This window comes from Lampetra planeri, chromosome 42 (assembly GCF_965212315.1).
Source record: "Lampetra planeri chromosome 42, kcLamPlan1.2.h2, whole genome shotgun sequence".
In the NCBI taxonomy this organism is placed as follows: domain Eukaryota; kingdom Metazoa; phylum Chordata; class Hyperoartia; order Petromyzontiformes; family Petromyzontidae; genus Lampetra; species Lampetra planeri.
In genome coordinates, this window is record NC_136148.1 from 1665154 (window position 1) to 2152740 (window position 487587).

The window sequence follows — 487587 nt, forward strand, 5'->3', positions numbered from 1 at the left end:
CTGGGACGGAGAATTGGAACCACCATAAAAAAAAAATATTCAGGCCCCAATGATGTATGGGCCTGGTCACGCCAGAAAGGGGCTCTTAAATACAATGGGCCGGCACAGAAATACACAGGGGCATTATCCAAACCCCGGTGAGCAGCCCAGCTGCCAAGCCACTGGCGGATTGGCTGTTAATTAGAATCTGGATGCAAAGCCCCCTCCTTGCTCCTCTGCCCGACTCTTGCTCTCTCCTTCCTGCTTCTCCTCCTCCTCCCCACCACTCTCCGGCGTGCAGCTCTGCGTGCCCTCCCATTCCCCCCCCCCCTCGCAGTCCGCAGAGAGAATACTGCCGAGCGCTGATTCATTAAACCCTGCCTCTAATGCGGCTCGAAAGCAGCGAGGCTCGTAACACTGCGCCCGATCGTGGGCACGGATTGTGTTCGCCTCTGGCTCGTGGGCACTCCTGTGATGGATTTGAAGCTTTCGTGACTGCAAGGAATCATCTTCTTAGGTTTTTTCCGGTAAAGTCACGTGACTTTACCGAAAAAACCTAAGAAGATGATTCCTGTGATGGACTTTCAAATTACACTTCATGGTAAAAGCTTGAGGGGTTTGAGCTCGTTTCGCACCCACTTTCGGGGTCACGCTGAGCTGGTTGACCGCTCATATCCTGCTCATAAATTTGTTGTTTTTAAATCCTTTATATTAAGTTCACTTGCTTGCTTGCTTGCGCGCTTACGACCGTGCAAATCTTTCGGGCGTTTTTTAACCCACTTCCCGTGATCTAATCGAGCTGACATTTTGCACACAGACTCGTTGTGCGTGACAATTTCTTTTCGTGAAAATTTTTTCTCAAAAATTTTCCACTTTTTAGGTAATGTTTTTTTATTATATTTAATTAGCAATTGCTTAATGGTGGCAGGCAATCATCTGACCCATAGGTGGCAGCCATCTCAAGCCAGAGGACGAGAGGACTCCAGCCGCCCGTTTCAAAGACCAATGTGGGCTGGGTTTTGGCCCATTGAACACGCATATAAAGGATTTATAGTGAAAAACTTTGTTTTTACGGGTTAATGTTTTAGTCACGAGCGAATAAAGATCAGTCGCTCTCGTCAGTCACGTGCCGTCGTTCGTAATTTGGCACGAGCGAGTGGTGTCACAAGTAGCTGATTTGTTGCATGGCAAAGTACGAGTTAATATTCAATTACACGGTTATAGTACGTGACACGTGCAGCCGACGTGACGGCCACCGGGGAGATGGAGCGACGAGATGGGCTCGCGTGTAGGTGCTGGGTGGATTGTTGCGCTGTGGGGGATGGTGAATGCCTGGGGATGCCTCCATCATGGCCAACGACGACGATCACGATGATGATTCCTTTAAGGATACACACAAATTAATTTCAGGGCGAAACAATAGTTTCAATATGACACGTGCAAAATAGTTGAACGTACGATGTCGGAGAAAGACTGGCGTGGGTTAAAACGATCGCTTGAATCGAACCGTCATTAGCAGAGCGATGCGTCTTTGTTGTTGGTGTTGTTGCGCAGATGCTTGGAGCATCAACCATCACGCCTTCATCGTCGACTCAAGAACAGCAGCCTCCTTGACCCTGGATGCGCTGACTGGGCACGATGCAAAATAGCATCACTCAAAAGTTGAAGTAACCCTTTCTCGCGGCGCCTCGTGGCATCTTTGTCGGCCGCCCCATTAGACGTTTTTTTATTTTGCTGACATTTAAACTTTAACGATGTATGTTGGTTGTGCGTCACGCTGGGTGCAAAGGGTAACGCCACGTACAAATGGCAGCACCTGCGGTGGCAAGCCCCCCAGGTGCTCATTATGCGTCGCTACAAACTATCGCGGGAGACGAGCCGAGTGTAAATTGTAAATTGGCGGGGCGCCGCGTGCACCTGGGCCAAATTCAGCGCCGGCCAAACGAGGACGATCATCTTTCACTTGGAGAGCCACGTGTCCTGTTCTCGTCGAGCACCTTGGGGGGAAAGTGGCAGCTTGCGGGGTTGAGTTGGGGGGGGGTGGGAATACAACTTTGCCGGAACTCTGTTTACAATGTGTGCTGTTCCGGCAATGGTCTATAAACATGGCACGGCACGCTTATTGGCGTGTGGTTTTCCTATTTTTTTACGTGCGGCATTTACAAGTGAAAGTCCTCCTCTAAACCGTATGCTGTTAATAAAAACCGCGTGGGGTTTTCGCGGTTGTGCGGTTGTTGCGCTCACGTGCTCTGTGTGTTTGGGTTGTACCACGTGTCGTTCGGCACGGCGTCTGGCATTTAACGAACGGAATTCAGTTGGAATTTGGCTCGCTCTGCGTCCGGCTGAAGATTCCATCCACGTGCAGCGAGATGTTGGACATCGTGACGAGCTATACGCGGCGTTATTCAAAAAGCAAATCGGCACAGATACATTCTGTTAAGTCTTCTACAAGGGCTAATTGAGTTGTATGAGTGTATTTTATATGATTATTTAAGGCTAGGTTTGAACATATGTTCAACATATAATTATATTAATATATGTTATGCATAGTGCGTTCATGTTTACACTTGTTTTGTGTTTCTTTTGGCCTTTGCTTAATTTTTGTATTATGCTGGTTACTTTTAATTGTGTTTGTAGATGCTTTAATAATGTCATGCTCTATAATTGCAATTAATGTTCATTGATGTAAACAATTCGTATACGAGGAAAGAATAGCCCAATGCCAAAACTCAACGGTGAATTGAAATAATTTCAGGAATACATTTCCTAAATTAATTCAGAAACAATTTATTTACTGCAGCATTTACAATACCCTTCGATGCTGCATTCTGTAATGATAGTGACGATTCTGTAAAATGCTTGATTAAAATTATGCTGGTGGAATCATGCCGTGAGACGAAGCATCTCGCGTTGATCTCTTGCAGAGCAGTTGTCCATTTTGTGTTCGAGAATGGAAGCAGATTTCACAGAGCTACTCCTGAGATCCATTAAAGTGACCTCTGGTTCACACATTAGTAGGGGGCAGCACTTACCACTGATGCTGGATATGAAGGTAATGTTTGTCACATGACAGCCAGACTCATATTTTAATTCTCAAAGCTGGAATTTAGCCAAATTGTACAAAACCACATTTACCATGATGGTATTTTTGTGCCGTCATTTGAGACCGAGCTGAGACCATAAATAACTACACTTGAGATCCCGTTTAATCGGCATATCTGGCTTCGAATCCGGTCAAGATTTGGCATCGTGGCAAGCCATCGTTGGGACCAAGTAAACTGTGTCGTCAGTACGGTGAATTTACGCGTAGCAACAGTCTTCGAAAGCATTGCCCGGAGGTTCGTTAACATCGTGAGCTTTATTTGTGGCGATGGTCCGCCTTGCTGTGCTCACCTCAACTCCAGCTGTCTCAGGCCAGGGCCTCCAGCTGATCAAAACCTGTGGTTGGTATTCTGGAGGGCTTGATATCTGCGCTAGCATACGGTTTCCCTTCAGCCTTCGAGGCGAAGTGTTGTTAGCAAGCACTTGTTTCAGTTTCTCTACACACTAAGGAGTGGCGGGGGGGGGGCGACCTTTACCGACCCCCAGCAAATATCAAGTCAGGTGCTTATTTCAGGCTGAGCCCACCTCAGGGAGGCTCTCTCTGGGCATTGATGCCAATTAGACGGCATCTGAAGTGGCACAACGCTGGTTAAGGATATTGGATCTGAAACCAAATCACTATCGGCGTGTTTTCTTTTTGTTTAATCGTCCTTGCTGAGTTAAAGCCCAAAGTTCCAAAACGCCAAGCAGCCAGCAACAAACAACCCTATTGCAGGTGGGTGCTGTGATGACGAGATGTTAACTGCCTCGCCTGGTATACAGGAGGTTGCGGGTTCGATCCCGACCCTGGTGCCTGTATATTTGGAGTTTGCATGTCCTTGCCGTGGTCGCGTGGATTTTTCTCCAAGTCCTCCAGTTTTCACCTCCACAGTTAGAAACACGAGTTTAGAGTATTTGGCTGCTATACATTTCCACATGACAAATCACCTCATTGAGCTATCATTTGTGGCCAGGTCGCTTCAGAAAAAGAGCAATGTAGCACAATGGGCCTTGCAATCGCAAAATTACAAGTTCAAATCTTGATTTGGGGGTGACGCAGTCCATCATCCTTATAGGGTCGATAAAATCGGTACCACTTTGATAATTGTTTTTTTACCCTTCTATCTGGCAACAAAACTTACACCTTTTTTTACAAGGAGTCATGTTTGCATAGACCACAATACCTGCAGCCATAATGCAAACAAAAAACATAACTCTGATAATATATGCACAGTGCATATATTATCAGTTATGTGCACAGTGAATATGTTTTTTGTTTGCATTATGGCTGCAGATATTGTGGTCTATGCAAACATGACTCCTTGTTAAAAAAGGTGTCAGTTTTGTTGCCAGGTAGAAGGGTACAAAAACAATTATCATATTTTTTTACTGGCAAATGAGGTTCCAAAGGTACCACTTTGTTTGAAAGCCAACAGTGGATGTCCTTTTGATGCTTCTCCCTGTCAAAAGTATGAGGAATGCTCACTACTGGCTTCGCCTTGCAAAAACCAGATGAGCAATTTGAGAAGGAAATCCCATTAATTGTTTTAATAGAGGTTACCGTTAGCACGTGTCTTGAATTGCGTTGTAAGGCTCGGCAAGAGATGGGAGAGAGAATGATAAAGTCGAGTTGGATGAGGAAATAAGAACACGTGTGTTTTTTGACCTGCAGTATCGTGGAGAAATTTGTTTTTTTCTGGAACCACTTTTGTTTATTAGGATATGAATTAATTGTATATTTGATGCACTATTGTTGTTGTTTGTTCGTGAATCCGAGACTCCTTGAAATATTTGGGGCCCTAACCTTGTGCTAGTTTGCTTGTGCCAATGCCATCTCTGTGCGTGGTCCCTACATTTAAATAAGGCAATGTTTTCAATACAATAATGTAGATGTTTTACAAGTATTTATATAGACATATTTTAATATGTAATGGCCCTAACACGAACAACAACAAAAAAACACATTTTAATATAATAATAAAAACAATTGAGGTGTATTAATTACATCTGACAAAACTGCACAGGGGAATTCGTGACTTAATTCTGAATGTGTTCACCTTTCAAACATTGTTGGCAAATTCATACATTTTGTGACATTTGCAATGTAGGCTCACGTCTCTCTGTGGCCTGTTCTATAGTTTGCCGCCGAGGGCTTGCTGAACATACGGCTTACCAGGGAAATGTGTTGCTGGCAAACGTCGTAACGTGAATTCCCCACCTGGATACTCGCATCACACCGTGAACATACCTGGGAGATGCGTTGCTGGCAGGTGTGTACATGGCAGGTGGTAATCAGGAGTTTGCATTCACACGAGTCTTCTGGCTGGCTCATCATCATCATCAGCATTGCAAAATCCACTGCTGGATGAAGGTTTCCCAAGCCATCAACTTTATTTGTTCCAATCAATGAATGAATTATCCGCCTTAATTCATTCTGTTAAGCCCCCCCCCCTCCCCCTTAACTTGTATTTAAGAACTTGCATCTTGGAATCCTTGTGTTGCCTCCGAAACGTCGTGAATTTTTTTTTTTTACCTACGTGACTTTACCGAAAAAACTAAGAGTATATTATCCGCCTGCTTTTCCGAACTGAATCGGGTCGCAGGGACAGCGACTCCACCAAGTCCTTCCATCTTGCGCTGTCCTCCGCCAGCAGCATCGACTGTGTCTCCCGAATCGCCGGTCTCTCCTCGGCCATGCGCACCACCTGAACTTACCAGCGCGATCGTTTGGGATTTTTTTTTTTTATGCCTGGAGGACGTCCTTCGAACTTCTACCGGTGGAGTCTTTCCTTCGGCATCCTCAGCAGATGACCCATTCGCCGTAGCTGGCTTCGCTCCATGCTCAAAAGTGCCAACTGGACATTGAGTCTCTGGCCGATAGGAGATGGGGGGGGGTTACCAGGTAATAACTCGATGGACCAAATCAGCAAGAGTGTGACCTCGTTCCTCCATCTCCCACGATGCAATTAATCTACCTAGCACCTGCTGCACGCGCCGATTTGATCGTTCCATCTCCTCCTACGGACGTGCCCTCTGATGCATCGCGCCTGGTTAGGATTGCAATTATAGCGCTTCACTTTGGTTGCCTTTCAATGTTTCACCCTGTCCGACGAGATCACTGAATTGCAAGTGGCTTGTTTTTCTACGACGGTACATGTCATGTCGTGGAAACTCGCCCGCGTGTGGACGTTGCGTGCACTGCCGTGATTGCTCCAAGATGTAAAGGGACCCGTGAGATCGTAATGTACAGCCCCCATTTCCTTCCTTGCCCTAATAATGTTCTGACGGTTGAATTCAGCATCAAGCAGTTGGTAAAAATGTAGTCGGCGTTTTTAAAACCAACAGTTTACATTGACATAATATGGCATCGGAATAAGGGCATGTTCAGTGACACTGTAGAAAATTAACATTCAGAGCACACTGCCAGAGGCTGAAATCATCATCCTCCTCGTCGTCATCTTTGACCATGGTCAATCCACCGCTGGATGAAGGCCTCCCAAGCCCGCTGCCATCTCTCGAGATTCTGAATGTAATAATCCACCTAGGATCTGCTACACAATAGCAAAACTAGATACAAGCAAGCACCAGACAGATGGGGAATACGGAGTCAACACGAGCACGCTGGCACTAATGCACATGTACAACACCTCGTTTGTCACGCCACTGCCGAACGAGGACCTCCCCACGCCACGTGGGTTCTGAGGGTTATTGCGCCAAACTGACTCACGCTGGTCAGCACGTGTTGGTGACGGTTGGCGGCATAGATGACGGCGTAGTACGGTACAACAATGTATTTTGCTACGCTACCCTCAATCCGGCACCAAGGGCCATCTGGGGTCTGATGGGATCGGGACAATTTTCAGTGATATGACTACAGGCCACTGGGACTTAATTACTCCAAAAATAACACACCAGGCACATCTAGGAAATATCCTAACGTCGACAATATATATCGATGGCTTTAGTTCGTAAAAAAATGCAAATTAACTCATCCATTTTGCTTAAAATAACTTTAAAAGCATGTCCTGAGAACAATCACACAGCATAACCCAGACCTGTATGCGAGCCTTGAGTAAATGCAGGCTCACCACCATGCTTGTATGATATTACGACTGTGTAGGTCTTCTCAGTTGTGCCGAAGAGCTTTCCGAACTGGATTTGGTCCCTGAAGAAGCTCCCAGCATGTGGAGCGAAACGTCGGACAATGTGCGGCACAACACATCGAGCGGCAGCTGCGCCTACAACATTACACAGCAAGGGGCTCAGATCTATTTGAGCGTGGTAAATTAAATCAAACAAAGTGGCCGTGACTCGGGCTCCGATAAACATCACGGCTCTCCTCTAAGGAAAAGTAGCCTACTTCCCCAAGCCCACTAATATGGAGAGAGGGCATTAGACGTAGCGCCGTGGCTGGGAAATGCGAATGCATTGCAAGCTGGGGTGGCTTGGGCCTAATGTCGTGAATATCACTGGTCAACAAAAAAAAAATTCTGGCCTGGACTTTTGCCGCTGTTCTAGACTAATTTCAGGGTGCTGATTCCAAATCTGATCTCAGATTTACTCTATCACATCTCATTTTTATGCTATCGACATACCCCATTTTCATTGATTTTACCCGAAATTAACTCTGTCACTTATGATTGCAAGTTGTTGCGAGTCAGTGACTGCTTTAGTGTTAAAATATGGTTCTTTATTTTTAGGATAGTGTGTTTATAATATAATTTTATGTAGATATCCACATTTATTTAATATTTTTCTTCTGCAGTTTTTATTGAAAATGCAATATTTGATATCTCAAAAACCTGATGTGATAGACAAAAACTGATACCAGATTTGGAATCAGCACCCCAAAATTACATTTAAACCATTGGTACCTCATTTGCCAGTAAAAAATATGATAATTGGTTTTTTACCCTTTTATCTGGCGACAAAACTGACACCTTTTTTTACAAGGAGTCATGTTTTCATAGACCACAATACCTGCAGTCATAAAGCAAACAAAAAACACAACTCTGAAAATGTATGCACTGTCCTTGAAGTTGATTGGTCCACACCCGAAAAAGGTGTCAGTTTTGTTGCCAGATAAAAGGGTAAAAAAACAATTATCATATTTTTTACTGGCAAATGAGGTACCAATGGTGTAAACGCTTTCCCCGAGCTCTCATACTCTGATGGTGCATTGTCTTTGAGTTGTGCGGCTTTTGGCGTCATCTGGTCCAACCCATGTGAGATAAGGAAAGTTTTCTCACGTGTGGACCAATCAACTTCAAGGACAGTGCAAACATTATCAGAGTTATGTTTTTTGTTTGCATTATGACTGCAGGTATTGTGGTTATAGCAAACATGACTCCTCGTAAAAAAGGTGTCAGTTTTGTTGCCAGATACAAGGGTAAAAAACCAATTACCATACCTTAAAACCGTTGGAATACCTTATGCCAGAAAAAGTGTGTTGACCAGTGTAATGGCAACTCCTGCCCCCCCAATCCAGAAATTCCTCCACTCAGCCCTGCCCCACCAATCCCCTACAGGCTGCAAGGTGGATGAGAAAGGTGGTGGTGGAGGGGTGGGATCTCTGGCGTCTGTACGTTCAGAGATGCAGCACTTAATCTTCCCGTGCGACTGAACAGCGCTGCGACAAGGCTTTAACACGCTCCTCCTTATTCCACCTTCTTCCCACGGACCGTGAAGGTGTATTGTATTACCCCCACTGTCCATTTGTTTTGTGCGCAGCTGATTTGTAATCGACTTGCTGAGTGAGGGCTCTGTCAATACTCTAGTCTGGGAAGAAATGTTTCAAGTTGCAATCTATATTTACGGTACGACGAGCCACCGGTGAATTTACGGGTCATATTATTTAAGCGGTGAAATTGCTGAAGTTCCAAATGGTTCAAAAAGTCAGGGAACATTTTGTAGCTATGTTTTCTTATCAAGGGATGAGTTGACATTTAGCGCCATGTCACGGAGAGCTATTTTTTGTCAGTAAAATAAAATGAACTTCAGCTGGAAAGAAAATCACGTTTAAATATATGTCCAAAATGCAATCGTATATATATAAAAGGTACAGCTCTGTAATTTTTCGATTTAAAGCTTTCGTGACTGCAGGGATTCATATTATTGGTTCTTTTGGTAAAGTCACGTAGAAGGGAAATAATAAAATAATAAAAATAAAACAATACAATTCTCACGACGTTTCGATTGCAACACAAGCAATCATCATCAGGTTTTCTTGCTGTGGTTTTCACACCTGACGATGATTGCTTGTGTTGCAATCGAAACGTCGTGAGAAATTAATTGTTTAATTTTTATTATTTTATTATTTCCCTTCTCCGTGACTTTACCGAAAGAACCAAGAATATTAAGCTCTGCAATTGCTTGCGAATGCCAATGCTGCTGGGGACAAAAAAAGCCTTCGCTAGCAGGTGCTATAGAGAGAGTCCCTCCAGGAGATCTTTTCACCAGCTCTTCCCAAACACTGTCCAGAAGTCTTGGAAAAGATGAGCGTACCCACACGTGACACCACCACGTGTGGCCTGCCAATGAACCAACTGCGTTGTACCGCTGGATGGACAGAGGTGCGTGGGGGATGTCATAAACGTGCCCATTGTTCAACATGCAGCGACAGGAGATTGATTTGAACTTGTCACCTCTGGATTTGAAGTCCAACGTCCTGCCAATGCACCGCAGTGAAATCCATGATATTTTATATTCGAGAATCTTGAAAGTCGTGCTCATGAAGTAAACCTTATTCAATATCAATCATCCCTTCCCTGACCGTAATTAGTTTTAAACTTGGTGATTGTACATATAACATATTTAGACACTAATACTGTACAACGAACAACAATCTTGTGTGTTCATATTTTAATTGGGCGCAAATAAAAAAAAAATTGCAACTGGCGCTTACAATAATTGGGGAACAAATGTGTTGATGACATTCAATGCAGAGAGCCTCCATGAAATGAACAATCGTTGTCAAATGTAGTTTCGCCATAAATCTGGAGAGCATAAACGATCATGGTCAGCAAAGCAGGCACTTTCATTAGTTCACAAGACGTGCTAGGGGCCACCTGCAGAACAAGATTGATCAGGAAATGTCTTTTGGTTTATAAAAAAAAAAATAGAGGATGAGGCCTGAGAACAATACGGCCTGACTGTTGGGAGAAGTCTGGGCGGGCAATGTAGATGGGACACAGACACGAAGTGCACATTGTTTCTGAGTAAACACGACAGAGGAAACCTCTTTCTTTGAACATATGCCAGAAACTGTTTTGAGAAGAGTCCTCGAGTATTTAATACACTAGCACATCGGGGTTTGTTTGCATGTTCACCACAATAACGTGTGGTTAAGGCAGACTTTGATTCCTTGCAAAAGGTAACTATTTGGTGATTGAACATCGTAATATCTGTTTTATTTCCAGAAAGGGCACAACCAATTATTATTTTTCATACTTGGGCATTCGCGCCATTCTCGTAGGACAACGCTGTCACTGAATCGCTGTGTTTCATGGACGGATATCGTCTCTCAGTCGGGGCCGATGTTACGATGCGGTTCTGCTCAATTAAGTAAATTTTGTGAAAATAAAAATAAATGTAAACGCGGACAGTGACACTGGAAAACACAGCCTCCTCCTTTTCAAATGATGTCACGGGATCGTTAACGGTCACTGTGAAGAAAAGCGCCACACCGCTTTGGCTAATTCTCCCGCAGTATTGACCAGGTTGGTCGCTGGGCTCGAACCGCGGACCTTTGCACCATGCGACAAATCGCACATCGCCGACCTAAGCGTAGTTCCACTCCACGAGCATTGTTAAGCTTTCCGTCCACCCATTTGTACAAGTGTCCTTCACAACAAAATCTACTTGAGAAGCATTTCACCTGTGTGAGATGACAACTTCGAGGACTCCCTAAATATGTAACAATATAAATTACACATTTTATCTCTGGCCAGTGTGCAAGAGTAAGGGCCAAAGCATCCTCCAGAGGGGTTCTCTAGAGCTTATCTAGTGGAGGCCTCCTGTCACAAATGGCGTGAGCAAGCAATTGTAGGATTACATCCCTTACGGCCCTGTATCAATCCGCTGCTGGAACACATTCCTGCGGAGGGAACTGGTAGGAACATTGGGTTGCTCGGTCAATGGCCAGGGTCAACGGCGGCGTGGTGTATTCCGCAAATATGCCCAACTGTCAGGGCGGGCACAAGCTGGCGTGAGTAGGTTAAACGTTGAGTTTTATAAGGGCACCAGGGGGTGACCAGCCTCTCCCCACCCAGCCCCACCCCTCCCACCCCCCCACCCAGCCCCACCCTCCCCACCCAGCCCCTCTCCACCCTCCCCACCCAGCCCCTCCTCACCCTCCCCACCCAGCCCCTCCCCACCCTCCCCACCCAGCCCCACCCTCCCCACCCAGCCCTTCCCCACCCTCCCCTCCCCACCCAGCCCCTCCCTGCACGACGGACGGACACAATAATCCCCTGTGGGCTGGTGCAACCAGAGGTTCCTACCAGTATAAAGGGCTGCATACTTCACCATGCTTGTACGTACAGATTGCACAAGGGGGAGGGCCGGACTGGTGAAGATATTACCAGCCACCGATGTCATCCATGAGAGAGAATTCAACTCAGGGGCGGAATGTTAATATGTTTGATAGAAGTCAAATGAAAACAAATAAATTGAATTTTAGAAATGCATAAAAACGCTTAAATGTGCTTCTTCCGAAATGCAGGTATTTGTATTATGTTGCAAACTCGAGTGTTCACCGTCTCTGTCTATAGGTAGTTCCGGTGTTGTATTTTGGCAACATTGTTCATTGCAATGAATATTTTCAAGCCAAAACGGCACACTACATACATTGCTTCAAAGCAAAGTGGCTACAAAACGAGTATTAAAATTAAATTACGCTACGTGTTACTCTATATCCATTTCTTAAACTAAGTTGGAATTAATGACGACAATTTTCATTTGAATATTTTTTCCAACCTTTCGGACCCCCCGTCAATTGCCTCTCAAGTATTGCAAAAACCTTTTTCATGAAAGTACATTTTGCACGATCTAACATAAAAGATTTTCCAGTAAAAAAAAAAATGTATCCCTCAAAAAAATTACTTAACTTGCTTTCTCTCGTGATTATTTAATCGAGTGGCACATCGGAATGTTCTATCCAATGCCGCAGGTTCACGGGGGTGATTGCACATGAATGTGCGTGCACAGAATCTATGGCTAAATTATCAAGGTGTATTTTGGGATCACAGCTGCAGATTGACACATTTTGTTATTCATTCTAATTTGAATGGTTTTCACCATTTCCTGGAAGGCATATATATGTATTAGCAGCAATAATATTAATCTCTATCTGCAGCAGCCATGATCTATCTAATGCTACACGAAGGCCTTCCCATGTTTGCACCCAGGCCTCTTGGTCTCATGGTGCACCAATCCATCGAGCTCCTGTGCAAAAGCACAACAACAGCGACTTCCAGTTTTTCTACGTAGGCTTTCACGATCAATGTTACGATTGACAATTAGTTTATTTTGGGTTAGATCGTGCATTTGATAGTTTAAACACTGACATTATACCTCCATGATCTAACCCAAGAAACCAAGTATGGGTAAGCCACCTGATGGTAGTTTCTGTGATCCTTACAAAAAATCTTTACCGGTTGCTTTCGAAAGTCTACGTCCCATACCAAATGTTGTTCCCAATGATGTCCAACGTTTCATCGCACATACTGGGAGCTTCTTCAGGAACGTAATTGAGCAGCCTACATTGGCCCTCGATTACAAAGCCAAAAGTGTTATCCACGTGATGTCACTGTTGGATTTATAATTTAAATATTTTGTAAAAAATGTTCTCTTAAAAGTCATTGTTGTCAGGATCGAACTTAATTAAAAAAATGATTGATTAATATTTGAAAATTTTCCAATGATAAGATGTAGTATATAAACAATGACAGTTATGAGAACGCAATAAGTTTAAATAAGAAAAATGTACGAAAAAAATATGAAATTGGGCCTTAAAATTAGAAAATCTGACGTCTGCAAAAATTAAATCCGAAACTCATCTCTCATATCATTGTCAGCCATGGTCAATCCACTGCTGGATGAAGGCCTCCCCAAGGCCGCCACCACCTCTTGCAATGTAATACTCCGCCTAGCATCTACTGCATGCGAACTGATTTCACAGCTCCATCTCCACTCGGACGCGTTCTCCAATCCCGTGTACGCATCTCTTGCCCTCTCAGCCGAGAGCATGAATAAGCACACGCTACCGGCGGGTAACAAACTCTTCGTGCTGTCCAGCTTTGATGTGAAACCCACGGGCTCAAGAGCCATGTAGGCTCGGCACCCTCATGCGTGGGGAATGGTACCGTGAGTTATGCAATTCCCCTGGTTTTCAGCGACAAGCAAGCAGAGTGCAACATAATTCATGGCGCAATTTGGCAGAGACGTAGGTCACATTTATTTGGCAGTCAGTGTACGTTGAAGAGGGGGGGGGGTTGCGGGGGCACAAATGACTCACTATCGAATGCACAAAATTATTCAGACAAAATGTGGCACGCGTTGATGGAATTTTTGGGGGGTAATTAAGGGCATTTAACCGTGAAGTTTACACTATTAATAATAATAAATTGCATTTATAAAGCACCTTTCCACAAGCTACTCAAGGCACTGTACATCACACAAATCTATCAAATAAATAAATCATTCGTTGGACAATGTGAGGAAAAACGAATTATAGATGGTCAATGCAAAGAAACGAAAGCAGGAGACAGTAAACGAGTATTTCTTTAGGCGGCTTCTAGTCACCGACATTGTCTCTGAATCACAAGCAACACTGGGCAAAGCCTTTCACAGGTAGGAAGCAGCAACAGAAGGCACACTCACCCACCAAGCACAGTCCCCCCTCCACGACATTTGACCTCACGCGGCTGAGATGCGTGCCACTGAAAGTAATTTTTAAAAAGTCAGCAAAATAACCGTGGAGAGTACAGAAAGAACTCAGCGGTGTAGCTGTCGAGTATGCAGGCGGTGCAACTGCACAGAGGGCCCCAGCGGTCAAAGGGGTCAAGGCACCGTAATACGACGAGGGTAAGGGGAAATTGGACAGGGGAGCCCATTTCATTCCTGTGCACGAGGGCCCATGCCAACCACACCACACACCACTGGTGGTCTATTAAGTTAGAACTCGATTTTTGTGTAAAGTCCTCGACACTTGCTTCGTTTCTAATTGTCCGTGGCAGGTGTGACCAATACACTCAAACTTTGACAAGTTTTCCTGCCAACGTTTAGCATTCAGCATCTTGGGATACAAACCCACACTGGAACAAAAATGGGAAACCATATTAACATATCATTGCCTCGCCCACACAGCAGAGCACCATCGACCTGTCTTATCAACAAGCCAGGCAAGACAATGTTGAGGTCTCGAAAAGGTCTCATTTGCAGGAGATGCGTGCATTAGATGTCAGGTGACTTGCGTTTATAATGTCAGACGTCTGCACCGCAGCTCATAATACAGGCAGATGCACTCCGCCAGCAAGCACAGTTTGGATGCAAATGCACCATAAGTGTGCACGGGCATTTCTATTTTCCCCAAAGAAGTGTCTTAAGTGCTCGTGCCTCGTGCCCAACACGACTCCGCCACAGCAGGGGGAAGGAATTACCCGCCTTTGCCGAAGTGGCCCCGTGCGCGTGTTACCAATATCGACAGGAGGTACAACACGTGGCCCTGATATTCACGGCGGCTGCCACCCACAACGGTGGCGCCTGCTCGGCCCACTAGCCCCCGTTCCCGCCCGCTCTTCGTGTGTCGCGATTGCGCACTCCGAGACGCTTGTGACGCTCTGGATGCATTGCAGAATGTAGGTTGTTGTTGCTGTTGTTTGTTGTTGTTGTTGCGTATACCAGGCGGAGTGGGGGAGGTGGCTCGGAAAGTGAGGAGAGGGGGGAACCGATGGGGTTCGTTGATTCCCTTCTGTTGAGCCCAGACGCACGACGGAGCCCTGGGTTGACAGCTCTGCGAGCCGCCATTTCTGTGTCACGTGTCGCCAATGCGATTAAATAAAAGTGACGGATTTGTTATTTTTATTCTTCTTCCACGTGTGTACGCTATAGCACATGTGACAATGTATGAAATAATATATTCATCTCAATTTTGACGCTTACGACAGATACATTTGAATTGGGTGCGTAATAAGGATTCGTGGATTTTTGTTTTCTTTCTCCGATGTTGGATGTTGGCTGTTGGTCAAGAGTAATGAAGGAGTAGCAGTCAAGGAATGGAACGCGTCCGATGGGACGTCCGCCGTGGAGGTGGAGCGATGAAATCAGCGTGTGTGCAGGTGCTAGGTGAGAGACAGCGACAACATGAGAATGTTTAACTTGTTTATTTTTCTATCCAGCAGTGGATTAGTCCTGGCCGACAATGATGTTTTGTATGCCACGGGTTCACGTCATATCTACAGCCCAGAGTGGAGGCGCTACCATTCACAATATACTATCAGCACGCATTTGAATTGAATCGTGACAAATAATTGAATTGAAGGCTGCCTGACTAATTACACAGCTACTATATGGCACATTGAGGCATATCTATTTGGATGCCTGATTTTACACAGCGGGTCTGTCCCTGCAATTTCGGCTGTGCTATTCTATGTCCCCACATCCATGCTCCCCACCTTAACCAGCCCTGCACTGATCAGCGTGGTGAAGTACGGTCAAACAACCCCGTGAACTGCAAGGCTTGGAAAGGGCCCTCATCCAGCAGTGAATTGTCCAGACAAATGGGCGTTGTTCGTCTTGTACGTGTCCACAGCTGTCAGTTGCATTCGAGACGGTCTCGCAAACGCTCATTGCCTGGCGATACGCGCAGGCAGGAGCTCAAAGCAAGCCAGGCAGAAGCCAAGCAGAACACACAGGATTTAAATGTAACCTATTTTCCATAACCAAATGGCTCATTTAGCGGTCCGCACTCTGGAAGTTGCCGCTAACTCCGTTGGCATAAAAATGCAGCAGCGAAGCTTCTTTGCAAAAGGTTTTCATCGCTGTTTGCGCAAACAACACGAAAAGATCATAACCAAATTTTTACGCGACAATTTCAGTTCCATGTCCCAGTCTTACATGGCATTTTTGCTACACTTGTGTGCATGAAGAATTATGTTATTGTAGTAGTAGTAAGTGTGATATGCAGGGCTTAGCTTCAACTAGCGATCCAAAAGAATCATGTCTGCGTTTGGTATACCACGTTCAGTAAATAGTGTCGCTTGAATTCCGATGTAAAGCTTTCGTGACTGCAGGGATTCATCTTCTTGGTTCTTTCGGTAAAGTCACGAAAGAACCAAGAAGATAGTGTCGCTTGGTTGTGGCGACCACCAGTCACTTGAATACTCCGGTCTATTACCAGCAACCCTGGAACAAAACATTCGTTGAGCAATCAAGCCGCGGGTGGCAGCGCGATTATATTCTGCCAGTTCAAATTAACGAAGAATTTATACTCGAAAGCGCTTTAGACGTTGCTTAATATCGCATTGGCAGCAGCCCCCCCCACCCACCACCCCCCAACCCACATGTATAATGTTCGCTTGGTTAATTGTGTGCAGTGGCGCAGGCACAAGCAGTCTGAAGTCTGAAGCGAGGTCCGTCTCACGTCCTCTAAACACCCCCCCCACCACCCCCAAGAGCGGTCGGGCAGATCTCCAAGATGCAATTCACGCGGGCGTGGTGGCGTTGAGCCGCCCAGATTCCAGAGGCCACCTTCCTCCAACCGTTTGGCCCCAGAAAATGAATTAATAGCCGCACCATCTGCTGTGGACTGCACATTCTGTCGACCTGGCGCGGGAGCCAGCTTGCCTTTCGAGACGTGTGTTAGCTGCGGCAAGGCAGTGGCTGCGCACACGTGGACGGTAACCGAAGGGGCAAGTCGGTTGCATTGCCGATTTGCCCCACTGATAGATGCCACCTGCTCGGAGTGATGCGGGCTATACCCGCTGCACTGCCGCATGCATTGAGGCTATATTGCGTTGGCACGGAGGTCACTGTGGTCACGGAAGTTGTGAATGTGCATAAAGTTCACGGAATGTTGGAAATGGCTGTAGAAACACGTTAGAAGATGTTAGGAGTGAAGCTTCTTTTATATCTGCACTGAAAACACACGATCCCGTGCACTGACAATGCAGCTTAGACTTTTTGTTAGCATAAGATATGGAACGGTGCCATCTCATTTAGATTTTTTTAATCAATTCTCTCTAAATTGATTACCAGTCCCAATGTATTTTTTTCAAGAAAAGTACTTACCTTAGTCACTTGGTTTGATTTGTAAAATTATTTTATTTTAGTTTGTAATTTTAAGAGTTTGTGTAATTAAAAAGCATATATACTTATTTTTATTACATTTTAAAAAGCACTTTTATTAGTTCGGGTACCACCCCATCCTATTGTAGTCATGTTTTTTTAAAATTAATTATTGGGGGTTTTTCCCCCCTACACCTTGGCAGTGAATTCTACTGAAGAGTCGCCGTACCATGCTTGTAACTTTCTGCACAATCTCTTTTCATATTGTTACATAATGCTCATCACAGCAAGACACTGAGATCAAAACAATTGCAGTTTAGCGAAGATTATCCCTGCAGACTTCACAATTGTGTGTTACAATAATTACATGGAACAAAAGAAAATCTACTTATAATAATAAACAGCGGAACGTGATTTATTTAAACAAAATATGACTAACCCGAGCCTGGGCTCGCACGTGTCAAGGAATGTATGTGGTACTGCACACCTTTTTGCAGCTGTGTGAAATAAATGTTACTTTTAATAAACAAATCACTTCCATTTTTTTTATTTAAAGCTTTCGTGACTGCAGGGATTCATATTCTTGGTTCTTTCTGTAAAGTCACGTAGAAGGGAAATAATAAAATTATATTAATATAAAACATATTATAAATATAAAACATTGTATATTAATATATTATAAATATAAAAATATAATATTATTTTATTATTTCCCTTCTACGTGACTTTACCGAAAGAACCAATAATATAAATAACTTCCATTTGATCAATTTTGAGCTTTCATGCTGATGCCGAGAAAACTAAAGCATGTTTCGATTTTAGTCTCATGTTAGCGCTTACTTTTTTTGATCATGTAATTCCCCCCCCTCCCCCAATTTATTGTGTATTAAATTAAATATAAATAGCCGCTCGGGTAGCGTATAACTTGCTAATATTGAGGTTGAATATGCAGCACCATAACCAAGGGAATTCATCCCCTGTTGGTAAATTATTTTACTTGCAAACAAAAATTGCCAAGAACCTATCGACCACCAGAGGGAGCCGATTTGTACAGTACACAAAATGTGGCCCTGAGGTATGACAAAAAGGAGCATCCCTTTTATATCGCAGCATTCGAAGGCTATATGCAGCATCACGCTAAGTGTCTTAACACTGAGAAATGTTCGCATGGCAACAGCATTTCATTTTACTTTAAAAAAAAGTCCCTCTTGCGAACAAAGAAAAGAAATCGCAAATGCTGCATCCACCCGAGCGTGGGAGGTGTCTGCAGTTGTGCCGTGTAGCTCTGCCGCTCGTTTTTTTGGGTTGTACCGCGTGTCGTTTGGCAACTGAAAAAGGTTTAGTCGACGAACCCAGGCCGTGGAGAGAGAAACATCGTAGATCGTGCCAAAGAGCGCGCGCCATAACCTTAACACACTTTAGAGATGCTTACATACTAGGACAGACCTCTGTCTCGTGTTGAAGTAACGAAGCAACACGGCAAATGCATACGAAGGAAAACAATCGTCTTCACGTTGTGTTAGCACTTCACTTGTGGTTTTGTTCTCTGCATCACGTGGCTACGTCATTATCGAATGTCGCTCATGGATATTGAGTCGTGAATTCGCCATCGGACCTATGTCAATCCACTGCTGGATGAATGCCTCACCACACATTTAGGTCATGGCAGGGCTTTACCACCTTGGTCAGTGTGGGTTGCTGGAGTGGGGCCCAGGATTGGTTCAAGATATCACTCGCCACTCATGAAAACTACAGTGGTACCTCGGAGATCGAACTTAATTCGTTCCAAAACCGTGTTCGAACACCGATTTGTTCGAACACCGAATCAATTTTCCCCATAAGAATGAATGGAAATAGTATGAATTGGTTCCCCAACCAAGGATGCTCCTATTATGGGCCATTTTACACAAAGTTTACAATATTAAAATACAGTACAGTACATAAAAGCATACAAAAAACAAGAAACACAGTTATAATTAAAAGAATAAATGAACATTGAACTTCACTTTACCTGTAGTAAGGAGAGTGGATGGCTTGGCTTATCACTGCTAGTAACCTTTTTAGGAGCAATTGTGTATGGTTAACACAAAAAAACACTAAAGTAAATTAAATTAACGAAAAAGGTAACGGAACGATGTTTTGCGGGTCTGCACTGGGCGAGAGCTACGCGTAAACTGGGTCATTCGCCTTTGTCTCGGTTGCCCTGGCTACGTGTCTCGGCCCAAACAGGTTCTTTCCAGTTGTTCGACCTCCGAATTTTCGTTCGATGTCCGGGGCAAAAAATGGTCGAAAATTTTGTTCGATCACCGAATTGTTCGAGTTCTGGAGCGTTCGATCTCCGAGGATCAACTGTACAAAGATTTTACAAAATGTTTGGTTGCAGCATCAACCTAATTACTATTTTAATTGCATTGTTTTAAATTTGAATTGGATGATCATTTTACGTAAAGGGGCCTTGGTTTTAAGAAAGGCACCTTTAAGGTAATACAGTTTGGTTCACATTCTCCTTTACAGAATTGAACTCAAGTTGCCGGATTTGCAGTGCACCAATGCTCCCCTGCTCATGCATATCAATGCACTGAGCAAATGACAAAACAATCTCAACGCATTCGTCAATATCACTGCCTTGAATGTAAAAAATATATATATATAATAGGCATATATATTGTGTTCCTTTAAAGGCCGTGTTATTGACAATTGTGTTGAGTTTTTTTGTTGTTGCAATTTGTGCTTCTGCACCACTACTGACGCAGTGTCACCAAATAATTTGTTTAAAATTGAGAAAAATGGGCCAGGATTGAATTTCAAAAAGCAAAAACCATTCACTCCGAGGCGAGTGATCGTCTGTACCAACAGATACTTGTCGCTTATAGTACGAGACTGCAATTGCTCGGTTATTTCATGAGAACTGTTAATATGCCGGTCATTAAGGGACCAAAAAAATTGAGAAATCCGTATGATATAGACCTGCAGTGTAAATCAGACCTGGGCTACAAGAAAATATTGAGTAGGCTGTCCGGAATTGACAGGAGTGTCTCTCCAATTTCTCATATTCAGGCCCTGATTTATACGGCTGCCTTATTAGTCAACTGGGTGAGGGGGAAACGAAGGGCCTGCTAAAGCCCCGTGCTTTGTATCAACCCCCACCGTGGCAGGTGCCGCAGGGCAGATTCAAGCCAACGTAGCCCTAATGACACCTCGGTGTTAATGGCATCGTACATCTGACCTGCAAGGAGATCGCTCATGCGGAAGCAGATGGCAAGCTCTGAAGAGGTTGTAACACACCAATTGCATACGGCAGGCTCGTGACCATGATTTAAAGTAGCAATTAATACAACTGCAATAATATATGGGGCAGCAGTGACATAGTGGTTAGTGCACTGGGCACCAGACCGAGAGTTTGAATCCCAGCCACATCAGTATCGATTGGTATCCGGACCGAACCTGGGCACCTACCCTCTCAACTTCGCCAACCCGTATTTACCATCGTGGTGAAGTATGGTCGAACAATCTCCATGACTCACACGGTTTTGGGACGACTTCATCTACCAGTGGATTGATAAAGGACTGTCTATATGTAGTCGTAGTATTATTATTATCATGAAGTAATACAATTTACAGTCAATCAGCAGCTTGCGCGTGGTGGGGTAAAGTGTGGGGGGGGGGGGGTACTCCAGCCTCTTCAGAGACGTCTGGATCAGCGTGGAAGAGTAGGCCAAGATGCCCTCTGGGGCGGACTCTCTTGAGAATCCTCTAATGGAGGCCCTCCGGCCAGCAATGGCACGAGCAGGCAATTACAGGGCCGCAAATTGACCTCGTATCATTCACAGTCCTTTGTACACCCACTGCTATACTGCGACCTCCATCCCACCCAGTGACAATCACGAGGGTGGGATTCGAAGCTCAGTGCACGAACCACCGTGCCACCGGCTCCCCGCCCGACGGTGATCATTCAACTTTCTTTTTGAACGTGGACAACTCGCAGGATGCAAGCTCAACGATTTAATCTCGCCGTGTGTCTGATGGCACGCTCGTGGACAGAGGGCTCATTAGCAACGTAGCCCCGCACGCTTGCCGGAGTGGGCTAATAGGCTTCACGTCCGTCGAAGGGCTAAGGGCGACGCCCGAGTGGTACGAATCCAGTTACAGCAGCGAATATTGTGGGCTCCGCCTAACGCGCCTGGCACATTCGGACAACAACAACAACAACAAACCCCACCACGCACGTGGTTGTCATGCGTAAGATTGGCTCCGTCGTGATACTCGTGCCGACGCTCGTAAGACTCCAGTCAATGTTCACGATGATAGAGGCGCAGCCCTGCAATTGCTTGGTCACGCCACTCACTTGGATGAAGAAGGACCCTTCCAGAGAAAGACTCCTGGAGACCCCTCCCCCCTCCTCCCCCCGCCCCATAAGGTATTTTGCCTACTCTTCCACGTTGGTCAGACATCTTGGAAGAAGTGGGAATACCAGCACTCAACCCCACCACATGTTGCCTTGTACCCATTTACACCTCTGGGTGCACAGAGGCAGCGAGATGTGGGAGACCTGCACCTTTGTGTTAACTGCCACACCGGTTGGTCGAATAGGCGACCTCTGCAAGGTCCAGTGGCAATCACTCGTGGCAGCATCTACGTGATTTTTACAATGATTTTACAATAAACCTCGTCTCATTTTAGTTCAATGCTTATCCTCGTAAATGCGGCTCCTCTACTGAAAACCAATGGTGAATTCCAATACGATTTAACTCAGCTCAAGCTAGCTGGCATAGCTATTAATGTGTCAGCATTATGTCACACACAACATCAAGGTTAAAATATGAAAATGACGGTAACTTACGATCCCTTGGCCCTCGATGCTATTCCGTGCGCAACTTGCGCTGCGCTCCTATTTGAAGCAACACTTCACGTGAGCAATTCATACCAAAAAAACCCCTCATTTTTGCGGTTCACCGGGCCAAACCAAATGAGGTCTACAGTCTGTCTCAACGAAACGGCATAGAGCAACGTCACTCACCGTGCCGACACCCACCGTGTTCGCATTTCTCCAGACTCCTGTCTCGATCACATTGTGTATGCCATTGGGCACAGAGTGCTCGGTAAAATCTCCTCCGTTAAATCATCTTCTCCTAAACGAATAGTCCCATTATTGCATGGGGTTCGCCCCTAAGGTTGTATTTATCCACGTGCTTAAAGGCTGCCCATATTTTTCTCGTCACATCCACTCTCCTCGTCGCTCTGGCACAAAGCTCACCCTCGGGGTCCCCCTCCTCAGTTTGCCTTGCACTGGTAGCAACTCCATAGCCCTTCTCATCTATGGGTCTCTGTGTGAGTCTACGGGTCTCTGTGTGAGTCTACGGGTCTCTGTGTGAGTCTACGGGTCTCTGTGTGAGTCTACGGGTCTCTGTGTGAGTATATGGGTCTCTGTGTGAGTCTGTGGGTCTCTGTGTAAGTCTACGGGTCTCTGTGTGAGTTTACGGGTCTCTGTGTGAGTATATGGGTCTCTGTGTGAGTATATGGGTCTCTGTGTGAGTCTACGCGTCTCTGTGTAAGTCTATGGGTCTCTGTGTGAGTCTGTGGGTCTCTGTGTGAGTCTATGTGAGTCAATAGCCCTTCTCATCTATGGGTCTCTGTGTGAGTCTACGGGTCTCTGTGTAAGTCTATGGGTCTTTGTGTAAGTCTATGGGTCTCTGTGTGAGTCTGTGGGTCTCTGTGTGAGTCTGTGTGAGACTATAGCCCTTCTTGTCTATGGGTCTCTGTGTGAGTTTATGGGTATCTGTGTGAGTCTACGGGTCTCTGTGTGAGCCTATGGGTCTCTGTGTAAGTCTATGGGTCTTTGTGTGAGTCTGTATGAGTCTATGGGTCTCTGTATGAGTCTACGGGTCTCTGTGTGAGTCTATATGGGTCTCTGTGTTTAGTCTATATGGGTCTCTGCGTGAGTAAATGGGTCTCAGATTGTAACTCTTGTGGCTTGGCTCTCCAACACACCGGTGTGCTGCACTAGTACACTACACTATACACTACACTACACATTAGTGCTGTACTGGTGACGAATTGGTACGTTCTGTTTACGTGTCAACCCCGACTAGTTGGCTGTGTCGGGTGGTGGCGGGTTTAACCACACATATATATTTACGCGATCTAACCCAAAAAACCTCTATTGTGGCTATCAATGTGTCTGAGTCTATGGGTCCCCAATCTCCGTACCCTTCTCATAGCATATTGTCTCTTCTCAACATATGTCCCCACCATCTAAGTCTCGCCACCATTAACTCGTTGGGAATATTAGTAACCCTTGCCGTGGCCCTAATTCCTCCTTGCAGACCGGGAATTAGTTTCAACACGAAATCACGCTGAAACAAATTCTAGGTCAAGGCATATGCGGTACAGTAAGTGAAATGCACTAAAGCACATTCATTTGTTTATACGTACAATAGCATTACGTTGGCAGCCACGGAGATTGCGTTGCGTTGCATCAATTCATTCGAGAGGATTTCTCATTTGTTATGTTTTGACGTTGACTTAATCGCAGGGGACATGGTTGGGTATGAAGAGGAATTCATTTTGAGTGTGCGCTCAGGCTCCACTGAGGCTTTGTTGTGTTTATTTAGTTTCCGGCAAAAAACCAATCCCCGTGCCATCTCCCAACGCTCACTATAGCCTCACGCTGCCCTCCAGAAACTGCGGACAGTTCACTGGAAACAGACTGCAAGTGATGGCTCTCCCTGAGCTCATTACTTTGAGCAGGGTGGCGACACCGGTGGTGGGTCTTCGTCTGTCATGTGCAAAATAGCAACATTTACAGGGGCAGGTCGAGTCCAGAAAGCCGGTCGAGAAGAATGAAAGTTCGTCATTCTGCAGGGAAGCGGGATATAAAGGTGCACGACGAGTTCACGACGAGTTCCATTGTTTCGAGTTCACCACAGCGAGTTCACCACAGCGAGTTCACCACAGCGAGTTCACCACAGCGAGTTCACCACAGCGAGTTCACCACAGCGAGTTCACCACAGCGAGTTCACCACAGATTTCCTTTTCCGCAACCCCTCGTGCATCAGGCGTGATCCACGTCGCCCCTGAGAAGTCAGGTTTTACGATGGCCCACTGCCACCATGATTAGTGCCAAGCCAGGAGGTTCGGCCGTGCGATCTTCAATCCGGTTCCTGTCGCTGACGTCTGCGCTGCCCCCACTTTGGTGCCTCCGCGTTTCCCTCCGCAGTTATGCTCGATTCCAGAAGGAGTCTCTGCTGTTGTCCAGGCGGATTGTAAACCTGGGTGGTGGCGAGCGTTCACGATCTTCATAGATGTTTGCGAGAAGGGTGCCTTTTTTATATTCTCACAATGCGGCATTCGTTCTCGCGTCGGAATGGTAGCAGGAGTAATGTGTGTGCGAGTGCAGGACGCCCACGGGAATGGCATTGACCTCAATGTTCTGGTAACGATGAATCGCCCAGCAGCGTTAGGCTGGGAATCGACGAAGTTCATGTGCGAGCTGCTTTTCCAAACTGGTTGCACGAAGAGTGCACAAGCGCCAGGGATGCCCTTCTCAGGGATTATGCATCACAACTCCATCTGGTAACCCTGTCAGCTTGTGGATGATGTTGACCCGGGACTTGGTTTTATCCGTCACCGCTTTGAGATCTGGGTGGTAGGGGAGGCTTCTGTCCAACGTTACACCAAGGTGCACCAAGGCTGTGGTGCCGCACGCCTTTAATCCAGCGCCAATCGAGACGAGGCTCGGCGGATCACACAAATGTTGTGAAACCCCCTTCCTGTGCGCGTCAGAAGAAGGTGGTACAAGAGAAGGTGGTACAGGAGAAGGTGGTACAGGAGAAGGTGGTACAGCTAGAATCCAAACACATGTTTCCAAATGTGGAGGGAAAAACCGGAGGATCTGGAGAAAAATCCCTGAAAAAACCTCGGGCAGAACATGCAAACTCCAAACATACAGCAGGCGTCAGGGTCAGGATCAAACCCACGACCTCCTGCATACCAGGTGAGACAGTTAACATTTCGCCACTGTGGCGAGTTATTAAAATAGCAATAAAAAGGCCATGGATTTGTTTAATCATATCTGCAATATTCCTAGAGTACATTATGCATGTTAAGTCTGCACTCAATCACGCTGGAGTTGCCTCGCTGCCACACGTGATGCACGGCTCGACTGATACGAGAGAGAGAGAGAGGCACATGGGAATGCCACGGTGGCTAGGAGATATTAACTACCACGCCTGGTATACAGGAGGTCGTGGGTTCGATCCCGACCCTGACGCCGGTACATTTGGAGTTTGTGTGTTTTATCTCCCCATGGTTGCGTGGATTTTCTCCAGATCCTACGCTGTCTTTCCTGCCATGTTTAGAAACATGTAGACTCTTTGGTTGGCTGCTATACATTTGAAAATGATAAGCCACATGGTTGAGCTACTAATTGTGGCCAGGGCGCGCTTCTGAAAAATAACTTATGTATCTCAGTGGGCCTTACCTGGTAAGATTAAAATCGTAAAATAGTCAGTTTATAGTTTGACACACAGCATGCGACACGGGCGCTCTCGGCATGTGCTCGCGTCAACCACCGTGGATCGAGTTCAGGGTCTCAAAGAAACAGGGACACAATGATGAGGCCCCCCGTGCCTTAGTTCAATGCTATGGATGTGTAAGCAACAAACAAGTGGCAGTTGAATGGTCACATGTTTAAAGCACGCCCCTTTGATTTGAATAGGTTGTGGAATTGAAAAGCATATCCGTTATTTTTTAAACCCATAGATAATCGCATGAACCTTCACCCTTTGCCGTTAAAACGTTTCGTTAATGGTGTTTATTATTTTTTTAATGTGACTGCCTACTTAGCAAAGCGAGATATGCGTGCATCACTATGTAGATTTCTTTCCACTCTTCAGTCAAGGTGAAAAGCGTTCGTGCATTAGCTTTGTCCATCCCGTCTGTCTGTCCAAATGTATAACTGGGGGCACAATACCCCTTGTGTAGATGACTCGATGTGAAATAAATGTTTGGTGTAAAGTTGTGCTGCTGTTCGCGACTATCCCTGTTGTGATGCTGCGTTTGCAACAGTGCACAAGTACAGTCAATTCGGGACGTTGCCCAAAATGTCACCTATTATATATTGTCTTTAATGCAGTGTTATTGACGAATGTGTTGAGTTGTTATTTTTATTTTCCATTTAAAAACTGTCAAAATTTGATCAAAGGGTTTGGCCAAAAAAAAAAACACGAAGACACCAACCAGCGTTAAAGGGACAAAGGAGCCGTCTTGGTTTACTGGCCCTGCCGGGTCAGGTGCCCCCTTCGTGACCCAGGCGCCATATGAGCTGCGCCGTCTCACCGTAGTCGAGGTGCATAAACCATCATCGCTCTCGGCCATCCTCCCCCAGCAGAGGCTTTTGGCTCGGCCATCGAGCTAAGACGGTCAACCGCATCGCGCGCTTTCGGATGCGCTTCTGCGGCCGTCTGGAACGCTCTTCATTACGATGTTAGGAATCCACTGGAGCTGTGCACTTTTACATCTACACTGCAAACTCGTTTCTTTAGAGCTGTTTAGTTTGTTGTCCTTCCCCCACACTGTTGGCTACTTACGGTGTGAAAGAAGTTCCGCATACGTGGTGTACTTATGTACCAACTCCTATGTGCCTGCCGCATGCGCTGCTGTTAATAACGCTAATTAAATACTACCGGGGGCATATACATGCTGTAAAGTGCTGCAGAATCTACGTGCAGGAAAGATGTTTCTTGCTTGCTTAAAAAGCTTTCATCTTCCCCGGCTCTTTTGCCACTTTGACCTTCGCAGGAGCTTTTTAATTCAACACGGTGACCTTAACAGGCTTATTTAAATCTAAAAATGGGCTTTGTAAATTAGGCTAATTTAATGGGGGGTAGTGGTGGGGGGGGGGGCGGTTGTCCCACATTAGTCTTTATTCCAAACTTTAAAAAAAAAATTGTTTTAGCAATATTGATTTTTTTTTGTGTTCGTGTGTAAACCCAAACTTAGTTTTATATGCTTTTAGGGTCAACAAATAAAAATGTAATTTCAGCCACGTAAAATTCTACGAGAGAGAGAGGGCAGGGTTGTGTTTCAAGAGATGAAGGGTGAGATTGGAGGCACTGAATCATACACTTCCCCTTTGTGTTTGTGTGCGTCTGAACTTTTTGAAACGTAATCCCACCTCCCACTTCCATGCAAGACGCGCAGAAAAGCGCTGTGCAACGAGAGGCACTGTCCACCCCAAAGAGCGCTAATCCACACCTCCCATCTCCTCTCGCATGCCATTAAGGACCCCAAGTGCCCCCCACATTCTCCGCTGAAGAAACCACGACGGGCACCGTGTGCAAAGACGGTCTCTACATCAACAACAACAAAGGTGAATCACACGGCAATAAATCAAGCATCTCCCGCAAGGGCGACCTTAATGCGTCCAACATTCATAAACTCCGAGCAAAGCCTCTACTTTCAATGCAGATGAAACTAACAAAGAGGAAGTGGACTGCGACCCGTGCTTGCCACCCATCCTATGCTCTGCCTCGAGCGCAGGGCGGCAGTGACCATTTGGTCGGCAAACTGCTGCTTCTTCCCTTCACCTCGTAGCAGCAAGCAGGCTGTTTTCCGCCAGATTGTTTTTTTTGTGTTCCTCTTGGTTGCAACTCCCCCTGTTGTTCGTACCTCAGGGATTCCGCCCTTCTGTCCATTCTGATCCGAGAGCACGGCCACTTTTGACATCGTGGTTACCTCCCTCCCGCTGCTGCCAAAGAAATATCATCTCGGTTCTCGCTCCAGACCGCATTCCCCACCTCCCACGGCTTCCCACCCCATCCCCCAGACATTATTTTCTATTCACATTAAGCTCAGAAACATATAAGCCACTTTTTAATCAAAACACAAATCAGCACTAATGTAAATGGCTCTCACTGCCTCTGGCTAAAGGGAAATGGTAATTGCAAAAGACCTTAAACAAACAACTTGCACGAAGGTTTGTTACCGTGAGGTTATCTATGGTCCGTTCGTGAAAGCTGCGTGCAATGTAATAGAATATTTGCAAGACATCGTGAAAAATAAATGTCTTCAAGCTGCCTGTTGTATCGATACCCATGAAATAAAATTATGTAACCGACAGAAACTGAATGAATATTGTTATTTTTACGTTATCAAATATAGTATTCTAATCCCCGTTGTTTATTCAGGAAAGGCTCACTGAGTCTCGAGATTATTTATGAAGAGGGACCTGCCTTGGGATATTTGGCCAATCCCATTTATGCAATGAGTGTTTGGCTTCACGTGGTGAGAATTAAAGCGGAGTGGCCGAAGAAATCCCACACGTACTAAGGGATGACAAAAATGCACACTTTCCAAATCTGTCGCTCTGTGGTTACTTCTGCCTGACTTTTAACGAGCACACAGAGGGAGCATTTCATAATTTAAAGTGACCAGGGGTATGCATTATTTGTTTAGCTGGGCTCTGAATATTACTCAGAGTGGCATGACGTAGCTTAACCCAGTGGTAAGAAGTCACTGAAATAACTGCACTGGTTACAAGAAAGATTTCACAGGGATTGAAAGAAAAAACTGTCTTGAAGCTTCTTGTTGATTTTATACGAAAGGGCATATTTGGATACATCCTTGCTGTATGTAAATGCCTGAATGAAAATTCGATGCGGTAACCTGTTACACCAAATAAATGCCGCAAGTAACATTTCTGTGAAGCTACGAGGGATTATAAACCACTTTATAATATGCACAGAGCACGGCCGATGCTTCTTCATCACCAGCCCATTGACTCCAACATACGTTATCCTCTCTCTCTCAGCACTTAGCCACGACTTTGTAATTCACTGGCCCCTTCTTTGCCGATCAAACTGCTCGCTCGCCAATTCGTGTCCAGGCTCATCCGACGAGCGCTGTTGTCGGCCTGCAGAGCGCGACGCGGCATCCCCATGGCCGTGTGCCGTTCATCTCCCCGAGGTGCCCCCCGTGCATTGATGTTGCACCCCCATCGTGCTTCTTCTCAGACTGCTGTGTATCTCGCTTGGTGAAGGAATTAAAAAAGAGGGGCAGAGGGGGGTAGGTATAGCATCTTGGAGCACGTCGCAAATTCACCTATGCATGATTTGATAAAGAAAACGAGTATTTTTTTCTGCTTTGTCGGTGCATGGCGACGTATCGATTCCCTCGATTAAAATTGATTCTCTCGCTCACGAAACATGCAGAGGATGTGCATGTGTAAGAATATGGCGATTTAAATGTATACAGATGTTTATTATTATTTTCATCGGCCGTGATCAATCCACAGCTGGATGAAGGCCTCCTCCAGCCAGCCACCACCACCACCTCTCAAGATCGAATAATCCACCCAGGCCATGTGCATGATGGGCAGGCCACGCGTGTGGTGGGGTAAAGGGTGAGCACTCCCACCTCTTCAAATACATCTGGACAGTGTGGAAGAGTAGGCCAAATTTGCCCTCTAGAGCTCCCTTCAGTGGAGGAGGCATTTCGGCCAGCAGTGTTGTGAGCAAGAAATTGCAGGGCTGCACCTTTACCTTTACTCCTTCTGCCGTATATCAGTTTGAGTAGAGTAATACGATTTTTATATAAAGCAACAGGTTGCAGTTTGTGTGTGAATACATTGTCTTAATTCAATCACACCTCTGTCCAAGTTCAGGCACACAGAAATCTGCACTAGAACAAATAACTACATTTTTTTTGCATTCAAAGTAAGACATCTCCCTTTTAAAAGTAACCCCTTTATAAAAAACACACATTTCTTTGCAAGTCGCTACTTTGCACGCACAGATCACAAACCAACAACACGCTGCTTTTGCTCTGGGAGTGTCTCTCCGCAGTGCAGTACCGGCTCTTGTCCTTTTTTCAACTTTAGATGTCACTGCGCGCACACACAAAACGCACACAACACAACTTTGACAGCGGAATGCGGGGAAGCGGCGAGCCACCGCCATCAGATAGGGCGACGGGGGGAGGTATGGCAGGAATGGTAAATAGTAAGAAAGGGAAGCTGGCTAACAACACAAAGGTGTCAGATTTGCCACCAGGCCATCTGCCTCTTCCACATACGGCCCCTTCCCCTCACTTTCCCTGCTGCTAGACATTGTTATATTACCCCCCCACCCCCAACTCCCCCGGCATTGAATTCTGAGGGCCCCCCATTGCTTCCGCAATGTGAATGCATTCTGTGTTGTTCTTGCTGTAGGGGGGATGGCGGGGTGCATTAAATGCCAGGGAGGGAGTAGCATTGATGGTGCTGGACATGCACCACCCTGAATAGGCCACATGTGTGTCTACAAAGGTTAAAGGTGCAGCACTGCGTTGCTTTGCTGATGCCACTGTTGTTAGAAGGGCATCTCCCACTAGACAGAGCTCAGAGAGCCCCTCCAGAGGGTATTTCGGCCTACTCTTTCACGCTGGCCAGACCACGTGTGACGTTCCCATTTGTACGGCCACTCAGTGGGGAAGCTCAACCATGGTTGCCTTATGGATAGACTCGCACCTGCCATAGGAATGCAGAATTTCCACCGCTGCCTCAGGGTATACACGCGAGCATCAATGCCTTATTGCTCAATTGAGCAGGAAATCACTTTGACTATTTATACTCCTCTGCTGGGTGCACAGATGCAGTGGGGGGGGGGGGGGTTAAAAAAAGACGTGGCCATTGTATCAGCTGCCGCGCCTGGAGATCAAAACCACCGATCACGTGATTACAAGTCCAATGCCTTACCCATCCCACCACGGCCAGCTTCCCATGCCCGCTTTGTATTCGCAGACATTTAAATACGTGTCGTTGGCCTCATGTGTGGGCTGGGTGGGGGGGGGTCACCTCTTGCAACAGCTGCAGCTGTCCAGCACAAACACATAGGCAATAACAAGCAAATTACGCTCACACTTTCCCGGCAGACGGCAGGGCTTTATAGAGATTTGCAGCCCTTATTGAACGGAAAAAAAAATCTGTTTTTTTAAAAAGACCGCGACTCTCCCGCTTGCCGTGGATGGAAGCGTTCGCATTCGGTGCGAAGATCGCTTTGCCGTGAGAATGTTACGCAAGGCACTACTGTGGTGACGACAGAAGACGCGATGGGGTAGAACAGTGGCACAGTAGGGTAGCACACTGCACCATGAACCCAGCGAACCGAGTGTGATTCCTGGCCTTGGGTAACAGCAGTGTCGAGCCTGCGTCAGCCCCGACACCCCTTAACAGCACTTCTCCTTTTTCTTTCATACGGCATGGACACAGCAGTTTGTATATAAATATAAGAATCGATTCTAGATTTGAAGCTTTCGTGGCTGCAATGATTCAAACTCTTAGTTTTTTTCGGTAAAGTCACGTAGGTAAAAAATAATAGAAATAAAATAGTCATGAATGAAAATAAATCAATTAAATCACGACGTTTCGGAGGCAACACAAGTCTCCGTCTTCAGGTGGGACCGTCACAGCTAAATTTACTGTATCAAGTGAGGCAAAATCCAAGAGACAAGATCTTTCTCCTCACTAGATACAGTAAATTTAGCTGTGACGGTCCCACCTGAAGACGGAGACTTGTGTGGCCTCCGAAACGTCGTGATTTAATTGATTTATTTCCATTTACTATTATTTTATTTATTTTATTTTTTACCTAAGTGACTTTACCGAAAAAACCTAAGAGTAATATAAGAATCGGGTTTACCCTTTCTGGGAATAAAACAGGTGTTGAGATTTCGATTTAAAGCTTTCGTGACTGCAGGGATTCATCTTCTTGGTTCTTTCGGTAAAGTCACGTAGAAGGGAAGTAATAAAATAATAAAAATAAAACATAATAAAATGAAATAATTTCATTTTATTATGTTTCATTTATTTCATTTTATTATGTTTTATTTTTATTATTTTATTACTTCCCTTCTACGTGACTTTACCGAAAGAACCAAGAAGGTGTTGAGATGTTAAAACACCAAACTGAAACCTCTTGCAAGGAATCATGTCTGCATTTTCTGTACTTGTGAGGCATAAGCAATTAGGAAATAACACTTACTACCCAGGAACAAACACACAATTTTTGTTACACAGTGTTATCTAATTTGGGATTGTAGGATGCAGTCATCGCCCCCTACTGGCATATTAATATCATCGGGTTACTCGCGCAAAAGAGACTAAATCTGGTGGCTTGAGTTCTCACCCGGATCAACAAAATGAACTTGAAGCCAAACGTGAAAGAGGATGTGAATTGATAATTGTTGTTTTACCCTTTTATCTGGAAACAAAACTGACACCTTTTTTTACAAGGAGTCATGTTTACATAGACTACAATACCTGCGGTCATAATGCAAACAAAAAACATAACTCTGATAATGTGCACTGTCCTTGAAGTTGATTGGTCCACACCCGAGACAGCTTTCCTTAGAGCCTAGTCTCACATGGGTTGGACCAGATGACGCCAAAAGGCGCACAACTCACAGACAATGCACCATCAGAGTATGAAAGCTCGGGGTAGGCATTTACACCATTGGAACCTCATTTGCCAGATAGAAGGGTAAAAAACAATTATCATATTTTTTACTGGAAAATGAGGTTCCAATGGTGAGATGTGACTTATTATCATTTGTTCCTGCTCCATTCAAGACCAACAATTACCCGAGAGAACAGGAAGATGAAGACGGAATGTCTGATGTAGACTAGAAGAACATTCTCGTTGGGATTGTTACGTAGCTGAACGATGACACGAGAAACAAACTCTGTGTATGCACCAACAACAATAACCGCCATTCGACACAAAGTGGTGGTGACGTTACCACGGCGCTTGTGCCAGGCTATGTGCACGTTAAGGCCACGTGAAGTGTTGAACGCCCGCCGGCAGGTCACGAGGCAGACCCAGCTTCCACGGGTCGACTGACTGAGATGACTGGCCGATGCACCACCTGTGGCCCCTACTGTGCCAACTTGATGTGATTTAGCCGCCCGGCGCTCCGCTCGTTGTTGTGAGCGCCGCTCCTCTGCCCTCCGTTGTTGCTGGAGGGCGACTGCCTCCAACTTCCCAGGAGCGTCCTTCACGAGCCTCCTCCACAGAGGCCGATCTTGACACCGCTGGTACCAGCCATTGGCAAGTCCACTCACACACAAACACACTTGTTGACATGTAAAGATGATAGACTATTTCTCCTAGGAGTAGGATATTGTATCTCAACGTCTCGACGATGCAAACCCCCTTTGAAAACAACAAAATAACCTCCTGCATGGAAAATAGGAGGCTGTGCATAAAACTGAAATGCCGTGCAATAGCCCTCATTCTCTTTTATACTCCATTTTGATTATGTTAATTTTACAATATTGAACTGTTATAACGTGGCATTTTTGTTTCAATCTAAATTAAAGACCCCCCTTTTAATGACACTATTAGTTATTGCATTATCGACCTTCAAGCTATAAGTTACAACCATTCAAGTGAAAATTCAAATGACTGAACGGTAATAGTTTTTAATAAAGTGCTAAATGGCTCTTCAATTATAATAGCTCATATCCCAGCATAGCCCCGAGTGAGTGGGAGCAACGGGGAACCCTGAACGTAATAGGGCCCAGTCATCTCACCCCTGTGACCCAGCAAGACTGTTTTCACACGGCCAAATTTAACCCTGGTTTCAGCCCTGCTCCTGATCAATTGCACATTGACACCAGTTATTTTCTTCGCTGAATGGCGTCCGCCCACCCCCAGGCTTCATGCATGTCCTTAAGTGGACCTGCACCCTCTTTACCCAGGCCAGGCTGTGAAGTTTATGTTGAGCATCAAGAGTTAAAGTACGCACAACCACACGGCTGTGCGTACAAAAAAAACCGTATTTATAAGTTATAAAGTCAAAGTGAGTTCTTTGCTCAAACGAGCTTTGAGGCAGTGGTCATCGCCTTTTATACAGCCATGAGCAAATGGGGGAAATTCTACGTTACTATGGCAGGGTGAGTTTATCCATAGGCCAACCACGGTTGAATTCCCCACAAAATGGCAGCTATTTTGTCGACCCTGGAGGGATGATGGGCTAAATCAACTCCCAAACATAATTTTAAGTTTTGAACTCACAATCTTCCGATTGCAAGCCAATCGCGATGGCACCAAAGCACCAAGCGGCCAGCAACAAAAAGCACTATTGAAGATGCAACAGATAAAAGTTGATACATTTCTTGTATCGAACACGGTTATAAGAACTTGATGAAAAGAGACGCGGGTATTGAGTTGCAAAGTTGAGCGGCGCAAGGAGAGCCGCAGAAAGAGATGCGTTTTTGTGGTGGCTGAGCACAGTAATGTAGCGTCGAGTGATGGTGAAATGGTTATCACGGTCCACTATGAACTCACTGACCTTAGTTTGACTCCCGGCCATGGCTAGCATCACTGGTGAGTGATATTTGAACCGGTTCCAGGTCCCACTTCACTTAACCGCATGGCCAGTTTTGGTGAAGTGTGGTCAAGCAACTCACATGACCTACACAACGTGGCGAGTCCTTCATCCAACAATGCATTTCTAGAGAGTTGTAAATTCCAATTTTACATAATGTGTATACTGCACACCCATTGATTTAATGCGATGGTTTTATAGAAATTTATTCTGCGCGAAATGTGTTCTCGATACAATTGTAAATTCCGTGATCACTCTTTTTAGCACGGCATATGCAAACACCGTGAGGCTACGCACGAGTGTGAATTTACCATTGACGAGTGAGAAGGAAAAAAAACATTTATAAATCAGGTCGGCCGTAAACCAGTCAAGTCTGTGTATATGAACACTGCATTTGAGCACTCTACAGAACGAATCATTGATTAGCCTCAGCAAACGCACAAAAGAAAACCGAGGGGAAATTCATGAACCAGGAGGGGGGAGGCGAGAACGTCCCCTTCCTAACATAGCAACGGACGTTATTTAACACAAACACTACCATGCCTGAATTATTATTGATTATTGGGTCAGATCGCGTGAGTTAATGCGCCGCTGTTGTGTTGTACACCCTCCTCCACTTGACACAGCCAAATAAACAATGTTGTGACGTGAACAAAGCGCGCCAGTTTTATTTTTATTGCCCCACAATTTTGGTTTTCAATTCGTACAAAATTTTTAAATGTTGTGGATCACTCTCCAACATTCACTGGTTTGTTTAAGTGTAGTGTCAGTGATTCGGAGACGAGGTTTGTAGAGGCACCTTCTTTATTGAACACTCACGGTCTCGCCTAAAAACCCTCTACACTCGCTAGACTTAACACAACACTAGCCGTCTAACACCGACTGCGCTGACGGAGACAGCCAACAACTATCTAGCAGCGCAATGTCGCGCGATGATGGCAGTGATGACGGCGATGAAAGCGATGACAGAGACGTCCGGCAGCCTCGAGCTCCCCGCACTCGGCCCCTTTTATGCTCCCAGCGCGGCCTGGCTCCGCCCTGGCCACGCCTCCCTTCTCGAACCCACTAGCGGGTTCCATGGCCCCCATGACCTTTGCCCCAGTTCCACCGCTCTGCCGATACAGCCGTGTCTATGCTCACCGGCGTGTGTACGGTTTGTCCACCCCAGCCGGCGCTATTACACTACGTAAGTAATGATACATTGATTATTTTGTTCGCGTGACAACTGTAATGACTGTCGGGTGGAGGAGGGTGTACGACACAACATTGCCGTTTTACTCACGCAATCTGACAAGTGCGAATTATATTGGAAGTGAAATCGTTTGTGTTGAAATTACTTTAACTTGGTACGGAGTCATGTGTAAACTAAATGCGCTAATCATGGTTACATTTGATTCACAAGCATTTTCTAAAATGCACTGTACACGGGCAAAATATAAAGGCAAATATCCCCCATATAGCCTTCAACAGACTCTTGGGGCAAGTGCTGTTAGCGAGCGCCTATGAAGACCAGCATGGCACACGATGTGGTGGGTGGCCAGCACCACACCCAATCGCGTGCGTCTTCCCGAAGCACAAAGTCAAAGTTCCCCCGTATAGCCTTAACAGACTGTAGGGGCAAGTGTTGTTCCCAAAGCACAGACGCACATACACACACACATACAAAAACACAGGGCTACATTCACATTCATGCAGCGTATTGTCAAAAAGGTCCAAAGCGCATCTAATTGGTGATTTGACGCATTGCTTGCGATGGAAGCATTGCTACGTTTTCACCAAAATATCGGACTCAAAGGAACATTTGGCAACAAGTGGATTGGACTAACAGTCACAGGAAAAGAAACCAACACCAATAATGCGCATTGATTTATTTATTTCTCTAGTTATGACCATGTATAAGTTGTTATTAAAAATTACAATGACCCTGTAAGTTTGTGCTAGCTCAATAGAATCTACGACTCAGAAGGTTATGAAGGCAAATGCATACACGTTTCAATTTTTTTTTGCTATAAAAAGCCGTAAGAGAAGAAGTTAACGCACAGACACTGGGTTTCATTTGCAGAACTGTTACAGATAGCCAGCACTGTCACATAGCGGTCAGCCAGATACAGTCTCTCCCATTAACGTGGATAAATTGAGACTTACTTTACACGGACTAAGTGGTCATTTTAGTTATTAAGAATATATTTAATTAGCTCTGACATTGTTAGACTCAATTTATGAACATTTTCTAAAGCCTACCAGACATCTTCACGATACATGACAAAATGTTGCATATTCTAAAAAGTGACTCCTGGTGAATCACTAATTTGTGTTTTAATTAATTAACTGATTTTCTAAATACTATTATACTATACTGGCATTGATGAACAAGCTACAATTTTATTAAAGCGTATTTCTAAATGACAGGATATGTACAATGGAATTGGAAAATATTGTAATCTATGAAGCAATTTCAATAGAGTGTTAGTGTCATGTATTTCAGGTTGTAGCTCAATAGAGGTTATATGTTTTTTTATTCATTTAAATACTTTAGAAAATATTGGATGCTGCACTGTATTGTTATTATTCAAGTTTAACAAATCCTTTCATTCTAAATGTAAAAAAAAAACACGTAAAATATACAATCACAATACGAATTAATTGAGGATGTATCTCTGCATTGCGCCAAATCACCAAATGCGTAATGCAACTTTTCACTTCGTCTGGAACGAATCGTCAGAAGTCACGCCGGATAGCATGCGGCACGTCGTGAGAATGCCTCGCAGCGCAAATCCCCAATTGATGTGTTTGTCTTCGTACATTTTAGGGTGTTGATTTTTACACCTTTTTTCACCTTTCAAATGTGAATACCTGCACTCACAAAGCCCATACTCAAACATGTCAAAACACACTCCAAACCTGTATGCCGTATTCACACGCTGCACCGGGCCCTGTCACACAATGAGTAATTATTATAATAAGTGTTTGGCCTCAGACGCTAACACTGTTAGAAAATATCGGAAGTGAAAATTAATTTTCGTAATTCATGCAAATAACAAAAACAAATTACGTTCGTACGAAACTTGATGAAAGCCAAATCATCCATCTGCCTGTGGGCCAGAGTGTGAAGAGCAATGCGTTTCTTATTCTACGCAGTTTAAGTGGAGGTCAAGTGATCCGAGTGCAGGTTACGAGCTGGAAAAAGAGGAGGGGGGGGGGCGTTCAACATTGCGACCCCCAACTGAGTTTGGCACACAGAGCAAAGGGAGGGTAAAACAAAAAAACACACAAGCGGCAAGTGGATTCAACAGCAATGTAAAACAAACAGCCGAGTAGCTCTGTTGGACTCAATGAGCCTTAGAAGAAGAAGCGGTCGGTACGGTTGGCCACTGTCTGGCGGTTTCGCGTCGGTCCTCGCTGTGTGTGCGCGCGTGCAGTGGCTGTGCCAGACGTTCCGTATGACATTGGTTGCAATGGTGGCGCGGCATATCCGAACCGGTCTTGAGGCCCCCTGCCCTTTCATTAACCCAAACTAACCAGCGTGGTGAAGTATGGACAAACGACACCCCCCCTCCCCACCCATGACTAAAATGGCGTGGGGAGGCCTTCATCCAGCAGTGGATTGACACATTTCCAAATTTTTATAAGAATAAAAATAAATGGAACTGGAAAAGCCTCACTGAGTCTCAATACTTTTTTACTGGTAGGAACCTCCTGGTTACACCAGCCCACCGGGGATCATTGCGTCCGTCCGTCCGTCGTGAATCCAAAAATTGGAGGGGTGGGGCTGGGTGGAGAGGGGAGGGTGGGGAGGGGCTGGGTGGGGAGGGTGGGGAGGGGCTGGGTAGGGAGGGTGGGGCTGGGTGGGGGGTGGGAGGGTGGGGCTGGGTGGGGAGGGGCTGGTCACCCCGTGGTGCTCTTATAAAACTCAACGTTTAACCTACTCACGACGGCTTGTGCCCGCCCTCACAGTCGGCCATATTCGCGGAATACACCACGCCACCGTTGACCCTGGCCATTGACCTAGCAACCCAACGTTCGCAACCAGCTCCCTCCGCAGGAATGTGTTTTAAGGAGGCTCTTGCATTTGTAGGTTTGGACAATTTGTGTACGCCGTAGGTAATGAGAGAATGGGGCCTTCGGCAAGTTGGAAGCTGGCCAATATGCAAGGGGAGTTAAACAAAAAAGAACTTTACAAGGTTTATCAGTGGGCTTCATCTATCTGCAGCTCAGTCAGGTTCATATCCATTATTTCCACTAACATGCCGCTCTCATTTTACACTCGGTGCACAAAAGCGCAGATTTATTTGCAACGCCAACAAGATCAATGTGCTTGGGAGAAATCATTAAAGCATAGCAAGTGCGCATTGCTCACCAGGGTAAGGACTCGGGTTTGATGCCCAAGTTCATACATTTAAAAGTTATTACACTGAATGCATGGTTCCTAATTGATATGTTCCACTTCATAAGCATTAGCTCACTCTTGCAACGCTCGACTCTAACCCCCGTGTTCTTGGATATTCCTCTGGTTACGGCCACGGTCTCCGCGTTGCTTAATAATTCACGTTTGCCCTTTGCCTTGACGGAAAGACTTAATGCCTGAGTTAGACGTGGCGCAGTCTAAACCAGTCTCGAGGAGACAACTCGTGGCGCTGTTGAACATATTCACTTCATCGAACGGCGATCGCACGAGAGAGAGAGAGAAAGAGAGTCCATCCCCGAGATACACAACACGCCCAGGCGTCTGTTGAACGTTCTCCCGTGTTCGTCGAGGCCATGCCGAGCCCGCAGAGCGCTTCGGTTGGTGGCCGCAGAGCACAGACGCATTGCGGGGCTTCGTGGTGGGCAGCAGAGGACAATGGAACAAAACCCCCGTGTTGTGTTGTACTTCTATGCTCCTGCAACTATGCTCCCCGGCTTTCACCGGTGTACAATGATTAGCTTGGTGAAGTATGGTCCAATAATCCATGACGATCTCACGGTGCGGGGAGGCCCTCATCTCGCTCGGCATTGACAACGGGCTATACGTGTACAACCTGCATTGTGAAGAGACAACATATGCAAGCGTATGTTGGGAAATAAATGTACCTCTTCTTCTTGGTTCTTTCGGTAAAGTCACGTAGAATGGAAATAATAAAATGATAAAAATAAAACATAATAAAATAATTCTCACGACGTTTCGGCCACAACGCAAGCAGCCGTCCTCAGGTGAAGAACAGGTCTTAGAGTCGCGTTTCGGCTGCTTGCGTTGTGGCCGAAACGTCGTGAGAATTATTTTATTATGTTTCATTTTTATTATTTTATTATTTCCATTCTACGAGACATTACCGAAAGAACCTAGAAGATGAACCCATGCAGTCACGAAAGCTTTAAATCGAAAAATAAATGGACCTATGTTGTAAAATATAATCCCAGCATCTAAACCAGAAACATGGGTTTTACATGTCCACCTGCAGAGAAGATGACCCCGCATACAGGAACAAACTAAATCCTAGGGGTACAGCCCTGCAGGGTTTTTTGCGTTTTGCTCCACGGCTCTCCGATGTGTTTTCTGGTTGTGCCGCTTTCTTGTGTGACACTATGTCCGACGTTTCACCTCTATGTGCTGGGAGCGTCCGAGGGCTTCTGGTGACATGGAAAAGCAAACACGCTGGTGGCAGTACAAAAAAGCTGCGAGCGTTGTGATTCTGAGCTGCGCATTTGCCTTTAATCACTCTCGTGGTGTCGTCTCGCCGACTGTACTTTTGCGTCTGACCCTGTGTGTTCTTGACACTAGAGTTGGGACGATACGTCGATTAAGGTCGATTAATTGCCCCATATCTGGCCTCCCGAAGACGGGAACCCCCATTCAAGCCATGCCCAGTGGGACGCGGCTGGTGATGCCGATGATTGTCACCCAAGTCCCACCCATCACATCCCGTCCAGCGGCACACATGGGGACAGAGGGGAGACCTTATGTTTTGTCCTGCTCTTTTCATGTTTTCCGATTAGTTGAGCATTCAACCCGATAATAGGCAGAGGAATTGAGTCCATAAGAGGTTTTTTGGGGTTAGATCACGTAAATATAAACTTGTCGTTAAACCCGCCACCACGCGACACAGCCAACTAGTAAGGTTTGTCACGTAAACAGAACGTGGCCAGTTCGTTACTTGTACAGCATTAGTGTGTAGTGTAGTGTATAGTGTAGTATACTGGTACAGCACACCGGTGTGTTGGAGAGCAAATCCACAACATTTGCAATCCGAGTGCGACGTTTCGCCAGTAATTGCAACTAGCATCATCAGGCGGACAGACAGATTTGTGGAGAAAGAAATTGAGAACATTTAAAGAATCGGATAGGCCCACTTTACTCGAAGCAATCAGTGCTGACATCTAGCCAACAGCGACCAGTGCGATCGTGCCATTTTATTTTTGCGCATTGCTCATCACGAATTGAGTATTCTCTTTTGCGAAGCAATCGCGCGTTAATGTAGCCACATCGCAATCTTTGCCTGAGAAGCATGCCGAATCATTTTCGGCTGCGAGCGGTATTGTTGACGTTCATGATAATTACATCGTCGACGTTAACCATGATAATGGAAAAGCACTATTATTAGGAGTGCTGTGTCTTTTTCTTCTTCATCATCTTCCAGCTACCATTAACGTACGTGATGTGATTCATTGCGCCATATGGACGTGGCATGCGACAGAATGACAGGGGGTTGGTTGCTCCTGCAAATATGCTTTTTGTGAACGTTTCAATGCGCATTCACGAGGATGGGGGGGGGGGTCGGGGGGGTAAGCCAACTTTCCATCGGCGAGAACATCGGCCTGTAAAATAAAGTTCCCGTCCCCTAAAGGTCAGACACCAGGGTTTGGAGGTGTGTTTAAGAGCACACGGTCAGGGCCGTATAAACCAATAGGCACAATCGGCACTGTCAATGTCAAATAAACACCGGAGAAGACCTTTTCGAGATTTTTTTTCGTTGCAAAATTAACGGTAACATCTTCAAATTGCGTTTTTCGCACAATCCCATGCTCCATAGAGAGCAGTGCAAGGCAAAGACAACGCGTTATCACTAAAGTTGTCACTGAAGGCCTACGAAACAAAAGTGCCTACGGCCAACAAGAACCTTAATCCAGCACTGCACAAGGCTGTACCCGGGCTCACTCATTCAGCTCAGTTCAAGCTTCGCGACAAGGCACCGGGTAGCGTGTTGATTATGTCACAGCCGCTACTGCAATCACATCTCGATGTAAGTGACGCACCGACAGCTCATTGGAAACGTCGGCCTACGACTCGCAAAACGTCATTGGAAACGTGTAATTGTTTTAATCATAATGTCACGCGTTAAAATAATGTCGGCTGTGAACCGTGGTGGTCTTCTTCCACCGTGTCTGCTCAACGTGGGAAGAGTAGGCAAAATACCGTCGTTACAGAGTTCGCTGTAGCGGAGACCGTTTATGGCAGCGGCGGCATGAGCCGGCAATTTCGCGGCTGCAGCGTCGTGCGATATGGATCGAAACCACGAACGTTGACAACAAGAGAATGGCAAAGCTGAAAAGTGCGCACCAAAGCACAGAGATGCATTCTTGGAATTGCACTGAGAGAGAGAGATAAAGGATTTGTTGTTGCTAGACAGCTGTGAATATTCACGTGAAATGCAATGTTCACTGAATGCTCATGTTAATGTGTGCTTTTAAATTGGTTAACAAATTAAACATGTATTGCGATATATTTTAAACGGGTACAATTTCACAAGACTGGAATTGTATTTATTTTACAAAAAAAGTCTTTATTATTTTGAAGATGATTTTCATAAAAAGATCTGGTGTGGGATGTTTTACCAATTCCTATTGAGTCCCAAATCATGGATAGTGTTAGTCAGCTATGTTCAATCGACTTCTGGATGAAGGTCTCTTAAAGCCATCGCCATCTCTCACAGTTCTGCGATGCAACAATCACATCAAGCACCTGTATACGAGACAAACAATATCACAAACCTATAACAACATCACAGATATCAAATATTAACGACAACGATATCATAAAAAAATAATATATGTTTAGAGCCCATTTTGATTTCACCCTATGAACAATGTATTATTTGGGGGGGGGGGGTAGTAAATAAAAGCAGAACATTTAGGATGCAGAATTAAATTAATAGTTCAAAAGATATACATATATACTGAGAGCAAGGGTGTCGCCGATTTGTAAAGTTGAAAAAATACGTACACCTTTCAAAGGATCTATATACATGATATTCATGCTGCCAAACGCACGTGTATATATATATCCAACTATGTGCTCTATAATGGTTCTGAGCAGACACCACTTAGTGTAATAATTCAGAGAACGACTTTTCTGGGTCATTAATGCCTATAGAATGTCATCTCGGAGGATCACCGAGGTCAGGTTAGTTAGCAAACCACAAAAAGCTCTGCACCAGACCACATTGCAGATTGTGGAGAGATCTCGTTAAGATTGCTTTTAGAGAAAAATAAGTTTGCCTTTAACTGACCTCGGGATTTTTTTTTTAAATGATAATCAAAAAAACAACTTGAATGCATTGTTTGGGGCCTTTTCACAGAGATCTCCCTGTCAAAATGAAGTCAGAGTGATAATGAGTATTGATAAGGTAATGTCCGTTGCGAAATACAGTCTGGGATGGTTCTCATGTTAATGAGGCTTATAATTTTTTACATTTAATGACACGTGGTGCGTGACTTTTAAATCAACACATTGGTGGATTAAAAAGAAAAATCTTAAAAAGTGGTGATGTAGGATGAGGATCGACTTGCAATTATCGAGAAGCACATTAGCAGATTCTCAGAGCCCGGCTGCATCTTAACAATTCATTCCCTCCAGCTGTGAATTATAAATTCCTTTACATAATAAAGCACGCTTGAAGACAGAGTCAGGTGCCCATCGTCCCCGCACAGCCACGATGCAATTACAGGCATTATTGGGAATTCTGGCTGATGGGAATTGAAGAGAGAATTGTGTTACTGCTTAATCCCAACATGCGTTGCATCAATGGCTTGCATCCCCAAAGTGGGTCAGGTGATAGGGATCCAGAACATTTCACCTCCGCTAAAGTTATGTGCCAGTAAAGGCACATCAGCAATTCACATGAGGAATTGCAATCCCATTAAAACTTGGTGGATGGTCACTGGAGTGGCATAAATCATTACATTTTCTGGCATTCATCAATTCCGCCGGGAATTTTGTTTCTCGGTGCCTTTGTAGCTTTGAGAAATTACACTTTCCGAAATCCTGCAGTTAAAGATTTTGGAAGCTTCTGCTCTGTGCACTGACATTCCTGGATTCTATGAGTGCGCATGCACAGGTCACCTCGGGTTGGGAGCATAATTTATGTGTTTTGCCCACGGAAGTGGAAATGCTTGTTTGAAACAATCACTTTAGAGGTGACTCCCACATATGCAAGATGTGAACGAATGCAATAATGCATTTTGACCCTGTTAGCTATCATCTGATCATTCCATCTTGTAAGATGTGAATTAATTTGTTCAGAAGCATGTGGAGCGAAACGTCAGACTTTGTCCTGATGAACACGTTGTGCAACACGAAAACACATTGGACAGCCATACAGCACAACCGCGAAAAATCCTTGCATCGGCAATGCCATTGATTATATTGCCCTATGTTGCCAAAAGCTGGAAAAAGCCACCGCTGCTTGCTAACCTGTAACTGCTGAATATGTCTTTCAGACACCTGTTGGGTAAACATTGCACTGATATTTGTGGCCTTCGAGAGCCAAGCCTGGGACTGGTGCTATGGTGACATCACCACCACATCGTGGTAAATGGCAGTCGGTGTTGTTGTGTATGTGTGTGTATCTCATACATGACCCTGGTCCCTTTTTTTATAAATAAGATTGGCATATCATTTGGCAGCGCTGCTTTAGGCTCTGTTGAATGCCACAATGCTCAATAATTTATTGGAGGTTAAAGTGTAAGTCAGAAATGCTCTGGCGTGCCTTTTGTGTTTGACAGATAGGCGCTGGTCGCTCCGCGTCTGATTTGAAATGAAATCCACCAGGCTCGCGGACGAGTATGACAACATCACGGACCGATGCGCATTGATGTGTCCTCGCACTTGGATGTGCGTACAAAGCGCGCGGAGACGGCATCACACAGTCGCCGGCATTGTCCGCCGGGATTACACGTGGCAGGACGCAGGGCCAAATTCTTGACTTTACATAAAAAAAAGGATCAGAAGCATCGCAAGGAACATTCGCGCTTTTAGTGCCTGTTTGTGAATATTTCACACGCCAGGGCGCGATGTGGCGAGATCTCTGCATTTCCGTAGTGCGCTCCCTTCAGCTATTCGCTGTACAAAGGATACCGTGGTAATGGTGAACGCGTAGATAAGCGTACAGAGCTTTCTTGTGATAACTTTAATACATTAATTGGGTCAGCTCCTGACCTGGTATGCATAAATGAGGGATATATTGTACATTTATTTCCCTGTGGCCGAATCACCTGGAATGCACCCTATCTCAGAGGCTAATCAGGTGAGAGCCTAGAGAGTATTTGGATGGGTGACCGCGATCCATAACAGGTGTTATAGGCTGCGAAACTACATTGCTGGGAGCATCGAGCAGTTCGGCAAAATCTTGTTCTATGCTCCCACGGATATGCTTCGTGCCTCCACCAACCAGCACTGACCAGCGTGATGGAGTATGATTTCATAACCTCCCACAAACGGCAGAGTCCCTCATCCAGCAGCGGGTTGACAAAGTGCTGCCAACCGAATGCGAAGCTCAACACCAAATCTACACACTCAACGTCACTGCTGGCAGAATGGCCTCCGCTAGAGGGAGCTCCAGACAGTCCCTCTACGGAGTCATTGGCCTACCCTGGCCAGACATCTCGGAAGATATGGAATTGCCTTCGTTTTACCCCACTACCTGTGACCTGTCGATCGATTGACTGCGGTCTATCAACTTGCATTGCTGGGTGTAGGTAGAGACGATTTTTGAAACTTGCACGATTTTATTTCGATGTAAAGCTTTCGTGACTGCAGGGATTCATCTTCTTGGTTCTGTCGGTAAAGTCACGTAGAAGGGAAATAATAAAATAATAAAAATAAAACATAATACAATTATTTTAAAGCTTTCGTGACTGCAGGGATTCATCTTCTTGGTTCTGTCGGTAAAGTCACGTAGAAGGGAAATAATAAAATAATACAAATAAAACAAAATACAATTATTTTAAAGCTTTAGTGACTGCAGGGATTCATCTTCTTGGTTCTGTCGGTGAAGTCACGTAGAAGGGAAATAATAAAATAATAAAAATAAAACATAATACAATTATTTTAAAGCTTTCGTGACTGCAGGGATTCATCTTCTTGGTTCTGTCGGTAAAGTCACGTAGAAGGGAAATAATAAAATAATAAAAATAAAACATAATACAATTATTTTAAAGCTTTCGTGACTGCAGGGATTCATCTTCTTGGTTCTTTCGGTAAAGTCACGTAGAAGGGAAATAACAAAATAATAAAAATAAAACATAATAAAATAATTCTCACGACGTTTCGGCCACAACGCAAGCAGCCGTCCTCAGACCTGTTCTTCACCTGAGGACGGCTGCTTGCGTTGTGGCCGAAACATCGTGAGAATTATTTTATTATGTTTCATTTTTATTATTTTATTATTTCCATTCTACGTGACTTTACTGAAAGAACCAAGAAGTTGCACGATTGTTTCAACTGCCACGCCTGGCGATTGAATCGAACCGCAGTGTGCTGGCCGTCACTAAAAGGCAGCAGCAGCAGCATTCCCAAGTAGGATGCTACCAGAGGCCAATTAAAGTGATTTTCGACTGAGTGCTTGGTGGAGAGAAATATGATTGCTTGGCGAGTTCAGAGAAAGGCAATTCAGAATAGCATTATTTTTTGTTACAAAATTTTTAAAATGCATACCTGCTACAAAATTGCATTTTTTGGAGAATAACTATCTGTGGTCTTACTGCATTCACGCGGGATTTTTTTGAACGGTATTTTTTTGATATGCTATCATGATAGGCAGGTTTTGTGTAAACCCTTAATACAACTAACAGCTGAAAAAGAGCTGTATTAAATCTATTTTTATTATTAAACTTGTAAGTTTGTATCCTCTCGAATACCGCGGGTATACATATTTTATTTATTTTAAATCACGGTTGCTAAGGAAAGGTTTGATGACTTAAAATGCCAATTGGTCAGCAACCAAAGAGCATTGTCGAAGGAATCATACTGAGGAGTTCGTGCTCTCCTTGCATTGTGCAACGTTGCAAATAACTTGGAGAAAGAAAACACTGGAGGGAGTTTTGACTAGGGCAGTTTGGATGAGGCGAAGTAAATTAGTCTGGTCTGCTGAGGTCCTCAGACATAGTGGGAAGGAATCAATGCGTGGAGTTCATGGGAATGTCCTAGATTTGAAGCTTTCTTGACTGCAAGGATTTATATTCTTAGTTTTTTTCGGTAAAGTCACGTAGGTAAAAATTTAAAATTAATTTAAAAAAAAAATGTATTTTACTTTTATTAATTTAAATGTTTTACCTACGTGACTTTACCGAAAAAACCTAAGAATATTCATGGGAATGGTGACCGTGGTAGTAGTGGTGATATAAGAGTGGAACCACGTTGCAAACACACGAAAAACGTTCTGCTATGAACACATGTGGGACTTTATAATGGTGTGATCATAGACTGGAAGATAGTTTTAATTAACTTACAATACATTGTTTATTGTGTGCATTGTATTATCCTGTTTTGCTGCGTGACTTTGTGTGGGGTTTTTTTATTGACGGAACCCAGACCAGACAAACGCAGAATAAAGTAATGCACACTGAATTCCCATACAGTAAAACCACCACCAGATGTATAATTAGTCATCAATGTGTCGTTGCAGCACAACAAATATCAAACTCGTGCAGCACACGCGACATGTTACAGATGGCACTGAAAACCAAGCTTAAACATTACATAGCCATTACATTAAATCACTTTAACGACGGACTTTTGCCCTAATTGTGTGTTATATGATCCCTAGACAATTTAAATCAGCAGCGCCGTCATTTGCCACGTATATTTAATTGATTAAATCACCCAGCGACAACTTCACATCTTTGGCTTTTCATTTAGGTAACATTTGCTTTACATTTTTTTCGACGTATTCACTTTCGGCTATTCGATGGCGATTGAAATGTATTCATCTTGCAGACAACTTCAGCGGCCTTTCACTCTGCTTTCAGGTTTGGAAAAAGCTTTGACAGCGTTAACGAGCGGCATGTCAGTTTCAATTATAATCTGCTCCACCTAAGAATAAACCATTAGGTGGAATGGGAGAGGACCACGTGCAATCACTAGATATTATTCTTGACCACATGGGACATTTAAACAAACCACTGCTCTATGTTGTAATAGATGACTAATAATACGTAATTATTACCACTTCACATTTGTAGCCAGTGATTCTTTTTAGGAAACCAACTCAAGCAGTCCATTTGTACGGACAGTAATTGACAATGAACAGCAGAATTGCATATTGCTGTGGATCAGTTGTCTCTTCTTCAGTTGTATGCGTCCGTTGTATCGAGGGTGCTACATTCGTATCGGACCGTCTTGCATCAACGCAGGTGCTTTCGCGATGTAACATTTTCATGACACGATACGATGTTAAATGATCACAATGAAGGCTATCGAGATATCAGATGTCGCGTCAATTTTGAATGGAACTTCACGTGTTGTCTCATCTTGTTTCTGTTGCTTTGTTACTCTGACAATGCTATTAAAGATGCACTGAAAAGTTCTCCGACCGCAGTTCACGCAACATGAGCCTCCCATAAGCATTCTAAGGCACTGCAATTTTACAATCTGTAAAGCTCGTCGAGCAGATGCTGTCAGTCACACAAGAACTAATTAAATGAAGTACGAAAATAATTGCCATGCGGCCAATTACGTAGAAAGTAACACGTTGTGAAGCATTCATGGGTAATGTTAAAATTGCCTAATTATATAAATATATATTATTGACTTCATTATTTCAGAAATTATTTTCAGGAAATGAAATATTTAAGAAAGCTAACACGAGCTAGGATAATTGCAATATGGCGATATTTAGCAAAACGGACTGTACGATGATCGTGCACGATTATCGTGTACGATTATCGTGTACGATTATCGTGTACGATGATCGTGCACGATTATCGTGTACGATTATCGTGCACGATGATCGTGTACGATTATGGTGTACGATTATCGTGCACCTGACACCGTGAGACATTTGAAGGCGAGCCAAATAAACACCAAAGCACGTGGTGCATCTATCTGACACTGGAAAACCCCGCGCCCGACCGACAATGGCACGTGGACATGCTGCAGCCCTGATTCAGAACCAGAATATCAGGATCAGAAGATTTATTTAGACTCGGGGGAGTGGGGGGGGGATCAGATGACCGCCAAATCTCTTTTTCACAGATGTCCAGTAGTCACAGATTTCGTCCAGCAGACTGGGAAATCTGGCCACACCAAACGGAGCGCTTGGATTTTTGTTTTTACTGTAAGTAATATGATAGTGCAGATACATGACAAGAAATAATGGTGACAACACTTACAGTCATTTGTCAGTCCACTGCTGGATGAAGGTCTCACCATGCAATGCCGTTCATGGGGGTTTTTGATTGACCATACTTCACCATGTAAATGCAGGTAGGTGAAGGGAGGGAACAAGATCATGTTAGATATCACGTTGCCACTGATGCTAGCCTTGGTCGGGAATCAATCTTAAGTCAGTAGGTTCATTGCACAGTGCACTAAACCACTGCACCACCACTCCACCAAAATAAAACTAATTCCTAAATCCGGCTGATGTTTATCGTGCGGCAAGGCAGTTATTCTGCACTGTGGAACTTGTAAATGTACAATTAGCAGTGCACATTACATTTAACATAGCGTATAACATTTTTAATGTTTAATTTCCGGAACAATTGTGAGACAAAATGCAAAATATTTACTCTAGCCCGTGCTCATGCCTTGGCCAAGTTTATTAGTGGCGGGTTAAATTGTTTAGCCGGCTTTCTAGTTCAGCTATCACGAATCAGACCACATGCGCAGAGAAACAAACTAGTAATGACTTCTATTGATGGCCCTGTTCTATTCTTGCGTATGATGGCAATACATTCGGGAGCTGAATGCCAATGTCGAGCTCTGATAACCACGAGACGGTTTCAGAAGAGAGAGTTTATTGCAATTTTGCTTTTCCTCCTCGTTTAAAGGAGCACAACAGACAGTGGTTTCACCACGAGGTCCACGGGTTTGGCTTGCATGGCCATGAGCGCACTGCGGTGTGTAAGTTAATTCCCCGTGCATTGCTGGCGCTGTGTTACGACCTCATGAGTCGTCTTCTTCCTTATAGCAGCCGTGCAATTAGCTCGCTCACACCACTGTTGGTGGCAAGGGACCTGAAGGCAGACGAAGCTATACGAGATCCTCTGCATTTGACGTTTTGACTTATACTGATTCTCGTGTTACAAGAGGTGGCATGGCGCACACTTGACCCCACTACGCCCGAGGAGGCGGGGAGGCTGGGGGGGGGGAGGGGCGGGGAATTTAAGAAACACATTACAGCTGGCGCACCGGGAGGTTGGACAAACCTGGCAAGCTACAGATTGCAAGTCCAATTTGCTAACCAGTTCACCACAAGTGTTGACATTTGACGTTGCCAGCAACTACATCCCTGTTGCCGGAAACTACCTCCCTGTTGCCGGCAACTACATCCCTGTTGCCGGCAACTACATCCCTGTTGCCGGCAACTACATCCCTGTTGCCGGCAACTACATCCCTGTTGCCGGCAACTACATCCCTGTTGCCGGCAACTACATCCCTGTTGCCGGCAACTACATCCCTGTTGCCGGCAACTACATCCCTGTTGCCGGCAACTACATCCCTGTTGCCGGCAACTACATCCCTGTTGCCGGCAACTACATCCCTGTTGCCGGCAACTACATCCCTGTTGCCGGCAACTACATCCCTGTTGCCGGCAACTACATCCCTGTTGCCGGCAACTACATCCCTGTTGCCAGCAACTAGCTCCCTGTTGCCGGCAACTACCTTGCTGTTTGACCGAATGACGTGAAGGAGGCACTGTGCTAATTTTGTGCTAATTTTGAACGACACATTCCTGCACGTAAATTATCGTGGGTCACACTTGTTTTACTGTATGAGTGTATGACACCAACATTATCGTTTGCGCTCATTGTTATTGCGTTGTGTTATTTGTCTTCGCTTAGCCTTTTCCAATAGGTGGAAACTATTAATGTCAGGTCTATTGATATGCGTGTATACATTCTGTGCATCTCATCTAGCAATGACAAACCCAACCCCCTCATAATGTCGGTATCAAATGAAAGCTAAGGTTGTTCCATAAATGGGCGTGATATTTTAAACTTTAAAATATGTTCGCTCCCCCCCCCCCGACAGATATTTCTTTATAAAGTCGACAGTTAAAAAGATACGGCCATGCCTGTTAATGAATAATAACCCCCCCCTCCTCATCTCCATAGCTGCACAGGGTAGGGGGAGGGGTAACACTCAGTGATTTTTAATGTATACCTTCAGGCCCAGGTGTACTTGAGTTCTAACACGGGCCAGTGCATTTCCTTTCATCATCATCATCATCAGCAATGGTCAAGCCACAGCTGGATGAAGGCATACCCCATATTATATTGATGATGGGGTTGTGAGAATATCTTTCGGTTGCCTAAGTCACATTAGCTGGGCTTTTGCTGTTTCTGCTAAACAATGTTGGTAGCCGTGACTGAGACTCAACCTTGCCTGGGCTGTTGCTGCTCCTGCTAAACAATGTTGGTAGCCGTGACTGAGACTCAAACTTGGGTGGGCTGTTGCTGCTCCTGCTAAACAATGTTGGTAGCCGTGACTGAGACTCAAACTTGGGTGGGCTGTTGCTGCTCCTGCTAAACAATGTTGGTAGCCGTGACTGAGACTCAAACTTGGGTGGGCTGTTGCTGCTCCTGCTAAACAATGTTGGTAGCCGTGACTGAGACTCAAACTTGGGTGGGCTGTTGCTGCTCCTGCTAAACAATGTTGGTAGCCGTGACTGAGACTCAAACTTGGGTGGGCTGTTGCTGCTCCTGCTAAACAATGTTGGTAGCCGTGACTGAGACTCAAACTTGGGTGGGCTGTTGCTGCTCCTGCTAAACAATGTTGGTAGCCGTGACTGAGACTCAAACTTGCCTGGGCTGTTGCTGCTTCTGGTGGTCGGTTGCCTAAGTCACATCAGACCGTGTGTAAAGGCATTTCGCACACACACTGAATCAGCCACACTAAAGCAACGCTTCGGGAAAACACCCCCCCAAGCCAGACTTGCATGGCTGCCTTGTTATTGTCATCATCATATACCGCTTCACAGCATCTGGAGAATGACAAACGAAATGCGAATAATAATAATAATAAACGTACTCACTGTACGAAAACCAACTTGTAAACCCGTGAAACCAGGTTCCCTTCGAGCTTCTATTCTGTCCGCGTGGCAGTTTCCCCCTGACGAGGAGTGAGCCGCATCGCGCGAACAATTCCCAATGAACGTGCCCTTGAATGGTCCCCGTTTGGACTTTGAGTCATGATTAATATATATCTCTCCTTCAAATCTAAACACACACGAAATGAACAGGAAAAGTGCCATTCAGCTAATGGTTTACATTGGCACTCAGTGGTGATCTCTAGACTCCAGCTGCAAGCAATTAAAGGAAATCAAAAATATATTTGGGGAGAGGGGGGAGGGGGTTAGAGGAGAAAAAGGTGAACCGGGGGCAGTGCCTCGGTGGGTGGAGGGGGGTCTCACAGTTTGGCCCCCTAAAATCAACATTGTGTCTGCTCATTAGAACGTTGCTTTCATTTTCTTTATGAAATCGTTTCACACAACGCTGAGCACCGATGCCAAAGACAATCCGCTGCCGAAGAATGTAATATCATTTAACGTTTTTTTTTATTAACAAAACATCAGAAGGTTACGACGAATTCTTGAATGATTTTTTTCTTCCCTTTGTTGTTTTCAAATTACACTCCAATTATCCGTCATTTCCCCCCCCCCCCCCCTCTTTAACTAATTTTGTGGATAAGTACTGGCCCGTGTTTGACTGCTGCTAGTTGAAGCAGCGGTCCACTGCATTCTTAAGTTTGCTTTTTGCCAAACTCTGCCAATGACTGCTGGGAGGTTCCAGGTTCTGTGAAAAGCTTCTTAGCACACTTCTGGGAATCCACTTTTGATTGACTCCTTACTAGGCATATAGGCCACTGTTTACAAAGCACTACTGTAAAGTGACCGCACCGGATTGCATAGCGCGCCCAGATGTCAAAAGCAATGCACGCACAAGGGTCATGGAAGGCTCGCATGCTTGTCTTGACAACGGTTTCAGAGGCCAAACCTTAGCCATAGACACCTCGTAGTGCTCTTAAACGCGTTCACTCCTGCTATGTCCCATAAGACTCTAAAACAGTGGTTTCTTAACTTGGGGGGTGCGAGACATGCCAGTGTTGTTTAGAAGGTAAATCATCGAAACACAAATTAAGCGCGGGCACGAAAGTACAACTACTTTATATTCTTGGTTCTTTCGGTAAAGTTACGTAGAAGGGAAATAATAAAAGAAAAAATAAATATTGTAAAAAAAATTATATTATTTTATTATTTCCCTTCTATGTGACTTTACCGAAAGAACCAAGAATATGAATCCCTGCAGTCACGAACGCTTTAAATAAAAATACAACTACTTTGTTTCATAAAACCAATATATTGATTGACATTATAAATGTTTTAACGACGGAGATCCAAAGGGGTGCAAGGCTGCAGTAAAGGTTAAGAACCTTCAAAACATTTTACTTATCCTACTAAACGTGACTTGTTATTGTAAAGTGGAGTGGCGGCACACAGTGATTTGCGCACTGCGCTGTGAACCCGGCATCCCGTGATTCCGAGTTCGATTCCTTGCAACGTCGTTCGCTCGTGATATCTAAACCGGTGCTGGCCTGCCCTTCACCAGCCCGCACTGCATGACGGTCTTTGTGACGCATGTTCAGAGCAACCCGCAGCGACCAATAAGGAACGGGGAGGCCTACACGCGCCTCCTCGCGGCCACGTGTTGAGCCTTTGTTCAAATGCCAATTTATTCTCGTGCCCAACAAAAAAAAATACCGATGATTTTATTTTCCGCGTTTGGCATATCTCCTCCAATGCGAGGGTCTATTTTAATGAAACTGTCTCGTGTGGCGTGATTGACGTAAGATCAAAGGCATTCTGCGATTGCATAAAGGGCCGTATATTATTCGCGTAGCAATTCGTTTCTATGAATGAACATTTAATTAAAAAAACACACTGAGTAAATGAATAAAGTTGGGAGAAAAACGTAGAAAACGATTACTTGAGTCGTACAACATAATTGATCTGTCACTTATTGTTATGAGTTTAACAAATAATTTGGTAACGCTGCGTTGGCGGTGGTGCTCAAAGATCAATAAAAAAAACTCGGCGCATTCATCAACAACACTGCCTTCAGATCATACAAACAATAGGCGTGCGGTTAGAAGATGATTGCCCAAAACGTCGCCTTATGTACATGTTCTCTCTTTAAGGCAGTCATATTGACAAGTGTAATTCAGTTTGTTAACTCGCATTATTGTTACGGAGTGGAAGATGGTAGCAGCCTTCACGCGGCCCACCCCGTTCAGCACGAAATCACGACGAATGCAATCAACGCGGCGACCTGAACATCGATCATCGATCTCCGGAACAGCAACAACACAAGCCACGCCAACGGCCCTCTTCAGTGTGAAGCGACGTGCCAGATAGGCCCTGAAACAAGGATCCTCCAGCCGAACATTGGATTTTCAGAATGAAAACCCAGCACGTTCCCCACACAGGAAGGAGACGTCACAGCGATACACCCCGCCGCTCCAGACGCGGTCATTTGGCTTGACCACCTGCATGTGAAATTGTAGTTGTTGCTCTGGTTCTACATCAGCCGTACGAAAGAAGAAGAATATGGTTATTAGAACATAGACGGTGACCCGTCTTCCTTCAATCCCCATGCAAGCGGAGATCGTTGCTGTCCTTTTGGTACCCCCGTGGTCTGGAACTGCCTCCCTCAAGCCGCCTGTGCTATCGAGATGTTCTTCCTGTTATTTTATTGTTGTTGTTGTTTTTCCGCTTCTTTACCGAGGAAAGCCTCACTTGGTCTCAGGCGTTTTTCAGGAGGGTCCAGACAAGTCTTTGTTTGCGGTACGCGTCGATGGTTGCACCGTTCCTCTTAAGTAATTATGCGCGGATTATTTTTAAAATCTATGACGGTCTCGTTTCTTTTATAAATATACACATACGCCTGCTTTCGCCCTATCATGCATGTGCACTATTCTGTATGGCGTATTGAACCGCTGTTGCATTTCGGATATAAATATATATTTCCAAACTGGGATTGCATATGATGCACGTGCACTATTATGTACGACGTCTTGAAACGCTGTTGCATTTCCACTCTATTCTTTTCTGAAATCGGATTGTATAAATTATAGCGTACATGCGTAGTTCATTGTGAAAACATGATTTGAAGGCATGACAGTTTTTCTCTATCCCAAAAAATCACGACTCGATGTTTGTGTGTGTACGTGCTACCTTTTCAAAAACAGACATGCCTGTTACTTTAGAGGGCATGTTCATGCAACTCGGTTGATTTGATACTGTGTTGAATGGCTTGCAGAGTACGTTGACCCTCGCTTTGTGAACGAATGGTAAGGAATAAATGAAGGCGCAGCCCTGCAATGTGTTTCTCATGCCACTGCAGGCAAGACGCAGGCACGAGAGAGCCCCGGATCGAGCAGTGGTTCTTAACCTGGGCTGCGGCCAGATGTTTTCGAAAGTAAATCATCGAAACACAAATTAACCACGGACAACCAAGTACAAGTACGTTGTTTCATCAAACCCATGAATTCATTAACATTATATATTTTTTTCGCGATTGAGAACCAAATGGGTGCAAGGCTGCAGTAAAGGTTAAGAACCACTGCTGTAGAGGGTTCTTTTTTCATCGTCTTCTACGCTGGCCAGACGTCTTGGAAGAGGTGGTTGGGACAAAAAAGTGATGGAGGGAACATCGGCGGGAGGCTAATGAGTGGAAGTGATGATGGGCGGTGGAATCAAAAGGGAGACCGCCCCAAGGCTCGAGTTGGAAATCATTTGGAGTGAGGCTCGTTGTAACACATTCCTGCGGAGGGAGCTGGTAGGAACGTTGGGTTGCTCGGTCAATGGCCAGGGTCAACGGCGGCGTGGTGTATTCCGCAAATATGCCCGACTGTGAGGGCGGGCACAAGCCGGCGTGAGTAGGTTAAACGTTGAGTTTTATAAGGGCACCACAGGGTGGCCAGCCCCTCCCCACCCAGCCCCACCCCCCCACCCAGCCCCACCCTCCCAAACCAGCCCCTCCCCACCCTCCCCACCCAGCCTCTCCCCACCCTCCCCTCCCCACCCAGCCCCACCCCTCCCACCCAGCCCCACCTTCCCAAACCAGCCCCTCCCCACCCTCCCCACCCAGCCTCTCCCCACCCTCCCCTCCCCACCCAGCCCCACCCTCCCCACCCAGCCCCTCCCCACCATCCCCTCCCAGCCCTTCCCTCCCCACTCAGCCCCTCCCTGCACGACGGACACAATAATCCCCTGTGGGCTTGTGTAACCAGGAGGTTCCTACCAGTATATATTGTACATAAATATAGTTCTATCGTTACAGCTTGTATTCCCGTATTATGTTGAGCTTCTTTGGCACCGTACATAGCCATCCGTGCTAATCGGAGGTGCGGGCGAAGGACAACAAACTAAACACACGAAAACAAGTTCTAAAGAAATGAGTTTTAAATCTAAATGTAAAAGTGCATATCTCCGGTGGCTTCCTAATATCGGAAGGAAAGAGCGTTCCAGACGGCTCGCAGAAACGCGCCTGAAAGCGCCGCGCGATGCGGTGACCGCCGTCTTTGTTCGATGGCCGAGCCAAAAGCCGCTGCGGCGGGGATGACGGTTTAAGTTCCTTGACGAGATGAGCGACAAGGCAAGTCCTGGTTCCTATACAAATGTGTCCCACTCACCGCGCGGTCGGCAGCCAATTAATTTGGGAGAGGTGCGGGGGGGAGGGGAATCCCCTTTAATTGGGTGCGTTCCCATGGCCACATGATGAGCTTTTGTTCAATTCGAATTCTTCTCGCCTACATGAAAAAAATCCAGGTTTTTTTTTATATATATAAAAAAACAAGAATGGCGTCTCCACGTGAGATTGTATTTCAATGGGACTGTCTTCGTATGGCGTGAGTGACGTAAAATCAAAGGCATTCACTTCACATTCAAATTAATACACTTAGGGGCTGGAGAGAGATACGAATGCTAATTTAGCTGCGCTATCTGTGGACAGGTGCACGTGTGTCGGTCTGCGCATTGAACTGGAGACAATAATGTAAATGGCCTTGCAAGTTATTTTGGAGACGTTTCTGTTTTATTTAATACTATGCGGGGCAACACAATTATTTAATTATGTTTTTTTGTGCTTCCTCATCATTAGACCTCCTTTGACGGTACCAAAATATAATAAGAGGGTGTTTCCCCTTTTTTATGGCAACAGAAAAAAGCGAAAAAAGCCTATTATTACGTATTTTTTTGCTTGTTCCAAAAAGGTACAACGTCACATACCCGACCATCACACATTGGCCACGTCCGAATTCACCGCCCACACCGCGGTGAAGTATTTGTGCGAGGTGCAACTGGAATTCTCCATCGACGTTCACTCATCCGACATTCACACGGCACCTACGTACGGTGCGAAAGAAGTTCAGCATACACAGTACCGCGATGTGTGTGATTCATCTCTCGAACGTTCGCTCACTTCAAAGGAGGAGTTGTCCAGCATCGTCCCGATGTTCAGGGCAGCTTTGAACTGTGTTTTCTGTAACCTAATTGTGCACGGTGTAATTCTCATTTTCTTCATATGTTCACAGATCCGACCTCGGCCCCACGGCGAGTCGGATAAGCGGCGTCGTGATTTTCCTGACACGTGATCATCCATAATACAGTTTTTTTTGGGTTAGATCGCGTAAAAATATATAAATGTGTCTTTAAACCCGCCACCACCCGACACAGCCAACTAGTAAGGTTTGTCACGTAAACAGAACGTGCCAATTTGGTCCAACCCATGTGAGACTAGGCTCTAAGGAAAGCTGTCTCGGGTGTGGACCAATCAACTTCAAGGACAGTGCACATTATCAGAGTTATGTTCTTTTGTTTGTAATATGACTGCAGGTATTGCGGTCTATGCAAACATGACGCCTTGTAAAAAGGTGTCAGTTTTGTTGCCAGATAGAAGGGTAAAAAAACCAATTATCATATTTTTACTGGCAAATGAGGTTCCCATAGAATTTGTCACTAGTACAGCACACCGGTGTGTTGGAGAGCAAATCCGTACCCAGATTGTAAATGTGGTGAATTTGCACTCAAACACACACACCGGTGTGCTGTACTAGTAACGAATTGGCATGTTCTGTTTACGTGACTACCCTTACTAATTGGCTGTGTCGGGTGGTGGCGGTTTTAACGACCCCAAAAAACACTGCATTATGGATGCTATTGGTCGCGAAAGCCTACTGCGTATTAAATTGGCATGTTCTATTTACGTGACAACCCTTACTAATTGGCTGTGTCGGGTGGTGGCGGTTTTAACGACCCAAAAAACCACTGCATTATGGATGCTATTGGTCGCGAAAGCCTACTGCGTGTTAAACTCACGTTCTCGTCGACTTGACTTGTGCAATAACATTGGTGACCTTGACCACGCGTGTTGGTTCCGAGCGATGTGTGAGCAACACCTCTCGGGGGACAAAGGTGGCTGGGCGTGGTGTTGGCCACCCACCTCTCTCGTGTGAGCGGTGCCGGCCTTAATAAGGGTGCTGGCTAAAAGGATTTGCCCCAACAAGTCCGTTAGAGGCTATGTGGGGGATCTTTGTCTTTGTTACGAGCGCTTCACATTCACGCTGACCACCACCACCACCACCACGTAGGTGGACACTACAATCCCGAGGATTTTAAAACAATGTTTATGGAAAAGAAAGGAAATGGTACCACATAAAAATATGAAACAACACAGATGCAGACAACCATGCAATGTACGCATGTAGACCTTCTTTCGCACACCACGAAGCCAACCGTGCTGATTGGAGGGGCGGGGGAAGGACAACAAACGAAACGCAAAAAGCAGTTCTAAAGAAATGAGTTTTCAATCAAAATGCAATGCTTTAAATGTCCCTATTCTCCTAGTTATAAGATGACACCTCGAGCAAGACGTATCCAAAACGTGGGCCTGTTGTCAAAATAGTTATCCAAAATCTGGTCAAACAGGATTAAAAGACGCACGCTCAACCGCTTGACTTACAACACAGGGCTCTGTGTGTGTGTGTGTGTTGTCATACTGCCGTGCAACCCACTTGTAGATCCACTGCTGGATGTGATACACGTGGGGTGGGCGGAGGAGACGGCTGTTTGACTATACCTCACCACGCCGGCTGATGGTTCTTCAAGACCGCCTCTGATATCGCTCGCCTACTCGTGATGTCCGATGGCTTTTGTCGCTGACGTTATCACGCCGACGCTCTGTTCCGAACAACGCTTCTGCCGTATTTACGGAATTTCACTTTCAATTACCGATCTAAAAAGCAAAGTAGATTCCGCACAAACTAAATGAAGGGCACGTTGTGAGAGAGAAAAAAAAGCGATGTTCTGCTTTATCTGTATATTTTGTTGTGGTTGCAAAACTCAGGATGTTCGTTGGCTGCGCTAGGCAGGCTTGCGATGTGCGCTCGGGATGCAGCGCGGCGCCGATGAGTCACCGCGTCTGCTTTAAGAAGCAGCTGAAATAACTCAACTTATTCCGATATAACACCAAAAAAAATCACACTTGTTTTTTTGTGCAAACTGCACTGCACAGGGTAACTTCATTCTCCGTTTAACACACACACACACACGCACGGCAAAAAAACCGAAATTGTTTCTCCTTTGACACCCACTGGCGTCTCTGCACCGTGATTGTCCGCGCGTCGCGTTCACTCAACAACACAATGGTAGATTCGTATCGTCATCTCTCACAATCATTCCACTTTTCTCACGCCGTGCCCGTCTATGGTGGGAGGGGTGGGGGTCATACTTCACCAACGCTGTGGTCACTGCGGGTTGACGTGGAGGATATCACTTGCCGCTGATGTTAGCCATGGCCGGGATTCCAACTCGGGTGATCCGGGTTTAGAGCACCGCCCTTCGCTAACCACTGCTCCAGCACTCCACCCAATTGTAAAACTGCATTACATTTTAAGCCTTCAATTAATCAGCAAATTAGCTTTTTGGCTCATTGTCATTGTCGCGTCACGACAATTCCACGTAACCACTAACGCCTTTTCCCAATCGCAACGGCGTGGCACAACAGCACAGCAACTTGCGTGCGTGGATTAATAGCGATCGATAAAGACGGAGGGCAACTGAAGCCCGTTGGAGGTGGTCGGTCGCGCGAACGCGGGCGGTCTCTGAAAATGTCGCTCAACTTTGCGCGGCTGTCGCGCCACGTATTGGTGACGCTGGCAAGTGTGGTTGCAGAGAGGGCCCGTGGTTTTCGCGATGCAGGGCACCATCTGCTGTAGAATTTGGCCGAGTGCTTGGAGTTGGTGGCGAGTGCTGGTGTTGTTATGTGTCCCCCACCCCACCCCTCCTCTCCCTCTCGCGCACACTTCACAATGACCGTGAGCAGTCGCCTCCATCCAGCAGTGATATAGCAACATCGGCAGCATCTCACACACAAAAACAAACTGTGTGGGACCAAGTGTTGTTAGCAAGCACCTATTAAGGCCTGGAACGGCACACGAGGAGGTGGGTGTCCAACACCACGCCAATGCCGATGTTGACACATTGCACCAGATACTCCTTTAAGGCTGAGTCGACTTAGAGAAGGCCCAGCACGGGTTCAAATATTCGTCACCGATTTTGGTCGCGAGCGAAAATCGGACTCGGGTCGCCGGGTTTGTAGCCTAGTGCGCTAGCCACTGTGTCACCGCTCCCCTTCATGCACACATGAACACACGCTCACGTGTATCTGAGACCAAGCGAAGAGTGTATGTCTGGGGATGACATTAGGCTATCTGTCAAATTAATTTAACGGTCTCTGTAATTTGCAATTTAGGGATGTGTCATTGCAATTTAGGCGAGCAGTTGCACTTCGAAAGCATGCTGATCCACCACGCAAGAAAACGGCTTCCAGAACACGAGCCACAATGCGCTATGTTTTATGATAATTCACGCCGGGTGAGTATTAATTTTATAGGCAGTGTGTGCGCAACGTGAATGTGACACCAGTAAATTCCACATGCTACAGTCCATTGCTTGCTTAACACGCTCCATTCATAACGCAGGGGGTCACATACTTCCAGACGCTGCACGTTTGAGTCCCGACTGCATTTGTTTACATCCTTAAACATTATAGAACGCAAATAGTCCAAATGCAATTAAACGTATATCCGCATTCGTAAATTAAATCAGGAGCACAAAGAAGCATGGCGAGGGAGATGCACGCGCGGAGTCACGGGCAACATGCGCCGGCCAGCAACAAAAACCCAAGCGGGAAGGACTGCACGTCGCTTGAGTTGATGACCGACGGTCAATAATTACGACGGGAGTGGCAGGCAAGAGACGCAACGCGTCAACGTGGAGACGGAGCGATGAGAGCGGCCCCTTGCGCAGATGCTGGGTGGATCGTTGCAAGCATTGCAGGATCGTGGGGAACGACGGTTGCTTGGGGAAGCCTTCATCCAGCGGTGGATTGACCATGGCTGATAACGATGATGATATGGATCAAATTTATTGTTTTTTTCACCGAGAATTACAAATGTTGAGAACCTCATAACAATTATGCATTTATGTAACGGACACGTGTGTAGGTGTTGTTCTTATTGCGCGCGTTACAGCTCTTCGTTTCCAACGATTAAGGCTGACGGAGACCCATCAAAACATCGATTTTTTCTGTTTTCGCTTTTGAGTGTGTCACGGGTTTTTTGCCACAGAAATATTGGAAATCCGCCGCTCTTTCCTTTTAATCAGCTCAAGTAGCCCTCGGTGCGAATATGTCGTTCCGCAACGATGCGGGGCTGCTGGCTGACGGCAGGATTATGGATATTTCCATTTGCTGTGCGCCACCAATAAACCCGTGCGCACGCAAGGAAGAAGCGCAGCCTGTGCCATCACCTTTTTTTCTGTTCCACGGGATCGATACCGCGACGCATCGCACGCGAAATACACTCACACGGGCGGCGGCCTATAGAGATATTGCACGGAGAGGAAGGGGGGTGGACTCTGGGCCCGTGCGTGGAATGTTTTCTGGGAGATCAGTTCTAACTTCGCTCTTGTCGCCGCAATAAGCAGACATATAGCGAGAGCGGCCGGTCCTTTAAGGGGGACGGGGCCGTCGCTCCCTGGTTAATGTTGAGGTCCTTTCGGCGCGACGGGACGCCGATCTCTGACATCAATTTGCTGCCCCCATGCGCATTAGTCATACCCGCGCTCCGTCCCCTTCCTCCCAGTCGCACACTCCTCCTCCTCCCTCGTGTCTCCTCTCTCCCTCTCTACCCCCCCCCTGCTCCCTCGTCTCCCCTCCTCCTCCCCCTCCTCCTCCACCCACCACCAGCGGCAGCAGAATCAGCCTCCCCCCACCCCCCCGGTCGCTTGATACATACATGCTCATGCGCGCTCACATAGGGCGCTGTACCTCGCCCGACGCAGCCACACAGCGGCTCCTGTCCGCAAGCGCTCACAAAGCACCCGAGCGCGCGCGCCTTTCAAACTTTGCGCCGCGCTTTGCGGCAGAGGCAGGGAAGAGAAGGGGGTCAGTCCGTCTCTGCGCTACCGGCTCCGTCTCCGCTCCGGTAAGTGAATCGGCCACGCCGCTTCCACCACCACCTCCTCCTCTTCTTCTTCTTCGCTTCATCGTTGTTGTTGAAGCAGAGGCTCAACTGGTAGCAGCAGCGCTCGCCGCGGTGACTGCCACCACCACCACCATCGTCTCGTCGTCGTCGTTATCAGCAGCAGAGGCGTCCCCGCCTCGCGCCGCCGTGCACCGCCGGTTCCGTTTTGCTTCTCGAGCTGATTTGTAATTGCGCCGAGCCGCCGCCTCCTCCTCCTGCACTCGTGCCCCTTTCGGGTGATCCTCCGAAGCCGGGGGTTGGGGTGGGGAGGAGGGGTGGTCGAGTTGAGGTGGGGGGCCGTGGATGCCGAGACTGCAGCCAGGGGGAGGCTTCTGGCCACTGCTGCTTACGCGACTCGCTGGGGTGTGCGCGCTTTTGTGCCGGCCGTGAATGCAGGACGCGTCCTCCGCCACCCCCCCCCCCGCATTCTTCACGTCCCCAGTCTGGGCCTTTTTTGTCGAGACATTGCCCTCCCTCCCTCGGCTCCCAGCTCCCAACAACACCACCCCTCTCCTGCCACTCTGCCAGCCCAATGGCGATGATGATTATTATTGGCCGGTTTCTTTTGAGACGAGCAGACGGGAGGCGCTGGGACGGGCGGAGTGAAAGAGCGAGCGAGCGAGAAAGAGAGGGCGAGCGAGTGCGTGCGTGCGGGGAGCGGACGCAGCCGTAGCGAAAATCCACGATGCGCTCATTGTGGCTGTTTACCGAGGTGTGTGCCGCGGGCTTGCCCAGGGGTATCTGCGGTTTGAGTCCAGCTGCAGGGATTAGTCTCCACCTCCCCCCCTCCCATCGCCCTTGTTTGGGCTCTAAACCGCCGTCTCTGCCTGCCCACCCTCCATGATGCTCGTAGCCGCGTAACTGAAATGGGAAGGCTGCCCCTGCAATCTGTTGATGCGTTCAGTCGCACGCACGCACGCTCGCTCGCTCGCGCTTCCGAGTAAATGCGCAGCGTCGAGCGAACGGCGACTCTCGTTTGCAGAAAATGTACGAGATAATGATACCCGAGGTAATAATTAACCATTAAACGCCGGCTGTAATTACGATCTCGCCGTCCAGACGCTTTTGCACATTCTGTTCCGCGCTCTCGCCGCCCTCAATAACACGTACTCGGCCAGACAGACATTATTTCGTTAAAGCGAAAACCACGCGTTCTGTGCCCCTTCCGAGAAAACCCACGTGCTTCCGAAAAGAGGAAACAGAAAAACCCCAAATCTTATAAAGTTATCACCGATAACCGTCATCGACCATGGACAAATTCACTGCTGGATGACTGCCTGCCCCTCCGCAAGACGCTTCCTTGTTCTCACGACCCCGTGATGCCCAGTGGATCTCTTGACATTGCCCCTCGCCGTCGTCGTTGTTATTTGACAACCCTCTAAGCAGTGTGGCATTTCGCGAACGGCTTGCACCCTACATGCCCGATCTCCGGCGGACTGAACGGCATTGGTCGCGCCACTCCCTAGGATTTCTCATGGCTCACAAACTTAAACCTGAAAGTAATGCGAACGTATCATACCGCGATAGATGGAAGAAGAATGAGAACGTTGTGTTATACCGCCCCCTCCGCCGCACTTCGACCGTTACGTCTGCCCACAACCCCCCGAATTATGAACATAAGATGTGTATATGATCATCAAAACCTGTGGTGCTACGCGGGGGAGTGGGGGGCTAACCCTACCCCCCGCGAAGGCGTTTGCGGACGCTGCATAGTAATGATAATACACCTTCAGCTTAATTGAGTCCTCGGAATGAATCGCTGCGTTCGGAAACGTTGCCACAAATTGCCAGCGCCCCAGCGGTGATGGATTTGTAGGAGCCTCGTGTGCACGCGCACCAGACGTGCAGCTGGGCAACGTGCCGCGCACAAGAGAGAGAGAGAGTAGAGTGAGAATACAACGAAACGTCAATTAATCCCGACGTTTAAAAATGTAAGCACTGCCCACTGCGTCCGATCAATCATCGATACATATGCAACTTCTGTGTTGCTGTTGCAGTCGGTAAAGCGGTTTACGTTTCTTCGGCGATGTGGTAATGCCTTTGCGTTAGTTGGAGATTGCTGGAATTGTGGTTATGTTTGATGCCAAACCGACTGTGGAATATTTAAAATAACACGTGTTAAGCCTTGTGCGCCGCCTAGAACATACAGTTTTGCTTGTATATATCATACCAATATATATCTCATACCAATGTTTATATTATACAAATTTATATATTATATCAATGCTGCTGAAAAGATCCAATCCAAGAAGCTCGTGCCGAGTGGTGGATAGAATGGCAAAACAAATGTAGAGAGACAAACATGGGAAAGGAGGCTTTGTCTGCTTATTTATTCTGGCATATTAGGCTACTTAATGTAATTAGTTCGCAAATTGGTCAACATCAATCTTTATTTGCTCATTGAGATTAGGAATATTTTTTTTCAAAGCCAAAAGTGGGTTACGTAATTAATTACAGCGGAGAGACTCAACTTGCCTTTCGCGCTACCTGCTTCGCTTGGCATTGTTCACCGCGTTTAACCGCGCAACGTGAGAACTTCGCCTGCGTTGAAGACGTGAACGTGTCTGCGTTTGGAAGGGCTGGGGAAAGTTTAGCCGCGGGGAGGAGAGGCGGACGGTGCCCGAGTTTTGAGACTGCGCGCCTCCAGTGGTTGGCGAGGCCCTTGTCAGTGACGCTTGCCATGCTGATGATGTTAAATTGCTACAGCATGCAAAGCGAGCGGTGCATTACACGGCACCGTGATTGATGCAAACGCGCAGCTTACCCCCCCCTCCCCCCCTGCGACCGTGGCTCACGATGCCCACGTGACACCGCACGCTGATCCGGTCTAAAAATTGAAGCGTTAAGTCAAAAAAGGATTTGTTTTGACAGCTGCGACGCATTTATTAATCTAAAATGTAAACTCCGCCTGTGGAAAACGGTCACTTGAGTTTCACGAAAATGTTCAGACGCACATTCTCAATTGGCAACACTTGTTTTCGGTGATGATTGTACATGGCAGGAGGTAACTTTTATCGAGCCGTTTTGTCCCGTTTTGAGATAAATCATCAGCTTTGCGGATAGATAAAAAAAACTCTTTAACGACAAGAACTTTCTAGATTTGAAGTTTTCGTGACTGCAGGGATCCATACTCTTTGGTTCTTTCGGTAAAGTCACGTAGATATTAAAAAATAAAATAAATAAATCACGACGTTTCGATTTCAACACAAACAATCATCATCAGGTGGGAAAACCACAGCATGAACGTTGCATTGCCCTTCTGCCAACACTTTTTTTTTGCGATGTAGTGTTGCTGTGTTCACATGGAGGTTGTCGAGAGAGCCAGGAGTTGCCCGACCAATATCCGAAGCGCTGCCAACGAGTGATGTTAGCGGGCACTGACGGTGGCTAGGCAGGTAAGGTCTTCGTGGCTTGTGGTTTGAGATTATTGGTGTGCCGACAAACGAGCAAAGGCAAAACCGCCTCTTGCCCACGATCACCGCATGTTGCAGGTTGAGGAGCAGGACGTAGTCTAGAAAGTTTTTTTGTATTGCGCGTGCCACGTCCGCTGTGGTGTCTGCCCAGTGCCCCGTGGAGGAGGCTCGCCTGCTCGGTTGGCCCGTGCTCTTTAAGTGCCAGGGTGGAGCGCTGGACCTTGGGACCTGAACCCTCGACCCTTCTGCTCCGCAGACAGACACTCCAAACTGCCGGGCCACTCGGGGTGGTGTCCCGGAAGAAATGCGAGACTCCAAAAAAACAATGAGCATTGGGGCGAACAATTAGGGACTAAGCAGAGCTTTTCTGCAAGCAAGTCGGGAGTGTTTGCCTTGGGGTCAGAGCGCATACCATCTGGGCCTCTGCATGTCACAAGACATTGTTCCCGACAAATGCTGACTCTGCCACTATTTACCTCCAATTTCATGCTTGCTTTAGTGGGATGTATGCGAGAGGTTATACGTGGGTGTTCTTGTGCTTGCCCTCGCCTGCTCTCCATTGAAAAGGGTTAGGCGGACAACACTTACGTTCATTATGCCGCTATAATGGAATGTGCAAGAGGCTCCTAACTGCATCTAATTTGGCAAGATAAACACTGAGCACGGCGCCCCAGATGCCCCGAATCGCACACATTCACACAAATTAGAATTGAAACCGTTGCTGGTTATTTGCATGTCTTACCGGGGCTTAGCAAAAAATAAAAAATAAAGTTTTTAATTATATGACGGGGTTCGGGATCTAAAAGCTGTCGTCACGGCAACGACAAAAAAGAAGCGAATCCCAGAGTCCTCTCTGCCGCCACTCGTTGGGAACAGCTCCCGTCGACCGGCGGGGATGTATACACGGGACGGGATTAGCTATTCACCGCTTAGGTTCTCACAGATAGGTCGGAGCGCCGTCGAGTGAGTAAAAGAGCTGGCTGTCGATACCGAGAGGAATTAAGCAGTTTTTTTTGTTGTTGCTGCAATTGGCTCGGCTGCATCCATTCGGTATTCACACGCCGGCCCGCTACAGCCGCGCGTTTGGGCTGTCTCGAGCCGCGGTTTGCCGCCTTAGAGATAACGCGCAAGGCTGTTTTGTGTCCGTGTCGCCATTGAAGAACTAAAGAGGGGCTGCCAACAAAGGAAGTGTTTCTGCATTGACCAATCTGAAAGGAGTGCTTCCAGCACAAGCCGCTCAGTGTATAAGCAAACAATTTCAATTAACTATTTCGCTGTGTAGCTTGGACCACCCTGCACGGACAAAGGTGCCCCGCTAATGCACGCTTACCGAAGCGCGCGGCTGAAACTCGCCCAGTAGCCGTCTGGTCGCACTGTCTGCCTCGGGTTTAGGAGGTCAGAGGTTCAATCCCACGGTTCACCCTTCACCTAAGGCACTTATTTGACATAAATGAGTACCAACTGTGCCTCTTCCTGTTCGTAGGCTGAGACAAAAGAAAAACAAAAACGCTGGAATGTTAAAGTGATCGTCGCCTGTTGCGTGCTTGGACGAGAACTTCGTGTCCGTGCCAAATGTCAGCAGTGGCTTGAGATTTCTTGGGACAGTTTTGTGCTTGGCTGTTTTCTAACGGTGCTTCGTTTGACGCATTTTAAACAATGTTACTTCTTGGCTCATTTACTGGCTTGAGTGATAGCGCGGCTTGCATTTCGCAGCCTAATCCTTGATACGATTGCAACTCCCCAGGCGTATAGATCGCGTTGCCTTTGCTTATACGACAGAGTCATTAGACATATTTAAGTCTGTGTTGAAAACTCGCCTCCTTTCATTGGCATTTACCCCCCTAGTTCTGTCCGTTTACCTTGGTTATGTTCGTTTTCTTCTTTCAATACCCGGGGCGCAATGGGATCTACGGATGAAATGCGCCTTACAGATGTAAGTTTGGATTACTATTAATGTGGTGCTGCTGTGCTGTGATGGGAGTCACTTGGAGGTGGCGTTGGTCGCCACGTGTCATTGGCACTCAATCTTGAGTGATCATCACAGACTTCTGACGTTAATTCAAAACCCCCCCTCTCTGGTGGTTGACTTTCTTAGAATGCCCCGGTTTTCTCACCCCCACCAGCGTAGCGTGTGATCTACCAAGTCGGTCAATCTCGCTGCGGCCCATTCTCCCGCTCTGCTCTGAAGGAGGGCCAGTTGCCTGAAACGTTGGCCAAGCTACTTGGCGGTATAGGAAATCGGAGGTTAATGATGGGGACGGGATGTGGTAAGTGATTTTTTTTTTAGTTCAGTGAGGAGGTCATGTTGATGTCTTTACTGGTATGTATATACCTATGAGGAATGTATCCGTGTAAACTGTACATATGGCTTTTATATACAAAAAAGCGTTTAGACTTTTGCGTAAAATATTAACGAGCTGAGTTCATCGTCTTATTGGAAACAGAGTTATATAAATAACCTGCAAATAAAGCTGGTACGTAACATTGCGTGCAGTTGTAATATCGTGATACTAAATTACCTTTCCAGATTTCCACTGCTAGATACAGTGTCGCAGTCTGCGCATCTTCACTTAACGGGGTCTCAAAATGAGTGTAAAATGTAATGGAAAAACTACAACATTTATGAAATCATACTTTACATTACCTGCACTTATTTGCCATTAAGGTTTATCTTTTCCGTGTGTTTCGCCGCATTATTTTCAATTAATGCATTTATTTGAAATCGGCAGCAAGAATTGACAAAATAGCGATGATGTTCAATGCATCCATTCATTTCCGTCCAATAAATTAATACGTAACATGAGCACATGAATATTGTATTTCTTCACAAGTTTCAACTTATTTGAAGCGATCAGTATGAAAATGTAACTAAAAGTGACATATCGAAATATGAAAAGGCAGCCGAAGCAAGGAAATGAAAGCAACACATGATGAAGTGAGGTGTGTGTCGAGATTGCTCTCACAGATGATAGCATTGGAATTATAATTCTGCTTGTCCATATATATATTACCTCATATGCATGAATAATACATGACATTAATGCTACGTAAGATCCTGTTTAGGTGATGTGGTAAAGATAGAAATGAATACTCTGGGCGTAATGATTCGCTCCTCTGATGATTTGATGAAATGTCGCAAATTCAGGCTTGCAGTTCGATTCGGTAATTGATTATTTTTGGCTTATTCCCCCCCCCCCCACTCTGTGGTCAATGGTAGCACCTCTAGTGGCTGCAGGGTCACGTGGCACCACCCCATTACGTTGAACGTCGGAACCTGGGGGGTGGAAATAAAAATGATTCTCACAAGTGATTTGACCGTGAACTTCAGAAGTCAATATTAATCAATGGAATCTGCAATTTTGCACCCCCCCCCCCCTAATAATTAAAAAAACACATTGTTATAAGATTATCAGGAATGAAACGCGTCTGAAAGGATGGGTATTGAGGAGATGGAGCAATACAATCGGCTCGTGTACAGGTGCTACGGGCGCCGCGGTGGCGAAATGTCAACTCCCTTGCTTGGTATGCAGAAATTCGTGGGTTCGATCCTGACCCTGACACCTGCTGTATATTTGGAGTTTGCGTGTTCTCCCCGTGGTCACGTAGATTTTTCTCCGGGTTCTCCGATTTTCTCTCCGCAATTTAGAAACGTGCATTTAGAGCAATTTGTCTTCGTTGAGCTATCATTTGTGGCTTCTGAAAAGAGCAATATAGCTCAGTGGGCATTAGCTGGTAAAATAAATATAGTTTATAGTAGTTTAGTTTAGGAAGATTATTGGATTGACCATGTCTGATAATGATATTGATGCATGATTTAAGATAGCAGCAAACATTATCTTCCCCTTAACTACTATGAACGTTTTATCAAGCAGAGGAACGCGTGCGCACGCACACACAAACACGTTGTTTCGTAATAATTTGTTTTTATTAGCGTATGTATATCTGCAGCAGAAGCGGCGGTATTGGCACGGTTGGTTGGCCCGCAGTGTTAAGCAAATAATTTACATTCCGACAAAGCGAGTGCACAAATACGAACGCTTGCCGCGCTTGGCGAGCCGGGATGGGGAGAGATCAGTGGCCATGCATGACACGAACAACCCCGCAGAGCCGCAACGAGGAAGGTGGAAAACGGCCCTTGCCCTCCCAGGGCGAGAGATGAGAATCGCTATCCGTGGCCTCTTCTGTTGCACGCAGAGACATTCGGAGGAAGGGGTGATTGGTAATCTTGGCTCGTAAACACGTTCTGAAGATTCGTTGGTTTTCGATGTTTGCCATCCGTTTTGGGTAACAGCACCCATGAACTTGTTATTTAAAGGGCACACATTTACGTGAACTAATTGTTAGTTTTTATAATGGTAATCAATTAAGGCTCTGACTAAACCCACTATTGGATGCTGGGTTGACTGTGCAGGTGTTCTGCCCATAGGCTCACCACGCTGATCAGTGCACGTTGATGAAGTGGAGGCTGACCCAGGACTGGTTCGGATATCACTCACGACTGATGTTAGCCGTGGCCGGGAATTTAACACAATTCATGAACCATTGCTCCACCCCCTTAACTAAATTGGAGTTTGTTAAATGATTATAATGTGTGCTCCATTTCATAAGTAAATCCTTCATATTGCGATTGGTCTAAGACATTTAAGGTTCAAATATTTGTTTTTAAAAACGATTCCCGTTGCAGTTCTATAGATTGCTGAGTAAATATGTGTTTGGGATCTCGCACCCACCACACACACACGATGTACGATCGGACATCTAAAGCCATTCCGTAATCTCATGGAATGTACACAATATTTATTGTGTAAATAATTTAAGCTGCTTAAAAATATATACTCACAAATGTATTGAATTATTGAAGTCTGAAATTGCCAAAATATTGGTCTGATACTGCAATGTGTAGAGATATTAACAAATCATTGTCTACATATGTGAATATTTTGGGTGTAACACTTAACTTTCAATCCAGATGTTTTCGCTGGTTTGTTTCCCAGATGTGCCGAGCGTTTCTTAATTGCTGCTGTCTTTGTCCACTCAGCAGTATAAGTGGGTACAACCACAGTTAACCGATCAGTCGGCCACGTGTGGGGTAAAGTGTGGGCAACTCCCACCTCTTCCAAGACATCTGGCCAATGTGGAAGACCATCGCTAGAGGGGCTCTAGAGCTCTGTAGTTGAGATGCTTTCCCTGGAGTGGTGTAAACAAGGCATTGTAGGGCAGAGCATTTCTATTTTGTCACCTATCTACGTGTATTGCTATTTTATTGGTACATTAAGTTCACATTTTAGCTCCAATTCGGTCTCATTCAACAGGGTGTGAAAAAAATTCTAAAGAGTTCCACCTACTTGGACTGCACAGTACCCATGCTGGAGCCTCGAAGTGACGCACGGTGTTACGGACGCGGTGCCTTTTCTGTAAAATGAAATCTAAACGGCTCCGCTAGTTGCAAGGCTACTCATTGCTCTGGGAAAAAAACCCAAGGGCTGAACAACAGCTGCTGCTTGGAAGTCGGCGTAACACGCTTTTTTACAGGAAAGGTAGCGTTAGGGCTGCTGCAGGCAGCTAATTTGAGCTGTGTGTCCAGATCGTTCATTGTGTGGGGGTTAGTAAACGTTTGGCCCCATCACTGCTGGTTTCTCACTCTTTTCATCATCATCAGCCATGGTCAATGAACTGCTGAGAGAAGCCCCCCCCCCCCCCGCACCATCCAAGCCGCCACCATCTCTCGCGATTCTCCAATTGAATAATCCGTTTAGCACCTTACACGTCGTCTGATTTCAACGCTCCGTCTCCGCGGTGGGCGGGCCATACGGAGGCATTTCACTCATCATCTCGGACACGTTGCATCGCTCGCAATGTATAGCCCCCCTATCAATACACTGCTGGATGAAGGGCATCCGCATGCCGCGTCAGCCATGGTGGTTTGCCTGGCGACATTTCGCCTTTTCTGGTCGGTGCGAGCCGGTTAAAGGTGTTGGGGTGGTGGGCGGCTGGAATCGAGCTCGGGTTGCCGGGTTCGTGGTGCAGTGCCACTCGCCACTGAGCCAGCCCGCTCCACCCAGCCTGGATGGTAGAAATAGTCTGGTTACATTTTTCCTCCATTGGAATTCGGCGCATCGCCGGCACGGAGGATTTGGGAAGCGATAACAATGCAGTTTCTTGCGACCGGAACATGAGCGAAAGTGTGATACCGCTGCTTTAAGTCACACTTGCTGACCCAGGTCATGGGCTTTTATTATCTCTATAATCCGGGAACGCTCTGTATTGGATGATGCCGTCATATCTGCAAAAAATAATATACACCCGTTTTGAAATTCATTCGAAAAAAAAAACCCGCGTTAAATCATGAAAGACATGACAAGATTACGCATGAAGCAGCGTCAACTCTGGGCATTTTAAGTAACTCTCTCATCATTTAAAATGCATACGCGTCGTGTAATGATTCTGTAGCGTGGTGGCCCATGAGTTGCAACATTTCGCATGAAGATGACTTGTGAACAATGCATTTATTGTAAAGTTTAATCCGGTCAGGTTTTTTTTCTGCTTTGGTAATCGTGACACATACCTGGTCCGTGAACGTGTTAAGCCCGGCTGTAAAATTAATTCACACGATCGTTTGCAAATGTTTTGAGATAACGTTTTTTCGGTGTGATTCAGTGTTTTTTTAATAATTTGGCATTTGAATGTGCTTTTGTTTTTTGTTCAACAAATATACAAGCACAGTTTTAACATTTACGTCTTTCTGTCTAACCATACATTAACAGAGGTAGCGGAGAAAAACCTTAGAAAATATCACAGCTGGTTTGTGAAATCCGCGTGTTCAATGCTCGCAGTGACATTTATGATTACAAATCTGCACGCGGCTCATAAATCCCCCAGATAAAGACGGCGGGGAGTATGCTTCTAATTTCCATCAAAATAAAAGGGTGGGTTTTAGAGCGCAGATACCTTGGTGTGCCGCTGACATTTACGAAATAGCTTGGTATGGTCATCTCCCCTTACAATGCAAGTCGTGGTCAAATGCAATTGTGAATATTTGTTAATGCGGGGAGAGCTTTAATCTCCATGCGGGCACCCTCATGCGATCCCCAGCGTGCTTTAGGCAGAAAAATGCAACCCGTGGTTAAGGGATGGGAGCAACGATCGCTACCGCAAAGCTTGGCTGACCCGCAACTAATTTTATAATTTAGAAATTAGTTGGTTTTGCTTTTGCCAGTATTAGTATTTGAAGGCTGCACTTCTGATGTTTAATAATAAAAAAAAACATATCATTGGTGCTTGCTCATGAATTAGTTAAAGCAGTGATTTTTTTTGGTGTTTACAGAGATGGTGGTAACAAAAATTAAGTAAATGTTGTGGCGTTTAATATTTATGATGCTTTTATTTTATCCTTTTAGATGCATATGAGGAGGTGTGTATAGGAGGCCTGAAAACGTTAGATTATAAAATGAATGATTTTAATTAATATAGTTATTGCTGGCCTCTAAATAAGCTTGTGGATTTGCAAATGCACACGCTGGTTCTTAATGGAGGTGTGTATTTTAGTCTCGCCAAATGTTGTGCCACCACACTCACACGATAAGTCTGAAATAAAGTAATCAAGCAGCCAGTGATCCATTGTATTCGCAAATTGCACCGGCAAAGGCTTCCTTGTCTCCGCTAAATCTAGTACCATCGCCATCTTTTGTTGTTCAGGTATTGTACATTACCGCCACTTGCACCATTGCTTCCACGTTGTGAGGAATATGTAACAGGGGTCGCTCATTGTAACGGGTATGCAAGGGCTGTGCACCGATTCTTTGGGCGGTTTGAATGCATTACGGCGGCCTACGGGTCTCACTGTGGAGCAACGTGTTCACGTCTGTTCACCGTGGACCGTTGGGAAGTGGGAGACGCATTCAATCTGCTGACTTTTTTTTTGCGGCAAGGCCCTCATTTCCATTCCGTCAGAAAGTGGTCCCATCTGTGTGGCATTGAAAGCCCCCCCCCCCCCCTGCTCTCTGATGTGTGAAGGAAGCTGCAGTCACAGTCAGGGCCCAGACATTCATTTGATCAGAGCTCCCCTCCCCGTACCCCCCGTGCACCCCAACCCCGCGAGCCCTCCAAATCCTCTTGCTTCAACTCCTATTCTCCACCAGTGCCGCACATTGATGCAGATGTAATAAATGCAGCGCTGGGAGCCCCCCCCCCCCCCCCCCCGTGCAAGCTGTGAGAATGATATTGAGGCTGCCGAGCCCGCTAATGGGGGGACACTCCGCTTTCCCAGGACTTGTCCCAGCTGGCTTGGGCTGCCCCGCTGAGAAAGCAACCACCTCCCCCCCACCCTCCAAATAGACCTGAAGTCTCGCATGTGGCCCACTGGTGACAGTAACTGTGGCCAGTCGAAATCCACGGAAGGAGAGCACAACCGCGCATCGTGCGAGGCGCGGGTCCCTGCTGTGTGCGGTAGCCAGCGGAGATGTCGGCAACGGATTTTGGTTATACTGGTACACCTGGGCAGTGGACGGAAATACGAGTATTTCGCATTCAGTAATTGAATGATGCCGGTCATTCTCTTCAAAGTGTTTTCGGGGTCGTGGTCCCGCTTGTTGTTGCTCGGCACAAGGTCCAACGTTTTGATCCACGTGCTAGCCAGCATCTTCAGAGTTGCTGAATTGAGCGAGACGCGTGAAATGGTGGACATCGTGCCCCGAACAACACGCGGCAAGTCACAACTTCGAGAAACCGCACCGCGCAGCTCACACGGCACAACCGCAAACACCGACGCGGCCGTTCGTCGTTGCACTTGTCCACTCAACGATCAAAAGAAGCAGCAGGATGAGAAATACACGAATAAATTAGCAAACACACGCCCTCTTCCAAAAATGCAAATTGTATTTAGAGGAGGCTTAAACCTGACCTGTAAGAGCACAAAACATGACGAGTGGAGTTATTGCTCGGTTGTAATTGCTTGTGAGTAGCACCTCTTGATGGACATCTAAATTGCATTCCGAAAATATATGCTACAGCATATACAACATTTTTTAAGTCGCCAAAAGATAAAGACCATTTTCTTTTACGATACTCAGTTGGTGCAGGGTATGGTTCGAGCAAGGTTGGGTCTGATTCGATTCGTCCCTGGCTGGGAGTTGAACTCCTGCGCTTTTGCCGGGTTCGTAGCGCTGCACTCTATAGCAAAATGCTCATCGTTATGATTTATCGAAAGCCATTAGTTGGTAGAGTCTTGTAATTCCACTTGCCAGCCAAGTGTGACAGTGAGTGTCGTAGCAGCCAGGGCGAGCCCCATTCGGCCACTCGCGGCCAGCTGCCTTCCCTTACACGCGGCCGGCGCGGCACCGCTGATGCTACCGATGGCATCATCGACGCACGTTTAGAATTGCAGTAAATCATCACGATTACCAATGCGGGGGACTTTCACATTTTGAATTGTGAAGTCATTTTTTTATTTCTTACATTTTTTATTTCTTTAAAATAAAAAAATATATATTAAAAATTCGTTAATATGATTGTATTGTTTAATTGCGTTATGGGATGCTTTTAGCATAAATAACGCTATATAAAATGAAAGTATTATGATGCGATTTTTATACGCTAGTATGGTATACACAGCGCTAGCGCAGTGGTGAATGCGCTGCGCTATGAACCCGGCGAGCTAAATTCAATTCCCAGCCACGGCTAACGCAAGTGGTGAGCGACATCTGAGAACCAATCCACCAACGGTCATCGGGGCTTTTATTTTGTATTCTTGACCATATTTTTTTGGTTATTTCGGTAAAGTCACGTAGAAGGGAAATAATAAAATAATAAAACTAAAACATAATAAAATAATTCTCACGACGTTTCGGCCACAACGCAAGCAGCCGTCCTCAGGTGAAGAACAGGTCTGTTGGAAAGACAGGGTCTGAATGAAATAAATAAATAAATCTAAATTCTTAACCATACTTCACCACGTTGGTCGGCGTGTGTTGGCGATGGGCAGGCGAGGGAGCAGGAGCGGTATTCCCAGTTATTAGAGGACCAGAATGTGCTGCGGTGCCTTGGCTGCAGACACTGACGGCTTCTTTTGTTGTGTTTTGGGGAAATGCATTGCTCCAGGCTCCTTTCTTAGCGTCAGGAATTCAGAATTCTTACTGCCAGCGGGCTCATGGCAACCTGCTCATAATGAGCCATTGTCTGTAAAATGGTACAAAAATATGCACCGATGCGATTCGAGTTTGAAAAGTCACGTGCGTGCTTGCACACGGATTCTTTAAATAACTTAGAAGTCAATGCTTCATTATAAAGTAGCAACAGCCCACCACCATTACTCGCTTGTATGTAAGAGCTTTAATATATGGGAGTAGTAAATAACTACATATGGTATAGTTACATAAGCTGGTTTATGGGAACTCATTTCGGAGACATTACAATTCAACTTGTTGTTTTTTTACCTACGTGAATTTACCGAATAAACCTAAGAGTACATTTCAACTTGTTTCACAGTTCATGGGTTTTTTATTAATATGAAAATGAAAACTAAGTGTGAAAGGTATTTCTATCGTGGCCAAGGGGCGTAAACAATTAAACAAATGTTCATGAAATAATGTGTTGTTACAACTTCTAACGATATATTAATGTAGTTGTGATAAGAATTGTATTTTTTTTAAGGAACGCGTTTATTGATGTTTTCTAAGGCAGAAAGACATTGACGATGGAAGTACGGTCCGAATAACAGCAACGGTGTACAATGAACGAAAGCTGCATTGCCCATTGATTATTTTCACTTTCGGTTCCCGCATGCAATGCTGCAGCATCCACCTCACTCGCCATAGCACCCACGTTCTTGCGTGCAGATGACAATGACCACGGGTTTATCTTCTTGGTTCTTTCGGTAAAGTCACGTAGAAGGGAAGTAATAAAATAATAAAAATAAAACATAATAAAATAATTCTCACGACGTTTCGGCTACAACGCAAGCAGCCGTCTTCATTCTTCACCTGAAGACGGCTGCTTGCGTTGTAGCCGAAACGTCGTGAGAATTATTTTATTTTATTATGTTTTATTTTTATTATTTTATTACTTCCCTTCTACGTGACTTTACCGAAAGAACCAAGAAGATGAATCCCTGCAGTCACGAAAGCTTTAAATCGAGACCACGGGTTTGTTTGTTTATTCAGCTCGTCGTATGAACGCTGCAGTGGTAAGACCGTCATCTAGCAGTGGTGGCTCCGCATGTGCACATTTGCAGTCCCTTACTAAACAATGTCATTGCCGCGAATGCTGTCATGCTTTTGTTACAATGGAACAACACTTCAGTTGCCTGCATCTATACCAACTCCACAGGGTAGAGCCAGAGCTCTATTGTCAGGCCAAACACCGTTTCAATCAACCGAGCCGGGCTTTGCGCGTAACCTTTGTTTACCCGATAGACATATTGAATAAGAAACGGCACTGACTGGACTTTGGGGGGGGGGGGGGGGGTGAGCGGGTGGGGGGGATGCTGATAGATTTTGAGATGGAATGCTTGACGCTCGTTTATCAAGGGCACTCCTCTGGCCACCTTCCCACCACCACCACCACCCCCCTAGGGCGCCGGTGGAAATGGTTCACGCCGGGGGAAGAGCGCGCGGGGGCTCCCTCGCTCGCCTCCGTTGGCTTCGCCGCTGCCGCGAGAGAGGAGGCAGCGTGCGCGCTGTGCGAGCGAGCGAGTGAGCGTCAACGGCTCTGGCCGAGATCCGCCGCGCAGCGAGAGAGAGAGTAGCGAGAGAACGGCGAGAAAGAGAGAGAGCGGCGAGCCCCGCTTTGTGTGAAGGTTCACGCGCGCGTGTCTGCGTGCCTGTGCGTGCGCGCGCGCGCGCGCGTGCAATCGCGGAGACGGTGGCATAACAAATGCTGCCCGTGTGCAACTTGGGTCACTTTTTGTACGTGGGCCGGTGGATGGGAGTTCTCGCGCAAGCTTGCTGCTGCTGCTGCTGCTTCTGCGGCTAATGCTGTCGTTCGGTACTTTGCGGGTAAGTGCTGCAACGATGCGTCTTTGCCCTCGTTTGTTGTTGTCGTCCTATTGGCTTCAGTTCCTTGTTGGCACGTGGTTATGAAAAAAAACAACGCATAATGTCAGTTGAGAAATGCACACGTGGAAATTGCATGGAAAATGTAACAAACTTCGTGTGAACTATTTTTAAAGCTGTAGCATACCTTGGGTTTCAGATGAGCCGCAGTATCTTGCAAATGATAGACATAGACACTAATTACTATGCTTTCACCACTAATTAGTCGGCCAAATTGACATTTTAATTACCCTAATGTGGCATTGTGTGTTGCAATCAAGTGGTGCAGTGGTTCGTGGTGTGGCGCTGTAAACCCAATGACCTGAGTGTGATTCCTGACCACGGCTCACACCGGTGGCGAATGTTGTCTGAAACGGTCTTGGGGACCCCTCCCTGCACCAACCCGCACTGATCAGCGTGGTGAAGTATAGTCAAACAGCATCCGATGACCGACACGCTCTGGGGAGCGAGGCCTTCATCCAGCAGTGCATTGACAAAGTGCTGTGAATTGTTACGTTTCAGAAATGAAGGTATAACGTGAATAGCAGACGATTAAAGATAATCTGATACTTTGCAGATTTGTTAACCACACAGGACATAACCACACTGTGCAATTCATATTCTCACATTGACTCGGAGGAAAGGCCATTCGCATAACTGCAAAGACAGGTTCACGATTGGTATGATTAATTTTCTACAACATGAGCAAACGTTAATGACTTGTACTATTGTACGTAACGGACTATTTTATAGGAACCTAATAAAACGAGAATAACATGAGGCTTGATTTTTGTGTACAGCATATATGTGTAATATATACACACACAACTTATTAAAACTGTACATTTCATTTATTGTTTGGGTTAAAGCAAACAACCCTTGTATCAACGGGCATGTCTTTTTGTGCGGCATCTGACACCAGCCGATTTTAATTCGTGCTAGTTTTGTTCAATGCCAAGTGTAGTTTTGCAGTTATCCATGAACTTGGACATGTGCCCGGCAAATGGCTCCCACTAGTGGTAGACAATTAGTTGGAAGACCTCGCCTGCTAAAATGCTAACCTCTTTTAACTCTCGGTGCACATGCTTACGCATATGCACACAGCGCACATGTGACCAGGGTGTTCGGGGTTCATTATTTAATTCACAGTCTTGTAGTGTAAAAAAATAAGAGTGAACGCATTGAAATGTGTAACGCTAATGAGAAAAGCGTGCCCGTGTTCAGCTTGCTATTCGAATGACTTTTAATTTTTTTTATAAAAATTCTCCAAAATGACGACACATTATTATTTTTTGTGTACTATATTATATAGTTTTGCATGATACTAGGACCATTTTTTTACAGAGAGAGGTGTCCTTGCCTATAAACAGCTGGCAGTTCACCAGCATTTGGTTCAAGCAAGCCTTACTACCGATTACACACTTGATGTCGAAACCGATCCAGAGATTTGCTCGTGTTGAACCAATGCCGTTGACATTATGCACTCCCAGAAGGCCGTGTGCCCAGTGGGTTGTGTAAAATATACTGTTGCATTTTGTGTGGAGAAAAGAATGTCGGAAGAAAGGAGGCATTATTTATTTTAAAGGGCCCTCTGAAATAGCAGACACTTTTTTTGCGAACGCCTAAATGGAAACACAATTCTTCTGTTAATTCCTCATGCATTCGTAATGCGGCTCCTTTGCATATAAATGCACTGCTATATTGAGTGGTACAAACTGTTATGTGAACTGTGGTTTCTGCACTAATCAGAAAGGAATTATCGCAGGGAAAGTTTGCGATTGAATTGAACACCTATTAATGGGATTGTTATAATGGACTTTATATAAATACAGCACCGTATATCTAAAATTACTTTTTTAAAATAATTCAATAAAGTCGTGTATTTTGCTCGTATGAAATAATTTAAGGTCGTGGATACCAAACTTCTTATGGATTCGCAGACCACCATGCCCAATTAAAATAGACATTTTTTAAATAAAACATTTCTCTCTAAACATTGCCACCAGTCGGCCGATTCATTCAATAGCCAGCTGTGTTGGTGGGTTTTGAATAACAAAAAAACAGTTGTGCAATGGGCAGTTATGGAGGCAACTATCTACGGCCTTGCGGACCACGTAATGGAGACCGCTGTCTTGGGGGGATATTTTCCCTCTGTTTGCTGAAATGTAAATCCACGTGAAGGAGCGAAAACCATCACACGCACTCAATTCTTCCTCGCAGCGGCTTCTGGCTCGCCATCAAATGAAGACGGTCACTGCATCACGCGAGTTCAGATGCGCATCTGCGGCCGTCTGGAACACTCTTCCTTCTGATATTAGGAAGCCACTGGAGCTATGCACTTTTAAATCTAGGATGAAAACTAATTTTTTTAGAACAGTTTTTTGTGTTTAGTTTGTTGTCCTTCCCCCACACCTCCAATAAGCACTGTTGCATATGTACGATGTGAAAGACGTTCAACATACGTACGAGGGGAATTTTATGTGGCTGGCCACTACACGTTCAGATTGTTCCGATTCATAGCTAGGAGTCAAAATGGATGCCAACAGCGAGGACTGCAAATCAAATATATTTACAGCTGCGTTGAATCAATGTGTTTAAATAAACGCCTTCAGTATTGTCAAACAAACTTGATACATTACCTTCTGGTAATGGTGACTAATCTTTCTCACTTCTAAGAACTAAGAGACAAGCGTCATTTATTTTTAGATAACTCCTTAACCCTTAGCTCAAACTCGCCCCGATTGTGTGAAGTGGGAGTTGCAGTGGTGGCCGCCTCCAACACCCGAGGAAATTGATAAATGGACGTTGGTCACCCAGCAACTAAAAAACAAAGTGCATTGGATGATGCACATGCATTATAAAGTTTCGGCTACTGAAAACCAAGCAACGAATCTTGGAGGCCACATATTGGCCAGAAAATAAGATTCCCACCCTCGCAAAAGACTTGAAATCCTTTTTACAAATAGTACAGTTCTGCAATAAATTAAGGACTAAGGACAATTTAATCTAATCAATGAAAAAGTTTAGGTTTTAATGAACGGTTATTAAAAAAAGCCCATGTCAGTTATTTTTATGGTCAACTTCATTTTGTAAGCACACATTATCGCGCAAAAGTATACCCAGTGATGCAATCTGTGAATGGTACTGGTGTTAAAAAATATTTATACATTTAAGCAATTCTCGATCCACTGCTGGATGATAGTTTTCCCCATATCACGCCGGTCATGGGTGGGTTGGGGGCTGTTGTCTGACCATGGTTCACGACACTTGCCACTGATGTTAACCTTGGCCAGTAATTTAACTTGGAGCACAAGTCAAAATAGTTGATGTCGGGTCTGAAGGTCATAAATGGAACATGCGCTAAACAAGCAAGATGCGTTACAGTGAGATGTTCATGCTGCAGGGAGCTTGGGTGATATTGGTTGCAAATGGTATTATAACCAACCCACACTGACTGGCGTGGTGAAATATGGTCACATATCTTTCATCCAATGGGTGTGCGGCTAGATGTTGATGGCTTGTGTCGTCCTTCGACCAACATCGAATCGATCACGGCTGATGATGATGTTGAAATTCAAAAATTGTCATTGTTGAGGATTTACTCTTCAATACACCGGTGGGCTAAAGTAGTGAACTATTTGCCTTTTGTCAACGTGACACATTTTTTTGCTGATTGGCCGTGTCGGGTGGTGGAGGGTTGCGATACATTTATAAATAACGCCATCTTAACCAAAAACCTTTATTATGAATAATATTGGTCGCGAAAGCCTACGTGTTAAACTAACTTAATAATATTGAATTTCTATTTGGTAAAGGTGCAGACCAGGTATTGCCTTGCTCACAAACATAGCTGGCAGAAGAGCCTCCACTAGAATAAGCTCTAAAGACCTCTTCCAGAGGAAGATGGGGGGGGGGGTGTACCCACACTTTACCCCACCACACACAACCTGCCAATCGACTGGGGTATAGCCATGCGTACTGCTGGATGACCAGAGGTGGGGGACTTCGAGCCGGCGAACTCAGGATAGCAGGTCCATTGTGGTGCTAACCATCATAATCCGTCAGCTTCCCCAATTCCGTTAGAATTTAGGTGTTTTTGAGTGCTGTGATTTCTAGCTCTTTGGCAGATAATGTTGTGCAGGAGTAGTGCAATTCTGTCTCACCGAACTGACAAAACCACAAAACGTCCTCGCAAAAACCAATCCAAACCCACGAATAAGCTTTTACGTACCGTATGCTTCATATTACACGCTGCCTTTCAAATATAATTGTCTAAAATATGCTTCATTATTAGAACAAATTCCCTCTTGGAAATACTTCAAGTGTACTTTAAAAAACCAAATAGCAGTATAATTAAATGAATTGTAACCTTTAATCATCACTGCCTATGAACTATTGTGCAGGCAAGGTTTAAATATAATTGTAGGCTTTCTACCCCGCTTGCATTCGCGTGAGTCTAAACTCTCCACGCTGCATTGCTCTCGTCCAAGTTCACCGATAGTCATTTATAAACGGCAAACAGAAGATAAAACACACTAGCCCAATTCTCTCCCCCCTCCCCTCCCCCCGGTAAATTAAATTAAAAAAGTAATTGAACTGCTAAGTCGTCGGTGCCAAACAAGTTTGTAACTAAACCAGATAAGCGGTCTGTCAGCGCTAAGCCGATCGGGTCGCTATCTGTGTTCCGCTTACGATCGCTGCTCAGATTACGCCTCCTGCACTGAGAGGGTTTCTTTGTCCACGGCGAATGCTGTGTCAGACTGCAGCGCGCAATCTGGGGGCTCGGGGTGACAACCTAAGATGTCTGCTCGTGGTGGCTCGAGCAAGCGAAAGAAACCTCGCGGATCATTGTCTGAACTCCCCAACTGCCAGCCTCGTCGTGATCGCTGTGCACATCAACATGAAAGTTTCGAGAGGGCTTTGGAATGAACAGGGATGATGCTGCTGCTGTTGCTGCTGCTGTGGTTTGCATGCGGAACTCGCAATCCGGAGGTCGTAGGTATGGACCCCGATCTCCTGGCGCGGCATTTGAAACAGCGGCGGGGGTGGTGGCGAGCTTCTTAAATTCCCGTGCCCTCTGTCGACCCAGCAGTTTGCTGTACACATGCACACCGCAGTCACCGGGCAGATCGTGTGTGGTAGGGTAAAGTGTGAGTACTCCCAACTTTTTTTTCCCGAGATGTTTGACCGGTGTCAAAGAGGGTAATTTAACATCTTATCTCCCACCACTGGCCTGACGTCATGCAAAAGCGTGGGAGTGCGCACACTTCATTCATTTATTTATTTGGTGGTTTATAAACTGTGGTGGACCCATTAATTATACTGGTGGGCGGACGGAACCATAGGTAGGATTTTAAAAGAAAACATTCGCCGTTGTGTCAACTGTTACTCCGTGAAGTTGAATCAAACCGAGGGACCTCTGGATTGTAATCCCCGTGCGTTGACCATGAACAACCACGGCAGCATCCCCGGGATAAGCCACGCGGGAAAGTACAGCAAACGCTGACGTTATAGGAAAGTAAAAAAAGGAAAAGCCAAGAGGGATGTAACAACGACGATGGGCATGATTAACAAGACAGACGAGCGGTGTTTTTGGAACGAGACGGCTGTGCGGCTTCTCGTCGCCCCGTGCCCTCCCCCCACTTGCGCTCGCGTTGGGCACACGCGTTGCACATGAGTAGGGCAAAGACAAAGATCCCCCGTATAGCCTAACAGACTGTAGGGGCAAGTGCTGTTAGCGAGCACCTATGAAGGCCGGAACGGTACACGAGGGGGTGGGTGGACCAGCACCACGCCCGACCGCCTTTGTCTCCCTAGCGGCGATGTTTACACACCGCACCAGGTACTCATTTGAGGCTGAGTCGACCTAGGGGAGGCCCAGAACCGGTTCAGATAATCGTCACTGGTGTTTGCCATGAGCGGGAATCGAACCCGGGTCGCCAAGTTCGTAGTGCAGCGCGCTAACCGCTACACTACCGCTCCCCACAATGAGTAGGGCACACGCGTGGGTACACGCTTTGCACACGAGTTGGGCACACGCTTTGGCACACGCGTTGGCACACGCGCGTGCGACTGCCGCTGCGTTTGCCGTTAACTACAGCAACACGACAGTCAGAGGAAATGAACAACAGCATTTCTCTGCGTTTTGCCGCCAGCGGAGAATGTGTGCGCGCGTGTTTTTTTCTTTCCCCGTTCGCGAAATGGAAATGTATGGGCTTCGTGCTCTGCTGGGAAACGTTGGGGCTGCCGGGTGACACGTGGAATTGTTATTAGTCGGTAGAGTAATGACGGAAATGCTACCGCTGGGCAGTGCAGGTAAAAGCCATAATGTTCTGCGTGTGCATTGAATTGCATTACCCCTTTGAAAGCTTTTGCACAAAATTTCGGCCAAAATGTTATTTTGAGTAAAATATATTATTAAGTGACGTCAAAGTGATATCCTGTTCAAACAAGCATTGAGGCATCGGTGCTCCATCTCTCGCTTACAGCCCTGAGCCAGTGCTGGAGACGCTTACACTCCTATGGTTTAAGATACAAATGCAGTACATCTATAATACCCCCCCCGCCCCCGTGAAGTAGTACAATAATGTATCGACTTCAGAGGGATGATGGGCCAAGTTCCAGCCACCTACCAGAATTTGAGCTTGGAACATTTTGATTGCGAGTAGCTCACTGCGGCTGAGCCAACGAGGCCGGGTTTTACGTTTAAATGTTTTATAATCCAATGCGAAGCTTACTTTTTAAGCCCAATGTTTTAATAAAAACAAATGCATATGCTGGTAAATATTTTACATCGCTGCAAGTGCTTTTCCGTGCATGTCCTCTTATGGGGCCGGTAGTTTAACTCGAAATGTTTTGGTCTTCGAGCCCGCGTGCTGAAAACCCACTTCGTAATATCTGTTTCGGAATACGATGATACACGAGATAACATTTTTACGTGGTGCGTTGGCACGTGAGTAGCCTTTGGTAAAATAACAAAGCGTCTGCACTCGCCTGGTGTAAAGTCTGGTACTTTAGCCGTGTGATGCGTCCCGGAGCTATGAAGTGGGGAGTGGTGGTGTAGCGGTGAGCGTGCTGCACTACAAACCCGGCGACCAGAGTTTGATTCCTACTCACGGCAAACACCGGTGACGATTATCTGCACCGGCTGCTTGGCCTCTCCTAGGTCGACTCGGCCTCAAATGAGCACCTGGTACGGTGTGTAGTAAACCTCGTCACCGGGGAGACAAAGGCGATCCGGCGTGCGTGTTGCCCGCCACCCACTCCCTCGTGTGCCGTGCAGGTCTTCAAAGGTGCAAGGCACGAACAGCACTTGCCCCAAACAGCCTGTTAATACGATCAGGGGGGATCTTTGTCTTTGTACATTCATATAGACATCAAGCCGTTGGCTGTCTTTCCAACTGTGTGTCTGCTGTGTTAAAAAATATATGAATAACATAGGTGTATCTGGGAAGAACTGAAAGTGTGCAATTGATTACAGTTTTATCTGACTGAACCTAAGAAGAGGTTATTGATTGGTTCCAGCCGAGATGAATGAAGCTCAAACTGTGTAGCTTTGAGATTGGACTTTACAAAAAAAAAATCTCGCAAAAGGCTTGTGGCATTTGGGTGTAGCTGCTTGAGTTCTGACATTTGTTTGAAGTTTTGTTTACTAATGATTTCTTTTCATTGTTCTATGTTCATAGTGGAGTCTGAATTGTCGTTTGGGTGATTTCATTCATCAATTTAAAGTCTCCAAAATGCAAGCATGAGGATGGTATCAAAGGGAACGCGTTAAGAGCCCAATGGGATTTTAAATACTGTACTCTATATTTAGCGGTGGCACAGCAGTTTGCGCACTGCGCTTTGAACCCGGTGGCCTGAGTTCAATTCCTAGCAACGTCTAATATCCGGGGCGAGGTGATACCTGAACCGGTCCCGGGTAAACTCCGCTTCACCGACCTGTACTGACCAGCATGGTGAAGTATGGTTTAACAACTTTCAGCACTGACATGACCTGGGGAGGCCTTCATCCAGCAGTGGATTAACGTCTGATTTTACGCTATGTTATTGTGCAGTGTAAATATTAAATTGGTGTGTGTTGAATTGTTTATGGAGCAATATGTTCAGTTGCCATGCCGGAACGAGATGGATTGTGGCATCGTAGGACCGCGAGGGATAGCAACAGTGCGGGGAGAGGCCTTCATCCAGCTGTGGATAGGCATTGTCTGCTTCGCAGCATTTTCATGATTTTATTACAAAAACGTATTTCCACCTCGTCAAAATGAAATGCGTCATAATGGACTGGTGCAGTGCTTGACCGGACGTCGGGAATGTCTCGCGACATTCTAAGTGACTCGCGGTATAAAGGAAACGCTGCGCTCGGGGTGAAACATCCACGAGAATGTTACTTATCGTAATTTATCTGGGCCAGCGCGATGCCTCGTACCATTACCCGGCTTTGTTTATATTGGCAAGCGAAGCTCCCAGGAGTGAGCATGGCATGCGTATTGTTCAACGTGTGGACCAATGTAATTAATTTTGAGCAAGTCCTGTGCCTTGCATTATTAAGAACTGACAACACTTGTTATGTTAATGTATTGGATTGAAAAAATAAAACTATTTTTTTAGGCTTCTTTATTTTGCTCCCGCCTCACAATCTATTCTTTGCACGCACTCATACAGACATTACATTTATAAAACGTCCGATATATCGGGCTGATTAATTGTACGCAATTGTAGCGGTCAATTTTACGTGTAATTTACCCTGTGAAATGTAATGCCTTTGCTTCATAATCTGGTTGCAAATGTGTACTTTAAATGCTCTTACAAGTAAGTAGTCGTACAAGTTCTTGTAGCACTTAGTATAAATGTACAATACATATGAAAGTAACATTAATATCGTACACATTACATTTCCCGCTGTTCTGAAACCTCAACGTCCGTTGAATATGTTAAATTCGTTCAAACAATTTTCTTTCAAACAACGGGGAATACCTAAAAGCCTAATTTTAAACAAATTTAGAAAAAACATAAATCTTAAAAAAAAAGTGTAATTGCTTTCTTCACACCATATTGGCAGAGTTCAGAGTAGTCAAGACGCGTGGTTGCTTCTGAATGTCTCTAATAAAACGTGCATTGCTTTCATAAAATAACTCTTAAAATGTTCCCTGAATGCTCGCCTAATATAATGTGCATGGTCTCTCAATACCAACAGCGGGTACAACCTATAACATTGCACAACCCATAAAGTTGTAAATCCACCAATGGATGAGGGCCTTCCCACAGCACGTCAATCTTGGGGGTTTGTTTGAGATCTGCCACACTGGTCAATGCGGGTTAGTGAAAAGGTCTAGTTCTGATATCACCTGCCCACTGATGTTCGCAGTGGCCAGGAATTGAACTCGGGATATCCAGGCCCATAGCACAGTCTGCGTATCTACTGCATCAACGCTCCAAACTTGAGCAAATACTGTCTAATATATGGGATTTCATTCCAGTCTCTTAATTAAAAACGATGCTTTCTTAGATTTAAACTGAGCAAAACAATTGGTACCTGTTTCTCGTGGCCTGGCCCTCCACTTGAAAACTTAAAACCATTTTCTCCCAGGTTGATTAAATTATTTAGAATCTATCCTTGCCCTTTCCTTGACCAACGAAACACCACAGCCGCCGCCGCCCTCTCTCGTGTTCTTCCCTCCTCCCTTGCTCGCTCAGGCATCGGACCCCGCCTGGCGGGCAAACAATCCTGCAAAATACCGCTGTAAGCCATGTTCCCATCATTACAGGTGATGCACTGGCATGTTAGCCCCGAGTCCCTGTGCGCAATGCGTCCTGGGTCCTCCGCACGCCTGCTTAGGGATCAGACACGTGCTCTTCATCAGTAAATAATGGCTTGGACCTGACAGCACCCATCTCACCTCGTGGCCCAGTGGATTTGCTCTGTGTTTTTCCACGCCTTAAGGATGCCTTGCTCTTTCTCGCCGAGGGTAAAGTCATGTGGTTGGGTCCTGCTGTGGTGTTTTAACAGCTTTCGCAGCGAGACAATGGTAATATCGGCGCGAAAGATTCCCTCTCGCCAGTTATTGATGGCATACGTTTGCGTTGGTTCGTCGTCTAATACCGGTGCTGTAGTTAATAAACACACATTTTGCGTTTTGAATTAATGAACAGTTAAAACTAGGCAGTCTCGGGTGTGGACCAATCAATGACTGCTTGTGTTGTGGTTATTGCAAACATGATGCCTTGCATAAAGGTGTCAGTTTTTTGTACCAGTTGAAAGGGTAAAAACCTATTACTAGTTAAAACTAATTCTAATCCACAGTTTTTTTAGTTAATCCACTTCTGGATAGAGGCCTCCCGACAGGGCTTGACCATACCTCACCATGCTGGCGAAGGACACGTTGGTGAACGTGGGGGGAGGCTAGGAACGCTTCGGATGTAATTTGCTCGTGATTTTAACCGTGGCAGAAAAATCAAACTTGCGGTTCCCACGTTCGCGGCACAGTGCGTGATCCATTACGCCCACCACTCCACCCAATCGCTGTTACCACTTCCAAAACCGCTTCTACGGTCATTATAAAAAATGATAATAATCTCTAAAATCATAAAAAATAACCACTTTTTTAAATTATTGCTTTAAGACCACGAAGTGTTGCAATGTTGCAGCTCGACTTCCATCCGCGCCCCCCTCCTCCAGTGTTGCCACTTAAATCTCACGGCCGTCGTGACGCATACAATAAGCTTCAAGTGCAGCAAGCGCAACAACAACAACAACAACAAACCTAAAGCCTTGTTATTATTAGTGCGTGTGATTGCGTGCAGCCTTGCAAGTTAACAACGAGCAGCTGTTTGATTTGAGCTGGTGCTGAGGACGCTTGCCGCAATAGGCAGTGTCGACGTTTTTCGGGAGGTGGGGAGGTGGGTGGGGATACAGCTGCTCGTTAAGAAGGGCTCACGACCCCGGTGAATTGTTCTAATGATGACAACACGGGCGCATTGTTAAGTGCCGCCGAGACGGGCTCCGACGGATGGGTTTTGTTGGCGTGCGGCTCTCTGGTAGGAAGATGGAGGGGGGAGGCAGGAGACGGGAGGTGGGAGATGTGGGAGGGGGGAGATGGGGGAGGGGGGAGATGGGGGAGGGGGGAGATGGGGGAGATGTGGGAGGGAAGAGGAGAGATGTGCCCTGGGTGAAGAGTGATGCATCCAAAACTCATGAGCAAAGCTTGAAACGCTAATGAAAAAAAGAATTGGGGGGGGGGCCCAAGGCCTCCGAGGCAAGCCAAGACCCTGTTTAATCAACTGCCTCTAATGGCAGAATCACTTACACTTGAACAGCCCAAAGACAAGTGTAAACTTTAAACTTGTAAGAAGACTTTTCAGTTGGCACAATGTCCTGTATGAATTATTTAAACATATATATTTAAAAAAAAAAGCCCAAGAGCTGAACATTAAACATTCCCGCCCACACCCCCTGCTTTTAAGGAACAGGTCTAGGGTTCCCTGTGTGTTTTCACATCACAAGTACGGTAATCAATAGTTGAATTGCTTAAAAGGAAATGCGGCGGGGCCACCGCTGTGCTTTAAATTTCGTGGTTTAAGGAGAAATGAAATGAACAGACAAGAGCAACCTATGGCCCGCGTTCTTGTTTTGTTGTGCGCAAAACCGCACGGTGCCCCCCCCCCCCTCCGCATATTACTGCGATGTGTTGACTCTCTCGCAGGGTTGCATTGCGGCGGAGAGGAATTGACGTTGCGCTAAATCGAAGGGGGTTGTGCCGCGCGTGCGGCTCTCACGTGCTGGCACTTCGGCCATCGTCAATCGGCTTTGCCGTTCTCGTGCCGAGCGGCGCGTCGATGCGATCTGCGCGAAATCTGCGCAATTCTTTCGGCCGCAGTGTAAATTGTCAGCACACCCGGGACTCGCACAGCGGAGAGGTCCCTCCCCGTCCGATCTCCCGGCACGGCGGCAGTCGATACGATGGATTCACTGATTTGAATCCCAACCGCCGCATCTGTCCACCCGACAGGACACTTGGGTATGCCCACAGTAAGTCGATGCACAGGTTGAATGTGGTGGTGGTGTGGGGGGGGTAAAGTGTGCGTACTCTTACCGCCTGTCAAGGCATCTGACCAGCATTAAAAAATAGCCCCAAATACCCTCCTAGAAGTGTTCTCTGGCGCGTCCTCTAATACAGCGGCCCTTAACCTGCGGTGCACTCACCTCCTGGGGGTGCGAGATGCCCTCTCGGGGGGTGTGAGACATGTCCGTTTCTTTTAGACGGTAAATTATCTAAACACAAACTAGGCACGGACACGTAAACACAACTACTTTGTTTCATGTATGTCTGTTTTAACATGAAACATTTTAATGATTGAGAACGAAAGGGGCGCAAGGCTGCAGTAAATGTTAAGAACCACTGCTCCTAGTAGATGCCTCCTTTTTTTACCGGCAGTGGTATGAGCAAGACATTGCAGGGCTGCACCTTTACCTTTAAACAAAAATTCACAAACTACCATTTGTCTTTCACTCACAGACACAAACTAATGTTTTGTATTTTAACCCAATAACGATATGCCAAGGCGCAAAAACGCATACTCAACCACCTGATGAAAAAGAAAAAAAGCGCCTACATTAATGGATTCACACTCTGCAGAACAGTCATTTTAACACGCGGTTCTATGGATCGTCTGCTGACCGACGCGGGGTTTTTAAAAGGTCAGAGATATAGTCTTTCAAGGGAAATGGCAATTCCTTGGAGGGCTTGTGTGTCTAATAAACGGGTCGTAAAAAATATAGTTTCATGTCGCCTACGAAATGTGGCCCAAGGGGACTAATATCCTGATGCTTCCTGAACGTGGACTGTACCTTCAGTAAAGGCTTTCGTCTTTTTTCCCCTTAGATATGGAAAAACGTGTCGAGATTAATGATTACACGAAAAAGCATGTACGCACATTGAACTTCTTTCGCACCATATGTAGCCAACCGTGCTAATCGGAGGTGCGAAAGTGTGGAGTTAAATATTTTTTCTCAATGCAGTAGCAATTTTAACGAGGTTGTTTTTTTTTTATTCCAACCAATTAAAGGTGCGTGGAATATTTAACATAAAAAGTAGCTTACATGTGTGTAAGCTACCTTCAAATGCTGGTCAGGGGTTGACTCAGAGGTTGACTCAGCCCATCATTCCTCCATGGTCAATGAAATTATTACCACTTTCTGATCGACTTCGTCCTACCGTACGATTGTGGAACTTTCACCACTGGCTCTCAGGGCTTTCAACAGCCGCTGAGCACTGCCTCAATGCTTACTTGAGCAGGAAATCACATTCGCTCAACACGTGTGAATAGAAATACCCATTAAGGGGTGATCTATAGAATGCATAACACCATTTTTTTGTCTTGCGTAGCATCGATATAGAATGGGAACTCTAGAGCATTGGCACGTGACAACGAACCGGTCTTGACAATGAATCTGCCTTTGCAGCAGGAGTGTGAGTATTGACCATGCTAAATGTAGGCTGCAGCGTGACCCTTAAAGGGATATTCAAATTATCTGGTGATAATGAAAGTGCAAATTATTAGCATATTGTTAATGCACAAGGGGAAATATACCCCGTTAAAAGGAGACTTGCCACAGTGTTGATGTGGTCCAGTTTAAAGCTCAAAATGGAATGTTGGTGCAAGTGACACATTGGTAATGTTTCTTGGTTCTAGAACATATTTGACAATGTGAAGCTACACGTGACGTGTTTTTTTTTCTGGAGGGAGCATTTGTATTTCTTAGTTTTGAGTCGAAATAATAGGGGAGAAAATATATCTCACTTTCAATAATATTTTGAGGTTATACATCTGTTTTCTGTTGTTCAGCATTAAGTCTGACATTTTGCTCCACATTCTGGGAGCTGCTTCACGAATGATCCAATTCAACTGAACAAAACTATTTGTTTTATTTTACCAGTTTTAGGACAACGGAGCCATGTGGCTCTTTGCTTAGAAGCAACCTGGCCACAGATGATAGCCCAACGAAGTGGCTCATCACGTGGAAGTTTATAACAGCCGAATCATCTAAATGCGTGTTTCTAGATGTGGAGGGGATAATCTACGTGACCACAGTGAGAACATTCAAATTCCAAATATACAGGCGTCAGGGTCGGGATCGAACCTGTCATCCTGTATCCTAGGTGAGGTAGTCAACATCTCACCACCGTGGCACCCTCAAATAATTATTTTCTAAAAAAAGCTTCCTGAAATGTAGAGCGAAACGTCGGACAGCATGCCGAACAACACCCGGCACAGCCCATTAGCACATCGGAGAGCTATGCAGCACAAGCATGACAACCTAGGCAGGAGAGATAACATGATCGTTTGGGTGTGGCTCAGGCGGGCGTGCGATTTTCCTTCCATTACACCCGTTACAGGATCGGAGAGATGTGAATTATTGTAAATGGCATTACATAAACATAACATTTCCTGGCAAAAGTAAATGACAAGCTAAATTTCTCTCCGCATCTGTGTTACCTTTAAGGTGGTTCTGGGAAAATATTGCCTTGACGAATGTGATTTCTATTTTTCTAAATACGTGCATCACAGGAGTGTGACCTTGTTTGCAGATGTGAAATGCATGCAGCGTTTACTTTCCTTGTGATGTATGTAAACACGCGCAAGCTGTCATTAATTGTTTTCAGGATTTGTGGAGAAAGTTTAAGAAAAAGTCGAATGGAATTGGGGGTAGTGCACACATCGCAAAAGGGGATTATCGCTGAAGCTGGCAATGGATGAGACTGACGACAGAACGGCAGCACAAGGAGGGGACGCATCATATGAGAATGACCACCATAGACACGGAGCGATGAGATCGGTTCATTTGCAGGCGTGAGATGGATGGTGGTTGCCCTGGATCGTGGGGGAAGGCGACAGCATTGGGAGTCCATCATCCAGCAGTGGATATGCAATGGCTGGTGACGACGAGTGACAACTATAGCTCGCAGTTCTTGTGACTCCGAGCCTGGAATCACAATTCGATTTTTAGACATTACTTCTTAGAATCGAATACAATTGCATTGGTGGATTGTGGAGGTAGTGAGGATTTACCATTTGAAATGTATGCCCGCTGCCTGGGTCATAAATTTATTTGACAATTTCTATTTGTTAAAGCCAGTTGGAATCCACTCCTCTACCACCTGGGTGGTATTGACTATATTTGCCATTGAAATGCATGGGAATTCTACTGGATAACACAGAATCCACATTCTTTTGCGTGAAAATGGCTTGAAATCACCATTCGAAAGTAATGCGTATTCGTTTGGACAATGCTTGTGAATAGTTTTTTTTTTTGAAATTGTGAATCTTGCAGGATTCTTCCATGGTGGAATTTGCAGACATTGAATAAGATTCCTGTAGGAATAACCTATCAATTGTCACATCAAAGGCATTTTTGCTGCTCTTCTAAAGCACAAATAAAAAACATTCTCCTGCATTTCTATGTTTTCATTTCGTGCCACAGACGTGCAGGCACTTAACTAATTAGTAAACTTTCGAGGTGTGTGTATACATAGACAGGCCTTAATTACAAAACAGACTATCAATTTCGATGCCAGAGATAAGAAGGGCTTTTCTGTTTTGCTTTCTTAGGACCATTTAAACCGCGTCGTCAGACTGTCAGGCAACTGGAGAGACATGCTAATTGGGTTTAGAGATTAACCTATTGAGACTGGAAAGGCGTGTTGGATGAAATTGCAGATATAGGCTCGCTGTGGGAAAGGGTGTTCCTTTGGGGAGCTTGAGTGTTGTGGGGAAGGGATGAGAGCGAGCTTTTATAATGTAAACGGGAGAAAAAAAAACGGTGAGCCTGCTGCATAAGAGAACAGGTGTTTGTGTGTGTGTGTGCTAGGCACTGGCTCTTGATTCAAACCTTGGCTCACTACGTTTGCATCTTTCAAGCAGAAAAAATGTAAGCCTAGCTGTTTGCTGGGCTTTTTGCATCAGCAGCAGCTATGATCAGTTCACTGCTGAATGAAGGACTCCCCATGTTGTTGCCATCTCTCACTATCCCTGAGCAATCCATCTGGCTCTTGCACACTAGCTGATTTCATCGCTCCATCTCTGTGGTGAAAGTCCACCTGGGCGCAATGATCCGTTTTCTCCTTCGGTTGCCACTGTCATGAACTCTCAGCCACCGGGCAGCATCCCTGCGAGTAACGCATCCTGCCCAATCCTCTTTTGTTGTTGTTGCTGCTGCTGCTTGGCAGATGCTCAATGCCAGGTGACGGGCAATAGTGGCACCAGCCAGACCTGATTCCGATCTCAGTCTTCATAGCGCTCTCTGACCCACAGGCTGCACAGATTTCCCCTTACATGACATCCGACTAACATGGAACTAGGGCTGAAAATACATTAGCAATGCACGTTACATAGCCGTAAGTTAAATCACTCCGACCATCTATTGTTATTATCAGCCATGCAGGGTTTGACTTTAAAGTTTATGTCTTTACGTGTGCACGCGTGCGAATGTGTGTTTTCTGCCCCATTGACGTCTATTCCCTTTGTATACCCAAATGTGTTACAGCTGGAGCCCCTTAAGATTTATAATCACAGTGTGACAATTTAACATTTAGCTTATTCCAGTGTGAAGCAGAAATACGATGTATTTGTGATGGCAGTTGTTACGTGTAATTCTATGCTAACATTTATCCTGAGTATTTGATGGAGCGTTTCGTGATGGTCATCATGTTATATAATTAATTCTACTGATGGTTTATCTATTGCCTGATCTGCCATTGCGATATGCCATGCTGTTTCCTTGAATTGTTAGCTTGAATGGGAAAATAAAAAAACGCTTATATTATCTGATGACATTACGGTTGAAGTTACAGATTTCTCCAAAGCTAATAAGTGCCACATGTCTGTAAAGAGTCAGTGATGAGCTCATGGTATTTTTTTCCTACAAATTATTTAGTGATGCAGCTGCATTGCTAGTGGTGGGCAAGCACAAATAACAAAACAAATAACTCAACACATTTGTAAACGCTGTGGCCTAAAAACTAAACGTATAATAGGCAATGTTTCAAACAATCATCCTTCGTGTCACATACGTGGCGAGATCAGAGAGTTGGTGGAGGTACTTCTTTGATTGGTTTTATCATATCACAAGATCGAATAAAATCGTAAAACGCCCCGTGTGGCTAATGTCATTTCATTGGACATCTGGTACAAAATTTCCCTGGAGGAGAAGTTGGGTGCACCGCCGTTGCTTCATCGCAAGTTGCGTGTGGTCGAGTAAAGTGTGGATAATCGCGCAACTTCCGAAACATCTGACCAGCATGGACAAGTAGGCCAAAATACTCTAGGGTTCCCTGCAGTGGAGGTCTTCATACTGGCAGTGACGTGACCAAGACACAGCAGGGCTACACTATGAGCTGAAGACAAAATGTGTACATTGGCTTATATTCAGAACGTTTTCTCTATCGTATTCATAATAATCCCATAACGCTGTACATTAATTACATATAAGAGCCAAATGCCATATACAGTTACTACCAAGCAAATGAGCAAACCCTACTCCAAAGCAAAAGAACAACAAACGAGTAAACAAATTAAGAAATGGCACCAAAACAAAAAGCAACTGCCGCTCGAACGAAGAGCGGACACGGCAGAGTTGCCAGAGACTCAGCGAAGTGGCTCCAATCGGAGACGCGAGCGAGGGTGGACGGGCGGACGGGCCCGTGACATCGGCCCATCCCGCGGTGCCAAGAAGCCCAAGCAGAGGTGTGGGACACGTTGTGTCTGGCGGGGTGGCGCATGAGCCTGAACAAGACGGGTTTTTAGCGGCCCCCACCACCACCACCACTCGAGTCTCGTATGACATGGAGAAATGTACTTATTATCCTATGAATCGTAATGGTTCCTTAATCTGTCTCTATGCGACATGGCCCAGAAATGAAGGTCAAATATAATTGGCATTTTGCTGCTGTTGTTGTCGCTGCTGCTGTTACAGTTATTCTTGGTTATTGGTGTCTCCTCCTCTATCCTTGTTTGCTTTTCTCTGACTGTTACCTCTGTTTCTCCCTGCTCTCGATACCCAGCCCTCTTCTGAACCTACGGTTCCGTGCTCTGAAGAAGAGCCGTCTCTTGAAACGTTAGACTTATTTTGTTTCATGTACGGCAGTATTAATGATGAATGAGGCGTGCGCTCTCTTTATCTCTCTGCTCTATTTTCCCGCTTTGTTTTATCCTGTCTGCTGTTTTCTCTCTCTTTCTCACTGCAGCCAAACTCCACCTCTCCGTTATTTGAATAGCAACTGTACATTATGGGAACCTCATTTGCCAGTAAAAATATGATAATTGGTTTTTTACCCTTCTATCTGGCAACAAAACTGACACCTTTTTACAAGGAGTCATGTTTGCATAGACCGCAATACCTGCAGTCATAATACAAACAAAAGACATAACTCTGATAATGTGCACTGTCCTTGAAGTTGATTGATCCACACCCGAGACAGCTTTCCTTAGAGCCTAGTCTCACATGGGTTGGACCAGATGACGCCAAAAGGCGCACAACTCAAAGACAATGCACCATCAGAGTATGAGAGCTCGGGGCAAGCATCTACACTATGGGATCCTCATTTGCCAGTAAAAATATGATAATTGGTTTTTTACCCTTCTATCTTCGGTGAGCGTACTGGCAGTCTATAATGTAGACTGTAGCAATGATTATTATACTGAGTGAGCGTACTGGAAGTCTATAATGTAGACTTATTCTTTGGTTCTTTCAGTAAAATAATACAAAATGGAAAGGAAAAAAATGCAAAACCAATGACGTTTTGATCACAACACAAGCGATCGTCTTCAGGAGGAAAGAGGGGGAGGTCACCGAAGGCAACCGTTTTTAAAGGTTTCAAAAAAGTGGGCGTGGCACAAGAGCTCCGGTTGTGGAAGCATGGAACATGCAGTGTGAGCCAGCCGCATTAAAATAATGATCAGCCACGGCAGCAGTATTGGTCCTACCGTGTTTAAAATCTGCCATATGCTCATGAACACGGTCCGAGAAATGTCGCCAATGTAACTGCTGCCGCAGATACAGCTTAGGTTTTAGACGTCGGGATATTGCATGTCAGGGATCTTGTCCTTCACAGATGGGATCAGATCACAAATTTCATGTACTGTGTTTAATCGGACCTGGATCTTGTGTTTGTTCATGATTTTGGAAATCGTTTTGGTTACCCCTGCTATGTATTGCAAGGTAATGGTTTTATTGGATCCTCAGATGGCTCCTTCCTCACGGTTGGTGTGATGACCTTGCGGATTGTGTAGTCAGAGTTTCCATTTGCCTTGAGAGCTTGGTGTCCGTGTTTGAGTTCACTGGTTAGGTGTTCATGGTCGGAGATACATTGAGCTCTGTGGTGTAGAGTTTTGATGAGGGAATTTTTCTGGGATGGATGGTGGTGAGAGTCAGATTTTAGGTAGGCATCAGTATGCGTTATTTTCCTGTAGACAGAATGGCTCATTGAGCCATCTGGTCTTTTTTTGATTAGGACATCCAAGAAAGGTAGCTTGCCATCCTTTTCTACCATGGTCAATTTGGCCATGGAGCTCTTGTGCCACGCCAACTTTTTTAAACCTTTAAAAACGATTGCCTTCGGTGACCTCCTCTTTCCTCCTGAAGACGATCGCTTGTGTTGTGATCGAAACATCGTGGTTGTTGTTTTTTATTTCAATTTTTCAATTTTATTTTTATTATTTTACCGAAAGAACCAAACAATGTCTACATTATAGACTGCCAGTACGCTCACTCAGGTTAAGAACCAGGCTACAGTCTACATTATAGACTGCCAATATGCTCACTAAGCTTTAAAACTAGGCTACAGTCTACATTACAGACTGCCAGTACACCTACCGAGGTTAAGAACCAGGATACAGTATACATTATAGACTGCCAATATGCTCACCGAGGTTAAGAACCAGGCTACAGTCTATATTATAGACTGCCAGTACACTCACCCAGCTTAATAACCATTGCTACAGTATACATTATAGACTGCCAGTACACTCACCAAACTTAATAATCAGGCAACAGTCTACATTATAGACTGCCAGTACACTCACTCAGATTAAGAACCAGGCTACAGTCTAGATTAGTGGTTAATGTTTTTTTTCACTCACTTTTTATTATTATTTTTCTATCTACGTGACTTTACCGATAGAACCAAAGAATAGGGAATAAATGGTTAGTTTAACTACTTTAAAGTTGACGCGAAATACGAATAGTGCTTTTTCGTCCCGGGGCATACGGTGTGGCATCCGTGTACTTTTTTGATATGTAAACCCCAGAGTTTGTCAGTTAAAAACACGTCAAGGTAACCACGCAGACAGACAGACACACGGACAACGAATGACTTTCATAGGTAAGATGATGGTATTGGCAATGGAAAATGTGAGCGGTTTTAAATGTACATTTTGTGTGTCCTGTGTTTGTGCTTTGGGCTTGTAAATGCCATATTCTGGGGCTGCATAAGAAGATGGGGCCCATTTAGCCCCGGCCAAATGTGCTGATCGGCTGATCTCTCCTCTCCGCCCATCTTCCTGTGGCCAAGAGGGATGCATAAACCCGTAATGGACAATCAAGCCAGCCGGTTGGTCTTTTCCGATTGCTTTATGGCAGAATATACGACCGTAGGACAGCTCCATTATAAGCTCGGCTATAAGCTAGCCCTGGTGGCTGCCTCCTTTCAGCTTTCCCGTGGCTTTTGACCAGAAGCCTTCACAGTTGCAAAGTGCCGTAAGTGATATCCGCGCACGAGTAAATCGTACAATTTTTCGCTCGTCGCTAATTTCATATTTGCCGCAATGTGCGATTGCTGCTGTTGTAGTATTCTTCGGCAATTTAAAATACGCATTCTAGTATCGTTGTATGTCTATACTTCTGTGGCATGGTGCGAACGGTGGAATGTGGTTAATACGGTTATTGTACGGAAGACTAATGTGTCTGTAATTAATAAAACGTACGAATAATTTTGCTGTTATGCACACGGTGTGCTTATAAATACGTACAATGTTGCTGCTTTTAATATATTTAAATGTGATAATAATAGCAACTCCCATTAAATGGCTTCTGCATTCGACTTTCAAATAATAACTAATGCAATGATAATACAGCAGACAATGCATGCACGGTCAAAAATGTACCTGTTAAATTGTGTAAAGTTATTATGGTTGTGTGTTCCTGAAGAGAATAGCCTGCACTAGCATTGTTAGGTGACGGCAAATATAAAGGTGTTTGCCAATTGGCCAGTCTTGAGCATTCACTTAAATTGTGTTAAATAATAGCTTTGCGCCAGATTGAGTACACAATAGTGGTCTTTGAGTTGCTACGGTTCCGTCTTTTATCACGACTGTGAACGGCCCAGTGGTGAGGTGGCAACATTTTTCTTCGCAAACAATTAAAAAAAAATATCTATTCACCCCTGGTTTGTTGAGTGAAAGTGAACATGGAGGAAGCATGCTTCCAATTAATGTTTACTCTCCAGAAGCTAAATTTCCATTTAAAGCTTTCGTGACTGCAGGGATTCATCTTCTTGGTTCTTTCGGTAAAATCACGTAGAATGGAAATAATAAAATAATGAAAATAAAACATAATAAAATAATTCTCACGACGTTTCGGCCACAACGCAAGCAGCCGTCCTCAGGTGGAGAACAGGTCTGTCGAGAAGACAGAGTCTGAAAATTATTTTATTATGTTTTCTTTTTTATTATTTTATTATTTCCATTCTACGTGACTTCTCTAGAAGCTGTAAATCACTTGGACGGTAACTTATACTGCCGCTGAGCAAAAGTACCAACTCCAGTTGCTTCCCCCGGGACTCAAGGTGTCCGTGGTTCTGTACTCCTCGCAGTGGCTGACATTATGGCCGTTTGGGCTGGAACCTGAATTCCCCATGGCCGATTTTTTCCATTCGCGTGCTTGCCTGAATTACCTCCGTCAGAAATCTGGGCCGAACAAATCCGACGCAAATGCGTCATTAAAAAAAAAAACGTGAAAGTGGCGGGGATATTTTTAATATAACGTTTGTTTTTGATCCACACCATTGTCTAGATCTTTGATATACGCGTCTTTCTGGGAAATTCTTACTCGCAATTACGTTTGTGGAAGAGCCACACCCTACGTGTATGGACTCGAGTTATTAAAAATTCTGATTCTGACATATTTGTATTGAAACCTGGAAGAATGTTACTTCTTTTGTGCACCTTTTGTGAGTGAATATATATGCACACTATTTTTGTTTCAGTAGAAATGTGCATGTGACGCATACGTTGTGCTCATGTAATAATAAAAACCACCCAGCAAGCCTCACTTGTATATAGTACAAAAAAATAGACGTATTGATAGACACTATGATCTGTGCGAAGTGGAAATAGCAATGCTTGTTGACTGGATTTACGCGTGGCCTATACTAATGTTAATGCAAAAATATGTCACTTCGAAGCAACGGGTGGTGACGTGTTTTGTGTTTCGGGGAGGAGGAAAGTCACACGGGCCGTTTACCGCCTCCGATTACCGCCTCCGATTCACACCTCCGTCTTGAGCCATGTTTACACGCCACGTCACACTGAACGTTTACTCTGAACGCACAATATTTTTAAAACGGCGTTTGACGATTCGGAGGGCTTTGCTTTACTGTTGGGGAAAAGCGGGTTGGAGCGAGTGGGTTGCCAGGATCAAGCGACCGAAATAAACCTCAGAGAACCAAAGTCCCCTCTCCCAGCTGCCTTGTTAGCAGCTATTAGCGGGAATTTCATCCTTTGCCTTTTGCCCGAATCCCTATTGTGTTGTCACTTCATTCCATTTGGGAATTCATACGTCTGCTCAATCCAAAACGAGTGTATTGTTTATTTGTTTGGCTTTTTTTCCTGCAACGTATTGTTTCCCCACCTCACTTTGAAGCTGCTCGAAGCCAACTTATTTTGATTGCCCTTGTAAGTTGATTTTGGCGGTGCTCTGCCACTGCTGGTTCTTGAGTCCTCCTTAAGTTCAAATATTACCTTGCAGTCACGTAAGAATACCTTGCATGTTGATGTAATAAAAGCGGCGCTATTAAAACCCTTGGATGCGGGCTGGCTGTCGTCAATGGAAAAGTTATTTTGTTTTCCTTCGGTTGCCTATGTATGGTGTAGGTAATTTGTTGTGTAGCTGTGTGATTTCGGTCTAGAGCTGGGACTATCAGTCCTATACGTGCGGGTTGCCCCTCATCCAGCAGTGGAGTGACTGCTGGATGAGAGCCCTCCCCATGGCTATGCGGGTGGTGGCGGTATGTTGACCAAATTACACAAATGCTGGTCCCAGAACTGTTTTATGGAGCCCGCAAGCACAAACAGCAGAGCATCGAAGTATCGTACGACCGAGGGTTATTTTGTTGCACTGCCCTCCGCTGCCCGCCACATTATGCAACCTGCGTTGATGACAACCTGTCTCCCATCCGAGCACTGACCCAGGCTCGCCCCGATTTCGCGTCTGAGACTAACCCACCAGGAATACGCCGCTGTTGACTCCAATCGTCACAGGAGAACATCCACATCTGTGTGAGGCCATCGGTAAAAGAGTTGCAACGTGGAAGTCGCTACAATGCGTTCAGCTGCGTGGCACGACTCTAGCCTGGCTGGCGCGATGCAAGCCTCGGTGATTTGACGCTGAACTTCAATAATGTATCCGTATACTTTTATTTTATGCCTCTATATGTATATAAAAGAGATATTTGTTTTAGCCCATTAGCCTATTGGTTTTCCAGACCAATATTATGCTGCAGCAGCATTTATTTAAGCGCTCTGGACCGGTTTCAACTTTCTGGATCTCATCAGCAGTCAGGCTTGCATTGCTGACATCACTTCCGGATTCTGAATCATTCCGATACAAAAATAAACATTTGTGATCAATCGAACTTTTGAAGAAAGAAAAAACTGAAATCCCATACATAACGTCGAAGGTAAAAGCAGCAACACTGCGGCACAGCACCTGCTCCGTACGCCACTGCCTCCTGACGCGTGGCTGAGGGTTCATCGCCTTGACCCTGTGTTGCCACCCACAGCAGTTTCTTCGCAGGCCCCCCCGTGTCCTGCTTTGCGTTATTGGCTCAGAAGCGTTCTTCGTCGTGTGCTACTTTCCACCCGCGAAGCTCCACCGCCGAGCTCGCTGCTTTGTTAAATCCCCCGTTGTAACGCTCGCTTGGATACTCACATTCTATTTTTTGCTCCCAATTTTCATCTGCACTTCACCGCAACCATCCCCGTGTACACTACGCGAGAGTGGGTTTGCGGCGAAATGCGTGTGTCTGTGTATTTTTTTATGGTTCGGCATGTATTTTTAAAGACTTATTTCACTCCACTGGACATTTCTTCTGAATGGGTGCGGATCGGTTTGGTGGGGTTTGTTTTTAATGAATTGTACTCTTTAACGACATAAGTGTAATCGCGAAAAAATTCACGATTGAAAAAATGAACACCGAGTGTTTTGATTTGTAAGTAACATAATTTATCTAATTAATGATACATATAGCAAATTCGAGGGTGGTGACAACGATCATTGTGCTACAAGCCTGGTGTCCTTCATCCTTCGGTGGTATTGCCAAATGCCGGTAAACTATTGCAAATATTCCATACCACGTAATGCATTTATATTCTCATATAAATAATGCATTTCATATTTTCATCGTACATGGTAGAATGTGCATACGAAACAGGAGGGCTTCTCCATGGGGATCGAACACATTGCTCACTTTATTCTGAGAGGGAGCACCGGCTTAGAAGTCGTTCGTTTCATATTTGTAGCCCTGTGCCCTTAACACGGATGGCGTGGGTGGGGGTTGGCACTCTGATTCCGGAAAAAAATATTTATTTATATTGAATATTTTTGTTATCTGGGGCAGCTCCCATTATGCCGTGGTAGCGCTTGTTTGCAGAGAAGCCTCCGTTTCTGGGAATGTTACTTAATGCTGCCGGTTAATTTGTCAATGAGCGGCACACGAGAGCGTATTCTTGGTAAGAGCAACCGAGCATCAGTCGAAATGCTATCAGAGGCGGCTTTACGTTTTTTTGTGCCGCCTGTCTTGAAAATTACAACGCACGCACATTTTTTTTTCATGTCGAGAATGCCAGCTTTTAAACCGTTGGTTTTATTTGAACATCTGGCCAAAACAGGAACAGCTTAAAATGGACATTTGGATTGTTTAGCCAAGTGGGTAAACTTTCTGGCTGCTCGAAGGTCATTTAGTGCTCACTCCAGAGCAAAATGCTTCTTCAAGACATGGCCAAGGGCAGCTTTAGTGGTTTGTTCAACGGTTCCACTGGGGAATGGCAGCGGTGTTGACCTTTCTCAAAGACGTTGAGACGTTCTCAACAAAACCGGTCGCGGATTGATCAGGTGCTGAATAAGTATTCAGGAAGCCTTTCGAATACATCATCATCAGCAGCAGCAGCAGCAGTAGGGCCCTTGATGTCGAAGGAGTGGTGCCCGGAGTTTTAAGGATAAGAGCGCAGCCACTCCACTCCACACGGCGCATTCCCCTTCGTGGCTGGAATTATTGAATCCGCGGTTCGCTGTGTCAACAAAATCGTTAACGCCCAGCGCACTAATTCACGGATTCTGTGTAGACAGGAAATTATCCCTAGGTATGTGCATTTGTAGCCTCGAGCTAGGATTGGATGAGGCTGCGGAATGGGTATATCACAAAAAATAAAAATAAAATAAACAACAATCCGTCTTGACCTTGGCCAAGGGGATATCATCACGAATAAACCTTTCACGTGCAAAAATAAAATACAAACAAAAAGTGGAATGATTCCTGACCGCAACTTAAAAGTCAACAAGAGGGAGCATACACGGAGACTTTCTGCATTCGTAAAGGCGAGCGGGGGGGGTAATTGTTGCGGACGTTCTTGCTGTGCCCCCAAATTCACCGACCTTTTAGATTTCATGGCATGACATCCACTTTCGCAGTCATAGAAAATGTGACCTTCAAGTCAAATGGGACCCCTGTTGCAACTAAGTCATACACTTTAATAAACAGCATTATCCAGAGGAGGCAGGCTTATGGGATGCCACCACGCTGTGAAAAGCATCAGGTTATAGATATATTGTGCCTGTTGCATATGAGCTGTTCGAGCAGCATTTTATGAAACAAAATCATACTTCAGAAGTAAAATACGTGTAATAAACAAAAGGATAATGCTAGTTGTGCGCCTGTCGTAAAACATGACGATGTTTGTTTTGAATCAGCTTTGCCTCTCTTGTTTTAGATTATGCCATTTAAAAACGGACATCATTAACTTCCAGAATGAATGCTGAATGTGTAAACCAGGCCATTTGAAACCTTGCAAGTAACTTGATGAGAGCTTTGTCAGTTTTAAAGAGAAAAAATACATCCGCTGTGTTCATATTTCTTTGCTAAAATTCTCTCCTGCTATCCTTTATTTTGAATTCAAAATTTCTACATCATTTAGACACATTACAATCTCTTTTTCTGACACCCAAAAGCTCACTTTTTTTGAAAATGTGAGGTCCCGTGCTTCATTATGAACGTGAAATGGAAAACTAAGATCTAAAATGTATACTGTATAGTGAATTGAACTTTAAAATGAAATGCACACACACTGGGGTATCTAAAGAGATGTGCATTTTGTTTAAGGTAGAGTATTTTTGTCAGAGTAATAAATGGTACAATTTGTGTTCTCATGGAGCAAAATTGGCAAAAAACAACAGTACGAACCAAACAACATTATGATTTACCGCTACTCCAATGTACAATGGCCGTAGCCTATTAGAGCAACTTCACCGAGAGCCCACATGATGATGTAAGACTTTATTTATATTTCTCCGCGTTTGTTACAGAAAAGGCAAAGTGTTGTTCCCAGAAATCAGAAGGGGGAGGGATGAAATTTGCCAAAAGTGCCATTTGCGTTTCAAAAGCAATAAATGCCCGGCGAATAAGTGGCGCCATTCACCGGCAGACGTGGAGGGCGTCTGGCCCGGCGAGCCGTGACCAGGTCGGCAGGCCGCAGTTGGCTCAGTTGGCCCGGTGAGCCGCGGTTGGCACAGCTGGCCCGGCTGGCACAGCTGGCCCGGTGAGCCGCGGCTATCGTGGCTGGCCTGGCTGGCACTCATTCATACGTCTTGACCAGATGCCATCCGCCCTTCTGGTGATGTGTCCCAACCAATCCCAATTCTCTTAAGCAAATCTGTATGACGTCGCTAACTTGTGTTTGTTCTATGATTCAGGTGCTCCTCGTTCTGTTTGTAATTCCAGGCATGCACCTCTCCACCCTTCTTCACGCACTTGTGAGCGTTCAATCGCCTTTTGCCGCATTAGAGGTGCTCGTATTACCTAGGATCTCAAATAGTATGCGAGAAAATATGGTAACGTATTTATTTACTGAATTTGTAAATATTTACGAGTAAATAAATGTCAATTTGTGTTTTAAAAGTTCCTTTACGTGACCGTTATGCAGATCGTTCATTCACACGGGAGGGTGTTCCACCCACCAGCGAGAAGTTTGGGTCGCCGCGGATGAAATGTAACGATGAGCTGTAGCTGCTGCTGCTTTGGGGCGTGCCCTGGGATCTCTCTGTCTACGGGGAAGTGAACTGCGGATCTGTGATCAAGTACCCCGCAGTTCATTACTGAGTGACACGTAGAGAGAGAGGAGTGGTGCAAGCAAGAGTCGGGGGGGGGGGCTCCGTTGAGGGTAAGGGGGACTTTCTGTAGTGGCATAAAAAATGAGAAATGCTCCCAATTCAATTAACGATCTATGGCTGTGATAAATGAAACCAAAATGTTTGTGTGGGAGTGCACTGCAGTTGTAATAAAAAAAATATTTGCAGCCCTTTGTCAACATACCGCTGGATAAATGCCTCCCTATCCTATGTTGGCCATGCATTGCGGCGGTGAACCGGTTCGGATATGTCTTGTCACTGATGTCAGCCATGGCTGGGAATATAATTTGGCTTGCATGGTTCAGAGCGCAGTGTGCTAACCGCTGCCCCCCCCCCCCCACCAGAATGCAATGCAATTTTTTTAAATACTGCATTCAAAAACAAGACAAAGTACATGTTAAAATCATGTTGCCTTGGGTGTACTTTGTCACGTACCAATGCAGGTTGGTATGGTCATTGCATATGCGTGTCAAACCTCAATCTTAGATGTTACACGGCACTGAAGTCCACTGTACAGAGCGGAAAACCTCACTCGTTCTCTGTGAATCCCGTAAACACCTTGGAATTCCTTGACTTCAAAAATGGCCATGATTACTCTCCCATCCAGATCACAATTTGATGACCCAGCTGTCAATATTTAATGATCACTTCACTTGCAATTGCAGTGGACTCCACGTATCCTTGTCTGTTTACATTGTCACCCTATTATATTTGTTAAATGTTTAGCATTTCAGCAACTTGCGCTTGTAATTGTACTACGATCAGTCCAAACATAATCCATCCGAGACAACTTGCACTGCTGGGAATTGTAATATTTAGCTTTGATTTAACTTTGATTTCATGTTTTGTGCAAATATTTTAGATTTTGCTTGTTTTTATTTTTTGTTTGCTTCATCGTTGTAATTCCTCATAATTTCGGTGACCCAGGTCACTCTTGCAAATGGGAGTCTATCCTCGTCTCACCTGGTTGCACAAAATAAATATGAAATCTGTTGCAGGGACTGCAATAGTGATGTGACGCATTCCTCGCTCGCGACATTTAAAAAAAAAACACGTCTCGGTGAAATTTGAAGGCGTAATTAAGTGACCACGATGATACAATTATGGAAATGTGACACGCATGTACTCCCACGTGGTTAACCTCCGACTGACAGTAGTTTCCCTGTCTTTTCTATGAACGCAAGTCACGGAACACTAGAACATTGAGGAGAGGGATGCGGCTTGGGCAACAATAACTTAGTGAGGGATAAAGCAGCTTTTGTGTGTCCATCAGCCTTACTGTTGTCACTGTGCTGGACACTTTTACGAGATCCCCGGTTTATCGGTGCTGCCTTGCCATGGCTACTTTGTTGTTCCAGAGGTCAGTAGAAAAGTTTGTTGGGCAGTGTCAGGAGAAAATGTCATTTTGATGCCCTCGATTCTGCGTCTCGTGGTTTTTGCCTTTCCCATTGTGTTTTTGAAGCGTCCGCTGCTCTCTGCGCTGTCTCCGTTTGTACGGAAGTCACATTATTTTGCGGGGGGAAATGCCCCTTTTATATTCTACCTTTGGGAGGGAAATAAGGGTGAAAGAAGGGAGAAATGTGCTCAATATTAATTATAATAAATATATCTTGACAAAGCTTTCGTGACTGCAGGGATTCTTATTCTATGGGTCTTTCCGTGAAGCCACGTAGATAGAAAAAAAAAATATATTAGTTAATTTTACTATTACAATACATTTTTGATTACTTTTCTATCTACGTGGCTTTACCGAAAGACCCAAAGAATATGATGAATATATATGAAGCAGCCAAGAGTGGGGACAATTATGGGCCTGCTTAAGGAGGGATTTCATAATTCACTCCCGGTTGCCATTGTGTAAATTACAAGTGTTTACAAACTCATTTAGACACACAGCTTTTTATTATTAGTAGAATGCAGAATGTAAAGATAATTATAGGAGTGTGGATGGATTATAGTCGGGTGGAGTGACAGCAAAGTGGTTTGCAGGCTGCGCCACGAACACGGAGACCTGGGTTTGTGATCCAGTCATGGCTATCATCGGTGGCGAGCAATATCGAAAACCGGCTTTGCACGCTACCCCCTTCATCAACTGGCACTGACCATCACGGTGAAATATGGTCAAACGACACCCCTCCCCCCACAATGCCATGGCATTTGGAGGCCTTCACCGGACAGCAGATTAATGCTAAGTGCTGTCAATTGTGCACATGTCAATAGACAGACAAATATTTGCACATGGCTCGCATGGATAATTTTTCCCTTGAAAAAAGGACACTTTAAGTATCAGTGGGCTCTCCTTACCTTTATGACAAATAAAACCAGAAATGTGCCTGTAGGTCTCCCTTGTGTCATTTTACTGATTTAGTTTGAAATGAGCTCCATGTCCATCGTGTGATGCATGATGTCAAATTATATTAGTTATACTCGATAAGAGTGTTTGCACAAAGGATTCTCCCTGGAAATGTGCTTTCTTTTTTTTTACTGGAAATGGGAGGACAATCTTCCAAAAACACTCATTTTTTGTTTGTCATATATATATTAAACCCTTTTGCAAATGGCTCTTCGCAGATTTTTTCCTCTCTCTGCCGTTTCAACATTCAGCATCTGTCGTGAGGTCATTGGATGGGGCAACCGCCGCCTGACAGTCGGGTGCATCTTCAGATGACACGAGAAAATTGTAGTGAACTTGCTTTGATTTTTAACTGAAATTCCCACCGTCTTTAGGTGATGACGTCCTCTGTCACCGCTCTGATTCGCTTCGGTAGAGTTATTACTGCCATTGCTCTGCTTCGCGTGACCCCCTTGGCCGTGTGGTATGATTGCAAATAGTACGATGAAAGACATTTGATCAAGGATCTATATGTTAAATACAAATTAAATGTACAGCATATCACGGACCACATATTTATTCATTTTATGTCATTAATTGACTGCTTTTGATATGTAAATGTTAGCAGGAAGGTATCAACAGGTAAATTCATGCAAAAACAAGCTTCTGATTTTAGTATATTAGTTTGTCTTTATTGATGTTAATTTAATATTTGATGGCTAGGCATGTGTTGGGAGTGCTGAGTGTAGTTTTCCTTTTGAGGTGTTCTGTTTTATGGCCTCACCTTTACATTGCGTTATTATTCAAGGGTGAAATCAGGCCTCTATTTTCAGGTACATTCGCTGGTTTCGAAAACAACAATCAAAACCAAAGCCTACCCTTCGAATAGCAAGTTAATCTGCGATCATTACGTTAGTTGTTCCTTGCTCACCGAAGATCTCACTTGCAAAAGACACTTGACGTCTCAGTGGGCTCTCTCAAATGGAAGCAAATAAGAAACAAGGCCTAGAAACTAACAATTGAAAACATTTCGTGTAAAACTAGAATGTGTTTAGAATGTGTTAGTCAAGCTTATAATTTCATAACGAGGAGCGGTGGGACAGTGGTTTTAGTCCACTGCACTGTGTACCCAGACAGTTTGATTCCTGGGCATGACCAACATCAGTAGTGAAGTGGTATGTAAACTGATCTTAAATATCCACATTCACCCACTTACGCTGGCCAGTGTGGTTGAAGTCTGGTCAAACAACACCCCAATGTCTCACAGGGCAGCAGATTAACAAAAAAGCTGTAAATTACAAAAATAGAAATCGTTCATGAATACAATATTTTTTTATTAAGTATGATTTTCGAGACAAATGGCATATGTAACGTAAACGGTCTAATTTCTAAAAACATGGTATTATTAGTGTATGTACCTGTTGGATTAGTGTGGGGTCTGTTTGGCATTGAATCACGTGGGGGATAAGTTGGGCTGAAACCAGAACGGACTGAATTGATCTAATCTTCCCCCAAGCCGGGCTTTAAAAACTGTAACGGTGCAGGCGGCATTTACAGTGATGGATGCCGAAGTTACCCTAATCAGTTATAGGCATGCATTAAATTGGAGTTCTGTCTTGGCTTGTTCAAAGTTGGAACTTCAACCTGTGTATTAATGCAGGGCCAGTGCTCAGAAGGAAGGGGGGGCGGGGTTGGGCATACGACAGCATGCCAACCGTGCAGGTAGCAAAGCCAAGCCTTTAAGTAAGTCATATGCAGAATGGTTTTTATAGCCTGGGCATTGACTGGTCTGGCTGGCATTCAGCCATCTTTACTGCACCGTAAACATTGCATCGAAGAAGCAGCGGTGGCTGAGTGTGTTGCTAATGGGTGATACTTTGGAATTCCATGTTAAATTAATATTTTGCCCATGCGCTAGTTTTTTTTCCAAACATTCGTGCAATTATAATCATTGTCGTGACAGCTATATGCGTGCCGTTTTGTAAACCGTGTGTAACGTAAAGCCACGATTCCTCTGGACACTGGCAGTGGTGTTGTTTAACACTATGCTGTGTTGTGTTGTGTGCTTCTGTCCGCCTTGAATGGACAAGGCTGCTGAGAGGAGGCTTGCAGACCATCATTAAAACGCATTGTTTCACGTTTTATGGTTTGCAAATGAACAGCTGGTTCAAGTGCCTCTCAACAAGATAATTTGCTGAGCTGTAAATGTTTAGTTTTTGTTTCCATATGCTGTATCGGAGCAACAAAAACAATCAACTTAAAAACGTAATAAGGAATTGCTGTTGACGTATGCCAGCGTGTAAACTTGTTCATCGCATTGACTCCTATACTTTATGAAACTCGTAAATACAATGAGATTTTATTTACCACCACCACCACCACAAAAAAGGTAAAAAAATCCATGAAGCTTATTCAACAACTATGCACAATTATTTACACACATAACGTGACGCCGCTGTTACCCAGTGAACACAACTTGCCCTCTACACAATTGACAAAGACATGCACACATCCATCATAGAGGGTTTTTTTGGGTTATACCACATGGATATAAATGTGTTGTTAAACCCGCCACCACCCGACACCAGCGAATTGGTAAGGTTTGTCACGTAAACAGAACATGGCATTTTGTTACTAGTACAGCACACTGGTGTGTTGGAGAGTAAATCCACAACATTCCCAATTTTGAGTGTTATGGGTAATATTGGTCGTGAAAGCCTACCTGTTAAACCTACATACACACATATGGGTCAATTGACGAAGAATTCTGTTTTGCACCTTGTAAAAACATTGAAAATCAGTCACCACATATTACTGTCTGTTGCTCTAAATATGTAACTACGGGGTTGACTTACAAGACAAAGTTTGGCCCTAATTTCCCACGTGGCAAAGAGTACGGTAAGCACACGGTTTGGTTCTTGTGAAAGATTTAACGGAGTTTATAATATTAACTACATGTTGGAGTGTTTTTAAACTTTACTCCGTGCAACCGAGTTGTTATTTATGAAGTACTCAATGTACCCCGAGACAAGACAGCTGTAACGGTGATTCAAACTGCTTAGATACGTACCTGCTGATAAAGTCGCATGCTGGACATTATGCGACCTGTGGATTAATCCATTCTTCCGCAGAGGGAGGGGGGAGGGTGGTTTCTCTGGGTAACAAGGTTGACACTAGATTTAGGGACAGTATTTAAATATGTCCATTTATATTATTATGAATATACATTCATTGTATGGAATTATAGTTGAAAAGCAATGGACCAAGTTGTGTTTTATGATAATTGTGTTTTTTTTATGGACTAAGTTGTACTGCGTTTATATTCTTAAATAACTTGGTAAGAAGACAAATAGGGACATTGCAAAATGCTGATTATTCCTCAGAAAAAACGAAAATGTTCACTTAAAATGCCATCTCGTGTATTTTTACTTGTGATTGTGTTTAGGAATTTCTTCGTACTTTATGGTGTAATGAATTACTTTTGAGTAGAATTCGTTATTTTGTCCAAAATATGGCATGGGGATGAATGACCGATATAATGTCCGTGCAAGCACAGTAGAAGCCGTATACAAGTAAAGCCCTTGGGGGCAAGGCCCGTTTTACGCTCATTTCTGATGCTTGCTTGTATCAGAAATCGTCTCGTCTTCCCCCCACCAGTGCAATGTAAGCTTATAGTGCTCATGTTGGGGGCGTGCTCATTAGGTGTGCTTATATTCAGATTCTACTCAAATGTATTTGTTATCCCAACTTCTTAGTCAAGAAAGTTTAACTGTCAGGTTGATGCACAGGTGAGTGAATTGATTAAAAAAAATACGTTCTTGAATGTAAAAATCGTACATGGTTGACATCTGCACGACCCTAAAATACAACATTGGAGAACAATGTGTGTGCATCAGAATTTCGTGGGTTACTCTTAAAATTGTGTGCATACTGTGAATTAATGAGCATCTGCTGAACATTGTACTTATAACACTGGGTTACAATTTCAGCAAGAGCGATCCTGACTTTAGTTAGATAACACTGGTCAACAAAAAAATAATTTATTTCTGGCCTGGACTTTTGCAGCTGTTTTAGACTAATTTCAGGGTGCTGATTTCAAATGTGATCTCAGATTTGCTCTATCACATCTCATTTTTATGCTATCGGTATACCCCATTTTCATTTATTTTACCCGAAATTAACTCTGTCACTTATAATCGTAAGTTGTTGCGAGTCAGTGACTGCTTTAGTGTTAAAATATGGTGCTGTATTTTTAGGATAGTGTGTTTATAATATAATTTTATGTACATATCCACATTTATTTAATATTTTTCTTCTGCAGTTTTTATTGAAAATGCAATATTTGATATCTTAAAAATCTGATGTGATGGACAAAAACTGATGCCAGATTTGAAATCAGCACCCCAAAATTACCTTAAAACCGTTGGAATACCTTATGCCAGAAAAAGTGTGTTGACCAGTGTAATCAGCCAGTGACGCTATCCAGGTTGGCATTGGTGATGCTGGCTCATTAGATGCCCTGTGCAGAGATAACTCTTGCAATGTCCCCTTTCAATTCATAGAACCCCAGTGAAATTACAGAGTAGATGTGGACAAGAGATACAGATGCCGGGAGAAGAGAGACATGCATACAGAGGCATTGTAGTGAGATGAGAGGAGAGAGATTTAGACAAGACAGATTTAAATATATTAATTATATGTTTATGTTAATTAGCTTGTTATGGCGAGGTGATGTAAATTTGAGTTGATTCTCTTATGTACACCTAATATTTTATTAATTCAGGGCCCCTTAAGCTGATTGGGGTCCTGAACGTTTTCTTGCTTCGAGGATCCCCTTACATTGTCCACTGCAGGTCTAAGGGAAGGTGTTTGTGCCACTACTGGTTAATCAAAGCCTCTAATTATTTTAAGCACCTGAGTAAAGATGCTATTGTTGTGGGATTTGGACATGTAGCGCTGCCTCTAAATTGGACACTTTGGCTGTCAGGATGTTGAACACGTGGTCCATTGCAAGGTCCTTTGAGATTAATTCAGTAACTGGTCTTAATGTAAATCTCACCCATAAACCTGCCATGCAGTGTGTCGCCCTTTATAAATGCACCTGCCGAATCAATTTTGCAAACAAATGAGCTCGTATCCCGCACTTATTTTGCTCACAACCAAATGGAGTCATCGATATGCGAGGTTTGTTCAATTTTTACGGAGACCAATGCTCATTAGTAATACTCGCCAAATTACTGCTCAGCGAGCTCAATGCATCTTCATACCACTGTGGCTAAGTGAAAATGTGTTTTGATTATTTCACAAACTCATTCAGCAAGCGCGCACCAACTTAATTTTCGTTTGGTAATTATGTTCGGCAATTGTTGCTTGGTATCACGTTGCATCGCATTGCGGCAACATTTCTTTGGAACTGTGGAGTAAACCGAGGATGTCCTCATTTTGACAGTTGCCAGGGAAATTCCCGGGGATATTTTTTTTTTTACAGCTGGGAAAATGCTCCTGCTAAAGGCTGCCTCCCGAATTGGACCCTGTGGATATGCAGAGGAATTCATTTAATGGGGGAATCCGCAGATTGCTCGAACAGATAAGTGCGTCCAGAAAGGAAAATATTACTCTGATGAATGACACACAATGGTTCTCCTCCCGGGAAATGGACTTGTGTTATTGACATGATGCCTATGAATGTATTTAAAGTGCCTCCAGTTACAAGGCTGACAAGAACATGTACAAATCCAAGTTTGGACCCCATCACGTTGATGACTATTAGACCTTAAGTCATAAACCAGTTGTGGTTGGTTAGTGCTGGCTTCTCTCTTAGCCAAAATCAACTCTGAATGTTTAAATACAGTGCGTGAATGCCTAGAGGATTAATTGCATTCCAAACTCTTCCTACCTCAGAGTTAAACACTGAATGTGGCGTGTGTGTGTCTGTCTGTCTGTGCGTCAGTACTCATGCACTGCTGTGCTCGAGCGGTCGTGTAGCAATTAGCGTGCTCGGCTCAGCGAAGGTTCGGCCACCCGAGTTCGATTCCTGCTCAGGACCACCACCAGTGGCGATATTCTAAACCATCACCGCTGGGGAAACAAAGGCGTGGTGTTGGCCACCCATCCCCCTCGTGTGCCGTGCCGACCTTCATAGGTGCTCGCTAACAGCACTTGCCTCAACAGTCAGTTCAGGCTACACGGGGGATCTTTGTGTGTGTGTGTGTGCAACGCGCGGCTGTGCTCCAGTGAATGGGTGCGGCCCGCTCCGTGTGTTGCTCCCACGGGAGAGTTCCCACGCCATCCTCGCTATCTCCCGTGCGCACCATCGGCGCTTTAGAATCTTCGCAGATAAAACCCCGGCCTCCCTCCGCTATTATCTTTCCCTCCCTACGCTCGGCAATGCGATTGCATTCGTTGTCTAAGAGTTTCAAACAGTTTGCCTGAAACTTGTGTTATCCAACATTCGGCCGATGCTTTGCTACCCTCGGTGAAGTTTATTTTACTTTGAATCACGCTGCATCTAAAGACAAACATGTAGAGCTCGAGCACATTGAGTTCTAGATGCCACTGCTAGATGAAGCCTCCTGTAGGAGTTTTACAGAACTGTTTGCAGGCCTGTCGGGAGAAATATGGACCGGCACGTCATGCTTGCTGAGGAGCCCTCATTATCTTCCCATTCCCCATCGCCAGTGTCACAGGGAGCAACTTTGCCTCGGCCTACATTGCACTCAGTGTTGTAAATATTAACTTTGCTGCGCTCGTCATGATCGTCATCAATCAGCCCATGGTCAGTCGGCTTCTGCGTGAAAGCCTCTCCAAGGTTCCACCGCCTCTCGCGATCCCGCATTGCGACAAATCTACCCAGCCACCTGCACTACGAAAAGATGTCAGTGTTCTCTCTGCCGCTTGGACGTAATCTTGTGGAAGTTTGTGCTTTTGTAATTTTTTTTTGAGATGGCAGACTAGATCCCAATTTTTGTTTTTCGAATAAGTGAGGTAGGTGATGGAGAGATTTTGTTACGTGTTATTGTGGGGCCCCTGAACTTTGGACCCCTCCCTCCATCCTCCTGGGCTCTCATGAGGCCTGGGTGTTTGACAGCACTTGCCTCCTGCTCGCTGCAGTGCGACTTATGAATGGGAAGCAATGCAGCCTTTTGGCTGACTCAGAGGACAACAGGTCCTGCCATGCGTAGCTTCATCAGTGGTGCCTTCCATGGGTAAAGTACTCTTAATTTCTACATCGACTATCTATTTAAATGTGGATCAGCAATACGCACACAGACGAAGAAGACCTAACAAAATCTGAGAGGTGTGCAGAGGGATGCATATCTTGGAATTATACTGAGATCTGGATGGGAAAAAAACACATGCACTTTCACAGAAATTATATTTACGATTGAAGTAAAGCAAATGGGCTTTGGGCAGAACACATAGCTTAGAAGGGGGTAATGATGACGCTGACTTTATGGATGAGACTGCTGATGGAATGGCAACCGAATGAGAGTAAAACAAACCCAAGAGCAAGTCCCCTGTAGAGGAGTGACATGGAGTCTGGTATTGCAGGAGCTCAAGAAATTGTGGCGACAACATGCTGGGGAAGGCTTCATCCAGCAGTTGATAGACAATGGTCAACGACGATCATGATGATGTCTCCGAGCGTTTAAAGAATCATGTTTCACCCGTGTGTTTGTGTTTTCCCCCCTCAGACTGACGAGAGCGCATGACCGTTCTGTCCCGTGGGACTGCAAAGCCGTCCTGCAAAAATTATAGGTGAGGACGGACAGCATGAAACCTTGTGTGTGTGTGCTCACAGACCCAAACACACATACATTAAGCAGCTTTCGCAAATATTTAACATGGCATTTGGCAAAGAATCCGTAACCTATTCATGCTTCGACAAAAAAAACCCAGTCGTTTAAGTAAATACTTTCTTTCATAATCTGATCTGTAAATGGCAAATTTACAATTTTGACGGATGCGATTTGAATTTCATGAAACTTTCCCTGCACCTCTTTGTTGCATAACAAGTGTCATTGTATAGAAATGTAATTTAAGCCTGACCTTTCTATATTGCAAGAAGTTATGGGAAGGGGTGATTTATTCAAACTTTCTCAGATTTCTGTTGGCAAAAGAATTGCCAACGGAATTTCTGCACAAATAAGAATAATGATAAAAAAAATGTCTGCACAATACGACGCGTCAACATTATCCATCTGTTTTGTTGTGGCTAAACCGACTTGTCAATCAAATTATTTCCTTTCTCATGGTCGGCTTTTCAGACAAACTAAATAATCATAGTTATGTTTTAAAATAAATTTTAACAAAGCTCAGCACTCTAAATCGTGTTATTAGTATCCATAGCTCGTTCATATTGCATTAGGATTTGTTTATATCTCAGAGTCTATTTTGACATTTAGTTGTGAAGTGAGCGCAATCATCAGTTGGTTCATGTGTTGCAATTATAATTCCATTTTCATTTGATTGCTTCCCATGTCCTTGAACCTGCATTGGATGAAATGATAATAACAATAATGATACCAATGTACATCCCTTGCTCAATCTACTTTTGGATAATAATAATAATAATGAAATTCGTATCGCTCACAATATATCACGGACATAAATTACCTTGACTCTGAGGTGTGGGGCCTAGCTGGAAACGCGTGTCGACTCTAAATAGTAAGGAAAAAATCAAAGCACCCAGAGAAATATACAGGCGTCTGGGTTAGGATCGAACCTTCGGCCTCCTGTATACCAGGCCAAGTAGCTAACATCTCGCCAGCGTGTGCGGGGCGACAAGAACTAGAGCGACAAACGATATTGGTGGCAGGCCTGCACATGCGTTGTCGGTCGTGGTCGGTGATTTGGCCCCGCTTTACAACGCTCGTCAGTGACGAGGGTGGCGGCCTAGGCTCCGCTTCAGACATCGATCGTGACCGATGTTAACCCTGGCAGGGGAATTGAAGGTAACGATTATCTGAACCGGTTCTGGGCCTCCCCTGTGTCGACTCAGCCTCAAATGAGAACTTGGTGCAGTGTGTAAACATCACCATTCAGGAGACAAAGCTGGCCAGGCGTGGTGTTGGCCACCCACCCCCTCGTGTGCCGTGCCGTGACGGCCTTCAGAGGTCCTCGCTATCAGCATTTGCCCCAACACTTTGTTCGGGCTATACTTGGGGTCTCTGTCTGTTTGTATTTATATTTTACTAGCTTGTTTGCCCGTCCTAGCACGGAAGCTGTAATATTTACGATTGTGTGTTGTGTAAACTTAATGGCAGTGAATCTTGCACAACAGTATGCAATTAAACACTTCACTGCATTTCACCGTAGCACTGTATTAATGGAAGTTAATCTAGCACAAAACGAAGTCATAAAACACTTCGCTGCAGTTCACTGTAGCACTGTATTAATGGCAGTGATTCTTGCACAAAAATACGTTATAAAAAACCTCACTTCATGTCACTGCAGCATTGTATATAACTGACCTTCAATTTGTTCAAATTCACTGCTCTGACATTTTATTCTCTTCTGCTTTCGGTCGCTGGGGTTGAAATAAATTGGAATTCGATACAATATCTGGAAAATCACCAATAAAAGTATATTTTACCATAATGTAGAAGCATAAATTAGACTTACCTTTTGTCTCAAGTGCTGAAGAAATAAAGACACCAAATCCACTTTTTTGCTGCGTATAATTATTTCTGAAATTCACTTTCAATAAAGAAACGTCAAACTTAAACCGAATGTGCGAAGAAAAAATATTTCCGCTCGACCTTCTGCGCGAGTGTAAAAATCCACCCGCTCATGAATATTAATGATGGGGGGGGGGGGGGTGCGGCATGTGGAGTGACGTCACGCGCGTTACACACAGACATTTTTGGCTCATTATAGTAGTAATACAGAGAGGCACTGAGTCGTAGGAAGAGGAAAATAGGAATGTCTTGAGCCTGGACTTGAATATTGATATTGAGTTGACATGAATGCACCAATGTACACAGTTATTATTAGTATTGTCTAGGGTATCATGGTTTCCTCCCTTTCAGTCGAATTAATTGTCATGACTCAGATTGTGGTGAATGTAGCAGCCTCTAGTGGCTGGAGAGATGAGTTGAAACCAATACTTACAACATATACAAATCTAAATACATGAGGTCTTACACGCGCGATTTAATGCACATATCATGAGCCGAAGAATCAAGAGCAATGGGATCAACCTTGTTCATCGTTACACTACTACTAATAACTATAACCAAGTGAAGGCGCCGATGAAAATGTAAATATAACGTGTGGTCTGCCATTAAAAGTCACGCTTTGCACTTATTTAAACCTTGATCAGACCCTTGTTCTGAGAGAAGAGGAATCATCTTTGTTTGTGAATGTACAAACAAGCGTCCAAACATTTATGAACAAAAACAAAATGGTGCGGCTTTTAGCTCATGTGTGCTCGTATAGAAATCTGGTCTCATTCAGGGGGCCCCCCACCCCCTCACAATCTATGGAGGGGGCCGCAGACATTGTTCAGCCATCACTCACGTGCCCGGGCACTCGTGTAACCAAGCAGCAGCCCGTGAACAAGCTGACGTTGACTGCCCTCGGCTACAGAATTGGCTTTGAGGGGGGGGGGGGGCAGGGAATGTGAACGAACAAAATGGACAAAAAATAGACCACCACAAACTCGACGATCCACAGCCTGCGATGTTACACATTCGTCGCGTTTTATTTTTGCTTTCAAACTCCCAAGCTGGCTAAATGGGCCAAGTGAAATGGGGTGTGGGCTGTGTTCCCGCGCTAGTTTTTTTGTTCCTTTCACGCGAGATTCTCTTTTTTTGTGTGTCTTGGCTGGCTCGGCGACTCCCCGGGAGGGCGGTTCCCGTGGGCGTTGGGCTGTGAACTGGGCCTTCCCACTGATCGACGCCCGTCGCGCCTGCGTGAGCAGGCTTTGGGGAGAATTGGTGCGCAAGGGGAGCACAGACACACTTTGGAAAGTTGGGAGGTGTCCTGCGAGCGGCTACTATTTAAATATGGGCTTTATTGTCTCTGCAGCTGTATGGCACGTTTAATAGGCGGTCAGTGCATCGTGCACTTTCAGATGCGCTTCTGCGGCCGTCTGGAACGCTCTTCCTTCCAATATTAGGAAGCCACTGGAGCTATGGATTTTAAAATCTACATTGAAAACTCATTTCCTTAGAAATACTTTTGTGTTTCGTTTGCTGTCCTTCCCCCCGCACCTCTGATGAGCATGGTTGGCTACGTACAGTGCGAAAAAAGTTCAACATGCATATGTAGTGTAATAGCGCTGGCTGTTGGACAGCAGCGGCAACTGTGGTGGACAGACAGCACACACGCCGGTGAGGGTGTGTTGGCAGAGCGGAGGAACTAGGGCAAGGGTCATGGAGGACCCCATCTGGAGGCCCCTGGAACCTGCTGGCGGGTTCGAGAAGGGAGGCGCGGTCAGGGCGGAGCCAGGCCGCGCTGGGAGGATAAAAGGAGCCGAGAGCGGGGGGTTCGAGGCTGCCGGTTCTGCGAGTGGACTCGTCTCGTTGTCACTGTCGTCTCGTCGCCGTCGTCGCTAAACGTCTCCGCTAGACACTGCACTACAAAGGAGAGTAGTTGGCTATCTCAGTCAGCGCCATCAGTGTTAGACGGCCGGTGTTGTGTACAGGCTAGGCTGAGCTGCTGTGGGGAGTGTGTGGACGAGACCGTGAAAGTTGTTAATAAAGAAGGTGCTTGAATCATTGACACTACACATACATGAACACTAACATCGGTAACAAGTCACCCACTTCACAAGTTTGGTCAAACAGCCCCCATGCCCGACATGGCATCAGGGGAGGCCTTCATCCAGCAATGGATTGAATGTGCACAAGGTTGTGCATAATTATTTAATTTAACTATCATTATCGTGGTGATGATGATAATCATGGTGATAATTAAATATAAATCTTATTGCAGCATTTTAGGTTCCATATATTTCATTTAAAGTGTTCATATTGTACACAGGATAATAAAGTAATTTCATCCAGCAGTGGACTGACAAGGGGCTGTAACTTTATTTCGTTATCATCATCGTCCTTTGCTGTATGACAATAAAATTCCACCGGATAAATTCAATTCAGGTCATATTCCCAATTGTAAATATATATATATAAATCATTATTCCATCTCTGTTCTTGTCCGTGGGCACGGCGAGAGGGTTAGAGAGTGGCTCTTCGCTGTAATTCTGTTTGGAGAGGATTGAGACCCTATTTACTGGAGGTGTTCAGACAGGGTGGGGGAGGGGGGGCCGCCTTGGCCTCTGAGGTGTGACTCATTACCAGGTGTTTGATCTGCAGACACTGGCACTGCGCAGTGAACGGTGGCGACATCGCGATCTCCGACCATCCACGCTCCTTCACCCACCTGGAGGAGAGAGAGAAACAAAAACAAAAAACACTCAGAACATTGCTCGCTAAACGTCGCCCGCGCGAATATTAAAATGAAATAAAGTACGTCGATTCCTGCTGTTTTCTCCGTTGCATAATAATTGGCGCATCTGCCTCATCGGACTGAATAGCAATGAGTTTTCCATGCAGTGGGGGTTATAATGTGTGAAAACAAATAAGCACTCGATGCCTCCGAGTCTGTTCAATTAAATGTATCTCAAATGCAAGATAAGTAAAACATACATTTTATACTTTTAATTCGTAATAAAGCATTACAGTTATAACAAAAATAATTACAAGTGCGATTATTAGTTTGTTTAAAGAATAAAGTGTGTCATTGTCCAGTTTGTATAGGTTTTATATACGTATTAAAGTAAAATTATTGTCATTGCATTGGTTTAACGAATTTCTTTTAATAAAATGAAATGCACTGCTTTGCCCCACCTACATTGGGATTCAGCCAACATACTGGGAGGTTACAACACTTATCTTTCCGCTTGGAAATCCCTCTTGTCGATTGTCCCTTCCAGTAATGCTGATTGTTGCTGGCCGCCTGGTACGTTAGGCCTCTGAACCTGTACTCAGTACCCGTGAAAAACCGTTAAAGCAACAAAAAATTAAAGAAAACAGAGTTTAACATGGGGTCAAAAGGTCTCCAACGCTGAGCGCGAACCGAAGAGGAATTTTGCCATGCGCAATAATGTTAAGCGCTAATGTAAATTTTACTCGAGCCTTAAAAAAAACAGCATGCCTTATTTATAACGAACCGTCAGCTAATGTTGAGTGCTGACAGCGTTGATATGCAGAACGCTCTTAAGAGAGCGGCCACGCTTTATTGCCCTGGGAAGTTTATGTGCACCGTGAACGTGCGTTAGTGGCGGCTTAATATTTAATTCGATATATCTGCTGCGAACTAGAAACGAGACCCGCTCAAGTACATTCCTCGCAATCTGCTGCCCTGTGCTTCGCTGTCAGAAGGCGTATGGACGTTTGTTTACATGGTGGTCACCGACACCCTCTGGGTGAGCTACAGATGAACTCCATCTCTACCTAATCCAGAGCGTGTCGGTGACCTCCTGTGGACACTAAAAAAATAAAGACATCGTCGGGGTCGGGATCGAACCCACGATCTCATGCGTACCAGGTGAGGGAGATAACGTCTCATCTTTTTTAATGAAATGTATTACTTCGAATCTAAAACACCTAACTAACTGTAAACTTCTCTTGTATAGTAGGAACTAATTTGTAGGTAAAATTGAATCAATCAAAAAAGAAGGAAATATGAAGGATTGAAGAATTACAAACGTCGCCAGTTCTACTTTTAACAATCAAATGTTATTGTTAGGAACGACCAAAACCTCATCAGATTTTATTATGGAATATAGTTTCACCTTATAAGGTTACCATTATTTTGCTATACGATACCAACAGCATTTGATTACTCAATAATTTTGACTGCTATAGTTTGTCATCATCACCAGTACATGGATAGTTAATTCTCCCATCAATGTTTTTTGACTCTTGCTTTGTAGAGCTTTGCCAGAAGGTGTCCTTGAATTCAATTGCCTTAAGTTCCGTGAGCATTCTGTATTAAATTAGTGTGTATTAATGTTATTAATTAAAGAGTCATTAAGCCCCTCTCAAGGGGTCGAGGCTGTAAGCAATCACTGTGACCAAGAGGGCAATGGAAGGAAACAAAATTTAATGTCGCCTCAGGATACTTAAGTAGACAAATGAGACATCTCTGGTGACAACATGTCTGTGACGACCATAGTCTTAGGCGCCACGGTGGCTAGGAGATCTTAACTACCTCGACTGGTATACAGGAGGTCGTGGGTTCGATCCCGACCCTGGCGCCTGTTGTATATGTGGAGTTTGCGTGTTCTCCCCGTGATCGTGTGGATTTTTCTCCAGGTCTTCTGGTGTTTCTCTCCACATTTTAGAAACATGCGTTGAGAGTATTTGGCTGATATCAATTTCCACGGGATAAGCCACTTCGTTTGGCTATCGTTTGTGGCCATGTCACTTCTGAAAAGTGCTATACAGCTCAGCGGGCTTTACCTGGTGAAATAAAAAATAGTTTAGTTTGAGTCACGTTCATTTCCAAAGTGCAGGGAGACAAAGTTGAAGTGGCATGTGCAGTTCTGGTCAAATCGGCACAATTTGGTGTTAGAGAATCTCTTGGGGGGCTGGTAGTGGTCGTGTTGGTGGTGGGGTGATTAGACCAGAGGGCCTTGTGCACAGAGCAGTTTAACGCGATGCTTTTGAATTGCACACGCTTTGAAGGAAATAACACCCTGTCCAGCCGTGTCCAAGCGTTTGGTGAGACGACTGAAAAAAGCCTAGACAGTTAATTAGTGTTATCTGTTGTCTATTTCTGTGGCTTATTATCCGTACGACTGTGTTTGGTGAAAATGGGCCATTCACGCCGGCTATCGCCAACCGTTAGCGAAGTGCTTTGCCTCATCTCGGCGGTAACTGTCGCCGCTCACGCTGATATTTGTTCGTACTTGCATCGCCAATGATCTATGTCCACAGAACAACGCAAAGCAGGTGCTTTATTTTCCCCAAGAATGGACAATTAGACTGAGCGTCTCATCGTGTTATTTTTTTTATCATCATTATTATTAGTGAATATTTACGATATATTTTTTTGTATGTTGTTCATTCAAATAAAAACTTGAATGTGTCAATCGTTAAAAACTACACTTATAAGTCTCCTATACAAGTGCATTATCATTTCTTTGGAAAGTAATTAAAAACCACTGCCGACATGCGCACTGCACACGCGTTTTTCTTGAATCGGTGAATCCCGTGGTTTTGTATCACCCCCGCTTTATGACCAAGGCCCAATGCATTCACGCGGTGAATAGACTCTCACATCTCCTGTTTAAGCCCTTAATCCCATTCTACACGCAAGATGCATGGTTGTAGAGTCCAGTGAAATCTGGATTGTAAAGAGCGTATCTTTTGTTGGATCGTGATATGGGTGACTATTTAAATCCACTCTGAAAGTCTGTTCCTACGGTTGGACCAGGATGTTAATTTGAATGTTATGTGCGCTATTGTTTGGCACGGACACAGATGAGTGATCCGGTTTAAAAGTGTGCGTGTACACACAAAACCACAAAGAATCCGGCTACAGGAATTCACATTAACCCGATGACTGCGTGGTAGCATCACACACAAAAAAACCACACGCACATATCTCACCATGCACAGCTCAACATATTCATCATGCATATCTTTTAACATTAGTTTGATAAATCATATGTAACATCCACAGTTGACAAATGCCAGCAGTAATAATGGGTGCACAGGTCTCATGATGACCTGTATTGGGTTAGATCGCAAACATGTGTCGTAAACCCGCCTCCACCCGACAGAGCCGATTTGGTAAGGTTTGCCACATGAATTCAACGTGTCAATGATGTCCACGACTTCAGCACACCGCTGCGTTCGAGAGCAAACGCACAACGTATAAAATGTGAGTACCACATTTCGCTGGTGATTACAAGCAGCTAATACAGCATAATAGAAGAGAAAGCGTTTCTAAAATTATCCACCCCCTCCAAATAAAAATGTCATCATGAATAATAATGGTCGCAAAAGCCCACGTGTTAAATACATCACGGTCTACCAGCACGTCTCACGTGGTGGGGTAAAGTGTCCGTTCTCCGAACTCCTCCAGGCGTCTGGCCAGTATGGAGGGGTAGGCCAACAACTCTCTTTAGGGGGTTCTCTAGAGGGGCGTGCCAGTTGAGTGTGGGGTGCTTCTGCCAGCAGTGGCACGAGGAAGCAATTGCAGGGCTTTGCCTAGTCACTTGACGCCCAGAACAAAGCAACATTCACACCACCGTGTTGGCACACGTGTCCGAGTTTTGGTGTAGCGGGTTGTTTTTGTAATTAAGAGTGTTCTGACTTGTTTTTTGTCTGGGGGGGGGGGGAGTTGGAGACTGTCGATGCAAACTAGTTCGCAGCTAGCCAAAGCAAGTGTGCAAGCGTAGAAACGCCGGGCATTTGTCTGCCTTGAGGTTCTGTTTTTCTGGCGTTTTTTTCTCCTCCGAATTAGCCCGCTGGCACAACTCGCCACCGTTGAGCTACAGCGGCGAGATGGTAACGACACGGGGCTTGTGATTTAATGAAGGCCCCGTCGGGGGTTCTGCTGTCATTTCTACGACCGCTTGATATGCAAATCTGGATTACCCCTTCGGCGTGCTAATTCGAGGCATGAGACGGGGGTCGCCCCATTAGATTTTTTTTTTACTTTTGCTCGCAATGGGCAGTTTCACGCCGATAAGGATCGTTGGTCATGCCAAAGCATTCGGGCCACTCTTACTTAAGCGAAGCTTGTCTTGGCTATCGCCGCTGCAAAGCACACTGTGCGTGTTTTCGCCCCCTCGCGATTGAATATCAAAAATATAAATATATTATTACAACGCAAGAGGGTGCGCATGAACTCATATGTCTGGTTCGCACGTTTGTCATGGATCACTTCAAGCTGCTCGCGGATGATTAATCATGCAGACTAAGCTTCCGTGCGTAGTTTGTCTGCTTTGAAATAGGTTCACAAGCGATTTAATGAAATAATTGTGGTTGTCATTCAGTCACGATGCCTCGCTCGCTCAATTGATGGCTTGTTTGTGATATGTTCTTTTCACGCTAAGGCCTCATTTTACGTATTTGATCTTTTTTTCAAACTTCTGTTTGGTTTATCAGCAGCTCCACGGGATGCGCCCTCATCTGGAGCCGTCTGCCTTTTAATGTCGTCACTGCATAAGGGGGGGGTGTGCCTTCTTGGAAACTGTCGGCGAGGATGAATGCTTGTACCGTCGGGGTTGAGTTGGCGGTACCTGGGGGAGGGCATCCTTGGTAAGCTCTGAGAACGGGGACTAATTGCAGATTGCAAGCCCACGAGAGACCTATTCCTTTCTTTCAATTGACTTTAATCTCTAGGTCTCCCTGATTAAAATTCTAACCAATTCATGATGGAGTGTGGCACTAATTTGGTTGTAAACCTCTTCGTTGGTTTACAATTCGATACTAAAATTAACATATATAAAGGGTAGTAACACACTGCCATTGTTTAAATATACTCGGTGATTTAATTGTGATATTGTTGCACTGAAGTCTTTATGGATTTCGCTGCATTTCATTTCCAAAGTGGCAATTTCCTCTTATTATTATTATGGCCCCTTGTTCCCACATTGCTATGGGATCAGCTGTTTGGGTCTGTTCTCCGCTTCTGTCTGTCCTAACGTCGGCATTCATTGCGAAAATGTAGCCGTTGAGTGGATCGCCAAACTCGACATCCCATTATAATCTTTCACGTCACGCAAAATAAGATTGAGAAAATTATTCTAACAAACGTATCGGTTTTTCTCTCCGGGTATTACAACGACTGGCTACATACGGTGCGAAAGAAGGTCCACGTACGTACATGTTGTCATCAAACTGGCAAGGTTGACGCCTTGACTCCGCAGACTTGAGATGAGCCGCAAAGGTCAAGAGTTGAAAGTGGGCGAGCCAAACCATTTTGGAATCCTGACGACAGCTGCCGAGAGCAGCGGATTAACACTCCGTGAAGAACCTCGCATTAATTGGATGAGCACTGTAATGGCAGCGGCACCTGCTTCGGTCCCGGTTTCGTTGTCACCGTCTCTCTCATCTCTGCTCGTCTCCCGCTCGAGGTAGCGGCAGCTGGTCCACCAAAATCAGAAAAGCGAGACGGCGGGGAGGGCGCGAGCCGGGCGAGCTCCCGTCCTGCAGACAGCCCCGCGACAATTTGCGATCGACGCCTTGCTCGGCCAGCTTTGCATCGCATCGCTCAATAGCAACGGCGACATTGATGTATCTACAAGACAAACCCGAGGTAGCCTTTACCACCATCGCTCCACCCTTCCGTACACCCCCCCCCACTCCTACAAAGCCTCTCTCTCTGTTGCCCACTCCACCCCACGCACATATCCACCTCCATCCTGCCAGCTTCAACAGTGGATTTCATCAGAAAACAGAATGTGGACAGAGGACCGCGTCTACCCTTCTTCTAGACTTTTATCACCGGTGGGTTGTCAGCTGTCGGCGTATCTTCGCTGGCCTTGTTCAGACAAGTGGTATGCGGCTTATCTGAGCGTAAACACATTTGAAAGTTGCCTTCTACATCATTTAACCTCCATCCTGTTTAATTGGTCAGTGCTAATATTTCCCCCTCTCTGATATGTCTTATCTGATCAAGCTTCTAATTTAATTGGTTTATTCATGCCTTTTCGAATGCGTGTGCGCGCGTGTGTGTTTCGTTATCATACATTGTGAAGAGCTGCGGTGCATTGCACTGCTTTGGGGTTGTCTTGCATAGCACCGCAGCTATCAACTCGGCAACCCGAGTTCAATATTCGCTCGCGGTCGCCACCAATTATAATTATCTGAACCAGTTCTCGGTCTCCCCTAGGTCAACCTATCCTCAAATTAATACCTGGTGAGATGTATAAACATTGCCACTGCAGACAAATGCAGCCGGGCATGGTGCTGGCCACCCGCCCCATGGTGTACCATGGGTGGAAAAACCCGATTTATCCAGCGGCAGACATCGGGTTTTTTCTTTAATACAAGTAAACCCAATTTCGGGGAATTAAAACCTGGTTTAATTAATACGAGACTCTGATCCAAGGCTTAGGCTGCTTCCTCGTCGGTGCTGCTATCGTACTCGGGGCCGTCGGGCACGGGGTAGTCGTAGAATGCGGCGGGCAGGTTGGTCTTGATGAACACGGGCTTCTCCTCCACAATCGTGGGCGCCAATTGCGCAAATGGGCGGAAGCAGGCGGGCCGCTGGCGAAGTGCGGCTCTTCAATTAGAACCAATTAAACCGGATTTATCCCAATCTCAGGTGATCGGGTTTAATATAAAAAGACAATTAAAACCGATTGTAACAAACCCGACTGTGCCACCCTTGTTGTGTACCATGCCAGCCTTCTTAGGCGCTCGCTCATGGCACTTGCCCCAACGGTCTGTGGATGCTATACAGGGATATTTGTTGTCCGTGTTTTGTATGTATTTTGAACTTCTTTCGCACCATACGTAACCAACCGTGCGAATCGGAGGTGCTCTTTTATACCACTGTTTTTTTTTACTCCCTTGAAAAATAATTATTTGTGTGGTCTCCACTGGGCTCTCTCGCGCTCTCTCTCTCTCTCCTGGTTATGAATGGATATTTCTGCCTGTCTATTTAATCTGCCGTGCACACAGATGTTCAACAACGGGTAGCGTCATGCATATGCCGGGCGCGCAGTCCGGAGCAGTGATCCCGTGCAGATGAAGGTTACCGAAAGCTTAATATTCCTGTGAAGTGCGTTCGGTCGCGTTGAGAGGAGCCATTACTCACTGCGGAGTTCCCCTAAACCTCCCCTCCCTGGTCGCCCTGCGTCCTCCGTCCACTGCTCCGTGAGGTTCCCCCCCCACCCCCAACCCCACCCGCCAACCCCACCCCCCACCCCCCAACCCCCCACCCCCCAACCCCCACCCCCACCCCCCAACCCCACCCCCCCCTTTCTGGTTTGCGTCGTGTAATGCAATGAAGCCGTTCCTGCTGTGCACTCTCTACACCAACAATACTCAGGTATGCGGAGCCCAAAGCCTCGATGTGTTTTCTTACCCCCCCGCCCCTTCGCTCGTTCTCTTCACGTAGTCGCTCAAATTCGCCGTGCCCCTTCAGCAATTCCTACGTATAAACTGCGACGTTAGTTGTAACACACCCGGTCATTTGTGAAAAAGAGCTTAATAGCTCTTTGGATTTAAACTTAATTTGGAGCTTTCGTGACTGCAGGAATTACTCTTTGGTTCTTTCGGTAAAGTCACGTATAAAGATAAAATAATAAATTAAATACTAGCTTACGATTACATTTCTAAGTATACTGGATTTGTGTTTCTATTTCATTTATACCTGATAATGATTGCTTGTGTTGCAATCGAAACGTCGTATGCTAGTATTCAATTTATTATTTTATCTTTATACGTGACTTTACCGAAAGAACCAAAGAGTGACTCATTGGATTTCTCGAGGAAAAAAAAATTGATTCAGATTCTGAAAATAGACTCGGTATATATATTATTAATGCATCCACATTCTGTAATTATAAGAATATAACTCATTTTAACATGGATTACCTTTTTTGTTGTTGTTAAGACAGCAACAATAAATACAGGGAAAGTGAAACATATGTGGCCCCAGTTGTAATCGAGCAAACAATAGAAGATTGAGATAAAATGTTGGGAGAGAAATAGAATAACAGACACAGATAGAAATGACAAAGGATAGGGAACTTGACCTCAATTTTTTAATGAAATTTTGTTACTGTTTTGGTACAGTTAAGGCTCGTTCAAAACAAAGGCCCTACTCCTTTCATTGAGATATCTTGTTGCATGGTATCGTCTTGTGTGTTAGATGTGAAGAAAATGACACCTCACTGTTTTAACAGTTCACACTATTGTAGTTTCGGTGCTGCGTAACATGAGGAAGGAGTATAAACTGCAAGAGGGATGCAGCGTTACTGACAAATGTGTTTGCGTTTTGTTTTAATCATCTCGCCGCTTGTGCACCGACTGCCAGTCTGGTATCACAATTTGTTTTGTTTAATTTCGGTGGGCGTGCCTGCTTGTGTATCAAGGTTTTGACAGGAGGAGAGAAGGCTTTGTTTTGCCAAATTGCCTGCATTTTCGTAGGAGAAGAATTTGATCCATCGCCATCATCATCATCCACGGTCAAAACAGAGCCGGATGAAGGGGCCTCACTTACCCAAAGCCGCTGCCGCCACTGCCACCTCTCACGATGCTGCGATGCAGTAAAGCACGTGTCCCTTTTTTATGTAAATACCAAGTTAAAAGCTTTCACAATGTCATATAAATGTCACAATAAAAAAAAACCCAGTCGAAACGACAACAACAAAAAACAACCCAGCAGAAATCATTAATCTCGTGGCAGTGTGTGTGTGTGGTTAGCTAAAGTGTGCTCTATGCCTAAATATGATGAGCTAGGAATGCATTTCTAAGTTTGTTCATGTATGACTTGCCCTTTTAACCAGTCAGCCAGGTGGATCAGTCGCAGAACCAGCAGCTCGCAATCGGAAGGTTGTGTGTTCAACACCGGCGTGGGTTTTCGACGCGGCCCATCATCCCATCAGGGTCAATACAATGAGTATACTTGGTGAGGAAGTCAACCGTGATTGTGTTATGGAAAAAATTGTCCCCACCATCAGAATGTGGAATTGCCACCATCGACTTGAGTACTGTAAAGAAGAGATGAGCACCGACGCCTAAATGTTCATTTCAGCAAGAAATCACTTCGATTCATTTTTTTCATTTTAGAAACAGAAACTTGTACAAGTGGAAAACATTACGCGGAACATGCAATGTCAATCAACTAAAAGACTCCTTTGCCCGGTCCACATGTGAATTTAAACTGTTTAATAGTGCATTGATAGATGTACACGGTAATTGTGTCGTATCCGCCTTTGTCTTTAACATATGCATCATTATCCAGAGACGTCTCGCAGCACGAAAATTCCAACCCCTGCAACTCAATTCGTGTGACGCGCTCAGCGTCTGCCACATCCATCACCGCCGTGCGTCGGACGACCCCAGTTTAATCGGCAGACATCTCTCGTTCAGACTCTGCACAGATGCACAGTTCACTCATCAAAATTCACCACACTGGGGGGAAGCGTGTTACATTTGAAGGGCAGCACTGCCGCATGCACCAAGTGGGCCCTCCTGGGGAGAGGCAGCGAAAGTATTGAATTTTATTTCAAGTCTGGCGCCAAGCTTGGCAACTGTGTGCAACTTCTTTAGCTTTTGTGTGTCACGATCGTCTTTGGTGGTGGTGTTGTGGAGGCTGGTTGGTCAAATGTTTTACTGACACTGTCCCTGTGCAAATTAACTTGGAACTGCAGCTTCTTATTATTGTCCAGGGTGGGGTGGGGAGGGTGTTCAGGGTGTATGTTGAACTTTTTTCTCACCATACGCAGCCAATTGCACTCATCGGAGGTGCGGGGAAAGGACGACAAACTAAAGACCGTCCCTCGCAACCCACCTTGCTGCTACTCTGGCCTGCTGTTCCCATTCTTTCTGTAAAGTGCAGTCTCCATCTGTCTACTCTAGCTCTCTGGCCTCTCTTCGCGTATGCGTTGAAGAAGGGCCATTGCTAAAAATGTCACGTACTATGATGGGATTTTCTCTCTTTCAAGGCCACTTATTGATTAATGCGAGTTGTTGTTTTTTTGTTAATTGTACTTGTGTGCAAAACTGCCAATGCAGCAGCAGCAACACTAAATAATGTGTGTGCCATATTAACATTTCTGTTATAAATCCATTCTTCCATTCTTTCTGAATGGATTAATTATATCTGAATGGATTAGAAATGGGGAAAAAAGTAAGACATTTACTGGGTTTTTCCTAAAGTGTTTCTTTAAACTGCTTTTATTGATATGCCTGATCAAAATGGTGAATTTCAATTTTAACATTCTATCCCATTTTAACCCAATTTTAAGTTCGTGGTGTTATTTCTCGGGATATGTGCTCGGTCACGGTCGCAAATTGCGAAGTTATTTGATGTTTCATCTGCATTATAGCACTTAAATAGTTGTTCCTAATACAGCTTCTATAGATGTTTTATTGATCCAAATTATTATCGTATTTAAATAAATGTTTTACATTATTTGGAAACACATTTTTCAGTGGAGTGCAGCTCCAATGCCAAAACAACCACGAACTGCTCTATCTAGAGTGCTCCTCTGTCTTCAGCGGCGAGCCGGGAGTGGAAATTACTCATTCCTATGGCGGGGGCGAGTCTCTCAATAACACACATCACTGTCAACTTCACCCCACATAGAGGTGCTCATTTTGACCGACGATGAAGAGCGATAATGCTTCGAGTCGAGTCCCAACCAGGATTTTAAACTCCGGCCACGTTGATCGGTGGAGAGGTAAAAAAATATAAAAAAACGCCGCCCTCCACAGTGACAGTCGCCCTCCACAGTGACAGTCTCCCTCCGCTCGCTCCCGTCGCAAGCACTGTGGGGTGGTGGGGGGAGTTGCGGGGTGGCGTGGAGCGGTGTGGGGGGAGAGGCGGCTCACCGTGTGGCTCGCTCGCGTTCCGGCTCGAGGAGCCGGGCGGCCGGTCCTCCCGGATGACTGCGCCCGCTCTGTGGGGAGGTGGGGAGGGGAGAGCGGGCGCTTAATTTTATCCGTCAGATTGGGTTTCAAGAACAGTTAAGGAATTTCGATTTCCAGACTGCCTTTCTTGTTCACCCCCCCCCCCCACTGGCCGCCCTACCCTGCCCTCTCCTCGCTCCGTGTCTGATGTTTCAAAAGAGGCACCGTCTTTTTTTTTGTCGCTTCTGTCCTCGGTTGTTTTGCTTGGTCAGCCCTCAGACTTTCATTCCCACCCGCGATGTTGGCGAGGTGCTCGTTCTGGGCCCGGGCCACGCCGCTGTTCGATACGCGGCGTGGTCATTTGCGGCGTGCGTGACACCCTGTGGGGAAAAAAACAACAACCAGCTTGCTTGCCTGCCTTCCTGGTCAGTGGGGTTGGCTTGGGACCGCTCCGATAAACCGGGCCCAGGTGAGCGCGGAGAATAATGGGCGCTTTGGTTCAAGTTAAGAAAATAAATAAAATAAACTTGATCGCTCTTGTTGGCAACTTAAGAGAGACACGTCCCAAGGTAATGTGTTTTTAATGCGGTTAAACTTGATTCCACGTTTCTCCTAACTCCCGGAATGTATAGCTTTGATGGCGTTTACGTTCACGTTCGCTCGTTTCACAGCAAGTTTATATTAAATTATCAATTTAAAGTATCGTATAATTTAGCCACTAATATTTGTGTTAACCGTTACAGTGAAAGTTATTGCACAGATTCCATTATTTCTATTAAATAATGTAATTGTGCATTTCTGTTTTTTCCCAATATTTAGTGACTTACGTGCACATATAGTGTGGAAGAGTAGACCAAATACCCTCTAGATCGAAGGGATCTCTAGAGCACTCTAGAGGGCCTCTGTCAAGCAGTGATATAAGCAAGAAATAGCAGCGCTGCACCTTTTTCCCGTACTTGTAAATATGGAGTTCAATACATGCTGAAAATTGCATAAGTCATGTTTATGAAATGTTGTATTCATTTAACGCTTTGGTATTATATTGCTGCAGTGGTGAAGCAGCTGCAGGTGTCTCTGGAGGAAATGCAGGGCACGACCGTGACCTTCACATTGGGCGAATGCCAGGCTTCACTCGAATGAAAAATAGTCCTTGGTATTTAAGTTTGTGTAACGACTGCACTGCCTTTAATAAAGACCATGAAATTATGAAAAGTGAAGTCAGGTGACCCAGTACAATTTAACACCTTACTCGAAAGAGCTCGCCATTCTCCCTTCCCACACCTCCTTTCCTCTCTCACCTCGTCATGGCACCTTACAAAGGCGTTCAGTCTCCACCCGCCCCATCCCCCACCCTGCAACGTGTTTTTCTCTCTGAAGGCTCATCTAGCCCCATCATTTTGGTTTTTGTGAGAGAAAAAAAAAATCTGTATGACCTCCCCAACCCGTGAAGCATTTGGGGCAAAAGGCTTAAGGAAGGATTTTCGAGGATTGCGATGTTGCTGTGCCTGTGATGCGAGCCTGGTGTCCGCCGTGGGGCTCGCACGTGGCACTGCTCCGCATACATTAGCCACCCCGCCCCCCCCTCCCCTCAGGTCTTCGCACCTGATCCGCTCACAAGTGACGACATCACATTGATCCCCCCGTCGATTTGAGACCGAAACATTGCGGATTTCTCCACAACTCTGGCTGTGTTTGCCTGACGATGCTGGTTGTAATTACCGGCGAAACATTACGGTACTCGAATTGTAAATGTTGTGGGTTTGCTCTCCAACACACCGCTGTGCTGAACTCGGAACGAATTTGCACGTTCTGTTTACATGACAAACCTCGCTAATTTGCTGTGTCAGGTGGTGGCGGGTTTAACGACACATTTATAATTACACGATTTAACCCAAAAAAAACTTGATTATGGCGTTGTATTTTCCATTACAATGCTTGTGGTGTCACGTTTACGGAGAGTGCTTTTCAAGCGCAATCAACGCCGCATGCACGTTGAGCGGCGGGTGTGCACCGATTCGAGCTCTCCAGACTCGCCGGGCAGACCTGAGTCAGAATCTTCATTAATCATAGAGCAATCCGATGAGCTATAAAGCTCTTTTTAAATCCTTTATATTAAGTTCACTTGCTTGCTTGCGCGCTTACGACCGTGCAAATCTTTCGGTCGTTTTTTAACCCACTTCCCGTGATCCAATCGAGCTGACATTTTGCACACAGACTTGTTGTGCGTGACAATTTATTTTCGTGAAAGTTTTTTTCCATAAATTTACACTTTTTAGGAAAAAAAATTATATTTAATTACCAATTGCTTAATGGTGGCAGGCAATCATCTGACCCATAGGTGGCAGCCATCTCAAGCCAGAGGACGAGATGACTCTAGCCGCCACGCATATAAAGGATTTATAGTGAAAAACTTTTTTTTACGGGTTAATTTTTTATTAAGCTCGCAGGATGTCCAGGGGGGGCGGGTCAGAGTTACAACAACAAACAATACAAAAACCCGATAGGAATGCAAAGTATAGGAAAGTTAAGCGAATCACATTATTTTTAAATAAAGAAAAAATATTTGTACTTTACCAGGTAAAGCCCACTGAGCTATTAGCTTCTCTTTCAGAAGTGACCTGGCCACCAAGTGGCTTATCTGGAAATTTATAGCGGCAGCCAATTACTCTAAACGCACGTTTCTTGATTGAATTCACAGTCAAAGCAGTTGGAAGTTGAAACCTTTGCCAATATATTTTGTCGGTTTTTATCCACCATTTTACTGCACTAAAATTCCCTGCGAGACAGCTTGTGGTGGGCTAAAATACGAATACATTTCAACTCGTATTACTTATGTGTGGCCGCAGTCAATTGGCCCACAAAATGCCCATCGAAATGCAGATGCCCTCTGCAGTGCCAACAGTGCCATGTTTTATAATATTTTTCTTTGTTGTTGTTTTTATCATGGACTAAACTTCAACGAATGCTCTAAATTTCACAGCCCTCTCCTCCCCATCGGCACTGCTGCCATTTCTCACCCCCTTGACACTACGTGTACATCATCGGAACGGAACTGGTAAAATAACTTTATCGGCACAGTTTGGCGCTACAGTTCTCTGCGGTGAGTGCAGTGTCTTTAAAAACAATGGCGCTACGCCTCTCTAAATAAAATTAACGCTAAACCGCTTGCATATTCTGACATTGGGCAGTTAACGGGAACACACCTTGGAACTTTCAGACATCTCTGAATGGGAAAACGTTCAAATGGCGCCGTGTCTGAAGGTGCATTGGAAATGTGGCTGGAGAGATGTGGAAAAGCTGTGCTCGCTGCGGTGCAGGCAAAATATGGCGTGTTTCCTTATGCATGTGCAGGCCTGATTGCCTTGGCATCCACACGTGTGGGTGTTCATAAACATCGAGGCTGAAAATCGTCTGCCACAATAATTTGGGGTGGTGTTCACAACATTCGTATCGCCCAATGTTATCATTCACGAGGGTGCCCTGTTTCACAGACCCGTTTCACAGACCAGATTAGCCTGCCAATCGAGGGCAATGTTGCTTTCTACTTTTCTCCCAATTAAGAAATTTGTCAATGATAAATCGCAGGTAGCTGAAGGGCGTTTTTTATCTAATAAAATTAGACCAATTTGAACCTTGTTTCCAGCACCCAGCCTACGTACGTACGCTCTTTAAAATAATATCAAGGGACCTTAAACCTGCACTCTGAAGTGGACGACGCACGTTTTTATGGTTAATACACCCAATGTATTAACCCAGGGTGGCAGCTGGGCTTGAACCACGTACCTCTCTGCAACAAGCGGCACACAGCGTTATACCGCTCGACTGTGTGACCGCCCTAAGCAATGCAGACAGCCACCCTACGTGGGCTGCTGTTCACGGGTCTGCAAACGTAGAAGGAAGTTGCAAAACAAACGAGGAGACAATGTCTCTCCTCCTCCTCGTATATGTCTCAACCACTGAAAAAAAGTCAAATGTTTTGTCTTTGCACATCCTATCAGCTGCACGGCCTTCTACGAGTGCATGACGTCATCAAACGTCAGTTCCACACAAGCAAATGGTGGGCCGGTGTCGGAAAATCTAAGTCTAGTTGACTCATGACCTGCGGTTATTATGTGCAACTCGGATCTGGTAATGTTTTATCTCTTTCTAATCTATTACAGCATTAGCAGGATGAGCATCAATGGGCACTCACCCCCTTGCTTTTAACGTCGGGCTCTTTCCCCACCACCCCCACCAACACCCCCTTCAATGTTTTTAATTTACAGAACATGCGTTTATTTTGTGATCGTTCATGCGTGCGGTTGTGAAGACATGTTCACACCCGTGGTGATTAACATTGCTGTGTTACTCCCAAGTCCTGCATAGGGAAACACATGGTGTGCAGCAGGAATTGAGATATTTATTACTCCCTATGTGGGGGGGGGGGTTCCCCCTACGTATATGATCGTGCGAGAATATAAATTTTTTTACATATATATTTTATATTCATGATTTTAATAACAATACCGAAAACAGACAGAACCACGCCACACATTTATCCGATATACCGTAGCACACATATATAATTGCAGCGTTCTCCGTTTGTGACCTTAGAATTCGTGATCTTAGAATAGAGGGGAGTATGAGTAGGAGGAGGGAGGAGAATACGACAGGAGAAAGGTGAATCCTTAATTTTACCAGGAGATGAAATACACCCAATCGTGATGTGTGTACGCTGAACTTTTTCCACAACGTACGTAGTCAACCATGCTAATCGGAATTGCCGGGTAAGAACAATGAGCTAAATGCCTGAGACATTGCCTCTACTTCACCTTCCTATATTTCAGTTTTTTTTTGACAAATCCCATCAGCCACACCGCCTTTTGAGGATGGTATTTTTTTTTAAACAGCATTGTTTGAATATAAAAAAAAACTCGGGACCAATTTTGACATTCAGGATGTCATCTGTAGTCTGGCTTGCTTCAACCATTTCTGGTGAACTGCAAGATGTTTAAAATAATCAATCATTCACGTTGTTGCGGAGAATATGAGTGACAAATTACGTAAAGGGATGGAGGTGTGTCCTCTATTTATGTTGTTGCCTTTGTTCTCCACAACAATGCTAATGCTCATTCTGGGAAGCTTCGAGTCACTTATAAATATACATTGACAGGGAAAAGCACAGATCAGAAGCGACTCAAATGAGGGCGGACTGACAAGACGTTGCCTTGCAATGCTGCAAAACGCACCGCTCGCTTTCATTCGCAAGTACGAGGCATCACCGATTAAAAGCAAACCACATAAAAAAAAAATCTCAATGATGACTCCACAATGGCATATCCCACATGCCTTGCTTAGCTCGGGGCGAATGCGTTGTGTAAACTCGCCTTCCGCTTCTACTACGTCACCACGAAATGTGACTGATGTGTTCTAAATTAATAATTTAAGCAAGGGCTCCGTAAAAATCCATCCCCTGATGCAATTCGTTGGTTTGACACATTCCTCGCTGACAGCTGCTTGCACCAATAGCTTTGGTCACACGCACCATCTGGGAGGAACTGAGGGAAAGGCGAGGAGACAGACACACAATGGGAGTCAACTGTTGTCATTTTTGATGAGGGTCTTTGTATTCTCACTTCCCGTTAAGAGTCTGATTACTTTGATATTTTTTCCCCGTGAATGATTTGTTTTTTGAGTAAAAGTTCAACACATTTAGCGGCTGTAATGTAGCTTAAAGTAATTTAATGGGTTTTGAGAATAACATTGCATTGTGGATATATGCGATGTATTGAATTAAATTCGTGTTTACGCAAGAAAAAAACTGTAATGTTACTTGAGGTGTTTTGATTTCTATGCCAGGAGAAATTAAAATCTGAATTTATTGATTTGAAGGGTGGAAAGTATTTGACGACAGAATTGAAAAAAACAGACAAACATGAAATAGAACAGAAACCTATTCGTTGTATCGTTGAGTAATGCAGTGTTCATATTGTTGCATTTTTCTTGCAGTCACGAAAGTTTTAAATCGAAATTGAATGCAGTGTTGTGTACTACTATTGCATTTATGTAACCACCGATGCAACTTTGATTCCCACGCCACAGTTAACATCAGCGGCAGGTGATACCAGAACCAATCCTGTCACCCCCCACCCCCGACCTTTGCCAACAGGCACTGACCAGAGTGGTGAAGTATGGTCAGAAAAAACAGATGACCGACACGGTGTGGGGAGGCCGTCATCTGTTCGGTGCCTTGGGAATGGCAAGGGACGCTTTATTTATTTATCTTGCAACATATTTACGGGTCAGAGTAGTTGAGGTGCATTGGCAGGCAGCATTCATGCCACGTTGTTTGGCTTCGTGCACGCCTACAAATGTAATATGCCTCTTCCTAAGATGCCTCTTCCTAAGATGCCTGGCCAGTGTGGGAGTTTAGGCCGAAATGCCCTCGAGAGGAGCTCCCCTTAGAGTGGGGGGCCCTTCTGCCAGCAGTGGCGTGAGCAAGAAATTACAGGGATGCACCTTTATCTTAAACTTTATATATATATACATACCTCCATGTCAATTGCACTGCATTGCATGTAACTCCCATATAGTGAGCACAGTTCAATATTTTATGAGTAACGGTAAATCATATGTTCTGCATGTGCTGAATAGAAGTACTTTACACACAACGTGCGAACATAATAAATGTAACCTACTTAAAATAAGACATGTTACTGATCACTATCAATAAATGAACACTTGGAGATGTGTAGTCATTAATTCGTCAACACAAACACTCCTACACTGCTTTTGTTTTTTTTACTTTAACAATAAAAAAGTCTAATAATCTTTGAGGTAGTGCTCAATTCCACTTGTACAGCCCTGCAGAGACGGTGGTGGAAAATCATGGTTCCTATGGCAGGGACGGGTCATACGACAAACTACTGTTAACTTTCGATTTAAAGCTTTCGTGACTGCAGGGATTCATCTTCTTGGTTCTTTCGGTAAAGTCACGTAGAATGGAAATAATAAAAGAATAATAATAACACATAATAAAATAATATAATAAAATAAAGTAATATATTAATATAGTATAATAGTAAAATAATATAATTATTATTTCCATTCTACGTGACTTTTTACCGAAATAACCAAGAAAACACTGTTAACTTCCCCATGCAGTGGTACCCGTTTTATCAACCCTGGTGGGATGATGGGCTCAGTCACCCCCTCCCCCCCCCCAACCAACCGTGATTTGAACTCTCAACCTTCCGATTGTGTGATGCTCACTCTACCGCTCACCCATCTGGCCGGATTTTTTACAATGAAGCCAATTGTTTTGTACAAAGCAACCAAACCAGATTTGTAAAATATATTCCACTGGTTATGTTAGCATATTATTTTACAGCTTAATCAGGAGCAGTGCTGTTATTTATAATTAGCTGCGAAAATAAAAAAACGGGTTTGGTAAATCGTCCGTGTTCCTTTGCATAATCACACAATCACCGCTATTGTTCGGCTCTATTTGCAGATTGAGTGTCTTAATAATGAGTGCATAATACACGGGGTGAACTGAACGCACATTTGCACATCACAATCACAGGGCCTGCATCGGGAGGTGGGGGGGAGTATTCTCTCACACGCTCAAGGCAAAGGGTGCTCTTCTTACCAAACCTTTGAATGAGAGACGAACCCCCACTGCCTCACAGAGGAGTGCATGCGCTGGCTCTTTCCGCCGCTCGTTTATGCAAGATGTGAGACTCTCGGAGTTTCTGCCAATATTTTTTTTTGTTTAATTCGACGGCCAACTCTGAAGACAAGACCCGCGGAGCCCTCGCAGTGCGTGACGCCTGCCTTCTATCGGGGTAGCGTGAGGTTTTGGGGCTCCCGCACAGGCCCTTGTTTGAACTCGGGACCCCAGAGGTGCCAAACAAAGTGCTCCGACTCCCGGGGTCTGTCTCACTGAGTCACTCGGGTGCCCACTCATTAGTTTAAGCCCGAGTGTGAAGTTGCCATTCATTACTTTGACCTTGACGTGGGCCAACGACATTCAAAACGAAGCTGCTCTCATTACCTTCCGAATATATATATCTCTCTCCAAACATTCATCTCGCTCTGATGTGAAATGTCAAAAAGGCTTTGAAAATAATACCTGAATAAATATGGGCAATCGACATAACCAATCGGAATGTGCCTCGGCACTGAATCCACTTAGCGGAGTTGCTTAACTTCACGACCAACCATGAATAATTTTGGAGGACAAAAACAAACATCCTCCGTGGTTATACCCAGAGTGGCTGACTTGAAGGGCTCTTTCTCCTAAAAAAAAAAGCCGTGTGCTCACCCAAAATTGAAAAAATGCAATCTAATTTTATCTCTCGGAGAGTTCGTTGGGCTCTCCGCGGCTCTCGTAAGAAGCGCACTGGATGCCAGCGATCACGCTCTTCCCTGCCGCCGCCTCGCGTTGGCTCGCAATGTCGGGCAGACGGCGGCTGGCCGAGCGACCTGTGTGCTCTCGACACAGTGACCGCAGGCAACCGCCCCCTGGGCATGGCCGAGCAGATCACTCGCGACACAAAGCGCCCGCCGTGTCTCTCCATCCCTCTCTCCCCCGCCCGCCCGCCCGTCACATGGTTAGAGATCGACATGCAAGGCTCAAGCGTGCGTCCACTGTGAGAATAGCGATTGATTTAATCAGGGCTGACGTAATCGATTATGCCTATTAATGGGATTTAGAGCGCTAATAATGCCAAACCAGTGGCTGCCCATCCCCCCCCCCCCAGCTGATGACTTGTTTACCTACGAGCGGACTGAACGTACGCGGTACGTGCGTAGGTCGAGTTTTATTAAGCGAGTCGGAGGCTCATTGACGCGCAAGTAGTCGTCGGCAAGGGAGACCGGATTTCAGCCCGAGCTGTCTAGGGCAGAACTCCAGAAAATTATCCCGCCCCCCACCCACTAAGCCTCCTATTATGTGACGTTTTGTAACGTAAAAAAAATGTAACCGCAGCCATGTGAACAATTACGCGATCATACTCATGGCCTTCAGTGGATGATCTCAATCGGATACGCTGTGTTTCCAACCGTGTGCGTGCTGTAGGGTTCAAGGCGCAATGTTGCTTATTGAAGCGACCGTGGCCATGATGTACGCTGCAGACACGAGTGGCTTAACCAGTTATTAATGTTTCCTAGTTTTGATTTGTTTAAAGGGAATTGTTTTAAGCAGTGTTTTGAGGCACCTATTCAGGCAGTCTTTGGCAATCGACTTTACCATGTGTGTGGGCGGCCACTGAGCCGTTTCTGTGCATGTGTCAAAGACAAAACGGTTTTACTTTTTTGGAAAATACCAGCAGCCTTCCTTTTGTATAGCCGCTTGAAAAAGCCAACTGGCTACAATTGTAATTTTAGTCTTGTTATTTTTGTAAGCTGTTCGACGGCATCCAGGGTAGCTTTGTGGAGTCCGCTTGCTCTATCAGAGGACGCGTGTTGTATTGGGGTAGCTTTGTGGAGTCTATGCGTGCATGTATGGTGGACATCTTTTGCACCGTACGTAGCCAATGGTGCTACTCGGAGGTGCGAATCTGCTTGGCTCCACCAGAATAAGCATTTGCAGTTTTCGCGAAATCCCTTGTCTTCCATTCTTGGAGGAAATCTCTGCACCCTCCCGCGTGGGTTGTTATTGTTGGGACACAGTTCAGAGCAGTTCCCATTGTTGTCGGGGCAGAGAGAAACCAGAGCTGTTCCTTGGTTGGTTCTTCATTCCGGTTCTTGTTCGGGGCACTACTGTGTCCCCCATGTCTCTGGCCACGAGGTGTTATCTCAGCAGTGTGCAGGAATGCACACTACCTCCTCTCGTTTGCACCCGATGTATTTAGAATGCATCTTGCATCACTTCAACGTTTGTTCTCGTAATAAAAACCTCCCATTATGCCCATTCAAAGGTTGTCCGGAGAGTTGCTCTTCTTGAGTCGATACAATAGCACCGATTCCGCTCCTGTGCCCAGATTTAGACTGCGGAGTTATATTCCGGTGAGTTTTCCAACAGCATCGGCTTCGTTAGTGGCAATCTTGTCGAGTATCAGCCACCACATATCACAAACAGCTCCATTGTGTCTCCCATCTATCTATACTTCTACTTCCCTCTCGGTAAAAAAAATTGTATTCACAAAAAATCCCATCGCATCAATTCAGTGCATTCGAATATTCCACGCAGGGCTTTTATATGCATCACATTGCAATCAGCAAGATATTTTTTTCATTCTCTGATTCCACTGTTAGCTTTGCTCTAATTATGCTTCTACTTGCTCACTGAATCGAATACTGCAGGCAAAGGTCACCCAAAAGCTCTGTGGTCGATCCCCGCTCCCCCGTTCGTTCCAGTTGCTAAATAGAGCCCGCAAAAACGTGCACTGTGCCGTGGATAATGGCGTGACTGCGCGGCTTTGTGGCGACCTACTGTGGCGCATTGCATTCGTTGTCAGCTGTGAGGCGCACGATATTTTCCGAGGATTATTTTGGCGATTGAAGCCCTAAAAACGCGCATTTAAAGCCGCCCCCAAAGCTGATAACTGCCCCATGCACTGGATTTCAATGGGCCACAACGGTGTCATGAATTGGAATTTCTAAATCTGTCGAGCCTGCGGAGGCGTAATTCTTACTTTATTTTCATGGAACCCCTCCGTGAGTTCCCATTGCTCAATGCGAGTAATGCAGGTGGACGCCCTGTTCAAGCAGCTTATATAACAACATAAACAACAACGGGTTGTTTGTGAATATGTTTTTGATGGCGTCATCGATTTCCCAATGTGAATTCTGACTATTAACGTACACTGACAACATTGAACTGATATCACACCATCCAGATACTCACCATCATCATCATCATCATTGTAAGTCATGATCAATCCACTACGGTCAAACAGTCTATCTGGTGCCTGCACGGGAGCCTATTTGTATTGCTCCATCTCTGCAGTGGATGTCCCGTTTGTGCGTGCTCGCTGTTTTGGCTCCACTGTATCAACCATCAGCCATCATCCCTTCTAAAAATACTTTTTTCACGGTGTAAATTTTGACTTTCACCTACATATGATTCTCCAATCCATATATTTGTCTATCGGTCTCACGGTGTAATTCCAAGTTTGAACGTCTTCCAGCGTCTTTGCACACTTTTCAAGTGTTATTTAAATGTTTTGTCAAAGTCGGCGTGTCTGATGCATGTGTCAAGAGCTGGTAATATGCGTAAATTTAAAACTTTCTTTTACCCGGCAAGAAAATAGCTGGTGGCAAAAAATTTCATTCAGATGGCATCATTGTTTCCCCCCGCCTCCCTGTGGAATTCACAGTAATACCGATATTCCCCGTGTGAATTCTGGACTCTATTAATGTGGACCTACAGCACTCGTATCGATGTTAACACGTCAACCTCATCGATACATCGTTACTGTCACCGCGCCTGAGAGAGAATCCTGTCCATTTCTTCCTCGTGGGAAAATGTCAGTTTTAAGGAGCGAGAGGCATTTCGACGGTGGTGTGAACTCGGGATGCCGCGACAGTGCGGCGATGCTACGAACAATCGCACGTGCGGGTCTAGGGCATCGTTCGTCGTGTGAATGATTATCGTTGCTAGTTTTTACACGTAATTTCCCCGATGAAATAAAATGTCATTTTCTAATGAAATGCTTATATCATATTAATGATAATGAAAAGTTCACAATAATAATTTTGTGGGTTTTTTTGCAGAAGAGCTATTAACCAGCTTTATTAGGTACCTTGCACAATTCTGACCGGATAACCTGACGTCACGGTGGGTTTTACTTTTCATAATTTCATCGCAATCTAACGGCGCGTGCATTTTAAGCGTAACATAGCAAGGCTAACAACGATTTACGGAGGCTTTCCTTGGGTGAATACAACAACTGTTGATAGCGTCACATCGTGTCGCGTGCAATTACATCGCGGCGGCGGCGGCGGTGGCGGCTGTGACCCTCGTATGTGAACGTTCCCGCTGGCGATGTTGCGACAGCGACAGACAACGAAGGGGGATGGGGCTGTGATCACGAGGTCTTCGGGCTCTCTAGCCAGACGCGGAGGATGGGGGGGGGGGAATTCACGAGAATGGGCCTCATCTCCGTGAAATCCATTTTCATATTCTGTTGGCAGCATTCACAAAGCCTACCGGGAGTTCCACTGACCGTGCAGTCCAGGGCAAAAAAAGAAAAATGCTTTCCAGCTAAGCAGGAGCATCGTGGAGTGACAGAGCGGTGTTTATTGCCGTCACGGAAGTCTCGAATTTTCTAAAAAGGTGTCGCTTTGGATATTTGAGTTCAATCACCGCGTGGCTTCATCCCAGCAAAGTGCTACTTTGTCGCATACTGCTATATGCTTGCCATGCCTGAGGTATGGCGTAGTCGGAATTAGGCTTATGCGTTGCTGTACAGAGTGTTAATGCGGTGCCTCTAAGTTACGATGTCTACGCATACATTGTGTAAAAAAAATACGGCATCTCGCTGAAATAAAGTAAATAAAATAACGACCGTACTTGAACGAAATATTGTGTTATAACAAGTTATCATCATAAGTCGTAATACATGGAGAAAAAAAAACAATTGTTTTCATACACAGTTCACCATCTGTCGCCTAAATATCCGCATACACTTGCGTATTTCAAGAAATGTGTGAACTCCTTGATCACAAACGTAACTGTGCTGTTTGTTGCTGCCCGCTTGGTGCATTTGGCCATTTGGTCCCCGTGCTCAGCAACCGCGATTTAGCAAAATAACAAAAAAAAACAATGCCCTCGTACCTTGTGGTGTTGAGAGCTTAGGTTTTAAGTCTGTTACGTCAATTATTATAATGCACTCAATTGAAATGTTTTGTCTTTGGAAATGATTAACTTTCCGTTGTTTTGGATGTGTTAATATCTCAGTGTGCGCGTTGCCCTTAATGAAGTGCACATTTAGCGGATGCTCGCTGCGCGCCGTTGCGCGATGCTGTTCAATTGTGCAATTTCGTTTTCGCGTGCTGCTGTATGAGCGGAGCGTAATCCCACGATTGAAAGAGTGTACGGGATGGCACCAAGTTGCCTTCATTGCTCACAGTGCCTCTCGACAGCGCTTTCCTCGTCCTCCGGGACCTGGTCAGATGAAAAACACTGCCCCAAACTGTGTTGCAAGGCCCCATAATGTTGTGCTAGGCACGGAATACAGACTCACAACGCATTGCAGAGCAGCATGATCGGTGAGAGCATGTGATGCTTTGTTTTTTTCGGTAAAGTCACGTAGAAAGAAAATACATTTAAACAATAGAATACGACGTTTCGATTGCAACACAAGCAGTCGTCATCAGGTAGAACTAAATTTGAGATAGAGACAAAACACAGACATGGAGACAGACAGACAGACACATAAGCAGCGAGAGACAACACAGATACACAGAGAGAGAGAGACACACACACACAACATAGACACACAGAGACACACAACATAGACACACAGAGACACAACATAGACACCGTCTGTGAGTCTATGTTTTGTCTCCCTCTGTGTGTCCCTCTGTTGTCCCTCTCTGCTTGTGTGTCTGTCTGTGTGTCTCCGTATCTGTTGTCTCTCCCTCAAATTTAGTTCTACCTGATGACTGCTTGTGTTGCAATCGAAACGTCGTATTCTATTGTTTTATTTATTTTATTTTCTACGTGACTTTACCGAAAGAAGAAAAGAGTAATTCCTGCAGTCACGAAAGCTTCAAATCAATTTTAAAGCATATGATGCTTTTCATTTGCTCCCTAACCATAATGCTGCACTGCTACACATAATACACTATTTCATACACTTGCTTTTTGTGTTAATTAGGGACCCATAGATTGAATCGAGTACTTTTGCCATCATGTGCATCTGGTAACACACCAGCATTCGTTCAAAAAGCCTGACCACTGATGACACCCAAAAGGTCAAACCTCCTATTAGAGTTGCCTTGCTTAAATTAATACTGCTGGTTCATATGGTCTGGAAAGTCAATAGGCTGATGGACTGAACACACACATTTTACATACAAGTGAATTTCTGCTGGAAATTTTTTTTTTAACTGGTCAAGTTTACTAAAACTATGGAACAATTGTCCCCACTTCGTGTAGAGCAGAGTACTTCTTCAAGCGTGGAAACTTCCACACCTGAGATTACCGCGAGGTCTATTACTCCGATTGCAGGATCACGTGACAAGGGTGACAGCTTAGGGCAGGCTTGCATCTAGCAGTGGAGTGACCATGGCTGCTGATGATCATGTGACCCGGTACACCATCAACTGCCCCCTGCTTCATACAAATTTGGATGCAACTCACTGGGGCAGCCACATTCATGGGCTTCTCTTTGTTTATTTATTAATACTCAAGATGCACGCTGACGATGTGAGCTGCTTTGTCTTGCTGCACATATTTGCGTGCATATTTGAGAAAAATGTAACTCATTATCGCTCCTATTTAAAAATTTAGGAGCTGTTGATCATTCTAAGGGTTAATGGTCATTGTAGCAGGGCATTAAATAATATTTATTTACACCCAGCCCATTAGCTCCTTAGTGCTAGCTCAATACCTTTCATGGCCCTAATACTGCTACACTTAGCTGCAGAGCATATTAATAATGCATAGTGACATGCTGCCTAATATATAGCATTTATATGGTGCACGTTATAAACTTAAGACACGTCCAGAGGTTCACAGTATTTTCAAAAATAAACTTTCTACGTTTTTTTAAACTTGAAATAACATCGTTGTGCGAGAGTGCTGATATAATCGCATGACACACACACACTGTACGAATATTATAAAGAGACACATGCAATATCCTGCAGGGCTCTGCTACGTTTTTTTTGCGTTCACGCATTTGCGGTGTCAGTTCCACGACAGCTCACCACTTACGACTTTTTTGGGCTCATTCATCAGTCGCGCCCTCAACTTTCCAAGCGAGCAGCAGATGAGACGAGAGTGAAACCTCGTCTTGCGTTGCGCTCAAACGTGATTTGGTTTGTGGCCATGATCAGCGCCTTGGGAACCGTGCCAAAATCGCTCCGAAGAAGAAAACGAATGAAAAGCAGCTGGCGTTACACTTTGTTGCAAATGTGCATGTCGTAAATGCTACGGCCCGGCTCGGTTATTCAAGGAACACAGCTTTGGCGAGGCCATTTACCAACATCTGATCTCAGCAGTTCTGCTGGCAGCATTTTGAATGTATTTCGAGCCATTAAACTGACAGGAGATCGATAATCTTAAAGACCAATAAATCATACACAAACACATCATCGTGCGTGGCCGTGAGATAGCCTCCTTTAATATGCATCTCGCATGCAAAGAGCGATTCTGAAATCGAACAGAAAAGGGTGGCATATGGACGTGCAAAAGGAAGATCATGATGAGCTAAGGACGATTAATTCCGTCCAGTGCTGTGGAGCAGCGTTAAACATGTGATAGGCAATTTAAGTAAACGACAGCATGTCTAACCATTGTCCACCGCTGCTGCTGTGTGCAGTGTGGAGTTGCCGCTCGATAGATCGGAGGCGGTGACTGATCGTGGTGTGAAGACTTCCATGCCCCTCGTTCGCGCGCACGGTGAGTGGAGTTCACTCTTCCTCCCCCGAGCGCGTTTCACTCATGCAGCCTCGCGGCCCCCGGTGCTCCTCCTCATCCGCTGCTGCTGCTGCTTCTTCTTCTTGCATTTGCCATCAAAGGTCTACGTCCAAGGACACGTAACGGCTTGTGTCGCCGCTTCATCACGTTCAATTCAGACTTCTCTCCCCACCGTCCATCCGTCATGTGGGAACAGTCCTCGGCAATGTGGACGTCTGCTCGATTGGCAGCTCTGCAGTCGCGTGCGGTAGGGGTGGCACGCAAACCGAAGACGGTGCCAAGTCCGCGTGCCAAGGTGCCCGTAGCCACACGCCAGCCTGTGTTAAGCGTGGCCCAGAGCAATCTGGCTAGCCACTGCGCGGTGCAGTGGAGGGTTTGAGGCAGAGTCCGATCCGATCGCCGGGCTTTCTGCCACCATTGGTGAGCGGGTCGGTTTGATGAGCTGAGGAGAAGTTGATGGGACGGTTACCACCGCGAGACCCTTGAACTGCTACGCAAGCTGCCCAAGTCGCGCATCTACTTCCATTTTTCTTCTTGGTTCTTTCGGTAAAGTCACGTAGAATGGAAATAATACAATAATAATAATAAAATTATAAATAAAACATAATAAAATCATTCTCACGACGTTTCGGCCACAACGCAAGCAGCCGTCCTCAGGTGGAGAACAGGTCTGTCGAGAAGGCTGAGTCTGAAGCAAAAAATACTTCCATTTTGAAAAAAATACTTCCATTTTGTTTATTGTTAGTATTATGCTTCCTGAATGTGCTGTTTACGTTTATACGCTTGCTGCAGTACAGCTTGGTTATTCAGATGCCATAAAAATTAAATAGCAAGTTGGGCAATGGCGTTTTTGCTCAGCGCACTGTGTCACGGTAAGCGTTGGGTGGAGTGCGAGTGCTTTGAACCTGGCTATCTGAGTTCGATTCCCGGACAGGGCGAGCATCAGTGGTGAGTGATATCAGAACTGGTCCTGATTCCTTCACCAATCCTCACTGGTCCAGTATGGTGAAGTATGGTCATACAACCCTCAAAAACAGCTTGTTGAGGACGTCATCCAGTATTGGTTGAAAAAGGGTAGAATATTATTGTTATGAATGCATTCAAATTATTAGTAGAATTTTGATCAGTGTTCTGTGGAAGGACCTTATTTTGAACAGGCTGCTCAATCACCAGCGTTTTTCTAAAATGCTCCTAAAATAGCTTATGGAATTCAATATATTACGGCAAATGTGAGGTTTATGCAATGCTTAGATTCCTGAACAGACAGGATATTGTCATGAAGTGAATGACATCATGCTTATTTCTGATCTGCAATGAGTCTCACGGTGAATGCGGATTTCAAACATCGTGGTCTTTGTGAAAACTCGTGTGGGTTTTCACACTTTTTTTTTAGATTGGCTTAGAACACCACAGAGCTTCTGAACAAGAGCAAGTCATTCGTTTCGTCCCTTTAAGTCCCACCTCATGTTAACGTTACCTTACCCTGACGCTTTTCTGATTCGTTTTTATTTCACCACGAATTGAATTGTCAGCAATCATGGCTGCCCCGCCCCCCCCCCCCCCCCCAGAACGTTGTTTTGGTGAGAATTTCATTTTGTCATTTTTAGAAAATGAATTCTTGCCACACTACATGGCAGGAGTTATGAACGCATGCAAATGCACTTAATTTAGCTGACTTCAACTCGCACCAGTGTCACTTTCCCAACAGCCTGTCTCTGACACCTCTAATCCCTTCAAGCAAGAACAAACAGAAACAAAGATTAATGTCTCTTTTCTTTAAAGCAAGGATTGACGTGCTCTCGTGTTGATTGGGCCCGAGTTGCTGTCCGAAGGGTGGCGGTTCCATTTTAAAGTGAATTTCAAGTGAATCCGCACCTCCGACTTAGCACAGTTGGTTATGTACGTTGCGAAAGAAGCTCAACATACATGCATACATTTGCTTACCACAGATGAACCACATTACCTTGCTGATCTCGTCAAACAGCATAAACCATCACGCGAACTCTGGTCATCCTCGCAGCGATATTTGGCTGGCCATTGAACAAAGACGGCCACTGCATCGAGCGCTTTCAGATGCACTTCTGCGGCCATCTGAAACACTCTTCCTTCTGATATGAGGAAGCCACTGGAGCTGTATACTTTAAAATTATCCAGATTGAAAACTCATATCTTTAATACTGCTTTTTGTGATTAGTTTGTTATCTTTCCCCCGCACCTCCGATTATCACGGTTGACTACGTATGGCGTGAAAGAAGTTCAACATACATGCATAGAATTGGCCCTCGGCTCTCCGGCGGGTTCTTGGGATGTTCTCTCGTCGTGTGCCCTCTTTAAACTCCCTCCATCCGGTCCCGTTTTGGTATCTCTACTTCATTTCTTCTACGGTACACAACCCTGGCCCACGACCATTTCCTCACCCCTCCTTCCTTCAAGTCGTGCAGCAGCATGTTCCTTTCTCTGCCTCCTTGGCCATTTTCCCAACATCCTTCGTTGAACTCCCTTTGTCGAGCTCTCTCCCCCTGTGAGAAATTGTCCAATTAATAAAGTTGCCTTTTGTTGAATCGTCGTTGCACGTGCAGTGACGCATCACACGCAGCGTCATTACACCCACAGCATTGTCGCGAACGGCATCGCACACTTGGGCTTTGCACATGACATCGTCACACGCAACATCATTGCCAGCATCCCTCTCTCCTGCAGTTCCTTCATAAAACCTTCACCAATGAGAAATTGTACAATCCACATGTTTTGTTGTTTTCATGTATGGATTGTTCTAATCACATTTTGTTTCGCCTATACACCTCCTTCAGAACTTCCACGTGACTCTTTCCCTCCATTCCACACAGATGGTCCCTCGTTCAATGCCGCAACCCACACATCTCCAGGCATTCCAGTCTCCCTGTGTCGTCCTTTCTCAGTGGCCCCAGGTTTCTGCCGCATACACAAAGCGACACGGCGCACACAGCCCGAGCGGTCTCACAGGTCACGGGATGGGCACTGGGGGAGAACAAAACCCAAGTTCTGGAACAGCTTCCTTGTAATTGCTTTCAATCACCGTGTTCGGGGAATTGTGCGAGAAAGGGTAAATAATAAGACTATCTTAGCCGATGGTAAAGTAAAAAAAAATCATTCCAGTTGGCGCATGTGCCCTGGCCTATTAGTGCATGTAGCTGTCAGCGCAGTGTGTACAAGACCTTTAAAAGAAATGAGGGATGGATTTATACAAAGCGCTCTTGTATGATTAATTTAACACACCGGTCACATTCATTTGTGACAGATCGACAAAAAAATAAAGCAGCGAGGTGGTTATAGCTTTATTAATAATTTGCCATCCTAAATAATTCTGCAGATAAATTATGGATTTTGTTGACTTGAGGTCAGGTGTTTTTATTAGTGTTTTGCAGAACAACAAATCTGTGCTGCCTGGTGTTATTGTATCTTTTGTGCCAAATGTTAACGCCACGTCCCCGGTAAGTATTTTAATGAACTGATCCGTAATGTATCAATACGTTGCTGGATGAAAGCGTCCTAAGGGCCGAACAGTTTGTGGGATTTATTTGAATGGGCATCCATGGCCACGCCAGGCAGTGCGGGTTGATAAAGGTGGAGAGGCATAAGTAACATCGAGGTACTGTAGAACATTAGATTTTACTATACCGCCATCTGCGGCACAACATGTAGGCCCTGTAGCAGCCTGTGACAACCTGTTTGTGTATGGTGGTCACCCACCCAAGCAAGGCCCCAAACGATCTGCTAGTTTTTGAGATCTGATGAGATCGGGTGCGTTTTTAGTTGATTTGGGCACAGTAGTAGTAGTAGTAGTAATAATGATCTTTATATTATAAGTGCCTTCCATATAAAAAAAATCTCAAAGCGTTGTACACAAAAAAACAATGTTAAATAAAAACTGCACACACAAGTCTAGTGAGTTTTACGGAGGCACACACTTGAACTTGGAGGCAACACGTTTATTAACACACCTCAACAGGGTAACTACATAAACGTAACAACGGGTTAACTAGACCACAACGGGGTAACTAGATAAGCGCGTCAGTCAGCAACACACTGCCTGACCCACTATGCCGAGCGTAAAGACCAAAGACCGAGGATCGAAGAGACGCAGCACTGACGGGTTCCATTTCAACAGACAGCCGCAATTGCTCTCGGGACCTCCCTTTTATGCTCCAGGCGTGGCCTCGCTCCGCCTTCGGCCACGCCTTCTTCTGGATCTCACCAGAAGGTTCTCGACCAAGCATCACGTGTCCCTCAAGCCCCCTTTTGACCCCCTTTGTTACCCTGTCCTGGTCACGTGCCCTCTCGTGTTCACCCAGAGTGTCACGTCCTCACCTGCCCTTTCTCTGACCGCCACCAGAGCTATGCCCCCTAGGGCCCGCTTCCATGCCATGCCGACTCCGGTGCCAGAGAGTTTCTCAAGACGCGCAGTTCCACTCTTGTGACAGTAGCTGGCGCTAAACGCGATAGTGACTCCATTTACGTCACTCACAAGTATAGATAGTATACAATCAAAATACGCCCAAAGCTGATGATAATAATAATAACAATAATGACAACTACGTATGTATGTTGAACTTATTTAGCATCGTACATAGCCAACCATGCTTATCTATGTTACAACTACAATTTGCAACATACTTCAAATGAAGAACAAGCTACGACAAAAGCCAATAATAATTATACGAATTACAGTGCAGGTAAAAATCCATTGGCATTGCATGTGTAGCTTGTGGGATGTGGAGATGAAAGCTTTGTGCTGGGATGTCTGGCTGGGCATCATTTTTCCCAGCTTCCCCTGGTTGAAGAGATGGCATCTCGTTTGCCGGTGGCACTATCCCCACCGCCCCCAAGGAAAGTTCTGCTGACACTTAAAAAAAAAAGCAGACAGCTGACCCGTTGTTTGTCTCATCGTGCCTGCAAGCGTTCGGCTTCTTCACGAGTATGCTGGAACAGGTCCACATTGTTATCAAGACTTATGCAGCTGTGTGATAAAATGTCCTATCTATATATATTAAAAAAAGAAATAACTGCATGGCTATCGGTACAGCGTGACCAGTCTATGCACATAGCCACCATGCATTGTCGTTGTACTACAAAGGATACAACATTCGCCATTGAAAAACTATGCTAAGTCAAGCCAATACTGCCACTGTCTGTGTATGTGTCAAGAGGTCAATGATGGTGGCACTGGGTTATGGTCCCATTTTAGACATCCAGAGGGTCACTGCGATGAGCCTCTGCCGAACACACAAATGGCTTCTTTATCCTCCTATCTTGAGCCACGCGGTGAAACATAACTCTCTACAGGCGAGTGCTGATGTGCCCTGCTCCATGAAGGAAGTTGGCTTCGAGGATTAAAAGGCACATTCCCTGGGTAGGTGGCCGGGTGGCTCAGAGGAACGTGTGCCTCGGTGCCACTTCTCTGAGAACCCGAGAACAAATCCAGACTACCGCTCTGCAAATTACCCAATTCTCAAGTGTGTCGCGAGTTGATGGTCTCAGCCCAGTCAACAATGACCATATACAAAAAAAATCCTAAAATGGATAAATTCCACATCTGATAATTAAATGTATCAGTTGTGTTGTCTTGCAAGACTATTGACCTCACACGGCAGAGTGGATGGGGACGCCGCGTCCCCCTAAAGGAGAAGAGGGCCACTTTGAAGGATTTTTTTTCTTTCCAGAGAGGCCGGGAGTGAATCATCGCTTCCGCGGGACACTCTCTCTGGACACGCGCAGGGTGCATCCATCGCTCTCCGTGTGGAATTTTCCTGAACGGAGTTTTTCATCTCGTGACGTGAAAGTGATTTGCCACAATTGAAATACCGTTGTGGAAAAGTGGCCGATTTTGTTTTTTTTTTAAGCAAAGAGCGCAAACCTGGAAACGAGAAGTGGCTGTGCTGGGAGTTGAAGGGCAGGATTTGTGGTTTCATATCACGTTTAATTTTTGGGATTTTATTTTTCATTTGAAGAAAGCACTTTGATACGACGATTTAGTTGCTATAAAGTTCCCTTCTAAGACCTACATTCGTTGAGTGATATTCTAACCGGACCCGGTGGGGGTCCCTACTTGAACATCCAGCACTGACCAGAGTGGTGAAGTATGGTTTAACATGATATGGCATCTGGTAAGCCTTCATTCAGCAGTCGATGGACGAAGGCCTGTAAATTATTGTGTGCGTATTATTACTACTATTTAAAGTTACTTTACAATTCCAAACTTGAAAGCCAATACTTTGTTCATACATGTAACTCCAAGTGTCCTAAACCTGTGTGGCATGTCAACAGCATCAACGCGTGCCCCTCTGTGGCCTGTACCGGGGGGAACAATAGTCAGGCTTCAAAGGACAGGTTAAGTTTGACGGTAGAAATATGGAGAGATAACCAAGTGTGATTCACGTTAAAAATCGTCATCGTCCTTTCCGTATTCTTTAATGCCGGTACTGATTGCTGCACACGTGTTTGTCTATATTCATATACGTACTCTATGTATATAACGTGTGTTTGTGTATATTTCGGAGAGTCGTATTGTAATGGTTAGTGCCCTGCGCTGAAAACCCAATGACCCGAGTTCGATTTTCCACTCACGGCCAACATCAGCGATGAATATCTGAACTGGTTCTGGGCTTCTCTTAGGTCGACTCAGCTTTAAAAAATATTATCTGTTGCATTGTGTAAACATCAGCACTGGGGAGACAAAGGTGGTCAGGCCTGGTTCTGGCTACCTAATACCCGTGGTGTGCTGCATTCCCATTAATCGGTGCTCACTTAACAACACTTTCCCTAACATTCTGTTAAGGCTATATGGGGATGTTTGTCTTTGTGTATATGTATATAAAGCTCTTTATCTCAAGGCACTGTGATGTGTTTTCCATCTTTGCGGGCTTACTGGATACTTGATGAGCACACGCAAGGGCTTGGGAGGGCATGGAAGCACAACCTTCTATGTTCAATGAAATCGATCAGAATATAACATGCGGATTTAGAGGTATCTATTCATACACAGTATATTCACACGGGGCGTGGGAATGGGGGTCGGTGAATAGCAGCGCGTTATTTTCACGTGGAATGGAAAGGGGAATACATCGCTCTTTCGGCCAATTCTCCATCGGTAATGCCTCGTGAGTGCTGCGGTGATATTTCGTTAGTCTGGCCGTATGCCGCGCTCCGTGAGGGGGTTAGGACATTGCCCGCTTGTCAACTCAATGTTCTGGTGGATAGCGGGCTTGGTGATTCGTTACGGGTATATATCTCGCCGTGCTTCGTGCTCCGGCTGGTTTTTCTGGCTTCGTCTGGGGGGGGGGGGGGAATGGAAGGTCAAGATATATTCTCATTTAGTTCCGCACGCAAGTTATGTGTATGCCACGAGTGTTGTTTTACGGATATGTTGGCGCCTATGTGATGACAGTGATGCAATACGCAAGTGGGCTAGCAATGTGTGTGTGTGTGCTCAAATCGGGTCACCGGGTTCGTAGCGCATTGTACTACTGCCAAAGTTCGATTCCCGCTCACGATCATCATCGAAAACAACTATGGGAACAGACTCTGGGCCTCTCATTCATTTACAGCTTTCAATTTATCCCTGGTGCTGGTGTGTCAACATCAGCACTAGGGAAGCAAAGGTGGTCAGGTGTGGTGCTAACCGCCCGCTCCCTCCTGGGCCATGTCAGCTTTCATATAAGGTGCGCTTGCTAATGGCACATGCCCCAACAGTCTGTTTTTGTCTTCGATATATTTGTAGAGAAGTAGAAGTGCAGTGGATAGCGCACTGCGCTCCAAACCCGGCAACCTCAGTCTTTATTCCTTGCCTCGGCGAACATAACCGGTTGTGGGCCGTCCCCTAGGTCGACTCAGCCTTAAATTAGGAAGTCGTCATGGTGCAGAGACAAAGGCGGCCGGGCGTGTTTTTTTCTGGCCACACCCGCCCCCTCGTGTGCTGTTCCGGCCTTCATAGGTGCTCGCTAACAACACATGCCCCAACAGTCTGCTCAGGCTATACGGGGAATCTTTGTTGGTGTAGTGGTTAGCGCTCTGGCCTACGATCCTGGCCACCCGGGTTCGATTCCCGCTCACGGCCACCAACACCGGTGACGATCATCAGCTTCAAATGAGTGAGCTGGTGCGGTGCGTAAAAACATCGTCACTGGGGAAGACAAAGGCGGCCAGGCGTGGTGCTGGCCCACTCACCCCCTCGTGTGCCGTGCCGGCCTTCATAGGTGCTACTCGCAAACAGCACTCACCCCAACAGTCTGGTAAAAAGGCCACCCCTGGAATCGTAGTGTTGTTCTCATGCGTTTGGCATGCATGCTTTGCCAAGGTATATGCACGTTTTTTTATGTATTTTATTTTTAATCCACAATACTGGATTGTATTTTCAGTCCCTCTTTGTTTAAACTACTGTACGTAAAAAACACGTTCTCGTTAATAATGCAAGCCTTCACTAACGTAATCACATTCATTTGTTTGTCTTTGACCTGAAAAAAGGGTATGTGTGTGTTTTTTTATCATTTATGTAAATTATGTTTACTTTTGATATTTCTCCTCTCCTATTTGATTTGCAGGGCAGAAACTATGAATAATTAATGAGAAGTCGCACAACGGTAATTTAATCTATAGGCATAAACAGATTGGCATACGGTTACATTGTTGCTCAGGGAATGGCCTTCCAGAAACTTGAATCAATTGAACCAGCATGGTAAGATGCACCTTAGCTCGGATTCAAATTCAATCATGTAGGTAGATTACATACTAATTGTTTTGTTTATAAGCCACGATTTCACTTCAATTATTGAACTACAGTTAAAGTGGTGCGACAAACGTTGTGGCATTGGACTTGCTTAGTAAACTTGTTAAATCCTTTTTAACCGAAGCCTGCGACCTCGTGGTTGTGGCCGTACAAGGAACCTTTTAAGTTGAGTCATTAGTAGTGATGGTGGTCATGGTAATGTCGCTTAAAGTGGTGGTGATGATAATGATGATGGTCCTGGTGGCGGCGGTACTATTTGCTTTAAGTGGTGATGGCGATGATGCTGATGATGGTGCTCCAAATAGATTTTGAAGAGGTTGAGTGAGCTCTGCTGATTGTTTTGGCTCGAGTGATAAGAGCACAGGAGAGGTCGGTTATACAGAATGCACCTTTATGCAAGCCACCGAGTCACAGATACAGCGAGTGTTTTTTGTTGAACAACAATCGAAGGGAGGGGAGGGAGTGGGGTGGGGAGAGATATCACGGTGGAACTTTAAAGGACGGCGGCTATCAATAGTGTAAACAATGAGAGGGCAGTTATTGATAGTGTGAACAATAAGGGGGTCGACCACCATCAATACGGTGATGTACAAGCGGGCGCCAATACACTGAGACGAAATCCTGCGTGCACACATCACGCCCTGCGCACATGTGATGTGTGCCCTAAGCACATGCAGAGACGGTAACTGGCTCCATTCTATCCGAGCTGTTGTTTTCGCTCCGCTAAGTGTGAAAGAAAAAGAGTTGAGTTGCGGCCACTGCTGGTGAAAGGACATCCTCTGGGTTGAGCTCCAGAGGCCTCTCCAGATTGTATTTTGGACTGACTATTCCACACTGTGGTCATTTATTGTGGAAGAGGTGCGAATATCTTGCATTTTATCTCACCGCACGCGACTGGCCGAACAGCTCCACGGCAGTTCAAGTTCATTTATTTGGTGTAGCCCTGTGAGCCATTCGGCTCTTGAATCGGGTGCAACTGCAACAAACAAAAAACATGAATAAGAAAACATCTTAAAGTGACTATGTGAATAAGTGCAAGCAGAAAATCCAGGGGAAAAAAACTGCAAAAATTCCAGAAAAAGCACCGTACACCAACGCTGTGTGCAAAAATCCCAGTGGGATGCAAGTCAAACAACAAGCACAAGACAACTTAGATTAAGGCCATCGGTCTAACTCCGTACTACAACTAAAAAACATGGCCAAACCAAACAACTTTTCGAAATCACCAAAATAAAGCCATAAAAGCAATGTAACAGTGATCATAGGAACTGTGACCGAATTTTCACAATAAACGACATAAACAACATGTACCACCAAACTCTGCAGCCATAGCTGGCTGCATGAGTCACTCCACAACATCAGGAGCATCAGTGTACCCTTTTATACTGCTGTGTTGCCAGAGGTGGGAGCGTAGAATTTCAGAAACCTGCACCGTTGTTTTGGTTTCCGTGCCAGGAGATTGATTAGAAACGGTGACCACTGCGATGCGGAATCAGAATCGGCACATGCATTTATACTGGAGGAATCTGATGAGCTATTAAGCTCTTTTTCACAGATGTCCAGTCTAATGTGCCGACCAATACACCATGGCAGCTATTCGCCAAGTGTACCAAAGAAGTAATGGCACAAACTGAGGCACGTGTTGTACACAATGCAAAATATTTGCACTTTGACTAATTATTGAGGTTGGGTGATGTAAAGTAGATTATTATTTCATGATTAATTAGGGGCACCATTTGATATTTCACAAAGAATTTTCTGAAGCCTGAATGCCTTTGGTGACCTGCCAGCTTTCCCAGTAAGCCTCGTTAATAATGCAATTGCACCGCTGGGTAATCGGCATCACATGCTATATTGGAGTCATCTAAGAAATAAAGTCCATTTAATGAGTTGGTTATGACAGTGCAAAACCAACATCAGTTTATGTCATCCTGACGTTTGTTCACGATTGTGTGTGTGTATGGGGGGGGGGAGGTTTCTTCAGATTTAAAGAATTTAGATTTGGGATTTTTCATTTGTTTTACACAATATCTTGTCTTTTTTGTTTAGATCATTTCATGTTTGTCATATTTTTGTGTCTTGGGGAGGCCCATAAACAGTGATGTCACTCGACACAACGTGATACTCATTTTTGTCGGAAAACCAGCGGAAGTGACTTCATTACCAACATCATTATATGTGAAGTCGCTTACATTTTCAGAAAAATGAACAAAAATTCTAGGTCGTCTAAAATATGAGGCCTGATATTCCAATTGTTCTTTAAAATCAAAAGTATATCCATAACAATGGTTCACGGAGAATATGTTTTTATATAGTCTGCAACAATACGATATGCATGTATTGTATTCATTATTTCCTTACAAACTGTTGCATATTTTGAAAGCATTTTGAGAGTGTTTTAAAATGTAGCAGTTAATTTCTTCGGGACTGTTTCGTAATATCTGACGGAGACGGAATAATACGTATCCAAACAGGAATTTCCAATGGCATTGTGTTGAAATGTTTTTCAATATGGCTGGCATTTTGAGCCAATGTCTGCTGCATGATAATGTGCTCAAGCATTTACATTAATGGCGCACTCCCTGTCGTTAGCAAAGCACACGTTTTAATTGCCATGGGAAAATCGAGAGTCAGAGGATGAATTCTCATAATTTAATTTCATAAGTCTGTAGCCTGTTGGTCTAAACTTTTGACTGCTCCTGCGTTTCATTATAGAGCGTTGAGCTGTTACATCGTGTGATAAAGTTGACAGAGTAGTTTACGAATTATATGTAGCCCCGTATTATTGATGCTTTTTGACAAGAAGTGCAATTTATTTCAAGTATGTACTTGCGAAAATATTAATATCTAGACTTTCTTTGTTAATCTTTTTTTTTATATACAGAAGTAAGAATTTAAGTTTAACACGTAGGCTTATGCAACCAATATCATCCATCATAAGTTGTTTTTGGGTTAGATCGCGTGAATATAAATGTATCGTTAAACCCGCCACCACCCGACACAGCCAATTAGTAAGGTTTGTCACATAAACGGAACATGCCAATTTGTTACAGTACAGCACACCGATCTATTGGAGAGATTTAAATGTTGTGGATTTGCTCTACAAAACACCAGTGTGCTGTACTTGGCATGCTCTGTTTACGTGACAAAGCTTATTAATTTGCTGTGTGGGGTGGTGGTGAGTTTAATTACACATTTATATTTATGCGATCTAACCCAAAAAAAATTCTATTATGTCAGAATTTCACCGCATCAAAGAAACTTTGGCCATTTTTAAATTGAAGTTACTCTTGCGTGCCAATATGGGCAAGATATTTGTTACGTGACCGATGTATTTACGCAGATTCCTCGTGCTCTCATTTGACCACTTGAACAAATCTGTCAGTGTAACTTACAAGGCATTCGACAAAGTAATGGTTTGGTTTTGATGCCAAGATTTAGTCCTGCAGGCTTTTAAAACAATGTTGGCTAATTGGACGCATGCATTGCCTTAAGACTGAAGAAGTCATATTCTTGGTTCTTTCGGTAAAGTCACGTAAAAAGGAAATAATAAAATAATAAAAATACAAAACAATAAAATTCTTAAGTTGATAAAAAATAAACAATACTTTTATGAAAGACCATCCTGAGTACAATCAACCTTATTTTGGTATAATTAGTAAGGCGTCGATGAAGAAAGAAAAATGTACGACACTGCGTGTCCATATTTCAGCTCCAGAGGTGCGTATCAATGTGGGTAAGCCATACCTGTCAACCCCTTATCAGTGCCTACCTTGTTACAGACCAATTCACCTTGTTGGTCACCCCGTGCCCTTATAAATCTCAACGTTCATCCTACAAAGCCCGCATTGAAACGGCTGTACGCCGTACGGACCTGAAAACTCAATTTCCCTGTACAAGAATACGGGTAAACCGTGTGGGTGTGACAGGTGTGGTAAGCGCAAGGCACGTCAAGCGAAGGAGTCTGTTGTGTATCTACAATGGAGGGGCGTGCCGCATAGAACCAATCCACCAGCCAGGTGACATTACTCTGAATTCATTTTTTTACCCTGTAGTAGGTTTTAGCATTCTTGGCAATGAAACACGTGTTAAGATATTCAACCACCAAATAGAAACCTTTCGTAAGGAACCAAGTCTGCATTAACCACAAGTACTTGTGGTGAACTTGCAAACAAGTCATGCTGTGATAACGAATGGCATTGTCTTCGAAACTGATTGGCCTACACCAGAGACAGCCTTCTTTGTGGCCTAGTCTCGTAAGTGCATTGGCTTTGTACTGTTCGCCTTCTAGTATGTTCTGGTCTGACGGGTTTGCATGTTCACCACATGTACTTGTGGTTCATGCAGACTTGGTTCCTTGCAAAAGGTTTCTATTTGGTGGTTGAACATCTTCACACCATCTGTTTCATTACCAGGAACAGTGAAACCTATTCGTATTTTTCATTCTTTGAGACTGGCAAATCAAATTGGTTGATGTGTCGGTTGCAAAATTTTGTCCACAGCCAAACTTACAAATCTGGATTATGACCAAAATGCATATCTTTTTTTAAGTATTTTATTTTATTTGGTTGAATGCGAGTGAAATGGATACAATAATTGCTTTTTCAAACCGAGCTGAGACATTGTTGAGTGCGGGCAGTGTGGGTGTTTAACATAATTGTACGTTCTCAGAAATCTCTTTCCTTCAGAGCTACAGACCTTCAACATAGCCTCCTCGCCACACGGTAATGTAACAACAGTGGTTGCCTTTGTAATTAGGCAATTAGGTAATTGCTTGCATTAGGACTTTTAATGTAAATGCTAATGCAAGAGCATTTAGAAAACATTAAAAACATTAAAAACAGGAGTAGTTTCATGTTTATTATGCTGTGGTTAGAGAGTGCAGGGCCTCTAAGCTGATGGGTTGAATGGGTTGTTTTGTTCAAGTGATCTCTTTAATTCATCGGAGACGTTTGTGTAATCAATTGCTGTTGGATCATCGCCGTCGCCGTCATAATCAATGTCGGGCACGAGTCCGCGGTAATCGGCCTTCAGCATTTAGCGATCGGCAATCAATCAATCGCTCAGTCGGCGGACCTCATCGTTCCTGTCCGCAGACAGCACGGGCCACCGAGCCGCCTGGCCAGCCCAAGTCCCCGCTAGTGAGCGTAATGTGGGAACAACTCAAACGCATTCGTCCATAGGTCGCTGCCCTAAAAGGTAATGATAATGCATGACGTGTGCTGCCCCCCACCCACCCCGCTCCACCCACCACCTTTCTGCTACGAATAAGGGCAGGGCTATTGGCCCATAGACTCACAGACCCATAGAAGATACGCATAGAGACTCCATAGGCTGGCATACATATGTAGCGACTGACTCAGAGACACTAAGAGTAGGAGGCACTCTGCTTATTAACACGGCCTAACAGTTAACACTTTTTTATAATTCGTCTCTAAATGAACTACGGTTCCCAGTCAGGACAGCTGGTAGACCGCTTGACTGGTGACGCCGAGATGGTGAAGGCGGAGGCGATGGTGAAGACTCCAGCAGCAGCACGACGGGATCTCACTCCACACGACAGCCCCGAGCTTCCCTCCCGGGGTCCCTCTTACACTGCCAGCGTGGCCTCGCTCCGCCCCCAGCAACGCCCCCTTTCTGGAACCTACTCGCGGGTTCACGATGTGCCCCTTCCGTGACCTTTCCCCGAGAACCCTCTCTGGTGTATCACGTGGCCTGCTGTCGGTCAGGGCTGCTGTAAGCTGCAGTTCCCCTTCCCCGCCAGCAGCCAGCGCTATACTGCCACATGACCGATTCTATGTCACTACACATATATCCACCACGGAAAGAGCAGCTATTCGGCGTGTATACACGGCTGTCCCGAATGCCCCAGGAATGGTCGGTATTGGCACAGAAGAGCATGTCATACCTGAACCTGTTAAGCTCACTGCAACTCGGTAATTGCCTCCCCGATGTCAGAAATGGCATGAGCTATCGGCAGCCACCGGGATAGGTGAAATGTTAGACACAGGCATTTTTGTTGTGAAGCCTGTGCGTTAAAATGCGTTACGGTGAATCACTTGGTGCATCCGGCTGCATGTCCTGCTTTTATTCGGAGCTGGAGTCTTGATGAAGCAGGTTAGATCTGTTCTTCTGCAGCAGGAACATTCGGGAGGGAGGTATGGGTACCCCTTTTCCTGGCCGTCTGTAATCATTGAGTTTAGGTTCACAATTTAAGTTTCAAGTTTATTTTGGCGAACCTGGTGAGAACTCAAGCGACCAAGATAGTCTCATTTCCAAGAGTGGCTAAACAAATGAAATAAAGTGAAGGAATGAAGCATATAGGCATCGGAAAAAAAAAGCAATTGGTTGACGTGATGAATCTAAACTATTGCACAAGCATAAATCGTCATTAAATAAAACTTTCCCTGTTGCATAAGTCTGCTTGGTCAATAATGTTCAGACTGTTTCATAGCACGATTACAAAAATGAAGTCACAGCAACATTAAATAGATATAAGGTGACTATTTCACTTATATGTAAACGGATAAAGGCTATACGTGAAATGAAATTGCACGTGAAGTTATCATGTAGAATTGACAGCTTACCATCAAGTTATGATTTATATAACCGAGTACGTTGCACTGCCATCACTGTTCACGCTCTCTCCGGCCTCACCACCCTATTTAAAGTAAACGGAATGAAGCGAAAGCGAAAAAAGTTTGGTTTTCTTAAATTAAATCGAGAGAATATTGTAGGACTTTATTTCGGTGGGAGATGGGAACAAAATAATTGGAGCCTCTTTTTTTTTTTTAAATGTGCGAGGCCCTCAGTCGCGCGCTCTGAGATCCGCACAGTGGGCGCATCACCGAGGCATCGAGTCCCCAGCTGCTCACCGCCAAACAACACAAGGGGATTGCTGCGTCAAGTGATTGCCTTCATTACTATCAAAGGGCAGCAGGAGAACAATCTGGCAACGGTTCACTTCTCAATCCCGCAGCTGTGTTACGCAATTCAACCTTCATCATCATCAGCTCAGCAGTCGGTCGACATCGTGGTCATCATCATCACCATCATCATCATCGTCACCATCAGCCACGGTCAATCCGCTGCTGGATGAAGGCTTCCACCAGGCCCCGCTGTGGTCTATCACTGTGCAGCGATGGAACAAATCGTTCGAGCTGATTTGACGGCTCTGCATTCAGTCATAATTATCGTCATCATCAGCCATGGTCAATCAGCTGCTAAATGGTGCCCTCTCCAAGCACCCTGCTCCATTTATGTCTGATTTCATAACTCTATCTCCTGGGTGGATGGTTCTGGCCTCTCGTACACGTTCCAGCCCTTGGCCTCTTTACAGGGTGAAATGTCTTAGAGATGGTGAGGGAGACAACATTGGCGTGATGCTGCAAAAAGCTCAAATCGATTAAGATCCCATTGGGATTTTTTAAATCTGTATTGACAGGCTGCGAAGATATGCTCAGAAGGACTATGCGTGTAAAATTATGAACGCAGGATTTGAAACCAATTAAAATTGAAGCTCTCAAAGAGAAGGAAATTTTAAGTGGCACAGCGGGGGGAAGACTTGTGAGATTTTCTTGTGCACAGCTAAAGCTCTGAGCGATTTCAACCACAGTCCACAACACAAACCATGCTTCTATATTTAAGTATCATGAGCGTGCACCATACATTTGCTTTAGGGTAATTTCCTAACCTCTGAACACTCTAAAGATGTTTTCCATTGTGCGTTATTGTTTAATAATACTCACGCCTAGGACTTAATGTGTATTCATTCGGCGAATCTAAGTATGCATTGCTCACTTTAATGAGCTGCAACAGGGCTTGTGCCGCAGCCTCTTGTCCAGCGGTGATGATTTTTCCACCTTCGGCCGTTTGCGCAGTTCAACGCCGTTGAGATGGAGCGGGGGAATCGGTTCGGGCGCGTAGAATCTAGGGGGGGTGGGGAGTGCAACAGATTGGCAAGGCCTTCATCCAGCAGTGGATTGATTACGACCGATGACGGATGACGAATGCCATTTTTGCTCACGGCTTTTTTTGTTTTCCTCTGGTCCGAGCTCTGTGGACTCCTCCCGTGTCGTTGAGGCGAGTGGAAGCAGTCGAAAAGGGCACGAATACCACCGTGCCACTTTCCTGCTTGTACCGCGCGCATTTCGGCACGCTGCCCAACGCTTCTCTGTCACCAGAGGTCGCAACCGGGTACCCAATACCCGTACCCTACCCGATACCCGGCTACCCGTACCCGGCCGAGTACGAGTACGGGTACCCGTTTGCGACCCTGGTGCGGCCGGGTACGGGTACGGGTAGACCGTGAGTCACTGGTGAGTAACTGTTTGTCACTCATTTCCCAACGTCTTGTCTCTTCTCACAATTCAAGTTCCTAGAATCAACCCACCCACGCCTGCAACATGGCTTCATCCCAGAGGTCGCAATCAGGTACCCGATACCCGTACCCTACCCGATACCCGGCCGGGTACGGGTAGGGTACGGGTACGGCCAGGTACGGGTACGGGTACCCGTTTGCGACCCTGGTGCGGCCAGATACGGCCAGATACGGGTACGGGTACCCGTTTGCGACCCTGGTGCGGCCAGATACGGGTACGGGTAAGGAATCAAAACCCGTTTGCGACCCTGGTGCGGCCAGATACGGGTACGGGTAAGGAATCAAAACCCGTTTGCGACCCTGGTGCGGCCAGATACGGGTACGGGTAAGGAATCAAAACCCGTTTGCGACCTCCGTCTGTCACCCTGCCGACGTCCACTGAGGCTCCACTGAAAACGGAGAGACTCGTCGAGTAGTGAGCAGGGGGCAAGTAAGCGACAGGGGTGCCCTGAACACAAAATACAAAACTCTCTGCATCGCGTTCCGTGACTCGAACGGTGATCGGGTGGCGTGGACCAGAGAAATACGTTTGCTTTTACTTCGGTACAAAACCTTACTTTCACTCCACGTGTGTGGAAGCTTCTTCCAGAACTGAGTTGAGCAGCTCAATGTTGACCCTCAATTATAAAGTGTTGCCGGCTGCTGCTGGCGTGACCATTCCTTGATGTATTATTTGGTTCTTTCGGTTAAGTCACGTCTAAAGATAAAATAATAAATTAAATTAAATAATAGAATACGACGTTTCGATTGCAACACAAGCAATCATCATCAGGTATAATGAAATAGCGACATAAAATCTAACCAGAAAACTATAGATAGACATATTAGCAGACAGATATCACCAAGATACATAGCGGGAGCAACACAGGAAACAGAGAGGGGTGATCGTCTCTGTGGGGTGGCCTTAAATAGACAGAGGGGGGGGGCGGAGGCAGAGAGAAGGAAGGTGGGTTAGAGAAAAAATTTGCATATCAATGAGTGGTCAACAGACGTGGTGCTGCACTGCAAGTAAGCCTGAAAATCAGGAGGACACACTAAAATTAAATAACCTAGTAAAATATCGAAATGTAATGTAATACAACACAGAGGGTCGGTCAACACACAATTAACGCGTAGCCTGGTTGATTACGTATTTCAAAGATTGCTAAGTTAGAATTTAAGTGTGAACATTCTAAAGAGAGGACACAGGCAGAGAAAACAAGTCGCCAGAGAGAGAGAAAAAAGATAAGCTTAAAACTTCCCCGTAGAAAGTTCTAAAATTAAGATTCATTCCTTGATGCCGATTGGCTTTGGTCTTTGGCGCGGGCAGGCAAATTGTGGCTTTGCTTCATACGGGAGGAACCCAGAGTGGCCTGGAATCATGCCGCTCAATTCAGTTCCCGAGGAAGCTCCCAAAACCGTGGGGTGAAACCAAGGCCGTAATTATAATATATATTGGGGGGGGACATCGTAGGATCGAGGGGGGGGAGTGCAACAGATTGGCGAGGCCTTCATCCAGCAGTGGATTGATTACGACCGATGACACATCCCCCCCATAATTCAAATATGCTAAAAATGTCCCCCCCCCAATATATTGCTATAAAATCGATTTCTATTTATATGATTGTGGTTATGGTTGTACTTTATTAATCCCTCATCTCTGCCATTACATACAATGAAACAAGAAAAGGTACAAAATAAAAAACAGAGCAATGAAATAAATACAATACACTATTAGACATTATTGTAAAAAATAAATAAAAAGTCCATCCCATGTGCTAGTGAATGTTTTAAAATTTTAGGCAGGAAATGAGTTTTCAAATTTTGATATTTTTTTCGTGGGGGGGGGGGGGGGCCCTCAGACCCCCTGGAAGATTTGCTCCCCCCCCAATGTTGACTCCATGGCTACGGCCTTGGGTGCAACGTTGGACACGGTGCCGAACAGCGCTCGGTGCAACTCCAATGTGCTCCGGAGAGGCGTGTTGTCGGTAGCGTTTACAGGTGCGATGAGCCTCCGATTGGCAGCAGGTGTTCTTTGCGCTAAAGTTTTGCCACAGCCTCAGAGGTTGCCGGCTCTCCCTGCCTGTCGTTGATTGTTTGAAACGGCCCGCAAAACATGGAACAGCCGCGTAATTTTCAATTTAAATTCCAAATTATAAGACTGGCTGTGATGTCGGGAACTGCGTTAGGATCATTGGACCAGACTGATGTCATTTGCATTGTGGGGATTGCGGCAGGGGTAACCCAATTATTGTTGTTTTCATGCACGTAACTAAGTTATGGGCGTCTGAATCATACGCACGCAACGCAAGTTCCACGAAGCTGCCAATAGAGTAGAAAAAATGTAATGCTCATAAACTACCGGATACATTTGACACCTCGGCAGGTGTTTATTATTGCGTGACAAAATACATCTTGTTTACGAGGAATATGAAGTCGCTGTTGACTTAATAATCATCATTTCGTATTTGCCGGGGGAAAGCTTGAGTATTGTTATATTTCTTTCGTGGTAGGTGCTACTGTGCTTGGAATGTTTAGTCGATTTTGTGTCTTTTCTGATGATTTGTTAATATATGCGTCTGTTTCAAAGCCAGATTACGGTGGAGTGGGGGCACTGTGTTTTAGTGTGCGGCGCTATGAACCTTACGAGCAGAGTTTTAATCGCAGCCACGACTGACATCAGTGGTGACTGTAATCAGAACCGCTGCTGCTTCTCCTCGTCAGCCTTGTGCGTTAAGTACGGTAAAAAAAACATTACACCGGCATCCACTCGCTGGAATTGTTTGCGTTGTCTATTTTTGTATTTTATGAAACCATACAATTCTCTTAAGTGAGAGAACATCGCACAAGGTGGGACTACTCTATTCTTCCCGAGAGGACGATCTTGGTCACGATGTCAGCTGCCTTAAAGCCGACACCGCGGACCGCACTCAAATGAAGCTGCCGTTGTCATTTTCTCGAGGCGGCTGAGGTGAGCGGGAGACCCTTGCAGTGTTTTTTTTTTGGCCGCCCCCATCCACCGCCGCCGTTCCACGCGGCCTCCTCTCACGGTCCGTTGACCGCGTCGAGCCGTTTCTCCACGACGCAGGGTGGCGGTGGCGGTGGTGGTGGCCGCTGTTGGTAACGGACGATGGTCGTGAGTCTTCCTCATCATCAACATCCATGGCGTTGATAATTGGTTTTTTACCCTTCTATCTGGCAACAAAACTGACACCTTTTTTTACAAGGAGTCATGTTTGCATAGACCACAATACCTGCAGTCATAATGCAAACAAAAAACATAACTCGGATAATGTATGCACTGTCCTTGAAGTTGATTGGTCCACACCCGAGACAGCTTTCCTTAGAGCCTAGTCTCACATGGGTTGGACCAGATGACGCCAAAAAGGTGTCAGTTTTGTTGCCAGATAGAAGGGTAAAAAAACAATTATCATATTTTTTACTGGCAAATGAGGTTCCAATGGTGTAAACAATGGCGTTGTTGGTGCCCCCGTAAGCTGTGCGTCGAAAATTGCATTGGGAGGCAGTCTTATGCTTTACCTTTTATCCTGTAACCTATTTGCGCGCGGTGTAACTGTAATTTTCCATTTATGTTCACGTATCAGAAATAGATTTTTAGAATAATAATTGAACAATTTATAACGCACACATTTTCACGAAAAGTCACATTTTCCAGTCGCGTAGGGGGTTGGCATGGAGCCAGGCTCAGGATTCCACCTCGTACGCCTGACAAATCAGATGAGCGACCTTCAACGGCCTCTTAAAAGCGGTGGTGGATTTGATGCTGCTGTGTTTTTGAGTGGTGGGGATGTGATTACAAATGAGCATCCATAGACAAACGGCACTCTGCTGAACTTACCACGAACAGTTCCTACTTATACCTCAGTCCCCTTGTAAGTTGGATGTGCTATGTTAAGGTTAATAAAACAAGGGAGTTTACTCGGCATGTTAATTTTAAAGTATTGTAGGGAAGTAGTTCAATCATTCTTAAGCCATTAAAATAATCTTTTCTTCAGCTTCAAAAAAAACTAAGTGGTCGACATTGCCACTCAATTATGGGAAAAAGAAATACTCTTAAGTAATTGTGAGAATAAAAACTGCACGTTTAAAAAGACAAGGTGTTTAATGTGGCAGTTTTGTCATGTAAATTTGAATGGCAGAAAGATTACAGTTAAAAATCACACTTTAGCAACGACAAAACCCCCGTAACTGTTAAGTCGTTTTAAATAAATGAGTGGTTCGTTTACATTACTACTTTTTTTGCTCCCCCCTTTGATCGTGCACTTATAACAGGTTCTCGCGCTGGCCATGTCGGGCCCTCTGTAGTGCAAAACCATCTTTAGCCAGGCATGACTTTCATTGTTTGATCAGACCTCCTTTTGAGATCCTTTGAGATGCTGCCTGGGCTTGAGAGCCCGACAGCACGCCGGCGTGTGGGAGCTGTACATTAAACTTGTATTATAAAAGGCTTCGGTTTGAAAGGGAAGGCGTACGGTATGTATTTTTATAAATCTATATGTGTGTGTGGTGTCAGCGGATCTATTGAAGTTAGGAATGACCGCGTGATACATTGTTAAAATGTCAGTGTTATTGTGCCATTTAATTTTAACATTTTTTGTGTTCTCCAAGAAGGGGGTTGCGGCTGTCACGTAATGGTTTGGGTGCCGGCTTCACAATCTGGAGGTCCCGAGGCCCGTGTACCAAGCTGTGGCGAGATGTTAAATACCTCACCTGGTATACAGGAGGTCGTGGATTCGATCCCGACCCTGATGCCTGCTGTATATTTGGAGTTGGCATGTTATTCCCGTGGTCATGTGGATTTTTCTCCGGGTCCTCCCGTTTTCCCCTGCCACATTGAGAACACTATGTAACACAATTTTTGGTCCTGGGTAGTAAGTGTTATTTCGTAATTGCTTATGCCTATAAAGTATAGAAAATGGCTATAATTCTCCAAAAACTTTGCTTTTGTGATCAGGACAGGGATATTTAGAAATGTATCTATTTTCAATGAGAAAACTGGCAAATTTGTGTCTTTTCGTTCACATGAAGTCAGAAAAAAACAACATGAATCAAAACTAACATATATGTATACTAAAGTAATGCAAAAATTACTACAAAATATTTAGAAGTGAGTAGTTTTTCGAGATTTACGATTTTACTGTAACTCACTTTCACGAATCAGCCCCCAAATGTAGTCTCGTATCATGTTCTCGTTATACTGTCCTTGGTAGCGGCGTTCAAAGTCCAGTCTATCCTGGTGAAACCGCTCGCCTTGCTCCTCCGAGTACACTCCCATGTTCTCCTTGAATTTATGAAGATGAGTATCAAGGATATGGACTTTGAGGGACATCCTACAGCCCATTGTGTCGTAGTTCTTCTTCAGTCTCAACCAGCTCCACATAGTTGTGATTGCCCAGGAAGCCACGAACCACTGCGACAAAGCTGTCCCAAGCCGCGTTCTCCTTACTAGTGAGCTTCTTGGGGAATTCATCGCACTCCAGGATCTTTTTTATCTGTGGTCCGACGAAGACACCGGCTTTGACCTTTGCCTCAGACAGCTTAGAGAAGAAGTCTTGAAGGTACTGGAAGGCTGCCGACTCCTTATCTACAGCTCTGACAAATTGTTTCATGAGGTCCAATTTGATGTGCAGTGGTGGCATCAGCACCTTCCACCAGTGGCTCCCACTTAACGTTGTTCTTCCCCACAGAAAACTCGGTCCGCTGTGGCCAGTCCCGCCTGTGGTAGTGCGCCTTGGTGTCCCTGCTGCCCCAAAGGCAAAGATAGCAGCAACACTTAGTAAAACCGCCTTGGAGACCCATCAATAATTACACCATTTTGAAGTCTCCGATGACCTCCCAGTCGTACTCATCATACTTCAAGGCGTCCAGCAAGGTCTTGATGTTGTTGTAAACCTCTTTGAGGTGCACCGAGTGAGCCAGGGGAAGAGACGGGAACTCGTTACCATTAGGGAGCAGCACGGCTTTGAGGCTCCTGGATGAGCTGTCAATGAAGAGGCACCACTCATTCTGGTTACAGGCGATTCCGATTGCCTCGAACAGACTAGTCACATTGTCGCAGAAGCAGAGGCCATCTTGACGGGTGAAGAAGCTGCAAAAAGGTTGGTAACGCTTCCTCTGATCTGCGACTTGCATACTTTCGTCCAACAAGTTCCACTGCTTGAGCCTAGACGTCAAAAACTCGGCATTGGACTTGGTGAGACCAAGATCTCTAATCAAGTCGTTGAGGTGTTTTTGGTTGGGGTAGTATGGGTTTCTCTCCTCAGCTCCACCTCTGAAATTGTCATCTGGATCTACAACGTCTTCCTTGCTCTCTGACTTGCTGCTCTCTTCTAAAGATGGCTGCTCTCTCTCCGGAGGAGTGGGTATAGGGAGCTCATGGCAGTGTGGCACCAGGGCGATGGATGAAGGAAGGTCCAGATACGTGATAGCAGGTGCATTCATGCCAGTTGATCGGCAGGTCGTGTGCGATGTGGGGTACAGTGTGGGTGCTCTCACTTCTTCCGTGATGTGTGGTCAGTGTGGATCAGTTGGCCAAATGCTGTCTAGAGAGAGGCGGGCTCTCTGGTGCATCATCTAGTGGGAGGCCCTTCTGCCAGCAGTGCCATGTGCAAAACATTGCGGGGCTGAACCTTGAACAAGAAGGGCAAAAGCGAATGCATGTGTACGTCTTTGTTGATTGTTTTATATACAGGGACAATGAGTGCATTTTGTTTTGGGGAAGGTGTTTCCATCTTCAATGTGCGAACAAATTGATCTTGAACATAGCCACAAACTTGGGGAATTTAAATCGCAAATGAATGTGTTAACAACGACATGTGACGTTGCCTAATGTGTTCTCGCCGTTCGATTTAAATCTACGAAGACGTAAAAAAAACAGAAGTTCAGTGTGTAATTTGAAACTCCAACCACATCATTGCTTCGTGAACATAACCTTGTAGATAGGGGCTGTTGTATAAAACACAATTTCACATGCGCATTGCCTTTGCACAATGCGGTACAGATGCGGATAAGTAATTGGGAGCATATTGTTTCGTGTTGTGTAGGTTTTGCCATGACACTGGCTTTGAGACATCATGTTCTGCTCCACAATCATGAAATGTTCCTGCAGAGCAAGTATATAAAAATGAAGTGTATAGACGTAGAGCTTTGACGTTTATTAAAATCATACTGGTTTCATTTTGCTCCGCTGTGTCGCGCAGAAACAACATTGCATGTTTTCTTTTGCGCAAGGCTTGTGAGTACATTTGCCGATGTTCTCCGTTCCATACTGTCCAAGGCAACGTGACACATTAATCCACAATAATGCCTTGTCACCGCCGTTTCAACATGCGTGTTGTGCCAATGCATTTGCTCGAGAAGAGAGATGTGGCTTATTTCTTTTCAAGGTGGCTGATGTCATCGTTTTTGTCTCCATCTCTAGAATGTCAACGCTGCCTGTTTCTCACGGGGGAGGGAGGGAGGGGGGTGTGCATTATTCGTGGTTTTTCGTAAATCATGCCGTGTAAAACATAACCTACGGAAATGATCAACAACATCATCTAAAGGATGCACCTCCTGAGACGATGGTGTTTCCGTGGTTTATGAAATGGTCATTAAGCCTCTCCCGCTGACTTTTTTTTAAATCGTAAACTGTTATTTATTTTCAGTTAGTTTCATGCTTTTATTTGTTTGACCCGTGATTCAGTAATTTGAGGTTCGGTTAACCTAAGCGCCACTGTCTGGCAAGTGGCCTTTGTGACTGGCCCTTGTCGCATCGAATTTAAGAGCATCGCCACGGCCTACCAAATGCGAGTCAACAACTGTGGCATCTGCCGGAGTTTGCAAACACGGCTCCGGAATTCCAATGTGTGCCACAGAGATTGCACAGAAAAGGTAAACAAAGAGTTTCACCCCCCACGCCCCCCCTAAGATTTAGTGTTTGGAGAAGTTTTTGTGTAACTTATAGTTGTGGGTACCATGTTCCGCCAATTTGATTCTTGTTATGAGTTATAAAACAATTGAGTGGAGTCTGGACTGTCAGTCAGTGATTCTCCCACGGACAACTGCGTATAAATATATTTAAACATGGAGCGCTTCCTTCGCTTATAAATTATTCAGACGCGTGGCAGATGTGTTATTCTTGGTCCCCTGTTGTGCCGTGGCTTAAAAAGTCATCACTATCACCCAAGTATAGATTTCCCTGATTACAAAGCTTCCTAATCCACCACCCTGCAGAGCTCAACTCTCACGTGTGCTTCACGCGCTTGCCTTCTTACTGTTGTCTGTCTGGCAAACTGATTTGCATATCTATAAAGTTATGATATTTCTTGTTTTCGAACGGCTTGTTTGGTTTAAAATTGACAATTATAGTTATTTGCAGCCAAAACAAATGGTTGCTAAATGACTGAAGTCACCAGACACGAGGCACGGGAACCATGAAATTATGTTGAGATTGGCAACAAACGCTGTTGGGTGTCGGCTAAATGTATAGGGTATTTTAGAAATTTCGATTTAAAGCTTTCGTGACTGCAGGGATTCATCTTCTTGGTTCTTTCGGTAAAGTCACGTAGAAGGGAAGTAATAAAATAATAAAAATAAAACATAATAAATTGTTTTATTATGTTTTATTTGTATTATTTTATTACTTCCCTTCTACGTGACTTTACCGAAAGAACCAAGAAGTATTTTAGAAATTTGTTTTTTATATAAAGGGGATGCCTTCCATGGCGTAATGGTTAGCGCACAATAGTCCTGCAATCCAGTTGTCACCAATTTGTTCCCTTAGACTTGACAGTCGAAGCAATGGAGTGGTTGCTTAAAACCCCCACCCGCCTCTGTCCACCCCATGGAATGAATGAGTAGACCACATTCATTCGATGTGGAGATCGCGTGTGGTGAAGTATGGGTACTCCAACCTCCTCGAAGTCATCTGGCCAGTGTGGAAGTGTAGGCCAAAACACTACTTAGTGGAGCCCGTTTTGCCGGCAGCGGAGTGAGCAAGACATTGCAGGGCTGCACCTTTACCCTTTTCATAAACTTTACAAAACTACACATCGGATCTCTTTGTAGACTTGGACTCTCTTTGAAATCCCCTCTACTTCCACTTGACGCACAGCCACTCGTCGTCACCCCGACACGTACTCACGACCCCTCGACACGTACTCACGAAACGGTCACTGCATTGCGTGCTTTTCATATGCGCTTCTGTGGCCGTCTGGAACACTCTTCCTTCTGATATTATTAAGCCACTGGAGCTATGCACTTTTAAATCTAGATTGAAAACTCATTTCATTAGAACTGCTTTTTGTCTTTAGTTTGTTGTCCTTCCCCTGAACCGATTGGCTACGTACGGTGCAAAAGTACATACTTTATATAATGTCGTCTATATTTGTGTTGTTTTATATTTTTCTGAGTTATATTTGCTTTCTATCCTATGAACATTGTTTAAAATCCCCGGGATTGTTGTGGCCATCTTGGTGGTGGTGGTGTTCAACGTGAATGTCAATCGCTCATAACAAAGATAAAGATCCCCCAAATAGCCTCTCACAGACTATTGGGGCAAGTCTTAACGGCGAGCGGCCTATTGATGCTGGCACGGCACACGAGGCAGTGGGTGGCCAACACCACGCCCGGCCACCTTTGTCTCCCGAGCGATGTTGCATACACCTCGCTCGTAGCAACACGCGTGTTCACGGTCAGCATTGTTGCGTCGCAACTCAAGTCGCATGCCCTGCACACAACATGCGTGCAACATACGCATGTGCGTAGACGTAACGCGCGGCCGCGGCGCAGCGCGGCGCCCCCCGCGATGCCGTGTCCCGCGTTGCCCGCGACGCCGTCGACTCCGGGACACTTGGCCCGCACTTTCAGACGGGGGCCGCGTGGCCCCACGTCGCGGAGACCATTAAATGCTCGGAATGAAAATCGATGGGACTCGCGGCTCTCCGCGAGGCGCTCGCATTTGTGACCCCGCGGGAGCCCCAAAGTATAATTTCATATCCAGAGTGACCGTGGTTGCAATTCGGCGTGGCTGCGGTGTGCGCAGGTTGGTCCGTAATAGCTTATTGCTGTCCAACTACGCTCAGTAATGGCTGTATTTGGAGAGGTATTGCCATGAAGCCGCGTTGAAGTCCAAGTGTAAGAATGTATTTTCGGCTGCAACCCTGCAACTCGCTTGCTTGTGCCAATGCCAATAGAAGGGCCTCCACGAGATGGAGCTCTGGAGAGTCTCTCAAGATGGTGTTTTGGCCTACTCTACCACTCTGGCCAGATGTCTTGGAAGAGAGGTGGGGGTACCCACACTTTACCCCAACGCACGTGCCCCAAAGATCAACTAACTGTGTTAAACACATTTATTCTGCCGGGTGGGCAGAGGTGGAGAGATTTATGACGCTTTCCCTTTTTTTTACTGCAATGCCGGGATATGAAATCTAATTGAGAACCTCTGGTGTTGCTAGTCCAGTTTGCTAAGCATTACATCATGGCAGCTGACCCCCCTCCCCCTGGTATAATGTTAGATGTGAATGTATTTAATTAATGCGCATAAGCGAGCGTGCGTTGGGAAAGATTGGAGGTGAGCACACCGGCTTCTGCCACACTCTGTTGGCATCAAAACCAGCTCCTTAAAAGCAACCTGCCATTTACAATACAACACAAGTGCACTTTAGATGTATACAGCATCTACATGCTGACTACATCCTGAAATGATGTAGAGGAGCAGTGGGAACAATTACACTGGTCAACACACTTTTTCTGGCATAAGGTATTCCAACGGTTTGAAGGTAATTTTGGGGTGCTGATTCCAAATCTGGCATCAGTTTTTGTCACATCAGGTTTTTGAGATATCAAATATTGCATTTTCAATAAAAACTGCAAAAGAAATGTATTAAATAAATGTGGATATCTACATAAAATCATATTATAAACACACTATCATAAAAATACAGCACCATATTTTAACACTAAAGCAGTCACTGACTCGCAACAACTTGCAATCATAAGTGACAGAGTTAATTTCGGGTAAAATAAATGAAAATGGGTATGCCGGGTATGCCGATAGCATGAAAGATCAGATTTGGAATCAGCACCCTGAAATTAGTCTAAAACAGTTGCAAAAGTCCAGGCCAGAAAAAAATGGGTTTTTTTTTGTTGACCAGTGTTATTTTATAGAGAGAGGCAGTCATAGGCAGAGGAAGAAAGAAACACCTGAATCCAGGACTTAGGCAGGGATAGCATTGTGTCTGGGGGAAGGGGGTTGTAGGTGTATATATGTTGAACTTCTTTCGTATCGTACGTAGCCAACCATGCTAATCGGAGGTGCGGGAGCAGCAAAGAAGAATGAGCAACCCCTCCCACTCATCCCCAGCTTTGGATTGTGGTGTAATCCAATAGGTGTACCACTTGGGGTTTGAAAATCTTTGATGTGGACCACAGACCTGATGTGACCTTAGAAACAGTGTGGTGGTGGTGGTAGACTCAATAGATTTACGATGAACATATTGTTTCAGTTGCCAGAGTGAAACCTTATGCACCTCATGATTTAATGAGAGGTAGAATGGTCGGTGTAGGGTGGAGCAGGTCATGCTTTGAACCTGGCAAACCTGAGTTTGATTCCTAGCCACGGCTAACATAAGTGGCGAGTGATAGCTGAACCGACAGATTGACAGGGTCTGTAAGTGCTTTGTGTATGTTTTTTGAATAGTTTTTAAAGTTTTTGCATGAAACAAGCCAGAAAGAATATCGTATCTAGTGAGTAAAACATTCTACGTTGGCTTTCACAACCGATATATTGATTGGTGATTAGTTTCTTTTCGGTAAGATTTTGCAGTGATAATGTCATCTTTTTAACACTTAAAACCCTCCACCGCCTGACAGAGGCAGTCAAATAAAGTTGTCACGTGTGCAAACATGCAAATTTATTTACGTTTTTTAACAAACAGGACGAATATTCAAAAGCGAGCAAAATGTTTACAAATGTTTACAACATGTCCACATTTTGCCAACAACTTGATTGAGTTGTCTCTGTTTGGTTGTAGAGGGTTATAGCAGACAAAAACGTACTCTTATACCTCCACGATCAGACTCTATAGAATGTAGGGTGTGCAGCAGATACTACTGACTCTATAGTAGATATTACTGACTTTAGATACGACTGACTATTGCGTGTAGGGTGTGTAGGCATATAAAACTGATTTGTATATAGGGTTGGTAGGTGTAGGGCATATATGCCTACAAAACACATTTCTTTTCTTTTTGGGGGGGGGGGGGTCGACAATTGTTGTAAACCTGGTGGATCAACTTATTACTCCTTAATCTGGGGGGGGGTGGTGGTCCACTTTCTATAACTTTCATTCAAACCTTCTGAAAGGCTTTTGTAATTTAGTTGATGGACAAATGGAATGCCAGGCTTTTATAATACATATTAGAATATGCATTCAACGTATATAAATATTCATGCTCTCAACCTTTTTCCATGCCAGAAATTTGATTCAAAATAAAAAGTCCATCTCTCTTGCATAATAATAAAAAACAATATTCTTACAGTCGGTCAGTCTGCGGCTCTTTTCCGGAGTAATATTTCACAACAACATTTGTTGAGGCAAGCAGTCTCTGGAAAGCCCATAGGCGGATACAAAATAAATAAATACATAATTTGTGTATGCAGAAATCTTGACTTAAAGCTTTTGTGACTGCAGGAATTCATATTCTTTGGGTCTTTCGGTAAAGTCACGTAGATAGATTTCGATTTAAAGCTTTCGTGACTGCAGGGATTCATCTTCTTGGTTCTTTCGGTAAAGTCACGTGGAAGGGAAATAATAAAATAATAAAAATAAAACATAATATAATAATATAATATTTTATTATGTTTTATTTTTATTATTTATTATATAATATTATATTTTATTATGTTTTATTTTTATTATTTTATTATTTCACGTAGATAGGTTCAAAGAAAATAACAAAAAACTACGACGTTTCGATCGCAACACAAGTGGTTGTCATCAGGAAAAGGGGGTTAGCTTCTCAAGGCAAACTGTTTATAAAGGTTTGAAATGGGCGTAGCCCAAGTGTGTCAGCAGCATGGGCGGGGCAGCTAATGCTAATGTGAGTGACAGTACACGTAGAGGGCGATGACGGTGCTGGTGGTGGGTTTACACCAATTAAACTGCTGCAAGTAATCACTGCACCTCGCTTTAGACACTCACAATGTTGACGGTGGAGGTTGCTGCTAGAGGTGATGGTACTCGAAGAGGCCCATGACGGCACTGGTGGTGTGCTTCCACGAATAAAGGGATGGTAGTAGTGGGCAGTGATGGTCCCGGTGGTGAGCAATTTAACACAGCACATAAAATTCATTTTTCGATTTAAAGCTTTCGTGACTGCAGGGATTCATCTTCTTGGTTCTTTCGGTAAAGTCACGTAGAAGGGAAGTAATAAAATAATAAAAATAAAACATAATAAAATGAAATAAATTATATATAAAAAATAAAAAAGTAAAATTATTTCATTTTATTATGTTTTATTTTTATTATTGTATTACTTCCCTTCTACGTGACTTTACCGAAAGAACCAAGAAGACACATAAAATTCGTGATCTGATCCCATCTGTGAAGGATGTGATCCCTGACATGCAATACCCCGGTGTCTACAAACTAAGCTGTGTCTGCGGCATCAATTACATTGGGGAAACTAAGCGGCATGTCTCGGACCCTGTTCGTGAACATAAGGCAGATCTGAAACACGGTAGGACCAATACCTCGGCCGTGGCTGATCATTGTTTTAATGTGGTGGGCTCACATGAAATGGATTTCTCTAAGACGAAGGTACTTTGCAAACCCACTGGCTATCAACAAAGATTTGTTCATGAAGCCATCCATATATACAGACATAGACACAATTTCAACCGAGAAGATGGGTACAAACTCAGCAATCACTGGAAGGATGTTATCAACCAGTTTAAGTCATGACTGGCTCTAATGTTTCCATTTTAGACCTGGCATCCCTTTAATTTAATCGGTGGAAGCTCACCAACGGGACCATCACTGCCCACTGCTACCATCACCACTAGCCGTAGCACTTTATTGGTGGAAGCCCACTACCAGAGCTGTAGTCACCCTCTACGAGTACCATCACTGACATTAACACTCACTACTCCGCCCATGCTGCTGACACTTGGGCTACGCCCATTTCAAACCTTTATAAACAGTTTGCCTTTAGAGGCTAACCCCCTTTTCCTGATGACGGCCGCTTGTGTTGCGATCGAAACGTCGTAGTTTTTTGCTATTTTCTTCGAACCTATCTCCATGACTTTACCGAAAGACCCAAAAAATACAGAGATATGGACTTTTGTTTGTTTTTATGTGATCCAATGTGCTCTGTAATATAACTTTATACACTTTATGATACGTTTTATTTTTACATTGTCTTATTTGACCCACCGCTTTGATCCACTGGGCTAGATGTAGCCTTTCAGCACAATATCTATGCAAACCACAAATGATAAATTCTTACACTCATTATTCGATGCGCGCCATGAGGAGAAAATATTTATTTTGAACCAGTCACTGAATCGTGACATGAGTTATTTTAAAACATGTTACTTTGTGTGCACAAAAATAAATTGGAGGTAAAGGCCAGAAACGACATTACTGTAACAAGCATAAAAAAAACCTTGATGATTAGCTTGCCGTTGTGACCGTATGCTTGGAATTACATTGAGAAACAGAAATGAAAAAAACGTCAGTTTTAATGATTTCAATAATACTGGATGTAAAAGTCGGTGGGCATGGGCAGGATCTGGTCACGGAAAAGGAATGCTGTCCGATGATTAAGAATAGTGACAGAGTGACAGCCAGGGAAACAAAGTGCCTCCTGAGGGGAACGCGCTCCACGGAGGAGATGGAGCTATGAGGTTGGTTCGTGGTGCGGCCGTCGGTGGATTGTTGCATCAAAATGGGTTTGTGAGAAGGCAGAGGCTTGGGGACGCTTTCAAGCCGGTAGTGAAATGAGCAAGGCTGTTGCTGATGATGATGACAACGAGGTTGTGTCGGCTAACCCGTGACCGAATGCAAGCTTAACGTGCCAACACCCTGGTAAACATTGTGTTTGCTCTCGTGTGTATCCAGAAAACACGCCGTATGAATCTCCATTAATTTACAGGAATTCTCATTTTTTTTAATCTTCGAGCAAAAGGAAATCAAATTGCAGCGGGTGTCTTGGGGGAGACATTGAGCATCTGGCGTTATCGTAATAAAGTACAGGCATCTTCTTGGTTCTTTCGGTAAAGTCACGTAGAAGGGAAATAATAAAATGATAAAAATAAAACATCATAGAATAATTCTCACGACTTTTCGACCACAACGCAAGCAGCCGTCCTCAGGTGAAAAACAGGTCTGTCGGGAAGACATCGTCTGACAGACTCAGGTGAAGAACATGTCTGTCAGACGCTGTCTTCGCGACAGACCTGTTCTTCACCTGAGGACGGCTGCTTGCGTTGTGGCCAAAACGTCGTGAGAATTATTTTATCATGTTTTATTTTTATTATTTTATTATTTCCCTTCTACGTGACTTTACCGAAAGAACCAAGCAAATGAATCCCCGCAGTCACGAAAGCTTTAAATCGCAAAAGTACAGGCATTCGAGCAAAACACGCTGGTAGCTGCAAAGGCTCCCGTCACGTGTAGTGAAACGTCGGATATTAGTTTAGTTGATTAGTTTATTCATCAACTATACACATCGGAGAGCCGTACAGCGCAGCTGTAGAAACCTCCGCCGTGAAAGTGAAGAAGGCAGTATGGGAAAACTAAGTTTAGATGCTTGATGAAACCTTCAAAGTAAAGTTTGTGGCGCGTGTGCATTGGGCCTTAATCAATCACTTAGTTACCATTCAATACAATAAATTATCTTGCAACAGGGATACGCTCCCTGTTAATGAGAGAATACCTCTGTAAATTTAAATATTTAGACTCCACCGCCTCAAAGCAAACTTCTGTCGGGATGCTAACGATTGCCAAACAATCACAAGACGTGTCGTTGACGTGAGCAGGGGGTTCTTTTGCTCAGTCCGTTGTTAATGTTTCACCTCATTCAAACCGGGCCCTATCGAGCACGAGTCACGCAGCACATTTGTGCAGTCGGCGCAAAACCCACTGCGTCTGGGAAGAGCCATCGGAGATTCCCAGCAGCACCCGTTCTCGCTAGGCTCCTCAACTCGGCAGCGACACTGAAGCGGCGATTATTCGACGTTGCTAAGTACACGGATGATTGTCATTTTAAAACCGCTTGTGAAAGGTACGTGTGTGTGTGTGTTCCTGTGAGCGTCTCATCTTCGAGTTTAAATATAAACTGAATTGATCTGATTATAGTTGTCATTGTGTTGCTTTATCTCTGCTCCAGTTAAATAAAGGACATCAATCAATCAATTTGCGGTAGGAAGGATGTGGGATATGGTGCTGTGTGTGGCATTTCTCTCTCTGTGCCACCGCAACTCCTCCAAAATAATAATAACGGAAATACTATCATCGTCGTAATCATTGTCCACGGTAAATCTACTGCTGGATGAATGCCTCTCTTGTCTCTGCCATCTTTCTTACGATCTTGCGACGTAGCGCTCCACCCGGCGCCTGCACACGAGCTAATTCCGTCGCTCCATCTCCGCGGGCGTCCTCTGGGGTGCTGTTCCGTTCCTTGGCCGCCACACCCATTTGTTATTCTTGACCATCGTCCAACCTGCCTTGTTCTAGTTTCCTGCTCAAGCGCACTGAGTTTTTTCCTCACTGGGGTTTAACGATGCCGCTGGGCAGGCGCGCGTCCTCCCCTGCACGTGTTCCCTTCTATGTCTGGCTCGTGTCATTCCAAAACGTGGATCGTTCCACGCGTTTTCTTTCTTTTCCGTGACGCGTGCCCTCTGCTTATTTGCACAACTCTTCAGTCAGTCGGGACACACACACACAACAACACAACAACAACCAGATTGCTCAAATATTCATCGGTCCAAGCCTTATTTCTTTAAAAAAAAAAAGCGCACTGTACAATGCCGTGGAAAAACGTGCGTAATTTATATAAATTATGATTACTATTCACCCTCTGTTGTAAAAAAAAACACGCAGGTTCCCTTGGCGCTCGAGCAAAGTGTGCGATGTTGCCTCCCCAGGTGCGTGCGGTGCGACCGCGTGAGCCCTCCCGGGGTCCCACGGTGACGTCCCTGCGCTGCCATGGAGGTGAAGGAGTTGCGTCAGTACCACTCGCTCTCGCAGAACCGTCCGGCCAAGGAGTGCCAGTACTCGATCGGCGCGCCGAGCCGCGACGACCACCACCTCCACCACCAGCAGCAGCTGCAACAGCAGCAGCAGCTGCAACAGCAACAGCAGCTGCAACAGCAGCAGCAGCGCGCCGTGCAGCAGCAGCAGCAACAGCAGAGCTCGTGCGGCGAAGAGTGTCTGGGTCACCCGGGCGCCCGCGCTCGTCACCCCTACCCCCCCGCGGGGGACTCGCTCTACGAAGCCGATGCGGGGTATGGGCTCTCCTCCAGGGACCCCAACAAGTACGCCCGGCAAGGTGAGAGCCGCTCTCGTGTTACCGCGCTGACGCCGACGCAGATGCGCGTTCAGCTGCCGCCGCGACCCCGGCCGCGCTCTGACAGATGAGCTTCTCTCAAGCCTTGCCGTTAACCCTCGAGTCCTCCCACCGCCCCCGTTCCCCCGTCCCCCCTCGAATAATGAATTTGACGTATTTTAACGTTGCGCCGCGGGCAATGATGTTTGGGGGGTGAATTTTAAAGGGTTGGCCTCTGCGGGGGGTTTGTTCAGGTGCCCCCACGTGGTGGAAGGTGTGTTTGCTGTGCTGCTTTAGCGGCGGTGTAGCGGTCAGCGTGCTGCGCCACGAACCCGGCGACCCGAGTTCGACTCCCGCTCACGGCCGACACCAGAATGACGATTGTCGCAACCGGTCCGGGGCCTCCCCTGGGTTGACTCAGCCTCAAATAAGTACCTGGTGCGGTCTGTAAACATCGACGTTGGGGAGACAAAGGCCGCCGGTCGTGGTGTTGGTCACTCAACCCCACGTGTGCCGTTTCCGGCCTGCATAGGTGCTCGCTAACAGCACTTGCCCCAACAGTCCGTTGAAGGCTATAAGGGGGGGTTCTTTTTTTTGTTTTGCTTTCGCGGTGGATCTCTGGGAAGGTGCGTGCAATTAATCCTGTTACCCGTTAACATTATCTCCTTTTTTGAATTCAAGGAATTGTTGATGAGAGCGTTAACCCTTGTGTTGAGGTCAGGCCCCAATGTCCCCCACTCGCCCTTTCCCCTCCCTTTGCCCTCCTCTTTGTGGTGGCGTTTCCCAGCTTAGCTTCAGTCTCTGCATCCATTCAGAGCCTGTAGAATGATTCATTGTCGATTGGGATCATTTAAATAACAAAATGTCCTTTTTGTTGCAACAGTGCACACATTGTTACTTTATTTTTGGGGATTTTTTTGTAATGCTTAGAATTAAAGCCACATACGTGCATTTAGACATTTTGGGGATAATTTGTTTTCTTTATATTTGATTCAACGATTAGGGATAATGCTATTGTTCACTTGATGAAAGACCGTTTAAAACTTTCTACAGAAAAGCATCTCAATTATTTTTCAACTAAATTACGAATGTGCTGTTATTTCTTTTTTCATTTCATCAACACAAAAAAAATTACACTGCTGTTTCAGTGGAGAGCCACTCTGCAATTTGCTCCTGCAGTGAAGCTCTGTTAGGTTACAAATCAACTCTGAATTATAATTATTTCCCCATTTAGTCGACCACCAGATGTATCCACCCACTCAGTTTTAAATCGTGGAGAGGACCACATGTGCGCGCATGATTGTTGTTAAAGAATCCGGTTCTAATGTGTTCATTGCGGGACCGGAAGCCATCAGTCAGGTGTGCGTGTGTATGCATCTCAACGCCGTGGGGAGCCTTTGCGCAGTGGTTCGCACGCCGAGCTACGAACCAAGTGACACGAGTTAGATTCCCGCTCACGACCAACACCGGTGATGGTTATCTGCTGAACCGGTCCTGGGGGATCTCCCCTAGGTCGACTCAGCCTCAAATGAATACCCGATGCGGTGGGTAAAACATCGCCACTGGTGAGAGGCGATTTGGTGCTGATCACGCACTCTATCGTGTGCCGTGCCGGCCTTCATAGGTGCTCGCTAACAGAAACTTCCCCTTACAGTCTGTTAGGGCTATACCTGGGGTGGGGGGGGGGATCTTTGTCTTTGCTCTTAATGCCACACCGCCCACGTGTAAGCTCTCAGAGCGTCTTTAAAGCTGCTCGACTACAGCACGGACCGAGCAGAGTGTTTGACTCACTTGTGCAAGGCGATCCCCAGGAATGGTTTTACTGCTTCTCAGCTCGTGATGGAGTTGCGATGGGGCTTTGCAGAAGATTTTATGGACGAGCAATCTGGGCGTCCTCTGCATTTCCTTGCCAGTGCTGACTTCCGCTATCAATGGAAAGCTCCAGCTTACCACCTGCCCGTCCACTTTGCTTTTACTGGGTAAAAAAAAAACACGTGCAACATTAAAGACATCGCGTCAACAACTCGGGCGAAAGGTGCCAGGGCAGATCCTCATGTCGCAATTTTTGAGAGATGGATTGTGTTGTGGCCGAAACGTCGTGAGAATTTTTATTTTTATATGTTTTATTTTATTATTTTATTATTTCCCTTCTACGTGACTTTACCGAAAGAACCAAGAAGATGTAGATGGCTTCGGGGTGGGAATCATTCAGCAGTGGATTGATCATGGCTGCTGCTACCGATGATGATAATGACTGGCTTGCAGTGCAAAGACAAAGATTCCGCATGGAGCCATACACACTGTCTAAGCAGTGGTTCTTAACCTGGGCTGCACGCACGCCCTGTGGATGCGAGATGCCCTTTCTGGAGGTGCGAGACCATATCAGCTTCTCACTTTCAAGACTGAGTTGACCTAGGGGAGACCCAGAACAAGTTTCTGATGCCACTTGCTACTCGTGGTGACCAGGAGTTGAACTTGGATTCCACTGCTCCGCATAACAGACAAAAGATCCCCTCTCATTGTTCAGTCGTATGAATTCACGCAAGACACACTGCCCCTTGGCCCATTGCCAAACAAATCGAACGAGAGAAACACCTTCGTTCACGTCACAGCAACTTGTCACCAAGGCGCGTCTCTTTGTTATGAGAATAGATTGGAGCATAATCCGGTGATTAATTCAAGCCGCAGATAAGATGACACGGTGATCTACTCGTTTGATGAGAATAGCGGTCCTCAGAACCCACAAGGGGACCGGGACAGACAGCTCAACATCGCCACCGAATGTTCGTGCTCTCAGATGTGGCGCGTTCCCATGCGACCTCCCCAGAGTGGGGTTGAGAGTTGTAACGCTCCCGCACTGCCGTCATTGCAAACAGACACTCCTTGCACCAGCTGAGTATTTTCGCAGTTGAAGGGTTAACACAATTTAGATCTGCTCTCTTGATGCCGCAGCTCGCATAATGAAGACTGCTGCTCACCAGTCGGGACCACGTATTTTTTCGCTTTCTCTTGGCCAATTACACTGTTGTGACTAATTATTACCCATTGCAAAATAATAGCTCCCTGTTTATAAATGTAGTGTTTATCTGCATAGCGTTATACCCACAATATCCATTTTGTACTATTTTATCACTGTGTGTGATTTCATCGGGCTCCACTATGTCAATATGCAGGGGGTCTCCACACAGGTTTCAGCCTTTATTAAAGAATTATAATTAGCCGTTTTGAGCCTGGTTCATAAAACTGTACAAGACAAAGATCCCCCGTATGGCCTTCAACAGACGGTTGGGGCAAGTGCTGTTAACGAGCACCTATGGAGGCCGGAACGGTACACGAGGGGGTGGGTGGCCAGCACCACGCCCGACCGCCTTTGTCTCCCCAGCGGCGATGATAACACACCGCACCAGGTACTCATTTGAGACTGAGTCGACCTAGAGGAGGCCCGGGACCGCTGGAGATAATCATCACTGGTGTTGGCCGTGAGTGGGAATCGAGCTCGCTAACTGCTACACTACCGCTCCCCCACTACACGCACACTGACTCGTGAGAATATCGTATGTTATGGCTTCTCATCCATTCGAATCCTCCGTGTGGCGGCCAGGGCGTTGGCGTTGCCACGTGATAGTCGCAGACTGTGGCCTCCCTGAGGTGCTTCTGTTACTTTGCCGGCGAAGGTCAAGCGAGATGTTTTTTTCGGTTTTAAAAACAAAAATTTGAGCGTATTCTTAAAAAAAAAATGCGGTGCCCCACAATATTTTGACGGCGCAGTTCAAACTGACGCCGATTTATTTCGCGGAGGACACCTGCATATACGGCCAATGTCATTGGTTATTTTTTACCATTTGCTTAGAAACTGCGCACAGTTATCGTGTGTATATTGCGGAGCTGCGTGCGCGGCGGCCTGAGCTCGATTCCCGCTCGCGGCCAACAACCGGCGACGATTATCTGAACTGGTCCTGGGCCTCCCCTGAGTCGACTCAGCCTCAAATGAGTACCTGGTACGGTGTGTAAACATCGCCACTAAGGAAACAAACGCGACCGGGCGTGGTGATGGCAACCCACCCTCTCGTGTGCCGTGCCAGCCTTCATAGGTGCTCGCGAACAGCACTTGCCCCTACAGTCTGCTAAGGCTACGCGGGAGAGCTTTATTTGCATTCTCAATAATTTACTTCTGAATAATCACCTCTACTGCCTCCTTAGCTGTAGTTTGTTTAATGTGATAATGTTCATTGCAGACAACTACACACCAATGCATTCATTTGGCGAATCGATATATCTGTCCTAAGCCAGGTTCTTAAAGGGGTATTTATATATATATATGATATCAAGATCCATTCAAATGTTTCATTTAGAAAGGAATCCATCCGGATTACTAGATTTACGTTTATGGCTGTGTTCATCTCGAGATCACAATGTGCTTAAACATACAGATTGAATTAAGTTCCAGGGCATCCTTCATCTGAATCTGTCGGAAGAGAGCGCCTCTTGCCCGGAGCTCTGCGCAGAGGATTGAGACCGCCGAGTTGCGTAGCCAGTCTCACATACGAGCCACAGAGCAGTGGCATGGCATCATGCGTTTCCCCTAATCGTTTGTCAGTATCATACATTGTGATGCTATATCATTCGACATAGCGGAGCTACAGAGTCCACAGTGCCGCACAATCTGTTGTACTGTTATACAACCACGGCTATGCCCCCCATCTCTCGCTCACCTTCTCTAATATGTGTGGACCAACACGGTGAAGAAAAGTTAAATAACCGCCACAAGCTACCACGGCGTGGCTCTCATCCAGCAGTGGATTGGTACACGCAGTATAGCATTCACATATCTCAGCACACAGAACCTGTATCGCCGTGTATATTTTCGCCGTTGTGCTACTCAGTTCTACCGATGTGCTTGCAAAGTGTTGGGAGCGAAACATCGGACATTGTGTCGAAAAGACGCCATCACAAACGCGCAAGCTCAACCGAGAGACAAATGTGTGTACCGTGTTAAAATGCTGTCGCTTTCACCAAAAACATGTTTAGGTTACACATGTGCTCCTTTTGCTTTTGCTACCTCCAGAACTGTTTAAATAAAAATAGATATTAATGATTTACAATTTTTAAAACCCCCATTAATTTAACCATCAATTGTGGCGATCGATATCTCGTCGTGTTGAGGTTTGCCACCAAAAAATTGATGCACTGCATTGAATTGATATTCCATTAGTCCCAAAAAGTTTTCCAAGTAGTTTAAAATGCATTGAGTAAAATGTGTTGGAGATGACTAGATTCAAGTTCCAGCAACCTTTAGAAATTGGTTAAGCTCCAAAGAAGACGGTCTATAGATTGGTATGGTGCTAAATTGCTAATCTACACTTCTTGAAATTCTTTTTGGATTCAACCCAGAATTTTAGGAATTTCGAAATGGAATGTTGAACCTAATTCCCAAATTCCCCAAAGTAATTTTTCTAAAAGAAATTCAGAACCGTTTTAAAAGCTTTTTTGTAAGCGAGTGCACAAGTCATATATATATCTCAAATTTTAAAAGGCTTAGAAATTATGATGAAGGTTTTACATGACAAGCTGACACAAGATTTGTGCATGCTGGCAGGGTCGTGATCCTTTTTTCAATCCGAGTAGCGATATTATTTTAAATTGCATTAATCTTTGTATGCCTTAATGTCATCATTAATGAGCAAACATTCAACGAATTCTCTCCAGTGTTTTGACTGTTTGTGTAGAATATTGCAAAGGGTCAGAGGTCAGAAGACTGTTCTTTTTTCTGCTTTAATTATGCAAAAAATAGGCGGTTTGCTCTTCGCTTAATATTTTTCCTAAGCGCGTGAGATTAATCATTAAAGTGGTAAAAAAAATGTGCGCATGTGCATGGTTTTTTTGTGTTTGCTGTTTTAGCAACGCCCCTTTTACTTTGCAAGTATTTCATTGGCCGTGGTGGCGATGGTTGCGCTCGTGCCAGTTGCACACGTGCGCTAGCAGCACGGTCGAGAGACCTTGACGGAATGATGATGGGTCTCGGATAGCGGCTTTGCCAGGCTGAGCATCGGCGGCACATTGGCCAATGTGGCCGGTTGTCTCGAGGGGTGGGTTCCTAAAAGTGGCGCCAGCGTTGTACCGCATATCGGTTCACATTTTGATCATCTCTTACATGCGCTATCATGGCTTCCTGTGACAGCCAGACAGATGGCCAAAACTCTCTTCTCTTCTCCTTTCAAGTTTCAGGTGTATTTTGTTGAACCACGTGAGAACTCAAGAGACCAGATGCAGTCTCGATTGCAAGAATGACCTGGGGCATTAGTCTGCTAGTAGGAGGCAATTATCGCTATGTATTATCGTATATTCGTATTTTGGAAAGCGTAATCCTATTTGGAAAGCGTTTAAGAAGTTAACTTTGCATTTTATGAATTGTTAATTAATGTTGTGCTGCGTATGAATTGTGGCGACAAGTGGTTTAGGAGATGGGGATGTCTGGAAAGGATAGGTTCTGTCTCTATGCTGGTTTGAATGTAAATTAATTCCTTGTTAATTGTATTATTAAGGATAGAAGGTCGACTTGCAGGTGGTGTAGACTTCCATTGGGTTCTAATATATTTGCTTGTCCCTAACCAATGTTCAACCACTCGAGTGTCTTCAGCCATGTATTGATAACGGCTCAGTGATGTATGTTTGGTGTGCGGCGTGGGTGGGTGGGTAGAGGGGAGCGGAATAAAATGAGAATAAATGACCTTAACCTCATGCAAGTAGAAAAAACGAGTAAGCTTCCAGTGATATTCAAGTAGAGTTTTTAAAGTGTCCTGTTACGGCACGGAACCTGCACCGGTGAGACCACGGGTTTACAATTTTTTCCCCTAATTTTATTTTTATTTTGCCAGGTACTGCCCACTCAGCTATATAGCTCTTTTTTTAAGTGACCTGGCCACAAATGATAGCCCAATGCAGCCGGCTTATCCATGTGTAAATTTATAGCAGCCAAATACTCTAAAGATTCTTTGGGTCTTTCGGTAAAGCCACGTAGATAGAAACATAATAAAAATATATAAAAAAAATACTCTAAATGCACGTTGATGTTAAATGTGGAGGGAAAACCGGAGGAGCTGTAGAAAGATCTATGCAAACACAGGGAGAGTGAGAGACATGGAAACTCCAAATATACTGCAGGTTTCATGGGTTGGAATCGAACCCACGACCTCCTGTATACCAGGTGAGGTAGTTAACATATTGCAACCGCGGTGTTTGAATCTGGGCAGCCATCCATCGTCAAATTTTATTCTCAAGTGTAGCAAGTTGCTGGTCACAGTCCAGTCTTTACCAAAAAGAAAATCACGTAAAATAAGATTGTGCATTTTTTGGTTATTAAAAAATATATATATTTCGATTTAAAGCTTTCGTAACTGCAGGGATTCTACTTCTTGGTTCTTTCGGTAAAGTCTTCTACGTGACTTTACCGAAAGAACCAAGAAGATATATATATTGGTGTGTCATTTGACAATCTCATAGCAGAAAGTGTGGGAAAGTGCGACCCCTATTGTTGAAATGCGAAAAATGCCACTTGATGCATTTTCCAGGAGAAAGTCCGGTGAAAAACTATGCTGCACAACATGCGGTGCACTGCTCACCGAGATTTCCAAATTGATGTACCCTCCATGCTCCAAAGCAACCTCGTTTTACAAAACCAAACTTTGCTGGACGCCTAACCTTCCGTGAATGCAATGCCCTGCTCCGCGGGAGCTATATCGCAACCAGCAAACTCCGTTTGAAGTTCATTCCCCGTTCACTGGTAGCGCACAATCCACTTTGAATAAAACAATGCTTGTGGATCCGGTCGCGCCGTACATTTTTCACAATGTACATTGTTTACGTTGTGCCATAAGAACACACAAATAATAATCCCGTGCGTAGAAACGATGTGGCGCCGTTAAACGTGCGGGGCGTGATGCATTGCACCGGAAAGCACACTAGCCGCTAATTATATAAACATGTCTCGTGAATTAATGGATATTGCACGCTACTGGAGGCTGTGGGCACTGGGGTTTGCGAACCTGCAAATTGAAGAGTAGGAAGAAGCAAAGCATTCGAAACGATTCCTCGGTGCACGTTAATGGAACGTGTTGCACGCAGATTGCAGCAAGTCCACCAGCCTACACACAGCCAACGTCTCCTGCACACGGCTTCAGCGAATTGTCCTTTATTTGTACTGTTGCTGTTGTTTACTTTGATCGCTACGGTGGCGAGATGTTAACTACCTCGCCTGGTATGCAGAAGGGCGTTGGTTCGATCCCGACCCTGACGCCTGCTGTATATTTGGAGATTGAATGTTCTCCGGGTCCTCTGGTTATTTCCTCCTCATTTAGAAACATGTGTTTAGAGTATTTGGCTGCGAAACATTCCCACGCGATAAGCCACTTCGTTGAGCCGTAATATGTGGCCCGTCGTTTCTGAAAAAGAGCTAAATATCTCAGTGGGCCTAATCTGACAAACAAAAAATTGCTTACAGTTTATTTACTTGTGTTAATTATGCATGCATGTTATATGGGCTTGGGCTGGACGTTCGAAGCGATGACCACCTGTGGTCAAGAATAATGATATAGCGAGAGCCAAGGAATGGAATGCGTTTGAGAGTAGGTAAGCTGAGGAGATGGTGCTGGATGGAATGCTGCATCGCAGGATTGTGAGAGATGGTGACCACTTGTGAAGGCTTTCATCCAGCAGTGGATTGAACATGGCTGACAATGATGATGATGATGATGAATTCGACAGATTGGGCCAAATTATACGGACTGATGAGAGTGCTATTACGCATTAGAGATACGTTAATTGAAGGCCAACACATGTGGGTTTATGCTGAGCAGACATTAAATCCTATCCGTTATGAAGTTGTCGTCAATAAATATTGTCACGTACGTTAATTGGGCGTAAAAATGACTGTCACACGGCACAGTTATTTTAATATTTATATTATCGGTTTGTCAAAAAAAAAGCAGACACACATATACACAATCTGTTCTTGTAACATTTGCTGAAACATTCTGCTCACGGGGATAATGTGTTTGGTCTAGCAACCCATCCACGTGTCAAATCCTGTTGGTGTCAGCACAATTAAGAGCTTGGGTTACACACGTAAGTGTGCAATACATTAGAAACAGCTTAGCAGTGGTCACTTCTGGTCGGAACATTTCTGACAAACTACTCTCTGCGTTGTTCACATAACCATTAAGGGACATTGATTTGGACATACAAAACTCTTTTATCCGTGTTAGCTTACATCAAAAGTGGCCACGTTTCTCATTATCCATTCGACGCATGGCGGCCATTTCTGTTCGTTCGAATTCGGGCCTCGATCTCACAGCTGACAAGTACTCTTTTAGCGCCTCGTCTTCCAGTTGTGAAGAAAGGAAGAAAACGGGGCCGTTTTTTAAAATGGCTTCTTGTCATATGTTCGTTAGCGCTCATGATCATTCAATACTAGTTTACAATCCCGCCGAGTGCTGCCCCCCCCCCATCTGCGGCTATCGTCTCGGATCGCCAGGGGCAGGCGTTGGGGGGCTGCTGCTGCTGCAGCCGGCGCTGTCGTGTGGCACATGGCCCTCGTGGCAATTGAGACTGGGCCCTCGACCACCCATCCACATGCTGTCACTTCAGATGCACGCTAACAAGTTTGAATGTTCTATGTTGGCACCGATCGCCCCACCGATCTCCCCCCCCCCCAACACTTTTCTCCTCCGAGTTCCGTTTCAGCTGTGCAAACAGCGACGGTTTCTGTAAGAAATGTTACACGTGCGGTAAACTGCTCGCTCCACTTACTGTCAAAGCACAATCATTTTTTTTTCCACGTGAAACCTGTTCCGAGTAATCGCTCAAACTTTTAGGAATACATTATTTCTGGCACAAACGAAATGCATCCCTCTCCACCGTGACGCCGAGGAGGATTTCACTGTCCGCACATCTGCCGCCCAATTTTAGCCGTGTTTTGATTTGGCGTTATATATATATTTTTTTGGCGCTTGGCCTTGCTTGGCACAGTGTATACAGTTTGTACGATTAACCATTATAATTGAATGCAAAGTGGCGACCGTTGTTTGACAACTTGTCTGCCAAATGAGCGGAGTCATTTGGCCATTCCGAACAGCGGTTCCGCTGCTGATCGACACGCCGTGCTTTGCCAGGCCAATTAGAGAAATTACATCTGTTGTGTGCTGACCAAGATTGTGAGTAGATTGACATGATAATGATACCAAAATCTGGTATCGCCAGAAACAACTTGCCCAAGCCAGTGTTTTAATATGAAATTAAAAATCATACTAATTTGAAACCTGACTTATTCGAGACCTGTGCGTCTTTAACACGCACCAACCAATAGACTTACAGAGAGCCACTTTCTCAACGTGATTTAATATATGTAAAACAAAACTTCTACAGCATTCCAGTCCAAGAAAAGCTTCTTTCAAAGAAGAATGTTTCTTTTTTCAATTAAACATTGTGCTTTTTAAAGACTTGGCATGTTTTATACAAAGCGTCTAAGAATTCTCAGCAAATGTCCTATAAGGCGTTACCCAATATTGACATGCAAGCATGTTTTTTTTGTCAAAAATACAATTTCCAAAAATTATTTTAAAAAATAACAACCAACCACCACCAGTGGACTTGCTTTGCAGAGTGTTTCAATTTCACTGGGTCCCAGTGTGAGAGCTTGAAGGGCAAGCAGCAAGTGGACCATCAGTGAGCACCTGAAATGGAAAGTGAATATAGAAATGAAAGCGGATTCTCTTTTGTTTTGCTCTGAGGGAAGCGTGCCGACTTCATGCCAACCAAAATACGGCACTGAAATTGATCTCCTTTGGCACGGGACTGTGCAAACTTGCAAGAAAGAAGGGATGCATGTGTCGACAAATCTCTTCCCCCCCTCCCCGCCTTTCCCAAGGTATGCACAGATAGTTTACGCTGTGGTAGCAGTTAGAAGCCACACAAGACCATGGTGGCATGTGCCGACTTCACAAGCTGTGACGGAGAACACATAAGTTACCATCGTGGGATAAGTGATGAAGATTCATATTCTTGGTTCTTCCGGTAAAGTCACGTAGAAGGGAAATAACAAAATAATAAACATAAAACAATAAAAAAGAACCGAAATAACCGAAAGAACCGAAATAACCAATACTAGATATCTTCATCACTTATCCCACGATGGTAACTTATACAATTTATTATTATTTTATTATTTCCCTTCTACGTGACTTTACCGAAAGAACCAAGAACATGAATCCCTGCAGTCACGAAAGCTTTAAATTGATGAAGATATGTTAAACTATTGGGAAATGTCTTATTGTTTTTTTGCTTTAGACTTTTATCAAGCGGGACACAGTGTGTGCTTCATGGTCACCAATCTCAGCGCTATACGGGCTCAAAAATGTGCTTAGCTTCCAAGATCCGATGAAATGTTGATGCTTGCTGAGTGACTCGTGCATCTATCTAGCACAGTTGATATGAAGGTTATCTGGCCAGGCGGCTCCGAGTTGGAGTGAGTGGCTCGCATTCTGAAGGTCAAGAGTTCAACTCCCGGTTCGCGAGGTCGGGGGGGAGGTGACTCAGCCCATCGTTCATCCGGGGTTTAATGAAATAAGTATCCATCTGTGTGGGAAGTCAACATTAGTTCTCCTGTGGACAAACTCGACCCCCACCGCAGGAATGTGGAAATTCCAGCACCTGGCTCAGGCCTATAAATAGCAGATGAGGGACCACCTTAGAGCTTAATTGAGCCGGAAATCACTCCGCTGGGTTTCTTTGCTATATAAAGTTTAGAATTGGTTATATACAGAGGAGAACAACCCTAAATCCACTCGCTACGTGTGACAGCGCGAGGCAAATGTTGCTGGTAGCAATGCCTCAATTGCTGCGTCCTTGAAAGTGTTTTGATATCGGCGAAGAATCAAGATTCTCGAAAGGCAAAACCCCCAGTTGCTCTGGTCCCCAAGGTGAACCTCACTTTCGCCGTGTGTTTGTCTACCCTCGGAGAGAAAACGAACCCTTTGAAATGGAACAAAAAGAAAGCCAGATGACTGCGCGTTTGATTTTGGCTTTGCCATTGTTTGCAGTGTGCCGCAGTCTGTGCTTTAAAAAAAAACGCAGTAAAACGATTTAACGCCAAAAGCAAATATCAAAACAGAACAACAAATCATTTCCCCTGCTCGTGTTATTCTTGTAAAAAAAAAATAGCAACAAAAAAAATTATACAAAATAAATGAATAAATACTATCCTTATAAAGGAGCCTCCACTATGCATCGGTCAAATAGAGGGTATTTGGCCTACTCCTCCACCCTATCACACACGACCTGCTGTTTGGCAAACTCTGGTGTACCCATTGAAACTTGTGGCTGAACAGAGGTTGGTGGAATAAAAGACAAAACAATGATTTTGAACCACCGTGCCGGATGATTGAACCGGCGATCTGTTTTCTTTTCAAGTCCAGAGTCTTCACCATTGGCACCATTGCAGCGTCGTCACTATCCCTGCACTGCACAAGCAAACCTCGTGCTGTTCGCGTTCCATTTACGTTTGTAAGTTGGACTTCCTTCAGACCGTACGTAGCCAACGCTGCCGAACGGAGGTGCGGGGGAAGGACAACAAACTAAACAGAAGCAGTGGTTTGAAATAAATGAGTTTTAAACCTAAGTTTAAAAGTACATAGCTCCTGGTGGCTTCCTAATAGGATGGAGAGAGAGAGTTTCGGACGGCCGCAGAAGTGCATCTGAAAGCGCGTGATGCAGTCACCATCTTTGTTCGATGCTTGGATAGATTACTAATGTTTAATTGTCCATAACATCGTTCGTGAAAATTGACATACAATTATTACCACATTTACGACAGCTTCCCGCAGGTTTTGGGCAATCTGTGCTTTTTTAAGCCAGGAGCTTGGGTATTTTAAATCCGGGAGAAGCCCGCGATCAGCGAGAAATGGACTGTGAGAGTGTGTCGGAAGCCAGTGCAGTTCAATATCTGAGCCCTCACCTGGGAATTTGTACATGTTTTTACCCCAATACTCAACGTAGCACTCCGCATGGCTGCAACGCCATAGCTGGGGAGTGGTGTCAGCGAAGGTATTATCAGAAGGACGATGCCAAGCCCTGCTGTGTAGTCTGCTCGAGGACACGAGATAAATGTCTTTTCGCGTCAGCCGGACTTTATATCTGCATGTATGTGCTGAGCGGAATTGACAATACGGTAAGAGATAAAACTGTAACGCCATCGCTTGGCAGTGCCGTCTTGAGCTGCCGGACACTCCACGTCGAAGCAGTGTGCCGTATCTGTCGACGGAAGCTGATGCAGTGTGCGGGTACCAACACTTCTGCGCCACGCATTGTTCAGTTCGGCGTGCCGTACTCGCTGCATTACAATGCAGTTTTCTCCCGTTTTTTTTATTTTTTTAAACAACGTGTTGTGTTGTGTTCTAGCGTGTGTGACCTTATTTTTTATTGACACTGTGGCTATTTCAACCATCGCATGTGTCGCCAGATTTGAATAACTTTGTAGGCACTGGGCGATGTGAACCACTTTATTGCAACCACACAGACATTTCCACCGTTAATATTAAAACTATAATAATGTTTAATTGTATATAGCATCATTCGTGAAAATTGCCATGCAATTATTACCACATTTTCCAGAATGATGCACTAATTTTTCCCCAGCGTCCACTCTGGTTCATAATTCTCTTTCACCCTCCTGTTTTTTTCCTGGGATGTCGCATTTGTAGGGCATCTACTTATTTATTTATGTTTCACAAAATTACTCCAAAGGTTGTGGGGGGGGGGGGGGGGGCGCGTTTTACTTTCTGTGGAGCACCTTACAACCCATAGCACAAGCTGGGTGCTGTGGCTGTTCAGCAGTAGTCAACTGTCAGAAACCCTCTCCTCAGCGGAAGTGTCAACAGACAAAGAATGACAACGGGTTTCTGTAAGATTCACAAATGTTCAGCCTTACCAGTTTCCTTTAAGTGATTCACACTTTCCCCTTTAGCCTTTTAATTGCGCACTTTATCTGGCTTTCAATGCCTATGCACGGCACCTAATTGCTTAGATTTAAATAACTCCGCGGCATCTCCACCTTGTGCCGGTGACATGAGCAAATTAACCTCCCGCTGTGGAAGCAATATTCCCTCTTCCATCCTGTTGTACCACCCTATTGCCCCTCCACCCCCCTCCCCCCGAAAAAAACACACACAAAGGTCACCTCAACTCAACAACGCTTGTGTGGGTCTAATGAAGCAAGCCTTTTCAAAGATGGTCCATAAATTAAGGTGTTTAACGTTTCGACGGGCATATCACAGAACGCACGTGGCACTTAGATTTCCGTGTCGGGAGTGGGCAGTTAAGTTGTAAAATTGCATTGAAAGGAAACTTGTCCACTCACTCGGAGCGATCCATTCACAGATTCTTCACTGATTTCTTACAACCCTATTACATTCTCTCAACAGCTGATTGACGATTGTGAAGGCAGTGGCTCGGTTTGTCGCAGAGGATGGATGCTGAACGATGTAATAAGCGCGTTGCGATTTGTGGGTAACGTGTGGAGGCTTTGATATGAAAATGTTTTTTTTTTTTGCGCAGTGATTTCTCCCCCATTATTTCAGTGGAGTATCTAAATGGATCGGCGTATATCTCCAACATGAACGCTGGCATTCGGTAGACGAATGCACGCGCGTGCGCGCACCACACGCACACACAGAGTTGGTTTTCGCACAGACCTAAAGCGCTTTTAGTTTTAAAGAATGCGCGTTACTCTATTGTGTGAAATGATGCAGTAGGTTTTGCCCTTCTCACCCCAGTGGCACGCCATCTCTCTTGCTTTGTGTCACGTATTTAACATCGGAGCTCGCAAGTGGCATCCTTTATGTCGGAAGATAAATAATTACCCACGTCTTGTCTACGTGCGTCCTTTACTGCTCAATTGTGCTACCAATTGGAGCTGAAAATAGCCATTTTTATCTTACCGCTGCGAATTCGTTTGTTCGCAAACACGATAACTTAGATGAGATTACACGTGATGAGATATAATAATGGCAGTAAAAGCAGGACATGCCTCATGGGGTAGAATAATCTTTTGGTGATAATTACGTCCAGTCTCGTATTTTTTTTTTAATGATTTATACATTTACTTGTTTCATATATTAAATTAAATAACGTGCGCTTCGGCATCCGTCGCATAGCGTATCAAATTGGCGCTATTTTTTATATTTCTCGTACAGGTAGGCTTCCACGATTATCTTGCACATTTGTGTTATGTTTTAATTGCAAAGTGCGGGGTAATCGTGAGTTTAAATAAAGGAAGCATCATCCAAAACGTTTGCCGACAAATTGTCCCCGGAACGCCCATCGTTTTAAAATCGCACGTTTCTTCATCCTCCACGTTATCACGTAAACATTAAGCATCGTGGCATTTTGAAATGCAGGGAAAAGAAAAGGAAAAGCAAGGCTTGGCAAGTATGACCATTAAAAAAAAAATGACTTCGTATGTAATTTAATTTAAATGTACCCAACCGCGGCGCATGACAAATTACTGGCAACCCGTGATCACCAGTAAATGGCATAAAGTGCATCTTGTAGTATACAATGTGTCATATTTTTATGTTCATGACTTCTTGATTGTAAAACTGAAGCACGGAAATATTATCTATCCCGTGCATATTGTATGCTTTGTAAATGCACGCTCTCGTGCCTTTCAAGAGTAAAGCTAGGCTGTAATTTTATCCACTGTACGCTCGTAGCGTTGGGTTTTTGATGTATTGGCCAGAGTTATTCTGCCATGCACACACACACACACTCTCAATGACATAATTGCATCGGTTCATGTTGCATATAAAGGCCTACTCAAAAGCACAGACTCTTAACATTTGCAGGAAATAAGCAATCAGACCCAAAAAATGCAAAAAAAAAATTATTCTGTGACATGCTGACATTACCAAAAACCCATGGCTCAGGCTGCAGAGGAGGAAGCAAGTTAATTTTTCAACATAGGAAAATAATAAAAACATGAATTAATTAAGGCACAACCCAAGGGAAAACATCACATAAAGTCCCTTGTCAAAGTTGTATTATTATTATTTAATATTAAAATTATCATGTGGAGTAGCGTACAGAAAACAGCAGCCCATGTGTAAATTAAAGAAATAATTAATGGAATTAATAAACTACCTTCTTGGCAATTTGTTAGCTGAAGGTAAAAAAAAAGGATCCTACATTAAGAACAAGCCCTTTGGGGTATTGCAGCTGAGTTTGTGCTCTCCCGAGCTCGGCGAATCTCTTAGCAATGTTTTTCTTTTTGCAAAGGAATATTTTCTTTTTTTGATGAATGGGCATCCAATTAGCTCCAGGTAATGGGGGAAATAAATGGAGGGAAACTAAAAGTCGGTAATCAAACAACAATTTTTGTTAAATTATGAAGGGGGGGGGGGAGTGTTTTTGTTTGTATTTAACGTATTCAACACTGCACTGCGGTTTATATTAAGTGTGAGAAATATACTTTTGCAGAAATCGTGTATACAATTAAAAGAGTTGACCTCCAATTAATGCGTGATTTTTTTCCTACGTAAACTTTATAGTTTGGCAGACCATTTTGAAGCGGAAAACAAAACTACGTGCTTAAGTTAATTGGAATAATTTGTTATTTAAAAATGGAAATATACATATCTTTACAAACGTCGTGGTATTTCACTGCTCGCCGTGCTGTAATAATGCGGGAGCTTTATCAACGCATGCCTTAAAAAATTTACCCTTAAAAACTAAGTTTTTCACTATAAATCCTTTATATGCGTGGCGGCTAGAGTCCTCTCGTCCTCTGGCTTGAGATGGCTGCCACCTATGGGTCAGATGATTGCCTGCCACCATTAAGCAATTGGTAATTAAATATAATTTATTTTTTCCTAAAAAGTGTAAACTTTAGGGAAAATTTTTTCACGAAAATAAATTTTCACGCACAACGAGTCTGTGTGCAAAATGTCAGCTCGATTGGATCACGGGAAGTGGGTTAAAAAACGACCAAAAGATTTGCATGGTCGTAAGCACGTAAGCAAGCAAGCAAGTGAACTTAATATAAAAGATTTTTAAAAAAACACAATCTCGTGCGTGACGGTGGAGACCACACCCTACCTGGCCATCAGACTGAACTGTACACATTCATATAAGTATGGTTTAACCATTCAATTATTTCTTGATAAATATCGACATTCTGTGTGCTTTTAATGTAAACCTGCTGATGTTACGATTAGACGAAACGGAGCAAGTAAAAACATACAAAAGCAACACATTTTTTTTTTAAAATAAGGCCAAAAAATACATATTTTTTTAAGTGAGTTCGTGGCTCTGCTTCTTATCGATATTTCGAATCCCCAAAGCAAAGTGCACCACTATACCCGGAACTGAAATGAACTTCACGACCAGGTATAAGCCTTTGGAGACTAAACCATCATTTAAAAGGTACACCTGCGGTGTCCAGTGAGTTTGTATATGGGACGGAGGGCTGTTAGATAAGACAGAGATCAAAGTAAAAAAAATCCCAGCATCGCAGCTTAGCTGACATATTGTAGTTTGGCTATGACAGGAATATACTGCGCAGTTTGCCATAAATCTGCTGTCTAAAAATAGTCGCCGCGTGGTGGTGTAGTGCTTAGCGCACTGCGCTGTGAACTCGGTGATCTGATTTCGATTCGAAGCCACGGCTAAAATCGGTGGCCAGCAATATCCGAAGCGATCTTCGTGCCCTTCCCCTCCACCAGCTCGCACTGATCAGCATGGTGATGTCATAATCATATAAGGCATTGATGTCGGAAGGCCTTCATGCAACACTGAATTCACAAAGGACTACATTTTATTATTGTTGTTGTTCTGGTTTGGGCTGTAGATATAAGCCACGGCTTTGCTGGGAAGTTGGAATTTCATTGCAACTGCAGTCCATTCGTTTAGACCACACTCACATTCACGGCTTATGATAATCCACAATGCATCGATATTGTGGCAGTTTTTAATTTTTACAATTATTGTTCAGTTATAAAAAAAAAACCTGAAACGTTTCCGCACAACTGCTCAGCAATCAAGTCTGCCATTGCGATATACATCCTTCATTTGTGAACTCTTAGCCTAAATCAATGGAAACGACACGATGTCTGATGGGGTTACAGAGATATGTCACCGACTCATAGAACACTCTGGAATACGATGCTGCTGCTGCTGCCAAAGTGTTTGTGAGCAGATTTGGCAAATGCCCCTCAGTGGGTTTGAGTCCGGCACTCAATCCAGGTGGCATCAATTATTTCCGGTGAAATCTATTATTCAGTTACTGAATGCATTTGGTCGTCTCGTTTGTTTGTTTGTTTTCTCACTTATTTATGCGCTTGCAGTAGTACCGGCAATTGGAAACCTTGCCACGATGCAAGAGGTAGGAATATCAGTGACCACTTCTGCAAAATTAGTGGAGATGAGAGAAATTTTGATTTAAAGCTTTCGTGACTGCAGGGATTCATATTCTTGGTTCTTTCGGTAAAGTGACGTAGAAGGGAAATAATAAAATAATATAAATATAAAAAATAAAAATTCTCACGACGTTTCGACTTTTTTCAAAAAAATTTGCTGTGGATTTCACACCTGATGATGATTGCTTGTGTTGCAGTCGAAACGTCGTGAGCATTTTTATTGTTTTATATTAATATTATTTTATTATTTCCCTTCTACGTGACTTTACCGAAAGAACCAAGAATATGAGATAAATTGTCGACAAATGGCTACACGTATTGTTTAAACAGTCTCACGGTATCTTGCGCAGCCAACAGAGACCTTTGAACTCTACCGCTGTGTAGGTTTTCATGTTTGTTGCATACAGCACTCTAGCATGTTTCGGGCTATACCGTGTGTTGTGAGGAATGATGTCTGACGTTTCACTCTCACGAGCTGGATGAAAACTGAAGTTGCTGAAGAAGTTACCCAGCAAGCGGAGGGAAGCGTCAAGGACATTGTGACGAAGTACACAAGGCGCAGCGTGCAGAAACACACCGGGAGGCCTATTTGTGACCCCTTTCTGATTTGCTCATCTGCAATGTGCCTGTGAGACTGGGCCTGGACATGGTGAACCTTGGACTCGGAGGGCACCCATCTGGAAACGTACCACCAGGTCACACAGCTGCCCAATTCATGGTAGCTTCATTGAAGTTACATTCAAGCAGTTCACAAACGGGCCTTGTGTGTGTGTGTGAGGAACTATGGGTTTTTTGTGGGAGGTGAATTTGTCTGTGTCACCGATACTTAATGGCCTCCTCATGCACTGGTGTCGTGAGATCTTTTACGTGACCCTAGCACACGGGGGTACGTGCTTAACACCGTGCCTAGAGTCACGCCGACATAATTCCACTACCAGCATAATGTTTTAAAACATGATTGCGGCAAGGTTCAAATTCCACCTGCATTCTTTTATACAAATAGCAGGGTTTATATATATATATATTTTGCATTTAGCATTGGAAGACCTCGCAGCAACTGGCGAGGAGACGGTTGTTGGTGCATAAATATGCAATTTTTTTTGGGTCCGGCAGAATGTTCTGCTAGGTACCATTAATATCAGTGCTCCATTGTGCCGTTTGACATGCCTGCACAGCGCTTCTGTGCAAAGTTAATAAATAGGGTTCCGGCACAGCACACGGACAAAGGGTGGGGGGGGGTTGGTACGGCCCCCCTCCTTTCACCAGGGCATCACCGCTGCCACCACAACCACCACCACCACCAAACGATCCCCGTCCACCTTCCCGTGCCCTGTGCAGCGGTCCCTGCATCGTAGCCTGGACTACTGTTGCTCCTTTGTTGGCCAAAAAGCCGGGCCTACAATCGTCTAACAAAAATAAAAGGGACGGTGAGGGGGGGAAGCGCCCTCCAGAACCGATACGCGTTCGTGGAATCTGGGTTACGCGGCCAACAGCTGGCACCGTTACCCAAGCCCTCGAGTCTCTATCGCTAATTGCTTATTGGCTATTTGTGTTCGTGCATTATTGCCACTTGCGCATGTATGATTTTGGGAGCCGAGGCAGTTTGGTCACGTAGTAATATGTACATATATTTTGTAGACTCTACATGTTTAGTTTATGCATATACAGTAGAAGAGCAATTACTTAAACTTGCTGTTTAATGATCGGCAAACACCCATCTTTCCGTTTGTTTCGTTCTGCCTATTTACTGGTTGTATTCCGCCGTTCAACATTAAGCTGTTTCTGAGTATTACGTTGATCTCCTTGTTATGAATAAGGGTCACTACCTGAAACGTTGTCTGTCACATATTTGTATTCCTTTTGGGCGGTGTTAATGACACATGCCTTGAGCTTGCGTTGCTTGGCCCGTGAGCACTGGGCAATTGGTTACATTGAATATGCCTTGCATAACATTGTAATTTCTCCGCATAAATAACTCGTAAAAGATGCAGGGCATTTGACGATTGTTATAGCGAGTGGCGCTATATACGGACGGGAGCACTATGTACGCAGTTATTTGTTTAGTTATTGGTGTATTTAAGTGGTTGAACATAACCGTTGCATTAAACGCGGTCTCCAATTTCTGTGCAGTGCCAGCAAAGGTTTCGTTTTTTTTGTCGCTCAAAATAATATCAATAGTTTCCCACCCAATGTCATTATGCGCTAAACCGAACGCAGTGCACCGGGGGAAGATAAGGACGACAATTGTACAATTACATACAAGTGTCGCATTGTTTTCGTATCAGATCTCAGACAGTGTTGGACTCATTGCGGTCAGAGCGTGAAAATGTATTGCGCTGAAATAATAACAATTACTCCGGTTATTTTCACGAAGCAAATACAGTGTGTTGTTTAAGTGCAATAAGTCCATGCAAATATTTCACTGCGGTGTTAATGCAATAAAGCTAAGCAGTAAAACAATCAGATGAGAGTGTACAAAAATCAGTTTGAATACAATTATTACGATCGATAATTATTGATTTGTAATCATGCGCCTATCACGGGGCATGGCCATAATGACAAATGGAGTTTAAACATATATCCCGGGTTTCAAGTTACGTAACTTTGTTTAAATTTTAATGATATTGTTGACCTTCAAACTTCTTGTAAAAATATTTTGTCTGCCCCCCCCCCACCTATTCAGCAAATCAAGTGACAGGTTATCGTTGAAAATCTTTTCGCTATTGATCACGAAATTTTTTTTAAAGGTGTTTATCAGGCCTGTGCAGGCTTGCGCTTTGCACATCACTGCCGAGGCTGCGTTATGACCGGCCTTCAGATGCCTATCCGCGTACAAGGGCTGCTTGTGTTCATTGCTTTAGGCAGGGGTGGGTGTATGGGTGTGCGGAGTGTGGCACGTGCAGGTTGACGTGGTAGTTGCCGGATGTTTTCATGCGCAATGTCTCCAGTTTACGTGTTTTGTTCTACCTCGAACTGACGTTAGCAACAACCGCCCCCAAAAAGGGGAAGTACGGTCCGTTGCCTTTTCACGCGGTCGTTCCGTTCCTGAAGAACACCGCGTTTTGGAATAAAAAAATAATCTCGTTCGAATAACATACAATGCAGGGTAAAGCACAGTCCGCGATTTACACGTGAGATGGGTACGCAGGCTGAACAAAGACGGATGTGTGTGGGTGGCATCTAGAAGCATCCAGCAGCATCCCGCCTCGTTGCGATGACGCTACGCCGAGGCAGCCGTACAACCGCTCATTCCTCCTCACGCGACGTAGTTCCATTCACTCAGTCGCGCTATATACAATTCGCATCCACGTCGTAAAAAAGGTGTTCTCTAATGCATTCATCGCGTTATGTCTGAACTCGCGTCATGAAAACACAACGCGTTACAGCAGAACGGACTGCACTGCGAGCCAAAGTGACTTCCTACTCAGATGGTGCTCAACCCCAGTTTACAGCTTTGAGCTCAGTGATGGAAATTCAATATTCCTATGGTATTGGTGGTGGTGGTGGGGTTAATATCTCCAAAGGAGAACGACTTTTGCCTTGCCCACAAAGTAGTATCAATTGTATTGACCTTGATGGGGATGATGGGCTGCGTCAATCCCCCCGCCCGCCTAAAACCAGGAACTTCTGTGGCAGCCTCTCGAGCCGCAACACGCGGCCTGCCACTGAGTCACGTGACCGATTAAACTTATGCTTTTATCTTCAAACAAAGGATTATTCATATTCTGAGTAATTACTGAAATGCAGAAGGAGATGTTGTAAATGTTTCCCGAAAGTGAAACGTGCCATAGACACAGCCGGTCGTGGCCACAATTATTATTTTGTTATTCCTTTATATGTTCCGTAGGTCAGCGGGGGTGAAATGTGCTCACGAAGGACTTTGAGATGACGGTGAGGTCACGGCGATTGCGAACGAGGGGAATTAACGTTGAAATGAAAGCCCGGTGAGAAGTGCAGAATGTGATTTTTCAACACAAAAGTACGCGAAGGCTAGTGAAGGACCGCGAGCGACCTGTTCGAAGCGAGATGGCTCTCCGAGTTGTTGAAACGCCGAGGTGAGGCGAGATTGGTAACAGATCCGAGGGGCTGCTGAAGGTGTTCAAGAGAAGCGTCATCGCTTGTACACTCGCGCGTCTCCCATTGCCCGCTGACGTGTGGCGCCTTCTCCGCCGCCTGTTTGCAGGCGTTCACTGTTCGAAATCGGCGGCCGCCCTGGTGAACGCTGCGGGGTGTGTATGAACCGTAAGGAAATGCCGCGCAGCGGACGTCAAAGATCCCGTGACGTCGTTCACAAGGATAGGCCTTTGCGTGGCGACGTCACGGTCAAAATTTGACAAATTTTAAAGAACAAAAATTACCGACGAAATACTCAGTTGGGATCACACGCAGCAATCATCACCCCTGCTGTTAAATTGAGTTGGACTCTCCTAAATAAATAAATACAAGTCACGAGATTCGGTGTGGCTTTGGCTTGTTGAAAAAGCTAAATAATATGATCATGATAATAATAATGTTGGATCATTATCATCATCAGCCATGGTCATTTCACTGCTGCGTAAAGACCTCGTGAGCCATCTCGTTAAGCCACCACCACCTCTCATGGTATTACGAAGTAATAGTCCACCTCGCACATGCACACAAACTGATTTCATTTCATTTTGTTGCAACACAATAAATATATATTTAAATGTTTTGTATTTTTTTCCACATACAGTAAAATAGTGCATCCTTACCATTGGCTAACCATTATATAATAAAAAGAACCAACGGCACTGTAAAATATCTTTAGCAACCCTCTCTCTCTCTCACCCCCTTGCTCTGCTCTCTGTCGCTCTCTCAAGGGAGAAAAGATTAACTATTAATCCGTTTCTTGTGCCGTCTGTGTTTGCTTGGGAAAAGAAGAGAGCTGTGCAACTTGCACACAAAGACTAAGATCCCCATGTAGGCTGCTGGGGCAAGGGCTGTTTAGCGAACACCTATTGGAGCTGGCAAAGGGCCCACGTGGGGTGGGGTGGGGTGGTGTGGCCAGCGCACATATCCGGCAGCATTTTGTCAGCAGGTACTCATTTAAGCATCACAGAGATAATTACAACCAGCCTCATCAGGCGAGAGCCAGAGTTGTGTAATTACCGGTGAAACGTCGGACTAGAATTGTAAATGCTGGGGGTTTACTCTCCAACATGCCGGTGTTCTGAACCAGTTACGAATTGACACGTTTCGTTTACGTGACAAACCCTACTAATTGGCTGTGTCGGGTGGTGGCGGGTTTATCGACGCATTTATATTTACGCGATCGAACCCAAAAACAACTATTGTGGATTATACTGGCGGCAAAAGCCTCCTACTACGTATTGAACTACTCACTTAAGGTCGCCGGGAGTGGGAATGGAACATGGGGGTCACCTGGTTCTTCATGCAGTGTACTAACAACTACACCACCACTCTCGACCATTTATTTAAGAATATATAAAACAAAGTTCCCCCCCGTGTAGCCTTTAACAGACTTAAAGCCAGCGCCTATGAACGCTGGCATGGCAAATGAGGGGATAGGTGGTCTCCAGTGCTGATGTGTACACGCTGCACCAGGTACTCGTATAAGACTGAGTCAACCTAGGACTGGTTTGAATATTTTCCACTTGTATTGGCTGTGGGAATCAAACTCAGGCTGCGCAGTGCGCTAACCACTGCGCCACCACTCCCCACAAGCAAAGACACACACACACTAGGGGTTTAACGATGCAATGATTCATGGATCAATATCGATTCTTAAGGCTTACGATGTATGCACCGCATCGTGTGTGAAAGAATCAATAGTTTTCAATGGAATTTCTACGCAAATCTGCCGGAATTACGTTTGGGCTAGCGGAGTGAGCAACGATGGACCGATTCAGATATTCGTTACCGATGTGAGCCGTGGCCAGAAATCGAACCGCAGGTTGTCGGCTCGTGTACCAAATGCACTCGGCACATCTGCCACCGGTCCATGACACAAAGACAAATATCCCCCGTATAGCCTTGACAGTCTGTTGGGGCAAGTGCTGTTCACGAGCACCTATGCAGGCCAGCACGGCACACGAGGGGTAGAATGGCCAGCACCCCACCTGGTCGCCTTCGTCTCACCCAGTGGCGACGTTTACACACGGCACCAGGTACTCATTCGAGGCTGAGTCGACCTCTGGGAGGCCCAGGTCCGATTCAGATCATCGTCACCGATGTTCACCGTGAGCGGGAGTCGAACTCGGGTTGCCGGGTTCGTAGAGCAGGACGCTACTGCTCCACGACACACCCACACGTACGCATCCCCCCACCTTTATGTTGTTGCCTTATGGGTAGGCAACGTCCCCTACATCTCTCTGCCTGGGATGTGAAGCTGGCTCGGAGATGGCATGATTACATACTGCACGTCATTGTTCATGCAGCTGGCTGGAAGATGGGTGTATTTATATGTTCTGCCTTTCCATTATGCGTGACTGGCTGGCAGATGAGGATTTCTGCACCGTGGAACTTTTATTTTTGTGGTCAAATAATTGCATGTGGGCGGAAGGGAAGTGCTAAGTTTAATGTGCCCAACTGCAGTATTGATCTGGTTGAATTGGCGATGATTTTCTGATAAGGGCAGGTGTGTTGCTTATAAATACGCAAGGTAAATCCGTGACATTGTTTATGCTGTACACAGCACCACTGCGCAAATTTTTGCCCATTTATGTTCGTTCTAGTTCGCTCAGGGTAATATTACGCATTTTTGAATTGAGAGCTTGCCAGCTTGCATATGTAGCGAGTTCATATTTACAACACTGGTTTCCCATGAATAATTTCTGCAATTCTGCCGCGGGTTTGTTCGGGGGGGGGCGGGGGGGGTTGCTGAATTCAGGAGGCAGGAGAAGCCGAAGCACCACATAGAAGCTCCGCTGACGCTTATTGAGTTGGAGATTGTGCCGCCAGATATGAGTGTTTCCTGAAAGGTGCCTCCCGGGGGCTCTGTGGGCATTTGCTATTCCCTTTATATTCCAATGCTTTTTAAAGATGGGGGGGGGGGGCATTTTATAACAAAAAAAGATACCGTTAGGCTGGATGTTTAGAAGCAGGCATCGAAGCAAAACGAATGTTGTGGTGGTTACCTTTTTTTTGTGTGTCCCAGATTGCGCAGGTAATTTTAAAATGATTAATTTGGTGACTTACGATGTATTTGAGGGTATTTGCTTTTACGAATATGAAGTTAAATATTTATTTGTCTACCTTTACATTGTTAAAACTCATTTCCTCGATGCGTTTGTTCGTAAGATATGATCTAAACACTTAAAATCATGGCTTGGTATTGTTTGTGTTGCAATATGATCATGTATGAGCGCTGCAATTAATGCTTACACGTCCCGTTTAACCACTTAAAGCCAAACCAATCAACACTTTTTTCTAATCGCTGTGGCATCACACTGGGTATTAAGGCTTCCAACTTACTTATAATGTTGTTGTGCTATGAAATTGAATTTGATTCCCAGCCACTGTTCACACTGGTGGCAAGTGATATTAAAAGCAGTTCTTATCATCACCTCCTACGGCCCTACCTGCACCAACCCTCGTGACGAAGTATGGTCAAACAACCACCACGACTGACGTGCCATAGGGAGGCCTTCATCCAGCAGTGGATTGACGAAGGTCTGTGGATTGTTATTGTTGTTATCAATAATATTTAGGCTTTTTGTGGTCACTTTTGTGGCATAAGTAACATTTTATAGTATTGAAGCAAGAACGGCTGGCTCCCTACATTTTGCAGATTAAACCCTTGAATTGATTTCTCTTGGAGGGTCATTTCCGGAGGCATTTTTGTTGTTGCTGTTAACTTAATCACATTGCCTGGCTGAGCCAGTCGACCAAATTTCTATGTCTGCAGAATAGACACCAAATGTTAAAAAGCACAGACATAGTGTGGAATGTAGTTTGCATATGGGAGCCTTTAAAGGTTAGATAAAAAAAGGCTATTTTTTTCATCAAATAGTTGATGTTGGTTGATAAGCGCCACCTGCGAAATTGCATTCGTTGTTTAAAGACGTGGCCACGTTTTGGATTGATGCCTTTTCAAAGGGACACAATTGGCAAACCCGTGTCTTGCTTTCATGAAATCTCTACAACAACACGCCTTTGCACTAGCGGTGGCTTTAATTGCACAGGTCTGATTGCACCTCTCGTCCAATTAAGCACGTGGAGTGAGCCATCGCCGTTGTACGTCCAGGGCGTTCTTTCAGATCTTGCCGTAGACAATGAGCAAAGTTCTGAGCCTTGTGGTTTGCAAAATAGACCAAATTGATCTTTTGCCACTGCTTAAGATCTATATACAGTATACATTAAAGGTCACCCATCCGTCACGTGGACATGTTAATCCTGTGTTCCTGAATTCTACTAAGCACTATATTTTTGGACGGAACAGATTCAAGTTCCTTAGGGAGGGCTATTCATTGACCTGCACACTATGTGGTTGTCAAATTCTCCACTAATGCGTATTCTCTGTGCCTGGAAGCTTATTTGTTGAACCTTACTTGGGGGTGGAGGGGGACACATTTCATGGGGTATTGCAGGAGGTCACTCCGGCCTATTCGTTTATAGAAAGAGTAGGTGCCTCTGTGAAACACTTGCCAAACGAATTAAGGAACAACAAGGGTTGTTGGTCTGGCACAACATCATAGCTGTCAGACTGTCAGGATGATAAATTGGCAGGGCATCATCAGGCAAAGGGAACTAAAGTCAGTGGCAGCAACCATCCTTCATTGGGCAGAAGGTCATCTGATCGACCTCAGAGCTGTTCGTATTCCCGACGGAACCGATCGCACCATACACCTGTTTAGGAGAAGTGCCATTGATGAGAGGGGAAAAAAAAGTTACATCTCTCATCGTAAAGCATACGACCTTCCATCGGAATAGTGTACTTAAGTGCATATTTGTACTGACTGTAAACAAATACATACATCAATCTTCTGTCAATCTGTTGGATGAAGGCCTCCTCACACTCTCGCGTGACCATACTTCACCACGCTGGTCAGGGCATTTTGGTGAAGGTTCGGTGGCTGGGACAGTCGGTACCGGTTCAGATATCATTCCCCGCTGGTGTGTGCCGTGCCTGGATATAGGACTCGGGTCACCCGGTTCAGCGTGCTAACCACTGTGCCACCACTCCCACTCCCACGGATGTCCCAGTGGATGTTTACATTTCGTTATTTCTCGTCGTGGGATGTCGCCACTTGCGTAGCTGATGTCATATTGTGTCCTGTTGCGGTGTGTGCCTTGCTTCAATGAGGATTTTAAGCCTGGCATGTTATCACGGTTGGAGATCTTAAAGACCCTAAAGTATTTACTTCAGTAAACAACAAAGTATGTATGTGTCTAGTGTTCTTCAACCCTCATGCACCAGCATGCAGCCCTTGCACCCATCCTGCCCCCCTCAACAAAAACCCCAATGTTGTTATTCACGTCAAATAGATTTCCTAATTTTGACCTTGTTGCGGATAGATTTTGCTGCCGATGGATAAGCACACCTCCAAAACGTTGTATCGAGTAGGGCGTGGACTCTCAAATCCTGGACATCCTTTCCACGTGAGATGGTCCAGGTCAGAGGCACAGCCGCTCTGGGTAGCCTGTGTGTCTGGACATCCCCCAACATTTTTTTATGTAAATCTTGGTATTTTGTTCAGTCCGGCAACATTTTTCTCCCTTCAGCAAGGTGACATAATTGTACGCCGATTGCGGAACATTTAAAGCGCATGGATTTAATATAAATGTAGTGCAGCAGAACTCCTCTTATCCATCGCGAAGTTGGTGGGCAAACTTTGGAGATCTTATCTTAAATATAATCAATAACCACCACCAGGAATCATTCTCTGGTAGGACACTCCCGACTTGCAAAATGTGGCTGTGCTCCTGCATAGAGATCTGTTCGATGAAGCGACCTTATTCACTCTCATCGAAATCTGTTAGCTTAAGTCTTCTATTTCTTCTGTCGTGTGGCTGATGATGTAGATGCTGAGCAACATCTACAATTCAAGTCAGATAACCGCGTCAGGATGCAGCGAAGTGTATCGCTGCCATGTCTCCTTCGCGTTTGTGAATCGTGCATTGCGTCGTGATGTGTTGTGAAGTGACCTTCATTCAGTCTCATACAGATCTGTTAGCTTAAGCGACCTCATTCAATCTCATAGAGATCTGTTTGCTAAATTGACCTCATTAATTTTCGATTTAAAGCTTCCGTGACTGCAGGGATTCATCTTCTTGGTTCTTTCGGTAAAGTCACATAGAAGGGAAATAATGAAATAATAACAATTTAACATAATTAAATAATTCTCACGACATTTCGGCCACAACGCAAGCAGCCGTCCTCAGGTGAAGAAATGTCTTTCCGACACACCTATTCTTCACCTGAGGACGGCTGCTTGCGTTGTGGCCGAAACGTCATGAGAATTGTATTTTATAATGTTTTAGTTTTATTATTTTTACTATTTCCCTTCTACGTGACTTTACCGAAAGAACCAAGAAGATGACCCCATCAACTCTCGTAAAGATCTGCTAGTATTACCGAATAACGGCTCACCGTGTGTATCTGTTATCCAATCAAATAACCAACGGGAATCCCATTCACGAGTGGGACAGACACCACCCCCCCCCCCCCCAAAAACTTGCAACGTGTGGCTGTGGCCCTGGTGCATGGGGCACACTTGACTCGCCTTGTCCTCCATTGTCTGTGGAGCTGCGGAGGTCAGAAACGGCAGGGCCTGGGCAGACCTCGCAGCTGGAGAAGAAGAACCCGATTGTTTGTGTCGCTCACAAGCTACACGGTCGCAGCACTTCCCGTGCATTTGAATGTCTCGCAGGAAGAGATGAAATGGATTTTCTTTTTACGCTCCCCTTCCACCTCTCCTCCCCCACCGACCCCGAAACATTTCCCGCAGATTCGATTAGCACAGTTGACTACGTACGGTGGCGAATGAAGTTCAACATACGTACATACACAGAGGGTTTTTTTTATTACCCTTATTTACTACCCCTTTGGGCACTGCTACCCAAACTCTCTGGACCCACGGACAACTGGTCTACTCTCAACATGTTATTTTTTTCTTAATCCAGCAGTGGATTTGGACCTTGGCTGATCATGACGATCACTATTGTGTTCATTATTATTATAGTTATTATAAGTATGACTGCGCCTAGGTGTTTATTCATCGGTTCAACGCATGTGCTCTTCGTTCTTACACGTTCACCAGCGCTAACATGGAATATATCTTGAAGAGCCATTGCCTTTAATAAAATATAAATAAGCGGACACGTACACTAATTGGATTTGCAATCGTACGCCTCTTCATCTTATTAACAAGCACGCCTGTATATTATTAATCAGATAATACTAATACTGATTTTGCAAAATACTTCAAGCATGGATCTTGCTGGAACGGATAGGAGTGTTCTATTGCTTTTTAGCCAGCTCCTTGCTTGCCACATTGACACTGTCTCTCTCCTTGAGCTGAACTTCCTTGGCTCTTCTTCCAGAGATGCATTACACTATGACGCTGACATGACGGCCGCAACCCACGCGGTGACAAGCCGCCGCCACCCTTCTGCGAGGCCAGACTGCCCAGGTTAGAGACGAGTCATGAACGTCAATCAATACATGTCCTGCTTCAGGTGCGTTCAATCCAACGGAGGGCGTTAAGAAAGTGCCATCTGTATTTAAATGCAAAGGCAAATACAAAGGTTCCCCTGCCCCTCCCCTATAACCTTAAACAGACTGCTGGGGCAAGTGCTGTTAGTGAGCACCTATGAAGGCCGGCGTGGCACGCGAAGGCCGGCGTGACACATGAAGGCCGGCGTGGCACGCGAAGGCCGGCATGACACATGAAGGCCGGCATGACACATGAAGGCCGGCGTGGCACGCGAAGGCCGGCGTGGCACGCGAAGGCCGGCGTGGCATGTGAAGGCCGGCGTGACACGTGAAGGCCGGCGTGGCATGTGAAGGCCGGCGTGGCACGCGAATGCCGGCGTGACACATGAAGGCCGGCGTGACACATGAAGGCCGGCGTGACACATGAAGGCCGGCATGGCACGCGAAGGCCGGCGTGACACATGAAGGCCGGCGTGGCATGTGAAGGCCGGTGTGGCACGCGAAGGCCGGCGTGGCACGCGAAGGCCGGCGTGACACGCGAATGCCGGCGTGACACATGAAGGCCGGCATGGCACATGAAGGCCGGCGTGACACATGAAGGCCGGCGTGGCACGCGAAGGCCGGCGTGACACATGAAGGCAGGCGTGGCATGTGAAGGCCGGTGTGGCACGCGAAGGCCGGCGTGGCACGCGAAGGCCGGCGTGACACGCGAAGGCCGGCGTGGCACGCGAAGACCGGCGTGACACATGAAAGGGGTGGTGTGTCTTGCACCACACTGGGCCACCTTCGTATCCCCAGGGTTGATTTGTACACACCACACCAAGTTGCTCATTTACGGCAGAGTCGACCTTGGGGAGGCCCCGGACCGGATCAGAAATGCGTCACCGATGTTGGCCGTGAGCAGGAATTGAACTCGGGCCAGTGGGTTTGTAACCCAGTGCACAAACCACTACGCTCCCGCTCCCTGCTATTTATATGCAATTCTCGCATCACATGCAGCTGCTCTGTAATGGTTACGTGCATTTTTACGTGTTCATTTGTGTCTGACATAAGGCCAGGATCCAGAAATGTTTTATACGCACATAGCCCTGTTGGGTATATTCCATTCAGCCCATATAGCCGTAAGTACGTGCATTTATCGGATACAGTTTTTGTGTGTGCGTCCAAGGAAGGGAACCAGAGCTTTGGTACAGTGATGCGTGTCTTTGTTTGGGCGCCTGTGTGGAGCTATTCAAAATCAACGCAGTTAGCGGCACGGTGTGCTGTCATTGACGTCTTCCTTTTAATTTCCTTGCAAAAAAAACCTGCTTGACTTCCAACATTTAACTAGTGGAATGTGACTCAAAGGTCTATCCTCTTCCTCGGCGTGTGGAGTGTCTATTTTGCCCAAGGTAGTTTATTTGAAGTGTAAGAAACGGACATGAAATTGGTTTTCAATATAAAACGCATGAACAAAGGAGTGCTGTATGGCGTTTTCATTGTTCAAGTGCTCTTTTCATTGACTGTAAAATAGATATATTTTTTTGTTATGTACCCTCAACGGGCACACCCCCCCCCCCCGCCCCACAGGCAAAAAAAACCACGGCACCTGAGACGCTCCGTGGATCAGTGCGGCTCTTGGGCGTTTGCAAACACGGACCAACCGAGAGGCAGTTCAAGAACCCGTCCTTAATCTACGAGAATCACGGTGTCAGCAGCAACATTGTGCCATCTCTTTGGAGGGTGGGTGACGCCATCCGTGGCTCCCCCTAAAAAAATCCCCCCAAAACCTTAAAACCGGCCTCTTTTTTTGCACCGTGAGCCCCCCTCGGCACTTTGCTGAGGGGCATGTCTCTGCAGAGCGTCGGGGCGATTGGGTGCAAAGTGCTGCTCGTGACCATTGATGCGCTCCCCATTCAGCGCTGGTCTGAATCCGCCCCTTGTTAAAGTCATGCCCTTGAGTGTGCATGGCAGGGGAAACTGGGGGGGGGAGGGCTCAAGCAGAACATAATGCAACACATTCAAACCCGCTCCTCACAGAGGACTCCTAATTAGAACCAGAATACGAGCCACTGGTACTCAGCGATACAAGCATGTAGGGCATGAGGGGGTAGGGGAGCGGTGGTGGGTGTGTTTGTGGGTCTTACCCCCTTCCCTCCACGTTGTTATGGAAGAGGAATACCCAGGGGGCATGTTATGACCCCCTTTTTCTGTGAAAGACTACAGTTTATTGAAGAATAATTATAAAAACTGATTTATGTGGGGGGGGGATCAAAAATCCCCAAAATAAATGCGGCCACAATTGTTTCCTTTTATAACAGGACTATTGATCCCCACCGCTCTAATTTACACACGACTCTCCACATGCGTGCACGACGGCTGCCGGCACTGGAAACTTTGCGCGAAAAAAAAAGTTATGATTTATGTGAAGTCACTTTCGATTCGTGTCCTCTGCTTTAAAACACCTGGTTAGCATTACGGTTTGGAAAAAGTGCATTCATTAGGGTTATAACAATGCAAAAAATAAAAGGGACTGCTCTTTTTCTTTTTTTACTGCGCCAAGGTGTGGAGCCGGTGGCGCAGCGTTTAACGCGCTGCGCCACCGGCTATGAAACTATGAAACACCGCCATGAAACGATGAAACATCACAATGAAACTATGAAACACCACCATGAAACTATGAAACACCGCCATGAAACTATGAAACACCGCCATGAAACTATGAAACACCGCCATGAAACTATGAAACACCACCATGAAACTATGAAACACCACAATGAAACTATGAAACACCGCGATGAAACTATGAAACACCGCCATGAAACTATGAAACACCACCATGAAACTATGAAACACCACCATGAAACTATGAAACACCACAATGAAACTATGAAACACCGCGATGAAACTATGAAACACCGCCATGAAACTATGAAACACCACCATGAAACTATGAAACACCACAATGAAACTATGAAACACCACAATGAAACTATGAAACACCACAATTAAACTATGAAACACCACCATGAAACTATGAAACACCACCATGAAACTATGAAACACCACCATGAAACTATGAAACACCGCCATGAAACTATGAAACACCACCATGAAACTCAGCGCACCGTGTTCTCTTGCTGGTTACATCACTGGCGAGCCATATCAAACCCGGTCTTGGTCTTCCCCTCCACTTCTTTACCAACCGCCGCTAACCATCATGGTGAAGCATGGTAGAAAAAAAAAATCTACGTGATCGACATTACGTGGGGAGACTTAAATACATCATTGGTGGCTCAAAGAACGGACGGAATTAATTTATTTTTGCTCAGTCCTATAGCCCATGACCAGGTCACCTGGAATGCATTGCAATCCTTCCCCCCGCACCTCCGATTCCTTGTCCCACACCTCCGATTAGCGCGGTTGGCTACATGCAACGTGAAAGAAGTTCAAGATACACACATACAATATCACCAGATCTCAGAAGCTAAGCAGGGTTGAGTCCGGTAAGTATTTAGCTGATCAACCGCCATGGACAAGTTATAGGCTGAAGTGCTATGCTGTGGGCAAAATCCATTGTTGTACTGTACTCATATGCTCCCACATCTATGCCCCTCATCTCCATTAGTGTAGAGAAGTATGGTCAAATAATGCCCCACGACCGACAATGGCGTGGAGAAGCCCTCGCCAAGCAGTGCGTTCACAAAACAGCTTCACACGCAAATAAATACCCGTACGTCCGTCCAGCCTACACGACTTTTAAATGTATTTCATGAATATGCTCGCACAGAAACGCACTGACAATACGAAAAAAAATATGTCTTCTGCCTTAGTTTTTCTTGTGCATTGGTGAGAATTACATTCAAGTCCTAATGTAATTTCCCTGTGGGTCTACAGACTTGGGAGCCAGTTGTGTTTAGTCTTGAGCAGTGGCGCAGCCGCTGTGGTTGGCATGGGTTGTCCGGACAACCCCCAACATCTTTAGATATGGACAAGAGACACCCACAACATTTTGGACAGAAATCATATAATTTTTTAGTCGTTTTCTCGACAAGGCGACATAAATGTTGATTATGCTTCCGACGCAACATGTAATTACTCAAGCAGTAGGACCAGGACTCAGTGCAGTAGTGGGGAGGCCTTCGCAGAACCTTCTCGTAATCGACAAACTAACCACTGGGAACCATTCACGAGTGGGACACCACTCCCCTAACTTCTGCAGTGTGGCCGTGTCCCGGCTATACTATTTAAGAAATACATTTCTAACACCCAACGCTCCCCAGCCGTGGTGAAGAGCTGCCGCCTATGTTTGTTTGTGAGCCAGGTGTGAAAGACTGATAAATACTATATGGGGAGGCATTTCCCCAAATGGGGTTTGTGTGCGCTGTGTGCTGCATTGGCAGGGTCAGATCTCTTTAGAATACTGTACTTGAAAATCCATTTCTCTCTCCGCTTGTGGCATGTTACATTTTTTATTTAGAGAGTTTTTTTTTGCATTTACTTATATACTCTGTTTAAAGAGTGCACATTACTTTTTCAGTGCACATACAGTAACCTAAATGCACATTTCCTCCATATGACAGCAACGTCGAATGGTAGCTTGTAGGTTTCTTTGATAATAAAGAACAGGTCTTTCATACACCTAAAGTATTTTTTATTTTTATACGGCGTTCGAGTTAATCGGCAACGTTCATGCGATCATTTTGGGATTTGGTGACCGAGGCGATCAATGGTTTCAGAAGTTGCCTCATTGTAAATATCTGATATTGCTGTGAACGATCGAAGTGGACAGTGTGGCTACTATTTAGCGCATGGTTTGAGATATAGACTCACACAGTTGTTCGTAGGACTCACATCGACACCATAGACTCACACAAAAGACCCATAGGCGAATGATCGGGGCGGGCAATGGTGTTGCTATGTGGTCCATGGTTTGAAATTGTGACCTTAGTGCTACTGGGGGCTCTTATTAATTATCTATCAGTGTAGGAGATAAAATAATTCACAGCCTTTTGTCAGTCCACTTGTGGATGAAGGCCTCTCTATCCCGTGTCACCCTTGGGGTTTGTTTCACCACACTCGCCCAACTTTGGTCAGTGCAGGTTGCTGAATGTGGCGCCTACGGCCAAATCAGATATTGCTCGCCACTAATGTCAGACGTTACCAACGTGGCCACAGTAGAATTACGTGTTGTGCTTCCCGTACCAATGTTTAACATATTATACCCACTAATGTGAATGTATGTATGTTGAACTTCTTTCGCATCGTACGTAGCCACTCGTGCTGCATGGAGGTACGCGGGAAGGACAACAAACGAAACACAAAAAGCAGTTCTCAAGAAATGCCTTTTCAATCTAGACCGCATACTCATTCAGAGTGTTGGCCACCCCGAATCCAGGATCGCATTCTCATAATCCAAGGAAATGGAGTTGGGATGTGGTGCCCGTGCAATATTTAGAGTTCCACGATGCTCTCTCTCCTGTGGAAGTCCAGGGGCATTGTTTACGCATTAAATGCGAACGTCGCACGTGATGGTGAACCTGCATGCACGCACGCACGCACGCAGTTTGACATTTGACAAAAACAAAAAGCTCAACTTTGACTTTTGACCCTGCATCTGGCGGTGCAGTTTTCCCGCTTCTGCAAAATGGGAAATATCTGGTCACAGCATAGGGTCTTTTTATTTGCGAGACACCGCATCAACAATCTAAGTGTGTGACTCGTCCGAGGTCCACGGTCTCTCTCGGCGACAGTCGCTGCGTAAAGGCCGCACGGAGGCGGCGCTCCCACGCTTTGTGTTTGGCGGCGCTAATGAGGAAACGTAACGTAATAGGGTCTTGCTTTAAAGCTTTCGTGACTGCAGGGATTCATCTTCTTGGTTCTTTCGGTAAAGTCACATAGAAGGGAAATAATAAAATAATAAAAATAAAACATAATAAAATACAATTCTCACGACGTTTCGGCCACAACGCAAGCAGCCGCCCTCAGGTGAAGAACAGGTCTGTCGGAATGACGCTGTCTTCCCGACAGACCTGTTCTTCACCTGACGCTGTCTTCCCGACAGACCTGTTCTTTACCCGAGGACGGCTGCTTGCGTTGTGGCCGAAACGTCGTGATAATTATTTTATTATGTTTTATTTGTATTATTTTATTATTTCCCTTCAACGTGACTTTACCGAAAGAACCAAGAAGAGGGGTTTGCTGTCTTGGCGGCGGATCAGATGCAGAACGAATGCTGTTGTTAGACCTCCCCGTCCTTTGCAATGGCAGATGGAAAAAAATCACCTGGCCTCCACAGTGAGCGCCCGTAATGCAGAACGCACGGAGTGAGCTCTCCCTTGCCTGGGGAATGATTCCAGCACACGCAGGGCAGACATTCTACACACACACACAAAAACCGAAGATCAACTGGATTCCATCAGAGGTTAATTATTTGGCGGCGCTCTGTTATTATAAATCATTCTGAGGAAGATATTTTAAAACGCACATTAAATCAAGCTTCTGCATTAGTGTCATGTTCAGATTCATGTACCTCAGCGCAGTATACGAACGTAATGTCTGCAGAGGTATGCCCATGCCTCGCTCTCGGTCTCCGATAGATGTCTGCTCATGGACTGTTTTTCATTGATCCTGCGCTGCTTGCTAATCCATAGAATTGCCTTTTGTGCAGTCATTTCTTCTGGCTTATTGTGGCCTACATTTAATTTGTTTCCCTCTGGTCCAAACTGCCCATTTGGGCATCAAGCATAGTTCAAGACAAATATCCCCCGTGTAGCCTTGACAGACTGTAGGAGCAAGTGCTGTTAGCGAGCACCTATGAAGGCCGGCAAGGCACACAGGGGATGGGTGGCCAGCACCACGCCCGGCCGCCTTTGTCTCCCTAGTGGCGATGTTTACACACCACACCGGGTATTCATTTGAGGCCCAGGACCGCTTCAGATAATCGTAAATGGTGCTGGCTGTGAGCAGGAATCGAACCCAGGTCGCCAGATTTGCAGTGCGGTGAGCTAACTGCTACACTACCGCTCCCCACACACATGCCTCCTCATCGGCGGTGGAACCCTTTTTACAAGTTGGGGGCGTTAATTGACATCGCAACGCTGTTGAGGGGAGGGTGAGCGCTACTCTAAGTTGCAAACAACCGGGACATACCACAGCAAGAAGAAAAAGAACTCGCGATGCCAGCCGAGGAGGTGAACCACATGTAAATCCTTCGTCTCGAGCAGTGTATTGTTATTATTGTTGTTGTGCAGCTGACAGAAACTGCTACTTTTAATGTCCTGGTACGACTCGCAGAGTTCCCAGGGCAGCACCTAACTAAACAAACAAAGAGAAAACAATCCCCGGAATACCAGGACAGATGACACCACTAATGAGTGGTGGGCGGCAGTAGTGGCCAAGAGACGGGGAGCTAAGGTAACGCCAAAGATCGTGAGTAGGGAAAATACATCGGTGGTCTTGGATGTGGGGCGCTGTGGGTGATTAGATAGGACACGGGGCGGCTGAATTGAATTTGGCAAACATCACGGCTCTGAAATCTTGCTTGAGCAATGCTGTTTGCAACTTCGGGGTTCTACAATACGCATCATCTACTTGCCATCATCATCACCATCGGTCATGATCCACTCAAGCTCGTACATCTTATGGAGCAGCCTTTCTCAATGCACCTTCCTGTAAACCGCAGAGATACCTGGCCAGCTGCGTCGTCACTATACCTAACCCTGGCCTTGAGCATGCATCCATCACTGGGTCAGACAGTAAGCTCTTTTTTTCTTTTGCTACTCTTGTGCAATAGGGCCTCTCAAAATTGTGCCGATGCCAAATGAGGTGTCGGTTCAGCAATTCCCTGCACTCCTGCGCTGTGTTCTAATGGCTACAGACAACAGCGTCAAGGTTGTCATCCTCCACTGCACAGCAGATCCTTCAGCAGCTTCCACCGTGAATTGAACTTCCTTCATTTCGATGGCGCGATGCGGCATTCTTCAAGAAACCCCAGAGGTGCCAGGCGAATTGCGGCGGTATGGCATCCGGGCGCACTTGAGCCACAAAGCCACTCTGATCGTGGGGATGCAGCATTCAAATCGTATCCTCTTTTGTGTGCGTGTGTGTGTGTGTGTGCGTGGGGAGGTGGTGGTGTGGAGGGTGGGGGTTCTTTTGTGAATTACAGTCGATGACACCTTCATATGGAATTTTGTCCCCGGTGTGTGCGCGCGGGGAAGTGGGCACGCACCGCATGATTGACACCGTCTGTGTGCCCGTATGCCCCTTGGGGGGTGGGCTGTGAAAATGTTGCTGTCAATTTTAGACCTCTCGCTTCATCTCGGCCGCAATTTCTAAAGCAGTGCCACTTGGTTTAAAAAAAAAATGAGTCCCTACACTTTGCGTACGTACGTGTGTCTGCGTGTGTGCGCTCTTGTACATTTTCAGCAGTGCCCATATGTACACCATGTGTGTGACGTGTACATTGGATTACATGTAGACCTCTTTATCAATCCACTGCTGGATGACGGCCTCTTCATGCCACTATTCCACTCCTGATCCCCCCCCCCCCCCGCGTCTGGGTGGTCTAGGGGGGTAGGGCCAGGAGAGGGCGGTGGACTGGTCCAGATTTCTTTGCTTCCATGACCCATTGTTGGTCGCTAGGTTAATCTTAACAATTAGCAATTCCCCTGAGGGTCACAGAACGTGATGCAGAGAGAGATCTTGGGGCGGGCGCCACCACCTGCCTTCTCCTGCCCACTAGCCATGAGCCTCATCGTCGTCTCTGCATCTCAGAGCGAGCGTGCACGGGGAGAGGGGTGTTGGGAAGGGAGGGTTGACCGGCGCAGATATCTCCTTGGTTCTTTCGGTAAAGTCACGTAGAATGGAAATAATAAAATAATAAAAATAAAACATAATAAAATAATTCTCACGACGTTTCGGCCACAACGCAAGCAGCCGTCCTCAGGTGGAGAACAGGTCTGTCGAGAAGACAGAGTCTGAATGACACACTCCAGGCTTGGAGCGTATATTTAAGCTGTGATGGAGGGGGGAAGAGCGCCTTGACAAAATAATTTGCATATCAAGAGGAATTTAGCATATTTATGGGAAATGCAGATATGCGATTAGTACTACTTGTGAAATGCGTAGGAGGTTTGGCGGGGGGTTTAAAGTCATATTGTGCAGATATCGTTTGCCGGTAACCGGTGATGAAACTCAACAAAAAGATATTAACTACACATATTTGTACCATCTTATTTGACAGGTACTATTCTACTTCACCGAGTGTTGACATCCCCAGCGTTTAACAGTGCTGCTTTCTTCTTTTATTTAGATTTTCAGCGATGTGCACCATTGTTCTCTTTTAGCCCCCCCCCACCGTTCCATTTCCTGGCTACCACATTCAGATAACCCCCCCCCCTCCCCCTTAACTTGTATTTAAGAGCTTGTCTCTTGGATTTTTCCTCACTTGATACAGTAAATTTAGCTGTGACAGTCCCACCTGATGACGGAGACTTGTGTTGCCTCCGAAACGTCGTGATTTATTCTTTTATTTCTATTATTTTTATAATTTATTTTTATTTTTTTACCTACGTGACTTTACCGAAAAAACCTAAGAGTATGAATCCTTGCAGTCACAAAAGCTTCAAATCTAGGATCAAACTCAAGTTGCCTTGTTCGTAGCGCCGTGCACAAACTGCTGCACCACCACTCTACTGCACGTCGAGTGTCTATACTGTGAAGAAAACAAATTCTTCCCCACACCCGTCTCTCCCTCTAAGTTTCTGCTTTCGCGTAAATGAAATCCCCCGTCTTCCCCGCTGTGATCGAATAACGAGGTCGCCTTGTGTTGTGTGCACAGAATTGAGATGCGTTCATTTTGGGACAAAGTTGCCTCTCGGGGTCCCCGAGGCTAAATAACCTTCACTCTGAGATGTTTGTTATATTTTGGCTATAATATCAATGCAATTGTTATTTTCATCTCGGTGGGGGTAACTTAAAACGTGGCTATTGACAGCCACGTAGGGTTTCTGTTATTGTTGTAAATGTTGGCATACAATTACTAGAGGGCCCAACAACAAATAAGGTATCAACGTCAAAGGTGCAGCCCTGCAATTGCTTGCTCATGCCACTGCTGGCAGAACAGCCTCTTTCTACCGCCAGTGGCGAGAGGGCCCCATTAGAGGCTCGCCCGGTCTAATCCAACACTGTGGAGGCAGTGAGGGTTGGTGAATCGCACCGATGTTGTGATACTCCATTCTCGTGGGCGTCGAGGTGCCATACCCTGGCTTGGCAGGAGAATGCGGTACAGCAAGCATGTGGTCTCCACCTGTTCCGACTGTGAGGGATAGAGGTTTCCCCCCTCGCATGGGCAGATTTTCCCTGGGAGCTCCAGTTTCCTCCGACATATAAACGTTCATTGGTCGATGACACCTTTACATAAAGAGGATGGCAGATCTTGGACAATTGTTGACACCAGCGCATCGCTTCGCTGCTTTTTGCTGCTTGTGGTTCCTCGTACGGTCTCTCTCTCTCTTCGAGAGCGCCCCCAACTTGCTATTGTGTCGCGTGCCTGTGTCCGTGCGCGTGCAGGCGTGGAGTACTGCCTGCGTGAGATCGGCGTGTGCGAGCCCATCCCCCAGAGGACCACGGGTGGAGTGTGCGACCCCATGATGGCGGGCGTCGTCTGCGACCCAGGGCAGCAGGTAATGGGCTGGCTCCTTCGTCAGCCGCCACGGACGCCGTGGTCTCTCGCCCCGTAGCCCCCACGTGCCTAACGGGGGTGGCGGGCTCTGGTGCTCGCCTACCCAAGTGCTAGCCAAGTTCACCCCCTGCTTAGCTTCTGGCATCGGACTAGATCGGATGCGTTCATGGTGATTTGGTCGCAGGGAATTTATCAGAAAAAAAGGCAGGTGGTTACACCGCTTTTGCCTGTTTAACTCCGCCATGTAAGCGAAAGGAGGTAAAAAATCACATTCTATACATTTTCATCCTTGACATTTCACTCCACAAGCTGGGAGCGTCTTCGGCAACCTTCGTGCCGAAAAACACGCGGTTCGCAACCACCCTAAAACACGCCGGAGCATTACGCAGCACCACCGGGGAAACCTACGCAGGTGGCGTTGAGTTCACGCCGTTGTTGTTTCCCTTCCTGGCCGGCCCGCAGCTGCAGCACAGCGGGTACACGCCGGACGTGAGGCTGGCCCGGATGAGCTACGGAGCCGACGTCGCGGCCTCGGACTCCGACACGGAGACGGAAGAGACGCTGCCCTACGAGCATGAGCCCCGGGGCGGGCGCGCCCGCGACGGGAAGCCGGACGGCAACCCCTACCCACCAAGCCGCGCCAACTCCGTCCTGACGCTTACCGACACGGAACACGAGAACAACAAGTCCGACACCGAGACAGGTACCCCGCACCGCCGTGGCAACACACGGTCGGGCAGTGCCCCCCCCCGCCCCCCCCCCCCCGGTGGTTGAATGGATTGCGACGATTTGGTTTGGAGGATCGCAAATCAATGATCAGAGTATTGTTTTTTGTTTGCATTTGACTGCAAGTATTGTGGTTAATGTAAGCATGATTCCTTGCAAAAGGTGTCAGTTTTGTTGCCAGAAAAAAGGGGAAAAACCCTATTAGTATATTTTGGTACTGGTTTTCCCCCTATTAGTATATTTTGGTACTGGCAAAGGAGGTCCCATGATGTAGCTGCTCACCCCGAGCTCTCATTACTCTGGTAGTGCGTTGTCTTTGAACTGTGCGCCTTTTGGCGTCATCTGGTCGAACACCATGAGACTAGGCTCTAAAGAAAGCTGTCTCTGGTGTGGACCAATCAGTTTCAAGGACAATGCATAAATTATCAGAGTATTGTTTTTGTTGCATTTGACTGCAAGTATTGTGGTTAATGTAAGCATGATTCCTTGCAAAAGGTGTCAGTTTTGTTGCCAGAAAAAAGGGGAAAACCCCTATCAGTCAATTCCAGGATTGGTTACTTTTTTGTTCAATATTGCCGTGAATGTAGTGCCGCCTCCCGTGGATGCAATGGGACACGCGAACAATCACCAACAACATGCACAGGTCTAAAGAGAACCGACGCTTACTCACGCAATTCAATCCAAGCATCGTGAGCGTCACAATCTGTGTATTCATAACGGTCACCCACGTGCTCCGAATGTAGGTAATTTCAACACCATTCTGGTGACCAGCACTCACAATTTTGGGGCACTGTTTCACCCGGCACTTTTAACTTTCACCCACGTGTGACCAGATGCTCGAGGGGTAGAAACTATCCGAGGCACAATCAGTGGCCCCAACTAAATCGTACATCACATTTAAGGGGGAGTGCAAACCGTTTGGATGACACGCCAAAAATCTTAATTAAACTATTTAAGGCCCACCGAGCTATATAGCTCTTCTTCAGAAGCGATCTGGACTCAAATTATAGCTCAACGAAGTGGATTATCATCAGGCGCAAATTTATAGCGGCCAAATACTGTGAACGCACGTTCATTCTAATTGTAGATGGAAAAGCCAGTAGATCCGGAGAAAAATCCACACAACCACAGGAAGAACATGCAAACTCCAAATATTCTGCAGGTGTCAGGGTTGGGATCGAACCCACGACCTCCTGTATACCAGGCTAGGAAGTTAACATCTCACCACCGCGGCGCCCTCATACTTTGAGAGAGGTGCTTGTCACTGGCACAGAATTAACCTCTGCACAGAAACCTTGCGAATGTGTCATTGATTGAAATGCGGAGAGGCATCTCAGAAGGACGGGTACGGCCTTGCGTATTGCGTGGAGTTTTAGACAGCGCGGGGGAGCAGGAATCCTGCCTGAATTACTCTCATGTAGGCTCAATGGCCACCTGTCTCGTTACGAAAATGATATTCACCTGCGATGGGTTTTTTTTTTTTACAAAGAGGTGTAAAGTCTGTTGCCGATTAATGTTTGTACAGGTTTTTTTCTTTTTAAACAGAGTGCGCATAAATATCTCTCATTCTCAAACCGCGAAGTAACCACGTTTCAGTAATAGCTCTTGAGGCAAACAGTCACCATGTTTCAGTAATAGCTCTTGAGGCAAACAGTCACCATGTTTTAGTCTGCGAAGAGACTTTCTCCAGTTTTTAAATGGAACTGATTCTGACGGTGAAATCTTGGGTCTGAAAAAAATATTTTAATGCATCGATTGACCTTGTTTTAGTCTCCGAAAAGACTTTCTCCAGTTTTTAAATGGAACTGATTCTGACGGTGGAATCTTGGGTCTGAAATTTGAACATAAGCTGTCATGAAAAAAGGAAAACCTTTCTTGTCCTCATACACTTTTATAACACCTTGCATACCGTTCCAACCCATCAAGATGAATTGAACAATTATGTAAGTGTAATAGGATTGCTTGCACCCTGAGTGCAACCTCAAGGTATGCAGACACTTACTGCGGAGCTGGCTTTGTGAGGTGTATGCAATTTGGCAGTCTTCTTCAAAGCTGTCAGTGGCATTATAAAATATTATAGGCAATCTGACCCATACGCATAAATGCCTTGAGCCCTAAAATATTAGAGGTGGTGTGCACAGGGCTTTTCCTGCCATTGCCTCGCTCGCGTAGCCAACCTTTAGCGATGCCACGCTCACACGCGTGTGCCACCCCGGCTGCCTTTATATTTCTCGAGATGGTATTTGTATTCCACACCAGACACTCAATTCATGATGAGTTCACCTAGGGGAGGTCCGGGGAGAGGCTCGCATACCATGGACGCAACCCTTGGGTGGGGATCGAACTCCAAGCAGCAGGTCCTGAGAAGGGCGATGTGTGGCACCACTGCATGTCGGAGTACATGTACACAACAACGACAACAGGAGTTGCCATTCACCCCACTCAGTGGTGGCGATGGTGCCGCAGTGCTAGTGCCAGGCTGGGTGCGCTCTGAGGCCAAGTGAATGGGGTGGAAGGCTATAAATGCACACGCACGTGCAAACACTAGAATATGCAAAGACAAGTGCTGTTGGCGAACACCTATGAAGGCTGGCACGGCACACTAGGGGATAAGTTGTCAGCACCACGTCTGGCCGCCTTTGTCTCCCCAGTGGCGATGTTTTCACACCTCACCAGGTTACTGATTTCAGGGGGAGCCCAGGACTGGTTCAGATAATTCTCACCAGTGTTCGCAGTGAGCGGGAATTGAACTCGGGTCACCGAGTTCATAGAGCAACGCGCTAACCACTACACTTGCACTCCACATGCACACACGCGCTCACACGCACACCTGCATAAACTCACTGGGACAGTCAATATTAGTAAGCATTAAGTTAATATTAGCCTTTCGTATGGATGTAGAGTGGATGCAGCAATGCAGCGGCACACCCCATCCTTGTTTTGCCATTGACCTACAGCCTATAGAGTGCTCTTACATTGCCGTGGCGTGCGAATATTAACGACGGCAAACAAAGAGTTCACGGTGAAGTTACTGTGGTGCATCGTCCACCTTTGTTTCCCGTGACGGAAACAAATGGGCGCAAGACGCAGTGCTCCAAGGGTGGTTGCCTTCCAATTACGTAAGATGCAGCAGCTCGCACGAGGTCCCGAGCATCACCGTTGCCAGTGCCAACAGCGCGCGCGTGTGCCACCCCGAACAACGGTGCGGTAGGGCGCGTAGCGCTCGGAGTTACGTGCGTTTGGGAACGGCAGAGAGTAGTGGAGTGCACCAAGATGCATTGTTGCCCTGTACTGCTGCTATGCTCCCTCCTTCCCCGACCAGCATCGTTACGAACTCGACACGGACCAGCACGATGATGTACGGTCAAGTCACCTTATTGACAAACTTTGCACGGTGGGGGCGGGAAGGGGGGGTGGACAACTGATCTAGCAGTGGGTTTTGCGTGCAGATTGTACAGCTGAATAAAGCATGTTATTCAATTCTAGATTTGAAGCTTTCGTGACTGCAAGGATTCATATTCTTAGGTTTTTTCGGTAAAGTCACGTAGGTAAAAATTTAAAATTTTAATTAAGGAAACGTCGTGATTTTTATTTTATTTTTACTTTATTTTACTTTCATTAATTGTAATTTTTTACCTACGTGACTTTACCGAAAAAACCTAAGAACATGCTATCCAAATGAAGGCAAGCTGACCGGCACATTGTGAGAGACACAGAATCGCGGACCTAGGCTGCGTCTCTTGAATCACTCCGCAGGCACACGCCGCACACACACACGTGAGTGAGAGCGGGGATGCCGCGCCTGACGTATAATTGCCGGACCCCCTTGAGGTGCGGCGGAGGCTCTGTTGGTTAGCAGAAACCTCTTTGTAAACATGAGGATGTTGCGCGGCTAAGTGACCCTAACAGCCTCTGGTATTGCTGCGCAATATCTGGGCGAAAATTAAAGCAAAATGAGCAAATAAATAAATAAGCTGCTGGTTATTAATGTGACATCGTAGCCTATGGCAGCCTGCACCAAGCTTAGGTGTAAACTCGCTGTCCGTAGACTTCATAAAGTAAGCGTTTGATTATTAAAGCGTTGCATTGGGTATTCGTGTGGGCAATAAAGGTAACGGTGTAATCCCTGCAATTGCTCGCTCACATCACTGCTGGGAGAAGGGCCTCCACGAGACAGAGCTGTAGTGTAGGGCATGAGGTCTTCTCTTCCATTCTGGCCAGACGTCATTGGATCACGTGGAAGAAAAATCCACACTTCACCTCACGGTACACAACTTTCCCTTCTGACCGACTGTGATGTACCAATTTACACTGATTATATTGGAGAGAGGCCTGGGGGAGTTTCGAAATTTGTCCCGTGTCAACTGGCACGCCGGGAGACGGAATCGAACTGGCGACCTTCACATTCAAAGTCGAAGTGTGCTCACCATTACAATGCGGCAGCGTTCCATCGGTTTTGGGAGTCTGGGGTAGCACACTGAGATCCATTAAATAGCACCAGTGCCACTTAGCGGTTGTCTCCTAGAAATATTAATGTGATGCACATGCTTTGTTACGTAGATGTTGAATGCCACCATCTCTGTGGTCGGTATTGCCCCATGTAGGTTTGCCGCTGGAAGGTCGCGTGTGTTTCTATTGCGGAATAAATAGCGCGGCAACTTACATTTCACTTCCTACGTGAGGGAGACGCGTTCATTCGTTTGAAAACCCCGCAACATTTTCGACACAATATTTTAAGCATAATCGAGAAGTTAACACCATAATATTGCCATGGTGGATTTGTACAAAGCCGGTATTCCAGTGTCTATTTAGAAAATTTCAACACAGCCAAGCTGTACCTGCAAAAGGAATTGTTCACAATTTCAAATTGAAATGCGCAGATGATCAGGGAGGCAGGCAGAGATCAATTCTGAATCTTAATTGTGCCAACAATGAAAACCTTGCATTTGTCAAAAATGTTAATGCTGACACCACTCAGCTCTACGAACACCGGCATCATTCATCTGTGGCATGTACAAGTCTAAAGGGTGGCACAGTGGTAACGCTCGTGCCTCAGCAAGCAGGCCAGGGTTCGAATCCTGACTGGGGCAACTTCCTGTGTGCAGTGTGTATGTTGTGTTCCCCTGCTCTGCATGGGCACAGATAAAACAAGGCACGTACAATGAAACTAATATTGGCCAAACACCCTAATACTAAACATTACCGTACCGACAATTTACTCGATTGTGGTTGCACATAGCGACATCATCATCATCATCATCCCCTACTGAGAGAACTTGGCAAGGCCCTCATGACAAGTCTCTATTCTCAGCGAGGCTTTCCTGGGTAGACAGGCGAAATAAAAAAAAAATGTACGCAATAAAATCAAGCTGCCTCCGAACATTTTTTTAACTATTCGGCGCTACGCCCTGCAGGCCCGACCAATAAACATCGTGATGTTTAATTCCACCGGAGCCTCGTGACTATCCCGTACACTTCCAAGGGGCCTGGTCTCGGCATCCAGATGAGATGATGCCCTCTGCTGTTGAATTTGACTCTGTGTGGTGTAACTGGGGGAAGGGCGGCGCAAGGGGGGGTTCATTTGCTGCTGAATAATCCCAAGCCAAGTGTAAGGTTACCAACCAACATGACTCCGGCGAGTGGTTCCACTTGATTGATGATCTTGAGTGCCAAGTGCTCGTAGAAGCAGTCGATCTTTCATCAGCGGCCAGGCATAACTTCAGATTTGTACGATTTGGTATTTTTTCCATAAGGAATGATGAAGGGAAAAAATGTTGTCTTGGAATTGCACCATTTCTTTGAAAGATGTATTCCGTGTATTTTGAGCGAGCTTCAAGTGTGTTGCATGTATACAAGATGACTACATCTGGAATTACGTCTGAACTTAACGGAATGCATTTAAAAAATGATAACAGCCTGCGTAGCAAAACGTATAAACAGTTATTGTTTAGGGGTCTTATTTGGCATTTTCTCTTCCTGAAGCGTTTCCTTGATTAACTTGAACACAATTACAATACCAACCCAACATTTTTTTGGAAATGTAATGTCCTCATAGCTTTTATGACAGCACTAAACTGTCGACTTTTTTCAAAACCTGGTGAACGTGTCGGCGACATCTTAACGTTTCCAATTGGATTAAATAATCGAGGCACTTGTGTTTTATTATTTAACTTAACAATGTGTGCGAGAAACCCTTACACTGAGCCAGACAGATGGACCATGACAATAAAATTAATAAATGATGACAATCTGGTTTATTGAGCAGCATGCTCATTAAACTCCCAGTTTGTTCAGTTTGGGGGATTGGAAGCCCTCTCTTTAGATGGCAATGAATTAACTCTAATAGCACGTAACACAAAATGACAGCAACGAATTCATAGATGTCATATCCTGCTGTGTTTTCACGTGCCTCTTTGGAGCATTGTGTGAATCCAAATGTGCTGTGTTGTAGATCAGAGGTGGTCAATCCAACGTGCTTTATTACTTGCACAGTTGGACCGATATCTCATCCTCTTGTGCCATGTAAGCCGTGCGTACAAGTCCTGTTTGTGCTCTATCGAAGGTTGTGTGTTCGGAGTTCGTTGCGTGGCTTCACGCGTGCTTACTGAGCAAACACCTACTCGTATGTCTGCCGTGAAGGGTACTCGACACTCCGTGGGAGGTTTCTCGTTGCATTCTCCTGTACCAATCGTCTGGCATTCCCTTACTCCTACCATCCGTGCTATCTACTCTCTGCCCCTGTTCAAGTCCAGGCTCAATAACTTTATTTATTCCTCCGCCTATGACTAACTGCCTCTCCACATGTAAATAAATAATATATGCCCAATGTTCCTGTATAGCACCTCGAGATGTGGTTGCATTTATACGCTGTGTCAATCCACATTCGTGTCACCCACTGCATTGTGCTCGCGAAGGTTCCCTGTAAAGCGGTGGGAATGCTTGCCACCACGAGCAGGCGAGGCGCTCTAATTTATCTGGGATTTAAAGTAAAACCTGCCTTCTGCAAGTACCGGACATTCAGACGTGTCCGGCTGGTGCACACACGAGTAAATGTACGTGTAAATGCCGCTCCGTGTGGATAACTTTCGTGTGTTTGGTTTGCCGGACAAATTATAGCACGTACTTCTGAAGAGTGGCTTTTTGGAATTTTGAACATGTGCCTGTAACCGATCCGGTGAGAGAGTATAATATTACTGTGACCCGGGTCTGCCAGTTGTCAGGTAGACAGGTGCTTGGGGTATTAGGTGTTTGGCTGTAAAACCACAATGTTTCTCTATAAAACATGTTAGCGGCTAACCTTGCTTGTCGCATTGAAGGGAATGGCTGTACATAACACCCATCCATTGAAGCAACAACCACGTGTCGTCGTTTACTGAAGGATTTAGTGAATTTGCATTGCCCCTCGTGATTGAATTTGTCTGGTCTTTCACTGCGCATGCCTTCTACGCACAGAATATACGACTATTATTTTTGCAGTGTTGTTTTTTTAATGCATGTCCAGAAAAAAGTATCTCCTGTATAGCCTTCAGCAGCGCTGTCGCGCTGGCTGTGAGAGCGAGTACAGTGCCTACGAAGACAGGAACGACCCAAGAGGGGGTGTTGTGGTCAGCACCAAGCCTGCCACCTTTTTCTCCCCCCGTGCCGATGTTCGCACACCGTACACACGGGCACCAAAGTTGGGTCGACCTCAAGCGGAGGCGCAGGTCCAGTTAAGATTTTGCACCACTGTTATTGGTCGTGAGCGGGAATCGAGCGCTGATCGGCGGGTTCTTAGCGCAGTGCGCCATCGCTCCCCACGTGCCCTACGTGACCACATACCACGGGGCTCGCTGTTTATCTAAGCCAGTACTCCAGTTACATAGTAATGCCCTGTTGAGTAATGGATTGTTCAGGCTTATCAGGTATTGGTACAGATGCATTGCTTCAATATTCAACACAACCTGCACAAGGGCAGTGACGTGCCCTAGCCTTAGCACATTCACTGCTTGTTCCACAGGCTCATGGTTCGAATCCAAGCGGCTGCCCTGGTTATCACTGCAGGTGTATTCATACCACATACCACATACAATGCACTGTCTGCTCCACAGTGGATGCTGAAGATCCCCTGATATAATTCACAAGAGTAGGCCATATGGTGTTCCGGTGTTAGGGTCCCAATTTGCTCAATTCGAAATTACCCATAAAATATTGAATTGCCCCCTGCCCATTGTCAGCCTAATACCCTGGGCTTCTCCTACAGAGTTCTCATCTTGTAAGACAAAATTGACTTGAAAAGTCCACGTACAGTTCTTCACATGTACATCCCTGTCAACCCCTTATCAGTGCCTATCTTATTACAGACCAATTCAGACATTATTGGTCACCCCGTGCCCTTATAAATCTCAACATTCATCCTACAAAGTCCCATCACAATGGAGAAACACAAACAAAGAGACAAAAAAATATTTTACTCAATTTCCCTTTACAAGAATACGGGTAAACCGTATGGGGTGGCAGGTATGCATGTATCGTGATGGTCATATGTATAGCGCATCGCGTGCATATGAGTGCGTCTCTAAACATAAGAGTTGCATAGTTATCCATTATTGTGCTGTACTATGTTCCAATGTCTATGTGCCCCGCCTTCGCCAACCCGCATGACCCAGCGTGGTGAAGTATGGCCCTATGACCCACACGGTGCTGCAAGGCCCGAATCCGGCTCATTGACAAACGGGCACGGTGCACTTATATTCATACACGTTTATTTGTATTTATATGTACTTAGATAAATTCCGTACACGCAATACGCTTCTTAAAATGTATTGCGTGATTTTTTTTTGTTCTTCTTCCACCTACTGGGGCCTAATCGCTATGAAAGCCTGTTCATGTAAATGGCAAACTTTATCCAATGCACACAGGCACGGAACATTTATAATAATTTACCAACAAACCGTGTACATTCCGAGAGGGGGGAAACACGATAAGTTCTGCCCCGCAGTTTACTAATTAGATTCAGTGCACAGTCCATCGTGGCATAGTTGTGGGCAAGCAGAGGAGGATATATCTTTACTCATTTGGCATGCTAAGAAGCTTTGTAACCGTGGATTGTCAAAGTAATGAATCATCACTGGGTTGTTCAAAGCTGCACAGTAGTGTTCTGCTTTTGTATATGTATATAATTGGCATATTACTTTCATATTAATGAGTTTCACTTTTCAAATTTCGATATTTCAATCGTGAACACAAATCTGACTCGCACATATATTTACTCCGCATTGGCAGCTCCCTTGAGAATAATCTACTAAGATCGAGTACGCTACGCAATACGTTTATTAACTTCAACCTTCAGAGATTAAAAAAAAAGGTCATTGTAACTAGGCAGAACAAAATCGTTATTTTAACTCCTCGCATGTATTCGTAACAATTATTAAAAGTGGAGTCGTTTCCCCTGCTGCAACCACGAGTGGCCTCCGTGGCGGTGATACAGAGATGCGCGCTACTGCACCCTCGGAGAGAGCGAAAGGAAGCAGCTCTGACTCTCCGTGCATTTGTGTGTGTGCGGCGGCAGGTGACGTTGCCCGCGTAAGGAACGCGTTCGCACGTACGTTGCAACGAGCATGGTTTGCAGGGAGGAAGGGATGCTTGCAGCTCATGTCCTGCCTTGCCTGGTGGGGTTAAGGTCCGCTCATAATCCCCATTTGTTACGAGAAAACCGACTCACCGCTGGCTTAGATGTGACTGCAGCATTCATGTATGGGTTAAGGTGCAGCCCTGCAATTGCTTGCTCATGCCACTGCTGGCAGAAGGACCTCCACCCGAGCGAGCTCTAGAGGGCCCCTCTATGGAAGGCATTTGGCTTACTCTGCTATGCTGGCCAGACTTCCTGTAAGAAGTGAATCAAGTGGAAGTTACCTGCACCTTATCCCCAGCACGTGCCACTCGACGAAGTGGGGCGTACACAACTCGTACTGCTGCTGGGTGGACAGAGGCAGGTGGGGCGGGTTTAGGAAAAGTGCGTTGTGGTTTCAACTGTCGCATCGGCAGATCCCACGGAACCGGCGACCTGAATTCAGCGTTCAGCGTGACAACCGTTACACGACGCCCCATGATTCCTCTCTCCAAAGAAGAAACAAAAAGCGCGTTCCTTGCGTGGCCTCAGCTTGGCCTTATTTGGCTAAGTCCCATGCGGCGTGCTGACCGGTAAATCACATGGGTAAATCACTGGAGACCCTGCGCACTTTTAAGAGAGGAAGTTAATGCGTGTGGGTCATGTCTGTGAAGCTATAGGTTACACATTGTTCGTTAACTTTGATGCACATTTAATTATTAGAGGGTGTTATTACGATGTATGAATGCTATTTCAACGTGAACACTTGGGGAGAGAAAAACATTATAAACTGATGAGTTATATTATTAATATTTGCACGTTTTTAACAATATTGTTGGCAAAGGAGGCAACAGTAGGCATAGTGTTTCACACCCTGCACTGTGAAACCTGCCACCTGAGTTTGATGCCCCATCACGGCTCTAATCAGTGGCGAGTGACGTCCGAATCGGTCATTGACCCCCTCCATCACAAAACCACAAACTGATCAGTGTGGTAAAGTTCGCTAGAATTGTTTCCATGACTGACGCGGGCATAGGGACCTTCATCCAGCAGAGCATTTACAAAGGGCTGCAAATCCAATGCAAATCGTATTGTCGACGAGGTTGTTTGTAAATCACAGGCATATGCGGTATTGATGGAAAATGTACACGTTTATGATATGAAACCCTTTCAGATTTCCGAGAGTAGCTGGACAAATTTCATACAAAGTTATTTTATAAAACATTAGGATGTTTTTTTTTCATTTTGCTTGCTGTAGTGTGGCTAGAAGTAAACTTTTAAATAGTAAAGGTGCAGCCCTACAAATGCTTGCTTACACCGCTCCTGGCAGAAGGACCACCACTGGAGGGAGTTTTTCAGACCCCTGCAGAGAGGGTTTATTTGGCCTACTCTTCCACGCTTGCCAGGTGTCTAGGAAGAGTCCACACAATTTGGGCCACCACACGCAATCCGCCAATGAATTAACTGTGGTGCACCCATTCATGCTGCTGGCTCTACAGAGGCAGTATTATTTAAAAAGCCTGCGCATCGTTTCAACCCATTGCTGGCTGGGAGATTGAACCGGTGACCTCTGGATTGCAAGTCCAGCGTGCTAGCAGCATCCGGCATCAATGGATACATGCCACGTTCCCTCGGATTGGGGCCATGATGGCGATAAAAGTGCAGCCGTTCACAAACGACGGCAGGAAAAAGTAGAAGTGCAAAAGCATTAGAAAAGCAGCTATACCATGGAGATTGACCTCCGGATTGCAAGTCCAGGGTGCTAATGTTTACATTAGGAATACATGCCTATGTAAAGTTTATTTTTTAAAATATCTTTTTGCCATGGTGCCAGTATAATGCAACATGTTGCATGCAGCTAATTTGCTTGCGATGCCAGCGTACAGTGGAGCAGCACAGAGGGAGATGTAAGGGCCGCAACGGATTGGACGGCTTGTTTATCGTCCCTTGCGTGAGATGGGAAGAGTCCCGTGCTAATCTCGCATCTGCCACAGTGCCAGAGGCCAGCATTTGGGTGTTCAAGGCTGTGATGCTCAGGATCAGAGGCAAGTTTGGCGTTATGTGTGTGTGTGTGAGTGTGCCCTGCTGCTTCGAGAGCTCCTCGCGGAGTTTAACCCGTTTTGACTTGGTCCGTCGAGGTGTTTAGTGAACGGCGTGACAGATAGGCCGTGCCGTTTGTAATAAATGCGCGAATGTCCGTGAGCATATGCCTTCATATTTTTTCTGCTAACAAAAGACATATTTTCCATGTTTGGAGTGATTTATCTTTTTTTAAACTAATTTAATAGCAATTTCAATGTTAAATTGATAATGATCATTTATCCATGCAATTCTGTGCACTGACATCTGCAGCTTTAATAAGGCGAGTGTAGTAAAACTAAGGGCTTGCCATATGGTGGGCCCTTTTGATGCACTGCATGTGTTTGAACCTTCAGGCTAAGCAGTAACACATTTGTAATTTTGATAAATTGTTGTAGCTGTAATGTAGTCTCCATAATAATGATAACATATTTTAAAGTTAATGTGTGCCAGCGGGAATGTATTTGTACCCATGTGATAACAAACGCTTCTGGTTGATAGGTGACTTCCACCTGTTTTTTCCATGGATATTAACCTTTTGACTACAGTCAAAAGGTACATCCGATGAAACGTCCTGTCCAATACCACCATAAACTTATAATGAGCAATAGCAGAGTTTTAGCAAAAGGCATGCTTTAAAAGGAAGTGTAAATTAATCTGAGAAATGCTATGCTGCATCGCATTCCGTTTCAGAATGTCGTCTTTAGCGTTCCTCCAAACGTCCGCTTGTCATCTGCCTTCACATCTCTTAGCCACGGTTTGAAGTGCCTGTAAACCTTCATCACGTCTCCTTGTTACAAAGCTGACATGGATGAAACAAACATCGGTGGTATTTAACAATCACCGTTTTTGTCATATATCAGACTTCAGTATTTTGGGGGGGGGGGGGGGGTTGTGGCGGGGTGGAATTAAATTATATATTTAAAAAGCACACAAAAATGTAATTGTAATTTTCTGATGCGTTACGAGAGGCATTGAATTTTAAGATGAGATTTGACATCTGTGACTAGCGAGATATATAACATTTTCTTGGTTAGTTTGACCTTTTTTTAATATCTTTAGAGCTTTTTTGGTTTCAAAATGGATTCTTGTTATATTTTAACGATGCCATCGCAGAGATTTGTCAAGGGAGAGTGTCGCCGAGGTAAATGATTCCGACTCGCGTCAATAAAAGGTGTTTCTGTGGACGTTTATTACGTTTTTCTATTGGCACAAACCTGACACAAGCTGACGCGATTTTGAAAAAGTAGCACAGAAGTCTGCCCGTTTAATTCAAAGTCTCGCGTACTTTGCAGCTAATGGATTTTATGTGTTTCATACTTACTTGCATCGCACATACTTGTCCAAAAGCTGATGTCTGTAAGTAATGGCGTTGCAGCTTTTTCTGTGACTCTTAAAACACGATGTGGAAGGCAGCGCTGAAAGGAACAATGGGGGGACAACTTTACACTCGAAGGAGAGAGTGGGCCATGCAAAAGCATTGAGACGGCAGAGAATACTGAAAGCCAGCGCTGTGGAGATTCTCGCCACCAAGACGCGGTAGGTTTAGGAATAAGTTGTACGTACGCTGTACATATTTGTTCTCGAAGCTGCCTTGGCGTGGCATCGACACAAAGCACTTGCAATTTAGAGGTTGTCAGTTTGATTTCCTGGCGTGGCAAGTTGAACCAATGGACGCGTATTTTTTTCGTCGTCTATGCGAACATCGACTGATCTCTCCGCCCATCAATCCCCGTGATAGGCTACTTCTCGTAATCGTTACAAGTGGTTTAATCAAAGGTTAATTGCAAGGTGGTCGCGTAAGTTACAGATGCACGTAGGCAGTCACGTGACTTCCAGGTCAGAGCAAGTGAGAGAAGCACGTGTTCATACTTCCAAACTCTAAAAGTTTGATTTGACTTGAACCGCACCCTGTGAACTCAGTGAGGATCACGGCCGGAGGAACGAGACGCAGTGGGGCACGGGTTACACTCGCGACACAGACTAGAAAAAAAACAAGATTTTAGCAAGGTACAAAACCTTGCTTTCTTTTACTCAAACACTACCCACGTCTTCCCACCCTAGCAGTTATAATTGGGTGCAGCACAGTTAGTCGGTCGGCAGGGTCACGTGTGGTGGGGTAAAGTGTGGACACTCCCGCCCCTTCCAAGTTGTCTGGCCCGCGTGCAAGAGGAGGCCATGTCTAATATAGAGGGGCCCTCTTGAGCTCCCCCCTAGCGGACGGATTACCTGCCAGCAGTGACGCGAGCAAGCCGATTGCAGGGCCACACCTTTACCTCCATCTTGTATACGTGTGTCATAGCCACTTTGTGATTTAATGATCTGAAATTAAGATACAGCTCTGACATTGCTTACGAGTGTCATACGTGGCGGTGTTGCTGTTGGTGCCTATTGCTCTGTGCGCTGCGCTTGAACGCTAAAGGAAGGCGATCGTAGCGTGGCCAGTATAATTCACTCATTAGGTCGGTGATGCGGAGTTTTATAAGGAAATGTAAGTGCTTTGCTTGCAGATATGACAATATTTCATGTTGATGTGTTTGACATTTGCACTTATCACCACTTCACTTGCCTGCATTAGTAACATTACAGGATTAAGGTGGGCCTGTGACACAGTATAATTAATACAACAAAGGACTTTGTAGAAAAAAATCCAATATTGTAATTTTTTTACTGGGAATTACACAGTCATAATCACTAAAGTGCATCGCATAAAGTTTCAGGCACTGTTCCCGAAAAGCTTTCATGGCTTTGGTAGTAAAAATGCTGAATGTAATGAGCTGCTGGCTATGTTTATATACGAGTGGGAGAGAAAAGACCTCACATCTGCGTGCACGCACACGTTTTCATTCGCCGATAATGTTTAGCAGCTTTAAATAGGTGTTGACGCCTTTGACTGTAAGATAAGTTTGCATGTATCAATTTTCTGCGCACACTTCTGCATGCATGTTGAACTTCTTTCGCGCCGTACGAAGCCAACAGCGCTAATCAAAGGTGTGGGGGAAGAACAACAGACTAAACGCAAGAAGCAGTTCTAAAGAAATTGGCTTGCAATCCGGATTTAAACGTGGCATAGCTCCAGTGCCTTTCCAATATCGGCAGGAAGAGCGTTCCAGACGGCTGCAGAAGTGCACCTGAAAAGCATGCAATGCAGTGGCCGGCTTTGTTCGAGGGCTAGTCAAAAGCCGCTGTGAGGATGATCGGCGTTTGCATGATGGTTTATGCTCCTTGATGAGAGTGTCGTGTGACAGAGGCTTTCGCTACTTACATTTGCAATTGTCTAGGCGTGTCTTCTTGGTTTTTTCGGTAAAGTCACGTAGAAGGGAAATACTAAAATAATAAAAAATAAAACATAATAAAATAATTGTCACGACGTTTCGGCCACAACGCAAGCAGCCGTCCTCAGGTGAAGAACAGGTCTGTCGGAAAGACAGCGTCTGAATTTGTCTAGGTATGGCAAAGCTTCTGGCTGGACATGATAAATGTACGAAGACCTTTAGTAAATGCAGGGTGAGTCTTTAATGAAATAATACCCAAGTGTATTAAAAAAAACATTACTCAGGTATACTTTTAAAAGACACCCTGTGAATTCTGAATTTGAAAACAACAACAAAAAATACGCTGCATTCATCTCGCACACACATCCTTGTTACCACTGAATTTATGTTACTTGAAACTTGGGAGTTATTAGAATTTGCTAATGTATCAATCGATTGGAGTTCGGGTGTGGCGAGGTGAATTGTGGGTACTCCTACATATTCCAAAATGTCTGTAACATGTCAAGCATGTACTGATACTTCCTATTTGTATCGCAACCTATGTGACCATGAGTGTAGCTACCATCTGCTCAAATAAACAATACATCATGGAAGAGTAGGCCAAAAACCCTCTCAGAGCACTCTCTAGAGCTCCTTCTAGTGGAGCCACTTCTACCAACAATGGCATGAGCAAGCCATTGCAGGGCTCCATCTTTACCTTTTGTTACAAAAAATTATTATATCGGCTCTCTCACTTGTGTTTAAATAAATTACCTGTCTCTCTATATAAATATTCCTCCGGTAGTATTTTGTTATTTAGTTTATTTACCAAAATGTGTGGGAAAATAACTTTGCAATTAACAATCTCCCCAGGAGTGAAGTGAGACTCGTTTTAAGCACGTCACGAACATTGTACTGGCGGCCACCTGTAAGATATTACATTTAAAATGCACCACCGGCTGTCGCTTTTTTTTCCGCAGTCATTTTCAAAATACAAAATGCGCACGAGCGGATGACCAAACGGGAGGTGAAGTGATAAAATGAACAACAACAACAACAGAATCCGAGCGGAATGTATACACACACACATTTTTTTTTTGCTAGCTTGTGCGCCCTTTTCCCCAGATACATTAACTTGCGTGCGCACACAGAGGGGGGCTCTGGATCAAAGGTTAGCGTGGGGTTCGAGAGAGGTGGCAGCCTTTGCCTTGCACACGGGGACCCAATTGGCAAAGGCAATAAAATCACTAATAACGCCAGTGGTGGGCCATTTGGCAGAAATAGCATGAGCAGCCCCCGTGTGTGAGGTCTCCGCCGACTTTGATTGCCTCCTGTGGGTGGCTCGGCCTTGAAGGGCTGCGGAGGAGTTTGGCTTGGAGGTACGCTGGCACGCGAGAACTCTCGAAGAGCCAAATGTGCTTTCCCAGGCCACGCGCCACACCAAGCGGGCACGTGGCATGGGCATCTGATTTCATGACAAATGAGCTCATTGTAATCGGCACATCTGACATCAGAAAAGTCGATCCTTCACGGCCTCCCTGCTATTCTGGGATGAAATACCGCAATGGTGTTAATGCCAAGATTCAACATTTTTCTCGCCGGACAAGCGCGGAATGATAGCATACGCGCGGCACAGCGTGCGCTATTGAATGCAGTGCCCGCGATTAACAATTAGCGCCGAGATTTGTATGGAGGCCACTGGAATTGTGCGGCGGCCGCGTTGTTCGGAGAAGGACACAAAGTATCAACATCTAGATTTTGGCCTAGAAATGTTTCGCGTTGAATTTCGGAATGCGGCGGTCTCCTGGGCCGAGAGAGAGATAACGAGTTGCATGTCCATGGTCGCCTGGCTATTTCAGTGGCACTTTTTACAAGCAGAGTGTGAAAACTGAAAGATTTAAAAACGCTGCTCAAACCACGACTGCAAACACAACGACTAAATCGATTGTCACCCATAAGCGGTATTGTTTAACCACTGTTAGTATGCGTCATCGTCAGTGGAATGCACACATCGCTCATTATTGCTTCTCATTGTACAAATTCAAACGTAGATATGAAGAATGTGGCTTTGTGGTTAAGTCTGTTATGCTTTACAATCCACCATCTGACTCGCCAATTCAAGAAACCACTATATAATTTATAGCTTTAATTTTTACTTTGAACATATTTGTCTCTATTTGTTGTCAATATATACCATATGTACGTATCATGAATGTTTTATGTTTGTTTAATTTCACATATGGTAATGCGGCTTTAATAAGCGATCTGTTGATGAACCTTTTTGTCAAGCAAAGTGGCGGCCGTTGTGTTCGACTGCTGTGTGCGATGCGGTGACGGGGCGATGGTCCTTCACGTGCTCACCAGCCTGTTCTTATATGAAGAATCATCTGCCACCATTCCATCAAGTGTTTCTACCGGGATTTCCGTGGCTTTGTTCTCATGCGGTCGTAACAATTAATTGAACTTGCGAGCGAACACACCGCCGCTGCACTGTGTCCGCTCGCCTTCTTGAAGAGAGATACCGACGCAGAGATGCGCGGAGGGCCCGCAGTCGAGCGGAAAACGCAGCCACGCGGTGAGCCGTTTGATAAATGTCTCCTCAAGCTCTGCGGTCCTCTCTCTATATTAAAATGTTGCAGTGTCATCGGCAAATTCATGAGTGTTTACACGTGGTGTTTTTATGTATTTATCAAATAATAATTGTTTACAACCCTTTGTCAATTCACTGCCTAAACTGCTACGGTCGTAGGCATTGTTTAACCATACTTCACCATTCTGGTCAGTGTAGATTGGTAATGGGGCCAAGTTGGGCAGGACGAATGCAGATAGACTTGTGACTGATGGTATCTATGGCCAGGAATTGAATTCAGGGCACTGGGATTGTAGGACAGTGTGCTAACCACGGTGACACTCTACACCCCAGTATATATATGCACACACAGATTATTTAAAAATGTATTTTTGCTTTAGAGAATATCAATATTTCATTAATATTATTTACAACACCTCGAAAATAGGATACTTTTGAGAACACTTGCATTGATAGTGATATCTTTTTAGCAAAATATTTGTGTACAAATCTTCGCACGGGCTCTTACCTCTCTGCAGTGCAATTGATCGGTGGTGTAAATAATTCAACATGACTGTAATTTATATATTTTTGTTACAAGTTCAAACGGAGCATTTAATTCTAGATATTTGGTATAAAGCCTGTCACTATTCGTAGACAACTTTCTGTTGCTGTCAGCTCTGCTGTCAGGTCTCTGAATAAACACCGTGCCTGGCGAAGACTTACTATCCATTCAGTTGAAGTGTTTTAAGCAATTAGCGGAGGGGGGAGGGATACTTAATCCATTAATAGCAATTGATCCGACTTGATTGAATTTACAGTTGTCATATTGCACCAGTGTAAACAAATCTTTTCGGCTTTAACTCGTGCTCCTTGGTCACCACTTTGGCTGCTTGATTAAGCTGCTCCAAATTGATCCCTCGAGGCTCGCGAGAGAGAATCGTTGCCAATCAGAGGGTGGGCTGGGCCACCCCCACCCCTCTTGGAGCGGGCGAGGAGGACAGGGGCTGGAGGTCCAAGCCGTGTGACATGAAGGAAGACCTTGGGGTTTTGTGGAGGGCCCGGCGTAAAGTGATACTCGTGATCAAGGGCAGAGAGTCCTTGCCAGCAGTGGGTGGTCCCACGGATCTCGAGGTGACGTGCGGCCTCAAGAAAGCGATGATGAAAAAGTGGGGGGAAATGACATCGGAATGTAACATTCAGCAATATTTTTACAACAATCTTCACGAGGGTCAAGGGGGCATTGATTGTTGTGGAAATGGCATGCCGGACCCATTTCATCTTCCGTGGGCTTTGGGATTTGTCTGGCTTCTGCTACCAACCAGGAACTGTCCGTAAAGGGTGTTTTGTACGGTCAGGCCTGTTCCTCCCAGCGTAACCTCCATCATGTGTTGACGTTTGCCGAAAATTGCCCAAGCAGGCGGCATTAAAACCACGGAACAAAGTTGTGTGTGGGACAGAAGAAGGGAATTGTAAACAAAGTAACCCCGTGTGAAAAAAACATAGCATGTATCGTATCTAATCATCTACTTGAGAAAGCGTGCCAAATGCTTGCAAAGGTGTGTGCAGTATGTACATAATAATTATTGCTGATCGTTATAATTTAGTTTGAAGAGGCATTTAGAGACTTGTCCCTTGATAAAGGCTGGTAATTAATTCGTATGAGATCGCAATTCTAAGCACCTCCTTGACAGTCGATGATCTTTGCGGTTTTTGAAATGAAACCACAGGTAGCTTCCACTCTATCTTTGGGGAAAGAACTTAGACCACGCGAAACCGTGTTTGATCATTGGGCGTACCATACATACTTTACAATATCGCATTATGCCAATTAATAAACATCCGGCTAGTGTCCCGACTATTAGTGTTTGCTGACTAAACAAATGTTGGTTTATATTGGTCTAGACGCCAATATGCGGGTGGACAAAAATAACATTGTTTTATTTAAATGTAGAAACCAACAACATTATTCTTATTATGTTTTTATTTTTTACCTTGATAATAATTGATGCTTGCATACATCGCAAACCATTTTAAGTTGAAGCAACGCAATAACGATCCCCTGAATTGATAACAAGAGTCACTTTATAACTTGAATGAACGTAAACCAACCATAGCGTCTGGTGTCCCGTCGTTTGTCTACAGTCATGTGGCCACCTGCATGTTTTGTTCAAGTCCCAAGACTGATCGGTTTAATCCGAGGGAGGGCGGGGGAGTCTGTAGTATCGTCTTAGCTCGAGTACTTCGCACTGAGCCTTTGTAAAAAAAAAAATAAAGGTCATCTTAGCTAATTGCCTTCAACCTGCGCACACAAACAGGTGGCAAGCCCGTGCGGAGAAAAAGGACAGAGAAAAAAAGGACAGATGTCCTTTTTCTGGTTTCAGAGGTGGAGGAGGCCACACACCCATCTCGAGTTGCGAGGCAGAGCGCTCGGGCTGACATTAATAAAGAGACGGGCTGCCTTTAATCTGTTCCCCGAAATGGCAGCCTTTTAAAGTTTTAATTAATGTCAGAACTATTTCTAATGACAGATGAAATGCTCTCGTGCTGCGAAGATGGCTGTCTCCCCGCCCAGGAGCAGAAATCGGGGTCAGATTTATTAACGAGTCAAGGGAACAAAAATTAAAAAACGCAAAGTTCCACCTTATTATTCGGTGTCAGGAGTGTGGATTTTTCATTTTGAAAACACAAAATAATGTACATTTTGTGTAACTTCGGGGTTATTTTTTTCTTATGGATTTCAATAACGTGCACCAAGTTTGGAAAAGGCAAAGACGACGGGCAGATCGGCAGCCCAGCTGAGATTAGTGGCTGGAAAAGGGGGTCGAAAAGAAACACATTATTACTGAGCCAAGTCCCATGTACCACGAAATTAATCTCATAAAGTAATAAGATCAAGGTAATTTTAAACTGCTAAAAGACCTTGTTATATACTATTCAATTACTTATTAAATGTCAGAAGGATACTACTTAAGCGCATGTCATCCTATAAAAAAAAACACCATCGATCACTTTATCCCATCAACAGCAACATAAGCTTTACAAACAAAACAGTTAGTGCAGTATTTGCTCGATATCCCCCAGCGAATCGGACTGCCGATTGCCGCTCCTAACAAACTGACAGCTGTCACAGAGACGGCCGAGTAAGCACACAATGCCACGTCTCCCGTGGGAGGTTGGGGGAGGGAGGGAGGGAGCGAGTTGGTGGTGGAGTAAGTAGGGGGGTCGCGAGAGCCAAAACTGCGCGAACCCCCCCCCCCGGCAAAAATGATGGATACACGAGGACGGGATTGGTCTGCAGGGAGCGCGGTGAGGTGGGACCATCGATTAGCGAAGCAACGGCGGCGGCACGGCACCAAGATCAGTGCTTGATCCCCCTCCCCCCGCCTCTCAGCAAGGACAGGCATTTGCTACCCAACCAAACCCCACGCCCCTTGGCTTCTTCCACCCTCCCCCCAAATCCGTGGTGTGCGAGTCTCGTGTCCTGCCTCGCACTGCCTTGTACAGTGCATGTCTAGGGGCTGACCTTCCCACCTTGTGCCAAACACAAAATTGTGATAGTGGGCTGGCTGGGCCCGGGTTGCGGGGCGCGTGAGTGCAAACAACGCGCACCCAAAAAAAAACACACTCGCGAAAGCCGAACGTATTCGTCAGGAGCGGAGGGATCGTCTCGTGTTACGAAGAGAGGGCCCATTGCCCAAAGCGGGGGTCGGGGGGGTCCCCGTTTGTGTTTGCTTTCATATTTCGGGGCAGTGTTGTTTGTGAATATAATATATTTGGGGGGGGGGATTGATCGCGTAAATATATAATTGTGTCGTTAAACCCGCCACCACCCGAAACAGCCAATTAGTAAGGTTTGTCACGTAAACAGAATGTGCTAATTCGTCACTAGTACAGCACACCGGTGTGTTGGAGAGCAAATCCACAACTTTTTTACAATCTGAATACGACGTTTATATTTACACGATCTAACCCAAAAAAAACTATATTATGGACGATATTGGTCGCGAAAGACTACGTGTTGAATTGTTTATGAATGTTGGGTTGTTGGCTATGTGTGCCTAACCTCATAACCAAGGTGTATTTACATTGCTGCTGGTTTTGTGGGGCAGCAGAAGACATCGCTGATAAAGTTCGTTGTTGGAGTGTACTTACATACCCCCTGATCCTCATCTGTGCTCAGGGCCTTCACCCGCACGCACTCGCCAACGTGCTTGAAGCACGGTCAAATAACCCCCTGCGGCCCCGCACGTTATAGCAGTGGATTGACAACCAGGCTGTGCACAATGTGTGCACCATGTCTTGCTTTGTCAGTCTGCTGTTGAATGGAAGGTTCTGCATGCTTCGCCATACTTCACCGCGCTGTTCAGGGTGGGTTGATGAAGGGATGAGGCTTGGAAGCAATTCATATGTCACTCAGTTCTGATATTATCCATGAGTGTGAATTGAAGTCAGCAGACGTGAGGTTTATATGGCAGTGCGTTAACCACTGCCCTACCACTCCATCCCCATGTGTAATGATTACTATTATTGAAAATAGGATAACAACCACTTTTCATCTCTGAGGTCAATGGTTGTTTAGGGGACTTGATTCAATAGCCAAACGTTACCGGGGGTGGATCTCGTGCTGCTTTCATTGACCACGAGGCCCAGCCGTTATAATATCGTAGGATACAAGTCAATGCTTTGCATAAAAAAAAATTAAAGGTGGGTCAGTGTTTCAATAATTTTTTTTTAAAGGGGGGGGTCAGTGTATCAATATTTGCACTTTAATGTACAACCTTTTGTCAATCCACGACTGGATGAAGGCTTCCCCACACTCTGTCGGTCATCACGGTTGTTTTTGGCCATACTTCACCACGCGAGTCGGCGTGGGCTGGTGAAGGTGAGGGGGCAGCACCCAAGGCGAGGTTGGACATCCCTCGCCACTGGTGTGAGCCGTGGTCACGAAATCGAACTCGGCTTTGCCAGTTTCATCGCACAGTACTCTATCCACTTGGCAGTGCTGTCCACCCCGTGATCAATACTCGAATACAAATCATTGGAAAAATAAATATATGGTGATCATTTTTGTTTTTCAATGACGAATTCATGCTATTTGACCAATTTGTCTAATTTTGTTTTTTGGCACAGCACTTGAAGTTTTAGGCAGTATATATTTTTGTTAAAGTTTGTCTTAGTCACCCACATTTGAGTAACACAAGGACAACAACTCTAGCCATTTAGATTTTGAAGATTGTCATTTCGGGGAGAGATAAAATGTGAATGACTTTTAAAGTAACGAGGTATATTTTTCTTCAAGTGAGAAATTAGTGTGATTGCCTTAATATTCAAAGAGGTCCTATTCTCGTTGAAAGCAGGGTCATAAACATCTGTGTAGCAACCATTACCTGTCCCACAAAGGTCACCGTTGCTTTAATTCTGCTCCTACCACACGACACTGGCAAGTTCTGTTGGCATTGTTTAACCACGGCTCACGTTTTCCTAATTGACAATCAAATAAACGGCCTCAAATTTTGTATTGTCTTAGATAACTTTGTTCGGCGACCTTGTTCGAGGACACTGCAATAGCCTCAAGTGTGTGGAATAAATTATTTCAATTGGCCACGCTGCTGACCTCTTCCCGATGACTGTTTTTCTCATTTACACATGGAGGGGGGTCCTCTAGGACTGGAAACTCGGCGAAATGTATGCCATGGTCAGAGCAAGAGACAGCTGCCTGAGGTTGAGGGGCAACGAGAGGTCACGAGTGAGCTGATAGGGGGGGGGGGGTTAGCTGCAGAGGTTGGGGAGAGGGCAACAGGCTGAGGGCCCTTCGAGGCATCGCATCTCCGCTCGTTTCGGCTTCCTCCGAGGTGTATGACGTCGACAGAGACCTACAGACTCGAGAGAGAGAGAGATGAGCGGTTGTTTTGGTGCTAACTCTCCTGGGATCGGCGTAACTTTGATGGGGAAAAAAGCATACCGGCTGCTTTTGTTTTGAACGCTCACAAACTGGGAAAACACACGCTTGTTTAGTCTTTTTTTTGCTCGAAAAAACAAAGTGCAATAAAAGTCTAAACTGGACGGTTACCGGGGAGTAGCCAGGCTGCTTTTGGGTGATTTCCAACACCTCAAAATAGAACTTACAGTCTTTTTTTCATAAGATTATGGCCACGCAGTTAGCAAAGCAAAATGTGTTTTTCTTGATATGTAAGTTATGTCCAATACGGGAAGGTATAGTAACAAACTATTGCAATTTAAATTGTGATTAATAAATTTCCAACTTGAACATCCAAGCAACTATTTTCACACACACACGGGCTCATTATGTGTCGATGTGGAGGAGCATTATGGGTAAAAGCATACACATAAAAGCAGAATTATCGATGCGTAGTTTGTGTGCCTAAACAAAAACGCCGCTGGATACTATTGGTCTGGGAAGCCAATAATCTGAATGACTAAACCCCTTTTTTATCTAAATGTGGAGACAGAGACTGGGGCTTTGCTTATAGATACTGATAGTTGGAGCATTTTTTTTTGTGTTGCTTCGGAATTTTCACTCGATGCTCCGGCGTCGTCAACAACAAGTCTACCTTTGCTCACCCAACTAAATTTGAATAACGGCCCGTGCAAGAGAATAAGCAGAAGAAGAAGAAGCAGCAGCAGCAACAGAAGAAAGCGACTCTAGTCCTTGAGAAAAAAATTTGCATCACAATGCCCGCGGTTGCCTTTGTGGGCTCACCGAGCGCCGTTCGGCCGCTCTGCTGTTGGCCATGGGGGGGTGGGATGGGGGGGCCGGCCCCACCCCCCCGCCTTTTGTCCGCCTCGGTTAAATTCATTTCTGCGGCCGCTATGGCTGCAGCTGCTCGGCCAGTCGGGGTGAAACGCGCATGACAGCCTCTCAGCGGGGTGGGCAAGGCCGGCGAGACACGGGGGCACACAGCGGCGGCTGCAGGCGGCAGGAGTTCGGCATCTGAAACCGAGTGCCCCAACCCCCCTCAATGCTGACCCGAAATTATCCTCGCTTCTCAATATTGGATTTAACGCGCGCGCGCGCGCACTGAAACACACGCGCGCACGCACAGGAGAGAGAGAGAGAACAAAAACTACTTTCGAGCATTCCTTGTCATGCCAAGCATAAAATATTCACGGCATACAGCACATTGTGTTGGTGCGAGCGTTGGGTTTTTCTTTCTTCCCTTTGGGGTCTTTATTTGCTCAATCGCTTAGTGGAAGGAGAGCAAAAAAAACGGCAGAGAAAGTTTCTTACACAAAATGTGCCCCTGTGCACTGTGACCCCCCCCCCGCTGAGAATGTGTGTGCACACAATCTCGCGCGAAATAGCGTTGTAATTGTTAAACGGACTGCGACTATTTCTAATACATTATTGTGTTTGCTGATGGACTTCAACTTCTAACGATATAGAAAAAAGAAAATCCGAAAAACTTAAATTGGCAAGTTCTTTTCACGTTTGGTGGCAGTTCTTTAGCGAAAAAAAGCATTGCTCTGTCCTCGTGTATAGCAGCGCCTGGCTGCTCGACACAATGCTCTACTGCACTTCGCTTTTCCAAGTGACAGTGCCGTAGTGTGTGCTGTTATTTTTTGCAATGTGTTTCATTTTTTTAGTTCGCAGACAGGATTTTTTTTTGCTTGGTGAGTGTTTGCTCCTTAATGGTACGTTTGTGTGACTGTAAAAGAGTTTCGGATGAAAGGGTCAAGAGCGTTCAATTGTTAATAACAGAGTAAAATATTCAGTTAGGACAACCATGATAGCTTATCGACCATTAGCTGAAAGGTTAACAACTTTTTGTTATCACATCTACTACATTGATTATTATGAAATTTAACTTTGATCTTTGTACATATTTCTTCATCATCATCATCATCTACAGCCATGATCAACCCACTGCTGGGTGAAGGCCGTCGCCATCTTCGCTCTAGCAATCCACGTAGCACCGGCACTCGAGCCGATTTCATTGCTCCATCTCTACGCTGGCCGCGTGCTCTCCCTTTGGCTGCCACTCGGCCATCATCATTCTAAACCTTCGGCCATCATCATTCTGAACCATCGACCATCATCATTTTTTGCTATCGGCCATATTACTGACATGTCCTCCTGCCCAAGCCCACTTACTTGATTTAAAACTCAGAATTATGTACTTACTACATGTAGAAAAAGAGGAACTTGGCAAAAACATTGCTCGACGACTTGACAGGATGTTGATTTAGGCCCTTGAAAGAGTTGATACTAAATAGAGGGGCACGGATCCGCTCTGTTTGCGACTATTTCTGACCATGGCGCCACCTGCCAAGGGATTGACAGGATCGTAAAGGGAAATGCTTTGCTTTTGTCACGCTGTCCTCGTCTCGACGAGGAGAAATGGCCCTACCGCGGCTTTGCCTATGCATCACACTTTCCTTCCGCAGCTCCGCTGAGCAAGTGCTCAAATAGGCCGCTGTCTTTATCATTCGTTTCCCCCTGTTTTTGCTCCTGATTTGTTGGCGTGGAACTGGAGTAAGAATCGGAAAACGCAATTTGGGCCGTGTAGCTCCGGTGGGGGGGGGGGGGGGTCGGAGAGCACCAACCCCTCACCACCGCTATGTTCCGACGGTTTAGTTCTAGTTTTCGGCCCCCCGTGGTTCTCGAGTGTAATCGAGTCGATTGTCTCAGCGACGTTGCACCGTTGCCCGTACTGAAACACAATTAGAGAGGGGGGTGTGGCGGGGGTGTTGCTTAATTGGAAAATAAAAATACAGCTCCGAGAATTAAAATAATAAAAAAATGAACAATTTAGCATGAGTGTCATGCGACGCGGCACTCCTCGTTGTGAATGTGGAGGCCACTCGGCTAAATCTCAGAATAGTTTCTTGTAGATGCGCACTCATACCCAAGTCACCTACCCACGCCGACCAGTGTGGTGAAGTATGGTCAAATAATCCCACCCACCCCCCACGACCCACGTGGCATAGGGAGACTTAGCGGTGGAGGGGAGGGGGTACAACTGGATAGTTGTGGATTGACAAACTGGCTGCAAATGTGCGATGAGGGCCCTGGAGAGCTTGGACTCGCGAAAGGGGTCCTGCTTTGTAAATATGTGTAATATTCTTGACTTATTTATTTGCATTCATTTTAAAATGTATTTGCTCCAAAGCGAAATCCAACACGTGAAGTACAACTCTTTAGCTTGTTCACAGATAAGTCAGAACGCCTACTTGCTAGACCGGCTCCCACTATTTTCTCAGTTTGGTGAATTTAGCCAGACTGGAGAGGAGGACTCTTTATTAACCTTTGGTGGGGAGTTTTAGCATCAGCAATGGAGTTAACGGCCCTGAATTTAGCTTCGTGGAGTTTACGGCATCTTTAATTCCCTCGCTCTTAAAGGAATGGAGTCACGACTGGTAGTCGCTCAAACAAAACCTCGTGCACTTGTGTGTGGGGGGAGGGGCGGTGGAGTGGAGGGGGTACTTTCATTTGGCATTCCACGGGGAGATGGGTGGCTGTTGGGCCATGCCTGGCTCTCTTTTGTGTAGTTGTGGGGTGGTCTGTGCCAATCATTCAGCAGGTACTGGGAGCGCACTCGACCAATGGTCAAGCGCTGTGTCATCCCCCTTTTTTTGTTTACCTCGCAACCCACCTCCTTTACCGTCGGCTGGGACAGCCAACGGAATTCTTTGCATAAATGAGCATTAAGTAGGTGCTCATCTCCCGTTCACAGCCCTGAGTCGGTGGTGGGAATTCCACATTCCCCAAGGCGGGGGTGAGTATATCCAGAGGACGGCAATTGTTGACTTCCTCACAAAGTGGTAATCAATTTATAGACCCCCACCCCGACCCCGGAGGGCTGATGACACGAGTCAAGCGGGATATGAACCGGCAACCATCCGATTGACTGCGAGCCGCTCCCCCTGCCACCGTGGCCACCTGTGTGTGCGCGCGCGTGCACCCGCACGTGCGTGCGCGCGCGTGCGGCGTTTGCTTCGCCTGCACCGAAAATTCTGGGAGCGACGTGGCCACGACGCGCGATGCCGTCGTCACCGCGCCACGCTAAGTGCACCGTTTCCCAGGGAGCAGCTGCCTTAAGGGATTTTCTCGCATGAGCAGCTTTAGCTGTGTGGCCGATCTCAAATCCGTCGCTAATCTTCCGTGAGTCCGTGCCATCTAACTGGCAAGAAAGCTGGTGATTGTGCTGGTTTTTAAGTGCATACGGAATGGCCTGCTTCACCGCCAGTCGCCCTTTGTTAAAACGGACGTCGTGCAATTTATTTTATTTGTCAAAGATATCCACTTGCTGCGCGTTTTTTTGTTTAGTCTGCTCAGAGGTAGCTTCTTGGGTTTTGTTTTTTGTTTTATTGATCGTTTTTGTTGTACTCTGTTTTATTGTCTTCGAGTAATTCAAAATTCATCTGTAGCAACAAAGAGACTCGTTCAATGTGATCTCATCATGATAACTCGGGCATAATGCAGAGTGTATCGAGTGCTTCTGTTGAAATTAAAATGTGCAAGGTATATGCAATTGAGTAACGTTCGACACAATTAAATATACCGTTTGTTTTGTTTTAATATACAGGACTGCTTTTTGCATAATGATCTAATGTGACCAATACATTTTTTTTAAAAGTTCAATTTAAAACGCCGAAGAGCCGCTCTAAAGTGCATTGTTTCTCAATTTCAAAATGCTTCGGACACACATGCCAAGTTTGCTCCTAATCCGATTTCAGATGACAAAGTAACGTCGCGTATGGACTTGAGCGTGCTGGCCCACGTATGCTCGTACACGCGCTCGCACACGCCTGTGTGCACGCGTGTGTGCACGTTATCATTCATGCCGGTGGCAGAGGGTGATCAGCATGAGCCCTGCCGCTCGGAATGCAACATGCCCGTGCCCCCCCCCCCCGTCCGCACCACCCACCCACCGCTCCCACTCCTGTCCCACTTTCCGCTTCGCTCTTCGTAGTCCCGCATTCTGGGGGCTCCTCCGGCCGGTGGGCAACAGAAGCGGTTGCACCGCCTGCACCACCGGATAGCTGAGCCACGCCGGCCGATCCGCACGCGTACACGCAAATGCCCTCGCACGGAACGTCTCTCGCGGACTCTTGTCCCGCAGCGACGGGACGTTTGTCGGTTCGCACGTCGGAAAACTCGCGATGTTCTTTCACAGCACATTTGAAATCGCGGTTTTAGGCGATGAGCTGGCATTTAAATTTTAAAATGAATTACGCCCCCCCCATTAGTGTTGCGCGAAAACATAAGCCCCCACTAAAAGCTCGGCTAAGGGCGTTGATTGAACGCGCCACGGTTGGCTCTGGCAGCCGTGCTCCATTGTCTGTGCCCACGGTTCTTCGAGCCAGCGCAGACAGATGGCTGCAGGTGGCCTGCGAGGTAAGGACAGAGTCGCAATATGAGGTCCACTGACAGCTGCTTTCTGTAGAAGGGCCCTGCTGGGAAGCGGGTCTTCGAGTGCACTGAACCACTGAAATTACCGTATGCTTGCAGAGGCGTGCATCCAGCGGCATTTGTGTCATAATTCAGAGCCTCCTGACAGAATCGAATGGCGAGCCTGGGCTAATGACAAACATTTCTGCATTAACGCTTGCACCTGCACACGGCGCAATTATCCTCTGCTGGTACGTGGCCGGCCATGGAGCCGGACGTTTTCGCTGGACTTCGAGGAGGAAGTTAAAGTTCCCGGCGTTCGCATGATTATTTCCATAGGATTCCGAGGTACTTTTCCCACCCGCGATGCTGCGTGCAGTGGGGTCTCGTGAACAATGCTGCGGGGAAAGCTGCCCTGGACACTCCTGACCTTTCCACAACTCTCCACTTCCTGCTGGCCATGCCCGAGGCCGAAAGGGTTAAACTGAGAACAATTACCAGTGCCTCCTTGCTTGCTGCTGCATTGATCAGCGCATTGATCAGCACATTGATAATGCACTATATAGAGCCGCAGTTGTTCTGACCAATTGTTATCAGCATAACAAGTGGAAACAAATTGCCGGCCATTGTCTTTGTGTAACTTGTTTTTTTGAGAATCCCAAAGTCAATGCTGCGCAGAGTCTGACAAAATAAAATCACCCCCGCCTCGTAAGAGCTGTGATTTATTCTCGCTCTCTGGTGTTGCCTTCCAAATTCCCCTCGTGGGTTCATAGCCAAAATGTGTACTGTAATTATCAATAGCACACAGAGCTGCGGAGCATAAGACCAATAATGTGATATCAAGGGCTGTGTTTCAAGCATAAAATGAAATACAGTATATATAATTACATCTCCACACATACAAATCCTGGCAGTGGCCTCAAGGGGTGAATTTGAATGCGAGAAACAATTTGGGGATATCTTGGTTTATCACCCATACACGTCACGAACAGTGTGTTCAGAGACTAAAATACTGCATCTTTGATTTCGATTTTTTTTCTCGTATACAAATCAAGCTGTCCATGCATGCTCGCAAGCTGATAGAGTCGCAAATAGCGCAGGCAGGGAGTGGATTGTCAGAAGCTGGAGGAGGACCGCCCTCCACGGTGATAAATGATTCATTTCTCCTTTTGAAAGTTTAAAAAATGATCGCGTCCAATCGCACAATTGCACGGATCGGCCGGGCGGCCTCGGTTCGGCTAACGAAACCGTGATTGTCGTTACCACGACGATAGCGGTTTGCCAACGGTTGTTGTCATGGCAACTCGCATGATGTCAACCCCGACTGGTGGCACTAGAGAATATAAATATCATCGTTTGCGTGACGTCGTGCTGGGCGAGTGTTGCCTCACCGGTTGCTGCCGTTTTCAGTTCGCTGCTGAAAAATAAAGGAACTCTTTGCGCTCGAGTAGCTTTTGCCCGAACTTTGCCTATTATCTGAATTCTGCCGTGACCTTGCAAATGTGCCCTCGTGTCACCGCTCCACCTGCTTCCTCGGTTCTTCTCCACGGCACCTGCTGGTGTTATGGAAGGCTGTCATTGTCACTCGCGCATTCCATTCGCTTGTCGGCTAGTCCGGCGTGACCCTATCTCATTACAGAGCTCACATCTTCTCCTCGAACATGTCATCATCCGGAGATTCATACATCGTGCGATAACTTTAAGGGACGTTGCGAGGCTGATTTGGAGTAGTCATCGGCATAAGGCACTTCCACTAGAGCACAAGCGATGCCTATCCATAATAATCCTATGTTATTGTACCCGATATTCCTATGATCTCAAGACCAGATTTATGAAAAAGAGACACACAATCACACACGCCACTGCAGTATATTACGAGGATAAAATAAGGCGAGATGGATGCGATGTGCCAAGAAATTGCCGGGGCACCGTTCCGGACTATTCCGGCTTAAATTAAGCGCCGGTCATCAGCCATCACGAATCCTCTGCTGAAGGAATACCTCCCAAAGCCCGTCGCCAATTCTCACGGTTCTGCGATGGAACGATTACACCTCCTAGCCACCTTAGCACGAGGAGCTGATATTCAACGCTCCATCTCATCGGTGGATCGCCGCTTGAATGTGTCCACCCGATTGTGTAACGTTCCGAAATTGTGTTTCTCCTTCCCTTCCATGTCCGTTATCCTCCGTTTGTCCTTTTTTTGTATTCCAAGCAAGTGCCTCCACGCTCATTTTCACGGTTTTTATCTTCTGTACCGGCACGCGCTTGTCGGTGACCGTGTATCTGATGCATTCCTCACAGCCGGCGGTTGACATTACGGTTGTTGAAGACTTTAAGGAACAAAGCCATTTGGTGTTTTTTTCTTTCGACCTTTTACTTTTCTTTTTTATATGTTGCCCGTGCAGTTAATAGGTATAAACAAGAAGTGCTTTGTAGATTTCTCATTTAAAGTATAAACCGTGGCGTGGCGACTTCAAACGCTGCGCGTTGGTGTCTTGCACCAATGACATTCCCACAGTTCGCAGTTTGAAACGTTGAAATTTATTTATTTAAGTACTAATAGCAGGCTACGAATATTATTTATAGAAATGCAGTCAACTGCATTACCCGAAGTACGGACACTGATCTGGATTTGTGGCAACACTGGAGTGGAACATATTACATGATGGTTAATGAGAAAATGTTTTCTTAATGCGACGAAATCGCACTGCTATTTTGATACAAATAAATATGCAAATAGTGTTTATATGGATTGAAAAATGTACATTGTACGTAATTTGAAAGACAATAAAATTTAAGTTATGATTGCATGCTGATACACAATTTCCCTTCGTAATGTCTTGCATCGAAGCGCACGTATAAACACGCGCAATCAGGCCCCGATGAAAACATTCCACATCATATTCACCGCTCTGGTGATGTGGGTGGGTGGACCTGAAGATTTTCTTTGAGGTCGGTGAGATCATTGAAACACGCCAGTAATAAGTGGACGCTCGTCCGCTCCCCGTGTCCAGATAATTGCCTTTCGCCATGGTCCACGTGATGATTAATATTAGTGCGGCGCTGGTCGGCCCCAGCCCCTGCATCGTCCTGTGGTTGGCTGGCGTACAGATTAAGCGTATTTCATGTTTCCCAATTTGTGTGCCGATGCATAATGTGCCGCCTAAAACGTACCCCCCTGGCCAGGTGGCTTGGAGCCAGATCGAGCGACTTGCAATCAGAAGGTTCCGAGTTCAAATTCTGGTTAAGGGCGGGGGGGGGAGAGGATTGATGCAGCTCATCATCTCTCCCCCCGGGGTCGATAAAATATCTGGCACTTTTTGGGAAGTTAGCAGTTGGTTGTTTTCTGGATAGACTCGTCCTCCCCATGCGAATGTGGGGCATTCGAATTCTGGTCACAGGGCTGTACAATAGAACCCCTCTTAACTACGGTAATTGGTTCCATGAAACCGGTCGTGAAGCGATTTGGTCATTAATCGAGGATAGGAAATACATGGTAAAGGCTTAATTTGTTCCGATAGCATCTAAAGTTAGCCTTTTTCACCAAAAAAACGTACTTTATAATATTTAAACAATGGATATTATTACATAAAAATACTAACAACAGTATAAACACATGATATTTAAATAAACATGGTTAATCAATGCATTAATTTATACTTACTGTACCTACAACAGCCCATCGTTAACAGGGGAATGGTTGGAAAGCGAATACATTGGGCTCTGTGGAAGCCTGTCGTTAAGCGATTAGTCATTAACAGGGGTGGTCGTTAAGAGGGGTTCTACTATACACTACTATCCACTAAACTATATACTACACTACTCTCCACTACACTATCCACTACACATTGAGCTCTATGGAGGCCTGTCGTTAAGTGATTAATCGTTAACAGGGGTGGTCGTTAAGAGGGGTTCTACTTTAATTAGAATGAACACCATCTAAAAACGCACTAATTTATACGGGAAATCACCCCGATTTGTGTTGCTTTGGGGAACGTCCCTTTTTATCAGCATGGGTCTGGGGATTTTCTCAATACAATTCCATGTTCGTGAACCAGCTACGACGGGTTTGTGTTGGTTGATGGGGTAAAGTGGCGGCGGAGTGATTGATTGTTACGCGATTGGTTATTACCCCGCGGCCTCGGTTCAATTCCCAGCCACGACGAGCTAACATCGGTGACAAGTGATATTTGAAATTGTTCGAGCACCGCCCCATCACCAACCCCTGCTGATCAGCGTGGTGATGTATGGTCAAACAACTCATTTCACCTGATACCTGAGTTTCAGGTCTTATACATTAATTTTACTGTGGCACAGGCACTGTGGGAAGTATATAGTTCGTCTGCATGACATTAGTTAGCATTCTTGGCATAAATCGGTGACTATTGCACAGAGGAAACCTCAAACCGGCTATGTTCATCCTTGCAACCCAACTGCACCAGGCCGAGCACAGACATTTGTGATGGGGATTGTAACGTGAGCTAATTACTTGGTGTTGTATTGCTGGACAGCCATGCTGGCAGAATAAGGACTCCTCAAATGCCTCCCACCTGGCCACAGCGTGTTTACTTTCCATGGCCAGAATTTAACCAAGTATTAACGCCCTTCCCCCCCCCCCTTCCAACCCAGCTTAAATATATGCTCCAAGCATGGTGCTGTTTCATTCAGACGCTGTCGCCTCGACAGACCTGGTTTTCACCTGAGGACGGCTGCTTGCGTTGTGGCCGAAACGTCGTGAGAATTATTTTATTATGTTTTATTTTTATTATTTTATTACTTCCCTTCTACGTGACTTTACCGAAATAACCAAGAAGTATTAATGCCATAATGACCGCAAAGACAGCCTGGTGTTACATTTGCAATTACAAGGAAGCAAGTGGGATCATCCTCAAGGTTCAGTGAAGGGGTTTTTTTGTCCCCATGTCAATTGAGTATTATTTTCCCCCCACACACAATATAATGTGGCTACCTCAAAGCGGTGCAGAGAAGCACAATAAGAAGTCATCAGTCAAATTACATGCAGGATGAGTTTAAAATTTGCCTCTGCTATACCCTGCTCGCTATCATTCACACTGCTGGGAATTTGAACATTTGGCCATCCAGCTTTAGGTATGGTGTAGACCAGGGGTCGGCAACCAAAATAACAAGAAGAGCCATTTCTTTCCAATTCGGTACAAAATTCAGTATTTCAAGAGCCGCAATGCATCTCAGTACATACTGTACATACGTACATATCGTCAAGAAGCAGCCTGTAAAGAGCCGCATGCGGCTCCGGAGCCGTAGGTTGCCGACCCCTGGTGTAGACCTACCTTACACATAATGTACTAAAGAATGTGCAGCCCTTTTCTAAGTCTCTCCTGAATGACGACCTATTTTGTACCTCATACAAAAGTGTATTTCTATTGCTGCTGCGGCCACATCATTCATACTCATTGTAGGCTCTTTACAACAGTAATGAATGATTCGCAGATGTCGTCATTCCATCGCTGTATGTATGGCCTTCCTATGCCATGTCAGTCACGGGGATTGATTGACCATACTTCACCATAATGGTACGTGTGTGGGTCTGGCGACGTGAAGGAGGGAGCTCAGGACCTGCTCGGACAACAACATCACTCTCTACTGATGTGTTAGCCATGATAGGGAATTGCACTCAGGTAGGCAGTGTCATGTCACGCAGCCCGTGACTTGCTATGCCACCGCTTATGAGCATGCAGCATCATTCCGGAGGCATTCGAAGCGCCCGTGCGCATCCGTACGTATCCATGGGCATCCTTACGTGTCCGTGGGCGACCGTACGTGTCCGTCCCTATGTGTCCGTACGCGTCCATGCGTGTCCGTACACGTCCGTCCGAGACAGATCGACAAGCACCAGGCTTCCACCGTGCGGCGTTTGCACCGGCCGATGCGACAGGTCAGCAGGCACACCGATTGAAAGCAATCTATGCGGCGGTAACAACTGCACCTTAAACAAATGATGTAGGCAAGAGAAAAGGGCCTTTTCTGTGTCGCACAGTGTCAATTGACCTCCAGTGCAATGAGTCAAATTTCCCCTGCGCGGAAACCTTTTCCTCTTATTCCAGTAGTCGGGGTCCTGTCTGAACGTTCTGAAGTGAATTATGTTGTTGTTGATTGTGATGGCACACTCTTCATGGGCTTGAATATATCTGAATTTTTGTTCAGCTGAATGCAACTTTTATTTTGTGACACCTCATCGGCAGTGCTCAACGAGCGCAACTAATGCAAAAAAAAACTCGACAGGCTTGTCAATGACACTTCCCTGAAAGGAAAATGTATTTTCTAAAAGAGGTGATGTGCCAGGTAATGGCCCCTCTATATATCACACAGGTGCTATGAACAAGCTCAATTCCCGAAGTGTCGCCTATTATATATAAATATGTATTCCCCTTTTAGGGTGACATTATTGACGAATGTGTTGCATGTTTTCTAGACCACTGTGGATCATAGTCTGTTTTAAATCTTTTGACCCTGTACAAATTATATATTTTTTCTGATATCTGTATAATAACTCTAAGAAAACTCAAATGTTGCTGATGATTAACCATGCTAAATAAAGGCACAGCGCTTCGAGTGTAACTGTGCGGTGGTTACATTTCTTACCAGAAAAATTTCCAATTTTGCAAATTGGTTAATCCAGCTTCAAATTAATGGATGGATCATTAATATTAAAGAGGCCATGGTTTGTTTTGAACTTTATAATCCATTTCAGAAGCTTAAACATGTAAACATCGATGAGCCAGTGCATAGTAATGAACAGCGTGTATTCCGACTGCATATACTTTATCATAATCTCTCCTCCAAAGCCTCGCGGGACGTTGGGCTGTAACCTGCAGCCATTTGGGCCAAGGGGCTCTCAAGCCTCAGCCATCGCTTCACCTCGGTTATTCCGTACGCTTCCAAAATCCCTCACCAAAAGGTTATGCTATTGGCATTTCCCTTTGCCCCCCCCCCCAGGCCTGTGACAGCCTTTGTGCTAAGCCTCAAATATCTTTTGGATGAGACTCAAAGAATCAATTTGGTACAGAGGACCAAACCAATGGAGTTGACTTACGCGTGTGCCGTTGGCACAGTGGGCTGTAGGCACCAATATAAGGAACAGGGTCTCTCTGTGATGACTCTGGAATGCCGTGATGCTGCAAAGACTCCCACTTAATCAATACTGCCTCTCGCGTTATTCCATGAAATTTGTCATTTTTCCAGGAATCTTGTCCAAATTGCAATGGAAAGCAGCAATTTCTGCCTCACGTTTTTGTGAGAACTTTTATATAAAATAAATATACATGCAGGACCCTGTCAATCTACACCTGGGTCTGTTTCGTGACTTCCTGCAAGCGAGCCTTTGACACTTCGCGTGGCCTCACGGTGCACCTAGCCTGGCACAAGCACCGGAGTGACATCAACGCCACTCAGTGACGAACAGCGGTTGTTATTGTTATCCCGTACTCTACTCTGCTCCATATTGGTTGGTGAAGCGGGAATTCCCATAACCAGGTCAGGTATCGCTCGCTACCGATGTTAACATGTGGCCGGCAGTCGAACTCAGGTCATTTGCTTTCATAGCAACAATAAAAAGCACAAACATAATTGTCACTTGGCCCTGCGTTGTACCATCTCACAAGTGCCGCACCTATCGTGTGCATTCGAAACATCTGAATTTCAGCCACACTTCCCGAAAGTATTTCACCCAGATGAGGGTGTATTTCACCCACTGTTCGAAACCACAACTACGGGGCTGAAACGTGTCGCACCTCTTTTTTTGTTTAGTGATCAGCTCCTGGCAATTACCGAGGCGGGGATTATACGCTCCCTTCTGTGCGTCTGCATTTTGGCTCAAACCTGCCTTTTTACAACAAAAACTTCATTATACTTGGAATCTCATAATCCTTGTAAGGATAACACCTGCCATGCCCTGGGAGGGGGGGTGTAAGAGGGTAATGCTAAGAAGTTTTACCACCAGCTATAATCCTGGCCGCCTTTGAGATAGAATTATGAATCCGCAAGATATTTGTCAAAGTCATCCCATAATCAATCGGTGAATTCGCGGACTTAGGATTTGACTCACAGTTTGGAAGGGCTTATATAAACACACCATTATTAATACATAAATAGTTCACTCCCGCAATTAAGGCCCTCAGTTTTGGAGAGACTGCTCTGTTGAAGCAGAATTTTGAAGTGAAGTACACGTGTGGGAGATTAACTGTGGAGTGACCCAGTTGTTGTCTTGTTACGAGGTTGTTTTCTTTAACCATTCTCACCCAGGAGATCTGGATTTACAGCAATTTTTAATTTCCCTCTACACCTGGTTAGGTCATGTGTCCAGGTTGACTCAGTCTAAAGTGAGTTCTAATTAGTGTGTTTTTTCTTCTTCTTTCTATTGAACTGCTAAAGAACGCAAATAAATATACGAATAATTGGAAATGAAATCCCCCTGTGTCTTCGCTGTCCACTCGCCCCTTTGTGTGTCTGGCCACAAAGCAAGTGCTCACTTAATGGTGCTTTGCACCCTGTCCCCAAGGCAAGTGGATATGAGGCCGTTTATCCAACATCGTTCCCTTTCCTCTATGCCATTGGTGTCCCGAAGAACTGGTAGAGAAGCACACGCTTTAGAACAGGCTAACAGTTCGCTTGCCAGTATGTTGGATTGTTCTAAGATTGCGCTAGTCGCTAGCTAATGCAGCCCACCTGTTTATATCCTATGGGTCTTCTTTGGGCGTTACATTTTTCTGAAGCTCTATATGCAATCGATCCAGGATAAACGTACGTGTTCGTGCACATGCTATTGTGGGGTTAATAATCCTGACTTTATGTTCAAATGTGTTTCCAGGTCATATGCCGTGTGTTGTTAGGCACGCTCAAATTAAATCGTAGGTACTTTTGGTATTCACGCCGTTCTTATACCGCAATGCCATCATGGAGGCACTATGTATCATAACCATAGCCAGCAGTAATTTCACGGTCAGGAAATAATGCGTTTCTCTATTGAGTGATTTGCGGATAAATTTGTTCAAATTGGTACCATGCCACTGGCACGCATGGCCTCGTCTCGGTGACGTCCGACGGTTCGTTACGCATCCTAAAGAGCTTCTTCAGGAACCGAAGAAGCCTTCCAGCATCACGCCAACAAGCAACGCACGGTCAAACCCGAAAATTCATCGGAGGCTATACACCACAACCGTGAAAACCTACACAGGAGTATTAGTCACCCCGCTGCCGTAGCCCGTTATTAATGCCCCGTTTTCAATTGCTTACCGTTTGCGTGTAATTCACGGAGGCTGTGAATAGGCGGTCACGTGAAGGAGCAACGTTGCAGAAATCTGTAACGGTCATCTCGTTCGGTCGGTGTTTAGTTGCAGTGAGCCGCCATTTTTTTTATTCTCGTTTTAATGAATATCTCCCTCCCTAGACCCAGCCAGCTATTTTCCTGGCAATTCTGACAGTCGGTCCAATCTCCCTTTTCTTGAAAATTGTAACAATAATGGCCCCCTATCTAGTCAGCAGGGATATTTTATTCTTTACTTTACAATCCTGGACAGATGGATCCGTTTCAGCCTGAAGTCATCGGTTTCGGCGCACAAGAGCTGAGCAGCGATTTCCCTCACTTCTTTGGTTTACTGTGACCGCACTCGCTTGCATTTTAATGAATTTAACGTCTTGTTTATAGAAACGTTTACATTAAATTGCATCGACGTCAGCTTAATCATTTGTTACTTTAAAATGCAGTCCGATGTATATGTATATCTGTGCAGCGCTCTGCGGAATGGGTTAAACTTTTCAGAGATATTGTATTGATTCCTGCAGAAAAATACTGGAGCTTTTTAACCCCAATTCATCTGATCCTGTCCCCATTCCTAATTGACAAAACGCCTGCTCCCTGCTGCTACAGTCTATGAGATGAACGCCCACGGTTAGTCACGTTAAATTGGACCATCTGTGTGCCTCCCGTGATCTTTTCACCACTTTGCTCTGGGCAGTAAGTGAATGGCGGCGTTGCATTCATTGGGAAAGTCCAACTTGGCTTACGGGAGAATAATGCTGCCTTGGAGTAAAATTAAGAAGTGTACGAGGACCTCGTTTATCCCTTGCATTCTCCAACTGACACAGACGCTCAGGGATGGGCATAGCCAATGAAGAACTGCAAACGTCGCACGCCACTCTGCTTGCTTTTTATCGCTTGTACAAAACCTAGCAAAACAAATTAAACTTGTGGCTGAAAGCTAAAAAGCAGACCTTGTTTTTTGTGCACCCAATTGCATCCTTTACGTGCTGGGGGGAGGGGATGGAAACAAAAATAATGAAGTATTTAAATTTCCTTCGGCCTTACGGTTAAAGAGTCAATACTCGTTGCCTGCCACCCCCAAGTCAGCTGTCAGCCCATTCAGCTGTCATCCCCGCAGCCTACATTAGCCACAGTTTGGGCTGGTGAAGGCCCCAGCGTTCTATAGCGACGACGTTCAGCTCCCAGAGCTCGCGTTCACGACACATTGTCCATATGTCGAACGCGCAGAATACGTTAGCCCTTTTATGGTTGTCTGCGTGTCTGTGTGAGCGCGTGCCTGTCTGTGTGCTGTGAGGGTTTGTACACTTCGTTTTACTTATTCGTGGGAAATATTAAAAGCCACTCGTTTTGAAACCGTTTAAATTAAAAGTTTTTGAAGAAAAGTAATTTAGTGTCCAAAGGCCCCCCTGAGATTAGACGATTTAGGCAGAGATAATGGTAATCTAATGTTGTCTCTGCGATGCTGAGATTGTTCTGTATCTCCAGATGATGGTTTCTAATTGTGGACCAGTGGTTCAGCAGCTTGGCGTTGTGACATGTTTTTCTTTAAACTTACTACAATTGGGTAAAAGCAAATATGAGCACAATTTCGTTCTGCGTCTCCACATTTGAATACAAATATGTTTTAGTCCATCAGACGTGCAGCTTTCCAGACCAATATCAGGCAGAATGTGTTTAAGCAAGTAGACTCTTGACCGGTTTTGACTTTCTGGGTCTCATCAGCAGAGTTATGCTTCTTCAAAGAATGTCGCTAGATTATCGGATGCTGTTGGCAAGAGCACTGTAAAGAATGTGGGACGCAATGCAACTCAAAAAGCAACACCATACACATAACCAGTATGCATTGCTGCCGTCGGCATTATGCGTAAAAGCAAATATCAGCGAATCTGTTCTGTCTCCACAGATAAATCAAAACATTGTTTAGACCATCAGCCTCTTGATATTCCAGATTACGATTGTGTCAGGCTATCAGTGGCTCAGTAAAAAATAATGCATTTATATTATCATTATGATTACATCGACCGGTTTCTCGTTTTGCAATAGCAGAATGTTACTCCGTATTATTGTGAGGGTTTGTCTCCGACGCAACCCCGGGGGGGTTTGCTTAAGGTCCGCCGACTCTGGGTTGGAGTAGAAGACCAAAGGCACCAGGTAAAAAAAGGTACCACCACAACTGATTTTGGAACAGTTATGAGTTTAAGCCTTTAATTAACTGAAACATAGCAAGGCGTATAACCATAGAAGTATATGTTGACAACCAACAGTGGTAAAACCAGGGGAAACAACCCCAGGTTCAACAGAGGTCAACTACAACCAAGCTTTACACTACCAGGTGGACACTAAACACATCAAGCGTAACTCAATTTCACAACTGTACCCACAAAGTACATATCCGACGCAATTAAGCTTCACGAACCTTGAAATAACCCATACTGTCACAATTATCAAGTTTCATTTTACAAAAGCAATTTACCCTGCTCTCTCTTGCCTCTGGTTTTGCATCTTAAGCCCGGTCAGCTTGCAATAATTTCCCAATATATTCCTACCCTCTTGTGTTTACAAGTTGATATACACCACGGTTAGCCAGAAGTTAACTACCTCGCCTTGTATACAGGATGTTGTGGGTTCGATCCCAACCCTGACGCCTGCTGCTATATATTTGTTTACATGTTCACCCCGTGGTCGCGTGGTTTTTTTCTGGGTCCTCTGGTTTTCCCCTCCACATTTATAAACATGCGTTTAGAGTATTCGGCTGCTATACATTTCCACGTGACAAGCCACTTAGTTGAGCTATCCTTTGTGACCAGGTCGCCTCTGAAAAAGAGCTGAATAGCGCAGTGGGCCTTACCTAGTGAAATAAATATATATGTTCAGCAAACTTATTATCGCACTCAATCTTTGATTATATTTATCTTCAGCCTAACGTTTTGCATCATTTGTAATGTGATTTGATCATTTCCCGTAGTTTAGTGACGTTGAATTATATATCGATTCTTTTATCAGTAAATTTGAGACCGTTAATTCTTTCGTCATGTATACGTGTACATTTACGTAAAAGTTTAAGAGCATATTACCTGCTGTGCTATATTATTTGGAAATACAAACTCTGATTAAATTTAAAAAATAACCTGGGGCAAAAGCTGAAAGGTACAAGATTAAACGTCAAGGGATGCTCGACACAAATTATTACACCGAGAAGGAAAGAGGAAAACATGGATCCGAAAATAAGTGAAAATTAGATATATCATACTGACTGTTGTGAAGTAAAGTGGGCTTTGGCGGGACGTATCGCTTAGAATGGATAACAGTGACCTGGCCACAAATGATACCTCAACGAAGTGGCTCATCATGTGGACATTTATAGCAGCCAAATACTCTAAATGCACGTTTCTAAAATGTGGAACGAAAAACCGGAGGGACCCGGAGAAAAATCCACATGATCACGGTGAGAGAGACATGCAAACCCCAAAAATACAGCAGGCGTCAGCGTTGGGATCGAACCCGCGACCTCCTGTATAAGAGGCGAGGTAGTTAACATCTCGCCACCGTGGCACCCAGATGAGGTGAACACACTCAAGTGGTCCACCACCATTGAGATGTGTGCAGCGGGCGAGATGGATTGTGGCACCACAGGACCGATAATACAAGTTAGTGTACGTAAAAAAGTCCGTTGCCCACAGTGTAGACGTTTTAATGGAGGCTTTCCTTTTTAAATTCTGACAACGTCAGCTTTAGAAATAGTATTTGTTTGTGCCGAGTGTCCCCCAGTAATCTAAACAGCTCGGGGTCAAAACCCGGTTTAGTGCTGCCTCTTTACATAATGGAAGTAATAGATGTGTCGGCAAAGTCTCTCAAATTATTTTGTGCTAACGCCATCTATGGGCTTACTTTAAGATGTTACAAGTACCTCATGTGCACATAGTACGCTCCGCAGTCTACATCGTAAACAGCCTATAACATGTATTGGCATTTCAGCATCACAAACGCTGTAATATATTTTATGCAATGTTAGCCTTTTCCATAGGTGCATATTTTCTATAACCGTTTCACTCCCGAAACAGCCGTTAAACTTTAATAGACTTTACAGGTTTTCTTGTTGTTGTATTTTCACACCACAAGGACAACTACAAATAAAAACATAGATTCTGTGAAGTTTTCACACAGCATGCATAATTCAGCAGACACAATGTAAGTGTTTAATATTAAATGCATTCCGATGCTTTGCCATAGCTGGGTAAGCTTCCGTATCCTTTACCCCTGCGCTCTGAAGCCTTCAATCCCTCCCCCCGTGCCTCAGCTTATTGTCCTTTAACTCTTTCGAATTTCTCCTTTCGTGCCGTCGCCTCCATTATTGCTCCCCTCCCGGTGAACGTCGCGGGTTTCCCTGTTGCCGGATGTCAACGCGGTGCAACGGTCAGCGCGCTGGACTTGCGATCCGGAGGGTTCGCCCGCTTTGATTCCATCTCCCAGCGCGGTAGTTGACACGATGGGACGCAATCCTTAACCCCCCCCTACCGAAGGTTCTCTCCACCCAAGCAGTGTAAATCCGAATCCGAATTTTTATTTATACTGGAGGAATCTGATTAGCTATAAAGTTCTTTTTTTACAGATGTCTAGTCACGGCGGGTAAGAACGTTACAACAACAAACAATACAAAAAACACGATAGGAGTGCAAACTAAGGGGAAGGCAATCAAATCGCCCAAACACAAACAAATAAAACTAAACCATCCCCATCATACCAGACAAAGCCCACCGAGGTATTCACTTCTTGTTCAAAAGTGACCTGGCCACAAATTACAGCTCAGCAAAGTGGATTGCACCACAGTTGGTCGACCAGCGGGTCGCGTGCATTGGGGTAAAGTGTCGGTGCAGCCACATCGTTCAAGTCGTCGGACCAGCATGTGGAAGAGTAGGCCAAAAATACCCCCTCGAGGGGTTCTCGAGAGCTCCATCCCTTCCGCCAACGGTGACTTGAGCGAATCATTGCAGGGCCGCACCGTCGCCTTCCGCTGACCGTTGTGCCGATTTTAATCTTTACTTGCCGCGTATGAACGATGTGAATGGATAATCCTCGTCATCGGCGCGCCTCGAGCGTGGCGGCTCCTGCTGCTCTCAGCGTCTGCCACGCTGGCAAGGTTCTCTCTTGCACTTCGTGAGTCTCGTGCCGGCCACCGTTGGACAGGCAGCGTAAAGTCCACCCTAGCCCGGCAGCTAGGCATGAATCGGCTACGCGGCGATTCCCACGTCCCGCAGAGACGGAGGCGAAGTCACCGTGAGGAGTGTCGTCGTGGGTGTCCAGAGGCTCCCCGAAGTGTTTTAGAAATTACGAAGAGACCCCCAACAACATTTCGTGCAAATATTTGTTTTGTTCCCTCTCCCTTCGATAAAGGTGACAAATGCTAATTATGCTTGTGTTGGAACCTTCAAATTCATAGTTGCGCTCATAACGGATGGCTCGGTAGCAAGTGGCGCTGTTAAATGACAACTGGTAAACGTGTAACCGTTTACAGAATCGATTATCAGCTCCAACATAATCAGATAGAGGCAATGGTTTCCCGTGGAATCTGAGTACCGAATGCACGGAACGGCACTCGCAAACGCACAGACGGAACAGCGGCCGAGGTCACCGTGTGGGTACATTTGCCCTCGTTTCTCAGATTTGAAAAAAATATATATAGGGTGCAACCCTGCAATTGCTCGATCATGCCAGTGATGGGGACAGGGCCTTCCACCAGAGGGAGCTTTCGAGGGAAATTGGTCTGCTCTTGTACGTATGTATGTTGAACTTCGTTAGCACCGTACGTTGCCAACCGCGGCTTAATAGGAGACGCGGGGCGGAAAGATAACAAACTAAAGACAAGAAGCAGTTATAAATAAATGAGTTGTCAAACTGGCGAAATGAGTTTTCAATCTCACCACATGATCTTGTGACCACACACTTTTGCCTCCCCATTCTTACTGCCGGGAGGGCAGATGCCGAGGGCGGTTTTTATTTAGGAAAACTTGCCCCGTTTTTTTTTTACTTCCGAGCCGAGATGTGGCATTGTGACCGGATTGCGAGTCCCATCGTGCTCACCTTGACACCCTGACAGTTGTATAAATGAAATGCATAGTACAGTAGAAGTCTGTACTCAAACTATGCACTTTATTGAAAGTATTACGTTAACGGTGAATACGTTTTTTTTATTTAGCCAGGTTACAAGAACTTGGGAAATCGGACGATGGGAGGGAATTCCATTCAAAGTGGCAGCAGTGCAAGGCCATTAGCATGAAGAGAAGCGTCGTGAGGTGCAGGGTCCCTGGTGGAATAGAGTCCGGATGAGACGAACCGCACTGCCTGCTAGACTGAACTCCTCAACGTGAGTGGGCATTTAATGTCCATATGTGGGGTGGTGGGGGGGAGGGCGGATAACTTTGCAGATGCTCCTCTTCTTGGTTCTTTCGGTAAAGTCACGTAGAAAGAAATTAATAAAATAATAAAAATAAAACATAATAAAATAATGTTTTATTTTTATAAAAAATAATAAAATAATGTTTTATTTTTTTTATTTTATTAAATTCTTTCTACGTGACTTTACCGAAAGAACCAAGAAGATGAATCCCTGCAATCACGAAAGCTTTAAATCGAAATTTGCAGATGCTGTCTATCATGTGAACGCTAACCATTGGCAACCGTTCGCCTGCAGGACAACACCCCCACCCCTCCCCCCCCAACTTGCAATGCGCGGTGGTATTGCTCCCCCCCCCCCCCCCCCATTGTCGCAGGCAAACGGACGTGCCGACGGGAATGCGTTTGCCCGCTGCCACCCTTCTCGTGTGTCCCGACGTTTCTCACCACCCCCCGTGCGCGGTTACACCTCTCCCGTGCTAACGCGGCGACGTAGGCGAGCTGTGCGGAGCGCCCGAACGTGCGCGTCTCTCAGGAGTTGAAACTTCATCGCGAGTTGGCCTCGTCGAGACGCTTTGATCTGCCCCAGCAGTGCGGTTGGCGGCTTGCTGCGGGTCAGGGTTTGTGGATATGCAGCTCGTGACGAGCGATGTTGCATTGGCTGTAATTGCTCAACTCTTAATGCAAGGAGATGGTGGGGGGGGGGGGAATTGCTCTCATTTCAAACAGGTAATGCCCGTGTCCTTTGAAAATAGGTAATGGGAAGGATGCATTGATGTGGCTTCTCTTGTGTCTAAGTTGCTTTCTGTAAAGTAATGCTTTGGGATTAAATTAGCGCTTCTTACATTGGCATAGATAAATTTAGGATTTTTTTTTCTTTCAATTGATATTACTTATAGTGATATTTCGACATCATGTTTACCTTTGACCGGGCCTGAAAACAATCACTGGAGCTTTAATGTTGTTCAACAAAGCTCGCTTCATGTTTCCGAGTAATTTCAGAATCGAAGAAAACAGAATGCAATGCACCTTCGCTGTCACAGATGCACCATAACATCGATTAATCTCCCAGGTAAAGTTGCTGATGCTTTTCAGGGAAGTTGATGTCCCCTGGCCTTCTCCCTATGTGTGGCTACAAAACAACTGGAGGTTTAAAAAAATAATAAAAATCGCTGTTGTGGTTGTACCTGACATTTGTAAACTTATTTTAATTATTTCGTCTTCGATTGATTTTCTTTGTTGCTGTTGTTGTTGTTGAGCGCCAGGGGCCTTGGGAGAGCGCCGGTGTTGTTCTAGTTGGCCAGTTGAACGCGAGCACGCGAGCACGTGCCGACGGGGCAGCAGGACAGAAACGCTCTTTGAGACGGCACCTCCGCTCCTGTTCTCTCTCGCTTACACTGCCGGCTGTGTGTTTGTTGACTTTGTCGTTGTTTGTTTGTTTTTGCTCTTTGAGCCGCGGGTAGGGGGGGGCAGTGCCATTCACCGTAGTGGCAACGTTCGTCATCGTCATCATCATCGTCATCATCATCGTCATCATCGTCGTCATCATCGTCATCATCATCGTCATCATCATCGTCATCATCATCGTCATCATCATCGTCATAATAAAGGCCTCGACGCGTCATCAAAGTTGGGTGGAGCGACGCCGGACGTGAAGTTGCTCATTTGGAAGCCGAACGGGTTTGACTTGGCAAATTCTCACCGCGACTCGGGGCGGGGGGTGCGGGGTGGGGGGCCAGATGGGTCGAGTGCGATGTTGGCCGGGTGCTGAGAAGGCAGCTGGAGCTCTCGCCCGTAGTCCTGGAGGTGTTTAATGGAAAGTGTTGCAATGGCGGGGGGTGGGGGGTTGCTCTTTGATTCGGATTATGCGATCCAGTGGGCATCAGGGGGTAAAAATTGGTTACGCTTTTTTCTTCTTCTTCAGAATCACAAGTGAATGTTTTTGTTGTTGGTTTTTTTATTTACACGCTTTGCTTCTAATAATGATCATGTTCAGCCCGTCGTCAATCCACTGCTGGATGAAGGCCTCCCTCAACATGACCAGGCTTCACCACACTTGTCAGATATGACTCTCCACTCATGTTGGCCATAGCTGGGAATTTACACTGCAGTCCGCATGATTCATAGGGGGGGGGGGGGGCAGACATTTGTGACAATGTGTGACGAGGGGGAGGGGGTTTGAGAAATGTGATGTCACTTCGAAATGCGCAACTTTAAATAAATATAGACAACACGTTCTACTTAATTAAATAGACTTTTTAATAAAAAAAAATATCCTACAACATCAGAGTGCAGCGCCACATTAAATACGCACTACAATGACAATAGTTTAAAGCGATTTAAAGCATGTTTTATTTTTTTTTGGGGGGGGGGGCGGGGGCAGAGCTTTGTGACGTCATATTTGAGGGGGGGGTCTGGCTTTTTGTGACGCTGTGTGACGAGGGGGGGGGGTGTAAAAAATAGTCCAAAATCGCGTGACGTCATTTATGGACGGCCCCATAGCTCCAGTGTGTTAACCACTGAGCCACCAACTAGCCCCCAAATGAAACCAATATTAAAGCTCGCCAAGAAAAGGTGAATCCTCATCTCGTAACCTCATTCTTCAACCGTACAATAACGTGACTGACACGTGCCGAAACGCGTGTGCGCCCCACAAATTGCAGTGCTGCCGAAGAGACGTTTATCTTATACTGTGTAACAAAAACAACATTTTTGTTCCTGGGTAGTAAGTGTTATTTTAGATCGTGTTACAGAGCGTTACCAGTCGTCTTGTAGCAGATGCGAGAACCTGGTAGAGTGCATCTCCCCATCTATACAAGTTGTGCGCACGCTCGCCACTCCTACCCCAGGCCCGTCGCAAGCGATCGCGTAGGAGCGGTAGGCCAAGTGTAAACGCGCTTCGCGAAGAACATGTGCCCTAAAGTAATGCAGAGATCGGAGAGAGAGAGAAAACGAATGTCTGTTAAGTAAACGGTCAGACGTGAGATATCTCTTAGGTTTTAACAATTTGATTGTTGATATTTAATCGTCAAGGATTTACTGCCTATTATTGGTTCTTTCGGTAAAGTCACGTAGAAGGGAAATAATGTGACTTTACCGAAAGAACCAAGAATATGAATCCCTGCAGTCACGAAAGCTTTAAATCGAGATTTACTGCCTGTTTATCTTCATTAGATGACTAAAATCCGTGTATTCTTTAAATAATAACGATGACCAATAAAAAGAATGCATAGCTTTTTGTTTGTCTACGACTGGATTAAGGCCTCTCCATGCCATGTCGGTCATGGGCATTGTTTGACCAAACTTCCCCACACTGGTCAGCGTGGGGGGGGGGTTGGTGAAAGGAGTATGGGGAGCAGGGCTGGTTATATTACTTGTCGCTGATGTTAGCCGTGGCCAGGGAATCGAACTCGGGTACCCATGTTCATAGCAAAGCCCGCTCACCTGCCCATGTTATGTATACTTAAAATAAATAACGCAATTGATTGTGTAACTGGTTTCAAAACAAAAGATGCGAACGAGAACTAAAATAGGTCATAAGATGTACCCGAAACCCATACGAATCAATATTATTTCCGCAGCTTTGTCCCAAGATCCGATAGGGCATCTTGAGCTGCGAGCACGATGGAATGGCTTGCGCTGGGCATGCTTTCCGGCGTAACCGTAAAATCCCTCAAACGTCGTTTTGATGCTGCAAATTGCGTCCCGAGCTCTTGCTAGGGAGATGAACATTTTGTGTTTTTTTTCTGCGGATGTGACAACTTTCCATTCTTATTTTTTTTTTGTCAATTGCGTACTCTATATATATGACCAGATCAATCCCTGTATCGATCTACGTAAGCGTCCATCAGTCATCCACGCACCCATCCGTGCGTCTGTCACCCATCCATCCATCTTGCCCGTATCCATCCCATCAATTAATCCGCTCGTATTTCAATGAATATATTTGTGTGTATACATTTATACCGTGATATGCTGCCAAGCGCTTTTTTTTTACCAAGATCAAGTGCCTTGCTTTGTAGCGTGCTGCCAGTGACACGCTAAGGCCACGGACCGTCATTACAGGTTGCCTCGTCGGCGTACATTAAAAGACATGTGACAAACGCGTGACATAGCGTAATAACACGTGGAGGAGAAGCTGGCTTAATACAGATGCAGGATGCGGTGGGTTGGAGTGTTTGGAGAGAGAAAAAAAATGTATGCTCCGTGAAAAACGTGTTTTGTAATAAAGAAGAGTTGCAACGGTCAAGGGGGTCTTTAAGCTTAAAATAGTTTGACTCGATGTCATTGGAATTTTTTGGGGGGATCTGGAAAATTGCTTTAAGAAAATAGTCGAAATAAATATTCATTACATTCCGAAGGTTGATGAGAAATTGCGAGTGGTCAAATAGGAAATTATTTCACTCATATTGCTCAAGACAATTCAAAACCAGGTTAATTTGTACAATGATCAGTAATAATATCCATTTTACATTGCATAACGTCACGTAATAACAATCATTTACAGCTCTTTGTTCAGTCTACTGCTGGATTAAGGCCTCCGCATGGCTGTGTCAAGTCGGTTAGGATTGTTTGACCAGACTTCACGCTCATGAGTGCAGTTTGTGAAGAGGAGGGGAGGGGTGGGAGGTCAGGACCGGTTCAGAAATCATCCTCCGCTAATCTTAGCCATGACCAGGCATCGCAGTCAGATGGCCAGGTTCGTAGTTCAGAACGCCAACCGCTGCACCCGCCACTGCACCACTGAGATGATAATAACATCTTAAAACGATTATACAGAGCGATGATTCTCAATGTCACGTTGTCTAAATCCCTGCAGACCATAAAACAAAACCTTAAGTAACCCAGACAATACAGCGAAGCACAGCAAGTCCAGCGGCTTTGTGTGGAGGTGAGATGAGGTTGCACCTCCGTCCCCTTTAACAGGGCAGCGATCGGGCAGGCGTGGCCGAGCCGGCGGCATTGTGCCCCTTGGGGCCAGGATCGGGGATCGGTGCAGAGCCGATTGTCCGTTTGCATCGTCCAGGGCCGTATAAATCCCACAGTCACTGTGCCTAGGGTCTAAGAAATACTTAAAGGGCGTCCTAAAAAAAATTTTGAACCATGTTTTTTGGTTGTGTGTATGATACAAAAAAATGTAACCGAGATATCTTCTTGATAACATATTTTTATATAGCACGGGTAGGCCACAGTGTATATAGAAGGAAGCAGAGTCATGTGAATGTCAACCTTTTTTTTCATAAAGTGAGAGAAAATAACACCGGAGGTGAACTTTTAGAGATGTGCTTCATTGCATAATTAACAATAACATCTTAAAATGGTGTTTTTTTCCACACACAATCAAATTCTCAATAGAGTTTAGTGCAAGGCAAGACGAGCGTTATCTCTGAAGTTATCACTGAAGACCTATGAAACAGAAGTGCCTAGGGCCTACAAGAACCTTAATCCGGCCCTGACATCTGCGAATAAGGAGCTCTGTACGTCCCCACCATTTTTTATTTTTGTCTTTCAAAGTTTATATTCCATTATCGGTTTGGGTTTGTTTTTTGTTGTTGCTTTGTGGATGTTTTTTTTTATGCGTGTGTCTGTGTTGAACTTCATTCGCAAAGTGCGTAGCCAATCGTGCTAATCGGAGGTGCCGGGACAAATAACGGTTTGCCGACCACGGGCACAAAACATGCCAAAGAGCCAGCGACAAACAGCACTATCGATGTTGCAACGGTGAACCTTAATACGTTTGCTGAATTGATCAAGGTTATAAGAACGAGAGGTTGTAAGGAAAAGAGGCGATGGGGAGGGGAATTCAAAGTGGAACGGTTGCAAAAAGGAGCATCACAAAGAGAAGTTTTTTTGTTTACCTGAAGAGTGGTGGTCGAATGCAGTCTGGAAGAGACGAGGCAGACATTCTGTCATACCGAGACCTCAATATGGGTGGACAATTGTCATTGTTATGTCCACCCATGTACAGTAATTCTGCGTCTGAATGTATTTCAGGGCAAGACTTAAAAACTAATTTAAAACATATTCCTTCCTCTTTTAACCAAATCCTTTGCATAAATTTAATACCACAGTGACATAAACTGATGTGCAGTTTTAATCTAAAATATAACTTTATAATTCATAATAACTAACTCTCTTGATTATAAGTGTAGGCTGAAGATGAAAAAGGCATTTGAGTGAGAAAATGTCATTTAACATTCTCCCGCCAGTCCTTGTTATTGATTAATATGCAGTGCACATGGCACTATATATAATTTAATATCATAAAAATCATAAATGACAGACCCCTTTGTCAATCTACTGTTAGATCAAGGCTTTCCTATGCCGTGTCGGTCATGAGATTGTTTGACTATACTTCACCACGCCGGTCAATGTAGGTGTGTGAAGGGCGCACCCAATACTGTGTATAATTGAATGCAGAAAAGAATGTGCGTTTTGTGGAAATATATTAAAAGGCCTGACTATATTCTGGCGGTAGTGTGCAGAGAAACAACCACTGAGAGAACAAGCATGTTGCAATTAAAACAAAAATGCAAATGCCATGACCAACAGCATTACATTGTTTATGCGCGTGGCCAGTTTCAATCCTCAGCACATGGTTTATTTGTGGCATCAAGTGCATGCCTACCGGTAATCATCCACAGCTGCAGTCACATTGACTGCAGCATTGTGATGTAATTTGGAGGGCCGCAACGGTAATGTTAATAGATGTGATCTCATGCTATCAATAACAGAAGGTTACTGAATTATAGAAAAGGCGCAACCTTGTTAAGGAATTTCTGGGAAGCCCGGAGCGATAGATAATACCGCATCTGTGCGCACAGGCAGTCTGAGTGGAGTTGCTGGATACATCAACAACTCCACCCCACCTCCCCTCCTCCCCTGTAAACGCCTTCCCACACACCCACTGTCTCCTCCTGCTGCTGCTGCCTCTCCTCGCTCCCACCGTGCGCGGACACCGCCGCCACCACCACCCCCACCCACCGCACCTTCCTGCCCCCTCCACCAGCTCTCACCGCCCGCCCCGCATCCATCGCCCACCCACCCCCCCTCCTCTTTCTCTCCGCCAGCCCTCCCATCGCCCCCTGCTCGCTCCTCTCGGCACACAACGCCTCTCGGCGGCACACGCGATGCAAAACGCTTTCTCTCTCTCTCGCGCGCGCGCACGCACGCACCACCACCGACCAACACGCACGCGTGCGCGCGCCCTCTTCGTGGAGCGCTCGAGCAAGGCGGCTCCGAGAGACTCCGTCGGGGGGACTCGGTCACACAAGACCCCCTCCGTCTCCCGCGCAGCCACTGAAACCTGGACAAAGGGGCAGGAGGCGTGACGGGAGTTGGAGGAGTTGGAGGGGGGGGCGAGCGATCTTTTGAAACCCTCCGGCCAAGTGTGAAGACGTCCCCTTTTATTTAGCCCGGCGGACGAGAAGGCAAAGAATAGATGTCTCTGGTGTGATGGGTTAAAGGGGGCCCTGCCTGAGATGTTGCGTGGGCGGTGTTGAGGCTCGAGCCCCTGCCCCCTCTGTGCTCTCGGAGCTGAGCTCCACAGATGTTATCTGGCCATACATCATCCAGGCCCCGCCAGCGGAGGAGACCGGACCACATGCGCAGAGCCACCTTTTGAGCGTTAGCGCCGCTGCTGCTGCTCTCACCTCTTGCTTCATGAATACCGGACAGGAGTCAACCGGTGCACCATGTAAGTTTTTTTTTTACGAGCGCAAAACCGCGTCGGGCCGGCTTTTTTTTCTTCTTCTTTAAAAAAACCGTCGTACCGGGAGGAACTCTCTCTCGCTCGTCTCTGTTGCGTCGGAGCGGCGTCAGCGCGCTGCCGTTGCTGTGTTGCGCACGTGTGAGCGGGCCGTGACTGCGCGCGCTCGAAATTGTTGATAACTTTGCCGCATTAAATCGCGCAAAAAAGAAACTGTGTGGGCATGTTCGTGCGGCAGCGGCCGTCGTAGCCGGATTCTAGCGATGTACGTGTCGGCTTTTTTTTTCGAAACGAGCCGCAATTGTGATTTCACACTCGTAGGCGAGACACCGCTTGCTGTTTAATGGATTATTACATGTGCTGAGTGACATTAATGTAGAATTTTGTCGAGACGCAATTGCAGGCAAGCAGCGCGTTACCACTATTGCTCGATGCACGTGAAATTTGTGCCAATTATTTGCATTCCTCTCGTGATTTCAACCGAATCATTGAGTGGCAGTCTGACCTGAAGATTTACTGCCTTATAAGGCACTCTATAACATGCTGGGGATGAATGATCCATTTACTTCATGTTGTGTTATGATGAATTGGGGAGGTAAATATCCGAGTAAGCAAACAGGATCAGATTGCATGTTTGGGACGGTGCTGACTGGTGTGAGCTCGTTGAATAAATTATACCCAGAAAGATAAAACACAGCGAAGAAGGAGGCATTTTTTGTTTGTTCCCCACTGAAGATGATGAAAAAGCCATCAGGAGCACGGTCTTCGACAAAGCAACGTTAACCACTGTGCACCTTGCGACACGTTGTGACGCGTCAGACGTTATAGATACATATGCCTGTAAGCAAAAGGGCTATTTGCTTAGATTTTTTTAGGAATGTTTAATTGAAGGTGTCTCACTCTATTGGCAATTACATTTAATGGGGACTAAAAGGGCGAAAGCCAAAAAATCACTATCAATGGCATGGATGTATTTGTTTCTTGAGATGTTTTTTCAGTCTATCGAACAGCAGTGTCGTGTAAAAAGACTTAGTCTACCTTTGTGCGGAAGATTGGCTAAAGTGCAATTGATTTTATGTAGATTATTTCGCTTTCCGTTTTTGCAAAGAAAGAATAAAAACCCGTGACAATGGGTACAGCAACGAATTTGCTTAATTATAATTAGCCGTGCGTTGAACCATAATACAGCCCGCTTTACTTCTATGTATTACTTCAGTAAGGTACACGTGCAAATAGAGTAAAACAACCTTCTTGTTCGCATTCCGTTTGATAATACATCCGGAAGTCCACTTTAAAAATAATGAACACCATCTATTGCCGAACGCACCGCAATAAAATAGCAATGCTACGCATTTCACGACTTGCATGCATTGCGAGCGCCCTGCGTTTCCTCTCCACGAGACAAAAAAGGACCCACGTCTTTGTTATTCCGGATGTCCACGGGCTGTATGTGGTTCTTTTTTAGCGCGCCAGCAGGGGAAAGACTTTGTTGCGAAGTAACAAAAAGCTTCCAATCCAGTCGGATAAGCATCATCGCAGTAAGTGTTTGTTTTTTTAGAGCGGGAATGAGATGGTGTAGGAGTGACAGCGCTGATAGGATTGTGAATGAGGGGGGACGGGGAGAGCACAATCTCCAGCAAGATGAGGGGTGAGAGACAGAGAGAGAGACAAAGGGAGGGCATGCCAGCATGCAAGATGACTCGAAAATTGAATCTGTCGTGTTCTGATGTGGTGGAAAAAAACACACCAAGGGATGGTTTGTTAAGGACGGGGGGGGGGGGCAGAAAGGAGAGAGAAGCGAGCGGGGGGGGGGAGCCTACGGGTTTAGCCCTGATAGCGCATTCGTCTCGCTGAGCCGTTGTGTGTGTGTGTGTTTGCGGAACGCGGGGCATTCGATTGGCGACCGCGACCTGACTGACGGACTGACGATGCCTGCCCCGACGAGCTTTGCACATCGCGAGACAAGCGCGACGCGACTGATAATGACGCGAAAGGGCAGATCATTCCTCGCGAGCGTCATCATCACGTACGTTAGGTGGCCGGCTTGCTTGCGAAAGCAGCTGCAGCAGCTGCTGCTGCTGCTACTCCTGCTGCATGTGCGACTAATTAGATGTTTGTTTTTGTGTTTATTTTAAGGAGTGGCGTGTTTGCAGCGCGAGTGTGGAGAATGTGGTGCAGACAGTGGTTTAAAAAAAAAATGCGGGTTTGGCATGGAATGAAATGTTGTTGTTGCAAGTGTTTCCCTGAGTTGCGTTGGAACAAATTATATTTTGCCACAAACAAAAATGCGACAACGTGTTGTGTGTGGCGTGTGTTTACGGGCTAGGCTCGAGGTGGATAAAGCAAATGTAACAATATAATTAAAAGTGTGAAATATAAACATCTGAATTTTAAATTCGTATTTTTTTCTTCATATAAACAAACAAGGCTTCAAAAAAGTCTAAGGTTTTTTTTTATTTTGTTTTTTTTTAGTCTGTGATCAATATCCAACTTATTTGTGTGGAATGTATGTCCTATATATCCCGTTTGTTTTATGTTAGATAAACATATATATGTATTTGATATTTTATCCTATACTTCTACAATGATATAACGTTCATGCATTTGGCTTCATCTCTTATGGCAAAATAACGTTTCCGAATCGAATCTTTTACACAAAACGACATGTGACGCCACATAACTTCTGAAAGCACTTCACTCGGCCTCCTTACCAACGCCGGGGGGTGGGGCAACACCTGTCCTATGCCCTGTAAAGTGTGTGTGTGCATTCTGCGTCAACAAATTCAGTTATGCCATGATCAGAGCGTCCGACAGGACATCAGGTCGAGGAGACGGAGCGATGAAATTTGTGCGCCATGTGCATGACGGGATCGTAAGTTTGCGGTGGCGTCTTGGCGAGGCCACCATCCAGCAGTGGATAGACCCTGGAATGAGGATGATTCATTATCGGAGCTGGATTCGGACACATTAGGTGAACGACCAGATTCAATGAGCCAGGGCTTTTTTTGTCTTCATTCATTGGTGACGAGGCTGAGATCATTGACTCACCCCACTTGACAACCTGGTTTTGTCGTGGCGAAAACCCGGATTTGAACCCAGCATCTCAGCACTGCCGGCTCTGCGCTCTTTAACCCCTGGGCCGCATGACTCAAGATAAAGGACACGTTCACACATGCGGGATCTATAATGTGTAATGTTTTGCATGCTCTTAGGAAGGCTTCCCTCCAACACAGGGAATGATGCTCTTGGCCCTGGGTAGGCTGCGTTGTCATGGATACGCGCATGGCTGCTCACGTTCAGTGACGGGGGGGCCAGCGCAAATGTGGCCAGCGGGAGCGGAGGACTTGGCACAAGCGTTGCCTCCCGACCACGAGTTGTCGCACGTCAGCGCCGATGGCGTTGTGAGCACTCATGATAGGCAGCGTGGGGGGAGGGGAATGCTGCATGGCCTCCCATCGCAGGATATGCAATCGGCTCATTCCTCGGTCACGCATCTGGGTGGCCGGTGAAACGCCGGCAAGAGCACTGGGTGGCGATGCCGTGCAGAGGCGAACTCTGTCTACCCGGCACTGCAGGCAGGTAATGCGGAGCATTGCATTGCTCGAACCTTCCTTGCCGAGGCATCCGGATTATACATTGAGAACATCGTATGCGCTTTTGCAAAATTGTAGGTATTTCATATGTTGCACTTTTGTGAGCATCATAAACCGAAACAAATATATTTTTATTACATTTCTATTCCAACACTCAAGGATGAAACTGGCCCAACACCCCAATGCAAGATACTTAAAGAGAGAGTCTTGGGACTCAGAACGATTTACCCAGTTAAATAAAATTGAGACTCGTGAAGAACCCGGTGGTATATATTATGTCTCCTTGAAGAAAAGGTGACCGAGCTGAGAAAAATGCAAGATTAATCACGGAATGTTCGCAATGTCATATTTGCGCAAACAAGACCACAAATAGTGAGCGGACCTTATGAATGTATACGGCGCCGCAATGCAACATTTGCATATTTGCACAGCAACAGCTGTAATCTTTCACACGTAATGCTGCGTGTTTGATAAATTTCTTCGTGCCGGAGCACGGGGTGCATGGCTGCGTCGTGAGATTCCTCTGCGCGAGATGATGCCGTGTTTCCGGAGCAATGTAGCGGTCTGCCGCGGTGGCTTCCAGCGTCCTGGCACCATGAATCTTGTGCACCCACTGACGGATCGCCTCTTTATTTGTTCCCCGTTATAAACGAGGGACGATTTTTTTTGGCTTGGCAGTTTCAAAAAAATAAATAAAATTAAACGGCTGGGTTCCGCGACCCCTCCCCCCTGGCCCTCCCCCCCCCCACTATTGTGTGTTGCCCTTTTCGTACGGCTCTTTGGCCGCTGTGACACTTTCCAGTTTCGACCGTCGCATTCGCCGCTTTCCGAAATCTCTGCCGCGTTTTCGTTATCCGCTCTCCGGATACACTCGCAGGCGTTCGCATTAGCGCCGTTTACCGTTGGTGTTGGAAATAAGCCGAGGCGTTAACCAACCCCTGGTGTCGATACGTCCAATAAAACAAGGAGGAACGGGGCAGAGTTAAAGGAAAATCGTATCGACGCTTGGACAGCTCGTGTGAAAACACCTCGTGACATCCGTGATTATTTGGCACCGTCGGGGGTCTGAGAGTTGGGGAGCCCATTGGCAGCACCGTAACCTCCCAGCGGCAAAAGGTTTATTGGTTGAGAGATCTGTGTCGTTGCAGTATTGCGGACATAAGGCGCAAAGAGTTTTTTTTATTTAAATCACGGTTTCGGAGCACAGGCCCCAAGGTTCAAAATGCCAAGTGACCAACAACGGATAGCTCTGTTGAAGGCATACGAATTAATTTAATATTCGTTTCTTGAACTAAGCAAGCTCATAAGAACCTGGGGGAAGAGAGACGATGGGAGGGGAATTGCAAAGTGGAGCAGTGCTGAGAAATAAGCAGGAAGAGAAGTGTGTTGCGACCTGGAAGTGTGCTGGTTGATTATAGTTTGGGTGAGACGAAAAACAAGTCAGTCTGATACGCTGGGTATTCCACTGCTTAGGGAGAACTAAAAACAGCTGCTTTCATTTTGCCGATTTAGAGCCAATGGCCGTATCACCGTGAATGCGTGTAATAGAGATGCGTTCATGAAGGTGGTGTAGAGCTGGGATGTCAGGTGGCAGTGCAGCAATAGATTCTTGAATCTATCTGTGTGGAGTTTTGAGTGTTACCTGCATGTGTGGGCTTGCCTTGGGCACTCCCAGTTTCTTCTCGCATGGTGACAAATACTCTGCAATGGAATTGGCCACACATCTCAATGCAGGACCCTCTTGAAAAAGAGTATTGAGACTCAGCCAGGCGTTCCCGGATAAATGTATTACCCTATTAAAGTGGCTGAAGAAGTAACATTTTTGGGCAACTCATAATGTGACCACCCACAGTAATGTTCCCTTTAACAAAAGCTTTACACTGTTACAAAAAAATCCACAGCAAGGTGAATGGAGCTACCTTATACGCACACCTGCAAGGGTATTGAGTATATATAATTTTGTTTGGAAATATTGCACGTTAGTAATTATCTGAAATACAGTGTTGACATGCAGAAAACAATCTTTCCTGGTGATCTGGAGGGCTGAATCGGCCAGTGATGCAGTGCCAGTTTGCTGGAATGTTGGTTTTCATTTTTGAGGTTATGTTTACAGTGACAGGGGCCCAATTCTGCTCACTCTGTCGCTTTCAATGGGCCCTTGTGATGCGGAAAGCCTTTTGCTTGCTTGCTTGCCTGAATGAGGCAATGACACCGCATGTCAAAATAGGACCGGCCTAAAATCCCATTCTCCCCAAGCACTTTTTTTCCTTCATCTCTCCTCTGTCCGTCAATTGCACACTTGAATGGGCAGATTTGAATGGCGAGAGTTCCAGTACTTTGGCTGCTGTGTGTGTGTGTGCATATATATAAAACTAATGTAAATGTGGCCGCAGACTTTCGTTGCCACTCTCCGTCGCCCACTGACGTGAATTGGAAACACATTTCCACGGGTCATTCTGGCCAACAACCGGAGTCCCTCGCAGACCCCCGAGTCGCACATTTAGATATTGTCGCAGTTTGCTATGCCTGGGGATTCAGGTAATGGAACATATTGACGCGGTCTCCTCAATATTCGGAGCCCGCTGTATGCCGCGCTGCTCATTACCGATTAACCCACGCACCGCTGCTTACCAATTACGTGTAACTTCGGTTGCGCCCTCGTTTTAATTAATAGTTTACTTCCCCACGGTGGTGCTTCCTTGGTGTGTCTCGCTAATGCAAACCCCTGATTTAGAACAGTTCCGATCCGCACGTCTTCTCGGGGGTTCGGGTGATAACAACAAAAAAAAGAGGAGGCTGTGGAGAGTGGTCGCGCACACTCACACCCTGGAATATTCAGCGGTGAAATATCGCACAGCCATTGCATGTGCGCTCGGCTGAGCTCGGGGAGCTAATCTTAAGGCTCTTAAAGTTTAATATCAATATGTTGTATACAGACGCGGTTAAAATTATATACGGTGAATTGCATGCAGTGTGTGTAAGCATGTGTGTGCTGAAATATTTACCGGCAATCGCTGTTTTTGATTTTGAATGCAAAGGATGAGAGCCCGCATGGAGCCTCCAAGAGTCTGTTGGAGCGAGTGCTGTTAGCGAGCACCCTGTGATGGGGTGTTGTGGTTGGGGGGGGAAACACACCCGGCTGCATTTGTTTCCAGCAGTGCTGATGTTGACACACTACATTTAGGTGCTGATTTAAAGCCGAGTTAATGTGGAGGAGGGCGGGGGGTGAAGCTTAGGACCAGTTCAGATTTCACCGTCGACGATGTAGCCATGTCCGGGAATTGAACTCGGGTGGCCGGGTTCATAGCAGCAGTGCCCTAAGCACAACAATGCACACACAATACGTGCACAGTGCACATGCATTCATGTGGACTTGCACAGTCAAAGGACTCGGTTGCCCTTTGCCTCTCTCTCTAACCTTGTTTAACCGATTAATTTAATTAGGAAGACATCTGTTTAAAATCAGTGTGTAGGAGGAGTCCAGATAAACATCATTGTTTTGATTGAATGAAAGTGTTGTGTGCGGTCAGATTTTACACGCAGATGTTCGTATTCTGCATCAGCGCATTGGTATCTCTGCTGAACATAATGGGGTTATTGCTGTTCTCATTGTCGTTGTGGCAAATTATTTAAACTTTAATTTCCCCCAGGAACACAACGCCATCTTTCACACGCAAATACACACTTCGCGTGGTCATGTATTGATAAGCTACGGGCCGTAAATATTCATATGCCAATTCAAATACTATTCATAAGGAAAACATTTCTTTTCATGGATTTGTCATCGTGCCCCATGGTGTTGTATAGTGCAGTCTCCAACTATTATTATTAGCTACTCGATCTCTTTGGGCTCGTGTTATGAGGAAGGGCTGTTGCCTGAAACAACGGACGTCGTTGAGGGTTTTGTTTTGTTTTCGTGCTTGCGTGCTGCCGCCGACGCGGAACCTTCACCAAATAATGTAAGCACCGCGGACGATTGGCTTACGAGAGGTTTGTTTCCGAGGGGCACCGGTGCAACGACGCGAGCATTAACAAAACAACGATCGCATAGAGCGAACGCGGTTTAGCATGCGCTTATAGGACCAAGCGGCATGTGAACTCAGGCACGTTGCCCATTAATCACGTCCAGTTTGCAGCCAGGACCAAGCATTATCTTGTGGGTATTTCATACGAAGGTGTTGTTGTTGTTGTTGATTTCATATTTCCGTTCCACGTAGGTTTCTTAAAGTCGTCGCCTGATCACAACTGGTGGTGTTTGAATGGTCCTCAAGATGTAATGTGCGCTATGAAAATGGAGCTTGAGTCTGTGGGATGGAGAAGGGAGTAGGGGTTACAGCTCATCCATAGCCTCCCCCCCCCGTGATTGCCTAAAAGTCAGCACATGAACAAAGGGCCCTGTCCGTGTGTTCATTCGGCCCCCCGATTGCAGGCACTCGGGTGTCCCCTTGCACAGTCTGGTGAGGGGTCAGGAAGGTGGCTCTCTCTCTTTCAATGCTCATTTCTGGCCTCAGTGTGAACCCTGACAGACATTGATGGTGTAGTACGGTTTTTATAGAAAAAAAAGTGTTCGAGGGAAAACCAATGTTTCGTGAGGTTTTGTCATCATAGTTTTTATTCGCCATGTAACAAGGAGGATCGTGCATATACGCTGGGATTCTGTAACACGTCCCAGCCCGCGGCTGACATCAAGTGCAGTATTTCGTTAGCGAGAATAATGAACGACATTGTCCAAGTCACAAGAACGAGACGGCGTCACGCGGCTCATGAAGTGCGCGAAATGACATCACAAGGAGTGACATCACAGGAAATGACATCACAAGGAGTGACATCACAGGGAGGTGAACGCGTATATGGCGTCGTTGTCTTGGCCTACAAGGCGTGCCCATTATTGCCGATTTAATTTCCAGGTTTTGGGTAATCCTTGGATAAATTTTCTCGATTTTCTATCGGAAAAGTTTCTAAAAGTAGAACACCTTCAAAATAAAAAGCGATCCATGTTGGTTCATATTCATGAGCGTTAAAGTGACGTCATAGATGGAAGGACAGAGAGACTGAGAGAGCCAATACACATGAATGCTTTCGACCTGAATCAGAAACTATAGTGGTCAGCACCTTGTCCGATATAAATGGGAAAACTACTAGCTCGTGCGTGCATTGCCAGCGGCTCGGGTGTTTTAAAATAACATGCTTTGCCCTTGAGCCTTTAATACAAACTTTATAATGCCACTGAACATAAACTGTCTTTTAACATATTGTGCTTACATGTGGTTGTGTGTATGTGTATACCCACCCTGTCGTGTGCCGTGCCGGCCTTCATAGGTGCTACTCGCTATAATAGCACTGTAAAGGCTATAACGGGGGATCTTTGTCTCTATGTAAAGCGCAGTAAACATTAAAAATACTCTCACGGACATATTGTTTTAATGATGCGCAGCAATCACTGCTGGTGCAGCGCACCTGGTGCTTGTGAGCAGCAACAACAACATATTCGGGGGGGGTGTGGGGGTGGCGGTGAAAGATTTTCACTCTCCGTGGGGAAAAAAAACGTGTTGGGCATTTACCGACGCCTTCTACCCCGGCCCGCGTCGTGATCTCGAATCGTTGTCCCCCCCCCCCACGCACGCTCCTGTCAAGGCATACACACCGTCGCGCACGCTTCGACGTCCGCACGATCCGTCGCCCGAACCGCAACGCTGCGTGACCGCCGTAAGCACATGGTCTGGTTTCACGCTCGGCCATCTGTGGGCAAGCCCCAGAAAATATAGATGAGTTTTGGGGATCACGAAAAAAAAAATTCCATGAGTGATGTATTAAGTCTCACCTCGTACGTAGTAATGCTGTGGTTTTCGACCAATGGGTCAAACGCCTTTCAGCTGGCGTGGAGGATGAGATGGGGCATAGGCTGCGGCATGGATGCTGTGCAGGAGAAGCGTCTAATGCGCGCGGAGAACATCGGCTTCACGTTGCTGCGACGAAACACAATCGTCCGCAAGGTGAAACATGCCTTCCCAACACCGTGTTGACTGGAGACATGGTCTTGTGAATCATCTTTGTATTTTTTTCTTAGCAAGCTTTGTTGCATTTTCAGGGGGCTTTTTGGGGCTTGAGGGGGGAGGTAAGCAATAGTCTCCATTTGGGGGGGGGGGGGGGGGGTTGCGCCATACAGAAAGGTTGAAAACCACTGATGATATATAATGTCATGTCAATGGGAGCACAGAGTGCATATCGCGGTGCGGTGTGTGCGCGCAGCCTACTGCCACTAGAGGGAGAGAGTGAGAGATAATTTTGTAGAGTTCACTTTAGAAAAGGTGTAAATACGTGTGGTGTGTGCTTGGGGATGAGCAAAGTTTATCCGACTTAATAAGCGTTCTATTTTTAATGTGCACTATTAACCGTCGTCAGATTGCAACGACGTACAATTAAAAAAAACCGCTACAAAGTATGTGTCTTAATTGGCTCTCGTGGGAACGATGTTTCAGTTTACCATTATTGACACGTCTCCAGTATAAACTTGCCGCAGCATCGGTGATTGTTGATGGATGTTTTGACAGCCCTGCCTTAGGGGCTTTTACCATTATTGCAGCTACTTATTATTATTTTCGTTGGGTTTAACATGTGCTTGCGCAAGAGTAAAGAGCCAAAAAGTTTTGAGAGCTGCCTATTAAAAGCATGTCCCCTGTAGTGACATTGTGCGGTTTTTCGTACAAAGCCCTTTGTCAATCCGCCGCTGGACAAAAGCCTCCCAATGGCGGCGCGGGTCGTGGCAGTTATTTGGGGGATGCTTGGCCACGCTGGACCACGTGACGCTGTGTTGGTATAGGCCAGGGGTAGGCAACCAAAATAACAAGAAGAGCCATTTCTTTCCAATTCGGTACAAAATTCAGTATTTCAAGAGCCGCAATGCATCTATGTACATACGTACATATCGTCAAGAAGCAGCCCGTAAAGAGCCGCATGCGGCTCCGGAGCCGTAGGTTGCCGACCCCTGGTATAGGCGGAGAGAGCGTAGGCGGGAGCATAGAAGTACAGAACAATAATGGATTCTGCCGCACGGACCTTCTGATCGCAGCATATACCCCCGAGGCTTGATAACATCGGTTACCCATGGTGGTTACTCGTCCAGATATTGTCCAGACTCAAGCCTGCTTAACTTCCGAGGTCTCATGAGATAGGTGGCATTCGGTGATTTGATCGTAGGCTTTACAGCGAATTGAGTTTAATTTGGGTTTAGCTATCACTGCAACGGTCGCTTGATTAGTGCATACAATAAAACACAGTTTTGATTTGTGTCCCATTTGAATGCAACATCTCCAGATGCTGTAGAAAAATGGACACGTGACCATATACGTGAGCTTAAGGAAGGAGGTGGATGAGTTTAATTGGAGGGCAGCTCGCGATGGGTAGAATTATTGGGACCAGGGAGGAGTTCGAGACGATCGTACGGTCAGAGTGAGAATTATGAAGCTGCCTTGGTATCATGGTTAGCACACTAATCTTGGAACGCCGAGGTCACTGCTACGAGTCCCATCTTGCGGCACTGCAGGTGAAATGTACGGACAAGTTTTTTTTAACACCTTACAACTGTCAGAATACACCACAGTTGGTCGATTATTTAATCGGCAGGTTGTGTGTGGTGTAGTAGGTGTAGGAAAGCCCATTTATTCAGCACTGGGGAGACAAAGACGGCTGGGGGGTGTTGGCCACATACCCACTCATGTGCCGGCCTTCATAAGCATTCGCTAAGGGCACTTGCCCTTTGTCGTAATTTAAAGGCTATATACAAGGAATCTTTGTCTGTGTAGGTGTGTTTTCACGTGTAATGTATGTCTTATTACATGCTGCACATATATTAAACAAAATCATTATGCCGAGGCTGTAAAATTACCTTGCTGCAACATTGATGGTCTCTAATTATGCAGTATTACTTATTGAGGTTCTCGTTTTATGTTACAATAAATTAGCAAGGGTCTTTTATTAAAGAAAATATATCGGCAATGTATGTCAGCCTCCTTTATAATTGCCAGGACCTGCATGTAAGGGAAATATAATCGAAAATGAAAAACAATACCATTTGTGAAAACGAATGTTTTTTTCTTTGTCAGCGTTTCCCAAATAATGTATTTGCAAAAAAAAAATCCCAGTCTGATGTTTCTGCCCAGACCATTGACAATAATCCATTTAGAGTTCCAAGATCCAGAGCGTGGTGGACAATTCGCTGGGCAGTATGTATGTATTTTTTGGGAATGTATGCTAACATTTATATTAAATAAACATTGCAACAAATGTTAAATAATGCACGGTGGGGGAACAGCATCTGCTGAATAATGTAGCAGTCCAGCAGGCACTACCATCTTCGGCTCTTTCACGGTTCGGAGAGTGCACAAACATATCCAGTGGGGAAAACTAGCCGGGTCAAAACGCTAGCGATCGCGCTCGGCAGCGAGTACGGGCTGGGGGGCTGCTGGGGGGCTGCTGGGGGGCTGTTGGGGTGGGGGGGCGGGGTGGGGGGCAGGGGGGGGCGGTGTGGGGGTGGTGGCGACACACACAGGACGTGCGGAAGGGCGACGCACCTTCAGGGTTGTCCCAAGGGAGGCCCACGTTCCCTCCGAATAATCCCCGACCGTGCCCCAACGCACGTCCGCTCGCTGTCGAGATTTATTTTAAGCGATATCACATTTAATTATGTTATCCTCCTGCCGCCGCCGCCGCCTCCTCCTCCTCCTCTATCGCAGGGTTTGCAGAGCGACGACGTGGCGAGCTAATTTAGCGCGTCGGGGAAAGTTTTGCCCGTAAAGCGTACACGCTCGCAGACATCGGAGAGAGGAATGCTCCGTTTTGAAGTGCGTCTTCCATGGACGGGCGTGTGCTTCGCTAACTCGTATATCTGCCTTAATTCGTGTTGACTTGCAGGCAAATATGCCATACTTTGACGCCGGAGTAAAAAAATGAGATTCCTGTGTTGGTAGTTTTTTTTTATATATTTGCACAACCGACACAAATGATGTGAATTGCAGCTGTCTGTTTAATAACACGTTTATACTCTGGTGGAATTGGGCTTGCTTAGTGTCTGTAGGGATGGAGAGCTGATTCCTAGGCAATGGTCTTATTTAGCGCGAGCTAAAATAGACCACGTTTTACAAGCCAATTTTACCAGACAGCCTGTCCAAAATTTGTTGGATTTGCAGAAACATTTTGTTTGACCGATTTTTTTTCCTCTTTGCATGTGATTTTTTGGGGGATTTTTTTTTTTTGCGTTCGACTGAAGGGCAGTCGTCTCACTTGTAATGCTGCCGTCTGCTTGTGAAAGTTGGAGCTGGAGTTTTTTTTAATCCCTCGCACCACTGCTGGGACACGGGGCGGAAGCTGATTTGTGTGGGGGTTGATGGAGTGTGGCAGTGGAAGGCATTTGTTACAGAGGCCAAGGTGATTCAACCCGGCATTTGTGCTGCAAAGGAAACTCACTATGAAAATAACGCTGCGGTCGTAGCAGGGCAGGGTGAGGTGTTGCGGCTCCCCATAGGTATTTAAAAAAATTAAACAAACATTAGATGCTAAATGCATGCTTGCAGATTTATTTTTTTATTATTTTACTAGGTAAGGCCCACTGAGCTACATAGCTCTTTTTCAGAAGCGACCTGGCCACAAATGATAGTGGCTTGTGTGGAAATTGATAGCAGCCAAATACTCTAAACGCACAATTCTGAATATGGAGGGAAAAACGGGAGGACCCGGAGAAAAATCCACACGAACCACGGGGAGAGAGACATGGAAACTTCAAATATACAGCAGCAGGTGTCAGGGTCGGGATCGAGCCCACGACCTCCGGTATACCTGTTGAGGGAGACAACATCTTGCCACCACGACGCCCAAATAAAACAACTGTGGAAATGAATGACAATACGCTGAAGCCAATGCATAGTATGGAGGCGTATATACTTTTTAATTCGAAAGAAAGTCAGTGGTTTCCTGCTCAAAGAGCATTGAGGCTCCACTCATCTACTGTTTACAGCCCTGAGCCAGTGGAGTCAATTCCACATGCCTATGGCAGGTTTACTCATAGGAAACCGCAGTTTTCTGCCACACAAAGTGGGACTCACTTTATTAGTGGGTTGAGTCAAGCCTGAATCTAGATTTGTACTCGCAGCCTTCAAATTGCGAAGCCACTCACCTCCACCAGTGAGCCACCTGGCCAGTTTTTTTTTTATATGAACTATTCTGTCTACAGATTCCCCGCATGTGCACATGCATGTTATCACCATATGTATTTGCAAACATGATTTTGTGGTACCGCTCTCCACGCTGCTGCGGCTGTCATTGATAAACAAAAAAACGACACCGCTCTGCATGTTAATAACAAGTTTGTCGATATGTTGCCTGAAGGTAGTTTCTCCCCCAAATGCCTTTATTGGTACTGTCAGCTGGGATATTGCATTGTGTCCAGTGCGGCGGTGGCAGACCAGATGGTGCTGAACAATATCGTCTTGATAAAGTAACACTTGGTGCATTGGCTTTATCGTCTTGCTGGTACAGTTATTTTACAATTTTTATTGCACGTGCTTAAATGAACGGGAGACAATGCGGCAGCGATCTCATATTTTGCATCGAGCAAAACTTAAATCAGTGCTTACAGAACGCATGTTGTGTGCATGTAATGCCATGTACAGCCCTTCATTAATTCACCGCTGGATGAAAGCCTTCGCTATGCCTTTCAGAAAATAGGGGTTGTTTGACCTTACTTTACTCGGCTGATCAGTGCAGGTCATTGTAGAAGGGGGGGGGGGGTTTCTCACGAGGATTGGTTCAGATATTACTACTTACTGTTGATGTTAGCCGTAATGGGGAATCAAACTCGGGTAACCAGGGGTTCATAGCGCAGTGTACGAACCATTTGGCCGCCACTCCACGCTCGGTATATGCACGCTGTACAGCCTCGTGTGTGTTTTGTGCATATATGTTGTGCACGAGTGATGTGCATGATCGAGTCGGTGTGTGGTGTGCATCGTGTGCATTGGTCAGTGGTGAAAATACTGCGTCGTACATCACCACCCCCTCTTGTAATAAATGGCCACAAAACTCCAAAAGGAATTATGCGTGCGGTATTTGCAAGGAATATGGCACGCGTGTGAAATGAGGTCACTGCCACATAAATGTAGTTTGTGGCACTGATTTAGAGATCACCATATTTTGTAGTAATGGGTTTTTGTTCAAGTTACAGTGGGTGGTTAATTTGCCCGTGACACCGGCTCTCAACAGCCGACTCGTGAAGAGTGCCATGGGACCGTTATCAAGTGAAACCACTAATTACGAGTTTCACGACAGAGAGCGTCTGTTTCTGGCGTCGGTCCACTCGGAGCCGGAGAGGTGTGGCGATGCCGTTCACGCGCACGCCCTTTGCTCTGGAGAGAGAGCGAGAGATGTTGGCGGTAAACACGCTGGAGCGGAAGAACGTGCATCGGGATCGTGCGTGATAAAGTCGATGTGAGTGGGGGCGCAACTGTGTTCTGATGTCGATCGCCCTTGGTGGTTGCGCGGCAGTATGTCTAGGTGCTGTATAGTCTTCCCAGTTCTATCACCCCGCCCCCCACCGCAGAGTTTTATTTTTGTCCTAAAGCTCTAAAATATTGCCACATCTGTTTTCTTTTTTTTTGTATGATAACTGTGCACCCCCTTCGGGACCAGAAACGATATTGAATTCGTTTTAACAACGGTCCACGCATTTTTTCTGGGCGCTTCACATTCCATTTTTAACGTAATTACCTGTCGGTCCATCTACTTCAAAATAATGGCACGCTCTACCATTCGTACTTATGGCATATTAATTATACGCCATGGTCAAATGTTTAAAATAAATTGGCGTCAGGTGTGTTAGTGGTACCGTTGAAGGTCTATCGTTGTTTTATATCATAAGTGCTGTTCTGGTCTCGATTCATGGATCGGATGATAGCTCTTGTGTTGGGCCATTTCACTGGATTAAAGACAAGGGGACATCAATCTGTCTTTTCTAATGACGGTACGCTTCTACTGGTGCCTAAACCGCAACTCCGATTAGCACGGTTGGCTACTTACGGTGCGAAAGAAATTCAACATACATTCGTACGTACATAAACAAAAGAGCGCGCCCACTGCAGGGCCAAGTCACCGTGCAGCGAGCATCGCCTCGTCCTGCCATGCCGCTGCGATGGCACGAAGCACCCCACAATCCTCCGGCTTTATCTGAGAAGGGCTACCCAGCATGCTCGGCGGTGATTCGAACACGAGGCACACCGAGCTTGCAGGTGGCCGTTTGATGTTTTTTTTCCGAAAACGAAATCATGTCAGATCCCTTAATCATCCACGGGAAAGTTCCTCCCTGCTAATGGGTTATAGCCGACCTGACAGTGGCCAACTCACCTCAAATGTTGCCCGATGCCATCAGATCTCAAAAGCTAAGCACAGTTGAGCCTGGCTCGTACTTGGATGGGTGACCCACGGGATCTTGCAGGTGTTGTAGACATGGGGCTTTGAGGGCACCAGGAGAGGACATTGTTTGAGTGTTACTTCTTCAGATGCTCCATCAATGGCATTTGACAAACATCACAATGCAGGTCCCTCTTGAAAAAACATCTCTTGAGACTCTAGTTCTCCTGGCTATACACTTGGCATTTGTTAATACATAATTGGCATTGGTATTATTATTCGCTGGTCGTGTTGTTCCTCCAGCATTGTTGCATCTATCCTGCATATGAGGTTCGTTTCCCTTTGGGGTAGTCCATTCCAAGGCTTTCATAAAACATTCTGGGAAGTGAACAAATCTGTCAAAACTACATTATTGAATGGTGAACTATTTTGTTTTAAAAAAAGTAGATGAACCCAGATGCTCTGCTTGAACCTGCGCCTACGTACATGTGTCTTTGTATATATGTGGTAAGTTTAATCACTTCAATTTAAAATGTCAGCTTATATAAAGTGGAGAACACATTGTTTTGAAACGTGAATTGATTAAACCTCCAGGTCTTGAAATTGTTAAATAATAAAGTATTTTGCCGGGTACACAAAAATAAAAATGGTCTCGATCTAAGCAAAAAGAAATATAATTTTTGGCTATTACCCAGATTTCACTGTGAGCTCTGGCAGATGGTGACATGGAGACAGCAACAAAATATGCAAAGGGTTTTTTTTGTGCTGATATCACAAGATTTGTTTTCATCTTTCATTTACAAAGGTAGGCACAATTAGTCGCTGTTACTCTTTCTTAGAGTACAAACATCTTTAATTGCTGACTAACTTGGCGTGATACGTCGTTTTGCATGACTGTCACACAGGTCAGCTCTTGTAAACTCTTACAGTATTCATTGAGGCTGGTTACTCTTTTAAATTCTGTCCTATGCTTAAGTGAGTGCTGGCTTTATTCAGAATATATTTTCGATGAATTACGTTTCCTTTGTAATGATCACAAAACGCATAGCGGCCGGTAACAAACAGTGAGCACACACCATTGGAACCTCATTTGCCAGTAAAAAATATGAAAATTGGTTTTTTACCCTTCTCTCTGGCAACAAAACTGACACCTTTTTTTACAAGGAGTCATGTTTGCATAGACCACAATACCTGCAGCCATAATGCAAACAAAAAACATAACTCTGATAATATATGCACAGTCCTTGAAGTTGATTGGTCCACACCCGAGACAGCTTTCCTTAGAGCCTAGTCTCACATGGGTTGGACCAGATGACTCCAAAAGGCCTTTTGGCGTCATCTGGCTGCAGGTATTGTGGTCTATGCAAACATGACTCCTTGTAAAAAAAAGTGTCAGTTTTGTTGCCAGATAGAAGGGTAAAAAAACAATTATCAAGTGAGCACACGGCTGCAATAACTTGGGAATAGAGGTAATGACAAGGGGATTTCAAAGCGGTACAGAGTGAGGAGAGAAACAAAAGGAGAAGAGTTGTGGCCTGCAGTGTGGAGGTTGTGCACTAATGGATGAGACGCAACACTCCGGCTGGTAGGCCCCGAGGTCTATAGATAGATCGAGGTGTTTCCGTTTACCTTTAATGGCAAAGAAAACTCGAATGTCTATTTTTTGCAATTTTAGTTTTACCAGGTAAGGCCCACCGAGCCATTTGTCAAAAGCGACCTGGCCACAAATTATAACTCAACAAAGTGGCTTGTCACATGGAAATTGATTGCAACCAAATACTCTCAATGAACATTTCTAAATGTGGAGGGAAAAAACCGCAGGACACAGAGAAAACTCCACGCAACCACGGGGAGAGAGACATGCAAACTCCAGATATACAGTCGTCAGGCTCGGAATCGAACCCACGACCTGTATAAATTTAATGATGTCACAACTTTCACTTCATAGCACACTTTTCTCTAAAACATGGAACAATTATAATTATCAATTCTGGAGGAAATAAGCACACGAGTTTCTTGCTGTCCCCTCAACTTCGAATGCTAACTTTCAACAATGTGTATTTCTAACATTCATAATCCAGCAGATTATTACACATTTCACAAACAGTATTTGGACTTAAACAATATATATAACATCATGTATCTAACCTTTAGCATTTAAAAATCCATGAATGTTCTTGGTTGGTTTATCTTCACTAGCGCTGTCTCATTACGGTGATTATATTGTGCCAGTGTAGACTGCAAAACATATTCACAAACACAGTAGAAACAATTCCATGACCCGCAGAAAATCCATCAAAAAATTGTTAAGTCCCAGTTTACCCCAGGGCAACGGCGAAAGGTTCGGCTGCAATAAGAGGCTGTGGAAATTAACAGTTTGTTCGCCCAGCGGAGTTAAATCAGACGAGCAATCACATTACTGTCAGCAGCCTGCAAAATCTGTCCTTTATTTAATTAGTGAGCCGTAAATGAGAGGATAAACAACACCAGTTTAGTGCTGCCAAGATTAAGGCAGGGGCTCAGATTGCCTATTATGCAGTACTGCAACTTCAGCCTGAAAATTGGATGTTGTGTTCCAAACACTAACAACGGGGTTTGCAATGCCTTAAAGACTCCACGCCTGGTTTTGGCAAGTGTCATTTCTTCTCGGATGAAAACCAAGTTTGAAAAATAATTATTGCCAATTAATACCTTTGTCATCTCAAATGTTTGCTCGCACTCAATACCGCAGAGAGAATGCTACCACCCTCTTCGTATCTTCACAAGAATCGGCAGAACCTGTTACAATCATCAGTGCTGTCGTCATTACAGCCTTTATAATTGCGACTCCCAGACGCCCAGATATAATTACATTTTTTCAGGCTTTGTTTTTATTTGGATGCGGTCGGGTAGATTGTGGGTTTTCTGACCTATTCAAACATGTCTTGACCAACACGTACGCATATTTAAAAAAAACTATCTCGGGAGAAGGTTTCCAAACGTTATTCTCGTGGGGAAGACCCTTCTGCCAACAGTCAAGTGACACAAACTATTGCAGGGCTGTACCTTTATCTTTAATTCTTGGGAAGTTTCTCTTCTCCTGCTGCTGCTGCCCCCTTTGTCTGGAATTGAAACTCCCTCCGGCAGTCCACTCTGCTCAGAGCCTCCTCCCCTTTCAGAGGCCAGGGCTCTGAAAGACATTTTTTGCTGATAACATTTGACGGACCCCGTATATCTCTGGTCTCCTACCATAACATCGTCGCCGGCCTGCAGCATTCTACTACGCGAAACTTGCTCCAAGAGTATTCGGAAATAAACCTTCTTCTTCACGTCCTTTTAGATGGGCACGTGCCCCCCCTCCCCGCCCACTGCTACCTTGTGCAGAGATACGGTTGCATGCGGACACTTAAGACATCCAAATTGTGTTATATTACACTCAGCCACTTAGCTGTTCTCTCAGCCACACTTGAAAAAAATAATAGGCAATCTAAGTATTAGTGATCCATCCTAGAGACAGGGTAATAAGTAATACTTGAAATCACAGCGAGCTACTCCTGTAATGCAGGCGCTATGTATACTGAAGTCTGCCGTGACTCGGGCAATCACAGCACACCAGCACAAAACATTAAGCCACCCTAATTAAGACCCTTTTCTCTTTCAACATAATGAAAGTGCTGGTAATTACATCAACATTCTTCATGGGTGAAAGCCTAAGATAATTGCCAGCCTATTATAAACCGTATTGTCTAAATCCGAGCGCTGAATCCCAATTTCGAAGCCCTCCATTGGAAAACCGAGAGTGTGCCCAATTTCACTTCAAAGGGTTTCGTAGCAGTGGGCTGGACCCAAGTCCTCCCTGAAACGTGTAACCGCTTCTCGATCTGCACGCAGATCGGCGGGCCTTTTAGGAGCGAGGAGACATTATTGTGATGTCGCCCCCCCCCTTCTTCACCTGGAGCAAAAAACGAGAAACGGTGGCCAAAGTTACAGAGGGATAAAACAAAGTGGGAGCGGGGAGAGTCTCATTGTCAAGAGCAGGCACGTGCGTGCGTGCAGTGCAAGCGAGCATAAACACTGCCCCTCCACGCATTATGCATTCACACAGCTTCCACCGCTTTAGAAGTGTGCCGATTACTAAAAACGGTCTCCTCTGGGGGGGGTCACGCTCATCTATTTAAGCTAAGGAGGAAAGAGCAGCAACAAAAAAAATGCCATGCCTGAGATGTTTCTTAAAGCTTACAAGGAAACGCTTTTGGTGGAGATAATAAAGGATGATACAATTTAATAATGGTTCCATGTGCTCTTTATGGTTTTGCAGAAGCCAAGTTTCAAGGTGTAATTCCTCTTATTTCATGCCAAAATTATACAAATGCAAGAGTAATATACAGTATTAAATTTTCATTTTAAACATATATGTGGTCGTTAATATTTAAAAACGTTGCTTAGTTTTACATTTTTGGCAATTTTAACTCAATTATATTCCGATTGAGGCGTTCATTCACATTGCTAATAATCACATCATTATCGCCGCACACGATGTGTAACCCTTTGGCGGTCGCGGTCGTTAAGGTGGTCATATCCGCAGTGGTGTCAGGCTGCTCGGTCACGCCATAAATCACCGGGCGAGTCTCGGCACCATCACCATTGTGTTGGTTTGTTGTTGTTGTTTTTAAGACGATATGCGGCGATGGTGGCAAATATACGCTCCGGCAACATTGACCTGCGCTTTTGGCTATCGCTCCCTTAATCTCTCGGCTTTCCCACCGCAAGGTCATGCCATTGCCGCTCGGTTGCTGGTTATGGGCCAGTGGCCCTGAGGGCTTGAGGCTCACATATCATTTGCACGAGTCTCCTGGGCTCCATTCAGAAGATGGCCCAAACCGGTGGCCGTCACCATTATGCGATTCCCCTGTCCGCCGCCATCGGTTTATAACGCCGCGCACAGCGGTGCCGATTTATTGGCGCAAGCCGGTGTGCCAGGCTCCTGTGGCACTCCCGTCCCTCAGAAAAGCATCGTGAGTTCTCACCCCAAAGTGAGAACTCACAATTTTGGAAGCCTCGGTTGGAACCACATGGGAATCCGTTTTGATAGCGTAGATATACATTGAGTTTTTATTCAGTGTAAGCGATGATGAAAAATTAGTCACCGGTGCTTTTAGATGTAACTGGGCACGTAAAAATGTATATATATATACACGTAAAATAGATGTTGGCATGGGATATTTCTGCAAATTGAACTTGCAAGCCAGAAGTCGTCACTGAGTCATCCTCCCGGCATAGCAGTGAAAACAACAGGAAAGTTATGATAAAAAAAAATACAAATCCCTTTGCCTCTGTCCACTCTGCAGTAAAAATAGATACACCGGTGAGTTGATCAGCAGGGCACGTGGGGCAATGTTTGGATACTTCCACCTTTTCCGAGATGTCTACTCTTCCACTCTTCCACCGTGGAAGAGTAGGCCAAACAGCCTCAAGAGGGGCTATCCAGAGCTTCCTCTCCTGAAGGCTCTCCTGCCTGCAGCGGTTGTGACCAAGCAATTGCAGAGCCGAGTCTATGTGCACGGACATAGTAGATTTTATTGTATTCGGTGCATCCAACACAGCTGCAGTGTCTACTCTTGCTGGTCTGGCTATTTGTATCCACGTGGAAATAAATACCTTTACAGCCGGTGTGCAGTATTTAAGAACTGTGAGTTGCTGTCGGTTGCGTGAATTGCACCAGATCATATTTAGGAGTCTTATAATTCAGTGTAAATTCCAAATACGTCCAACAGCCAAAGAAAAGCAACTTATCGAAGCTCCTAGGAATAGCGAGAGAAGCGTCCCAAAGCCGTCCGGAGCAGTTTCCTTCTTCCTTGACTGAACACACAGTTCTTGGAATTCCACAAACGGCCAGGTTCATACTCATGCACAGCCTTGCACGCCGTGCTCAAGCAATTCCTTTTTTTTACTTGTTGCCACGCTCTGTTTTGTGAAAAATAAAAACACCCTCCACGGTGGTTCTGAGAAAGTCCTGCTTTTCATTAGTTTGTGTTTTTTGGCTCGTAACCTTGTCGAACAGTTTGGCTCTCATTTCCGCGGGGGTCTCGAGTTGTACAAAAGGGGCGATAAATTATGGGAGCGGCACTCGCGCCAGATGCTACACTGTTGGAATGGACGCAGAGGCATTAAACACTCCTATAAACCTTCGTACGCAGAGGTTTCACGGCGCGAACACACGTGGCTTATTAAAATTTTCAATGCGTTATTCCAGTTGACTTAATACGTGCTAGAACCGTTACGATCCATTGTGCATGTCATTTTTTTTGTTACTTGAGGTGTAAGTTGCCAATTGTTTTTTTATTGTTAACTTAGCCACGTGGCTCGGCGGTCGAGCGAGCGGCTCGCAATCGGAAGGTTGCAAGTTCAACTCCTAGTTGGGAGGTCTGCTCGGCCAATTACACCGTCGGAATTAGATAAAATGACCACCACTTTGTGGCAAAGTCAACAGTGGTTGCCCCGCCATAGAAATTGTTGATTTGAGCAGAAAAACATTCTGAGTGTTCGTCGTCCCACGAGTTTCCGTCACGCCGCCCGAGTCCCCTCGCCCTCCAGAGCTGTCGGTCCATCGGCCATCTCCACAGTAGCGCCGCACGTTCTCACGCCCTCGTTGATAACTTCTCATCGCGTCTGCTACGGTTGACCCCCCCACCTCCCACTCTTTCGGTGAAAAAAGAGCTTCATTGCTCATCGGATTTCTCCAGGATGAACGAAAGATTCAGAGTCATATGCAGATGCCCGTGATCGGCAGTCGGATGGGTGACATAGCCGTGGCCCAGCGTTCGACACTTGTTGCAAAGGTGCACGGTTCGAGTTCCAGCAGCCGCCCTGGTTAATACTGCCGGTGTGTTAAACCGTAGTAATTACCACGCGCCGTCCGCTTCACAGTGGACATTAATCATCTCCTGACGTCCTTTGCAAGAATAGTCTGATGTGTGCAAGCTTCAGGGTCCAAGTTTTCCAAATTCTGCAAGTTACACATTTGGTATAAATACATAGCATCTGTTTAAACAAAAAATAAATGTGAAACTGGACTCCATTTACACAGTATATATGAGCTGGATATCACTTTGACTTTTTGGCATTGTATAAATAAAAGGCATTTGATATTCACATGCGTTGTGATACCTTTGATAATCAAGTATGTGATAATTGTATTGTTAAAATAAACAAAATAAATGCTGGTGTTCGTATAGGATATGAACTGATGACACCCTTTGCAGCTCACTACAAAGAGGGTCATAATGAAATGCAATAAACTCCTCAGAGATAAGTAATGAATAGCTCATGACTTGTACACAATGAGCCTACATCATTATGAGGTCTTTGTAGTCTAAATGAAAACGCCTTTACTATTTTATTCCTGAATTATTTAAAATAACCCCGCTCCGTTTTCAATATGTTGACTTATTTGGTCTGGCTTGTTATCTCCGTGCTGTAGCAGACTCGAAGCACAAATTTAAGAGCCGTGCCCTTTCAGCGAGGAACAATCCCACAGGAACGAGCACCGTGCAGAACAACCCTTTGATCACGAAACTGGGAAGGCAAATGACAGTGCGCGTACAATGGGAACGTTGTGTATTTTTGTATCATTTAATAGGTTCAGCTTTAAGTCCTCTGTTCTTGTCTGTAATTTACCTTTTGCAGCAACGTAAGCCTACCCGCCACCGATAATAATGCATGTCCATGTGATCAGTGCAGCTTACTTGTCCTTTCTCCTTGCCTGTGAACTTTACAAATCTTAAGCTGTTTCCGACAGCATCGAGTCACCTGTGCGGCCATCTTGAACATTTCCAACCAAAAGCAAAATTTCCCCCCCCTCCCACCGACACCCCGCTTATAATTACGATGTGATGGGGCCCTTCTTATGGAACACACAATATATACAGTTGGGCCCCTTGTTAACGACGGGCCTCCATAGAGCCCAATGTGTAGTGGGTAATGTGTATAGTGGTGCAGTGTATAGTAGTGTAGTGTATAATGTATTGTATGGTAGTGTATTGTATAGTGCTGTAGTGCATAGTAGTGTAGAGTTGAACCCCCCTCTTAACAAGCAATCGCTTAACGACGGGCTTCCATAGAGCCCAATGTGTTCGCTTACCAACCAGTCCCCTATTTTTGGGTCTTTCGCTAAAGTCACGTAGATAGGTTCAAAGAAAATAATAAAAAATAACAGAAAACTACGACGTTTCGATCGCAACACAAGCGGTCGTCTTCAGGAAAAAAATGATCGCTTTGCTCATGACACTGCTGGGAGAAGAGCCTCAACTCGGGAAAGCACTAAAGAGGGTGGTTTGGCCTACTCTTCCATGCTGGCCAACATTTTTTAAAGGGGTGGAAAGTAGCCACGTTTTACCCCACCACATACGTGGCATTCCGATCGACTTTAACAGTGGTGCTATCCATCTGTACTGTTGACTTTAATGATGATGATGACGACTTTAACTGTGTTGTATCCAATCATATCGCTGGTGAGACAGAGGCCTGGGGACGTTCAAATAACTTCGTTAAGTTTCACCGGGGGATCGAACCGGTAACCTCTGGATTGCAGGTCCAGTGTGCGAACCGTTACACTATGGCAGCAGTCCCTCCCACCTTGTAGAAATGTGCATATCCATCAATGCCACACTGCATACTTGGTGTGGACTGTTTCACGTAGAATAATTAATATTTTAAAGATCTTTGTCAATGCACTCTCGGATGAAGGCCACCCCATGCCGTGTGAGTGTGGATTGGTAAAGTTAGTGATGTTGATGCAATATATTAATAATTGACAGTGTAGTGAGCGCGCTGTTGAGAAATCCCACCCTTCGAGAGTGAACATAAATTTACCCACAGCACTCTGCAAGCATAGCTGGGCTGCTTTCACATTTTCAATTTCGCCAATACATAAACATGGTGGAATATTCTGAATGGAAAAAAAAACCCCACATAGGTAGGATTCCCTGGAAGATACTCTCAGCACGATAGACTACTGGTTATACATATGACTAGAATTGGTGACGTTTACTGGCAATTCACTTTCTTTGTGGAAACATAACCTCTGTAACATTTCTGGCAGGGATAATCCAATGGCTCTTCTTCATAGGAAACCTCGCCAAATTTATATTTCCTTTTTCTTTTGATGCAGTGTCGTTGATGAGTGTGCTGAGTTTTCTGTTAAACGTGCTTGTGAACCACTTGCAACGTAGCAGCAATCGTCAAATAATTTGTTTAATATGGGAAACTGTGATGATCATATATCCGCGGTCCTGCCGGACGGCTCTCCGATGTGTTTTTCGGGGTTTGCACGGCGCGTTGTTCCAGGACGTGAACGGTTGCTCAAAAAAAGACATCGGACGTAATAATTGACGAACAACACGTGACCGAACAAGCATTGACAAGAGACCTTCTTTGTAGACACCCAAAACCAACAAAGAACAAACTATATCAATTTTTTTCGAAGCTTCAGTTGAGCGATATCATTTTCATGTAAAGCGTTGTGTACATTAATCATTGCTTGCAGGGGGGTGGGGGCACTTGCGACAATATTCGATGATGGAATTGGATTCAAGCCATTTGCATTTCCCGGTTGAAATGCTTTGCATCTCATTCCAATTGACTTGTTTAAGTATTATTAACTATTATTTATCGGGCTGGAAATCAATACAAGTTTTTGAATATCGATTTGTTTCCCCCACCCCCCCCTCCTCCTCTGTTTTGTTTGCGCACAGCCCTTGCACAGCGCAGCGGAATAACCTCGCCCCTCTTAAGTATTCATCCGTATTTCGTGCATTTGCGTGCAACCGTGCGGAAAATGCACCATCCATCTTATGGAAGTGGGGTGGGGGGGCAGTGGGCACGGTGAGGAGGAGGAGGGGGGGTCCTGGTGTAGGGGCCGTCGCGCCCACCCTCGGTCAATGTTCCTCGCTCTGCGCGGAGCGATGCAGCGCTGCCCATTCTTATTTTGCGAGGTGTTTGAAGAATCGTTGTTGTGCGACGCGGCGCCCGGCAGTGGTGCGTTGGAACAAACAAAAATCGTAAAAAGCTCGACGCAAATGGTAACACTGCACTCAAAGGAGACAAAGACGATGTATTACGGGCAATGGGTGGGGGGGGGGCTGATCTGTGTGCTATGAAGAAGGATCATTGCCCAAACCGTCAAAACATCGTGCGAAATATTTTTTTCTTTACCTTCTCAGTTGTGTGTAAAAACGTGTTCACGTCACCCCCCGGCACCTCCTAGAGGCACTACCATTCACCACAATTTCAAAAGGAAAGAATAATTTATTGGTTCAAATTACGACCCTGAAACATAACAATTGATCGACACTTGGTGGTGGTGGGTGCAGTGGGTCAATTATTCCACCCTTGCACTTTTCCCCCACGCTAAATTTTACCCTGTGCAAATTACTATTTTGTGGTCATGGTTTATGGAACAAATGCCCATTGAAATGTGATGGGTTATTTTATTCCCCTTGCCATCCTAAAAAAGTGGGCATTGGCAATCTTAGTAGTCTGACCTTTCATGGCACCGCTGTAGTATCAGCTTTGCTGAAGGTTTGGGTGCGTGCGTGTGTGTGGCGAGAGGTGGTGTTGCGGTTAGCGCACTGCGCTACGAACCCGGCGACCCGGGTTTGATTCCCGCTCACGGTCAACACCAGTGACGAATATTTGAACCGGTCCTGGGCCTGCCTTTGGTCGACTCAGCCTCAAATGAGTACCTGGTGCAGTGTTTAAACATCGCCACTCGGGAGACAAAGTCGGGCGGGCGTGGTGCCGGCCACCAACCCCCTCGTGTGCCGTGCCGACCTTCATAGGTGCTGGCTAATAGCACTTGCCCCAACAGTCTGTTAAGGCTATACGGGGGATCTTTGTCTTTTTTGAGCCTACCGCTGATGTATGCTCCATCATCTGCACGTAAGCATCACGCGGTAATGTCTTGCTCTACACTTATGCAGGGAACTGTTTAGCGTCTTCATTTCGGAAGCCAGTTACATCTGGAATGCGCTTACTTAATAAAAAAGCAACAACAACGCCTTACATCCCGAGTCCTTGAGATTAATGTGTGCATTCAACACAACGCTCTGAAAAATCCGACAGACTTCTACTTGGTTATTATGAGTGTTATTTCTCGCGAAATGCACTCTATCCCGCAGCTAAAATGTAGCCGTATCTTACTGATGTGTTTTTTATTTAAATGTACACTGCATTATACGTTTTATATTTCATGAAATCATTGTTAAATTGTTGTTTAAATCTCTGATGCTTAATAGTCACGTTTATATTAGGTTTGTGTTGAATGTTTTAACCATTTATTTGAACCTTTACTGCATTGCTTTCTGGCCCAGGTCTTTCTTGTTCCTTATCATCATCATTGCTTCCTGTCAATTTAAGTCCGTTGTAAAGTTTTCACGTTGATTTCGGGTTTACGATGCCAGATGTATTAACTCATCGCCATGTGACCTGGGCCCTCCTGTGAAAGGAGGCTCTCGGCTGCACCGGATAAAGGACAAATATCTTGTTGCATCTGTCGACGATTTATTTGAACTCTTTCGGTAAAAAAAAATGTGGCCCTTTTTTAGCGCACGAATTTCCACTATGCCACCGCTGCGCCCTGCAGGTGCACTAAAATAAGAGTGCAGTCAAAGCCTTCTTAGCGGTGGTTATTGTTTCCCACGAAAGCGATTTGGTCGTTAGGCGAGTATTAGGAAATACATGTTGAAGGCTTAATTCGTTCCGATAGCATCGAAAGTTACCCTTGTTCACCCAACAAATGTACGTTATAATATTTAAACAATGGATATGAATACATAAAGATACTGACAACATTCTAAACACAAAATATTAAAAGAAGCATGGTCAATCAATGCATGAATTAATGTTTACTGTACCTACTACAGCCCGTCGTTCACATGGGAATGGTCGGTAAATGGACACATTGGGCTCTATGGAGGCACTACACTACTATACACTACACTACTATACACTGCACTATACACTACACTACTATACATTATACACTACTATACACTACACTATACACTACACTACTATACACTACAGTACTATACACTACACTATACACTACACTACTATACATTACACACTACTATACACTACACTATTATACACTACACTATTATACAGTACAATATACACTACACTACTATACACTACACTACCATACACTACACTACTATACACTCCACTATACACTACACTATACATTACACTACTATACACTACACTATACACTACTATACACTACACTACTATACACCACACTATACACTACACTATTATACACTACACCATACACTACACTACTATGCACTACACTACTATACACTACACTATACACTACACTATTATACACTACACTATACACTACACATTGGGCTGTATCGAGGCCTGTCGTTAAGCGATTAGTCATTAACAGGGGTGGTCGTTAACAGGGGTTCTATTATTAATATATAAACGAGCTAAACAAATAAACAGAGGTGACGGCTGAGACAAAGGAAACGGGGGGGTGGGGGGGGCAGGCGGCTCTGTGACTCGGGAGGTTTTTAATGCACCGTGTCTGAGTACCGAGCGTGCACCTCCGTGACCCTGAGTTCGAGCCCTGGGAGCAGACAAGCGAGACATTGTCGGTGTCTCCTGCTCGCTTGGGGAGGGGTTTCACGTGCTTAGGTTTTTTCGGTAAAGTCACGTAGGTAAAACATTAAAATTAATGAAAGTAAAATAAAATAAAAATCACGACGTTTTATTTTACTTTCATTCATTTTAATGTTTTACCTACGTGACTTTACCGAAAAAACCTAAGAATGTGAATCCTTGCAGTCACGAAAGCTTCAAATCTAGAGGGGTTTCACGTGCGCTCTGGTTGACAGTCTCGAGCCAAGTCACTGGAGATTTCACCAAAATAGCCCTCCTGGAATCCACGGCCGCGAATGATCCAATCACACGCGGCGATTCTGGCTTTTAACGCTAACACCGGAGCGGCTAGCTTTCTTCGTACGGCAGTGGTCACCCATACGCTCCGAACATTAGAGCGCCATTCCGATGTCCGGCACTCGGGGAGCTGGGCTAAAGCTCTTAAAGCTCACACCGGAGCAGCTGGCCTTTTTTAGCCGACCTCAAATGAGTCGGACGATTTATGATGTAGCCTGCGGATTTTTGGTTGTTTAGTTCGCGAGCGTTTAAGGTTTAGCGGCGCAACGAATCGCCCGCCAATGTTACGAGTTGGGGAATTGTCGCGATTCAGCGTCGCTGTTTGATTCAAGAAGAGGTTGCGTTGTTTTAACATCGCGATTGGCTGTAGCGGCATCTCGTGGATGGAGAGGTCATGTGACTCGAGTCCAAGTCACATGACTCGAGTCCACATGGCCATAACATACAAAATGTACGAATTGAAAAACGTCAATTTGTGCACACTTGATTGGATGCATGCATAGTTAACTTACAATATATATTTGATTATAATTGATGCATTGTGTTACTTGTCTCAGTAGGTGAAAATAGCATTACACTATTTTAATTGCCACTCTGCCTGGTGAAAATTATGAAGCTAAAATTGTCTTCATATCGGTGTTGATTATTGCAGCACATGCAAACTGATTGTAATTCTGGCCGGTGGTGGATAAGCACGCCGGACATGCAGCATTGTAGAGGCGACGGTGGGTGGATCTCACAGATGTTGTGCTCCTCTCTACCCGTGGGCATTGAGGTGTCATCCCCTGGCTCAGCAGGAGAAGGCAGTACAGCAAGTAGACTAATGTCCATCTATTTCCATCTGTTTCCATCTGTACGGGGATAGAGTGTTGCCCCCTCGCACGCCTGTGTTTTCTCCGGGAGGACCGGTTTCCTCCCTACATTTATAAACATTCGTTGTCTGAAAAGCGTCTGAAATAGAGCCCTACAATTCAGTGCGACTATCCTGGATGAGTCTTCTTCTTCCTAGCGTTGTTCCCGCTGTGGCGCAGGGTCCGCTTTTCGGCATTGTCTTCTCCATTTGGCTCGGTCCAGGGCATCTTCAGGGGATGCGTTGACCGTCTTCATGTCTTCCTTTATTCGGTCCATCCATCGCTTCTTCGGACGCCCGCGTGGACGGCGGCCCTCTGGCTCAATACGCAAGGCAGTCTTGGCCACTGATGACTCTTCACTTCGCATCACGTGGCTGTACCACCGAAGCCTTGCCTCAAGCATCTTGTCCGCAATGGGGGCCACACCAAGTCTCTTCCGAACGTCTTCGTTCCTGACACGATCCCATCGAGTGAGCCCGAGGCTCCATCTGAGCATCCTCATCTCCATGGTGTGGAGAGCTTGTTCGTGTACAGTTGTGGCTGGCCAGCACTCGGATCCATAGAGTGCCACCGGTCGGACGATGGTCTTGTATATGTTTCCCTTCAGCCTATCCGGAATTTTTCGATCACAGAGGACTCCGGTGACTTGCCTCCATTTCATCCACGCCGCATTGACTCGTGACCTCACATCAGTCGTGATGCTACCATCTGAGCTGATGGTGGAGCCCAGGTACTTAAAGTCCGTCACTTTCTTCAGATCTTCTCCGTCAATGCTGATGGTGCCGTCGGTTTGGGGGCCACACTCCATATACTCCGTCTTTTTGATGTTGAACCTCATCCCGTTTTCGTCCAAACGTTCCTTCCACAGGCGCGTTTGTCTTTCCACTTCTCCTCTCTCTTCATCTGAGAGGAGGACGTCATCCGCGTAGAGAATTGACCATGGCAGGGGCGTGTGCAGGTCGGCAGTGATCGTGTCCATGCACAGGATAAACAGGAGTGGTGACAGGGCCGATCCTTGGTGCACTCCAACGCTGATGGGAAATGGCGGTGATATGCCCACTGCACACCTGACTGCACTGGTGACGTTCTTGTATAGGAGTTGCACCCAATGCACGTAGGTTTCAGGGACTCCATGGGATCGAAGCGAGTGCCAGATGAGGTCGTGGGGGACCCTGTCAAATGCCTTTTCAAGGTCGAGGAACGACACGTGCACAGCTTGGTTCTTCTCTCTGTGCCTCTCCAGCAGGAGCCTCGCCGCGAATATGGCGTCCGTAGTGCCACATCCTTTGACGAAGCCGCATTGGTTGGGTGATAGGGTGATGATGTTTCTAATCTTCGTGTCCAAAACTCGCTCAAAGATCTTCATCGCATGACACAGGAGCCGGATTGGCCTGTAATTCGAGCATTCTGCCACGTCCCCTTTACCCTTCCAAATTGGAACCGTCGTGCTGGTCGACCAGGCTTCTGGGTAAGTACATTAATTATTATGATACATAATTACAATACTGGGCATCTATCAGTAAATCAATGTGACGTCCATTATTTAAGCAGCTAAGAGACCTTTGAGATACATAGTCTGGGAGCCATCTGTGCTGTGGACTCCCTGCCCCCTGCTCAAGTCCAGGCTCAAGACTTTTCTCGTCTCATTTACCTTTTGACCGACTGCCTCGCTGCTGACAACATAAACATGCCCACTGGTTCTGTACAGCATCTTGAGTGTCTTGAGCATCTTGGGCGTGTGTGGTTGCATTTAGATGCAGTATAAATACAAATGGTAATGTATTGTAATATTTGTTTGTAAGGGACATGCGGGGGAAACTGGGTAGGGAGTTGCCTTGCTTTTTTTTTTGTTTTCGTTGAATATCAATTTCGTATCAGGTGCTCGGGATGTGACGCCTGTTCACATTGGTCAACACCTCTAAATGATGTATGAGATAAATATACACTAGTTTTACAAATGCATACTGTAAATAGATGACAGATAAAATACACAGGCCATAGCCATGCTTCTTATCGAAGCAGTACATAAGCAGAGCGGGCTCATGTTTATAAATTGAAATAATACACGTTTGTAGTACGGCACATGAGGAATGTTCGGAAAGTTTTTTTTGCGAATAAGTTGCTCGCGTGAGCCTCGGCCAGCGCAATCTGAGGCCTCTTCCGTTTTCATCATTATCATCAGCCGTGGTCGATCCACTGCTGGATGAAGTTTAGCCGAAGCTGCCGCTACCTCTCACGATCCTTGCGATGTAACGATCCACGTTGCACCTGGCCGGGGAGAAAGGGATCGGGGAGTCGGGATGGACTTCGAACACTATGCCATCCTCCCCTTCACATAGTGACCGTTGCTTCTGCAAGATTAAAAAACGACAAACCCAGACATGGCCTTGATGTTATTTTATTTTAGGCCTTGTTTGGCTACGTTGTTTTCCCCCCGTCCCCCTTCCCTGCCCGTTTCCCCTATTTCCTTTCCTTCCCATTGAAATACTCTGTCCCGATCGCTGCCCCTTGTCATGGCAGGGCGGCGAGCCCAGGTGCTGTCGTACGTTACCAAATCACGGGCGTGTTAGTGACTCACTGTGCGTCAATCGCACGTTTTGTTATATGCTGCCTCCGCCCTACCTTTGATATTCCTGCTTGTATCCTTGACACTTGAAAAACAAAAACCGTTAAAAAATATAACGATCCATCTCGCACCTGCACACAAACCGATTTAATCGCTCCGTCTCCTCCGTGGACATTGTGATGGAACACTTTCCATTGCTTGGCTGCAGCTGTTATACAGCGTGCTTCAAAATAATGTTAACAATTCCGAGGAATTTGCAACAATACCACGAAAAATGTGACTCCGGGCTCTGGAGACCACCTGGAGAAGATTCCAGGCACGTGTTGACAATGATGGCGAACAAGTGGAGACTGACTTTTACAAGCTATTAACATACATTTGTTATCATGTTACAGTGTATTATCCGTTCTTTTCCCAAGAAAAACGATAGTCCCATATAAGGGTAAAAACACATTTGAAGCACCCTATATTATTATTCTTGAGGTTAGATGGGATTATAATCCCTTCTAATTCCGTTTTGTTACCGGCCTTATTTTTCTCAAAGCCGTCGTTCGTACTCGCAAAGTGCTCGGGAATATTTTTTTCTTCTTTTCAATCCGACGGGAGAAAGCGGTTGGCGAGAGAAGCCGACCGAATTCTCGGGCTGTAAGTGGATAAAGACGAGTCGTGAAATGCTCCAGTGGGTCTTGGAGGTCATGACCTTTGGTGGTGTGTCGGCGGTGGGCCTCTCAGTAAGCCTTGTATGGGCTGTTGTATTTAGAAGCACTGGACTCTTGCATCTATGTATGTTGACCTTCTTTCACACCGCACGTAGCCAACCATGCTAATCTGAGGTGTGGGGGAAGAAGACTAAAATAAAAATGCAGCGGATTGGATTGGCTGTGGTTGCAGAGTCCAGTATATCTTATGATCGCGAAGGATTGTCACTGATGCAAGTTGAAAATAATAATTATTTTTCTTCTTCTCTTTTTGCATCACTCATGCTATGTTTGACTTTATTCTAAATCGATGTAGGTGTCCGCGTGGGTTCGCAATCATTATTCTTGGTGTATATTCCCCATAGCACCAACTCAATAAATTAAGCTACAGAGCAGTGCTGCTTCTGCTGCTGCCACGTGGTTGGTGCAGAGAAGTAAGTAGGCCTCGGCAAGGTAAGGTAAAAGTGTAAAAACAACGAGCCTACCTTTACCCTACCTTTTACCTTACCACAATGCAATCACTCTACCCAAACTTTTACCCTTTAGCAGGTAAGGTAAAAGGTAAAAAGCAACGAGCCTACCTTTACCCTACCCTTTACCCTTACCCCCTTAGCATGTCGACACCTTTACCCTTTACCTTTACCCTTTTACCCGGTAAAAAGGGTAAATTACCTTACCTTGCCGAGGCCTAGAAGTAAGGTGAGGCTTCACGGTGAGTGCATGACTAGGCCGACACCTTCCGAAAGAGATATTCCCATTTCAGTGGACTCTTCCCTGCAGCGGCATTTACACCCTCTGGTAAATACAAAATGAATGAAAGACAACCCTCCCTCGCAAGGCATGTCAGGCGTGAGGATTGTTTGGCCATGCTTCAGCAATGCTGCTCAGTGCGTGTTCGTTAAAAGCGGGGCGCCCAGGAGCGGTTCTTGTATCACTCGGCACTATTGGCAGTCATGGCCGGGAACAAACTCACGTCGCCAGGTCCGTAGCACCACAGGTCTGCGACCCCATTATGTAGCACATTCTCCGGATGTTAAGAGGCGAATTTTGCCATGCATTTTAAAGCAGAAGTTGAGGGTGATTCTTAAAATCCTGAAATATACTTTCTCTCCCGGAACACATGCTTCAATCTCGTAGTTCAGATGTTCCTGCCGGAGGACGGTTATGCATATGCACCTTGAGACATTAGTGGAAGGCGCCTTGCTTTATGACTAAATCATTATTATGCAATGCATTACCACCCAGGGGACAGAGACGCCGTCAGGGGTGTGTTCAGTGGGCAGAGTGTCCTGTCCGTTGAATTGCACACATGCCATGCTATTCAGAGTAATCTTCGAGAAGACATATATCTGAAATGTTAAACGGCACACTCGTAATCATCTCTTGGAAGACGGCTCTCCAATAGCGTGTACCTTATTGTCCCGATTTGTAAACGTAATTTTTTCGTGACGGATCTAAAAAGAATACGAGGGGGGTGTGGGGGGTGCATCCTTTACTTTCTGGAGTATCTTATAATCCGGGGGAAATACGGCGCTTGTTGCAGACGCGTTAAGAAGGTTGCAGTGGTCGGATGGCCTGCGCCCGATGTTTGACACGCCCGTCATGTTACGGAACTCCCGCGAGGGCCATCGTTGTGGGTCGCAGGGGACGCTAATCCAGCCCGACACCCCGGCACCGTTCGTCCGCGTGGCCACGCCAAATTGTGCACGCGTTTCTAAATTCCCACAACGATTGTAGGTCATCACACGCTGCTGTTCCGGTCAATAAGCAACTTTGACTCCCCTTCGCAAACAAAATGGGCATCCTTTAAGAAAATACTCCCAATGCACTTGAAGTTGGCTGCATTTTTGGAGGTTTTGTTGTGGATGTCGGTTATATATTTCCGTGAAGTCGTTACTAAATCTGTTCCAATATAATTAGCTGTAGGTATATCTTCCACTGACCTTTCCCGTGTATCCAGGGGAGAGAATGGAAAATATGTCCTCGTATGATAATAATTAAAAAAAACATGGGTTTCTGTGGACATACAGGCACCCACACCGAATACGTAGAGGCTGCTTTCCTGTGAAACACACGCTGGATTTATGGTTAATGAATGTTTGACCGGCTGTTCATGTGAAATACGCAGGATGTATTTAATGCATTGGCCAGTGGTTTCACAAATGTCTCATTCTCGCGTGTACGACTTCCCCCCCAACCACCCTCCTCCTCAGGGGTTTGCTATAAAACCTCGTGTGTGCTCAGCTTGGCCCAAGTGTGGTGATGCCTATGGTGTGTGCGATGTGCATGTTAATGTATAAGATAAAGGTGCAGCCCTGCTATCGCTTGTTCACGCCACTGCTGAGTAAAGGATCTCTTCCAGAGCCAGCTCTCGAGAGAGAGCGCCCCTCTATGGAGCGGTAATGTGCCCCTACTCTTCCACGTTGGCAAGACATCTTAGAAGAGGTGGGAGTAACCACACTTTTTAAAAATAAAGTTATGATGATTCTAGAAAACCTTCATGAACTGAATCGACAGGGAGATGAAAACAAATGTTGACTTCATAATTATTTTGAATAAATATTTACATAGAAATTAATCAATTCGAAAACCCCTAAAAAGGCCCATCTGCAAACACATTCACGTGTATAAGTTACAGCCTTATGGCCTATTGTCCATAAACATTGAGCTGATAGTTAATTTGGTAGTTAACTTGGCCTTTGTTATTGTAGTGCAGAAATAAGTATACGTTTGAACAGGGACTATGGGCATACGTAGGCCCGATGGACCTCAGATCCGTGGACAAGTTCCTTCATCTGCATTGCGATTTGCAAATTTCATAGCCCATGTCTGGCGGCCGGAGGAGATTGCCTAATGCTGCTTTCATTGTCGCTGCTGTGCTTAAAATAATTAAACAATTCTTGTCCTTTGATTACCTCCATTGGCCAGACCACCTGTTGTGGGGAATTTGCTAACGCAGTGGTGGGGCAGGTCAGTGGGAGTACCTGCTTCGGAGTCTGGCCAGGGCCCATTGGCAGAGAGAAAAGTGGGGACCGTTTGGTGGGGGGAGCGGAGGGGGGGGGGATGAGTGAAGTGATGGAGTGAGCCCATGACCTCGAGGGGGTTTTACATTGTTTTTGTTTGCCACACACAATGTCCCCACCGTTCGCCCGTCTCTACCTCTCTCTGTCTTGCTGCCCATGCTCGTCATGGCATGGGGCTCGCTTTCAGATGCCAGGCCTCGGGTTTCTCCCTGGTGTCCATCTTTCCATGTTTAATCATTCAAGTGAGCAAATAATATTATCCATTCTAATGTAAATTAGGCAATAATGCACCGCGTTTATCTTTTGAATGGCAAACACAGAAATCTGGACATGCACAGGTGCAAGGACAGGGAGTCTTAACAACCGCTGTTTGCAAATCCCTTCCCTGTGGACCCATCTCAGGGGCCTCGCTTCAGCTGCTGTCGTGCTTAAGCCTTGCGATTACATAACGCGGTTTCACTTCAAGGAAAGGTCACCATTGGGTTAATAAGCTATCCTCAACGTCGCTCCCAACGTCTGACACCTGGGCGTGGACATTTATTTTGTGTTCAACAATGGTTGCTTGGCCCACAGGGCCCAGTGGCACGCAGAGCCATGCAGCCAGCAACAAACGGCACCGATCACCGTTTGTAATTGGTGAGAGTTGCAACGTGTATTACATTTAGCCAGGGTTATTACAGGAACTTTGGGGGAAATAAAGATGGTTGCAAGGCAATTCCAAAGACGAACAGTGCAAGGGAAGGGGTCATAGAGAGAAGTGGTGTGACCTGCATTGTGGTGGTTGAGCACCATATGAATAAGACGAAAGAGCCAGTCTGGTAGACAGAGTTCTGAGCATGGATGGAGGAATTAATGAGTGAGCATTTGGCCTCTGGTGTGTACTCTCTCACGGAAACGTATCGCGCTCCCTACTATATTGCCCAGATGGACCCTTGCCAAACCAAAAATGTACCCATTCACTTACGGGCAGGATGTGTCCTGTGATTGCGCTTAAGAGCTGCAATAAGGTCTGTTGAACGATGAGCTCTTCTTTGCGTGGTATGAATAGTACAGGCCTCCCAGGTGGGCACAGGGCCTGTGTTTCAGGAACTCGAGGGGGGGGAGGCGTTTCGGGCCTTCTCCCGCGTGTGCGAAAATGCAGCCTTGACAACGTGAATAACGTGCTGAATATTTTCTCAGACCTCTTTCCTGATGATTGTAAACCGATTTTGACCCTCATTTTGCACTCGGGGAAAATAGCACAATGTGTGTCCCGGGTAATAGGTTTGTAGCCAGTCAGCCGGATATTGTCAGTAAACAGCTTTGTAACTTTGACCCGGCTAGAGAGTAAAGGAGTGTTCAGTTTTTCACCTGGGTAAGTGGCCCTTTCATATGTAAAATGAGGCCTTCTTTTCATCGGCTGTTGGTCCACCTGGCTGGATCCAATCTCCAATCTTAAGTTAGCCAATTGATAAACCACACAGGGGTTCCACATTTCCCACACTATTGATATGACAAAAGTAATACGAGCCAGGATTGTGTCCTTACAAAGCAACAGTCGAGGACCTGTGACCAAGCCCTACTGATCCTACTGAAATGCGATTGCATCTCATCAAAGAGATTGTATCGCACACAGCAGAGTTTGGGGCCGAAACGTTTTTTTTATATGTGCATGCGAAACGCCTTCGGTCGCATTTGATTTTGCGTTTGTTCATTCGTACGAGATCGTGTCATCAAACACAATAGCGGCAAACAGAGCGATTTACCGTGAAAGATTTCGTTTTGCCACATGGAGCTATGAAAATTAGTGGGATAGTGGGGAGCGTCCTGCTGATGTATGAAAATGAAACCTTTCTTGTGTCGCCGTGGTGCCATTCGTGGGCTATGAATACGTATCACGTGCTTGCGTTATTCCGTGAGCTCTCCTGCCAGGTAGGATGCATTGTTGATCTTGAGTGACATTTTGCTGATATAGCCAGATCTAACGCGGTGATTACAATGGTAATTTTTTTTCCTACCCCGGTCTCCTTGGAGACACGTAGCTACTGTTGGGACAGTAATGCACTTCGGCACACGTAATTGACACACGTGTGTGAATTAATTATACGGGAAACTCAATTCATAAGATCACGGATCAAATAATGGATATGATGGTTGATCCCTTTAGTCATATATAAGTATTAATATATATGAAATCATTTACTTCTATGGCAAATAGTATGTTGGCATTTGTATTTAGGAAACCCAATTTTCTCATTTAAATCCCAATTGTGTTGACATTGTCCTTTGATTGTTATCACATTGGAAGTTGATATATTAAAAAAATTCAATATGCATCGATGTAGACGTTAAAATGCACGATCAGTATTGAATCAGCAACATGCGCACTTTTTATGAATATTATTTTATTGAGATAAAAAATCCACAAACAGAATATGATTCATTATTAATGAAGATTTGTTGAATATTACATCTTTAAGTTAACATTGGGAAAAAAAATTGTTCAAAAATCTTCTTCGAATCTTCTTAGCACCATAATTCCACTGTGAGTTTAATGTCCCCAAAGCACGACGGTTAACATCAACTTTCTTTCACGTTCAACCCTTTGGTAGCCAGCTTCGTATATCTATTTATACCAATGCCTCTCACTTAATTTAATTCCAAACATACTCGTGCTACAGCGATCCACTTGAGATGTACTGTTTAATTTACGTTGAATGCCTATTCCTCCAAGGGAAAAAAAGGTTTTCATTCTTATTTTATAGCATATAATTTTCAAATTTGGCTCATGATCGTAACACCGCTCATGTTAGTAACGTCACACGGTCTTAAATTCTACTTTCCATAGGACCATGCACTTATTTTAAACTTTTGCCGAAATTAAATTCCATAGGGCATTCAAATCTCGACCAAGTAAAAACTAACCGGCTCATTGGCAAGTGCGCCAACAAACTCCTCCAGCAAGCCACCTCTTCAGCTTGTATTCAGCCACGGCAGTGTGAGGGGCTCCGAATCTATTAATGTTTTTGTTGCAGACTGTAGATTTCATGTTTTATATATATTTACACTGATTGAGTAAAAGATGGAGGAATCGTTACTTTTGGAGTCTTGGAATCATTCGTAAGTTGCTGCGTGAAATTTCCTGGCTTTTTCACGAATTCGTTTTTGTGTATTTGACGGATGCCTTCAATACGGTTAAACTGTGGGTGGAGAAATGGATATGAAAGTTGTAAACCGCCTCGCCCAAACAGAACGTCCGTTGATATTGGAACAACAACAGCAACAACGCAAATGTGTGTAACGATTCTGGCCCACGCGGTAACTACGTGAGATGACGGTGGGATTCGTGTTTAAAATTCGACAACGTTGAATTAACTTGCGTTCCTGAAGAATTGTTTGTGGTGGCTCGTTGACTGAAAGTAGTTGTATCTTTCACGAGTGAATTGTCATAAAACGCAATCAGCACACATGCGTTTGTGTCATTGAGATGGTAACACGAGTTATGCCACCATTGTTTGGGGCACACAAAATGTGGGAGGTGTGATTGGTCGTTGTGAAGTGAGTAGGAAATAGGCAACGTCTTATATTGATTGCCCTTTCTAAATATTGAAATTTCTTTCGTAGTGTATCCAAGTGGTGTAAGGTATAAGCAGTTAAACACATTATGGCTAATAACACATGAAGATTGTCAGCCAGGATCGATATAAATTAGATTACCCTTTATATTCGAAAACGTAAAGTAAAGTTTGTTTATATATAAAGAAATACATTTATTGTGCTATATATAAATCACTGCTACGTAGATTTTATTCTGGAGAGCTTACTGTAATGATAATGCATTTGGAAAAATGCTTAATGAGGAAAAATACACATCACGGCAGCTTATTTTAGACGGTGAATACATTTGAATGACTATCCCCTTCTTCTTTTTTTAAATAAACACAGGGTTAAGAGCGACGGACCGTGCTTTGTTGTTCACACCATGTGAAATAATGCTTGGTGCTGGGCAATTGCAAAAATAACTTTGCAGTGTGAACACGTTTAATGCATTTGCAATTGCATCTCAGTGGATCGTTTTGAGCCTGCCTCAAGGGGTGGGTTAAAATTGATTTGAAATAAATCAATATTTCTGTATGTGAACAGCACCACCGGTCAGAAAAAAAAAAGGTTTAAGAAAGAAGAAAGCGTTTTGTGTCCCACTTTTGCCTACACAAACATTGTTCTTCAAATGGGCACCTGTAAAACTCGACCGGCTTTGAGACAGAAGTTTGATTTATTTAGTTAGGGCTTTAAAAAAAAAAAGTGACTTTTATATCTGGGACTGGAACATGTCAAAACAATCAAGCTGGATGGGTAGTTGGCAGGCATCGTGGTACTGCAGGGGATTGAGGTGCACTTTTGATTTGGTTTCCGTTAGCGTTGTGCGCCGCTTATAAGCAAACCACCCCTACCCTGGGAATGTTCGTTTGAGACCGAGCAATTTTGTTCACTCCGTCGTGCGTTTAAATGGGTTTCAACCTCTGTTCCAGTAACTTTAAATTGCTGTCGGTCTGAGAGTAATTGCGTTTTCAAGCGGTAATGCCCATCGCTATGCATGCAATTTCAACTTGGATTTTTGTCCTTGATTTAAAGATGATATTCATACAGATAATAGCGCATAGATAGTGTGTATTATCACATGAAGCTATTTGGATCGAGAGAGAAATAAATAAACAAATATGTTGATAAATAAACATTTACGAATATAAAAACAAGGTCTCTGACTGGGATGAGGTGTCAGTAGTTATTTTTGGTTATGCCAAGAAAATAAAATGGAAATAACGTTGAATAAAATAAAGTAATAATATACACAATTTGAATTGAAAATGGGAGGACTGAACGTTTTTTTTCAAAATGAATGTTATGGCCCATGAATGCCGCATTTAATGTTGCTATAACAGGCTGTCACAAAGCCTAGGCCTGCTAAAATGAAAAAGAGTAATATTTGGCCTTAATGTGTCACGTATTTTTTTTACAAAAAATTGCTCTTATTTATGGTTTGGATTCGCCTCCTGAAACATGGCACCTGATCCCAGGTAAATAGATTTCCAGGTCAGTGCTTTTTCAGTCCCCAATTTATCTCACGGCAAAAACCATTTCTTGGGAGTAAAGCCTGCTTATTGAATGAGCAGAAGAAAGTAATGGGTGGGAATATCTCCATCATATCACAGATTTATGGCATGGCTGGGTTCGTCAAGGCTGCTCATTTGTCACAACAAATCAAATGTTTATGCTGGCAGCTGTCTCGGGTCCAGAGTTATAGAACGTGAGCCACACTTACCTTTACGTGAGACAACCTCCACCACCTGCCTCTTTACTCCTTCCACAGACAGTGGCGGAAGAAGTGGTGCTTCCAGGTGATGACCGTTACAATTTACGCAGCTTCGGAGCAGCTAAAGGAATTGAGATAATATAATGCCTACGTTCTTTCTTTCTTTTCAAATCAGTGTTGGTTTTTTAATTAATGATATAAACTATTTTTTTATATGATGAGGAAAGCTAATAATATTTATTTTATGGATGTGTTTAATTTTAAGCACGCTCGTAACATGCTACCCTTAAGTGTTACCGTGCAAGTGGGCTAAAAACAATAAATGAACGTTGCCATTCCTGTTCATTTTTTTGTGAACGTCTTTTTTTGCTCTGCCCGGTTGTGTGCATGGCGTCACAATGTAAGCGGGGTAGTTTGTGATATCGTTACATTTTCTGCACGCCCCGCGGATGGGCTGGTGCCATCCTTTGTGGGACGTCTTCGTTCCTCTTCGCCATAATTGCATTTTACGTACCATATTCTCCAAATGATGAAATGCACTTTTTCATCCAGTTTTTTTTTGTTTAAGCTGTCGCTAGGACTGCATCTCATGAGCTAGTCGCTGTGTGTGTGTTACCAAATGTGTGTAATCTTCATTGACTTTGTATACCTTTATTGACACCGGGCACAAATCTGTGCTGCTTCTTACTATGAGAAGCATCTTATGATTTGGAGAATAATGGACCACAAGTCCGTCTGGGGCAGTTGAGCCACCACTTCATTGGACTCCACGTCCAAGTCAACAATCAAAGTATCATCCCACCTCTTTGCATTACCGCCGACACTTGACCATTGCCACCTCTGTCTTGGACCAAAACACGTTGCGTGGGGGGGGGGGCACGGCTTCTTTGCTTTGCTGTGACGAGCGTCATTTGAATATATTGCGCATTTCAAATGCGATGACGCACTTGCGCTTGGCAGGGGAAGAAGGAGGGGGGGGGGGCGAGTTTGACATTTCCCGCTACGCTGGTGGAGGCGAGTGAAGGTCACCGCCGCGTCGTCGATGTGCGCAATCGTGGCCAAACGTTGGAATCCGCGTTCGAGGGTTGAAAAGGCGGTGGTCGTGCGAGTGGGCTGACGCCCAGCGCGAATTTACAACTCTGTTTGGCGTGCACTTTGACGTCGTGAATTTGCGGTGAAAATTTCAAATCCCTCGGCGTTTACGGAAGAAGAAGAAGGGGACGATGAAGGGAGGTGGGGGGGGAAACGCAGCCGGCATGCTCGCATCACGACTGTAATTTGAATTCATGACAGGGTCGTACGACCCGTCGGGAATTCTGCTTTCAGAATTCACGACGCCGTTGTGCCCGTGGAAACCCACTGTTAATAGACTCTCAGGCCCGGCGTGTCAATGCCCCTACCTTCGCAACGTCTCTCATCAGCCCCTTTTTTACGTCTTCCATGGCACCAGAATGTAAATGGGTGAGCCGTCGTATTTCTTATAGCCCAAATACATGCAGGAATTTGATGACAATTGTACCGCCGTAACATGCGATAAATACTCACTGTGTCCGTTAAAGAATTTCACCATGACTAGGTACGCATCCCACGGCTAAGAAAACACCCCTCCTAAAGACATCACACCAAGATGCATCAGTCGCCCACGCTAATTGTAGTTAACACTTATAGCTGCAAGTTCCCTGCACTTTACATCTTGGCAGTTTTTAATTTAAAAACAAAACCTTGCTTTTTTTTATGACCGTTGATTAAACATTGTTTCCATATAATTTCTATACTTTTAGAACAAATGGGATGAAAAGCGTATGATACTGTACATTTTTCTGCAGCTTACGCTAAGCTGAGCACAAATGTCATGTTATTCTTTCTCATTTATCTGACTTAGGAGTACAGTTCTAAGTGGTGGCTTAAGCAGCAAGGAACATTTTTTACAATGAAATTTAGGGGAAAAAAATTGCTAAATTTATAGATTAAGAGTAAAATATTAATATTTAAACCCTGTGTTTTCGGATCGTACCGCAGGATGTTTGTAATCGTGTCTGATATTTTGCTTCAGGTAATGGAAGCTTCTTCAGAAACAATAACAATTCAGTTCCTGAACTATCCCTGAACAACACGCAGTACAACCCAACAACATACTGGAGAGACGTATCGCACAATGGCAAATACCAACTTGGTAGTAACAACAACAAGAATCGTGTATTTGTTTTTTTTCCAAAAATATATTGCACGTCATGCGTAATATTTATTGATGTACACGATCGTGTGACAAAATACATAATTCCTTTTACCTATGTCGATTCCACATAGTGGATTACATAAGCCTCACACTAATAATTTTAATTACCTTCACCTTAACAAAGTCCCAAAGCCTCACTTGTTTAATTATCTTTTCCAAGCCCAGCATGCTAAGGTGTCAGTACAAGGATTACACAAATGAGACTCGCTTTCATTAGGCAGATCACTGAACACAGCAGGGTCTGCCTTCACCTTTCTGCGTGCATTCATTGGAGGTTTGTGTGTGTGTGTGTGCTCAACCAACGCGAGATTCAGAGCTTTCGCGATTCAGCTGGGGAAATTTTGACACAGCGAAAACACTCGCCCATGAGCACCCTCGCTGCGGCTGGTCGCTTGAGGTGCGAGACTCTATTCGGAAGATGCGTCTAATCTGCTTTAAGTGGTTAACTTGGGAATGGACCGCGTTCGCTTGGGTTACGATCCTCACCCACTCTAGCTGTACAACTCACGCTGTCATTCTTTAAATTTACAGATATTCCAGTCCGTTGACTTGATACTGACCAAGCGCGTAGGTGTGTGTCTGTGCGTGGGGAGCAGAAGCGCTGCGCTGCAAAGCTGGCGACCCGAGTTTGAGTCCCACTCATGGCCAACATTAGTGACAAATATCTGAACCGGTCCTGGGCCTCCCCTAGGTTGACTCGGCCTAAAATTAGTACTTGGTGTGGTGTATAGTAAACATAGCCACTTGCCCCAACAGCCAGGCTAATATTGGAGATTATTGTCTTTGGGGAGGGGTGGGGCAGTGGAGGTTAGAACTGTGGAATTCTTATTTGGTGGAGAACGATGGCACAGCAGGAGCGGTGGGGGTGTCCAGCGTTGTGGGGGAGCTTGCACTAGGATCAGGAGGCGGTGGCGCGGTCTGCTCACCGTCCCGAGCGAGTGGGGAGCTCCGCTCGTGCTCTGCCCGCTGGAATGGGTTGGGAGGGGGGGGCAACTTTCACACCACTCGGCCTTTCGTGCTCCCTGGAAAACTCCTGCTCGTTTGCGCCGCTGCAAGGCGAAAGGATACATAAACAAACGGGGCGTGGATCGCGATTTGAGCCGGCAGGCCTTTATTAGCGCAAATGAAGAAGTGCGTGCTCTGGTCCGGTCTCGGTGCTGCTTCACACTGCTTGGGCACGCGTGCTGTTGGCACTCGCCGCGCCCGCCTTCTTCACATCTTACTCTGTCGAGACGCTGAGCTCGTTTTGGATTGCAGTCAAATTCCTGCATTGTCATGGTTGATGTTTCCGTTTGTTGTTGCTGTTGTTGTGTCTGACTGCTTTCTGTTATTGCCGAGAGGGATCGTGGGGAATGAGGGATGCCCCTATATTAAGGCCTCGTGGTTTTAATTCACATTTTTATGAACTAATGCAACATGTTGGGCGTTCATTTATGGGAGTGTCATGGACATCTTTGGAATTTGTTGAACAAAGTCTCCATCCGCACCTCCAATTAGCACGGTCGGCTACATGTGGTGCGTATGAAGTTATTCATACATATACATCGGTCACCATTTATGGTAGCTCAAATGTTCCTCTTGAGTTTAGTCCATTATCTGTCATGGATTATGTCACCACGCAGCCGCTCTCTCTTTCCACCTCAGTCCATAGTAGAGGCTCGGTATGTTGCCATGTGGTGGACGGCATATCAGGGACTTTGAAAGGTTTTTGTAGGCCCTGGATAAAATGCCAGGTGAAATCTCCCCTTAGGCCCCTCTAAAAGCCCCTTTGTCCCTTTCTGAAGCACTGGCAGATCTCAACACCCCGGGCACGCTGCCCCAGCTGTTGCCCCCCCCCCCCCCCATCTTTTTGCAGCCCTGGGTGGCACATATAGCAAGGGCGCACTTAAGTATATTCGTGCAGAGATTGTCTCGAAGATATAAGTGCTGATGAACCGGTGGCTCGCCCTGTATTGGACCGTCAAACCCAGTTCAGAGTAGCACGAAGACACGCATGCCATTTCCTCCAGCAAACGAGATTTGTGCGTGTTAAAAAAAAGTTAAAGCACAGCCTTACAATTGCCTCCCCGTGCCACTGCTGATGGAAGGGCCTTACACTCGGGGAGGCTCGAGATAGCCTCTTCTATGGTGTATTTTGGCCTACTCCTCCATGCTGGCCAGACTACTTTGAAGAAGTGGGAGTACCCACACTTTAAAAAAACGATATAAAGTTATGATTCTAGAAAACCTTCGTGAGCTGAGTCGGTACTTTCTGCACCACACACAGAACATGCCGGTCGACTATCAGTGGTGAACTGGTGTATGCTTCTGAGTGGACAGAGGAAGTAGGGCATTTAGGTGAGTAAAGGTATTTAAGAAACTTGCCCGATTGTTTGCAGGTGCATTGGCAGGCGATGCAAGTCCGTCGTGTCTACCATTTCTCCAAAGCGAGCATGCTCAATGCGTTTGTTAATCCTCGTTAATGCCACATGCACCTATTGGTTTTTGCTCCCCCCACGCCTATTCCAAAAGTTAAACACGCAGTTTGTGAAAGCAAATAAATGCGTGAATGCAATAGCTAATTCCATCAAAAAATAAGCGTCGTGCTAAGAGGGCAAGGGATTTTTCATTGCGGAGGCTCGCACACTCGAAATGACATCATAAATCATGGACCCGCTGCTGCAAAAGAGCTGTGATGTTCTCAGCACGCCACACTCGCATGCAGAGTCCATTAAGCAAAAGTGGTGTGGTACAGCGGTCCCAGCTCCTAATAACTGCGCGCGTTGGATTATTGCCAGATTCCCGATTGCCATGATGATTCCATCAATTGTGTGCGATTTCGCATTTAAATAAAAAATGTAATGCCTACGGCATGTCGCGTCTGCTCGCACGATCCGTAAAGCAAATACCCACACGTGTAATTTAACGCTGTGTCCAAATCTATTCGGGATGTCTAGTAATTGGGTTGCTGTCTCTCATCCAGAATGCTTGTTCCGGATTCTTTAAGAAAGATATTTCCCCCCTCGATTCAGAAAGGGCTTGAGCTGTTAAATGCCCCCGAAAGTAAAACATTGGGGCCGCGTATACTGCTCAATTTTCTCCACCAAATTCAACAATTGGAGGCACTGCAAGGCTCTGATTAAAGGTGCTCTCCTTACACAAGCTTGTCTTTGTGCTCGGCATTCTGGTGAAATCCCCATGCATGGCCTTAACTCGAGCATTACCCTGGGGTGTTTTGATTTTAAAAAAAGAACGTTTTGAGAATTCTTGCGCCAAATCAAAATGACTCAATTTGGAATAATTTTGATTAAATGCAGACAGCGGCTGCCAAGTCTATTTGACTTATTTCTTCCCAGCCATTCCCCCCATCCACCATGGTTTGCGAACATATCACGTTCATTTTCCTTTTTATTTATTTATATATATTTTTACAACGGTACAGAGAGGCACAAAGAACCACCGGGGTACACGTTCTCCATCCCGACTGTTTTCACGCACGTCTGAATAGAAGTGAAAACAGCGACGCACCAACTAACATCCGATCTCATCAGACGTGCGCAGTGGGGGCTTTGGCTACTCGTGATATGTAACGCGCAACGTCATCCGAATTTGTCGAGTTACAAATGTCACGCGACAATTGGTGGGACCCCAGTGAAATGCTTGTTGACCTGCACCAAAACGTTATTGTTCCCCGCAATCTCTGTATGGTAACCTGCTGGTTAGACGCTGATGACCTCTTCCCGTGTGAGCAATTTGGAGCTCATTGACTGGACCAGTGCTTTGCCTCGGCCGGTTGTGTATAGTTCTTAAGAGACATATCCATGATGAAAGGATTTAAATCTGTTTTACTGCCAGGACAAGTCGATCAATCTGCCCCCGTAGCGTGAGTGTTTTATGCAAGGTGATTGGAGTCCCGAGGATTGCCCATCTGGTATTGCGATCTTCCGGGAAATGGACAGGGTGATTTTTCTTTTTCCCGTTAGCCACCAATTTAGAGAGATGTCTCTCTCTCTCTCTCTCTTTTTTATTGAGACAGTTACCTTGTCAGCCTCAGGCCAGGTCTGGATCAGAAAATAGGTGATGGAGAAATGCGACCAAAGAATGCTTATTTTCAATGTTCACTCGTTGTTTTGGAAACATTGAAATGAGCTACACCCTACTACCGGAGAGCTAATGGGTTTTTTGTGTTTTTGTAGAAACCTTAAAGGAACTTAGATTTAGGCCTGGTTGTGGTATATACCAAAGGACATGTACCGTAGGGAAAAAAAAATTCACATTTAAATTGGTGCCCTGGCAAATCGGAATTATATTATTCAGAATCAGAATCAGAAAGGGTTTTATTCGCCATGAAAGTTTGCACAGACAAGGAATTTACTATGGCAGGAAGGTGCATACATTCAACATGTAGGAATCTTAAAACGTAAATAAATGGTATACAGTCTAACTATACTAAAATTACAAAGTCTAACTAATACTAAGGGGCTAAAGTATGTAAAATTGTGAATAAGTGTACAATATAAAATGTAAACTAGCCGTAATATACAATCCTAAAATACAAAAATACAAATAGGGTACCATGTTGTAAAGATGGCAAGGTGTCATTTTGTAGATTTCTGCACACTGCCTCATGGTGGATTTAGTAAAAAGTGTTCTGCTCCCTCCTCTTTTCATCGAACTTTACTGTAGTCCCACACTATTGCTCATCCTCTGAATATCATCTTTACGTCTCAATTTAAAGGATTCAGGGGTTTTTTTTATCGCATTTCACTACGCGTGGTGCAGCTTCGTCAATAAGCACACTGCTCACAGTTACAGGTCATAAGCGCCCTTAATTACACAGCCTATAGAGGGAATGTCAGAGGGTTGGCTGTTGTTTTATTTTAATAACCCATGGGGTGTGAGGAAGGTGGGGGGGGGATTTGTTAACGTATGGGAGAGTAAAGATCTGCGCATGTATATTGTTACGTTTTGATTTAATTAATGTTTTATATAAAAAAGAGGTGTTTTCGAGGGTTTGATAGCCTTGTGGACGCTTAAACTGTGCTACATCCTCTATTGAATTTGTTTTAATGATGGTGCAGTGCAAGGTGATGCAATTGGGAGGCAAGGACGTATAAACGGCATATAAACACAAACCTCGAATGTCTGCCAATTCAATTTAATCTCCTTTTAATGCCAAGTAAGAGCCCAAATTTCGATTTAAAGCTTTCGTGACTGCAGGGATTCATCTTCTTGGTTCTTTCGGTAAAGTCACGTAGAAGGAAAATAATAAAATAATAAAAATAAAACATAATAAAATAATTCTCACGACGTTTTGGCCACAACGCAAGCAGCCATCGTCTCCACCTGAAGACGGCTGCTTGCGTTGTGGCCGAAACGTCGTGAGAATTATTTTATTATGTTTTACTTTTATTATTTTATTATTTTCCTTCTACGTGACTTTACCGAAAGAACCAAGAAGTAAGAGCCCGTTTGAGTGGTGGTGCAGTGGCGACTGCAGTTAAGAATGTTTTATTTATTTTTATCAGGATCTTATTTAAACTAGAGGTATCTGACAAGCTCTAAAGCTCTTATGATATGAACTTGGTGGCCGGAGTTTGATGTCCGGGCATGGCTCACATCATTAGCAAATGATATCTGAACTGGTCCTGGGCCTGCGCCATTCACCAATCCGCAGAGTGTGGTGAAGTATGGTCAAACAAACTCCATGGCTCATGTGGTATGGGGAGGCCATCATGCAGCTGTGGGTTGAAAAAGGACTGCAGATGGATATTTTTAATTCAGGGTCCATGGAGACCAGAAGCCTCTCTTTCAAGGGAGACCTGGGTAAATTAAATACCTGCTAATAAAAAAGGTCAGCGGTTTTTGGAAAGAATTCTGTTTATGCAACCACTGGACAAAGTATGCCCTTGATTTGATTATAATTTATTTTATCCGGTGCTGCATAGCAGTTTGCGCAAGCCTAACACGTGTTTGAAAAGTTTCTACATTAAATAACATTCATTATTAGTGATTTTGTTGCTTTGAAAAATAGATGGGGTTTAAATTCCAAATTATTGATGTATCCAGTCTGGGGCCACTGCAGAAGCTGCGCTAACTTTGCTGGCTTTTTTCCTTTGCTTAAGTTGTCGGTTATCTTGTTCATATGCTCATGACGCTGTGAGTACTCCCTGGGATTCGGGAGATTATGGATTCATAAGAAACGCCTCGGGCTTCGAAAGGCAAACTTAACCAGAATGAAAATAGTGCACGATCAGGGCAACACACAAAGCTTTGGATAATACCGTGCAAAAATGATAACATAGACACACAGGCGCATGCACGCTCCCCCTTGCTTTCACGTAAACCCGTACGTAGAGCCTGCAGTGGTCATACACACCTTCCAAAATCCTCTTTGTTTTCACATGGGGTATAAACTCTGGTATCCACGACCCTATTACTTATTGTCCGTGGGACCTCTTGGGTCTTCGACGACCTCCTGACCTCTAGGCTCCCCTAACCTCTTGGGTCTCCTACTATCAACTCCCCTATTTTTCCTATTAACCACGATCAACCGTGTGGTTTTTTTTCATTCCCGCGTTACAAATTTTCCATCGGATGAGTATGATGAGTGTGCGGATAACGTGGGGGCAGATCGTAGGATCCGTGGTGTTGGTCCCCCCCCCCATCCCAACGGATGTAACGCCGGACAAGGATGCAATTTATATGCAAGCCACTTCAGTTGCTAGGAGGCTAGGGGGTTTGCATATGGGGCGGTGTTGGTTTACCAATAGATGCTTTCATAGTATGTGACCTGATGACTCAGCATGCTGTTGTGTCAATGGGAGCTTTTGGATGCTTACAAGGGATAACCGCTTGGCTAAGGCCATGTGGGTGGCTGATGGCTATAAACATTTCTCTGTGTTAACCTGTCCGCTGTATGACATCGGTAGATCTCCGTAACATCTAGGGCTTTGTGATAAAGCGCTGATGCTTCAGTCATGTGCGGCACAATTGCTTGCATTTTAATCCACACGGTTTTTTTCTTTCCGGTAAAAACCTCCTCCGCGTGCCCAATCCCGCCTTTGGTCGCAGATTTGTAAATGTGTGCAGAAAAAAAGCACCCGTCGAGTAACGTTTTTTTCGTGCATTTTTGCGAGCGGCAAGAATTGTAGGCACAAAGAGTTGAGGGGAATAAATATGGCAATGAAGTGAGGGCCATTCTGTTCCTGTTCTGTCTGACTGTCAAGCGCGATTCTGCCGTGCGGTGTGAATTTTTTTCCAGCACTTTCCTTTAATTCCCTGTCAGAGCTTTCTCATGGTCCAAGATCAACAGTGTCACGTTATATTCACGAACAGAACATGAAATGCCAGCAGAAGCATTTCATCTCCACCTCCGTTCAGTAATCACGAAACATTTTACTCGAAGCTACTTGCCAGTATTATATATGTTAAAGTCACCTATGTGTGTTTTAAGAGTAATAAAATAGTCACGTATATTGTTTTTCTCTTTTCCTCTTCCTCTCTCTCTCTGCTGGTGGCGATGCTGCCGCGGTGTCACAGTTAGTGCATCGGACTTGCAACTGATGAGAGGCGCCCGTTTTGATCTCCCGGGGCGTCATTTGAAACAATGGACAGGTATTTTTAAACTCCGCCCCCCCACCCCCCACTACCACCGACTCTGTCTAACTCGGCTGCCCCTATTGTTACTTCTGAGGTGACGAGATGTTTTCTCCCTCGCCCGGTATACAGGAGCTTATGGGCTCGATCCCGACCCTGACGCCTGTATATTTGGAGTTTGCCTTTTTACCACGTGGTCGTGTGGATTTTCTCCGGATCCTCCGGATTTTCCCTCCATGTATTTGGCTGCTATAATTTTCCACGTGTTAAGCCACTTCATTGGGCTATCATTTGTGGCCAAGGTCGCTTCTGAAGAAGAGCTATATAGGCTCAGTGGGCCTTACCTGTGTAAAATAAAAATAAAATGTTTCGTTCAGTTTATAAATGGTTATGTCACACACTGGATCGCGTTTGGAGCAGTAACATATACATTATTCCCACCCCTTCCAATGTGTCTGGCCGCTGTCGAGGAGTAGACCACATATCCTCTAGAGACGCTGTCTAGAGCTACCCTCTGTTGAAGGCTCTTATGCCAGCACTGGCGTTAGTATGCAATTGCAAGAATTCAACTTGTTTTGCCAATCAGTTTTTTATTTTTTTTAAACATCTCCCGTGTCAGTTTAACACGTTCGCTTTTGCGACCAATATTATCCATGATAGAGGTTTTTGGGTTAGAGCGCGTAAATATATAAATGTGTCGTTAAACCCGCCACCACTCGATCGCAGCCATTTGGTAAGGTTTGTCACGTGAACAGTACGTGCCAATTCGTTACTAGTTCAACACACCAATGTGTTGGAGAGTAAAACCCACAACATTTACAATTCGAGTAGAAATTCGAATATTTAAGACCTGAAGCGGGAGGATTTCTCCACGACTCTGGCTGTCCGCCTGATGATGGTCGTCGTACTTACTGGCGAAATGTCGTACTCGAATTGTAAATGTTGTGAGTATTACTCTCAAACACACCGGTGTGCTGAACTAGTAACAAATTGTCATGTTTTTTTTTTTACACGACAAACCTCTTTTAAATACAGTCTAATAAATTGGTCAACATCGTGTTCCTATTTGTTTTAGTTTGACGACTAGGGTAATGCTGATGGTGATCAGCATTCACGTGCCCGTTACTTTGGTGATGACGATGAAGAGAGAATTGTAAATTGTGCAGGGCTGGGGTTTTTTCTTTTTGCCGTGTGGTTGGCAGCGCATGAATTTGTTGTTTTGTGCCAAATTTGCTTTTAAAGAGCACAGCAGGTTCCACAGCAGACGCAGCGTGCCGCATGCCAAACACGGGAAACTTCGTTTCCTACCAAAAACAAAAACTCTTTCGACAACGAGAATAATGTTTCTTCGCTGGTGGCCGCTTGCTCTTTCTATGTTAACAAACAAAACGGCAAAAGTTAAAACGGGTAAAGGTGCAGCCCTGCAATTTCTTGGCGCACACCACCGCTGGAAGAAGTGCCTCCAATAGAGGGAGCTGTTAGAGAAGACCCCTCGAGGGTATGTGGCCAACTCTTGCACCCTGGCAGGGCATCCTCGAAGAGATGGGACGTACCCCCACACTTTACCCCACCACACACGACCTGCTGATAAACTAGGCAGTGTATTTGTTTTCACTGCCGGATGGACAGAGGCAAAGTGATTTATAAAAACAAAAAAATATTTCCTTTTGTTTTAACTGCCATGCCGGGAGGACTGCAATTCCAGTGCGCTAACAATTACACGACAGAAATATCCCATGTCAACATCCAGTTTACATGTGTGTGTGTGTGTGTATATATTAATGTTCCCATATACATATATAAAAGCACAAGTGACACATTTTTTTACATCACTTCAAAGCCTTACATTGAATACAGGAACTCGCCCCATAATTTCATCTGCCGCGCAGGGAGATGGAATCTAACCGTTGCCCTCTGCATTGCAAGTGCAGTGCGCTAATCAGCTTCGAAACAAAACACACTGGGAATTGTTTAAAATATGTTTTTAAAAAACAGACTGGTTCTAAACCGTTGCACAAGTCAATGTAGCTGATAGGAATTTGGCAGAGTAATGTAATTAAGTGAATTACAATACATTGGACTGACTTGCGTAGAGAATGGATCTATGTAAGCTTGTGTGAAGAAGAGATTAGCATAAGTTATTCCGCTGCCAAGGAAGAGGGCTTGCTTTGTGACGGGCTGTCTTGAGCATGGGGCACGCACCCGCGGGAGGAGTGAGCATTCTGGCCTCTGCACGGTGTATGTCGCTGTGAAAGGCCACGATGCACTGCATGAGTTAAACTCACGCGTTTGTACTTTGTCACGTAAACAAAACATGCCAATTCATTACAAGTACAGCACACCGGTGTGTTGGAGAATACATCCACAACATTTACAATTCGTCTTCTTGGTTCTTTCGGTAAAGTCACGTAGAATGGAAATAATAAAATAATAAAAATAAAACATAATAAAATAATTCTCACGACGTTTCGGCCACAACGCAAGCAGCCGTCCTCAGGTGACTCTGTCTTCTCGACAGACCTATTCTTCACCTGAGGACGGCTGCTTGAATTGTGGCCGAAACGTCGTGAGAATTATTGCATTATGTTTTAGTTTTATTATTTTATTATTTCCATTCTACGTGACTTTACCGAAAGAACCAAGAAGATGAATCCCTGCAGTCACGAAAGCTTTAAATCGAAATTTACAATTCGAGTACGACGTTTCGCCAGTAATTACAACGAGCATCATCAGGCGACAGCCAGAGTTGACCTTTTTTTTGTTTACGTGACAAACCTTACTAATGAGCTGTGTCGGGTGCTGGCAGCGGTTTTAATGGCACATTTATATTTACGCGATCGAACCCAAAAACCTATTAAGAATAATATTGGTCGTGAAAGCCTACGTGTTAAACATTCATAATCATTATTAGCCATGAACAATCTGCTGCTGGATGAAGGCCGCCCAAAGCCCGTCACCCATCCATCATGATCCTGCGATGTTAGTAATCAACCTCGCAGCAGCACACGAGCCGATTCCATGGCTCCATCTTCTCGTTGAACGTATTCTTGGACAGAATGTTCTGTAGTTGCCACTCTGGCGTTAGTCTTGACCATCCGCCATCAGCCCCTTGAGCGGTGTTTGTCTTTGCAAGGGAGAAAGGGAGAATATTTTTGAATGGATTTTAATGTCATATTTTACATACTGGATTTAACGTATATATTCTTTTTTTTAAGTCGGGTTGTAAATTAACGTAAAAAAGGTGAAATTTTAAACAGACATTTGGCAAAACCTGAACACACATCGGATACGGCACTACCCTGAAACCCAGCACACGAGACATACAGTACGGTAGTCTTACTAATCAAAGCAATGCGAAACACACGGCACTGTTTCCACGTCCTCTCGTATTTAGACGCTCCACAAATTCACGCTGCACCGTCTCGTAGCAGCTACGTGCAAAAGCATCTTCTTTAGGGCGACGGGGTACTCTGCGATTGTGTGATGGCACTGTCCCTGAAATTTGAAACGCCGTGCGTCTCTCTGAAGAAGAAGCAGAGCGCCGTGACTTGACGCCCACCAAAGTGTCGCGGAGCGGATGGTACGCATCCTTTCTGAAGGACGAGATCCACTTTGCACTGCCGTGTTCTGCCGTGCAGCCCTGAGGTGCCGAGTCTTTAAACCGCCCGAGCTTTTGATTCGACGGTCGCTGCCGACAGCCCTCCCCCAAACAGCTCTCCTTTGCCACGACGCGGCCAAATTCACCGAAGAAATCTCTCGCCGTCTTTGTAGCGCCGCAAGATATCACGGCGCCCTCTCAGCGAGGTGGGGGGGGTGTCGGCGGGGGGGGGGGGGTTAGGAGGGGGGTGTGTGAGCAGCAGTAGGAAAGGGGTTGTTGGGTTTTCTTTTCCACAACACTCCACCGGTAACATTGCACCATTCTTTTTTTCACGCACCATTAGGTAGCGCTAATTTCAGTCAGGCGAGCCTTTTTCCCCGTGTCTCACGCAGTTCTTTCCGTGTGTTTAGTGTTTTTAGTCGCTGCCGCTGCCGCGCTCCGCCAGCGGCTTTTGTTGCCAAAATAAAGATTCGCCGTACGGTTGAGCGCACCGCTCCTCGCGGCGTTGCGTCGGCGTCAAAGCCACCGGCCGGGACTGTGATCTTAGTTTGGAGGCGCACACAAAAAGTGCGCGCGGGCCACAACACCAGAACGCTGCGCTCACCCCGCAAAGGTGTGCCTTAAGATTGCTCGGTTACAGAGAGTGCATTTTTTTAATAGTCAAAAGCATCGCGACACATCACACACCAGAGACCTACCCACATGCCGTGAACCCGACCGACTGCCTTATGGAGGCAGGTCTTGTTGTGGCTGTGTTTAATGGGCGATTTGTGTTTCCATGCGCAAATGTGCCATTTCTTTACGCCCCTGCTGGGAAATGTCGACGGAATGGGGTGGGGGTGGAGTTCACAGAAGTGCACATTGAGAGATAATAAAATGGCTCGTAAAATTATAACCGGCGACCTGCTTTCTGAATCTCTTGAGGGCGCAGTTTGAAATTATACTCTTTCATTAAATTTTTGGGGGCTTTCGTGGGATGTGCTAGAAATGTAACAATGCAATTTCAAAGACCACACAAACTTAAGAGGCACGATTGCGTGCGTGACCTCTCTTTTAAAGCCACAAAATGGGTGGTGATAGCTGCTGGAATGTCTACTTCAGCGGATGACATGTGGTATGTTGAATTAATACCGGGTATCTGTCAGGTCCCATATTTGAGTAAGCAAATATATATTTCACCAGGTGAGGCCCACCTATGACCAATTTGTCCAGGAATCTGCCCGATCTTCAGATCTCGGAAGCTAAGCAGACTTGAGCCTGTATAATGCTTGGATGGGTGACCCCCGTGTATGAAACAGCTGTTTAATAGACATGCAGGGCTATGTCGTGGGCACATGGCATCATGATTTATTATTGTCCCGTACTTATGCGATGTATAATGTCAACTTGTAACACGCACAGTATTTTATTACTCTCAAGCAGAGAGAATGACTTGGAGGTGCTGGAAAGCACAGACAAGCAGGAAGGCAGCCACGCGATGAGCCGGCGCCAACAATTGCCAAAGCTCTGTGGCCTTCTGTACATTAAGGTGTTATCGGCCAATTAAGGAGTGTTTACATGTCGGAGAAGACCTGAGCGCCCAGAGAAAAGCCACACCTGCAAGGGGGAAACACGCTATCCCCATAAAGATGGACATAGAGGCGGAGTCCACAATTTTTGCTGTTCTGCCTTCTCTTGGCAAGCCAGGGTATCACACCTCACTGCCCACGGGCAGGAAGTTTCCCAACATCCGTGCGATCCACCAAACCTCGCCTCCACAGCCCTGGACTACCGGCATGGACAGCCACCGCCTCCCGGCTGTAATCCACGTCAATGCTCCCCGCCTTCGCCAACCTGCACTGAACAGCGTGGTGCTCAAATAACCTCCCGTGGCCTGCATGGCGTGTACAGCCCCTCATCCAGCAGTGGATTGGCAAAAATAGCCGTACGAGTGTAATGTATGTTTATTGGCATCACGGTTGCCAGTGACCGGCACCCATGAATGGTCGGGTGAGCTGTGTTTGCTGTTCTTCCCTACGCGCACGGCAAGCACAGACAGCGCAGCAAATCTTGGCCCAGTCGCTCGTGATCAGCAAAAAAAAAAAGGGCCATTCCACCAAAGGAATAAATTGCCAGATTGTAAAGTCACTAAACTGATAGTGCGTCCTTAACCGTGAATGCGTGCTGAGCAAATGGGGAGAGAGTACACACTGTGACAAGAGAGGTGCGCGGGGGGGGGGGCCTTGTGGATCTTGAATAAGATCCTTCGTTGCAGCCGGGAATGGTTGTTCTTTGCTGCCGTAGCAATCAATGCGATCCTCAGCGGTCCGTACTTGCGTGCATACGATGCTTAATTCATCAGAAGCTGTGTAAAACGAGACACGGGAGGGGTGGGGGGAGGATGGAGAAAAAATTGAGGAGAGAAAGCGGAGAAGGCACACAAACATGAAGACGTCATAGCAAGTAGGCGGGGGGGCGAGACGGGGTGAGCATGGACGCAGCAAAAACGGAGGTTGATGATTGGCAATTCACAAATGGTAGGCCCTCGGGGAGAAGGATTGAACAATAATTCACGATCGGGACAGGATCTTAAAATTAGCGGAGCATTTTTGGCAGATCTCTGCAGCAATGGAAAAGCACATGGCCCAGGAATGAGAACGACTCACAGACGAAGAGGAAATAGCATCGCCCAGATGCCACACTGGAAGATGCTCAATTGCTCACATTAAATAATACATTAAAAATTTTGTTTGTGACATTACGTTATTTTAATTTGTAAAAAATACACGTTTTTATCTTTCTGTTGTGATTCAAGAGAGTCACGCTGGTCAGCGCAAGTTAATTTGCATTTGAACCATTATAACTATACAGCCGTCCGAGTACCGCATCGGTTCTGTAATTGTGGTCGAGCGAGAGCGATTTGTGAGCGTGTGGACCACGTGACTGTCCTCCTAATGGGAGCCGCTGTGCTCATTGGCTTGCGTATCCTAACAGCGGGAGTACAAGTGGATTTTACTGTAATTACATTTCTCTGCCACTGTGGTCTCGGTTAACGGGACACATTTAATGTTGCTTCAACGTTTGGGGGTTTCCGCGGTGAGCTTGTCACATTCGGCCTCCAAAATTAGCCTCGTTTGCGCCAGCGCTGGTTGGCTGTGTTATCGTCCAATGTCGACGCGTTTTCATTGGACTAATGATAAATTACCCAACCATTTCCCCTTCCCAGGGGTTAACCTGTGTCAGACTTGTTCCATACCAATTTTCAGTAATAGGACCTTTTTATGTTTACGGTCAACTCTCAATATTCCGTGAGCGGATTATCTGGGTGGCAGATTAACTGTTCCTGTGAATAAATACGTGAAATAAATATTTTTGTAAACTTGCTGAATGTATTTTTACCAGCTCCTCACTCATCCAGGATGAGTGGCTCAGTGCCCATGTGAGCACAAACTTGTCAGTGAGTACGCTTTTTATTTCAAGAGACAATGAAAACAGACAACGCGTACTGTGTATTCACCACGATTATGCGTAGGTAAACAATTACAATTTTTGTGGCGTAATTTACGTGGTTTTTTTGCGTTATCGGTTTAATCCAGATAACCAGAATCCACTGCATTCTAAGTGTGCCCTTCTGTGTTCAACGTTCTTATTTCAAGCTGCCGCCACCCACGACTGCGGGCATCTTGCGGAATTGAATATTCATAACCTTACTGTTTGTTAAACTGATCGCTAACCCTAACCCTTCACCTCCTGTAGATGCGCACAATAGTGCCAGTAAAATCTGTCGAGAAGAAACTCTTAACACGCGGCCTAACCCCCCGCAAGACCGTATTTGGATTACGAGTGGCTGCGAAAACCAACGTGCCAAAGTCCATTGCACTAACGTGGACACTCCCAAACCTACCTTTCTCCTCTTCCTGCCGCGCAGATCCCTTGACACCATCCACCCATCACAACCAGGCCACGCTGAGGCAGCCGCAGCTGCCGCCGGTGTCGCACCACCTCCACCACCACCACCAGGGCCTGGGCGACGCGCCCCACCCGCATGGCCTGACGCAGCACCACCCGTCGCTCACCTCCCTGTCGCACCGCAACTCCACGGCGCACCGCAACTCGTCCGGGCACGGCCACAGCCAGACGCTGGGGCACCCGGGCGGGTTCGTCCGCGAGCGGCGCAACCCCAGCCCCGTGGGTGCCCAGCATCAGGGTGGGGGGCAGCCGGCCCTGCAGATCCAGGAGGGAGGCTGGGAGCGGGTGGGCAGTGTGCCGCTCGAAAGCAGGTACCCACGCCGCACCGCCACGCCGCACCGCCACGCCACGCCGCACCGCCACGCCGCACCGCACCGCCACACCGCACCGCACCGCCACGCCGCACCGCACCGCCACGCCGCACGGCCACTGCTGAGTGTGGCCTGTTACTGCCGGGCGATTAACACCACATGTGTCGAATGGGAATCGCGGTGCGTGGAATGCTTGGAATTGTTGTAAGGTTCTCAAATGGGATCGTGCGATTGTTTAAGTTTTCTGGAATTCTCGGTGTCTAATGCGGGGAATTGCTAAATTGTGTTATTTGGTGGCGAACATTGACTCGCCACTCCGATCCCATTGATTTCATAGAAGCGGCTACTGTACCGCCATCAAGCTGCAATCACAAAATCAGAGAGTAGAGCCCATTCGTTCTGGGGAGATTAACACGATTCATCAAACCGGAATCATGGTACAATGATTGTGCGTGTATACGATTCCGAATTGGAATTGTTGCTGTTGTGGAATCGCTTGTGTTTTTATATTAGCATTTTCTTGAATGTGGTGATCGTTGGAATTGCCACATGAAGAACATTTGTTTAAATAAAGATCCAGGAATCGCATTAGAATTGAATTGGGATTCTTTAACAGACACGTAATTCAATGGCGACAGCTGCATCTCCATTAAAATGAGTCGGATTCCTTCACAGCTTATTGATTATCCAATCGGAATTCGCCAAATATCCCAATGTAATGCAATCCTCCTGTAAAAAAAGTCTTGATTTTCTGTGGCTTTTCCGTATTAATAATTGATGGGGTTTTTTTGTATGTGATGTCATACTATGTACAAAAATCAAGCAAACATTATTATTACTTTTAGTATTCCCTTGTTTATATTTTATTGTCTAGCGTAACATTCTTCGGTTCAACATTTTTTTTCAACCACCAAAGTAAATACATGTTTTCTCAACACACAAAACAGTCTCTTCCGGTGCAATTTAAAGGCGTTACATTTTTCATGCTAAATTATAGGAAATGCCCGCTTAAATGGCTGTATTTATGTTGGCATACGCATGGCTTGTCCAAACACACACACACAAACACACACGCGGTCACTTGCAACAGGCCTTTGCAATTTTTCTTGTCAAATGTGTAATTGCCTGCTGCTGTTATTTTTTTTTTCAATACTTAAAAAAAAAATCCTCGGGCGGTTTAACCCAAGGGTCTCCCATTTTCACGTTTTATAGCTTATTATCTGGTGTTGTCCCAAGCACCAAGGCATTCTGTGATCCACAACCCAGGATGGCCATTGGTCAAGAGTGAGAGAGGCATTATTATTATTGTTGTCGGCAGCAAGCCTTTTGTCTTTCACGCATTAAATATTCTAACTGGATTTCTGCGTTAACACAAAGCTATATACCCCCCGTTGGTAGCAAGTCCCGTGTGGCCCATACTTCTAGATTACTTTACAATTGTTGATTGAATAGTCGCCCAAATGTAATGCTGTGGAGTTTTACCACTCTAATGGAAATCAAAATGAAAAGAAAATTGATTCATTGAGACGAAGAAAGAAAACGTCCAAGGTGCCTATTTGTGATAAACAGTGATACCTTTTTCTATTCCACAGTTGTTTAGGGAAATTGTGATTGTCTCTTAAACGTGACAAAGGGATTTCTCTCAAAATTAACAAAGCACACATGGGGCACCATTGTTCTTCTACGTTCTCCCAATCACGACAAGTTGTTGGCTCTTAAGTTGAATTATTAAGAAAAAGAAAATTGCCCAGCACGAGTGCACAATGCTTGCAGATGTTCCCACAGCATTCTGGGAAAACTTTCATTGTATAGCTCTCTCCGATGTGTGTTCTGGCTGTTACCGCGCTTTCTTCTTAGTGGCGTCCGTCGTTTCGCTCCACATGCTGGAAGCTTTTCCGCAAACTAAATTGAGCGGCTCAGTGTGAGTACATCACGATTGGCTGCTGCTGCTGCTGCTCGTGTGGCCGGTTCTCCATGCCGTTTGGCTCAGGATCCGGCAACACCAGCAGAGCAACACGCGGTCAGACCCAGAAACACATCGTAGAGCAGCACGGCGCAACCATGAATAACCTATTTAATTGTGCGCTCATGACATTCTTACGCGAATGGAAGATTGGGGGGACCGCCCATTACCACCTGTTCCCACCGATACAATTTTGTCGTGTCGGCACTGAATTTAGCCCTTTACAGCAACGGTCATTTGCCCCACTCTTTCCTAAATCAATACAGCATTGGTATTCCATTTTTCTTGGAGGTGCTTGCGCACGTTTGTGCTCGAGAAAGTGCATGCGTGCGTTCTTGCTTGTGCTAGCGTGCGTGCGTGGATTTCCATTGTTTGTCGCAGTTTCTGAGCCCGGGCGCAGAACAATAACCATCCAGAAACAAACGTCAGCATAGAAGGTGTAATACATATGGAGCAATGTTGAAGTAACATAGGAAAATAGGCAAAAGGAGGGAATTCCAAAGTCGAGCAGTGCGATGATTAAAGCAGAAATAGTAGAAGCGTTTAGGCCTCCGGTCTTGTGATTGAACACAGGATGGAAAAGTCTCGTAGACAGGGTATTCAACACGGATGGCGGAATCAATAAGTAAAGTTCATGGGAATAGTAACCATGGTAATCCAAGTGTGGCCTGGGGTGTCAGGCTGCGTGTTGAGAATTTCTTCTCTCACGCCTTTTGCCACCACGCACTCCTGCGGGCACCTTCAACTCCTTGAAGATGCCTAAAGTAGTGCACGTTGGATTATGTGTGGCTGCGAAAAATGTACTTGCGCAACAAAACCATGGTATTCTAGATTTGAAGCTTTCGTGACTGCAAGGATTCATATTCTCAGGTTTTTTCGGTAAAGTCACGTAGGTAAAAAAAAAAATACAGCTATCGTGCTGTGACTGTTCCACCTGAAGACGGAAGCTTGTGTTGCCTCCGAAACGTCGTGATTTTTATTTTATTTTTATTTTATTTTTTATTAATTTCAATTTTTTTACCTACGTGACTTTACCGAAGAAACCTGAGAATTTCGATTTAAAGCTTTCGTGACTGCACGGATTCATCTTCTTGGTTCTTCTACGTGACTTTACCGAAAGAACCAAGAAGATAAACTTTAGAATATAAAAAAAAAACATGGTATTGGAGCTGGAAGAGTGTGACGATGAGAGGCAAGTGACCAGAGTGTGTGCGTGCGGGTGCGCGCGTGCTGAACCCTTGCCGTGAGCAGGAACCTGGGAAAAGGACCGAGCCTGGAGAATGGACAAGATAGCCTGATGGAGATGGCCGTGTTTGCGCCCGCCTGCAGGGACACGTCTTACGGAGAAGGGTGCGTAGGCAGCCAGGGAGTTGGAGTTCCGCCTGAAAGGGGCCCTCCTCGGGCATGGAGGTGATGTCTGCCCCCCGCCCCCCTGCTATAAACACATAACACATTATAGCTCACGATAAGAATAATGATAATACGTGGCCCTGCCAGTGGGAGGCCTTTCTGCCAACAGCGATGTGAGCAAGAAATGTGAAGGAACTGCATCTTTACCGATAGATGACCCCTATGCAGTGTTCCTCGTAAACGACACCGTCCGGCGTGCTTAATGCCTCCGCAAAGTCGTCGCTATCTCTTAATATTTATGTGATGCAACATGCCACATTCTTTGTTTTTTTCAGTAAAGTCACGTAGATAAAAAATTAAATAAATTAAATCACAACGTTTTGGAGGCAACACAAGCGTCCGTCTTCAGGTGGAACCGTCACAGCAAAATTACTGTCTCAAGTGATATCGTCACAGCAAAATTACTGCATCAAGTGATACCTACGTGACTTTACCGAAAAAAACAAAGAGTGAATCCTTGCAGTCACGAAAACTTTAAATCTAGCAACAAGCCACCTAGCATCTGGACACAAGCTGGAATCATCGCTTCACCACGTTTTCTACGTACACTGATGGCCGATGATTCTTACCCTGAGTTTGTATTTGCTCTTTGTTGGAGAGTAAAGAATTCACGTAAAAAAAACAGAATTGATTATTTGTAATTGACTGTTGCCACAGCTTGGCAAGTTCGAGGCTGCAATTAAATAGTTGATCCAAAGGGGTACATAATGAGTCATGTTTGGATTGCTTTATAAAGACCATAATTACAGTTCCCAAAAACACTTGTTTTGCATATTCATTGGTGCAAAATGTTAGGGGTTTATCGAGTCACATGTGAGTGTTAATTATACACTCAAGGGAATGATTGTTCTCTGGGAGGCAGTGGAACGCTCCGCTTCGTCACATTTCAACTTCGGCGCTTGGAACTAACTTTCGCCAAGCTTGGCTAATTTACGGCGGCCAATAAAATTTTATTTCCCTTTCAGCGTAAAAAAGTCAATTACAAAACATTTCTATCCAGATAATGTGAACTTTAAATTATCTAGAGTTTTTTTCTCTCCCTTCCCCCCTCCCCACGCCTACGTTTTACAGCAGCCCTTGCGAATTGAAAGCTTCGGTTGAATGTTAGAAACCGTATTGTGTGTAAACAAAAGAGTTCAAATCACCCGCAGCGTTTGACCCACACGTCCCCCCGTCTTGCGCCGCGCTCTCGAAGCAACGCCCTGCGTTGCGGTGCGATCATCTCATGCTGACGCAACGTGCCCTCGTGTAACTAGCAGCCTGCGGAAAATTATGCCAGCCCGGTCTCGAACCCGAACACTCCGTTTAACTGATAAATTGCCAGAGATTTGTAATGTTTCACGGGCCATCCTGCGGCTCCTCGGATCGACTCATTATCGCCGCCGCGCTCCCCGGCCGCCCTGCCTGTTGTGTTGCTGCTCGTTGTTGTCTCGCAAGCCACTCTTTCATTTTATTCTCAGCCCGTCCCTCGCCGCTCTCCCTGCCTGATTATTTACACTCTCCTTGATAAATGCCCTGCGCTGCGGGAATTGGGAGTGGATAAAGGCGTAACGGTCGCAAGGGTCTGAGCCTCTTGGCGCCCCCTTTGTTGAAGGAGGATGTGATCGTTGCCCAGCAGTTCACAAAGGACCGTTTTTTTATATTACCAACGCTCTCAGGTGAGAAGCCGGTGTGTTTCAGCGCTCGCGCGACCCACGTTTCATTTTGTCGGCGTTTGGTCTTTATCGTTGTTTAGGTTGTAGTCCTACGTCCGAATCGACGACAACCTGTGGGAACCTTTTTCAAGCCTTCGTCTCTCGATTTCGTGTCATCATCTTAAGTTTTTGGTTTTCTCAGTAAATGGGGGAACTCCGTAAGAGTCCCTTTAACATACAGATATAGCCAATCACCACTGTTTGGTGTGTCTCAGTGTGCGCTGCTGTCTCGAAAATAATGTTACGATGTCACCTTAGTCAGCGTCTTCATTCAGACCCGTTAACTTTGTCTCCGCGTAGTCGATCGTGCTCTGGTCTTTGGCGGTAGCCGTAGGCGTAGCCATGCTCCGAATATTGTACACTCGTTGTTGGCGGAAAAAAAACACACTCGGTTAGTCGATGGATGTTTTAGTTACTAATTTCGCAAACAAAATGAACTCTGCACACGACCGCAAGGCGGTGTAGGCTTCCCTAAGTGTTCACCACTGCCGTAGTTCTCGCTCGTTCACGTGGTCGCTGCACACGAAAGATGTCGGACATTTTCTTGGGCAGTGGTGAAGCTCACGCAGACAAGGAACATTTTTTGCTCTGTTAAATAATGACATTCTGTGATATTCTATGGCACAGATGGTTCAGCTGTTTTGGGCTCGGCAGTGTGGTTGGCGATGCTAATTACTTGTTTATTTATTCTATATTCAGCTCTACATATTGGCGACAATAATAATAATAATAGTTTGTGTTCATAAATCGCTGCGCTTATCTGAGTGACATTTAAAAGTCCAACAGCATTTGGGGGGCAGGATAGTGCGGTTGGAACACTCCTGCCTCACAGCAAGAATGGCCTGGGTTCAATGCCCGACTCAGGCACCTTTTTGTATGGACCTTGTAAGTTCTCCCCATGTTCCGCTTGGATTTCCAGTTTCCACCCATGGCTAAATGAACGTACAATTCGAAACTCCCTTCCTGTCGGCGTTGAGGTGGTGGCTCGGCAGGAGAAGACGGCACAGCAAATGCGGACGACTATAATCCGTTATACACGGATGACGACAACAACGACAGTGTGTTGTCTCCTCACCTGTGGTGGGGGGGAGGGGTATACTCTCGGCCCTCTGGTCTCCCTCCCACATGTATGAACACCCATCAATTGGCTGAAAACATCTCGGTCGATACGCGCCCCTCCGTGTTTGCAGATTCCGCAGCGTTGTGCGATGCAATTGCCGAAATAAAGTCGCTGTATAAAAAAGAAAAACAGGAAAAAAGCGGTAGTGGCCACAACATCCCAATGGTGGCCAATATTCCTGCAAATTATTCAATTGGGATGACACTTAACAGCATCGCCCTCCTCCACTGTCAAAACTCATCAGGACCCAGCTCCTGACGAAAGAGTCTTGAGACATGTCGAGGCTTTCCTGGGTAAACAAGCGGAATACTAAGAATACGAATAATAAATATTGTGTTGCTAATTTACCAAATAGGACATTGCGTGTTTGCGCTGTACCAGTCTATGCCAAGTCAGGAAATGTGACGTGCATGACTTGCATGCGGTCTGTTGGCCAGGGCTGCTCATTTATTTTACAGAGTATACATATTTTATAGCATGTACATCCATCGGCTGACCTCCGGAAGGCTACGCTATCACAAGCTTAGCACATATTAAAATGGAAAGTGTTCCATATTTAAAATAAATAAATAACAAATGAATTAATGTGTCGACAAATGGCAACTGTTGCGGAGGTGCTCGCACGCGCAGGCATAGATAAATAACGCTCGGGTTTGGAATTATTGTGATGAATGTTTAGAATGAAAGGATATTTTTAATAAAATCATCCCATGGGGCGAGCTTGCATACTTTATTCAGAGAAAAAAAATGTTGAATCATGCTCTATGTGCAGTTAAAATATCAAGATATAAAAAAAAACTTTCCAGTATTTAAAAATAAGTCGTACTTGTTTTTAATTGGCATTAAAAAATCGTGCAATGGTCAAATACAATTGTTTTAATGTGTAATAGTTTATTCTAGATGCACGAAGTAATTTTTATTATTATTCATTAGTCTTATTATAATAAATGAAAACATACTTTTATGATTTGAGATTAAAAAATTACACAACAGTCAAGTCAAGAACTATTTATGCGAGATAATATACTGCAGATGCATATGCAGCTTTCAGTTATGGATTTATATTTCTGTCAACTCACGATCATTATTTCGGATACATTTTCACGTGATCAAATTTTCACCATTTCATTTCCAAGTGGTTTACTGCAACACAAATTAACGTTTTGGCATCTTCTTCTCTCGACTGAAGGAATTTCCTTGGATTGAGGAATGTTCTGATAGTTATCAATATAATTTAAAAACAATCGTTCTTGAAAGTCAAAACTCGAAGTGATTTCCTGTTGAAATGACAGTACAGGTGGCTCCTCGTCTTCTGTTTACAGCCGTGAGCCAGTGGTGACATTTCAGCGTTCGTATGGCTAGGGCAAGCCTATCCATTGGATGATTGGCTTCCTCACAAAGCGGTTTATATTTTATCAACCCTGGAGGGATGATGGGTTGAGTCAACCCCCAAATAGAATGTTTAACTCACAAACGTCAGATTCCGAGCCATTTGCTCTATTGTTGAGCCACCAGGCAGGCCAATTGATTTAGACTGCTAGAATCACAGTACAGAATGACTAAACAGGAGGTGAATTTGGACATGAGCACACATTGACCCAGCCATGGATAATGTCCTAATTTATCATTCCTTTATTTGCTTGACATTTTATATATATATATATTTCCCTCTCTACAGCTTGAAAATAAATCACGCAAAATGACAACGACGACAACTGCACTTGAACCATCGCTTCCAAGCAAAGATCACCTCAATTAAGCACACCGAGGCACACGCACTTGCACAACACACTGCCCGATCATTATCACGCGACACACGAATAAATCGCACAAAGTGACAACGGCGACAGCAACTGCGCACACTGGAACCGGCGCGCATCTGCGCAAAAGATCACCTCAATTAAGCAGATCGGGGCCACGCGCGCTTGCGCAACACTGCCCGGATCCTTAACACCTGCGGGGTAGAGGAGTCCAGGTCCAGCCCAGCGATTCTGTTCAAGGATTCCTGGACACCGTGATGTCGTGGCCTGCTCTGTGACTCAAGGGAAGGGATTTGTGATTGACCCGATAAACCTTGGACTCGGAGGCAAACACGATGCAGTCCCGTGCAAAGGCATGCTCTCTTTAGGAGGCGACCGTAATACCTGTCAGCATGCCCTGCCACTGCAGGAAGGGCTTATATTTCAGTGTGTGGTCCTGAGCCAATTTGACCTGAGAGCAACGTAAAAGGAGTCTGGTGATGCAGCGTGCCTGCTGGAATTATTGCATTAATTCACTAATACAGTAGGCGCTGTCTTGACCTTGCCACTGTTAGGCATTTTTCATTAAATTGCCGAAAAAGCCAGCGCGGCTCGCCGTGTCACGTACGTGAACTGTGACAGCAGCAGCAGCAGAATCGGCGGTGAACACATCTCATCAAGAAAAACGTGAGCGCAGAGAGCGAGTGTTATTGGCAAGGTCATGCTATTAAAAATAGAAAGCTGATTTCACCACTGAATCCACAAACGTTTTTTTTTATCTCTCATAATTAAACTCCTTCATATTATACATTAAATCTTACGTAGTAATGAGCTTTTAATATTGTGGTTGTATTTATATTCCGTGACTAGCAATCAGCATGTCTTTTGGACTTGATCGTTGCAGCCAGCCAGCCAGCAAAACTTTTATCTTATATAGAGCCCTGCCCCTCTCCACTTTCTCTTGCTTTCCCTGTACTGTATATCCAAACATATCTCAATGTTATCACCTTGTCTCTGTTTCTAGCTGTGTTTCTATTCCTGTGTCCCATCTTCTTCCTCTCCCTCCCTCTCTATTCCTCTTCTACCTCCACCGTAACTCACCCACTTCCCTCCCGCCGATCTCACTCTACATTTCTTTCTCACCTCTCACCCTCGCTCTCGCTCTCCCAATTTCCGCCTCTCCCTTCCCTCTCTTGCCTCCCTCCCATGGCGTGCCACTTTCCATCACTCTCCCCTTTCCGTTTTGCTCGCTTTCTTTCCTCTCCATCTCACGCCCTTTCACTCTGTCCCCACCCCTCTACATTCCTCTCCATCTCTTCCTCCCTCCTCTATCTACTCTCCTCTGTCGCATTTGTGCAGAATCCACGCCTGTGGTGGATGGTGGGTGGGGCTGGAGGCCAGATATCAGAGCGATGCTCGAACCGGCACCAGCCAGCCAGGAATCCAGTCAGATAGCCAGGAATCCAAATAGCAGAACCTTTTTTTTCTTCAGATATAGTCTGACGCATTTGTTTTCTATTTCATTATCAATGGTCAGCCAAGTCAAATCTGTCTCCTTTATTGAACCAAGAGATTAAATAACCACATTGTGATGCACATCATTGCCTCTTTTACAAGGGTCACCTGGGGGTTGTGTGAAGGTATCTCAAGTACACAGACTATTTAAAAATTCATCTTCTTGGTTCTACCGGTAAAGTCACGTAGATGGGAAATAATAAAATAATAAAATAAAACATCATAAAATAACAACGCCAGGACACGGCTGCTTGCGTTGTGGCCGAAACGTCGTGAGAATTATTTTATGATGCTTTATTTTATTATTTTATTATTTCCCTTCTACGTGACTTTACCGAAAGAACCAAGAAGATGAATCCCTGCAGTCACGAAAGCTTTAAATCGAAATTTATTTTAAAATTATATAAAGCTTATTTGAACAAATTTAGATTAAATCGAATGCCAATTTAAATACAACATTGAATGTGGTTAAGTAGATGTGTTGTATTGCACTTTAAACATTTACATATAACAACAAAAATAATGTCAAATCTGGAAATGAAAATGACTTTTTTGGGCAAGTAGAGGCGATGGAGACATCACCAAACGTAATAAATTGACTATGTCGTGCTTCAGTATGGATGGCAGTGTACTTGTATGTGTACAGCCACTTTAAAATAAAATACAATAATAACCACACGACAGTATATGATGCAGGCGAGAGAATGAAGGCTAAAAGTTGACATTGCCTTTACAGGAGTGGCATGTCGGTTTGTGCGTGGGGTATGCTTGTTGTTTTGTGCGAGCACTTGCTTGACAGTTTAATAAATTGTTCCAGCGGGTAGCGTGAATGAGCTGTACATCATCATGAGGAAAGTAATTTCCTGGATTAAAATATCTAGAAGATGTGCAGTGTGATGGGAGTTTTCCTTAAAATATAGATATACATAACTTGAAGCTCAAATTTTTTTACACTAGAATTTCACGATCAATGAAAGCCAAAAACTCCAAATTCTTTATGAATTTGCATCTGCTTTATACAACCAATTATGCAAAAGAGTTGCCACTGTGTGATAGCCCTAAGACACAATCTGCACTGTAATTTATCCCAGGAAGAGATATTGTGCTGATTTAAATTTGAGAGCTTTGGACGTTTGAAAATTAATGCCAAACACTCACTAATGGAATTGGACACACATCCCATTGTAAGCCCCCTTCTGAAAAAGTTCTGCAACTCACGATGGCTTTGCCTGGGGAAAAAAAAGGACACAGTGACATGGCCATGAAATGTGCAGACGATGCAACTGCACCGAGGTCCACAGGCCAGAGGAGTTCGGGCACCGGGATACTTCGAAGGATGGAATTTGCACAGGGGAACCGCTTTCATTTCTTGCGCCACAGGCCCATACCAATCGCGCTACACCTTTTAAAGGGCGTCATCATCATCATCAACGATCAATCCACTGTTGAATGAAGGCCTCCTGAAGCCATCTGTCAGGGTTTTGCGATGTAACAATCTAGTTAAAGGGCATCATCATTAGAACAATCATCATTATCATCATCATCAATCGAGATGAATCGATGTGTTTGAGTTTGATGAATATGTCAATGTGGCTGCTTCATCACCACGCGCGTTCGACAGACGAGACGCCGATTGACGGTGTTTGCCCGTGGCTCGTTTTTCACGTTACAGTCACTTCCTGTTCAAACCGGGCTCGGGCACGACGCCGCTGTTCAGCAGCCCGGCACCCGGCTACCCGCTGACGTCCAGCGCCGCGTACTCTCCTCCAACGCGGCCCCTCCCGCGCGGCACCTTTCCGCGGGGGACCTTCACCTTCAAGCAGCCGTACCGCGTATGCAGCTGGCGCTGCGCTGCCCTGTCCGCCATTGCCGCTGCCGCACTGCTCACGATCCTGCTGGTGTACTTCATAGGTAGGCAATGCGGACACGCGCGGACACGCGCGGACACGCGCGGACACGCGCGGACACACGTGCACAGATGTGCAAAGACAATCGCCTCTTCTCCACTTTACAGCCAAGCCGCCCCAGGGCCGTGTTGTATGTACGTATGCATGTTGCACTTCTTCCACACCGTACGTAGCCAACCGTGCTAATCGGAGGTGCGAGGTGTGTTGAGCCAGACTGGCGCAGCACAGCTGTGGCCAAGCTGTTTGTCCATTGCGGAACCTGAGCAGTGCCGCTGACGTCACATGTGAAATGTATTAACCCCACCACTGGCCCCGCTTGGCCCAGAACCAAATTCAGTTGTAGAGAGTTTCACGGTTTGGTTTTGGCTTGGCTCAACAGATACCCAGTGGAAAACCACCTGCACCGTCAGGGCCCGGATGTACCGGTGATGATGGTGTTAAAGATCCCCATTGTAACTCACATAGACTGTTGAGAAAATTGCTGTTAGTAAGCACCTATTAAGACTGAAACAGCACGTGACAGGGCAATGTGGCCAGAACCACGCCTGACCACCATTGTCTCCCCATTGCTAATGGTGACACATTTCACCTCATGAAAAATAAGAATAGGATTTAACCTTTCTGGCAATAAAACAGGTGTTTAGATGTTCAAATACCAAATATAAACCTTTTGAAATGAATCATGTTTGCATTAACCACACGTACTTGTGGTGAACATGCAAACACACATGCTCTGATAACATTATGCATTGTTTTTTAAACTGATTGACCTACACCAGAGGCAGCCTCCTTTCATGGCCTAGTCTCACCAGTGTCAGACCAGAGAATGCCAAAAGGTTTATATTTGGTGATTGAACATCTTAACACCTGTTTTATTGGGTAAAACCTATGATTATTTTTCATACATTGATACTCTGAAAAAATGTCCCATGTTTAATTTCACCTCTACCTGGTACTTATTTTAGGCTGAGTTGAGCTAGGCCAGGCCCAGAATCCATTCACTTGCCACTGATGTTGGCTGTGGCCGGGATTCGAACTCAGGTCACTGGTGCACTAACCACAATTCCACCACTCCACACATACACACATATGTACATGAATACGCACTCGTGTAGTATGTCACTGCATTCTCTCCGATGTTACACAAATAGAGGTATTACTGCCACAAAAACCTTACGTCCAATTTTATAATAATAATAATAGTTATTTATTTATTTATTTGGATAAAGGCTCACTTAAGCCAGATTCTTTTTCAGGATTGTCTTGCATTCGAATGTATGGCGTCCTTCATTTACAAATATGTTTTTTTTTTATTTTAATTTTTGTTGTACACAAGAACAACGCAAAACATTGGGCGGCAAAAAATCAGCCGCCGCAAATATCCACCAGGCCTCGTGCACCCGTCGCGTCCTAGTTGACGAGGTGGGGTGGTGGACAGATTTCCCGGGGAGCAACTATTGTTTGGTTTCATGAGTCATTTGTAGTTCTGCTTTTGAAACGTCCCATGCTTTTGCAATTTTACTTGCGGTACTCAGATGCTTCACTGCCCATTCCATGCGAGGTTGTTCATGTGGATAATATTCCCCTTGGGTGGCCGCCCGAGGCAGCTGCACTGGCTCGGTTTGTGGGTGCATCAACTTGGGGACATCACAAGTCACATCCTGCACCTCCTTGGCACCGCACGGGCCGACTGTAGACGCCACACCAGGGGCCACACTGGCCGCCCTCACGTAGCCGAGTCGCCGCGCGCCGTCTCATCTTGGCGGCTCTCCTTCCTTCCCTCGATTTTGCCGTCCTGCTTTGTGACCCCGAGCACGCAGCAGTGGCGTTGCGACGGGCTGCTCGTGGCCGTTCGCCGTGACCCACGTCTCAACCGGTGCGCGGTGACGACACCGCCGGCCCGCCTTATAGATCCGCGCCTTGACAGCGATCGACGCGCCGCTCGAATGCCGAGCACCGAGGCGCTGCTTTGAAAAATGTGCGCTGTGCCAGCGAGGTCGGCCTCCTGTGCCACGAGCAAAGGCCGTTGTGTACTGGAAGATGAAGAGGCATAAATGGCCCCCGCTTTTCCATCATCCTTCTTCTTATACCTCCGCCCCGAGTCATAGCCCTTCATCTCGGTGTCTTCCTGTCCACATGCCAGTGACTGAACACTGCGAGCCCGCTGTCTCTTCCCCCCCACACCCCCAAGCATCCTCCACGTGCCACCGGCATGCCGCGGTTTCCAGCTGCGTCCTGACCCTCCGGTGCAGATTCTTTGTCGTCGCGTCGTACGATGCGGCGACGGATACGAAGGGAAAGAGAAGAGACAAATCGCGGCCCCCGGTCGAACACGAGCAGTCTGCAGGGGAGCGAGCGAGCGAGCGAGCGTCACCCGCGGCTTGCGGCACGCGCGCTTGAGCTGCTTGCGCCCCTCTCGTTCCGCGCGCGCGCACGAAAGATGACGGTCTCGTACGCCGGCCGCGGCTCGCACGAGCATGCGGGCGAGGGCGCAAGATGCAGCGGGGGGGGGGGGGGGCGACGACGTTCGACGCGCTTGTGAGGCTGCCTCATTGGTCCACCGGGGGTGGGGTCCGGAACAAATGCAATTCCGTTGGATGGACGCGGGAGGATAAAGCCAAGAAAAGCCCGAATTCGGCATCTGCAGACAAGAGTGTGATCTCGTCCATTCGTGAAGGATTGTTCGGCTCACTCAACAACCAGCATGTCTGTTATGTGGCCGCCTGGCCATCTGTTGTTTATTTAATGCTTGTGTTGCTCGGGTCTCTGACACAATAATGCCGAATGTTTCCCCGGGGGGGGGGGGTGGGGAGCGGAGAGATAGCCCATTATTCCATGCTCTGCACTTTGTGATCTCCTTTCTTGAATAATCACAGGACAAGGCTCATCCTCGCCTCCCCTATCCCAGCGGATGGGTCGTACAGTTTTCGCAGGATTGTGCGGTTTGCGAGTGATTGTTTGTGTCTTCTAAATAGCATTACTTTTAGTGTGATAATGCACTGTCCAAACAGCTTAGTGTTTGTTGTGAGGCACGTGAAAATTTCAGTCGGTTACTTTTTTTTTCCCGTGCATTGTGCAAAGAAGTCTCATGATTGAATATTACTTTAATTCATAATACATGCCTGCAACTGTGTGGGGTTTTTTTGATCTTCACAAAATAGAAATTCATGAATAGCTGATACGGTTTCCTTTAAAGGGGGCTTTTTTTTTTTGCTTGGAGCCTTGCTAATCAGTCGGCAGCGTTATTAGTCTGTCATTTACGATTTGAACTATTGCTTTATAAATGGTTAAATATGCTGAATTATTAAACACCAGAATCTCTAAAGTCTGCTCTTTAAAAAAAAATACAAAGTGCTGAAACCTAACCACCCCCACCTCCCCAATTACCCTCTGTCATGGTATGAAGCTGATGGCCAGTCTAGCTGTGATTGCCGTGAAAAATGGTAGGGTCCTCCCGAGACGTAAATCAGCTAAATTTGGAGACAAAGAGTTATAAAATATTAAGGGCAGTCCCTGTAACCGTAGTTGGATTTAGGGAATTTATATCAGACACAGTGACTCCAGCCAATCAATACATGAGCGTTATCCGCTTACAGCCAGGGATCCGCCACACAACATGGGCCGACACAGCGTCCACACACACACACACAGTAGCCTCCACCACACACACACACACCTCCTCCACACACCACACACCTCCTCCACACACACACACGCCTCCTCCACACACACACACACACACCTCCTACACTACACACACACACCTCCTCCACCCACCACACACACGCCTCCTCTACACACCACACACAGTAGCCTCCACTACACACACACACCTCCTCCACACCACACACACCTCCTCCACTACACACACAGTAACCTCCTCCACACAGCACACACACCTCCTCCACACACACACACCTCCACCACACACACACACACAGTAACCTCCACCACACACCACACACACCTCCTCCACAAACCTCCTCCACACACCACACACAGTAGAATCCACCATACACCACACACACCTCCTCCACACACCACACACACCTCCTCCACACACACACACCTCCTCCACACACACACACCTCCACCACACACAGGAGCCTCCACTACACACACTAGCCTCTTCTACTCGCCACACATACATAGGGGTCATCCATTTAGTACGAACGCATGGAGGGGGGAGGCGGGTTAACCCAAATGTGTACGCTTGCGTATGGGGGGCCTACTGACAATGTACGCATAGGAAATGGGGGGGGGGGGGTGAAGCCTCAATAATAATGTGTCTACATTGGCCTTGAAATTAGTTAGATAGTCCGGCGGTGGACTATCTGCTTAAACACGTTCATATTATTACTCCTTGATGGTTTCTGCGTGGAATAAATATTGGCCATTCTATAGGATTCGGGGGGGGGGGGGGCGCGTCAGGCGTACTTACGCAGGTGGTGGGGGGGGGTGTAAAAAGTCCGCGTGCATACTGGGAGGGGGAGAGGGGTCAAGTTTTGACAGATTTTTGCGTACCTACTAAATGGATGGCCCCATCCAGTAGCCTCCACCAACAACAACAACCGTCATTCGCCACTAAGTGGGACTTTGTCCAGATCTTTCAAGAATATACGAGCTCCTCACAGCCTGGTTAAACCCAAGATGAATCGTAGGCAGGCCAGCCTAAATGTTTATAACCGGCGAAGATGTTCCATTAAGGGGGTCCACATTGCGCAAGCGTAGAGAAGGGCGGGAATGACTGTGGCCGAGAAGACCTGAAGCTTCGTGCGGAGCGACAGACCAGGTAGCTTCCACATAGCGTTACGCAACCGATGAAAAGATAATGCCGCTCAACTGATTCGGAGTGAGACCTCTGCTATCAAACCGGAGCCGGTCATGAGCACACTGCCCAGGTCTAGGACACTCTCCAATCTCTCCGCAACTGCCCTATCACCAATTGGGAGTTGTGGGGGTGGAGTGTCGCTTTTTCTCCACCCGCCTGAATACCTCCTCTGTCAGACATGGTCTTTGGAGAGGATTGGACCGTGTACCCAAAGCAACCATTGCAGCTGCATGAGCCACTTTCCTAAACCTCGCCCATTTACCCTCGACATCAGGAGGAGTGGGGAATGATGCCAACCCCAGCCGCAGGCGATGATGAAATTCTCGCTTGCAAATTTAATCAGCTAGCTGAGACCATGCCACTATGGGTTTGAATGGGGTCCTGGGTGTACACTCACCACAATATAAATTGACCCTCCCCCCACGGCACTGCTCACCACAGCGTTGTCGTCCGGCACCACGAGGAGGTGGGGGGGGGGGTTTTGCCGGACACACACACACACCAGTCTTCACACACACACACACCAATCTCCACACACTCACACCATCCTCCTCCACACACCACGCACACACCCCACACACGCACTCGCCTCAACTTATTCATTTTATTTGAGAATTAAAATGTAAAGACGTTCTTGTTACAATTGGAAAAGGCTACTGAATCTCTGTTCTGCCACACTTGGAGTAATTCCTGATTATAAGCGTGTTGGTCACGAGCGTTTAAAGTTCCGTTTCAACTTCGGTTGAAAAGGCACTAATTCATCAGCTCTGTCCGTCCATCCATCTGCAACGCCGGATCGCAGTATGTCTCGCAAAAAAGATGGCCCAATGTAAATTAAATTTGAGTCGAAAGTTACGTTGCCACGAGGCGCTTACCCTCGAGAAGAAAACCAGCCACATTGATCAATTTGTTCCCCAAAACTTTGGCGATAAACAACCATCGTTAAATGGATGTGCCTCTTCTGCCTGCCGTTGGCAACGCCTAATCTATATCGGCTGCACCGTCGTATACTTGGAGGCAGTTGGATTTGTGTTAATAATCGTGATATACCAGCTCCTCTTTCAAATGCACTTTACACTGGCCACACTCGATGTGCTGTGACAGTGTTCAACTATTTTTGTGTTACCCTTCGGGCAGTGAATTCATTTAATTGTTTGAGCATCTCACTCACAGGGCATGAAATGAATGTCCATTGTTTCATTGTATCTAATCAAATAGCATTGATTCCCGATGCATTCCCTGTGTCATGCTCGGAGAGTGTACATTGACCATGAAGAGTCATTTGCCTCAGACAGTTGAGTGTGCTCTGTTTCTTCACCCATTCTCAAACAGCTTTAATAGAAATCTCATGAACGCAAGCGTGGAACAAATCTGTCGGAACTTGATCGTTCTCGGCCATAACGTTGAGCATTTCATTCTGCATGCCCAGAGGGAGCTTCTTCGGCAAACGTTCAGAACAACATCGTCAATCCAGCATTGGATGGACAATAAATGCTGGAAATTGTAAACAAAAATGACATAGTATTTTAAAAAAACAATACGAACAATTTGCTTAGCTTGATTTCTGCAAGTAGTTGCGGTCTGCAGCCTAATCTTTGGGTTAAGAGCTGGCTGTTCGTCCACCTGCTGCCCGAACGCCCCAGCAGCAGTTGTATCGCACCACCTCCTGATATCACCATTTCTCTGGAGCCCCTAATTATAAGAGACGCCTTCACTCGCAATGTGGGGGGGCAGCTCCTGAAGTGGGTGGGTGGGTGGGAGAGGAAACGCACTCATTGCAACTTGTGACAGGAGTTGAGCGAAAGGGCACGGGGCCATGTGCATGTTTCCCTTCACGACGCACGGGACACAACGTCCAGGTTGGATTGGGCGGCTCGACCAATCAAATTGGCACGAGCGCTCGGGCCCAATATTAACTGTCCGCATTGCGCGCGCGATAAAATGCAATATAAGGTCCGAGCAAAATGCGAAACCGCTGAAGCGTGTTTGCTGGGATATGTGTACAGTGCAGTGTTGTTGTGTTTTTATTAACGGTAATACATCACGACGAGTTGTCTTTGTTTGTTTAAGTATCAGCAATTTGCCTGTAAATAAATTGCCGAGATTGTGCCCGATCTCTTCAGATCTCGTCAGATCTCAGAAGCCAAAGCTGACTTTGAGCCTGGATAGGGTCTGGTTGAGTAACGTCCATACCGAATACCTACAACGGGTGCTGTGGGCTTTTGCTGGGCTATATTGTCAGCAGAGGGCAGTGGCAGAAAGATCCTATACTTAACACGGAGGCTTTCTCGACCAATATCATCCAAAATAGAGGGGTTTTTTGGGGTTAGATGGTGTAAAGATATAAATGTGTCGTTAAACCCGCCACCACCCGACACAGCCAACTAGTAAGGTTTGTCACGTAAGCAGAACGTAACCAATTCGTCACTAGTACAGCACACCGGTGTGTTGGAGAGCCAAGCCATAACATTTACAATCTGAGTACGACGTTTCGTCAGTAATGGCTGTGTCGGGTGGTGGCTGGTTTAACGCCGCATATATTTACGCGATTCAACCCAAAAAATAACTCTTATGAAATCCTATGCTGTACTGCATTCTGCTCTGACATCTATGCTCCCCGCCTTCGCTAAACCTTCACTGACCCGCATGGCGAACGTACGCTCCAATTACGCTCATGAACGACACAGCATGGATAAGCCCTCATCCAGCAGCGGATTGACAAAACGGGCTGTACATGTAACATAAATCGTTTTTTCATGTTCCCCAGGACATTTTTGTTCAATATTGTACACATATTTCGGCAGTACGTTTTAATTCACGCTGGTTTTTTTTACGTGCCTTTATCATATTTTTCTTTATTCCTTTTTAGTCATGTTGGTGACCCAGGTCACTGGCAAATTACATTATCCTGATTTTCTTGACATCCTCACCAGGTTCTACAAAGATAAACTAAACTAAACTGTTGCTTAATGGGTTATAATTGCAAGAATATATGAAGAAATGTACAATAAAAACTGAAATTGTTTAAGTGTCAGCAAACCGAAAAACTCGTGACTGGATAACGGAGCTCAAAGCTACTGGTTATTTTGCAATTCCCATTTATCCAGTACTCAGGGAGTTGTGGAGGGACGAGAGTGTAGACAAAGATCTGCTCATGCGTAATTGCCCTGAAATGTTGATCACTTCCTTAACGAGGCATGTGGTTGGATGTAATGAGACACCCTCGCGCGGTATGAAAATCAGAGCCATTTCTCAGCAAACGAGAAGGAAATTACCAAATGGTTCCATGTCAAGGAAGAGAGAGACATGAAGAAATCCCGCATCCAAAATTAATAACTTTTTTAACTTTTAACAAAAATATAATGAGTAATTTATATGTAAGTAGGCTAATTTCGTGTAAATAATGTATTCCTTAATAAATTATGAAAATTAGATGTTTTAAAAATGTATAAATGCATAAGTAAGACTTACAATACGGCATTTTAAATGTCTAGGGGTCAAATTAAACTGTTTAACATTCTGATCGTATCCTCAAAGGAATATACAGGCCAACAAGATGTATGTATGATTTAAAAAAAGAAATTCTATTTGAGTTTTGCTTCATGTGGTATACGCAGCATATACAAACACGGATTCACAGTTTATTTTAAAATATTGAAAGTGAAAATCTTGTTCATAGTTTACAAATGCAAGCGTGTTCACCCTTTGCTTGTTGTGAAAATTGACAGGGCCCTTGGACCCTGAGACAGAAAATGACACACGAGATCAAAAGTGCGCAGAGAGGCAATGAGCGATGATGCATGTTTGGAATTGCACCAAGATATGGAAAAAAGGAACACATTGATCAGGGAACAAATGCAAATCGGAGATATCATATTGACCGTGAAGAAAGCAAGCGGGGCTCTGGCGAGGCACATTGAGCCAGACTGGGTGATGGCCGTCGGGATGAGGCTGCTGACGGAGTGGCAGCCGAAGAAGAGAATGCGCCCGAGATAGTGACCACCGGTGGAGATGGAGCAATGAGAATGTATGCACGTGTACGTGTGTATGTTGAACGCGGCAAATAACACGGCAACATTTCTTGATACATCCGTTTCTCATATGGGTTGTTCCACGTGTTGTTTAGCACGGTGTAATGTGCCTTTCGTACGTACGTAAGTTGAACTTCTTTCGCACCGTACGTAGCCAACCAACCGTGATAATTAGAGGTCCGGGGGGTAAGGACATCAAAACGAAACGCACAAAGAGCAGCTCTAAAGAAATGAGCTTTAGTTCCACTTGCAGGATGGAGATGGATTTTGGCGTCGTAGGACCATGAGGGATGGTGGTTGCGTGGAGAAGCCTTAATCCATCAATGGATAAAACATGGCTGTTGATGATGATGATGATCCATGGAGTATTGTGATCTTGGCCATATGAAACCTATTAATCAAGACGCGTTTTTTCTGCTCACAATATTGTCAACAAAGGTAAAATCTTGCTTTGAAGGTAACACATTGCAGGATAGGTAGGCACCTACGTAGAAAAGCAGACCTTGCGCTTATCCTTGTGTATCCAGCATAGTGTCATAGTTATGACGACAGAATAACGTACGACGTGCCTTTAAGTTGTTCGTGACTAATTGTCAATTAATTTTCTTGGCATTATGTTGGGAACCCGCATGGCTTGTGCGTCTCATATGGATTCATCTTAGCTTTTGGTTGTATTTCTGTGCTCTCTCCAGAGTATCGACGTAATGTGCCACAGGGCATGTCTTAAAAAAATATATACACCAGCATGCCATATCGCACCTACATCCACACATTTCAGATAAAATATTTTTAAAGGGGGGCCGTGTCATTGCATTTTCTCGGCAACGCACGGGATATCTGCGGCAAGCTGGACGCGTTATCAGCACCAACATCAGTGGTAGATCTTCTATTTCGTCATGGTCTGTACCCACAGCACTTAATGGTAAAAGGGAGATATTTTTGGACATTAATGGCGCACTCTTGTCTGTATCATACCCTCCTATATTGAAATATCAGATAAGCCGAGTGAGAACAGGGAGAATTATAACACCAGGAGATTGCAACGTAGCGATTGTCAAATATATTAACATGTCTTGATTCCCGTCGGTACACGAGGTATTTGACATTTATTATATTGAAATTTAAATGCAGGCAAGTTTCAGATTTTGAAGGTTGGCTGTGACAAAGGGAAACGATGTTGTTTTAAATATATATATAAATAATGCCTTGGTGCTATTTAACATTCAATTGGTAATTCACCATAAATAACCTGGGCTAAAATGTGTCAACAGCATATTGACTAACCAATGGTTGGTTGGTCGATAGGTAGCCTTCATTCATAACCAGATGAAAGGCTGTTGAGACTAGGGAACAGCTGTATCACGCGAGATCTGGTTCACAACAGAAATGGAGTACAAGCGATTAAGAAGGTCAAAAACAGCAGTACGCTGCATAAAAAAAAAAACATTACCAACGTAAAAAAATGTTACCAACATAAAAAAAAACACTCATTGGTGAGTTCGCCGAAATCTACAATGGGCCAACCTTCTTCCCAAATCTTTACTCCTTCATCATGAGCGCGATCAGAACTCGGCAATCGGCGTCGCATAGCGAGCGCTCACGTCGCTGTGTACACCCACAGCTGTGACTATTTTGGTCCTGCCAATTGTCATGCCCACGGCGAAATTCGCACGCCTCAACGCCCTATCTCGCGCTAACATGCTGGGCATCCTCCAGCTCTGGCTGGCAGCAGCCGGAGGTTGGTAAATAAAAGCTCTGACGAACGGATCTTTGTGCCTCTGTCAGCCCTCACCGGTTCTCTCCCAACAACAAATGATCCGTATTTACTGACACGTTTACCGTGGCTTAATTGTGGTCTTTCTCATTGTTTACGGATTTCTGGCGGTTTCCTGGAAAGGTGCTCTGTAAATCCACGCGATGCCGCTTAATCGTTAAACGTGTTTTTTGAGGCAGGCTTTGGGGCGTTTTTTTTTGTTTAAATGACAATGGAGGATAAGCATTGTACAGGAAAATATCGGCATTGCAATAACGACACTCGCGGTGCTTTTCGCATTCCAGGCGTGGTTTGCTTCCTGCCCGTCGGTCCTGTGGGAACGTTGGAATGATCGCATCTTAGTCAAGACTACTTTGTGGCAAAGTCTGCAGTGGGTTGTTTTGTTGTCCAATGACCTTAGCTCTTAAGTATATTTACTTAATCAACGATGTGACCGTATATTTTTTTATGGCATGGAGCTCTGGGGGGGTGCCGTGTTATGAAGAGCGTCGTATGGAAGCAAAATGTCTCGTCGTTTATGTTAAATACGTTTTTTGGCCATCTTGTGCTTGCTCTGCAAAAGCAATTGGTTTAAATACAACACATTGCAGTTGCAGAAAGTCGTCCACGGCAATCCACATCAGGAGAATGTGTACATTGCACCCAGCGTCGCCGTCTATAATTGCGGGAATTGGCTAAACACAATTCAGCGTTGGCCAGTGAAGCCGCACGGCCACACTTGCAGGCAGATCGCACCCCGAGCCCAATCGCGTGCCCTGTGATAGATTAGCGTGAAAGAGCACGCCACGCTCGCCGCGCACGTCAAAGCAACAGCTTCCGCGAATCGTTCGTGGGCATTCGACGTCACATCTAAGGATTTTCTTTCTCCCTAACAAACAGACTGTGCAGGCCCGAAACTTTTTTTTTAAGAGTAGCCACCTTCCCTGACTCTTCCTCCATGTTGTCTCCACTGTTCACGCCCAAGGTGGTGGTCTCCCGATTGCCACAGTTCTACTGCTGTCTCTTTGCCAGCGACAATGAGAGGAAACTGCAGTCTACTCCAGAGGCTACCATATACGGCTCCCCGATGGGTTTTCGGTTTGTGCCGTGCGTTATTTAGCATGATGTCCGACGATGTATGTTTGTTGTTTGGGTTAGTTCACGTTGCAGTTTCTTGCCAAAACTCTTGTCAATAACACTCTACACCACCCCAGCGAAATTGTGACATTTGTTTGCACGTGCCAATGTTTATTGATCACATTCTGAGCAATTAAGCTCCAGACTGGTGCCGTAGGACTTTTAACATCTGAATTTGCCATCAAAATACGATGGCATTTTGATGAAACAATGTATGTTTTTATAAAAATATACCATATACCATTGGTTGCCTATTTGCAGCATTTGATGTGGGTTATGATATTAGCTTTCAAAGTATGAGTTTTGGGTAACATTGCGTTGGATTTGGTGAATCCTTCAAGTGATTAAAGTCAAGTTCACAATCAGAATCTTCATTTATCCTGCAAAAATCCGATGAGCTATGAAGCTCTTTCTTTTTTTTACTACAGATGTCCAGTTCAATCCAGATCGGGTTATCTAGCAGTGCAGTGCACGGCTTCACGGCTGCGAGCCAGTTTGGGCGAGGAGCACCGGAGATCGTAACAACTCCGTGGTTTAGCTTTTGCGTAGGTTTTTTGACCATTGCGCCGAATCGCTCTGCGATGTGTTTGGGTTTGTGCCGCGTGTTTTGTTCCGCAGCATTGCGCGACATTTCGCTCCGTGTGCTGGAAACCAGTTGCCGCGGGAAGCTTCCCAGCGCGTCGGAGAAAGACATTCGTACGCGGTGCTTGACAACGCGTGCAACAGCCCATAAATCTGACGTATCAAGACATTTTGCCGTGTTTATTCATTCATTGATATGCTCCTGGAGAGGTCCTATTGTGTATGCACGCACAGTGCGGGTAGCTACGAAACACCGGCGGGTCCCCCCCGCTCTTCATAGTTCCTCGTCGGATCCTCTGCAAGAGGGGCAGCTTGTGGATGATGATATCCTGCAGATGACAATGGGTGTCGATGATGATAATCTACTTCTTATTCTGAGGCCCCGTGACCGCACGGGAGTTTTTGCCGCTCAGATTTTCTTCCTCCGTGAACGTTTATTCTGTGCCAGTTCTGTCATCACATTCACAGTGCTCGTACCTCGTTCCACCTCATCACTCCACCTCGCCCTGCACCTGTGACACATCTCCATTGCCCCAAAAACAAATTGTGGGTGTTCATGCTAATTATTAAAATAATTTCTAGGCAAGAATAGCGTATTTTTATATACATTAAGAAATGAATTCATTGTTGCTTTCAGGAGTCATTGTTGTCTGCTGGCTAATAGATTGTGTAAAACTATTTACGTAATGGAACACAAACAAGTTGCTTCCTTGCGATTTGTGTGCTGTCAGCAAGGTTTGCTTGCTGGTATGATTATATTTTATTCCACATTGTACATAGAGAAAACGCAGCTTTGTCGAATATACATACACACACGTGTGTGTCAGTTTGTCAAAGGGGGGAGCGGTAGTGTAGCGGTTAGCGCGCTGCGTGACAAACACGGTGATCCGAGTTCAATTCCCGCTCAAGGCCAACACCAGTGACGATTATCTAGGTCGACTCAGCCTCAAATGAGTACCTAGTGTGGTGTGTAAACATCGCTACGAGGGAGACAAAGGGGGTCGGGCGTGGTGCTGGCCACCCAACCCCTCGTGTGCTGTGCCGGCCTTCATAGGTGCTCGCTATCAGCACCTGCCCCAACAGTCTGTTTAGGCTATACGGGGATCTTTTTTGTTTGTTTGTCAAAGGACCACCAGTGCTACTGTCACATGGAGTATGCATTGCATCCATTGATCATTCTGCTGCCAGATGAAGGCCTCCCCATGCTGTGTCAGTCAAGGGGGTGGTTTAACCATCCTTCACCATGCTGGTGAAGGATGCATTCCATGAGGAGTTCAGATACTACCACTCAAGTTAGCCATGGCCGGGTAATTGAATTCAGGTCGCCGGATTCACAGTGGTGAGTGCAATAACCACTGCACCACTGCTGCATCTGCCGCTGTACACGCCTTCCGTGATTAAATGGTTTAATGTGGGGTTTATGTTCCCGGTGCTGTTGCTGCCGAAGCCATGGATAAGTACTCTTTCTTAAATCCCCCTCCATCTCTGTCCACCCATGTATCTCTAAATAGGTGCACGTTGAGTCAATTGTCAGGTCGTGTATGGTGGCGTAAAGTGTGGGTCCTACCTCTTCTTGCAGGAGGGGTCTGTCCAGTGTGGAACAAGGGTCCAAAAATAACCTCTTGAGAAGGGTTTCTCCGGAGAGCTTCCTCTTGCGGAGATCCTTCCACTAGCAGGGGCATGAGAAAGCCCTTTCAGGGCTGCACCTTTACATTCTCTAATACTCCAGTGGATGTTTAGCAGAGTGGGGGGTGTGGGGGGCTGCGTCGTAGTCGAGGTATGTATGTCTGTTGAACGTCTTTCGTCATCCTAAGTAGCTAACCGTGCTAATCGGAGGTGCGAAGTGATTCGTAAGACTTGATATTTTCAGTGAGGTTATTTAAAAGCGCTTCGCCGATGTTGACTTCTATTATTGTATTTCTGCGATCTTACACATTCACAATTATTGAGGGCAAGAAAATCATATTTAAATGCTTTCAGTCTCATAATGCAAGCGATAATGCGTTGTTTTGCATGTTAAAGAAAACATTTTGGAACGCTCGAAACTAAAATTACATCATAAACATTACTTGCTGTGATAATAAAAAATAATAAACGTGAGTGTGCGAGAAATACTAATCAATGTGACTGCATTCATATTTATTTTATTTCCCCGTGCTTAGATCTGCCTTTCATGCTCTCATTTTGGATGACGTAAAATTAGTTATTAATGACATTCAGCACGACCATAAATAGGCAAATTAGCTGCTAAATTAGCAGTTGACCTTTCGTGTTGCAGTGGGTTTTCATTGTGCTTTTAATTACCCGTAAGCCTCTGTGAAGTTCCTTGACCTATTTTGCATAACACACACATCGTGTGCGGATTAGTTCACATTTGAACAAAAACATGTTTGGCAGTGAAACCATCACTTGGCAATTTTCAGATGAGCTATGGGGATGAGCTCCCCTCCATATGGGACTTTCCATACGATGATATATTTATTTTCCCCATTGTATGATTATTTTTTAATCCGCTCACTCTGGAGGGATACTAGATATGTGTGTGGTCGGCTGACTGTAATGGTCTCATGGTTAATTGAATGACTGGAAGAGGAACGGGTAATGGCTATGCGTAGAAGTTTTTGCCAAACTTAAGAGCGGACTGAATGCTGCTGTGACAGTTGCTTTAGTGTGTATACTCAGTTATTAGACAAATTATGACAAACCAATTAGCTTTGAATTAATTATTATCAAAAAAAATAAGTGCACCCTATTCCCACTTAATTGGAAAATGCCCTTTGGAAGTCATGCACGAGCTAATATTGCAAGCAGAATATTAAAGCCTGTGCAGTGGTATTGCCTGTAAATATCCCTTAACTCTTGTGCATTTCAACTTGAAGTGCATTGCAGACTACAGCTTGCCACAATATTGCCATCAACATAAACTCCACTCTATTCTTTTTTTTGCAAAGGGTTGTGGCTTGCATGTGGATGTTTGGCAATAATGTGGAAGACACCGAGATTCATGGTAGGGGGTACTGAAAACAATTGGCAACGGTGCTCGCGAGTGAGGAAAGGCAGGCATTGTAGCTTGGCTCAAGTTTGTCTTTGCAGACCTATTTTTTTTCTTTTAATACAGAGTATAAAATGAGAACGTATAACACACTCCCACTGGCACAAACCCCAGCGAAGAGCACTTATTATGTGGATGGCTATTCAATGCCGTGCTTGGCATGGCAAATTGCCAATGAATAGCTATAACCCAACCATGATAGGCTGGCTCCACAAGGGTATCTGAAGCTGGCTCAGGGCCAAGCAGGGCCAAGCAGATCCAAGCAGGGCCAGGGGTTGGGCTAATGATGCACATTTGATCGTGCGTAACGTTGGTCAGACTCGTACACAGCATTGCTGGGTCATCTACCTGCGTCTGGACTCATTCATTGCATGGTGCCGTCAGTGGCGCAGACTTGGGTTCTGGAGCGGAAAAAACAACAAGTCACCTCTTGAGCTGCTGCCAGGCTTGGCTCTACAATACGGCTGTGGCACGGCTCAGTTGTGCGATGGAAAAAGAGGTATTGGTCTCTCAATTTGTCGATGTGAAGTTAACCCTCCTATCTGTAGGCGACTTTTCTATGCAGAAGCTCACCTGTTCAATCTTACTTGACACATTCTCACTTTGCATAGAGGCCTGTGGGCATGCTGAATTCTCAGCTTGTTGGATTAAAAAAAAGTGGAGCATTACATATTTATGCAGTATTTTTCTCTCTTCTTCCCAAGCTCCAGGGAAGTCTTTTTTCAAACAATAAAATGTACCCTTTTTGGTGGATCAGATCGATAACATATTTATTGGCTAGCCGAATGCAAAGGGAACAGTCTACCCTCGAGCTACAACTGATTTAATTTTTCAACTTTGTAAATCAGTATAAAATGCGTCCCACATTTATCTGATGTTTCCAGTTCAATTCAAGAATTTTAAAAGTTAATGAAGCAGCATGCATGCTGTAGGCATTTCAACTTGACTTTCTGCAGCTGGTTCATTATTCAGGGCAACTGATACATCTACTGCCTCACTCTACCCTGTGCTCTTCGAAGAACTTCATGCATTGCTGATGGCCTGGAAAAAAAAAGTTTTCTGCACACAGCCATGCATTCACTTTCTTATTTATATATTTATTTGGTCTTCCCGTAAACAAATAACATGGTACCAGAGGTTGAGTCAAGGGAATAATGGTTACAATACATGAGAAATTAGATCATATATTCCCAGAGTGGCCATCTGATAAAGAGACGGAGGGACATTTTAGGAAGGATGTGGACGATTAGACACGTGCACTTGAAAGCAGTGGAGGAGGCGGGGAGATGGGTAGGGTAAAATAATGATAATTGTGGGTCTTCAGCTCACCTGGCAACATGGTGGAGTGAAAGAAAGACGATGATTTACCCTGAGCCTCTTCTTTGGTGTTCTAAGACCTCTTCTACATTAAATTGTTTCATGTTTTTGTGCTTCTTTGTGCAAGTCATTGTTTGCTTGTCGGGTGAAGCGTATTAACGGCCTTGCCAGACACGACATGGTCACAAGTGTGGACACTTTTGTACAGAGACGTCGTAGAATAAACTCGCTCAATACAGCGAACCTCTCGTCGTCCATTACAGGTTTGCAATTGATTGAGCATTTCACCAGTCAAGACTGGAGTAGCGCGGTAAGAGTAGGAAGAAGAAGAGAAATAAAACCTGCGACAAGAAAAACAACCAGGAAAACGCGGCGATCACCGCGCTCCCTGTGATGCTTTCTTCCTTCTCCCCTTTCACTCCCACCGATCAGTGGCTCCCACAGCTCATTGCGTGCCACTGCACACACCGAGTGTCTGCGTCCGACGTGAGTTGAAGCGTTGGGTACAAGGACTCACGTGCAAGCTGCAGGTGTCCTTCAGATACGCAGCACAAATCCATTACATGCAGCTGCTTGCAGATCAGGAATGAGCCCTCGCCAGGATTAGAAAGGCATGATTTAATGTGCGGTAAATGGTGATACATTTAAATGTTTACGCGTGTGCCCAATTGGTAATTTTGACGTCTGGAATGTTTCATGGGGTTTTTTTCGTTCAGTCAAAGTTGGTGACCACTGCTTAAAATATAACTCTGGTGCTGAGTTAATCCATGAATTCCGATTATATGGCCAAATGTAAATGGATGTATTTTTTGCCTCCACCTTTCTTAAGAATATTTTGCTTAAATACCCAATTGTGGCGATTGGAATGCCAGTGGAGAAAATGTGTGGGTACGGAGTCTTTAGACAGAGCACCAACGTGAACCAGCTTCGTCAGCTGAACCTTCGGGCTTTGCCCTCGACAATGTACATTTCATTGTTGTTCCTTGTGCTGGCCAATAGTTACATTCGGTTTTGGTGCATCTGTGATAGGCTCATTTAATGGCCTGTCTTCCCCAGGTTGTTAACATCGCCAATTGAAAAACCCAAATGTAACAACATTTGGAGCTCTTTCAAATAAAGAAAACTGGGATAGGAGTGGATGCGTAGTGGTTTGCGCGTTGATTTATCAATTCAGCAATGTGAGTTCCTTAAATTCCCAGCCTCAGCTAACAGCAGCGGCTAGCGATATCTGACCCAGGTCCCTTTGACCAACCAGCACTGACCAGCACGGTGATGTATGGTCAAACAACCCCCTACGATTGGCATGTTAGAGACGAACATTGCGAGCACGGTATATTCTGGACAATAGCTCAGACGAAGAATACACGACTGCACGTTGTTGTTGTGTATCACTTTTTAGTACCTCCGCAATATGAAAACAATGGGAAACAGTTTATTTAACTTTGGGACCCAATGTATTTCCTGCTATAAAGACAGGAGGGGAAAATAAAACATGTACGCAATGTTTCTCGATGGTTAATGGCTCTTATCGTTGTTTTTATTTTTTTATTTTTTGTCAATGTCCTCAGAGGTAATGTGACAGGTCAAGCACCTCGGATGCACCTTATGGTTAAATTGCAGCTACTTGTTTCTCAGGGGACCGTTTTTTTTTCAGGACACACGAAATTTTTCCACGAGACAAAAAGCAGCCTTAACAAAAACGCGTCAATTGTCCTCTCGGCGTGACCCTGCAAGTCAAATATTTCCCGAATTGTTGCGGTGTAAAAAAAAAAAAACTCCCTTAAAAATTCCATTAATTTTATTGAGAAAATTAAATAACCTTGCGGGTTCTTTTGCGGCATTGTCATTGGGAAAACGTTATCATTCCGAATATGCCCTCATTACTTTGAGTTATGCAAATAATTAAATTTGTCTGTCAATTTATGTCAGCCCAGGCTCGCGATGCTTTGACGTTTCATCTCTTGAGAAGAATTTCTCCAAGTGTATCGTGCGTGATTGTGTATTCAGAAATGCGTTCATTTGTTGCATGGTAATTAATTGATTTGCACGAGCGGTGTTTTTTTGCTTGTTGAGATGCATGAATATTGGCTCTGCTGGGAACAATGGAGGCATATACTCAAGTGCCTTCACGTGACACGGCACATGCAAGATGCATTCGTGGGCGTGGCGTATACATTTCTCCGTATTATGGCAACGTTCAATATTACCAAAGACCACATCGCTTCCAGATTCTTCCATGAAACCGCTAATAATGCCGTAATAATTGCATGCAAGTTCCCATTATAAGGTCTGGACATTCAGCACATTTTTTTCCTGATTGATTTTCTTTTGCATGCAAAATATAGGTATTCTATCAAAGCTGAGCTTTAAAAAAATCCTTAGCCTTTTTTGAACTTGTGCTATTTTCTTAATTTCCTGACGGCTGTATTGATATTATAGCCATTCGGAATGCCATGAATTTAAACTTGCTTCAGCAAATACAAAGGTCAATGCAAAATGGTAAATGAGTGTGTGCATCGGTTTACGTAGCTATTTGAGAGCAATTCCTTTTTTGTTGCGGAGAGGGGTTTGTTACACTTAGAATTGTCACGGTGTAAGGGGCTGTGTATTGATAACGTGATTTCTGTTTTGAAAGCATTTTTCCATAATTTTGCACGTCTCAAGAAATTTCATTCCAGTGTTGGGCGACCGGAGCTCGAAGACCCCGGCACGGCTAACATCCGTTACATGCCACCCTTCACCAACCCGCACTGATCAGTGTGGTGAAGTATGGAAAAAAAAAATGATCGGGATGACCTGGAGAATTCTTCACCCATTCGATGCATTCATTTATTTCAATGGTGCATTACAGATTATTTTCTTTTCATTTATACATATTACCCTTTTTATTTTATCAGACATTGAATTTACTATAAAATTAGGAGCTTATGATGAAACACCATGCACCAGCAGCATGGGTTAGTGGGTGACTGAAAAGCCACAATTCAATCGCCATCGTTTCACAATTACTTGATTAATGCCGCTGTGAAAGGTCGTCCGATTTTTGTGCATGCAAACTATTGCGCAGTCTGATGGAACATTGCCCACTTGCCCCCAATGATTTGTAGTGGGCATAGCTGCTGAATGTGCCATTCCTCAGATGGAAAATTAAGTCTACCTGCTCCCTGGCATCACAGAGCGCGACTCTCTTAGCTCAGTTAAATCCTCTCTGTGCCAACATTGTAAAAGGTAAGGTTTGAGCTTATTTGATTTGTTACACGGATGGTCGCGTTGAGCCAGTTTCCCCGGCTATCTTACACGGGAGATCCGTGGTGCGTGAGCACAGCAGCAACGGACACAAAAGACAAAAACATGAATATTGCAGAGAACGAGTGCAGGGTCCTTGACGAATGTAGCGCAACAAACAAGAAAAAGTTGTTAACGTTCTCGAACGAAACACGCGCGGAAAAAAAAGGCACATATATAATGTGAGAGCAAAGAGGTGCCTGACAAAACGTAGATGTGTGCGCGTGCAAGTCGCCTCTATAGTCTCGTCTATTGCAAACAGCACTGCTGGCAGAAAGGCCTCCACTCTAGGTTGCTCTTGAGAGCCCCTCGGGACAGGAGATGTAGTAATAATAATAATAATAGTTGAATTTGTAACGCGCGCAAATTTGCAGACGTAGTGGCCGCAACTCAGAGGCGCGGAGCCAAGCTCAGAGTCGCTCGAAAGCGTGGTTGTAGAGGTGAGTTGTTAAGTCTCGCTTGAAGGAGGCGATTGAGGCGATGCTGCGAATGTGCAGAGGGATATCGTTCCAGACTGTTGGGGCTGCCACCGAGAAGCGGCGCATAGACATGACCATCCTGGATTTTGGTATCAAGAGGAGGTCGTCTTGGAAGACAGACTGGTGGCCCTGCACATACTGAAGGAGGAGGCTGCAAAGTGGCTCTGTGGCTATGTGCACGCCGACGTCCGCTCAAAGAACATTGATTTATTCATCATCTGTATATATATTTCGAAAATTGTACCTGGTGTTTTGACTGTGGGAAGTCGCGTGAAATAGCATTCGATAATTAATTAAATAAAGACCCACGACACGTGACCTGCCAATCAACTAACCGATGTCTACCCATTTATGCTGGAGCGGGGGGGGGAATTCAAGAAACTTGTACCATTGCTTCAACTGCCGTGCCCGCAGATGCATGTCCAGCACGCAAACCATTAACACGGTGGCAGTATTCACCAACACGGTGGCTGAACTAACCACTAATAAAGTCAAAAAGTAATACAGTGATTGAAAAAATGGAATGAGTGCTCGAGCGTTCAATATGAGTTGCCCCTGCCAAATGTGAAGCAAATATACGTCACCGCTCTCTGAGTTGTGTGCTAGTGTAGTGTGAATTGTGGTGGTGGTGGTGGTGCAGTCAAAACATTCACTCTGGCATTAAGACAATTCACACAGACCTGCACAAAGTGCAAACCAACCAGCCTCTGAATAATAATAATTGCAATAATAAAATAAAATAAATCCTGCAACCGCACAGTATTGCTCTTTCTGCATAATGCATACAAGTGCTGGTCTTAAGGCAGGAGTGGCCTAGTAATTAATGCAGGGGTACGAAACGCATGCGTTGTTTGGGTGCACATTGATGTGGACGCCCCATACAGAATGCTAATGAGGCACTTGCCGTGAGACCTGCATCCAAGTTTCTTGCCACCAAACGGCCGAAGCTCCTGAGCTGTTTCTGCCAACGCGGCAATTCCAAAATCTGGACAGCGGACCCGCTCAGCCCTGGCCCCGCACGTGCCTCCCACGTGACAACGGATTTCGTTAGCACCAACCTTCCCGTAGTAATAATTCTCGTCGGGTAGGCGGTCACCTCCTGTGGAACATATATCATGGGAAGAAAACATATTTCGCGATAACAGTCGAGGAGGAAACTGCACGTGAACGTCTCGTCTTGAGTGGTGTGTTATTACTGGGAAATAACAATGCCCCGCGGAAGACTTATTTACGAAATAGGTTTTACCCTTTAAACCTATTCTTATTTTGTCATACTTTGATACTGGCAAAAAGGTCCCAAGACTTATTTATTTCACTGGACAGCACCTATCTTAAAGAGCGGATGGTCCTGGGAAAACTGGGACAGGTGACAACCCTATATGCAGTTGCCTGTGAAAGTGTGTGCGCGCGTAATGTGCGTGTTTGGGGAGCGGTGGTGTAGCGGTTAGCGCGCCGCGCTATGAATCCGGCGACCCGAGTTCGATTCCTGCTCACGGCCAACACCAGTGACGATTATTTGAACCGGTCCTGGGCCTCCCCTAGGTCGACTCAGCCTCAAATGAGTACCCGGTGCAATGTGTAAACATCGTCACTGGGGAGACAAAGGGGCCGGGGGTGGTGTTGGCCACCCACCCCCTCGTGTGCCGTGCCGACCTTTTTGGGCACCCGCTAAACAGCACTTGCTCACCCAGATACGTTCCAGGCATCGGCAGGGATTAATTCCTGGCTATGCACATCGGCAACAATCGGAATTTTGCAATGTGAACCTTGCCTGGGCCGTTTGAAGATTGCCTGAGCCTAAACTAAGTATTTAGCATCGTGTGTGAACTCCAGCTCTGGTACCCCCCCCCCATCGTGATCCACCTTACCCCACCTGGACAGATACATCGTTTCTGATGCTCAGCCTCGGACACTTCCAGCTAGATTTAAAGAATTAAGCCCTGTGGCTGACTGTGCACTACAGCTGTAATTGCGTTTGTGTGCCACGCTGACTTTAAGAGGTTCATGCTCGTGTTGTCTGTATGGGCTAAATATGGGAACGTTTGCCTACCGTGTGTGTGTGTTGTGCATGTATGGACATGCATTGTGATTCGAACATTTTTATCGGGATCGGATTTAAAAGTCTTTGTATCGTAATCACCGCGCCAAAGACAGAGAGTTAAGTGAACCATGTGTGTGGCATAAAAAAAAAATCAGTCAATTAGGAAGAAAAAAAAGTCGTATTTTTAATGAAGTCAATCATTATGCATGAAGGAAACATTAGTTAAGCAACAGGGGGTATTTACACTTTGTACTTACAATACCAAGACCGTGTCACTAATAGTAAGCTCGTATAAATTGTCATCTCACATTGTGGAACAATTACATGCTGTGGAGAAATAAAAAAAAACCCAATCACGTTTGAGTAATAAATGTATGAGTGTAAAAAAAAAGTAGCTTTAAATATAAAACGTCAATATGTACAATTATGTTTGTAAAATCATAGTTTTCAATTAATTCTCCTGATGTTCATGCAAATTAAGTTTCTCGCAAAATGAATGGTCTTCCATAAGCGTATGGTTTTTCTAGATCAAAAGAGGAGTTCATGGGATTAGTTGGTCGAATTGTAATATATATGGGTTTTTTAATACTTTATATTACTTTTGGGGACAAGGTCAGTCCAACTAATTTGGGAGGTTTGAACTGTAATTAGAGGGTATTCAAGTTTCATGCTGCTGGCGATGTTGTCGGGGAGAGTTGACGAGTTGGATTACATTTTTGGCAGTTTTCAGTTATTAAATTAGCTGTTTGTATGTACGTATGTTAAGCTTCCTTCGCACCGTACGTAGCTAACCGTGTAATGATGCCATTAAACTTATCATTTTTTTACATGCAGTCGTATTTTATCAAATGTGTTCCGGTTGTAACTACCAGCATCGTGTCCTGAGGCGAAGAATCTTTTCGGATGTCTCGCAGAGCGCCGTGCCTCGTGTCATTAGGGGACATCCACAGAAGAGATCCTCACAGAACTTCTCCCAGTGGCATTTTTATAGCTTTTCATATGTGCTGGTTATCGACACGCCACGTGTTTAAGGTACAGATGAACTCGATATATGTGCCGGGAAGCTCAGAAACGTATTACACTGTAAATATGTGGTCTGAATGACCCAATTCCCCCGCGTCACTCTGCTACTGGACGTCTGTGTGAAAAAAAAGATTCCTCCAGTCTAAACAAATGAAAGATAAATGAAGATTCCCAAGCTGCGTGAACGTCTTGAGGCGGCTTCGTTTGCACAGTAAGGGGGCGGACCTTCCCACACTGTTCTGAGATAGTTGAGTGACAGTAAAAAAACTACATTTTTGATGATTAGTAGACCAGGCTGAGACATTGACCCAGTTGAAAGATAGGGGGGCCCCTGTCCACATTTAAACCCCAGCATCTCAGCAGGGCCAGCTCGATTGTTTTGACCTCTGAGCCACTTGACCACCTCAGTCTATTTATTTTACTGCATGCTATGAGGTAAACTGCAAATGAACGTGTTCTCTAAGATCAGAATAATGCACTGCACGCAATGTTTTCTTATGGCGCTCGGTACATTTTCCTTATTGTGTAGCATTTTCCCATGCTACCGTTATATTGTTAAACATTCAAAGTACACCGTGCACCGCCGTGTGTATAGCTTCAAAATCAATTAATTTATCCCGCAGTGAGTTGTGAATAATTTATGTATTGTAAAAAAGAGAAAATGAGCTCTTGAGAATTTTACATCAATAGGCATTGTCCCCTATTTTCCCCACCCGAGCCTGCTCAGTCTGATATCTGACCTACTGCTAATGTGTAATTGGCCTGAATTTTAAATAAAAGCATCTAATGAACCATCCAGTCTGCAATTACCCGAGCAGAGCTGCTATCAATTAATGATCTTTTCTGCTGTAAAACACTGAGCCACAACTTGTGAATCAAGCCTGGGTTTTTTCCTTGTATTATTCATATTAATTGTAATTCAGTATTTTGGTACGGTTAAGTTGCAAATGCCACGTTTGAAAAAAAAACACACTATCTAAAAGATAATATTCTCCATTGGTCTGATGCTCTTTAATTGCTCGCTTTGTAAACGGTGAAGGTACAGCACTGACATTTCTTTCCCACACCACTCCCGGTGGAAGGGTATCCATGAGGCAGGAGCCTTGGGAGTGATAATGAAATTGTATTTGGCCTACTCTTCCAATTTGGGTCACATCTCTCGAAAGAGGGGTAAGCATCCAAACATTACCTCACCACACATACACGGTGCTTCAAAAATGTTAACACCTATATGGGACCATCGTTTTTAATGGCGAAAGAACGGATAATACACTAACATGATTGCAAATGTATGTTATTAGCTTCAGAAAGTCAGTCTCCACTCGTTCGCCATCATTGGCAACGCGTGCCTGGAATCTTCTCCAGAGCTCGGAGGAGGCAGCACATTTCTCGTGGTGTTGTTGCACTTTCTCCGAAGTGTTCACATTTTTTTGAAGCACGTTGAGTTTTATAAGGGCACCACGGGGTGATCAGCCCCTCCTCACCCAGCCCAACCCCTCCCACCCCCCACCCAGTCCCACCCTCCCCTCCCCACCCAGCCCCACCCCTCCCATTTTTGGATGCACTACGGACGGACGGACACAATAATCCCCTGTGGGCTGGTGGAACCTGGTGGTTCCTACCAGTGTTAAAACCACATGGCCTAACTGTGGCATGCCCATTTATACTGCTGAGAGGTGGGCAGAGGCCAGGTGGGGGTGGTGGGAGTGGAGAAACTTGTTTCTATCGCCTCTCTGGAAGAGATTTGCGTTGCATTGCACAACGTTTTATAGCGATGCGGTTGAAAAAGCATATGAAAATGTAACACATTCTATTTGTGAACTTTGCCCCTCACATAAAGTGTTCTTTATTGAATATAATCTACTTTATTCATGGTTTCAATACTTTTTTTTTCCAATTTCTTTTTGGACATTTACTTTTATAGCCGTGTTGCCTTTGTTGTGCCATATGCCTGCAATGTATGTACTTATTAAATCTACCACAAGCATAGCTCTAAGCCCCCACATGAATAAACAGGCTAACAGAAAATGTTAGAGTACACTTTTTTTATTTGACTTTTTTTCATCATCACTCAATTCATCTTGAAGCTGGATTCAATGGCTCCCCATGTTGGGTCTCTTAACGGGGATTGTTTTCGCATCATCATACTTCACCATGCTGGTTGGTGCACGTCAGTGAATGGAGAGAGCCAAGGTCCGTCGGTTCAAACATCACTCGCCACGGATGTTAGCCGTGGCAGGTAATTGAAGTCAGGTCAAAGGGGTTTCTATAGCACAATGCACACAGCCACTGCTATCTGACCAGCCCTCCAAAATTGAATTAATTTAAGCTTTAATTCTGTCACCAAGATTAAACAGTTAGCGCAACTCCTGGTGGAACAGCCAATGAAGGTTGAAGGGATGTGATGTGGTTCATGCCATTATAAATGAAACTTGGTTGACTGAACACCCCCAGATTGACGAAAGAGTTGAAGTAGTTGGTGACAGTTCGATCGGCCTAAACTTTCTGAAATGTCTCTCAGGAGTTAGTTTTCAATTTAGCTCGCAGGCTTTCGCAGCCTCCCCGCGTAATCCCAATGTGGACGTACCTGGGTTCAGGCTGCTTGCTGATCATTTCTTCTCTCGGAATTTCACCACTCACAAAACTGCGGGCATCTTCAGCAGTTGTAGACCCCAACCGCCAGCATGACCCTGACTCGCCCATAACTCTCAGCTCCTGGAAGTTGTTGTGGTCAGAGTGCTTGGCAAAATCTCGAGAGAAGAAATACTCAATACGTGGAAATCTGAACACCACACACGTTCCATTTTAGTTGCCTTGCACTTTATTATTATCTATGTATCCGAGCTGCATTCGTTTTAAGAAAGGACGATTTATCATGCAGTTTCCTATGCGAGAATTGTTTCAATAACAGACACAACGTGGGTAGAAAGACGTTTACATCTGTACTTTCTACAGCTCATCCCTTGCGCAGGATATTATTGAGTTGCTATCTCAATCACTCAACTTAAACACTCACATGCTGTGCCTTACCCACCTACCGTGTGCCTGTGTGTGTGTGTATATGTTCACAAATATTTAAAGACATGCCAAGCCAGGATCAGTTAATCTGTCAGGGTTTTAAATTGTGCTATTTGTTGTTATTGCTGTCTTTTCAAATGGAGGTAATAAATGCAATCAGCATTTCCGAACATTGGTGAAAGGCAGGTAATTTCATCCGGAAATTCTTATACTGAAGCAGTCGAAATTTATATGAAGGAGCTATTATATTAATGCACGGTGATGGTGTCCTTTTTTAATACGGAAAAGGGAAATATGTAACTCGTTTTGGGCCTGTGGCTTGGGAAAATTGTGTTACATCATGTGGAAAGAGGCTGCATAGTGAGACCCCGGGCTGGAGGAAATGGGAGGATGAGATCCATAGGTGTGAAAAGGTACAATTTAAAAATGACATTTCTCTGATGTCCTTGTTAATATGCCATTTGTATGGATCCAGAGATTGTAAATAACCTCGACTCTTAACGGAAATTCTGCCAGCCTTGGCTGAGATTCACTGCCTCGGCTCGATGGGAAGATGGAAAAGATACCTATCCTTTCTTTATTCAATCACGTCTCCTTCAAAGGGTGAAACAAAACAAATGGAAAGTTACCTTATCGGTGAGAGAGAGAGAGAGGAAAAAATGTCTAATTCAAAATAAAAAAGGATGGCCACCCCCTTCCCCCCCCCCCCCCCGATGAAGTCGACTTGGCGAGTGCCGCCATTGTGGGACTTGTTGTTTGTCAGATGGTCGTGCGAGGTTGGGGCAGCCAGCTCGTGCCGTGCGGAGGCAGCTCGCGGCGAGCATCGCACGCGGCAATCATTTCCAGAGTCGACGACATTCGGCGGGAGCCCTCGCAGCATACTAATGTGACCGGTCAGGCCAGGAAGCCTCTCGCTGGGACTTTATTTCATGTTGAGTTGACCTGAGGGAGGGCCTTGCCCTGCTACTCATTTGTGGCTGAATCAACCTTGGTGGGGCACTCCCAGGGTAATCTCTTTTTATTTCCGTCTTTCCTCCCTCAAGTCGTGAAGAGACCAGCTTCTTGGTTCAAACCTCAGGACCTGTGGACTGTACTTTATTAGACACAAAATTGAGTTGGGTTTACTTACTGCCTGTTCATATATAGCTATCCAATATGCCTTTTATTAAACGCAACAACATAGAAATTAAAAACTAACAAAAATCTATATACAATTGCTGCCAGGTTTATGTTTGAATGGGTAATCAATTAGTCGTTTTAATAAATAAGAGTCTGACGAATTTTTTGTAATATTTCATTCCTGTCACCGTTCAAATTGTCTCCAATCAATAGGCGTTGGATTAGTCGCGAAAACATTTCTTATCGTTGAGCTGCCAGGTTCGGCAGCTGTCGGCCAGGCGCAGATCATAGCCGGGGTCTGCGTTAAGTCTTCTCTCGCTGCCCCCCGTCAGGAAGCCCTCAAAACTCTCCGTTTGTTTCTTTTTTCCTTCCTCGAAGCCTTCCCCTTGTGCCAGAGTAGCCATCTTGGTGTGCGCATGGCCTCTCTTCTCACTGCCCAGTAAAGCAACTGAGTGCCACATCGCTGACCGGTGCCGTAAAATTCTACGGGGGGGACGGGACGGTGGGGGGGTAGGCTCGTTTTGTGCCACCGCTGAATAATGCCCACGCACGGCTGATTCCGTACGGGGAAAACTCGCAACCGTGCGATCCAGCAGCTGCTCTCGGGGCCGGGTTTAATCTCCGAACCCCAGAGACATCAGGCATAGTATGCTGATAGAGGGATTTATCCCACTAACTCACCCGGCCAGCTGCATTAGAATAGGTTATATATATATGTTCTTCTTTCTCCAATAATTATTCATGTACTGTAATTTATTTTTTTGCTGCCGCTTCGCAATCCTCTGTGATGACCTGTTCTATTATACATGGGATTATGTGCTTATGAAAAAGTACGTGGAATTAATATACGTGAAGGATACGCACTCCCGTATAAATATAAAGAGTGAGAGATAAAAAAAAAACGTGTAATAATGTGCTTGCAATAATAAACAATTTTAATGCATGTAATCCGGATATGTATTTTTGATGACCTCGGTTTTTCCCATAGCAGTACATCAATGAGATATAATTCTTAAAATGATGAATGATGTTTCGTCAAAATGTATTTTCAGCATGCTACTGGCATTCTCGCCTTCATAGCATTTTACCCTTTACGGAGAACTGTTCTTTATTCTTGACACGAATTCTCAAAGATGGAATCTTGCCACCCATGTAACTCAAACTACAATAATGTGTGGTGATGGGGTGATCCAAGGGTGCGTGTGCACTGCGGTCTGCCTGGCCATGGTCTGTGAAGTCTCCAGGGAACTCCCCCGTCCCATCACCAAGCATTTCAGCCGCTGTTTGTGTGCCAGTGAATGCCAAAACAGAGCAAAACGCCGGCCCTGCCTTTTAAGCCCCAGATTAACTAAACAAACCGCATTATCTGGCCTAATGTTAGCAGGTGGTCCCCTTTTTATTTTCATAAATAAACATCAGTTTATTGTTTATTTTAAATTCCCGAGCAGCGAATTTAATCCTTTTTCTGCTTATTCAATTACTTGAAAACATTTCTTTCACAGTGCTAAAAATCAATGAGTAATGGATGAAGAGTGGGAGAAATCTTCCGTTTCAGTGCCTCTCGTCACTGAGCCAGGCACAACTCTGCCAGGCACAGCTCTGCATTAAGCGCTGACTGCACGCCTCCTAATATATCATCAAGTGCAGCCCTTTCTACCTCAGCTCTCTCCAGAGAGATTTCACTGTCGAAATGGCCAAAACATTTTTACCCTTCACTTGTTGCTGGGGCTTTTTTTTTTTTCTGGAAGTGCATGCGTCAAATTAAGTGTGTGCACCATTTTTGTGACTTTAAAAAAACGTTATTTAATTACCAGCGCCTGCGCGAAAGGCTATTTAACTTAATGCACATATAAAATGGTGTTGACTTTGGTCAATAAATTTCATTTCTTCTTGTGTGCTCCTCAAGGGCCTGTGACCCAATAGCCCGGAATGCATCAAGTCCCGTCCGATCTCGGAAGCTAAGGAGAGTATTTGAGCCTGGATAATATATATTCTGATGGGTGACCACAGCAATATAGTGAGTTGCTAAAATCTGCAGAGCTATGTGGGTGGGGGGGGCAGCAAAATATATAATTGTACTGTACATCTATGCACCCATGCCTATGCTCCTTGCTTTCAACAACAAGCACTGGCCATCGTAGAAAGGTGAAATAGCTCCTCTGACCCACATGGCAAAAAAAGGAGGCCCTCGTTCAGCAGTGGATGGACAGAGATGGCAGTGCACGTGCACCTCAAGCAAATATAGCTGCTGATACCTTGACGTAAGCATTGGCCCCTAGAGTCATTCAGCTGCTTCAGTAATATTATTGGCTAGGAATTAGCAGCTATTTCTATATATTATTATTATTCGTATTATCATTATGGCAATGCAGTATGTTTGGTCTCACAAAGCCGACAAGCCACAGGGAATGCAGTGATTGATGATTATGGCAACAAAGATTACTGTGATGGGCCACGCTGAGACAAGAATGAATGTGGAAAGTGGCCAAAAAGTAAGGACCACTGGGGTGCCTGCATCGTTATTATAAATTGTGGATATTGTCTGGTTTCACTGCATGGATTTTCACAGCTGTGCTGTTGTAGCCTTCTGGTCTGTCTCTAGGTTAATACCGCATGTTGCTGTTGGGCACGATGTCTAACGTTTTACTCCACGTGCTGGCAGCTTCTTCGGTTCGTCTCCTGGCAAGAGGACGAAGCGCGCTTGGTTTTTGCCGAAGAAACTCCCAGCTCGTGGGGTGAAGCGTCGAGTACATCGCGCCAAAAAAAATATATACACGGCCCAACCTGAAAACACATCGAAGAGCCATCCATGTCCCTGGTTTTTGTCAACACGAGTATACGCACGGATTGTTTTAACACGCATGATTGCCCCCTCCCCTCCCCCCTCATCCCCTCCTCTGCTCCGTAGTGCTGCACGTGTATGGGCTCAACTGGCAGTTCCAGGCGATGCCCGTTCAGCCGGGCGTGCGGGACGCCGGTCGGCCAGGCCACGTGGGCGATGGCACGGGCGCAGCTGGAAAAGGTGGGAGATGAATGCCATGGTTGCTCTGATCTGTGGCGATCCTATCGGCTGACTTAACACGCGGAGATGATCGTAACCGAGCGTGCGAGCGACCGATATAAATTCTAACGATGTGTTCCACAAGTACTAGAAGGCTGAAATTTGCCAATGATGTAGTTGAGGGGACCCATGGTTAACACGCTTGGCATGCAGTCACGTGTTCGATTTGTCAGCCATGACAGTTAAAGCGATGAGCAAGTTTGTTTAAACTTCCTCGCCTCGTTATGGGTACACCACAGTTAGTCAATGGGCAGGTAGTTTGTGGGGTGACGCGTAGGTACAACAACAACAACCGCCATTCGCCACTAAGTGGCGGTGACGTCACCACGATGCTTGTGCCAGGCTAGGTGCACGTTAAGGGCAGTTAGGTACTCGCACCACTTTAAAGACGTATTGCATGGAAGAGTGATTTATTTATTTAGATTTAGATTTTTCACCCACGTGACTTTACCGAAAGAACCAAAGAGTATGGAACCTTGCAGTCACGAAAACTTCAAATCTAGAATGGAAGAGTAGCTCACAATAGTATCTAGTGGATGCCCTATTTCCAGCAGTGCATGACCAAGTAAATTGCCAGCCTACACTTTTACCTTTTAAAATTGATTATATCCGTATACTTAACACATATATAATACATATCTTTCTGAACTTGTGCCTGCAAAGATGATGGCTTCGAGGTTGATTGTTTTTACTCTTAAGGCTTATTCAGTCTAATGTTCCAAATCGTTTCCAGCATCGTGCTAAGTACTTAAGCATATTATTTACCAAAACTATGTTAGCATAACATTATGGGTCCGTACAAAAGCTACGTCAACAGAATGTTATTGCTCTGACTCGCAAGTTAGGTGTCCCAGCCTCGAAGCCATCACTCTGCCCTCCAACCCCAAATGTTGTCAAAAAATTGGTGGTGGGACTCATCGAGAGAGACAAAAAATCTGAGGAATTTTAATGAAGACGTGACATTTATCCTCGATGATATGAAAGTACCAACACCCCCATCACCATTAGTTGCGCTGCATGGGTGGCTATCCCATCATCGGTGAACCAGGTAATTCACTTCCCATGGAGTAGCAAAGCCGATTATCAGTTACTCTTATAAATATGTAAATGTAATTACTACGTTGACTGTAAAATATTTTGTCTCATTTTGAAAAATGCTGAGAAGGATTACCTGATTTGCATGTAATTGAAAGTATTTTTGAGAAGAGAAAAAAAAAACCTTGAATCGAGTTCATTGTAAAATAATTATCTTGCAGAGTGGCGGATTGAATCCAGCGATGGTTGAGACAGTTGCGTTCCCATTAGAGATCACTTTGGATCACTCGATGTCTGACTTCAGCCCAGTTTGCTGTGGCCAGAACAGTGGCGAGATGTTTACTCCCTCGCCTGGTATACAGGAGGTCGTGCGTGAGACCGTGAGTGTCATTGCGTAAGAGACGCATGTATTTTCCACTGCACCTCTGCCCGATGCCCCATCATTGATAAGCAACACTTAAAAAGTAACTGAAACAGTACGAAAATATTCCTTCAGGAAAAAAATGCCGGCGCGCCACAATCATTTTCGCGCGACTTTTGCCTTCGTGATATTGGGGGTGGCATGTGTGGTGGTGTCCAAGAGACGTGCTTGAGTTGCAGCGCTCAGGGTTGCCCCTATACCCACAATCCCTACTCCAAGCCGGCCCCTAGCAGTGTTCCGTAAAACATTGAGTGAGAAATGAAGTCCCCGTGATCGGTGTGGAAGAATCACTTTGACGACACGGGGAGCTGTATTTGACCCTAGCCATTGGCCAGTTTTAACATTTGTAGGAATCCCAAATCTGCTTCGTGTTTCTTCAGGCCCGTCCGATCCGTTCCTCATGATACATTGCTGTGTGTGAGGAAGGATTTGACGTAAGGTTTTCTGAAAAATAACAACCTGTTGTTATTAGTTTTTCCTCAAATAAAACATTACCATGTTTTCAGAATTCCCTGGTTATTACAGGAAATGTGGGGGTGCCTTTTCCGGTCTGGTAGATGTGTGTGTCTGCGTGACCACACGCGTATTGCTTTGTTGACACCAGGCACAAGTTGAGGGTGAGCCTTACTTTACAGGGCATCGTATAATCCAGAGAATATGGTGACTTTACCTATAGCCTGCTTTTATTCCTGCTTCATGTTAAAAACATTTTTATCTCTTTCTGTAATTGTATGTTCGGTCAACCCAGTGCCTACTTCACATTTAACTGCGATGAGAGCCGTTTATTTCTCTATTCGAATTTCCCACGCTGTAGTTTCCCAATGCAACCATCGTTGACAGTGGTATGCTAATTAAACTTAAGACGAATGTTTCAAGAACAAAAAAACAAATCATACATTATTTAATGGACATCTGTCCAGATTATTTTTTAATTCCGTGACAATAACAATGATGCATATTTAATTTCCATACTTAAGACATGAGGCTGAATACAGAAACACGTTGTTGTTCTTGTTGTTAGGATGAGAGCATGGACAGATGCACGCTTGGGATGACACTGAGAGAGGGAAATGGGAACGCACGGATTAGAGGACATACGCAGATTAATGACATCATTATAACTGTTTAGAACAGTAAGCAGGCTTGGGTTAGGACCCGTCTCGGCTGGAAAGGAAGGCGGCTGATGGTCAAGTATAACGATGGCAGTCGTAGCCATGGACTGGAATTCATCTGAGAGTAAGTCCACAGAGGACAATGAGCGATTAAATCAGCTCGTGCGTGAATGCTCCGTGGATTATTGCATCGCGGGAGCATGAGAGATGGTGACAGCTTTGGGGGGGGGAGGGGGAGGCCTTCATCCAGCAGTGGATCGATCACGGCGGTTGATGATGAAGATGAAAATGTTATGGATGTGAAATGGGAAGCCACTTTGTCTAGGGGCGGAGGAGACACTGCGGGTGAGGTCTCGGGTATCTGGCTCCGTCGCCCTAAGCCGGGAGCCGCCTGCTTACCAACGCGTCTGGCAAGCCCAAACGATGCTAAATGTGTAACAAATGGACACCAAATGTCATTCCATCTGTTGGGCAAAATTTCAGCTTATTCTTCACTTTGTTTCGGCAAACTATTTGTTGAGAGACCTAAGACGTTCCCGTACCCTCCTTTTAAAAAGAGATCGCCGTAGTGATTGAAGCTTTCTAAAACGTTTGTCAATGTGTGCCCTGATCAAACGGCTGTGTTTTGTAGCTTGTGCGTGCACGTGTGTACGTGTGGCAATGAATAAACAACGTAAGCTTATTCTGAACGCACAAACAAAATGCCGATTGACTCTTTTCAATTCGTTTGACTTTCGTACGATGAACCATTTGTTCCTAAAAATTTAAACGGACAACCAGCCTACATTGGTGGGAAATTATAAAGCCATTAATAGTTGGAAGCACATGTGGCAAATAGCTGCGTGTCCCTCTCCAAAGCTCCGTGTTCACCTCGACCCCTCATTCATCACTCAATGTCAGCGTGCTGCAGTTTGGTTTTCGGCGAAATCTGGCTTTTTTGTTGTTGAGCCACCACGGCAGCCTCTTGCGCAGCCTGATTATTGCTAGGCTCATCTTGCTGGTGGCTGAGATGTTTATGACCGTTGGACAAGCCTTGATTTGTTGACGTGACACGCGGGATTGGTTTAGTGAATGTCAGCCCTTTGTCAGTGAGGGAGAGAGAGAGAGTGAGATTGACCACCCATGCAGAAACATAACTTGTGTTTGGCAAAATAAATAAATAAGTGGAAATTGACTCGCCTTGACTAACTGTGTTAATTGACAACGGTTCACTCGCTGTAAATCCTCCATGGTGTCAAACGGCGTGAGCCCTTCGCGTTGTCGTTACAATGACATTTGACAGTGACAAGATGCACGCCGTGGGTCTCGGTAGCCGATGCTCGCGAGATTCACCGCGATGAGGCAAGTGTATGAATTAATACTCTTAGTTCTTTCGGTAAAGTCACGTAGGTAAAAAATGAAATTAAAATTAATAAGAATAAAATAATAAAATCACGACGTTTCGGAGGCAACACAAGTCTCCGTCATCAGGTGGGACCGTCACAGCCAGATTTGCTGCATCAAGTGAGGCAGGGATTATGAATTAAACTTGCTCTAAGGAACGTGGTCTACTCACCCCTACTCCGTCCACGCCCCCACAACACACCACCTGGTCAAGCTGTTTGTTCAACAGGATCTGTCATTGCCTGATGATAGACTCCGACCCCACCCTGCTCCTTCTTCAGCCTTCAGTCCCACCACCCCCTTAGCTGCCAATCACAGGTCATCTTGCAAACAAAACTCTTTGTGTACGAGAAGCACAGTTGTTTGGTGTCTCTCAGCGTAAGGTTGTGTGGACACAGTTGTGCTCAAATGGGATAGGCCCGACATCCTGGCCGGAATAAGCTTTTTTTTTTACACGCTTTCTTTTAACTCACTCTGTTCGTTGTTGTTGTTGTTGTCGTATCCTCAAATCTTGTAACTCAATTTTAACCCACTTCCCAATGTGGTATCGACTGCTAACTTGGTATACTTATGTCATACTGATGACAATACTATATTCTATCATAAAAAAATAGATATTTTTAAACATTCTTTTTTATATGTTATGTTTCGGCTTGGGTCTAATTGTCCACGGTCAACTGACGTTGGCTGTTATTGGCCACGGTCCCTTACGTTATGGCAAGCTTCGGGGCCACCTCCTGGAGTCGTGGAGTTACTTGTACATTTCATAAAAGCGTGTTTTCAAAAAAGTTTTTGTAAATATTACTTATGTCGGTTGAGCTCGTGGTTTAATGTGGCCATTTTGGCTTTGGAAGCGTTGTGGCAAATGGCAAACATGCGTCTTATCACGGGCATTAAGTTACAACGGCGGTGGATGCGGTGCTTTACACACACACACACTCGCACTAATCTTTGTTGTAGCGTCAGCGGTTTTTTTTTAAGTTGGAAGAAAAGCTTAAGCAGATCAAAATATTGCTGAGGATGAAATAAAAGCAGGTGACTATTTCCAATGATAAGCCTAGGGCCCGGGCTTTGGTCAGGGGAGTTTAAGTAGCAAGGCATATTTGTTTCTGAGATTGTGATGTATTTGTAATGTCTGGTAATCTGGAAGGAAAACGAATAAGAAGAAATACAATTATTATCCAACTATCTTTTCAAAAATGTTTGAAATGCCATTTGTTTGCGCTATTTCGCCATCAATAAACGTCTAAAGCATCGGCTGAATGGTGACCTTTGTGGAGCTGTGACCTTGTATTAGAAGTGCATAGTTCTTGTAAAAACACAATCAGGAGGTTTGACTGAGTTTCTTTGCATTTGCAGATTTTCTCAATGCTTTTTTTCTCAATGATTTTCTGAATGTTTTTTTTTACAGCCGCTATGAAAAGAAGAAGAAAAAACCGGCTCGCTCATGTCACTCGCAACACATTGTAAAACATTTTTTTGGGTTAGATTGCTTAACTAGAAATCTGCCGTTAAACCACCATCACCCGACACAGATAATTCGTAACTATTAATTCAGCACATTGGTGTGGTGGCGAGTAAACCCACAACATTTACAAACGAATAAGACGTTTTACTGATAATTACAACCAGCTTCATCAGGCGATTTGCCAGAATTGCGAAGAAGTCTTCCCTGCTTCCGGTCTTAAACAGAGCAATGTTTACACGATCTAACTCAAAAACCTTTTACTGTGAATAAAATTGGTCGCAAAAGCCTACGCGTTGAATTAATTTGTCCTCCATTTAAAGTTTTCGTGACTGCAGGGATTCATCTTCTTGGTTCTTTCGGTAAAGTCACGTAGAAGGGAAATAATAAAATAATAAAATAAAACATTATAAAATAATACTCACGACGTTTCGGCCACAACGCAAGCAGCCGTCTTCAGGTGAAGAACAGGTCTGTCAGAAAGACGGCATCAGATGCTGTCCGACAGACCTGTTCTTCACCTGAGGACGGCTGCTTGCGTTGTGGCCGAAACGTCGTGAGAATTATTTTATTATGTTTTATTTTTATTATTTTATTATTTCCCTTCTACGTGACTTTACCGAAAGAACCAAGAAGATAATTTGTCCTCGTTCTGCCCCTTGTTTTTTTCCAGGCAATACCTCGTGGGATTCCCGCAGCATCGATTCGGGCGAAGTGGAGGTGGGCCGGCGGGCAGCGCAGGATGTCCCCCCGGGCGTTTTCTGGAGGTCCCAGATCTACCTGGACCAGGCTCAGTACCTTAAGTTCAATATCTCCCTGGACCGCGACGCCGTGCTGGGCGTGTATGGTCGCAAGGGGCTGCCGCCCACACACACGCAGGTACCTCCACCATACGCGTGGCTCCATGGCCAATTACTACTTTCTAAACTATTAGACTAAACTTTTTTTTTAACTAAACTTTACCTGACCACAGATGATAGCTCAACAAGAGCACGTTGATTCTAAGTTTGGAGGGAAAACCCAGGGGACCCAGATACAAATCCACGCCACCACGGGGAGAACATACAAACTCCAAATATACAGCAAGCGTCAGGGTCAGGATCGAACCCACGACCCCCTGCATACCAGGCGAGGGAGTTAACATCTTCCTTTGTCCATTTAATCAATCCTGCAGCAAATTCCACATTGCTCATTTTCCACATTCCAGCATTCATCGAGATTTACATTTTGTCCGTAAGAAGATTGGGGAACGGGAAATTGGAAAATAATGTTCCAGAAATGATACTTCCTCAATTTCCCCCATAATTTACTTTCAGCGTTTGTCTATTGAAATGAACATATTACGGTTTTCCGTTTATGTTTTTTTTCGCACTCCGCCGCCTGCCAAAAACGTGGTTTATTTAACGTCGCATTTATTGTGTTTAGCGTAGGGGGGGCTGTTTGAATGGTACCATTTTGGTTATCTCCGCATATCTCAAATATTTACGTAGCGTTTCAAAATGTTACGCCGCATGCATTTTCCTGTTAATGAGTATATTTCCATTATATGCCAATAGTCAATTTTGGTCCTAAAATTATTGCAATTTATGGTTACTCACACATGGCCCAATGAGCACAATACATATATGATTGTTTCATTCAAGTTATTTTTCACGTGGAAATGAATTATCAATGTTAACTGTCATTCTTCCAGTGCTTGCCTACGAATGGCATACATGGATTTGAACAGTGCATGTGCAAGTTTATTTTAGGCTTTTGGCGGTTGGGCTTTACAACTCTCCAACGTGTGTTTCCAGGTCGTTCTGTGTATTGTTCAGCACGGTGCCCAACGTTTCGCCCCGTGCACTGGAAACATTTTGAAATTCCACATGACTGTCCTTTCTGCGCCTTCCCACCATGCATGCCGATTCCCTCTCTCCTCTCGTTGCCGGCCGCCACATCTTCGCACCTTGCTTGATTTGTTCCGCAGTACGACTTCATCGAGCTGCTGGCAGGCAGCCGGCTCGTGGGGCGCGACCGGAGGAGCCCCGGGCAGGCCGTGCGGCGGAGACGTAACGTGGGCGGCGTGCTGCTGCTGCAGAGAGCCGGCTTTATTCAGTTCATGGACCCGGGCATCTGGCACGTGGCCTTCTACAACGACGGCCTGGAGCCCGAGAGGGTCACCTTCGTCACCAGCATCGCCGGTAGCGTGTGACGCGCACCACCGCTATTTACCAACCCGTAGAGACCAGTGTGGTGAAGTATGGTCAAGCAACCTCCATGGCTGACGCGAACTATGCAAGCGTTCTTCTTGTAGTCCATCAACAAAGGACTGTAGTGAAAACTCACCGTTCAATGAATTATACTAATTCATGGTCATTACATGAAACAGATTTGAATCGAAGGACATCCATTCTCATGTACTAAGCTCACATATTTGTTGCAAGCTTCGAGAAGACGTGATTCAATGGCTGTATGCATCCTTATTACAACTCTGCTAATAATTGGCCTTGCTTGGGATACCTGTTTCTCATGCCTCTGTCCCAAGTGAGCACTGTTATGAATGCATACAAAAATGGGAGGTAAATAATTATGTTTTAATGTGCCGGGTTTATAACAAATCGGTCTGCAAAACGCACTAATTATGTTATACACTGTGAAAACATGTAATGTACATTAGCCACCTGCTTGTGCATTATCCTATTCACCCCAACATAGAAATCTCTCGTTTCAAATTAACGGAGAGCATCAGAGGGGACCTGGTTAGGCTACCTCTATGTCATTTGTGTATTGTTGTTATTTTTTAAATAATTTTTTACAATTTCATTTAATAATGATGGGTGTAGCGGTGGCACGGCAGTGGTTCATTCATTGCGCCTATGAACCCGGTGACCTGAGTTAAATTCGCGGCTATGTCTGACAATCACCGGCGGTGAGTGATATGTTAACTGGTTGTGAGCCTCCTGCTATCACCAACCGTGCACTTACTAACATGGCGAAGTATGGTCAAATACCCCATGACTTACACAGCACGGGAAGGCCTTCTTCCATGAATGGATTGACAAAGAGCTGCAAGTTATTAGAATTATTCTTATCATAATACTAACTATAGGCATATTGCCATGGTGTCATGGTTAGCACACTACACTTGCATTCAATATATCATTGGTTCAAGCTCCCAGCCTCTGTCCACCCAGAAGTATACATGGGTACACCATAGTCGATTGGCAGGTCGTGTGCGGTGAGATAAAACGTGCGTCATCCCACCTCTTCAAAGATGTTTGTTCAGAGTAGGCCAATTATTCTTCTGCCAGGAGCGGCGTGAGCAAGCAATTTGCTGGGCTGCGCCTTTATCTGTGCCAGCACACACAAAAATGGCAGCAGTTACGGCATTATCATAACGCGGGTTTAATGACTTCGGAGATGGATTATTAGGATGCCTGGGATGAGTTTCACAAATGCCACCCGGTTACCACTGCACTTGTATTTGCGATGACCCCTCTCCAGGGCAACTGTGCGGTGAAAAACATGGCAACGAGGCACTTGATGCAAATGCGCACGCTGCAAAGAAAAATAGAAATGTTATCACGACGCAGCCTCTCCTTTCATCCCGTCTTTTAATTAGGACACATCAGCATCGTCGCGGCGCCCAGCACACCTTCGCTGCCGCTGTTGTTTGGTTTCTTACGACGGCCTCGGCAGTCGCCCATAATTTGTGTAATTTAATTGAATAAACAAAGCGGTTTAGCGCAAATATATCGTTGTTTGCTAATATTTGCATATCATCAACCATTATTATCGCCAAAAGGACACATTAGCATTCTCGGCATAACAAAAACTATGTGCTTTACCATGCTGCGCTTTAATATATTATCTATTGAAAATACTGGAAATTGTTACGGGATTAACTCCCTTGAGGGCAGTTAGACTTCTCGAGACCATTGTACGATTACACAATATTATTTCCAAGCAACGCTAAATTCATCAACATTTCTAACACTGGGTAAAGATTTTATTGCTTTGATTTTAACCTAGTAAATAACAATGCATGTTTATAATTGAGCAATTTGTACTAGATTGCTTTACACTTTCATGCTGCACGGAGGTTTAAGGCTAAAGTTGATTGCAGGAAAATCATTTTAAATTGGGGTTTAATGAATCATCATTTTTACTTTGTTGCAGAAGTCTATAAAAAATATATTAACGATCAGAAGCCTTCAAACTAGCATATTGCTTTGTCTTAGCCTGCAATGCTAGGGCAGTTTCATTGCTGTGAATTGGATATTTGTAAAAGTGCCATAGAAGTCCCATTTCATATACTTAATTTACATGCCCGATGTCAACCCACGACTGGAATAACAGGCCTCCCCCAAAGCCATGTCACTTCAAAGGCATTGGTGATCACGTTGAACCACGCTGGTCAGTGCAGGTTGCTAAAGGAAAGGCAGCAACCAGGACGATTAAAAACATCACTCGCTACTGATGTCAGCCATGGTTGGAAATTGAACTCGGGTCACCCGGGTTCATAACGCAGTGCGCACATCTCTGCGCCACTAAAACCTCTGATTGATAATCGTTTTCATTTGGGTGAGATCACTATGTGGGTATAATGTAAATGTTTAACTATAACCCTCCACCACCCGACAGAGCCAGTCATATCAAGTTGTCATGTGGGCAAATTTGTCAATTGAGTTGGTTTGTCAGCAAAGCAGAATGTAATTTTTTTTACAAATTTGCATGGTGTTTTGCTGCAGACTTTCATCTGGCATCATCGGTTGTTGAGAAAAGCTCGGCTCTCGTGTGAGAAAGAGCTTCCTGATCACGGTCCTTATGCCTCCACGATGAAAACCAAAAGAGAATAATCATGGTTCATAATATTGGTCATGAGATTTTACGCATAAAATTCACTACCGCCGACACCACCACCACTGTTTCATTAAAGAAAACGACTGCGGTTAAATTCACGGAGTACAATTTACCCGCACGTGGCAAACAATAATGCAAGTATTGGACGGCTCTCGACTTTGTTTTGCGCAGACCTGGACACTACAAACATGCTAAGCGTGAGCCGCCCCAGCAGAACCTTACAGCGTAACCTTTTTTATTCAAGGGGAGGGGGGGTGGAGGCGCACGAAAAGTCAGGAGGGGCATGACACAGTCAATGTTAAACGAACTTCAAAGAGAGACGTTAAAGGGCTTAACAGAATGAGTAACAGTAACCAATCTGCGTGCATCTTTTGTGCGTTGTGCCCTGCTGTCATCAATCACCCGCTGGACTATGAGAATGTGGGGGGATGGGGGGGAGGTGCAGGCTAACCGTTCAGCAGAGGGGGGCTCTGTCCCCCCCATCCCCCTGGCCCACCTCCGCCCCCCCCCCCACGCTACTGGGATAACAGCTGACCCATCATTCTGACCACGTGCTATCATAATAGAAAGAGGCAGCTGTCGTCGGTAGTGACGAGTGTGTGTTGCTCCCCGCGTGCGAATGTGTGTCCACAGCGGCCGTGGACGAGTGCCCCAGCAACTGCAATGGCAACGGGGAGTGTGTGGCTGGGATCTGTCGCTGCTTCCCGGGCTTCTTAGGGCCAGACTGCTCGCGAGGTAACATGGGGGCTCAACCGAACATTTACACATAACAACAACAACGATTCACACAACAACACCCGAGCATTCACACGCAACAGCAACAACGCCAATGCAAATGTCAGAGGAGGGGGCTGAGCTGGTGACGATGAGACCCTGGGTTTGTGTCTCGCTTTCAACCGCCCATGATTAAACTGGATTCTCGCGTGGCGGCTCTGCACGCCTGTAATCTAGCGTTGTGGGGGCGAGGATTGGTGGATCGCGCGAACGTTGTGAAATGCCTTTCCCATGGGCATCGAGGAGCTGTATGGAATATAATGTTGCCCCCTCGCATGCGGAGGGTTACATCGAGGGCTCCGGTTTTGTCCAAAATGTATAAACCCTCACTAATTGGCTGAAAACATCTTAATATATAGAGAACTGCAGAGCAATTGTTGGGAGCAGCTCACTTGCCAAGCAGCCTTCAAGCTTGTCTGTGGTGCCCTGGCGATTGTTAGATGCAAATTGCTTCAACGACGCTCGATAAAACTAATGGTAAGATTTGTTTTATTGATGGCAATCGGCCTGGTCACCAGCGACTGCAACAAAATAACCATGACGTGAAATGTCGTGTTTTAAACTTGGTTAAATTTAAGCTCGGAGAGTTAAAAAAAATCTATTTGTTTGACTGTCACCTGGCACATGTGGACAAGTGCTGCCCCTTATTGTGCGGGCCTGTCGTCATCGAAGCAAACTCGGAAGTAGCTCTCTGTTGTCCGCTTCTGTGGACCAGTTTCTCACACGAAGGGTTGCACTGCTCTTCAAGAGATCCGAATTGACACTTATTCTCGTGATGCGATGCCGATAGGACAATGAGGATGAGATTTGAGGAAAATGAAAACCGATACAGAGCAATAAACAAACAGACCTTCCGTTCGTTTCTGCACTTAAAAGTAAAATATGTCTCAGTCTATAATCCCACGGGCTTTCACTGCAGTGTAGTTTACATAGTTTAGAATATAAATTACAGATTTCTTTAAAATCATTACTGAGTAATACATGACAATGATTGTCTGTTTTGCCTCATAGATTTTTGAAAGAAAGTGCATTCATATTCTTGGTTCTTTCGGTAAAGTCACGTAGATCCAAGAATATGAATCCATGCAGTCACGAAAGCTTTAAATCGAAAAAAGTGCATTCATTTTATATGTTTAAACTGCATATTTCAATAGTAGTTGAATGTGTACATATACAAACATGAAGACAAAGAATCCCCCATGTGGCCTTTCACAGACTTTTGGGGCTGTTAGCAAGCACCGATGAAGACTGGCACGGCACACGAAGGGGTGGGTGGCTAACACCACGGCCGACCGACTTTGTCTCCCCAATGCAAATGTGTTAAGACACCGCACCAGCTACTACTCCCTGAAGGCAGAATCGACCTAGGGGAGACCGAGGATAGGTTCAGACATTTGCTACTTATTTATTTGTGAGCAGAAATCGAACTCGGTTCTTCAAGTTCACAGCGAAGTGCCCACGAGCCAATGCGATGTGTGTGTATTCGTCATGTGCTACGAAATGCTGTGTGTGTTGTTTAAAGTGAATTGCAGCTTGTCCGCTGCGCATGTAAATATTTGCGCACAAAGACAAAGAGCCTCCGCGTAGCCTCAAACAGATTTTGGGGCAAGTGCTGTCAGCGAGCAGCAACTATGAAGGCCGGGCACGGCAACAATGAGAGGGGGTGGGGGGGAGGAGGGTGACCGGGCACTGCGCGCCAACACAATTTTATTGGTGTTGAGAGTGACCAATAAATGTGATATGTGAATTTCGCACGTGCGTTTCATGGGGAGAGATTTAAACAAAGGTTGACCGCGGAGATGGACACACAAGTCATTGTGCCCCTGCCCCTGAGGACCCCTTTATCACCGCTTCGCGGCGTCCGGAGAAGATAACTAGCCTAATTGATGGACATTTTTTAAATTTACAGGAATTTTATGCATAAATAAAAATGCAAAAACGCGGTAATTATGCGTTGTTTATTTGTCCCTCGAGTGCCGTGTTCGTTGGCTGTGAAGATGAGTTACGACTCGTAGTGCGTCGTGCTGCCAACTTTTGGTTTATATATAAGCCAGACAGACGATAACGCCTCGGCCAAGTCTCTTCCTGCTTCTTCTCCTTCCACCTAAAAAAATCCAAACACATGCGGAGCTGCATGCTGCTGTCAATGGCAACACATCATCTTTTTATTCTTGATGTACCCGGATCTGCTTTTTTTTTAATCAATTTCCAGATAATACAAACGTATTTGTAGTATGTAATAAGTGCACATTTAAACATATATATTTTATTAAACTCGAATAGATGTATGAAATGTCACGTGATAACAACAAATGTTTGCTTTGGATTGATTTAGAAAGGTGATGTCACATGAAGTGATGTCACTTCCTTGTCATGATTTCTGTGCTTTTTACCACCAAAATTGGCATCGCATGCGTGACATCACTTTCACGAAACACGACCTGACTTTTAAATATAGTACATGAATGATTGAGTTGATAATTAAATGGTCCCGCTTACATTTTATAACGTTAAACTGTAATAATTTTCAATCCAAAATTGTGCCCAAAAATATCTGAAAATCCCATGTGACAAAAAATAAATCTGAAAATAATGTATACTACGTGTATACATTAGGCGTCTGTGCCTTAACATTCTCTATGATGAGCACACAGACCCTTCAATGTTATTCCTTTATGGAAGAAACGACGTGATTAACGTATAGTTATTGTGTGTTTGTGTCTCCTGGGCTGTCCAGTGTGAGTTTGCAGTTTCCTTAATGAGCAAAAGACTTTAAAATCGTCTTTAGACGCGACTGCTACAGTGACCGAGTGATTCGACTGCTTTGGCATTGCATTACAATGCTCGTGAGTGAAATAACGAGTGTTATAATGACCTGTTCTCACAAAAACTTTTTGAGTTTTTTTTTTATAATTAACAAAGCTTCTAAATTGTGTAAGGCAGCTCTGAACAAAGGAATACATCACCAAATTAAACCCTGTTTGCACTCCAGTAACATTTAACTGAAACACCACCAATTAATAAACCTGCGGTCGATAGAACCGTCTGACTGGGTGATACAATGCATAGAACAATGTGGTCTGTAACCACAAGGTTATGGGTTGAAATCCTGGTCAAAGGTCGAACCACCCATTCTGTCCCTCTGGGGACAGAGGAATGTGGAGTTGTCACCAATGACTGGAGCTTGTAATCAGGAGATGAGCACTCCCCAATGCTCACTTGAGAAGAAAACCACTTTGATGGGGTTTTTTTACTTTACGATTAGTAGACATCATGTGCAACATTGCTCCGCCAATATCACCCAAATGCATTGGATCTCGAAAGCCAAGCAGGTTTGAGGGATGAGCCCCGTTACTACATGCGTGTCTGGGAATACCAGGTGGTTTGGACTTTGGCAGGTACAGCAAGTGGTCTCATGAACCCCTCTGTTTCAGAACGTTACATTTCAGCCTTAAGTATTAGTAAAGGTGCAGCCCTGCAATTTCTCACTCAGGCCAATGTTGACAGAAGCGCTTACACCAGAATAAGATTGAGAGAGAGAGAGCATCTCTAGAAGGCTTTTTGTTCCGTTCTTCCTCGCTGGACAAACGTCTTGGAATAGGTGGGGCTTACCCAGACTTTACGCCGCCACACGCAACATGCTGGTCGACTAACCGTGGTGCACCCAATATACGATTAGTTAGTCAGAGGCAGGGAGATTTAAGAAACGATACCAATTGTTTTAACTTGCCTCACCGAGAGATTGAGCCGTAGACCTCTGTATTGCAGTTCTATTGTGCTAACCAGTGTGCTTTGGCAGCATCCCTAACACGTTGTGTTTTCTAAAGGCTGTCACGTTTCTCCCACTAGCCAAACACCCATTAATGGAATTGGTTAGGACATTACAATAAGAAGGATCCCAACATCAACATTTCTCGAGACTCCCCTTTAATCATTGCCGGGTAAACAAAGAGGGGGTGGTGATGGGGGGGGGGGAGACATCACTCTGACGATCTCTGTCGCAGGTGGCACAACGCTCACGAGCACCTGTCCCGCTTGCCTGTCCGCGCGTAGCCTCGTGCCTGGTGCTGTGCAGCGGGAACGGCCTCTACCTGCGCGGACGCTGCCTCTGCCACAGCGGCTGGAAAGGCTCCGAGTGTGACGTGCCATCCGAGCAGTGCCTCGACCCAGCATGCAGTGGGCACGGCTCGTGCGTCATGGGCAGCTGCGTGTGCCACCCGGGCTACAAGGGGGAGAGCTGCGAGGAAGGTGGGCGAGGGGGGGGGGGACGGCTTCGCTAGCTTTGTGATGCATCTCGGACAGTGCGTGTGCCGCGTGCCCCCCACACATACGAAGTGGCGATGAAGCCGTAGTGCTTTCAGTGTTTGCGCTGCAGGATTGTGTAGAGAAATTGAATGTCCTTTGGCTTGGCCTGTAACGATCATACCCCCCCCCCCACTTTGCGATTTCATGAAAGGTCACGATTCTTGGTCACGATGCAATTCATCGATTCTGTTTTTAAAACATCGTGGTGCGTTGCAGCATCGCGAGTAGCTGCAGGGTTCACGTGCAGCGCACAGTATGATCCGTCTTGTTGGTTCTTTCGGTAAAGTACATAGAAGGGAAATAATAAAATAAAATAATAAAAATTAAACATAATAAAAGTATGATCCCGTTTATGGATACCCCATTTACATAATGGTCAGAAATGACAGTTAAAGCAACATTTTATTTCAAAGCCTCTACACGTCTCCAACCAATGTCAATGCCCTTATTGAATCGTTCGACGCTCTCCTCTGTGAGATACGGAGCCGTGCGCTTTCAGCAGCATTCAATCTGCTGCTGGGAAGAAAGTGGGAGGGGGGGTCATTAGTATTTAGTTGGGGTATCTAGAAATGGATCGCCTAAAGTCATTGATTCTCACGCAGCACCGTCTGATACACGTACCGCTCGCATAAGAATCGAATTTAATCGACAATTTTTTGTGTCGTTACCCCCCCCCCCCTCTTAATTTGCACCCATTTTATTTGCTGAGCTTCAAATATTTTTTTTTAGCGGGGGGGGGGGGCACCACAGCCAAAGCCACAGTAGTCGCCAACCTTCATTAGCATCGACATATGCGCCGAGTTATTATTGCAGATTAACGACCGAAGCGATGCCAGAAAATTAATTGAAAATCATCTTCCAAGTTGGGTTTTGCTCCGATGCACTCTACGAGTGCCGCTTTTTTGCACATCCCAACATAAGCCGGCATGGCGCAGCGCAGCAACGCATCATCACGGCGGCAGCAGCAGCAGCGGCAGCCATCGGGCCCCTTCGCGAGATAACCTAGCACACCCCGCGGAACATATCAGCGTCGTGATTGAACCAGGCGCTTGAGGGCATCGGCTTAGGTGAGCAGCTTTGTTGGTCAGGTGGGGGGAGCATGGGGGGAGCGTGGTGGGAACGTGGTGGGAGCGTGGTGGGAGCATGGTGGGAGTATGGGGGAAGCGTGGTGCGAGCGTGGTGGGAACGTGGTGGGAGCGTGGTGGGAGCGTGGGGGTAGCGTGGGGGGAGCGTGGGGGGAGCGTGGAGGGAGCGGGGGATAGGTTAAGATGGCCCCACAGCTGGACGGCTGCTTTGAGCCTTCCCCATCTCGGATGACCTTGAGAGACTCCTTGAAGCACACTCCATCAGGGGCTGTCACCCGCGAGACGGCGTGACCTCCGCTCGTCCTGCCTTTACACGCCAGCCATCCTTCCCCATTTACACGGCGGCCCCAGCATCAATTCTTATCTTTGATAATGGCACTGCCAGTCTCGTTAATAGGTGCACAACGGCGGCAAAAAAATTGCAAGACCGCGTTGGCAGCGGTGCACAAGCACGAATAATAATTTAAAAAACGCAATGCATCATCCAGTAACATTGCCCAAAACAATCTTCATTATAATATGCAGCGTTTTTTGGGCAATATCCAGCCAGTTAAATGATAGAGCGAGCGGCTCACAATTGTAAAGTTGCGAGTTAAAATCCTGGTTGTGGGTTAACTTAGCACATTATCGTTATGGGATTTGATAAGACAGGTAGTCATTTGTTGGTAATTCAATATTGGTTGTCCAGTGGATAGACGTGACCCCACCATGTAAACGTGGAATTTACATCACTGTATTAGGACCGCAGTAAACGGCACCGCCTAAAAGCTCACTTGAGCAAAGAAATCTCTTTGACTTTTGACTTGGCACAATGGCCATTCTTCAAATAGGGGAGATCTCTCTCTCTCCCTCTCTTATTTGTGCTTGTTAATTGCTACGAGACAAAGGGAAGTTCTGTCGTCGCATCTCATGGGTGGGGATGTTGTATTTTTGGCGTAGAACTCGCTGGCACTTGCTCGCGCTTATTGTCGCTGGGCTGGCCGCCTGCACCCTGCGCCCTCTCCTCCCCCATTGCAGTGGACTGCATGGAGCCGCAGTGCTCTGGCAATGGCGTGTGCGTGCAAGGCGTCTGCATCTGCACGCCGGGCTGGGGAGGCAGCAACTGCGAGTCTCCGCGCCTCAAGTGTCCCGACCAGTGTTCGGGCCACGGCAGCTACCTGGTGGAGTCCGATTCATGCAGCTGTGACCCCAACTGGACTGGCTCCGACTGCTCTGTCGGTAAGCACTCGGCGACGGTCGTGCCGTGGATACACTGATGGTTTAAAAAATATATATATAGTCAAGGTTGTGCTGTGGACATAATGGTGATAAAAAAGTACTTTATTTATACGGTGGTCACTGATATGCTCCAAATATAGATATTGGAAGACAATTCCAGTGGCCAACACGCGTGGAACTCAGCTCATGCATTATTTTGTTTTGCATATACATTAATTTCATATACACTTGTAGGCGTAAGGACCTCCCTTTCTTCTCTCACCCCCCCCCCCGCCGAGGTGTGGGGAGGGGGCCGGAGACTGAGCCCCCAACTCATGTGACCTCACGGACACAGCAAGGTCGTGTATTTTTGCAGAGAAAGTATTTTTCTCTGCAGTTTAATTGCAGTTGCCTTCATAGGTGTCATGTAATGAGATGAAGAAATGTCTATTTTTTTGAAGTCTCGAAGAGAAGTGCATCATTCCATTTTTGACAATGGTCTGTGGAAGAATATGTCACATAATTATTTCTGAGATGTGTTTTGTTGCACGACAGCAAAACCAGCGTTTTTTAAAAATATATTTGAGCTGGAATTTTGGCAAAATTAAAGCAAAAATCAAATTAAAAATGGTCATTCTTTTGGAGCTATTTGTAAACAGACTAGCGAAGACTTTTATGCCGTCTTAATTATAGAAGCATCTATAAAAGGTGTTACACCAGGAACTATTTACATGAACTGATGTGGAGGAAACATCAGACACCATAGAAACTTGTTACAATGACTGAGCACATATAAAGGGAAAGCATAACATGAAATAAAAGCAACATTGCAGGCCTATGCTGAACGTGTATTCAATGCATTGGTTTTTTTCATTATTTAACCGTCCATATGGATGTATGATTCACGCGGCGATGTCTGTCGCTGATTAATGTAACCCTCAGAGTCGCATTAGGCCAAATTAGGTGCCATTATAAATTTTTTTCATTATGGAATTTTTTTCTTAAGCATTGGTGACTGTGCTGAGGACATCAAATTCACATTAAATGAGAATCCTTTATCATAAGTGGTGACCTAGGTCCTGAACTCAAGGATCTCAGAGGTGCTAATTGAGGACTTCCATGCAGCCCTGAGTCACCTCGCTTGTCTCTGATATTTTTTGCTTACGTTTTTAGTTGCTTACATATCTCCTGACTTGTGTACGTTTGATCATGTCGCCTTAGCTGTGTGGTCTATTAATTTGACATCGTTATCCATTGTAGCTGCACCCAATTGGTGTAAAAGGCTCTGTTTTATTCTGGAATACGTAACGTAGAACTCAATGCTAAGCAAGTCGATATTAATTTGAGAAAGCACGTTACATATTTTTGTCTGTCCTGGTCTAATTGACGAAAACTCGCAGAAGCCTTAAACTGCTCATTTCATTTCACTCATTATTTCAGTCTAGATTGCCTCAAGCGGTCAAACATTGAGTCAAACACTGTTAGCTAATGAATGTTGGTGTGTGGGGTGCACACTTCCCACCGCCAGTACCCATAAATGTCATCAGTGAAACAAATCGGTGAATTAATTCTCTTTTTATATATACAATTTATATATAATATTTAACCCAATGGACATGTTTGGTGTTTCTTCGTGTATTGCAGTCACTCCTAACATTACTAAATTATCTGAGTTTGCGCCCTCATTCCGACTTGTGCCTATGCAGTTTGCAGGTAGTCGTAGCAATCGTCACGCTTGACAATTTCTGTCCACTCGAAGTCACCGTTGGCGAATGTACGAAGCAATTCGTCGTCGAATATCTTTTGCTCGCCGACTTCGTTCACGAAATTAACGCCGCCGCAAAGAGGAGAGCTTGCCCCAGCGCGCAGTTGGCGACGCGAGATCTTTACCGTTGGCGAGCGGTCGGGGACTGGCAGCTGCACGTCCCTTGCGCGGTGGAGCGTCGCGCCACACGGTGACATGCACACCGCGTGCAACGGAAGACCAGGCTTGGGTGGTAAATCATGAAGCCCTTGGGGGGGGGGGGGGTAGCCAACGGTGCAGCCGTCTCCTCTCTGTGTGGCTCCCATGCGTTACTTCTCACGGTAATTCTTTTTGGAGGAATTGAAACTGCGACAAAGTAATCTGACTTGTCAGAGGTAATATTATCGAATTAGGTTAGCGTTTGTACAATTAGATATTTTTGCATTGCAATTATTTTTTGTTGTTGTTGAAATTCTGCAAGAGTTCTCCTGGCATGGAATGAGCGCAGCAAATTATGGCATCCCACAGAGGGAACGTAATGCGGTTTTTAGCGAAATAGCTACATTTGTTTTAATTAATGTACCATTATTTAACCGGCTGAAACCAAAATGAAATGTGCACGAGCGATTTTTAAGTATTACGTTTTTTTCTCTCTCCTCATCAGTTCGTTTGCGACGTCTGCCAGCGTTTGGGGCGCGTGACGCTTTCATTGAGCTTTTGCAAGGGGAAACTTGAGGAATCTTGCTTTCGGCCAAGTTACTCGCATGTAATTCTACAATAGCAATTATCAAGGGGTGAACGTAAAAAAACAAGTATGATCATCCTTTCGAGTTTTTTTATAAAAGAAATAATACACCACAAGCTTGGCCTAATTGTACATTTTTATTCAGAGCATTGTTTAAGGCATCATTCAAACATCTACGTTAACTTTTTAGACCAGAATTTGCATTGCAAGTGACGTAACGATCAGAATGACCCAATCTGCTGTATCATTGCGTGTTTGGGTAATCGTTTTGTATATATCACATGGATGTCAGAGTCCTAGATTCCGTAGATTTTTGTTGATTGGCTGTTATAGTAAATAAATAAGCTCATGAACGATATATTTGCCCCCGGTTTTAGTTAATCATTCTGCCATGATACGGCAAGGGTACATAGATACATTTATACGTGAATCTAATTTCACAGCCAAATTCTCAATTTTATTGAATGACATCTCTTTTTATGCCTGGCTGGGAGGGAGGGGGGAAGTAATGAATGCAATGTTTTAGGAAACAATGATGTTATTTCTGTCATACATGCCCACTCTGTGGCTTTTATGGGGCCTTAGAGGTCAGTGACTTTTATTTTTAATCAATAGCCCCCCTGTAGGATTCAGACATATTGCAAGCACCGGTGATTCCTACCCTGTTTAAAATGCTAATGTACCCACTAGACGTCCAGCACTCAATCTTTGCTTGAGCCAGACTGATGTGACCTTGATCAGTGACAGAGGTCAATTATATTAAATAAATGGCTTTGTACGATGTACAGTGAAATTGCAGTGATGGCAAAGAAGAAAAATACAAGGTTGTCAACATTTCGGTCGATAGGCCTTCATCAAGACTTATCCTGATTAAGTTCTGATTAAGGCCCAAAGTGGAATTAGTTTGTTTGGGTTAGCGATACCGGCAATTAATTCCGAAAACATTTCAATGCCACAGTGAATCTTGACACCTCCAACCTGGGCATTTATCTTGTTATGACCCAGAAATCGCACTTTGTTAAAAGTCTATTTTAGAGGTAATTACTCAGAAATATCTAAGAGGTTTTTTTTTACTACCGGGGCACGAAACCCGCAAATGGGATCATCTACTTTTTTGTTATCTCATTTACCTCTGAGAAAAAGAGGCTAATTGGTAACACTATTGCAGGCTTATCAACAACAAAACCCACGATAGCATGATAACAGAACATATTTTTTCCCCCCACTTTATTGGGGGGGAAAATCGGTCAGAAAATAATAAATGCTTTGCGTGATTTAGCCACTATATCACAATAGGGCTTGAAGGAGCACATGCTTATTCTGGAGGCTGCTGGGTTTGTGCGTTTGCCTTTGTTTGTAATGTTTTATTTTGTTGAGTTGTGCAATAAATTAATAAACTCCACAAATAACAGAAAATCATTTATGGAAATAATGTTTGCCAATGGGGAAAGAGGCAGCATTCAAAGTGACAAAGCTTTATTGATTCCTACATTGTTTATAACTGGATCTTCCTTGTAAATTAAATATTTAATCTGAAGGAGCTCTTGTATGGTTCTAAATCAATAAATATATTGATGCTGATGCTAATGATTTTGATAGCATTGCTACCTAGTGCCACAGTCATATAATCATAAGTGCACTCGTTGGAATTTCATCCATGTAGGCAAGTTCTTCAGTTACATTTTGAGGAATTTCATTATTTTCACTTTGCTAAATGCTTTTGTTAGTCAATATACACACTACTCATCAGCAGCAGCAGCCATGAGCAATCCACTGCTCGACCTCTCTAACCCATCACAACGTCTCACGGTCATGCGGTGTAGAAATTCATCTGGCTCCTTCACACGAGCTGATTTCATCTCTCCTTCTCCACAGTGGAACCCATTCCATCCATTGGCTGCCACTCCGTAATTATTCTTGACCCATTGGTCGTTATCCCATGCAAAGATATGCCCTGCCCCCATCACACTTAGCCGTAAGAGTGATTGTCCTTAATCAGCGTATCTTCTCTAAAACCATGTGTTACTATTTTTGTATCTCAATGTAATTCCAAGGAATTTCTCCTGCACGCTTCCTTGTACACGTGTACATTTGTGCACGAATTCCTGCAAACATTGCCAAACGTTTGCAAAAGGCTACATTCATTTACACAGGCGTGTAATGAGTATTGGTATTCTTCCAAGAAGGCCATCCTTAGCCTTTCACTAATTCATTGCTTTACACATTTGGATGTTGGAACTGGAGTCTGCTTGATGAGTGCCAATGTATCCATGGGGCAGAGGTCTTTCAAGCCGCTGTTGTGCATATGCCAGCACGCTCGGCGTGTGGTGTAAATGATAACTTTTTGGCAACTTCACCACCCGTCTTATGAGGGTTTTCCAAAATCCGGCAAAAAATTTGAGATTGTGGTCTGAGGTGTGGAGAGACCAAACGGATTTATTTATTTAAATCTATTTTCTCTGTTTTTTTTTTACGTGTATCATTTTCTCATTATTTATGTATTCGTTTTTTTATTTGCTAAGTAGTGGGGTTTTGTTTATTGTATTATCTGTGTACGGAACCGGATAATCGATGTGCAGCGTCGTGGGATGCAATTGCATGAATGGCGCCCTATAAAATGAAATTATTATTACGACCTACTTGCTGTGCTACTTGTCACTGGGCGATCACACGCAAAAACACCCATCGGGAATCTCAGCGTGTCATTGTGCGCTCGCCACCTCAGAGAGGGGTCCGCTCGCCACGAAGAGCGCGTGAGCCCTGCGCCCAGTGACCTTGCCGCTGCCATAGAGACAGCTTGCAGGTGTTTCCACATTCACCTTCGAAGCCCAGAACAACCAAATTGCCCCCCCCCCCCCACCAGCTTCTGCTGTTTCATAATCTCTGAGTGCACTCGACCATCGACCTCTGTAATAACAAATAACCGTGCACGTGCGTGTGTGCGTGCGTCCGTGTGTACGTGCGTGTGCGCGCGTGTGTGTGTGTGCGTGTGCGCGCGAATGGGGAGCGGTAGTGCTGCGGTTAGCGCACTGCACCACGAATCCGGCGACCCGAGTTCGATTCCTGCTCACGGCTAACACCAGTGACGGTAATCTGGACCGGTCCTGGGCCTCCCTGAGGTCGATTAATCCTGAAATGAGTACCTGGTGCAGTGTGTAAAAATAGCGCCACTAGGGAGACAAAGGCGACCGGGCGTGGTGTTGGCCACCGGACCCACTCGTGTGCCGTGCCGGCCTTCATGGGTACTGCTCGCTAACAGCACTTGCCCAACACTCTGTTCAGGCTATACGGGGATTTTTTGTTTGTTTTATCTTTGTGTGCGTGTGTGCCCGTGTGTGCGCGTGTCTGTGTGTGCGCGTGTCTGTGCGTGCGTGCGCGTGTCCGCAGTGCATTCCCTTCGCTCCCCCGAGCTGCTGCGTTATTGAGCCGGTCTGTTTTTAGTGTGCCGTTTATCTGCAAAAAAAAAAAGGCACACTCAGCGCTGCTTGTACCACAGTAATAAAATTAATAATGTGTCTCATCTTTACACATGACTATTGATGAATTAATGCCCGGTAATTAAGCAATTTAAATATAAATTGTACCCAGAGCTATCTCTAAATGGAACAACACGCGCGCAGCCCTCGGAACACCGGTTTGCGTGTCTCGCATTCCTGAGCAATTAACTAAGGAGGGATTGAAACACTTTGTTCAACATCGACTTTGCGTCGGAGTCTTTTTTTTTTGTTTCTTTCCAAGATTAAATAGCAAGTTGTAAATCTGACGTATCTTTTTAACTTGGAGAAATTTGCCTACTTTTGATGGTCTCTCAAAATGCACAACTGAGATGTGCGTGTGTATGTTGAACTTCTTTCGCACCACACGCAGCCAGCTGCCACTCATTTCGCAGATTTACGCCGATTGGTAAAGGGTGCGGCCCCGCAATCGCTCACTCGCACCACTTATGACCAAAAGCGCTTTCCACTTGAGGAAGCACTGTAGAGCCCCTCCGGAGGGTGATTTGGCCTACTTTTCCACGCCAGCCAGATGTATTTGGAGAGGGAGGTGGATGACCGCACGTTACACCCACGACATTGCTACCTGCCAAGCGACTATGGTGTGCCAATTTGTATATTACCGGATATACAGACGTGGGCGGGGTGGGGGCGTTTAAGAAATGTGCCGATTGTTTAAACTGCTACGCCGGTAGATGGACCCGAAATGTCTACATTTGGATTGCAAGTCCAATTACAACCACGGCGGCTTCTATTGCCGGCAACGGCAGCCGTGAGGACGCGCTTCCCAACGTGGCTTGCGTGCAGAGGACAGCCGTCGCTGTTGGAGGCGGTTAATAACCATTAACGATTTATTTGTGAGGCACCTTCCACTAATGTCTCAAGGCTACCCAGTAAAAATAAGGGTAGGAAAAAGGCCAAGAGAGACAGAAACGCTACATAGAACAAACTGCCTTAAGAAGATGTGGCTTTTAAGACGAGGCGGTTGGGATATGGGGGCGCTAAATTAACCGCGTGGCACTTTGCAATTCAGGAAATGGCACGTGTAGGATGGCGGGCGAGTCGTTACACCTCAGCGTGATGTGGCGTGATTGCTAAACAGTATGGCACGTGGTGCTAATTTCGAGAGCAGGCTTTTTTTTAAGTGGGTAGGTAGGGGGAAAAAACGTTACTGTAGCAGGGGGTTAATGCATTCCCGGCGCTAATAAACAGTGACCAACTCCTGTGAGCAATGCGATGGGGGTATTTAATGTGAGCGAACAGCTTGTAGACTGCGCTTAATTTCCCGGCCTAATGGTGGTATCTTAGCATGGAAACAATACGCCTAGCTGCGCAAATACATTCTCTAAAGAGCTCTTTTGTTCGGTTGAATGGTCGAGTGACCATTTCGATCCTACGTGTTTCCCCACAGCCCGTATGCTGGACTCACCTCTAAGTTACCTCCCACGAAAATGTAATGCCTTCCAGATCATTGCTGGCATATTCTGGTCCGAAGCCACTGCATGCAGGTGAATTTAATAGCCATGGAGCAACCCATTTGTTTAGGCGGTAACCTATCACCTAGCCGTGTGGGTCGGTGTCTTTGCAGCCAGCCAGAGCAACAACAGATACGAGCGCAGTTTATTTTATTATTTCTGTATTTATTCTGCTTTTAGGAGGACATTGAAAGTGGGTGCTTTGACCCTGTAATATCTATTCATCTCTGCATGTATCTCTTGTTATTTGCCAAAATCCCACGTGTGCCAGCGAGTTAATATTATTATTACTACGCTATTATAATACGTGCCGTTTGGTTCACAGTGGACTTTAAATATCGCTTGACGTCATTCGCTAGAATAGGCCGTTGTGTGCCGACAATTTAGCCAAATTCGAAAAAATTGCACTGCTAATTACTCATTAGGGAGTATACATGCCAATCATTGCTGTGTCCTGGCAGGCTAATGCCCCAGGTCATTTTTTTCCAAATGAGACTCAACCTGGTCTTTTAAATTCTCACATGATTGTATCAAATTAAACTTAAACAGGTTGTGACAATGTTTGCGTCATTGGTAGCAAATAACTTTTATCTATCTCTTGCAGAAAGTGTATTGCATAAAAAAAATCAAAGTTGCTTCTGTCTCCTTTTAAAACAAAATGAAATCCATCAACCTTTCATTGTTGGAATTCGTAGAGTTGGGAATTATTCCATTCTGGGAAAATGTAACGATGGGATTTAATAGGAAAGCAGGATGAAATCTTGGCAGAGACGAATTAGGTGCTGGCACGTAACGGCGGACAGACCGTCGTGGGTTGAATATTTGGTGCTTAGCAGGAATGGTGGGGAAAAAGACACGTGCAAATTATTTTTGCGTTATTAGGAAGGAGTGATGGAGTAAGTTAAGGATAAGGATTTGCACTTGAACACTAACCCATTTTCGTGGTACATTGGCCAGCGCATTCAACTGCTCAGCTCTTGCTGTGTGAACGGCTTGGACCGAGCTTGCGCACAATGCACTTTCGCTATTACATTAGGCATGGTGCGGTAGGTTTAATACTATCCCACTGTCATTCATACGAACCTGTCCGTGGTTAACTGAACAATTTATAGTGTGAATGTGTCACGCAATGGTACACAGTTGTGGTGTGGGGCGAACGCAAAGCCTTGCGTCTGCTTCCTGGCGCGCTTGTAAAATCACTGCCATGGATTCACCTCTGCATGGCCCCATCCTTGCGGTGCCCACCCCATCTCACAACACAAACACTCTCCTGGAGGCCGGCAAATTTTCCACGATTCCACTTACAATTAATTGCTAATCTATTCCGAACGGTGCTATTCTAATAGATTCCTGGGTGGCTCCTGACAGCGGTAATTGATGATCGTGGGTCAGGGGTGTATTTTTTTTTCTAACATGTACACCTTTGATATGCGCATGGTTCTGTTAATTGGAATCGGCCCATAATCGCATGGAATTAATTAAAATCGATGTGGAATTGTTTCTGATCACAATCAAGGACCGTGGCCTCACTCTCCCGCTGCTGAATTGATCATCGCTGTATACAGAAAAAAAACAGGTCATCGCCCAGCACCTATGCTGTGGTCAACAGGGCGAAGGCAATCGATACGCAAACGAAGAGGGCAGGTCTCGGAGTGACTCGTGAACACACGTAATTCCTGGCCCTGAGTTGATATGCAGTGTATAATCCATTTATCCGGCATTTGGGAGCGAGGGAGAAGCGATCAGACCTGTGCCCCGTGTTCTGGCTCGGGCAGTTTTTGGGGACTCTGTGAACGCAGACCTACTCTCATAATTGAGCCAAAGTTGCTGAATTACACGATGGAAATTCTGTCAAGCTACTAATTGCAGTGGCATTTTGTGCACACTTGGTTATTCAGCGCAGTCGTCGGTTCTGCATGTTACTGTTCGTGTTATGATTACCGATTTAACCGTTTAGTATCACTGCCATTTGGGTGACCCGTTGTGACTTTTAGGTTCTTCCCGTTAATTTATAACGATATTGAACGTTATTTATTAGTGTTATTGACAACATGGCGCACGTAAGATTATATTCTACTGCTGTTCTATCGCACTATTTTATTATCGATGTTACAGGAGATTTATTTAATTTTAAATGGTACCGAATGGGATAGCAATGTCCTTTAAGGTTAATATCCCCAGTGTTACACATGGACTCGACTTGCAGAGTCGTAAACCAAATGCACTAAGAGAGGCATCATCCTGGCCATGTTTATGGGCTTCATTAGATAAGCGTGGAGCTGCCTCGCTGCGTGTAGCCTTACGCACTTTGAAATCACGATGCTCAGAGGCTAGAGGCTGATGGAGCGGAAGAGTCTGCGTTTATTTTGTTTAACCAGGTGAGAACTCAAGAGAGACATGATAAGTGTCATTGCAAGAGTGAGTTGAAGAGCACGAGACTAGTGTTGACCGCACCATGGTCAGTTTGGTGAGATAGCAGGCCTCAAGCGCAGGAGGCAGCAGATCATCCTGAGATTAATCTGCAACCGATTAATAAGACTTTCCTCAAGATGTGTTTAAGTAAAGTCAATATTAAGATGAAAAGATCTGAATAAGAATTGGTATTAAATTAGGTCACCGGGCGACTCCGGGGGTCAAAGCCCCGAGCTGGCGCCGCTGAGATCGTGGGTTTCTCATTCCATCTGCAGCCGGCTGTAATTGCACAGCTCTCTCAAGTGTCGCAAGCTGATGGCCTCAGTCCAGTGAACCTGACTGCATGTGAAAAAAATAATCAGGTTACGTTGTTTTATTTTGATATTTTATGAATGCAGCAACAACATCTACAAATTCAGCTCTCAGAATCAAAAACACATTCCTGCGGAGGGAGCTGGTAGGAACGTTGGGTTGCTCGGTCAATGGCCAGGGTCAACGGCGGCGTGGTGTATTCCGCAAATATGGCCGACTGTGAGGGCGGGCACAAGCCGGCGTGAGTAGGTTAAACGTTGAGTTTTATAAGGGCACCACGGGGTGACCAGCCCCTCCCCACCCAGCCCCACCCCTCCTACCTCCCACCCAGCCCCACCCTCCACACCCAGCCCCTCCCCACCCAGCCCCTCTCCACCCTCCCCACCCAGCCCCTCCCCACCCTCCCTCCCCACCCAGCCCCACCCTCCCCATCCAGCCCCTCCCCACCCTCCCCTCCCCACCCAGCCCCTTCCTCCCCACCCAGCCCCTCCCTGCACGACGGACGGACACAATAATCCCCTGTGTGCTGGTGGAACCAGTGGGTTCCTATCAGTATTATTGGTGTGGATACGATACGGCAAACACAAAAGGATGGGCTAAAGGTCACGTGAAGCGATCTCAGAAGTCCTGTCATATATCTGTCTGCAGGTCATTCTCGAACACGTGGGAGATGGTGTTGTTGCATTTGCTTTTGGACGCTTTGTCTCATGCCACGAACGGTGATGGCACAAATTGGAATACAATTGTGAAAAATATAAGAATAGGTTTTACCATTTCTGGCCATAAAACATGTGTTAAGATGTTGAAACACCAAACTGAAACCTTTTGCAAAGAATCATGTCTCCAAAAGGTTTCAGTTTGGTGTTTTAACATGTTAACACCTGTTTTATTGCCAAAAAGGGTAAAACCTATTCTTATTTTTTTATATACTGGCAAAGGAGGTCCCATGATTGTGAAAAAATACTAAATTGCCAAAAATATGAGAAATATAGAAACGGTAAAGGTGCATCCCTGGAATTGCTTGCTCACGCCGGCGCTGTCGGAAGGGCCTCCTCTTGAGAGAGCTCAAGAGAGCACCCCTGAACGTTATTTGGCCTACTCTTCCATACTGACCAGACCTCTTGGAAGAGGCGGGAGTACTCACATTTTACCCCATCACACCCAACTGCTCGGTGGACAGAAGTTGTTGGTGGGTGGAGGGGAAATTGCAATATATATATGAAGGGGGTAAAAAAATAATTCTTTTTTTGGCTGCTGTGTTACAGAGATGTGTGCCCTGGACTGTGGGAGCCACGGCGTGTGCGTGATGGGAAGTTGCCGCTGCGAGGAGGGCTGGAGTGGCGTGGCGTGCGACCAACGCGCTTGCCATCCCAACTGTGCCGAGCACGGTATCTGCCGGGACGGCACGTGTGAGTGCAGCCAGGGTTGGAACGGAGAGCACTGCACCATCGGTACGTACACCTGGACTCGCACGCTCGCCCCCCCCCCCCCGCGCCAATGTGACCTGAGACCAAATCCAACGCGGATCAAACCAAGAGGAAGTGTGCAGGGCAAACCGGCTCATATTTGGCGTTATTGTGACGTAGGTTTTCACGGCCGCGCTGCGTGTCTCTCCCATGCACTTTCATCCTCCCCGGCAGCAGCGGCTTTTGACTGGCCATTGGACAAAGATGGACACCGCATCACACGACCGTCTGGAACACTCTCCTTTCCGATATTTGGAAGCCGCTGGAGCCGTGTACTTTTAAATCTAGAAAACTAATTTCTGTAGAACCGCTTTTTGTGTTTAGTTTGTTGTCCTTCCCCCCGCACCTCCTATTAGCATGGTTGGCTACGTATGGTGTGAAAGAAGTTCAACATACACACGTGCGTGCATTGTTAGGCGTAACGTCGGACATTGAGCAAATCGTTGGAATCCTGCCAAACGGCACTCGGCGCAGAAAACACTTCGGAGAACAATATGACCAGCAATATGAACAATATGAACAAATGTGCGGCGTATAAACTTAAAAGAGAAATCCTCGAGCGGCGGTTGGCATGTTCCTCACAATCGTGAAAAATGGCAACTTAAAAAAAAAACCTGTGCCTTTACCCCGCTCCATATTCATTACAGTCGCCGAGCCAAAATACAAACTTGTCCAAAAATGTCTCTTCCATTGTAAAAAAAAAAATTATAATTTGACAGCGTGCTTAAACTGCATGGTTGGAATGCCGGCAACATCTTTCTGACATGCTTAAGTATTTTAAACAAAAAGAGCTTTTGATTGATCTTCGCCAGCAACATCATGGAAGGGTCTCAAGATGATCACAGCCAAGATGCTGGTGAGCTCCTTTGACTCCTGCAAACCCTCGATACGATGGGTGTTAGCGCCGACGCCCTGGCCACCACGTGGAGGATTAGCAGGGGGTGAGATTTGTAGAATTAAATGTTCACACTACTCCATGTGGTGTGTGCAGTCTAATCTGTGGGGAATGGTGGCACAGCGGTTAAAGTGCACCGCACTCCGAATCCGGCGGACCCACGTTCGATTTCAGCTCACGATTAACATCAATGACGAATATCTGAAGCAGTCCTGGGCCTCCCCTAGGTCGACTCGGCCTTAAACAAATATTATCTGGTGTGATGTATAAATGTCAGCACTGGGGGAGACGGAGGCAGACAGACGTGGTGCTGATCCACTCACACCTCGAGTGCCATGCCAGCCTTAATAGGTGTTTATTAGCAACACTTGCCCTCATAGCCTATTAAGGCTATACAGGAGATATTTGTCTTTATTTGTGTAGTTTTATCCACCTAGCTCAAACATCTGTCTTAGTGTTACTATTATTTAGTAATGGATGATACTTTTATCGACATCCTGTGTTTAAATTAAATGCATTATGTTACAGCAATGATAGGTTTCCATGAACACAATAAACATACTGCTTAATATTGACTGGCAATGCAATCCATCTGCCGAGAATGAAAGTAATAAGGACAAAACATTTAATGAATGTTTAAAAAAAATATTGTGCTTCAAAGCAGTCATATTTTTGATCAATGATGTCCTTACTAACAATGACAGGATCAGTGAAATGAGATATATCGACGCGTTATAGTCAATGGCAATTCAAATCCATTATCTGCTTATATTTTGTAAAAATAAGTTGCCCTTTTTTGCAAAGGGCAAAATCATTTTAAATGGTTGGAAACTGAAGAACCGCTGACCTTTACACTCATAGCAGAATTCAACACAGGTTTATAAAATAACCAGCATAAGAAGGCACTTTTTAATTGGTCCACATTCATTATCTCGTGTGTTTACGCTCCATCATTTAGTTTTTTCCGCGTGATTGTTTTTTAGAACTATTTTGAGAAACACGTGACTCAAATAGACACGTGTTACCGGCTCCATAAATATATATTTGATTGTTTTATGGTGCACTTAAAAAATGCATTTTCACACGAAACGTTATAATATACATGATGCACGGCCCTTTCACAACTTATTTTTCCCAACGACATCTGACGGTTGGCAGGAAGCATTGTCGGGAATGTGTAATGTAATGTGTGGATTATATTAACTTCTTCACATGTGCTGATATGATTTCAAGAGCGCATTCCCTGAGAGTTCCAATCAGCACAGTGCCCATGTCTGTGGCCATTCTGAGACTCGCCAGCACCGAGAAAATTGATTTCACGCTCTGCGAAATATTCCATCGATTCACCTTTTCATTTCCCAATATCAAAATCATGCACAGTAGCATTATCGATGCCGGCTTCCAGTCTCAAGTTATTCACGTGACATCTGTGACCTCTGAACCCACCCCTCGTGACCCCCGCCTCTGGGTCGTGACCCTGGGTTGTGGGACAGCTGATGCGGAGTAGTGCAGATGCAGTTTAATTAACCGAATGATTGTCTTTAGTTGCCAATGGAAGGTCAAGGGGCCTGCACTGCATCCTCATTATACCGCACATCATGTGGCCCCTACCACAGCCATATAAAACGACTATGTTTTGATCATGGTACCCCTTATTGGTTACAGAGTAGGTATTTGTAACCCTATTTCATTGCATGCAAAATTTGTAAGAAAAAAATGGCCGCAACAAACCTGGTAAAGCTGCGTAACATTTAAAGAAAAATATTGTAAGAAAAAAGGGTTACGTTTTTTATTTTTTGGACCAAATGGTATGGGTGCAGCCCTGCAAGTGCTTCCACACACTAATGGCTGCATAAGTGCCTCCACGAGAGGGCGCTATAGAGAGCCTCTTCAACAAATTGTATTTGGCCTTCTCTTCCACCCTGTAAGAAGTAGGAGCACCCATGCAAATAACTGCTTTAAGGTGTAATTTTGATGCAACAAATGCATTAGGAAATAATGAATTTGGACGACATTAATGAGAAATGTTGCAATACCAAAGCAACGTATAATTGGACATTACATTTGTAGCTCTACAAAGTTAACTGTTTTGAGTTAAGCAGATAAATCTCGCTCAAGATTAAGAAGCCCGCGATTAACTTTCAGACGACAATAGTTTTAAAGATGTTCATCTTGCAGTAGGCTGCAGCCTAGTTAAGCAATTAAGGAAGTCTGTAAGCCACTCTTACCACTGCTGACACTTACTGAAATAGAATGCTATCCACCACACATAGCTGTTGTTGTTGTTGTTGTGTAATGGTTACCACACTGGACTCGAAATCTCGAGGTTGCCGGTTCAATTTCATCACCTGGTGCGGCCGGTTGCAACAATGAGCACGTTTTGGGCCTCTTCCCCCCACAGCCTCTGTTCACCAAATGATGTTCATGGGTTCACCACAGTTAAGGCATGCAGTGCGGGGGCTAAAGTGTGAGCACTTCTATCTTGTCCAGAACACCTGGGTCAGCGTGGTCGAGTAGACCAGATATCCTCTGGAGTTCCCACTCATTCAATGCCCTTTCTGCTAGCGGTGGCACAAATGAAGCAATCGCAGAGCCTTTTATAATATCTTTATAAAATACATAAACATGATATCTTTCAGGTTGAGTAGAAAACAACGCTCTTACTTAACCAATTGCATCTGTTGAATGCAAGAAAAGGTCATATTTTGTCATTATCGCCTTCTAATTTAACTTAATTAGTTTTATTTTATTCAGATTGGTACTTGGAGAGGCATGGCGATCTAAAGGTCAATTGGCTCTTTGATGCAATTAAACATGAATGTCGACGCGGTGGTTCCAGCGTTTCTTGACGCCCGCCGGTTTTTCGTGGCGCGAACTTGTCGGGCCCTCGCTATTGGTGCCCTTTGAACTGCTCGAGATCGCTATACCCTCTTTTTTGTTTTTTTAACCCGGGTCAAATAGAGCTTAATGAATACTGACACTTTTTTTTAAGGCTGCAATGAATAATTAAAATGTACTTGGAATTTATCCATTATTTGATATGGTTTTCCCTGCCCCAGGCCTCCATGAGTGCACGCAATAGCCGCCCCACAACACAAAACAGCCCGAGACGCATTTCTAATTGCCCCACCCATTCACCTTTTGTTTTTATTTGATTCAGTCGTGCTGATCTAAAACACGGTGAACTGATTAAAGAAAAACAAAAACTCTAGCCCCACCAAGCATGCCTCTTTCCAAACGCTAATTTGATCTTGCCCATACCTTGATTTGAGAACTGCATGTTTTTTCTCGTGTGTGTGTTTAGTAGTCGTCAGGGGGGGAAGGGGTGGAACTACATCCCCTAAAATCGTTTCTCATTTGAGCTCAACTGAACCCCAATCATAGATCTCCTCTATACCAAACTGTGGACTCTGCTGCTGCCTGGCATGTCTGGGCCGGAGGTGTGGGACCTTGGTTATCCACGCATGCACGCACGGTGTTGGAGGATACAGAGGTCCTGCAGTTGTGTTATTTTATTTCTCTTGTCTCCCTCTGCATGAGAGATTTCCTCCATCACCACCCCGTCCGTCCACACTCCAGCTCTGTGGGGGATGTCACAGTCCCAGCACTCTCCCCTAATTTTTTCTTTCTTTCCCAAGCTCACTATCAGGATAAGATAGTTGAAGGTATGTTTCGTGCTAATGCTTCCTTACTGGTTGTCCCTGTTTTTTATTTGATTTCTTTACCTTTCTCCCTTGCAGACAAAACAAAATCCTATAGGATGTCATGTTATATTCAATAAACACAAATGTTCTGAGTTAAAATCCCTGTTGGGGGATTGGCTAAGACCATGATCTCCCTGAGGGCGTCAATACAATGAGTGCGATTATGAGAGGTAGTTGCCCTGTAGAGATGCTGGTTCCTGCCATTTAAATTCGGAATCTTGACCAATGCCTCGAGACCAGCAGTGGGAAATTAGCGATGCCCTTACACACGTGTGTGCATGTGGACATGTAATGCCCTGGTCTTTTATTCTTTGTACAATTTGCAGTTGCATTAAAAGTGGAGATTTTAAAGAGAGTCCATGCAGCCTGACAGGGATTTTAAATGTTGAGCAAAGCCTCTAAATTTTCTGTTATTGCGTTTCGATATCCTATAGGATTATTTAAAGGGATTGTGCCTCTAAATCTAAAAAGCATGTGCATGTGTGACATGCTTGCCAGCGATGCTAACCCATCTGAGGAATGATTCATTTCCATTCATTCACCTCCATACGATGATGTTCAGGGTAATGCCACACATACATATAAGACAAAGACCCCCCTATAGCCTTAACAGACTTTTGGGGCAAGTGCTGTTAGCGAGCACCTATGAAGGCCGGCACGGTATACGAGGGAGTGGGTGGCCAACACCACTCCCGGCCGCCTTTGTCTCCCAGTGGCAATGTTTACACATCGCACCAGGTACTTATTTGAGGCAGAGTTGACCTAGTGGAGGCCCAGGACCTGTTCAAATAATCGTCACTGGTGATGGCCGTGAGTGGGAATCGAACCCGGGTCGCCAGGTTCGTAGTGCAGCGCGCTAACTGCTACACTACTACTCCCCACACACAGACATATACACACACACACAGCACACGGTAGTTTCATCTCCCATTTGCAAAATAACTATGCACACCTGCTGTTTAATGCTTTCGCAAACATTCACTTCTCATGGTCACGGGTACATTTTTAATTTTGCGATAAGTGAATGTGTCGTGGGATGATTTTTTTATCCGGTGATATTTTTAGTCACAGCATCAAAATATGCAAAGTCGCCGTGGTTTGTGCCTGTCTTGAGGGTTGAAGTGTTGCATATTCCTCTTGTGTCAACAAATGACTCAAAATAGCAGTGTGAATAAATATACCTAAAGTCATGTGGAATGTAGCAACTCTCTGCACCACTCATCCCGGCGGGACAAACGTATAGCCTCATAATTCCATGTAATCACTTAATCAAAATCGTAAACTCAAAAAGCGAGTCTTCTATTATTATTATAATAAAAAAAAATTGCCCCCAAACACAACTTTGCACTCACAATCGGTGAAACATTTAAACCATGACAATTTGTTTAATATTTACAGCGAACTCAAAAGCAGTGAAACGTTTTGTAGCTGAGGTAAAATTGTATTAAGTTGATTCACTGCATCGCGCGCTTTCAAGTGCGCTTCTGCGACCGTCTGGAACGCTCTTCCTTCCAATATTAGGAAGCCACTGGGGCTGTGCATTTTAAAATCTAAATTGAACACTAATTTCTTCAGAACTGCTTTTTGCTTTTAGTTCGTTCACCTTCTCCCCGCACCTCCGATTAGCACGGTTGGCCACATGCGGTACGAAAGAAGATCAACATGCATAGACGATACATTCATTCATTATATATTGGGCTGATATTTCGCGCGTGCTCTCTCTGCTGGCCATTTCACCCCCAAACTGTGCACCTCGTGCTTCTGAGGCTCAGCATTCGCTGTGACGCAAGCTGTGTAACAGAGATAAGCGCGTGCCACATTCAGTGATCGTGACTTTTCGGGCTGCTAATTGGGTCAGAAATTTGTAATGTATTTTACTGGTGGCTTGCTATTCAATTTCGCTTTTTTTTCATAATTTGAAAGGGTTCAACTGTTGCAATTTGTTGATTTTTTTAACTCCACTGCATGTGTGGTGTTCTTTAGGATTAAAGTTCAAATAATTTCAAAATGTAATTAACCTGATTATAATATTTTAAAAAACGCTCTCAATTTTATATTCATATTCTTTGGGTCTTTTGGTAAAGTCACGTAGATAGGTTCAAAGAAAATAACAAAAAATAACAAAAAACTATGACGTTTCGATCGCAACACAAGCGATGGTCATCAGGAAGCAAAAATTTTACTTCAAAAAATTATTGGCACAAATTGAAATGCATTACCGGTAGTGAAAAAAAAAGTTAGATTTTGCGACACATTTACTCAATAATTTACCAGATGTGACCTACGCTTACAATGCAATGCTATTTCAAGGATGAATTTTAAGCGCCCGGGTTCTGCTTCCTAACTCGGAGATGCACATTAGATACAGCATATTCACTTAAATGATTTATGGAATAACCTATTAAAAAGGTGGCTCAGTTGTTGGCTTAATGTCGCATTTTTGGCAGTACAGCTAAAAAAAAACACAAACGTGGGAAGATGGGAAATGTCACGTTTTTTGTGGCGGAGCGAATCGTAGATTTGGTGTTGTCACTGTAATCGGACGTCAAGATGTGTGGCACCTCATCCGACCTGCTCCGGAGCCCATCTTCGGTGGAGAAATTAAGGAGCCTTTGATCTTGGGAGCCTCCACTAAGATGTTCCATGCACAGTCCACTGCAAGTGGCATTGGGAGCATTACACCAGAGGTGCACCTCCTTTCAGCTGGATCACCTCCGAGCTCCTTTCCCTATATGTCCTTCCAGGCTCCCTGCAGGTTCAAGCCCAATACAATCCCTCGTGACGGAGGCCGAACCGTGGTTATCCGAGCAACAGGAATGTGGAATTGTCAACCATCTATTCTTGGAACCTAGTGTCGTCCAACATATGACGACTCACGTACACATCCGTACAAATAACAAAATAGATAAACAGAGAATACGTCTCCTTCATATATATCTCTGTCTCACAAAAAAACAAAGCATTCAGCAGCACTGGACAATTTTTCATTATTTATTTAGCGCGTGCATTTGCGCAAAGCCAGCCAGCGGCTTTACTGTTTGCTGAACAAAGCGGTGTTCTCAGACCGCCGCTAAGCTTTGGTTAGCGGGACAGAGTCCTCGATGATGTGGCCTATCATCTGCCACTAGCCACGGCTACACCACAGGTTCTCTCTGAACTCGGGCACTCCCCAGAGGGACGTGGGGCCAATGGGTAGTGTGTGAACAACCCAAAAAAGATTTTTGTTTACGTAGCGAGACGAATCCGTGAAGGAGACATTTTCGTCTCCTTATCTCGCTTGTTATGTTTGTACACAGTATGCATGTGCACATAGGAAATATTGACAGAGTATCTCCGTACAGTGGAGGGTATATATCGAGATTAAACATGTAAAAGATAGACAGCGAACAGAGTAGGAACTTGAATGCGGCGAGCAGAATGTGCTGTACGTTCAGGTTGCCATGCTTAACAGCTGTCGATCGCAACCTATCCTCGTGAAATACTTCCCTATATTACCGGGGTATCTATAAATTGATTATTTTGGACGTTTGAATGTCTGCTCCATGTATGGTAAAATTTATTCTGTACAAGGCCTGGGCATTGCTTGCCCTAGTGGTGAAGTGCGGGCTTTATAGTTTATTTAGTTTCAGTTTATTTTGTTGGGAGAGAACAGGATAGAGTCCCATTTGCAAGAGTTGACTTGGGTCAGCGAAATGACATACAGGGACAGGAAAACCTAAACACAGCAAAGGAAAATAAAGCAAAATCGGAGCAGAATGGCCGCCATGTTACAGGATAAATACATTTTTAAAATCTCTGCGCAAATATACATTTCAACTTTAAATAAAAGAAACATTTCCCAAAAAACATAATCTGGCTCGGTCAACTGAATTCAAATATCCGCAGAAATACCGTATTCTCCGGAGTATAAGATGCTCCTTGAATTAGATGCACCACAAACGTGGACCCAGTGTCAGTAAAGTTGTACAAACCAGGTCACCCAACACCGACCTGATTATAAAACACATTGCCAGATTTGTTTTTTAAATACAAACGGGCGAAAATTGTGCCTTATAATCGGGAAAATTTTCTTACGAACTCAGAGAAAACATTACACGCACTTAAAGTCGTCGCTGGCCATGTGTCTCAGTGGTCGAGCCAGTATCTCACAATCGGCAGGTTGTTATTTAAAACTCTGGTTGGAGGTATATAAACTTAGCACCACTCCCTGGGGAAGTCAACAGTGGTTGACCCTATGACAAGACTCGCACCCGTCATAGTAACGTGGAATTTCTAGCACTAGCTCAGGGCGTGAAAAGAGTTGGATGAGCAAACGCCCCGATGCTCATGTGAGCAGGACATCACATCGTGTGTCCGTGTCGTTCCTCGCAGAGGGCTGCCCTGGGATGTGCAACGGCAATGGCCGCTGTGCACTGGAGGCATCGGCCTGGCACTGCCTGTGCGAGTTTGGCTGGCGCGGAGCAGGCTGCGACGTCTCCATGGAAACCGCTTGCGAGGATGGCAAGGACAATGACGGAGGTGAGATTGAGCACAGCGTGGGGTCATTTACCACTGTCTGTTGCGGCGAGTACGCGTCTGATGAAATGTCAATCATTTTATTATTAATATTAAAGAACGTGTGTGGGTGGGTGCTATTTAAAGGTGCATTTTCTCTGATGCTTTGCCATTTAAACAAATACAGCACTAAATGTACACCGATGTAGATGTACAAAAAAACTAAATTCATAATTATCATCGTCATCAGCCATGATCCATCTACTTCGGGACGAAGGCCTCCCAAATGTGTCGCCAACTGATTTAAGTGCTCCATCTCCTCGCTGGACATGTTCTTGGAAACGTTTCATTCCTTGCTTGGCTGCCACTCCGTCACAATTCTTGACTATCGGCCATCATCCCCTCGTTTTAGCCACATGTCCTATCCAAGCCCACTTACTTTGCTAAACAGCTCTGAGTTGTGTATCTAATTATGTATTTAACCTCATTATGTTATCCAATATTTATCCACGTCTTCCTTCTTAACGTAACACAAACTGAATTGGATAGCGACATTTTTTTCCGTCACGTTAACGGTTGTGTCCTTTCGATTTAAAGCTTTCGTGACTGCAGGGATTCATCTTCTTGGTTCTTTCGGTAAAGTCACGTAGAAGGGAAGTAATAAAATAATAAAAACAAAACATAGTAAAGAATTACATGATAATGTGGTATTTTTTATTATTTTTTTATTATGCTTTATTTTTATTACTTTATTACTTCCCTTTTACGTGACTTTACCGAAAGAACCAAGAAGGTTGGGTCCTTGTCGACGGTTTTAGTTGCTTCTCTGTTGATTCTGCACACCACACGCTGTGGCCATCATAGTTTTGATGATTCGCACGGGGCTTTCGTGTGTGCCCGTCACTTACCAAACAACTGGGTGATGGTCCTCACCCAGTTGCCAGCTTCACTGGGGTACAGCACAGCACTCTACCTGTCGCAGTTAAAAACAAAAACATTCATATATAGGTATAGTCAGTCCGCAGTCATCCATGCTAATGATGTTAGTGAGGGTATGTCTGGAAGAAAAAAAGAAAAAATCTGCTAAAATTGTGCGGGGATGAAAATGTAGGATGTGTGTGCATCTGTGTTTATTGTTTTTTAAGTGACGCATTTGCGTCACTGCGTCGCTGACCCCCAGCGAGTAAGGAGCAACCAAGCTCGCAGAGAGCCTGCGGAAAATTAGAATTAAAACATTAAACGTATAAGGTGAGAAAGTAAAAATAAAAGTTTTTGCCACCATGCCTTCACTCGTGGGAAGAATGATTAAGTTGGTTTACTGTTTGGATATAATATGTGGAGGGAAAAGGGCTTATTGAAAAATTTGCGATTGGGGGAAAAAATCACAGCCAAAGAAATATCACAGAAAGGATTGTACAAATATAGAAAGGGCCGAGTCGTGTAAGATGGACAAATGTAAAGTAAAAGTGACCAGACTGTTTTGGGCAAACGTGCCAACTCTATCATCGATGCTGCTACAAAGTCCTGCTCCAATAAAAAATATAGGCTCCAAATTAGTCCGTACTTTGTTATTACATCTTTGCAGAACATGCTGCTTTATTTAACTTGACCCTTTTTGGTAGATATCACACTTTTAAGATGGTCCTTTTTTGAGCTTGGCTGTTTTTTACGTATTTCATCTATCTTTTCCTCATTCTTAAATATATGCCAACATCAGATCTATAGTGTTACATAAATTAAGTGCATTAAAGCAATCCCCCATCATTTTTTTCAGAGGCATATTTTTTTCAACACTGGAGCATTAATTTTCGAACCCCATTAGCGTATTCCATTTAAAATGTATGGATATTTTTTTCCCGTTCATTTCGCAGAAAAAAAAATCTGCATTAACATTTCTTGCAAATGTAACGATGCTTTACATATAGGTCCGCGAGGCCGACTTCATGTAATTTGTCTAAAATCCTTGGGAAAAAATAATAACCACAGGATATTCGCAATCAACTCCAATAATTAGTTATTTTCATTTTGTGCATTTTAAATCGCGTACGAATTTCGCATAATTCATGCGTATTTTAATAACATTATAGCTTACTCTCACTTTTAATTGTCTCGGAATATGAAAACCATCATTAACATAAAATTAGGCCCCCAGGTTTAGAACATGACATATTTTGTATTTTTGTTCATGAATATATTTTTCCCCCATTCTACTTTTACAGTGTTAAGGGGCATCTGAGTTTCCAAATGTACTACAGCCAAAATACTGCACCACAACAAACAAGGCATGGGCTAAAGTTATCTGTGGCAAAGGCTAATTGAAACTGGTTTGTGCTCTGCTGGTTGTAGACCGATCTCACACACACACATCGGTCTCACGGTCTTGGATGAGTTGCTTAAGAATTGTTAGACCGCGAAGCCAACCAAACAAAACCTGTCAACAAAGTTGGACTCGTGGTTCAACCATTGTCGTAAACTTGCACGGAATTCACTTTTAAAATAAAACAAGGGTGGAACGTGTTCACGTTTATGTGTCCAAATTCAATAAATGTTTTAGAGATGAGGTCATGGCCCTGGAAAATGCGAGCTTTATGTAATACCAGTAGCATTCACTGGAACACAATTAGAGGGTAATGTAGTTTCTAGGAGCACAGCACAATAGAGTTTAGTGAACTTGAGCTTCTGCTGATATCGCATTAAAATATCTTTTTAAGTCCTCTGCTTATGAGGATCTGTGATATACGTGTGATAAGAGCTTTCTCATTGTTCACACTGAGTAACGTCCTTCCGTACTGCAACGTTACACCAACGTGTACACAATCGCATGGGATTGGCGATGCCCTAAGAGCTTACTTGGTGCTCACTTAACGTCACTGTGGCTTTATCTGTGCTCCTTTTTATCATCGCGCACGTGCTTGTGCCATTTTTTTGGAACGTAACCATAGTCGGTTTCAATGCCAGCCCCGGCGTACGTTCATGCATTTTTTAAAAGCCCGCCAGCACGGGATGTAGTTGACTTCAAATGCTGGCTTTTGTGGGGATTTTTAGAAACTAGAAACTTCCAAAATAGAAACTTCCAAAATTAGTATTTTTTTTTGCTATTGCATTCGTAGCTGGATATTATCAAATTTACTTACGATCGCCTCGCTGCCAAAGTGAGTTTCACGAGACGGTTGTGTGCTTGGTTTCTCTCAATATCTTTGCGACTATAAAGCAAACGTGCGTGGGCACCGTTTACCGTACGGCACTTTTAATCACGGTACGTTTATTTAGCCGCTATATTTTTGGGGGAAAGTAAAACAAACAAAGGCAGTTCGTCAACATTTGTTTCTTGCACGGCTCTCTTTGCGCTAACGACATCACCAATTCTATGATGGCCCGTCATTTCAAATAAAATAAAGCCTCGTGTAGTTTTTTCCATCCAATAATTAAATAAACATAGACTGTGTATAAGAAATGTTTTATAAACAGCACCCTATATCTACACCCAGAAATAGAATATGGCTTAGTGGTTGCCGTATTGGCTTTGCAGACGCGATTTATATCCAGAAACTTCTGTTTCAGCGAGCAAAACTCTGGAACGGTTTCGACCTTCTGCATCTCACCAGCAGAAATCAGCCTCGTTAAACAAATAATAACAATATATCCATGAGGCCCCAAACCAACACAATAATAGGTTTATGTATTGCAAAAGATGTAAATATAACTGACAGAGAAACCCGGTAATCTGCAACGGAAAATAGGAGGCATATGTCATTTTCATACTCTGTGCTTGGAGCACTGAAAGTAATCTGCTTTTTTATGAAGAAATAAAATCCGAAGATAATATAACGTGAGGTTTTTATATGTATATATTTTTTAATATCTGATTTAAAGAACATTCTCGTGAAAGTTTTGCATTGATAGGCGCATACATTGAAAAGTTAGAGCAATTTTAAATGAACCGTGCCCTTTTTCGATTTAAAGCTTTCGTGACTGCAGGGATTCATCTTCTTGGTTCTTTCGGTAAAGTCACGTAGAAGGGAAGTAACAAAATAATAAAAATTAAACATAATAAAATAATTCTCACGACGTTTCGGCCACAAAGCAAGCAGCCGTCCTCAGGTGAAGACCAGGTCTGTCGGGGAGACGCTTGCGTTGTGGCCAAAACGTCGTGAGAATTATTTTATTATGTTTTATTTTATTATTTTATTATTTCCATTCTACGTGACTTTACCGAAAGAACCAAGAAGATGAACCGTGCCCTGTTTTCTGTATTTGTTCCTCCCACCTCTATCTATGACTGCATCGCCATCTCTGGCTGTCTTCAGAACGTCTTCTGCCATTTCATTTCCAATCAACGTTCACTTCTTACAAATGGTAAAATCCCGTGTAGCCAGTTACCCAGCTAGTTTCACTGGCAATGGCCCGTAGCAGCCACTAACAGCACAGAGTTACTGTTGAGGTGGGGAGGGAGCCCAGCCAACAGCCATCCAGGAAATTTGAGGCGTAAAATATTTTGATAGTAGTAGGATACAAGAAAACTAACAACAGATAGATACTTGTAAAACTGAATTAAGCTTTATTGCAAAAGTATTCAACTGCCCGACAAGTGCCAACTAACCAAAGGCTTCTTGAATTGGATGTATTTTCAACGTGAGGTTTCGGCAAATCTAAGCTGTCAGGTTGATAAATGGTGTACGGGAGTGCATTTCAAATGTGCACTGCGCAAGGGAGTTTTGTCCAGAATTGTGTCCAATCACTCAATATTTACAGCATATTCATGATGTTTTTCTCATGCATGCCTGTTATTTGTAAAGACTGTACATTTCTCAAAATGCACCCCACCCCCCTCTCTTTAAAGCATATTTATACATGCATTCAACGTGATCAAACATGCTCGCACTGTATAAACACGACCATTTCCTTGACAAATGCGGGAATTTGCAAAGTAAAACAAATGTCCTTTTTTTCCCTACGCATTACACATGCGGCGTGACACCTTCACGAGTGTTCCCAGTGCCTCTGGCCTCCTGGTGTTGATTTTTGCCCCCTTGAGGGGGGAGGGGGAGAGGTTGAGTGGATGGTTGCGTGGAGCTGTTCAGGATGGAGAGTTTCCACCTGTCCTAGTTTTCTCAGGATCATCTTCTTTTTTGAGGTAGCTGTCCGCGGAAATCTGTGAGTCTTCCCTGGACGTTATAATTCCCGTTTTTTTTGTGATTTACACGCATGCGCAGTTCTCCTCGCTTCTGCTGTTTGCGAGATAGTTCTCTTGTTCCCGTAGAACATCGCTGGCTTTTTTTTGTACCTCAGAGGTGGCAACCATCGCAGGGCAGAGGGGCAGTACAATCTGGACTGGAACGCATTCCACGCTTGTCCCCCGGTGCTCGCGTAACAATCTCCCGCGACGTAGGGTTGACGGTTGGACTCGACAGCCGGTGGACGTGACTTGACACGCGCGCACAAGGGCATCCCCAGACAACATCAGCGGTGCCGGCGCACGACCCAACGCACGTGGCCTTGTGGCCGAACGACCGTGAGGAAGGGAGAGTGCTTGGGGTAGGTGAGGCGTGAAGCAAGAGACACAGAGGCAAAACGCAGCTGGAAATCTGTACCCCGGACGGCGATTGAAGGTGTCGATCGGAATGAAAGTGATTAAATAAAGGGTTATGATTGGTTTTACCCTTTCTGGCAATAGGACAGGTGTTAAGATGTTAAACCACCGAACAGAAATCTTTTGCAAGGAATCCTGTCTGCATTAACCACACGTACTAGTGGTGAACATGCATACTAAACACATGCTCTGAGGACGACCGCTTGTGTTGCGATCGAAACGTCGTGATATATTACTTAAATTTTTCTACCTAGGTGACTTTACCGAAAGAACCAAAGAGTATGCTCTGATAATATACGCGTTGTTTTTTTTAACTGAAAGGTCTCATATTAAAGGGGTGGGATGGTGGCAAGTTGGAGTGGTTTTTTTAATTTGAAAAGCATCATAGCAATGTGCCTGAAGAATCAAATGTTTAATCAGTGAGTGCTCCCTGCTTTTGGCATGTGGCTCAGAAGCACGGTCAAGAACAAAAACAGAACAACAAAAAAATGGAACAAAATGTGCGCAAACAAAGTGTGGACAGAGACGCATGCTTGGGATCGCACTGAGAAGATAGAAAGAGGAACCCGTGGATTCGATCATTTTACGCAGGTCTAGAAACACAATTCGAACCGTGAAGAAAAGTAAATGTGCTTGTGCAAAACGCGTCACAGCTAGCAGCGGAACGATGGCCCTACGATCAATAAAAATAAACACAGCGGCGGCAAAGAAAGGAACGCGTCCGGGAGGCCATCGACCAAGGAGATGGAGCGATGAAGTCAGTTCGTGTGCAAGGTGCTGGGCGTCGTGACGGCTTCAAGCCGGCAGTGGATTGCCCGTGGCTCACGGTGATGATGGTGCGGGCGCGCTTGGCCTCTGGCTGGGACAGCCGCAGCCTCCCCACCCACGACCTTTGGCCAAGAGGCTCGTGCTCCCAACGTATCTCCGGACGAATCGCCCGTAGCGGCCGCTGCTGCCCCCCCCCCCCACGTGATGGGAAGTGTTTTGGCAGCTTTTGCCGTCTCATGTTGACACCAATTTTGGAAAAGTAAACAAACAAAAATTACGCAGTTTAACACGTAGGCTTTCGCGACCAATATTATTCACAATAGTTAATGATGACGTCACCCTGCTGCTGCTCTATATAAGAACGGGAGACAGAGCAGAGCCTCACCATTCTGGCGAATTGCCCGATGATGCTGGATGCAATTACCAGCGAAACGTCGTACTCAAATTGTAAATGTTGTGGTTTCACGCTTCAACACACCGGTGGGCTAAAGCAGTGAACTATTTGTCTTTTGTCAACGTGACACTTTTTTACTGATTGGCCGTGTCGGGTGGTGGAGGGTTACGACACATTTATAAATAACGCGATCTAAACCCAAAAACGTTGATTATGAAAAATAATTACGCAACAATCGGCCAGACCTTTAACTCCAAAGAGCAATTAAAGCCCTCAGTGGTGGGTTAATTGTAGCCCAAAACCTAAGATGATCATTTAATTTAAATAGTTTTTGAGGGATAAGTAAAGCAATTATGTTGGTGGTTTATTTGTCTGATGAAGAAAATGTCGGGCATTGCAGCCGTCCATGCTGCGCAGTTATGTTACCTAAGGACTGTAATAATAAGTCATAAAAAATATATATTATCAGAGTTATAAGGCAAATTAAGAGGCAAAACTCCGTACTGTGGATGTGCATCTCCCAATAAAATAAAGGTGCCGAATGATCAACGATTACCTGCACATTAAGTTTGAAGAAAACGATGATATAGGCGACGTCACGCCAGAATAACAAATTTAGCCAATTGCTTTTAAACCATTGAATACAGAATTTTAATACAAAGAGAAAGATCTCCGTGTAGCCCTTAGAAGACTGTTGAGACAAGAAGTGGTGTTGGTGAGCATCTATGAAGGCCGACATGGCACACGAGGGGCTGGGTGGCCAAAACCACACCTGGTCGACTTTGTCACCCGAGTGACGGTGTTTACACACTGCACCAGGTACTAATTTAAGGCTGAGTCGGCCTAGGGGATGCCCAGGACCAAGTTTAAATGTTCAGCACTGTTATTGGTCATTGAACTTGGGTCGCCAGGTTCGTAGAGCAGTGACCAACTGCTGCTGCACAGACAGGCAGCTATGTATAGTTTGACCTTTAATCAGGAATACTGACATGATGTAATACTTAGCACACTGGACTTGCGATGCAGGAGGTCGCCAGTTTTATCTCAAAGTGTGGAGACAACGGTGCCATTTTCTTTCATCCCCCCACCACTGTCCACCCAACAGTTTAAATGGGCACAGCACTGTTAGTCGATCAGCAGGCTCACTTGTGGTCCGGTGAAGTGGGAGTTCCCGCCTACTCTTCCAGAACATCTGGCCAGTGTGGAAGAGTAGGCCAAAGTACAATCAAGACAGAGCTCACACCACCAGCAGTGTGCGTGAGCGTGCAGTTGCAGGCCTGCACTTTTACCGTTTTAACTTTTTAGTGTCTAGTTTTGTTAACGGTGGCACTTAAGCAGGTCATAGCAGTGCAGTTTGTACCATGCGCATGTTCGTGCTTGAGTCCATGGGAAGCTCATGGAGGTAATTTGGTGGTTGAAAACGCATGGCTGGTGCAAAAAATAACATTAATAATACAAAGAAACGTGGGCCAATTTTGGCCTATCTTTAATAAATATTACAGCAGGAATCAAACTAACAGCAAGTCTGAGTTTGTCATCTGTAATAAGGACTTTTGTTTATTTGTTTATCCCGAAGACTTCTCTGACTTTCGTTCGTTTACTGCACATTATTTTTCGATGCAAATAATGAAATAGGAAAGCGTTTAAAAGTGCAGTTTTTGTTCCATATTTTAGCTTTGTTGTAAAGCAATGCTTAGTGTAATGTCTTTTTCATATAGTAGAGATATATTGAGTTTGACCTTGGAGCAGCAAACCTACCCTTTGTAAATTGTGAATATCTGAGGTTGGAGTCGTGACATTTTCATACGAACCCCGGCATTTTTTTTTTCCCAGAATGATATAAACCTTAGAATTGAATACATAAAAAAATAAATGATTAAAGTTACATTTCAACCTTCTCAATAACTTTGACGCTTGCTTCTAAAAAGAGTTGAAAATGTAATTACCGTGACCAATTATCCAATGTAAGAAACAAATTATTACAATTAAAGTTTAAATTGCTCGTAAATTTGCGATTCCTGGCATTGCAATTACCTCGAGCCTCGTGCATTTTGCGAATGTTCTGTGACATCTTTGACGGAATTTTTATCTTTTCGGTGAACATAAACGTGAAGTATATCTCGGCCTACGCCAAAGTGCCACCGCGCAGGAACCCATTGCGCCCGCGTGTTTAAAATCGGTTTAAATGTGCATCGTTTGCCTCTCGCCTCTTTAAAAGTACACCCACTTTTTCCATTTTACAGCAACACTTTAGCTAAATGGTGAGATGAGAAGTACTTATTGGGCCCTGAAAAGCGACACCGAGCCCAAAGACTCTTTTTTTTTACGGCAGGGTCCTGCATGGGGACGTTTTTTCAACACCCAAGTAGCCTGGTTTGTTTTAGTTATGGTTCAGTGGCAGTTCAGGTTATTTTTAAGTACCCTGTGAGCTAAGAATTTCTTAAGTATTAAGTCCGGGTTTTATCAATAAAAACCAGACTGTTTCCGGGACAGACGTGACACATCAGAGAAAATAAATGAATACATTTAAAAAGGTAAGAAATTATATAATTTCAAATGTAAAGTGTATCTTTAAAAATTTCTGAGCTAAGTAAGGAATCAAAAAAGGGCAAAGTTAGGCATAAAAAGTGCCAGTGGGAAATAACCCACACAGAACAGGAGGGATACCAAACACAAATCAACATAGAAAGGCACCACATTCAGGAATCCAATTCAGGCGCTTAGTTTGTGTGAGGCACACATTTAACCACGGGCGCCTCCCTGCCCCCCGAATGGCAAAACTACACGTCGTGCTATTCCATTCGAAGTCCGTGCCAACCTTCGATGACATGTCACGGGTTTGGATACAACAAGCGGAATGCGTCGGGGGGATGTTACGCTGCCACAACGTGGAGCATCAATAAAACCTTCGCTTAAAATTGACGCATCGATTGACAGAGGCATTAAAGCGCGCATTTCCAGGGGCGTAGCCTCTTGAGCACATGTACACAGACGCCCACCGCCCACAGCAGTCCGCTTGCACGTGCCGCTTTGCCGGCTTTATCGAGCAGTGGCGGGGGGCATCGCACGTGCTACCGGCTAAGCGTTGCGTGCGAGCCTTTAAAGGCCCCTGATTAATGGGGGGGGGGGAGGGGGACCTATTGACATCGCGCAAACTACGACCGCCCCCCCCCGCCACCTCCGCTGCCTCCACGCCCGCTCCCTCGTCCACCTACGATTCATATTTTTTTGCCAGGCTTGCTGTACTCTTGATCACGGCTAATTGACGGTGTGGATGGATTTAGAGCGTGCGGGGAGGTGGAGGACAGATGTTTGGTTCTCCGACACCGCTGCCAGGGTGCCGAACGCTGTGCACCTTGTCCCGGGTCACGAGTTGTTGGGGTAGAATGTTTGGTTTGGTTCGGAGACAATGCTAAAGTTGTTCTCTTTTCGTCATTGTCATCAGCCGTCTCGGTTGATCGACTGCTGGATGAAGGCCTCCCCAAGCCACCGCGGCTGCCACCACCTCTCACGATTCGATGCTGCGATGTGTAACCAGTCGCCTCGCGCCTCTACGCGAGAAAATCTCAGTTTAGTTATATATCCTTTACTTCAAATACTTAGCTGTGAGCAGGGCTAAGATGCATCGTCGTCTTAATCTTACATTCAGAGTGCATTCTAGGCACGGTCGAGTTTTCGGAGAGAGAAAAAAATCCGATGTTGAATTTTTAACGATAACTTTGAATCTATTTTCGGATCATTTACACTACGCAATAATTTAACGTGTCGTCGTGCTTGCGCAAGTTGCATTACCTAATGCCACGTGATTCTTTTTCATGGGAAATGCTTGAAGGAGACATCTCAGCGATACACTCTGCTGCTCTTCACGCAGTTGTCTGGCTTAATCACCTGAATGTGAAATTGTTGTTGATGCTCTGCAGCTACGTCAGCAGCCGTACGAAAAGCACGGAAAACAGCGCAATATTTGTGACATCATGCTTCCCGAGCAATCAGAAACAAAATTTTGGATGAACCGAAATTTCGTATATCTAGGTCTGATTTTGTCAGAATAATCTCATCGTCGTGGAAAACATTCTTAATTCCCGGTGATATCACAGGGTCACGGCTGACACCTACGCACGCATGCGCTCGCGACTGTCACCCCCCCACAGACGGCCTGAGCGACTGCGTGGACCCGGACTGCTGCCTGCAGCACGTGTGCCGAACGGACGGCCTCTGCCAGGGCTCGCCTGACCCCGAGGAGCTGCTGCCGCACAACGTGCAGCCGCCGAGCCAGAGGGCCAACCCGCAGGCCTTCCCGACCTTCTTCCAGAGCACGCATTTCCTGGTCGGCAGGGACCGAGCCCACGTGGTGCCGGGAGATAACCCTTTCAACAGACGGTGAGTAACACCACCTCCATCATCATCGTCTTCATCAGTCGCTTGCCCCTGGCTGGAGCGTAGCAGTCCTCACGAGATGCCGCCAGGTGACCGCGTCCTGAGCGCGCGGCCACACTAAACACAGTCCAAGGCCGTGGTGCTTGACAACGCCCTCCAATTAGCATGGTTTGGCGACATACGGTGCGGTAGAAATCTACGTGCATACCATAGCAGCAAGCGTCCACGTCAATGTGGTCTGCCCCGAGGTCGGCACGAGTCCCGCGGGAGGCCGCTGATAGTGGTGTGTGCAGGCCCTCGTACGATCGGCCACAGCGTCCGCCACCGCATCCTTCACATCTGCGCAAAACGTCCCTCAAATATGTATTCGAATCAGTTTTGTGTCCTTCGAATGTGAGCCGAAGTCTGCCGTTCCGCTTCATGCGAAGTCTTTCCACCAATGTTGAGCGGCGAGTCTACAAGGCTGACTGTTTCGACCCATCCCTATTTGTGTTCGACCGCCAGGCTGTAGCTCAAAAACACTTCTCTCTTTGCTTCCTCCCACACACTGATCCACCTATCTATCGTCTTCTCTCCCGAGTTCTTGTAACATTGCTCAATTCTGAACAAACGTACGTGTGTACGTATGTTTGCTTCTTTGCACCTGGTGTAAACATTGTATTTGTGTAAACATCAACACCGGGGGAGACAGAGGTGGCTGAGCATGTTGTTGTCCAGACCACGCCTCGTGTACCAGGCATGCCTTGAGAATAATAGATGTTTGTCAACAGCACTTGCCCCAGCAGTCTGTTAAGGCTATACGGGGGGGGCGGGGTCTTTGTCTGTGTCTTTGTATACAATATGTACAGGTGTAGCTGTGTGAATACTAATACGCACCTGTGTATAAGCACACCGTAATTATCAAGTAATATACATGTTTACAGATATAAATGTATATTGTAAATCGTGGTATATTATCTACACAATAGATTTATAACATTAGAATTGGGGTTATTTAATTAAATATACAGCTTTTTTTTCCCCCTTAGCGGTCTGCATTATTTGTTCAGAACTGCAATGCAATTACGTGCCCTCAAGGTCAGTTTTAATTGTATTTTTATAAACTTCAATGTGTGCTGTTAATCAGCTGCTTTTCCTTTGTAAAAAAAAATGCCTGCAGCATCGTGTGAATTGTTAATCAATAGTGGCAAGTGTTATGCCAGTCTAAACAAAATGTATTTTATTAACGCCTTAGCGACTGGATTTTTCCAATATCGAGAGGCCGATTGTGTAATCGACTCATCTGGTTTGTCAGTACAGTCTTGAGTAACGTACGACTGCCCGTATGTGAATCGCCTTTGTGAACGTGGCTTGTGCACATCTGAGCAACGTAAACACATAATCCTGCTGTGTCTACATGTTTAGCATCACTACGTGAAACGAGAGAAAAGGCTAGGCCTCTCTCTCTCTCCAACTTCTCCCCCGTTGTGCCGCATGTTGTCGCACATGGTTGTCAACCTGCAAAAAAAACTTACACGGTTAAACAACATTTTTACATACACACATTTAATTGCGTGATATATTTACGTTAAAAAACACGTATGACATTGCGTTCCACACTTTTCATCGCTACCTTTATTCTGAATCAAAGCAAGGGGTTAAATTCTGTCTCGAGCAACGTAACAATCAATCGGTCAGCTTTCCCCGCGGGTATCACGAGGCTTCAAACGTCACCTGACCGCCACGAAATGCGATCTCGCTCCTCGATTATCATTTCACTTTCGGCGTTGTTCGCCGGGTCTCCGGGCTTTCTCACCACACAAGGTCACACGCCACGCACGGCTCGCCAACGGCAGCTCCTGACCCTAAACGTGGACCACGGTGAACGTAAAGTGCCGAGTCAGAATATTTATTTATGCTGGAGAGGAATCTGATGAGCTGCGAAGCTCCTTTTGTCACATATGTCCAGAAGGGGCACGGTGTCAAGAACGTTTTAACAACAAATGCAAAAAGCACGATTGGAGTGCAAAGTATGGGAAAGGTAAACGGATCGCTTTGAAAATATAGACCTGAAACTAAAATTTAGTTGCAGTCAGACCCCCCCAAGGATGCCACATTATAGTGGTTTAGCAGCACACCAGCCTTGTCGTACCGAGGTCGCCGGTTCAATTCTATCTCTCAGTGCGGCCGTTGAAGCAATACTCCTAGGTTTTTTCGGTAAAGTCACGTAGGTAAAAATAAAAATAAATAATAAAAATAATAGAAATAATAATAGAAATAAAATAATAAATGAAGCAATGGTGAAAGCATCTTAACCCCCCCCCCCCATTCTCTGTCCACCCAGCGGTGTGAATGGCTACATCACAGTCAGTCGGTGGCAGGTCACACGTGTGGTGGAGTAACAGCGTGGGGGTACTCCCACCGCTCTCCCAACATGGTCAAGTGTTGTGGAGCTACTCAGATGCCCTCTGGGAGAAGTCCCTGGAGAGCCCCCCCAACCATAGTGGTGGTGCTTCCGCCAGCAGTGGTGTGAGCAAGCGATTCCAGGGCTGTGCATTTACCTACTTAAGCACAGTTCTGATATAAGCAACACATGCCGGCATTGTACTGGTGAGGGGTTGGCGGGGGTGGGAAGGCTCGGGGCAGCGCTGGATACAAACACACCTGGACTTTATGCCAAGGGTTGCCCTAATAGCCGGCTTCTACTCTTGCCTCGCATTTTCCAGAAGGACTTTCTGGGGCAATTTGGCAGCGCCCATGAAAGTAGTGGCTGCTTGGGCCCCCTTTAACCGTGAAAGGCTACTGGGTGATGCAGGCTGTTGTCTCTGACTGTCATGCAAGACGAGAGACGCTAATGCCCAGTTGGTTAGCACGTGAGCACTCAGCATGACAATTTGGGTCTCGGCTGCCAGGAGGAAGGGATGATGGAGGTATTGTGGTCATAGCCCTGGTAACTTTGGACTGTCAGGTTCACTTAGAGTCAGTGCTTTCACTAGGATGCTCTATTTTGAAAGCCAATCTCATGTTCTAGCGTCGTGCGGCTGTCAGGGACCGCCTGCATATGCCGGCCTGCACAGGGGACATTAAAACGGTGACCTTTATACCATAGACAGTAGAGACCTGTTGTTGACATGCCTCTCAAGGGAACGGCATTGAACGCAAGTGTCATGGATAAATTATTATTATGCCTTTTGCATGACAACACACAGTGTGGTACAATGTACTCAACAAATCTGCTGCAATCTGGGAGAGGGTGGATCTGAAATTGTGGCCTTTGTAGAATAGTGACCAATTTCTATTCGCCAGGCCATCAATTTCCCACAAGCATAATTAACACACACAAAACAAGCTCAACATGTCTATCATTAACACAGCCTCTGTGCCATGAAGTAGGGCCATAGCATAACATGTCGCTGATTAGTTATATTTCTTCTTTCTTTTTAAGGCAGCGTTCTTGACGAATTTGTAGAGTTTCCCCACAGTTTTCATGTGGTCTGGTTGTTTAAAAAAAAAAAACATTTGCACGGACACATACCAGATTTAAAACGGTGCACGGCCGGTTTGTGGCCACCTCCACCTTCACAAAACGGAGAATGAAAGATGCGCACCCCCCCCCCCTATCCCCTAGTCGCGAACACGGTCGAAGTGCAATCCGATCGTCACGCAACAGACCACTGCTCATTATCCGGAGGCCACGGATACTGCACATCAAGTGACGCCCGATGCCGACGAATGGATTGCGAGCCTATAAATGTCGCGCAAGTTGCTTTTAAAATACCACGCAAAAGGAGATGATTGGAGAAAGCTGAACCGGAGTTTGTTTGTTTGCTGAGAATCCTGCTTAAAACCCTTCGGGTCCTCTCACCAAATCGCCGTTGGCATCGCACACTCTGCGATTTTTATAAAGTCACGGCAACGGGAAGGCGACGAGCGTAAAAACAGGAGCGCGGCTCACTTAGCATGAAGCAAATTCAAGTGAAACTCTGGCAGGCACGGACGCTCGAGTGAGCGTTACCGGCACTCAGATTAATTCGGCCGCAGCTACGCCACCTCGAGCGCTAATGCCTGGGAATGCAAGCAGTTGAATACGAGTCGAAACGCTAAAGTAACGGCAAATGCAATTACCTTCATTTGTTTTGGCCGTGCTGCATTCTTCCTAAAAGAATCTGCAGATATGGTTAGCCCCGGTGGGGGGGGGGGGGAAGGGGGGATATGCGTGTACATGTAATCATCGGAACATCGATGGCTTCACCTTCGTGAATGCGGGTTAACTGTTGGCGCTTAGTTTGCGCGCGATGATGAATGTTGAACCGCTGCATTATGTTCGTTAGGAGAATGTATTGAAAGTGTTCGTATCTGCTGACTCATCCGGTGGGAGTGATGTGATGAGTGCTGACTTTTACATTATCTCCTGAGGAAAGGTCAAAGAGGACTTTTCTCCAAAGCGTCATTTGTTTTATATTGAATGAGGCCACTGTGAATTGCCATGATAATGTAATGTACTTCACTTCTTGGGGGTATGAATTTTTCAATTTTCATGGAGAATCTCCGAAAATCAATGGAAAGTCTCTCTACGGGCGTACATGTCTGGCTGAAGGCTGCTGGGTCAGTTGACTGGCAGGTAGCCATGCCTTGGCCGGTGAATGCCTCGCTAATGAAAGCCTATGAATGGAAAATTAAACAGAGCAACGTTGTGAAATTGCTGCTAACGTTTAAAGGGGGGAAATTCTACCCATGTTGAACGATTCAAAACGATGGGCTCATCAGCACACATTTGACATCTTGAAGAAACAATATTATTTATTTGAAAGAATTTCGGAATTGCTTGAATCAATATCGAATACACGTGGAGGAAGTGCTGCCTGTGGTGTAGACAGTGGACTTGTAATCCAGAAGTTGCTGGTTCGATTTCCTGGCACAGCAGCAGCAGAAACGAGGGAGCAGGCTTCCGAAATCCCTCCCACCGCTGTTCACCACAGCATGATAAATGGGTACACCATCATTAGTCGATGCACAGTTCAGTGGGGCAAAGTGTGGGTACTTCTACCTCTGGCCAGCGTGGAAGAGTAGGCCAAATACCGTCTAGACTCCAGAGCTCCTATTTGGAGGCCCTTCTCCGAGGAGTGGCATGAGTCTTTTGCACACCATGGCGATTTGCAGTGCTTTCAAGAGAAACCTCGTTCAGTGTTATTCTTAAAGCCATACATTATTCAAATAATTTTTTTTGGCAAAATCTTACTCTCTGAGACGTGTTTTTTTCGTGTATACATAAAATATTTATTAGAAATATAATACAATCATTTTCTGATAGATGTGGCATAGGAAAAAAAATTGTTTTAACCAGATTAATATGTTGCAGTTTGCTACGTGAAATAATTGTTTGTACCACCGGTATTCTTTGGCATATGGACCAGAGCGGTGGTTGGGTGGGTGGCTTGTTGATTGTTATTTTTCCGTCGCACAAGGGACTGCCATGACTGATCTCAAAAGACGCAACGAAAACAGTGGAGGGACCGCTAAGAAAAAGTCAAAAGTGATTCTCCACTCAAATGACAGCATTCAAGGCATTGCTGAGCCAGTAGTGGTGACAAATTTCACATTCCTGCGATGGGAGCAAATATATCCATAGGACAACGACACGTGACTTCCCTTTCATAGCAGTACTTCATTCAACGCCCCCCAACCAGGATTTGAACTCGCATCTAATTCCACCACAGAGCTGCCTGCTTTTGAGTGTCCAGAATAAATATATTGCCTTGTGAAAGTGTAGCCATGCCAAGCGATACATTCTCAACCGGGATGTAGGTCATAAGAAGTCACTGGTTGGCTTTAATGATGCTTTACGATGTTCTGAGAGCTTCACAGAGTGCATCTTAAAACATTTAGTGTAACTTTTCACTGTAGTCTGTGGCATTTTTAGATCAAATTAGTTTTTTTTCCCAAATGTGATTTATATTCGTAATTTAAACCACATTTGATCTTCATGATATGCAATTGTGTAACTCATGCATAAAATAGATTTATGTGTGTATTATATTACAAAGTAGTGTGCCGTGTTAAAATGCAATTATACGTATATATGGGCTTAGGCAGAGATGTATCCGCGTTCAGCCACTGAATGAAGACAATTATCTCTGTTTACAACTAGGCTTGACCTCATTTCAGATCGCATATCTCTTCGAGGGAAACCTCGGAGATATGACGAGATTTCTTGACAAGCCTAAATTATTCACCATGGCATCAAGCACAAGTTTATAGGAGGCTGAAAATACTTATTTTTATTGAACCCAAAGTATAGGCGAAAATAATAGGGAGCTCTGCTTAACATACCTAAGCAGAATGCTGCGAGAATTTCTGTAAAGATTGGAAGGACCATTACATAGATTTATGCCTCCAATACGGTATTTCAAGCATTTTTATCTGTGTGGCCTTGAATTTAGCTTCTCTTTTTCGCGAGGACATTATCGCTGAAATACTGTGTGCGAATGCGTCTCTTCGTCGCCCATGTGTTCCTTGAGCTTTCATTGCACTCAGTCGAGCTGTGATGATGGGCGCAGGGAACTGTTACGTTCGTTTCCTTTGCTCAATGCCGAGGCATTCAGGATCTTTGGGCTCTGTGGAAATTGCAAAATGTAGCCTTCCAGGTTGAACCGTGTCTGCAATTTCTACGTGAGGCTTTTGAGCACGAACACCGCATCAGACGTTGCGTTCATTACGCAGTGGAGGCAGAATTAAGCAGTTCATATGGGGTGCACTTGCCCCAGGAGCATCTGACTTTGCCGTTGAAACCCAGAAGGTCAAAAGCAGTCGAGAGTTTGCTTGATTACGTCTGGAAAGGCTCATTCACATATTTGTATATGTATTGACACAGCGTGGAGTTTTTCTTATATGTATGTGTTTAGCTATTCTTAGAGGGTCTCTCTAGACCTGCGTCTAGTGGAGGCCTTTCCGCTAGCAGTCGTGTGAGCTAGCAATTGAAGGGCCACACCTGTACCCATTGACTGTTTACACTTACAAGTGAAACCACAAGTGACGTGTCATTGGAAACACGAATCTCATTTTGAATGACCTTCGCATTTCGTAACAGCTTAATGTAGTTTTTGTTTGCGAGCACAATTGCGCTCCAACAAGTCGTGCGACTTTTTGACAGCTCCCCCCAACTCCCCGGGCCAAACAAATGCCACATAGAAGGGAGATTACAATGTTCTACAACGTTTTACCAGGATGTACGTAGGCTAATGGTGCAGCCCTGCAATAGCTTGAACACGCTACTGCTTGAGGTCATAGCTGGGGACAGGGAAGGTGCGCCTGTGAAACAGAGCTTTGCAGCTCATCGAATTCCTCCAGTATAAATGAATATTCTGATTCTGCTTGCGCCAGTTAGCGTCTCCACCAGAGGCATCTCCAGAGAGAGAGTCCCTCCTATAGGATGTGTGGGCCTACTCTTCTACGCTGGCCGGACATCGAGGAAGATGTGGCAGTAACCCACAATTTACTCCAGCACATACGACATGCCGAACGGACAAAATGTCGAGTGTATATGGAATGTATATGGCAACGTGAAACTTTACTTTGAAAAAAAAAAAGTGACGTTAAAATGTATTTATTGCATTCCTCTAAAATGTTTAATTCCCTTTGAAAAATTAAGTTCTGTTAATTTGTTTTCAAAAGTAAGGAAATAAAATACACGGGGAGGTAAAGTGGGTTACTGTCAAAACTTCGAATAATTGCTAATTAGCATATCTCATCAAATTAGCATATTACGCAAATTAACTAATTTAAAAAATGTCGACAGAAGAACCGTCGTTGTATTTATGTCATTAAAATAAATTGTAACGATGGGTGATGGTAACTTTTCTTCCAGCAGTGGAAAGAGAATGGCTGATACAGCCTCCCACAAATGTAAATAAACCTGCGACTGTGAAGTAACCGCCGCGTTACGCAACCGCAGACGCCACATTGTGAAGGGGGCGTTTAATTTCAATCGGACGCCTAAAAAAAAGTTTCACCAAAACAAGTTTGTAAGTTAATACGTACACAAACATTTCAATCACGTGAGAGAACATTCCCAAGCCGAGGAGTGTGTTGCAATAACATTAATGTCAAGTTCCGTGGTAGCGGGGATTATTTTCCCCGGGTCCTCCAGTGTTTCCCCGCCACATTTAGAATCAACATGACACATTTAGAGTATTAGGCTGCTATATATTTTAACGCGATGAGCCACTTCGTTGAGCTATCATTTGTGGCCAGGTCGCTTCTGAAAAATAACTAATAACTCGGTGTGCTTTATCTGGTAGTGATTTTCCTGCCATTCCCATACTTAGTACTCCACAATAATTTTCTATATTGTTGTTGTTTGACCCGGCCCTTATTGACATCAGTGAAAAAGAGCTTCACATCTCATCGGATTTCTCCAGGATAAATAAAGATTCTGATTCCAAATCTCCGGTGGCTTCTGAACTGCGAGCGGGATCCTTATTTCTCTGAACGCAGTGAGGAAGGCCGTGCCGCCCACGGTTTCGAAACGATCGAGGGCTGCGCCGATTGTTACCGCATGGAATCCGCGGAGTATGAGGGCCTCGCCGGTGCGGTACAAGCGAACTCACCTGCCGCGCGGTAAGGCGCCGGCATTGTTGACCCTAAAATTAATATAGTCGAACAAATAACAAATAAACACCGAGGAAATGGAGCGATGAAATCGGTTCACGCGCTGGTGCCGCCGGGTGGATTGTTACATCATGGGATCACGAGAGGAGGCTTGGTGAGGCCTTAATTCAGAAGTGGATTAACCATCCCTGATGATTATGAGGATATGAACAGGTGATTACATACTTGAGAGGATCTGATTGTTCGTCATGTACGAGCATTGCCTTAAAGCGCTTTATCAGGGAGGAGGGTTAAAGCAGGCACACACACACGGGCTGCCAATGCCCTTGTGTCCGTGTGTGGGTGGATTTCCCCGATGCCTCTGAAGAGTGAGAGAGAGGATGAGAGTATTGTATTTCTGTTGTTTCAGGAAGAAAATTGAGACCAGACTTAAAACCCCAGCATATAAAATTGCTGAAGGTTTTTTTTACTTTCACTCCACCATTTCGCTTGGGTTGGTAATAAAAATGGCGAACTCTTTGCAAAGATAAAAGTCTATCGACAACTTTTAAGTGCATATTTAGTGGGACGTTTTCAACTAAGAGTTAGTGTTTAGAACCCCCAACAAAAGCTTGGCTTTCACAGCCCCGATACGATCAAAGAACCAACAGAAAAGCACTACCCCACGGGTGAAAGTCTCGTCTTGATGCATTATATACGAGTGAGACACGTGTGTGTTGCTGGCTGGACATTCGTGTTTGAAATATCGCTCCTTTCACTTGCGACGACAATATTTTAGCCACTTTTTAAAAACGTAATTGCCATACGTCTCACACACACACACACCGCGACGCGTCAACGTGCGGATGCCGGATTTCAAAATGAAGGTTTATACAGGGCCACGGTCACAGATCAAATAAAACCCTCATAGCCTGACTGCGCCATGAGCCATTACCAAGACTCGCGCCGCACACGCTCACGAGCGGCGTTCCGAGTGGACGCCTCCATGGAGCTGCAGCAGCGGGCATCACACCCCCCCCCTCTGCCTTTTATTGCCGCATCTTTGCTCGGAGAGCTTCACCCCGGCCACCTTGCTTGAGGTTTGTCATTTTTGTTTATCATACCCTGACCACACAGCTGCCGGCAAAAGTCAAAAGTATCCCTAACGAGCGGCGCGTGCCTTTGTCACCTCAGCCCCGTCTCCCTTCGTCCCTCTCTCTCTCTCTGTCCACTGGCACTGCGATTCAACGTGGCAATGCAATCCCGTATGTCGCCACACACCGCCTCCGAAATCCTTCCGCTTAATCTTTGACTGATTGGGACGCGCGCTTGAGGAAATGTTACACTGGACCCATGGCAGAATGCCGAGGTGTGATTCGGATCCTCTGGCTCTGCCTTCTGTTAACTCGAGTCTCCTTATTCAACCCTGGCGGGGCCACTGGAAGAGCCGTATCGGTCATCTGTCATCGTGAGCGCTCCCCGCCACAGTTGTGCTCGAATGTGATTTTAGTCTAAATGTCATGGAACGCTGGATTTTTATCATTCGGTGCCTGCATTGTGCACATTTTTCTTGGGCACGTGTAAGTTGCTTGAAGAAATTAGTCATGGCTAGCACTTGATTTGTGAGGAACAGAGCCAGCGTCTGCTTGGTTTGATTTATTTAGATCTACGATTTATATTTGTGTCTGTATAGATGTTAAATGTATAAACAGATAAGGTCAAAGTGCCTTCTCCCCACAGAACTAAAAACATGAGGGTTTTTTTAGCTGTCTGCAATTCCAGAACAGATGGCTTTTTTTGTCGTAATAAAATAACTAATTTCTATATTAGTTGAAACAAACTAAAGTCTCACTAAGCATATACCTTACACAAATGGCTTTTGGCAGCAAAGAATAAAAAAAGTAACATACCAACTCTGAGAAACGCTGGTCACATTTTTAAGTTGGAAACAGATGAGAACTTCGCTGAGAGTAAAAAAGAAAACTTTTTTCGCGAGAAAGCGGCAGAAGGTTTATTTTTCCTGCGAGAAATATACGACCTGCGGGGAGAAAAGGGGTAAAACAAAGTTAATGAAAATATGAATAATTATGGAAGTTATGCGTGGGGTTAAAAAACGGTGTTGGCTCAGGTGCCAAGGTTTCCTTATTTCAACCGAATACAGAGTACAGATGGAAATAAAAAAGAAGTAATTGGATTACGAGACAAGGAATTTGTTTCGCATATATATACACATCTTAAAATTAATTTGGTTTCAAGTAACTCGCCGGGTGTTTCACCTCACATCTGAGTGCAATTGCCGGGGCAGTTGAAGCGAGCGATGCCTTCGTAGCACGGAGCAGCAGCTGCTCGGCCGTTCAAGCTGAAGTTTTATGCTTTGGCCAACTCAACCCAGCTGTGTTGAGCTAGTGCCAGAGGACTGTCTCAAAGTCCACGTCAATTAAGAAGCAGCGCAGTGGATAACTTTGTCACGGAGCGTAATTGTTCGTTACACAAAGGCCCCCCCCCCGCTTTCTCTTGGGAGGAGTGTGATTTATAGCAGGTCGGTGAAGTTAGACGTGACACGGGCAGCACGATTGCTTACACCCCGCGGAGCGTCTCGGGATCTTTAACATCCACAAGTGGGTGGCCGGGCAGGCTTATTGCCTTTCCCGACGGGCGACGGTATTTTTATCAAACAACGGGGGACGAGAAGACGTGAGCATTTGCTTCTTGTTTTATTTCGGCTCGTGAAATCTGCCACCGTATTTCTTTGCATTTGTTTTGTTTAACGAGCTCGCGCCACGTCTACGGATATATAACATGCGTGCACATTTTGAAGGGTGTGGTAATCGGTTGGGGACAGCAGCCGTGAACAAGCTCCGGCCACACCACCCAAGCTGCCTCTCCTTGTCCCCTGTGCCGGCCCTAATTGGCTGCTCTTGTTGTCCCCAGGACGGCGTGTGTGGTCCGAGGTCAGGTGCAGACGCTGGACGGGACCCCACTGGTCGGAGTGAACGTATCCTTCCCCCACTACCCGAACTACGGGTACACCGTGACGCGGCAAGATGGAGCGTACGTACCGCCGCTTCAGTGTCGTGCATCGAGCACTCCTTTTGATTTCCTCTCGTGCTCCGTCTTGGGTTTTTTTTTTACCATCTCGTGTGCATTATTTGCGATGTTGTTTTTTTCTCATATGTACAGTTTCATCTGCCCCACATCGCCCACGGTGTAACATTTGTGTGCAATTTGCACAGCGTTTCCATTCAATTTCATCCAAGTATTGTGGCTGCAAGAATATATGTTAATCAAAGAATCGATGCGTTGTTACATGCCAATTGAACGCACCAAGCATACGCACACATTTTGGGCCTGTGCCCATGGTTTCAATAAGTAAATAATTTCAACAGTCCGTGGGTTTCCACAACGGAGACATCGGCCCACGGCTTTGACAATTGAGAATTCCGTATTAATTTAAGTGTGGGGGGGAGGGTGGGGGGGGCACTTTGGTATCGGAGCGATGCAGCAAGGCGCGTAAGGGAATGTAAGCAATGCCGAGAGGAGGCGACGGCACGCGCACGTTTGATGTCACGTGCCCCCCCCCACCCTCCCCCCGCAGCTTCGACCTCATGGCGAGCGGAGGACGCTCGGTGACGCTGCAATTCGAGCGGGCGCCGTTCACCGCGCAGCTGCGCACCGTGTGGTTGCCGTGGAACCGGTTCATCGTCGTGGACACGGTGGTGATGCGCCGCGAGGAGAACGACATCCCGAGCTGCGACGTCAGCGGCTTCGTGCGGCCCAACCCATCCGTGCTGCCCTCGCCCCTGACCTCCGTGCCGGGCAGCTGCGGCCCGCTCAATCCCATCATACCCGAGATCCAGGTACAGGCCAATCTCATCCGCCGCCGACCCGTTGAACTCCGTTCGTGGGATCTTCTCCTTTTCGCGTCCGTCCACCGAAGTCGAAAGTCCTTCCAGTGAATCGGAATCTTTATTTAGACCGGAGGAATCGGCGAGTGGCGAGAGCATCGCAGCGCTCGCAAGGTCGCCTGCTGCGACATCTCGCACAGTGCCGGGGCCTTCCGCGAGCAGCGGGCAGACCAAGAGGTGTTGCGCCACCTGCTTCTCACTGCACTAGTCGCAGCAGCAGCAGCAGCAGCGGCCACTCTCTAGTTTTGTGGATCACTGCCACGCGGCCAGGTTGGATCTACACCTGCCGACTAGGGTGTGAATTCCCACACAGTGTGCACCCCCGCAATTGTGTACCTGCTGTGGTTGTAGCTTTTGCATGCCCGACTTTCCAATCCAGAGGTCACCGGTTCGGTTCCATCTACCCGGCGCGACATTTGAACCAAGATTCCGCCCCACCGCCTCTGTCCACCCAGCAGTACGAAGGGGTACACCACGGTTAGTCTTTGGGCAGGTCACGTGTAGTGGGGGTGACGTGTGGGTAGTTCCACCTCTTCCAAGACATCTGGCCAGTGTGGAAGAGTAGGCCAAGCTATCCTTTCAAGGGCCTCTGTAGAGTTCCCTGTTACAGAGGCCATTCTGCCAGCAGTGGCCGTGTATGTGTGTCCGTTGAATTTCTTTGGCACCGTACGTAGCCAACCGTGCTAATCCTGAGGTTACGTGAGTGCACAAACGCAGAGCTGCACCTTTACCTCTGGCTTGAGCACTCGTCTTCATCATCATTATCAGTCATGAGCTGTTCACTGCTAGACCAAGGCCTCTCCGTGCCATTGCCAACATCCATCATCGTCCTCTGCTGCTACAATCCACATCCCATCCAGAGCTGCTGGAGTTTAGGAATTTCAGTCACGGGAAGGTTTTTTTTAACCATACTTCACCATGGTGGTGAGCACAGGTTAGTATATTATGACATGCTTTTTTCTGAGTACCCTGGTATGGGGGAGACTCCCACTCGGTCTACTTCAAGGTTTCCCGCTAAGTGAAGCTGGTGCCCCATGGATAAAGGATGTGAGCACGAGTTATCAAATATTTTTTCACGTAAAAATTCTGAGAGTTGGCCGATGCACAAATAAAACATATTTAACTCACCATATTAAGAGGCCGCTGTTTACAAAAATTAACTTTAATGTTTCTTAAAATATAGAGAGAGAGGGGAAAAAATGCGTATTTTTTTTGGTCTTGAAGAACTCACAGAAAATAGTAATAGCTTTCGGACAGTTAGTAACACATTTGGCTGGACTCAAAGAGTGAGTGAGTGTGTGTGTGACATGTCCACGTGCATTATCAAGTCGTGGGATCTGCAGATGTGGAGTTCTGTGTTTGTTTGGTGGTGGGTTGCAATTTAAATGATTTGTGGACCTCCGCTGAGCTCTTTAAAACACCATCTGGGCCTGCGTTTGGCATTTAACACCGTCTGTCTTTCATAACCCCATAGTGTGCAGCCTTCCAAGATTCCCTAACACAAAACACAGCTGTGCAAAAGTTCCTGTAAATTATTGGCACTTTCCTTTTTTTTTATTACCAAACTTTCATTCCCATTTCTCCATTCTGCCTACTTAGTATACCTGGCTAAATCCACGCTTTTTCTCAGATATGCATGTACAGCGGTTTGTCAATCCGCTGCTGGAAGGAGGTATCCGCATGCCGTGCGTATTGTCGGGCATGTATGACCGTACTTAACCACGCTGGTGGGCGCCGGTTGGTGAAGGTGGGGAGCGCAGGACATGGGAGTTAAGAAGTACAGTACAACAATCGATTTTTCTCCACTATATCACCTGTTTTGCATGGTTGCCACCTATCAAGGCATTATCCAAGCTTAACCTGTGTTTATGTATTCATCTATTTATATATTTCCTAATCTGTTTTTGCGTATGCAATTTGTCTTATTTGTGCAATTGCGTACAATTTAGTAATTACGTTCAACGGGCAACAGTGGCTATCAGTCTTGAGCTGGCCCGTCTCCTCGGGTAACCAGGGGGGGATCAAAACACATTGAGACTCGGATATTAAGTGCGGATTTGCATCTGTTTACTTTTTCTCAATGCAGTAATCCTTGGCAGCCCAGGCACTCGTTACACAATTGGACACGGGAGAGATAAGGCATCTAAATCGGCTTAAAACGAGACCGGCTTCGGCAGCGTATTTCAGCTATCCCATTATCAAAACTTTCCGACTGCCATTTGCACGGCGATGGCGCCTAACAGCCTCCGCGATTAACGAGGCCTTGCCACGCCGGCACCCCCCCCCCTCTCCGACGCACACGAGAACCTCACAAATGGACCGTGCTAACGTCCGCCGAACAGATCGCCCTCGCGCGCCAACCCCCCGATCAGGGAGGACGTGCGTTGATCCTGCTCGGCCAGCGCTGCGTCACGGGCACAGGCACCAAGCTAACCGTTACTTAATTTTTAAGAACCCCTGCGGGACCCGTCTCGGGTTGTGTGTGAGTGTGTGTGCGCGCATGCTGCATGCTTATGTGTGTGTGTATATGAGCTGTGGGGAGCGGTAGTGTTGCGGTTAGCGCGCTGCGCGACGAACCCAGCTACCCGATTTTGATTTCCGTTCGCAGTCAACACCAGTGATGATTATCTGAACCTGTCCTGGGCCTCCCCTAGGTCGACTCAGCCTCAAATGAATTCCTCGTCATGTGTGGAAACATCGCCACTAGGGAGAAAAAAGGTGGCCGGGCGTGGTGCTGGCCAGCCACCCCCTCGTGCGCTGTGCCGGCCTTCATAGGTGCTCGCGAACAGCACTTGCCCCGACGGTCTGTCAAGAGGCTACAACGGGGGATCTTTGCTGTCTCCCCATTCCAGGCGGTGCAGGAGAGCATCCTGCTGCCCGGCTCGGAGCTGCACCTGCGCTACGTGAGCAGCCGCGCTCCCGGGTACCACTCGCGTCTGTCGGTCAGCCTCACGCCGGCCAGCGTGCCCTTCAACCTGCTCAAGGTCCACCTGTCGGTGGCCGTGGAGGGGCGCTTCTTCCGCACCTGGTTCCCGTCGGCGCCGAACCTGCGGCACACGTTCATCTGGGACAAGAGCAACGCCTACGGGCAGCCCGTCTACGGCATCGCCGAAGCTGTAGGTGAACGGTCGGACGCGCGAGGACGGAACGCAAAGGCGCCTCGTCACACCGCGCTCTCCGTTTCGGTCATGCCGCTCTGTGATTAATGACCGCGTGTGCCTGCCGTTAGGCGCTAATGCACAGCGTAGAACGATTAAACATCACGGGAATGTGCTAGAGAAAACGTCTCCTAGTTTTAAAAGAAAAAAAAAACCCCGACGCAGTTAGGTTGTAAATAACGTTGGCACTTTTTTTTTATTAATCTTCACTTTTTATTGATAGCACTTTTGCTGCTGTTTCGCACTTACATAGAATGATTACGATGTGAATGTATAAGCCGTTGTCATTCAAATGCGGGGGAATAAAGTCTGTGTCAGCCACGGGGGTTGTTAGACCATACTTCACCGTGCCGGTCAGTGCGGGTTGGAGTAGAGGAAGGGAGGCTAGGGGCTCAGACATCGCTCACCACTGATGTCAGCCTTGGCCAGAGATTGAATCCGGGTGCCTTAGCTAGGAAGTGGGCACGAACCGCACCGTGTCACTGCTCCCTGACTGTGCACTGCTTATACATGAATACATAACGGTCGTCGTCGCAATGTACATCAGCATTTTCTGACGTCCACGCAGTGAATTGCACCCATCGTGCCACTTTCCGGCAATGCGTTTGAAATGCATTCGGCATCCCGCCACCCATGTGTGTGTGCGTTCGTGTGTGTGTGTGTGTGCGCGTGTGTGTACGTGTGTGTGTGCATGTGTGTGTGTGCATATGTAAAGGAGAGACGACACAAGATTGCAGGGGTTTTGTCTTTTAATCCTTTTCTCCCATCCACACCTGTCCCCCGCCGTCCCAATCTCGTTCCCGCCAAAGGCCCCCTCTTCCCGCCCGTTCTCCCATTATATCTACTCGATCACCCCTCCCACTAACCCTCCTATTGGTGGGAATCCTTCCCCTGACACCCCTACACATACGCGTGTGTGTGCGCGTGTGTGTGTGTGCGCGTCGTGGTGACGTCACCGCCAATTAGTGGCGAATGGCTGTTGTTGTTGTTGTGTGTGCGCACACCTGGACGTCATCTACATGGGGGATGAACCGCGCTAACTCCTCGAGTCGCCGCGGCACACGCATCCACAACGAAGCTGTCGCTGGCGATAAACCGGCAGAAGCACAGAAGTGGTTTTCCGAGTAGCCGTAACTGTGTTTCCCCCATGGGGGGGGGGGGGGGCGTTAATTAGACCCCTGCCGCCTTCTCTACGTCACGTCGTCCGTGGCGTCGTTTAGGAAGAGGGTCCGTCCGTTCTCAACCGGGTGCCTGGTTTTTTGAGCCACAGCATACCCAGATACCCAGGGGCGTGCAGTCGCCCCCATCCCCTTCACCCCCCCCCCCCCAGCACAACCACACTGATCGCCGCGGCGACCGACTCGCGGTTTAATTTCCCCGCGTGCGTGAAGGCGCGACGGCGTAGGGTAGATGGTTAAAGAAAAGTATTATCAGCATTTCCAGCCGGAACTTGCTAATGGAGATCAAACAAAGGTAATTGTGGCCATGCGCAGGGTGCCATGGCATTTGTGAGCATGATTAAATGGCTCAAACTGCAACTGCGAGTCATAATTGCTGATGTTTGCACAAGTATAGACAGCAGTAACTTGGGGGGGGGGGGGGGGGGGAATTATTACTTTTAATTTAGCCGAGGAAGAGTGGCTCTGTGTCATGCCGATAAGCCTCACTCACGATTTTTTTTTGCCCTGACCCACACATTTCCATTAAAAACGATGCTTCATTGTCTGGCATTCAAGAGGAGGAGGTGTGTTGTGGGTGGGGAGGTGTGTTGTGGGTGGGGAGGCGTGGCGGTCGGGGTGGGGGGGTGCCCCCCAGTTTATAAATGTATCCGGTAGCACTTTGAAACGAGTACAAGCGCGTTTTCTCGGTGCGATGTCCGATAGGCCTGATTTGTCGACGGAGGTCTGAAAAATAGTTTCTGCGATTTTTTCCGACTGAAGCGCCAACTAATTTGCATTTCCATAACGGAGGTGTTTTGGGATTCGATCGTGAAAATATAAACGTGTCGTTAAACCCGCCCCGCCACCCGACACGGCCAGTTAGTAAGATTCGTCACGGAGACAAAACGTGCTAATTTTTTACTCGTTCAGCACACCGATGTGTTGGAGAGTAAATCCACAAGTGCTCAAATTGTAAATGCTGTGGGATTATTCTCCAACACATCGGTGTGCTGTACTAGTAACGAATTGGCATGTTTTGTTTAATGTAACAAACCTTAATAATTGGCTGTCTGGCGGTGGCGGGTTTCACGGCACGTTTATGTTTACGTGATCTAACCCAAAAACCTCTGTTATGGATAATATTGGTCGCGAAAGCAACTAATTTGTGCAACGAATTCGGTCGCGAAAGCTAAAAGCTAAAGCTAAGAACCAATTTGGTCGCGAAAGCAACTAATTTGTGCAACTAATTTGTGCAACTAATTTGTGCAACTAATTTGTGCAACTAATTTGTGCTACTGATTTGTGCTACTAATTTGCATTCAGCGTGCCCGTTTTATTTTCATATGAGAACATAAAGGAATGCTAAAACAATGGAACAGAAGCAACAAAAGTAAAAACCAACTAGTCACATTTGTTTGGTGTCTATTGCAACGGCGGTGAATTATTCTTTCGTGCGATGGGAATCGACAGTGTGAAGAAAAGTTTTTGCCGAACGCTAGCGGTGAAAATGCAAACGCGTTTTAATGTTTCGGTGAAGCACGCTATCCCACTGGCCCTATGACACGCAGAACAGCTCCTTTGTTGCGTGCCCGATGCAGCGAGATGCAGTGCCTGCGTTCATTCGAGCCAGATCGAGATCCTTCATCACGATGATGTGGCTTTTTCATTTTGCGCGTGAGCTGCAATTCTGGCCCATTAATTGACTTAAAGAAATCTTGTCTCTGACGTTTTGGCGTAAGAATAAGGGGAGTGCGTTATTACATTTGGTAGAATCGCAGCACCGTTGCTGCGAGTGAATACGTTTCCCTTTATTGTGTCGCGTAGCCCGCGTTTCACCAGGCTTCAAGATTAAATACGCAATCTCTCGGACAGACACAGCGGCATTACCTTTAATTTCCCTGTCCGCGTGCTTTTGCTCAAACTAAACACACTCCAGCCAGCGGCGCGGCTCAGGTATATAGATGCAGGTGGATATACGCAAAGGTCCACTTGTGCTGAGCCAGGTTGTGAGAGGCGATGGGTCACGCATCTGCTATTGCTCTATTTCTGGCCTTCTGTTTGCCGGTATTCTTCTGAATAGCCCCAAAGGTCAAGTAAATGAGTTCATGCTAATAGCCCAAACATCCCTTGTTTGTGTCGGCTGTGCTTGTAAAAGAGTGCACCTCATGGGAGCTCAATATGTTTGGACTCAATATGAGATGAGTACGGGGACATTGATGTAGCGCTTTGCTTAGTCACCCTGCAGGGAGTCTTGTGTGTCAATAAATGTTAAACCCCGAGGACAGATCGGTGCGTGGCCCATCCAGGACAGATTAAACAAATTGTCACAATATCGCCACAACAACGTCACCACCTAAGCAGCAACAATGATTGGCATTATTATCATCCACAACGGCAACAACATTGAAATCGATTTCACGACGCAAAAATGTTAACGCGGAAATGTGCGTACACCTGTGCAGATAAATGTCGGGAGCGTTTCTTTTTTTACATAATCGCAGATTGCAGCATAAATCGGGCAGCGCCTTCGCCGCCGCGCGCGCTCATGCATAATGCAGGAGGACACGGACGCGCGTGGGTGTGGTTGGCAGTGTAAGGAATTACGGTGTCTCTGGGTCAAAGGTTTTAGAGTCCCGCAAGATGTCTCCGTGCCTTGGAGGTAGCACGCGCCGCTTCAGGACTGGACGCAGAGCCTTCTCGGGGGGCTTACGTTTAACATAAAGAGCTATTAGGTCCGTCAGTCTGTGTGGGGCGTCTCTCTCTCTGCAGGACATGGGAAGACATTCTTAACCCTAGCACTCTTGCGGCTTAAACTGTCAATACAGCATGTTTCTCAAAAGCTTTTCTGTGTTCTGCCAGAAGTCCTGGCTAATTAAATGTTTTGGGGTTCTGTTAAGTGCCTCCGTCATTTTGACAGCCTGGGAGTTTAACCCTCGAACAGTGCGATCGTGGTTGATGCGGGGCGCAAGAGCAAAACGCCGATGTTTTGCCAACGCTTCGAATAGTTTTGACATTTCAAACGAACAATTCCATTAGCATTAGCAACGTCGCAAACAAAGCTCAAGACGGAGAGGTTTAAGTGGGTGTCTTGAGAGTATTTGCATTTTTGTTTTAATCTTCAGGTCACCCTCAATGTCTGTGCCCGTTGTTTTTTGTTTACGGGTTAAACGTAATTTGGTTACGTTGTAAAAAAAAGACATGGCAGTTGTGGTTTGCTGCCCCCCCCCCCCCACCGACTATACTCGTTTAATAAATACAAATAGTGTGTTTTTGTTAAAAACAGGACGGCATAAGTCAATGGAATTGCTCACGGCAGTCACCATCAAAGGCCACTGGAAAGAGAAAAAAATCATTGAAACTTATCATTGCGGTCCGTAGTCACACTCGAGTTAAAATATTAACACTTTTAACGCAACGTGTATGACTCTTGATTGATTATTTAGACAGGGCGCACTTTATCGCGTGCGTTTACGTACAAGTTTGTAACCGAACACGAGGCGATTATCAGTGGCTTCCATCTTCCTGCCAATGCGAACAATTGGACCTGGGCAGAACGTACTGCTGAAAGGAAGTACAGGGCGTAAATATATTGTGAATGATGAGGCTGCTAAAAGAGCGAGAACTCGGTGAAAGAAGAAATGAAAATATGTATGATGAAAGAATTACACGGAATAAAAATGCTCGGCCCAAGCATGTCGATGTAGTGGTATCAGAAAGCGAGATACTTCTTACATGAGCTCAAAAACGAATTATGATGATGATGAAGGTAATGATGACTATGATGATGCAAGCAAAGAAAGCCATCTCTCTTGAAGCAAATCTGAAGCCAGGGTTGCCTGAGGGCTTTTCTGGGCAGCCGTATATTATTAGGCTTCGTTAACCTTAGAAATTGGATTTCGGTGAGGGTATGGGTACACGGAGCCATTAAAATGTTCAGGTGTAATGACGCAAATTTTACGTTGTACTAAGTGACGTGAAATCATAGCACGGCGCAATGAAACGGTAAATACTGGCGGCATTGCATATGCAAAATAGCTCATAATTTACCCACATATTATATTTTATGTTAGTTTTTGTTTAATGTGTTTTTTTTTTTCTTACGCTACCAGCAAATGACAATATAAATTCCGCTTTCCTCGGATTGATTTCCGCCTTGCAAAGCGTGACCTGTATAAACGGTCCTGTGGAATATTAGCTGTTTAAATGTTTTATTGCAAAAGGAGGGCCGTGTAAGAATGATCTTCCCCGTCCGCCATGAGCCAAGAAATATCCAGCTGGTCTGAAACACAATAATGTGAGCATTTCAGCAACCCTTATTTATTTCCTTCATGTATTTATTTTGGTGAGCGCATTATGAAACACATGTGGAACAGCGATGCATCAGTTCCAGGATATATTCTGAGATTGTTACATATTACACGAGGTCAAACAACCAAGACAAATACTTCTCCGAGGGATCTGTATGGTGCTCACTTGTACGGTCAGTTGCAAAGTGCGTGTGTGTGTGTGTGTGCGCAATGCACACCTCTTGTCTCCCTGGAGAGATGCCCCCCTTACTTCTTCATCTGCCAATGCCCTTGGAAAGAAAGAAAAAAAAAGGTCCCAAGTCAGGCTGTTATTCACCATACTGCCTCCTCGTTCACTCTAAAGGGCCTCCATCTGGATATGTAGGATTAATGAAGTTCCCCAGTTGTTTTCCCAGATGCTCCTTTTTTCCTTTTCATGTGAATCCCGTACAGAAAAAAAACGCGCGCACACACACAAGGGTGTTGGGCGTGTGGTGGCAGCGCCCGTGACCCTGCGCGCACGCTTCGCCCGCTTCCCCGCTCGCTTTGTTTTCCCCGTGACCCGCGATCGCGCTGCGGTCCCGCACCCCCCCCGGCACCCCCCCCCCCCCGCCCACGTGTTGTCGTCGTGAGGCGAGCGTGGCGTGCGCTCGTGCGTGTGGATGTGCTCCCCAGCTAGTGTCTGTCGGATACGAGTACGAGTCCTGCCCCGAGCTGATCCTGTGGGAGAATCGCGTGGCCATCCTGCAGGGCCTTGAGCTCGACGCCTCCAGCCTGGGCATCTGGGGCCTGAGCAACCACCACGCGCTGCACGTGCCTAGCGGTGAGTGGCCGTGCCGACGCCGCATGCTGGGGCGCACTGGGGCCCTTTGCTCACCGATGCCGTGGTCGTCACTTTGGCCACAGTCCAGCCCGACAAAGGCCAAAGTCGCTTAAACCCTGGCCCATGACAAAGTCGCCCGGCATTCGCCCCATCTCGTCCTGTCTCTCAAAGCCAAGTGGGGTTGAGCCTAAAAATTATTTTTGTATTGCAAAAATATCGTCGTACTCCACTGTGCCCCAATGTCTATGTTCTGTGCCTACGCCAGCCCCACACTGGCCTGCGTCGTTGACGTGATCGGATAACCCTCATGACTCACACGGTGTGGAGAAGCCATTATACAGCAATGGATTGACTGCAGGACTCTTATGTGTACCTGAGAAACACCAACAACCCCCTCAGGCAATCATGCAGCATCGCTGCATAGGTGAACACATCAAGGCAGCTGAAGCGGTGGACACACATATTTATCATTGCAGTGACCCCCTTACCGACGGAAATAAAATTTAAACAAATCCAATGGAGCATCGAACTATTCTCTTTTGCACAAATTCACAAAATATCTAGGCCAAAGATATAATGAAATTTTGGTGCAATTTCTATAAATATTGGCCACTCGTATCTTGAAAACGGGCGTGTATCGTCAATGTTTACTTGCCCCCATCACTATCTCACAAACACAGAGAAGCACTCCGCCGCTCGGCATGACATTCGGTAAACCGCCGCTCGCGCCGGCGCTGCGAGCGTGCCGCGCGGTGGCTTAATGAGCTCCTCTCACTGTGCAGTGCGAGGTAGCGCAGCATGCGTACCCTCGGCTTGTGCGTCCCCCTCATCGCCTGAGCCTTCTCCCTGCCGTGCCCTCCCCCCATCCCCTCCTTCCTTCGCTCCACTCGCTCGCCCACGTGCTCCACCCGGCAGGCACGATGCACAAGGGCACGGGCGAGAACGTGTTCGTGTGGCGCCTGCCGCCCGTCATCACGAGCGTCATGGGCAACGGCCGGCGGCGCAGCATCACCTGCCCCAGCTGTAACGGCGTCGCCGAGGGCAACAAGCTGCTGGCGCCCATGAGCCTGGCCTGCGCCGCCGACGGAAGCCTCTACGTGGGCGACTTCAACTTCGTGCGCCGGATATTCCCGTCCGGCAACGTCACGAGCGTCTTCGAGCTCAGGTGAGCAGTGCCGCCCCCCCTCTCCCTGGTTGGTCGGTCGATCACCACTCTTGGAGCTGAGGAGTGTTCATTCTGCTCCTGAGAATTGCATGTGCCATTAGCTGTTGACTCAGTGTCTATGCCGGCCTTCATAGGTGCTCGCTAACAGCACCTGTACCAACAGTCTGTTAAAGGCTATGTGGGGTGTGGGGGGGGGGATCTTTGTCTTTGACTCGGTGTATGTGTGTTTGTGGGTGCGTTTGTTTTCTATGAGCAGTTAAGTGGAAAATTACAATTGTGTCCCAAATGTCATTTTTGTTGCTATTGTTGTTGTTACCAAACTTATCCAAATTCAAACGTCTCATATCCGACCAGCCTGGGATTGAGGTGTAAGGGGACACTTGAAAAACGTCGGGTACGTGAACATCTCTTGAAATCGGAAGGTACACCGTGCACAAGTAGGTGACGGGATGAAGATGAAGTGCATGTTGCTTTCAGCGTGGAGTGGGGGGGTGGGTGCGAAATGCGTGACAGTGCTCAAGCGAATGTACGCGAGATTAAGTGCACATCCGCTGCGTGTGACGATGCCAGATTTGTGGACACCTGCAGAAGATGACGGTTGCACCACGCACAAATACTGCACTTGGCGTGGCCGGTTAATTGGCCAGGGCCGATATGTGACGGTCGGATATGCGACGTTGTAGTGCGTGATCGTTGATTTGGATAACATCGTTTTACAATGATTGTACATGCACGTACGTGCGGACAAACACACTTGCCCTTGTGCAAGTCCCCGTGGGTAATGTTCAACACACATTTGTAGATCTGTCGGGACTGTGCATGAAAGGTGCTGTCTCCTGTTCTCCTGGTGGGCGACCTACTTTACACGATGTTTCTGAAAGGTCTTTTGTCATCCACGCAGTGTGGAAAGGCAGGCACTCGTCAGGCAAGTGATTGAACCCAATTCCACAACCACTATTTTTAAGACAGAGTGAAATGTCCAGATATATGGGCTGTCCGTAAAGGTCATCATTCTCATCGTCAGCCATTTTCTATCGACTACTGGATGAAGGCCTTCTCATGCCAGCCGCCATCCCTCAGGATCCTGCCATGCCACAATCCATCTCACTTCCACACGTGAGCTGATCTCACCGCGCCGTCTGCAGCGGTTGTCCCTTCTGACCATGTTCCCATCATTGGCTGCCACTCCACGACCAGTATCTCGCCCTTTGGCTTGCAACCCTTCCAGCCACGATCGTCTCCTGCCCCGAATTCGGTTTTCTCAAAGGTCAACGTTATGCCCCTGAGTTGCATTTTAGTCTCAGATTGCATGTGCTCCCCCATTCTGTCTCTTGAGTCTAATTCTCAGCACGCATCTCTCTCCATGCTCCTTTGCGTCCACCACGCGGTTTTTGCGATCCGCACTTCATAGCCGGTGAAGTGTTCTGATTGAAACGTTCCTATTAAGGTACACTGGTACATTGCATTTCATTATCAAATGAAATACCCTGACAGCAGTTCTGACTGGCTGTTCGAAACTGTATCATCACTATTAAAGAATTAGAATTAGACAGCATTTTTATTCATGAAGTAATGTCTTCAATAACTCTGCAACATTATCAAAGGCCACTGATAGAGCAACATTATCAAAGGCCACTAATAGAATGGGATGGCAAGTGGGCAAGCATTGACGCAATTTTATTATTTTTTACAAGGAATGTACACAGTTTAATTTCTCACCGATATATTCACTGCTCGGCTGGCTTGGAGTAGGGAGTATCGGCATGAGGCACTACAACGAGAGTACACGCATTGACCCAATTTTATTATTTTGTACAAGGCACACCTATCCGTAATGATCCTATATTGCCGTACGCTACTACGAAAACTTTGCGGAACCCTCAATTGTGATTGCAGGGCAGCAACATCGCCTCCCAGCACCCCCTACTATGACAACTTGGCAGGAAACTCCTGTACAATAACAATTATAATAATGTGTGTTGCCAAAGCCATGGTGACACACGTGGAGGATTAGAAGGCTGAGAGTAGTGAGATGAAATCTTCACACTACCCAGTGTGTATGTGTGCGTGTATATATATTGCTTTATTAACCTTGCTCAAACTGCCATCTAATTATAATTTTTCAACAATGTTTGACACCTTTATGGACGCAATTGTATAAAGAAATTACACAGCGTATGCGCTTTAACGTGTATATGGGAATCGTTATGTCGTGACGGAAACAGTGGTATTATAGTGGCCTTAATAGATGCCGCTTGCTAACAGCACTTCCATCAACAATCTAAAAGCATCGTTAGATGAGCTTTGCCAATATCTAACATAGATTGCAAATGGAAAATACTGTACAGATCGGCTTAGTGTAAACTACGTATGTGTAAAGTTGCACTCGATTAATATCAGTCACGAAACACAGATACCTCTGAGTAATGTCACACTAACAATGCAAAATCCACATTCGTTTATATTTTTGAATCGTTCGTAGCTCCATACCGTGCCAGTTCCCGTGTGTGCACGCCCGCGCGTGTGCATCTGTGCGTCACATGTCAAGCCATTTTGCATATCGAAATGCAATAAACCAGTTGTGCGCTTTGGTTTTCTGTTCTGTCAGCTTTAAAATAAAATATTAAAGCATTTCATTTATACTTGCTCAACTGTTTTGCTCTCAGGGGATTGGGTCCTCCCTGCGTGGTGGATGATAATGGTACTATCAAGGTAGCATGAACCAGTGCTAAATAAAACATTATTCTAGTAAGAGGTGTTAATGGCCAACGCTGCCTCTGCATTATCTTATTTAACAGCAAGCAAGGCAAGCCAGACCGTTAAGTGGGCCTTCAAGTTTTAAAATGTAATTCAGTGGCAATTATGCACAGGGGCACTTTGATGGTATTCCAAGTGTGTAATGCGCCGTTAAGGGCGGCTCAATAATGTGCGGCAATAACGCAAAATCTGGGCTGCGCGCCGAGTGTTGAAGTGCAAGTTTTGCCCGTATCTTAGAAAGTAAATTGGACAAAACTTTCAATTGCGTGAATTATATGATGTATTTAACAACAACAAAAACGGCGCCAGTAGTTGATTATTCAATTGCGTTGTCATTTGTTTACATCGGCGGTTAAAATAGCGTTTGTAGATGTTGGTGGTTTGGGGGGGGTGTGGACAATGTTTACCTGGAAAATTGGGTTCATTTGTGCTTTTAAGCCAAGCTAAATATTTAGCTGTAGCAAATACTGAATGTGTATAAATTATCTAATCTTATTCTGCATATATAGTGTGTGTGTGTAAGTGCATGAACAAGTCTATATGCTAAATGTATTTGAGTTTAATTTTCTTGTTCAGCTGATACCTTGAGAGCAATTTCCAGGCCCCTTTCACGTGTGGCAAATGGCACAATGTGAATAATTAGTAAGTGTTAATATTGTGTGTAAATACCCACTTAAAACAACATTATAGCTTAAATGAGATCAATAAGTAAACAGAGATGCAACATTTTCCCCTCTCGGTTTGCTCGAATTTACATATTTGCCTAGCAGTAAAAATGTAGTGTGTGTACGTGTGTGTACGTATGTATACGTGTGTAGTGAGTGTACGTGTGTATACGTGTGTACGTGTGTGTACGTGTGTGTAATGAGTGTACGTGTGTGTCTTGTGGGAAGCGGTAGTGGGGATAGCAGTCTTGCAATGGTTATCGCGCTGCACTACGAACCCGGCCCCTCGAGTTCGATTCCCGCTTACGGCCAACACCAGTGACAATTACCTGAACCTGGATTGACGCAGCCTTAATTTGATTACCTGGTGTGGTGTCTGAACATCGCCACTGGGGAGACAAAGGCGGCCGGGCATGGTGCTGGTCACCCATCCCCTCGTGTGCCGTGCCGGCCTTCATAGGCGCCAATCGCGAACAGCGCTTGCCCCAACAGTCTGTTGAGGCGAAAGGGGTGTGGGGGGGGGGTTATTTGTGTGTGTCTTTACACAAGCGCATTTTCATACATTCCTTAATCGCTCTTCTGGCAAATTAGCAGGGCTGTGGGTAAAGCCGTCTCCCGCTCGAGTCCTTTTTAATATAGACAAATTCCCGCTCGCTGACCTGCCCTAAAAGGGCCTAATTGTGTGCATACATCTTCCAAGATTCAAACAAATTGCTGTGCAGATAAGGTTTAACAATTACATTGTATAAGCTGTTCTGATGTGTTGGTGGGCAATGCAATTCATTTATTAATGTGAAAATTGCTAAACGGCTTATTTTTTCTCCTCAAACAAAAAAAGTTTCAGGTTATTAAGCGTAAAAAGTAAAAGTTTTTTTGTAAGTATCCATAGTTTAAAGGCTAAAAGTACAATGCTACATTTTTTGTTCATTTCACGCAGGATATAAACATGCCCATGAACGCTTACAAAGCCAAGCAGCATCGTTGCACACGAGCCGGCAGTCCTTAAAAAAATCTGACAATATTGATGGGGCAGTGCGGGGATGCTTTTTATAATGCAATTCCACAGTGTTCAAACAGAACTATTACAACTGGTTGACTTCATTAGAGAAACCAAGAAAAAAAGCATGCAGATTTAATTAAAACATTTTTATCACAACCTTTGGAAGACGTCTCATAAAAGCCACGGCTGCTGGATATCGGCTAAACGTCAACTAGCAGAGAGTCACTTCTCATTGGCTTAATGTCCAGCGTAAAACCTCGCCAGTTCCACTCCGCCGTTGCGGCTGTACACATGCGGTGCAAACGTCGCATATCCGACTGTCGCATGTCCGCTGTGACCAATCATCCGCCCGCGCCCCGCGTATATCGAAACGTTGCCTATAATATAAAAAAAAATTATTCCTTTTATGTGAGTGCTATAGACAACTGCGTTGTGTTTTAGTAACATGTTCACAATCCCAACTTGTTCACATGCGGTCATGTACTCGTGTTCCGGCGCATGCATCTGCTTCCTTTTCAACAACACTGAAGCACTTCCCAATATTTAAAGCAGTTTTCACTTTGTATGTATGCACATTTAACTTTCACACGTAGACTTTCATGGCCAATATCATCCATAATATAGGTTTTTTGGGTTAGCTCGCGTAAAGTAACGAATTGGCATGTTCTGTTTACGTGATAAACCTTACTAATTTTCTGTTTCGAGTGGTGGCGGGTTTAACGACACATTTAAATTTACACGATCTAACCCAACAAACCTATATTATGGACACTGAACTTCTTTCGCACCGTACGTAGCCAACCACGCTAATGGGAGGTGCGGGGGAAGGACAACAATCTAAACAAAAAAAACAGTTCTAAAGAAATTAGTTTTCAATTTAGATTTAAAAGTACATAGCTCCAGTGGCTTCGTGATATCCCAAGGAAGAGCAGTCCAGACAGCCGCCGGAGTGCATCTGAAAGCACGCGATGCAGTGACCGTCTTTCTTCGATGGCCAGCCAAAAGCTTTACCTTGTGTCCAGTAACCTATTTGCAAACGGTGTCACTCTCATTTCCTGTAGGCGTTCACATATCCGACCTTCTCACATATCCACGTATACCTCGGTTTTCTCGAGTCGGATACGCGACGTTGTACTGTACCTGGAAGAACAAAAAACTTGTATCTGCAGAGGCATGGCACACTCGGGCACGTGCGGATATGTTCATGCTTGTTTCTTGTTTTCCCAATGCTTCCTTCGCCGTGTCCAGAAACAAAGACTTGAGGCACAGGTGAGTGCCCTGTTCGCGTGTGCTTCTGTGTAAAGAGGCTTCTGTGTTTGCATGTAACGGATTTTGTACATTTTGCGGTGCGGCTTTGCAACGTCCATACGTATGTGTGTGTCTCGGCCTCGCCGTGCATTGCGTTGCACCACTATCCGAGTAGATAACATCACATTCAATCACCCTTCAGAGCCAAGGTGAACATCCAACTCCAAACGTATTTAAGGAAATGAACGAGGTAAAACTGATGGAAAAACACAGCTCAAAATACAGCATCTGTTAATACTTGGAATATCAATACAAGGAATGAACACTACAGCATCATAACATTGTCTTAGATAACATGAAACTCAACAATAGATCCTGGATGGACCAGGCACCTACAGTAGTAATGAATAAATATACAAGAGAATAAGCTACTGTGTTTAATAAGGGCACATCGTGTAATCACCATACTGCAGCCTAAATGTACAGCACTGCACATAACACTGAACTGTGGATGAGATATTTCGTCATCCTTGCTCTCAAGATCGCAAAAAGGTTACATGAGTACAAGTCTGACTGGACTTATTCAATTACAAGTAACATTCACACTAATGCAAGTGGCAGGCTTCGTTGTTAACTAGGCCTCATATGTATCATAACAATTTAACAGCATTATAAAGGCATTTACAGCATTATAACGGCCATCCTAACATTATAACAGCATTCTCAGTATTATAAGAACATAAACGAACTTACAGACAATGCTTCTTAAAGTCCCACAATGAACAAATGCACCTGTCTTCACTGAGCCGCTATTTGTGCCTCCATTTTGTACTCTGTGTAATGGTTGATACCCTGCCGCATTAATTAGAGAATCTTAAATCGCAACTTCCTGGTCACGTGATCAAACTCAACATCAATTCAGGAAATTACTGTGTACGTACACCCCCACACCTGCTGTGAGGAAAAACAGTGTGTACATTGAGCTTCTTCCGCACCGTACGTAGCCAACCTCGCTAATCGGAGGTGCGAATGTACAACGGGGTTTGCGTGGTGTGGTGCCGGATAGGCCGCGGCTAATGAAGACAATGATACCAGCATGTTGTCGTCTTCTCAAAGTCCAGGAGTCCCGTTATTTTGCATTGGAGTCCGACGCTCGAATTTCTTCTAAGGTCCTCGACCTGCCGCAGACTGACGCCTGGGGCTGCGGTCCTCCCCTGCTTTCTTTCAGCAACAACCCGTCGCACCGCTACTACCTGGCCGTGGACCCCGTGTCGGGCTGGCTCTACGTGTCGGACACCAACAGCCGGCGCCTGTACCGCGTGCGCTCGCTGACGGGCAGGGTGGGCGATCTGACGTCCAACGGGGAGGTGGTCGCCGGCACAGGCGAGCAGTGCCTGCCGCTCGACGAGACGCGCTGCGGCGACGGCGGACGGGCGGTCAACGCCTCGCTCACCAACCCTCGCGGTACTCGCCGCAACCTCGCACTCTCACCGCCGGCACACTGCCTCCTCACCGTACCGTGTTGTGTAAGGGACTCTGTACTGTACTCTGTGTGTGTATGTGTGTACTCGTGTGTGTGTGTGTACTCGTGTGACAAAGACGGTTGGGCCTGGTGCTGGCCACCCACTCCCTCGCGTGCCGTGCCGGCCTTCATAGGTGTTCGCTAACAGCAATTGCTCCTACAGTTTGTTAAGGCTATATGAGGGATCTTTGCCTTGTGTGTGTACCCATGTCCACATGGTAGTGTAGTGCTTAGCACGCAACATTCCGAACCCGGCGACCCGACTTTGATTCCTCCTCACGACCACCACCAATGACGATTATCTTAACCGGTCCTGGCCCTCCCGAGGTTAACTCGGCCTCAAATTAGTACCTGGTGCGGTGTGTAAACATCGCCACTGGGGAGACAAAGGCTGTCGGGTGTGGTGCTGCCCAACCAACCCCTCTTGTGCTGTGCCGGACTTCACAGGTACCCGCTAACAACACCTACAGTCTGTTAAGGCTATACGGGGGATCTTTGTCTTGCGTACTCGTGTAGGCCGCTGAACGATACTTTGTAATTGTTTGCTTGCTTACTCACATGCCACGGCTGCCAGATGATCTTCCACTTGTGTGAGCCATAGAGAGTACTTTGCCTATTCTATAACACTGAACTGCAAGGTCTAGCGTGATAAGAACCACACCACTATAGCAGCACCCTTGGTTTCTCAGTTGAAAAGTTAAAACTGTGCTGTTATTACTCTGGACATTCCAGTACGTGTGGCAAACTGTGAACCATGATTTAATAATCTGGTGACCATGTCGATATCGTAACGTAAATGACCAAGTCTCTGAGGCGTGGGACCCAAGCTCTCAGTGTCACTCGAAAGCCTGGTGATAGAGGGTGGGGCCTGGAAGTAGGCATCGATTGAACGTTGTGAATTTGAACTGATTTGCGAGATCTTACATGTAAGATCTCGCAAATCAATTGGCAAATGAAAGTAAGCAACGGAGGTGCCTACAGAGAGGATGGGGACAAGAGGCAAGGCAGTCATGTTGTCAAGAAGAAAGGGCTGCGATGGCGAGGACACCTACTTTAAGGAGTTACCACGAGCACTGATGGGACAGAAACAAACACAAGGCAAAGGGAAAAGAGAACCCATCGGAAGACAGAGTAGACAGAGACTCTGGGCCCTTGGACAGAGACTCCATGCGCTTTGGAATCTTGAGGGGTTAGAGTGATGGCAGAGTACCTGCCATATGTTCAAATGTATGTGTTTGCATCTGCATTTTGTGTTATTTCCTGTTCTTGTTAGTTTTCCTTAATATTCCTGCAATCTAGCTGTAATTATTACCCATGCTGAAGCAAAAAAAAACATTGGCTGAACTGAATCGATTCCCAGCCAAAACCAACGCTATTAGCTTGGGATGTCTGAGCTGGTCCTGGGCCCCACTCACCAACCCATACTGACCAGCGTGGTGAAGTATGGTCAATCAACTTTCACGATTAAATAGCACGAGAAGACATTCACCCAGGAGCTGATTGACAAAGAAACCAAAACCATTTATCACAAATATATTTTACGATTACTTTGGCTCTCTGACATGACCAGACTCACACAAAACATGAATGTAGCTTCCACCGACGTGTTTATGTTTCCCAACATTTTTTTCATCGTAATGTTTTTGCTACGTATCAGTACATGTAAATGTTCAATTTCTATTCTGGACCGATTTGATGTTTGATACCGAGAGCGATAGATCTGGCCCTTCCACTCTGTGAGAAGATGGCATTTCATGTCAAACGAGAAAAAAAAACTAAACAAAAACCACCCACACAACTGAAAACCCAGGCCTTCCCACTTGAGTGCTGAGCACCCACACATTCTCCTCTGCCCCCACCTCTTTCCTCCCTCCGTCTTTGTCTGCCGCTGCTTTAGGGGTGAGACACTGAACGCAAGAAATCCCTTTCGTTAGCCCTCTCTGCCATCTCGACGTGAATTCCCGCATCTCCGGGATTGTGAGCGAGTGGCCTCAGGACCATGCGTGTGTGACAGCCCCCGGCCCACTGTGTTGCAACGGTATCATTGTGAATCTAGATTTGAAGTTTTGTGGCCTTAAAGTGATTCGCCATCGTGGATTAGCACGATTGGCTACGTACGTGCATGGAATTATACACCACCATCATCATCAGCCATGATCAATCCGCTGCTGGATGAAGGCCTTCCCATAAACCGCCTGCATCTCTCATGATCCTGCGGTATAATAAAAAAAAAATATGTAGATCCCCCCCCCCCCCGTAGCCTTGACAGACTCTTGGGGCAAGTGCAGTTAGCGAGAGCACCAATGAAGGGCAGCACGGCACACGAAGGGGTGGGTGATTAGCACCACACCCGGGGCCTGTTTGTCTTCCCAGTGGTGATGTTCACACACCAAAGCAGGTACTCATTTAATGCTCATTTCACTTAGGGGAGGCCCAGGACCGGTTTACATTTTCGCCATTGTCATTGGTCGTGAACTGGAATCGAACTTGGGTGGGTGGGTTTATGGTGCAGTGCACTGACGACTAAACTACTGCTCCCCGTATTGTATAGGAGAACCACGTAGCCACCCAACGGACAAGCTGATTTCATAGCTCGTCTCCTCAGTAGGCGGCCGTGCCATTGGAAGCGTTTCAATTCCTCGGCTGCCATTCTATCGCCGTCCTTGACCCTTCGGCCTTCATCTCTTTTTGTGACGCGTCTGGCCCGAGCCCATCTGACCTTCTCAACAGTCTTCCCGATGTCATTTCTGGAATAATTCATCGGCCAGCAAAAAATATCTGCTGGGGAAGCGTTAATTGTGCGTTCGAAAAAAGAATTGAATGTGCCATTGTTATCACGGTCACATTCAGAAAACATATTTTCTCCAAATCCAATCAAACTTCAACTTAACCATCCATTCAGTAATGTTTTTTTCCAATCTTCCATTGCAACGCACTAATGGCTGTTTTATGCTAAAAAATTACGATCTATAAAACCTGCGTGTTTGTGCTTCTTCAGCGGGGTGTTTAATTTTTGAATTTGTATGCTTATCTCTGCGGAGCTTGCATTTATATCATTTCTTTTTCCACCATTTATAAATATTCATGTTTGTGGATTAGGCCGCCGTTAATTAAATATACCGCGCTTTGTTTGTGCTTTTGTTTCGTTGGAAGCTCCTCTATACATGAGGCTTTTTTCCTGAAAATATTTTTTTAATCCGATAAAATTCCACGGAGTGGTGCATTACATGTGACGCAATAGTCTAAAATCATTCTCACATTATTCCTTTTGAAAGAAAATTACCGAACTTATTTCATCGTAGGATTGTGAGAGATGGTGACAGCTTGAGGAGGGGTAGAGGCCTTCATCCAGCAGTGAAACAGAAAAATCAGTCACCTACTCTTTTTCCTTCTCATTCTTCTGCAGCATCATTTCAATTACCATTCGTTTTATAAAGAGCCAGAGGAAGTGGTTATATCCGCTCGCTGTCCGGAATCGCACTTGCTCACAACGCTCGACTACGCGAGCCTTGGAGCGGCGCGCGCACTCCATCCACGTCGCGCCAAGGCTGCCTGCCTCTGCCGCGCGCTCGCTCTCGGCATCGACAGAGGAAATGCGCGGAAGCACCGACGGCTGCTTAAATTTCATTGTGACGACTGTGTAAAGAGAATGCGCGTTGACGCGAAACTGGAGGGGTAATTTCATGCGCGCGAAGGCATTAGCCCTCAAGGGCATGCGTGCGTGCGTGCGCATCCATGCACCGGCCCCGTATCAATCCACTGCTGGATGAGAAGGTTCCTCACTGCGGCATTGCCGGGTCACGAGGATTGTTTGACCATACTTCAGCGTGCTGCTCAGTTAGAGCTGGTGAACGTGGAGCTCAAGGCCGGTTCGCGTATCCCTCGCCACGAAAGTTACCCGTGGCCAGGAACTGAACTCGGGTTATCGGATTTGTAGCACAGCATGGTAACCGTGCTCCATCACTCCACCCAATTCTCGGGTTGAACAGATGGAAATGTGAACACATTCTGAAGTCATCTTCCCGAGATGAATACCGTCCAACGCAATATTTGCAGCTCCTGAAAATAATAATATTAAATAATAATTCTGTTACAAGACTGACTTGCGTGAGCCATGAGTTTTGATCTCTCTCCATCTGCCTCTGTTCTCGGTGTGCCGTCGGTGCAGGTGTGGCAGTGGATAAGCATGGCATCATTTACTTTGTGGACGGGACGATGATCCGGAGAATCGACGAGAATGGTATTATCTCGACGCTCATCGGCTCCAATAACTTAGCCTCCGTGCGACCGCTAAGCTGCGACTTCACCCTCGACATCAATCAGGTCTGAAGCTCTCCCTCCTTCCCCTCGTGCCGAGCGTGAATAGTGGCACGGTTTGAATTTAACCCTTGTCAGTAGGATTTATTATTATTATTGCAACCATAAATCAAGATTTCAGCCAGTGTTGCCAAGCAGTTAATTGGGGTTTTTTTATCAACGTTAGAATTACACCATTACAGGTTTGTATCGTGGGTGCTAACTTATTTATTTTGTTGAATATGTTTGGTGTATTTTAATATTTTACGAGTTTTTTGCATTTTCTCAATCCATTGCTGGTTGAAGGCCTCCCCATGATGTTGCTACTCGTGGTGGTTGTTTAGACATACTTCACCACACTTGCCAATGCAAGTTGGTCAAGAGGTTTTGTCAACCACTGGTTCAGATATAATTTGACACTGATGTTAACCGTGGTCGAGAATTGAACTCAGATCCTAGGCAATCTGGCACTGTGCACTAACCACTTTGCCACCGCTCCCCCGGTATAATACATATCTACAAAATCCTAATTATTGAGGTTACCCTCATGTTAATTTGCTGGAACACATTCTGTGTGTTTGACAGAAAGAATTTGCTCTTCCCTTTGTTAAGTTGTACCACATCCTCAACAAATGCTCAGATATCATGGGTTCAGAGTCCTTAATAAAAAAAAAAGTATTTTATCTCCATCTGGAATTGAATTACGAGGTTGAGACACCAAATTTCAATTTAAGGGCCAAGGTTGAGGACACTCGGCATCTAACATGAGCGCAATGAGTGAAGTCACCATAGCACGTGGAAGTTTTTTTTTAACAAAGATGGCTTTTCCATTATCGCAACGGCACAAAGCATTAATTCATGTAAATTACCCTGCACACATATATGTATATATATACATGGGGAGTGGTAGTGTAGTGGTTCGCACACAATGCCACAAACCCGGCTGTCCGAGTTTGATTCCCAGCCATGGCTAACATCAGGTCATGAGCCTCTGCTACGTCACCTCGGCCTTAAATGAGCACCTGGTGCGCTGTGTAAATATCAATACTCGGGAGACAAAGGCGGTCGGTCGGTCAGGCATTGTGTTGGCCACAAAACCCCCTCGTGCATTGTGCCTTCATAGGTGCTTGCTGACAGCACTGGTCCCAAACAGCCTGTTAAAGGCTACAATGGGGAGCTACGATCTTTGATTTGATATCATTACAGGGGTTGCCAGGTGTTTCCAATACCACCCCGTAAACTTTCAGCAATGATCATTCATTACATTACCGTTGTCTGGAAAAAAAAGTGAAGGTTAAACTTGCATTGATAACACTAATTTAACCAAAGACTTTACCACTTAACAACAGTTATGGGCAGTTTCTAACAGAAAGAAGAAAAAAAAACGCGGACTTTATATTGCTATGATTGCCATTTTTATTCCGAACAAAGTGCAAACTTTTGGAAGGGGTGGCTTTGAGAGTTGCACGCAGCTGATGGACCCCAAATCTATTCCCACTCGTGGACACCACGGTGTTGTTGTGTTCGTTTGGCACAACATGTGAGCATAGCGAAATCGAGCCAGAGCCGCTGACAAGCTCAAGACACGCTTCTTTATCGTTTCATCATCTTCTCCAGCGCGCAACACTCGCCAAAGTCATCACTTGGCCCGTTAATAGGCACCAGTACCCATGAGTGCCTGCATTTATTATATATATATGTGCATTTTTAAAAATGTGCTAATTTTTTTAATTGCTAGAATCGTCGCTATCTTTATCCCCGCTGCTTCTCGTGTCTGGGAGCGGGTGTCCAGGACGTCCACTTTACCCAGCCGGTCCGGGAACACGACTACTTCCCCACCACTGGTGGCGGCTTAATGATGTTGTTGTAGCGGGTGTGAAAACAAATTAATTTGATCACAAAAACAACACCAGTGATGTACGCCGTATGAACTCAAAATTCTACGACTGCCCATGTTTGTTTGGCCTGTTCTTTCACGTCCTGTCAGTTTGCAACGCCCATGGCCACGGCTGACCTTAATTGTACGTGATCTACATAATGCTCTGTGCATGAGTGTGTGTGTACTAACCCTTATGGGGAGCGGTGGAGCAGAGGTTAGCTCTTTGCACTATGAACCCTGCAACCCCAGTGACGATTATCAGAACCAGTCCTGGGGCCTCCCCTAGATAAACTCAGCCTCAAATGAGTACCTGCTACGGTGTGTTGACATGGCCACTATGAAGACAAAGGCAGCTGGGAATGGTGCTGGCCACACCACCCCCTCGTGTGCCGTGCCGGCTTTCATAGGTGTTACTCGCTAACAGCACTTGCCACAAAAGTCTGTTAAGGCTATACGCGGGGGATCTTTTTTTTTGCGTGTGTGAACTGTTGCCATGTGAGGGTTGCATATACATGCTTCGACTCGCCGTTACGCACCTAATGGACACGGCGACGGTTGAACGGGGGAAGCGCCTCTGTTGTGGCTGTGAGGCCGACGTGTGAACCCAATACACTCCAGCCGTTTACGAAAAAATGTCCCTTGCACATGCCACTCAGGGCACGTTTCATGAGCTTTAACCCTTTTCCCTTTCGGATAATGTACGTTTACTTCATAGGTTTTTATTCCGATTTCATTCCGATTGCATACGTGCACGGCATCGGAATGGAATCCATTCGGAATGAAAGCGATTCGGCACGGAATCGAATCGATTCTGAACTGAATTGAAAGTGAAAGGCTACGCGGGAGGGGGCGTGTGTGGCACAGTTTGGCGCCAGCTATCGTAGAATGCGGTCGTGTCGATACAGTTTTCTGCGGCGAGTACTAAACCATGTCTTTAAAAACAGCAGCGCTATCTCGCTCGCGCGTTCCGAGATCCAGCGGTGAATGGGACACCCACCCTGCAACTTGCAGACGTCTCTGAACGGGAAAGGGTTAAGAATCCATTTTTATCGATCAACGCCTCGTTCCACATACGCGCAAGAGCGGTGGCGCAGTGATGAGCACGCTCTGTGTCATAAACCCGACGAACCCGAGTTCGTTTCCGAGCCGCAGCGAAAATCAGCGGCGCGTGATTTCTGAACGGTTCACGGGCCTCCCCTTCACCAACCTGCCACTGATCGCCGTGGTTTGCACCCTTGCGTATGATGATGGCAATATGTTCAGGAGCTGAATTCCAATGTCGAGGTCTGCTAACCACGAGAGGGTTGCAGTAGAGTGTTGGTGTGGTTTTGTTTACTCCTCCGTTGAAGGAGTGCAGACTACAGTGGTTAACTAACACAGTCCATCACCTTGGTGAGGTATGGTCAAACAACTTACACGTCTGGCACATCACAGGGAAGCCTTCATTCAACAGTGGCTTGTCAGCGGGCTAAACATACTGATTTTTTTTAAATACAGACTGTGATTTAAACATTTAAACTTGTTATAACTTTGGTTTGCTGAATATCCTATATTAATGTGAAACATTTCACAATAGTTCAGCACTTTTCCGTACTCACAGCTCTTAATGAGCACTCTCTTTTAAAGTGCTCAGAGCTGTCAGACAGCTCAGAGCTGTAATACGTTTCTAAATTCAACTTGAACTTGCTTGAAGAGGTCCCCTGGAGGTTTGGCTCTGCCCGTGATCGTGTGAAACCTGACTTGAGTTGGTTTTTGTGGTGGTGGATGTGGCGAAGGCGGGCCCCGCACTTAACGCCTTTCCACGCGTCGTTCACGAGGACCTGGTTTAAACGTTTACGGGCAACGAGCCGCGTCAGAAAACGTTACTTGAGCCCTGCTTACGAAGCCATTAGCGACGCCATTACCACCGCAATCACCGTTGCCACAGGGACCAACAACACTTCCTCCGTCAACAACGCCAGTACCGCTAATGCCACCGGTGGTACCATTAACGCCATTAAATGCCACGGCCCAGATTGGCATTGCAAAAGGAGGCACTGTTTCCCGCATCTCGGTGGGCTTTATTATTTAATCTGGTTGAAATGAAGGCCACCTGACTGACTGTTGCCGTTGTAGTTTTGCTTGGGCACGGAACGTGGGAATCTGTAGCAGCTGGATGACCAACAATGACTCCTCATTTGAGCACGCAATATGTTGAACGTTTGATTTAACAATGCAATGTTTAATCATGATCGATTGAAGATTAAAGCGATTTTGTTGCCACCTACTACAATTTCTCACTCGCATTACAAGATAATGCGGCGTAATTAACCCCAGAGCTCCCTTTTTGGGTAGTTAACAAAAAGAAACATACTGTAGCCAATCAAAATGTTGTAAAGAATATTTCAAAATGTAATCGCATACTTAAGATATGCTATGCATTATCTGATAATAATGATCACAATAATAACAAAAAATGCTCAACAATTATTGATTATATGAAAGGACTTTAATCTTAATTATCCTTAATCACAACTTAAATTGGTGCACATATACACCATAAGTTAATGAAGCCCTTTGTGCTCTCTATTTAAACGGGAGTAATAGTATGCCCCGCACCTCCGATTAGCACGGTTGGCTACGTATGGCACGAAAGAAGTTCAACGTATGTGCATACATGCCGCACAAAACGTGTGCATTTACAGCGATCGCTGAATGGGTGCTGATGTGGTGCAGGGTTTAACAGACCAAACTTACAATCGTCGGTTTGTTTCGATCTCCCATGGCAGAAGTTTTGATGCAATTCTGCAAGCCTCTTAAAGCAGCCCCCCCCCACCACCCACCACCCACTTCTGTCCACCCACCCAGCAGTGTTAATGGGTGGAGCACAGTTCATCGGTCGGTAGGTCTGGTGTGGTGGGGTAAAATGTGGGGACTCTCACCTCTTCCAAGATGTTCGGCCGTCCTTGCAGAGCAGGCCAATAACCCCGGAGAGGAATGCTCTGCATAGCTCCCACCTCGTGGGAGGGCCATCCGAAAGAAGTGACGAGTGCGGGCAATTGCAGGGCTGCACCTCTACCTTTACTTGTTTTGAACAACAACAAATGAAAGTTCAGTCGCCATCTAAAACCTTGCCGCAACGCGAGTCTCTCTCCGTACTCCACAGATGCAGCTCGGATGGCCGACAGCCCTGGCCGTCAGCCCGCTGGACAACTCGCTGTACATCCTGGACAACAACATCGTCCTGCAAGTCCTGCAGAGCCAGCAGGTGCGCGTGGTGGCCGGCAGGCCCATGCACTGCCCGCTGCCGCCGGTGGACCACCAGGGCGGCGGGCGGCTGGCGACCCACGTCGTGCTGCTGGCGCCCACGGCCATCGCCGTGTCGCACTCGGGCACGCTGTACGTCGCCGAGACGGACGAGCGCAAGATCCACCTGGTGTGGCGGGTGACGAGCGACGGGGAGATATCGCCGCTCGCCGGCGCCGCCTCCGAGTGCGACTGCAAGAGCGACGTGAGCTGCGATTGCTTCGCGGGCGACGACGGCTATGCCAAGGACGCGCGGCTGAATGTGCCGTCCTCGCTGGCGGTGTGCCCTGACGGCGTCGTGTTCATCGCCGACCTGGCGAACATCCGCATCCGGGCCGTGAGGCCCAACCGGCCCACCCTCAACGTCGCGGGCCAGTACGAGATCGCGTCCACCGAGGACCAGGAGCTGTACGTCTTCAACCGGGACGGCAACCACCTGCACACGCTGAGCCTCGTCAGCGGAGAGTTCCTCTACAACTTCTCGTACAGCGGCGACCGCGACCTGGTCACCGTCAGCGGCGGCAGCGGCGCGCTGCTGAAAGTCCGCCGGGACTCCACGGGGATGCCCCTGCGCCTCGTCGTGGACGACTCGCTCATCCTCTCGCTCACGCTCAACGCCAACTCGGGGCTCAAGAGCGTCTCCTCGCAGGGGGCCGAGCTGGCCTTCCTCACGTACCACAGTGGCGGCGGGCTGCTCGCCACCAAGAGCGACGAGAACGGGTGGACCACCTTCTACCAGTGAGCGCTCTGAGCCAACGCACATCGCGCGGGCGGGGGTGGGGGGGGAGTGGGCGGCGAGCGCTTGCAAAATGCGGCCAGCGATGCTGCCGCGACTGTAACGCTCTACCGCTCTGCCGGAGTGCTTTCAGAGTCGTGCCTCATATTTGTTTCGCACGCCCGCCGACGTTTTGCTCCACGCGCCGCGAGCTTCATTCGGGCTGCCGCCCGCGTCGGGACGGCTAAATGGCGGCGATGTCTCGGTGGTGTGGCATGGCAGGGTTTGCACGGTTCCTTGGCTCGGCTCCAACAGGGATTTGGCTTTGGATGAGATACGACTCCAAGTCCTCTGAGCTACTGCGGAATTTCAGCATGCGCGCCTGCAAATCCTTAACCCTCGTCCTGTTCTCGAAGCACCGTTGTTAAACGTTGAATCGTTTGGACAACACTGAACGACCTGTTTTTTTTTTATTTACGCAGATATGACGTGGACGGTCGACTGACGAATGTGACCTTCCCGTCGGGCCTGGTGAAGTCGCTCAACGGAGACGCAAGGGATGCCCTCCGAGTGGTGCAGACCTCCAGCCAGGACGAGGACGTCACCATCACCACCAACCTCTCCACCGTCAAGACCTACTACAGCCTGCTGCAGGGTCCAGCCAAAACATCTTTTGTCTTTTCCCCTTTGCTGGGTGGGCATTGGCCTGAATAATAATTGTTGCCCCTAAGCCGTCATCCTTTCAGATTGTAAAACAGGTTGTTCCTTTATAAGATTATCGTCGTCATCCTTCGATCCCTCCTCTGGCTCCCGCTTTAATCACACCGTTCCATCCTCAAGCTTCTGCATGGACTATCCGCACGGCTGAGATAATCACCGTATTCGTATTATCGTCCAGGCTCAAGACTCGTCTCTTCTGTCTGTGACTACCGTAATGTCATCGCCACACTCTGTCCAACTTGTAGCAATCTATGCCCTCATTTCCATCTGTGAAATAAATGAGATAAGATATTTTTAAACTCTCTAGATATGCATGTTTGCCCCTATTTGTACACCATCTTGAGATGCAGTCATATTCAAATGCTTTAAGTTACATTTATCATTTAAATTTGTCTTCAGCATCATCTTCACGGGGTCCTCACAATCTTCTTAAATTCCTATTACAGTTACCAGAGCTGAGAGCAGCACATCAGCCACGGTTCTGATCACCTTGCACTTAGCCTGCCCCTTTCACTCCCAGACCTTTCCAATCAATCAAGGGCACCTCCCTCGTTACCCCCCCTGGTTAACCTGAATTATAATTGACCTATTCAAATGTAAAAAAAAAAGATGTATTCCCTGGCGATGTTCACTTGGTTTATTTATTTTATTTGTGTATTTCCCTTCCCACCACCTTGAATGATTTGCAAGTTTTAATTGGGGCGCCACGGTGCCGAGATGTTAACTACCTCGCCTGGTATACTGGAGATCGTAGGTTCAGATGCCTGCATATTTGGAGTTTGCGTGTTCTCCCCGTGGTCGCGTGGATGTTTCTCCGGGTCCTCCGGTTTTTTCCCTCCACATTTAGAAACACGCGTTTACAGTATTTGGCAGCTGCTCTAAACTTCCACGCGATAAACCACTTCGTCGAGCTATCAATTGTGGCCAGGTCGCTTCTTGTTTGATTAAATTATTGACGCAGAAGATTGAAAGAAACTCTCTCGTTCGCTGCCGGTCCCGGCGGAGAATTCACGAGCCGCTCGTTTCCGTCGCACTCCCCCCCCGTCCCGTACAGACCAGAGCAAGAACGCGTATGCGGTGGGCCACGACGGCTCGCTGCAGGTGGCGTACGCCAGCGGGCTGCAGCTGGGCCTGCACACCGAGCCGCACGTGGTAGCCGGCCCCGCCAGCCCCGCAGCCGTCCGCCTCAACATCAGCCTGCCCATGGAGGGCGGCGTGAGCATGCTCGAGTGGCGCCTGCGCAAGGAACAGGCACGGGGCAACGTGACCGTCTACGGGCGCAAGCTGCGGGTACGCGCCAGAGGGGGAGACGCACGCAGACACGCACGCAGACACCCACACACGCACGATCTCCGTGGTTTCGCCTTCCCCCCTCCCCCACTTTTCGTACGCCCGGAGTTGATTGGCTGGAGTGGTAAACAAAATGTTACTAAAGAGGTGTCTCGGTTCTTTAGCCCTTCGATAGCACTGGCTATGAGCTGGTGGACCACGTTGGTGTCAGTGCGCAACGCGCAGCGGTCTCGATGGCCAGCAGTTGACGATGCTATGATGAAGGTCAAGGCACAGTCCTGCAATTTTCTGCTCAACGCCACTGCTGGCGTAAGGGCCTCCGCTAGAGCGAGGCCTTGGTGAGGCCTTTCAGAGGGCTCTTTGTTCTGCTGATCCACACTGGCCAGACATTACCCTCCGTTTACGCCGCTGCACGTGGGAGGAGCCCTTCCTCGATGCCATTTGAGCAGGGAATCACTTTGTCTCTTGAACTGTGGTGAATGCACTACTGGGTCCAAGCGAATACCACTTGTGATGAAGGAAGAACCGCATGCAAACGTTCGTACGTACATGTTAGAGAGTAAACCCACAACAACACAGCCATGTGCTGAACTCGAAAAGAATTGGCATGTTTTGTTAAGGTCACAAACCCTGCTAATTGGCTGCGTTGGGTGCTGGCAGGTTTAACGAAACATTTCTTTTTACGCAATCTAACCCAAAATAAACCTGTTATGGATAATATTGGTCGCGAAAGCCTACGGTGTTGTTCTTACACACCGTGCGGAGCAAGCCGTGCTGATCGGAAGTGCGGGGGGCAGGACAAACGTGGGTAACCTCGGCGTAAGAAGTCGACCGTTGACGCCCCCATCCCACCCACCACCACGCGGGCGCGCAGGTGAACGGCAGGAACATCCTGTCGATGGACTTCAACCGGCAGACGCGCACCGAGAAGATCAACGACGACCACCGCAAGTTCACGCTGCGCGTCGTCTACAACCAGCTGGGCCGCCCCACGCTGTGGCAGCCGGACAACAAGCTGACGGCGCTCAACGTGACGTACTCGGCGCGTGGGCGCATGCTCACGTTCCAGCGCGGGTCCATGTCGGAGCGCATCGACTACGACACGGCGGGGCGACTCAAGTCGCGCACGTTCGCCGACGGGCGCACGTGGTCGTACTCGTACCTGGACCGGGTGAGCCGCGGTGGCGAGATGTTAATTTGCCTCGCCTGGTATGCAGGAGGTCGTGGGTTCGATCCTGATCCTGACGCCCGTTGCATGTTTGGCGGTAACACTCTCAAAGCGCCGAACAGATAGATTCAAGGATCTATTTCTAGCCTGCCAATGTTATAGTAACCTCGCAGGGGCAGTGCAGTCGGCGTCGTTGAGTTGTGAACTCATTCCTTGTCTCGCACAGTTTGGGGCCATCCATTTAGTACGTACACATGGAGGGGGGAGGGGGGTTAACCCAAATGCTTACACTTGCGTATGGGGGGTCTACTGACATTGTACGTACGCATAGGAAACGGGGGGGGGGGGTGAAGCCTCGATAATTTGTCTACATTGGCCTTCAAATGAGCCACAGTTCAGTTTCTTCAGCTGTCAGACAAGTTCTACTGGGAGAAGTGGGACTGTGGGAGAGGTGTCACTTGTATGCCACCGTACCCCTGACTGCAGCTATCACGCAGCTCAGCAGTGAGTCTGACATAGTCTGGCGGCCTGCCCCATGGGTCACACATCCTTCAATCTGGCCGCACTGCAGACTGCCGCTGGCTCAAGGTTTTAGCTGCCGCGGTGTTCTCTGTTCATGCTGCTGCTGCCCGGACTTCAGCACTAACACTGGTCTGTACATCGGGCTAGTGTTACAGCAGATGTTCAGTCGACGCACTTTATATAGAGACGAGTTCGCCGAGTTTTCATTGTGTTTTAAGATCATAATAGAATAACCAGTCAGGATGGATAACACGGTCAAGTATAACTGTTTGTTCAAAGCTGGGTGTAAAGCTAGGCCTGGCGTTTGAACCTAGCGGACACGAGACAAACTTTTTCAAGGTACGCAACTTAATTCGTTAATGCAGCCGGCGGTGGACTATCTGTTTGCTTAAACACGTTAATATTATTAATCCTTTATCGTTTCTGCGTGGATTAAATATCGGTCGTTCTATAGGATTCGGGGGGTGGGGGGGGGGGATGTAAAAAGTACGCGTGCGTACAGGGAGGGGGGGAGGGGTCAAGTTCTGACAGATGTTTGCGTACCTACTAAATGGATGCCCCTTATCCTACGATCCACTGCGGCGCAATAAACGCGTCGTCTTGGTGTGTGCACAGTCCACGTCTCGTTCACAGCTGATATCCTACAGGCCTGGGGGGTGCAAACAGGAGTTAACATTGAACCCCCCTTCCCCCCCTGACCCCTCCGTGTGCTCTCCTCGTCTCCAGTCCATGGTGCTGCTCCTGCACAGCCAGAGGCAGTTCATCTTCGAGTTCGACTCGTCGGACCGCCTGGCCTCCGTCACCATGCCGAGCGTCGCGCGGCACACGCTGGCGACTCTGCGCTCGGTCGGCTACTACCGCAACGTGTACACGCCGCCCGAGAGCAACGCCTCCGTCATCCAGGACGTGGGCGAGGACGGGCTGGTGCTGCGCATCGCCTACACGGGCACGGGCCGGCGCGTCCACTACAAGTACAAGCAGGCGGGCAAGCTGACCGAGGTGCTGTACGACGGCACGCGCGTTGGCGTCACCTACGACGACCTGACGGGGATGCTGAAGCTGGTGAACCTGCAGGATGGCGGCTACGCGTGCACGCTGCGCTACCGGCACGCGGGGCCGCTCGTCGACAAGCAGATCCTCCGCTTCAACGAGGAAGGGATGGTGAACGCGCGCTTCGACTACAGCTACGACAACGGCTTCCGCGTCACGAGCGTGCAGACGGTCATCAACGAGACGCCGCTGCCTATCGACCTCTACCACTACGACGACATCTCCGGGAAGGTGGAGCAGTTCGGCAAGTTCGCCGTCATCTACTACGACATCAACCAGATCATAACCACGGCCGTCATGACGCTCACGAAACACTTTGACGGCTACGGCCGCGTCAAGGAGGTTCAGTACGAAATCTACCGCTCGCTCATGTACTGGATGGTGCTGCAGTACGACAACCTGGGGCGGGTGTCCAAGCGCGAGCTCAAGGTGGGACCGTACGCCAACACCACCAAGTACACGTACGAGTACGACGCCGACGGCCAGCTGCAGAGCGTGTCCATCAACGAGAAGGTGACGTGGCGGTACAGCTACGACCTGAACGGAAACCTGTACCTGCTGAACCCGGGGAACAGCGCGCGGCTCACCCCGCTGCGGTACGACCTCCGTGATCGCATCAACCGGCTGGGCGACATCCGCTACGTCGCGGACGAGGACGGCTTCCTCAAGCAGCGCGGCTCCGACTCGTTCGAGTACAACTCCAACGGGCAGCTCATCCGCGCCTACAACAAGGCGGTCGGCTGGAGCATCGCCTACCGCTACGACGGGCACGGCCGCCGCGTGTCTCGCCGCTCCGGCACCGGCGAGCACCTGCAGTTCTTCTACGCCGACCTGGACTACCCGAGCCGGCTGACGCACATCTACAACCACTCGAGCTCCGAGATCCTGTCGCTGTACTACGACCTGCAGGGCCACCTGTTCGCGGCCGAGTTCAGCGGCGGCGAGGAGTTCTACGTGGCCACAGACGACCTGGGCACGCCGCTGGCCATCTTCAGCAGCTCGGGGCTGGTGGTGCGGCACATGCAGTACACGGCGTACGGCGAGATCTACGTGGACACCAAACCCGACTTCCAGCTGTGCGTGGGGTTCCACGGGGGCCTGTACGACTCGCTCACCCGCCTCGTGCACTTTGGCCGGAGGGATTACGACATCCTGTCGGGGCGGTGGACGTCGCCGGACATCGACGTCTGGAAGGACATTGGCTCCAATCCCAGGCCCTTTAACTTGTACACGTTCAAGAACAACAATCCCGTCGGAGACATGCAGGATGGCATGAAATACGTCACAGGTAACCGAGCCCTTCCCCCCCCCCCCACGTCTCATTCAAACAAATGTTATCATGGTATTCTTGTCCATATTTTAGTATTAAAGCACGGATTAAAATACGTGTTTATTGAAGAAAAGTTATAAAATCGTTATTGTGTCACCCATCTTGCTCTCAGGTTTTTCTTGTATATAATTGAAAATATTTGGGTTGTATTTAGAAGAGATTTTGCTCTTTTCACCGTATGTACACTTTTAGCCTTACATACCAATGGGGTCTTTTTTTTCTTGTCTAATATATATTGAAAGAGTTAGATAATTACCAGCAGGTTAACATTTTTTTTTTGGAGAAAACTCTCACAATCACATTAATAAAAACATGGAACCTAGGTTCGGAAGGCGCAACCTCATCTCCACAGGACGTATTTTTAGATCTACACATGTAGACACGATTGAATTAGCGACAATTTGCCTAATCCCGTGCACATACACACAGCCTATATGGCCGGTTCCCATTTGATTCCTCCTTCACGTGAACTCCCGGTGCGTAGACGATAAATATTCTGCGACGCCCAGGGTCCAGTTCCTCTACCCATGCCTCCTTGTCCATCCCGACGTATCGTCCATTTGTCGCCGTATGCCACCTGAGCTCCCTCTCTCTCTCTCCGAGCCGCGGGCATTTCCTGCAAACGCTCTCTAGAATCCCAAGAATCCTCATGCACATCTTGCGAGATAGTGCGCACGTGTGCGGAATGATGGAAAGATCGCTTTAAGAAGGCCCGATGTTATCGCGGAGCTCCGGAGAGTTTAAAATCTGCCCGGTGAGCTTAATGCAGCGCCCTATTTTTCATGCCTGAGTCGACGCTCTAGAAAGTTTTCAACAAAATAAATATAGTGCTGCGTGTCAAGAAGAAGCAGGGAAAGAAAGAAAAAACAATCCATAGTGTGGGAAACAATCGCATCTGGACAAAGTCTACTTTTTGTCCGGTCGACCCAGGGTGCTGAAAATGTGCTGTCAAAAATTATAATTTGTAAAAGCCATGAACTACTTTTAACATCTTACCTTCATAAGCGTCGCCAAACTATGTAGTCTAAATGGGGCTGTTTTCCTGGATGCACATTTAATAAATGAGATTAACCTACGATGTATTAGAAATGTGCAAAGGTGACTGTGTTTTTTGCTGTGTACATAATTAGGTGCTTAACCAAGTTAGGATGATAATGATCACGATGATGGCTTTCAGTGGTGATTGCAGAGCTAACAATGATGGCTTTGATGACAGCTTACCTAAATCACAAGTCCCTTTAATATTATTTTTACAAAACTCACTCCCCCCCTGTATAAAAAAATAGGCCAAAGTTATATGATTTATGGATTTTGTTATTCATTAAGACCAGCTTGCAGCCAGTGTTAATATGCGCGCTGATAGGAACCGGTTACATTCGTGGCAGATGGTAGAATTAAAAAAGCAAAAATGTAGGTAATTACAAGCTTATAATTGATGAAATGCCGTATATCCCCATCGCTCCTGATTAGCCCTGCTAACGCACCTTGTCTGATGGATGCAGATGTGAACAGCTGGCTGCAGACATTTGGATTTCAGCTGCACAACGTGATCCCGGGCTTTGCTAAGCCAAAAGTGAACTCTTACGAGCCGCATTATGAGCTCACTGCCAGCCAGAGGCAAGACACAGCGCGGGTAAGGACGCATCTACAAAAACGTGGCTTTGGTAATGCTAATTACATGATCTGTTTTGTGTGTGTTTTTGTATTGTAGTTGTGTGCACTCCTGAACAAAACTTTAAAATCTCCAATTCCCAGAGCCTGGGAGTTGTATCTCTACACATTTTGTATAATGAGCCCTCCCCATCCACCGTTGTTTGTAGGCAGCTGTTGCCTGTAACATCAATCAGCCAGACAGCAGCATTTGTTCAATAGACCACGTGCTGCTGATGAGTCATAAAAGTGAAACCGGTCGAGCATCTCTCTGCTCAAACTGCCGGCTGAGTGTGACGCGCTGCACAGTGTTAACGCGATTCCCGCACACGGCTAACATTGGTGGCGAGTATATACTCTTAGTTCTTTCGGTAAAGTCACGTAGGTAAAAATTGAAATTAAAATTAATAAAAATAAAACAATAAAATCACGACGTTTCGGAGGCAACTCCGTCATCAGGTGGGACCGTCACAGCCAGATTTGCTGCATCAAGCAGCAAATCTGGCTGTGACGGTCCCACCTCCGAAACGTCGTGATTTTATTGTTTTATTTTTATTAATTATAATTTCATTTTTTACCTACGTGACTTTACCGAAATAACTAAGAGTATGAATCCTTGCAGTCACGAAAGCTTCAAATCTAGAATTGGTGGCGAGTGATATGAAGTATATATGATCTCGTGTTGCGACCGCCCACTTCCCAACCTGCACTGACCGGCATGGTGCGATATCGTGATCAACGTGGCATTGGGTGGGGGGTATTATTCTAGATTTGAAGTTTTCGTGACTGCAAGAATCTATACTTTTTGGTTCTTTCGGTAAAGTAAAGAACCAAAGAGTATGGGTGGGGGAGCTTCATCCCGCAGTAGATTGGGCTTCAAAACGAAAAGTTGATAGATCGACTTAAATGTCCCACAAATGTTACGGTGATAAAAACAAACCCTCGTCTGCTTTTGCCTCCTGCGTTCATCGTTTAGTTCGTCTGCACACGCACGCAAACACGCAACGTTACTGCCGTGCTGCACTGGTGAGCGTGTGCTGGACTTACAACCCAGACAGAGGTCACCGTGTCCCTCTCCCAGCGAGGAACGATGGGGGAAAGTTTCTTAGACCCCCCCCTCCTCCATCACCCGTGTCCACTCAGCAGTGTAAATGGGCAACGCCGCCATTAATCAATCAGCAGGTTTGTTTGTGGCGGGATAAATTGTGGGTACTTCCACGCTATGCACAGTATGTTGAACATCGGTTGGCTATGTACCGTTGGGTAAGAAGTTCAACGTACGTAGATACATCTTTCGCACCGTACGTAACCAACCGCGCTAATGATGCCAGCGTGGAAGAGTTGACCAATAGCCTTTTTAGGTAGGTTCTCTAGAGCTGCCTGTAGTGGGGGGAGGCCCTTCTTCCAGCAGTGATGTGCACAAACACTTGCAGGGCTACACCTTTACCATATATATGTACGTTGAACTTCTTTCGCGCATCGTACGTAGCTTGACCGTGCTAATCGGAGGTGCGGGGGAAGGACAACGACTGGACACGAAAACTACACGCAGAGCAATGTCTAACATGTACGACGTATTTGTCGCTCGCAAAGGCCGTGTCGTGGGTGGACTGCGGGGTGCACAAGAAACTCAAGGCCTTCACCTCGCTGGAGAGCCTGCCCATGCGCGACAGCCCCGACCGCTCGGCGAGCCGGCACCGGGACGCCCGCGTGTGGTTCACGACGGTGGTGCCCATCCTCGGCAAGGGGGTCATGTTCGCGAACAGCCACGGGCGCATAACCACCGACATCATCAACATCGCGAGCGAGGACAGCCGCAGGGTGGCGGCCATGCTCAACAACTCGCACTACCTGGAGGGTCTGCACTTCACCGTGGAGGGCAAGGAGACGCACCACTTCGTGAAGGTGGGCTCCCCCGAGGGCGACCTGGCCACCCTGGGCCTCACCGCCGGCCGCAAGACTCTGGAGAGCGGCGTCAACGCCAGCGTGTGGCAGTCGACGGCGCTGGTGGCGGGGCGCACGCGCCGCTACACCGACGTGTCGCTGCAGGCGGGCGGCGTGGCGCTGAACGTGCGCTACGGCGGCACGGCGGAGGAGGAGAGGGCGCGCTCGCTCGAGGTGGCGCGGCAGCGCGCCATCACGCTGGCGTGGGCGCGCGAGCAGGAGCGCGTGCGCGACGGGGACGAGGGCAGCGCGTCGCGCGCCTGGAGCGAGGGCGAGCGGCGCCAACTGCTTGCCGAGGGGAGGGTCGCCGGCTACGAGGGGTTTTACCTCCTCTCGGCCGAGCAGTACCCGGAGCTGGCCGACAGTCCGGCCAACATCCAGTTCCTGAAGCAGAGCGAGATAGGTCGCAGGTGACAGCCGGGAGAAGATGCCTTCGTTTTCTCCGGTGGAACAGCCGGGTATAAAAAAAAAATTTCTTTTACCAAAACCTGCTGTGTAGGACAGCAGAGAGAGGCTAACGACTGTCACACTCCTCTGGTATGTATAAAGAGTGCCCTGTTCGTAGGGAGTACATTGCCTTTTGTCTACAGAATAAAATAGAGAAAGGAAGGGGAGAAAAAAAACACTTTTTTTTGTAAAAAAAAAAAGGCATGAGCTGTGAAACTCCTTTGCAAGCAGAAACTATTGCACATGAAACGGGAATGGAAAATTCCGGTGCATTGTTCTCTCTTTTAATCCATCAAAAAAGAGAGATAAATATTGATTTACGATTGTGGAATCCTGACTATGCCAGGAAATAAATAGGGTTCCCATCGGCGGGCAGGAAGAGAACCGCATGAGAGAGAAAAAAAAAACTTCATGCAACAAAAAAATGAAGAGGGGAAGAAAAAAAAACTGCTTTTGTGTGAGAAATCTTGATAACGGCAGGGGATCGCTTTTCCCGTTTCTGATCATTTCTCCTCTGAGCGGCTTCAAAGCAAAGTCAAAAAGGCGGCATCTTTACACAAGAAGAGCAACAAACTGTGATCAGTGGGTGGTAACGCGAATTTGGTTTCTGAAAAAGAGCAAAAGCAGCAGGAATTGATGTCCTGCCGTCGCCGCACGGAGAATGATGAACTGCGTGAGTCGCACTGTCACAGAGCCTGTGGTCTTTCTCTCTCTATATATATTTCGTCTGCTGCGTTTGAACAGGCTACGGTGCCCGCGTCGCCTCTAGGGATAGACAGAGCACATGAATGTGTGTATTTTAGATATTTTTTGTTCATATGAACCAAATGTGTTATCCCAACGCCTTAACTTTAATTAGTTGGATTGTGTATTATAAATAACTCGGATTTTAAGAAAGTGTGATGTTAGCACTACACGGGAGCATCACTGCATTGGTCATTAATGCAGCACTTGAGTTGAGAAAATGCGGGCGTATAAAAATAAGTAAATAAAAACATGTCGACTGAACCCTTTGTATAAAAAGATTTCACAAGAATAAAAAAAATGCTACTTTTTTTTGCAAGATTTTTTTGAAATGTTTTGAATGCTGCTTAATTTTGTTTCGTTCAGTCAAGAAAGGCAACATTTAGTTACGTTTACTTCATTTCACGTCCGTTCACTCTGCGGTGCGCTACATACCCAATATCGAATATTTCTAAAGCGTAGGCTTTTCCCCGTCCGTTTCGAAGGGAAATGCCACTACAGGGGCGGACGTGCAATGGCTGGTGAGGCGAGCTCGCATCAACGCACAATTTCGCTGTCAAAGGATCCCGGAGCACAGCTTTGTCAAGACCCACTCATGAATTCTCAACAGACAAAAGGCAGCCACTGACCGGTTAATGAAGGTGCGATTTGAGCAGTGAAAATCCTTGAACGTTGAGCGAAATCCTTGGCTGTTAACCACCATTTTTTTATACGTATATTTTTATGGGGGTTTTTTTCACCATTTTTTTTTACTGTTATCGTTTTTGTGTTCTTAAGTTATTTAGTGACTGTGCAAAAAATAGTAATCCGCAAACGTTTATGCTTGTCGATACAGATGTATAAGTTCGCTTTTATTTTCATGCACATTGACGTTCACATAAATCGGTAACATCTCCCTTATTTTTCCTTAAATAAGACAAAGGTGTGACCCAGTTTAGCCTCCAGACTCTAAGGGCAAGTGCTGTTAGCGAGCAGCTATTAAGGCTAACACAGCGAAGGAGTGAGTGTAGCAAGCGCTGCATCAAGCCGCCTCTGCGACGTTAGCTCATTTTACCAGGTCTTTACGTTCAGCCGAGTCTGACCATTGTACACACCTGATCACGAATCGACCACGTGTGATGACTCTAGGGGACCATGTGACCACTACGGGCAAATAGAGGCGCTACCATTCACCGCGATGCTAAATGAATAATTTGTTAATTGCATTCCAGAATTGCGACAATTCATTAAATCTCTGCCCGGGGGGGGGGCGGTCAATTGTTCCACCCATCATGATCGTGCACATTCCCACGCTGGTGAATGCCCCCCTCGCCCAGCATGCACAGCCAGCAGGAGACCGCTGTGGTGTAATGGTCAGCGCACACTGGACTTGGCAATCCAGAGGTTCGCCGGTTCAATGTCGTTCAGGCAGCAGTGGAGAGCAATGTGGCATGTTTCTTAAATCCTGCCCGCCTCTCTTCACCCAGGTGTTCGAGTGGGCATCACCACCAACGTTGGTCGATTTGCAGGTTGTGTGTGGTGGGGGAAAAAAAAGTGTGGTGTTCCCACCTCTGCCAAGAGTGTCTGGCCAGGGTGGAAGAGTAGGCCAAAAACCCCTCCTCTATAGAGCTCCCTCTAGCGGAGGTCCTTCTGCCAGCATAGGTGAAGGCAATTGCAGGGTTTCACCTTTTTTGTATACAGTCTGTACTATTACACGCTGCGTTCCACAATTATGCACCTCTCACAAATACACTTTCATTAAATACCATACATACACACCAACACGTACACGTGCACACCCACGCTATTGTAACTGTGGCTATGGGGTGGTATCACAGACATCGAATGCCTGGTTGTCAGCTTGCTGCCAACTGCCAAAGACTTTCCCTCCCTCCACACACAAAACATGGTATTGGAAGGCCCAATGTAATGCTTATTTTAATCCTCGTTTTCAAGCTTTTTTTTGTATATCTCGGTGAACCACATCTGTTTCAGAGCGTACAACTGCGCAGTTTGCCGTGATCATATTTAGCTGCATGTTCTGTGAACAGCGCCCGGACTCGGGTTGCCCGTGGGTCAAAGGTAGCTGGGTCGTCATTCCGTTTGGTCATTATTGAGCATCGCGACGCATATAACAATTCTACCGCGCTTTTGTGTTGTATGCCATCGTCAATTGGTGCTGCATTTATGGACTAACAGTGATGGGTGGTATTTAACTTTTAGCAAATGCATAGGTTTTGTAAAGGCCTTACACACTGGATTGAATAATGCTTTAATTTTTTGCTACTTTTTAAAGATGTGTTTAGCGTTTTTTGTTTCTTCTTCTTCTAAAATGATGTTCAAAACACGTTGACCAAGTCTGCGCTACGTCACGATTGTACGAAGTAAAACGAAAAAAACACTGTTTCTAAAAGCTTCAGAGTGTGACACTGTGTCGCGTCTCGGGCCGCGGTGTAACCATTTCGAAATGCATTTTACACAAATTACAACAACAGCAAGCAAAACGTACTCGATATGAAAAAAAAACGAAAACCAGGTTCATACTCTTAGGTTTTTGCGGTAAAGTCACGTAGGTAAAAATAAAAGAAATAATACAAATTATAGAAATAATAATAGAAATAAAATAAAAAATCACGACGTTTATTATTATTTTACCTACGTGACTTTACCGAAAAAAAACCTAAGAGGATGAATCCTTGCAGTCACGAAAGCTTCAAATCTAGAAGAAAAGCAGGTTATGTATGCCTGTGGCATATGAAACAAATGGCAGACATTAGCAGGTGATGAGGTCATTTATAAATGTTGCCTCGATGGAGGTCATTGAACAGAAAATGCGCTGAAACTTTTTTTTTGTTGTCCTCTGTCAATTGATTCTCTCCCATCCAAGCCCATCTTACGTAACTTTAAAGCCAGAGAGTGGCTTAATGTACATCATCAACCTTAACAGGATAAAAGCTGTCCATTTTTTAAACTGTCTGTCAGCGAGGCTTTAGAGTGATTCCGGGAAAATATCTGGAATTTAAAATAAATACTCTGAGCGTGCGTGCACTTTCTAAAGAAAAGAAGAATATCCAGGAACTCTTAACATTGTTTGATTTTTCAATGGCAATGCACCTTGAATATTATTTTGCGTGAGGTTTTTCTGGAACATTTGAATCTTTTGTATGCAGGAACTAGGAAGCGGTGAGTTGAAAATGAATGAGCGAATGGTCCAAGACACAACCATAATTCATTACAACACAGCAACATCCCGATTAATCCCATCCATTACCTCGAACGGCACTAGTTGTAAGTTAATGCAACGTCACCTTAATCAAGCCTCCGTCCACACAAAATGTGTGTTACTTGGTATTATTTTTAGCGTGGCACAAGGTACGTTTTGGCTTGGTGAGCCACCCTATTAGTTAAGGAATTGTCACTGCTGGGATAAAATATAGCTTCAAGTGTTATTGTAAATCAAAAATACGGACACTCGGCTGACAGGAAAACTGAGCAGTGTTCCCTTTTTTTATGGATCAGCGGAATGTATCAAAATAACAAATTGCATTTAATTGAAGGCACAGGGAGAGGAGACACTGCTTTGGAGATAACGAAAAGCAATATAATCACTGCATTTATTTGACAAACGTCTTGGATTTTGCAGGAGGCACAGCTTTGATGTACATTGCGATGTGAAATTAATTTGGGCAAAATTCTTCCAAATTTTCCAATGCAAAAGAGCATTGAAAGACAGGTTTTAGCCACTGCATAATTTATTATTAATTTCCTCAAGATTAAAAACCAGCTAGGGAGGGAGGGGTTGTAAATGCCCTTTTTCCCTTTTGGAGCCATTATTGATTTGTGAAAATTTCAAATGTCTAAAAGGGGCTTACGACTACTTATCACCTTCACTTACATGGTCACTATCGCTAAAGAAATGCATTATTTTATCCGAGATGTTAAGCTTTAATTAGTGTGTGGCCAAAAGTGTGTGTGTGTGTGTGATGCCGAGATGGAAAATATTCTGTGAGCACGGATGCGTTAATGTTTTATGAGGTACCGTGTTGATCTTTAAAGGCGGGGGGGGGGATTATGATGAAATGCTACAGCAAACAGCATTTGCAGTGAAGATAGTGACTTCAGTTTGGAGAGATGGGGCATTCGGTCCCCTGCGTTTTCCAAATTCCCTCAACAGGCGGACCGACAGATTTAATGAAAATGAACTGGCATAGTCATTCTTTGATGGCCACACCTGGCACAGGGAAAAGTGTAAGCCCCTGGAAACGGAGGCGGATTTACTCAATCATACATAATGTCCCTCCCATTGCCTCTAATCAGTGTAATTGTTCGTAGAGGAGGCCCCGATAACTTCCAATAATGTCCTGCATTAACGTTCACCGGAGTAGATCTCATTGCAAGCAATCCACCATGGAAATGCATGACATTGCATTGACCCCCCCCCCTCCTTTGTGTCCTTTAAAATCACACTCAAAATAAATAAATAAAGGCGCAGTGGTTGGGGGCGAATGGAGTTGGGAGGTGTGGCGAATTTGTGGATGGAATTTTCATCTCCGCACGTGCGCTCCTCCCTAAGTGGTCAAAGAGGACTCGTGCTGTTTAATTTTAGCAACCATCGCCTGCTCCACCAAGGACATTTGGCGTGCAGCCCCTCCCAAGGACCCCACTCACTCTCGTGAGCCTGCCAATGCCCCGGTCAGACATTGCCCTCTGACCTTGCGACTCGGCAATACATCTGGTGCCCGCTGTAATTAATAAAACGGTCACCTGCTATTTTTTTTTGCTGCGAGTGCTGTTTTTAATCATAGACTGCACTCTCTCCTCCTTCCTTTTTTTCGTCAAATATATAAATGCGTATAAAAAAAGCAAACGTGTCTTAACAGTTGCCAGGAATTTTGCGCAATTTTTTTTTGCTTAATAAGCAAGCTGTGCTATAATTACACGTATTAGTGGACACTAGAATTACTAATGCACTTCTGCTACGGAAAAAAAATACAATAATAAATTGTATACATTTTATTTTTTGTAATTAGTTTACTTGGTGTCTCTCTGTTTATTGACCACTCGCTAATAAAGTGAGAACCAGAGCATCTACAACCAATGTTGGCTTCACACTTAATTATCAGCTGCATGGAAAAAATATCATCACAGGGTTATCCAACCATCTGGCAGTCACCGTGAAATTAAGGCTGAAAACTCGCAACTTTTTTTTTATTTGTGTTGATTAATTTCTTCATATCTCTTCTGGTCTAATTAAGCCGGCTCTGTTAGTACTATAATAAGCATGAAGATTGGAAGTGACATTTCTTCATATCCTTGATTTGTTGAATGAGTTGTTTTAAACAAATTGGTGGCATATGTAACTATGGTGCGGTGTTATAAAACAACAGCAATGGTCTAACCACTGCTTTGGTGAAGGCCTTCCCCCTCCAGAGTCCACATGAGTAGGCCCCATCGCTCCATCTCCTCAGTGGATATCCTCTCGGGCACATTCTCCCTCCTATTCTTAGGTTTTTTCGGTAAAGTCACGTAGCTAAAAAAAACGTACTTGATACATCAATCGTGCTGTGACGGTTCCACCTGAAGACGGAAGCTTGTGTTGCCTCCGAAACGTCGTGATTTTTATTTTATTTTAATTTTACTTTTATTAATATTTTTTTTTAACTACGTGACTTTACCGAAAAAACCTAAGAATATGAATCCTTGCAGTCACGAAAGCTTCAAATCTAGAATTCTCCCTCCTGCTTGGCTGCCATTCTGCCACCGGGCCCATCCGTGTGATTAACATTCCAGTGTAATCCTATGTATTACGGTATTCCGTCGTCTCTGTGTGTTGCATTGGAGCAAAACAGCTCGGTCCATCGGTGTTCACAGTGCATACAAGTGGTCACAGTTTCATGATAAAAAGAGGTGTTTCGGAAATTTGGAATTTTGGTAACAATTCCTCCCAATGCCATGTCATTCATGGGGGGGGGGGGGGTTGGCCATACTTCATGCTGGTTATTGTGGGTTGGTTAAACGGGGGGGGGGGGGAGCGGGTGAGTGAATATCATATTCTGATGTCACTCTTCACCGATGTTAGCCGTGGATGGGATTCAAACTGGGGTTCATTGCGCAGGGCACTGACCACTGCATGACCGCTCGACCCGATTCCTACGAGGAGACAATCCACTCAGGACCTTCACAAGATCTACTTTCATCGTTCCATTTCCCCGGCGGACGTATTCTCACATATGTTGCATTCTTTGGCTGCAACTGCATCGCTTTTCTTCTTCTCCACCATCATCCCAATTCGTGACGATCATGACGATGATGATCATCATCAATCATCGTCTCTTTATCCCGAGGAAACGTTTAAATTAATTCGGCTAAATTTGAATCCTTTATTATGTTCTTGTATCTCACCTTATTTTATCTCGGTATTCTCTTGACAAATAGCGTGACAATGTGAAACAAATTATCCAACTGTTTGTGATGAATGAGTCCTATATAAACTAAAAAAAAAATACCAAGAAAATCTACGATTTCAAAAAAAATCGTGTTCTACGACCTCTCTTCTTCGTATCTGGGGATCAGTTGCACAGATCATCAGCCCCTCTACGCGGGGCTCAGCAATAATTCCCCAGGCTCGTCTGACCTTATCTTGCTCCAGATTGCTCACTTTTAACACCGTCGATGCACCAAAGAGAGTGGCCAAATTGCAGGCAGCGAGAGGCAATTCTGAGCGCGAGCTCATCTCAGGTGAAAGTCGCTCACCTCTGCCTACTGGGTCTCAGATGTGTTTTCGGCTCGTACCGCTGCTGTTGGACACGATTTACCACGTTTCTCTCCTTCGTGCTGGGCGCTTCTTCGCGGAAGTGCATTCTGAAAGCTCTGCAGGAGCGTGAATTCAGAAGTGAGTCTCACTGCACGTGTTGGGATATTCTTCAGCAACTGAAATCTCTTTTGTTATTGATTTTTTGCCACAACTGAATGCGGTACCTGATGACGCTCCCAGCACCTGGAGTGAAACGTCGCACATCATCAGGCGGTCCATCCCGAAAACAGATTGCAAACTCATTTCTAGAGAACTGCTTTTTGTTCTAGATTTGAAGTTTTCGTGACTGCAAGGATCCATACTCTTTGTTTTTTTCGGTAATGTCACGTAGGTAAAAAAAAATTTTCAATGAAAACAACTAAATTAACTAAATAAATACAAAAAATATTTAGTTGTTTTCATTCTATTTTTTTACCTACGTGACTTTATCGAAAAAACCAAAGGGTATGCTGCTTTTTGTGTTTAGTTTGTTGTCCTTCCCCCACACCTCCGATTTTGCACGGGTGGCTACGTACGGTGCGAAAGAAATTCAACATACATACGTATACAGCGCAACTACAACAGCCTCTGTGGCAGCGCCTCTCTAGCTCAGCACTGGACAGCCTTGACTTTGGCATTCTGCTTGATCTTATTTCCAAATAGCCAGGGGCTGTGCACATTTTAAAAGGCGTCCTGTGTCCCCAGCGTAATTCGCCTTTGTGGACATTTTAAACAGCATGACTTGCGATGCCAAACACCGCCATCTGCTGATTATAATTTTAGTTTTGCTCCGTGGATTCGCACTGTTGAGTAACGTGGAGGGCTGGGGCATCCTCTGGAGGCCGTCAACAGACCGTTTAACGAGGTCAAGCCTCACAATGACTGTCTTGGCTGCACTCGCGCCACGCATTGTCTGTCGGAGCGCTTCAGCTTGGCCACACGACAAACGCACTAATGTCCCGAGTGTCGCTTTCAATGAAATACTAACAATGGAGAATATAGCAGAATCTGTTAGAATGCATTCAAACTGCCGCTCTGTGCTGTTTGTGTTTGCGTGCGGTGGAGAATATGAGGAGGGGCGGGCGCGCAGTGGTTAGCGCTACACTGCGCTATGAACCAGGCGACCCGAGTTCGATTCCCGCTCATGGCCAACGTCAGTGACGGTTATCTGAATCGGTCCTGGTGCTCCACTAGGTCCACTCAGCCTCAAATTAGGAATGTGGAGCTGGCCATCTACAGGCTTGTGTACTGTTCCGGCCTGAACAGCACTTGCCCCAAAAGTCCGGTGAGGCTAAATAGGGAATCTTTGTATTTAGGGTGGATAATGGTGGCACGGCAGTTACTGGTTGGTAGAGTTGACAACCAATCTGAATCCGTTTTTCTGTGGTCCGTTACTCGGGCTGCTTTAAAATTAAGGCTCCCTCCCCCTCCAAACGTCAATATCCTGCATGTTGAAGGCAGACCCATCATGACACAGCTGATCCCTATAACATCACCATTCTCCGCCCATCACCTCCAACCCAGCTGCACACGTGTGAATAAAGGCGAGACCTTTCCCTATCTACATTTTTGCTTTTCGGTTACTCGAAATATCGAACCGAAAATGTGTAGTATATGAGTTCCGAGCCTCGGCTAATATCTGTGGCAGGTGAAGATGCTTTGCATTGAAAGTCTGTGACATTCAAATGCAACGGCGTATCAAGAGTGATGCACCTGCTGCCTTAAATCTGTTCCTTTGACCGGTGTTTAAACATCAGCAATGGGGAAAAAAGGTGCACGAGCGTGATTTCAGCCAGAACACCCTCTCATGCGGCATATCAGCCTTGATAGGAGCTCGCTAACAGCGATTTAACTATTTCACCTAAAACATGTTTTTATTTTATTTTACCAGGTCAGGCCTACCGAACTATATACCTCTTTACCAGAAGCGACCTGGCTGTCACAAATGATATCCCAACGAGGTGGCTTATCGTGTGGACATTTATCGCAGCCCAATATTCTAAACGTATGCTTCTAAATGTGGAGGGAAAACCCGGAGGACCCGGAGAAAATCTACGCAACCACGGGGAGAACTTGCAAACTCCAACCATACAGGCGGTCAGGGTCAGGATCGAACCCACGAACCTCCTGTATATCAGGCGAGGTAGCTAACATCTCGCCACCGTGGCGCCCTCAATAGTCAGGGTATATTGATCGTGGCTGATCTTTCACATGGATGAAGGCCTCCCTGAGCCGTCGCCATATCCTCACGATCCAGTGATGGAATAAACAAGTGGGGGCAGCTGCTAGCGAGCAGATTTCATCGCTCCATCGCCCCGGTTGACGTCCTCTCGGCTACGGTTCGCACACCGTGAGTCTGTGGCAGCAGCGACAGCAGCAGCAGGTTTCAAATTAATTTTGTATAACCACGTGAGAAATCAAAAGGCCAGGATAATCTAATTTTAAAAATTGCAGCCTGCATATACTTAATAATATCTCTTTACCTAACAATGTCTTTGACCGAATGTATCAAAATCGCGTGGAATCCCCCTGACCTTGTCTGATCTCAGAAGCTAAGCAGGATTTTGAGCCTGTATTAGTGCTTGGATGGGCGACCACCATGCACCAGCCAGGTGTTATAGACCCTAGGCCTTGGGCCTAGGGTCTATAATAGGAAAGGGCAGCACTGCAAATCCCACTGTTGGATTATACTCTGCCTACAACGTACATGCTCCTCGACTTCACCTAACCACACGGACCAGTTATGGTGAAGTATGGTACATAACCTCCCCCCCCCCCCACACCGTGACCCACACGTCAGGGGGGGGGGGGGGCAAGGCCCTAAATAAGCAGTGGATTCACATTGGGGCTGTACATGCACACACATGCCCCATGCTACGTTTGCGATGAACCCCCGTCATCTCAAGGTGGCAGTAAAAAACAGCCCGTCGGAGAGAAGAGGCTGCTGGTTGGTGAAGGCAAAGGGGGCTCTTGGTTTGTGGGGCCAACAACGCCAGCAGTAGGGGGGTGGGGGGCTCCCCCAATAATGCCCGGCAGTTAATTCAATTTCGGACCTCAACATGAATTAATTGAATGCCTAACCACGGTGCCAGTGTACACAATGTAAACAGGTTGATAGCTTCAAGATGGGGGTTGGGGCGAAAGATCTGACAGCATTTCACAAATGCTTTCATCTCTGGCCATGACATTCCTTTACAGCGGTTGGCAATTATTAGCCCTTGTTCGCAGATTT

General features: G+C 45.6%; 1 protein-coding gene and 1 long non-coding RNA gene across 5 annotated transcripts; one reads left to right on the forward strand and one right to left on the reverse strand.

Moving 5' to 3' along the window:
- Positions 1–29583: 29583 nt before the first annotated feature.
- On the reverse strand, positions 29584–31349 carry LOC144732223 (uncharacterized). Its single transcript, XR_013588165.1, has 2 exons — positions 31079–31349; positions 29584–30229 (listed from the first exon to the last, which is right to left on the reverse strand). It is a non-coding gene; the product is annotated as an uncharacterized LOC144732223 (long non-coding RNA).
- A 31158-nt stretch (positions 31350–62507) lies between these two features.
- Positions 62508–479975, forward strand: LOC144732291 (teneurin-3-like). 4 transcript variants are annotated; one of them, XM_078613736.1, is made up of 32 exons: positions 62508–62671; positions 115849–115912; positions 147183–147262; positions 181553–181956; positions 222604–222716; positions 223178–223418; positions 334369–334720; positions 337935–338093; positions 345834–346072; positions 376645–376758; positions 382887–383092; positions 384183–384396; positions 387692–387793; positions 391886–392080; positions 394240–394440; positions 405867–406052; positions 415038–415184; positions 426064–426292; positions 437786–437905; positions 438450–438711; positions 441612–441875; positions 448039–448186; positions 449102–449351; positions 456250–456485; positions 460712–460866; positions 465864–466741; positions 467201–467373; positions 468493–468728; positions 469603–469899; positions 471145–472756; positions 474301–474431; positions 476042–479975. In XM_078613736.1, exons 4-32 carry the CDS (start codon positions 181614–181616, stop codon positions 476804–476806), a joined length of 8568 nt encoding a protein of 2855 aa, XP_078469862.1. In that variant the 5' UTR covers positions 62508–62671; positions 115849–115912; positions 147183–147262; positions 181553–181613; the 3' UTR covers positions 476807–479975. The 4 variants fall into 4 exon arrangements, with proteins under 4 accessions (XP_078469862.1, XP_078469864.1, XP_078469863.1 ...); XM_078613738.1 differs by having other exon boundaries at positions 337935–338033; XM_078613737.1 differs by lacking the exon at positions 62508–62671 and adding an exon at positions 77758–78113.
- Positions 479976–487587: the final 7612 nt, after the last annotated feature.

Coding starts and splice junctions, on each gene's coding strand:
- LOC144732291 (XM_078613736.1), top strand. CDS start 181,614: ATGGAGGTGAAGGAGTTGCGTCAGTACCACTCGCTCTCGCAGAACCGT. Junction 376,759..382,886: donor CACGGGCGCAGCTGGAAAAG/GTGGGAGATGAA, acceptor GTTTTTTTCCAG/GCAATACCTCGTGGGATTCC. Junction 438,712..441,611: donor CCATCATACCCGAGATCCAG/GTACAGGCCAAT, acceptor TCCCCATTCCAG/GCGGTGCAGGAGAGCATCCT.